Consider the following 576,716-nt stretch of genomic DNA (forward strand, 5'->3'; position numbering starts at 1 on the left):
ATATCTGGCATTAATATTGATATCTGCCAGGAGAGACTGTCCTTGTCGATGACAGCGTTTCAGCAGCATGAATTATTTTCTGTCATCCATAACAGATAGATGGGATTTAAATAGGAAGCGTACATCAGGACGTGAGGCAGGGGCAGCACCGGCGCTTGACAGTGATAAGTGTGACAGCCGGGCTGAATTTGAATTGCGTGAGCGATAAATTAACTCTTAACGCTCCGGGACGGAAGCCAATCTCTTGGGACTGATGGCAGAACGGAGCTCAACTTCACCTTTATCAGCAGGCTCATATTTATGACCAACTGCAAGCTTTGGAGGAATATTTGCATGTGAGTGGAGTCTCATAAATACATGATGGGCTCGTGGATATCAAGATGATTCAATTCAGAGAGCAGGTGAAGGAACAAGGTTCCCATAACGGGCTTGCTGTGTATTTGATGTCAGTGTTTTTATAGTTCAGCATACCTGGGGAAAGTATGCTACATATATTTACATGTCCTGAGGGCTACGCAGTGTGCAGAGGATCTGTGAGTGTGTCTGTTTGATGTAAATGAAGGTAATCTTTGTGGTCCTTTCATCCGCTTGCATCCAGGCAAACAGAAGAGCTCACCCAGTCTTTCCAAAGAGTCACAGAGGCAGTTCAATGCTTTACAGTATCGTATGTTCAATTGATTTTAAGGTTGGATGATAAGCAACAATTGATCTGCTATCACACAAGAGAGTGACCCGTTGAGAAATTTGTCATCTACAGTTGAAGTTTGCTAATTCCCAACTTCATTGTCTTCTTCTCTGCCTGGTGTAAGAAAACCTCTCAGTGTTTATATCAGGTCATTGACTTTCCCACAACTGAGTGCACTAAGACTTTTAACATTGATTTATGAGGTTAGGCTGCTTTTATATTGAGTTATGTTTTTTTGTCCACCCGTTGCTATTGTGGTTTGCTTGTAGACTAAACAGAGTTTTGATGTTAAGCAACAATTGAATTTGAAATGTTTAGGTTGGTTTAGTTACTTTTGCATTCCTACTACTGCCACTTTGATTGGCAGAAGCTGGACATTTCAACCATTCATCTGTTACTTTTAGCTAATTATTTAAACTGTTTATCCATTGCATTTAGATAACTCTTTCAACAGTTTATCCAATTACTTTTAGCTGAATATTTAAAGATCCCCTGCAGACATGTTTTAATACATCTCAAAATCCTTTGCTTTGAATAATTTGTTTTTTTTCCCCCAACAAGAACACTTCAATTACAGAATTACTTAAAATTACATCCATTCCTTCTCCCACATTGAAAAATCCTGCATCTATGAATATGCAAATATTTTTTGTTTCTCACTTCAGCAGATAAATGTGAAAACAGTTTTCGAGTGTGAATCTCTGCACATGCATCATTTTGCACAGTGAAGCTCAAACATCCAACTGAAGGAACAATAAGAAACACATTTTGGACCAGAGGAGGACTTTAGGCTGTTTATCTGTTACTTCTAGCCAATTTTTTCAACTGTTTAAGTGTATTATTTCTCCATTTCTTTTAGCTTACTATGCAACAGTTTGAACATTACTTTTAGCTAATTATTTGAACTTGCTAACTAGTTTTAATAGCAGCTTACTGGTTATTTAGACAAAAAAAATGACTGAAGATCAGCATCTGACTGGATGTTTATTTCCCCCTCGACACAAATATGTGACTGTTTTTTAAATAAATGATAATTTCTTAGTTTTTTTTTTTTTAATTAGTTGAGCTGCTCCACAATATTTCCACTTAATCACTGAAGTTTCCCCTGGTACAAATACTTCTGGTTGTTAATCACTGGTATAGTGTGTCACTGTGCTCTGTCTCATTGTCTTTATGAATGATGTATGCGAACAGACGGGTGTACAACTACACTGCGGCTTTGAAACTTCATTATTGAGCATAAAACTGTCTTGTTATTCACAATCTTTGCACAACAAGCTCTTGTATTTATATTTAGTACATAGCAAGACAACTCCCTTCCAAATACAAAAGCAGTGATTGCAGTCTTTTCATATTTATGCCCAAACTCTAAAGATACAGAATTTGGCCTCTTTGAAATCATTCTGACGTGATAGGAGGATACTAACTCCTTCTTCTTGTCTTAATTAGAGCTTAGCGAAATGAAGCTGCAGGGCCTCCAGCTACACTGCAAGATACTTGGGGTAAAATAGTTAATTTGTTATTGTTGCATGTACTCAAAGAACCAAATCAAACTCTTCAAAGCATGAACTCTTTTTACAGTTAGAAATTTAACTTCCCAGGACAGAAAGCTGCTTCATTTTACATCTATGTTTGATCTTTGTTTGCCATTTCTCCAATCTAAGATCCACAGTTTTTATGAAAGGCCTGAGGTGGTCTCATGATAACAAAATAATTCCCTCATGATCTCAGCATATTAAAGTGGGAAGACACAACTTTTTGGCTTTAACTTATCATTATGATGTAAAAGTTGATTGCTTGATGTAATGGCTATAGAATAATGGTACAAAGGCTCAATTTACGGCACAAAGGAAGTGCGTCAACCATTGCACAACCAAAAGAGGAAGACGATAGCACTTTTTTCCCCCTGGTAGCTATCAGTAGCTATATCATATAATAATTTGTTAGGTAGCCAACCTCTTTTTATTGTCTTATTGCTATGATACATGTGGAATATTGCACAGGCAAATCTGATGACACACTACTTATATCTGCATACACTATGTCTTATTTGCATTGAGTAAACTACCTGAATAAACTTGTTTTTTGATTTCCCGTTAGCTAGCGTGGCTAACGGGAAGAACGCCCTCTAGAAATCATTTGGCTAAGCTACTGCTCTCTCTCTCCCCGCTCAATGGTTCTCTCAGCTCTCTCATCTTTTTTAAAATGAGTCGGGAAGCCAACAGAGAAGTCTAACTTTACTTTTAACGTTATCAAATGAAGAGAAATGTCCTCCCCTCCTCCTAGTAATCTCTTTGTACTCAGGCAGTCACAGCCCCTTTACTCTCACTGCCAGAAGGGTGAGACAAAAGTCCCACACGCCAGCTTTAAGCCATATTTTCTTTTGATTGCAAAATAATTACACCTTGATCTTGAAACTTTTTCTTTGTCCATAAAAAAGAGAGTTTGACAGTGTTTTATTGTTGTAGGGATTATGCTTTCAGTTTTTATGCTAGGCTAAAATAATAATCTCCTGACTCTAGCTTCATATTTAACACACAACATGAAAGTGGTGTCAGTCTCCTCATTTATCACACAAGAGAGCGAATAAGCACATTTCCCAAAATGCCGAAATATTCCGTTGAGAAATTTGTCATCTACAGTTGAAGTTTGCTAATTCCCAACTTCTTTGTCTTCTTCTCTGCCCGGTGTAAGTAAACCTCTTGGGTTTATATCAGGTCATTGACTTTCCCACAACTGAGTGCACTAAGACTTTTAACATTGATTTATGAGGTTAGGCTGCTTTTATATTGAGTTACTTTTGTCCACCCATTGCTATTGTGGTTTGCTTGTAGACTAAACAGAGTTTTTCTATCATTAGCGTAGTCCAAACCACTCTGGCAAGGACCCTTGAGAAGTTCAGTGCTTCATTTAGGATGTAATTAATCTCTATTAAAACCACATCCATCTCATTCCTTACCTGACCCACATCTCACATACAATTTTGCACTTCAGAGACAAACCAGTGGGAACATGCCTGAAGAGACGGGGGAAAAAAACAATTCCAAGAAGTTTAAAGGCAGAAAATTCTGTAGAGTGGAGATAGATGGCTGAAAAAGACTCACTTGTGACACATAAAGGTGTTTTACGAGAATAATAGCAGGCTCTGTCTTACTCATACTCTTTTCCTCATACTTGTCGGCTGTTTGTCTCTTTTTTTCTCTATTTGTTTATTGCCCTTCACTTTCTGGTCCCACTTCTCTGTCTCCCGCCGCCTTTCCCATCTCTTCCTCCCTCTGATAATCTAAGCCAGGATTAAGCCTCCATCTACTCTATCTGCCTCCCTCACTCGCACTTTCCTCCTGTCTGTTCCGCTCTTGCTGCGAGGCCTGAGAAATCCTCAGCAGATGCCTCTGAGAGACTGTTTGGCTGGCTCTACGCTGTTGACAGACAGCAAAGCTTTAGACAGAGAGTTTGGGGGGGGGGGGGGGAAACCCTCACAGACGTTTTTTTCCCCTCTTGCACTCGCTAGACATTTCTCTCCGAACTTGTCAACACAGAATGTTTTGTGAGAACAGTACGGAGGAAAATGCAAAAACTTTGTGCCTGTCATGGTAAAGGCTTTTTTCCTGAGATGTTTCTGCACGTGGATACGCATAAAAAATAAGTTCCTATTGATCTGGATTTGACACCAACTATCTTACATTTACTAATTGCCCGCAGCTCACAGTATTTTTAACTACTTGTTACATTTTGTATTTAAGTTACAATATTTAAGTAATTGTCAATTTAATATCTAGATAAAAAGGCACTTTCTTGACTGAAATCACCTTAATCACATTTCTTTTCCCTCTTCACTGACAAAAAAAGTAGAATTTTCATGTTTTCATTGTGTTGCGTTGGTCATCTCTATAGGTTATAATAACATTGTGAAAAAGAAGTCAGACATGGCAAAAAAATGGCAATGAACAATCAACTTTTATTAACCTTACCACAATCTTTTAGATGCCTAACCTTTGTTATTATTTATCTATTTCTTTGTCTGCCTGTTGGCTCCAGTATCCCTAAGTAAATGTGATGCCACTTGGTTTGCTTGTAACCTGCTCTATATGTTCCATTTCTATTCCAGTGCTTGATTGGTTCTAATTACGTACACCTGGCACTGCTCACCTGTTTAAAAGAGGCTGGACTGTGACAATCACTGAGCTGGACACTGAGCAAGACATCAACTGAAATGCTTGTGCTTGTGCTTTTCTGCATCACAAAAGAATGAAAATACAGTAAATGTGAACTTCAAAAGACACATTTAGCTACATTAGCAGCATGGTTCTAGGGATGGTAATGTTGGTCCACCACACTGGTCCAGACTGAAATATCTCAACAACTATCACATGGGTTGGCATAAAATCCGATACATACATTCATTGTCCTCAGAGAATGAATTGTAAAAACTTTGATCCCCTGATCGTTCAACTTAAGTTTATGACCAAATACCTGCAAAACTAATGATAATTCCGTCAGCATCAGCTGTGTTTTGTGTTTAGTACTAATTAGCAAATGTTAGCATGCTAAACTAACACTTTAAACATGGTGAACATCATACCTGCTAAATATCAACTTGCTAGCATTCTCATTGTGAGAATGTTAGCATGTTCATATAAGCTCAAAGCACTGCTATGCTAACTAATAGCCTCACAGAGCCACTAGCATAGCTGTAGACTCTTAGTTGATCCAAGAAGTCAGTCTGTAAACTGTGATGGATGTTTACAACAGATATTTTGGGAATTCATTTTACCGTTAGCTTGTGTTTTCTCTTCCAAACACATCTGACTAATCTGGGGGTTTGTTTCCAGCCTGTATGATCGACTGCTGTGTTCTTGTCTTGTTTTACCCCTTTTCAGCAAAGTTACCAAGTCTCTCTAAATCTTTGAGTCTATTGTTATCATAACTGACAGAAAAAATGAGCAAATTTACAAAAATAAGGTCGAAATTGTAATAAAGTGGAATTTTCCTCTTAACAACTGAATCTCCACATGATGTGATTGTTAGGTTTTTACACAGTCATTATGTTACTCTCATTCTGTCTGACCTATAATCGTCTCATCTCCCTTGTCAATTTCTCCCTGTCATTTCTGGACCGATAAGCTCGCTCTGTTTGCTGTCCTACCGTCTATCAGACAAATCCATGCTGAACACAGGCATACAGCAAAAAAATGACAGAAATCATGCACAGTGTCAAAGCTAGTTTTACAGAAAATTAATCAAACCTCAAGTGTCCAAGAGATTAATAGCTGCTATTATTCAAGCTCGACTCAAGGTACTCTGCATGTGTTGTTTATGTGAGTGTATGAATGTGTCCATGTGGATGAAATACGAGAGAGATGAAGGAAGAGAAGAAATGGGTTATATTCCCTCCACAGAAACTGAAGCTGATGAAAGTTTTTAGCAATAATCAAACATCAAAATCCATAAATCAAAGAGCTGTTACTTGGAAAACGGAGAGAGAGAGGGGCAGGCTGAGGTCAAGAGAGGTTGGGGAGAAATACAAGGTCAACCTTTGCATTACATCAGAGGCTTCCTCCTCACTCCTATCACTTCCAATTTACTTAATTACAGGAGAACTTCTATCTTCTTCCCTGCGCTCTGGAAGATAATCGACAATGAAATTAAGTGGCGGTAGGCTCATTTCAGTGGGGGATTGTGGAGGATGTGACGGCTCAGGGCTGATGGGAGATAATCGCAGGACACAATAACCGCTGCCAAGAGAATTGCTCTGGGCTTCTTTAATAACCGTAACCTTGTCTTACACTGTAAGGTAAGTGAAATACGTGGGCGCAAACATTTTGTTTGGGTGCATGGGCACACACGTACACACAAAACCTCACGGATACACACTCTTGCAAACACATAAGCTCACTAACACCCTCTCTCTCACACTAGATGAAAGCTCACACGTGTGAATTATGTCACTGTCAGCTCAAACTCTCCCTCCCGGCCGGAAACATATCGACTCCAACACACACACACACACACACTTGGAAGGAGTGTACACTTACCCAATCATGACAAATCACCCTTTCCACTGGCTGTATCACCTTAGGGGGTTGTAACAACAGTGTCAGCTCAGATGAGGGAAGAGGCAGCTCACCAACATGGAATCATTGAACCCAGCAACCACTTTTACTTTCATGTCATCGAGCTGCTTTATTTCATTACGCTCTTTGAGTTCGTCGTGGAGATTGCAACCAAACTTAGTTTCCCAGAAATAATTTTAATCTGGCTTGTTTTCATCTCACAGTCTCACAGTTTCTTGGGCTTGTTGGGTGTCACTCGGGGCGAGGCATTTGTTGAATAGCTGGCAGTTCGATGCGGTTTAATCTCACAATTGGTGAGACACTGAATTTTAATGTTTCGGCTTTTGTTTTTTAACCTGTCTTTCATGTAATGCTTTTTTCTTGCATGTTAATAGCAAATTAGAAAAAAGGCCAACACTCACTTTGTACATTTAAAGTCCTTCCTCTTGTTAGCATTCAGCTGGCTGACTAAACACTGTACAAGACCAGTGTCTGTCAGTACTAATTACTTATGCAAATAGGCACAGCACAGTAATTACACCCTGCCAACAGTATAAACACATACACACATGCGCATATAGACATAGTGGAGTCAATCCTGGCAAAGTAAATCAGCAGTCTATTATTTAAATGATTTATTTTTGTACAGAATAAAGGTTAAAACTAAGGCCACAGCCCTATTTTTTCTACCTAATTACAAAGCATTTTGTCAAATAAATAAAAGTAATTGCGGATCAGTTGCATCTCCTGAAACAAACTGACTTCCCATTCATAAAAAATACACATGAATATTTTTGTAATATCAGCCCACAAACAGGAAAAGAGAATAACATCTTGTCTAGAAGTCCCAAAATATATCTGATCGATCATCAAAATGTTGCCAAGAAAGAATAAATTAATGAATGGCCAATGAACAATTAAATAATTATATTTTTGTACATGTATTGATTTCTTTACATATTTATTAATTTCCACATCTAATGTAAATAAGATAGGGGGGACTGCCACAAGTTTTAATGTATCCTGTTATGAAATCTGGAAGGGAAGCTTTTGAGTAACCCTGCTAACAGACAAACAATGGAGAGGAGTGAAAACATAACTACCCTGGAGGAGGTAAAAACATACATGACAAAGGCAAGAGGGCTGGTGCAGTTCTAGTGCTGTATGTTAGTGCCTTACCACCCCAAGTAACTGGAAAGGCATGACAAATGACACAGCTGCCAAATCTTTCAAGGATGATTGCCAATTCTGTGACATTGAGGAAGACAGTATTGTCACTGAACTGAAGGTGTTCCACTCTTCCTATGGTCTCCCTACCAGAAATATCCAGGCTTAAAGAAAATGATGTGGACACAGTCTTCCCAAAGCTGACAAACCTCCTCAAAATATATGCTGCATTACCAGTGACAACTGCATCGGTTGCCTGATCGTTCTCCAAACTGAAGCTGATCAAGACCCAGCTTGGAAACAGATGTGGGGAAGGAAGGCTCTCAGATCTTCTGCTGTTGTCCATTGAGAGTGACATACCAACTGATCATAACAAGGTCATTAACATTCACAAACTCATGGCCAAAAGAATTCTCCTTTTATTTCACTAATCTTACTCTTCACTTGCCTGACAAGACCAGTTCCATAGTTCCATGTTTTTACTACAGATTTGTTTTGAGAAATATACATTTAAAACATTATCCATTCCCTGTATTTTATTACAGACATCTTTTCAAAATAAATGTTTAAAAAGTACATTCTTTTTAATACAGAAGTGTTGTTTTCCTTACATTCTGAGTCACCACTTATCATATTAATCTTAACTGGCAATGTAGCCTTTTTACCTAACATACATCGTTGTTCTATGCTGATGGGCGCCCATTGAATGTATCAGGTGTCTTTTATATTTTTCGCCCCTCAGAGTCCAACACTTCCTTCAAGAGTAGGTGGAGACCAAAGCAGAGCTAACAGGAGAGTGATCATAGGTTTACATTCATCTGGTGGACATAAACACGACTCCAAATGAATGTTAATGTTGCTGCGTATCTGCTGATGTGTAGCAACATTAATACATTAGCCAGAACACCTTTATAAGGTGATAATATGTCAATGTTTACAGCTTCTGCCTCCAAGTGGCCAAGAAAAATGATGAATGCTGCTTTAAAGAGAAAAAAAATCTGTTCCACAAAATTTTGTAACATTTCACTGTAATTCATTTCTTTGTATATATTTTATATGGTGAAGTATTACAGTTAACATTTTTAGAGTTTCTACTTTCCTCTCAGGGCTTCTGGGACTTCCATTATTCTGAAAAGACTCTTATCCATCTGGCCCAGGAGGAGAAGTGTGAACTTGTTGCTTTCAACTTGTTGGGTTAAAGAGAACTGTCCCTTGATTAAACACAATATGTTTTTGTGGCTGCATTGCATGCTGGTCTATTGGGACCACTGTCGGTTGAGATTGGTATCTGTGCCTCTGCTATGATAGATTTCTCTCTGGGATTGTTGATTGTCGAAGCAAAATGGTGCATCTAGAGAGATCTCACACTGAGACTGATGTTTACCTTGGATGTGTTACATTTTTACGTTTTCCAGTTATAGATAAAGAATAATCATTTAAGACACAACAAAGTACGTCCAAATTGCAAAGAAAATAATTAATATCTGTGGTATTAGCATTTCAGTTATGGTTAAGTATACCTACATCAGGGGTAGACTACCCTGGAGTAGGTGGGTACCACAAAAATAATCAGAACCAACCTGTTCTGTCAAATAAATTCCTAACAGTAAAAAGCAGCCGTCGCTCTGCTGGAAAGCGCTGGTGTTTCTGCACAGAGAGGGTTTTTCTGCAAACTGCATGTTTCATCATCAAAGGCACAGTAACAGTGATGTCTTTGTTTAGTCATACTTTTAAGTCAGCTGTGCTTCACAGCTCACTCTGCAGGATGTCAGAGCCGTGTAGTGCAAGACTCGGTGAGCTGTGTGAGCATCAGCTGAGTTCACAGGTAGTTCTGCTTAGTGTCACTGCAAGGTCAATCATTGCCTCGTTTACTGAAAAGCTATTTGCTAATCCCACTAATGGGTCTGCTCAGAGACTGTATCTGATAGAGAATGTGCTCTCCAACAGCATACTATTTAGACAACGGTACATTAATGTTATCTTGGGTTATTTCAAGGGGATTGATCAAGGGATTTCTTAGGAGCTCAAATGAGAAATATCTGCTGGGTAGGAGGTGCAATAAATCCCATGAGGGTAGAGGAAAGTGGTTGCACTGGTTCCCAGGAGCAGAAGCTGCATCAACAATGAATGCCAAGCCATGATATAATTTAATATGGCTGTCCACACACCATTTTTATTCATCCCAGTGGAGACATTTTCTCATCACTGGGGTCAGCAGAGCAAAGACCCTAAAGAGCTTGTGAGCGGCTTCTCTGGTTTACAGATGATGCCCTATGACTCAGTATCACCCTGCTTTCATAATGAATTGGGAGATCAAACGCTGGACATCATACATGTGAAACATGTACTCTTCCACTGAGCAACATCCAAGGTCAAAGAGCTGCAGTGCACGCGGATGTGGCTCAGCATGAGATGTGGATCAGATCTGATATCTGTCCAGATTGGCTGGTGTGTATACAGAATGCTCTGCTTTCATCCACAGCCTGATCTTCAGATCATTTTCACTTAGTCGGCGAGGTACGTTTTATTTACACAAACAACTGTGAGTGATTAAAGAGGGCAGTGAATGCAAATTTTATTCATAGATGCCAAATGGTACATTAGCAAGGTTCACTTCTTTGCTTTAAAATGAAAAAATACACCAGGAAACCCATTATACAAAATAATTACCTTGATTTTAAGAAACACAAATCCCTGTTATTTAGAAACGGTGAATTTAGGCTGACAAAGGTCTATGCCTCATACAGGCTGAGTTGCTTGCATTGCCTGATAAAACGCCTCCACAACTTGCCTGCAGATACTTTAATTACCACTTGAATGCCTCAGTAATAGATAAGCTTACCTAAGGCCAGTCGCAGTGCTCAGAAATTAACAATATTCATGTGGGTTATTTAAAATGTATGTCTTGCTTTTGTGATTTGGATTTTTATCAGGTGTATTCACAGTTACAAAGAATGCAATAGTCAAGATAAAAAGGAAATTTAATTCTGCTTTTAGAGGCATAATGTGATTCATACATATTCCAGCGCTGTGTGCCGTATGCAGAATACTAGATGCTCCCTATCACAAGACAGTACATCTCAAGGGTCACCTTGGGGCTGCAAAGTGATTGTAAAGCCTTATCTTTGAACGAAAAATATTAATGAAAGGACCCATATATGGGTCTGAGCAGCTCAGAGAGAGAGGAGTGTCCAAATGCGATTGAGTCAGAGTAAATGCATCCAAAAAATAGAGAAAGACAGTGCTACAGGTCAGGTCTAGTCTACACTTGCGGAACTAAATAGTAAATGGTGGATTTAGAATAAATTTCTTTAACTTTTCTTTGGTTAAAAAAATATTTGATTGTTATTTAAAATGTGCTGGGGGAATTTGTACCTCAGTATTTTTAAAATGCTGGCTACAACCTATGTGTGTAGGTTGTTTTGTCTGCTGGGTACAATTAGAGCAGTCCCAATGGAGGAAGAATTTTACACCAAAATGCTGCCAACTGCTCATTGTTCACATACAGTGCCAGCCAAAAGTTTAAACACACTTTCACATTTGGTGTGTCCAATCTTTTGACTAGTACTGTGGGTCCAACAGTCAGTTAAATGTATTATTTTCTATGTTATATGGACGAAATTTCCTCATAAATAAAACAGTTTATGGATTCCGTTATTCTCTTCGACAGGAGTAAGCTAGTGTGCTTTGAAAGTAACGTTAGCTGCTAATGCTATAGCATTATCAGGTAGGCTGCTCCTGCCTGTAACTTTGTAATCATGTATTCTTGATAGATGAGTTGCAACTAGCGAGCTGTCTAAATATTAGCAAGCATGTTAGTGTTTTTCCCTCTTCAATAACTATTTTTGAATAAAATTATCTGGAGAACATGCACAGGGGAGAGTAGACGGCACAATACAGAGAAAATAGAAAGAAGCTTCAAATGCTATTGCTTCTAGCTAGCATGTCACTTCTTGCTCATAGTTACTAATTTGCTTATTTTACAAAGTTGGACATTCAAAGGCTACTGTGAAAAGCTGTGGTGTCAGCACATGAGACCTTAGTTAATTACAGTGTTTACAAGGAATATTCTACTGTTCCTCCGGATAAGAGCCGCAATACAAAAGTGTGAGATAGAGATTAACAACTGATTGAAGCTGATTTCTCTTTTTGCTGAGTAGGAAGTAAATTCCAGCTCTGTTTTTCTTTATGTGCATATCCCTGAAGAAGAAATACACACATTTAAACAGATTAAAACCTGCCTCATTCAATGTCCCTTTTGTTTTGGCCAGTTGGGGGCAGCAGAACTGACAGACACACAACCCTGACATACTGTCAGTGTATTAAGGAGTCTGTTTAGTGCAACATTAGCATTGATTTCTAGTTATGTTTCTGGCCGCCTGATGAATGAAAGTCCAAAAGACAAGTTTCCAAGCAACATCACACAGTCTACAGATCAAACCAGAATGATGAGAGCTTATGAGGCTATCAATATGAAAAGTTTATCATTAGCCGGGACAGCATAATCATCTACTGATCTGGTCAGACTGCAGGATTTTAATAAGGTGGTGGATAATTTTACACAGAAACTGGTGAGAAAGACAGCCCACACTGTTACTGTGTGTGTATGGCTGTTAAATAAAGTACAATAGTTTATCAGGCTCTACGATCGATGTTTGGGTGATTAACATCCGTCTTTCAGCGTGGGTTTTGGTGACAGCTGATAGAGGAGGCAGCCTGATGGCTTTGGATGGAAAATGCATCACATTGTTTTTGTGCAGGTTGTTTTTTTCATGATCCCCTGCAGCTGATAAATAACACTTATAAAATCCTGTATTGACATAGTTTGTTATGAGTAAAGTTTTGTTCTGTTTGTGATGTCTAGAAGTATTTTAATCTTTCTCACCAGCAGCAAGACCAAACTTTGTGTAGTCTGAGTTAGCATAGCTGTCTCACTAGTGAGATTTCCCAAATACTAAAAATGTATGTGTATGTATTTAAGCTGTGATGATATTATGGCAACGTGTTTTCTTCCTCCTCTCTACTTCTCATACTGGAACGTCTTCCATCCTCACTAATGAATGGCAATAAACTTATTACAGGATCCTCTGCTTCTTCTTCAGACCCTTGCTCTCCCTGTGGTCACAGTTACTGTTATTGGTGCTGTAATAATGATTATGATAATAAAAAGCTTTAATGGTAATTACCGTCATCAGTAATGATGGAATTAAGCTCATATTATATTGTAGCTCCTTTTCACTTCCCCTTGGGTTAATGATACATCTTCAAGTATGGATTTATTTTACAATGGCCGCTGTAATTTCAATTTCGTTGGAACTGTCCCCGTTTGAGCCTGGCAGAGAGAAAAAGACATGAAACTTCAGCAGTTTTTAATATGGGCTCTGTTTTCCTGTGTTGACGCTGGAAGAATCAAATCAAATCCAGACACACATTACATAAGCTAATGCAGATTCATGATAGAATTATGCAGAAAACAAATCCGAGACCAAACAAATTCAATTTGTTTATGCAGCTATGTTGAATTCTGTTGGTATTTACTGTCATGGCGCTGGTTGTTTTGTGTCTATTAAAGGTCAAGCATGTATATTCATTAGGAGGACACAGCTAAACAAATGAAAACCTGTATATAAAAGTCCTCTCAGTGAACTGTAATGGCTTCTGGACTGTCAGTGCTTTAAATCCTTTAGAGACTTGATGTTTGTCCGGCACACGGTAGGTGAGGCCAGGGCAGAAAGACAGTAAAACAAATTACACTTAGGGGAAATTAAGGGGAGATGTAATTATGAGAGGTGCACACAATAATCCATGTGAATGCACTTGCACTGCACAACTAAATTGAGTTTACTTTGAGACTGAACCATCAATGTTGAGCTTAATGATTTATTAGCATAGTTGTACGTTGTTATGAGAGAAATTACCATGCAAGTCAGCTCAGAAGAAAGTCTTATTCGCAATTAATATCAAGCAAGATTTGGGATCAGAAAGAAAGATCAATATTTCTTGTGTTATTCTATGTTTTTCCCTCTTGTGTTTGCTTTTGAAAACATACTGAGATCATGCAAAACACACAGAGGAGCTTGCTTATCGCTCTCACACCCAACACAGACACATCACTCAGCCTCTGGCGCCTGTTCTCATCAATCAGAATTGCATTGGCATTATGGCACAAAGTCAAACAGTGTCCTCTCACCGAATGAATTGGCAGGAGAAGCTGCTAGATTAGATTGCATCTGAGGAATGCTAATTTACCAGGAGCCAGGGTCTGAAGATGTCGTGATTAAAGACTCAATTTCCCAGAGGTCAGTGTGGTGTGATCACATATTACCACTAACTGATGGAGTATCTCTGACATCTGCACTCCTGACGGCACTGCTGTCACAAGCGACGGCATCAACACCCGTTAACATGGAATAGAGAATCAGGCGGCTGCGTCGGATTAAATATTCCCGTCGGAGTCAAGAATTCATTCAGTCATGGAGTTCTTAAGCAGCTGTGCTGTGCTATCAAACTGCTTATTCATGGTTTAGTTTATGTAAGTGAAAAAGTAGAGGGAGCGGCCTACAGCAGCTCTCTGATATAAACGGCTAAGCCCTGAAATGCTGCCATCCAGCATTATCTTCACGTAGCAGGAAGCCCTGCCATGCATTATCCCAACATGTGTCCCAGTGGAAAGCATTTCAGAGCAGCAGGTTTTAATGCTGTTGTGCTTTGCTATGCTGGTACTGAGTAACATTGACAACACTTCTCTGTGTTTATGACAAGCATATGTCATGTCAGTGTATGTTATCATTTGAATAACTCATTGGCAGCTAAAAACAAAAATTCCTGGTTTACAATTAAATGGCCATACTATTAATACATGTATCAGTTACAGATCACATATACTTTACGTGATTTTTCAACGCATAACATTCATTTGGATTTCTTACAGTGCCTTTCCAGGCAGCATGTGATTTGTATTTATTTCAGCCGGGGGCTGAGATTGAGCCTTGCTTGAGATATGTCATCCATCACAGTGACCATTTCCTTGCCCTTGTTTTTCATCAGTCATTTTATCATCATGTGGCATCATCATGCAGCTGGAAGCAGGAGCAATTTTCATTCATTTAGTGGTGTATTATATGGAGCCCCAAAGATGACAGAAGGCAGTTAAAGGTTAGGAGTGTAAAACGAAATATAAACATAATTTTCCTTAAATCTTTAATTGGTTAGTTTAAAAAAAAAATTGAACTGAACATAAATCAGTTTATAAAATACAAAAACAAACAAAAAAATTAATTAATAATATTTAAGGGCATCATATATTTGACTGACATACAGGCAGGTTGTAAATATTGCTAATGTTATTTGATCTAACTTTCATTATGTTATTTATAGTAGCCTATCAAATGATTATCATCAATGACAACTTGCCTGTAATGAAGGTGGAATACATCAGAAACTTGGATTTCAAACTGTGTTTCTGGCCCAATACAAACACTTTTGGTAGATTGCGAGTAATCAAGTGCTTTCTTGTGTGTCGTATTTCAGTAGCTGCGAACAAGTACCTGTTAAATATATCAGCACACGCTGGGACATGGTTGATTAATGAGGCTGTTATGTGGCGTCTGCAAATACATCTCAATACAGCTCAATCAAACAAGATGGTTTTAATGGTTTTATTTCACTTTCACAAAAAGAATAAAAAAATAAGACCAACCCTACAGCACTGCAGTTACAATGTGATGGCTGCAAAACAAACACAAATTCAAGAGCTGGGGGAAGAAACACAATTAATAAAGCAATTACATTGAATTATCTATAAGCACACATGTATACTTTACATAAATAACATACTATTTTGAATGGTTTCTGTCTGATAAATTGTTTGAAAGCATAGTTCAACATTCAGTTGAGAAGAATTATACCATTCTCATGTTTGTAAGCTAATGCTAGCAGCCAGCAGGTGACTAGCTTAGTTTAGTATAAAGACTGAAAAAAGGGGGAAATGGTTAGCCTGGCTCCTCCGCATGTGTAGTTTTGTGGGAGTTATGTGCCTTTCAACAGAGTTAGGCTAGCTGTTCCCCATGCTTTCAGTCTTAATACTAACCTATGCTAATCGTCTGCTGGTAGCTTCTAATTTAGCACAAATATGAAAGTAGTATCAATCTTCACATGTAACACTCAGCAAGAAAATGAATAAGCCCAAAATGATTTCCCAAAATGCCAAACTAATTCTTGAAGGAGGGAAGGTATTTCTCAAAATAAAAGGACAATGTTACAACATCATTAGATTTACTATATTAAATGATAATCATCTGTGAGGGTTCTGCCATTACTGTATTGTGTTCAGACATGAATAATAACATTGTTAAAACAGCTTATAGACACATTACCACCAAGAACTGGACTGTGTTATGCAGTAGAGTGTGGTGAATTGTGGGCTTTGAATACCACTTTTAAGCAATATTAGGAAGTTTGCATCAAGTGTTGCTTAAACGTAGTGTGTGTTGAAATTTTTAAGGCATGGGACACCCTTGCCTGCTACCTGGTGGTGTGTGAATGTGCAGTGGGATGGACCCACTATCCAAGATATAAAGCAAAGACAAAACAACAGAAATACATTGAGTATCCTTAAAATACCCCAAACAATAATAAGGTGTGTGATTCACAAAACCCTTCTCTTCATGACAGGATCCCTACCCTAAAATAAATACTGTAATATGGAACAGGTGTATCTCACCTTTTAGTATGTAAAGTATTCCAGTCCTGGCCTCTGTAGAAGGCAATAACACTGCTCTGTACATTCGTTTCTCCTGGCTGCCCTAGTAATTGGTTACACTCTGAGCAGTTAGCTAATTGGTGCTCCTGTGGTGACTAGCTTATAGTAGGCTCCCTTCAGGGCCATGAGCTGGTCGTGTGCTCCTTTCTCAATCACAAAGCCCCTGGACATGACGGCGATAATGTCTGAATTCTGAATGGTTGACAGGCGATGGGCAATAACTATGCAGGTCCGGCCTTCTCTGGCTTTGTCCAGCGCTTCTTGCACGGTCTGTTGCAGGCAGAGAGACACACATGAGGCAGTGTGCATGGACTCACACACAGGCAGGAGCCATCATCAGTGCTCCCACACAGACACACGAGCATTACAATTATAGCAATTTCACAATCATGTGTTGATTACTATCATTAGAATGTTCCAGTGGATCAGTGTGATGCAGAGGCCTCTCTGCTCCTCAGCGTGGTTCAGCTATTTGAGCTGGAAAAGCTCCTACATTGGCCCACAGACCGTGTTCATCTTAAAGAGGCTCTACTGAAGGGTTGGTATGAACTGTGAGCCGCTGGTGATAATAATAGACATGATGAATGATAATGATGTTAATGATAATAATAATTAACTGCCTGCTCTTCTTGCTCTCTGTGCCCAGAGAATATCAAGCAGCTGCACTGCACTGTGGATATGAGTGTGTGGATTCCGCAAACAATGTTAGCATTGTTGAAAATGTACTGAACCGTACCTTCTCGCTCTCCGTGTCCAGGGCAGAGGTGGCTTCATCCAGGAGTAGGATTTTGGGATCACGTATGATTGCCCTTGCGATGGCAATGCGCTGCTTCTGACCGCGAGATAACTGGGAACCCTGGGCGCCGACGTTGGTGTCGTATTTCTGAAGCAAGGAGAAAGAGCATAATTTATTAGACAAGAGATCTACTTTATAGTAAATGTAGATGTACTAACCCCCATGAGAAATCTCTGGTTCAATCCAGTTTTTCTAACTGAGGAACATTGCAAATATCAGACCTCACTTTCAGTCTAAAGATTTAGAGAAAGTAATTCAGTCACATCTAAACTAGTGTAACACCTTGTTCACCTGCTTCAAAAAATCTTCTCTAAATCTTCTAATTTTAAAAGCAGTCTGCAAAAGCCTCAAAGCAAAATCAATGCAAATCTTTAAAAACCTAATACTATTTGTTTTCTATTTCTATACTTGTTTCTACGTGTTTTATATATTGTCTTCTGTCTCTTCCACATCTTGTTTGTCTTGACACTAAAGAATCCTAATAATGGAACTTTCCTGTCCTTGCCGTTCATCACCTGTCCACCAGATGCTCTCTGCCATTGCCAGACTGTGTCCAAAACATACACTGTAAGAAAAATAATGGACGTAGCCACCTTGACGTCACCCATTGGTTTGTGGACTCCCGTTTTGAAGCCTCAAGTTTGGCTTTTTGACCGTCGCCATCTTGGATTTCTGGAGCCAGAAGTGACCATATTTGGATGAGAGGGTGGCGCTGACCCTAATGCTAGCTGCTAGCATATGGCTAAAAACAGGCTTAGAACCATTAAAACAAAATGTACATACCAGGAAAAACTGAACATCTGACTCCTTAGATTCTGTCTTTTATCACAACCAAATGCTGAACAAGACTTTTTTAAATAATGAAAAAAGGTAATAAATCAAGTGAGAAGTAGGCTCATTTTCTCGTAGACTTCTATACAATCAGACTTCTTTTTGGAGCCAGTGGAGTCACCAATGATGGCCATTAGAGAGAATGCAGGTTTAAGTCATTTCCACATTGGCTTCACTTTTCAGACTCAGAGCTACCCGCTTGGTCCAAAATCACATCCTATTTACTCTATCACTCCCATAATGCAGTGTATTACATTTTACAGATGTAAAAATTACAGTTGTGCAGTGTTACAGCTGATTCATATAGAAGGGGTGAATGAGTGAATGAGGGAGTGATTTTGGACACAGCCCTGATCTCTACAGCAGCAGGCACACCTGCTCCTCATTCCCAGATCAAGCCACACCTGTCCCTCATCAGCTCCATTGTGTATACACTGGCATCTCTCTCATTGCTGTTTGCCAGATCATCTCTTGTGCCACCATATTATTCCTGCTTGTTTTATTCATGATCTCTACCTCTGTTTGCCTCTTCTTTTTGATTTATTTGCCCTCACTGGCTGACTGCCTGTAGCCAACCTGTTTTCTGAACATTAAACAAATAAACTTCGCTCTAACCTTCCCTGCTCTGCCTCTGCTTGTGAGTCCACACCACACTCCCCGACAAACCCACAGAATGTCTGCAGTACCTCAGGAAGCGACATGACAAAGTTGTGAAGCTGGGCTTTCTTGGCGGCTGAGATGACCTCATTCATGCTGATTTCCCGTGAGTTGTCGCCGTACTTGATGTTCTCTCCGATACTACAGTCGAACAAGATGGGCTCCTGGGACACGATGCCAATCTTGGATCGTAGGAAGGGCACGTTGACACGAGTCGAGTCATGGCCATCAATCAGCTGCAGGAAGCAATTGATTTTATCATTAGTAGAAGGCAATATTATAGGCAAAGACTGGAAATACAATCCACTTAATGAGCTATCATACTACAATTTATGCTGTAATTTCTCTAACTATGCAGAGGTGATACTGTCCTTTTTAAAATTTCGGACAGAGAATCAGGGCTATGCATTTCCAAACCACTTCCAACTCAGTTAAGGCCATTTGAATCTTGGCAGTGATCCCTTACTGGCACAAAGACAAACCTCCATCCTGGGTGAAGTGCCCTTTTTTAAGTAAAGCACAAAGTAATACCTTAATCACCAAGTCCACTAAATGTCCTACAATTTATTCTTTGACTTTGACAAATTGCAAATTTTACTTTATACAGTGACACTCAAGGTACAACTGAACCTCATGAGAGTGGAAGTCGAAAGCAGACTATACATACAACTTATTTATTTTAAAATTAGATATCTGGCATTTTAAAAAAGGTCAGCATCTGCTGTAACAATATCATGCTGGCTGGTTAAAAGTCAGACCTCTCATTTGCACATGTCCTAGTTGAAATATGCAAAGAATTCACCAGACTTTTCCTGTGGAAACACATATTGTTTAAACTATATCTATGTGTAAGAGTATCACCGATGGGGAAAGTATTCATAGTTTCTCCAGAAACCTGCAATAACTGATTTTTTTTTTGCCACTTGGGAGCAAAAACAAGCTCCATAAAACTGAAAACAGATTTGTGTATCAGAACTTTGTTTTTTCTTCTTTCTTCTCCCATTAATCATCTCACGACCCCTCAGATTTATCTGCTGACCCTTTGGAGGGGCCCAACCCCTAGGTTGGGAACCACTGGACTAAACTAGCTAACTTTATATAAAGTTTTACTTAAGTAAAAGATCTGAATACTTCTTCTACCACTAGTTAAAACTATTAAAATGCATTTTATATTTCACATTTTATACATGCATATAATTTTAATTTAAAAAGTAACTAGTAACAGTGCATGTACTGTAGGTATAAAGGATTTTGCTGTGTCCTCCTCACCACTCTGCCATGATCAGGATCATAAAACCTCTCCAGCAGCTGCACACTGGTGCTCTTCCCGCAGCCGCTGCTGCCCACAAATGCCAGCGTCTGGCCAGGCTTCACTGACACATTCAGCCCATTCAGGACCTGGATATCTGGTCTGGTGGGGTAGGTGAACTTGCAGTCAATGAAGTCAATGTTGCCTTGGAAGTTATCCTGAAAACACAGTGGAGAGAGGGAGGAGTACAAAGGTTAGAGTAGGTTTGTGTGTAAGGGTGCCATCTCCTGTCCACAAAAGACAGCTTAGACTCTTACTGTTTTATTTTTTTTCCCCTTTTTTACCACAACATGTGATTAAAGGACTAACAATCCCTCCTTGTCTCCTCTGTCCTCCTCTGTACAACCTCTCTTTCATGACTGATGTAATATGAATGAGCAAAGCCATACAGGAATACCAAATCGGACTTTCCACCTGCATTCCCTTCTCAATCTATCACAGAAAGAGGAGGCAGTACTCATTTTTTATATGCTCAGCGTGTGGCGGCATAGCATAACATATCGCATAACATACAACCTCTTACCCATTTATCTCCCTTGTCGCTATAGACACTGATACTCGGCACTCGGTCAAGCAGCTGGAAGAAACGTGCAGCTGAAATCTTGGCCTTGGCGTAGTCTGGGGTGTAAGAGGAGGCTCTGCCGAGGGCTGTGCCGCTAGTGACGATGGCAGAGATGACCCTGCCAGAGACAAGAATATAAAGTCACTTCATCCACAGCAGGATGGTTTATAATTCATTTCTTGCTTTCAAATCTCCATTATATTGTATGTTATTATGTCTCTTCTGCTACGGTCATATCAATCAAACAGAGTCTTAATGCAAGACTTTGGTAACTGGTGTGATAGGTCTTTTTGTATATTTAAATGTATCAAACTAAAGAAATTATAATTTTACTGAAACACAGTCTTCCAACAACATAACAAAAGATATAAAGAGTAAGTGTTGACATTGCCCAGGCCCACAAATACTTGAACTGTGTTTTATAACGGATGACATCGGCAGCCTCTCAACCGCCTACATAAGTTAAACTCCTGTGGAGTAGAACAGAATATTGACATTTTATATCTCTATACTTAAACATGGATTGCAATCACTTTGACTGCCAGCATCAGGTCAAAGTTTCAATTTGTCCTCTATTTTGGTTCGTGACCAATTACCTGCACTCCCATCAGCTGTAGTTTGTGTTTTAGTGCTAATTAGAAAACGTTAGCATGGTAACACACTAAGATGGTGAACATAGTAAACATTATACCTGCTTAACATCAGCATGTTAGCATTGTCATTGCAAACATGTTAGCATTTAGCTCAAAGCACCACTGTGCCTAAGTACAGTCTCACAGAGCTGCCAGCATGGATGGAAACTCTTGTTTTTATTCCAGAGGCCATACGACTTGATAAATGAACTAGCACTTTCTGCACTTGACATAATGTACCTTCATAGTGTATCACCATTAACCCTCTTTCAACTTCTGTGACTGAATTGTTTTTATATTTTTGGGTTTGCCAACCTGCTTGCCTCTAATTGCCCCTTGAGGGATGAATGAAGTATTCTGAATTAAAATGAACAGAATAAATTAATGGCAACTGTAGCCAAGAGGACAGAGCAAAAATGAATCCTGTTTAAAAGAAGAAGAAACAAGACTGATAGAAAGGAGCCTGGAATCAGCTGGGGATTTAGACAGCAGTAATGACAGACTTCTCCTCTCACCTAAACACCAGGCTGAAGTGGAGCCCCTCTTGTTGCACCAAGTAACCCCCAAACCTATAGGAGGCAGAGTTGGTCAAGAAGATGATGCACTGGGCGAAACCGAAACAGGCTCCGTACACATTAGCCTTCTTCAAGGCTGCTTGGTAAGGAGCATCCAGCTGGGCATTATACATGTCAACAAAACTCCTCTCTTTCCCCAGGCCTGCGATGGTGCGGATGTTGTTTAGAGCCTCACCGGAAATCTGCAGAGCAAATAAAGGTCTGAGTTTAATTGTTGATACCAGATAGAAATAGCACAATAAACAGATAACTGAATAGAAGCTGCTTTTAATTCTTATGTTTCTAATGTGTGGGGGAGAAAGGGATATAGATAAAGTATTTGCTCTGATCTTATCTATATCCTATTTTCTGCTGCTGCAGTAAGCCAATTTCCCCCCATAGGGATCATTAAACTTTCATCTAATCCACTTCATTTGGATGGGTGGGGTTTACTGCATCGGGATAATTAAGATAGCGGAATGGAAGTTCACAGTAAATTGACTTTTGAATACTTTTCCTTTGATAGTGAACTTTCTGGCTCTCACGGTATTGTCCTGGGGTTTTTATCCAATGTGCCTTTCATTACCATGACTGCATTTTAAGCATGGGTGGCCCCAGAAGGAACTGAGCCTGACAGTGTTACAGCAGCACTATGCCAAACTACCTGTACCAAATTACAGGAGCACCTAATAAAATGCTATTGTACCTACATCTGACTTCAGCTTTAGGGCTACAGAAATTTTCTTCAGTGATGAGAAAAAGCTGAAACCTGGAGACTAAAATAGACACTGTTAAGCTGTCTTTTATCTGCTGTCACTAGATAATTCAGCTGATGTCACCTTCCAACTGTAAGTTTTGCAGGATTATTGTGATAATGCTTTTGATTTGCCACTCAACATCTGAATATTTTGGTTGTGGTATTTTCAAACCAGAGACTGTTAAATAGTCACCAAAGACAGGTCAAAATAGAGAGTTTGGTCATTCCATTAAAGCATTTAAATTGTTCAGTATAACAATATCTGACCTGTCCAGCGGCCTCCATGGCTTCCTTGTCCTGCTTTGCGAAGCCTGTGAGCATCTTAGCCTGGAAGCCACCCGACAAAGCGATGAACGGCAGGAAGCACAGGATGACCAGCGTGAGCTTCCAGCTGAAGTAGAAGGACATGATGATGGCCACACCGATGTTGGTCAGAGAGTTCACGATCATGCCGATCTGTGAGCCTGTGGCCTTAGAAGACAAGTAGAAGAGAAGGGTATTGCTTAACTCAAGATGTTGTGCATTGTGCTGATCCTCCTCATGGATTCAACTAGATAATCAATGCATAATTTTGAACGCATGATGGAACAAAAAACAAGTCAAAAACAGAATACCAAGCTGAGGACATTAAGTCACATGGTTTGTTTTCCAGATAAGTGGGATTTATCATTAAATGATACAATACAATTAAGGCCAGGCAATTCAGAGAATCATACAAAAGCAAAATGCAGTAACTATTCTACATATTTGGTCAAAATTGACTTGAATCTCACTTTTGGACATCTGTGGTACATTTGAATGCAATAAAAATGTTTTATATAAACATTTTTATTGCATTCAAATTTATAATTCCGGTGAAAACAGCCATTTAAGTTTGCAGTAATTAAAAATATTGGTCATCTGTAGGCTCTAGAAGCCACTGTCATACTTACAGTACTGAACTCTTTGTCTTAGAGATACAGACAACTAGACAGCTAAAGCAAAAGGGCTATATTCAAATGAAAGCTAGCTGGTAAGATAGCCACGGCTAGCTGTAGCTAAAGATAAAAATAAATGTACCTATTCATTTTCACTAGTTGTTATCTGTAAATGAAAAATACTATATCCATTTTGAATGACTGATATCTTAATAATTCAGTTTGGTGGAGTAACCAAGTCCAATCATGATGGATAAAAAAAGACCCCTGCTAAGGGTAACTAGCTTAGCAGAAAAAGGCCTGCTATCTCAACTTGTGGCATTTGTGTGATCTGTTGTATTTAAGGTACTTTTAAATGACATATTTAAATATATTGAATTGTAATTTAACTCATATTGATTTAAATAAAAATATGAACAGTGGAAGGACAGACAAACACCTCGCAAAACAGAAATACATTTATTAATCATGTAAATTCTTTGGAATGACTTATTTGGGGTAAAATGATCAGCCTAAATAGCTTAAAATGAGCATTTCAATCTGTTACACAATTTGTCTGCTAGTCTGGAACCTTTATTTCTCAACTCAACTTTTGTAGTTACTGCTCTCATCCTTTGTGTAATACCCTTCTGAGACTGACAGCCTACCTGAAAATATCTGAAAAATTAACAACTCACTGCTTTTTATTAGCTGTTGTGTAAGTGATCCTGCAGGTTGTGAACACTGAATACAGTGCAATAAATAAAAAGTAATTTTAAGTCTGGAAAAAATCTCTTTAAAAAAAGAAGTAATTAAGCAGTTAAGTTGAGATAATTTTACATCTTTTCTCAAGTCAAATGATGCTTTAATACCTGTCTTGGGATATTTTCACTTATTTAAAGAAAATAAATGTGCATTGGAAACAAACCTCACTCAGACAGCTTTTTAAATACAACTATAATTTAATGGCTGAATATGGGGGTCTAAATGACTCATTATCTTTTTGTACTGAGGCTGTAACTCACTCCTTGAACTTGAGAGGCATCGGTCGCCAGACGTGTGGTCAGAGCTCCGGGACTGTTCCTGTGATCATCAAACCAGCCGATCTCTTGGCCCAGCATGGCGTGGAAACCCAGCCGCCGTAACCTGCGGGTCAGCAGCTCTCCAGACTTAGAGAAGGCATAACCCTGAAGATACACAGGAAGTTTTTTTTATAAATCCAAAACACCATCACAGTGATCTTCAATATAATGTAATATACTACTAATCTGGGGAAATCATCTCTTTGTCCTTCCTCTCCACCAGGGGGTCAGAACTCATGGATCAATTATAGAACAGCATCTCTGCAGGATGTAGGAAAATCTGTTTCATCCGTAGATGGTATTAATTTGCCAAAATAAAGGAAGGCCTCTTGTGACTTTACCCCAACCTTGAACAAAAGCAGCAGGTGAAGGAAGCACAGAAGCACTAAAGCAATCAGTCTTGCTAAAGCAGACTGCAACTCTACCTGCAGCATATGGGTGACGAAAGAGACCACGCCAACCATGACAAAGAACAGGCAGATACTATCAATCTCCTTCCTCTGAGCCACAGGATCTGTAACAGAGAATGTCTATACACACAAACAGACACACGCATACAGACACACACATATGTGCATGTATAGAAACATGTTAATATGGACCACTGCTCACATACATGCATATATAATGTGCTACTATGTGGGAGAATTAAACATTTTCTTTATACTCCTTTTAAAAATGATATTACATAAGAAACTTCATAGGACTATAGTGATGTGCTGTCAGATTATTTATCTCAGATCCCAATTAAAATATTGGATCACTGACTGCTTAAAGGATTAGTTAGATATGTCAAGAAATGTGCTTTCTTGTTGATTGTTAGATGAGAAGATTACCACTTTCATATCAGGCGGGGTATCAATCTTCTCATCTAACTATCGGCAAGAAAGCAACATGTCACTATTCCTTTAAAGCCACTATGTATAGATTTATGTGATTATAGCATATTTTAAGTTATTATTCTGAAGGAGTAAGTTCTTGTTTAGTATAAAAAAGAAGACCATATTAGAGAAACTTGGTGAGGTTTTTGCTCTCACTCATTTCTAGTCTCCCCTGTCTTTTTGATATGACCACTAGGGGAAGCCAAAGTTGAACATTTTCTTATTTTACACAAACATGTTGTTGCTTCTGTAATTAACTTGATTTATGTATTTCAGTAAGTCAGATTAAGAATTGGACCTTACCGCCAAGATTTGACTGAACAGTAGAGAGTAGACGGGGTTGACCCCTCCGTTTATGGCAGCCCCAATAGATCCAAAAAACATGTATGGCCACTCAGGTATGTTGTACTTCAGGATCCTGGTAACTGGAGCTGGCTCCACAAGTTCCTCCTCCTCCTCCTTTGGGATGTCATCCTGAACATGCACGCAGACGAGCAATTAATACACAGCAGCAGGCACACATGCAAATCAGGAAATTATCAAACTTAAAAGCTGTTAACTGCCTATACTATCTACTGAGGACTGAGATTGAAAATAAGTAAATGTTTTACCAGGAAAATTTCAAAGAAGTGGTTTTATACTCCAGTGGTATGAAACCACTGATGACCTGCTTCAACCACCCACACATAAAATTGGATGCAAACACTCCCACACACACACCTTGGATTTGTCCGCCTGTGACACAGCGTAGGCTCTGGGGCCGAGCTCTCCAGCAACGGGAACAGAAGACTCTGGGATCAGGTTGGACAGCTGGGATCGTGACCGCTGGCGGATGGAGGCTCTGCAAAAAATAAAGAACTTCAAAAGTTAGAAAAAATGAAAATCTTTTCTGAACTGCTGTTATCCATATCTCAAATTTCTTGCTTATTTTATAAATGAATGTTCTATGAACACAGGGATATATTGTAGCTAAATGGCTGTATTGACGCTCCTGTTGTTCTCCTTCTTGCACTCATTACTGGGTGCTTGTAATGGTATTGATAGGGGACCTTGAGCCTCCTCTGCTGTTGCACCATTTGTAAGTGGCTCCAGATGATAGTGTCATCTAAATGCTCCAAATATCAAAGTAAACCTAAGAGGGTTATTAAGTAAATGAAGGTTCTGCCATGTCACAACTCAATTTCAGCCACAAATGACTGCTGTAATAATCCAATTTAGATGCACAGTCAGGACCATGTAAATGGATATACATAAGTAAGCAAATGAGCAAGTGATAAAGGGCAGGAGATGATTGGAAATGTGTTTGTGTAATACCTCAAACTGGCACGGTAGCTGCCGGCTCTGGATAGGCTTAGCTGCTCTGACTCTTCATTATTGTCAGCCACTAATTCAAGGGATGCAAGACAGGGTGAAGAGCCCAATGAGTAGATCCTTATAGTTTCCATATGTGGACAAATATCTTTCTGAGATCTCAGATGGAAGCACAGATTTAGTGGAATGCAGAACAAAAGATTTATGGTTAAGCTTCAATACTCATTATCTGCCACGTTGGACTTACTTTCTTGAGCCTTTGCATTTAGGGCCTTGTCTCCTTGGCTCTGTAGGGTGACAAGAGTGAAGTAGACTCCCTTCCGCTCCAGAAGTTCATTGTGTTTGCCCCTCTCCACAGCTCGGCCGTGCTCAAAGCCCACAATCACATCAGCGTTCTTTATGGTGGACAGCCGGTGAGCGATAGAGATGGTGGTGCGACCCATGCGTACCTATGACCAAATCAAAATTATATCAGTGAATCATTTCTGCTGGGAACTTTGAATTTTTGGCTCTGATTTTGAATGAATAAAAAGGATTGAGGTTTGATTTTACATTTTGTCAGTATTTTGCACTCATTGTTAGATGTAAAGAGGAATTATTCTTACTTTTTCAATTATTAGTTTTTAATGATGCTCTTCCTCTTTTCTATAAGTCTTACTGTTTTAAATGTGGTAATATTCTCATCCGTATTTGATGAAATAAAAATGACAAAATAAAGGAATTAGTACATCTGGTGAATGCACATAAAAAGTTGCTGCTGTTCATGGCAGTGATAATTCATAGAAAAAGCGGCAGTGCACTCATTGTGCTACTTTATCAATTTCTGTATTATGCATTCTTTAATTTAGGTTATTGGGGCATCTAAGCACTATTGTTGTCAGGTTATGTCTCTTGCTGTGTGCAGTATATGGATGTTAATGTTGATGCCATACAGTATCTATTCAACTTTTTTCTTAATGCAGAATAATTATTTGTGATGACCTCAGGTGTGCCTTTAACTCATTGATGATGTAACTGATTGCAGATTGCCAACAGGTGGTGTATGTACTGTATATTAAAGGCTCTATCTGATGCTTGTGTTAAACTTGCCTTGAAAAAGACCAGGTGTGTGTGAAACATATGTGACAAAACAGTGCAGTCATCCTCTCTTCCAAAGAAAAAATAATAATGTAATTTTAGTCACACTCTTTTCCTGAGCTACTTGTGTTGAAGAAAGCATATGAGGATTTTCATTTTTCATTGTCTTGCCACCAGGCTACACAGTTGAGCCATAAATGTATAAAAACCTAAGGTAGAAACAGGAGCTAATTCAGCACATAGAGCAGTCACACGTACTTTATCCAAGGCATCTTGAACTATAGCCTCACTCTCGTTGTCAAGGGCAGAGGTTGCCATGTCCAGCAGCAGGATACGAGGGTTCCTGACCAGCGCCCGGGCAATGGCAATACGCTGCTTCTGACCGCCGCTCATCTGACCTCCACCCTCCCCCACCAAGGTGTCGAATTTCTGTCAGATTTAAAGCACAGGGAAAGTTATACTAATCTGTGCTTTTACTTTTTGCACTTGAATAAAACCAGGTCGTCAGTGCCTCCACCTGTGGCAGGTCCATGATGAAGTTGTATGCATTGGCCTCCTTGGTGGCAGTGATGATGTCTTCCATCGAGACGCCGGGTCGACCATAGCGTATGTTCTCAGCGATGGTGGTGGCAAACAGCACGGGCTCCTGCTCCACAATGCCAATAAGTGAGCGCAACCATTGGATGTTCAACCCTCTGATGTCATGACCGTCCAGGGTCACCTGAGATGGAGAGCACAGAGAGCAGCTGATTTTGCTACAATTGATGGATGATGCTATTAAATTGCTTAGCTTCTATAATATGTTTTTTTGCAACAATGCTAGTTTCAAATGATAAGGGTGTTAGTCTAGTGCATAACCCTCATAGTGGAGCTATAAGAGACTATTTCCTTCTCTAGAAGCAGAACAGAATAAAGAAGTAAGGTGTGTAAAGGTCTGTAATTCCATAAAAGTGAAAAATGAGGCTGTTAGGACCCATTGGCTGAATAATGAAACAGATTATCATGTACTTCTATCACCCTCGGGGGGTGGTTATTTTTGAAACGACTAGAATGAGGCTTAAAAGGAAAGAGGTGGCAGTTACAGTATGTCGAGGGAATCTTCAATCTCAGGAGTTGACAAAAGGGACCACTGACAGAAGAATCACAGTATATTACATGATTGTCACTCACATTCCTGTTTTGGAACTTAAGAATGTGTGTCTAACACCCACCATTCCCTCTTTAGGGTCGTAGAAGCGCTGGATGAGTTGAATAGCAGTACTCTTCCCCGCTCCACTCGGCCCAACAAAGGCTGTGGTCTCCCCTGACTTCACTGCAACACTGAGCTGGTCCAGGATCTGAGTATAAGACAACATGACACCATGGCCAATATGACACTGATAGAAGAGATCATGCTTATTGTTGGCAGCTAATTGTTTTCATAAATTTAATTCCTACACTCACTATGAATACAGAAACACTCAAGTACCTTGACTTCAGGTCTGGAGGGGTAGTGGAAAGTCACATTGTGAAACTCAATATCTCCTTTGACCCTGTCAAGCTTATATCCAGCCTCGGATAAACAGTCAATCTCCGGCTCCTGAAAGTTTTAAAATGAGATTTGTCAGTAAGGGGAAATAGTTGCTTGTGAAAATACAGTATCTTGTATGGATAAAAATCTAATTATAGCATCGAGCATTCTCACTCTGTCAATGGTCTCAAAGATGATGGTAGCAGCTCCACGGCCTGAAGCAAACGCTTCGAGACACGGGGAGGCCTGCCCCAAATTCATGGCTGCTATCAGAACACCAAAGAATACCTGGAATGGCAAAATTCAGCAAAAATGTATGACATGCAAAACATTTCTTGTCCTGTTACAATTCAAATTAATTTTGTTTGTCAGTGTAGCCAGTTGGGAATTGCACAGGATGATGGTGAAAGTCGATATTATAATTCTATGTGATCATTTTTCTCTTAGGCTTTATCAAAGCAGCAGTTTTGTTTTGTCAGTGTAAGTGAAAAAGGCTGAACAAACAAGAGAGGGAATATGAAGGGTGCTTGTGAGATAAAGAAACTTGTAAAAACCTCCCATCACAGAATTAAACTAGACATTAAAACTGAACAAGAGGGTAGGAAAAGTTCAATTTTTCCATTTGCCAACAGTCAATAGAGGTAGTAAGGAACCAAAAAAGCACATTACTGCATATTTTGTCAATATGGTGAGTGTGATACCTGCAGTAATGTTCCTGGTGTGTACTCCTCAGCATCCACCACAAGACTGGACCCATACCAGAAGGCCAGAGCATAGCACAGGAAGATGATCATCCACATGTATCCGGTGAAAAAGCCCATGATCAGGCCCTTCCTGATACCCCAGGTTTGCGCTGAGATCAAGTTCCTGTCGTACCTGTGGAGGAGACGAGGAGTTCACCTCAGTTATGTGTATATGGGAAAAAGTAAAAATTGTGTTAAGATTTCATCTTGCATACTTTACCTTTGCACTTCCTTTATCTCGCCACCAAAAGCAGCCACAGTCCTGATGGAGGAGAGGACCTCGTCAGCTACGGCTCCAGCTTTGGCGTAGGCCTGCAGCTCCAATCCGGTCATCTTAGCCACAAACTAGACCCAGAGTAAAGCCAGAATGAGGCAAAGTTGATGGGAAGTCAAGAGAAATCAATTCAAGAGAAGTTGAGTCATGAGAAAGTCAAGTCAAGACAGGAGAAATCAACACGTCAAGTCAAGAAAAATCAAGACAACAGATGTTGAGTCGAGAGTTGTCAAGCCCAGAGAAGTCAAGTCAAGTTAAGAGAAGTCAAGTCAAGAGAAGTCAAGTCTCACCATAGCCATAAGACCAGCTCCAACACCAATCAATGGACTTGCTGCAACGATGACAAGTGTTAACTTCCATCCTTTCACAAAGCCAATGCAGAAGCCACACACAAAGGTGGTGAAGCGCTGCAAAAAAATAGCAACTTGATCCGCGATGGCATCGTTGATCTTGTTGATATCACTGTAACACAGATACAACTAATATAACACAGACACACTAATACTTAAGTAAGTAAGACAGAAATTATGTCATCTTTGTCTCACTCACTCTGACATGCGGGTGTTGAGCTCCCCTATGGAGGTGCAGTCAAACCAGCCGATCTCCATCCTCATCACTTTGCTGAAGTACATTTTCCTGATGAGCTGAATCTGCCTGGCAGCAGCCATCACCCATAGAGAGATCTATCAGTGGTTAAGAGAGAGCTTCTACTTAGATTCGTTAAATGTTAGACATGAGAGCATGCAGGGCAGCAGAACCCTGACCTCTGACCTCTGTTTGAAAGGTAAAAAGAAAAAATCTACATGTGAAAGGGGAACTCCACTGATTTGACACATGTACACGTTTTCAGTGTAGTCAACGTGAGGAGTGCTGCTCAGGCTGTGGAAACAGTTGAACAGACTAGGTCAAAACCCAGCATATGGCTGGACCGTGTTCGGTTAATGAGCGAAATTGTGGTGAATGTGTTATAGGGATAGTCAGTGGTAGTGGAGTGAATTCCTGGATATTAAATGTTAACCTGCAAATTTTCTGTAGTACCAGTAATATTTGTTGTTAAAGTGTAGTGAAATAGCATATTACATGACATGATTAAGCTACGTTTGAGTAGAAAAAAAAATGCAGTTCCAAAAAGAATAGCCTACTTTCCACTCATATCTTGGGATGTTTGATTTGAAAGAGAACTTATTTCAATTGTAATGATAACTATTCTAATTATCTGTTAACTCTCACTGCTCCTTCATCTGTTTCTATCTGTGGATGTCTCGTTTTTCTAAGACTCACTTTTTATTGAGTGTTTTGTCAGAGTGATTGTTTTTTGGGGTGCTTTAACTGTGCACAATAAGAATTACTCACCTGGCGCATACGCCAAAAAAGTTTCTAACTTCAGGGTTTACTTCCGCGGGTATGCAGCCACTGAATATGCACAGTAGTGTTTCTCCTGCTGGCCCTGCCTGCGAGTTCCCTCTCCGCTCATAGACTTTACATTGTGGTGATGTCACAGACTTCTTGGCTTGAGAGAAGTTTTACAGATATAAAACCTCCAAGGATCAAAAATTCATAATAGAAAGAGTCATGTCAAGAGTCTGTATCCGGAACCTCTGTAAATGCCCCCTAAGATGATAGAACTGTCCGCTGCAAACACCCCTTGAGGATGCAAGTTTAAGTTTGCGCCAATTCATTTTGGAAGAGCAACGGCCAATGGAGAAATTCCAACACTCAGCTGGCCGCCCAATGGTGTAACCTCATCACTCAGTGACTTAGTCAGTCAGTCAGTCAGTCTGATTATAGCGCTGGCCCCACTGTTGCGGTCCAGCCAAAAAACATAACCATGATGATGTCATAGTGATGTCATCAGGGTTTTTAGCTATTGACTGGAGGTTACAAACAGAAAGGCATGAAGGATCTAATGAAGAGCCTCTATTCAGTTGCATCATGGGATATGCAGGATATCTTAGCCTCTGCTACTTCGATTTGTCCTTTCTTTCTTGCATATTATTATCATAATGACATACTGTAATTTTCATCATTCTTTTATTCTACCAGCAAAGTTATACATGAGTCTCTAGGCATGAAAACAATTAAATTTTATGACAAACCTGAAAGTATCCCAGAACGAATACAGCTACTCCAATTCCAACATAATAGAGGGCAAATTTGGTCATTTCATATTCAATGTCGAGAATCCTGAAAGTCAGCACAAATACAGTAAATGAATCATACATGACGACTGCAAAACCACAGACACTTAAACACAGATCTCAAATGAGTTAAACTTTTAATATCACATCTTAAACTATATTTGATGTTCAAAAAAGCCCATCTCATGCATTTCTCACAACCCACTTACCCACATGGCCTGCTCTTGAGCGGTGTGAGCATCTCCCATGTTGAATTGTTCATGAAGCCCCAGTCCGACTGATTCAGCAGTGTTCCGGGGCTGTGCCCTGCAGTGTAGTTCTTCTTCCACTGGATAGTGTTGTTCACACACTCCTTCCTGTCGTCGCTCAGCTCGTTGAGCTCGATGTCGTAGTCGATGAAGGTGTCAGTGAGCAGGCCGAGCACCAGCAGCACGAGGGGCTGGGCTGAACCGTGCAGCACCGCACACACACTACCCACGACCATCATCAGCGTCTCTTTGCATGTGGCAAAACGGAACTGGAAGAGCATGTTAGCACAAAACACACACTAGCACTAGGCAGGCAAATCTCTCAAGCAGAGATGAAGATAGACTACAAACTGTTACATTCTGAGGAGGGAAAACTGGAGAAGTATTTTACCAGCTGAAAGAAGCCAACTCTTATCGCTGGCTGCTCTGTGTCTCCCTGAGCTCTGTTTGGAAGAGAAGGCCGATCAGTTTTTATATGAGGTGAATGTGACAAAGTATCCAGAGCCTCTACTGCTATCTTTTACTTACTTCTCCTCGTCCTTGGAAGCTGTCATGGTCCTGCATAGAAGAAAACAGAACACGCACTGAGCCGCTAAACATATCCTCTGATTAACAAAATCAAAAACAGATTAAGCTTAAAGTCCACCTCCAGTCAAAGATGTGTTAGCATCAAACATTCACCAGCTTACAACAGAAGTGAGTTAATATTCATCAATGATCTATCACACATTAACTAATCATGTAAACTCACAATGTTTTGGTCATATCTTCATGGTGAGCAACAGAAATTCATAATATAGTAGAAATTTGTCTTCGGTCTCACGTGAGACAAAATAAATAAAACGCTATACATCAGCCTGCCTACATACACACCCACATACACACAAGCACACCTGGTCATTGACCTCCACAGAGATAATAGATCTCTCTTTCTAGTAACTCAAACTTCATGTGACGGGGCTGACTGTTACTATCACAACACAATTTAAAAATCAGGCAGCTGCATTTTCTGTCTGCCTCTTATTTTTCCAGCTGTTTGCCCTGAATTTGCCGAGCAATGCATAAATATTAAAATAGTCTCCACCAGATTTATACAGTCTTTACAGAGCAACAAACCCCCTCAGTTTTCAGAGTAACAACAATCTTTTTCTACATAAATAATCGGTGTTGCATGTAAAACTCAATCTGTGATTAAAGACATTACTCAATCTCCAAAATGATCTCCAAAAAACACATCAATAGTGACAAATAAAAAACTTAATATAATACTTACATATAGGAGCCAGCTGGTTCTGCAACATAGAATATAATAGGCATTACATTTCTTTACAGTTAGAGAGCTGGATGCATAACATGTTATTTTCTAATAGCATTTGATCATTATTTCTTGAATAAACCCTCAACACTAACTAGAACATGAAAGGTAATAGTGCATTACCGTCATCTGAAACCTCATAGCTTTGGTTTTCCTGTCCCAGTTTTTTAATGCTCTGCAATTTCACTGATCCAGATGGCATGTTGACTCCTCTAGGAAAGGCAAAAACAGAAGTGCAGTTTAGATAACTAAAACCAGAATAATTAGAGTGTGATCGTCACGTTTTTTTTTTAGCAGTGATCCACCTTTGAGGTAAAATAAAAAAAACGTTTGAGTGTGTGTAAAGAGGAGAAACTTACCTATAACTACGCCTCTTATTCTTGTTTGATCATGAGTTGTAAAAAAAAAGGAGTGAAGTCAAATTAAACCAGATCTCCTACGCTTAAGTCCAGTATCCTGACATTCAGTTGTTTTGCCCCCGCGGTAGCTGCAGTTGTGTAGCTGGTCACTTATGGATAGAGAGGACCCACTGTGTACCTTGGCAGAGATCCACGTGCTCTTATAGAGCAGAATTGGGCTTGGTTGGAACTCAGGGTCAGAGTATTTTGTTTTAGGGTAAGTGTCCTGTCGGTTTATGCTGCTGAAGGGGTCAATGACCTCGCTGGAGCAAACATGTCACCTGCAGAGGCCCTGCACTGTTTCTGCATCATCACTCGATGAATGTTATTGATGCATTCACACAAGTGATAGCTTTAACTGAATGTTCTATACACTCTTTAGATGTCTAATTCTTTAACCTATGAATTCTATACCTATATCTATATACATATATACTGTATGTATATATATATTCTAATGTTGTTCTACATGAAAAAGAAACCATGTTTAAGGCTTCAGGCATAAAAATTTGGCCCAGTTGTTGGTTTACTTGGTGTAAACACTACAACTCTTCTAAGACTGTACACTGGATTATTACGCTGGCTTGTCTGTCAGCAAAGTAGACTATACCAATAAACTGGAAGCAGTGTAAATCAAATTGTTTCATCATTGAGAATTGGTTGAAGGACTTTCTGGTCTTGCTGACAATTGAAAATGCTCAAAGGATTTGAATGGCCCTGGGACTTCTTAAAGTCCTAATTAGTGCAGGGATTAACAGGATTTAAGTGAAAACCAGGAACTTTAGTGAACAATTCTTCAATTACTTTGATAGCTAGTGCAATTTTAGAGCTGTCTTTAAAAAAAAACAGATTGTGACATATGCAAGTGAACATTAATAATAGTTCTAGTAACAATGGATGTGCTTTGCAGATCACTTGATTCAATATATTGACATGTGGCACCCGACCCAAGTAGCTATTTAGTTAGTAGCCGTTTAACAAGTGTTGTAGTACTATGGGCGGGGCTCTGGGTATGTTTACCTGTGGCTGGCCGTGTTAACCTGTGTAACCGAAATGAAATTACCAGCTTTTAAACTTTTTAACCCAACTATGAACTACAAATATATGACGGTGCCTCCATTTAGAAGGAATGTATAGTAAGAATCACTCATTTTAAATCCTACTAAGAATTTAGTTTTAATTACTATTCCTTGATTTTAAACTCAAATCACACCTTCATGAAATGTAAATATGACACACACAGTACTTTAATTGCAAATAATGAATTTAATTAATAAAAACTAATATTTAAACCAATGAATAAAATAAAAACAGGTGTAAACATACTATACAAAACTTTAATGTGTTTCCCTTTTGCTTTTCTAACCTCAAAAGTTATGACCTTTTTCTATCTTATTTACCAATAGCGAAGCTCCTAACTTCAGGGCCCACAGTCACACGCACACACTCACTCTGCAACCAAAATAAAATAGTGTCCTTTAAACCAAAAGCTAAACGTTGCAGGCCTGAGTCATTGCTCAGGAGCGTGGTGACCTAAAACAAATGCATTTACAAATGCATGCTGCCAAATCAAATAGCACATACACTGGTTAGTTGTTACTTACAAATCCCTGAGTTGAAACATGGGCGATGATTGACGAGGGGAACAATGAGTGAGGTTACAGGCTGGTGGGCAACAGTCCAGATGAAGTGATAGCTGAGCGGGAGACATCTACTCTTCCATAGAGTCCAAGGACTGTTTCCTGGTCCTCAGTCTTCTGCAGGTTCCTATATGTCCGTTACCCTTGGTAAAACTCTGCATCCACCAACGTAATGAACATAAACACTCTTCAACAGCGTATACCATCTAAAAGTTGAGCAAGCAGAAAAAGATGATACATTGATAGGGGACATCCCTGCCAGATGCCACATTTCACATCTATTCCATTACAAAATAAATCTTGGTCAATGGTAAATTTATGCTCAACAGTCTCAAAGGCCTTGAAGAAGAATGCAAAACAACTGAAATAAGGGAAGTAAGCAAGTAAATCTAAATCTAGTTTAATACTCTGTTGATAGAAATGTGTCTTTTGGACAGAGTATAAACTTTTAAAGGAAGAAATGACAGATTCTTCTTCTTACAAATGAAAAGTTTAAACCATAACCTTCAGTTCAGTAAACTCAGTAGTTTTGATGTTACAGCTGTACAGTCTTGGTCTGGTATGACCAGTAGCTTGTGGTGTCTAATGTCAGCAAATTCTAGGTAGATGTTGCTGTAAAACAGACATTACTGAGTCAGTTTGCTGACTTTGACTCTTCTCTTCTTTTGCTATGTTACACCATGTTTGTGCATTTAACATTATTCCATAATCAATACACTGTTCAGCAAAAGTTACACAGGCACTTTAAAGCTAAAACATAGTTTTACAATGGTCTATAAATGTGAGCATGAGCAGAGAATGGATGTAGATGTTGCCACAGGGTGACATTTAAACACTAGACTAGAGGTTATTGCCCTCTTCTAGCTCAACTTCCTGGTCAGGTTCATGCTACAGATACTTCTGTCATCTTTTTGGCTGGACTGCCCTATAACTGCATCTATCCATCATTGATTGTTGTTGTCATTTTCATTCTAGGACTGATAATGTCACTTAACTAAATTTTAATATTTGTTCAGGCAGGAAAGTAACCATTTAGCTTCCCAATATGTGGTCAGTTTATCCAAATAATACCTATTTGAGAAAAGAGGATCTGTGTTTTGTTTGTCTGTGTGACTTACTGTCAATTTCCACAGGTGTGTCTTGTGTCTTTTGAAAAAAAAAGCACTTCTGTGTTCATGGTAAATAAAATAAAAGCAACAAATACATTTATGAATGCAAACCTTACACACATGAAACACCGTATTGGGGTTATTTACACTCAGTGTTAATGATTAACTTGATAGTAAGTGTATTAAATATATTTTAGAGTTGTGGTGGGTGAGTGAAATAATATATGTAACATAAAAAAGCCTACATTTTAACTAAACCCTTCTTACAACAGCACCATATACACCCAAAATCTGCTGCAATGTATTTTACGTATTTTTAATGTTTTTCTTATGCTGTAGGGATCACAGGGTTATTCAGATTAATTTTGGTTATCAGAAATAATAAATAATTGACTATTAAGAATAGGATTTAATTCACATTAAATCCATCTTGGGGGTACCACCCCGGAAGAGAGGGAAATGATAAATGATTCATCCTAAATTTTGGTAATCCCAATTAATAATTAGAGTCAAAATAAAGGGTGAAATCTGGTTAAATGCTTAATGCCTTGTCATGGAAATTTAAGATGAATTCACAGAGAGTAAGTTGTCTTTCAGAGCTTTATTGCAATATCCAGAATACACACTTGCAAAAGCGGATCTCCCAGTTTGCTAGGCTGAAGAGATACTGACAGTATTTGTACATACAGCCACATACATCACAATCATCCCATATTTGTAACCCTTATAGGTTTCTTTTAATTAATTTACCAACTCTCTGGGGAGTTTCTCTCGGTCTTCTGAGAATTTAGAGTTGAAGGCCGAATCCTTACGTGCCTTTCCTCCTTAAGAACTTTTGACTCTCTGCCTCTGTCTAATGAGCAGTAACAGGTACAGGTTACAGTGACCAAGCCCAACACCTCACCATTGATGGCACCTGTTAGGAACATTTTCACATGGGAAGCAGAGATTATAAAGTCCTACAATGTGCTTTTGACTATATAAGATATGACTATATAAGATATAAGATTCCATCTCATACCCAAATTCAGTCATAACATTGTTATAGTTGAGGTTGTAGCATCAATGAAATAACAACACAATGAAGGCAATTTTGAGTACTTTGTATGGCAGAGGTTGACTTCAACAATATTCAGACAAAAAACAGCAATATGACTTCTTGTTATAATATATCAGGGTTTATTTTACTTTACCAGTAGTAACTATACAGCCAATACCATTCAAGTATATTAGTATTATATAGAGTGTGTAGGCTCTTTTATACAGAGATCCCGCATTACAGCCATAAAAAAGATCTGTCATTAAGCCACCTTTGCTTTTTTACACTGAACCAAACAAAGTTGGCACAATGCTGCCCCCCTGTGTGCTTTTACATAGCATGTTGGATATAGAGGTGTGGAGCGTCAGCTCCCTGTTCCACCGTGCTGGCTATCCCTTTTATACAGATGTCGATCCGGCTCTGTGACTGCCTTCATAATTGGCTTATTGGTAGAGCAACTGTGCAGCTTTCTGCATTCTGGACCAGTTTTTTTAGACATGTTGGGGCATCCTGATAATAATGAATTGCAATAATCCAATGTAGAAGAAACAAATGCAAATTACTAGTTTTTCTGTATCTTTTTGAGACAGAATGTGCCTGATTTTTGCAATGTTATGTAGGTGAAAAAAGGCAGTCCTTGAAATTTGTTTTACATAGGCGTTAAAGGACATATCCTAATCGAACATATCTCCCAAATTCCTCACGGTGGTGCTGGAGGCCAGGGTAATGCAATCTAGAGTAGCTATATCATTAGATAATGTGTTTCTAAGGTGTTTAGGGCCAAGTACGATAACTTCAGTTTTGTCTGCGTTTAGTAGCAGAAAATTGCAGGTCGTCCAGGTCTTTATTGGTTTCATCTGGCTTCATTGATAAATATAATTGGGTATCATTTGCATAACAATGAAAATTTATGGAGTGTTTCCTAATAATATCACCTAAAGGAAGCATATATAAGGTGAATAGTATTGGTCCAAGCACAGAAACTTGTGGAACCCCGTGTTAATGTATACAAACTGAAATTGATCTGATAAATAGGATTTAAACCACCTTAATGCTATTCCTTTAATGTCAATTAAATGTTCCAGTCTCTGAAATAGGATGTGATGGTCAAGGTGTCAAATGCAGCACTAAGATCTAACAAGACAAGTACAGATAGAAGTCCTTTGTCCGATGCAATTAGGAGGTCATTTGTAACTTTCACCAGTGCTGTCCCTGTGCTATGGTGCGTTCTAAATCCTGACAGAAAATCCCCAAATAAACTATTATAATGCAGAAAGTCACACAAGTGATTGGGGACTGCTCACTCAAGGATCTTAAAGAGAAATAGATTAGATGTAGGTCTATAGTTGGCTAAAACACCTGAATCAAGAGTAGGCTTTTTAAGAGGAGGTTTAATTACAGCTACTTTAAAGGAGTAGAAGAAACATTTCTACATTGATGGGAGTTGTTTCTTCCAGGATGCCTGTAGTGGAAATTTAAGATGAATTCACAGAGAGCAAGTTGTCTTTCAGAGTTTTATTGCAATATCCAGAATACATATTTGCAAGTCCAGATCTCCCAGTTTGCTAGGCTGAAGAGATATTGAATGAAGTTCAGTGTTGGTACTTGCATACACAGCCACATGCATCACAATCATCCCATATTCATCACCCTAACAGTTATTTTTAATTAATTCACCATATCTCTAGGGAGTTTCTTTCAGTCTCTGCTGAGAATTAAGAGTTCAAGGCCAAATCCTTATCTGCCTTTCCTCCCTGGACATTTCCTCTAAAGTTACAGTGACCGAGTCCCACACCTCACCTTTGATAGTACCTGGAACATTTTCACACAGGAAGCAGAGATCATTAAGTCTTACTATGAGCTTTTGACTATAAGGCAGTGTAACATTATCTTAAGACAATAACATAAGTGTATGTTTCCGTTTCAATGACAATTATTCGTTGCCTAACCAGGCGACACATAAGTTGAAATCCCTCTAGCGTTTTATTTCACCTTCCTTGAATGTAACAATCAGCCGAAGCATGCTATTTTCATTCCACTGAGCAAAACACTGCAAGTTTCAACAAACACACACAAAATTGGCAAAGTGAAGGTTTAATATTTATTCCCATAAACTTGAAAACAAATACAACTTCAGCTGAACTTTTGTCATACCTCATTAACCCAAGGAGACATTTCTGTTCATGTGTGTCTTTCAGAAAACTTTGCTGAATGCTGAATGAGTGTTATGATAGAGATTGCTTGTATTTAGTTTGTTTGTATATTGGTACATCATGAGGATTCCTCTTTGTCAAAGGTACACATGTGATCTAAAGGTAAACAAAAGGCTAGGCCCACTTTAAAAAATTAAAAATGATTGTTTGAGACTGCATGCTTGCACATGAAAACAACCAATAGCTGGTTTGTGTACTGTCGGTCACTCACTGCCTGCTCTACTGCTGCCTTCACATACTGTTAGGAAACTAGAAAGATGGAGAACATGAACATTTCAGGAAAGTCTGCTAGGTACTGATACTCTCTGCTTTCTGAACAACAGCACATGAAGGCAGCAGTAAGAAGTACTTATGAAGTTCAGTGTTTGGAAACAAAAGCTTACATGCAGCAGCTGAAGACATAGAAGAAGAAGTAGGGGTACAAACACTGACAATCATCATTTGGGTAAATGAAATCAACCTAGTGCAGTCAATATTGTTGAAAATGTGCATAGAAACAATCTCAACAGTCTTAAATACAGCTTTAAAAATCATTATTATTTTCTTTGTAAGTTGAACTCAATAATTGATGGTGAATTAGTACATGTAAAGTCATTCTTAGTAAATTTTCTCTTTATCTTTATGAAATACTTTCTCAACTTTCTAACAGTTGATTATCTAGATGAACAATCTTCAGTGTCAGGGCTTGGAAAAATGTACAATATAAACATCATCTGGAAACGCTGCCTTCATCATATCAGACATTTAGACGCCACATTCAAAAAATGTTTCATGAGGAATGCAGTTGTTTTACATTGCTGTAAATGAATTGTGTGTTCTTGTAACTATATGACACTTCTGCCAAAGTCTCTCTCGTATAAGACACAAAACATTTTTTTTAGGTTTTTTTTTTGCTACCTTTATCTGTAATTTGTTCATTATTATAAGGTGTGTTTTTGATGTTAAGGAGACAACAGCTACAAATAAAACCTGAACATAAAGATTTTTCATATTGCCACAAATATAAACATATTCATTTTCTGACCCCTTTCAAATGCAGTGGAGCATGTGCTGACAGCTTTTAGCTGATAAATGTATCAAAATATGCAGCACAGTTCTTATTTTTGTCACGACTGTCACAAATAAACTAACAAGAAAAATCACTGTTTTCATCACAGAGTTCACTACTATAAATGCCTATTGTAAGCATTTACAAGTTGCATTTGCAAATTTTACTGTCAAGGAGTAAGTGAAGGCAGCATCTGCACAACAGGAAAGGAGTCACCGAACAGCATTGCTGCCACCTCATGGTAAAAATGTACAATGCCTCAGATGACCCTTCACACAGAGAGAATGTTGACTGAAAATAAATAAACTGGATCACTGGTGTGTGGTGCAGTTATTTCACACTAAGAAACAAGGCACATGAACATAACCAGATGACTGTGCTATGTGCATTTCCACATCCTGGATTGTTGAACAGACACAGGATGTTTTGTTATGATGTGCATCAGCATAGACAGGAAACAGAAAGCTACACACAGTAGGTTTGTGGTAAGAAATCTGATGCAATTTGCCTAAATGGTGGTGGAAATATGATTCAACCGTGAGGTATTGACGTGTGTTGTTTCACAGTAGTGCATGTTGATATAAAGGTTTGTATTAGAGCTCTGCCACAACTGGCCACAAGTAAGAGTTAAGGGTTTATAATAGTCAGTTTCTTTTCATTCTCTTCTCCAGCAGCTGATTTCATATTCTATTTGTTTTATATTAAAAACATGGAAGTATAGGGGATGTACTGTAAGATATGGAGACAGTATAACAAGTAATTGTTGTTACAGATTGTGTCAAGTCAGTACACAAGTATATCTTAATACCCATTTTTAAAAGAAGCTCTCTTTGATGAACGTCAGTAACTTATCACAAAATAATTTAACAAGACAGACAACAGTAAAAGGTTTCACAAAATAAAATGACAAAACAGAAATCATTGCAACATTTCAGAAAACAACCCAACAAAAGAGGAAAACCCAAAGAGAAAACACTGAGGTTCCCAAATTGTCTTAATCACTCTTAATTATGATTGGAGGTCAACGATGTCACACAGATAACGAGGTGATATATGAAGCAGCTTGTTTTTCTTCAGTACTGCCTTTGTTGGTGGTTATTTGGTTTCACCAGTCACAAGTCTCAAATTTGGCAGCAGTCACTCACAGATGCTGTCACTAAATGGCTAAACTTAACTTTAAAAATGTGAAGCTAAAGGCTGTGATACACAACCCAGTAAGTCCAAACTGAATCAAGTCCAACTGCTAGCAAGCTAAAGACTCGCACAGGTTTTCAGGAGGTGGTGGAGAGAAAGCAAAAGCTAAAAGGTAAGTGAATATTGGACTTAAATTCACCTGGCGGCCAGAAACACAACTCCTGTGTTGCTCCTTGTCTGCTGGATATGTGAGTAGTCAATGTTTGTTAACATCACATTAGCATAATTTAGCAAACATTTACACAACCGATTGATAAGGTGATTTATAAGGTGTTAGCTTGTTTAGGAGTTCTTCTTCCCCTTGGTGGCTGAAAATTGATAAATGTTGATTTTAAATTTATGATATCAAACAAATTACATTCCATGGGATGTTAAACGTCCCTTTTCAAAAGTAAGAAAATGTGCCTCTGAAGCTGCTAAGATTTTTTTTGTTGTTAAATCTGTTTTAGCATTAAGGTGGTGCCTTGGTTGATTTATGCAAATTTCACCATGTTGTTTTTGTAGATTGTGTTTACTCACCACAAACAGAAAATGCATCATTTCTGAAAACCCTCTCCTTTTCCTGTTGACTTTATACGTTTACTATGTGGAGTCCTATGTATGCAAAATGTTCGCTCAACATTTTGCCCAACACTTAAATATTTAAAACTCAAAAGAACTTATCTTTGCCTCAATTTGCGAGACCTTCAGTAAATCGTCCACAAGGAACGAATGGACAAGAGGTTCCTGTAAGTTTTACCAACTTAAATGCAAAAGTTTTTTTTCTGAAATGTCACCGTGTTTTCTAGTTTTTGAAATATTGTAATAATTTTGTGTTGTGCACTTCAAGGCCAGCATATGCATATTTTTACCCTTTGTTACTCTCCATGTCATTTGAGTAAAGGGGTTGCAAGCAAGATTTATCAGAGTAATGCTGTTCTTCCAGTACAGTTCTCAGGTTTTGGTACTTTATTTGAATATTTTGATTTGATGTTACTTTATACTTTGTTAAATGTACTAATCGTACTTATTACTACACTATAAATTTATCTGAAAGCTGTAGTTGCTATTGGTTTACAAATAAATTTAAACTTACCAGTTTTCCAGAACGTTCCAGATAGATTCAGTGTTGAGTAGCTGATATAGAACTTTTCTACAACCTTCCAGTTATATAAATAGTAGTATAAATACAGGGGCCTCAAGACCAAGACAATTTATTTTCACTATAATTCCATCCATAAGTAACAAAATGACAGAATGTATGACTATTTTGGTCATGGGTTTCATACACTTCCTGTAATAAAACATCTAAAAGCAAAAATCTTCTCAGACGGGGGAGCCTGGGACAAAATCTTATCAAATGGGGGTCCATGGTCTAATTTGTGTTAGGGCTCCTGGACGTGAAAAGTTTGAGAACCACTGATCTAAAGAGTTGAGTTATCCATGTGAGGGGAAACATTAGAGGAGGAGATAGGAATAAACAAATGAGAATGAATCTTGTGATAAATCTAGTGATATATTATCTCGAGAAATCAGCCTTTTGTTATCTTGAGATCACCAGTTAATTTATGTCGTGATCTCGGGATGACAGCATTAAAAAAAATAATTACGAGCACGGCCGTTCTCGGCTTCTGTAGAAATGTCCACCATGAAAATACAGTAATGTAATCATGGATGTATATGAATGTAATGTGGAAGTAAATATTTATTCGGCTACTTCATGGACGTATTATAAGAGCTGGATAGGGCGCTGCCGCTCAGTCTTGCAGCTATTTCTCCCAGTGGCCACTTGTTATATTGCACCGAAAAATCCCCCTGCAACTTCAAAAGCATTTTCCATAGACTGTATGGCATTTTCCCATGGAGAGCTCTTACAATACATCCATGCATTTTCCCCATAGACCACCACTGTAAAAGAGAAGTCTGCAAAACTGATGACAGGATACCTCGAAATGCAAACAGGGTCAATTATTTTTATAATTGACTATTTGTAAAACTTTCCTTAAGCCGAGAAACGCGTGCCGAGGAGCTCGTGGGCGGGGCTTACGGGTATGGAAGCGTAATACATTCACTTCAGGAAAAAAATGCCGTTTTTCAGTTTTTCCAAGATAATTATATCGGAAATTCTGAGAAAAGTTTGCCGCCATCTGAATTTCGTTGCGCCTAAAGTAGTGTAATTATGGTAACAACGGCCTCTGAGCCAGGTGAAGATCTGAGAGATACATATACGCTTTTTCTTTCATGTTCTTTCTGTGTTCTTTTATGAACATAATTGTACTTTTTCTCAGGTTTGACCTGTTGTAACTTTTATTTTTGCCAATGGGTTATCAGATGAATCCTAAGGATTGCTGGTCCAGATGTCCTCTCTAACCTTATTAAAGTCAAGTCACCCCACTGTACCTGTTTGTGGAAATTGCAAACTAAAATCACCTCTCAACTCAGCTAAGCTCAGCTGTTTGTTTCATCATTTTTTGGGCTTGGGTTAAACATTTTTGTCTGTCCTTAGGTGCCTGTGCAAAGGGGACAAATTAATAGCAATGACATCTATATTACTTAAAGACACAAGTATCTTCCAATGTGTGAAGCCAAAACCAAAATAAAACTGGATTAAACTAAACCAGTCGGAACATGTAATTCGAGCTCTCAAAAATGAGAATAGAATTATAATTATTTTCTATGAAAACCTTTCTCAGAATTTCCATCTTATTATCTTGTTGATTCAGAAAAACAGCAGATTGGATTGAATGGGCGCCATTTTTGGTCCTGTATCCACCTCTTATAATACATCCATGACCTATTTAAAAGAAATAACACGATCTGCACCTATGACTTTTGTTATAAACCGATCCCGTTCTACATACTGCGTTACGGTAGGTGGCGGTATGCACGTATAAGTCGGTATTTCAATCCGCCAATAAACGCAAAGAGGAAGAAAAAGAAGCTATGACCTTTGTCGCCGACAGGTGGCTCATTTAAAGGAGTGGTTGACTACTCAAACGAAGTTGCACACTAAACCACGAGTTTGACAACCAGCTGAGACAAGGCAGGACAACCTCTCCCCGACAGGTATGAGATTCAAATGTCAATTTTTATTCTCTTTGTTTACATGTTTACTGAGATAACTTAAAATAGCTAGATGAAGAGAAAACTTAATGTACACTAGGAACCAGTAAACTCGACATAGAAGACGCATTTTTATAAAAAAAACAATCTATTTTGTATGATGACGTATGCCGCTATTCTAGTATGAACTAACCGGAATCGCACAACTTCAAAATGTATACTGTAAAATGCTATTTATAGTCAATAACAGGAAGCATATGGTGTTATATGTTCGTCACATAAAGAAATTTCTGCTTAGTGTACTTTTAAATCACTGGATAACCTCACTGTTTGTTCACTATCAAGTTGTGCATCAAAGTTTGTGAACCCGGCGAGTAATTTGACAGTTTAGTTCATTTAATGCCTAGAAAGTCATTAGACAACTTCCTCTACTACAGTGATTCATCAATATCTAACGGGCTAACTGTAATGTAAAATAGTGTGCAGTGAGAGAAAAATGAACTGTCTTTGAAATGCAGTGGTGGCAGAAATAAAATCACTATTAAAAGTATACTCATATTGTAGAAAATGCTCCCTTTTGAGTGTTATATTACTGTTAACTAAATTATTGGATTGTAAATAGTTAAGCATTAATGTATAAGTAGAATTTCATTGTGTAACCTGGTTGAGGGGGAGCTCATTTGAATTGTTTTACAATGTCGGGTAGTTTAATCTTTAGCAATGCATTGTATTTTAGAAGGTGATCACATATTTGGAATGAAAAGTTGAATCTGAAGTAGAGCTGCAATGATTAGTCGCCTGACAATATTAATGAACTATTTTCAGAATCATCTTTATCAGCCAAATGTGTTTTACACATACATCTGAAGACATCACCATCAACTCTTATGATATTAAAAACGTGCATTTTTACTATTTTCTCACATTTTATAGACAAAAATGACTAAGGTTAAGTGAGAAAATGATCAATAATGAAAATAATCGTTAGTTGCAGCACAAAATGTGAAGCACTAGAGTAAACGTACTGATTCATGGCAGAGTCTGTGTCTTCACCTTGCACAAGAAGTATGTTGAAAAAGTATGTTGAAACATCAAGGGTATGCCACTGGGTTAAACTTTGTTTGTAACGCTTTTTGTCAGACAGCCAAAGTAATTGTGCATGTGTACTTGCTCTCTGTCACTCTTTCATAGGCACATGTGCACGGGCGCACGCACACACATACACACACACACACATTCATAAAGAGCCTGACTCAGCAAAATGTTTACTATTTGCTGACCTTGTCTGAAACTGGACTTGTATCATGATTTTTTTTTTTCTGATTTTTACATTTTATTTTATTGATAGACACTCAACTATAAATCTGAGACCAAAGTTAATATTTAAAAATAACATATCATAGACTGTGACAATAAATGTTACAATAAAATAAATGTATAGAAGCCTGTAGGTAAATCGTTGCTGAAAGAACCTCACCTGAGATTCTGTCCTTTCAGTTTGCAGATTTATGTGTTAACTCAAGAGTTTCATGACAGAGTCACAGTGAGGCTCAAACATATCTTTAAATCATCTCATCACCTAATTTATAAACCCTCAACTTAATATTGTATTGATATCCCACCTGTAACACATGTATAACTGTATATTAACTTTAGTCACTGTACCTGAGCCATTACTACTGTTATTTAGTAAACAGCACTAATTTTTATCTTAACAAGAGTCAATACATTTTTAATTAAATCATTTTCAAAAACTACTGTCAGCCTATCCCAAGGGAGGCGTCTCTTCTTACCTTAAAGGAGCACCAGAGAACCTCAGTGATGAGCAGGAGTCGGGAACTTTGGTTGGAGTGTAAAAAAAAAAAATACAAACCAGTTTTATTTGGTTTTACAAAGCAAGCAATCTAAGACTTCAAAAATAGTAAAATACAAAAAAACCAAAAACATTAAAGAGAGTCTCTAAGAGATCCCTCCAAAGGCCCTAAGGAAAAAGTGATCTTGCCAAAAGAAAAAGGAACCAACTCTCCGAGACTCTCGGCTTTTCTTTTTATTAATCTATAACATCCTCATACTTGTGTAATCACATTACACCGCACCGCAATTTCATGCTGTTACATGACTTTACACAAAATAGTGAGCTTGCATCAGAGTACAAGGAACTTTTGAACTCCCTCTTATTCATATTTTGAGACTGTTATCAAAGGATTTCTGCAAGATGCATGAACACAGCTCTTTCAGAATTTCAGGTGGCTGCGTTTAGTTTTGTGATGTTTGTTTAGTATTTGTATAATCACTCTAGAACATTCGGTTCCAGTTTAATAGACGTTGCACAAGTTATGCAAATTCCTCAGAAACTGGTAACACATTAACTTATGTCAATTTGTCCCCGACTTTAATTAAATAAAATAGTTCAAAGTAGGCTTGAATAGAGTTTGTCTCAGCCACATATAGTGGAACTTCCAACAAAATAATGTTCATGTCTTAATGACACATATGCAATAACTCTGCATATGAGAGATCAGTAAATATATTGTAGGGACATGTCCTTACTACCCAAATCTACTCAGCATATTCTGGTAACATTGTGTAACTCTTTGTCCCCACAGTCATGTTCCTGTACCTCTTGGGGCTGGTGGTGCTCTACTACCTGTACCGCTGGGTGATGGAGCTGCCCAGGGTCTCTGACAAGGGCAGCAAGTATGTGTACATCACCGGCTGCGACAGTGGCTTTGGTAACCTCCTGGCCCGGCATCTGGACAAGCAGGGCTTCAGAGTCATCGCTGCTTGTTTCACCGAGAAAGGAGAGGAGGATCTGAGGAAGTCCTGCTCCAGCAACCTGATCACGACACATCTGGATGTTAGGTCAAAAGAAAGCGTCACCAAAGTTGCAGAGATGATCAAGGACAAAGTCGGGGAGCGAGGTGCGTGTGGAGGGTGTCTGTCTTTTGTTGTTCCTTTTTTATTTTTTCCAACCAGTTTGTCCCATTGGGAGGGAAACAGTGCTTTTGGATATATAATTGAGGATTATCAGTTTAATCTAGCTCAACTCCAACACAATCAAATATACCAACCAACACCCAACACATCACTCTTCTCTATATTGTTATCAGCATGTATTAACATGCTTTGAGTTTCCTCTCCTTCAAGATGTGACTCAGTTCTGCTCTCAAGACTTGACAGGCTAGAATTGAAAGAAAAGTCTTTAAAAATCATTTAACTGACCGGGTGTCGTCCGTGTGATTCTTCTAGGCTTATGGGCTGTAGTGAACAACGCAGGCGTGGCCGTCCCCTCCGCCCCGTGCGATTGGCTTACCATTGATGACTACAAGTCCATGCTGGACGTGAACCTGAACGGGGTAATCAGCGTGACCCTGAGCGTCCTGCCGCTGATAAAGAAGGCCAGGGGAAGGGTGGTGAACGTAGCCAGTGTGTTTGGGAGGATCAGTGTTACGGGAGGCCCATACACCATTTCCAAGTATGGTGTGGAGGCTTTCAATGACAGTCTCAGGTGAAACATTAACTCACATCAACAATTATATGTCAGTGTGTCAATACAAAGATATCTTTCTTTCAGTATCAAAGTTTGCACACCTGCTCTGATATAATCAAATATCTCGCTTAGGTTAGGTATGGCGCCTTTTGGTGTCAAAGTCCTCTGCATTGAGCCAGGGTTCTTCAAAACAAACGTGACCGACGTTGCTATCCTGAGCAAAAATGTGAAGATGCTGTGGGACAGATTGCCCCAGGAGGTCAGAGACGACTATGGACAGGAGTATCTACAAAAGTGTACGTTTTTAATCACTTCTTTTCTTCATTTATTTGTATGTTTTGTATTCAGCTATATATTTATTCCACTCTCTTTTTTTCCCCCCTCCAAGCGCTTGATATAATATCAAACAAAGTTTCCAAGATAAGTGATGCAGATCTGATGAAGGTGGTCAGCTGTATGGAGCACGCTGTATCTGCTGTCCGGACCCGCACCCGCTACTCCCCAGGCTGGGACGCCAAGCTATTCTGGCTGCCGCTGTCGTACATGCCAACCTGTTTTACTGATTACATTATGAGCAAAGAAGGCATTCCTATCGCCAGGTCGATGCAATAAAGTGTACTTATTTTCATCTGTGTGCAGATTTCATTTTCCTCTTAACTAAACAAGTTTACAAGTATATTGATGTCTTGTCATTTCTCATAGAATCCCACAGCTGGTCTTGTCTTTTTCACCAGCAATTGAAAGTGGGAATGTTCAAGGCCAGCTAATCTACAAGCAGATACTAGTATAATGTCATTGACCTTGGTGATAGGCATGTGTGAAAGGTCAAGGTCAAGAGGAGCAATAAAAATTTTGACTTGATTACAAAGTACATGTGGAGCAGGACCATGTTGTTTGTATGGTTCCTTCTGCAGAAATGGAAACTTGAAATAGATTTGATTGTTGTAATCAGAGGAATCCCTGCATATCTAATTGTTACATGGCACAGAAATAATAAATACATGTATGTTTAACTTTGTGAATTTTATCAAGAGCGGCAGAGACAGAGCTGTCACGTCGCCTATAAGACATCCTGGATCAACTTGGTAATGAAATCATCCAGACATTCAGCAAATGTGGATGTTTGAGTTATTTGTAAATGTGCATGATTGGAAACCAGCTGCAATAGTCTTATCTTTTCCACAGTGGGAGGCTCTAGTGTTCATATGGAGGTAAATTAGTGCCATAATTTGAATATCAGCAACTGAATACCAAAATAAAACTTGAAGTTTGATCACTATTGAATACTGTTTAAATTTAAATATCACTGAATTTATTGTGCTGAAATATTTAACTTTCTGAATTCATGTGGACTGAATTTCACTGAGATTCTCAAGTCACTTTAAAGTTGAACAATTTCAAGAACTTTTTCCAGTATACTTATTTTAAGGTTCTGAAATTCAGATAAAAACTCTTCTGCTTAAAATCCAAAAGCTATATCCAAGTTGTTCTTTCAGTGATATCAAATCAGATAAAAAAATTCCAAGTCAAAGTCCAGTCAGTCTCTTGTTGCTCAAATACTTTGTATTAAAAGAACTTAAGTTATAACATAAGAACTAGACATATCTAGTACTTACATATGTTGACTATGAAAAGCTACATGTATTTACTCATGAGTTTGTTACCCTCAAGTTTAAACAAACACACATGCAATATTTGTCCACTGTTTTATTTCAGTATGTGACAAACTGCAACACAGATCAGATAGCTAAACATGGCTCAAGAGTGCCATCTTGTGGTCATAGAGGATGAGGACAGCCATTTCATGAAAAATCCCCATTAGGAACAAGATTCTCAACGACAACATATTAAAGCCTCAGAAATATACAGTTGACAAGTTGTTTTGTGTAAAGACAGCATTTATTCCATCTTTATTTCAATGGAAACATTAAATATAACTTTCTTTCATGGATGACAGGACAGGTACATTTTGTATTTTTGACATGTTTTACAAACCAAGTGCTCCTAACCGCAGGACCCCATTCCTTTGATTTCTCCTCTTCTACTGACAACAGTTAGATAGTTTAGATGTTTACGAGTGCTCCTCAGCCAGCTTCTCGGCCTTCTGGACGACCTCCTCGATGGGGCCGACCATGTAGAAAGCCTGCTCGGGCAGAGGATCGTACTCACCTAAAAAAGGGAAATGGGTATAAAAAGGAAACATTAGTAAACAGAATAGATTGAAAGTAGGTGGTATGGTGTCAAGAACTATGTGAATACTACAGGTGCTACAACAAGTTACAGTCACTCACCACCAAGGATGCTCTTGAAGCCCTTGATAGTTTCCTTGAGGGGCACCAGCTTGCCCAAGTGGCCGGTGAAGACCTCAGCCACCTGGAAGGGCTGGGACAGGAAACGCTGGATCTTACGGGCGCGGGCCACAGTCAGCTTGTCCTCCTCAGACAACTCATCCATACCCAAGATGGCAATGATATCCTGCAGGGATTTGTAGTCCTAAAGGAGGAAAGGTGATCGGAACAGATTAGCCTGGTAAATGTTTAATTGATTTTGTATAAAAAAAAAAAAAATTAATAATAAACGTTTCAAAAAGACAGTAAGTTCTGCACCTGAAGGATTTTCTGCACGCCACGAGCGACATCGTAGTGCTCAGCTCCGACAATGTTGGGGTCCATGATACGGGAGGTTGAATCCAGGGGGTCGACAGCAGGGTAGATACCCAGCTCAGCGATGGCACGGGACAACACAGTGGTGGCGTCCAAGTGAGCGAAGGTGGTGGCGGGGGCAGGGTCAGTCAAATCGTCAGCGGGCACATAGATGGCCTAGTAGGGAACATTAGAGTTACTTGAAGTACTAATACCAGATACGGAACAGTGTACTGGCACAACGCAGCTCGAGTCAGTTATACCTTTTAAACTTTTTACCTGCACAGATGTGATTGAACCCTTCTTGGTGGTGGTGATTCTCTCCTGCATGGTACCCATGTCAGTGGCCAGAGTGGGCTGGTAACCCACAGCAGAGGGGATACGACCCAGCAGGGCAGACACCTGAGAGGTAACAAGATGACTTCGGTCAACAAGCCTCAGCTGAATCTGATGTGTAGATTTGCCATTATGACACACTATTTAACTAACTGCATCTTTAATACAAAATTGTTCCCTTTAACACTATTAACTGCTATTTCAAATGTATCTTGTGATCTTTAAGGAAACACTTGCTGCCCTTGTGACTGCTACTGGTGGACACGACTGATGCAATACTGACCTCAGAGCCAGCCTGTGTGAAACGGAAGATGTTGTCGATGAAGAGCAGCACATCCTGACCCTCCTGGTCACGGAAGTACTCTGCCACGGTCAGTCCAGTCAGAGCCACTCTGGCACGGGCACCGGGGGGCTCGTTCATCTGTCCGTACACCAGCGCCACCTAGCAAGGGGGAGAGAGGTCAGTGTTAGATGCCATGATAAATATGCCTTTATTCCCGCACTCAATGTGTCACACGTCAAAGTTGTAATTTCTTCTAGAGGCTTCCACAATCCTCACCTTGGAGGTGGTGTCCTTCAGGTTGATGACACCGGACTCAATCATTTCATGGTACAAGTCATTTCCCTCACGGGTACGCTCTCCCACACCGGCAAACACAGAGTAACCACCATGGGCCTTGGCCACATTGTTGATCAGCTCCATGATCAATACAGTCTTGCCTACACCAGCACCACCGAACAGACCTGTGAGAAAGCGGAGTGTGTTATGTTGTGTTAAGTATTACAAACAGCCTGATTTCATGATGACGCCATCACAAATCCTACTGCATAAGACTATTGCGAGCAGATATTTGTTCTTTCACACATACCAATCTTTCCTCCCTTGGCGTAGGGGGCCAGCAGGTCCACAACCTTAATGCCAGTGACCAGAATCTCCTGCTCCACACTCATGTCAGTGAATTCAGGGGCTTCAGCGTGGATGGGTGCAGTCCTGTGGGGAAAAGAAAAAAAAAATATTCAGGTAAATTCATTTAACAAAGTGAAAAGACCTTTAAACTCAAATTTTGAATGCTCCTTCATACTAAGTATGGCAAGCTCCAAGCTAAATATCGAGCCTTGCATTTCAATTCTGTCAAAGATGTGTGTCTCTTATTGTGAGAGTCATTACATTAAATCAATAATGATGTTTTGATAGTGAGCTTACTGCTTGGTGGAGATGGGACCCCTCTCATCAATGGGCTCGCCAATGACATTCATAATCCTGCCCAGTGTCTCGGGACCCACTGGGATTCTGATGGGGGCACCAGTGTCCAGAACTTTCTGTCCACGGACCAGACCTTCGGTACCATCCATAGCGATAGTACGTACTGTGTTCTCCCCTAAAGACAAAGAGGTTCAAGTTAATTTGCTATTGTAATTGATTTCCTGTCTTCTGTCTATTTAAAAAGGGGTATATGACTTAGGGTTGTAATCCAAATTGCTCACCAAGATGCTGTGCTACCTCCAGGACTAGCCTGGACTCGCGGCCGGCGACTTCCAGGGCGTTGAGGATGGGTGGGAGCCCCTCATCAAACTGGACGTCCACGACGGCACCGATGACAGCCACGATGCGCCCGTTGGCGGTGGCGGCAGCAGCGGCAGGTGCGACATAGTCTCTGCCTGTAAAGTTATGCAGACAGTGTGTGCATTTAGTTCAGTGTCCTACATGTGCACTACAGTCGTGACCTTGCTGTGCCACCAGTCTGCAATTTATACCATTCTGTACAATGCTGAAGTTTGCTTCTGATCAGGGTCAAGGAGAAAGTGAAGGGAAACAAATATTTAGTGACTGATTCTCTTTTTCACCATTTACACTTATGAACAGGTGTTAAGACATTGTAGCAGAAGTCTCAACACTGTTTAAACCCCACTTCCAGATTTGGGAAATCTTTATTTTGCTTATGAAAAAAAAAGGGCAATTTCACTGACATTTCCCCATCCAGAGGTCCAGATCCATGGTTTTTGATCTGGACCTCATCTAATGTGGTCTGGATGTGGAAAAAGCTGTGAAATCTCCCATTCAGTTTTCACAAACAGAATTAACGTTTCACAAATCTGAAATTGTGTTTTAATGAGTCTCTGGAGTCTCCTTGTTAATCTAGTCCAGATCTGACAGGTTTAAGTAGAGGGAGTTTTGATCTGCACCTGATCTAATGTGGTCTGGATTAAGAAATATCAGTGAAATCACCCTTTTTCACTCTTTTGATAAAACAACAAAATTAATTAAAGGTTTCACAAATCAGAAAGTGGGTTTAAAGAGCGTTAATACTTCAATGTCAACACTTTTTCACAAGTGTAAGAGGTGTAAAACGGAGAATCTGCCGCTAAATATCATTATTTCAAGCAGTCACACAGCTGCGTATCTCAATGTCAAATGATTGTTGTCGGCCAACGCTAAACTATGATTCAGCTTTTTTAACAACTGAAATGATCGAGCGACGCCCTCAAACACAAAACAATGAACGTACTTGTGTAAAATATCAGTAGACTTTCACCAGTTTAAACTCTAAACAAGCCACTTCCCCGACTAAATATAACATTAGTGTGGACAGACTGGCAGATGAACGAAATGTATTTCGTGCCAACGACAGCTAAACGACCTAGTAAGTTTAATCTTCCTTAATCTATAAACTTCATTTGTGTAACTACGTTAACTTAACGTGTCTTAACTGCGGGTAAATGCCGTCTAACCTTGCTAATCTACTAGCCTCGCACCGCCTCATGTCATTACACAAAGGTCATTACTGCTAGCACAAGAAAAACACAACCTGGTCAATTTCTGACGCATTAAATCTGTCATTGGGAGCAAATATGTGCATGTGTATCCATTTGATATCTTGGAATAGCTCCAACAGATTGCAATTTTGACATTTCAGCATCAAGGCCTGCTACACCGCCAGCGTGTTGCTAGCATAGCATAACGTTAGCCCCAATCCCTCCTCTGACAAGCGCTTTAAATGCGTCTTTTTTCTAACAAGATTTCACTCCAAAATGCACCATGCATGGTGGACTTACGTGAGAGGACGGCTGGGGATCCAACGAGGGCCTTCAGGGGCTGGACCCCAGGCTTGAGAGCCTGCAGAGCCCCGGTGCAGCAGCGTCCCACAGCTCCTAACATGGTCAAAATGGCTGAAGGTGGAAAGAGACAGAGGAACTGAGGGCTTTATAATGAATGACCGCTGAGGTGAACTGCGCCTGCGTGCAACGTAAAAGGGCTATACTGAGCATGCGCAGACCAGCTGACATTCTGCCCTCCACAGACCTGTCCCAGTTGACAGTAAATGTGACTGCAAAAGGTTAAACACAATTCAAGTCATCATTAAAATCGGTCATTTCTTCAATCAATGTAGACTTAGATTGGAAAAGGTGGTGCAGACACCCCCTTTGGTGTCATGGTCCCACAAGTACACAATGTCCCATGTCAAGGGAAGTGCTGCTCCCCCTGGGTAACTCGGTGTTCAATGCAGTCACTATTTGCTTAGGTCACTGACAGCACACTTCTGACAGCACACTTATCCCCCCAAAACATGGCAAAGGCTTCCACAGTTGTGTGTTGTTGCTGATTGCATGTGTCAGCCTTTCTGAACTTAAAGATCCCATCCAGACATGTTTATATGAAATACTCTACTTTGACTAATAATTTGTGTCTGATATGTTTTTTCCACCTAAAAAGTTAAATTATGTAGCCCAAATCCTTAAAATTACATCTTCTCCTTCGACCTCATTAAAAATTTTGAAAATCTATAAATATGCAAATATTGTTGATTTCTAAAGTTTTCCTGCCGGACCATAGACTGTAAAAACATAATGGACGTAGCCACTGTGACGTCACTCATTGGTCTGTGGACCATGGATGTGAAAAAGCCCTGTTCATTCCTATGAAAGTTGCTCAGTGGCGCATGAAGCCAAAAAAGCCACTTCCAGATGTAAAGAAATACCAGTTTGAGAACATGTACACACGCTCTGACTTACAGATGTCTCTTTCACAATGGAAATCTGTGGGAAAAAGTCTTTTTGGGCCCAGTAGTATCACGTGATGTTGTAATTACACGGTTTGGCCATTATGTCAAATTAGCGTCAAATCCTGGTGCTCTTCCTGGGGCTTGTCGTGGACTCCTGTTTTGTAGCCTTGAGTTTGGCATTTGGTTGCCATCTTGGAATTTTGGAGCCAGAGGTGATGAGAAGTGACCATATTTGGATGAGAGGGTGGAGCTGACCTTAACGCTAGTTGCTAGCTCCTAGCTCCTAGCTTGGTTAGCAAGGTGCATTTACAGTCTATGGTTAACTGTGATAATGCTAATACTAATTTTCACTTGCAAAAAACAGGCTTAAAACCATTAAAACAAAATGTACTTACCGGAAAAACTGAACATCTGACTCCTTAGAGGGTCTTTTAAAACAACCGAACACTGAACAAGACTTTTTTAGGCGACCAAAATGTTACAATTAACTATCATGAACTGAAAACACAGTGAAATAGCAATGGCTATGGCTACGCCTATACTCTGTGAATCTGGGGTTACGCTATGGTTACGTTACCTAACCAACTTTGTTGCTGTGGTAGTGACTTGTCAGTCACAATGTAGCCATGCCCTAAAGCATATGCTTTATTGTCAAATTTAAATTACATGGGACTATAATAAATGAACATCATGCTGTATTGAGGAAGACTTGAAACTAGCGATTGAGACCATAAACTCATTTGGAAAGTGTTTACTGAGGTAATAAATCGAGTGAGGAGTAGGGTCATTATCTCATAGACTTCCATACAATCAAACTTCTTTTTGGAGCCACTGGAGTCGCCCCCTGCTGGTCATTAGAAAGAATGCAAGTTTAAGTCACTTCCGCATTGGCTTCACTTTTCAGACCCGGAGATACCCGTTTGTGCTGGACACACGATGTCTCCTACTTCACAAGTCCATTCTCAGTGTATGTAGATCGGAGGCTTCAAGTTTCCACGTCACACTTGTGTAAATTGAATACTGGACCAGGATTGGCTTCCAAACTATTTGTGATGTCACAAATCATGCTTATAGGCCCATCCCTTTAACTTAGATTTTCAGGGAGCACAGAGAAACTTTCCACTTTCAGCAGATGAATGTGAAAACAGCCTTCCAGTGTCAAACTCTGCACATACATCATTCTGCACAGTGAAGCTAAAACATCAAACTGAAGGAACAAGAAGAAAAACACATTTTTGAGTGAAGCAGGACTTTAAAGATATTGAACATCTGTTATTGTACCTCAACATAAGAGGTCAGATGACCTCACCATGCCTTTGGTATAGACTTCAAACTGTATGGTTGCACATACTGACTAAACAGCTCTAGGTTCACAAACAGGAACAGCATGTGCCATGCATTGTCTCTTGATTAGAGACGTATGCAGTATGTGAGTACACTTTGCAATCATTATCCATAGCATACTGCACATATGAAAAGTGGAATTCAGGCTAATTACTGAGTATACAATAAATGAATGCTTATTTTTCTCTGCCAGAAAAAAAAACAAAAATAACTGAAAAATGAGGGTCAGTGTAACAAATATATATTTTATTGATTGACTTTTCTTGCTCACAGTGGTGTATTCTTTACTGAAGAGAAAGTAGTTGTATCATACTTTAAAACTCTATTACAATTAATAGAGACTACTACTACTACTACTACTACTACTACTACTGCTAATAATAATAATAATAATATAATATTCCATTACAATTAAAAATCCTACCTTCAATTCAGTTGTACTTAAGAAGTGCACAGAAGTATTTTAAACAAAAAAATACATTAAGTAACAAAAGTAAAAGTATTAACTATCCAAGTCCAGTTTCAGAATGTTCAGAGTGTATTATTGGGTTATTATTAGCTAAAGTATGAGCAGGATTTTAATGTTGTAGCTGGTCAATGTCGATCCAGTTTTGACTACTCTATAGACCACTGGGTAGTAATTAAATTCTAAAAATCATATTTTCTGAGTTGATCATATGTTTTGTGTATAAGATGTTTATCTACAAAGTAACTACAAATCTAAATTACAATATTTCCTTCTGAAATGTTGTGTGATAGAAGTAGCAAGAAGAAAAAAATAAAATACTGGGTCAATGGCAGGGACTCACTCCAGCATGAATAGGGTGGAGGGCAGGGTGACATCTTGTACAAGTTAATCATAGGGCAAACAGTGCTGATGCACTCAGCTGCTCATCAGCATACACCCGACTGTGAGAGACAAAACAAAACGCCCAATAAGAAACTAACCAGACTATACATACATTCATATACACGCACACATACATGTATACATAAAAAAGGCAATTACCCAAATACAACAGTTGAAACAACACAATAACACAAATTATAGATGTCTGCAGGCTGCAAAAGGTGCAGGCTGAAGCTACAGCTTATAATGCCTACTCCTTTCTACAACACATCCTATTTGACCTCAAAAGGTAACATCAAACAACAACAGTTTACTCAGAATTTGCAATTGAAATCTTGACTGCATATTTTTACATTAAGCATGAAAGTGGGTTAGTGTGTGTTACTGATTCTCTACATTGTTATATTTGCATAGCGGATGTGTAATTCCATGTGTTGAAGATAGGAGAACATACTGGCATTAGCAGGAAATGTCCAGACAGTGATGTGAGTCCACCATATTTACACTAGAGGGTGCTGCTGTACCAATATAGGCAGAATGTGTGGAGAGGAAGGTTTTGTGCAAGTGTGTGAGTTTGACAAATGTAATGCTTTTATTTCACTGCAGGAGGCTCAAATCAGTCCTTTGTTCAACCTCAGTTTAAAGCATAATGTAATATCTGTTTTTCTGTTTTTCTTTCTATTTCTCTGGTAGAATATTCTGTTGTCTGTCATATCAACAGCAAATGTCAATACAGGAATACTTGTCAAATTACAAATGTCAAAGGTAGTAGCCCTCCCTTATTAAAATACATACTTAGATGTTCACTGTTCATGCTCAACTGCAAACACTCCACACAGAGCAGAAGCACAATGTTCTATGCGATGATCAAGTTCACTGAGTTCAGTGTTAGCAGCGTATCAGATATAGTCCCGATATTCCTTTGAATTGCATCTAAGTGTTTTAAAACATGCCAACAGATGTTTTGGATATTACTGTAACTGATTGGCTTGGCATCACCACTACCCACAGATGTCTGTCTGCCTATTTGCATGCATTGATACATCTCTACTAGTCTGTATTTGTCTGTGAAAACATTGCACATATTTGAATTAAGCATCCTGCGCTTGCCCCAAAGTAAAGCCCGATGAGAGATGAGTGGGAGTACTTTGTGTTGCCAGGCTTTTGTGGTTGTGATTACTACAGGCACACGCAGGAGTCGAAACAGATTGTCAACACTCTGAAAGTCACTTAATGTCAAAATCTGTTTTCTAATGTCTGGTGAAAAAGTTGCTTTATAGTTAGTGAAGAAGTGTTGGCAATGTTTCCCAAAAACTTTCCACATATTTATCAATGTTGACAAGGATTGTGCTTGTGTTAAGTTATTGTTACTGTAGCTACAATAATCAAGGTCTGCATGAGCTACAACAGTGTGAGCGGCCAGGTGATACAAGAATGGACATGTTCCTTCATACAATCCGATGCAATAGTGCTTTATCTATCACTAGAAAAGTTTAATGACCGACATCATGGAGTGATCCGTGGATCCTGCCTTCTATTTGAATCTATAATAATAACCCCTATTCAAACCTGGCCAAATGTTCCCCCTTCCAAACAAATCCCCACCTGAGTATTGTATCTGTCAGTTTTGGCAAAGCAACAGAGAATCTAGTCATAGTGGTAGACTGAAAGATATGAAACAGTCATTTGGATTTATTTTGCAGCCCTGCACAGGTGAAGTAGAGTTTGCAAATGCTTTCTTTCTTTCTTTTTTTTTTTAAGCCAAAAAAATGAAGCAATGTTTCTGCAGGTTTCCTCAAGCTTCTGCATTTTTAATCTTGCGGTTCTTTTAGATTATCTAAACGTTATTGGACCGAATGTGTCAAATTCTGATAATAAAACCAGTCAGAAAAATGTATCCACCGTTTAAAGCCTCTCCTTTTCCAGTGATTGTGTGTAGGGAAGATGTTTTTTGGGCTGGTGTGCATTATTTGACCGACCCAGAAGTTGTAATTACACGTTTTGGCCACTATTTGGACTTGGCTCCACAGCCTGCAGCTCTTCCTGGGCGCCTGGTTACTGCTCATTTTTGCATCTGTAGAATGCAGATCATCGCATTGTGGGATTGTTAGCAGAAAGTTTTTTTTTGTTCCATTGTGACAATTGCTAAGGGCACTACATAAAGCATATGTTTCACCTTCAATATAATGGTTCAAATAAAAACTAAATAGTGAATAGTGAGTGATATCAGACACACGGTAAACATTATACCAGATAAACATCAGCATGTTAGCATTGTCATAGAGAGCATATTAGCATGCTGACATTAGCATTCATCTCAAAGCACCGTACTGTCTAATTACGGCGCAGCCTGAAAGAGGTGTTAGCGTGGCTGTAGACTCTTCATCTTGTTAAGTACAAGAAAGTAAAAGACAAAATATGTTTGAAGTCAAATATGTATTTGATCTGTGATTTACAACCTGCATGACTCTATCTAAATGTTTCTGACACAGTAACCAGACTCCTGTTATTTGCAGTTTTACCCTAGTGTGTGGCATAGCTGTCAGCTCCCCTTTAGATCAGACGGGTATGAAAGCTTGTCGGGACATACATACCTGTTTTTGTTGCTCTGAGTAATCTTTCAGAGTTACAAATGTGTGAATGGATGTGATCCCAGCCATAAACAGTCACTAATGTCAGTCATGTTCTCTTCGGTGCTGTAACTATATGTTTAAGGAACATGCATTATCTTGTAAAAACAGTGGTTAAGTCAAATATGACAGCAAAGATACCTGGGGGGGTTGGGGAATATCAAAGAGCTAAGCGGTGGCATTGTAAAAAAGAAAGACTTGTTTTGTTTTTCCTCCTCTCTTCATTCTACACACCTTTTCTTGGAAACAACTTGCTCATTAAAATTCAAATGTGTGGTTTACATAAAAAAAGCCATGGTCTGCTCTTTATTGATGCCCCTCATTGGTGTCTGCATCTGTTCAGAGCATCACTGTGCTCTTTTATATCTTTATTCATTTATTTCCATATACTCTTTGAATGAATGTCAACTAATTGCTGGGTAGTTTAGAGACAGTGTTGGGTCTGCTTTTGGAAAGCCTTTCAGCAAAGTTATGCACACTTTAAATGCAGTATGGTGAACATGTAGGCTCATTATTTCTGAATTCCTGCTGTGAAAGAAATCAGAAAAATGAGAAGTTAACTTTGAAACCAAAGGCTTTGAAAAAAAATAGTCAAAACGGGGGCATGTGGATTAGTAGTCACCTTTTTCGGTGTTCCAAATACTAAGACGTCTTTCTTTCACCATAACTGACAATTCTACGGGTTCCCATTTTTATAGGGCGTATCATATTGAAATTCAGATTCATCCTGTGTCCTAGTTTTGCCACTTTTTGTATAATGCAACAAAACAAGTGTCTCCGCTATAAAACTTTCATTCACTCTTGTAAAATAGCCAAAACAGCAGCTTTTACTATAAGCTTTTACATCTGCTTCCTCATATTTCTCGCTGCAAAGTACTTCCAAACAGACACAATATTAAAATGACAAAATAATTCCCATAAATCCTTGCTTCGCTTAATCAGCTCTCCACACGAAGGAAAGGGAGCTGAACCCGATTTAAGGAGGTCCATCTTTTCAGGGAAGCATTCTTGAGTGACAGCCCACCTTTCCTTGCTTTCAGTGATACAGTAGGCAATAAAAACACACACAGTCATCCCTGTTGCAGAGGTATATGATTCCAGTTGCAGCTTTTATGGCTGCAGACAGCCTCATGGTATTCCACTGATCCAGGACTACATAGGAATTATAATAAGATTAAGGAGGTGTGAGACTTTACTTTAGTGCTGAAAGGGACATGCACCAGGTTTCAATAAAAACTGAACTGATGCATTGTAACAGCCTTTCACATCCAGCTTTGAAAAGACCCCTGCCAGAGAAGAGAATTCTTCCTGTGTTAACGTACAGAAGCTGGCTTCTGGGTCTAGGATATAAAAGAAATGCACGCATACTGGTTAAACCTCGCCCATTTTGATATCTGAATGATATATCTGAATGACATGAATGAGTGAATGATGTTAAGTAATTCCATTCACAGATCTGATATCTAGTTGTAGACAAAAATGTCTTTCCTGTCAGAAAAGAATAAAGTATGCATTTCGCTGTGTGCTACAGAGGCACCACCCTTCATACTAATGTACTTCTCTCTTGCTTCTGGAAATGAACGTTTACAGTAAATCATGCCAAGAGAAAGAATAACAAATGACTGCTTTGGGTGTTTTCACAGGTGAATCATGGTACACTGCTCTTGCAAGGTGTGTCGCCTTAAGGTATCCAACTTTTTCAGCTTTCTGGATTATTTAAAGGTCGAGGCCTCTGGAGGCACAATTACAGAGAACATGAATAAAAGATTTTTAACTTTAAAGCAGTTTTAATTGATATTTTTATAACAATAATGGATCAAATGACTATGCTTGCTGAACTTTAGAGTGTTTTATACTGTTTTGTTCTATTCTCACCTCTCTGTGTTGCTTTTAGCAGCAGCAGGCAGCTGTTTTAAGCAAAAAAGCTCTAAAAACCCACTGTATGCTCCTTGCCTAGCACCCAACAGCAGACACACACAGTTAGCAACTATAGCTATTTCACTCAGGACTTACACAGCTAATAGGAGAGTGAATATCAGACTTACATTCACCAAGTGGCCAGAAACACGACTGTAAATTAATGCTTATGTTGCATCACGTCTGCCGGATGTGTAAATAGGCAATGGTTTGCTAACAAGTTCAACATATGAGTTTTGTGTTGTGTTCAGTGCTTGTTAAAGAATCCCCCAAGTGGACAAAAAAATCAGTTTTTGCAGGTTTAAGTAAAAAACGCAGTTTACCTGCAAGAATATTAGCAACCGGATAGGGCTAGAATTTTAGAAATACTGAAGCCATAGGTCCAAGTTTACCCAGCAGAACCCCACCCACCTAAGACATTTTTGACTAGCTACCAACCAAACTTTCAAAATATAAAAAAGAACAAAAGATAAAACCCCTTTTCACTTTTCATTTATTCATTTAACTGTTCAACTATATTTTCTATAAAATGTATCTTACTACATGGTTTGGTGCAGGACATGTAATTCTGGTGGAGTATTTAATTCATTTGATTTAAAGCAAGGCTATGTTTTATTTTTACTCTTATGTAACAGCACCACTCTGACCCCAAGTGACCATTAAAGGATAATAGTAAATGCAGTAGCACAAGTAAAGAATCATTAAGTCAGTGAACTCACTCAGTAATGTCAGTTATGCAGCAATATCTATCTAAACTTAGCTAACATTTGCAAACATTATAGCCACCACTAATCATATCAGACTAACCCCTGAGTGTATTGAATTAACCTAGGGTGCTTTTTATTGCTTAGAAAGTCAACTCTTTATTTATAAAAGGGAGATTGTTTTACTTATTTTTCAAGTTCCATAGTTTTTTTGCCTGTAAAATGTCTAATTCTGTCTAAAAAAATATAAGACTCAGCTTTAAAAACTCCACCATAAAATGTCTTCTTCATAAATCCCCTCACTTTCCAGAGTTATTACCAAGGACATGACCTTCATATCCTCAGTAGTAGCTCTGGCCCTACTACCGGGCAACACAATGACAAAGAATTGATAAAGCCCTGTTTTGATATCAATGAGCTGTCTCAGTGAAAAAGACTAATTGCTATTATTCCTTAAGGCTTTATTCTCTTCTGTCCCTGTTTTAAATGTCATGGCCAACAAAGTGAAAATGACATTCCATCTAAAAAAAGTGGAAAAAGCATTCATTGCTCTGTCATGAAGGGGGATTGCTGTAGTGTCTGTAGCAGCCTCCCCAGCCACCCCTCCCACACTCTCCCTAAAATGGGAGTGAGTGAGTTTGAAAAAGGGCTGGCCTTTCTTTCATTTACTGCGCCTTAGAATGGCTCAAATGTGAGTCTCATGAGAGCCAGTATACAGTCTAAACGTCTGGCAACAAGCTGCTGCTGGTGGTGTCACTACATGGTCTTGACCTACAGACTCCCAACACTAAGATCCAACTCTGGAAGAGGACTCTCAACTTGATGTTCAGGACATGGAACCAAACTAACTCTGAATGAAGAATCTCGCCTTTGCCCTGTTTGCACTTTTTTGACAATTTCTTCACTTGCAGGGGAGCTTTGCAGAGCTGAACACATTAGGAACCTAAGTCAGCAACATTGTGAGTTATGCATGTTTGATGGCTGACTCTCAAACATGCATACTTGTTAAAGCTTGTTGAGTGTGTGCAGGTTTCTTCGAAGGTATTAAAATGTGAGGATGTGTGTGGGTCTTTTTATCCATCTCTTTCCTCTGTCTCAGGGAAGTCATGGTCCCTTCACTGCACTGGCTCCTGCTACTGTGGGGACTTCAGGGTCTTTGGGCACAGGACTATGAAGACTCTGAAGAGGTGGTGACTACCAGGAAGAAGAACAAAGTATATCCATCCAACTCCATACCACAAAATGGCAAATGTAAGTCTAAAGTAGCAGTATTTTTTATGATATTATTGCCCATTTTCCATCATGGATGCACTACAGAGTCAGTTTTATGGGTTCTTTTCCACTGCTGTTCTTACTCAGGGATAGTGGTGTGGAATTTGTGCAGGTGGCACATGTTTCATTTCTTTCATCACTAGGAAAAAAAGGTGCTGCCACAGGCGAAAAAATGGAACATGATACTCAACAAGGACATTGCTGGAGGATGCAATCCACTTGGATTGATCATATCTCTCAGGCTTTCCACTGCCATCCATCTCTTGTGTGACCGTTCAGTGCTCTGTTACCCAAATGTTTTATTCGCTCAGAATCCTGTTTCCCCAGGCACATTCTCTCTGTGACATATTTCCGTGAAGATTAATGTGATTTATCCTCAGCCTATATTAGATCTGTGACCTCCTTCCATTGCTGAAGGTTGGTGCTGCAAGTTGAGTTACTTTTATTTCTTCTTCAAAATTATATGTCACATTCATGAACTTATCACACTTTTCTTGAAAAGGCATCACCCTATAGAGCCTAAGTGGTCAATAAATCACCTTTACCCCTTCTGAAGGCTCCACAGATACAATTTTCCTCCTGACTGCAATCCATTTAGCTGTGATCAGTCCAGTCTTTATATTTAGCTGGATATAAAAGTCATGAATGATACATCTTGATTGAGAGGCTCTTGACAACAGCCTGGCAAAAGCAAATACAGGAAAAATACATTATGTGCAGTTAACTTGGTGATGTGTACGAAGCCGATAACAGCTAATGTCTAATGATGAAATGCCAAATATCACAGCATGGAAAAGATGCTCGGTCCTCTTTGCTCTTACTGATTATGAACTGAGTTCAGAAAATAGAAAATACTGTTATACTCGCTCTTAACAAGACCTAGATTAGAAGATTGAGACCACTTACACCTGTATGCTGAATATGAAGCTACAGATAGCTGCCAGTTAACTTAGCTTAGCACAAAGACTGCAACCATAACAAACAATCACAACAAAATCCAACTACCAGCATCTCTAAAACTTGTTAATAAACACGTTATACGGAATCTCGTACAAAATCTCCGTACAAAATTGAGAGTGTAAAAACGACAACTGACAGTTTTATGGATGATTATGTGCCAGACTTTTTTTTTGCCAGGGGCAGTAACTTTCTGGAGTCTCCGTTGGTTGCCTAGCAACTGGTCTCGGCCAAAAAGTAACACAAAACCCCAGTGAAACTACAGCGTGTACAGATTAAACACATTGTTTCCCCATTTCCAGTCTTTATGCTAAGCACTTATTCTATGCTAAGCTAAGTTAACCAGCAGCTGACTCTAGCTACATATTTAGCATACAGATGAGAGCAGTATCATCAGTTCTCATCTTACTATTGGCAAGAAAGCAAATAAGCATATTTTCCAAAATGGTGTACTATTCCATTAATGTTTACTATCTCATAGTGAATAAACTCTTCTTCCCACTCAGCGCTCATTGATGAAGACTGCAGCTTGGAGTTAGCCTTTCTGATCGACAGCTCAGAGAGTGCCAAAGACAACCATGCCCAGGAGAAGCGCTTTGCCTCAGACGTGATGGACCGGCTGCAGGGCCTCCGGCTGCAGAACAACCGGGGCCTCAGTTCCCGCGCAGCACTCCTTCAGTACAGCAGCCATGTCATCATAGAGCAGACCTTCAAAGAGTGGAGGGGCCCAGACAACTTCAAGGCCAGAATTGCTCCCATTACGTACATCGGCCACGGCACCTACACCACTTATGCCATCACTAACCTCACCCGCATCTACCTGGAAGAGTCTGATCCCAGCAGCATCAAGGTGGCCATTCTACTCTTTGACGGCATCTCGCACCCCAGAAATCCAGACATATTCTCAGCTGTGGCTGATGCCAAGAACCAGGGGGTCCGCTTCTTCACCATAGGCATCACACCTGAAGCCAATGAGCCTGCCAATATAGCTCAGCTACGGCTTATTGCTAACTCGCCAGCTTCACGCTATCTTCACAACCTGCAGGACAAAGGCATTGTGGATAAAGTCATCAGGGAGATTGTGAGTAAAACATAAAGTTTGTTTCAGATTGCATGCAGGATTTTACATTAAACGGTACTCACGGCCCATTCAGTGTATTCTACTGTAACATGTTGAAGTGTTAAGTCAGTGTTATTTGTATGGGCCAAAATCACAAATTTGCCTCAAAGGGCAACACAATCTGTATACCCTCTATTCTTACATTCTTGATTTGGATAAGGAAAAACTCTCAGAAAAAGAGAGTGAGTAGACTTATTAGATTAACCTTTTTGAAGCAGTGATCTCTCACATTTACAGAAATAACAATTTATCTGGCAAGATGGTGGAAATCCCTCAAAGTCGGCTCTCTAAATACATTTTCATTAAAGAGAGATTAAAGAGATTTGACAGAAGTGAATATATATTTTTGGTCTTCATAACAAGCTCAGACTTGCATACAATCACTTCCTCTTATGTTCCTACATTTCTTTGGCACTTACATTTTGTGAAATTACATGTATGTTTGATAAATGCTCTTTGCCAGAGGGCAGAAATTAACGACTGAATCGAAGCTTCAAAAATCAATTAGACAGACAGACTTATGTCAAAGGAATCAAATGTTAGTGTCTTTAATTTATCAATTTACCCAATAGGCACATCCTCGGTGCTATCTTTGACACCACCCATTGCTATGATTTCTTGGCTTATTGCATCCCTGATGTAAAACTGCTACCATAGTAACAGCTCTGCTGTCATCACCTAAGTCATCCCTGTAAAATAAAATTCACTATGACATCCTCTCTGAAATTAGAAATTTGCCTGAAAAATGTAAATGCGATGCATGTGTTGGGAGTTATCAAAGAAAATGTTTGTCTTTATTTTCAATGGTTTATCTGATCTTGTATGATTGGGGTTGCTTTTATAAACTGATAATTAGAACATGTGCTGCACAGCAACATCCTGTAGACACAACTAGACTGTAACATATGCTCCACATTAAAACTCTTTGTGGGTGCAGTAAGAACCCAGCAAGAACATGCATGCACGCTACATCATTCAGCAAGCTCCTCAAACACCACTTCAAACTATGGCTTACTGTTGACACAGGTGCAATACATCCAAATATGATAAGACAGAACTTTATAGAAAACTTGAGGCACTGAGGCTCCTAGAGCATTTCTGCTGGCATGCAAGAACCCAGCAGCAGCAGCTACCATGAGACTTTCATCTCATTGCTCTATATAGGCAGCATCTGTATGTCATAAGCATGTGCCTCTGTCCCAGCTGAGAAACTGTCTTTTATCTTTAGTCTCAGAATTTGGCTGCATTGCTCTGTCCTCTAAGAACGGACAGACTGTCTGCACTGCCTTCAGACACCCCTCCCCACTACGGAAACATCCCCTGGATACTTAGTGAGGTTATTTTACTGATCAATGCATGTGGTTTGTGTTTAGTCTCTGCGTGGAATTTCGAAAATTCCCCCTTATATAGAGAATGTGGTCAGCTTTGAAGAGTAAAGCGACCCGTGGGGTGAAAATCGGGGCTCCGGCAAGATGTGTCTGTAACAAGAAGAAGTGCAAGATGAGAGTCCACTCGCAGAATCAGGTGGAGGAGGTTTAAAGGCCATTTCAGAGACTGAACTCCAGCCAGCAGTGAACTAGTTTAATTGGGTGTTTGAGTAGCAGGTGTTCATGGTTCCAGTCTTCCCTCATATTTTGGATCAAACTCTGTTTGTTCATTTTGAAAGACTGTTTTTGTAGATCTCTTAAATGTCTGCTGAAGTATATATTAAGATCAACCATATGGAGAAAATTTGACAACATCTTGACATTCTTGTGTTTCTTGCTTCACAGACAACACTGGCGGATGAAGGGGTAAGTCACGAGACTGCAGTCTCTCCTCACATTTGTTGATTTGTGTCCCTGAATGACGCATCTGACTCTTTGTTCCCTGTGTTTGAAGTGTCCCCTGGCCCTGAGCAAGTGTGCGTGTGACAAGGGTGAGAGGGGACCCATGGGCCCTCCTGTAAGTATTCTTCCCACCCAGCATTGGCCCTCCTCTGGTTCATACAATAAGATCAAATTACTCTTTTTGAAAGCCACATGTATTCTTCTACTGCCCCTAGAAGACAATTTACTCCCGAACTGGTTCCTTTTGAAGCACTGCAGAGGACAACACAGCTGACAAAGGCACCCTTGATGCTAACAGGCTACATAATTACAGGGGTTTGAGGGGAGTTTAGTAAATCGTGTGGTTTTGAGAGGCTCTGTCTCCCTGCAGCAGTGAGAGTAAAGGGAATGCTTTACATTCCTCTAACAGTTTATTGAAAACAGGCCTAAACAGACTTTTACATGGGAAATCAGTAGAATCATGTCTGTTGAAAGAATCTAGCCACTTGGGATTGTCTGAGGACACATGTTTGGTAGATAAGTTACACACATGACTTTTTTCACCTGCCAAAGCCATGTCATGATGTGAGAGCCCCCTTTTTATTACACGCAGAGGGTCAGCCACAATTAGACATAGCGGCTTTGCTTTGATGTATTTTCACAAGATGAGAACAGAGTAATTACTCTCTTAAACCTAATGCTCCAAACAAAAGCTGTTTCACATCACGGGCAGCAGGCGCATACTGACGGGAGCAGTGTGTGCAGACAGAGCCACACTGAGAGGGAGACATTTGAAAGATAAGAACATCAAGAGTCCACAACACACATGCATGAAAACAGACAAGAGAGCCAGACAGTTGCTCGGGTAAGTCCGGGCACACATATGCACCACAACCCGCAGACTCCTCTGACTCATCTGCTCACAAACTCAATGGCCTTCATCCTTGATGTACTACAAGCATGTTGCTTTCATGAGGCACAGGCAAAACAAAAAGAGCTCTTGTATTGCATATTGCTGAACATAAGGCAACTAATAAACAGGAAGACTATTCTACTGGCTGTCATTATGTGATAGTAAACCATGATCAGCAGCTACACTATTATTTACAGCTATTGAACATATTAAATTATCTCCTAGTGGTGGAGACATTATTGCTAAACTTAAAGCAATAGTTTGGCATTTTCAGAAATGCACTTACAAGCTTTCTTGCAGAGAGTTAGATGAGAAGATAAATACCACTATGTTTATACAGCCAGCAGCTAGTTAGTTTAGCTCAGCATAAAGAATGGAAACAGGGGGAAACAGTTAGCCTCACACTGTTTGATGTCTTGTTTGTTAAATCTGGACAAAAAAGTAAAGTGTAAAAATGACATGCTGTGCTTTTACGAGAGGTTATGTTCCAGTCTATTTCTTATGCTAACTAACTGCTGGCTGCAGCTTCATATTTACTGCACAAACATAAGAGTGGTATCAATCCTCTAATCTAACTCTCAGCAAGAATGTGAATAAGTGTATTTCTCAAAATGTCAAAAATATGACTTTAAGCAGAGAGACACCTACTTGATGTAAACATCAGACGCTATGGAACCCAAGAGCCTTATGACTTCATACTTGTGAAAATGACATTAGAACGGGTTCTTACTTATGTTTACAGTTGATTTGTACTGTTGTTTCAGGTATATATGGCCCCCTTCACACTTTGCATTAAAATGTGTCTCGTATCCAGATTGTATCTAGATATGATTTAACCTGATTACATTTACACCCGGTATTAATATGTGTCTCCAGCGTCCTAATTGAGATCTGAATGTGATCCAATTGCTCTGTCCAGCTCAAACAACTGAATGTTACATCCTCCTCTTGTTTGAGTTGGTCCAAAACAACAACAACAACAAAAATGTATGCCAGTTTCATGTGTTTAATTTTTCATTACCATTGGAGCCAGGATGGCTTGTAGCCATTCTCCACCATTTACATAAGCATTGCTTCATAAATGGCTTGGTTGTGATATGAATTGCCAAGTTTCGCTTGTATACTTTTGTTAGGCCAAACTGAAAGAAGACACTTGGTCTTATCTTGACTCCATCCATGAGTGTCTTGAATATCCATAACATTCTTGCTGCTTTGTTGCTAGTAGCTTAGCTCGCTAACCGGCTAATGGCTGCTACCTCGCTGGTTTGAAACAGTCACACACGATTACGTATTTCCGCCCACATAGTTGTTGTATGTGGATTGGTAACGCAATTGCATTTACACTTGTGCTCAATGTGGTCACAATGCATCCCTGACCACCTCTGGAGGTGGTTTGGCTGATCTGTTCATAATCCATCCTCATTGTGTCTTGGTTGCATTTACACTCACCCTTTCATGTGGTCAAGCACATGCACATACACATCTGATTGCAATCCGATCACCCAAAATGCATTTTAGAGCAAGGTGTAAAGGGGGCCATTGTTACTAAGCTAATAATTTTTGTATGTACAAGTAATACATTGACATTTTGGGAAATACACTTATTTACTTTCTTGCTTAGAGGTAGATGAGAAGATCCATACCACTCTCACCTGTTAATCTTAAATATGAAGCTGAAGCCAGGAAACAGTTAGCTAAATTTAGCATACGCTTAGATAGTCACCTTGAGGTTACCAGCCAAACAATTACTGAAGGAAGTCACTGCACCCAGCCAAGAAATAGTCAACATGTCATTTTCACACTTCAGTTTTAATACAGATTAAACAAACAAGATCAGTGACCTTTGGAGGTGCTAGTTGGTGCTTGTAGTTTCTGGTAGATTTTTAATATTCCCAGATAAATTAAGTAATTAATTATTTGAATAAGACGTGCTTAGGTAGCATAAAATGTATTCTTTAAAGTTGAAACAAACCTTAATAGCCATAGTAAATTTCATTTTACTTGCTCTTATTAATTACATGGACTGATGCTTCATTTACTTTTCTGGTCTATAGATATTATTTTCAGGGATGGTTTACTTTATGATATGCTGCTGAATGTCTTTATTTATATTTTATTTTCTGATTTTACAATTATCTAATTCAATTACTTTTCTGTTGTTGAATTGAATTACTTGTCTGATTTTCATCTTGTTTAACTACGAACTGAGAGAGAATATATCTACTTAAAATGTTCTTGGACTTGTTTATAGTCTCTCATAACTCAGCTGAACCCTGTTAATGTTTAGCTAAACCTGAAAATGATCCCACAGTATGCTATGTTTTTTCTATTATCCCATGGCCCTTTCTGCACATCAAACTTTTAGTACTGAGGAAATTTTACCATATAAAATGTTTGTATGTATACTAATTGTGGAACTGATTCAATAGGGTTTACTAAATATTTTGTATGGATTTGTCATTCAAATGTGCTCCTGCTTGCTTTGAGGTTATTATAGATGTTTTCTGCCTAATGTTATTTCTATGCCTTCCTCTACAGGGCAAGAAGGGGCGTCCTGGAGAGGATGGAAGCCCCGGCCCAAAGGGAACAAAGGTGCTTCCAACTCATTTAATCATCAGTTTGTTTGTTTTTTTTAAAAATAAAACTGCATGATACAGATTTTCTACTACTACTACTGGTATCAGCAAACCAGCAGGGTTGCATTTCCTAACTAAAATCCCTCTTTCCGTCAGGGTGAGAGTGGGCTCAGTGGACTTCCTGGTCGGGAGGGATCAGAGGTGAGCTAAGGGTCTGAAATCAAATTGTTAAGATTAAGTCATAAATCAAGATTAACAAGTACAGCATCAACAAAAAAACCCAGCATCATTGTTGTAAATGAACAAAAGACAATTCTTGTTCTGCAGTCTGTGTGACTGTGTTTAGGATGTTGTCTGTCTCCTCCTGACTTAATGAGACTGTTTTGTACACACAGGGAAAACCAGGATACAAAGGAGAGAAGGTATCGTATGGATTCTATTGTCAAAGTACAGGGTTCCTGTGCTTGTGGAAAATCTGCAACACTGAGAGAAACAGAAGAATTATGTTTTCCAGACCTGATAATGTCCTATAAAAGAGAGCATACACAGAAAAGACTTTGGAAATATCGTGGCATTTTCTTCTCCTATTTTCATCTGTGTTTAATGTCAAGCTTATCTGCAAGTGTCTCTGGTTACCTCACTTTTCAAGGAACTCAACCCCAAAGTTCCTGATTACATAAACCCCATGTCATTAGTTTGCAAACAAACTCAACTCCCGGCTGGGATATTGAAACACATTATTCCTAAATAAATTGTTTTTTTGACATTGCACTCTGTGTCATGAACTTGTTGAGGGATTTCATTAGAAGCCTGAAATTATGCAAAATGACACTATGCTAATGACTGATCTAAAGTGCTTTTTATTCTCTTACAGGGAGAGAGGGGGGAGTGTGGCACACCTGGAATTAAAGGAGACAGAGTATGTTGCCCTTTAATGTTGTTATAACCAAACTCACGTATAAATCTCTGTTGCAATCTTATTGTCATTCCTTCAGTTCTTCCAGAAGTCACTTACACAATTATATCTGAGTAAAATTCTGATTGCTGACCTTTATAAAGTGATATATAGTTTTATGTTATGGTAATCACAGGCTAAAGTTCATTCTCCATATCCTTTTAATCTGTTTTTTTCACCACACTATCACTGATTCTAACACAACCACTTTAAGATGAAAGTATTGTTTGTGATCACCATGGACTATGAATTTTAAGCATCTCCTATTTTATTCTAGGGTCCTGAAGGTACTGTTGGCCCGCAAGGAAATCGTGGACTTCAGGTAAAATATACCATTCTTTTTTTTTATCACTGAATCCAACTGACCTTTTGCAAAGCCCCAATCCCTTACTTGTTTTCTCTCCACCTGTCAAGCTATCCATTTCAGCAGAGCACAGAGACAGTTTACAGTGGTAATGGTGGCAGATTTACCACTCAAAAGTAATACTTTTTGAAACAATAGGTCTTCAGTTACACACAGAAGCAAACAAAAGCAGGCTTCTCATTTCTAGCAGGCGACTGTCGACTGAAATGACAACTGTTGTTAAAAGATTTTAGCAGCTGTAGCTGCTAGCTAATTAACACTGACTTAACAATGAAACACAGTTTTCAGCTGATTTGTTTCTTGTTTTAAACAAGAAACCTGTAAATGGGACTTAAATAAGCACTGATTGCCACATACATAATATAATGCTAAAAGACTGAAGATAAAGCTGTATGTTCCTAGAAAACTTCACCATTCTCACAGGTATACTGCAGTATTATACATAAAAATGTATTATATTGTAAATGTACTGTATTCTAAAGATATACATATTATACAGTAAAATGTTACTCAATTAATTTCAGTACTCACATTTCATCACTTACACTTTTGCTCTTGTGGTTTTTGGTTTTGGAAAGGTTAAAAAAACATGATGTGGAGAAATTTACACCTTGACAGGCCTGGCATGCTAAGTTATGGTTGCTAAGTTACAATTGGACAACCGCTGTTCAGGGGAGGGGTTTAGCAAACAGTCAGTCATGCCATCTTAATTGCAAAGGTGTCATATTCAGGGTCTGCCTGATCCTTCATAATCTACAATAACTTGCTGTGCTATTTTGCACCATTCAGGGTTTGCCTGGTCCAATCGGTGATGTTGGACCTGAAGGTGTGATGGGTAGAAAAGTAAGTATTTCTCAGTCTTGATGCTTTTGAAATCAATGCTTGACATGTTCAAAGCTCTAAAATCTGGGAGGTGTTGAAGGAAGAAGTAAATCAAACTCCTCCTCAGATTCCTTCCTTTATATGTGAGTGACTTCACTTTTTAAGAGCCAGACTGGCCTTTCCTCTCCTCCAGTCCAAAGGCACTGGTCAAAGGTGACCCACTGTCTTCAAACCAGATGAAGTACACTGAAGTTTTTGCTTGGATGCATAAACTCTTTTACAGTCTGGTTTGAATTAAGTCTCTTTCATAGTTGTATGAACGTCAGTGGATTCATCAGCACAAAGGAAATGGATAAACTTGCTACCTGTGTTGAGGAATTGGTGAAAAATGAAATGTTCTGGCTGTGTGTGAAAGAATATTAAGTGAGAAAATGCATGTGACATATAAAGTGTCGTCTTTGTTCCTGAGAAATTTTCTCTGAAGAACATTACGCTCAGAGAGTTGACATTTAAAATGTGTTTAGACTAAATCAATTCATCGTAGACATAAATAACATCACAAATGTCAAGTCGCCCTACAAACTAATATACTGATCGGCTGACCGTACATTTGAACACTTATTTGTGAATTATGATCCATGACCACTGGAACATTTGAAAGCCCTGTGAAGTATCTCATCCTTTATTACCTTGTCAGCCTATTTGTCTGTTCCAACTTTTTAAGCCCCCTCTTCTGTGTTACAGCTGCTAATTCTGCCATGAGCCCACACTCCCCACCAAGTGTTCCCTCCTTAATTATTTTGGAAGAATGTTCATGTTGATTATCTGGCTGTCATCCTATATCACCTGAATGGCAGACTAATGTCTGGGTTTAATCATTGTCCCAACTTGCCTAAAAGGGCAGGGGAAAGGAAAAAAAAAGTGCCGGTATGCACCTACTAACATTTCCACGCCCTCTTCACGCCTCTTGTGTGCCCTCCTGCTGCACACCATGGCTGTGATTTACAGCGTCTGAGTGAATAATTGCATTCTTTACCAATAAAGTATTTACTGAAGGAGTGAAGGACCCCAAAGTACATGCCTAAACCCCCTTTTAAGTTAGCTAAATAACAGAGGAAGTGTGGAGTTGGAGAAAGTAGACGGTCTTGGTCAAACGGAAAATGTGGACAGTTTTACTGATGTCTGAGGTCAAGAATCAGCAACTGTTTGTGCATCTGTGTGCATGCCTTTTCACATGTCTGTCACTGCCTATCTTTTTATAGGGGGAACGGGGACTTCCTGGGCCACCTGGAATCCAAGGGGAAACGGGAATCGGTCTTCCGGGACCCAAGGTGAAGTCTGCCAACCTATTGTTTTGGAAAATTAAGTCATGAGAACATAATCTTCCACCTTTGCCTAACCCTGTTTGTGCACTCCTCTCACTGTCTCCCATTCTGCAGGGTGATGTTGGTTTCCAGGGGCAACCAGGGCCTCCGGGTCCTCTAGGAGTTGGCGAGCCCGGACCACCGGTGAGTAAGAAACCAGCACACACACTTCACACAAAGGTTACAGGTGGTGTTCAAAGTTATTTTTGAAACAGTAGGTCTCTGATAGTCTCCAGCTGACTTTGTAATGTCTCCAACTCTTTTTAAAGAGAACTCTGTAAAAGTGTCTTAATAGTACACATGATGACTAGGTACATGATAAAGCTTAAACACATATACTGAAATCTCTTATGTGAAGTATCTAGGAGTGTTCTAACAGTGGCAGAAACGTGTGTGTTCATGTAGGACCCCATTGCTCATACTAAAAGGCTGATTGAGAAAATAAGTCATCAGTGCCTTTAATAGAGTCCCATGTGGAGAAATCCAACCTGTGATCGGACAATGGCTCTTCAGGGGAGGGGTTTAGAAAACAGTCAATTATTGAAAGGGGTCATTCTTTATGTCCCCCACCCCATTGTTACTTATATTGTTTTGTTTTACTCAGGGGCCTCAAGGGCAACAGGGAGTCCAAGGAGAGAGAGGACCGATAGGAGAAGGTCTCCCTGGACCAAAGGTGAGTTAGTGTTCATGTCTTTTATGTCTCAGGCTCTTGGGGCTCACAGTTTTTCCTGGGAGGCTCATGCACTCAAGACAGTTAAAAGCTTTGAACCCTCGTGACCCCATTTGATGCATTCATCAGCAATTCACCTACCTACCCACTGACCTGCACGAAGGCCCCCGTCTGGGCTCCAGATTCCACAGTGTAATGACGGGAAATTGACAACGTGTACGGTTACAAGAGGCGATAACACAACACAGAAGTTCCATAAATTAACATGCAGCAGTGCAGTATGGCTCTCATTACCTCATTGCATGATCGGTCCATTGATCGTCCCTGCTAGAAGACATGTGAACATGCTGGTGCAGAGCGGAAGATGCACACATGATTCAGGAAAATAGCCAGGACACCTTGATATATGACAGAGTGAGTGACTCAGCGTGAGAGGAAAGAATGAGTCTGTTCCTGCGTCTGTTTCTTCTCAGGACGTACACACACATAATGTATATAAACACACTCATTCTCGTGCCACATGTGGATACACACTCACACAGGTGTACACATGTGTTTCAGAGATTAGACATGTTCCTTGCTGGAGCTTATAACTTTCATCACTCATTTTCTGTTTTTCTAACATCTTAAAAAGAAGTCCTTTGTATTTTATGTCAGAATTTGGGTATTCTTGATGACCTGAGGTACAGTTTCCCTTCTACAATTTATAGATCACACATGCCAGATTTTTTAAAGGTGCAGTCAATATTTTTTAGGTCAAATATCCTTAAAATGTACTATATTTAAGCCAGACAAATAATAAGATTCAATGTTTTCCCACCAGAATTTCACTTCTTGCACTGTGGAGAAGGTTCTAACACTTGGATCTCCAACCAGGGAGTTAAAATTTACAGAAAATATTACCAAACATTTAACTCAATAGAATATAATATGGTAAAAATCCAAATATCTACTAAAATGTACAGACTTTTTTGTGAGTCTAGTGGGGTGACAGTGCATAGATGGATTACCACATTGGCAAAGTGGGCATGTGCCTAGGACTCCCTGGTTTATAGAGGAGTAAGCCTGTAAATAAACCACGTAAATAAAAATGAAATATAATCATATTTGTTTGGGTAACCAGTTAAATCTAAATCACTTGCTGAGCACACATAAATTAATGTTAACTGTGAATCATGATTTCAGCAGGCACATTCCTTATGTAAATTAGTAAAAGTAGGAGAAGCTAGAGATACAAGCAACAGAATTGGACAGTGTTTGTAATTTGGATAGCTGTTACCAAAACTGGTGCATCCATAGTATTTAGATATTGTCACAAATTTTGATAGTTGAAACCAAAATAAACCATTCTTACTTGTATCTACAAAGTTAAAATTTGTTCTTTAAGCCTACAATTATGAAAATTTGTGGCCCTATGTAAAAACTGTGGGGACATCACTTTTGGTAACAGCTATCAAAACAAAGTATATGATAAAGTATGATATATTGTTTGCACTTGCAATATAGTTGAAATTACTAATCAGGTCACACAATCAGATGGTCACAGAATTCTTGTAATACTGGTGTAGGTAGCACTGTGTACTGTGTGGCCGTAGCTGTGGCTTTGAACTATATAGTTTTTCTTGTTTATGTGTTCTTTCATTGTACACAGTAGGTTGATGTTTTATTGGCATTATTCACACATGGTTTCTGAGCAAAACAGAACAAAAATGTTGTTAATGTTAGTTGTTAGTAGGTTAGCCAGCTGTCACTGATTTTATCCCTATTATTATTATTTTATCCCTGGAGTGATAGCTGACAGATGATTTTACACTCTGATTCCATCACTGCAGCTCAGAACAACATGAGACAACTGTGTGATGATAATTGGAAATAAAAACAAAAGGTTTGTCTTTTATTAGAAAAATAATCCACACACTGTTCATTGGCTCCCAATTAATTTGTGGTTCTGATGATGTCGTTTGTCATTAACAACCCTACCTCTTTCACATGAATGTGCTCATAGCTGGATAGGAAACCCCAGAATTGACTGAGCTTGTTGATAGCCAGCTCCATGATACCGGTTATCCAGGACAGCCAATGTTAGGCTCAGTGAAGCCAGTTCACCCAAAGAGAGCCAGACTAAGCTGAACTTGCTTTGTAGTACAGGCCCCAGGTCATGTCTGCTGGGAGGGGGTGTGTATGTGTATGTGTATGACTCGTCAAAGCAGTAGAAGCACAGGTGGAATTGAAGACATTGATGATGGCTGTATTTTATTTTGGTAAGCCAGTTCCAGGGCTCTGGTATCGTGTATGCTCTCTCACTGACATGGCGCACTGGGGCACTTAATGGTGGAAAGTGCAAGAAGTGGCCATGAATTTTAGGTTAAAACATTCCCAAATTAACTAAAATTATCAACAGAATGAATTATGACCTATATGTAGTGTGTTGCAAAGAACTAACTTCAGGCAGTAATGGCGGAGCGAGGCTGAATGCTGTTGAAATTTTTGCTGTGTGCTATTAATATGTCACTTTATTAAGTTTTAATACTTTATCAGGTGAGAACGTAACCATCGTTTGGATCAGGTGGCCAATTCTTACGCTTTATACCTTTAATGGAATGGAGCCATCATTAATATTATTATTTGCACCTGTGCTCTTCCTGCTTTGACAAGTCAAAATGTTTGCTGTGGAAAGGGTCTATTTGTACATTTTACAGTTGGGGGACTTAGACTCATGACCTCAGTATTTCTAAATACACTGGCTACAACATACAACACATTACATTTACTCATTATGTAATGCAGGGATATAATATAAAGTTGATATCTGTACACAATCAAACTGTTAGTGTTAATTTTAGTGTAAAATCAGGACTGTCCCACATGTTATACATCTGTACAAATGTATTTAATGCAATGAACAGCTACATCCACCAGACATGTTTTGATAAATCAGACATGTAAATTAAAAGTGATTAAGTTAGTGGAATGCTTTTCAGTAATGACAGATGTTATCACTTCTTGGCTACGTTACAACACTAACAGAGCAGCTTTACATCAGTGGGCACAGCCACTATAATTCAGGTGAATATCATACTTTTTTCCACTTCCCCGGACCTTCATCCAATGTATCATTTGTGGACTTTCCTGTGAGATGGTGACAATTAGTTTCCACCCCTGAACAGGAGGAGGTGTATCTCCCATTGGCCTCGAGGGTGCTCGTTTTTTTTCCTCAACAGCAGACTCGACCGTGGACACGCAGATGGCGTTCATGTTTTAAAGCAGCGTTCTTCACATGACGTGTCTCGACAAGCTCCAGAGTCACAGCAGCTCAGCAGCAGTATTACCCTTTTTCCACATCATTAGCACCTCAGCTTGTGTGCCAAAATGAGAGATCATAGAGTTATGAAAAAGCAAAAATCTATACTATAGCTGACATGCAAATGCAGCATCACTACTGCTACTACTACATGCTAGTCAATGCACATTTGTGTCTGTCACTGTATTTCTGTTGTCCTTAGATGACCTTGGAAGACAGGGAAATGTTCACAAGGGTAATATGACTTTTTAGCAGAGTCATATACAGCCAGACATTATGCTGCACTCTTTCCATTGTACTTACTGTCAACTTGGATTACTGGTGTAATCCCTCACTGCTTCTTCTGTTTTTTAATACCCCTCCAGACACATTTTAAAACACATAAAATGCTCTGCTTTGAATCATATTTCTGTCCAGTATATTTTTTTCACATAAAATGTGCAATTCTGAAAAGGAGTTAAAGGCTTTCTTCTCTCCTCTCTATGATTTTCAGAAACGATAAGCATGCAAATATAGAGATGCTTCAGGGCAGGGCCCCACCCACTACTAATGATCCAATTACACACGATGAGTAACTAACATAGTGCAGACCACACATTTAACGTGAGACTATATGCCAATATTGAAAAAATAACACATTCTGCCACTTACAAATGAAAGCTTATGTAGCTAATGTTAGCAAACTTTATATAAATATCGCTCTATAATAGATATTAATAAGCCAGTTCACTGACTTGATGACTCCTCTTGTGCCATTGTACACTATATTTTAGCATTTACCACTATCTCATAATTGTTGTTGTCACATGCTTGACTTACACTACAAGATGAGTTTGGTGTCTGAACTGAGCAGAATTTTTAAACTAACAAGAAGGGCTGTGACTTTGTGACTTTTGCATCTAAAAGGAGTAACACTGTAAGTTATTAATACCAAAATTTATTACATTTACATTGGAATGATTGATGAATGGACTGACCAATAGTATCAGTATCAGCTCATATTAGTTTATCACAGACTGAAATATCCCAACGACTACTGGATTGATCAATCATGAGATTTTTTTACATTCATGATTCCAAGAGGATGAAACCTGCTGACTTTGGTGATCCCCTGGCTTTTCTTGTAGCGCCACTAGCAGGTCCTTTTTTTTTTTATGTATACAGTGAAATATCTCAACATCTACTGGATAGATTGGCTTGGAATTCTGTTTAGACATTAATGGTTCTCAGATGATTGTATCCTAATGACTGTGTTGATCCTGTGACTTTTCTTCTAGTGCCACCATGAGGTTGACATTTGTGGTTTTGAGTGAAATGTCAAATTAATTAATGTCCCTTCAGGAAGAAACTTTTTGCTGATCCCTTAAATTTTTCCCTACCTACCTGCAAAAATTATGACATTCCTATTAGCCTTAGCTGTACTTTGTGTTTAGTGTGTTTTGCAAGTGTTATATTTCATGCAACACGCAATAACTACATGCATCAACAGCTGCTATTAGCCAGTCGTCGCCAGTGCTAACACTGCCAAAAGCCACCTAAGAAATGGTGCATGGCTGTTGGTTGACTGATGGGGATTCTAGCATAATTTGTTTGCACAAGAACAGGCTTAGCTTTAGCAAATCTATAATATACAGTCATTTCTGTGACAGCAAAGGATGCTTTGGTAAATATTGGAAGGAATGCATATTTACAGCTCCAATCTGGACAACAACACAATCCATCATGTCTAGTTTAGCCACCCAACACCAGCTTTTCACTCTAGCTCCACAGTGTACTTTTGTAATTTACATGTATTTGGGTGTTGGGCCTGTTTTATATTGTATATTGGACTGACTTCTCCCATTTGTGATCTTACAAATCATGCTTGCACTCACACATCACACAACATGTATATCAGAGAGGTACAGAGAAGCCTCTGACAAACTCTGCAGATACAGTTAATCAGTTTCTATAGTAGACAAATCAAACATGAAAGGGGATTCAACCAACAGGAAAACACATTCCGATTGAAAGGGTCTTTAAAGTCAGACTAGAAATTTGTATTAACTTACAGTGACTTCAAAAGACATTATGTTGGTTTCTGTGGTGAGAATCTTCAGCAACAATATTGTTTACATATGGTGCCAACACTGTCTGACAGTAAAATGTCTCTGTCTGGTCTCAGTTAACATTATTGTCTTTCATCAACTGAAGGCCAAACTTGACATGTAGACAACAACAACAACATCAGAAAGCCCACATTTGGCTTCTATGTAATGTAAATTTATACTGGTTGCTGCATGTGATATCAGATTATGTGAGAGTAGTAAAAATGAAGATTTAGGGTTATATAGGTCTTCCCAGTATTATGCACGTGTTCTTCTTATATGCGCTTTCATATACTGTATTAAACTGCTATTCAAGAGGCAAAATGCAATACCTTCTCTGTCTCTTCTCACAGGGTGAGCGAGGCTTGGAGGGGCCACGGGGGCCCAGAGGACAGCTAGGCCTTGGAATCAAAGGAGACAAGGTACAGTAGAGTACATAGAGGCTGTAAATAAGACGCCTGGCTGCAAAGCTTTCACACAAGCATGAAAATAAAGCCAGAGTCCTGTTGCGAGAAAGGCCAGGAGTTGGCAGAGTCACTGGTGAATGCATTCAGTGCGGTGTTATATAGGAGGTCGCAGTCTACAGTTGATGAATCAAGGTTAAAGCTTGGACAGTGTAGGAGGAGAGACGCTCCACGGTTTTGGGCTGATGAATGTGGGAAAGTTAGCTCTGAACTGGTGCAGTCAGAGAACATAAAGGTATTAAGTAGGTATATAAGTTTACCTTTCAGAATGTGTTTGCATATCTTTGCAGCCATCTGGCAATCACAGAACTAGTTGAGTTGAAATGTGTTTTAAAGTTGAATAATTCCTCTTATGTCACTGGCAAATGATGTTCACTTTTAAGAATGAATGATATCATCACCCCCTAAAACAGTTCTTTTAAAACATGAAGTTTTTTTATATTGGAGTTTTGGGCATAAATTGTGCTGACAGTTTTACTGTAGCCTTGTGGTGAAGTTCATCACATATAATTGCAATGTTTTCATGTAGTAATGACAAACCAGTGCCTCCAGGGTTTTCTGTATGTTAACATAATAGGTTTATGATTTTAATGTTGTATGTCAAAGAGGAAAAGACAGTGAATCAAGAAGCAAATGTCACTTAGTTATGTGTATAAAAAGATTTTACTGCGTGAATGTACTCATGCATTGCAATAAACACTTTATATTCATTACAGAGCCAAAAGGAAATGCACAGGATCTTAAAACAATCATTCACAGTTGGGTGCTTTCCACATGTAATAAATCATGAAATGTCCTAGTTGGCATTTGAGTGTGATGCATGTTAACATTTACATGTTGTTATCATTAAACTACAATGTTATTTGAATCCATAGGGGGATTTCGGCCCTCCAGGTCTTCCAGGGCCCCTTGGCCTCTCAGGTGTGGGCATACAGGGTGAGAAGGCAAGTACTTTATCAATAAAATGACTTCTGCTGTGGCATAAACTACCATGAAATGATAGTTTTGCATGTTATGTCTTGATTCCTGAACCTATTTTAAAAAAGCATATTTAAAACACATTTTAAAAAAGCAAGACCCTTCCCACTCCCTTTGGAAAAAACTGCAACACCCTCTCCCAACATGTCAAAAAAATGAACAGTGTTTAATTGATACAACTTTCATCCATTCCTTGCTAAATAAGGCAAAGCATAAACTAGCAGCATCATCAAGCTGATGTACTCTACTCTAAACCGTATTATCTAAATGGCAAAATGCACACATGAGAAGTGAAATTGGAAAATGATAATTCATGGCAACCATGATAAAATGGCAGCTATTCCAGCCACTCTCTATTAGATGGTGATGTTGGCCTGTAGGCCTGTCGGTCAACCACTTTGGTCCAGACTGAAACATCTCAACTACTAGATGGATTGCCACGATGTTTTATACAGTTATGGTCCCCAGAGGAAGAATCCTACTTTGTTGATTTTTCCTTTAGCAACACCACAAGTGTTACATTTATGGTTTTGAATAAAATGTCTCAACAATTATTAGATGTATTGCAATTAAATTTAGTACACACATTGTCCCCCTCAAAATGAACTGTAATGACTTTGTGACCCCTCAACTTTTCCTTTAGCGCCACCATCAGGACAAAGTTGTAATTTGTCCAATATTTTGTTTATGGCCGAATACCTGCAAAACTAGTGACAATCTAACCTAATTAGCAAATGATAACATGTTAACATGCTAATCTTAGATGGTGAACATGGTAACCATTATACTTGCTAAACATTAGCACGTTTGCATTGTCATTGTAAGCCTGTCAGCATGCTGATGTTAGCATTTAACTGAAAGCACCAATCTGCCTAAGTTGCCGGCCTGGCCGTTGTTCTTGCTGAACAAAGAGTTACTATCTATCCCAAATGGTAATTGCTGCCATTGAATGAATGAACACCACCTACAGTATGACAGGCTTAAGCATCTTAATATTTTTGCCACACCCCTGGATTCCACATATTACAGATAAAGATGAACTAGATCAGGTGATATAGCTGACATACAAAGTCAGGATAGTCCATCACAATTAAACCAACGTGATGCATAAATTTTGTAAACATGAATGTTTTGGAGCAACAACTGGAGACTCAGAGGATATTGTTTCCTGCAGACAGCTGAGTCAAAGGTCACTTTGCTTATATAAAAACACAGTTAATTACTCTAAGAAAATGGTGATGGTCCACTGCTCACCAACATGTGGAAGAGAGGGAGACATTTGTGTGACATTTCAGTAGACTTCTCTTGTTATTTCTGCCATTGATCCTTACAGGGCGTGGAAGGACCAAGGGGTCCACCAGGGAGCAGAGGCCCACCAGGAGAAGGCCTACCTGGGCCCAAGGTTTGTACATACACTCACAATGTTGTTAAGTTTGATGATAACACAAATCAGTGCCATAAAGGCTCACAGTTGAGAGGCCCCATGAACATATTATAATTATGAAATCATAGCCACTTCCATGTGTCACTAACAATAGGGCTATAGTAAGAATGTTGTCATATTGTCTTGTTTTGCACAGGGAGACCAGGGGTTGCCGGGCGAGGTTGGCGCCCCAGGAGAGAGAGGCGCTGGAGAGCCTGGAGCTAAGGTGGTTCACAGCCCTTTAGCGAAAACCACATGAGCAGTAATAATCTATATTCTTACATGGCTAAAAGTCTCCAGTTCATAAGCTCACAGATGCATGTATGTGTCCTCAGGGTGAGCCGGGATCAACAGGATTGTCTGGGTTGCCTGGCCTGCCAGGAGAGGACGGAGCCCCAGGACAGAAGGTAGTTTGATGGTTGTTTGCTTCAATATCAAGCCTCTGTAAGTAATCAATTCAGTCGTTTACTATGAGCATATGTGTGTTTGTGTCTTCAGGGTGAGCCAGGAGCTGTGGGTTTCAGGGGGCCAGAGGGGGCACCTGGTGTTGGCACCCAGGGTGAAAAGGTAAGACAAAATTACATTCCTTGGTGACTTTTTTGCATATGTTTTACTAGGACTTTGCTGAACTGTGTATGATAAGTAATGTCATAGCTATAAGATTTGCACATAACTGTATTCCCAATGTGACCTTTAAGGGCGACCAAGGCCAAAGAGGAATAAGAGGCTTGACTGGTCCACCTGGCATTGCTGGACCCTCAGGACCAAAGGTGAGGTGCCATTAGGTCATCATAGTTATTAAATATTTAATTTTTTTGCATTGAGACCCTGTCCATGGCCTTATTGAAGTGCATTTAAGTGCATACATGGCAAGGAATGATGAGAAAAGATAAATTACAAGGTACTGATTTTAACCACTTTGCTTGCATTCAAATCTTCATCAGGGAGAACCAGGGGCACCGGGCAGATTGGGCTTACCTGGTCCACCAGGCCGCTTTGCTGTCGGACCCAAGGTAACCTCTCACACTTCTACTGTAGTAATATTAGAAAACTGTCAAAGCCTGTTATGTTCCCTGCACATGTTTATAATACAAGTGATGATGATTTTAATTGTTCCAAATGCTGTTAAAAATGATTCCAAGAGATTTTCTTGATTGCCATAAGAGATACACAACAGTTCCACACACACTTTGAAATCAAGTATAACCTTATTTCATGACACTGGTGACAACTTTTACTTGTTTCACATTGATGTAATGTCAGCAGTGGTGGAAGAAGCATTCAGATCCTTTACTTAACTTAAAGTAGTAATGCTACAATGTAAAAAAATACTCCATTACAAATGTAAGTCTTAAGCATCATTACCTAAATGTACTTAAGGTATCAAAAGTTCTCCTGCAGTAAAATGGCTCTGGTCAGTGTTATATTGTCATATATAAGACATTACTATGTAATGTTACTGATGCATTAACATGTAAGCAGCATTTTAATGTTGTGGCTTGGACCACTAAAGTGCAATCTAAATTAAATTGATAAGGAACTTGCTGAACAGCAGCCACTGTGGTCAAAAGTGGCAATTACAAGATGGCAAATGCTCAAATATAGTCAACACAAATGGGGAATCATAAAGTCGGTGAAATTACCCAGTAATCACAGTTACACAGCAAAATCAAAGATAAAGTTATCTAACATTAGCTTGTATTAGCCACCATAGGATACTGGTCATACTGGACTGTGGAGCCAAATGTCTGAGTGTATTAAATGAAGTGAGAGTGTGTTTTATTACTAATGAATTCATCTTTTAATTTTTAATAGGAAGAATATGTTATTTCTTATTTCAACAAAATTACATTGTATGGCTTTAAAGGTATAAAGTGTAAGAACTGACCAGAATTTAAATCATTCCCAAATTAATTAAAATTATCAAAAGAATGTGAAGAAATAACCGTTTTGACATTATGTCCAGACCTATATGTATTGTGTTGCAGAGATACTGTATCTAGTGAAGTTAGCATGTTAACCAGCTAGCTCCGGCCCATAATACCACTTTGTATCTCAGGGGTGATAGTGAGTCACTGTAGCATCCAGTCTGCCCTCAGTGTAGTTTTGTGATACCAGACATCAGAGATCTCTGCCTACAGGTGTCTGGGGATTTCTAAATGCACAGTAGTTGCTTAAACGGCGGCGAGAATGGCCGCTAACAAACCTACACCCTTTATATTTCTTCAAGGACACTTCTTACCAGAAAGTATTCTCCTCCATAGTGAACTGCATGTCACTGCCCCAATAAGAAGAGCCGCCCTAAAGACTTTGGTTGTGCAATGCAGGTTTTTCTACACTCAGTTTTAACAACGAATCGTGGGAGATTGTCCTCAGTCTCTATGGGCGAAGCATTTCGAGACTGACCTTTGAGTCTACCCTCAGTCCAACATAAGAGGAAGAAGAAGCAGCAGTAATGGTGGAGCCAGGCTGAATGCTGTTGAAAATTTCACTGTAAGACTGTTAATATGTCACTTTATTAAGTTTTAATATTTTTTCAGGGGAGAAAGTAACCATATAGACTCCCAATACGTGGTCAGTTTATCCAAATAACATCTATTTGGAAAGGTACACGAGCATTGTCGAAGCAGCCGGCCGCTGTGCTGGCTGGGGAGACCTCAGCTGGTCATATCATCTGATCCAATGAACTGCACTGGGTTGCACCAGCTATGTGACAGCTGGCATGAGCCATTTGGCATCATAGCACATCGCAGTACGCAGGATCAATATTGAAATATCATAGCAATAAATTAGGTCTCTACTGGATTACTATGTTGTCAAATGGCAGCAATTAATGAGAGAAATTATGCTGTGTGGCAGAAAAACTGCTGTTTTACCATCAGTGACTTCTGTGACATTTTATGATTTACATGTACTCTAGGGGCATGTGTGTTAATATTTTGTTGTTACTCAGAATTATGTTGCAACTTATCTCTGTGGTGCAACTGCTTTCTGATCTTTGCAGCTTGTTTGTAATTTACCGCTGTCTCTAATGTCTCTGTTTCTGAGGCTCTGTTTCAATATCTGCTTTTACTTTCTTTAATATTTCACCTCATATTTTGCTTACATGGTGAATATTTTAAAATAACTTTTAGTTTAATTAAATTATTACCAATCTAACTTGGGTGACCCCATAAGAAAAGGGAGGGCTGGGGGTCTGATTAGGGGCCCACAGCTCACTTTTGCCCTGGGGCCCCCTATCAGGTTAATGAAGCTCATTACAGGTTTTGTTTGTAAAATCTTAATCTGAAAAGTAACTATAGTTACAGAAAAATGCAGTGGAGTAAAAAAAAAAACAATGTTTCACGTTAAATGGAAGTACTTAGTACAGTACTTGAGTTGTTACATTCCACCACTGACTGTCGGTACCATGTTAGGAACCTTATTTACATTACTGTGTTATGAACATGTAGTGTTAAAGTAACCTAAAATGTGTTCTAGGGTGATCTTGGTCCAAGTGGTCCTCCTGGTCCGATTGGGGAGACTGGCTACGGACTTCCAGGTCCAAAGGTGACACACAGTACAAACCTCTTCTCTAAAAAAACAATGTGTGTAACTCAAGTCTAAATTCTTTTCTTGCTTGATCTCTGCCTGTAGCCACTCACTGGAAGTTTGGGTTTTGAATAAACAAGTGCAAGCTTGTAGTCACAGCTGAACAGCCTATGTTTGGAAAATCAATTATGAAATGAATGTAATGAGAGGCAGATTTGGCAGCACATGAACGCGCCGATCCCTTTCATCATGAAGACCATTACCCAGTATCCAGCAAGAACAGAGAAGATGTCAAAAAATGGGATGAGAAATATAAATCCGCATGCTGTCATGCTTGTCTTCGCTCCAACATTTGTTAAAAATTTCAGCTGAAATACTACAGCATGTCTTAACATTTCCATTTTATAAATGTATTGCACAATACTCACAACACAGAACCACACAAAAGGAGCAGAAGCACATGTGTCCAGTTACATCCACATTCCACTTCAGTTTCCTTTGAAAACATATCTGTAAATCATGTTGTTCCCTTTGTATGAATGAATTATTGACTGATATGTATCTGTGTGCTGTAGGGTGACCGTGGAGATTCAGGCCCTGCAGGTCCACTCGGTCCCAAAGGAGATGGCTATCCTGGCCCTATGGTGAGGAACTGATTAAGACACTGACAGACCCATATGTCCACCCATAAATCTCGCATTCATACCATCTATCTACACATTTACATCAAGTCCTCCATCCGTCTGTCTTTTGTCGTCCTAATTTTACCCATCAGTTCCAGCCATCCATCCATCAGTAAGACATTTATCACCAAAAGTTATGTAAAAGTATCTGGTCCTTTTATATCTCACAGAACAGTGAGCAGCGGACTCCTGGGTATGTTTTCTGCAATTAAGAGCATAGCAAAGGAGACACAGTAGAGCAATGAGGGGTCACTATGCAGGAAAGGATTTGGTGGTATATATGGGGACTGAAGAAGAGATTTACTCACTGTGGTATCTCTGAAAATGTATTTTACCTCCATGTTATGTTTAATTTAGGGCCCTCCAGGTCTGCCTGGACTTCCAGGAGAACCCGGGCCAGAAGGAGTGGGCATCCCTGGACCAAAGGTGAGATATTGGATCAGTCAGATGGAAAAATAATGTATGTCAGGTAAATGAATGTTGATGGCACATAAGACAGATAGAAAGTAAGTAATGTGTCTGTCTGTCGAAGAGTTCCAGTTTGTTTTTACACACCAGTGTACTTATGTATGCGAATGCATGCATTTTGCATTCTTTTCCTCGAAAATATAGACATTGGTCATTTATTTAGTCTAACACTAAGTCATAAAATGTAACTTTCTTTTTGAATAAGGAACACTAGAGTCAGACAGTTGTTTCCAATTCAGACCATCTGACTAAGACATTTTCTCAAATCACATAGGATCAACAATAATAATGCTAATTGTAATCATCTGGTGTTGCAGTCATCTGCCCTGTTTTACAAGTGCTTTGGGTCAGTTTTCACAACAGAGTTTAAGTGTTTCAGTCACAATACATTCATCTCATATTAGCACATTTTAATGCTTATTAATCACTTACAGATCACTAATTTATGCTGCATGTGTTTGTAAGCATTTCTACTTATCTTAACAACAGTGAAGCAATGTGAAGCAATGTAAATAGTGGTTTAATGTTACATGCTTTCCAACATTACAGTATGATTGTAGCTTACTGTATTCCAGTCAACCAGCTCATATGGAATAGATTTGTATGTAAATGTAGAATATGTACAGCATTGATGTTTGGGGTCGAGAAACATCAAGCTCAGCACAGCAGGAAGGGGGGAGCGACTACACTAACTTTCCCACGAGGGGAAGGTAGATTCATAGCCTTCAGGTGGATGCAGGGGTGGAGGTGAGGCTTTTGAAATTGTATATGAACAGCAGCAGCAGGAAGTGTGGCAACAAGTGACAGCATAGCTAATTAATTTACAAGTGATATAAATATCTAAGGTTTGATGTCTTGAATAAAAAACTTTATGGCCAATAATGAATGGAAAGAGTAAACTGATGCAGTAAACTTCATAACAATCATCATTTTGTCTTGTGTGAATGTAGGGTTTACTGTAGTGTTAAGTCAGACTTTAAACTTTTCATTTCAAATACTGACTTCAGCATTAATTGTACATTTTCCTTTCTTTTCTATTGCTCATTGTGTACTCTTGAGGAAAGGACCACTGCTGACTCTGTTTTAATGAGAATTATTTACAGTTTGACAACATTATTTAATGTTTTCTTAAACGCAACAATGATTAAAATTCAATAATGAACCTATACTGTGCAGTGCTGTGAAATTAGGTAATACATTACTGCTTGATGTATTACCTAATTTGATGCAGTTGTTTTCATTGTGTGTGCTCTGTGACATTTTGAGGCCAATTAGAAGTATCACATTTTGTGTTTTGCAAAATGAAACTTTACTGTGAAAATTGAGACAAAGCAACGGTAAAATACTGTTAGATCAATTTCATAGCCATGCTTGAATCTGCATTAGAGACAAGTGAAAGTGTCTCCCCAGTGGAACATTGGGTCGTTTGTTTTAAGGAAACTAATTAAAGGAAACTAGGTTTTCCTCTGAGCAGAATTTAATTCGTTTGATTGCAAATTGCTCTGTTGTAAGTGTTAATATATCTTCACTGTGTTTTCCATCTATCCAGGGGGATATTGGTTTCCGAGGGTTACCTGGTTTACCGGGACCTCCGGGCGAAGGCCTCCAAGGACCTCCGGTACTTCATAACATTCACTTTGTTCAGATTTTAGATAACTCCTCACTAAAATAACTTCCATTGGTTATTGAACCACTCCTTGAACCATTTTTCATAAACATTTCTAAATCAGGTTTTGCGTTTTGTTTCTGCAAACACAAGTCAAGGACAACATTATAATGTGTTTACTTATCCAGGAGGCCTTCTGGAATTTTATTTGACATACAACCAGATGGTTGTGAATGACTCATTTTCTCTGAAGAATTACGTCTTAGCTGTAGTCAGAGAGTTCCAGATTTAAAAAAAGAGTGCTTCATCTTGTGCGTGAACATGCCCACCACAGGAGTCTTATATTCAAAGGCTGCCAGTTCATTTGTTCTGGGTATTTATCACGATTTTCCCCGCAGCACTCCAACACATCAGTACAGAGTGTGACACATCGGTGCAGAGTGTGAATCTCCGCAGACATATGTGTCTGATGAGAAGCACTTGGCCATACATGCCTAACTGAAGCAACATCCAGCACCCATATGTTCTCAAATATCACATCCAGATTCCCTGCAGGCTTCAGACCATTGTATGTGCAGGTCCGAGCACTGTCACAGTCATGCAGCGGTAGGCAAGATTTAATTGAGGACTTAACTAAAGCCATCAAATGAGAAAAAATGAGAGAGCAGATCGCGTTGGCAGAAAATGGTGGTGTCATAGATTCATGACTCAGTATTATAAAACAGGGATAATCCGAACCTTGAAAAAGAGATTTCCCAGAAGAATGTCAGATTGTTTCATAGTGTGTTTCACATTCATTTTACATCTGTTCACAAAAGTGAAATTATTGATTACACATGTGTGGCACACGGCTGGTCTGTCTGGATGGAACTGTAACAATGCCTTTGATTTTTTTTTTTTTTTTTGGACAATTTGAAATTCTTCTCACAGTTTGAACTCAGATCACACAGAATATATAATAAAGTAAAACCCTTATGTGCAGAGTTTTATTCCAATGGATTGTAACCAGAGTTACAACATGTTTCACAGTTTAAAATAAAAACAATGACAAAAAGCATTTGAATAAATATTTAAAGCCCCTGGAAAGGCAAATCCATGATTGGCTGTTAATCATGTAATTTGGGATCTATTGTGCATATAATAAACACCTAAAAAGTATGAGAACATAGCCTTTGACATAGCCTATATTGTTCTTTAGAAAGTTTCTCTCCCTTCCCTAGTTACCGGGTTGCAGTTAGGCAGGGCTAAGCTTGGGAATTTATTACATAATAAATACCTGCCCAATCATATTTAAGAGAAAGATGATTGACGTGGCTATCTGGCCAAGCTGACTTCACAACACTTACTCTCATCTCCCCCATGAGAAAACAATGCACTGCACTTTTCTTTGCTTTTAGCTAGAATGAGAATTCAAATTAGCATGGTTTGAAAGTTACTGTGTTAAGCTAACTAGCAGACTTGGATACACCATCCAAATCTGTATTAATCACTGAGTAGATAAGTGGCTCAAAAGTGTAGCGAATGGAGAATGCTAAAACGATCAGCATCATACTCCGGGGGGTATAATTAAATAAAAACACAGATTTGGGTGGTCTAACCTGTTTTGCTAGTTAGTTGATTAGTCACGCTTTCTAACCCAGTAGGGTCCATTTGATAGATTTGGTATTTTATTCCATATCAGCAAAACGTTTTAGTGAATGAATAGAAAATAAAACGGTACTTGAGCTGAAAGTGAGCTGTCAATCAAACGTGATCAGGACACACCCACACAGTCCTGAGAAATGGTTTGAGCAGCCAAATGAGCTGTTTTTGAGCTAAGTTTTCTAATAGTTATGAATGTTTATTTTCATTCAGATTTTTGTGGATGCTTGATGAGACACTCAACTTTGATATCATATATGCATTTTTATGATTTCAAGCCATGTTTCCAGAGGCTTTAAAAGACTAGCAAGACTGTCAAAAGAATAAGAGCAAATCAGAGCAAGGAAGCATGAATAAAATGCATATGAGAATAAAACGGTCTTGAGATGAGATTTGAAACACTCAACAGAGTTTCCTGGCCTGATCTCCAAAAGGATAAATGTTCTATTACCTGGAACCGGGACAGTAAAAACTCATTTAGTCTTGAGTCTTTGAGCAAGACACAATCAGTTGTCCTGATGACCTGAGAGGCCTAGTAGACCTGCTGTAGTTATAATCATACAACAGCTCATACAATACATTACAGACAAAACAATGGATGATTTGTTGTAGCTGCTGGAAAGATAAGAAGGGGAGTAGTTTGGCAATGAAATTTAAAATCACAGGAGTTATCGTTTATCAGTACTCATGGTGAAATGTGCCAATGGTTGGGTGAAGCCCATTTTTCATGTTAAATGATGTTTTAACTTATGATTAGACCCTGCAGTGGGTATCAGGCTGCGCCCTCTGACAGGTGACATCATTCTTATCAACCCTGATATAATGTACATATAAAGCGACTTCACCCAAGCAAATAGCAGACACTCTGCTCATTAATCAGGCCATATATCAACACTGTATCTGCTAAGGTTAAACTACATTGGCTGGCCCCACAGGCAGTTTCATCTGAATGCCATAGCCTGCTCAGTAGGCAATGTTTATGTTTCCATTCTGCTATCAGAAACCTTTTCACACCATTCTCTGACCTAACTGTTCTTGAAACCCTCACCCAAGCAAATAGCAGATACTTGACCTGACCATGTATCTGCACTGTCTCTGCTTCGGCTAAATTACAGTGGCTGACCACACCGACTTGATAAGCAATTTCATCTGAATGCCATGTGCTGCTCAGTTGTCCCACCACCACCGTCACTGTTTACCTAACTCCAATAGTCCTACAAGTAGCCACTAATAACTGACTACTGAAAGTTCAGCTGGCAGTCAGAGATGACCCCTGTGTTTCTGGAAACCAGTTTTGAGTTAAAACCCAGGAAAGAAATTGCTGATGTAAAATTTCTAAGGTCTGATTTGGGGCATAGGCAAGGACTTTAGTGTTGTTGTGATTTACCTGCAGAACACTATGAGACATCCAGACACTAATCTCATTAAGTTCCCCATGTTTCACAAATGCATAAAGCTGGATATCATTGGCATAGTGACAATACGAGACACAGCGAACAGATGGATAATAAGCCCTAAAAGCAGCATGAATGTCAGTTATTAGCATGAATGATATGCTATCATTAATTACGCTGGTCTTGTATTAATCCACCTCCATGTTAAAATAGCAGGGTCATTTCTCAATGGGTGACTTCCAGCAGAGGTGCTATTACTAATGCCACTGACAGTGTCACTGCAGTTTTGTTGTAGCAGGTCTGCTAATGCTAAAGATAGCAATAGAAGCTAACATGACATACAATACAATTATGAGCTTTGTACCTGTTTTAGTAAAACCAAAGAAAGAGGATGGGAGACATTTCTTAAGCTAAAAGAGATGATAAAATGCTTTTACTAAAAGGCCTAAACGAAGGACACATTTCCTATTTGATAAATACAAGTCCAGGTTTTTCCAGATGGGTTAGAACAAAGGCAAATACTGACTTGTGACACGCCCAGAGAAAAGGGAATTGTTCACAATAGAGAGAAGGGGGGTCAGTGGTGCCTAATAGTTCCTTGAGGAATTCAGATGGTAAAATGAACTGAAAGAAGACTATGAAATTTAAAAAATGTTATGAAGTCCATTCCAGGCTGAGGCTTACTGTATCCTCTGTACTGCAGGGTAACCCCGGGCGACCAGGCCCACTGGGGCCAACAGGGCCTCCAGGACATGGAGTTCAAGGGCCGAAGGTAGGCTATGATTTATGGTATTACTTATCGTAATTCAGGTATCTGTAAACTCTCTCTGAGATGTCTGTTTACTGTCCTGCACATAGAAAACAGTTAATTCATGTGTTTGATTCAGGGTGAACAGGGGGCCCAGGGTGTGACAGGGCCAAGGGGGCAACCAGGAGAAGGCTTCCCTGGAGCTAAAGTGAGTCACTGTGTTATTTTGGACTTTTGAATGTGGGGTTGGGTGCTTGTCTTATTCTGCATTATGCTTTGATCACTAACCTTTTGCTGTGCAACGTGTGCCAGGGTGACCGTGGCTCAGCAGGAGAGAGGGGGCTGAAGGGAATCAAAGGAGATTTGGGAGACCCTGGAACTGCGGGCCAACCTGTGAGTCACACTACTGAAAGTTTTATGGGTTAATTTATTGTTTACAGCTTTGTGTCTGGCAGAAACAGGTTTGGAAAATGTGACACAGTTATGCTCTAATCATTGTTCTCACTCATTTCTGCAAATATAGAACCCAGCAACTTTTAGAATTTAAATAGACACGTATATACTTTCTCTTTCAATATTCTTATCTTAGGGTCGACCTGGTGTCAAAGGTGAAGCAGGCCTCACTGTGAGTTTTCTCACTTTTTGATATATATTTCATCAAATACTGCTCTTACTAATTTATGTGCTCACACTGCGTTGGTGTATTCATTACAGAGAGAGGACATCATTCGAATGATCAAAGAGATCTGTGGTGAAGTATCTTTTGATCTTTGTAATATTCATTTCACTTTCCAGAATTGACCACAAATGATATAAGATTTAGTTTCTGAATCTATAACCCACTGTCCCATCTTATCTGTAAATCATTAGATCAAATTCCACAGACTGAACCTTGTCAAATTGACCTTTCAGCCATGATCTCATATACTGATGTGATCTGATTCTAGGATGTGGGATCAAATGTAAGGAGAGGCCTATGGAGCTGGTGTTTGTCATTGACAGCTCAGAGAGTGTGGGCCCAGAGAACTTTGAGATTATCAAGGACTTCGTAAATGCATTAGTGGACCGGGTCACAGTGGGCCGCAACGCTACCAGGATTGGCCTTGTACTGTACAGCCTGGAGGTGAAGCTGGTGTTCAACCTGGCCCGCTACGTAAGCAAACAAGACATCAAGCAGGCCATTAGGAACATCCCGTACATGGGAGAGGGCACCCACACAGGTACAGCCATCCGCAAAGCTACCCAGGAGGCCTTCTACAGTTCCCGTGTGGGGGTCAGCAAAGTGGCCATCGTTATTACTGACGGGCAGACGGACAAACGAGAGCCAGTGAAGCTGGATCTAGCTGTACGAGAAGCTCACGCTGCCAATATTGAGATGTTTGCTCTGGGGATTGTGAACACTTCAGACCCGACACAGGCTGAGTTCCTCAGAGAGCTGAATCTGATTGCCTCTGACCCAGACTCAGAGCACATGTTCCTCATTGATGACTTCAACACCCTGCCAGGTAAGACTAGTGAGATCAGTGTTAGGTGGGTGTTTTTTTTTTTGCTGTTACCACACACACACACACACACACACACACACACACACACACACATGCTGCCTCAATACAAGAGTAGACATATCGTATATGTTGTTAGATAAGTAACAACAATTTGCACTTCAGAATTGCTAAAGATGTGTTTAGGTAGTTAAGAACCAGTGTCACTGTTATATATTTTGTCCACCAGAGAGCACTGACAAGTTTATTTTCAACTGTAAAATATCCCACTCACTAGATATCTTGTTTACAAGTAAACTAAATAAATGTATTTATGTCAGATTGTTAATATCAAACTTTAAATCGTTATTAGATTTTTTAAAACTCTAAAATATCAATATCAGTATTTGCCTCAAGATCATGTACACTAACCTATATTTTAAATTACCATTTTCTAGAGTGTACCCTTTCATTTATTTCAAAATAAAGCACTTTGAATTGCCTCGTTGTTGAAATGTGCTATACAAATAAATGTGCCTTGCATTAATTTCTAACCAGTACAGTTGGAAAATCAACCTGCATGGGGCTTGAAACTTGATTCAGATAGGTAATCCATCACAATAAATGTTTAGTTATTTTTACCATCATTATTATTTCCTGGTAATGATGTTATCAGCAGGGAGGGCTTTGAAAACTCTATCTAGTGTTAAAATAGAACAACTACAACATCTAAGCCTTGCAATTTGACCAGGAAACCAATTGAAACATATATGCTATGCTTTGGAAAATAATCAACAGTAACTTTATGAATATGCAAATATGCAAAAACACAGCAACTGTCCTTTAATATTACGTTTCTTAGATATAATATGTAATACAGGTTTAAAACCAGTGTATTTTCCTGATTGTTGTCAGTTAGCTAGAAAATCTTTTTAATAGCCATGCTAGCGGCTCTGTGTTAACCTGATGATGGTGCTAGAGGAAAAATTAAAGGGCCACCAAATAATTCCAGGGCAATCCATCCAACACTTGTGGAGACATTTCATTCAAAACCACAAATGTCAACCTCATAGTGTCACTAGAAGAAAAGTTAGAAGGGTCACTAAAGTCAGTAGGCTTCATCATCAAGGGGCATGAAAGTCTGTACAAAATTTCATAGCAATCCATCCAATAGTTGTTGAGATATTGCAGTCTGGATCAAAGTGGTGGATCAAACAACATCCTTAGATCCGTGCCACTAGCCTGGCTAAAACAACATCTCACAGTGGGTGTTTGGACAGTCTTTAGAGACTAGTGCAGTAATGGTCAAACCGCCTTCATCCTGTATCTCACTTCTCCTCTCTGTCTCTCTGTCTCAGCTCTGGAATCCAAGTTGGTCAGCCAGTTCTGTGAGGACGAGAATGGAGCCTTGATTTATAACAGAATAACTAACGGCTATGGAAACAATGGCTACGGCGTCCACAGCAACAGGAATGGCTTCAATGGGAACAATGCCATCGGTGGCCATGGGTACCGGCCTACAACTGAGCAGGATGGCCGTCAGACTGGTATCAACACTGGCGCCAGCACTCACAGCCATGGAGGCCGGGTACAGACCACCCAGCATGGCAGCACAGGACAGGTATGGAACATAAGAGTGCAAATTCACATTTATATTAGAAAAGATCAAATGTCTAATAAAGTAAACTCACCGGTTGCTGATTTTGTCACCATCAGGGAGGAGGAGGGCAACGAGTTTACACGGATATCCAGACAGAGACAAATAGGGGAACTGAGCGTGGGGACACATTTAATCGCAACGAGCCAGACTTCCCTCCTTCCAGAGAAGGCTCATCTTCTTCTTCATCCACAAATATAACCACATCTTCTTCAAGTGTATCTGTAAAGTATGAACCTGCACCACGGCCAGCTCTTCCCAAAGGTAGAGAACATCTAACCTTCTCCTAAACTTTTATATTTACTATATTTTCCTCCAGAGGAAATTATTTTTAATAGCTAGAGCATGCAGGAACGTGACAGAAAAAAAAGAATAGAATGCCTTTATTGTCATTGCACACAGTTGTACAATGAAATTAGCTCTTCAACCACAACATATTTGATAGTAATTACAGAGAAACAAAAGCACATGAACAAATGACACGTTTCCTTTAAATGAAGCCGACACTCCTCAGGCAATGGAAACAAAATAACTCATTGTTCTATTAAAACTGGAAAAGTAACAGTTCTTGCTGTTTATCCTTTGAAAGGCTGAGTTTCATTACAGCGTTCACAAGGCTGTTAAGTGTTTTAAAAATCTTGAAAATTGCCTAAATGCATCCTTCCTCGAAAGAGTATTGTCTGAGACACGTATTTGGCCCTTTTCAAATGACTCATTTTTAAAACTAGCTAGATTTATGAAGCAGGTGTCAGGTAGACATACTAGGTGTTTTGAGATCTTAATTAGAACATGTACAGGTCAGGTGTTTCATTACCTGTCAGAATTGGACCAGCACTGGTGATATCATAATTAGTTTAAAATTATAACCATTAATAATAATTATCCATAATTAAGACTTAATAGTATAATTTTAAGCACTATGAGGACTGAGGTTTAAGGTAAGGAGGTTTAATTAGTGTTTGTCTGTAACATAATCATGTGGTCTCTGAAAGCCCATTGCTGTGATACGTGTTATGATTCTATGAAGGCAACGCTACCATAAATATATAATAAGTCTAATGGAAAATGTGTCAAGTCAGTTCATAGCACACATGTATTAATGAAACCACCAACGCACGTCTAATACCTGCCAGGTGGATATGAGGTAAGTTGGTGAAGAATGTCAGTAATGTGGTGAGACACCTGCAAATTAATCTCTCACCTTAGGCTATGAGTTACAGAAAAAAAGAATCATAGATGTATTATAAGAAAGATTTCCACCGCAGTTGTCATGTAGGCGGATATAATTGATAGACCGATGCTGCAACAGTAAAGAGATAATTGTTACTGTAAGGGCAAAATGTTCTACAATTTAATTTTCATTGGTATTGATGCATATTTTCGTGCTAAAAGTGCAACTAGATGACACTTTTTTTGTATTTGTATTATATGATATTATTAGATGACCATAGAGAGATGGCAGGAAATAAGTGGTAGGAAACCTGGGGAATGACAGTCCTCAGCTGGATGTGAAACAGGGACATTGTGGTTCATGATCTGCGCCGTGACCCATAAGACACCAGGACGCCCACACACATATCACATATTGTGTTATTTCTAAGTTCTTTCTCCAGCAGTTAGTGATGTGGTCAACTGAACTGAAAAATCAGAAATATGAAACCACTTTCTTCAATCACAGTTTTCCACACTATTCTGTGAAATTCCTCTGAATCACCTGTGTGGGGCAAACCTTATAAGTTAAAGTGTACTATGCAGGATTTTCCCAAAAAAACAATGTATAGACTCATACAAAAATAATCCCTCTCAATCACCACCTATGACCCACTAGAAGTGTGTGCCTCTGCCTGTATTTTCTTATTTTCTTATTATTTTTGCTGTGTTTGTGACATTTCTAGGTGTCAGCCTTTGGGCAGTGGGTGTGTATCCCCCAGCCAATAACACACACACACACATGCAGAGCAGAGAGACCACAGCAGACAGGATGGAGCATGTGCTTCAGTTGCATTCACACACAAATCCAGCAATACGGCGCTTTCCCGCAGGGTTGTGTCATTGAGCCGGGGAGGACAGGCCCGACTTTGAATGCTGTGTTGACAAACACCAACTGACAAATCCTGCATAGTATACCTTTAACTTCATATTACATCTGAGCTGTGCTTCAAATCACTACAGCGTTACACTGAGCTCAGTGGAATATGAAAACCTAAAATAACATAAAGTGAATTTTTAAAAAAAGTTGTTTAATGTATTTTCTAAATCATGGCTGTGAACCCAAAAGCAGGAAGCAGGAAAAATAATTCAGTAAATGAAAACCAGAATTTAAAAACAAGATCAATGAAACCTGCAATCAAAGCTGCAGTGATGTGAGTCTGATTTGACGTCTTGGCGGGTTCAGTGGAGCCACAAATGTCACTGTACTGTTCCTAACTGCCAACAACGAACGGAAACAGGCTAGCTTTTTACAACTTTCCCATATGGCGGGGAGCTGCCAGCTCAGTAGTATTGCTAACATTGTAACCTAAAAGTTAAAATCAGAACAGCTGTTATTTGATCAGATCTATAGTGTTATTGATAAATGAATCTTCAAGTAAGTCAGAGTCCAGTGTTTTTAGAGGGACAGTTCGGAGCAGCGTGAGGCGGTGATGGCCTGGCTCCAGCGTTATGATCAGCGCTTTGTGATTGACAGGCTCAGTAATGAGGTCATGTCGGTGAGGAGCAGGGAGGCCAATTATTTTCGGTGCACTGTGGATGGTTTTATGGAATCTGCTCCTTCCTGAGAGCGCAGTGAAGAAACAGATGTTTTCTCAGAAGTGGCTGCTTTTCAGGTGGGATTAGGGGGACAGGTCATCAAAGGAAGAGAGACGGCAAAACCGTTTTTCATGATCCTACCTTATTTTTCCCATCATATGATATTTCTTTCCGCAGAGACTGTGCCCTTGGACCCTCGCTGTGGCTTGGTTCTGGATCAGGGCACATGTCGGGACTATAACATCCGCTGGTACTACGACAAACAGGCCAATGCCTGCGCTCAGTTCTGGTACGGAGGCTGTAATGGCAACCAGAACCGATTTGACACAGAAGCAGAGTGCAAGAGGACATGTGTGATCACCACTGGTAAATTCTCACGATTTAACCCTGTCATATAAAAGTCATTTACACCTCACCTGTCAACCAGCAAATTTGTCCTTTCTTTGATTCTTTTTTTTTTTTTTTTTTTTGCAATTTCCTCAGCTGAAATTAGGCCATAACAATGTTATTGGTTCCAAATGCTTCAGGGTATTGACTTTCTCATATGTTTTCTTTTTACAGGAGGCTGAGTGAAGGCATCTGCCATACATCTGCTGTAGATATTTTAAGGAGGGGCAGCTAATACCAGCAACTTTCCACAGGGTTATGTCAAGTTCTTGCATAATTCTCAGGCATATACACTGATGTCAGGATTTGCTTTGGATAGAAACCATTTAATTTCAATTCCCGTCTTTGTGTCCCCTCCTGTAGCACTTCTCGTAACGTTATGCTCCTCTTATTGCAGTGAAAGAGAACTTAGCCTTGATAGATACCTCCATTGTTTTTTTTAATATCATTTAACGCAGGAGATACTCCATCGCTCCTTCTCAGGAATACAGATGAGCACTCCCACAGTGTGTTTCCAGTTCCTCTGGGACACCCACACACGGGACATGATCATTTTTTTCATACATAGTCTGTGAGTGCTTCAAAGATTGTAAAAAAAAATCGACTGTTTGCTCAACATGAACAGTAATAACTGTAGCTATTAATTCTTTGCACACACAGTCACTGTAGGGTATGTTGGTTGCATAATCACAAGAGCCAATAACAGGCAGCAGAAATTAAGCCTCTCATCACTTATATCAATAAAATATAGTTTGTTCTTTTTTATATATATAATATGACTGATGCTCTGTAACTTCACAGAATTATTTTGTGCATTTGAATGTGTTTTTTAGATGTTCTGAATGAAAATGTGATGTTTTGAGTTTACATTGTTTCACCTCATTCTCACCACTTAACTGTCTACATTTTGTTAAGCAGTAATCTTACTACACTGATGGACAGACACACATATACACACACTGCCCTCTACTGGGTAACACATGACGATGTCACTGAAGTTGGTGTTTCAGTACTAGATCCTGTATGAGCAGAGTTTTACTTCCTTTGTTGAGCAACTGTTATGTTATTATGTTATCCAGCTGTACTGACTGTATACTTCTATACTGTACTGTTTATTACATGGTCAACATTTGATGTCATTTTTTAATAAATCTGATTTAAACTAATATAGTATGTGCAAAGGAATCACATTCATGTTAAGGGACTTTATGAAAAGTGCACACACGTTTTCAGTCTGAGGGCCATTTGACAGTTAATTGAGCTGTAACAGACACTTAAAACCTAATTTATATTGGCACTTGGAACTCAGACCAAAGACAAGTTGTAACTTGCCACTACTTGCAATGTGCTAGTCTGCAAAACCTGCCAGTTTACACCAATGCGGCTAGACGAGACAGTGTATCATCTCCATAGCAACGGCTCTCTGTACTTCCATTCTGACTGCCGGCTTTTCAGGCTTTTTTTGTAGCTGGATATAATTTGTAGTGCCTTAAAATATGAATGAGGACAGTGATAGTGAGTTATGTGTTACAGTTGCATTTCTTGTATTGATGAAACGGTGAAAACATAAAAAAAACAACAACAACAAAAAAACAGGGGGTTGAGGCTCAGTTTGTTGGCTTTCCCAGCTGACTTCACTACAAGCTGATTGGCTGTTGAAACAGGTGATGTGCCTTACGCTCTAAAACCAACCACTGGCGACTCAACAAGCTGAGTTGCCTGGCAACGCCACCAGCTGGCTTCAGTCGAGCTGAGTTTACACTGTGACAACTTTTCTCTGCAACATTCCAAAATGGTTTCATCTCATCGTGAATCATCTTCTTCTGGACTGGGCTTTAGCGTAGCATTTAGAAGGTTTTGGTTCAAACATAGAGAGTGGATGGAATATTTAGTAAAAGGGACACATTTGCCAAAAATTGCTAATTTCACTTCTCAAGATCGTATTGGTGGCCTACAATTTATTAATTAAGGATATTAGATGTTTAAATGGAGTATGTCCTAAATTCTTTATGCTTTGCCTCTTTTAGTTATTAATTTATTAGCTATTCATTTTTAACATATTTGGGGGAGGGGGGTTGGTGTTGCAATTTTTTCTAGTCGAGGGAGGGTCCAAAGAAAATATTTATGACACTGGGGGTAGCCTTGCTTTTTTTTTTTTTTTTAAGTGAAACATAAGGTTCATCACCCCTCCCCACCCCAGTAATTTGTATACAGTCCCTAAAAACTTACATACAAAAATTGAAACATAATTATAGTATTTGTATTTTTAGAGCTTAAATCTGCCATGGCTTTATGGAAGTGGCACAGCTTTCTTACGCAGGATCCGCTCTCCCCTTCTGCTTAAATTACATGCCAGACACTCCTCGACAAGTGGCATAGTCTGATCTATCTTTAGTGCTGCCCACAGGAGAAATGTTACCTAACTCTAGACACTCCTCACACTCTATCAGGCCACAGCAATAAGACTTAACAATATAGGATACTATTGATCCAGTCACATCAGTAACAATAATAATAATAATAACAATAAACTTTATTTATACAGTAAAGTTACAAAGTGCTTTGCATGGTTGAACCAGGATTAAAACATTTCAGGACTGAGGTAAGTAAAATCAGGCAATTAAAATAATACAAAAATAAAGATGAAAAAGAAAAAAAACAACAACAGCAATAATAAAACAGGTAAGACATGTTGGAAATAAAACAGTGTGGTAGAATTAACAAAAGGCTTTTTTTTAAAAAAAGATATGTTTTGAGAAGTAATTTAAAAGACGTCACTGATCCTGCAAGCCTCAGATTCTCAGGCAGGTAGTTCCAGACCTGAGAGGCCCTGACTGCAAAAACCTGCACCTTTATTTGTAGATAGGGATCCCAGATGTTTCTGTAAAATGATGGACTTTGGGGGACTGATGGCCTTTAATTGCCAGTTTTAATGTCTTGCTCTAAAATGTGTTTCTGTGAGCAAATTGACACCATTTAGCTTTAAAATGAAGGAAAGTGCAGAGAATAAATGTTTCCAGCACTGAAATTATCTCGGTGACATAAATGTGTTTTAAAAGGTTCATCTGCTGAGTAACACCACACACACACACACACACACACACACACACACACACACACACACACACACACACACACAAGCAGCTGATCCTACCATGTTGGACAATAATATACCCAACAGAGAGAATGATTAGTGGACAGAACTGCTTGTATGTGTGGCTCTCACCTGTTTCTGCACACAGCTGTTGCACCCAAACCTTTCTGATCCATTTTAAGCACAATGTTTCTTTGTTCAATCTCACTGAAATAAAGGTTTGTTGTGATAAGATATACAATATATATAAGATATATAAGATATATTAATGTAATAATAATATTTTGTACTGACCTTGGCGGCTACTTTGAGGAAAGGAACAAACACTGAAGTGGTAAAGAAAAGTATAAAAATAACAAAACTATTATAATAACCAACCAACCAAAAATACGATGTTACAGAAATATCTTATTGTCTTGAGAACTAAAATGATTAGTAAATTTATCAGTTGATCGGCATAAAAAAATATTTTTCAAGCAAAAATGCATATTATTTGCTGGTTCCAGCTTCTCAACTGTGAGGATTTGCTGCTTTTTTCTTCATCATATATGATAATAAATTTAATATTTTCTAGTTTTGGACTATTGAAGAAAACAAGTACTTTAAAGCTGTCACCTTGGGCTCTTAGACATTTTGATGGCCATTTTTTTCATCATGTTTTTAAAATTTTTATAATTATCAGCATATATTGAAAATATTTCTTAGTTTCAGCATCTATGGTAGTAATAGTGTTCATAATTATATTACCTATGATTATTATTATATGCTAACTGTCTCTGTGGCTTACTTGTGGTATATGGATTAAATATGAAGAAACTGGTGTAAGCATAAGGCCAAATCAGTACATGGCCATAATAGACTAGAATAATAAATCAATGGATGGACATCAGATATAAATGAAAGGATGATCCGTCTAAAGCCAAGAGAATACATATATACTTGTGACAGCAACTGCTCTAAATACCCCCCCCCCCCCCCCCAAGTTATAATTTCAGCTTGAGGCGAGTTATTTGGGGGCTTTGACGGCATTGTCTCCACTGTTAGCCGGCCACATGACACTTTGGGAGCTGAATCATGATGGCATATCCCCAGCCTGAGCAGCCAGTTGCTTCTTTCAGTCTGTGACAGCAGCTGCTTGAGCCGAGGCCTGTGCTGTGATTTGGCCCAGTCAGATTCCACCGAAGCTGAAGCAGGCAGGGGGCAGAGGGAGCTATATTTAGAGTGGGGCAGGATTAAATTGCAGGGTCTTCACACTGGGAACTTTTTCTCTGCTCTTCCTTTTCCAGCCAGGACCGACTGCCAAAAGGACCTGTGGCCGCCGTCTCCTTCTTCTCTTCACGGACCCCCTTGTTTGCCCGCTGTTTTCCCTCCTGACACGCCATGGACGCCAACGCCATCAAGGAGGAGCTGCGCCTGTTTCAGAGCACCCTGCTCCAGGACGGGCTGAAGGAGCTGCTGAATGAGAACAAGTTTGTTGATTGCACCCTGAAAGTAGGTGACCGCAGCTTCCCCTGCCATCGGCTAATCATGGCCGCTTGCAGCCCGTACTTCAGGGACATCTTCTTCACAGAGGACGGGAAGGAGGTGGAGAACACCAAGGAGGTGGTCCTGGAGGATGTCAACCCCTCCGTCCTGGACATGATCATCCAGTACCTCTACTCTGCAGAGATCGACCTCACCGATGACAATGTACAGGATATAATGGCAGTGGCAAACAGATTCCAGATCCCTTCTGTCTTCACTGTCTGTGTCAACTACCTTCAGAAGAAGCTATCTCTGGGCAACTGCCTGGCCATTTTCAGGTTGGGTCTTGTACTCAGCTGTCCCAGGCTCGCTGTGGCTGCGCGCAACTACATTGCCGACCGATTTGAGCTCCTCTACAAGGATGAGGAGTTCCTCAAGCTCGCAGCCCACGAACTGTTCGCCGTCATCGGTGGAGACTCGCTTAATGTGGAGAAGGAGGAGCTGGTGTTCGAGGCAGTCATGGCCTGGGTCCGCCATGAGAAGGAGAAGCGCATCAAAGTCCTGAAAGATGCTTTCAACTGCATCCGCTTCCGCTTGCTGCCAGAGAAGTATTTCAAAGAAAAAGTGGAAACTGATGAGATCATCAAGGCCGACCCAGAGCTCCAAAAGACAATCCAGGTCATCAGGGATGCCTTTAAGGGGAAGCTTCCGGAAAAACCCAAGAAGAAGGAAGGAGCAGAGGGGGCTGACCAGGAAGGAGGTGAGGAGGAGGACAGCCTATTCCCTGGCTTCCTGAATGACAACCGCAGACATGGCATGTATGCACGCGACTTCATCCTGATGATCAATGACACGGCAGCGGTGGCATATGATGTCAACGAAAACGAGTGCTTCCTGGCGGCCATGTCAGAGCAGGTGCCACGTAACCACGTCAGTCTGGTGACACAGAGGAACCAGCTCCACATCATTGGGGGACTGTTTGTGGATGAGGAAAACAAGGACCTGCCACTGCAATGTTACTTTTATTTAGTAAGAAGGTTTTTCTTTCACTTGATACATCACTCCTTTAACTACAAAATGCTGCATAAAAATTAATTAACTACTCACAGAAATATTTGACATTTTGGGAAATATTTGTTTTCTTGCTGACACTTAGATGAGAGGATTTACACCACTCAGCAAGACAGTGAATAAGAATACTTCAAAACATGTCAAACTATTTCTTTTTCAATCAAACAGTGTTTGTAGTAGCTTAAATGTTTGCAATTAGTGGTGAAAGTAATGCACTAATTACACAAGCTGGCCTTCTCATGCAAACCTCCTTTGGTCTTTCATTTCAATGCCTTAAAGGTGCAGTGTGTACAATTTAGTGGCATCCAGCAGAATGGACTTAGCGGAAATAGACTATGATATTCATAAGTATGTTTTAATTAGTGTATAGTCACCTGAAAATAAGAATAGTTGTGTTTTCGTTACCTTAGAATGAGCCCTTTATATCTACATAGGGAGCAGGTCCTCTTCCATGGAGGCTGCCATGTTTCTACAGTAGCCCAGAATGGACAAACCAAACACTGGCTCTAGAGAGGGCCTTTTACGTTTTTTACATGTTTTGCGGCCACTGTAGGTGCTCCTACCCTTGGAAGGGGAGTTGGAAGGAAAGAGGTATTCAGCTGAGTTGCAATCTGCAACCTCACCACTAGATGCCACTAAATCCTACACACTAGTCCTTTAATGGAGCTCAAACCACATAGAAACCAGAGAAAAATGGGACAGAAATTCAAATTAATTTTTCAGCGTATAACCACACAAATGACTGGGATACAGCTTTTCGTAAATCTTTCTGTGATCAATTGATGGATTATGTTTCCCATGTTGCACATCACATCTAAGTGACACAGACAGTGATTGAAAGTGATAAAGGCCTTGAATAATTATATTTTACAGCATAATCAATATATGAACACCATGATTCATTCTCTTCTTCATGTGGAGATAAAGACAAAGAGCTAATGGGTGCTAAGAGGGTGCTTTCTCTGCTCTGTGTTTTAATGTATAGCATTATCCCAACCGTTTATCTTTTATCTACACAGTTGGATCCACTCTCTTCTGACTGGGTCGCCCTGCCACCCATGCCTTCCCCGAGATGCCTCTTCAGCATCGGAGAGAGCGAGAATCTGCTGTTCGCCGTGGCTGGAAAAGACCTTCAGACCAATGAGTCCCTGGATTCTGTCATGTGCTACGATACTGAGTTAGTGATATCATTTGCTTCATTGTTCACCCCTCCCCTTCTTTGCTGTCTCACACCTCTTATAAAGTTTTCAGGTGATAATTAGCCTCAGGAAATACAAAAATTGCTTCCTTTAACAAAAAAAAGAGAAAGAATATGTGATGTTAAAGTATAATTAATAATCTTTCGATGTGATCTCACCTTCTAAATATGCTCTGCTTGTTTCTTCAAGGCATATAGAGCTGTCTTTCCTGCATTTAAAGTATTTACCTTACTTGTATTTATCACAGTTTAATTTAATCCAGTTGGATTTTGTTTTCCTTCACACATAAAGCATTTATAAAAGTTCTGAGCAGGGCAGCAGCAACAAATTCAAGGGAGCAAATATCAAAGTAACACTGAAAGAGTCAACTTGTTCAGAACTACAGTGTCACTTAAATGTTCATTATTCAGGAAGATGAGATGGAGTGAGACCAAAAAGCTTCCTCTGAAGATCCATGGACATGCCGTCCTCTCCCACAAAGGACTGGTCTACTGCATTGGAGGAAAGACAGATGACAAGTGAGTAAATGAGTCTGTGTGCGTGCGTGCGTGTGTGAGAGAGAGAGAGAGACAGACTGTGAGTGACCTTACGCTGTGAGCTGCAGCTGTTTGTGGTCTATCATCCTGCCAGACTGCAGTGCTGCACGGCACGTCATGGACAACAATTACACTGCTCCAGTCAGGGGCCTCGTTTATAACCAAACCAAAAGTGTACATGCGCACAAAAGCCGTAAATGGCGCCAAAAATAATCCGATTTATAAAATTTTGCACACGTATTTTTCCTTTTATAAATCACAATCAACTTCAAAATGTGCACACATGGATGAACCTCATATCCTACCCTTACACTCCCAAAATGAATCATAAATGATCAGTGCAAAAGCCTTCATGAATATTGATGTACATGTTGTTCCTGTGGAGAACGGCAACAGTATTAAAAACAACAGAAAGTCTGAGAGGCTGATGGCTGCAGCAGCTGGTAATGCATAGAGGTAGATGCCAAGAAATGCACTGCTGCACACTGTCAGGATATGGACTAGTGGAGGAGCACTGAAGCTCACCACTTGGTGTTTTGTTAAACATCTACTGTATATAGACACATGCATGACTGATGAGACCACACACTCAATATCTAAAACACAATAACACTGTATTTATTTATAATTACTCCAAAATCCAGCATGCAGGTGTTTCTCTCATTTCCACAGTCAATATATGAGTGTAGGTGGTGAAGATGTGGTTGTGATGTGACTGGAGCAGGCAGAGTGTGTGTGGCAGCCACCGCGGCGTCACTGCAGTGATTTTACACACAAAAACAATATGAAAAACTAAAATCGCACTTGGTGATATATGCACATTAATAGAAGATGTTAAAATCTATTAATGCTCTGTTCTGCAATCCTTTAAAGCTTTAATTTGATGTAATCTTGGATTTCTACAACCGATAGTTAGTTAACATGGTTGAGGTGAAAAGGAATCAGTATATTCATGCTTAATATCAGGAAAAGGCAAGCCAGACTTCCCTGAATCCTGCCACCTGCCACATCCTGACATCATCCTGACATTTCAGCAGCTGTGCTGCTCCACAGCTGTCTGTGAGTGAAGTACCATACAGCCTGGCCCTCTACTCTCAGCTCTGGGGTTGGGAAAGTGATGGTGAGACAGCACATTGCGCTCAATATTTCATGAATAGTTCAATAATAAATTACAGATGTAATCGGGTAAGATTTGAGTTGGCTTGTATCTGTTAAAATTGAAAAGTGCTTATGGAATAGTTATGGCTCACTACAAGCACAAGCAGAAGTAACACTGCTGGTTTGAATGTTTATGATAAAGTGGATCTATAATTAAAGTTTGATATGAAGTGAAGTTAAATGTGTGAGAAGAATCATTATACAATCTGGCTTCAATTCACCATCTCACCATCTACGTCACCAGTTTCCCCTAGTCTCCAAAATGTTGCTGGGTCAGAGTTTCCGTAAAGGTGCGCGTTTGTTTTTGATTATCTTTTGATTATCTTCTCTGTGCTTTAATCTTAACTTTGCATGCAGCAGTGACACACTGAGCTTTACAACAAAACATAATTTCTCAAACCGCAGGATTTAATACTGTATCAATCTAATCAGTTCAGTGTTTTCAGCTGCCAGTGCTGCTGATCATCAGGAGGGAACAGGTGTGCTTACTACTCTGGATATCAGTTGGGGCTCAGTTTCAACAAACAAAGGAAGACGCATTAGAGTGTGTATAATAACAGAGAATCACTTTTTAAAGGCGACATCGTGAAAAACAATAAAACCTGCAGGAAAAGAGAAGATCAAATAATTGAATATCCCCCAAAACAAAAACAAATTTTTTTTTTTTCTAGTTTTATTGTGAAACCAGATACAGTCCTTTACTCAACACCCACTCATTCTGTAATATTACTTGGCTTTTTTCTAGAAAAATGTAAGTTAAGGAGGAAATGACACCAAGATATAAACACAGATGTAAGTAAATTAGGTGTTTATAGAAAGAATGTATGAACTATTGAGTAAAAAAACAAACAAAAAAATGTATATATCCTTAAATACTGGTATCCATTCATAGACACTCATACAAAATACTAACATTCATAACTTATCCTAAAAGTAAAAGGCAGGTTCAGGCCCTTATATATATCATTATACCATAATTTCCTAGATCAAGCTGTACTCTGATGTAAGTTGTGTTCTTATCTAACTTACCACAATATCTGGTATAAACCCACAAAATAATCATAATAAAGACAATCATCATAAATCCAATAAATTTGTGTCCAGACACATTTGAATTGAAAAGTATCCATCTTAAGTTGCAAACTAGTCGTAATATTCTCCATGTGATTATGCAATTTATCTCTTTCAGCCTTTGCTTCCATTACTCCAGAGTTGGTTGGATTTTGTTTAAACCGATGGTTTTTATTTCATCCTTCACTTTCTCACAAAATTCACAGAATTCATTGGAGTCCCAAAAAACATAACCAAAGTCTCCTGTTAGATCAAACAGTCTCAAAGTGCATGTGTTGCATTCTTATAAATTCAGACTATGGAATTTTAAAATATGTCATCCTTATCTACCAATCATATTGTCTCCAGTTACATTTGTGCTTTGTACTAATAATGCCAGGATCATTCCCAGTCTCATGCTATTCACCTAAAATATTATCTGTTGTGTCTAGATGAATCCTCTTCTAGATTATATTATTTTAATAATAATATTCTCTTGAATTTATTTCTTTTTCAACCAATGGAACAATATCTGGTATTGTTCCAGATTAGATGGTGTTGCTTTAATCCTGTCCAGTTCTTCATGTTTTGTCAGATAATGTCTAATCTGGAGATATTGTTGCAAGTCATTGGACCCAATACTAAACTGTATCTGAAGTTGGGATAAAGACTTATGGATGTTACTTTCAGAACTATTTATTAATAGTGACCAGGCCATTCATTGCCCAACCACTAAAACCAATCTAGCAGCAATAACGTCAGAAATTAAAGAATTGAGCATTACTTTGTGGATCTTTGTGGACCTTTTAATTAGAGGTGTAATTGTTTTCCTGATGATTGTTGACCGGCTGATGTGTCCATTAAAAAGAGAACTCAGTGCTCTGATGAGGCTTTAAGCTGAAATGTCAGTCCGTTTGTAAAATTAACAAAAAATATTAAGACATGAGGCGACTTTTTCATCATTTGTCACCTTTTATTCCTAATGGGAGAAAACAAACACTTTACTACTGCAAAGCAATCCATGTGCACGATAATCGTTTTTCACATGGGAAACATAATGTCTCTTTTGTAACAATTACTCTGAATAAAATAAAAACTCTTGAAGCAGATGAACCGTCCATTCATTAATGTGGACACTATAACAATCATAATCAATCATCCTGTTACATGATTTGCTACAAAAAACTGCATTTTTACTTCTCTCCTCTCTACAGCAAAGCCCTCAACAAGTTGTTTATGTACAATCACAAGCAAGCGGAATGGAGGGAGCTGACGGGCATGAAGACACCCAGAGCCATGTTCGGGGCCATCATTCATAACGGCAAGATCGTGGTGGCTGGTGGAGTCAACGAGGAAGGCCTCACTGCTACATGTGAAGCCTACGACTTTGCGACAAACAAGTATGATCGATTTGAGTTGATCATTTGTGTGAAAAATCAATCAAATTTTCCATAACACTCATCTTTTTTGACATTTAGACATCATTAATCTCAACACATATGGAGGCCCAGAGTGTTCATTATTAAATAAATAAGACAAGAAACTAAAATAAATAAATTGTGTAAAATTATAAATGAAGCAAAAAAAGTGAAATAATTTAAGAAATTATTCTAACTCAACTCATTATTCTTAATTTCATAATAACTTTTTCAAAAGTCTGTTTTTATTTTATGATGGTATTTTCCCCAATAGACCCTTTTCACAGCGGATATTTTGACTTGGTGAAGCAGGAGAAGCACAGGTGTAAGTAATGACATTAACGATGGCTCCACCATTGTCATTGAGGGAGTGCAATACCAGAGCTCATTAAGGTTATTTATTCCACCTGTGCTTTTTTCCCTGCTTTCACAAGTCAAACTGTCTGCTCTGAAAAGGGTCTGGTGCACTTTTTATCCACGTCCTATTTTATTTCATAATGTTACTTTTGATGACAGTGAAGTTGTCACCCCTTCACTTTTTGTCCAGTAAGCTCATTAATTTCCATCTAGCCAGCTAGATTGTGTTGGCCGACCACAGCAAAAGACCTTTCCTTTATCTTGACAGAGATGCATCTTTCTCTGAAAAACATCTTTTGAATAAAAACAGCTCCTGACATAAACACTGAGTAATAATCAAAGCTCACATCCCAGTTTAGCTAGTTAGCCAGTTAAATAGGTATGATGAGTCTTGTTTAGCTAAATAAAGGAAAGGTTAGTTGCTGTGTTTACAGCCACAGCCTCTAGTTGGTTTATTCAGAATTACTTGGTCATTGTTGTTGCTCGAGCTAACAAAAGCTAACTGGCTAAGTGATAGCAGTTGTTGAGCTTGCTTGCTAAAGAGGTAGCGAGCATTTGATTGGCTGAAAGGTGAGAGGGTGGTGACAACACCACTGTCATGAAAAGTGACATTTGGACTAAAATGTGTCATAATGAAATAAAATCACTTTTAAAAAGGAAAAGTGATAATGTGAAATGATATCCAATATAACTGTCATTATGAAAATAAGTGATGAAAAAACATTTTACTTTTATTATTTTAATAACTTGTATAATTTAGATATTTTATGCAATTTATTCATGTGATAATTGATATCCTAATTATTTATTTATTTATTTAATTATGTAACATTGAACACTTTGGGGTTCCATACAAAAGCCATCTAAAATGAGTGCTCCATCTTACATTGACCTTATCCTCATGTTGCGTCTCCTCAGGTGGGAGCCCTTCACAGACTTCCCCCAGGAGAGGAGCTCTGTCAACTTAGTGAGCACCGGCGGCTCCCTGTACGCCGTGGGCGGCTTCGCTATGGTTCAGATGGAGAACAAGGAGGTGGCTCCCACAGAGGTCACTGACGTCTGGCAGTAAGTCATCTCAAGTTATGGGACCAAGATTTACAGGGTTTGTTTGGTTACTATTGTCTTTTTTTTCTGAGATCTGACTCTGCTTTTGCTCTTGTTAGGTATGAGAATGATAAGAAGCAGTGGAGTGGCATGCTGAGGGAAATGCGTTACGCTGCCGGCTCCTCCTGTGTGGCCATGCGCCTCAACGCTGCCAGGATGCCCAAACTGTAGACAGAACCGTTCTCTTTCTTTCTCTCTTAACCCCCTCAACAACACCTCCTGACACCACCTCCTCCCCCAGTGAGCTGCCTCTGAGGCATCTCATACTCTGTACTCGGATTTCTGTGTGTCGAGTTGATCTTTGACATTAATTTTTCTCTGAACTCAGATGATTTTTATCTGTACTATAAACGCTCGGTTCTGCTGCCTCTTCAAAGACTGCACCATCCCTACAGTATCAAAAAAAGAAGCCACAATTTAGATTGATCTATAAAGTTCTGTTTACATCATTTCTAGCTCTTCTTTTGTAAAATAAACATTTGTAAACTTCTGCTTCTTTTACTGTTTTGATTTTGTGTGATCTACAGAAAAGTGACATTACAGAGACCGTATTTACTTGTTGAGGGCAGCCAAGGGAGAAAAGATGTATATTTATAGCTACTGCATACTTTCAGGTAAACAAGGAAGTAGAACTGGGTTAATAGCAGATGTAGGTTTGACATTTAAACACAGACCTTAATGATCTTCAAACATGTGTCATATGTTGACACATGTGCGTCAACATATGGGTGACTATACTACAAGGTCAAGAAATGTCAAGTAACAGTCAAACAAAACTGGAAAGGTTGAGCTGTATCTGTGCAGTTTGTCCTCACACTGAAAGAAATACATTCACACTGAATGGCAAAAGTGTTTATACATATTTTTGCACTTACATTTACAGGATAACAACACAGGAGTTAGAGGAAATTACACCACATTTAAATCAATAATTCTTCGATATGGCTTGCACCCCTGCATGACGGCAGTAAAGGAGATGGGAAGATGTGTAAACGATGGCAGTTATACTCATTAACACTTAAAATGAATTATTAGCGTTAAGAAAGAGCAGCAACCTATAATGTTAAACAATGAAATACAATCAGAATTCCTTCCATCTTATATCTAACAATGCAGGTTTATGCAGAAACTTGGTCTAGGAAAAGGTATGCTATGACATTCTTTTTAAAAAGTGTAAAACTAGTTACAAGAATTATTGTTCTTCTTGGTGGAAAGGTTGTTAAAAGACAATAAATTAAGCATTCTTGTCCAAGTAACACATTTAAATTCTCCTGTATTGGCTGAATTGGTTTTTGGCTTTTTAAAATTTTTTTAAAATTTTTTTTTTTTTAAATATATATACCGACAAAGTTAGCAGCTAGTTGGTGAAGAAAATGGGGCATTTAATGGCTAAAGAGCCAGATACTGGAAAAAAACAAAAGTCCAAATAAATGCTAATACCCCCATGTGACCAAACAAGTAAAAAATGCAGTTTTAATATTTTTCATTTGCACATTAGAAACATGGGTATTGTTAGTGCCTAGTAGGGGTCATGAAATGTTGTTTAGCTTCCAAAGGGAGGCAAATTTGGGAACCACTGTGTTAAAGCATGGTGGCAGTTTTTAGATTTGCTAATAGTGACTACATTTACATGCACACTGATATTCCACTATTATTCTGTATATGACAATATTACGAATTTGACGGGTCATATAAACAGCATATTCCGTTTGGATATTCTGAATTAGGCCTTATTCCGAATGTAGCATTTTTTGATTAAGACGTGGAATATGCCGACATTATTCAGGTTTTAGGAGCATTCTTTGGACATGTATACAGCACAGTTGGAATATGGGTCTCAGTTGGGGATTTACCACAGTTTGCATCACACAGCCTGTTGTATGTTTACAGTCAGGTCTGTGCATTGCAAACCAGTCCCCGGGAACAGCGCCGGGCTTTGAAGCCATTTTGACATAGTGGCCAAACCACTGAATTACAACTTGCAGGTCCGACAAGGGCTCAAAAAGCATTTTTCCTGAATACAATCATGGGAAAAGGAGCAGGGACAAATTATGCTTTTTGTGATTTATGTTACTACTGTTCTGATGTCTGATATCTATGCTAAACATGGTAAGACTGCCAAGCCTTAGGGTTAACATATGTGGAAATGCTCCCTGCAAGTCAAAAGTCAGGGCTTCAGCCTGATGTGAATGCTTCCTTTGCTGTTCAACTGTTTTTCCTATCTTGCCAACGAGCTGATGTCAGCTTATCGCACAGGCCCATAAACAGCCATCCAACAATCTTAGCAACAATCTTAGCATCAAAGGATGCTAAGATTGTTGCTAAGGTTTTTCCACGTGTTGTTCACACTGTCCACTCTCATATTTCGGATTGGATTCTGGCTCAAACATGTATGGATGTATTTTCAGAAGTTGATGTTTCGAGTTAACAAGATAAAGTAGTGAAATCCTACTGCTATGGTTTGTTTCATAGTTTATAGCCTCCTGAGCCAGTGGAAGTCTGCCAAGGGTCGCCTTCCAAGAGCTGGCCATTCAGAACAGAGTGGGCTCCTCGGGAGGGCAGGCTTAAAGAGACAGGAACTAAAACGGCCAATTTCAGACTGAGGCTAAACTGAGGGGCTGCATAAAGGGTCTGTATAAGATAAATAAGGAGTTTTTTTAACTGTAAATCATGCAAACATATTCAAGCCAAATTAAAAATGTAGACCTGTAAATTTGCAAAATATGTCCTCTTCAAAATGTGTACAATTAAAGTAGAATTCACACATCTTGCACAACATGCACACAAGTTTCTTTGTTAGTAATTACTGATTTTTTACTGACTACACATGCGTTAATTGAGAAGTTGCTCATAGAGCTTATGTGAGTCAGCTGTTCAAAACATATCTTTAACTCTAATTTTAGACCTAAATTGATTTAATGTTAAACACTTACCTTACTTCATTACCCAGTCTAGACAGTGAATGACAGTCATTCTTTTCATTTCCCGCATTATTCTAGACTTCCTTATTAGTTCTACTTTAATAAGAAACCACGGTTAGGATCTGTGCCAAATTTAGCTCTGCAGTGTCACATGGTGGTAATCACAACCTAATCGGCAATCACAAGCCTATTTGAAGAAATAACAAAGACCTCTACAAATTCCTGACTTCATTTTTTTCTGAAGAAAGGGCGTAATGGAAAATGTAATTTATCAACAAGCAATAAATCTATCGTAGGATGTGCCTTACCCTTTTTTCACCACAAATTCCCCTGAAACCTGATCTGTGTCAATAAAGTGATCCTCAAGCTTTATCAGCTCAAACATGACACCAGGAAGTTGGTGCAATTGGCTGAAGGTGAAGCACACAACAGTTGGCTATCAAACAGAAATATGCGGGAGTTTCCTCCTGGGTGTGGAAGACTGAAATAAAGAAAGAGGAAAGAGTTGTAGGAGGAGTGACAGAGGAAATACATGTGAAAACACACAAGACACTGAAGGCATGGAGTGAGCACTGATGAGGACACAGTAACTGAAAGTGAGTAGATAAATCTCTTTTTCAAACTATACCTCTATGAGTCAGCTTCTCTATGTCTTTCAACACTCAGCTAGAAGAAATTAGCTAATGGATAGAGTTTGTATTTTTCAACAAAACTTAAAATATGATCATTTTAATGAGTACAATTTCCTGCCTTCTGAAATCTGACTGTACATGTGATGTGTAAAAGGCACCTCGCACATCTCTTCACATCTATAATGAGAGCAGATTGCACTGACAGCATTATAGGAAGCTGCCATCGAGCCAGGATGCCATAGGCGCTGTCATATCCTGAGAGGCTTTCAGAAACCAGACTGTTGATGAGGGAAGAAGATTTTGTTTGCTTCTTTCCAACTGAGTTTGCTTGATTGTTTGTTTCTTTCCTAGTCTGCTCGCTTCTGGGTTTCTTACCCTGCTCTATCCTCCCTTCCCTGAGCAGTAATTGCCACTGACAATAATATGACAGCTGAGGGGAAAGGGAATGATGATTTGCTTGTAACCTATATTTTTTGCTCACCTAACAGCATATAATGGACTGTTCATTCACTTAAATGAAGATTTGGAACATTTCACAGGAATGGACAATTCATTCAGCTAAAAACATCCATTCCAAAAAAGCAAAAATTCAGCATTTGAAAACATTAAAGCTGCACATACCAATATTTCTACATTATCAATGGATTTTGTCCAGTTGCCAGGAACACAATTCCAAATAAATACTTAAAGTGAAAATCTCGAAGATCTCTGACGAGGACAGTACTTGAGCTGACAACAACTACACTTGTTATGTTACTGTAAGTGCAATAAAAGTTTTGCAAGAAAATGTCAACAAGAGTAATTTATCAATGTTATCTGCACAAAGAACAACACACCTGCCATTATCGTTTATTGCTATATGATGCCGCCAAAGAGAAGAGAGCTTCGAGATTGCCACTTTAAGTTGCTTCATGTCTGCCGGAAGTGTAAATGTAAAGTGGCAACTATTTGGTAAAAATTTCACCATGTCAACTTAAGGTGTATAATCCTGATGGAAAAATATTAAATCCCATTATTTTACTTCAATATCACCATGTTTTGTCTTTAAATAACACATTTAAATATGCTGCATCAAAAAATAATTGTAAAATGTAAACTCTTCATGTTGTTAAAAACTCTGCATCCCCAAATTATTTTTAAATTTGGTTCATAAAATTGTTTTTCATACTCGACAGGGCTCAGCCATGGACTACTACGGAGAAGATCGCAACTGCACTAATGTGGACCAACTAATGAAACGCTATTACCTGCCTGTCTCCTACGCCATCATCTTCATTGTGGGCCTGGTGGGCAACTTAATCTCTATCAGCATTTACCTGACGAAGCTGCGTCCCTGGAAGAGCTGCAGCATCATCATGGTCAACCTGGCGCTGACCGATCTCCTCTACGTCCTCAGCTTGCCCTTTCTGGTCTACTACTACAGCAACGGGGATTCATGGACGCTAGGTGACTTCATGTGCCGCTTTGTTCGCTTAGGGTTTCATTTTAACCTGTATGGGAGCATCCTCTTCCTGACATGCCTGGCAATTTTCCGCTACGTGGTGGTGATCTATCCTTTTAGCGCAGCACAGTTGCAGCGGAAGTTTTGGGGTATAATTGCGTGCTCGGCTGTCTGGGTCATCACTGCTGCCGAAATTGCACCCATGTTGACCGTGATAAGCTTGAAGGAACAAGACAACAAGACCTTATGCCTAGACTTTGCCAGCAGCATAGCTGTTGACGGGATGTGGGTATATGGCTGGCTGCTCACTGCATTCGGGTTTCTCCTCCCCCTAGTGGTGGTGTTCATGTGTTACATCGGTATAGTAAAACAATTGGTAGAAGGGCCTAACCCAACCACTCCCTGTCGGATGAGAGCACGGCGAGTGACCGTGCTGATCCTGGTGGTGTTTGTCGTGTGTTTCCTGCCGTTTCACATCTTGCGTGCAGCGCGGATAGAAACCCAAAGAAGGCTGCCAAAGTTGCCGTGCATGGTCGAGCGCGGAGTGCATGCAGCCTACATCATCTCCAGGCCTTTGGCTGGACTCAACACATTTTTCAACCTAGCTCTGTACACTTTTTCAGGTGATAATTTCAGGAGGGCCTTCCTCAGTATTTTTTACAAGGAACCCTGGCTGGCCAAGGCCAGGTCGCTGTTCCACTTGGCCATCATCAGTAAGGAAAACAATGACATGCCTGCTGAATGACTGTCGACAATCCAGCATCTGACTTTTCTTTCTTTCTTCTCTCTTTGACTCACACTCACATGATGTCGGGAAAGCTGCATGACAGCTGTTAATTCTTCACTGTGCACCTCCAAACTGGTTCCTTAGTTTTGGTCTGTCGTAGGTTGGAACTATGTGCCAACCTCTAAAATGTAAATATAAATGACTGACAATGCTACAATATTTATATGTTAGGTTTGTCCACACCTTTTCTTTCTCTGACTGGAAGTCACATGAACAAATATCTGGAATCACTTTGTTTTTACTGTATATTTTATGTCACAAACAATGTAATAGATTGTTCTGTTTGCAGCAGGTTCAAAAATCATATTGTATTATTACCTGTGAAAATGTTTGTTGCTGAATTCATAATTAAATGGTGAGTGATAAATTAAATCTTTTAGTGTTTTTTCTAAACACAAAATAGTTTGATGACTGAAGATATATTGGTCTACCCAGTTGGAAGAAACTGGTATAATTTAGTGTACATTTTTCATCTTTTGTCCCAGTGGTCTTTTGTTAATTTGTCTTGACAGTGTTTACTTTCCCTGATTTTATCATTTATCATTTGACACATTCATATATTGTTTTAGAATTACTTTGCTCGCAATACTTTGGAAATGGATGGAAATTAAAAAATGAAAGCAAAAAAAATAGACTTCATCAGTCAACACGGTTTGCTGAATTTGTCTCCCAAACAGTGTGGTAAAATGATTTTACAGCCCAACACCATCTCCTGCAGCTACTGATCTGTGAATGACTCTGGGGTTGTATCCAAGCACTTAGCTGAGTTTTCTGTGCAGATGCATTCACCTTCCTCATGAGCTAACAAGGCAGGCAGCACATTCCTCATTTTGAAAGCCTAGAAACTGCTTTCTGTATTGCTTTACAGTGTGCTGACGGCAAAAGAACCAAAGAGTTCTTGGAGTTATTCAAAGAGCGCATTAATACTACATAACACTCAATGCACAAAAATATTTCACTACTAAGAAGAACACAAACACAAAATCTAACACAAACCTCCAGGAACTTATTCTCCCTGTCAACAGAAAGACTTTCTCTGCAGGTGAAGGAAGCTGTTACATTATTTGTCACTGGCTGCAAACTGCTTCATCCTGGACACCATGTGTCATTCTGCTGCAATGCCCCTCACCGCTTTATGGCTGAGATCACATTTCATAACAATTATTGAGCTGTGTCAAATCAGACCCAGAATCTTTTGACATTAGATGGAATTAATGTAACATCTGAGGTGGCGTCTGAAGATGTCTGGCACTTCTCTTTCTGTATGTGTACACAGAAGTAAAATCAGATTCGTCATTATCACAGGCTTATGTAATTCCAATCTTTCTCTGTTACATGCTGCGCAAGAAGAACAGAGACTGCAGCTGGAGATGGAAAGGCTATTTTAGTCTGTGGACATAGCCATTTCCTTTTCTGCCTCCTGACTGATCTCCTCCTCATCCTCGTTTTCCTTCTCATGAACAAAACGCCTGCGTGCAGAGGCCGGAAAGTGCTTATTACAGCCACAATTTTCTAGAAACAGGATATTAATATTAAGCAATCATTCCAGCAGATAACATTTCAAAGGCCTGCTGTCTGTGGAAATGTGTTGAAATAGATTGTTTTGCTACTAGAGTGCAAATGGAGCATAGAGCCGAGTACTGTATGTTGCAATGTAAGCATTCAGCAAGCCGCTGGGTTTCTTCTATTTTCTGCTGCGCTAGAGTCATGGTCAATTGAACTTTAAATGATCAATTTGGAGGCGAAGAGCCTGTGATCAATGCCCTAATGGTGGAAATACCAATGTTCTCTCACTGTGATGTAAGAGCGCTGAAACTACCTCTGACAGCCTGTCTTTCAAGCCTGCAGCTCTCCTCTCTCTCCGTCTTGAGAAAAAGCCTCATCAGTGTACGTCAGCGTGTCAGTACGTGCGCGGATATGGGAGAAGTTGGCACACACCGCATTAAGATTTCAGATTTTTATGGTGAGAACATGCTGTGAGAAAAGAGCGAGGCAGAACACGTGCGTGAACACATGCGTACCAGAGAAGAGTCCATCAGGGACAAATTTACATCACTGGATGCTGCATATTTTTATTGAACACATTTCCTTTCAAGAAATTGCCTTGATTGTTTCTGTATATTGCAGCTTAGTCAGTCAGAAAGAAAACACACTGCAGACTATTGCCAAGGTTGTGCTTTGATATTCTTATGAAGCCAAACATCACAGAGTAACTACAATATTTCACTGATCAATACGGAGCTAGATCACGAACATGACACAGAGGATCCTTCAAGTCATTCACCATTTTGAAAATATCCTAAAATTGGCCTTCTTCATGAAGCACTTTTTTTTTTTTTTCAGGTCTACTCATTTTTAGCGAAATTTAAGAAACATTTCCACTGCTTTGAGAACATTCAAAGCACTAATGAATAAATAAATGCATTTCACAACTGCAGTGCCAAAATTAGCCATAAGAAAAAAACATAAATACAAAATATTTAGGTTGCCATGACAATTACATCCATCATAAATATTAAGACATCATTCGGCAGTCCAACAATGCGCTATGAGGCTATGAGGGCAGGAGGTTTTGGCAGATTCACAGCAGAGGCGAGACAAAGGGAGACGGATGGAGGAGAGTAAAGCACAATGAATCAAACAGCGATCAGTCAGTGCATTGGAGTTTTTAGTTCCTGTTTTCTCCTCACCACCGCACCACCTGGCTGCTGTAGTCCTCTGTGGTGGCCACAACCTCTAGCACCTTCACCTCCTCCTCCACCTCTTCCTCCTCCTCTCCTCCTCCTAGTCTCCATAGCTCAGCCAGATAGGTCCTGTGCATCCGCTGCCTCTGCTGCCTCTCCTGCCGCCTCCTCAGCCGCTCCTCCTGGTGCTGCCTTTGTCGGTTGTACTGGTAGCGCCGCAGGAACAGCTCCTTGGCGTACTCGTACAGCTCCACGTCGAGGGCGTTCAGCCCCTCGATGCGCCACCGCACCTTCTCGCTGATTCCAACGCTGGCGGCGCGTGTGCTGTTGATCTGCGTGAAGGCCCGGATGAAGCGCAGGCCGAATGTCCGTTCGAACAGGTACTGCGTCTTGTGCTGGAACTCCGTCAGGCCGTAGAAAGCCATGTTACGCAGGTTGGCCTTGGCGCTGGCGAGCAGCACGCGCCCTCGCTCCAGCTCGCTCATAGAGGACATGTTGTAGCAGCCCACGAGGCTGAGGTCGGCCAGCATGCGGACCTGGCGGTTGTTGGCGAGGTTAGAGGGGCAGTTCATGAAGTCTGCCAGGGCCACGCCCGTCCAGTCTTCACCGCTGTAGCAGGCGGGCAGCTCGTCCTGGGTGGGCGGGCGGCCGTCACACATGTGGAGGGCAGTTTTCCAAGTGGCGCCACGCTGCACGTGCTTCCACTCACTGAGGTAGCGTGACACAGGGTCGCGTAGCATAGTTATGTAGTAGAAATTCCTGCAGGGGGAGATAAAGAGACACATAAGATGAGGTGTCTAGCATGCATGTCGACAGTCTTGTGTTGTCCATTGAATTTCTCTGTGACTTTAAGGAATAGTTTGACTCTGGAAATACACGTATTTGCTTTCTTGTCGAGTTAGGCTAGAGGATCAATACCAGTCCTAATATATGTGCACTAAATATGAAGCTCTAGCCAGGAGATGGTTAGCTTAAGTTAGCATATAGACTGGAAGCAGGGGGAAACAGCTGGCCTGGCTCTGTCCAAAGATAACAAAATCTGTCTACCAGCCAAGACAGACAAGTTGTGGTTTTCTAGAGGGTATGTGCTGGATTATTTCTTGTCCCGGTGCAGTCTGGTCTTCCTAGGAACTTGCTGCAGTCGGCCAACAAATAGTCAGGCAAATAGCACCCTTAAAACCACAAATTTACATTATTACTTTTTTTTTCTTTCTATTTTTTAATGCTAAGGTAAGCGAAAGTCCTGCTGGCCTGACATGAGAGTGGTATCGATCTTCTCATTTAATTCTCAAGAAGAATTCCCAAAATGTCTGTTCTCTTCCTTCAAACTACATTTTCCTTTCAACCTCCTGCATCAGCACACTTACTAGCTGCCCTCTATTGAGATTCACTTTGCTTTGGTCCTCGTCCCAAGATTATGTCAGGACAGCCTGCAACTCTATTAAAACAGTTGTAGATAGTTTCTGTATGAGGCTTGTGCACGTCTAAAATCCTCCCCATGGCATGAGTTTTCATGCACAACTGCATTTCAATACAAAAACAGTGAGCTGGGGCTTGAACTTATTATTAGAGACCCACTAAGACACAGTTGAAGTTTGAGTTCTGGCTCTTTTTCCATCACTGTTGATGGAAATAAGACTTTTTTACCTTTGCATCGATAATACGGATTCTATTTCAGTCAAAGCATACTCTTTTAAAATGTCATTCGTAAGCTACATTACAACAGCGATAAGTTTAGATATTATCTGTATGTGCAGTCAAAGATACAAAGTTTGAAAAAACTGACACTTTCAGCACAGTGAAGGAGGATGAAACTATACATCAAATTTCTGATATCCTGCTGCAGTTAAAAAAAGAATGAGCAGGAAGATATATAGCACAGCGCTGGAAGTGCAATGAAGGTGTGATTAGGGTTTATAGGAAAAACATCATCGAGCGTGTCTGAGGATGTTAGAGAGCAATGACAGAAAGCAATGCAAACCAAGCATGTATAGCATTTAATATCCCGCAGATGTGAAATTATTTTTGTTTTTGTCACATCAATTTGCTCCTGCCTACCTCACATAATGAGTTTTTTTCCGTCTCCAGCACCTTTCATGTTTCTGGATCACTCTCATCTGCCACGAACAGCGCTTCAAAAAATTGCTGTAACCCAGCCGTACAGAAACCTTTTAACCACCACACACAGCTCTCTCTTCTTATCTATTGAGTCCAGGGATGACCAGCATAACAGTGAGGTGACGGAGGGAGTCAGCGCGAGGAGAATTTCTGCCATTTTTCCAAAAGTTTTTCAAAAAGAAAACAACATAGATAAAAGGGAAATTGAAAGCGTTCATCTTGTGTGCAAAGATCACCATGACCTTTTGGTTTCAGAGACAGACAACAAATATAAAGCTTAAGTAAAAAGCTGAACATTTTATTTCTTTCATTCCACAAGGCTACAGTTTACTTCATGGAGCTTTCAGTCAACAGCTAAAAACAAGAATTCAGATTCAAGGACATTTTACAGAAATGCCGCTCTGGAGGATTCTCTTTTAAACCCTGTTACATGAATGGTCAGTTTTCAATACACGATGCATTCCTTTTTCTCTGTATAGAGTCTTCCTACTTGTTGATACTTCTTTCTTCAGCTACCTGTTACCCTGCTGGCATACGCTGTTTCTCTTTGAATTTTTCTCCTCGTGAGTAACTCTCCGTGGACTGAATTTGGCCGAGATGAGCAAAGGCTGCTACGAGGAGCTGGATGAGCTCCCAAAATCAGATCCCGTGTGGTTTGTAGGTTTTCTTTGTCTATATACACACACACATACTGAGTACCTGAGTGTGACTGTGTGATTGGGTGAGGAAGAGTTTGGACTATTGGACGTACACTGGCACCTTTTCACCTGGAGAAATACTTCATTTGAGTTACTGTTTTTTCTATCAATAAACCTAGAAACCCTTCACAGTTACATTAAAGTGTATTTGTGCAACAAGTAAAGAAGTGACATATACATATTTATAGTTATAAATACTTTCTCTGGACCCTCTCCTAGATTTACAGAAATACTAGAATAACTGTAAGATATTTAGACACATGTTAACAGAGGTTAATTATGTATTCTGTTGGATTGACTAAGCATGGTTCAACAATAAGGCTTGCCTGACGTCAGGTTAGTAAATCTAGCAACTCATTTGTCCAATGTTTCAATCATTTTTTTTCAATCATCGTCATATTATAAATCATGTTCTCGTTCTCTGGCAACACAGCATAACCACTCCCCATTGGAGAACATTGGCACACGTCGTTGGCCGATCAAGAATTCAGTAGGCTAGTAGTGTGATACATGAAACAAACATCTCTCAGGATTATGTGAGCTCTGTCAAATAGAGGAATAGAGCGGAGCGTGTAATTTTTCACTGCCATAAATACTCTCGAGAACAAGAAACATTAAAAAGAGGGAAATCAGGAAGCTTGGAGCAGAAGAAATGAGTCTAAAAAATGTATTTGCCATCGGGTTGGGGAGTCTGTTCCATTATTTAAAAGAAACTAGGCTGATCAAAAGAATTAAGAGTTCAGTGACATATAGGGGTCATACCATATTGGATATGCAAGAATGTTTGTTGCTTTGCATCTATGACTCTCTGTGTCCTTGTTCTGTTTCATTTACTTAAATAAAGATTAAACATGACAATTAACTTTATCTTATTTTATAACCGCTAATAAATAGAACAATTTGTATCGGGGTAAGTTAAAAATTGACTCAGGGCAATTAGATTTCTGACCTACTTGCCCGACTGGACGAGTGGAAAAAACATTACCACTGAACTCTGCTAAGGTCAATCAATTTGTTGTGCAGGGAAATTCTCTGCCTGTGAAGACCAGGCGCAAACAGACCACAAATGGGATTAAAAAGGTTATAATGGGAAAAAGAAACTTGTACTACTGTGAATATAGACATATATATAGGCTAACTGAAAACCAATTATTAGAATGGTAAATGAATCAAACAGCTCATTATTAATATCTCATTACTGTAATTCAGACATAAAGAGATTTAATTGAGCATTTTAATTTACCTCAGTATTAACATCCCTATCAACACCATCTACATCTGCTCTGTTTGGTAGATATCTTTACATTTAGTGTGTTGGAGTGCAGAAGTGATCATATTAATGATGTTCCTATGACTATCGACAGCACCATGCATCATCTTTCATCTCATGACATTTATTGGTAGAACAACTGGCAATGTGTGATGCTGAACTTGAATCATATTGTCTAACTTTATAGAAGACATTCGTCCCCACCCCCCAAAAAAAGTCAGACCACTTTCCTCAATAATCATTTTCACACAGTCCCAAAGATCTTCTTTCATTTCAGAACTTGCCATTCCCTCCCAGTCCTCCACTTGTCCCCAAGCCTTTCCACATCACCTGATCTCCACACCTGCTTAACATTTCCTCATCAGTTAATCAGTAAATAACCTACATCTTCCTTGTAGTTCCAAGACAGATCATCTATTGTGCCATCTTAGCCAAACTATTCCAGATTTCTTTTCTTCTTCCTGTTTGCCTTGTTAATGATCCCTTACCTGCCTTTCTTTCACCAAACCCTGTTTTCACAAAACTTTTACCTTACTTGTATAATCTACAAGTTGTGCATCTGAGTTCTGTTTTACTGAGCTTTTACACTAATATTTAACTTTTTGGCCCCACATAGCTCAAGAAAAAATTCACCTTCATGGCTTTTTTTTTTAATTTTTAATTTTTAAATTTTTTTTATTTACCAAGGATAGTCTAAGAAGGAAAGGCTGTCATGAAAGGCTTCACTCATAAAGGATTTCAGTAAGACTGAAGTAATGTTTGACAGAAACTGAGAGTAGAATTGGGACAAAAGATGTGTCTCATTTTGCTGACAGAATCTGTCACTTTTTTTACAGCAAAAGAAAATGAACATTTAATGTCAGACTCTGGTTATATTTTTGCACAGCAAATATGCTAAGAGCTTTGTTGAGTGATATATATCCAACTATGCTTAAAAGGATTGTGACTCTAACATGGTGCATTCTGTTAAAATGCATGGATTGCAAGTCCCATCATTCTAAATCTGCCTTATATTAGATATAAAACGCAGTGCAGCAAGCATGTAAAAACTGGAGCTTTTTACGATGAGAGCATCTGTGCAGCTGTAATTGTTTGGAGTTCACTGCTAAAGTGAGAAATTTGATTAATTGAGAGAGAAGCTGTGTTACTGGACAAAGAGTGCACAGCCAACAGCCTTAAAAGCTCCACAATTTAGCAATTATTGCTGGACGGCAGATATCAATCAGCTGTGATATATACTTAAGTGAGTGCCATGATGATATCATGGCAGCACACACCCGCAGACAGACACACCACCCAGAGATAATGGCCATCCACAGTGGAAGCTAAGTGAATTACCCTGCCATCTTCGCCGGGTTGAACGGACAGCGCTAGATGGATGGACACACACGAGCGCCTCACAAAGCGGCCTTTGTTGTACTTCCTGGAAAACAGCTCAGTCTTTTCCTCCTCCAGTGCCTATCATCTATCTGTACAGCTAACCACAAGACAGCCGGATCAATAAATGTCCATGCAACTCCGCCTTTCTGCATCTGTGCTTTCATCCTGACCTATTGACAAAGAGCAGCAAATGTCAAAGCTCTCCTCTTACTCGTGTCAGGGAAAGAGGCAGGGTCAGATTATGAAGGTCAAGAATAATTACTTGCCGGATGAATGGCTGTGGTTTTCTCAGGGAGGAAACGGCGAGTGTCACTTTAATCGAGCATTTTATAGCGTTCATTATAACAGAAAACCAGCAGGAGGTTCTCTGCAGGAACATTTTGATCCAAATGTCTAAAAGTACTTTCAGTAGCAACATTTCACTCAAAAATGAAAGGTCTTTGCTTCTTAACCCTATAATAATTGCATCCCATTTTTTTTGTTGGTTTGTTTATAGCAAACAGTTGCCTATGTACACATCCATCAGATAGCTGGAGCAACATTAGCATTTGAAGGCATGTTTCTGGCCACCTGATGAATGGAAGTCCAGTATTCACTTTCCTTTTTAGCTCTTTTTTGGACTGAATCAACTCCTGAGAAAGGTGATAGAAGTCTGTTTTACAGGTCTTGGGGAGTACTGATACATATGTGAAAAGAATTTGCACACAGCCTCTCTGGAGAGAGAGAGGGCAAAATCTGATAAAAGTGATGTCACTTGAGTCAGCATCGGTTTGGAAGTCTGACAAGTTTGAAAAAGAATCATGGGTGTGGAGTTAGATGTAAGTGAGGTTATCAAATCTCTGTAGCCTGCTCCTCATCTCTTTTTAAGGCTAGCTGCTCCAGGCTACATTAGCCAATACTTGCGTAACACACCTAAATCTGTACAGCAGGGTAAATCCAGCTGCATTGTGGGTAAAGTAGGCACCAGGTTTGGACAAGGAAGAAGAATGCCTGGAATGAAAAAGACGTTATCTCTGGTTCTAGTGCATCTATTTGGATCCTTTCTATTTTTAAACTGCCCATTGTGACTCTTGACATTGTGACATTGAGCAACACTTCATCGGTGTCGTATATAAAAATATTGATTATAGCAGCTTTAAATGTTCTGGTGTTTCTAAGTTTTCCAGTGAAATCCTTGCAAGTTAAAAGGAAAACTTCTTTGCCTCAAACAACTTATCTTCATCCATCTCTTTCAAACATCATCTGTCATCCGACCCCGCTAATTCCTCTCTACTAATGTGCTCAATGGCTTTCAAGTTTTTCAGGCCTGAACTGGACAAAGTGGGAACATTTTCTGTGTTCTCAGATACCTGATTGATTGAGTCAAACTCTAACGTTGTCAGTCAGATGTGAGTAAATATACAAGGCGCTGAGGCTGCTCTGTCATATAATAGCGCAATCATTGCTGACTCAACATAACTACGTGTGAGATCATGCATGGTTGCTCTTTGAGGTAAAGTTAAATCAGCTTGTTGCATTTTGCTACCGATCAATCCAACGCCTCCTCATTCATGCCCTTCTGGCTGCCCGTCACCTTTCTCCACACAGCAAACCTGCAAACACTATTGATCGGCCTCTCTCCGTCCCTCTCCCTGATTGTCTCTCTCTCTCTCTCACTGGCTAAATCACCATCAAAAAGCTACAGAGGAAACTCACAGCAAAGGATCGATATCTGCCTTGTTAATTCACTCACTACCATCAAGGACACCGTCAGTCTCATGATAAAAGCCTTGATGGAAACTATTTACGCTTCTGAAGAAGCAGCTCATACAAAAAGTATCTGGATCGACAACAATGCTATTTATTTCATCTTTTAAAAAGTGAAAATACATCATGTTGCTTTTAGCTCAGTTTCTGAAGAACGGTTTCACTGTTTCAACTCAACGTCACACTGCTCCGATGAACGCCGTCAATGAAGTCGAATTTCAAAGCCGTTTCTATCGGCCACATTTGGAAAAGAAGCGACTTTGAAAACAAGCACAGGACTAGACATCAATTTCACACTGAAGTCAGGGTGTTGATAACTCGCACAGTTGGAGCAAATCCATTTTAAAGGTGTTTCTGAGCCCACAAGGGATCTCTTAACCAATGCCTCCAAGAGGGAACTGCTGTCTGGCAAGAAAGGGAAAACCTTCAGTCATACAGTCATCTCTAGTCACATGCTGTCTTTAACAGTTCAATTTTATCTCCCTAAAATCACTTTAAAAAGCCCTTTCGGTTGTGATGATGGCTTTGCGAAAATTTTTTGGGGTGTGAGTTGCACTTTAGTTCTCACATTTAACAGAAGAGAATGAACCCCGTCTCTTGGAGGAAGAAGAGCAGCTTAAATAAAACTAAAAATATCAATCTTACATTTAATCTGATTTAAAAAAAAATATTTTAAACACACTTCCTCATAACAAGAATTCTGCAAATATAATTCCACTCATTTTCAGATTCTTTTTGTTCTATTTAAGGGTTCCACTGGAAAGTATTTTTGTGATTTGCTATTTCTCCGAAGCAGCCTGCACATGTTGTTGATTGCCTAATTAGTGATGATCCCACCTTCCAGATGTGAATATCATCTGTTTCTGTTTCCAAGCATACACACCTCTCCCTGATCACAGTTTAACTAAAATTAAAGTTGTATTTTAACTGTTTCAACATAGTGTTTAAAGCTGCTCTAATCTATATTTTCATAACAACAGAGCAAATTACTGTATATGTGAAAGCAATTGTATTCACGGCATTGAAATATCACAATTATCTACAGACTTTCTGTGTCTTTCACCCTTCCACCAAACAGCAGGTAGACAAATTTAGCTACTAGCTGATGAACAGAACGGAGCAATTAGCAGCTAAAGAGAGAGATGTTCTCTTCTTTTCTCAGGAGTTGGAGGAGAACAAAACCAAGCTAAAGGGAGAGATGTACATATTATTAGATATAATATTAGATGTACATTCATCAGGTGGAAACAAACACAACTCCAACTGAATGCTAATGTTGCTACAGCTATCTGCTAGATGCGTAAAGAGGCAACTCTTTGCTAACACATTAGCTACTTTATTAGGTAAGATTATGTGAGTTGTATTTACAGCTTGTTGTGCTGCACTCAAGAGGCCAAAAATGATCTAATGCAGGTTTAATACTTTGAAAAGTATTAAATGAATTGTTACATTTATGTTAATTCAAGTATTTGCCTGAATCCTTAATCACATTTTCACCATTAGATCATCCTGTCTTGTTCTGCCAACTTTTGACGGTCTTCTTCTTCTCACATTTATTTCAACAAGACTTCAGAAACAAAGGAAACTTGTTAAAGTTTAAAAACTTGTATATTTTCTTGACCAGCTTCTTCCTATAGTACGAGCAATGGGGTCTTATAGGAAGACAACATTTTCTGCCAAAGTTGGAACAGTTATTTCACATGAGAGATTTTGTTTTGTTTTTTTTGTCTGCTCTTCTCACTGGTTTGAAATCATAGGCTTTATATAAATATGGACGACGCGTCTCCACTTCATGCCACTATGCAAAAGTGAAGCCAAATATCTCCTTTCCGGGAGCTGCCATCTTGCTTGTGTGACGTCATTTGGAGCCAGAGTCTGCACAGTAGAGTCAGGCGACGGGATGATGGTCCGGGGAACACGCCCCCTTAGCCGTTCTGCGGCCTGACGGAGGTTTGAGAGCGGCTGTCACAGCTGTCAATCATGCCGTCAGACCCCCTTTCTATATCGTCAAATAACTAATTAAAACAAACTTATAAGAAAAATGAGCACTTGGATAAACATGACCATGATAAGAACTACTTGAAATGACAGAAACCATCTTTGGGAAAAATTTATTTGACATGTACTTTGATTTTTTAGTTTGGCTCATGTCCCATCCGCTAACATGGAGGGGGCGGGACTTATGACCTATACTGCAGCCAGCCAACAGGGGGCGATCTGTCATGACGTCCATCTTTCTATACAGTCTATGCTTGAAATGGGTATGGCTCAGTTAGAAAAGGGTGATGTCACATACTTCTGTGCACCAATCAGAATTTCGAGATATCAGTAAGAGTCAAAATGTGACGACAGATGGTGGCTTGTTTGTTAGTAATGCCAGGCCACTGCCAATCAAATGTGATAACACCACACCCACACAGTCCTGAGTCTTTGACTTCTGAAACATGAAATCTAGTTATATAGTAACTAATAATGCTTTTTTCATCTTCAGTTTTTTTCTTATTTGGTCAGGAATGTCTGATGTCATGAAATATTCAGGGGTTTTATCAAAAAGGGAGAGAAATCAACCAAAATAAGACTGGAAATGAAACTCTCTGTTAAAATAGTCATCTTTGCAGTGAAAGGGGGAGTCGTGAATGAGCCTCTCCGCTGGGAGAACATCCAGCCTTTACACCAGGAAGGATTTTGTAGATAACACTGCACTTGCTGAAGCAGATCAAATATTAGCCAGGCTCAATTTTCAGTTTTGCCAACTTGACTGTGGGTGAATGGATGACTACAGAGGAGCAGAGGAGTAACAAATGGCGAGAGCTATAAAACCCAGCAGAGGGACAGAGATTCCAGAAAAGTAAATGAGACTGGCATTAGGATGGATGAAAGAGGAATGTCAGAGGCTACAGATTCAGCTGTAGCAGGGCTGCATGTTAGAGGGGATGTTATCAAGATGACCGAGCGGAGCTGCTCAGTTGCATAGAGACCCGGGAGAGTCTCATCACATCAGTCTCCAGACCAAGAGGTCAAGCGGGATCCATTTTCACTCATTTGATTCTCTCTCTTGTACTAATTTAATCTTTGTGTGTCAATTACGGGCAAAATGATCCCAGTCCCCATTTGCGCACAGCGGGTTCTCCATCCAACAAGTGAACACACAGACACCACACACAGATACACACACAAGCTGTCCTACATCACTTTTGGGGACATTACATAGACTTACATTCAATTCCTGGGGATTTACCCTAACCCTAACCATAACCACTACTTGGCTTTGACACGGCTTTTGTCCCCAATTGGACAAGCTGTCCCCAATTAATTGATCTTAAGTCTGCAATTTGTCCCCAAGAGTAGACTATGACTCACACACACACACCTACACACACAATTCAACCCTAAAGGGTCCCTCATTTGCACACTTACCCATTTAAAACATAACCCAGTTGTAGGGAATATTGGCAGGTAACATTACTTGATTAGTTCCACGGAGGTAGACATTGAGAAGGAGAGGGTGAGGAGAGAAACGATGAGCTAGGAGACTGTTGCTACACTGTGATCTTCATTGGTCGCAGATATGAGATGCTATTTTGGGCGATAAGGCAAAAGCCCCAGGGATGCTGGTGTGGAGATGAGGGAACTGAGTACGCTTCCAGAAAGATGAGGTGTCCAGACAAGCGAGAGTGTGAAGATGTGGTTTTGCTGAAAACTAGGTGGTAGACTATGTGAGGAACCGCAGCCAACATACACTAACACAAATTAAATTATGCAGAGTGTTTCAGGGTTCAATACTAAATGAGAGTATCCAGCGAGTTCTCATCTTTGCATAGAAAATCTTCTTCTGGGGACAGAATCATCCATCTGTATTTATTAAAATTTGGCTGCATTTCAGGTAGCTACATTTCTCCAGAGTTCCCAGAGTTCATTTGGTTTTTAAACAACACCCACGACAAGCACAGTGTTGAGGACATCCACGCACACAACAACCTGGCGTGTGCAGCTTTAGTAGCTTTAGCGTCTTAGCCTTAACCTTTGCTTGACATCTTAATCTTTGCAGCTTTGTGAGGTGTCAACCCGTCCTCTATGAGCTTGTAGATATGGAAAGGATAAATGGAAGACTGCACTCTGCAAAGGTCACATCTACCCACACAAACTACTGAGGAATTTCTTAAAGGCACTTTTTAGCAATATGTGGAGGCTGCTTCCAACACTGTGCTGTACTTTTTCTTGCAGCATCAGTCTTTGAAAGGTGATTTATGAGTTATACCCTTTCTAAAAGGATTGTTCTTTAAAAATTATAAAAAGAGAAGATTCAAATTTATGAGAGAGTATGCTAGATCACACATTTATATTATGCCCAACTAGAAATAAAGAGAGATAAAAGACTTTTTTGTTGATTCTGATGCAGTTCCCATTCAACTGAACAGTTTCATTCCATAATGACTTATCTGTCATCCATCCTACAAAAAGTCTGACGGCACAAAATAGAAACTGTGAGGCATTTTGATGGATAGCACATAATGATCTGTCAACCTGTGTCTTCCTGGCTGTGATTTTTTTTTTCTTCTCTTTGAACAAAATCCACACACACTGTTTTGTAAAGAAGGAATCTTCAATCCAGTCGACAGGTTTCCGTATAAATCTGGACTTCTGGATTAATCCCCCCCTTCCTCCCCCATATAATAAAACCTGTCTTCGACTGCCCCTAATCCCCCTAAGGAGTGTGGAGATTACCAAGATCCTCTGAATATCTCACATTTCTCACAAGAATACAACACGGTGCTCACTGTCATAAAGGGAGTTCACTGAGGGGTTTGATTTAACAGAAACAGCAGGATTTATTTCTTACAGCTGATCCTATATTCTACCATAAAATCATTTCTCTAAATCAATGTTTTAAAATGAAGTTGTAATAATGAAATTAGAGCTAGGATATGTCTGGTTATCCTTAACCTAGGCATTTTCCACCTTATTTTTGTATTTTTGACAATAGATTGCTTTCAAAATATTCTCACTTACTTCGCTTTAGAGCTTTACATAGCTCAACTTTGTGGGGATCACATCTCTTTAAAGGTGCAGTGTGTAGAATTTAGTGGCATCTAGTTGAACAGACTTGGCAGAAATGGAAAATAAAATACTCATAAATATGTTTTCATTATTGTATAATGAGTATAATGAACACCAAGTGTTTTTCTCCATAATTATCAGATATTTAAGAGAAATGATTTTTACTATTATGACTTAGTATTTCACAATTATAAGAAAGTTTCTCATAATTATAAGATATTAAATTACAAAGAACAAATTACTTAACGAAAACAATCGCTACTTTCTAATAATTTTGAGACAATACTCAATTATTTAACTAATCATAATTATGACACACTGAAAGTATCTCATAATTATGAGCTCATGTCATAATAATAATGAAGGGGGAAAAAATCCTGGAATAATGAAAACACTTGGGTGCTGGATTTTTTTTTTCAAGTGGCGTAAATGGGCCTCCATAGGCCTGTCACAGTGTTAAATTAGCCGCTACCTCACACTAGTTGAGTCAAGTCAATTTTCTTATATAGCCCAAAATCCCAAATTACAAATCTGCCTCAAATGACTTTACAGTCTGTACAGCATACGACATCCTCTTAAACCCTTGATTCAGATAAGGAAAAAACTCCTTAAAAATGGAATAAAAAGGAAAAAACCTCATGATGTTGTGTGGACAGAACAGACAGAAAAAACAATTGTAAAATCATAATATGGAAAGTAGAGAATTAAGCCTCTCATGTTTTAACTAAATGTCCTCACATGTATTTTCGGTCACAAATGTTGGTTGTATGCTCATATAGACTGCTCACTACTGTGGTAATTACTATTAGGATCTTTGCTGTGGAAGTCTGTCAACACAAGCCGACAGAACATCAATACCCACCAGTGCTGGCAGAATAAGGTATTAGAAATCATTATCAGTTTATTATCATATTCACACAAGTCCTTAAGTCTGCACCATGCATCTGCTGTATTTGGTTTACATTTACATTTATTCATTTGTACAAATGAGGCACAATGCAAGCCACAGTCGAGTAAAACAAGCCACACACTGGTTATGGTTTAAGCTTAAATGCATACTTACTATAGGTGTTTCAATTATGTTTTACTTGAGATATGAGATAAACAAAACAGAATACCAAAAAGAAGCCAACATGTAAGTGTGTGTCAAGTGCTAAAATGTGATAAATGGGGTACTGGTGGTATAACTGATTGTAAAAACTATGAAAGTAAGGCTCTAAATTAAAAAATGACTTTAAAGGAATATTTTGACATTTTGAGAGAAGTCTGATTCCCTTTATTTGATGCCCATGGGGTAGAGTCACTTTGCTATCAACATTAATCTTTCATAAACCGCAAATTCCATTTTGCTCGCCTCCCTCCACAGGGAGGTCAGAGGTCATTCAGCTCTCTTTTGGACCTAATTGTTAATATTATCATCATTCTGCTATAAAGGCATGTGATCAAGGTCACGTTTGCCATGGTTTGGCACTGCAGACTGTGGCATTAATTACCATATGCCAAGTCACGCAAAAGGTGGTATTTTTAATTCAGCTAGACGTCATCAACAGGCTGGTGAGGACATGTTGTGTCATAAGTGTGAAAAGACATACTGTAACCCATACTTTCAAACGAGCGCACCTCCTGCTTTATCAGTCTACATCACAACACCGAGCTGCAGCTCAGGATCTCCCAGAGTACCCTGATATATTTACCCTCTTTGCCAAGAATAAACTCTGGTGTCAGGTATGGTACATACACCTTTCCACCCACATGAAGTGACTAATCAAAATGAAATGCAAACTGTCTCCTAAACAAAAATGAGTGAGAATCCAACTCACGAATAGATCTTTTGCCTTTTGTACTTTTACAGTGTTTGAGCTGGGATTGTCTGGGAGGAGGTTAAAAGCGTGTATTAGTACATTTCTAGAGAGTCACTGCGAAAACTGTGGAAACTGCACACCCAGTGAGTGCTACAAAATAATAACAAACAAGAACTGATACTAAACATATTATATAAGACATAAAGTATAACCACTGTCAATTATAATTACTTTAATTATAAAATCATACATGTAGAAAAGCAGACCAGACTTTACTGCAGTTCACTTTTAGTGAGAATAACTACATTACTGGGGTACCTAAAATTACCTTCCCATTGTTCTAATCATTAAAGTAAAAAATGGCATTATATTTAATGAAAGACTTCTGGTAAGTCACATCTGACAACTGAATTATTGATATCAAATATATAACAGCATATATCTGCCAAAATCTGCGAGCACAAATGAGATCCATGCACGCAGATGTAGAGGAGTCACGCCCGTAACTCAAACAGCTGTGCATGCATATTATTTTTGCAAAAAAGCATGTGACTGTTATCCCCAAGCACACAACTACTATCACTGCTCTCTCGCTTGCAAAACGTTCACCTGCTAGCTCACAACTGGTTTTTCTTTATGACAGTAAGTGGGCAGTAATTGGTTGAGCGGGTCCACCGTCTTGGACAGCTACATCACCTGGACTAACCACACAGACCAGTCCTATACTAAAAGTGCCCTGAGATAACTTCTGTTGTGATTTCTATATAAATAAAACTGACTTGACTTGAATGTATGCAAACTCTTACACAGAGCAATGCACTTGAATGTGTTTGTCTGAGCTCTGTCTTTGTTTCTTCCATCGTTGACATTAATTTGATAAGACACTGATAATCTGTTTTTTTACTTAGATCCTATAGTTGTTTTTATGTTGTTTATTTTGGTAAAATGCCAGTGCAGGCAAAGATATTGAATACATTGCATTCTAATTGTATTGTATTGGACGTTTTTACAGCATATGAGTTGTTACATCAAATATTTGGTTCATGTTCATGATACTGACCAAGCCCTTATACATGTTGCAATGGCCTTTGCTCAACCATTGTGTTATCTCTCTCCCTGTGTGTGGCCTATGAACCTATTGACAGGGCAAAGTCCCTCTCTCTCTCTCTCTCTCTCTCTCTCCCACACACACACATACACAGAAGACTAATTTGAGTTTTAGACCTGTACGTTAGTGTATATGTGAGGGTGTGTGTGTGTGTGTGACAGTAGAGTACACACACATACATTAACTTGCCCCTATCAATAGGTTTATGGACCACAGAGAGAGAGAGAGAGAGAGATAACACAATGGTTGAGCAAAGGCCATTACAACAGGTATGAAGGCGTGGTCAGTATCATTTGCACCACTACAAAATGACAAAACTGCTAGGAAAATGAGTTTATTGGTTATTCTGTATATTTGTGTGATGTAGGCAATAGCCTCTATTTTTACAGAATGACTGCTCTAGCAGATGCAATTTATTATTCAATGCAGAGGATTTTTATATGTCTTAAAGCTGGAGTTTTTAAATCTAGTGTCTGGGGTGACTTTCCTGCACTGGCGCACCGACATGTCAACCAGCAATGATTGGTTTGCGACTGTTGACCACGGCGGACTGTCTTCAATGCGCCCCCACCACATCGCATCACCAGGGTGGGGAGTGGCTCACGTAAAAAGTATCAAGGGTTTGCAGCGATAATGTCGACAGTGGTTGTGTAGTTACTCTCACTGCCAGAAGGGGGAGACAAAAGTTCCGCACTGCAGGTTTAAAACATGACTGAAGGGGACTTTTTTAAATATCAGAGCTATTTCACTCCCTAACAACATATTTAGCAGTGTGTACAGATTGACACTGGCTTGCAGCAGGTCTACCAGATAACAGTTTAATTTTGTAGTTAATTCAAAAATTAAATGTTGATACAGCTTAGAAAATTCAAAAAATTAGAGGTCATTGATTCTGGCACTGATTTTATGGGGGACAATTGGGCAGGGAGGTTGTAGTGAGGGGACATTTTTAAGATATGAGGCAGTCATTGTCGCAATGGTACGCTCTGGCTCAAACCCTGTTTTTAGTTTCCTTAAGGCATCACAGATCCACTGGGTGCAGTTGGTAAGATTCCTGGCTACTGAAGGTCACACTTTTTTTTGACAATCAGCGTTCTTGTCACATTGAATTTTAACAACAATGTGTGGTTGTCAGCAGCTTGAAATAACTTGATGTGTAAGCTTCGAGACTGACATCAGAGTCAAAAGCAATGTTGACAGTTAAAGGGCAGTATTACGCCTAAAGCGTTTAAGAAACTCTGCTTCAAACTGAACATATTTCTTCTTAATAATATACTGTAAATCTCTGAAATCTCTGCATATGGCTCTCTTTAGCTGCGGATTTAAACTGACTCACTGTAACTGCAAGGGGAGATTAATGTCAAAAACTTGCTACCAGATGTTTTCCCCCATATAGTGTAAGTATTTCACTGAAACAAGGTTAGAAGAAGAATGCAAACCCCATTCTGTATCTAGAACATTGCATTTCGATAAAAAAAGGTTCATTTCCTCTTTTTCACCTTCCTTCCCGACAACTAAACTCTGTTAACTCCCTACATATTTTCAAGCCTATAGTGCCGTTATCCTCATCACTACTAGGGTGCCATTGCCAAATTAATAGCTAAAACTACCTTAACTGTGTCCAGAATGAACTGGGCTAATTAGACACAGGCTGCTCTGTGTTATGGCCAGCCTGCTTTCTTTGCTCTAATCTGAAATAATGAGGTCAGTAATAAGGTTACACTCTCTGACTGCACAGTGTGAGCCCGGCTGCCGAGGACAAACAGGGCAGCTTGGCAATTGAAGCTGGTGTGACGTCTAGCCTTACAGCAATTTTGTAGCCCGATGCGATGTGAATGCTGTAGCCCCATGCTGCGAGCAAAGCCCTGCAGGAGCCTATGACCAGTGGTGTGTCTATCAAAAAATACTTGAACCGGGCTTGTATTACTCAGTGAAGTTTGTGTGTTGGGAGGGAAATCGGCAGACATAAGGAGGGCGGATGGATAGATGCAGGGTTAACGCGGCATATGCTACTTATGTTAAGTAGTAAGAAAGGAGCAAACAAAAGAAAAACCTACAGGAGGTGAATTGTAAACTCAATATGCTCTTCCTGATAAATGTTATGCGTTGTGATCACATTCATTACCACCAGTTTGCTGGAGTGTCTTCGAAACAAAAGCTAAATTGCTCTGATTTGACAAAGATATGTTAATGTCATGCAACTAATTCCCATAAAGCATCACCGGCTGCGCTTTCACAAAACTGATACCGGTTGCTATGCCATCTCTCCTGGTAACCAAGAAGCTAATTAGCGATCTTGTTTCTCGGTTCCTATTCTTGTGCATGTTTCTACTGTGAAGAAACTTTTCAGACAGTACACATATGTCACCAACCCACAATCACAGCCAAGATAATGTATCATAAAAATATGAGACATTTGCATCGATGAGATTGCAGGTATGGCAGGTATTTTTTTTTTTTTTTGTAATATCATGCTCGAATTCATGTATTTTCTGGTGTTGTTAGTTTTTACACTGATGGGGTGTGTAGGAGAGAGGTGACTTCAAGGTGACTATGAAGCGCTTCAAAAGCAGACAGATGGTGCCTCTGTATTCAGACCAGCATGCCAACATGCACCAAATGTGCCAAATATTAAGGACACTTAATGATTTCCTGAAGTACAGTAATAAGGTGAAGGCAGGTAAAAGTCATTATCTGCTACTGACACGCTGATCATGAAGGGGGACAGAGTTTGACACAGCCGAGATTGAGATTGTAGATTGTAGAAGTCCCTGAAATATTTTGTACATTCGGTGCATATTGAAGAATTTTTAGTCACATCTCACCTCATTTCACAATCCCCCTGAGACCTGAATATATTTCATCAGGGGACAGAAAGTAGGGAAATGAGGCAGCAGCAGGCAGCTAAAAGTTGGAGGTTTCAATGAACATTGAAACATACTTACTTAGTAAGTACTCCTTCTGCAGACAAATGGCCGATATGTTATAATTTATGACATTATTAGATTGTTAATACTGATGCATCAGTGTGTTTTATTGTTGTAGCTGGTTGAGGTGGAGTTAGTTTGAGCGTCTTTGTTAACAGTCTGGTGGTTTAGTCCAGAGGTTAATGATTAATGGGAGAGGAAAGTTCAGCTGAACAAATATGTTTTCATTTTTTGGGGCTTTTCTCTGTTTCTCTGTTTTTATGAAATATTGGATCGTTTGGCCACTTTGAGAAATATTTCTTTCTGGTGGAGCTGCTAACAACACATACACACCTGAAATATGACAAGGAGCTTCAAGACACTTCCAAAAAAATCTGAAAATGACTGGTTTAATCTCTAGCTATGCATTACATATGTCTCAATCTGAAAAGTATTCCAGTAACTACAGATAAATGTAGTGAAGTAAAAAGTACTAATTCTCCCTCTGAAATGTAGTGGAGTAGAAGTATAAAGTAGCATATAAGTAAAAAAAAACACCTCAAAATTGTACTTAAGTGCAATAAGTACTAAAATCATGCACTTCCCACTAGTGTTTTGGGAGGAATATGTAGGGATGCCATATGTTATATCTTGTGCTCAAGAGTAAAGAATAAAACAGTGTGGGGTCTGAAGGCTGAGATAAGAATCTCTCTACAAACTACATCACACCCGGATGTAGCCTTAAGATAAGTGTGGGCGTCATCGGTTCCCGTGATGTTTGATCCCTGATGGTTTGCACTCCCACTGCTATATGTGACTTGTATAAGATGAGAATCATCCTTTAATATCAACATGCTAATATTAAGTTGGATTGTCTTTTGCACTCAGACTAGGAATGTTTTGAGTGCTTCTTAAAACACATGAAATCAGTTCAGCCTTATGAAATACTCTGGTAATCAATGATTATGTCAGGTAGAAAGCATTGGGGATTATATATATATTGGAAAACAACTTTAATACTCTTTAACCTCTCTTAAGAACAAAGGGATCAAGGCTGAAACAGAAATAAATCTACTAAACCGGAGTGAGAGAGAGAGAGAGGGAGTAGCATTAAATATTATATTAAGCTGAGCAGTAACATGCCTTGATAAAACAAACACACACACTGATAGATTCAGTCCCGTTCCCCCTGCTGCCATCGTCGTGTGCGTCACAGTCCATCACGGAAGGGCTACATCGCCCGAAGTGACAGAACAAGAGCCTTTCAGGTCTGATAAAACTGCAACATGAAACGTGGTGGCAACACATCATCGAGAGCAGAACAAGCTCTGTGTAGTCTTTATTCAGCAGTTTTAATTCAAAATGACAGGAAGTCTTCGCTTAATTGTTCGCCTATTTCGAGGCTGATTGCTGCTGAGTAATGGTTCCCCCGATTTTTAAAGCGTGCGGACAGAAAATCAACCGGGCATTATCCTCAGGAAATGAGAACTTCATGTGACAGATTTGTGGCTGTTCAATGAGTTATGACTCATAAGTTGGCTGATAAATTCACGGGTATAGAATGAGTTATGAGTCACAGTGCATTTGGCTCAAACTTGATACTGTCCTCTAAAAAAAAAAATGCATGTATGTATGTATGTGTGTGTATTTATGTGTGTATATATATATATATATACACACACGGCTGTACACGCATACTTCACTTGTAAAAGCTGTAAAACCCAAAGAAAATGACCTTCATATAAAAAATAGCTGCTATTAAAATCACAGATACAGATTTGTCCTTGAGCAAGACACTCAAATCCCAAGCGTGCTGCGCAGGAGCTGCGATGACCTCTGACCTCCCTGTGTTGAAGAGCCTCGCAGGAAGAGTATTTCGCTGCAGGGATCAATGAAGTATCACATTATGAGCGAGTACTTCTCGAGACTGCTCGGTGGCGGTATCATATTATGTCTGATACTGTCTGGTGCTGTAATCAGGATGGAGCTGTTGTGGTAAACTACAGAATCATTCTGTAAGTCGACACCCACAAGGGTAAATTCACCACTTATAGCCCTGAGTGGAAACCTGACTCTCCAATCAACACTTGCCTTGTCAAAATAATTGTTAATAAAAAATAAAAAAATAAAAAAACAACAACTTAATTGCAGGAAAATTACTGCATGGCCCAGATATGGTCCCATCTTTGAAAATGGAGCCAACTCATGTCTGCAATCAGCCTCGTACGGAGCCAAGTGCCAATGTTAATGAGTGCTGATTTTTCAGTGACTATTATATTGAGTTGACAAGTGTTGACTAGAGTGTTGTTGACTCACTCGTAGTGCTGATATGGCTCTGAGGCGCCTCGACAAAACTATTTAAAAGCCTTAAATTAAGTCTGATGGCTGCCACAGAGGACAATTAAAGATGCCCTCCAGACATGTTTTAAGTTGTACATAAAATACTCTACTACTACTACAAAAAAAAAGTTCAATTATGTTGTTGAAATCCTTAAAATTACATCTATTCCTTCTCCCTCATTAAAAACTCCAGAATCTATGAATATGCAATTATATTTCAATTCAGAAGTTTAACTTCTGGACATAACATGTCTCCTACTTCACTGTAAAGTCCATTCTCCATGTACATGCACTGGAGGCTTCAACTTTCCACATCACACTTGTGAAAGTTGAATATTGCACCGGGATTGGCTCCAAACCACCTTAAATGTCAGTCCACCTTAAGTTGAGCCTGGTCAGGTTAGGGCTAATCCTTTGTCACTAACTGTGTGTTTAACCCACTTCACTTTAATTAGCGGTTGGGAAAACAACAGACGTGACTTTTCTTGGTCTTGAGAAGCTGCAGCATCCACACACTGTACACTTACTGGCAGACTGACAACTCACTGTTAACCTTTTCCTCTGCTCGCATTCACCGTCACTTTTCTGCCGCTCGCTCTCTCACACTCGCTCACACATTACGCACTGTCCTATCCCTTAAAGGAGCTACGCTACCGAGAGTTTCCCAGGCAACGACACAGAGGCTCCCAAATGCTATTGATTTCCATGTGAATGGATATTTGGCCTTATTTTTGGCATTAAAAAAAACATTTTTTGTCCTAACGGGGTTTCCCCGGCACACTAGGCCTATATCCTGCACAGAGAAGCTCAAACATCCAACTGAAGGAACAAAAAGAAAAATATATTTTGAGTGAAGGGGGACTTTAATGGATTGGAAGGATTCTTGAAGGCACCACCCCCCTTCCCCGTCCTTGTCAACCTTCTTTAACGCTTTCAGTAACATATGGAGATTTGCTCTCTGAACCTACTGCAAAGCAAATTGGCTTCAACACGCAGGCGGCACACCTCAGAGGGCCCAGCCCTGCTTAAGTGATTTACTCCCTTAAGCTTAGCTGTGTTGGTTCTGTAATTACAGGAAATTGAAACAGACCTTCAGATGAGGAAACAGCCTGTCTGCTGGCTTCTCTCTGAATGTGCCGCTGCCGGTGTTGACATACCATGTGGTTTGCATGTTAACACCACAGCTGTAACAGCTCTATAACCTGCATTATGTGCCAATAAGAGCACACATGTTAGGCGAGTGCAGCTCTGGGGGAAACTGGAAGCCACAAACCCACACAGATAAAAAAAAAAATCCAGTTACCTTTGACTTAGTGCCTCGAGGTGAGCAAAGGAAGCTCTGCAGCTCACGTCAGTCTACTGATATAATACTTCTCTCGCAGGCTCAAAAAACATCGAATAATAATGATTATTTTTTGAGTAAAAGCTTGGTCTACATGCCCAAGGTGCTGTCTTTAAATTGCTTGTTTTGTGCAACCAACAGTCTAAAACTTACAGGTATTCAATTTCTAATTATATAAAACTTAAAGAAGCAGCAAACATTCACATTTGTGAAGCTGGAAGCAGCAAATAGCTGTTTTTTTTTTTTGCTCAATAAATGCTTGAATAATTACACAATCCTAAAAAAATAGATTATCAAATTTATTGTCAGTTAATTTCCAATCGGCTAATCAATTAATTGACTAATCTTTTCTATTACACACAAGGTTCTGTGTTTGTTCACTCTCACAACTTATTTATAATTTATTTTAATGAGTTGTTTCTAATTTATTACCACTTGCATTTGTTTTGTGCTTGTTACTTTCCTTCATTTTTAATTTGCTTCTTTGCTAACGTGACTCACTCACCTTGTTTGCTTGGTCATTCATTCATTCATTCAGTCATTCATTCATTCATTCACTCCTCACTCAACAATGTCAGTCTCTGGCAGCAAGTGGCAGAATGAGTTAGGATATGAGTGAGTGAATGAGTTCAGCAAGTGAACAAGTAAGCCACAATATTGAGTAAATGAGTCTGTGATCAAGTGAGTCAGTAAAATGAATGAGTGAATGAACCGTTCAATGCTGAGTCAGTCATTCACTCATTCACTCACTCCTTTAATAGCTTAATTCATTAACTCACTCGTCTGCTCTTTAGTTAACTCACTTACTTGTATTGAATTAGTGTGTTGTTTACTCTATGCTGACTCAGTCACTCACTTGCTCATTTATTTGCACATTCATTCATTCATTTTAAGCTAACTCCCTTTCGTTTACTGGCTTATTGAAGGAGTGAGTGAGTTAATTAATGAGTTCATTAAGCGAAGAAATGAGCAACTGTATTGAGTAAAAGAGTCTATGAGGGAGTGAATTAGTGAAATGAAAATTGTGAATGAGTGAATAATTTAATCAGCCACTCACTCATTTACCCAGTCATTAATTTGCTCATTCATTCCTTTACTTTCAGCTAATTCCACTTATTCGCTTATTAAAGGAGTGAGTGAGTAAATGAATGAGTGAATTTGTTGAGTAAGTGAACAAGTGAGTGACTATACTGAGTAAATGAATGAGTGAATCAGTGAAATGAAAAATGTGAGTTAGTTACCCCGGTGACTTGCTCCCTCACTCAGTCACTTACTTGTTCACTCACTCATTTATTTGCTCATTCACTCGTTCATTTATGCACTTTAATCATTGTCTCCTGCATCTACTGGCTTTATGAATGAGTGAGTGTCTTGCTGACTGACTGAGCCAATGAATCAATGAATAGAAATATGAGTTTGTGAGTGAGTGAGCAAATGAGTAAATGAATGAGTCAATATATAAATTAGACTTTTGATATTAAGAAAATTAGTCTATGAGCAACACAATTAATCAATTAATAAAAACATGAGTGAGTGAGTGGGTGGGTAAGTGAGTGGGCAAATGAGTAAATGAATGAGTGAATATAAAAATTATACTTTTGATATTAAGAAAATTAGTCTATGAGCAACACAAATAATCAATTAGTAAAAACATGAGTGAGTGAGTGAGTGAGTGAGTAAATGAATGGGTGAATGAGTTCATAAAGAGTAAAATGAACAAGTGAGTTACAGGTTTAAAACTGAGTAAAAGAGACAATGAGGATGAAAATGAATAGGTCAGTGAAAAAAAAAAAGAATGAATGAGTGAATTAGTTAATGAGCTGAGTAAATGAACAAGTGATCTATTTTATTCATTTATTGTATTAATGAATGAGTGAGTGGCAGTCCACTTATCGGCCACACCTGTCCTGCAGATCTCACCTTTTGCTCTTTGGGGCACTCTTCTTGTCCCTCTTGTTCATCACTACAGGTACACAGCTCGTGAGCTCGGTCCAGTCCGCGTGCAACCCGCAACTCCAGCCCGTGGAGAACCGGGAGAAGAGCCAAGACTCTGCTTTACCGGGCCGGTGACAGGTGCATTTCCTCTGGCCGGGCATGCAGTCGCAGGGCTGCTCCAGCTGGATGTTTTTGACCAGGTGCCGCCCAAACGTCGTCCCGCCGGTCTTCTGAATGTGGAGAAACACCATCACATCATCTCCTCGGATTTTGAACTCGGCGTGCCTGTCCAGGTCCCGCTCCGTGAAGTTAAATTTGGACGTAATTTTGGAGGGAAGGTCCTCGTCCGCCTCCGGCTCCGTGTAAACTAACTCGAACCCTGATGAATATCGCTGGGAAAACCCTTCTTTCCCGTCACTTGTGAAGTAGCAGGTGTTGCTGTCCGCCGGGCACACATACTGGTAGCCGATCATTAAGAAGAGCACCGCCGCGATGGGAACGAAGATGAGTCTATTGAACTTCTCCTCCATAGTGGGGAAACTGAAAATCACGGCACAAACGGTAACGTGATGTCCGAGTCGTGTTCCTCTTCTCCGCGTCTCATCCTGCGGGGTGGTAGATAAAACTGGAGTTTCAGGTCCCACCAGCAGGTAAGAACATAGTGACTGTCCTGCAGGAGAACAGCTCCACTTCTCCAACTTGAAGCGCTCACACTAAAAACTGTCCGCTGTTTTCCTGAAACATTCACACGTTTTTCCTTCAATATGTCACACTGGTGGCACAACTCGGTGCTCGGTCCCGGCTGTCCTGCCAGAGCCAACTGCTGATCGCTATCTGAGCCAGGGGCACGCGCGACAGGCCTGAGACAATTAACAGAAGCGTTTCCGGTGTGGACTTTCAAAATAAAATCCTAATTGGCAAATACTTAACTGCTGGGATAAAAAGAATAAGGGGGAGGTCTAAATGGAGAATGGAGAATAATTTATTTTCGCTATAATTCTATCCATAAGTAACACAATGACAGGATGTATGATTACTTTGGTCATGGGTTTCATACACTTTCTGTAATTAAACATCTAAAGCAAAAATCTTATCAGATGGACCCTGGGACAAAATCTTATCAAATAGGGGTCCATGGTCTAATTTGCATCAGTTCAGGGGTCCTTGACATGAGAAAATATGAGAACCACTGAATTGGACTATCTTTGCATCTGGAGCTCCATACCTGCTTTCAATTTAGTCAGAAGAAAAAAACAGGTAACCTATTTGCTCCATGTGTTCTGTCAAAATTCACAAAAAATATACAATATTTATAAAATTGCATTTGAATAAGACAGTAAATTAAATATATATTTCTCATTTTTTAACATTTGATGAAATGATTATGCTGACAAGTAACATTAAGTCAAGTTTTGTTGATTTATTAAAAACGACTGCTACTTTTGACAGAAGAAAGCAGTCTTGATGCTGAGGATTATCCTTGTGAAATAATGTAAATTGAAGACAGTGTCTGTTTGAAATCCTAATATTCAGTCTGCATAAAACTCACTATTGACTGCATTATTTTACAAGATTCTTCAGTTGGACTGAACAGAAAGTCGGTCATTTGTCTGCAGAACTATCTCCAAAACTGTCCAGCCAAAATGACTTGTCATTGAGTCTTAATTGTGGTATGTAACATACCAGGGATAGACAGGAATGTGCCCATCATCACAAGATATTCAACCAGAGAGGATGAACTACTTAATGAGTTAAAAAAAAAAAAATTTGTGCAGATAGCCGTTCACGCAAAATTCAGGCCTGCTTCAATTTTGAAGACCAATCGGCGTACTTTCCGGTTTTGATCTGGCTGGCTTGACTCTACATCTGCGCCAGTCATCTGTCCCGGCTGCCGAGCCGGTGACGCAACCGATCTTTAATCACACACACACACACACACACACACACACACACACACACACACACACACACACACACACAGGCAATTTGAGTGGCCTAGAACAACTGCTGGCGGAAAAACCACTAGAATGCCAATAATATACATATGAGAACTTACAGTGTAAATTATGTACACAATGGTGATTTTGATAGTACGTTTTTGTTTTTTATTGTACAATATTTTAGTCATATATGCACCTGTGGTATGGTGACTTTAAAGTCAAACTCAATGTATGTTTAATCCATATGGTATTATTATCGCTATAATTACATTATTATATTCACAAAGGTCTGTGGTCTGTTGAGCACAAATAGAGAAAGTGCTGTCTTGACATCTTAATGTTTGTTTGTAAGATGACCACAGACATTGTAAGCTGAGGGATTTGACATAGAAATCAGGTCTTTGAGTTCAAGTTTCCATGCAGGCGACAGGAAAGAGTTAAATCCTCAGGCGAGCGTGAGGCGAGTCATTTCAGCACCATGGACAGTTTCCAACATGTCAAGTCAATAATTGGCAACGGGTGTGAGAGAAGTGTGTGTGTGTGTGTGTGTGTGTGTGTGTGTGTGTGTGTGTGTGCCTGCCATTTCGTCATCAATCCCCCACATAGGTTTTCCTCCATGTTTTACCCACGTACACTGACCGACAGGAACACGTGCTGCAGTACAGTTGCATTTACAGCGATGCATGGACACAACAGCCTTGAACTAAAGATATTTTACCCTCAGTAATGGATTTCCTTTAAGCCCGCACTGATCAAAAGCTTTTGTTATTTTGCCTAAGATGCCCTCCATCAAGGGATTTAACCAGGATGCACTTTGGTATGTATTCTATTCAATCCTCTGTCAGCACTGAATGCACTTTGCCCTCTTGCTCTAACATTGACTTAATCTGTATGGGAGTTCAGTCAGTGGCTCAGCTCTCTTATGTGTCTGAGAAGAATCTCCCATTTCTCATCCTGAGAGAGAGACATGGTTTAAGGGAATGGGGGGGGGGGGGGGGGGGGGGGGGGGCATGAAAGGAATCTGTTATGGAAAGTGTCAGGACAAGAAATATCTCATTTTCTAAAGGTCATGCAGAAGTGAACTGCTGGACATTCTTTTTTTTTTTTGCCTCAGTGATGATAACATCCCGTGTCAGCATGCTCTTTACCTGTAGGCCTCTTGCAGTTACAATATGATCCATTTTGCAAAAGAAACCTTCTCTACAAATGGCATGCTGATTAAAATCTGAGCAGAATCCTGATGGAAAGAATCTACATTCATGTTTTGTGCAACGAAGTGAGACTTGTGTTGTTCTGGCTGTGCAGCTGGGATATTTACGAGGTCCCTGACGCTCACTACACAAGCCTTATGAGAAATAACCCAGAAAGTGCTGATTCAGCCAGCTGCAGCAATATACAGGGCTCCCAATAATGGAACTGAAGCTTCCTGGAAATTATGATTGGATTGGTTTGGGATTTCTGTTTATCTGTTTTTGTCTTTCTCATTTTCAGCGAGGCCGCATTGATGCAACTACAGATGTGTATGAATTTTGTATCCACTGGAATTAGTATTGATTTTAAAATGATGTTAAGAGGCGGTGAGAAAGTTCCCTTTTGGTCTCTTGCTTCTGGGCTTTTCGAGCAGATGAGCAGCCTGAGATGTTATTAAGGAAAGCAAATGGAATGTAAAACCGCTGCACAAGAAAAATTGAGAAAATGTAAAGGGGGGAAAAAAGAACTGTGGGGTATGACTGCTGCTGCTGCAGATTCATTTTGTGGAGTATGAAAAATGATGGAAAAACTATGAACAGCCTCATAGCAACAAGAATATCTGCCTCTTGGCACTAGTTCTCTAGGTAATAGAATAGGATATAAATGAGAATAACACACACAAAGTGTAGAAGTTAATAAAGATGAATCATTTTAACAAGCATACATACTAAAAGTAATGTGATAAACAGACAGAGTTACAGCATCTTCACCACTCGCTTTTCATATTACCAAGTGTATAAATGTGAAATCAAACACACTAAAATGTGACAAATCCTGCACCCTAATTTGTTCATGTCACCATTATCAGCTCTACAGGTGGAGTCTGTGCATATGTAAAAGTCACAAGTGTTCTCATGTTCTGTAAGCTGCCACCTTGGAAACTGTACAGATGGCGGTGCTGTCATGGCGACAGCTGCTCCTCGGTCCTCTCCTGCCTCTTCTGCCTCCAGCTCCTCTGTGTTTTTGGGTGCTCACCATCTCCTGTCATGTCAGACCCCTGTCTTGCCTCACATGCCCACTAGCTGTTGTCACCTGATCCAGTCATCTGACTGCTCAGCTGCTGCATATCACCTCATTAGTCCCTGTGTATATAATGGGCAGATTACCTGCTGTTGTTTGTCAGGTGTTGCTGCAGTTTCCTGTCTAATTTTCATGTATGTGTTCTGACTACCTTCTGTCTCTGATGGTTTGCTGTTTACTTCTGGATTTGTTTGTTGTGCTGACTGGCAACCAGAGGGGTATTATATCAACATACACAACATAAACAGGCAACTATTTTGTTGTAAATAGCATTAACATGCCCACCTTATTGTCTGATAATATATTCTTTCTCTATGTGTGAAATCTTATTCTGGAAAATAACTCACAACTACAGTAACTACTAAAACAATGTAATATCAAATTTAAAAAGTAAAGTACCAATAGATATATAGAGATGAAATAAATGTCTCCTGCTTTGTTTCTCATATCTCTGGACACATTGTCAGAAAGAAGAAAAATAGTGTTTAGACCAAAAAAAAGAAATAAATGAAAAATTCAATAAAATATTTGAATTTATTTTTGTCAGATCTATACAGAAAGAGCATAAACATGAGAAATACACAACTCAGGTGCAACTTGTCATTTTCTACACAACTGAAACACTGAAACTAATTAATTAATTAATTGTTTAATGTTTTATTATGATTATTATGATTATGATAATGGTGATAGTGGTGATGATGATGATGATTCTTATTATTATCTTAGTATTACTTTAGTATTATGATTATTCTTGATGTATTTTTTTCCTTAATATGCAGAATCAAGTCAATAGATGATTAATATGATGATGGTGATGATGGCGATGATGATGATGATGATTATTTTAGCATTGTTTTAGCATTAATTTAGTATTATGATTACTCTTGATGTATTTCTTTCTGCTGTCTATATCCTGCTGCCAAATAATCTGGCCAGCCAGCTCTTCTTCTTCTTCTTGGGTTTTGTGTTTAAGGCCATCATCCTGAGCTGGAGATCCTCCATCCTGATAACCAGGTTGGTCTCTCTCCGAGCCCACTCATCCTCCTTTTCCTGCAGCGCTTTTTGAAGAGAGGCCTTCTCTTCCTCTGCCTTCTTCAATGCAGCCACAAGATTTTGGTTTTCTTTTTGTTGCCGCTCTATCTCATCTGTGTAGATTTTTATAGAGGATGTCTCAAATTCCGTGGCAGCATTTTCCATTCTGCAGCGTTCAGCTCTGACATCTTCCAGTTCAAGGCGGAGAGCCTGTTTGACTGCTCTATACTGAGCAGCCTGCTCTTCCTGGTCCTTCTGGAGCTCCTCTGAACTCTGCCTGCCATCTCCTGCCATCTCCTGCCATTCGTTTAGGTCCTGCCAAATCTGACTGCGAAAGGAATCGCTCAGATCAAGTTTGAGCTCGTGGATCTCCTCTATAAAAGGAGATCCACAAGCCTGCTCCAGCTGCTGTTTTAGCCCTTCGATGGTTTTGTCGGCTTCTGCAGCAGAGTCAGAGCTTTTGGTCTGAAGGTCCTTAAGCTGCATCTTCAGGTCAAAGACCTTCCTCTCGGCCGCTACATATCTGCAATAGGACAGATGTTCATGGAATTGAGACTCCTCCAGATTCAGTCTTAAAGCAGCATTCTCCCTCTCCAGATCAGGTCTGACTTGGTAAGAATGCCGAGAAGCTGCAAAGTCCCTGCTTTGCTGGGCTGTCATGTGTCTTATCTTTGGTCGAACAACTCTCTCGTTTTGTGTCGCTTCCATTTGTGTGGCTTCACAGTACCGTTTTGGTATGTAGAAACCAATATTCTGATCTAACTTGAAAACTCAGGGTCCAAAAATTGTGATGTCATTCTTTGATGTCCTTGACATCAAAGACAAGAAAAGACATCAAAGGCATTTTTGGCATTCCATACACATCATAGAATGTGACATCATAGAATGTGATGTCATAGAATGTGATGTCATCAATTGGTCTATGTGTGCATTCTATTCAAGTTTTTTTTTTCTAACTTCAAAATAAAATCATAAAATATGAGTTTGCAGTAGGCTTTATGCTAAATTACCCATATGAAGGTCAACTGTACCAGAGAACAGCATTAAAAAAGTTACAAAAGTTACTTTGACATAAATGATCCGTCTGGCTGTTTTATTCCTTTATTTGAATAAAATTCTTACCCAAATCAGAATCAGCTAATTATCCTAATGATAAATGATCATACATGAAATGAAGTTAGTATTTATGTTATGATGTTGTGCAGGGAACATATTCGTGTTCAGTGTTCAAAACTTTATATTGACTTAGCAGAAGCAACATACATAATCAAGAAAAGCTTCTGCCAGCTTCCCTCTGCTTATTGGTCTCAGTTCCTTCAGTTACGGGTGCTGAGGAAAAAAGTCAGGACGCCAAGTTATGGTGCCACATTAGCATTAACAGACAGAAGCAGCAAACTGTCTGGACATTTACCAGCAGCCTTTTTTCAAGAAATACTCAACTCAGGTGCAACTTGGCATTTTCTACACAACTGAAACACTGAAACAAATCACAATTTAATGTTTTATTATGATTATTATGGTTATTATGATTATGATTATTATTATGATGGTGATGATGATGATGATGATTATTATCTTAGTATTACTTTAGTATTATGATTATTCTTGATGTATTTTTTTCCTTAATATGCAGAATCAAGTCAATAGATGATTAATATGATGGTGGTGGTGATGATGATGGCAATGATGATGATGATTATTTTAGCATTGTTTTAGCATTAATTTAGTATTATGATTACTCTTCATGTATTTCTTTCTGCTGTCTATATCCTGCTGCCAAATAATATGACCAGCCAACTCTTGCATGTTAATGCCACCATGAATTGACATACTCACTTTTTTTTCAGTATTTCCAGCACAGTTACAGGATATAAAAGGACCTAATTTCTGCCAACAGTGCAGAGCAAATGACTACTGACAGCCAAGATGTTACTTTTTAATGTGCCAAACATTAGATGAAGGTCAATAAAAGATACACAGCTTTTCTGTGAAGCACATTCTAAAATATTTCCAAAAAAGAAAAGTGGTGGATACACTTTTGTCCAGACTGAGAGATCATAAAAATAAGTACTTACACATTTTTCATTTTAAGAAATTTGTAATTACATCTGTAAAACTACTGAAACGTGGACTTAAGAGGGCTGCAAGTGTGATGAGTTTCCAAAGAACCTGCAAAAACTTTGGAAATGTCCAGACAGTTTGCTGCTTCTGTCTGTTAATGCTAATGTGGCACCATAACTTGGCGTCCTGACTTTTTTCCTCAGCACCCGTAACTGAAGGAACTGAGACCAATAAGCAGAGGGAAGCTGGCAGAAGCTTTTCTTGATTATGTATGTTGCTTCTGCTAAGTCAATATAAAGTTTTGAACACTGAACACGAATATGTTCCCTGCACAACATCACAACATAAATACTTAACTTCATTTCATGTATGATCATTTATCATTAGGATAATTAGCTGATTCTGATTTGGGTAAGAATTTTATTCAAATAAAGGAATAAAACAGCCAGACGGATCATTTATGTCAAAGTAACTTTTGTAACTTTTTTAATGCCGTTATCTGGTACAGTTGACCTTCATATGGGTAATTTAGCATAAAGCCTACTGCAAACTCAAATTTTATGATTTTATTCTGAAGTTAGAAAAAAAAACTTGAATAGAATGCACACATAGACCAATTTATGACATCACATTCTATGACATCACATTCTATGATGTCACATTCTATGATGTGTATGGAATGCCAAAAATGCCTTTGATGTCTTTTCTTGCCTTTGATGTCAAGGACATCAAAGAATGACATCACAATTTTTGGACCCTTAGTTTTCGGGTTAGATCAGAATATTGGTTTCTACATACCAAAACGGTACTGTGAAGCCACACAAATGGAAGCGACACAAAACGAGAGAGTTGTTCGACCAAAGATAAGACACATGACAGCCCAGCAAAGCAGGGACTTTGCAGCTTCTCGGCATTCTTACCAAGTCAGACCTGATCTGGAGAGGGAGAATGCTGCTTTAAGACTGAATCTGGAGGAGTCTCAATTCCATGAACATCTGTCCTATTGCAGATATGTAGCGGCCGAGAGGAAGGTCTTTGACCTGAAGATGCAGCTTAAGGACCTTCAGACCAAAAGCTCTGACTCTGCTGCAGAAGCCGACAAAACCATCGAAGGGCTAAAACAGCAGCTGGAGCAGGCTTGTGGATCTCCTTTTATAGAGGAGATCCACGAGCTCAAACTTGATCTGAGCGATTCCTTTCGCAGTCAGATTTGGCAGGACCTAAACGAATGGCAGGAGATGGCAGGAGATGGCAGGCAGAGTTTAGAGGAGCTCCAGAAGGACCAGGAAGAGCAGGCTGCTCAGTATAGAGCAGTCAAACAGGCTCTCCGCCTTGAACTGGAAGATGTCAGAGCTGAACGCTGCAAAATGGAAAATGCTGCCACGGAATTTGAGATATCCTCTATAAAAATCTACACAGATGAGATAGAGCGGCAACAAAAAGAAAACCAAAATCTTGTGGCTGCATTGAAGAAGGCAGAGGAAGAGAAGGCCTCTCTTCAAAAAGCGCTGCAGGAAAAGGAGGATGAGTGGGCTCGGAGAGAGACCAACCTGGTTATCAGGATGGAGGATCTCCAGCTCAGGATGATGGCGTTAAACACAAAACCCAAGAAGAAGAAGAAGAGCTGGCTGGCCAGATTATTTGGCAGCAGGATATAGACAGCAGAAAGAAATACATCAAGAGTAATCATAATACTAAATTAATGCTAAAACAATGCTAAAATAATCATCATCATCATCACTACCATCATATTAATCATCTATTGACTTGATTCTGCATATTAAGGAAAAAATACATCAAGAATAATCATAATACTAAAGTAATACTAAGATAATAATAAGAATCATCATCACCACTATCACCATCATCATAATAATCATAATAATCATAATAAAACATTAAATAATTAATTAATTAATTAGTTTCAGTGTTTCAGTTGTGTAGAAAATGACAAGTTGCACCTGAGGTTAGTATTTCTTGATATGCATATTAAGGAAAAAAATACATCAAGAGTAATCATAATACTAAATTAATTCTAAAACAATGCTAAAATAATCATCATCATCATCATCACCACCATCATCATATTAATCATCTATTGACTTGATTCTGCATATTAAGGAAAAAAATACATGAAGAATAATCACAATACTAAAGTAATACTAAGATAATAATAATCATCATCATCACCACCACCATCACCATCATCATCATCATAATAATAATAATCATAATAAAATGTAGAAAATGAGAAGTTGCACCTGAGTTGAGTATTTCTTGAAAAAAGGCTGCTGGTAATGGCATACTTATTCGATCATTAAGTAGGCAGTATGCAGTACATACTGATTGAGTATGTAGTAGGCAGTACGTCAGTATGTGATTTCAAACACAGCCATAGCCTACATGGAACAATTCAATGAGGTTGGCCCATGCAAGTATCGAATGTATAAAATCTATACTGTTGTTGTCCTAACACACACACACACACACACACACACACACACACACACACACACAATTCTAAAACAAACATCCGGGGCTGAAAAATGAAGCCAATGCGGAAGTGCCAAAAACGGCAGTTCCTTAAATGGCCATTTGAGGCTGGCTCCAAAAGCGAGTCAATCCCCATAGACCCCCATGTTAAAATGCCCAACTTTACAGCAGAAATAAATATGTTTACAGCCTGGTACAAAAAACGGTTTTGGTCTCTATAGCTTATTTCTCCTTTCATGACAACTGTACGGAGAGGGGGGGCGGGTTATAACTCACCCGTTTAAATTTTATTAAACCGTAAAGTTATGCATAATGAAGGACATGGCTGCTCTGAGTGACAGGTCCGCCAGCCGCTAAGTGGCTTGTTTCAGCCATTCGGCCCACCTCTTTGCCCATTTTTGATTGGCTGGGAGTTAGGCAGAGTCACGCACTGCCAAGATGGCGACGGCCGGAGCGGCTCACTTTGAGCTTCAAAACCGCTCTTCAGAAACCAACGTGCAACGTCACGGTAACTACGTCGATATTTGTATACAGTCTCAATCTGCGTTCTTGTCTGTACTTGTGAAACGTCATCAGTCGCAGCCCAAGTACTGTTCCAATTCAAAGTCCGCATCCAGCCAAGTACAGTCCAAATGCCCGGATGTGAACTTGCTCTGCCCGTTCCATCGGGGATGCATCGGGAGGTGACTTGTGTGGACTTGGATGTATCATAAGAGCTGGATACCGGACTGAAAATGGCGCCCGTTCAGTCCTGTAGGAATTGTCGCTACCCGATTTGCATCACGCATGCGCATCACTGCTCGATCTACACTGCGCATGCACGTAAACTTTGACAGCTACGTACGGCAACTCCATTTGGACAAACAACATTAGACTTGAGTTTAACAGTTTCTGTCACTGCTCGGTACCTGATGTCACAACAGTACGTACATCCACAAAAATGAAAGCTTTCGAGTATTATCAACTTTTGAGAGATTACATTTCTAACGGTGTATTTCACCTCAGTCTTTCCAGGATGGAGCGAAGTGAAATGCACTTTGCCGCTTCCAACTTTATAATTAAGGGTAACTTAAGCTCATTCGGCCAGTATGCACAGTAGGTTAAGTTAACATTTTCCCGGGCAAATTAGTATATGGTGACCAGACGTCCTGGTTTCGAGTTGGGTGTCCCGAGTCCCGACGTATATCTGTAAAACCCTAAAATGTCCTGGTTTTCAACATTCAGTACCAAATTGTCCTGGCTTTCACCAAAATTAAAATAATAATTATATTACTATACTTGTTTTCAGTGCTGACATAGACATGGTGTATAATGATCTGTCTGACTCATTAACGTTATCTCACCTAACATAAGTTAACCCAATATGAAAACATAAACAATGCATCACGCGTCTGAATTCAACACTGATAATTGTCGCTGCCCGACCTGCGAGCAGGTCTACCATCTTGGACAGCTAAGTACGGCAACACCACTTGGACATTTAGAGTTGGATTTGTCACTGCAGGAATTGCTCGCCTGGCGCATACGCCAAAAAAGTTTCTAGCTTCCGGGTTTGCTTCCACGTTGTGCGGCCCACTGAATGTGCGCTGTAATGTTTCCCCCACTGGCCCCGCCCGCGAGCTCCCGCCCGGCCCATAAGATTTACATTGTGATGACGTCACGGATTTTTAAATCGCTTTTCTCAGCTCGAGGAAAGTTTTACAAGCATAAAACCTCCATGGATCAAAAGTTCATAACAGAAAGAGTCATAATTGACGTTGTTTGCAGTTCGAGGGGTCCTGTCAACAGTTTTTCTCTTTTACAATGGTGGTCTATGGGGAAAATCCTTTTTGGGCCGCAGGGGGATTTTTCGCTGCAATACTGCGAGTGGCCACTGGGAAAAATTGGCTGCAAGGCTGAGGGGCGGCGCCCTATCCAGCTTTAGGGCCTTTCTCAATATGCATTCCTCTCTGTTCTTGTGAAACGTCATCAGTCGCAGCCCAAGTACTGTCCCAATACACAAGTTCGCATTTCGCCAAAACGGTTAAAATCCCCGGAAGTGTTCTTGACACGCCCCTATTAACGAGGATGCATCGGTTGTTAACTTGTATATCCCAGCATTCCTTTCGACATCCAAGGGCAGCAAGAAAGCGGCAGAGAGAGAGGCGAACAGCGGTAAGTATTTTTTAATTTTCGCATGGTATTTCATCACTAAAGTCACTTCTGATAAAATTTGAATATATTTAATTTTAATTTTAATTCATTTTTAATTTTGGTACCACTGTTATTCTGTCATTACATTCTGAGTAATGTTGTAACAATTTTTACTTAAATCAAGGGACATCTGAGGAAACCAGATCGCTAATCGAATGGTGAGAGGAATTCCCCCAAAAACGGATGGGAGTGAGTACGCCTTTTGTGTCTCTGCAAGCCAGGGTGGTTGATGAGTGTGTTCAGTTGTGTCAAAGTTGCCAGCCTCTAAGAGAATTTTGATGCATCAAAAAAGAAAAACAAATCGATACTATAAAGTTCAGAAAGCAAATATTATAAAACTAGGAATCAAAGAAGTTGTGTAAATTGTAATCTGGTTAATATATATGACTTAAAGTGGGCTGTAGCACAATATCAAACGGTGTAAAGTACTAGTGACAGGCAAAAGAAATAGCACATGTGACAATTATGATGTAGTTATCAACTTAAACACCATTACTAATAATACTACTACTAACATTAACAATAATAACTTATTTGTAAAACTGTCACTCGACTGTTCCCTGCATATATGTACTACCCTGCACACCAAAGTGCAATACTGCCTTTATACTGAATTTCTGCATTGTCATACCATAACTTCATCATTATCAATAGTCTCCCTCAGCTTGTGTGTTATTCACAGTAATATGATGTTTAAGTTGTCTCTTTTTTTTTTTTTTTGCTTTGTCCAGAGTATTTGTGAACAAGTCAGGCTTGGCTATCACAGCCAAACAGGCCATGAAGAAATGGTAAAATCTAAAGGAGAAATACAAGGTAATCTACCACTGTATCTGCTTTTCAATATGCAACTATTTTGACTAGTGGAGAAAACTTACTTACTATACAGATGCAATGGGTAAGGACAAATAATAAACAGATGTGCTAAAATTGTAAACTAAACTACATATATACTAACTTCTGTTATGCATCAGCTCAAACAAGTCAAGCTGGAAACAAATATTCATTCATTAATACGTTACTTTTAGGAACTTGTGGATCCTCCAACAGGGAAAGGGGTGGAGGCGGGTGGGGTGACTGCTGCCATCTCAGTCTCTTTGAGAGACTTGTAGATAAATTGTAGATAAACATGTATATAATTTTAATTTAATGTTCCAGTCATTGTTTGTTCATTTCTTGTGTTAGTAAATATTTTAGAAGTTGAGTTTCAGTCTGTATGGTAGATAATTACACAGTTGTACAAAAAGTGGTAACATGCAGGTAAGGTATATGTTATTGAGACTTGATGTGAGACACCAAAGCATTTGGAATGCTTCTTCATAACTATGATAAATAGAGGCGTTTTTTTCCGTTGTCAATGCCATTCTATGAAGGGCATATTTAAAAAAAAAAACAAAATAGTTAACCATGTACACAGTCATTTTTAATTATTCACCAACAAAACCATATTGATAACAATTACATCAGACAACAGTTTAACTAATATAACAATGATTATAAAAATGATTGTAACAATAACATTTTCATTTTACAGTGTCACTGGACATTTAACCATATACACAATAATTTTTAATTATTCAAGAAACAAAACAATATTGATAACAATTTTACATCAGATAACAACTTAACTATCATAATGATGATATAATAATGATTGTAACAATAACATTTTCATTTTACAATGTTACTGGACATTTTTCCTCTGGGTTTACCACCTTCGTTATAATCATGCTTCCTCAGACATGCAGACAGCTCTCGAGGGGCAGACACCTGTGCATCAAGTCTGGCACGCGGGTTATTTCCTGAGAGCTCCTGATCATCATCAGGAACGTTCCCTTGACCTTCTTCATCCTCCTCATGACGTTCCTCCTCCTCCTCCAAGATGTCGCCGGTTGACAGACAGAGGTTGTGGAGGATGCAGCATGCTGCTATGACTTTGGGGGCGGAATTTCAAAAGCTCTCAAAAAAATGGCTCGCCAGCGGGTTTTAAGTATGCCAAAGTACGCTCAATGACGCTCCTGGCCTTGGCATGGTGCTTGTTGAAGCATGCTTCAACTTGGCCTGATGATTAAAATACAGGTAACATAAAATGTATGTAGTGTTTCAAATAGATGGATAGAAACTTCAGTGATTCCAAGGGAAGTTCAGGAATGGAAAGTAACAAATGTAATAAACAATTTACTCTGTATTCTGCCAGATGAGCAAAGCCTTCCCCTACCTCCTCCATCTCTTCCAGCTTGGGGAAATGATATCTGCCGTTACTCTGTATGAGGTGCCACATCCAAGCCAGTACAGACAGACGGCCACCTCAATTTCATGGCTCCATCCATGTGGCTTTTGCCGAGGCAACATCTGCACCAGCACATTGATGATGTCCCTGGAGAGCCTAAAGGCTGGTTTCAGGTCAGCCTCAGAGAATAATGCGCAGAGGATAGGCACATGTTTGTTTATTTGTGCAAACCTCTTAGAGGGAGTTTTTTTTTTTTTTTAATTACTTATCATGATCAATTAACATTCTAATAGTATTTATTAATTTATGTATTATTTAATTTAATATGTAATGTATTAGTAAAGGTATTAATTAAAATGTATTAATATTTATTGTTCTTTTCTCAGGCTCTCATTACACATGATCATGTACTCCATTATTCCCTTGTATTGCCTCTATTATGAAAATGTCTGTTCCATCCTGTCCTATTCATTCAGGTTTTCTCTCCCAGTATTTCAGCACAAGTTGGGCACCAATAACAGTATCGAATGATAATCTTGACTGATGTGATCCAATTGTAAAACCGAATGGTTGGAAATTTCATGAATGAAGGTGGTGGGCCTGTAGCGTCACTGTTACGCTGGGGGAATCCTGTTATTCATGTTTTATACATAAATATTTCTATCTACTGTATTTACTGTGTTTATTTTCCATTATTAATTTTTAAATTAAGTGCAGCTTTGGGAAAACTTTATAAGATAACTTACGTAGCCGGAGAGAAACGCTAAGATAGCAAAATGCCTTTCCATTCTCCCCCTCATCCTGGCTCTTCTCATTTGAATTCGCCTCCTCGGCTCAGCAGCCTCCTCTTCTGCTTCCCGGTAAAGTATACCGACGGTAGCCGCTAACAATGCCCGGTTCATCTTTTATCTGCAGCTGTTTTACCTATATTTATTCGTCGTTAAATAAAACGTGAATCGCGAACAACAGGCTCTACCGGGGTTTTTCCCGCTGTTGGCTCGTGATGTACAGAAAATTCGGGGCTCGTGAAACTTTAAAGCACTTTAGGAAAAAAAACAAGTAGTGTGAAAGGGGACTGTCGTTACTTTATTATTATAAATAGACATTACTTTGCTAGTGTTCAGTTGTGGAGTAATCAGCTGAGTTTAGCAAATTGTACGGCATCAATTGTTATGGGCCATAAAGCCCAGCTGTTATTTTGGAGGACTACAGGCGGCCTCTGTGCTGGGAGGTATTGCGCAATACCAGGAAGAACGCATCGTCTCAAACTGTCAACAGAGCTGTCTGTGTGCTCGTGACCTTGCGAGTTCATTCCATGGATGTATTATAAGAGCTCTTATTGTACCTCCATGGTTCATTCTTCCAAGAACGACTAGCAAGAACATTCTCCCCAAAGACACAAGTCCATTCTTTGCGTTGAGAAAGGCCCTTCTAGTATACATCCATACTTTTTACAGCCAGGTATCCCAGAATGCATTTCTCACACATCGGCGGCAATGGCGGAGGAAATCAAAACATACGACTGTAAGTCATAATTTTCGAAATACTAAAGTTGTGTCTCGGAATGTAGTTTTACCATTTTTAGGCGAGAGGTTAATCGTTTATACTTAAAATCTGTGGTCGATTCATCGAGATAGAGCCGACTTGAAAATTAGCTCCGACGTTTTCGGATATGTGAGTGATGTAAGCTAGTTGTAAGTTAGCCAGCATGCTTCGTCAGCTATCAAGTTGACCGGGCGGTCAGAGCTCATGGTACCCCACTGAGAACAGCCTTATCTCGGCAAGTCATTTTGAAATTTGCCGCTGGCTCTGATGTCCATGTATAGGTTAAATACGGTATATAACTCGTTTTGGGTATATTTAATGGGGAATCTTTGGTCTCAGTCTGAATCTGTTGTTTTTCCACGGCAAATCGGTTCGGTTGAGGGCAATCAAAGCTAAGGTTTATAACTTTTTAACGTATATATTTATTTAACTTTAACGTTGTACTATGTACAAGCACTTAAGCACTTAAACTCTTAAGTCACCTTGTTCCTAATTTCAAATGTACAGTCAAAATTCTTTTATGTTTTTGTGATGTTTTTATGTGAAGCGATGGACTGTAGCACTGTGTGCCCAAGACTAACGTATGAACAATATTTTAATCAAGGGACAACTGAGGAAACCCGGGCCCTCATTGAGTTGAGGGCTGCCAATGAGAGGGTTTTTACGAGCAGGCAGAATTCTTCAGTCTGGATGGGAAAGAGTATTGATTTTGAGTGCTTGTATCATTTCCTGTATGTCTAGTGTCCATTCATAATGATTATTATCTTATAGAAGTGGCAGTGTGTCACTCTTTGTTTATGTTTTTGTTTTTCCCAGGGACTTTGTCACCACTTCTGGCCTGGCAACAACTGCCAAACATGCCAAAAAGAAGTAGAACAATTTAAATACAAGTACAAGGTAACAAAGATGCAGTGGCCCTTGAAATTAAGTGCACTTTGGGATTGTGAATACATTTTAACATTGAGATTCACAGTGTACTAACTAATTTTCTGGAGCTTAGGGACCCACCAACAGGCAAAGAGGTAGAGGCCGGTAGTGTGACTGCTGCCACCTGGCATTGGTACAGTCTCATGGATGCTGCACTCCAGGGGCAGCACTCAATTAGTCCACCCCTGGTTGTTGCAGCAAACCTGACTGCCACTACAGGTGGCACAGTCAGCACACCGGCTTCTGCCCCTTCTGCAGAAGAAGCCAGGGTCAGCCAGGGCCAACGTAGGAAGAGGCCCTGGGAGAGTGAGGCTCTTCTTGAATTCATGAAGGAACAGGCTGAGAGGGAAGAGGAAAGAGAGAGAGAGGCACTAGCGAGAGGAGAGGGAAAGGGCAGTGTCAGAAAGAGCAGAGATACTTAGCATTGTTTGAAAAGCTAGTAAATAAATTCTGAATAAAATTGTGTGAAATTCAACCCAGGCAACTCATTCTTGAAAGCAACAGTGTATTATGCATATTCACAACAAAACCAAAAAATTACATAACCTACATTTTTGTAATATTACACACACACACACACACACACACACATATATATATGTATATGTGTATATATATATATGTGTGTGTATATACACATTTATATGTGTGTATATATATAATATATATGTGTGTGTGTGTGTGTGTGTGTAATATTACAAAAATGTAGGTTATGTAATTTTATATAATATACCTATGTATTGAGTCCTATATTTTACAGTTGTATACAATTATTTACAGTCAGGCAGTTAGATTTAAATTAGCCAGAACAAAAAAAGAATATTGCAATAAATTAACACATATATATATATGTATATATATATATATATATATGTATATGTGTATATATATATGTATACATGTGTATATATATGTGTGTGTGTGTGTGTGTGTGTATATATATATATATATATGTACGCATATATTTTCATCTGTCTATCTATCTATCTATCTATCTATCTATCTATACTTCTAGTGAGCATGACTAGATCTGTAGCGGTTTACTGTCTAGATGTAGTCATGTTCACCCAAACATGCAGGCAGTTCCACAGGAGCAGAAAGCCGGGCAGCAAGCAAAAAGAAATAATTTTTTAAAGATTGTTTATTAATTGTTATATACATGTATTTATTGCTTATTTATGTTTTTACTATTTAATTTTTATTAAACTGCATTCCCAATATGAATTGTCTATCAATGGTTGAAGTCTTTTAGAAATAAATTTCTCTCTAACATCTGACCTGTTTGATCAGGTGCTTGCTTGTGATTGAGAAGGTTTCTATGTCTTTCAATACTTGATAAGTAGTGTAAGGTCACACCTGTCTTCCCAGGTTCTGAGTCAAAAAGTTACTGTAGCCTACATGATTACTGTATCATAGACATGAAATGTCCTGTTTGTGTTAAAGTCTGTCCTGGTTAATGTATGTGTATGTGACACAGATGAGGTACAGGTACTTGCATTGATTTATGGCGATGTATATGTGCCTAACTATATCCAGGCTGTCAGACTGAGTATCAACCTCTTGATGTTTGAGTACCAAAAAGACAAACAGCAGGTATGTATGTGGAATGTAGGCTAATACAGTACAGTACAGTTCAACAGCACCACAAATTACAGCTGACCAAAAAAAAAAAAAAAAGTCAATACCTATCTAATGAAGACCTGAGACAATATTAAACTACATTAGTTTTTATCTAGGTGTACCAAGTGAACTGTCAAATCTACATAGAAATGAGTAGACTGCTTAACAGAAAAGCATAATGTTAGACAAACGTACAAAGTTATAGAGACATGCTAAAATGGCACGTCTCCTCTCCATCCTCCGTCGCATCCTGGCTCTCCTCTGACGGATTTACCTCCTCAGTTGGGCAGCCTCCTCTTCCGCTTCTTTGTAGAGCGTACCGATGAGAATGGCAAACAGCCTCTGATCCATTTCGATATGAGTTTTCAAATTTTCCGATGTCCTAAGTCTACTCTCTCACTTCCTACTTTCTCTGTTTGTAAATTCACCACCAACAACTCCAACAAACTTTTTCCCGCCACTGGCTTTTTATACGTAGGCTACAGATCGTGTAACACAAAATATATACATATTCATATTTTTTTTAATGAAAATGAAAAGAGGCAGGGTTGTGTTTTATATCATAAGTCGTTTTATTGTAAATATACATTACATTGAAGATAACCAGCGTAGACACACAGCGAATCAGAATTCTGCTTTCGGAGAAGTCTAAACTTATTTGTTCTCCCTTTCCCGCCATCACCATCACAACTAGTGCTGTTACCGGGAGGAGTCTCGCTAGCCAATCGCTATTAACGGATTCCATTTCCACCCGGTAACTGCTGAGTCATTGGCTGCTGTGGTAACAGGGGGAGGGCATGAAATTGACAAAGCTGACTGTGATTGGCCAATTCTAGACTGTTACCGGGTGGAAACGTAATCCGCCAATAGCAATTGGCTAGTGAGATTCCTTTTCTGTTCCGGACACACACGCACACACACATGCAGGGATAGCGAGACAAAGAGACTTGTCCATTACTTTTTCTGGTAACTTTTTATCCACAGTTTGATCTTACAGTCGCAGGGAAATGGAATATTTGGGTGGTGTACAGTAACAAGAGGGTTTTAAATCAAATCCTTTGCATTTGATTGGACTGCTAAAAAAGTGGGCAAAGTTTAGACACTTAGACACATACAGGGTGTGTTCGAAAACATACTAACATACTGCCTACTACATACTCAAAGAGTATGTACTGCATACTGTCTACTAAATGAATGATTAAGTATGCTTTTACTAGCAGACAGTTTACACCATGGATGTATAAAGAGAACTGGATACAGCATCGAAGGTGGGGCCCGTTCATTCCTATGAAAGTTGCTCAGTGGCACATGAAGCCAAAAAAGTTCGACTTCCGTATATAAAACTACCCGGATCTTCCGGAATCATTGGGCCCCTAGAGCACGCGCACTAGAGACTTTCGCCAGCCAAGCCAGCTACTTCCGGGTTAGCCCTCCGGCTAACTCGAATGTGGATAAAACAATTCAATTGTGCAGCTCTTTTAGGCTTTCGAAATGTGATCGAACTGAACGGATCAAATTCTGATAGTGAGACGAGTCATTTTGTGGGGGTTGTGATGGTCAAAAAAGTGTATTCGCTGATTTACGGACGTCTCTTTCACAATGTAAGTCTATGGGAACAAGTCTTTTTGGGCCCAATAGCGTCACGTGACGTTGTAATGACATGGTTTGGCCGCTATGTCAAATTGGCTTCACAGCCCGGCGCTGTTCCTGGGGGCTTGGTTCACACTGAAGTATGCAGCCAAGTATCCCAGAATGCATTTCGCACCAACCGGCAGCAATAGCAGAGATTTTAAAGCAAGCTAAAAGCTGTTGTAATTTTTGTGGTAGCACTGCTAATATGTCATTTTATTAATTTTTAATATTTTTTCAGGCGAGAAAGTAACCATGTAGATTAACAATGTGTGGTCAGTTTATCCAAATAACGCCTGTTAGGAAATTTTCTCCAACGGTTTCGGAGACGTGAGGAGCCACCTATGGGAGCCGCTGGCTGGGACTTGCCGATCCAATGAACTGATCTGTGCAGCTCTTTGGTGATTTACCGCTGGCTCTAATGTCTCAGCAGCATTTTGATATATGATATAATTCCTTTTGGAAGATAAATGTCAGTCTAACAAATGAAATCTAAAAATTGCAGCTGCCACATTAGTTTGAATGTAAAGCTTCGTGTTTTTACTGGACAGAACAGCGCTGCCTCTGCGGCTCTACAGATTGTCACCACATTTCAATAAATATAAATTCATAAAATGAACAGATTAGTCTATATTAAGTTTCGTTTTATTTTACTAAGCTACATAACAGTTTGGATTTTTATTCCAGTTTCTGTTCGAACTGAACGGATCAAACTCTGATAGTGAGACGAGTCATTTTGTGGGGGTTGTGATGCTCAAAAAAATGTATTCGCTGATTTACGGACGTCTCTTTCACAATGTAAGTCTATGGGAAAAAGTCTTTTTTCTCACATTGGAGTTGGGCTGCTAGCAGCTGAGATGACTGGTTGGTCCCAGCTAGCAGCTCATAGCCGGCTCCTCATATCTCCGAAAACGCAGCAGATTTACAACCAGGTGTTATTTTGATAAATTGACCACATATTGTGAATCTAAATGGTTGCTTTCTCGCCTGAAAAAATATTACAACTTAATAAAGTGACATATTAACAGTCCGACAGCGAAAATTACACCAGCTTTTAGCCTGGCTCATCTCCTCCATTGCGCAGTCTGAAGAGACACAATGCATTGTGGGGCAGTTGAGTATGTCCAGTAAGCTCACGCCGCATACTCAGAAATTCTTGCTAATGTAGTATACATCTGGGTATTTCTCGCATACACAAAATCCACATACAGTTCGAATGCACTACATACTCAATTTGATGTCGTACTTGGTATTCATGGTAGTATGTCATGAATAGTACGTTAGCATGCGATTTCGAACACAGCCACACGCAAACAAATAGACACACACACACACACACAGGTCTCAAAGTCAAATCCTCACAAAGCACTGAGCAAAAGAGCGAATCAGAGTTTTGCTATCGGAGAAGTGTAATCTGATTCGTCCTCCCTTTCCCGCCATCACCATCACAACCAGTGCTGTTACCAGGGGAAATAGACACTGTACACACAATGGAAAAGTTATGGAAGAAGTTTTCAGATTAGGGATGAGCCCAGTATTTGTATTTGGAGGAGAGACACTGAGATAACGATATAGCCGACCTGCATGCTGGTATTCGACATGTTTTGTTTGTTTTTTTTCCTGAAAATAATGTTTGAAATATTTGTATGAAGCAAATATTCATAAAAAAAACACTTTGTGCCGAAAAACGTATTTGTATTCCAGCACACCCCTAATTCGGATCTTAACTTAAGTAAAAGTACCGATACAGCAATGTAAAAATAGTCCATTGCAAGTTTAATACTCCATTACAGTTTAAACCTAAACCCCTCATCGTGTGCACACACACATACATGCATAGAATACTATATATATAAAATGTATATATATCAAAGTTAATGTGTTAATGTTAATATTACTGTTATTGTGAAATGTCGAAATATTGGGACAAGTTGTGCTTTGATGTGTTAGCAATATTGTTCTTGAACTTTCATGCTAAGAAGGCCCTTTGTATTGAATTGAATAGAATTGAATTTAAAAACAGGGCTACAGAGGACTGTTGGTTCCACACACACCTCCTCATCTGTTGTTAAATCAGGAGGACAAGGGAGAGATGAATGAATTAGACCTCAGCCACATTGTTTTGGAAATATAAACAAAGTTTTTGCCCACTGCTATCCAAACACACATTTCCTATCTTCCTATCTCTCTCGATATTTCTCTGTTAGCTACTACGATCCACGAATGGTGAAGTGCGGTTTTATAGGCTAGCTACTCGCCCAAAGTCACATTTGATTTGGTGAACTTTGTTAAACACCTCTTTGAATGCAGGATGAGCAAACATTTGAGACTGTTTTACAGGAAGAGAAATTACTGGGATTTTGATGAAAAAATTCTCTGGTACTGATTTTATGACATGTATTTGGCATATGACGAGATAAATGAACAATTAACACAGGGACACAGGATTAAAATTGGGAAAATGTATGCTAACGGAAAAATAACACACATCTGTCCCACATATGTGCAAGTGACTTTTACAAGCAGCATCTCTATTGGTGGAAATTCTACGGAGGTGTCATCAGAATTCTGTGAGCACAGATTCTGTGTGGGCCTGCCTATTACAGAGATTCTGGCAGCCTTTCCATCATTGCTATGGTGTGGTATCATAAAACCACGTAGTTGTAACCGTTTGATGATGTTCTTTCAATAAAAAATGATGTAGACTCGTAATTACGATAACTCTGATATGACTGTGATGTGACATTAGCGGGTAATGTTAACCATGTTTGCCATTTTAGTTTAGCATGTTAGCATGCTAACGCGCTCTAATGCTGAACTGACACAATGTCTCTCCTGTTATTCCAACTTGGGAGTGTTACCCAAATTACTACTCTTGCAGTCACACCATTCAATAGCCAAAATTTGCTACTTTTGCTGCCTATATATTTAGAACATTGCCTTGTATATTTAGAACATATTTAGAACAAACTGCAGGTGTTGCTGCAGTTTCCTGTCTAATTTTCATGTATGTGTTCTGACCACCTTCTGTCTCTGATGGTTTGCTGTTTACTTGTTTGTTTGTTGTGCTGACTGGCAACCAGAGGTATTATATCAACATACACAACATAAACAGGCAACTATTTTGTTGTAAATAGCATTAACATGCCCACCTTATGTCTGATAATATATTCTTTCTCTATGTGTGAAATCTTATTCTGGAAAATAACTCACAACTACAGTAACTACTAAAACAATGTAATATCAAATTTAAAAAGTAAAGTACCAATAGATATATAGAGATGAAATAAATGTCTCCCGTTTTGTTTCTCATATCTCTGGAAACATTGTCAGAAAGAAGAAAAATAGTGTTTGGATCAAAAAAAAAGAAATAAATGAAAAATTCAATAAAATATTTGAATTTATTTTTGTCACATCTATACAGAAAGAGCATAAACATGAGAAATACACAACTCAGGTGCAACTTGTCATTTTCTACACAACTGAAACACTGAAACTAATTAATTAATTAATTATTTAATGTTTTATTATGATTATGATAATGGCGATAGTGGTGATGATGATGATTCTTATTATCTTAGTATAACTTTAGTATTATGATTATTCTTGATGTATTTTTTTCCTTAATATGCAGAATCAAGTCAATAGATGATTAATATGATGATGGTGGTGGTGGTGATGATGGCGATGATGATGATGATTATTTTAGCATTGTTTTAGCATTAATTTAGTATTATGATTACTCTTGATGTATTTCTTTCTGCTGTCTATATCCTGCTGCCAAATAATCTGGCCAGCCAGCTCTTCTTCTTCTTCTTGGGTTTTGTGTTTAAGGCCATCATCCTGAGCTGGAGATTCTCCATCCTGATAACCAGGTTGGTCTCTCTCCGAGCCCACTCATCCTCCTTTTCCTGCAGCGCTTTTTGAAGAGAGGCCTTCTCTTCCTCTGCCTTCTTCAATGCAGCCACAAGATTTTGGTTTTCTTTTTGTTGCCGCTCTATCTCGTCTGTGTAGATTTTTATAGAGGATGTCTCAAATTCCGTGGCAGCATTTTCCATTTTGCAGCGTTCAGCTCTGACATCTTCCAGTTCAAGGCGGAGAGCCTGTTTGACTGCTCTATACTGAGCAGCCTGCTCTTCCTGGTCCTTCTGGAGCTCCTCTAAACTCTGCCTGCCATCTCCTGCCATTCTTTTAGGTCCTGCCAAATCTGACTGCGAAAGGAATCGCACAGATCAAGTTTGAGCTTATGGATCTCCTCTATAAAAGATTTTAAGTGCGACCACAAGCTTTTTATTTTCTCTTTGCTGTTCTGTGTAGGAGATTTTGATAGTTTGTATCTCAAGTGTCTGCGGTGAAAAGGGTCTGTTTTATAATCAAGAGACAGGTTCTGCTGTCCTGCTCCTGCTGCCAAATAACCTGACCAGCCAGCTCTTCTTCTTGGGCTTTTTGTCCAACATTGCGATCATCCTGGACTCAAGATCTTCCATCCTGATTTCCAGGTTGGCTTCTGTCTGAGCCCACTCGTCCTCCTTTTCTTGCATAGTCTGTTGAGGAGGAAGTAGTCCTCTGCCTTTTTAAGTGCGGCCACAAGCTTTTCGTTTTCTCTTTGCTGTTCTGTGTAGGAGATTTTGAGAGTTTGTGTCTCAAGTTCCATAGCATCATTTTTCATGTGACGGGCCACATTTGTGCAGCGTTTAGCTCTGAGATCTTCAATTTCACAGTGGAGAGCCTGTTGGACTGCTCTGTACTGTGCAGCCTGCTCTTCCAGGGCCTTCTGGAGCTCCTCTGCACTCTTCCTGCCATCTCCACTTCTTCCAGGTCTTACAGGTCTGTCTGGGAAGTCTCGCTCCAGGCTGGTGGCTCCTCAAACCACTGTGCAGCAGAGGTCATGTTTTGCTGCTGCGACTTCTTTTTTGCCTCTTTTCAAAATTGAGGCATTCTCTCAGGTCCTGCCAAACCTGCCTGCTAAAAGAAGCGATCCGCTCAGCTGAAGTTTGACCTTGTGGATCTCCTCTATAAAAGGCTTGGTGTCCTTGCTGCAAGCCTGCTCCAGCTGGTGTTTGAGCTCTTCAATTGTTTTATTGGCTTCTGCAGCAGAGTTGGAGCTTTTACTGCGAAGGTCCTTCAGCTGGATCTTCAAATCAAAGACCTTTCTCTCAGCAGCTACATATCTACAATAAGACAGATGCTCATGGAATTGGGACTCCTCTAGATTTAGTCTTAGAGCAGCATTCTCCTCCTTCAGATCAGATCTGACTTGGTGCTCCACGGGTTTAAAGCGGTAACGATTCCGAGAGTCTGTCCCTGCTTTTTTCTCCAGCTTTGTGTTTTGCTGGGCTTCCGTGTTCCTTATCTTTGGTCGAAAAGCTGTGCATCTTGTATTGACCTTCATCTAATGTTTGGCACATTAAAAAGTAACATCTTGGCTGTCAGTACTCATTTGCTCTGCACTGTTGGCAGAAATTAGGTCCTTTTATATCCTGTAACTGTGCTGGAAATACTGAAAAAAAGTGAGTATGTCAATTCATGGTGGCATTAACATGTGGAAGCAGCAGATAAATGCTTAACTCTGTGGATATTTGAAAACTTTAAGGTTTTTATACATTAAATAGGAAGAAAATCATTAAACTAAGAGTCTACGGCGCGCTAGCTCCTCTCTGATGTTGTGCTTCAATACAGCGGTGGTTTGAGTGAAATGCAAACGTTAGCATGCTAACATGCTTACAATGATAATGCTAACATGCTAGTGTTTATGCTGCGTTCACATCATGTGGGATGCATGGTAGAGATGGGAAAGAGCCCCATGTTAAATTCATAATTACAATAACTCTGATTTGATCTGATATGACTTTAAAGAGACATTAGTGGGTAATGTTAACCATGTTTACCATTTTAGGTTAGCGTATTAGCATGTTAACATGTGCTCTAATGCTGAACTGACACAATGTCTCTCCTGTTATTCCAACTTAGGAGTGTTACCGAAACTACTAGCCTTGCAGTCACACCATTCAAATAGCCAAAATTAGCTATTTTGCTGCCTTATATATTTAGAACATTTCTTAAACAAGTGAAACTAGATACAAGCAAACAGTGAAATGCTCGTTTTTAAATTAGCTGAATCAGTTGTATTAGTAATTATACTGGATTTTACACAGATGTAACTAAGCCTCCAGGACAGTGCTTGCTTTGAAGCCAATTTGTCATCATGGCCAAACCATGGAATTACAACTTCCAGGTCTGACACAGGCCCAAAAAATATTTTTTCTCACACACAATCATGGCAAAATGAGCAGCTGTATAACAGTGGATACATTTTTTTGAGCATAACAACCCCTGTGAAATGATTCCTTAAACTATAAGAAATTTGATCCATTCCGTCCGATCACATTTCAAGAGTCTAAAAGTTACATGATTTAATTGTTTTATCCCCATTCAAGTTAGGAGGAGGGCTAAACCAGAAGTTAGCTGTCTCAGCTAGTGGAAGTCCCCTAGTGAGCATGCTCTATGGGCATTGGTGGGAAATCTCATCGCTGTCAGAAATTCCCAATATCTCCAACTCGGAATTATGACCAGGACACTAATGAATATTTTTTTGGAATTGGTTGCTTGTAATTATGGCCTAAACAATATGACATGAACGTAGCATACACACCCAAGTACACCTGAGTCTGATGCAAATGTTTTTAGTTTTGCAGATATTTGATCATAAAACAAAGTATTAGACAAATTAAAATTTTAGTTATTACAATTCATGCTTAAGGAGACATCAATGTTTGTACCAAATTTCCTGGCAATCCATCCAATAATTGTTAGAGAGGTGGATTACCCTTGTAAAAAGAAATTCTGTTAGAACTTATTGTCAGGTATCCAGCAATTTTCTCTCTGCGAGTATATTAGAGCATGCTTCACAGAGAAGCTGTGTACTTTTTAATGACCTTCATCTAATAATTTTGCACATTAGAAAGTAACATCCTGGCAGGCAGCACTCATGTGCTCTAAACTGCTGTCATTAATTTACTTTCTTCATTTACATATTTTGATTGTAAATCATATTATTAGATACAATACAGCATCTTTGGTTTTAGTGCATCGTGGCTATTTGCCTCAGCTGCATGCAGTGCGAGTGACTGAGGATGTGTGAACTCTCCACCACAGGGATCCACCAGCAGGCCCTCAGACCTGCAGCGCGGCGACGGCACCATGCCAATCTGTGCCGGGCTCCCACCACAGCCTCATCCAAAACGCTTAATCAAAAGGGACACTCTCTCCACTTGGTCCCGCATGAAAAGGAAGCTGTTGGCCCATGCTGTGTACCTTGGCAGCTAGACAGAGAATAACCCAGATTGGTCTACTATCCACTACGCTGCGAGGACAGTGTAGAGGAGGCCTGCGATACAATCTGCATTTTCTAGCAGGTAATTGAAGCTTTGGGGACATGGTTGATGGTGATGTGTCCTGCCGTGGCCTAATCAGCCTTCCTGTCTTTACCGTCAGCACTGATGGATGTTTATCGTCTCCTCAAAATAGGGCCTGCATGTCTCTTCCTGCAGAAGTTGATTCGAACCGCTGAATGAATGTCAGAGGGAAATTACTGTAATTTCACTCGTCAAGCTTTATTGTAGTATGCACCCCAATATTAAGGTCAACTCTTTCTGGCTCCACTGATTCGTTTAGACACTTCCGTGCAATTTCTCTGCCAGACACACCACATGTATGAGTCTTTGATTTTACTTTTGAGGGTGCTTCTTTCTTTATGTTGTCTCCTGGTTTCTCCTAACATTCATGCCTAATTAATGACTGGAGAAAATGTCTGAGTAATTGGTTATAAATTCCCACCCTTGTGTCAAATTGCAGCGTTGCTGTATTTGTACTTGCAGTGTCCTCCAGCTGCAGATAAAACCAATTTTACACTTTTCTTACAGATTATGGTGCAATGGATGTCAAACCTCAGGTTAACTTCACACTCCCATTGCTCCAGTCCTATCAAAATCTACACTGATAACACCATTAGGGTCTTTAGATAAGAGTTTACCTTGTAACAAATATTATTACTAGATGCAGCAGCAGCAGTAGTGGTTTGTTAGCGGCTAGTGATGCCTGAAATAACGTTATAGTCACAAAAAATAAAATAAGTGGACATATAATGGCTTTTATTTAGTAGAATTAGTCTTCAAACTTGAAGTGCTTGGCCCTGACACATTTTAAAGTAAAATACATAAAATTTAAAAAACACCTTTTTGCTCTACTTTCTCAATTTGAGATTCATTGAAAGATAAACATTGTACTTGCTCCGGGCTGTAATGCTGACAGTCCCAAGGACAGAATAAATGTACCACTTTAGATTCAAAAGGGGCGAATGAGGGAACAAACAGGAAACTATTCAGATTTAGAATAAAGGGAATTAACAAGACATTAAGGAGAAGAATTGTCTAAACTTTACCAGTAAATATCTTCTAATTAACATTCCTTCCTTCTCAGAAAAACAGTTCACACAACTTTCTCATGCTGAGCGATATGACGTGTTCAAAGCAAGTCCCTGAAGTAAAATGTGATTATTGATGTGTGTGAACTCGAGCTGTGATCAAGGAAAAAATTAGAAAAAAAATATCATATGGAGTACGTGACAGCCACCAAAGCTTTTTACTTCATTGCCTCTTCCAGCCTTTGTTAACATATATAGTACCTCTCCAACAACTGGCATATCTACCAAACAGTCATGTAATACTGGATCAAAAAGTTTAATTAGGTCAATGTGTTCTGTAGATGTCTGTTAATGGTGTTTTTCTCTTTGAACTTAATTGTGTCAAAATACTTTTTCATCTTAAAAGCTCCGATCCTGTGACTGCAGTATGATGCCTTCGTTAGAAAAGAAAAATGTGTTTGTATACTTGTTTAAATGTGACTTATTAAAGCCACTGTTTTTTACTCTGAAATATTACCTAGAGTCAGTATTCTGACTCTGAGCAGAACATGTAGTATTAACCCCCTTGTTGTATGTGCATATTTTTATGCCGTAAATCCATCAAAGGTATCATTTCATTGGTGTGAAAGACTGAAATAGGAGACATGTGTTAGTTTAATATAATTTATTGTGTACACACACCACACAACAGTATTGCACTCTGATAATGTTAGGGGACTTGTGAGAGGCAGATTAAAAAAAGAACGGTCAAAATCAAAGCAGCAGAAGCCGAACTATCCTGGACCCTACATTTCCCAGCATGCAACTTGATGGTGTCTTTAGTCATACCCTTCCTGTCTGGTAAATGCCCACATCTTTCAAACTCTACTACTTAATTTTACAACTCAGCTTTCTGGTAAAAAAAAAAAAAAGTATAGTCTCCAATCTAGAGAGGAAGCAATTAATTGATTAGTCAATCAATATAAAACTAACTATTTTGATAATCAATTATAGTCATTTATTTAGCCAGGTGCTGTGTGGTCATCCAAAGTATGATCCCATGCTGTCCTGCAACATTGGCTAAATAGTACATTAGCTTTAGCTTGCATCCGATTAAGGCTAAAACAAATGTACCGTTATTACGTAGCATTCTTTAAATTCATATATATTCAGCGGCTAATGTATCTATATGGCTATTTATTATTACTAATAATAACCTAAGAAAAAGTAAGAAGACTCTTACCTTCTATTGTTTGTATAGGAGGGACAGTTGAGAGAAACAGAACAAGATGACAAGGGAAAATAAGTTAAGTCGTACCACTTGTTCCACTTCTGAACCATTGAGCTGTCCCTCTAAAAGTAATTGGCCGTTGCGGACACAGCGCTGTAACACCCACTCATATGAGGGCTTTGTGTCAGAACTGAAACTGAAAAAGTAAGCAGCAAAACTGAAAAGAGTGACAACAAAGGAGAAATCCTATTCAGTGAAGAAAAAGTGGAGAATTTTTTTTTTTATCACTGTAGCGCTCTTGTATAGTTTTATTGCAAGTTCTGCCTTTGAGGTCTTTTTTTTGGCTTTCAATTTCATTTTTTGATGTGATTCTTGAGAGATTTTGTTCAATTATTATGACATAAATTTAATCGCCTACATTGGTGAAGCTGGAATGAACAAATGTTTGGCAGTTTTTATAAATGACCTGAACAATTAATCACTTGATAATTATTTTTCTGTTGATCAGCCATTCCATTTATTGACTAATTCAGAGGTGATTTTAAATGGCACCTTACCACTCCCCATAGTGAATGTGAACTAGAAGTCCAGAGAGATTTCACCATGTAGTGACATGGTGCATCTTAGGAGCCTGGTTTATGCAGTCATTCAAGGGTGAGTTTAATATTAGCAAATTTAATGAGAGGATCAAAACTTAACATATTTAGCTGCAATTAGGTGCAATCAAATCAGCTTACTATCCAAAATTTTGATTGCATCTTAACAGGCATAATTAATGTAGAAAGTGCTTGTAACCTAGAGGGGGAATAGTTTGGCATTTCAGGAAATATGCTTACTTGCTTTTCTGCTGAGGGTTACATGAGAAGATTTATACTGCTCTCATGACTGTACACTAAATAGGAGGCTAAAGCCAGCGGGCAGTTAGCTCCTTAGCATAAAGAAAGCAGCTAGCCTGGCTCTGTTCAAAGGTTAAAAAAATTAGCCAACCAGCACTTCTAAAGCTCACTAATTAACTAGACTCACAGGTCAATCTCTAAATGCTTTGCTCATAGAGACTCAGGACAATCTCCTAGGTTTTGTTGTTCAAACTGGGTGGAAACAATAAGAGAGTTTGAAAAAAACCCTGCATTGCAGAACCAATCCAAATTCTTTAGGGTGGCCCTCATATTGGGGCAGTAACATGCATTTCATGATGGAGGAGAATGGGGAGAATGGGGGAAGAGCATCATTTCCTGTAAGGCGTGTCCTTGACAAAATGTAAAGGGGGCGTAGGTTTGTTAGCGGCTGTTCTCGCCACCGTTCAGGCAACTGCCATGCATTTAGAAATCCCCAGGTTTCGGTAGGTGGTGATCTCTGATTGACCGGTATTGCAAGGCTAACTAATTAACATGTTATATCTTGTTTGTTTAATCTGTACATAAACTACATGTCAACATGTTGATTTGTAGTTTTAAGGAGCTATCTGTTTCCCCATGCTTCTACTCTTTATGCTATTTAAGCTAACCACTTGCTCGAGCATCATATTTAGTGCACAAATGTGAGAGTGATATCAATCTTCTCATCTAACCCTTGCCTTTATAACAATGTCCATTACCTTTAATGGGGCCATATTAGGCTTTTTGTGATATTTATATATTGTTATGATGTCAGATATCTATGCTAAACATGGTCAAAGTTCCAAAACTTGAGATAACCGCATGTAGAAATGCTCGCTGCAAGTCAAAAACCAGGGCTTCAACTTGCACTAAATGTTTCATTTGCAACAATTTTTTCTACTTGTCTCCTTAACTCCTTAACTTAACTTAGCTTCCAAGAGCTGGCCAATCAGAAGAGAGCAGGCTCATCAGGAGGGGGACCTTAAAGAGACAGGAGCTAAAACGACTCTTTCAGACAGAAGCTGAACTGAGGGGCTGTCTCAAGAGTCAGTATGAGTTAAATAAGGACTTTTTTTTAACTGTAAATCATGCAAAGATATTCCAGAAGAGCCCCAGATTTTAAATATAGACCTGTAAAATGTGCATGATATGTCCCCCTTTAAATCAAATGTATTAACTTCTGGTGTGGGCTAACACCTGAATGAAAAGCATATTGACACAATTGATTTAGTTGTGGTAGGTTGTTTCCCCTCAACAGGTCAAACTGTCAATATACATCCAGTGTGTTACAACATAAGACACATTATACTCACATGAAAACACACTAGCTTCTATAAGTTTTAATGTCCTTATTAATAAAAAATAATAATAATAATGATCAACAGTGCATGCAGACACAAGCACATCAGTTCATTCTGGTGAGGTTTCTTCTGATTATGGCAGTTAATGGTCCATCTAGCCGGTGTGTGTCTGTGCCAGGTTAACCATGCCTTTGAGCTGAGTCAGGGACTATCTGGGCCACATGCCAAATAACTCTGGCAGTCAACAGTTCACTATTTTACAGCCAATTTACAGCAACATTGCTTAAGACTGCATGCTGCATGAATTCGGTCATCACACATTCCAGGCACACGTATCCTGGAAAGTGTCCCGGTCTTCGGCTTTGTTTATGCTTCCATTTTCCCAAATTGCATCTATGCCAGCTACCTGGCAGCTGGGCCTCTTTGTTGTATTAGCCATGGAGATGGAATAATTAGTGTCTGGCCAAATTGTGCCACGTGTGCTCATGCCAGCGGGTCATGATTTGCACATGAACATTTGCAGGTACTTTAGCAAGTAAGGAAAAAAAAGAAAGATTTGTGCAGCAGTCTTAGGGTGAGGTGTGAATTGAAATAAGTCATTATCTACAGAAACACCTTCCCGAGAGGCAGCAAGGAGAGGCTTCAAAAGGATACTTTATTGTCGCAATCCAGACACATTGCAGAAAATAGGAGAAGCGTGCAGAGAGAATCTCCGAGAGGCTGGTTATGGCAAGCTGCTTAGGTAACTGCATTAGACAACCAAACATCAAAGCCTTAAATATTCAAGGAGCCCTGAGATGGCGAGAAATGTACAAATGGATTATTCCTCCTTGAGTAAACACACATAGAATATAAGCACGCGGCGAAGTGAGAAAAGGGGTCTGCAAGGGAACATTTGACAAATTGCAGTGGTTCAAGATGATGGAAAATACTGTTGAGAATGAATCAAAAAAGAAAATGTGTTCCCAAGACAAGAGGTGGTTTTACCACAGATCAAACAGAATCAGACACCTCTTACCAGTAAACCCAATTCTGCTTCTCACAATATCCAGCTGTCACCACTGACAGTATTAACATTGTGATGCGTCTGTTGTGATCTCCTCCTACATTAGGTGCCATTTCTAAGGAAACTGCTCAACAAGGCGTCTGAGGCTGTGATGAAGCATAAACCTCCAGCCTGCGGGAACAAGTCACCATATCAGAGACGAATGGAAAAATGAGTCCGTGGAAGTTCTGCGGAGCAGCGGATGTATGGGTAGGATGTCTTGTGATGAATAGCAAACCTTGTTTCCTAAACTCTGTTCCTGTGCTGCAGCTTCATCACTATGCAGCTCTATCTTCATACATCTAACTCCCTGCCTGATTTATTGGAGAGTATGGCGGAGTCGCTAGACCTTGCATCAGACGCTGAGGAATTTCGTGCACAAGTACAAATGCTTACATACTGTAGACTGGGTGAGGAAAGGTACATTTGTGAGATAGATGAAGGGAGCCCATTAGAATTGCAAAAATATTCACATACTCATTTGAAGGATTTACATGGATTTGTTTGTTTAAAAAAAACTATTTTGATAGCATCTCTGTGAAGAAAAATCTGTCTTGTGGCCCGGCAGCATACACAAGGTTTCCTTTAATTGGAACACATTTCACACAGAAATGATGATTGATTAGTTCAATCTCAATAGCCATACCAGAAGACTGACCTTTCCTTACCTGTTAAATATTCATGCTGTCCTGTTGTGGAGGTCCCTTCAGGATAAACCCACATCAATAAGAGATATTTAGTCTGGTATTAATTGAAAGAGGATTTTCGAAATTATTCAGGGGACAGATAGTCTTTTAAAAATGGCTGTGATTCACAGTTAAGATTTGTATTATGACCATCTGGTTAAGATTCAGAATCCCAGAAAGCTTGTGTCGCCCACTCGTAAAGCTTAGTGTGTTCTATCCTGTGGCCGACTATTTAAAATGCACCCTGCATGTGTGGATTTCTTCTAAGGATAACAGCAGCCCTAATGTACAATCTAAGAAGATTGTTCTCTAAGCCTTAAAAGATCATATCTGATAGAAAAGAGATGAAACCATTTCAGACAAAGCTTAGCGTGAGCCCCAGAACCGGTGCAAGAGGTGCAAGACCAGAGGCCGGGTTATTCTCTTATCTTAGTGGCCAAAGCTCTCTGGCAAAGCACCCCTCCTGGCATTTAAAACACATGTCTGCGATAACATCATTGGTTCTTTTCTCCCTCCCTCTGGCCTCCAGAGAGAATCTCTAAGCATCTCTAAATGTCACATTAAGTGCTTCTCTTGTCCCGCACTGACACAAAAACGAGGTGCTTTCTGAATACAAAGAAGGCCCATACTGGATGTCTGCCATAGCTCAAAGAGAGCGACAGTTATCTTCTCTCCTCTTTCCTGCTCTCTCCCTCATTTGTTCAAACTGTCAAAACTAACATTTAGTCTCTAATAGGGCTACCCAAAGGACGGCAATGACTTTTACTCATGGTCCTAACAAAATTTGCTAGACTACATTTATAAAGCACAAGTCATGTGGACGGTTGGTATCAACATTATAGTCAATATAACTCCAATTAACACACCCTAACCTGTAGCGCAGGTATATTTAAGCACAAGCAGCACACTAATTGTCCTGTAACTTTATACTAAAGAGGAGAACATAATTAGAACCTCCAGGTGTAAAATGAGGAAAGCAAAGGTGTAGAAATTATGACTACTTTGAATGCTAATGTAATAATAACGAGGTGCAATATTACCTGCCTGGAGCTGCGCCTGAACAAGTGTTAGAGAGAAATTAGATTTCTCCTTGTTGGGTTCCTATTCATAGCAGCTTCAACAGTGCTGTTCTTGTGTTTATTTACATACAGGCAAATTTGAACACAAGGTGGGAAAGTCCACCTAGAAAAAGAGCAAGTAAAACATGTAATGTAATGCAGAAGTAATGTTAAAGTGGACATACCATGCACGTTTCCAGGTCTATATTTATATGCTGAGACTCTACTATATCTTTGCATGATTTACAATTCAAAAAACTCCTTATTTATCTTTTACTGGCTCTTTATGCAGCCCCTCAGTTCAGCCTCTGTCTGACACAGGTCGTCTTAGGTCCTTTAAGGCCACCCTGGCCCACCACCACTCTGCTCTGATTGGCCAGCTTCCAGAAGCTTCCCCTCTGCAGACTTCTGGTGGCTTGGGAGGCTACATAAATATAGTAGCAGTCAGGTTTCACTTCTTATGTGGGATACATGAACAATCTGATGTCATCACAAGGATGAAGTAAGAGGTAAGGTGGCAAACGAAGTGTTCAGAGCAGGCTGAAACCCTGGCTTTTGACTTGCAGGGAACATTTTACATACATTCACCTCAAGTTTTGGACCTTTTGACCATGTTTAACAGACATCTGACATAATAGTATAAATATCACAAAAAAGGTTGCTCCTCTCCCATTTCCCCTTTAAAGCCTTGATTCCCAACATTACCAGTGTTTTTGTTTTAAGTCCAATGTTTCTGTTAATTCATCATTCATTTTTGCACAAATGTTTCAGTTGAGTATTTTGTGTTTCACAATGTTATTTTTTTGAAGGGCTTCAGTCCTGTTCCTTTTGAGTTGTGATGGTAGGGCAGATCGTCTGCTTAATCAGTGATAGTGACAACAGGTGTGCATCATTAGCTGCACCCAGCAGTGAGTCATTAGGCTCTGTCAAGTTGACATAGGAAGGATAAAACTGTTCTGTAGTAAATGCCATTCTGTATAATTTGGTGCACTCATAGCTGTGTGTGTGTGTCATCATAGGAAATTGTGATTGTCAGCAGTAACAGGTCAACGTCAGTGTTGTTCTTTATGTTTTGAAAGCATGGTATCAGTCTAGCTCACCCTATGATTAACATCGTAGATGGTGCGTTCCAGTTAGGTGAGGCTAAGGAGGTAAAAGGCCAGTCACTGAGTCAGTGAGTGCGTTTACATGGACTTGAGTGTCCTGGTTATGAGGTTTATCCCAGTTTTGATCATATTCGGGATATGGTGTTTACATTCATATCCCCATATACATGATAAAAACTATTATCCCAGTTTACTGATTACTGCATGCTATTTGTGCAGTAAGCAGTGCACCTTACAACACAAACCAGCTCTGTAACTGATAACCTTGACTTCTTTAGTTTCTTTGATGTTTGGCCACATAGTGATGTTTCTTTAGTATTTTCCACCATGACCTGACTTGCTCCACTGTACGTGTTGGGAAACCAGCGTCCTGTAGCCTGAATACTACAAGCTTGAATAGATCAGCACTAAACTGCCAAGTATATTTAATTCTTTCATCACCGAAAGACAAAACACTGTTTCTTCATCAGTCCAGAAGTGAGATGCTCTTGTTGCCAACATCGTTTGTGTTTATTGTGATGTCACTTGGCTGAAGCCGCGCCTGCACAGGTAGTTGGCAGTGGTCAGAAACTAGTATAAGATATAAGCTAAAGATAAACATACCTGAGGATATAGACCCCAAAAAATTAATAAAAAAATAGGTAAAAACAATTACAGTGGTAGGAAACACAGATTATGCTGTGTATGTTATTAACATGTTTAATGTATATTAAATTTATATTAAATGTTACTAAGGAATGTGTGGGGGAAACAAGGAAAAAAATAGCTAAGATAAGAAGGTAATAAATAAGAAGAGGCAGAGGTAATAAAGAAACCGCATAACCGCCATGATCACAATTTGATTGTATACCCCTCTCTCTACTCCTGTATACTTGGAATTGTTCAGTGTGAAAATGAAACTTAAAGGGGAGCTATTATGCTTTTTGATGTTTTCTGTTATTTATATACTGTTATACAGATATCTATGCAAAACATGGTCAAAGTTCCAAAACTTGAGGTTAATGTATGTAGAAATGCTCCCTGCAAGTCAAAAGTCAGGGCTTCAACCGCCTCTGCATGCTTCATTTGCAATAATTTTTTCTATCTTGCTGGTGAGTTGATGTCAGATCATTGCACATGCCCAATGTTTGCATTGTTCACTCCTATATTTCATATTGGATTGCAGCTCAAACATGTACGGATGTATTTGAGAAGTTGACATTTCTAGTAAAGAATGAGAAAAAGAAGTGAAATCCTACGACTATAGTTTATTTTATGGTTTGTTTACGTAGCCTCCTGAGCGGCCAGAAGTCAGCTGTGACGCAGCTTCCAGAAGCTAACCAATCAGAACAGAGAGGGCTCATCTGGAGGGGGGCCTTAAAAACAGCCTGTTTCAGACAGAGGCTGAACTGAGGGGCTGCATAAAGAGCCAGTAAAAGATAAATAAGGATTTTTTTTAAACTGTGAATCATGCAAAGCTACTCTAGTGGAGTCTAAGAATAAAAATATAGAGCTGGAAATGAGGATAATAGGTCCCCTTTAATGTGCAATAAACAGTCTACAGTCTTTATAATTCATGTTCCTGGGTGGAAGTCAGTTCAATAAAGTAAACTTTGATTGATTCACCCGCTGCCTGAGGCAGATGTTACTCTAAAGCTCAAATGAAATAGTGACGCTTCCTGTAAGTTTTATGAATATACACATCATCTGTCATAATGTCTCCATTAGACCAGCTGTATTTACAGTAAGTGCGTTGCAAACAACATACGCACAGTAAATACAAAGAAAAGAACCTGAAAATATCCTATCAGGAAAGTGTTTGTTTAATTTTATTTTCTAATTTAAACAACATCACTCATTTCATATCAGACATCACTTAATAAAGTGTTCATGAAAAAAGTATGGACTAAAAAATGAACAAAAACAATCAAAACTTGTATAAAATATGTTTGTGGTTTCTCCTGTTGGTTCTTAAGATGCTCTAAACTTCCTATGAGTGGGTAGGAGGCAACTGTTAATCATCACCATAATTTCTTAAGAAGGTAATATCTTAGCCTTAAAATACCTCTGGGAATCGTGGCCCAGTTCGTTTCAAGAATATCCTGGCCTTAAGTGTTAAAAAATGTGCTACAAATACTGATTAATTGGAAGATAAATAAGAAATGTGCAGGGTTAGGTAATGCTGCAGACACACGCAGGATTCCCTACTGTGTTACAATAAATTCTGAGTTTAGTTTTATACCCATGAGCACATTTATCATGCATTACTCCCTCCATATATTCAATCTCCATTACCTGTGTTTCCTCTAAAGGATCTGCTGCTGCTGCTGCTGTTGCTGCTGCTGCTGCTGCTGCGGCTGTTTTGCCCTATAGAGCCTGGGCCTCCTAGCTCAGTGGGAGGATGAGAGAAAAAAAAAACAGTGCCAACCTCGTCATTTGTCTGCTATATATAAAATTCTTTAGTGCTGCTACCTCACCTGGCCTGAGCAACATTCATAAGGGACAATGAAAGGAAACGGTGGGATGCTTCTCTCTTTCTCCCCTCCCCGCCGCGGCGCTCTTTCATCTTTCCTTCCCACAAGGCTGATTCACCACTTGTGACCCCTGCGGCTGCCTCGTTGAAAATAGACAACAAAGATGAGATGAAAACCAGCGGGCAGTTGTAGGCTAGATTGCCGCCTGGCTTCAACTCGGTCGAGCAGTGGCGAGCGAGCTGACACTTCCATTTGTCTGGATTCTCAGCGTGTAAAAGAGAGCGGGGCTGGCACTGCCACGCACCCACATCTGCCAGCATCAACAAACACCAGCCTGTCAGACCTTTGCTATGCCTATAGAAGCGCTCAAAACACTTTTGAGAAAGTTATTCTTCTGATCCAAGTCGCGGAGGCAACCTTTGACTCTGCACCCCTCCTCTGAAGTTGCATCTCCTTAAACTGTTTTGAAAGATAAAAGCGACTATATTTGAATGCATCTGTCCCTGATTTATAAATTGCATGTGCACACACGCACAGAAACAGGCCTCCTTTCACCTCTGTATCATCTGGTTCTTCAAAATATCTCAGGATGCCTATGGAATCATTCCTATGTTCTCAGGGTCCTATCTTCCCCAGATTTATACGGCACATAATGGGAACATGACAAAGGGTTTTATGTTCCCAAGGTCATATATTTCCAGCAGGGGTGCCACCAGGGATTTTGGGCCACATGAAAAGATATCACATCGGGCCCCACCACCCCAACCCTAACCACTTGCTGTAACCACACCTCCAGAGCCCATTCAACCCATTTAAAGCTTTAAATAACTCTACCTTTGCAGGCTTGCAACTTTCCTGTAGTCCAGTATTTACTGCATGATATTTTCTTACAGTGGGCTGTGAAATATCACTGTGCAGACATAGTATATGCCATCAGCTTGCCAGGGACTGCATATGAAAATCAGCCTGTAGAGCTATAACTGGCACATTTACATGATGGACCCAAGTGCTCATGTTTATTAATGTGTGTTGTCCCTTCTTAAATAAAATAAACATGAACATACATGCAACATTCTGCATACAATGGAATTCACTATTTAACGCAAGACTGATGCCCTCTGTAAGAATAAGCTCATTGTTTACAGGCTAAATGTAATTTTTATGGTAAAATTCTTGAATGTAAAATTATCTTAACATTAGTGAATAATTTAAAATAAATATAACGTAAATATACATTAACCTCCTCAATTAAAATACAGACTGAATCACCCAACGCTTCAAACTGTCCAGCGTCCAATACAGACTGTGGGCTGTTTGTGTTTCATGTAATGATTAGTATGCAGGAAGTGAATACAGTGTTTGAATTCTTATCATTGAAAAGGATTTAATCATTTTTCTTTTTTTTTTCCATAATAAATACAAAAAAGGAATTCCCACAGGCCCCCTTGCAATTATGCCAGTTGACATGTTATTCAACACAATGCTGCTCACCTTCAGCTGGGAGTTTAGCTGGTTTATTGGTAGGGGGATGGGGATAAGGAGACAGAGCTGCTGAGCCTGGAGCTAAATCAGGGACAACTGATTTAGTATGAACAGCTTGCTAAAAGTTTGCCTGTATCGATTAACTGTCGGCTAAAAGAGGAGCGAAATGTAAACAGAGTTTTCCACCTCTTGCACCATGGACTAAGCTAACAGGTTCATCTCCACCACTCACTGACTACACCCACCATTAGTTTTATTATTAGTTTTGTATGTATCTAATGTTCTCATAATTTTTTAGGGCCCCTGCAAGTCACAGGCCCCTAGAATTGTCCTAACATGTTTTGTTACTGTTTTTGAAGCCTTGTTCCAATAAAAAAAAAAAAAAAACGGGTCAAATTTGACCCGAACATAATAAGAAAGTTAATGTGTGTTAACAGATTACTGAACTGGGGAACATAGGATCTTGGGAACATATATACGCTCCCATGCTTATCTGAGAACAGACAAGATAATACAGTAAGCATGACTGTACACAGCATTTCAGTATGCAGAGTGGTCTGGATCCGTCTCGTCCTACTGCAGGGGAAGATAAGAACCTCCTTCATGAATAAAGATGTTTAGGCATCCGCTCTTCTCTGCGTTCAACGTGTACTTGCTACACTGGCTATTATTTATAGTCCCACTAAGGCCCAGAATGGTGAGAGTGGGTCTCATGGGAGATTGGGAAGTGGAGCCACCGCTACCTATAGTGGGAAAGATATACCACCTCACCCCCGCTGAGAACTTTGCACAGGAAATGAACTCATAAATCAAGCAGTAAATTGAGTGTAGGGCTGTGCTTACTCATCTCAAGAGGTCCGCTCCTCTTCCTCCACACACGCCTGCTCCTTTTTTTTACTGCATGACTAATGCGACGCGGCAACTGCCCATGTGTCTCTCGCTTTAAGCTCTTATCAAAAAGTGTGGATTTTATTTTTTTTTCGAGTAAACACCATAACTCTGGCCTGGAGGCTACAGTGTAGGAACATCTAGGAAAAGGGTAGAGGGAAAAGTCTAGCGAGGGAACATCAGCGTCTCGTCCTACAGCTGAACTTCACTGCCTCATTGTGATGCCACTGGTGAGAGATGCCTGTCTTTTCCCGGACACAGCCTGTGAGGAGAGTCTCCCCTGCCCGCCTCAGGCTATCCTGACAGTCACAGGCCCTGTCCGCAGGAATTAAAATCTCTATTTATCAGGACTCGACTGAAGCTGTCTGGGGATTGGCCGGGGAAATGGCACACAGTCAGCCTTTTCCAGCAGTGGGACTCTGATGGAGAGTTCAACACGCAGGGATGTGCCCGTGCAGGTTGTTTCTTGACAGTGTGTGCAGTGTTTTTAAAGAGGAAAATCTCTCATCCTCCCATCCCTGCTTCACACTTTGTTTCAGTGCCGCGCCGGCGCCAGCGCTGTTCCGAATTCATCTCATGCTTCCCAAGAACTAAAAAGTAACAATTTAAGACTGATCCTTGAATACAAGCAGTGTATGTGTGTGCTTACGTGTGCATCCACCCTGCTGAGCTTTGCTTCCTATTAAAGCGGCGACTCTGCCGCCTCCCGCAGCTGCTCTCCATCACAGCAGCGGTAGGCAGCATTTCCTCTGACAGAGAAGGAAGACAGGAGGGAGGAATCATGGCCATCACTGCTTTCCAGTAAAACCACAGTCACTGCAGTGCTAAGTTAAGATCTCTACTGACCTCTGCTGGGGAAATACCAGTACCTGTAAGGGCGGCTTCCTCAGTCATGCATATCTACAGTATCACAATGTGTGGCTGTAGGACCCTGATATTAAAGGGTTAGTTCATCTAAATCACAACATTTGTGATTTAGCTGACCTTTAACCTCTTGCTCAACAAATATCCTTTTATAAACATGTTATTCTTTTTATTTTCTCTCAGTTTAGACCATCTTTAGTTCATATTCTTTATTTGCTCCAATCATTGTCATTCAATTTTCCTACTATTTTGACTTGGATATTTAATTAACCAATAAACCTAACCTGGTGTATTCTGCTTGCACACAGAACTACAATTCTTGTTTTCACGACCACTTTAAAGCTATAAATATATTTTTAAACCATTTTTCAGTGTTTGAAAGTGATAAAGTACATTTACTTGTACTTGTACCCAGTACTGCACTGGAGGTACTTGTACTTTAATTGAGTATTTCCATTGTCTGCTACTTTATATTTGTATTCTGCTACATTTCAGTTGGAAATACTTTTTATTTCACTATATTTTTGACAGCTGTATTTTCTACTTTTCAGATTTAAAAAAAAAACATTTAATAAACTTATCAAATCCAATACATTTTTATAAAGTAAACTGGTAGTTTCCAGTTTTTTTGGCTTGTGATTTCTTACAGAAAAAGCAATGTCCATGACTTGTAAGCAGTTACACCAAAGAGTGATTTCATCTCTATATTTCTCAGATGGTTTCATTTAAATAACTGTTTGAGGCTCAAAGATGTAAAATTGTCCAATATTTCACAAAAAAATAATTTATTTTTTTGTAGCAAAAGTTCTCCTTTTTTTTTACCCCATTAATCATGTTTGGAGGGGCCTGACTGGACTATCTTTAATAAAGTAGTTAAAAAAATCTCCACCTCAAACAGCTATAACTATGAAATGCTGTTTACATATTGATGTATCAGTATTAACCTTCTAATAATGTCATATATGATAATATATCTTTCACAAGGGAGTATTTTTTACTGCATCTGAATAATTCTTCCACTACTGCTGCTGTTAAAGTAGTGCTGTAACCACAAGGTGTTGGGTGGTGATGAGTCTAGGATTCACAGCTGCAGTTGAGTTGTGAGTAAAATCAAACCAAAGTATTCATAACTAGAATATACAAAACTTTTTATGCCTCTACACTGAAGACAGCCTTGGCCAGAGGCATTGTGTTTTCAGGTTGTCCGTCCGTCCTATTTTTATGAATGTGATATCTCAGGAACACCTTGAGGGAATTTCTTCAGATTTGGCACAAACATCCACTTGGACTCAAGGATGAACTGATTACATTATGGTGGTCAAAGCTCAAGGTCACTGACCTCACAAAACAGCTTTTTGGCCATAACTCAAGAATTCACAAACTAATTATCATAAAGTTTCACACAAAAGTCTAATAAGATAAAATGATGATGTGATGATGTTTTATATCCAAAAGGTCAAAGGTCAACTTCACTGTGACATCATATTGTTCTGCAAAAACACTTTTCTGGCCTTTATTCAACACCATAACTCAGAAGGGGAGATTGTGACCATAGTTCACATTTGGTCGGATACTGAATTGGTGACTCTAATCTTGGTGCCACCTTGAAACTGTGGTGATTGTAAAAATGTTCTGTGCTGCCAGGTTGAAGATGCTTCTTTGCAGCAACATCCATATCTGAAGCATCGTCTACTGTCACAACTTTGTGTTCTATCAGAATCAGCGTTATTGTCAAAGCATTTGAACACATACAAGGAAAATACACTTATATTCCTCCAAAGTCTTCACTACTTGTATTACATGAGTCTGGACAGACATGGATTTAAACTCAAACTTGACAGGTTGGCGGAGGAATACAGCCGCGAGGAGGTATTTCTAATTTTGTTTTTAGTTGTTTTGTTGTTTTTTTTAAAGGAAAAAGTCACCTCCAGCAGTCAATTTCACAGTATCAGGTCAGTGGGGCCCAATGTGAAAAGGGAGTTGATGATAACTAATTCAGCCACAAGGGGGAGCTCTTTTATAAGGCCAACACACTGCATTGAAGTTTTCGAAATCTTCATTTCCATCCCTGGGGTGGTATTGGTGGTTATTTCTGTATTTCAGCCTGACATTTGGTGTCTGTGTTTTAATAATGTTTGAATCTGTTCTACTCTGTTCTTTTCTCCAGCTTGTTCTTTTCCCAAGGTGGGAACGCCTGCAACCCCGAGTCCCTGATCCCTGTTTTCAGACCCCGTTTCAAAGCCCAGCGGTCTGCTGCTCCCCTCCCCCGCTCACTGCGGGCTGCGTCAATCTCAACAAAATAACACCGGAAATGAGCTTTTCCTCCAAAATACAGGTTCTGCATGTCTCAGTCCTAGACGGAGTGGTAGATGTGCCTATTTGTTTGGTTGGTGAATTTCGAGTCTTCTTCACAGCTATATGCTGATTTTATACAAAATAAGATGACATTTTATCCCGTGGAATTTGGTTTTAGCAACATACAGTAGATAAAACCTGATAAAAGAAGTTGAAATTGATGAATTATGTCAGAAACAGAATCAGGTTTGCACATACAAGGAGTTTGCCTTGTTGTTTTGGTGTATAACAGCCAGAAAATATAGACAACATTAAGTAGCCCTAAACAATATAAAAAGAAAGATGTACAATATAAAAAAATTGTAAGAAATATTCTGAGTGAGAAGAGCTGCTATTTTAAAGTGAACAGAATGAAAAGAAATGTACAAAACATTGACCAGGAGTAAACAGTGTATGCAGTGTGCATAATAATAATAATAATAATAATAATAATAATAATACAAGTTGCATTAATGTAAAGTGCCATGTTTGATCAAAGATCACAGATGTGCAAATATAAGATTATGTGCTATAAATTGCATAACACATTGTATGTAAAGTATAGAAAAAGAGTATTAAAAGGCTTGTAAAATATATCACCAGGATAAAAAAAAAGAATAAAAATTGATACAATTTATAGATACAAATATCAATATATGTCTGTATAATATGCATAATGTCAAGTAACATATGACAGATGACATAAAATATGAGGACCTGCAAAATAATGTGAATGCCTTCTGGAAAATGTGCAAATATAAGAAAACAGTACACATTACATGGTTATGAATTAAGCGTTCTTGCTTTTATTGTTTTTATCATTTGTTTTTTGTGCTGTTGCTTGTCTACTCTGTAAAACACTTTGGGTATGAAATGTGCCTTAGAAATAAATTTGCCTTGTCTTGTAGTATTTTGTATTATGGACATATTGTACAAAATCTGTATATAAACGTGCCTAACGTAACACAGATTTTGTTATTTTAATCTGTAGTATTTGCCCAGACTGTTAAATAGTTTTATGTCTCACAGGTTGTTACTCAGTAAGTCATCCGTTTTACTTTGAAGGTTCCGGAAGTGCCGTCTCTATTGTCGTTAGCTTGACGAAGGTCTCGAGCAGAGATTTAGGAATGTGGAGACCAGCTTCTACGTCACCCTCAAATCGCCTGCTGGGGTCCCGTCGTAAGAAAACTTTTTTAAAGGCCGTTAATTAATAACAACAACCACACGGTGAGTTATTTTGACGTAGTCCTTAAACATACAACCCAACATTTAATTGTCACATTTGTTGCTGATGCTTAATGCTTTTTAAAACGTTGTTTTAAGTTTTCCCCAACACGTTGACTAAAAAAATGTCCGTTAGCTCGTCAGGCGAAGACAGGGTTTGAAAGACAGGATACATTTCGAGCTAAGTTAAGTTGAATTTCATTATTCAGAACCTTCTGGAAACGCTAACTACATGCTTTGTGATTCAAAATTGCCTTATTGTGCTCAGAAAGACATCTTAACCGTCGGGCAAGTTTAAGCATGTGTGCCATTGTTTAGGTGGAGGTCAAGCAGGAGGATAAAAAGCCTGTCCTGACTTGTAAAGGATTGTTTCAGAAACAAGAGATTAGCGGTATTCGCTGTTAGCAAGGAAACCATTTTCACTCAACCTTTTCGTGCTCAGGTAGATTTTTATTCAGCTTTACACAGTGCTAATGTTACAGTCGAGTGAGCAGTGAAATGCATTGCAGTCTTTCCCTCAGGACACACGGCTCGTCCTCCACACACTGTAGGGAAACATTTGCCCATTGCCTCGCAGTGTTTTGATAACAGTTCTCTCCCCCAGGGACGCGCGTTTATGTCTCCATGGTAACGTTGTCGCGTTGAGCCGCCTGCGAGGGGGCGGCACCGGAGAAGAGCGGCGGGTCCTCGGTGTCTTTTCTCCACGCAAAGACGAAATCAGTCGAAGATGGTAAGAAGAGCGCGGCTGCATCAGGACAGCAACAGCTCTATAGGTAGATAGAGAATGACTGTGCTCTGCAGAACAGATGCTGCTGCTGTCTTTTTGTTCACTCTCTCTGCCTGTGATTGTGTGAGGAATATTGGGCATTTGATGCTAGTGTGAGGTGCTCTGGACTGCATCTTTTGTCTGTTTCAAGTGAGGATTGAAAATCTCTTTGATCTTTCTTTCAGCCATTTCACAACGGAGCCTACTACCCATACACCAGTGACACCCAGGGGACCCACTCGTCAGCAGGGATCCCATCCCTCCTGAATTCTCCGCTCAGCCAGCACTCTGCAAGCAGCCATTCTGTGCCTGCACCAGGCATGACTCCATCCAGCGGCGCCTCCACCGTTCTCCCCTTCAAGTTCCGCCCGCGCAGGGAGAGCGTAGATTGGCGGCGGATCAACGCAGTGGACATAGACCTGGTGGTGAGCCAGCTGGACGTGGACGCCCTGCAGGAGCACATCAGCACGGTGACCTTCTGCAGCTTGGACGGTGAGCGATGTCAGCGGTGCCAGAGCCCTGTGGACCCTGCTCTGGTCAAGCTGTTGCGGCTGGCCCAGCTCACAGTGGAGTGGCTCCTCCACTGCCAGGAATTTCTCACAATCAACCTCCACACGGTGGAGGAGAGGCTGGCGGCGGCTGGAAGGGATCGCGAGCAGCTGCTGGCTCAGCAGAAGAAGCAAGAGGAGAAGGTGAAGACGCTGAGCAGCGAGCTCAAACAGAGGAAGAAGGTTATTCGCACCCAGCAGTCCCTGCTCGCGCCACGAATCATCAGCAGCCAGAAGGTACTGCTGATATGCTAAACGCTCTCTCTGTTGGGGGGGTATCGGTTACCATTTGCATTTCACATATGTATGGCAAGCAGACAGCTAGCTCCCATCACCCCCACCCCCTTCTCTCCTCCTTGCCAGGGCCCCCGCTCTGTCATTGTTCCCTGCATCTATTCACAGCTCCGGCTTTGTCCATTTGACATCACAACTTGGAAGGAATAAGGAAAATATCTGAAGGCTTTCATCAGAGCCTGACAGCATTCTTGTTATTAAAATGGTTGTTATGTATTGTAAGACCAGGCATGGCTGTGTTGTTTAGGTATGGTTATAATAAGCTTAGTTTACAGACTGGAAGAAAAGGATTTAGAGCTGTAGAGCAGATGGTGTCATTTGGTGTCAATTAGTTTTTTTCAATCCACTTACAAAAGGTTGACAAGAGCATGTCTGGCTGATTCCCACCTCCCCCACCTTCATATACACATGTTCATGTGGAGCGTTTTGTCCTGTGACTGTGACATTTGTGTGTGTGTGTGTGTGTGTGTGTGTGTTTGTTTGTTAGATACTGCTGGATATATTGTAGCATTGTCCTGTCAATAAAGCCTCTCACGTAGCATAGCTTTATTTAGCATAGCTACATTTTCCATCAGGTTATTTATAGCACAAATCAAAAATCTTCCCCCCTCTGTTCTTCAAGTGTAGGGCTGCTGCTGACCTGGCCAAGCGGTTGCCAAGGCAACAGATATAGTGTGTCATGACAGCATGTGGTTGCTAGGTGTGTGTTAGCAGCTCAGCTAACAGAGGCGGCTCAATAATTGATAGAGAGGCCGTGTGTGTGTGTGTGTGTTGTGTGAGTGAGTGTCCTTCAAGAACCTTTGGCATTTGTTGTTGTTACATTTCCACGAAACAAACACACAAGAAACCTCTGAAGATTAATTTAATTTCAATCCCATTTTCCACAGTTATTCCAAACCATCACTTAAAGACCTAATTATTGTAGCGACACGTCTCAGTGCCGTGAGGCTGCCTGTCAGCCTTTGCCACCATATGGCGCGACAAGATATCAGTAGCAGCAGGTTTAACATTGAATGAAGTCACAGGCACAATGAGTGGCAGAGTTAAATGTAGCGTATGATGCGAGTGTGTGTGCGCGGAGCAGAGGCAGCGTCTATTCAGGTCTATAGTGTTAGTGAGCTGGAGTGTGGTGACGCCCGCCGCAGGGAACAAATCAGCATCACTCACGCTATCTGTCTGTACGGAAACGCATGCCTGAACTCAGTGGATGCTGCTGTTTTGAGGCGTAATCAGCTGTTTGAAACCACACCCTCGTTCACTCTCTTTGTGCCATGGACACTATACAGTTCACAAATGTCACACTGAGAATTGGATCCAGAGAATGTCTCAAAAGGATTAATCAAATATCAAAATAGTTACCGATTAATTTAATTGATTAATCAGCTCTACTGTATAGTAAACAGTATGGTGGGCCTGGGAGCTCAAGTCACTGCAATTAAAGAAAACATTGCAAATAGACAAAACACAATCAATCAGTCTTCACCACTATGACAACACATACGCAGCCTAAGAATGCAAATATAGAAATCTCAACCAAAAACAAACAGCTGTATTGTTTGTAATCACAGCTTGTTTCTATATTTGGTTGTTTCTGTATTTTCAGCTTGTTCCCTTGAACTGCACATGTGTAATCAAACTGATGAATGTTTCTCAGTTTGCCTGTGTTTTATTTATTTGCAGTGTGTTTGTTCTTTTCTCAAATTGGCAAAATGTTCTTATAATCTGCTGGTGTTTTCTCAAGCTGCAGAGTGTGAGCTCTCAGGGCCTAAAATAAGGAGTGAGAACAGACACAGCTCTGATTCGTGTGAGTTGTGAACCAGTTGTTGAAGTACAATAAGAGCAAAGTGTAATAAAGTTAGGAAAATAATGTATGATGCTGTGACAAAGTGAGACCACACCATTTGTTCCTGTTGCACTTTGCAGCGTTGCTTTCACATACTATCCTGGGTTTGTTTGTTGGTGTGTAGCATCGTTTTGTTATATTTACATCTGCATTTCTGGTTTAATCAAGACAGACAAGTATTGTTGAAGTTCACCTGCTGTTTATTGATTCAAGTCCTGAATGTCTTGAGTTATATATTCACTTGTTTTGTTATTTATTCACCTTGCTTTCAGGAGACAAAAAGGGGAGGCACCCAACCACATCCTGCTTTTAAGCTCTCCAAGTACAGGGGGGAATTTATTGTATTTAGTTAAATATTTGGGTTAGTATTCATGTTATTTGTGCTTATTTTGACTTATGGTAGGGAATCTGGAAAATATTGTTTATATGGGCAATGTGCACTGATACAAGTATCGTTGTAGTTGACCTGTTCTAGGTGTGGGAGACTGGAGCACCCCTGCGAGAAAGATGGTTCAGCCTAGACAGATTGGAGGGCTTATTTAAGAGGAGAGTTGTTGTTTGAGGAGAGAGTTGTGTGCATGTGATCATGTGATCATGCCATAGTTTGTTGAGTTTTCCTGCATCAAACCAGATTTCTGCCTCCGACCACCTTCCTTGACACTTATCACCGTCTGAGCTTCATCACAGATGCTAACTTCACTATGAATCATCAAATTCAGACCAGCGTCTCACTCAGTTCATCTAAACTGTCCTTTTAGTTTCATGTTTCACCATATTCATGGGAACTAAGATTTGCTTTCTCTCTGCACAAGGTGATATATTAATACCCGTCTTTTTTTGTTGTTTCTTTTAGTGTCCACACTGTGATAAAAACTTCCTCAATTCCTCCTTTCTCCAGAATCACCTGCAGCGTCGCCACCCCGATGAGTATGACATCCGTAAGTCAGCCAGTCAGAAAGGTTTGCTAAGCAGTGTAGAGGAGGGACAGAGAGGGTGTGATAATACAAGAACAAAGGTAGGAGGCAGATAAATTACTTGCAGCTGGAGGACACATCAAACAATGCAAGGGTGAAGTCTTGAAGACAGGTCATAATGTGAGACATTTTCTCACATTGTATTGTTATATACAACTTTCTTTTTCTTACTTCCCTCCAGAGTTGCGATCAGACAGTGAGAAGAAATCTCAGATCGAAAGTCTCAAACTGGAGATCAGCAATCTGAAGGAGCAAATTGTTCAGCAGCAACAAACCTTGAAAGACAAAACAGCTCAAGTAAGAAAACCAGGCTGTTGTTAAACGCTGCATGGGCCTCTTGTCACTGAGAACAGCATAAAAAAGTGTATTTGATTTCCTTTCATTTTTTCTGCTGATTCCAGGAGAAAGAGCAGCAGTCCATGCACAAAGACCTGCTGAGAGAACTGGACCGTTTTAAGGCTGAGGAGATGGCGCGCATGGACAGAAAGATAGAAGACAGCAGGGATGGCATCCGCAGGGAGATGGAATTTCTTTACACTCGAAATATTCAGGCTCTGAATGTACGCAAAGCATACTTGGATAATCCCTTCAGTAGCTTCTAAATGGCTTTTTTTTTTTAAATCATACCTTTTGACGTGTATTTTCATTCATTCATAGGAAGTAAACCAGAATCAGACAGCCAAGCATGAAAAATCAGCCAGCCCTGTTCACTCACAGCCCGAGAGAGACCTGGACAACTACAAAGAAATGCAGATACAAGCCATCCAAAAGCTGGAACATCAGCTGAAGAAACAGGTCAGTATAGAAGGGGGAGAACATTTTAAAACCTGATTTTTAATACAACCTAACTCACTCAAAATATCCTCCTCTAGGACAAAAAGTGGGAATTCAGGCTGCAAGAAATAAAGGCTCAACATGAGTCAGAAAAGAATCAGGTATGTTGTCATAAATATATCATCACCACAGCTTTTGTTAGTAATATCCTGGTTAAAAAATGCATCCTCTTCTCATCGTTATCCAGTTGCTGAACGAGCTGAGCAGGATGCAGTCGTCTGTGTCGGAGCAGCAGGAGCGCAGCCAGAAACTGCAGCAGGAGATGGGGAGGAGACTTCAGGAAAAGGAGCAAACCATCAAGGCTCAGAGAGAGCAGGTTAACACTGTTTCACACTCACACTCATCACCGCCCAGTGGGAGATCATGCCAAGAGAGGAAGTGACACGGAGGGTCAGCTCTTGTTCAGGATTTCCTGTATTCGCTACACTGGCTGAGATTGTGTTGTAATGAGATATGATGATACTGTATATTTGACATGGGTCATAGTGCACAGGAAGTTCATGCTTTTATTGGAGTAGTTGAATACACAAGTAGCTGAAAACTGTTATCGGTTCATTTAAGCTTTAAGCGAAGAGTTTGTTCTTTTCATTTAGTCTTTTTCAAGCATGATCATGTTGAATAATAAGTTTTTTTTTTTTCAACTTACAGATAAGGAATATAACCTCAAATCCACCAACCAAAGTAGTTGAAGTGCCAGGTATGGATTTGTTTTTAGTTATGTTTTTGATCAGGAAAGTAGTTTCCTTCTATCTGTGTGATCCTAATACACTCATCTCATTTTCTGTTTTCCAGTGATAGTCAGTGCACCAGCTCCGGAGCCTAAACCAAAGAGAGTTGTACTTGGTGAGTTAGTAGAAGCCAGCAGCTGTCATGAGAAAATTAGAATATAAAAACATTATCATTCCCAGAGAGGCTGCGCATGAGCTTTTCTTGCATGAAGGATTTACATAAAGCAGTACTGTCACCACATCCCCCTCCTCGTTTTAACGCCTATTTTATCTGAATCCCCGACTTCCAATGACCTCATGTGCTGTCCAATTAGAGGAGCCCGCCTCTGCTCCTAAGCTGGATCCTATACAGGAGCTGTCAGAAGAGGAGAAAGGTAAAACAGACGCTAAAGCCAGCAGAGCCGGTCGACTGCATGCTGTCTGCATGGATGCATCAGTCTGTTCTCAGCAGCCTTTTTCCTGAAAAGCGTGTCAGGACTGAGATCATCTTCATCCACACTGACGTGAGAGGCGTAAAGATGAACTCAGTGCGAGGAAGCTTTTTGGAAAGCCAGCTCACGCTCCATGATATTCTGTGATGCCTGTCATTAGTTATGAACATCACATCCATCCGTCATCTTGTCGCCTTCTTTGTGGCAAATAAACTTGTAGACGTTCTCCTCTTCTGCCTGCCCCGCCGCAGTCACATCCGTCTACCTGACTGAACATTGAGCTTGATGTGGAGTTTGGCAAATGCATGCCTCCTTTTTTTTTTTTTTTTTCATCATTGGACCCTAACTGTCGATAAACGACTGATTAAGTGAGATCTCTTTTACAGACTCAAGCATCTCTGAGTTGAGGCCAGTGGAGAAGAAGCCTGAGCCCGTACCAGAGAAGAAGCAGAAGGTGTTGAGGAAGCATCCCAACATCAAGAAAGAGATGCGACTACACCTTGAGCAGGCTGTCATGGAGAAGCTGGAGAACCTGGGGGTCAAGCCTGTAAGTTCTTACACATTTTTAAATAAGAGAAGAAGTTCTAATGGAAAATACTCTTAGATGTTATGATAATACAGCTCAAACCTAGAAGCTTTTTTTTCATTCCCTTTACATCCTCTCAGGATCAGAATGGTCTAAAGAACAAGGAGCTCAGTTCCATCCTGGCTAAGGTGCATTTGAAGCGGGAGAGCATTGCGAAGGAGATGCCTGACTACTGGCGCCATCGGGAGGACCTGTCCACCTCTGTGGAGCAGAAGCTGGGCGGTCAGAGGAGAGGCAGTGACCCTGCTCCAGAGTCTGAGACCAGATCCAGACACTCAGTTCAAGGTGCTTTCCAGGACTGAGTCATTTAAGTGTAGCCTCTTAGTTCATGAGGTCATCTTTCTAAGTTCTTACTCCGCCCACAGACCATGACTGAAAACACTCCACTACTACTATGCTTTACTTGAATTTAAAAACACATTTATTGACTTGGTGGGTGTTTATTGACATTTTACAATTAGGGATTTTAATTGCACATGATGAAGTCTTATAGGTAGTAACTGGTTTTGACTGTGTATACAACACTCTATCAGTTTATCTGTGAAGCCTGTTTACCGCCACATAAGCTGACTTAAGCTCTGACACTCTGTCAGTGACTGATCCGCTAATTGTATGTTTTCGTCTTTGTAGTGTTACAGATCCGACCTCGATCCAGTAGCCTGCCCTCCAGGGCGACCCAAGTGATGTCTGGACCTGCAGTCAAACAGCCCAAGACCCCCCAGCCGGCACCGAGGACCAAGACCACCACCCAACCCAAGACATCTACACCCAACACGAAGACTGCTCTGAGGACCTTCACAACCAAGTAAATAAAAACAATTGTGTAAAATTGTTTCTTGAGTCCTCGATAATTGAATCATTGAAGGATGCAAGAATACAGTATAAATACTAAAGCACCTTCAGAGAGGGACAACAGAGAAATTATCTGTTGTCCAGCACAAACAAGAGACTGCAAGCAAAGTCAAAATGTGAAGAGCTTAGAAGAGGGTTATTTTGATAGCGGTAACCAAACATGGTGGTGCCACAGTGTGGAGGATCAACTAGGTCTGTATGAAAAAGACCACGATGTATTGTCAGGTGAGCTCTCAGCGCTGTAGAGACAGAACTGTACACTAATCTGTTGTAACATTATGTTTCAAAAAAAGCACTTTTACACTTAGGTCACAATCATGAGTGTGTGTTTAAGTTCCCGCTGGGTGCAAAGCCAGCTCGGACGCATTTCAGATGACTTTGCATCCATGAAGCATCCCGTAGTGGTTTAGCTTTTCTTAAAGGAGCACAGCGACTCCGAACAGGTCAGCAGGTGCTTTCCACCACATTACTCAACATGTCTCAATCCAAGGAGGACGTAAAGCAGTTTAAATCGGTTAATGCCATAATGTCTTACTCCTCTCAAATAGCAATGATTGATTATTACCTTAACCTTTTCTCATAATTACCAGCTTCTAATTATCTCCTAGATAAAGATTGAGTGCTGAATGTTGTTAAAAACCATCATGTCTCTGTGATTCTTGAGGACTCCTCCTTTCAGTTCCGATGAGGAATCTGAAGAAGAGGACACAGACATGGAGGAGGAACAGCCGCAGAAACATCAGAGGGGCAAAACACCGCAGCCCAGGTTAAACCAGGCCACTCCGCTCCACATCAGAGCTAGCAAAGCCAGTCCAGTCCAGGGGAGGCAGGCTCCAGCTGGGCACTCATTCTCCTCCAACCCCCTGCAGTCCCGGGGGTCAGGGGGTGGTGTGACCAAGACAACAGTCACAAAGATGGAGAGTGACGACGACGATGATGATGAGTGGTCAGAGGTCAGTGAGCTGCAGGAGATTGATCCCAGACAGCTGCAGAGTTACAAAGACCAGAACGGCAACGTGGATAAGAGAAACTTTGGTAAAGGTAAGTTATCTGTTTTTAAAACTGCCAACAAACAATAGACATTAAAGTCATTTGACTCTGTTTATTCAGTCATCAGTCTTTTTGATAGTTATGTTGTATGCGTTCAGAGTTCCCAGTTTCAAACTTTAAGATCGTTAAAAGTCCAAAAATCCACAAGAATACTGGAACAAAGGAATAAAGGCCTGGATAGGAATCAGAGGGTCTGCAACATATGAAGTGATAACCCTCCTGGAAATGAGTATCACATTTGAGGGAAAAATAGAAATACTTGCCAAAGTACTATTAAAACCATCCATTCAACAGATTTTGTTATTACAGTCATTTATGTTTCATTCATTCCTGCATCTTGTCATTTCTTTCAGAGAACAAAATCAACGACCTGGCCAGAAAAATGGAGAAGCAGTTTGCAGAGAGAGCGGTAAAGAAACCAGCAGGGGGCGTGAGCATCCTACCAGAGAGGAAGGATGAGGTTCAGGAACTGACGGTGAGACGACAGCATATCACTGCAGTGTACAATGCTGCCAGTTCATTTTATATCATGTAGTAAAAGTATCGTTAGCCTCAAGCTAGTTGGACTATGTTTGATATATAACAAATTTTCTGGATAGTACAATATATGAATGATTAATGAATGTTTGTGTTTGTGGCGACAGTACACAGATCTAGAGGAGAGCAGTGAGTGGCTGGTCTCCTCCTTAGAGGATAGACAGGAAAAGTCTAAACCAGCCCAAAGCTCTGGACCAATGAGGAAGAGCCTGGACTCACCCAGCACCAGCGTCTGGGGAACTTCCACAGGAAAGGCTCCCAAATCAGGTCAGTGCTCCCAGAAATCACTCACTGACTGTCATGATCTTTATAACAGGACATGCTGACAACTGGAGTATAAAGGTGAGATGATGTCCTGTCTATAAACACAGCTCTCTTGTGTTTGTCAGGTCTGACTGAAGCTGGAACAGGAAGTACCCTGAAGAGCAGCCTGTGCTCCCTCAGTGACATCAGTGACTCCGAGGACATTAGCAATAAACACTACAGCTGATCAGGTGATGTAGCGCTACGCCAAGCACAGACACTAAGACCTCAGTCAACTCCTCTGACATCTGCAGTCTATGCCAAACAGCCGTATTTTATTCAGCAATACTTCTTTAGTCTGGGGGATTCAGAAGAACATATCTTTAATATTTGTAGAAATAAATAAGATTCCAGCTTTTCTTTTTCAGTCTCACCTTATGCCTTGTGCCAATTGTTTGCTTGCCTTAGACCTTTTCAGTGTTCATCTTTTAATAGATTGTCTTTTGTATATTCAGTGAAATACTCCATCTGAGGTACTGTATGTAGTCTTTGTAAAAAAACAAAGTTTGTACATCAAATTTTATAATTCCTTCATGTGTCAAATGAAGCAGTGAGATGTGACTTTTGTATAGAAAATATTTATACAAGCAATAAAAGATTTCTTTGTGGAATACACACAAACTGTTACATGAAACATTACAGTCCTGGCTTTTTATTTTGTCAAACATGCACAATAATCAATGAGCTAATTTATTTTTCAAGCTTCATTTTATAAAAAGGATTCATATTTCCAGCCATGCAGGACTTCATCAAGTCTTAGCCAAATAGAAAACAATCCAATATTTATTAAAGAAATGTTTGAAAAGGGAATTATTTTTGTGAATGATATTGTTGTTAATGATTGTAAGATAATGTCATACGGACAAGTGACTGAGATGTATGGACATGTCACTTCAGTACAAAATCATAATCAACTACTCTTGGGCTTACCGCAAAAATTAAAAACTGAATGTGCTAAGTTATCAAAGAATAATAAAGAAATATACAATTGGTGTAAAAGGAGAAAAAATAAAGATTTTTTAACAGAATAATAAAGGTCTCTTTGAAAGACTGTAAAAACTCAGGATAAATGTGAACATTCTTGACATACCTCTTCCATAGATTTGAATGTAGGAAACAATTATAGACTGCTTTTCACAAGAACTGCTATACAGAATTCTAGCAACAAAACAAATACTAAATATACAGGATACACTTGGAACAGTTGCCAATATGCAGATTTTATAACAACATAGTCATTAACTGACATATTTTGGTTCTGCCCTCCAGTGGCATTTTTCTGGCGCAAAATTGATGATGAGCCTGATCATCCTGCTTGGAAAAATATTTATTTTCCACACAAACGGGTGTAGTAAAGCTTACACATTGTATTATTTGAACCTGCTGTAAAATTTTATTGTTCAGGGACTCTTGCCACAAATAAACACATGTAATTCAACTAACTATGTAGTAAAACTAAACTGATACTACAATAAACTTTAAAACACTTTTACATTGCTGTGTTACGATTTTTGTGTGAACACTGTAATGTCACCTAATTTCTTCTTACTTTTGAGGCTCTACACTGAAATAACTTTGACCCTCTTGCCTTAGTTAATGATTTAAACTTGCACAGTCCCCCTTGTATTCAATAACTGCTGTTAATTCTCTCCTGTAGCTTACCACCAGCTTTAAAATGTCCTTTAGTCCATGTTAGCTCTGCCACCTACAAGTGTGAGTCATTAAATTAATAGTAACTGTCATCTGTCATGCTGTGAGACAGCAGACATTAAATCCTCTACAGCAGTGCCTCATTCTCACTGGCTCAGTCGGCCATGAACCTGATTTGTAATATGAGCGACTGGGTTTTTATGGTGAGCGACAGCTGTACTGGCAGCTTTGTCCTTCTTAAATATCATTGGCTCATGTGCGAAAGGCTGGCAGGCTGTGATAGGAGGGCTGTCAGTGCTCATGGGGTACTGCTATGTAAATGATATAGATTCTGTTTTAATTTATTTAGATATTCAGGTACACATGAGCCGGTCTGGCTTCAGACTGAGCTTCAAAAATTAAATTCTAAATAAAAACACTTTTTCTACAGTACTGTATGCTTTTATTCACCAGACTTTTCTTCATGTCAGGTGTCTGAGATTGTGTCCAGTTTCCTCATATAATGAACAGCCCACTCATCAGTCATGTATAGATCACTATAGATACTAATCATTCAAAACAACATGGTTGTTTGATTCTCTGATGTTGAGCGCCATCATCTGGCGAGCAGAAACCAAACAGACAAATGTGTTGATGGAGCCACAAAGAAATTTGAAAGGAAATGAAGGGAGGGCCTGTTTGAAAGGAAACCTAAAGCTGGATTAATTTTGTCTATCACAAGTCTCTGAAAGCTCAATATACACTCTTAAAAAAATATTTTACAAAAAAACTAATTAAAAAACATGTACAAGGAAAAACAAAGAGTATATTCCAAAGAGGAAAGTATAAATGCAGGACACAATGAAACAACACAACTAAACAAACTTGGTTCAAGTCCCGACCTCACACTCTGTGCACTGTTATTGTCTGGGGGCTACACACCCATTGCCCAAAGGTTGATGCTAGAAGTGTCCCGAACACAGCAAAATAATAAGAAAATACAGGTAGAGGGCAGAGTCGCTGTACATAGTTTTTTAGTAAAATCCTGCATAGATAGTCTTTTCTTTGTCTCAGCCCTTCTTTGACTCAGACGAAGTCGTCCCTGTTGAAGGTCCGAGGAGTTCTCGTTGGTGTTCTGGTTGTTCTGCTCTTCCTGCCTTCATAGAACAGCGGTGGCACCAGAGTCACTCTGGAAGACGAGGCCGGTAGCATGTAGGTCCGTCTGGTGCGGGCGGTGGCGTAAGTGGCTGGTCTTCGTGGTCTTTGCGAAGAACTGGTTGTTGAGAGAGGAGATAACAGGAAGTCATTCTCTGGTTCACTATTAATGCAAAATACTTCGGTCTAAAATAAAGCTAGTTAGTTTGAGTGATGTTTAGGAGTATTCACCTTGATGGTAGGCCTTCTTTTCCAGAGAAGTAAGTCAGCACAGTTCCTCCACAGATTAGAAGGATGGAGCCTCCCCAACCAACGAAAACCGCAGCTCCGATTTCAAATCTGAACAGCACATATTGAGGTATATCAAGAGTAGTGGTTTGTTTTTCTGCACTTTTTAGTCTCTCTTTAAATATAATTTGCAGGAACCTTGTAGTTAAATTCATGCTGTTTAAAAAGTACTCACTTCTGTGCCCTGAAATGTGGATCCAAAAATTCTGTAACGACTTTGTTGGCCCACCATGAGTAGGTGATCATACCACAGAATCCTAACAGAAAACATGCCATATTTTAAACACCATGAGTGCATATTTTACACAAGTTTAATATTCTTGAAAAATATCCCAAAACCTTCTTACCTGAAACCAGGTAGGTTATACCGCCTGCAAACGTCACCCTTGAATTGGCAAGATCTGATCCGCCTATCTTAGTGCATTTCATCCCTATGAGTGTGAGGACGCCTCCGAAGAAGCCAGTGATGACGGCGCAGACAGCCAGTGCTCTGCAGGCGTGTAGAAACGCTGCAAGAAAACAGGTGACACACAAATGCAGCATAAGTTTGAAAATCTTTTAGCCATGCTAGTGGCTCTAGCGATGGCAATGTCAGTTGGTCAATCAGTCGTTCCACCACTGTCGGGTGGATTGCTGTGTCATTTTTTTACAGACATTCAGGGTTCCCAGAGGATGAATCCTGCTGACTTAAGTGAACCTCTGACTTTTCTTCTAGTGCCACCGTGAGGTTGACATTTGTGGTTCAGAGTGAAATATCTTACAACTATCAGATAGACTGCTGTGAAATTTACAACAGATTTAAGTTCCCTAGAAATTTAAAGTCTTTGGTGATCCAATGACTTTTCCTCTAGCGACACCAGCAGGTCAAAATTTTCACTTATGCTGTGATATATCTTAACATCTACCAGATGGATTGGCACCAAATTTGGTGCAGACATTCATGGATCCCAGATGATATATTCTAAAGACTTTGAGGTTGACATTGTAGTTATTTATTTAAATATCTCAACCACTACTGGATGGATTGCTGTGGAAATTGGTACATTCATTGTCCAGAGGATGAAGTGTAATAACTATATCCAATACTCAGGTTTATGACCAAATACCTGCAAAACTAATGACTTTCCCGTGAACCTCAACTGTACTTTGTGTTTATTGCCATTAGCCCAAGTCTAGCCTCACAGAGCTGCTAGCATGGCTGTAGACTCTTAGTCTAATACACCTAAGCTAAAGGAATTTCTATTAATCAGTGCTTCATACTGTGCTCTATCATCTAAATATCTTTGTCACAAAATTCATGAAATATCTTTAACTGTTATGAACATTTTGTGAATAAACAGTTTTCACCATATCCTACCAGGCAAAGCCAACATGGAGGGGTAATCCTTGCAGTCGGACACCCCCGTGGTGTCTGAGATGCAGTCCCTCCACAGGTTGGAGTAGTAGTTGGAGGTGGTCAGCACGATGCTGCCCACCTCAGAGAAAGTCCAGTACTCTGTGGGAAGAGTGGAACACACCAGGATCCAGCCACACAAGCAGGACACGAAGCAGCCGATCTCCATGTACATCACCACCGTCCTGTACTTCATGGTGAGTTTCGTTCCTCAACCAAAAACAAGCAAAAAAATGACTAACAAGGTCTTAAAATTGATGTCCAAACTTTAACCCTCACTGTGGAAAACTGGACTGAGCTCTGCCACTATGTCATTGCTGATGTATGGGTGTCAGACCAGCAGTGTGGATGTTTGGCTTGTTTCTCATCTTATCTTTTAGACAGTTTTGCCTGGTAAGCATCCTTCATGTTCCCAGCACTTAAGCAGAAACAATGGAGGATGACGTCTTGCTGGTTCATGCTGTCATTATTGTGTAATAAGTCTTGTGTTTTGTTTTACTTCCCCATTGTTTGGGGTCCCACAGACCCCGGTGCTATATGTATAATAATTTCAAAATCACTCCATTTTTTTCTTATTTTCTGATCTTATTAAATCCCAATATGCACAAAAGTATTGAAGTTCATTTTGTCACAAACTGCACTTTAACATTTTATGTAAATGACAAAACACAGACATACATTTTTTATATGTTTTATGGACCATCTATGAACAAATATACTGTCAAAAAATCATTTACAGACAAAGAAATGTACAGTATTTTATCCTACTCAGTTAAGTTATTATAAAACTCCAATGACGGAAAAGACTTGTTTGGAATTTTGGAGGGGACCCCAAGAAACTATAGTGTGATTTTCTGTAGCACACATCTGAAACATGTCACTAGTTCAAAATCATGTTTTTAAGCAATTCTCATAAAATTAGGAGAAGTTATGAAGTATCAAGCTGATAAAACAATGTTAAGTATGTTTTTTGAGTCACCAGGACACCCAACAGAACATTAGAGTTAAACAAGAACACTGTGTAGTTTGTTCAGAAACGTGTCAGTGTCTTAATTCTGAGAGCTCCCTGTTTTGGTGAGGTTAGAAAAATAATGACAGAGGATGGAAACTTTTTTCTTTCTTTTCAATGTTTATTTTTCCTATGTACAGATGCTTTGGTATTATTTTACACAAGACCTTATAACACCTTATATTTGAAGCGTGAGAAACAGTATTCACACGCTTGCTATTCTACGCAGGGTTGTAGCTAACAATGAAAACACTGAGGCCATGTCCTCTGTTTTGTTTCTGGGAATTTGGAAGTTTTGCAGTAACAGATAGATTACATGTGGTGTTTTTGAAGTCATATTCTGGTATTGTTCAGAGTCAATATCATTAAATGTGACAGTTTTTTAAGGCAAAACAAGTTAATATCATTTACTATGTTCCTGGCAGTACAGAAAATTGTAAGGTTTTAACTTATGGCCTTGAATCTGTCTTGTTACACAATCACAACAGAAGACATCCTGTAGGAAGAGATGTATTTGACCTTTTTGATGGTGAATATTGTCTATAGATGTGCCTTTTCTCTCTCAGCACTTCTTTTTCTTCTTTTTTCTCTCTGATGGAGGGAGCTGTGGGATGTCCGCTACAGGAAACAAAACAATTGTGAAAACTTGGTCATTTTGCCAGAGCATATTTTAGATTTCTCAAGTCTGCAGGCTGGTATAGATGGATAAAATGATTCAGCTAAATGTGATGTTAACAAACCTTTTTGGATGTATAACTCTGCATGCAGTTGCACAGTGAATGCTGCAGCCAAGTAAGATGAGGAAACTGCCAACCAAGCCGAGGTAGAGGGGTGGTCCAATTTCATAGCTGAGGAGATAACACTTTTAACGGACTACTCACGTTTACTTATTAACGAGGGTTATTTAAAGACCACACGTTACCTCAGTTTTGCGGGATCTGCTTTGCTGTGTAAAAAAGCTGCGGCGACTCTGTTTATGTATAAACAATAACCAGCAACGACTGATACGCCTGCATGAGGGAAGGCCGATGACACATGGGGGAAAAAAAACAAGACAAACCAGTGTGTTATGAGAAGCTGCTCTCACAGACGCTGAGGCTTTGTAAACGCAAACAGATCCCACTCACAGCTGACCAGATGGAAAGCAGACGCTGTTACTAACATCCTGTCATTGCTTCTCTGGTCTCCACCGATGTATGTGCACTCCAGTCCAAAGAACGTGAGCACTGTGCCAATCAACCCCAGGCAGAGGCCCATCATCAGGAGCCCCCTGACCGCCTGGATGTATGCTAGACAACACATATATTTGAGATATATCCAAAAAACATGTGTCATGAATGAATTCAATCATTGTTAGAATCAGCTGTGACTGGACGTCAGTGATTATATATCAGTGTACCCACGTTTGACTTTCCACAGCACCCCGAAGTCCACACAGTTCACTACAGCGGAGGAGTCTTCATAGCAGTCTTTCCACAGGTTTGACCAGTACCAGGCTGTCACCACTACAGAGGAGCCCCCTTGGCCCCCCAGCTGGGCTACCCTCCAGTGTGGAAATACAGCATATGAATGAGTGTTAACATCTACTCTAACCACAAACTTTCTCTCAATTTGCCCTCCAAGAACTTTAAGTCTATCAAAATTCAAGAGTTCATTGGTTCTTAAGTGGTTCTTTGTTTACAACTCTTATGACTCCAGACCAGAAACCAACCAGAAGAGCAATGTAAGGTGTATAATGAATAATGAATAGTTCAACATTTTGGGAAATACAGTTATTCTCTTAATGATTGATAGCAATCTCTTATCATTACGAAGCTACAGCCAGGAGATGATTAGCTTAGCATAAATACTGGAAACAAAGGGAAACAGCTAGCCTGGCTCGGTCCCAAATATAAACAAGAGATAACGTGAGCTGTAGAGATGCTGGTATTTGTTGCCAGTTCAATAAAAACAGCCTCAATTTGATGAGAACAGGTGCTGTCCTGCTATCAGAGAGGCTGATCCAATGATCTTAACTACATTCCAAATAATTGGTGACATATGAGTTAACATTTGAAGTAACCATGAGTTAACATTCACTAATTGATGATCCTTTAAGAGTGAACTAATCATAAAACACAAAGCAACTTGATAATTTCTTTATGGTGAACAACAGGAATTCATGATCCATCCTGTATTAAATCGTTATGATCCATTACTTAGTATAGCTATAGTATAGTTAGCATTAGTTATGCATTACTGAAGCAAATGTTTTATACTCTTATTATAGTGAATGTCTTGTGTAGTTTGGTTAAATCAGACCAGCTCTTTAGATGTTTCAGTTCTTTTTCCACAGTATCAAAAAGTTGTTTTGAAGTTTAATCACAATAAAATTAATTTGTATCATCTGAAAATGAATTAACATTAATTGCTCACATATGAAATATCATGTTCATGAAACATTATTGGCACTCTCAGTTCACACTTCAGCAAAAATTGTGCATTTATATCTCTTATGTCAGTTTGTTTGTCACATTAGCTATTATCTGCAGCCACATTCTCCCTACAGTTTTATTAGCCAGGCTGTGTAACAGGTGCATTCTTCTATTTGTTTCCTCTAACTGGTATTTGCTTACCTCCAGTGGTCCATAGCAAGGGTGCAGCCCACTAAGCACCAGCCAAGAATACAGAGCAGCAGGCCCAGGATCTGAGCCAGTCTCCTCCACATCACTTCAGTCTGGTAAATAGGAGAGCTTTCTGTTTTCATGCTTTTCATACTCTTGAATGTGTCTGCACTAATAAAAGAAGTTTCTAGGTAACAGCCAGATAACTTAAATTCAGCTGGAAAAGCAGAGCCAGTAATCTCAGATGTGAGGATCATTAATGCCTCCCTACCTTGTAAAGGAAGTAGTCCACTAGTAACTCAAGAAAAATAAAAACCACAAGGGTTTTGCTTTAAAAATATTAAAGCTGCAGAGTTCCAGTCTTCTTACTGCTGCTGCTTGTGTTTATGTGTGAAGGTTTGAATAACAGCGAAGCAGACACTGTTTACTGTCAACCAGACATGGTCGGCCTGGTGAAGTTTTATTTGTTGTCTAAAAGGCTACACAAAGGCTGACAGTTCTATCATAAATAGATGTGTTCCTTAGTTATGTGTTATATTGAATTGTGAGAGTTTTTACAGATGATAAACATGAGCAACAGGCAGCAACAACCTCACACAAAACAATTCAATTAAAAAGATTTTTTAAAACATATTTTTTTAAACAGTTTTTAATACAAAATACATACTGCAGAATTAGTTTTTTTTATACATTGAACATAAAAGCATCAGACATTCATTAACTTCTGTCCCTCACTAATGAGTCACATTTATTTAAATATAGGAGTTTTTGATGAACGGTGTGGTCTCACTCCTGGAACTGCCTGACAACGAAGACACTGTCCGGCTGCTGCTGCTGCCGCCGCTGCTGCTGCTCCTTGACTCAGACAAAGTTGATATACTGGACCTGGAAGAGAGGCCGGTCTCCGATCCTGACCCTGATCCTGACCCTGACCTCGACCCTGCAGACCCTGCAGACCTGGTGGTTCGCCTCGTCTTTGACGACTGCTCCGACTTTGCTGTGCGTCCAGATTTGGATGTGCGTTCAGATCTTGAGGAGATGCCAGACACGTCTGAGCGCTCAGAGTTGGACGACAACTCAGAAACAGAGGACACTTTGGTCTTGGAGGTGATCTCTGACACTGAGGATAGAGCCGTGGTGGTCTTGTTGTCCTCAGGGTCTGGTACTGGCCGGATGGTGATTACCCTGGAGAGAGAGACACATTTTTGTCAAACATGACGAGGCTGTTGAACCTTATATACTGTACCTAAAAAGATAAACAATTTCTCAATTTCTCATTTCAACAATGAGCTTAAAAGGCGCTAAAACACTGTGTGGAGCTGACAAACTCTGCTTGCCAGGTTATATTGGAGGAGGAGGATACCTAAAAACTTATGAGAAGTTTTACATTGAACTGGGTGTCAGAGAGACTTTGGGAAAAGGAGTGTAGAGTAGCTGCAGTTTATACTGTATATAGGTCAGCTTTGGTGTGGATTTCTGTTCTCTGAGTGCCTTCTAGTGGTGAAATTGATGCATAGCATGCAATTTTTTTTCTTTCCTCATTTGCTCAGGGAAAATGTTCAACACCAGGCCAGTGTTTGTTTACACCAGTGGTTTTAGAGTTATGCTGCAGGGCGTGTACCCACAGTGAACATCTGCACGCTGTGGGTTGTGGATAAGGAGTCATGCCACTGAAGCATACGAGACTCTGGTATTTATTGAGGAAGTAGAGACTGGGTTTATTTTTCACTTCTCCTAATGTGTCTGTACTCACGTGTGTTGTCCACAGAGCGGTGTACACACTGACCACAGATAGAAGAGACCACCAGTCATGCTAAAGGTTGAGCCCACCCAGCCGAGGAACAGCGGCGTGCCAAGGTCATACCTGTCGGTGTAAAAACAAAGAGAGGCTATGAGATGAATATTTTTTTCTTGCACATGTACAACATTTAAGCCTGTCAACTTACTTCAGTCCATTAAAGTCAGGGTTGAAGTACTCTACTGAGACATACTCCGCATAAACAGCATACCCACATGTGGATAGCAAACCTGAAGACAAATAATGTTGAGAGAAAGAGAGAAAACCTGTAAGCTGCGCTGCATATTTATGGCTACAAATAGGAGCAAGATGGTGAGAAAAGAGGTCAGGAAGTAGTTTCATGTAATGTAGCTTTCACAAGATAAGATAACAGGGTCACAAGATAAATCTGAGGGGCCACAAAATTATCAGTAAGACAGACAAGCAGAAAAAAACATATTTCTGCTAAACAAAATTATGTTGTTTTTTTATTGTTGTTTTTTAGACTATCCTCTAATCTTTGCTTTTTTTCTGTGATCTTGTGAATTACTGGATAATTTTACCTCCCTATAAAAATATTCAAATAAAACAAGAAAAAAAATGTTGCTCTTTGGTGGAACTGGTCACAAAAGGTAGATATATATGCAACCTGTGACAAGACGTTACAAGAAGACATTGCTTCATTTTAAGGGGTCACAAGCCAAGAAGGTTGGGAACTGCTGCTCTATGATCATGGTCTCAACCAGTACTCATGCAGTCTCATATCACAAGATGATAGGAAAATGCTTCCTTTTGTCTATTTACTGAAAAATAGGTGTTTGAATGTGATTTGTGTATTCTGTATTATCATTCATAAATCAACCACAAATCCTAAAAAAATAAGCTGAAGAGGCATCCTGCCAGAACTGAGTGTAGATATCATCAGAGTGTATAATTTACATAAAGATTACTTGATTTCAGATATGCATGTTAATTAATTTGAATATTGGGCTAATGAGGTTTAGCTTCAGGCTTCAAATGAAACAAATTAACACTTCAATTTGATCACCATTTCTACATTCTAGGAAAAAAGTTTATGAATTATGTTCATTCTTCACTGATATTTTATCTGAGTTTTATAATGCTATGTAGTTAGCAGTTAGGTTTTGTGGCAAGAAAACAAGCTAGCAATAATTTTCAGAGATGATGGCATTTGTGTCTTTTACTCAATTTTACACATGAACAAAATTCAATGGTATTAGATGTAATAAGTTATTACAATAGACCCTTTTCATGGCAAACATTTTTACTTGTTGAAGCAGGAGAAGCACATGTGGAATTAATAACATTAACGATGGCAGAATCCACAGATCATTAAAAGCACTATTATAGTGTTGTTCAGATGCCTGATTGGATGATCTCAGGTCATAAAAATCTGAATTGAGCGTGTAAAATAAATAATAAAATGGTAGTTTAGAAATGGGGCTAAAACTCTACTCTTTACATACACACAGCTGACTGTCCATTTATTAAAACTAGACATTTACCGCTGATTATGTGACACCATCCCCCGGTGTAGATCTTCTTGTACTTCGACCGGTCTTTTCCCCCAATAAAGGTGCACTCCATACCCATCAGACTGAGCACAAACCCCAGCATTCCCAGGGTAAGAGCTGCCATCAGCAGGCCACGCACTATCTGGATGTGGCCTGGAGTCACACAGCAAGACACAAATAGACATTAATGAGAGTCTAGATGTTTGATGTTGGGGTTTCTTAGATTGGGTGGAAGATGTGTTACCTACCCTCCACAGACCAGAGCACAGGGTAGTCGTAACAGTTGCTGACAGCAGTTGAGTCTGTAAAACAAGATCTCCACAGGCTGGACCAGTACCAGGCCACCTTAATGATGGAGGAGCCCCCCATACCCCCGATGGAGGTGATCTTCCAGCCCTCCATGGCCATGGTGCAAGCCACAAAGATCCAGCCCAGCACCGTCATGAGGAAACCCCAGATCTGGACCACACGGATCTGCATTTCTGGGCCTCTTGGTGAGTGGAGTCCTATCTAGATGTCAGATCCACAGAAGCTTTTGTTATATTTTCTCAAGCTTGATCATTTATCCACAATCCAATGATTTTCTTTTCTTTCTTGTTTTTTTAATAGCGTCTTCACATGGCAGTCCCTTACTCATGCAGGAGCCGGACGTCTAGTTTTCACCTAGAAGCAAACAGATGTCAGAGTGGCCTCCTCCTCAGCTGCTGTTCTCAGAAAAGGAGAGGACGAGTGGATCACAGGTACAAGGCAAGAGTGTGCTGTTGTTTTCCAGGTATTACTGTACATGTGGGTGAGAGACAACAGTCCCTCAGGTTCCCATGGGTCATAGTTGAGTGTTGTCAAGTTTGAATCTAGACTGAGAGTGCTCACCTAAGCATGTATCTCGAATTACCAAAGACATCATGCCCTCGTCAGACTGTCCTGGACTTTCCCTCACATGCAGACACAGTTTAAAAGATGGAAGATCTGTTTATAGCGTCAGTCAGTATATCTTAATTTACAATTTCCTCAATTATGAACAGCACTGTAAGTTTTCATGAATTATTTCACTTTGATAAAACTGGTACTTACTGGTCTTGTAAATCTATTTATCAACTCATAATTAGCTAAACTGGATCTGAAACCTCTCTAAACTTGATCTTTTTCTTAAAAATAAATGAAATTATTATTTAAAATGATGACAATCTGGACCACTTGAAATTATTTAAAAGGTCACATTTTTCTCAGTTCTCTTAGACTTCTTTTTTTCTAACTTTAGCATATATACCATATATTTATAATTACATTGCATTACCTGAAATTTAACCAAAAACAGTGTATATTTCTGCATGAATGACCTTTACATGTACCATGAAATATGTAATAACACCGCTGCTATGACCTAAGCTGCTCGAGGCATCAGTCCTGACTTTGCCTCAGGCTTTAAGCTGGTTATTAGTGATTTTACCAAGACCTCACTGTGCTGTGGGTCTCATAATTACAGCATAAAGTCTCTGCGCTGTTATAATTAGAGTTAACTCTGAGGTAATGAGAGTTATGGGGAGTGATGAATGTTCTTTGAGGCAGGGATGAAAGAGCTCCTCTTTGTCTCCAAGTCCTCTCGGCTTATGACAAAGTTATTGGTATATTGGGAGATATTGGAAATGGTGGACTGCTGGGAAACCTTAATTTGTTTGGTGAGGGTGGCTTTAATTAGCTTTAATTAGCATGAGACTAAAAAAAAGGCATCTTTATACAGAATGAAAGAATCCTTATGTGCCCTGAACTGATAACGTCTCAAAGTAGCTGCAAGAAAAGCCAAGAAAAAATTACAAATGCCAAATCTGAGTGAAAGTTACTCCTATATTTGGCTCATATGGTCGCTCAATAGTTAGGTTCAAAGGATGCATTTTTAACCATTACATATTGTGAAGTTTCCTCACATCTGTCAACCATTAAATGTGCATTAATACTGCTGGTTTGATTGTATTAATGCATTCAAATATTGATGGGGGAGTAATGTGGCTCTGTACCCTCACACTGCATCCTTCTTTATTTTGCTGCTACAACGACTACTACAGTGGTTACAATGGACTGTGACCCCTTGATACATGAGTGGTAAGCAGTTGTGTGTGATTGTTCCTTCTTATATGGTTTTATTTGAATAATTTTTAGCCCTGCGTGGCTCTAGGAATGGATATGATGGTCGTTCAGTTGGTCAGTCCACTTTGGTCCAGAAAATATCTCACAAACTATACATTTTCAGAATTTCATGGTCCCCAGAGGATGAATCCTAATGATCTTGGTGGTCCCCTGACTTTTCCTCTATCGCCACCATGAGGTTGACAATGAAACCACTCAACAACTGTTAGATGGAGTTCCATGAAATTTGATACAGATATTCACGTTCCCCTCAGGATGAACTGTAATAACTTTGGTGATCCATTTAGTACCATCATCAGGTCCAAATTTTAAATTGTCCAGTACTTTGGTTCATGACCAAATACCTGCAAAAGTAATGACATTCCCATCAGCCTCATCTGTATTTTATGTTTAGTGCTAATTGGCTAATACTAGCATGCTAACATGCTAAACTAAATATTGCTATGCTAATTATTAGCCACTGCATGAATTTCACATGAAAAGCACAGATTAGAGAATTTATCTGAAATATTAACATAACTGAGTATAGCAGAATTTAGTTTTTCCTCATTTCCTGCCCCAGTAATCATCTCACAACCTCTTAGTTTCATCTTCTGGCCCCTCATGGGGTCCTGACCCCCAGTTTTGGAACCACTGGTCTTAGTTACCTGCTTTGTACAATTGCACTGTGAAGTTGAAGCATACTTTCACAGTTGGGTAACCTCAGAATACACCAGAAACACGCCACAGACAGAGGAGGAAATGTATTTTCAAATTATTCCTTCAAAATGTATAATTCTACACATTATTTCCTTTAAGATGTTTAGTTGTAATCAACAACTCCATTTAGATATAACTTTTGTGAGCTATCATATACTCTATTTTAAAATTTTCTTTCAACAGAAAATAATTTAAAAAGTTTAAGCTAGAAGCAGTTTGATGCATTAGATCTGGTTTTAACATGCTTATATGTAATGCAGATAGTAGACGATACAATACCACCATTCTGCAGAGCCATGGACACCTGACACTTGTTTACGGATGCAAGGCGGCGGAAAGCACAGGGCAACTGCTCTCTGCCAGCTGGTTCAAGTATCCAACCTCTGGGCCAAAAGGTTTTGCGTAACATAGCCTGGGGTTCCTATTGATAATAATTCCTAGGTGGAGATGGATGGCTGATAGGAGGGGAAACCTCCGGTCGGTCCTCCAGATCTGCATAGCCATCTCTGGGGTCAGATGTGACCTAGTGACCTATGGAGGTCAGATCAGTCCAGACCAAGAAAGCGAGAAGGCCTTCATATGATTCATCTTTCTGTTTGAGAAATATTAATTGATGCAACTTTCAACTCTATTTCCTTAAAGCAACAGGAGGATATTAACTGGAGTTATATCACAGCTACCCAGGTTTTAATCAATTTTTAGTCACTCATTAAAATAATATTTGGTCACATTTACACAATTTGTTGCTTCCAAAACAGCATCCTTGTAATAGGTCTCTATAATCAAAGGTAGGCATAACACAAAAATGTTATTCAATGAAGAGAAAACTGCTTTAAATGATGTTGCTTTTGGGTAAAACATACAAAGATGCATATTTCTAACCACTGAATTTCCAAAGCCATGATTCCTGATTCCAATACACAATTGTTTTACAGTTTTCATTAATACATTTTAGCAAGAATTATGAAAGAAAGATGAAGTGTGTGTCTAGTCTATGTGAGACAGGTAGTAAAGACTGGCTTGTTGAAGGTGACCGGAGAGTTCGAACAGTGTTTTGTGCCAAATCAAATTTCCTGCCCTAAAAGAAAAACAAGCTTATATTTATGAGGTATTGACAGAGATTACCCAGTAAGTAGCCATATTTAAAAAGGAAGCTATATTTATTTGAGATATTTTAGAAGTATTTTTTATTGTTGTTGTACTGTCAAAAACATAAATGGTGGCTTACTGTTGTATCATAGTCTCTCATGTTTAAACAGCTAGATGAGCATATCAGCAAGCATGGCCTCTTAAAATCTATAAAATCTGTAAACTGTCACATTAATTATACTTTCCAGCATTTATTTTCATAGTTCAGGCACAAAAGTTCATAAAAGTAATCGCTCCTTGCCTCTTACTGGTGAAATAGTTTCTGGTAACCAAAAACTATAATGTTAAGATCCACAATCAGCTCAAGTAACAACAAGAGTCCAATTTCACACATAGGCATTTCTTCCAAACTGCCTTGACGGCTCCCGTGGTTCCTTGTGGAGGCTGTTGGCTGTCTTGCTGTGCTTGTTGCGTGCCGTCACAAATGATGCAGCTCCACTGTAGGAGTATTCAGCTCTGCAAAAACCAGGAGAAATGAAGAAATGAAGGGATAAGAAACAAAACTAAGAGCAACAAGATGATTAATTAAATAAGCACCAGTCAAACCTAAAATGGTGAAAAACAATGTAGAAAACACGATGGAAATATGAAATTTATGTTTGTTTCATGTATTAATTTGAGGAGTGTTACAGTCTCGTCATTGTTCCACACGGATCTGATGTTTTTGCTATTTTTTTGTCAATTCAGTGGATTGGAAGCTTCAGGGAACATCTATGTCACATGCTTCAATTACATCATGAGTTATTCACCAAGTCTTTTCCACTGCCTTTAAAGATACATAAACCTTTCCACCTCAGCCAAGTGTAAAAACTTTTTTGCAGTGTTAAAAACTGTTACCTAATTTTGAGCATTTCCTCTCAGGTTTTGTATTGTGCACATTGAAAATGTGAATAAAAACAGTTGAATGGAAGTTTCCACATCACACTTGTGCAAGTTGCATACTGGACCATGATTGGATTCCCAACTAGCTGTAAATTTTATCCTAAGGGGAGCGTGCATGTCTGTACCAAATTTAATGGCAATCCATCCAATAGTTGTTGAGACATTTCACTCAAAACCACAAATGTGAACCTCGTGGTGCAATAGAAAATGTCAGGGCATGACCAGAGTCATTAGGATGCGTCCTCTGGGGTACAAAATTTCCTGGTAATCCATCCAATAGTTGTTGAGATATTACAGCCTGGATATCACTAAAAGAGAAGGGTTGCTTTCTTAGCTCGCCTGATGCAACATTTCCCTATAGGCGCCCTCTGTCAAGGTGACTTTCACTTCAAAAAGGTCCTCATTACTCAACTGTAACAAAGAAAACATTCAGCCGTCATCCGTGGCTGAACTAATCAAAATGACGATCATACAATTTGCCCAGTAGGTACAGCAATTATGAGACAAGATGTTGAGAGAGATTACTGGATGTTTTAGCCTTTAACCATCTCTCCATTCCAGTTAAAGTAATTATTTAAATTGCCTGATTGAGTTAGCAAATCTGCAGTTTAGAGTCCATCCAAGTCCGTTTTCCTTACAGCCCTTGTGGCTGATGACAGATGTGGGATCACATTGTTAGCATCCAGCATGTTTTAAAACTAAGCAACTTGCCTGATACTGAAGCCTTCAGACAGGGAGAGACAGAAGATAAGTCCTCCTAAGATACAAAGCACAGATCCAGCCCAGCCGATAAAGAGAGCCGCTCCCAGCTCAAACCTGCAGGGTTGAAGTAAAAAAAGAAATGTATGACCAGACTTCCTTTCATCTGAATGCCCTTTTTATCTGCTGTCAAACAAACCTTTCTTTTAATCCTAAATAGCCTACTTACTTCTGAGCAACGAAGAGGGGGTCAAAGAAGTCAGTTGTGATCCTGTGAGCATATATAGAGCATGCAGTCAAGCAGCAGAGGCCTGTGAAGAGAAATAAAAGGATTTCTACTTCAAAATTCCCACTGAAGTCAAAGCAAGAGCTGATAATGTAACATAACAGACATAGAGAGAGATATTCAACATTAGCAGCAGAGTTGTTTTTTTTTACCACTGAGAATGAAATGGAAGCCCGAGAGGACGGTCAAACGAGCTTTGGTGGTCTCTGAGCCTCCTATTTTTGTGCACTTCATTCCTATCAAAGCGAGGATGGCACCAAAGAAACCCAGACACACAGCGGTGATCATCAGACCCCGACACACCTGGATATAGGCTTCATGAGAGAGATAGAGAAGAGGGGAGAGTGCTTTAATCTAATGGTTCTCAACCTTTTTGGCCCTACAACTAAAGCAACATCTGCGTATGACCCCTCATCAGAGGTTATGACCTCAGTGTGGTCATAGGTTGTGAGCAGTGATTTTTCCTTCTTGGATTAGTCACATTTTAAGGACATTTGGAGGCCTGAAGAGGCTATTTTAATGACTTTTAGAGGCCAGATGCAGTGAAAGTTAAGGCATTTAACTTATTTGATTTTTTTGTCAATAATTTAGATGAGAAGATCAATACTGTTTGTACAGTACATATAAAATTACAACAAGCAGCTGGTTAGCTAAGCTGTATGTAACTTTTTACACTTTGGTTTTTGTAAAAATTAAAGAAACAAGATATATTGTGTGAATTAATGAGCTTTAATATCTGGTGGGCAGATATTGTTCCTTTGGGCCTGTCAAGCCAGTGGTTTCCCTCTGTTTCCAGTCTTTCCCATCTTTATGCTATGCTAATCTAAGCTAATTGGCTGCTAGCCCTAGCTTGGTATTGATCTCCTCATTTAACTCTCGGCAAAAAAGTGAATAAGCATATTCCCAAAATGTCAAACTATTCCAATTTTCGCTTTAGAGACCTTGAGAGTTGAAAGAATCCTATATGTCAGAAAGTTTTAGAGGAGTATGGGGTATTTCGCTCATTCTAAAGTCGCCCTCTAGACAAAAAAATTTATTTCATCTTGTTCCCTCAGTTGGATCTTTGAGCCTGTCTGTGCAGAATTATGTATGTGCAGTTTGTTTTCACATTCATCTGCTGAGGGGAGACAGTTTCTCTGTGCTCACCTTAAATCTGGTTAAAACTCATGTACGTACAACATTTTGTGACATCACAACTAGTCCGGAGCCAATCATGGTCCAGTATTCAAGTTACTCAAGTGTAATGTGGAAACTTGAAGCCTCTGGCACACAAACACTGAATGGTTCAACTTTTAAAATGAACAATGGTTGGATAATCATAAATTTTGGAATTTTCAATTAGGAAAAGGGGTAATGAGATAAACCTTATTAGACATAAATGATTAATTCAAATAGTATCTTTATATGTCTTAAAACATGTTCACCTGAAGAGGTGAGAGAATCCAGTATTTCACAAGAAAAAAAGCAAAAACTAAAATAAAATATTTTCATTAACTGTTTTTTAATCATCTGGTGATGCCTCACATTTATCTTGGGACCCCTGGAGGGGTCCCAACCCCCAGGTTGGGAACCACTGCTTTAAACCCTTGTAGGTAAAGGACCAGAGTTTAAATTTGTCCTTAATCAACACAAAGTGGCAACAGATGAATAATCTGAATAATAAGTCTTTGAACATCTCAAAATGCCATTAGAAAAATTCCATCTACAAGCAATGCCTTTCCCTATTGCTACTAGCAAGTAATAGGGAGTGAACGTGGCCTCTGTATGACTGTATGACTTTCTCAGATTGCTTCATTTGGAAACATTAGGAGGTTGTCTCAGCCCAGCTCAGCTCCTTTGCTGAAATATGCCTCTGTTGGCCTTTAGCTTTAAATGTGGTGGTTGTTTGTGGACTGAAGCCAGAGTCAGAAAAGGAAATATCAGGTTCCAAATGCGTTTGTTTACAATGGTAGTCATTCATCCAAAAACAACAGGTGTTCCAGATTTTGGGCATCAGTGCTTCACTCAGATGGATATTCGCAGCTGCATGGTTCCTCAGAAACACACAGAAAGATAGATGTACCTCTGTCTATGACCTCAGGAAGATAACATCATACACATTACCGTGAACTCACCATCCAGAGCCAGCATCGAAGGAAAGTCCTTGCAGTTGGACACACCGGTGGAATCAGTCACACAGGTTTTCCACAGGTTGGACCAGAAGGTAGCTGTGGTGATGACCGTCCCGTCCACAGAGGACACCTTCCAGTAGTCTGTCGGCAGGGTCGACGACACCAGGATCCAACCCGAGATGGTTAGGATAAAAGCGACAATCTCTGTTGCCATGTTACCCATTTTTCCTCTGGCTTGGAGGACAGAGAATTTTTGGAGGTGCTCGCTGGAGAGGATTGGTCTTTCCTTCAGAAGTGACAGAGGGGAGGTGGGAGGGTCGGTGCAGGGCAAGTGCGTCAGCGCTGGCTGTCCTGCAGAATTTTGCTTCTCCGTTCACCTGCTCAGCTAAGGATCTATGCCTGAGAAGGAATACTTCATTCACCGAAGTACAATAACTACTTGTATATTGTGTTTGTGTGTGGTGGTGGTGGTGGTGGTAGCAGTGCGGTGGGGGGGCACACGCTGCTCATCACTCCACACACTGTGCATAGGGTCTGCAAGCGGATCTGCAGGAGAAGGAAGTAATTAATTGGAAGGATCTGAAAAGTCTCTGACAGAGAAGGAAGACAAGATGAGGAACAGAGATAGGAGAGACTTGTATGGTGGATATGAATGAATGGATGGATGATGTATAGTTTGTATTCTGTTTGGGGAAACAGTTCATTTCATAAGGTTCACCAGAGGTTGACAATAAATAATTTCAAGTCCTCATTATAGAAACAACACTAACTAAAAGCAGTGCCACTAGTAAGAATATAATTTTATCCTGGTTTTACCTGCAGTCATTTTGTGGCATTATGGCTCCATCAAGTGGCAACTGTCTCATTTCCTCATTTCACAGAATATCCCTCTGAATATAGTATCAGTTCATGTTTTTGTAATCTAGCAGTGGTTCCCAAACTTTTTGTCTTTTCATATCCCACAGTCATATAAAAGAGATTTGAATTTTAAATAAAACTATTTATTATGTAAAAATATATAATACAATATATTTTTCATACAAGACATATAGTAATACTAATACTATTATTAGATCTCTCTTTACATTTCCACTACTACCACATGGAGTGGCAGAAGCTGGACATTTCAGCAATTTCTGTATTGCTTTTAGCTACAGTATGTATCGAAACTTCTCTGATTACATGCTAACTATTTTTCTTGCTCTCTCAATTATATCATGTGGTGTTAAAGCAAGATTGTAACTTTTGAAAGGCGAAATAATCATTTTTTTCCTCTTACAAATGAAAAGCTGAGAGAGAAAAACAAACCCTTGTTTGTTTCAACACACTCTTAGTGTTTATGCCGCTACACCCTTACTTGGTCTTGTATGACCAGTAGCTTGTGGTGGCTAATGTTTGCAAAACTTTCATAGTTGTTGCTGTGTAACTGACATTTTGCAAGCTTTATGAATCATTTACCTTTTTAGTGTAATTGTCAACTGTGGTCACAATGGTTTTTGTACAGCAAAGGTTACATACCATGGCCTCACTTTAAGGTGTTGCAGCTGACTCAGGGGGGTGTGGGAGGCATGTTTCGTGCAATTGGCCTATACTGTATAATTTTTAGTCCACTGATGTCATTTTGCAGATAAGATTTTTCTTACAAAACATATAATCAGCTTCTAAAATATGTGGTATTGTTCAATGCATAAACTCCCCCTCTTATAAAGTCATTTTAGTCTGTAATTTAGTCCTTAAATTCCTATTTTCTTTTTTAAAAAGTGAAGAAATCAGCCAGTGCAAACTCTGTTTTTAATGGAAGTGTCATTTTTCATCATTCTAGTGCATCAACCTGCCTTTTTTGTTGTTTTTTCAAGCTGCACCTATTTCTAGACAATAATTTTATGAATGAAAAACAGTTTGAAATATTATCACTGCACTGACAGTTTTTCTGTTGTTTTCCAGTAAGACGGTCAAACACTTAGGTTGTTGTTAATCGGTAGTTTTACAGATAAAACTGCGGTAAACTATATAAAGCATATATATCTAGTGCTTTCATATCTGCTCATACAAATGTTCATGTTATGTCCTTGTTCTCTGTGATTTTTAATCTTCTTTTATCTGCGTTGTTGTCATATTCTTTTATGTGCTGTTCTCTTAACAGCACACTTTGTGATTAAGTTGACACAGTTTGGCTGTTACTATTGGATAACATGATTTATGTTAATAATGATCATCAACAGTAAGATGACCAGAAAAGCTGAATCAAAAGAATACGCTTAAAGGCAGGAATACTGTATGATATGACAGCATTTAGTGGAGAAACACGTAATTACAGATGGAGAGGCTTCCTGTGTGTGTTGTCTCAGCTCACTTAGGGGCTGCCGGGCAACTATTAAAGCTGCAGGATTGAACTTTGAGCAATGAGTTTAAATGGGGAGGAAGGAGAGATGGGAGGCATGATGAAGAGAAAGGGCAAAGAGTGAAGGAAAGAAGGAAAACATGGTTTGAAATTAATACCAAGTCATTGAAAGACAGAGATAATTAAAGGAATCGTAAATCTACAAGTAAACAATCCACTGAGCAGAATGAGGCAGCGGGCCAGGTACAAATTAATTAAATTCCTAATCTTGTACTGAAAAACCGTTACAGTTATGAGTCACCCTCTCTTATTGCAGAGCTTTTCTAAACAAGGATTAGATCTAATCTCTGTTTGTAGAGAAAGGGGGATTGTTTCCGGGGCAAACACAGTAATTACCCCAAACATTTCCAGACACCTGAAAGCCTTCTGGTTGTAGCTGCCCCTGCTAACCCTGATCCGGGGACAGTTTCTGGGGTCATAAAATCGGTACAGGTACAGTGTTTCATGTAGTCAGCATTCCAGGAAAACTAAACCCAGGTCTTTTACTGTCAGTAAACAACGGTGAGAAGGTGCTGAGAGCATTGTTGCGTAAATCTCTTGATAGTTGAAGCCTTGATGGCGCGTTTCCATGGCTGCTGTTGCTGAGCAGTCCCAGAGGGGACCCTAATCCTGTAAACCTACTAATGAAAGGGAGGCAGCTGGAACAGGTTGTTATCTGTGTTAACCTGTTGATGACATCCCATTAATACCATGAATATGACTGTCTGATCATCGTAACCTCTCCATTGTAAGGCAAATCACTAATGCAGGACATAAGCAGGTGTCTTTATTGATAACTGCTGTAACATGGATACATTTCTTTCAGTGCAAATGCATCAATGCTGGTCCTGTCTGTCGGTTGCTTGGTCCACCACTTTGGTTCGGACTGAAATATTGGATGGATTGCTGTGAGATTTTGTATTGACACTCATGGTGCCTAGAGGATGAATTCTAATAACTTTAGTAAACCTCTGACTTTTCCTTTAGCACTACCATGAGGTTCACATTTGTGGTTTTGAGGGAAATGTCGTAACAACTATTAAATGGATTACCATGACACTTAGTGCAGACATTTGTGTACCCCTTAGGATGTCTCCCCTGACTCCTTCTAGCACCATCGCCACAATAAAATGTAAGTAGTCTAGTACTTTGGTTTATGGCAATAGCACCTCAGAGTGTGCCTAAGTAGACTGTGTCATCAAATCCAGACTATATACTAATTCTGAGCAGGTTTTAAGTATGTAGTGTGTGTTCATATCATTCATATAGTCAAAACAGTTGAGCCCTTCATTTCCAGTATGCTGTTGATGGACGCTATTCTTCCACAATGCAATGCACAAAGGAAATGGAGAGGCTGTTCACAGATAGAAGTTGAAAGTAATATTGGATAGTCATGAAACAGTTCCAGGAATACCCCAAAATGAAAAACAACTGTTTTATTTTTTTTTCCATGTGATGCTACTTTATATTCCCACTCCACTACATTTCAGAGAGAAATGTTGTACTTTCTACTCCACTATATTTATTTGACAGCTTTAGTGATTTTTCAGATGAAGATTTGACACAATGGATAATATAACAAGCTTTTAAAATACAACACATTGTTAAAGATGAAACCAGTGGTTTCCAACCTTTTTGGCTTTTGACGTCTTACAAAAGAAAGTGTGTAGTCTGGGTCACATTTCACATGTCTATGAGTTGTTAACAGCTCCACCAAATAGTGATTTTGCCCTCTAAACTTCTCACATGGTTTCATTTCAATAAATGTTCAAATGAGCCAATATTTCAAAAATCAAAGATGAGAGAAAAAAAACTGAAAACAGATTTGTGTATCAGAACTTTGTTTTTTCTTCTTTCCTCTCCCATTAATCATCTCACGACCCCTCAGATTTATCTGGTGACCTTTTAGAGAGACCCTGACCCCTAGGTTACACATTGATGCTCCAGTATTAATAATTTAACAATGTCATATATAATAATATATCGGTCACAGGGTCAAACCACTACTTTACTTCAATACTTTAAGTACATTTTGCTGCAAATATTTAAGCAGGATTTTTTATGCAGGACTTTTACTTGTAATGGAGTATTGTTACATTGCCGAATTGGTACTTTTTATTAAGTAAAGGATCTGAATACTTCTTCTACCACTGGAAAATAGTATATACTCTACTGTATATAATTAGTATGTGGTGTGGAATTGGGACACAGGTAGTCTTGTTAAATTTTTGGGAAGGTTCACTGTATAAGTCTATGGCTTCCTGACTTGTCCTTTCCCCCTTGTTTAAGTCTTTTATCTGTTTTCATGCTGTAAATTAAATGCGAAATTAATATAAAATCTGTCTGTCGTGTCTTGTCTTTTGATATTTCCGTACTGTTTCCACATAGTGATACTTATAACTTACTCCATCTGAACCACATCAAATAGACATGCTGCATAAATCTTGTAAATTAATTTTTTTAAAAAAAGATAAAACAAGGACTGTGAGCACTTCTTCTCTTGTGTTCACTGAAGGGAGAAAAAATAGGCCTATCACACGGCTGGGATAGCATGGGAAAGGAGTGTTGATCCCCTGCAGATGAATGTTATTGGGCTGAGTTCAGCTGCTTGTATTAATCTCCTGCTGGCTTTTTTCCTTTAGTCCTTTTCTCAGTCGGTGCTAGCTAAACATCAACAGAGGGATAACTTGCATGGTGTGAGGGCCGGGGCTGTCTTGTTATCATGAGCTTTTTAGTGTCAGGATAACAGTTTATCTTGGTTGCATGTGACTGAATTTCTTAGGTTCCTTTGAACAATGAAACAAGAGATGGGTGAAGTTTTATTGTCGGCCAGCAGGAGAGGAGGGAGGTGTTGTGGTCTCTCTAGTCACCAACCAGTCCTCAGTGCAGGAAACACCTGTGGTGTGTTAAGGGACATCTGTCATCTACAACCCTCTCTTTATTTATCTGATATCCGCTTTGTGTGTGTACGTCTCGTGTCTTTGTGTTTGTGTGAGGGACAAGTTAGTGAGAGACAGAGAGCAAGCAAACAAAATTTGAAATGCAGGTTTTTTTTTTCTCTGCCATGGAAAAACTAGGATTAGGAAACTGCCTAACTCTCTTGAAATTGCTTCAAATCGAGTCATTCTAAACATTATGATGGGCACGCTACTTCCGTTTATCAATAGTGACACATTTACTTTGTTATCATGAAATGAAGTCTGCCAGGCTGCATGACTGTACAATTTTGCTCGTCAGTGTGTGTGTGTGTGTGAGTGTGTGTCAGTGTGTGTGAGAAAAATAAAGAGAAACAGACAGAGCAGAGGAACTGGGGATTTCTTCTTGAGTTATTCTGATGATATAACTTTAGGTCACACACACTAAAGGAAGTTCTTGAAACATTGAACTGTGGAAATATTGAACTTGTGAAAACTAGGATATTTTCACATGAGAAAACCTAAAACAAATAAAAATGCCTACAGTATATTTTAGAATGGTAGTAGTTGTTTTTATTTTGAACACACCTTTTTAAAAGTATTTTAACATATTATAGGCTACAAGAAACAACCTTTGAATAAATAATTCCAGTGAGACATATTAAAACTTAGGCCATGTTTATGATAGTAACCTTATGTTCATTTTAAACCCATATAGAGGCTACACATTTTTACTCTTACATGTTGAACAGTATTTTCATGTTATGCTGTTAAACCTCATAGACCTAATGTGGAGTAGACTTCTAGAAATACTTTAACCATTGAGGTTATTATATCATTCCAATTTTTCATGACTTTGTCAATTAATTTGTTCCTAATGACTTCATATCATTGTTTTCTGTTTCTGTTTTAATCAGTGCTTTTTTAAAAATACCAATGTATTAGAGTCCTGGAGGGCCCCAGTCACTTTGCAGTTTTAATAGATGGAACTATTTATTGAGTTGATGTTTGCCTAATTTAAAGTATCACATATCATCGGGGGGGTAGAGGCACTCTGTCAGTCATTTTGAAGGCTTTGTGGAAAGATTGTATTTGGGATAAAGCTGCAATTTGTATGAAAGAAAAGTATATATTTTCCTTTTACTCAACATGCAAATTACCTGTAACTTTCCTTAAGTAATAAGAATCTATCTAATCTAACATATTTCTATGATGGTTGTTTCTTTTAGTTTATTCTTGGGTTTCCCAGGGTAGTTAAATAAATTAATAAGTTAAATATGTTGGTAGGATGAGGGTTAACACCACATATATCCACAAGACCTCCACATATTGTTATGAACTGTTACTGTAAATGTCGCCCCAGCCTGTCCGTAAATCCAGCACAATACCTTGCCAACTATTTTCAAACATTATTCAAGGTAAATGTGAGTCAAATTAGTTCATGTTGATCCCATTGTTTTGCCTGTTAATGTTCTCAGCCAATCGCAGAGAACAAGACAGGTACGTCAGTGCTGCTTTCAGCCAATCAAATGTCTCCTGGGCGGACCCAGCAGAAGTGGCTCCTTATCACTAACAGGATAGCAGCTCGTGGTCAACAAGGAGTACGTAACACACCTTGAGGGTGCCGACCCCCGGGTAACATGTGCATGCTGCGGAGTTAACACCACATAGCCCGGAGCAGGACTTTTCGGAGGGGGGAGAAAGTTGAAGGGAAACAACCGTGTGAGTGCGGACGACAATGGAAAAAGTCAGTAAAGATGCCAAGACCAACCCGGCAGCGACGGCCAGTCTTTTGTCCAAGATATTTTTCTGGTAAGTCGACCAAACACACCGGTTGGTGAGCAGCGTTAGCCGCGGTTAGCGGGGGATTTAAAAAGGAGCCAAAGTGTGTTTGTCATTGACCGCCATAGTATGTAAATGTTTGTCCCCTAAGATGCAAACCGAAAGCAAGAAGTGTAGCTTTTGAGCGTGCAGTAAAGGCGTGACTACGTTTAAGTCACACATGAAAGTTGTTTGAGAGAAAATCTGATGGTAAACCTCAAACGTCCCGGACTTCATTTTCCTCCCCGTTTATGCGACGATAGTTTCCTGCTGAATCATTTGCTTTCATTGCTCAAGTCTGACGGGAAAGTTGGACATGTGTGCCGTCTCTCTCATGATACACAGACCACATTAATTACTGAAAGCTTTTTTTACATTTTTTTGGAGAAAAGTTTGACAGTAGTAATATTGACTTCAACGCCGTTCACATTATGAAGGGTTGGTTCAATACATATTTCACACTAAATATTGAAAGAGCTCAAAGTGACACAAAATGGGCAATTTGCTCACATTAATAGAATATACTAAAATGTATTATTTAGCCGAGGCAGGAAAATTGTACTTGGTGTCACTTAGAAAAATATAAACAAACATGTCCACAAGATAAAAACATCAATTTAACAGAACAAAGATTTCTCAATTGCACAACATCAGTGCTTTCATACCCTGGTCTACACTCCCATATTTAAATTTACTGTAGCTTGTTGATCCCATTAATTGCATTTGGGATAAAAATGCAAGGGATTTTCTTGCCAGGAGTTCTCTATAGCATCACCCTGATGGGAGCAACTCAAACTCAGGGTGGAGGGGATGTGTTTTGTCACTGATGATTGACAGGACTTTCCTGTGTACAGCTTTGCTGTAAAGGTTGGCTTTTGTTGCTGGCCTTCTACCTTTCCTGCTGTCTTAACAATCCTGAGGCCTGTACTATGAAGCAAGTTCAACATACCCAGGAAATCTTTTCATTAGCTGGCTTCACTGAGCCTAACATTAATCTTCCAGATAACCAGTACTATGAAGCTGGCTATCAACCAGCTCAATTAACTCTGGGTTTTCCTATCCAGCTATGAATGCATTCATGTGAAAGAGGCAAAGTTGTTGATTACAATCAATATTATCAGAACCATGAATGAAGTAGGCTACTCAATATTTGATAAGAGATTAAACCATGATACCCTGTACCTGTGGGGAACTCCTGTTTGAGAGTTTACCAACTTTTATGTAAACAGTGTCACAGCTCTTGTCAATCAGATGTAATTGTCTTTTTAATACTCATTAAAAAGTCATTCAATGAAGTGAAATGTAAACAAGCCTGTATTCATACAAAAGAATAAGAAGATGCAGAAACACTAGAAATAATTTCCACATATTAAAAGTAGGCTAAGGCTTAAAATACATTCAGGAATTATTATATATGACTTAACTATAACTTTGCTATTTAGTGGGATGTTGATGAAATCATTCTGAATATGTCACATAAAAAAAAAGTATTAAAAGTAATGCCAAACTGTTTCTGGTACCGAAGCAAAGAAAAAGTAGTTAATGACTGATGAGGTCTGTCTGACTGAAATGTTGCTTCTATAATCATGGGAGCCAATTAACAGTGCGTGGATTATTTTTCTAATAAAAGGCAATCTTTCATTATAATTTCCAGTTGTCATCAACTGACACCCAGGCCAACCACAGGTAATGGATTGTGGCCTACTATAGGTCAAACCAGGGCTCTGGGTAAAACTCACGGGTAAATTGCGATGGCCCCCGCTGAGGATAATGTCATCCAACTTTAGAAGGCTGTGCAGCATTTCCTCCTGTCTCTCTGCTTCACTGAGTTCAGTTCAGTGTGTGTGGAGGGACTAAACTTTCAAGTGAAATACAGAGAGGAGAGGAGCAAAACTAGTACGACCATAAATGACAGCAAAATGCAGTAGAGACTTGCGCCGAGCTGAAATGAGACAAGTGCACATAAGTTAGGTAAATAACATAAATAAACATTTTGGTTCTCTCAATAGGGGGAAGGGGAATCCTGTTGGAGGGACGAGCCCCTCCGAGGCAAACGCTGAGCACATAGTCGTGACATCACAACTCGTATCACTATCCAACTTTGATCCATTCGGTCCGATAACATTTGGAAAGTCTAGAAGATTACTGCACGATTAAATGATTTTATCCCCGTTCAAGTTAGCAGAGAGCTAACAGGAAGTCTCTTGTGCGCATGCTCTGCCCATAGAGCATGTATACATTCATCTGGCTATTATGAGAATGTCAAACCCGACACCATATTTAAAAACTCTGTATCCTGTGAGAGAGATTTACCTGGTGGTGATGGACTTAATCAGCACTGTGTGAACTGGTTTGGCAAGGGCTTGAATGTAATGGATGTTTGTTTATATTTATATGTAAAAGCTCTGCACTGCAGGTTTAAAGTCACAGTTTCTGAATACAGGCTATGTGCATTTTTCTGTGACTGAGCGTTTTGATACTTTCACAGTATTTATATAGCACCTAGACCTGCTTTTTATCAAAAAAAAGAAATGGAAATCTCTTTAAAAACAAGGATACTCTCTATCAGACTTCTCCAAAACATCAAGACTGACCCCAAACCCCTTCAGTTTCCTAATTAACAGTCTCTGACTAGCTTTCTTACATATAAAATGAACGTTGTCTGTGTGTTGCCAGATCCTTAAAACAGTTGACAGTTTCCACAGTTTGGTCACACAGTGTCAGTGATGAGAGTGGGTCTGCTTGGTTTAGAATAAGTTCCTTTGTTTTTTCCAACATTAACAATCAATGAATACATCTAACAAGTGTTGATATCATGGTTTCCAGTCCCACTCTCTCATCCCATCATGTAGAATTGATAATCATCTGAATTAAATCATGAATTGATGTCCTGTCTCTTTCTCTCTAAATCCTCCTGCTCTGACTGCAATGTTTTTCTCCTTCAGGTGGCTCAATCCTTTGTTCACCACTGGATACAAACGCAGACTGGAGGAAAATGACATGTATGAAGTGCTGGCAGAGGACAGGTCGCAGAGCCTGGGGCAGGAGCTGCAGAGGTAGAGGAGCATTTAAATCATCTCTCGGCATGTAATAATTACCACCGCGAATTATCCCAAGTACTGTTTAAAGTTCAGTAGTTCAAAGTTCAGTTGTTAATTCCTTGTTATTAATAATATCTGAACGATGGTTTTTGATGCAGGTACAGTATCGTTAGTCAGAATGCATTTGTAGGTTTTGAAGTGGAACCATGACTAAAATTTAAATGAGAGAGAACTTGAATTTGAGGTATTTCTAGTTAAAAGACTTTCAATAGATCTGTATAAAAGGGATCGACATATAAATTGTCAGGTAAATAGTTTTTCACCCAACCGGTCCTTCTGACACATAAGAACTCTTGAAGTATCCGTCTGACTCAACAAACTGCTGTATTAGATATCAAAACCAACGTCATAGGAGAGCAGTTACAAGAGTGTTTTCTTGTGTGTATCGGGAGATTTAAAAATGTAGTGTTCTCGCTGGATATTTTGCACAGCTATCAATAGGATGAAGAGCATCTCAGCCCCTTTCAATTCACAGCACACCCCTGCTGCTGTTGGCAGAACAGCCACCGCCATTACTTAAAACAAAAGTGATCACTGCATTGATCATTTTGCTTTTTCCTCCTGTCCGGTTCCTCATCTCATAACCCTTAAGATTTTTCTTGCATCCTTTTTAGAGCGAGTCCCAATCCCCAGGTAGGAGAGCACAAGTGTAGTCAATCAAGTGTAAGGGTTTAAAATGGCTTACCGTTATGCCAAGAATTAGCCAGTCTCAAAACCCAACCTTAGACATGTGGAAAAACCTAACAGTTAGACATTTTGTTCCCTATAAGCAGGGAAAAACAAAATGTTTGCATGGTAGGTGGTTGTAATAAGGACCCATGTTAACTAATGTTAATTCAAAGATTTCCAACATTAGCAGGAAGCTGCGTGCACAGTGCAAGTTGTGATGTTTAACTTCAGACAAGTGAAAGACAGCGTGCCAGGTTAATGAGTGAATGTATACATGTGACTTTTTTCCCTCTTTGGTCTTGTTAAGCCTTGCGTCTTCCAACACGTGCAGGCTGATAACAGGCACAGACAGAAGAGCTTGTCTGACTTCTAAACACAAACGCCCACTTCAGTAACTCTTCATAAACTCCGGGCCTGCAAAAAATGTACTGGTTGTGTTCTCCTAATGTAGAGAAAAAGAGGCTTGTTACTCAGTCTTGATGGGGACTTGACAGGATCCAGTGCCTGAATTTGGACACAGCTATTGATTACTGAGCTGTTTTTATGGTCTGTGTGCTGAGGGGTTTCTCAGTAGTAAAGTAACTGCTTATTGTCAGGCATTTAATTGCCAATGAAATCTGAATTTATCAGTGGCTGACTGAGCATGAAATCCTGTGGAGCATGCTTGACATGATTATTTGTTGCTTTTGAAGATTGCGGCCTCTGAACTGCTCTATTGACAGAGGAAAAGGAGCCATGTCAGTTCTCCAAAGATAGGAGTACAGTCTTTGCATAGAGCGCAATGAAATAAAAAATGTGTATAACAGTTCAAACATTTTATAACTGTACAAAGTCTGGTGCATTGTTTCTGAAGCAGTGTAATTTAGCTCATGATTGGATCACAAAGAAGTCTTGTTTCACCTCAGGACAGACTTATTCTCTATTTTTCCTATTGTCAACAAATCTCATGAAAAGACCAAAGATTTATGTCTTCAGTAAGAACCAGTGGGCTTGGGACTGAGAGCCACGGAGGAAAGGAAAGTCAGAAAGTATTGATGAACTGTCACAGTTGGTTTTGGTCTTCATTGGATTTGTTGACAGTAATATAAATATCGCCAGCCTTACCTTTTTTATGTGTATTTATCTTTAATAATCCAAAATCTTGAAGCAACAACTGAGATGTTTGAACCTAATACCCATTTGTTGAACTCATGCTTCACTGATTTACCAGTTATGCAAATTTTCTTGAAAAGAGGAATAGTTCAGTTTTCAGGTTGTGAAACTGTTTCAATTTTGTCATTTTAAAGTTATGAAATTTCATATCAGGGACACATGGGACCATCATTACTACCTCTACAGCTACCACAAGAGTTGCCATTAGCAACCAAGACTAGTGGCTGTGAATATGATAATTATCATTGCAAGTTATGACTAGCGTATGACCTCACATATTGCCTGATCTCCTATTTGTCGTGTACAGTCTTATCTCAAGCATTGCTATTAAGTGAAAGGGGAGCCGTTCTTTGATTACGCAGTTATATGATCTGATTCTGATCTGCCTCACAGGCGAGTCCTGACTCATCTTGATGTAAGGTTCAACTTCTCATTATGCACACACACAAAAAAAATAATAAATGCACCAAGTAAATTGGCGTCTTTCTGTGACAGATACTGGGATCACGAGGTTCAGAAGGCTACCAAAGAGCTGCGCCCACCTAGACTCACCAAAGTCATCATTAAGTGCTACTGGAAATCATATGCAGTGCTGGGATTCTTTACACTGATTGAGGTTAGTGTGAAGTCTATGTTAAGCTTTGGAAACAAAGTGAATAAATTGCAACGTCTTTAGATTTTACATGCTGTTGAAAATCTTTTAAAACTATATTAAAGCATTTTACAAGCATAAAAAAATAAACTGCTCTGGTTGTATTGGTTTGTCACCGTATATAACGCAAAACAAATGTAACAAATAACATTAACAGCTAAAGCAGCGTGCCGTTCCACAGATTAGGACATGCTGTGATGTCTTAATTTAAATGTGACCGTCCACTGCCTCGCTGTAATTAGTGTGTGGCGATGCTCACCCCTCTTCATCCCTCCATCTCCACCCCGCATATCAGGAGGTCATCAAAGTCATCCAGCCGGTCATCTTGGGGAAGATGATTAATTACTTTGAGAATTACGACCCAGACAACAAGGCAGCCCTGTACGAAACCCTCGGCTATGCAGCGCTATTGTCTACCTGCACCATCGGCCTGGCGCTGCTCCACCACCTCTACTTCTACCACGTCCAGAGAACAGGCATGAAGATCAGAGTGGCCATGTGTCACATGATCTACAAAAAGGTCAGTAAGAGAACATCCGAAGGAGAACATTTCTGCCTAATTGTCATCGAATGCTGCCTAATTTACATGTTAGGGGTGCTACAGGCCATTCCCGCATTCTTGTGTTTGGCGCAGTCTGCCAAGTTCTGTCATGTAATCCTTTAAGAGCTGACACAAAAGCAGGAGAACATTAATAACCTTTGAATGAGTTAGTTCAACAGAAAAGCCCTGAAACAACTCACTGGTTCATTTAGCATTTTATACCTCTGTCTTTTATCTGCACCCGCTCATGTGCAAGGCTGCTTCAAATACTTAATATGACCACGGAAATATAAAATGTTTTTCACATTCGTACAGCATTCAGCAACGTGTGATTGGACAGAATTTTGATACTTAATAATTGCAATGGAGTAACTACTTTGCCCAGAGGTGTTTAGTTGCTCACGCCTCGTTGGTTTTTGAAATGCAGGTATGTGTGTGATTGATGTCGCTTCACCGATTTATCATTCCTGTCTTTCTTTCTAGGCTCTCTGTCTCAGCAGTTCAGCCATGGGAAAGACCACCACAGGCCAGATCGTCAACCTTCTGTCCAATGACGTCAACAAGTTCGATGATGTACGTGAAATTTAAGGATTTTAGAAAAGAAAGGGCACAAGGGACTGCTATTTTTGCTGCAAAGTCAAGGCCTTTCAAAACAGCTGGCCTCTTATATCTCTCTCTCCCTTCCTCAGTCCTTCGTGTCATCCATGCTCCAACATCTACTTCACAGCAGGGCCTCACTTCCACCAAAACCTTTCGAGCACTGTAGATGCATTTATCTTAAAGAAATGCCAAACCAAAATAAACTAGTAAAAATATACTGGGGACCTATATGAAAAGCCAATTTGGAATAGAAAGTATCAAAAAGTATCAAATGGCCTTGTGCAATAAATAACTCCTTATCACACTTTTTCTGTCTTATTTGTGATAGCAAACGACCTGAGGGCTGTGTGTGTGTGGGGGGGGGGGTTTGCATTCCTCAAACATGAATTTGAACTTGGGAATCAATTTGAATCACTAAAAGGCTGCAACTGCACTTTTCTTTCTTTTGATAAGACATTTACAGTGGGTTGCATTTACCTCAGTATTCTAGTGAGACATCAGCTGTATCAGCACCATCTCCACCTGCTGCTGTTTCCTATCTCTTTCTCCCTATCTCTCCATGGTTGTGGCGGTTTGTATTTTATTTTGTGCCTTCCCTGCGTCATATTACGTCTTTATAATTTCTCAAAAAGTTCCCTTGACTTCTGTTACCTTAATAATCTAACTAAAGTTAAAGATTGATTAGGCCTAACAGATTTTCTCAGTAAATCTGGCCCTACGTTTACAGTAATCACTGGGCCATACAGTTTGCTAATGCACTTAAACTTCCTGTAGCTAAATGAAGCACCAGAAAACCTGAAATATTTGAGAAAGGTTGATTTTGGGTTTGTAGCCCATGATCAACAAATTCTAGATGTATAATACTACTTGGATGACATTCAGAAAAAGAAGTGTCGTCTGGTGACGTAAATGTGAGGAATGCATGTTTGCAAGTTACCACACAAGAAGCATCTGAGGTCTTTTGCGTGATTGTAGCTGCAAGGTATACTGGTTGGATGGGTGTGATATATTGTGTGTGTCTGTGTGTGGTAACAATATGTCACGCCAGTGCTGTCCTTGGAAACACTCTGGGGAAACACCAGCAAAATACTCCCAGCTTGAAGTTCAGGCTTAATTATACTCTGAGATTTTGTGGCACCAAACCCAGTTTGTCTCACGCAAGTGCTGAGTTTCATTTTAAGCAGTGGGTCAGTGCCTGCTGTGAAACTCCACTTTCTTGAAGGCATTTTGTTTCTTGGCAGTAGGCTTTTAATTACACCATGCCAAGCTCTCATGCTGGTTTTGATTAAAGTCTTTGACAGTAACTGTTGAATGTCTTTACTCATCCTGTAAAATCCACCCTGTACTGGATGTTAACAGATGAGTAAACATGCTTCTTTAAAAGTGTCAGAACCAACTTGGATTTGACGTCACTGTATGATTTATGTGTTTTCCCCTGTTTTGTAATGGGAAGTTTGCTCTGTTTTTACATGCTTTTTGTGTTACTGATCATATTACAGCTCATTCATGGCAACTTCTCTTGAACAGGTGACTATCTTCCTGCACTTCCTGTGGGTGGGGCCCCTCCAGGCAGCAGCAGTAGTGGGGCTGCTGTGGGTGGAGATCGGCCCATCATGCTTGGCAGGCATGGTGGTCCTCATGTTCCTGATGCCTGTGCAAACTATGTTTGGAAGACTGTTTTCTAAGTTCAGGTAACACACACACTCATAACATCTGAGTCCAGATATTCCAGGCAGATCTTTGCAATTGACCCTTCACTGAATGCACCTGTCAAACTTTCTAATGCAGCATATGCAGTTTACAGTGATAAACCGTGGCAGATTTACCATCGTTTTCTCATTTCTATCAGACAACCATTAATTTTATTGGCTGGTGACGACTATCTCCAGCAGATTTTATCAACTGGCTAATTAATACCAACTCAGTGAGCTGGATGAAAACTCTGTCTCCAGACGACTTTTTATTATTTCCTCTTTTAAAATGAGAACACTGGAAAGGGTCATAAATATGCAAATATTTGTAAATGTAATATTATCCTGTTCGGATGCTAACTATAGCAAAACATACTTGAACAAGCAGTACAGACAGTATATGTATGACAGTAGATAAGGTTTTGAGCATAAGTTCTAACTGATTAGTTCAGCAAATGTAACACTATCTCGTTTAACAAGTTTGCATGTAGTTAAACTTTCAAATCCAATAAAGAGCACAAGCAGTTCTAAATGTTAAAACAGTTAAACACACACTTTTGAAAAGGCAATAAAAAAACAACCCGACCCCCCTCCCAACCACTTGAATGTTGAGTATCTTTCATAATAGAGTCACATGCACTCTGCTGCAGCATGTGGAGAAATTCAAAGCTTGACAGGTCTGCCATAGCTAGGTAAGGTTGCTAGCCTGTGATTGGACAATCACTATTTGGGGAGGAGTTTAGCAAACAGCCGTTTGAGCTAGTCATAATGTCATCTCTCTGCCTAACACACACCTTTTTTTTCTTTAATTGTTTAAATTATTATTTTTAAAATTATTCAATAGAGAAGTCATAAATGAGAACCTTCTTTATTTGTCCATTTTTAAAATTCTTGTCTCTGTTGATGGTTAATGAGCCGAGTACTGTGTGTCTATGTAGAGATATTGAGAACATACAGTCCTGTGTGTAGAGATATGGACAAGGGTCAAGTCATAATATGGTTGTAAAATCGGCCTCAGTCATAATTTATGACCTCCTCTAAAAGAGAGCTGCAGGCTGAACCTGCATTATTGTAGGCAAAACTGATTGTAGTGAATAAGTACACTTTTTAAATGACTTAAAGTGGAAGAAGCTGTCCCTTATGTGACTTTTGCCTAATTGATTTAGGAATTTGCTACAAATAATCATTTTTTTCTTGTTTTCCCAATCAACCGATCCAAGTTGTGTAGGAATCAGTGCACAAATGCAATAACATACAATCTCATCTTGGATGTTGTCAAGTTTATTTTGTGTTAAACAATATTTCTGCAGCATTTAAGCAAACTTAACTTTCTCCTCTACAGGAGTAAGACAGCAGTCCTTACTGACAGCAGAATCCGCACAATGAATGAAGTGGTGTCTGGAATTAGGATCATCAAGATGTACGCCTGGGAAAAACCCTTTGCAGCTCTGGTGTCTGAGGTCAGAAGGTAAAAACATGAAAGGCTTCTTGTGTGAACCAATTTTCTTCACAATAAAGATATTTTTAAATAGATCAAAGTTCACATTTAAAGAGGTATGGGGCTCAGTGTAAGTGTTTTCATGTTCTTTGTCACTGGAAGCTTTAAGCATGGACACAGGAAAAAATGAAAAGTACAGATTGGGTTTAAGTATCTTCAGATGCCTAATATTTCCATTACCATTGTGTATGTAGGTAAGAACAAAAATGTTTTGGTGGATGTCAAATCAGTAATAAGGGCAAGTTACAAAATTACTGCATAATCAGTGTAAATGGAAGCTTCTAACTGCCATCTGCCCCAGTGATTTCCTACCCTGCCAGATCACTACATTCTCAGCCAGCTTCTCACAACTTTGCCAGATAATCTTAAGTTATTTATTTTTCAGTTTTAGTTGTTTTTAGTTTTAATTTTTTGTTTGGGATGCTGGGTTTTAAAACTATTGGGCTGTGTTTCGTTACACAGAAAAATAGGTCCAAATAGGGAACAATGGCTGTGCTCCATTTGGCCCTACATGATAAACATGCTGTCTCTGAAATACAACCATTTAGAATTTTTTTATGTGAGGCTGAATTTAACCAAAAGTCAGATATCAGTGTGTGTAGTTTCTGATGCATTCCTCTGGATGGATGATTGTAAAAACGTGAGATGTGTTTTAGGAAGGGAACATTTTTAGTGTCAGATTTAATTTGCGGGGCCCAGGACAGAAGAGAGTTTTGTTTGTAATGTAAGAAGTTCTATTCCTATCTGACATACATTTCACCACTACAACAGTGTCTTTTTGTGTCTTAAGTCCATGTGGGCTGGACATGTGCATGACATAATGAATAATATAACTAACTGACATTATGAGCTTTGTGAACTGATCTGGTTTTGGACTGAGGCTTTCTTGCTCTGTGACTGGAGGGCCTAACAAATCCCTCCACATTTGTCCAGAGAGGCAGTTATTAAAATTGTCCTGCCAAACTCCTCATACCTCTCATTTCTCTCCGCTGTCATTCCTAACTGATGTGATCTGGATCAGGAGTTTAATTCAAGGATTAAAGCAAATTAGAGTAGATTCATAGAGAGAGTAGAGTAGATTCATGTGCTTCTTATAAAGGTGTTTTTAGATTTGTTGGCAAGATGACAGATTCAACCCTCCATTACAGTGGTGCTTGAAAGTTTAACCCTTTAGAATTTGCTGTATTGCTGCATAAATATGACCTAAAACGTGATCAGATTTCCATACAAGTCCTAAAACTGGATAGAGACATCATTTAAACAAATGAGACAAAAAAATTATATTTGTTTATTTTATTTATTGAGGAAAATGATCCAATGTTACATATTTGTGTGAGGCAAAAGTATGTGAACCTCTAGGATTAATTCATTGGAAGGGGAAATAAGAGTCAGCTGTTGATCAATGGGATGACAATCAAGTGTGAGTCTGCGAGGCCCTGCCTTATTTAAAGAAGAGAAATCTGGGTCTTCACTATCAAAGTCTGAGCTTCACAACACAGGTATGTGGAAGTTTATTATGGCTTGAACAAAGGAGATTTCTGAGGACCTTAAAAGAGGAACTATTGATGCTTAGCAGGCTAGAAACGGTTACAAAACCATTTCTAAAGAGTTTGGACTCCACCAGTTGACTTTCAGGCAGATTGTGTACAAATGGAAGACATTCAACACCAGTGTTATCCTCCTCAGGAGTGGTAGAACAACAAAGATCACACCAAGAGTAAGGAGGTCACAAGGGACCCCAGGGTAACGTCTAGTAAACTAAAGGCCTCCCTGGGAGTGGCCAATGTCAATGTTCATGAGTCCATCATCAGGAGAACATCGAACATCAGTGATGTGTACGGCAGAGTTGCAAGGAGAAAGTCACAACTCTCCAAAAAGAACTTTGTTGCCATCTGTGTTTTTTGTCAACACCACGTGGGTAAGCCAGAGGGCAGTTGGAAAAATGTCCTGTGGACAGATGAGACCAAGATCAAACTTTTTGGCTTGAATGAGAAGCGTTATGTTTGCCGACAAGCAAACACTGCGTCCCAGCATAAGATCCTTATCACATCTATGAAACGTGGTGGTAGTATCAAGGTTTGGCCTGCTTTGCTGCCTCTGAACCAGGACAGCTTGCAGTCATTGAAGGAGCTATAAGTTGTGAGTTGTACCAGCACATTCTACAGGAAAGTGTCAAGGTATCCATCTGTGAACTGAAGCTCAACAGAAAGTAGGTCATGCAGTAAGACAGCGACCCTAAACACACAAGTCATTCTACCAAAGAATGGTTAGAGCAGAAGAAAGATAACGTTTTGGAATGGCCAAGTCAATGTCCTGACCTTAATCCTATAGAAATGCTGTGGAAGGACCTGAAGCAGGCAGTTCATGCAAAGAATTCCACCAACATTCCCGAGTTGAGACTGTTCTGTAAGGAGGAATGGGCTAAAATTCCTCCAAGCTGATGTGCAGGGCTGATAAACAGGTACCAGAAACGTTTGGTTGGTTATTGCTGCAAAAGGAGGTCACACCAGTTACTGAAAGCAAGGGTTCACATACTTTTGCCTCCCACAAATATGTAAGATTGGATAATTTTCCTCAATAAATAAACAAATAAGTTTAATGTTTTTGTCTAATTAGTTTATTTTGGTTTCCTTTATCTAGTTTTAGGACATATGATCACATTTTAGGTCATATTTATGCAGAAATGGAGAAAATTCTAAAGGGTTCACAAACTTTCAAGCACCACTGTATTATGAGAAAACTTCTTGGCACATATTGATTACTCCTTTGTCTGTCCATCATCCCTAGAAATGAAGCTAACATGTTTTAAAGTCATGCCATGTGAACTCTTGTCTTCTTAGGAAGGAGATCTCCATGATCATGAAGAGTTCCTACCTACGGGGTCTCAACATGGCCTCCTTCTTCTGTGCTAGCAAGATCATCGTCTTCATCACCTTCACCCTCTACGTTCTTCTTGGGAATACAATCTCAGCCAGCCGTGTGTTTGTGACGGTGTCACTGTATACTGCTGTGAGACTCACCGTCACTCTCTTCTTCCCTAATGCCATCGAGAAGCTGTTTGAGAGCCGTGTCAGCATCCGCAGGATTCAGGTATGGTGCCTGTAAAGATTTCTTAATTTCTAGCTATTCATTTTATTTTTTTATCTTTAAAGGTGGACGCAAATGACCACCACCAAAAAGGCTTAATTCATTAAAAATCAAATACACTTTAAGTCGCAGCAGTATCAGTAGCAGTCAAAAAAAAGCTTCCCTCTCTTTATTAAAAATGTGGGGAGGGAGAAACATGCAAGTCATCAGACCTTATTCATACTTGGACTTGATACCTGGCACAGCTTCAGTGCATGCTTAAAGTCTTGCTCGAAAATAATTCCTCCTCTATGCAGTTTACAGAAAGGCACGCCTCTGCAGAATGGTTTGCTACCTCTGTAGTCAGTGTGAAGGCTGATCCAGTGCAGATCAAACTGCAGAACTAGAATATTTACACCCCCATGTTTGTCTGGCAGCTGCTCAATTTAAATTGAAAAGTTCACTTTATTTTTTAATTTCATAGAAACGTTAATGCAGTTTCATTAAGCATATAAAAGCAGATACAAGCCTACAGTGTTTGGCTGTATCCAGTTCTTATGCTGATATCGCAGCACAGGTTGCTTATCTCTCATCATTTAATCCCAAAGCTGCAGTTTGCACATGGCACCATGGTGAACTTGAAGTTCCAGCTTTGTAAAACCACATTTCCCAGTTTTTTTTTTCCTCGTCTCATAAAGATATCATCAGCTTCAAAATGTCATTCGAAACCTGCTAAACTTGCCGTTATGAAACATTATCCAATGATTGAACCCGACGACCGCAGCAATAGACTCATCTAAAAACGCACCTTGATCACTACTGTATCCATGTTATGTAATACCTGAGGAGACGATAGTGTAAATGATTTTACTGTTATATGATAGAGGGATTGATGTGTGAGCCTTTTGACCTGGCACTGACTCTGTTCTGTTGTTTTATGGTGAAGGAGTTCTTGATGCTGGACGAGATCACAAAAAGCAGCACTGCAGTGGCACAGGATGAGAAGAAAGATTCCTCTGTGGAGATTCAAGACCTGCTCTGCTACTGGGACAAGGTCAGATACCCTGTGCTCACTGGAACAAATACAAGGAATATGCCCAGTGTATCCCATGACATTTTTAAACACACCACACCTTGAAAGTGCCAAAACATCACTAGGACTGTGCAAAATATTATAGCCATCAAACTCAAGCTGCATATGTTGTATTTTCTTAATGCAGAACTCTTTAGCTTTTAAACATGTTTAAATGACTTAACTGTAATGTAGGCTTCCTTAATGCTAGGTGTGCACGTAACCAAAAAAGATTGCACTCTACAGATTTCAGGAGAAAAAGTTTTATCTTCAGTCTTTATGGATAGGTGCATGATTTCTGGATTATTTGTCATATCTTTAAATATATTTTCGCACCTCCTACAGAGTCTGGATGCTCCGTCTTTGCAGAGCGTCTCGCTCACTGTGAACTCAAGTCAGCTGTTGGCTGTTATTGGACCAGTTGGAGCTGGAAAGGTCAGAGATAATTTCATCTTTTCAGAGTCAGAAGGCAGCTAGAATTGTGACTTGCATCTGACACCCGAATAAGAAAACTGCCGTGTAATAGTTTAGGTAGTTTAATGTGTGCATTTTTTCTCCACCTCATCAGTCGGCTCATGTCTCACTTTTCTCTGTGCCTGCATGTTCAATCAGTCATCACTGTTGAGCTCCATCCTGGGAGAGCTGCCTACTGAAAAGGGGGTGCTGAAGGTCAAAGGTCAGCTGACCTACGCCGCCCAGCAGCCCTGGGTGTTCCCCGGAACCATTCGCAGTAACATCCTGTTTGGCAAAGAGATGAACGCCCAGAAGTATGAGAGAGTCATCAAAGCCTGCGCTCTAAAGAGGGTAAGAGTGTAATGGTTAATTTAGATGCCTCATTAGCAGTACACATTAGGGGTTGGATAGATAAAGGTTGAAGTCATTACATGTAGAAAAAAGGTCATTAAATACTTTATTTCAACAGTAAAGAGGATAGGGCAACACATTATTTTATAGCTCTGTAATTGATTAATTATTTCCTGGAAATACATGTCATTGGGTGCAAATGATAGGCAAAATAATGAAAACAGTGTTCAGTTTCTTAAGTGCAATAAATTGCTTGAGAAACCTAGAGTATTTTAGTCGGTGCACAGCAGGTGAAGATGCAGAAATGTTAAATATGTTTAACACATACATACATTTCCAATAATAATAATAATGGATTAGTATTTAATTGGATTATAATTAGCAAGGAAATTCCTCTCCATCCAAAACTGCCTATTAACTGTAAATTCTTACTAAAGTAAGTCTCAGACCTGTATCCGTTTTCTTTATAACTTGTGCAAATGATATGATTCTTTACATGAGGAAACTAGTAGGAAATCACAGACCTGTAAAATAAAGCAATACTGGGGATAGTAAGGTCATAAGTCGTGAATCTATCATTGCAGTGCATGAATCAATACTGGTGTTCATGGGCAAATTGGGCTTGTGTTGGTCTGTTACTCCAAGATAAGTGTGCTGCAGACTAATAAGACAGGAACTGGTTGTGATGCTATATCAATCTGATGGCTTCCTATGTAAACAGGGTCAGCAGTAATTGTTTTCTCAGTGTTTGATAGAGAGCAGCAGGCTACACTCCTGAGACAAACAAGTGACACTCAACAGTCTGCTGTCAGAAGCAGTTATAACAGACTTGTTTGTTACAATACGATTGCTAATATTAATATGAATTAATAATATGACAGGTTTAGAGAATTGATCCAGCATTTGTAGCACACTGATCATATACCCAGTAACTTGATCCACTCTGCTATTTTTACATCAGCGCCCTGGATAACAGAGAGGTTGGCACTTGTGTTCCTGCACAGATGAGTCCGTCAGTATGAGATTTCTCCAACAAGCCGCCACTTTGCCAGATCAAAATTAACAGCAGAAGCCGGGGCACAGCTAAAAAGACAAAATGGAAACCACAATAGCTCTAAAGACACGCTGACTAGGTGCTGCTCATTCATTCCCCAGCCAGTTACAGCAGTGATCTGTCGGACAGAAATAAGCATCAGCAGCAGTATCTTTTTGCCTGTAGACTAACTGTATTTGAATGGTAGCGTGATAAACAAAGGGATTCCACAGTGAGGCAGAGGCCTAACTGAAGACAGCTGTAAATGGTAGAAACTTTTCTCATGTGGTTTAGTGGCTTAAAATGCGAGCTCATTCACTGCTGCTCATTTTGTAGGACTGTGAGATCTCTAAACGCAAGACACTCAGCCACATGTGTCACCTAATGCTGAGGTGTTCTTCTGTCGCTTTGTTTGGCCAGTTAGAGAACTACTCAGTCTTGGTTTGTTGCACGTAACTGCAGGTCTGAAGATATGAGATGTGTGACGGTGCTGGTCTCTGCTCTCTCAGATGTCTGATTGGTAGAAACACCAGAGGTTGTACTATGGCTACATTTAACTGGCAGCTTCAGTAAGTGGCAGGTTAGATATACTGAGTCCAGTTAATGAGTTACATGTGAGTCCTGTGACTCTGCTTACTTAAAATTGGCTGGTATGAACCTGAATTATCCAAATAAAAAACAGTGAAATAAATTGTTCTGCTCTGACACAGACTAAACATTCTTGTCATCTTTGATTGAACTATTACAGTCACACACACACACACACACATCATCTGTTTCTTATCTCATAAACCAGATGCATCTTTTTATATGCAGTCATATATAATGTGGCTGATTTCAGAACAGAAATGTGAGTTCACATGCGGTAAGGTATCTGTTATTGTCTGCTTGTGTAATGATTTGACATACCACTTCATCGCCACAAGGGATGAAATAGTCTCAACTCCCCCCCCCTTTTTTTTTTTTTTTTTTGTAAAGGGTTTCTATGGGGAAAGTAGTGCATGCATTCTTTTTCTTTACATGTTCATACGTGTCAGAGTCACATTACCAGAGGGTCTGCCCTGACGGTCTACCTTTCCAAGCCAAAATCTATAGGAGCCTTGGATTGTATTATTGTGTTCTCTTTTCTGTTTGTACTGCAGCAGGTTGATATATTTGTTAGGTTTATAATTGTGCAGCTAGTCTCTCATATTGGTGGCTTTCAGACCGTATCTTGTCTGCCAAGCTTTTAATCAATCAATGTAGCAGTGTACATATTAATAGATGCACATTTATGGTGGTAGAGCGTGCCTTAGCTGAAGATCCCTGAATAGGAGAGTCCTGGTGGCTCAAAGGTTTGGGATCCTGACAGCGAGCTGGTGTAGTTCTTGGTTTGGGTTGGGTCAGGGACCTCCTCTCTCTCCCCTCATATAATGTCTTGTACTGTCAAACAAATGCCTGGAAAAAGACACTGTAGTTGACCCTGACCTCCCTGTGGCAAAGGAAGGATTTACTTTTTTGTATGTTTTGAATATATAAATCTATTGAAACTATTAAAAATATTGCATAGCTAAAGTGTATGTATAAAAGTTCAGTGTGGTCACCCCTCTGTACTGATGTTTGTGAGTTCCACAATAACTCTACTCTGCCGTGTGTTTGTGCAGGACCTGGAGCTGCTCCCAGATGGAGATTTGACACTAATCGGGGACAGAGGAGCCACACTCAGCGGGGGACAGAAAGCTCGTGTCAACTTGGCCAGGTAAGAGGGACTGTCCAATCAGACATGTTCTTGATTTGAAATGATAAAGAGAAGCAGATTTTTGATTTTTTTTTTTTTAATTTTTATTGTCAGTGTTACAAAAGAGTGCAGGTGACCTGAAGATAACCATTCTTGATTTATCATACCAATTAATGTTGAGTAAAGAAAGTGATACATTAAAAAACGTTTTTATTAAATTGTGTATTTATGGATTTATACATTAAAGAATTTATAATTAAATAAGGTATCATATAATGTAGACTAGAGTGAAGTTGAAAATGGATGATGCTGGTTAGTGGATGAAGTCAGTTGTTTTAAAGACTAGTTTGTGTGTTTTCAGGGCTGTGTATCAGGATGCAGATATTTACCTCCTGGATGATCCTTTAAGTGCCGTGGACGCTGAGGTCGGGAGACACCTGTTTGAACAGTGAGTGATTTTAAGACTAACATAGTGTGTCGGGAATAAACTCGTCTCTTCACCGACGTGTGCAACTCATCCAGTTTAAGTTGCTGTGGTTTGATGCCCTCCGCACATGTATATGCTCCAGTATGCAGATTTTGAGCAGTAGGATAAGGTCACACACACACACGGACATTTATTTGATCTACCAAACAGGAAAATACTGGAGGGTTCCAGTCAACACTTCACCAAGGAATGCTTCAAAGCTGGAACGGAAAGCCTTCGGCATCCGATCACAACAGTAGAAAGTTCTCGGGAAAAAGAGGGCAGGAAATGTATCTGCAATGTTACATAATCTAGCCTTTTTCCAGAGGTGGAAGAAGTGCTCAGATCCTTTACGTCAGTAGAAGAACCAATACAGCAATGTAAACATACTCCATTAAGTAAAAGTCCTGAATTAAATGTCCTATTACAGTAAAAGTACATAAGTATTGTCAGTTTGATGTAGTTAAAGTATTGCAGTAAAAGTAGTGGTTTGGTCCCTCTGACTGATATATTATTATATATGACATCATTAGATTATTAATAGTGAAGCATCAGTGTTAGAGCAGCATGTTACTGTTGTAGCTGCTGGAGGTGGAGCTAGTTTCAACTACTTTATATACAGTTAGCTAGTTTAGCCCAGTGGTTCCCAACCTAGGGGTCGGGCCCCTCCAAAGGGTCAGGAGATAAATCTGAGGGGTCGTGAGATGATTAATGGGAGAGGAAAGAAGAAAAAACAAAGTTCTGATACACAAATCTGTTTTCAGTTTTTTTCTCTCATCTTTATTTTTGGTGAAATATTGGATCATTTGAACTTTTTTTTTTTTTTTTTTTTAATGAAAGCATGTGAGAAGTTTAGAGGGAAAAATCACTATTTGGTGGAGCTGTTAACAACTCATAGACATGTGAAATGTGACCCCGACTACACACTGCTTTTTGTAAGACGTCAAAAGCAAAAAAGGTTGGAAACCGCTGGTTTCATCTTTAACAATGTGTTGTATTTTAAAAGCTTGTTATATTATCCATTGTGTCAAATCTTCATCTGAAAAATCACTAAAACTCTCAAATAAATGTGGTGGAGTAGAAAGTACATCAAAATTGTACTTAAGTACAGTACTTGAGTAAATGTACTTAGTTACTTTCCACTGCTGTTTTTTTACTTCGTAGAATATATGTGGAGGCCAGCAAAAAGCTAAAAACAATGAGAGATTGGTATCTGCAGTGATATCATAACAGATATCATTAGTTGATAGCATTGTTGTCATTTTTAATTTTCAGTATTTGCAAGTAGAGTTTTTTGGCACATTGCTTTGCAATCTTTGTTCTCACTGGAGAACAAAGATGAAGGAAAGGTTCTACAAGTGTTAGAACTAAGGCAGGAAGAGGTGCGGTGCTGCTACTGTCACACAGACAATTGAATTTAGCCGTGTACTTCCTGTTTCACTCTTCCCCTTGAGTAATACAGTCCCGTTACATAACAGCAATAATAAGAAATAGGAAGCCACACAGACTCAATAGGTGTATGTGAAAATTGTTTTTTCTTTCTGATTTCTGAACATAAGTTGCTACTCTGTTAATAAGACATATGCATTAGTGAGAAAACCTGACACAATGTGTTCTGTGTGTTCATGTATCAGGTGTATCTGTGACCTGCTGAAGAACAAGCCTCGCATCCTGGTTACCCACCAGCTGCAGTACCTGAAAGCCGCCGACCAGATTGTTGTCCTCAAGGAGGTGGGAGCCTGTAAAATAATCCCTACATACCCCAACACTACTTAAATAAACATGATAAGTTTAAATTATTAGTTATTAAAGTAGGGAGTTTGCATAGGCCTGTTGACAAAGAGCTGATGGTGAGCTTTGATGTCCAGCTGTAGATGCAGCTGCCTGCAGCAGGCCAGAAAGTTTGCCTGCTGATCTCTTGCTAGCTTGGAAAGCGTGCTGTTTCTGAAGTTTTTCCATTTCGTTTTGATTTATTTGTTTTACATAGTAGTTCAAACGATGAACATCAAACCATTTTACTGTCTAGGCTTCCTGCAGTGTGTTATAGCGATGACTCACCTGGAATAAAGACCACCAACATCAGCAGAAATGATTGTTTTTATTAAACATTCAGCCTCAGGGAGAAAGAACAGGTGCTATATCACACAATAAAGGCCATATATTAAATGAGGTCATTGTAATTAGGTGAGATGTCAATCTGATCTGATTCAGCTCAGCAGATAATGATCAGTGACTGATTTGCTTCCTGGTGATAAATCAGTTTCAGTTATATAAACAGAGCAGGTCCAACAGCTTTAGAAGAGGATCTCCATATTTTTAAAAAGAAAAACTAATGTCTATGGACATTTGATTTCCTCACTTTTCCTCTAGTGCCACTATATCAGTCCATAATTTCCATCTATGTATGCAAAATACAAACATCTAACGGGAAGACTGCCTTGAAATATTTTGGACATGCTGTTAGCTTTCCTCTAGCACCCCTATCAGGTCAAATAGTCAACTATGCCCACATAATATCTCAAAATGTAAAACAGGTTGTGTGGAGCACATTTATACCCCCAAGGGAATAAAACCCTTTTAATTAAATTTTCCTGGTTGTCTCCCTCAGGACAAACTTCAGAATTTAAGCCTCACCAGTATGTTGTTCCTCGCAACAACACAATGAACATAGCAGCCTGTACTGGTCACTAGCTACACTGTTATTGTTTCAAGAGGTCAGGACCAGCTTGTCTGTGTAATTATATTTATTAACCATAAACTTGTCAAAGTGTGTGTATACATGATGAGATGGTGTTTGCAGTGATTATATAAATACAAGTGCGGATGTGTGAGTATCTAACTTTGGGTATGTTCATGCACATGTCAGGGTCACATGGTGGCGAAGGGGACGTACACGGAGCTGCAGCGGTCTGGAGTTGACTTCGCCTCGCTGCTGAAGAAGGATGAGGAGGAGGAGCAACAACAGCCTCCTCCAGAAGATCTCGCCCGGAGCCGAACTCTTTCCCAGAACTCCGTGCTCTCCCAGGACTCCTCTGCGCAGTCCGTCAAGGATGGAGACCACTTAGCGGTTTGTATTTTATTTCTCCTCTTCCTCTTTGTCTGACCCTTAAACTGCAGATATGAGAAGTGATTATAACATGTCTGTTCAGAAGAAAATGAAATGTGCTGAGTTCATCTCTCCTGAGGAGGGCAGTATCACTTTATAATGGCGCCTATGACAAGGAACTCTTCAACAGTGACAAAAGACAGTGAGATGTTTCAATTAAAGACGATATAAATGAGATTCAGATTGACCTTTTATTCCTCTGTATTGACATAAATCATTATATACAAAAGCAGTGAAAGGAAACAGAGGGGTGTTCCATAAAGCAAGACTTATTTTCATGAACTTGTGTTTCATAACGGAGGTTTAAATAAGTCTTGACGTATCATATCATGTCTCTCCAGACTAGTCTGCTCCTGGGCAGCTTATTAGCTGACAGTTCATCTTCACTACTACACTATGAACAGGAGATAGTTTGCACTCACTATTGGGGTTCTATCTTTTTCAGTCTAAAGTCAACATGTTTTTAAATGACTGCAAATAAAATAAGATAAACTACTTGGACTCATGGCTATAGTCTCTTTGTTAGAAACATTTTTACCACTTTTCTCTTTTTAAATGTTATTTAAATAAAATTAAAGAAACAGACATTCAGAAATCAGGCGATTAAAAATATATGAGGAGCAGACTGGTAAAGTGAACAATATTTTCACCATGTGGAGGCTGTTATGTCACTGAAGACTGAACCAGCTGATAGTTTAACATTTGATGGTTTTTGATAGTTTACAGTTGTTTAATGTCACATTTGATCTTATACATCTCACTGGACTACTGAAGTCTGAGCTCACCATTAGCCTACACCTTGCTGCCAACTGAGTCGGCTTTATGAAACCACTTAATCCGGGTTCAGTTTATTGGGCTCATTCAATGTTTTCACAATGAAACACCCCTCTGGACTGTTTCAACAACATAAACCGTTATTTAACCGGAAGTTAGAGCTGTTCACTCTTTCACTCTCCATCCTGCTGCATCACATACTGTTACACAAGTTGCTGATAAATGACACTGCCATTTTCTCATTTCATTGGACAAAATCTGACTCATAAATGGAGTCAGTTGGTCTTTCTTAAATGTTGATCTCCTTTTATAATTCTTGAAATGTGCCTTGCAGTCTCTGTCCATGAGTAAATCCAGTATTCTCCTCACAGGCAGAGCCAGTTCAGACAATAGCAGAGGAGAGTCGTGCTCAGGGAACCATTGGTGTCAGCCTGTATGTCAAATACCTGAGAGCTGGAGCCAACATCATGGTTCTGCTGTTTGTGATACTCATCAACATTCTGGCTCAGGTATGCAAAATACTCAGAGTTCAATTAATGCCACTGTTGTATCACTTTTTACATATTAATTTGGTGAGAAAATGTGGACTCAAGTGGTCACATAAAAAGTACAAATCCATAGTTGTCGCTGTCCACTCTTGAGATTTAAAGACATTAACCTCTTGCCTGTGTGTTTTATCTTAGGTGGCGTACATCATGCAGGACTGGTGGCTGGCTTACTGGTGGGTATAAAAACTACAGGAAAAAAAAAGAACAGATGGGACAACACCCAACAAGTTGTACGCTTCACATGTCATCCATGACAATCATGACACGTACAAACTTGGAGGGTATTATCCTGTTTATACCATGGCCACTTCAAAAAACAAAAATGCATTGTGTTAAACCAAATTATAAATATTAGTCATTCATTTACACATATAACAAATGTTGATCTCGCTTTACAGTTTTAAACATCATAATATACTGTGTAGTGAGAGAGATTTTACTGATTGCTCTCAATCTCAAGAATAGAGAATAGTGCTGCATCCTGCTACATCATATTATTACAACTTTAAAACACATCTTTTGTGTTATGAATTGCTCTCTCTCAAATTCAAGAGTCATTGACTTGTTTAAGTTACGTTATTGGCAAAGCCAAATCACATATATTCAATAATTATTTTACAGAAGAAAACAAAATAGATGATCACAAGATGAGATTGGTGATAGTGGTTACACAAATCTCACACAAGTATTTACCTTCAGTTTAATACTGAAGCATTCATTTGGAATTAGAGACAAACATGTGCGCCATAGGTGTCTGGTTAATCTACACCTTCCAACCAATCAGAATATTCAGTGGCCATGGTATACTGTACATTAATCCCTAGTATTGGGATTTACCTCACATGTCACTGCTTTTGCATGATTTTCAAACACATCTGTAACATTGTGACTCATCAGGTCTGACGAGCAGGAGAAGCTGAATGTTAACAGCACCATCATTGAAAACGGAGTAAACGTCACCAAAGAGCTGAATCTAGACTTCTACCTGGGCGTTTATGGAGGTAACACTCATTCTGCTCCACATGTCACCTGCACTGTATGCGCTGTATGCTACTTCAACAGTGTAAATATTGTGCTGCTTGTTTTACAGGTTTGACTGCAGCCACCATCATTTTTGGCTTTATGAGGAATTTGCTCCTGTTCAACGTGCTGGTGAGATGTGCACAGTCCCTGCACAACCGCATGTTCAACTCCATACTCTGCACTCATGTGCGCTTTTTTGACATCAATCCTATCGGTAAGTAAAGTTTAAGCATTACCTTTAGCTGATCAGCGCATATTCATGTGTTCTGAGTCTTTGTTTGTTTGAGTTGCTTCCCTGATACAAGTTACATGTATTTGAAAAACATAGTCTATCATTGATTTCCAATTAGAAATATAAACTGTATTTCTCTTTTGTTACTAGTGCTTCTTCCAAGTTGTTTTTAGTTTTGCTATTTCAGCGTTAACAAACTATGTGGGGAAAATACATTATGGAGCAATTTATGATATCAGAATGTTTTCTAAAGACACAGAATGTAAAGATGGTTCAAGTTTTAAGTTCCATAGTTTGATATGTCTCTTGTCTCACCTCAGGAAGAGTTTTAAACAGGTTTTCGAAGGACATCGGCCAGCTGGACTCCAACATGCCGTGGACCTTTGTGGACTTCATTCAGGTGGGGACAGATATCACAGCAATGACACAGCAGCTCATAAAAGCTTCCACACTGAAGCTGGAGAGTTAGTGAATCTCAACTATCATTATATATATTTATGTATGTGACGGTATGGTGAAGGTAAATAAAAATTAGATCACTGCTGCCACTCAGAGTCTGGGTGATGTGGTTTCTGACTCCATAATCTAAAAATGTACAGAATGATGAGCCACTTTCCAGCAGTAACATCATTCCCTCTTGTGCACCAGCTGCCAAATATTGTACCAGCATTATGGCTCTCTGTAACAGACACACTGCTGTCTGAATGACAAAAAGTCATCACTTCAACACACAGATGAAGCCAGTAATGTTACGTTTCATGTCTGAAAAGGCCTCAAGATCTGGTTTGTCATGTTAAATGTATATTTTTCTGTGAGCAGGTGTTCCTGCAGATTCTCGGGGTGATTGCCGTGGCAGCGTCAGTGATCCCCTGGATCCTCATCCCTGTGCTCCCCCTCCTCCTCTTCTTCATCTACCTCCGTCGCTACTTCCTGCGGACCTCCAGAGACATCAAACGCCTGGAGTCCACCAGTGAGTATCCCACAGTGCAACAGTGTGTGTACCTGCACAGTATGTAGGCATTTGTGGAGACTTAAGTGACTGTACTGTTGATATTCTTATCAGCAATAGAAACTGTAAACCCGTTAGCGGCTTCTGACACGTCTCATCTCCGTCTGTGTCGTCTTCCCTGCAGCTCGGAGTCCAGTCTTCTCCCACCTGTCTTCGTCTCTTCAGGGCCTGTGGACAATCCGAGCCTTCGGAGCAGAGGAGCGCTTCCAGAAAACCTTCGATGCCCATCAGGACCTGCACTCAGGTTGTCAGCATCAACACTTTGAGACTCACTGTTCAGCATCCGGCTTAGGAAAAGGACTGTCAAAGGATTTATAGAAACCAACAATCAATATGACACTTCAGTGTTCCATTAACACATTACTTCCTTGTTTTGAACAGAGGCCTGGTTCCTGTTCCTGACCACGTCTCGCTGGTTCGCCGTCCGCCTCGACGGCATCTGCTCCATTTTTGTTACCATCACCACATTTGGCTGCCTGCTGCTCAGAGACCGTGAGGAGGAACTTTTATCTTTTAATGTTGAACACTGACTTTACACAGCTGTCCACCACAGTGTCTTATCTTGATATCACCACAAGGGGACACCAGAGTCTTATTTATTTCATGTCAGACTATGTGAGGTACTGTAGGGTTCAGCAGATGTTGACTGAAGATTTGACTGTTTGTGATGTTAAAAAGGTTAAGTGCATGTCTTTGTTAAATATCAAATGTCTTTTTCCTGTCAGAGCTGGATGCTGGCTCCGTGGGTTTGGCTCTGACATACTCTGTCACGCTGATGGGTATGTTCCAGTGGGGCGTCAGGCAGAGTGCTGAGGTGGAGAACATGGTAAGATTTTGTCTTTGATTTTTATGGTGATATTTGATGGGATGTGTGTAATTTACTGAACTGAGTGAGCCTTGACTATTCAGATCTTTAGGCTTTGGATCACATTTATCTGCATAAATTGTTCAAAAATGTTATTCATAGTTCCATTATATCTGTCAAAACAGACATTCTTTGACACAAAACTCACCATTCATCCCTCCGAGCAAATGTTTAAGAGGGAAAAGCAGAAGCATGAAGTAAAAATAAAAGGGGAAAGAAATGCACACAAGTAAACTGACTCAACCTCAGTGCTGAGACACACTGGTTCTTTAATTATCTTACATTAAACTAATCTCCCCGTCCAACAATTTGTAAATCACAATGAAAGTGTTATCAGATGTGCAAGCAAAGTTAACTGGTAGTGATCAATACAAAATTCAAAACTTAGAATTAAACTAGATGAAGAAATATAGAAAAGGTTTATAGGTAAATAGTTCTTGTGTTTCTTCTTCTTCAAAAGCCTTTTTGCAGTGGTGTTTCAGCCAGTTGAAGCTCCTTATGTATACTTACATATACTGTCCTTACATGGACACATGCATTCACACATCTAAAAATCAAATACAAAGGGTGGGTTTGCCAGTTTTATGCACAGTAGAGCTGCAACAATTAGTCAATTAATCAATTAGTTGAGCAACAGAAAATTAAATGGCAATACTTTTGACAATCGAATAATTTCTTAGCAAAAATTGAAAATAAAATATCACTGATCACTTCCAGCTGTATAGTTTCTGGTTTCATACTCTTCTATGAGAATAAACTGATTATCTTTGGGTTTTAGACTGTTGGTCAGATGAAACAAGACATTTTGAAAAGTCACCAAGGGCTGTAGCATGTTGGACATTTTTCAAAATTTTCTGACATTTTACAGACCACACACATTAATTAAAAAAATAATCGATGAATTCATCTAATGAGAGTAATCGATAGTTGCAGCGTACACTTTATGATGAGATGATCTCAAAGTTTAATTGAAATATCATATATATACATATCACAGCCCTGTTAAACTCTTCAGGTAAAAATGTTGTCAGGTTACATATGAAGACAGAAGTGTGTTTGACCTCCAGGTTACAGTCTGGAGCTGAGCTGGTGTCAACTGTACTATACAAATGTGTCTACTGCATTTCTGCTGTCCTCAGATGACATCAGTGGAGCGAGTGGTAGAGTACACTGAGCTGGAGAGTGAAGCACCCTGGGAAACCCAGAAGCGTCCTCCTCCTGACTGGCCCAGCAAAGGCCTGGTGACCTTTGACCAGGTCAGCTTCTCCTACAGCGCTGATGGACCGAAGGTGCTGCATAACCTGAAAGCAATGTTCCGACCCAAAGAAAAGGTCAGACATGTTTGTCTCCAGAAGACGTAATAGTGTTCATTTGACATAATGTCATGCCTAAGCTGATGATGTTCTCTCCTGTGGGTCAGGTTGGCATTGTGGGTAGGACGGGTGCAGGGAAAAGCTCCCTGGTCTCAGCTCTGTTCCGCCTGGCAGAGCCACAGGGAAAGATCTACATTGATGGAGTTCTGACCTCTGAGATCGGCCTCCATGACCTGCGCCAGAAGATGTCCATCATCCCTCAGGTAAACATCAGCTGACTGTGCTCAAACTGAGAGCACAGGATTTGTGCCATGACCAGGCTTGCTGCCCAGATCATTTCAGACTTCTGAGTTTACATTCTTGGTTACAGTCTGCTTGTTTATCCCATGATATGATCTTTACTGACGATTTTAGTTTATTTTGGAGTCGCTTACCCTTTCATAACAGTGATGGCATTCACCCCAGGTGCATCTGGCGTGCGTGCCCTCATAGCCAATATAGTTCAAATCACACCAGGCAGTTGATACCCAGACTTTTCCTGGTCCAATTCTGCTCCATATGCCAACTCCTCCCTTCAATCTACCCTGTCACAATTAGGCTAATATATAGAGGCTTTCAGATATGCATTCCTAATGTTTGTAGCCTCACTCCTAAACTAGATGAAATTAAGCTGCTCCTGGTGGACTCAAAAGCACATATACTGGCTATTTCTGAATCATGGTTAACCCCTTGTATCCCCAGTAGTTTACTTTATATTGAGAATTATCACTCTATCGCACAGATAAGCCTGGTGGTGGAGTTGTAATCTATGTGACACAAAAATATAACCACAGATTTTGTGAAATCAAAACATTGTCTGAGTCCTTCTTCCTAGTAACAAATAAATATGCAACCAGTTATTGTCATCTACAAACCTCCACATGTGAGTTCAGCCCTGTATCTGTTACAGCTTAGTGATGCTTTTTAAGTCTGTACAAATGAAGCAATGTATTATACTGGGTGACATGAAGTGTAAACTGTGACTGAAATGATAAGTCCTCTAAACCTTTAAAAGTCTGTGCTACAAAGCTGTGTATTTATCAGTTAATCACAGACCCAACTAGAATTGGAAATACAAAATGTTCAGTTTTGGATCTTATATTCACAAATCAACCTACAATATATTGATTGTCTGCTGTCGTCCATACAGCATCCTCTTGTATTTGCTATCAGGAAAACAATAAAGACACAACAAGTAACTTGTAGAATTCCAAAATCTAAACTGCATGCATTTCACACACAAATCAGGCTAATTGATTGGAGCGATGAATTATCACTAGATAAAGCTAAGCTATTGTTAGGTATTCATTTGTACTATCGACTATATTATTGACTTCTCTCCTCTTCACTTGGTTCTATTTTTCCAAGACATAACTACATAAAAGTAAGTAGAATAAATGAATTAAACCCAATACCTACCTCATTTTTCTGTACATACACTAAAATCCCATATCATATTAGAAATTCTCCCTCCTTTTTACAATTTAAACATTTACACAAATATTTCCTTGTGAAGGAAAACTGCTTGTATTTTTTTGCTAAATGCTGTATTCTTTTATTGACAATTCACTCTTAAAAATAGATATGTTTCAGCCCATATATATGAAGAATATTCTTTGTCTAACTTGTTAACTTTTATTCTCTGCCCGTCTTATTTTTTAAATTCTCTTGTCCTCACTGTTGGACGGCAGGAAACTTGCTGGAGAACATTTTCTAAACTGAGTCAGGCTCACAACTGGTTATGTTCTACATTATTCTGCTGTTTGTTCTTGCTAGAAATCAATTGAAATGTGCTGTTTCACCAGCACAGTATGTGGAAATGACTGAGACTGAATATGTAGACCCAAAACAAACTGGTATTTTGATCCTTTACAGACAAACGGCTCTTTGTTCTGTAGCAGCAAATCAGCCATCAAAGCAGGAAGGTCTCGTGGTATTTTTTGGTATTTTTTTCCCCATAAATTGTGGATTAGGTTGCTTTGTGATGTCGGGCTAGAAAGAACTGACAAGCTTTTGAAAGTGGATTATCCATCACAGGAGACAAATCTTACAAAGCTTTATTTTGGCCACTTAATGATTTTAATGTGCTCAAGTGCTTGTTGACACTCTTTAAAGCCTACAGGGATTAATCAGAAATATGTCACCTCAACCTCTAAAATACTTAAATAGTTTCTGATGTAGATTTTAAGTCATTTTTTCAAGTAGAGTAACCTCTGATGTTTCCCTCCTGTTCTCCAGGACCCAGTGCTGTTTACTGGCTCTATGAGGAAGAACCTGGACCCTTTTAACCAACACACAGATGAAGAACTGTGGAACGCTCTGCAAGAGGTCAGTCACACCGTTATCTAGAACAATACCCCTCCTCACACCTTGTAAAAGACGAGCTAAAGCAGTAAAGACAGCTTCAGTGACTTGAGTGATGAGGCAAAATTGAAAATGTAATAATTAGGATAAAAAATAGAAAAGTGAAGAAAAAAAATGCAGCAGCATGTTGACTAAAGTTCCCAACTGAGCAGCAGTCTGAAATCTAACATCTTCCACTCACATGTCTGTTTTTATTGATACTTGGAGCCTCAAAATGCTGACTGGCTTATTTCCAAGAGAGCACCAATACAGTACATTAAGGATGAATGATCTGAATAAACTCCCCTCTTCATGACAGGGTATTTAATGTAGTACTACAATTAGGTAGTAAAATGTAGACAATAGAAATAAAATAAAACAACCGTAGTAATAAAACAGATGAGACCTGTTGTGTAATAAACAGTTTAGAGAAGTCGAGCCACAAATCTTCAGGCAGGGAGTGCAAAAGCCTGGTCACCTTTATATTTGAGCCAGGATTTACAGGAACAGCCAGAAGGGCCTTACCTGAAGATCTGAGGCTGAAGATCTGAGGGAGTAATAACTCAGCAATGTAGCATGGAGCTAAGCCATGAGCTGCTTTAAAAGTTGTCAGTAAAACGTCAACATCAATTGTAAAACTGACTGGTAACCAGTGAAGAGAGGCTCTAACAGGAGTGATATGATCTTGTCTCCTGGTATTTGTTAGAAGCCGAGCAGCTGCATTTTGTACCAGCTTGAAAGCATAAGATCATTTTTTTTAGCTTAATCCTGAATCCAGTGAATTACAATAATCCAACTGAGATGATATAAAAGTATGAGAACATTTTCTAGAATCAACCCAAAAATTGTTTATGGATAAAACAACCAGAAAAGAATGTCTGTTTTGGTTAAAACAGTAACTTAAATGCCTCACAAATCAATGTAGTCACACTGATGCAAAAAACTTATCTATAATAAAGAAGACCTGCTCATTGATTTTTATTATCGCCCTAACAATAGCATGACTAGTCTGCCCCACAATGTTTCAGTCCTCACAGTCCTGTCATTCTGTAAGCTGCAGTTTGTCGTGTCATGGCATGGAGCAGTAGACTTCTGCACTAATAACATGAATCCCTGTCTCCGTGTTCCCTGCAGGTCCAGCTGAAGAGCGTGGTGGAGGAGCTGCCTGGGAAGCTGGAGACGGTTCTGGCAGAGTCGGGCTCCAACTTCAGCGTGGGCCAGAGGCAGCTGGTGTGTCTGGCCAGAGCCATCCTGAGGAAGAACCGCATCCTCATCATCGATGAGGCCACAGCCAACGTGGACCCCAGGTACCACCTACACAGCTCTCCTCATTGGCAGCAATTGTAGGGAATACTCTTGTCGATTTGTTTTCCATCCTTGAAGGGAAATTTGACACGTTCTGCATCTAAAATCATGGCCTGTACCAAACAGTCAGGTTCATAACAAGTACCATTGTTCCAAAACCTGTTTTACGTAGTGTTCCTGGAGGAAAAGAGTATATCCACTAAGCACCAGATCCAAGCTGAATCACCCTTAGCTGACCCTGGAATATCATCCTCAAGATTTCTGATTTTGCACATTAGTATAGTGGTGACACTCAAGGAGGTTAATATACTGTATATTGTTAATGTGAAGATCATGGCAGAAAATCCAGCAGTGGCAAAGCTCTGTTAGTTTCTCTTTGAAGCTATTCTGCCTGTAAGACAATGGAGGTATTTTTATTTGGGAGTGTTAAAATTCATGAAAATATCCAGATAGTCCATCTTCTGTAAACTCAGTATGTTCTAAATTCAAAAGATCACGCTACCAGGAAATGCTGTTTTCTTATGAAAGACTTTATTCATGTAATTGTGTGTGTCATTAATGTGTGCTCTGTGTCTGCAGGACAGATGAGCTGATCCAGAAAACCATACGGGACAAATTCAGAGAATGCACCGTGTTGACCATCGCTCATCGTCTGAACACCATCATAGACAGCGACCGGATACTGGTGAGTCCTCTTCACTTCACTGATACCAGCAAACAGTACTTACAGAACTTCTTAGAGCACAGGATTCACACTCAGCAGTCAGTTTATTAGGTACACTAGGTTTTCTGCAGAGTGCTGGAGGAGTAGAGCTCACATGGCTCAGAGTGTCATTGAGTATTAGCTGTTCAGTACTGAAGTGGAGATGGAAAGTGGTAATCAGTGGTTTTATATGGAGTTGTGTGCTGGAACTATCTACAGTCAAGTCACAGCAGCTACAATGTTCACACTTTGACCACAGTTTTGTGTTTTGAACTTTTCCAAAACATTTCATCCCTTACCTTCAATAAGATCTGAAATTGTTACACTCTGCTGCACCTCTAAACACCTCCACAGTGCTGTCACATTACAACTAGGTTGTCAGGTCTGCCCACATATGTAAAAACAACAATTAGTGGTTTTATATGAAGTTGTGTATTGGAACTATGTCTTGATGAACAGCAGCAGTGCTTGTCTTTAGCATCATGGAGTCTCGTCACATTGAGCCTGTACAAAGACTCTAAAACCACAGTGACATATCTGGCAACCCACGTTTGTGGGACACTCTGCACTCTAATTAACTAATTACATCTCCTCTTTCCTGGCTGAAAGAGAAATGCTGCCAGAGGACACTAAAACCTGTTGAACAACTAGTAATTAGTTGAGCTAATACATCCAATAATATCTGAAGACTGTAATAAAACTAATCCATCGTCAGCTCGTTAAAACATGGTTGAAGAGAGTTTCTTGTGGGCTGTTGATCAGTTTGTAGTGCACCACAGTAATGTGTGAGAAGTGACTCAGTGTGCTGTGTCAGTCAGCAGATGTCAGAGTGAACTGACCACACCTGGACTACACAGTTACATCAGTGCTACAAGGTGACAAGTTCCACTGCTGGATGGCAGCTAAAACTAAATTCACAGGTGCGACGGAGCGGACTACTGACCACCCGTCAGTGCTTCAGGGTGTGGCCAGAGGTGAAACACACGTTAAACAACTGCTGTTCAGCTTTGTGCTAGGCCAGTGTGAAATAGTGTGAAATGTAATAAAGACTGTGAGGACAGCTGAGTGCTGGCAGTAGTGTCACTGACAGTCAGCAGTGTAAGACTACCTTCTGTCTTGCAGCCTAAACACTTGAGTTTAAGGAATAGTTCAGCATTTTGGAAAATACACTTTAGTGCTTTGTTTTCAACCTAAGTACTGATATCACTCTGTCTGTGTGTTAAATAGGGAGCTGCAGTCAGGACATTGCTAGATTAGCTTAGCATAAAAACTGGAGGCAAGGAGACGGTGAGCCTGGCTCTGTCCAGGGTGAAAAAAAACACACTAACCTAAAAAATCACTAATTGACACATATCTTTGTTTTGTCTGTACACAAAAGTGAGAACAGTTTTGTGTTTCAACTACTTCTTGATGAACAACATCTGCCCAGTGTTAGAGTGCAGAGTGTCAGATATGGTCAGTGAGGTTTTAGTATGAGTCTTTGTACAGACACGGTTATCTCACTGTGACCAGACTCCACGATGCTGCATCCAGCTGCTGTTCATCAAAATAGTTCCAACACACAACTCCATTTAAAACCACTAATTGTTGCTCTTATGTTTGTGCACAGATCAAACAAACTAGATATAATGTGACATCACTGTAAGAGGGGGGTTAACAGATCCGATTGGAGGTTAGGGAGGAAATGTTTTGGAAAAGCTCAAACACACAAAACTGAGCTGTGACTTGACTTGGCTGGACCTGGTTTTGTCTCCAGGTTCTAGATGCAGGGAGAATCCACGCCTATGATGAGCCTTACACCCTGCTCCAAGATCCAGACGGCATCTTTTATAAAATGGTGCGGCAAACTGGCAAGCAGGAGGCAGCCGCTCTACTAGAGGCAGCTAAACAGGTGGGTGTTACTCTTAAAAAGTCTTTACACACATTTTACAATGTGAAACATTTCTGATTCAGCAAAAATGTCTTTCAGGCTTATGAAAGTGGAAGCCGTCCAAACCTAACAAACGGACACGTACAAACTGCAGACGGCAACTTGGTTATCTTTGAGACGGCTCTGTGAGCTCAGGGAGGCTTTGACTGACCGCTTTGCCACAAGGCTGCAGAAAGTGCCTGGGCTGTGTGACGCCCCCGAAAGCACAGAGGGCTTTGATAGAAAGCCATCATCCACTCCAGCTGGTGAAGTGACGACCTACAGCGGCTCCGGCCTCAGTGTGGCCTTGAATGGCTTTGAATGGCTGAGCCAAATATACGCACGTTACGCTGTTCCCTTCAAGCTGAGAGCTTGGAAATCACTGCTGTAAAAACTGACATAGATCACTATATTTATTTTCTATGCTTCATATTTATCACATGTTAAATTGCTGCTCACTATACTGATGCCTTTAAGAAATTTTAAATGACCGCATGATCCTTAAACAACTAAGTGCCTTGTTTCAGATTTGTACATTTTAATTTAACCAGTGACAGTGTTTATACATCTCTATCCAAAGTTAAAGTTGCCTTTGTGTTTGTAAATACAAGTAGGCGTTGTTGCACAAGATTAATGATAATCAAATTTCACAGCCGCATATGTTTCTGCAATTTCAGTCAAAATCTGTTTTTGTATGTTTATGTCTTGAAATTTACTGACCTATGAAAATGTGTTGTTCTAGCCTTCAGGAACAGTAAAAAGGTGACGTTATATTAAAAATATTCCCACCTTGTAGTGAGTTTACTGGGAAGAAGATCAAGTGGCACTCTGGATATAGCTGCTACTACAGAGGTGGACACTGTTGAATAACATGCGTTAGTTTCATTGTTCAAATCCTGTTCATATATTCTAATACATGTTTTTTAAATTTGGCATCCGACATAAAACCTGTTCTGCTCTTTCAACTTGAATATTTTTGTTGTGTTAAATACTGTAAACACCTGTAAATGTTACTTCACTGATATTTGCCATGATGGGTTCAGCAAATAGCTTGTTATTATCTAATAAGATTAAAAACAGTACTGACAAGAATAAAAAATAAGTCACTTTTATCAGAAAAAGGATGTACAAAACAAATGATGCATATTGTGACAGTTTGTATTACAATTAAAAGTACAACGTCAACATGAAGTCTCACAGGTTGGACTTTACAGTTTGGTACAAATCAGATTCACTGAATCCTGGAAATGTTTAGTTAAAATGAGAACAGTAACTACAGACCTCACAAACATCACTCATTTGCACAGCTGTGTGAAAAGACAGGCTGTTTCACATGTAACAATGACATTTTTTTTATTTTCTCCACTGCTCCAGAAGTAAAAATTCAATGTCCACTTTTCCCTGTTCTCAATTATTGTTTCTAACTGTTAGCGAATAGATTTTTGTTACAGAGTACAAGTTAAAGATTTGCGTCTTCTTGTTTATGAGTGTGATGGACGGCCTATGTTTCCTTCAACGAAACAATGCTCGGGTGTTCTCAGATTCTACTTACATCTGAAAGCTGGAGTGTGTCTTGTTTCAAAATCCTCTTCCATCAGCTTCAGGCTGTCAAGACTGCTGTGTCGCCTGCAAAAATGTAAAAAAAAGATCAAACTCTGGCATTACAAACAAGCCTGTTTTTACTAATCAACCATGTAACATTTAACCAGATAAACATTCATATTTTAAAATGACAAGAACATTTTTAATGGCAAATAATCAAACACTGGAGCTCAGCTCACCTTCCTGGCTGACTCCAGCAGGGCCGCTGCCTCCGCCCGGCCGGTCTGTTGCACCATCTTGTAGAGAGCACCCTCTTTGTTCTGCAGCAGTGTGTAGGGACAGTCCAACTCCTGTATGCTTCCACTGTCCAGCACCTTAAAGCAGGATTAAGACCAACTGTAAACATCAGTTTAATGGACAGATGTGTTGAACTTACAGGATTGTGTCTCTGTGGCATTAATGTAGATGAAGCATTCTCACATGCCACAAATGCAGGACAAATTAAATTTACTGTACTTCACAAAAACATCAATTCAGACCATAAAAAACTTCAGGTAAGTCAAATATAAACCAAATGCAAAATCAGCAGTACAAGTGCAAGACACAAACTAGAATCATTTATGCAATAATGAATCTGAAATAATGGATTTACAAGATAAACTAGTTTCCAAGTCATGTGATAATCATCATGTCCATGCAGCTCTAGGTAGATTATTATGATCTAGTATTAAGTACTAAGTATTAAGTACTATTTAAAGTAAAATAACTCACTTTGAACAATCTGCATTATGGTTTATCTTCATCATCTTTAAGTTATTAAGTTTTACTGTGGCAAGCTGACAAGTTAAATATATATAGATGGAGTTGAGCATTAAGCTAGAACAAAATAATGTAAAACTATCTACATTACATAAGGTTTCACTGAGACAGAAGAGAGGACTCACCAGTATCCGGTCGCTGTCTATGATGGTGTTGAGACGATGAGCGATGGTCAACACGGTGCATTCTCTGAATTTGTCCCGTATGGTTTTCTGGATCAGCTCATCTGTCCTGCAGACACACAGTAACAACAAAAAAAGGTCATCAGTAGAATTGAATCGGAGAATTATGTTTAAAATAAAATAAATAATGTCCAGACTCAATATTTGTAGTGGAGACTTTGAAGGAATTTAAGTGTATTTTCCTTGTATGTGTTCACATGCCTGGCCAATAAAGCTGATAGTTGTAGCCATGACAGTAAACAAAGCTTCAGATATGGATCTTTCTGCAAAGGCTATCTGAGGCTAGAGACCTGTGAGTCGTGCATGAGGTTGTCTGCAGTACCTGGGGTCCACATTGGCTGTGGCCTCATCGATGATGAGGATGCGGTTCTTCCTCAGGATGGCTCTGGCCAGACACACCAGCTGCCTCTGGCCCACGCTGAAGTTGGAGCCCGACTCAGCCAGAACCGTCTCCAGCTTCCCAGGCAGCTCCTCCACCACACTCTTCAGCTGGACCTGCAGGGAACATGGACACAGGGTCAGGGAAGAGTGCATGTGTGAAACGATGTGAGCTAATAACTCATGAGTGTGCTGATTGGATACTAGCCTCTTCCATAGCTTTCCAAAGGGCTTCATCAGTGTGTTGACTGAAAGGGTCCAAGTTCTTCCTCACAGTGTCAGTAAACAGCACAGGGTCCTGAAGTAGACCAACAAGATGGATTTCCTTAAATTCCCAAACTGGAAAATTTTATATTGCATCAATTGAATTATTCAAGAAGGTTATATGGTCAGAATATAAAAAAGACCAGCAATGCCACATTTTAGCTGATGTTAGGGAAGTCAGAAAGTACTGGTGGACTAACGTGTTGGTTTTGGTCTTTTCAGGAGATTTATTGACAACAGCAAAAATACATAACAATGCCAGTCCTATCTTTTAAATAAAAACATGCTAAATAAGTATGAAAATCCAACTTACTACCAAAAAACAATGATGTGGCAAAACAAACCAGAATATTTTCATTGATATGGCATTCCTAATTCTCAGAAAATGAAAAAAAGTACATTAAATGGATGTTCTTTTATGTTTTAAAAACCTAAAACATTTTTGGCAAACTGATTTCATGTGGTTGCAGTCAGCTGATGTTTACCTGAGGAATGATGGACATCTTCTGGCGCAGGTCATGGAGGCCGATCTCAGAGGTCAGAACTCCATCAATGTAGATCTTTCCCTGTGGCTCTGCCAGGCGGAACAGAGCTGAGACCAGGGAGCTTTTCCCTGCACCCGTCCTACCCACAATGCCAACCTGACACACAGGAGAGCCAAAGAAACTATGACTGATCATCACCCATAATCTCAGTGCGGCTTTGATTGGATTTGTGTTGAAAAAGGAGACTGTGGTCATCTGGAATATCTCACCTTCTCGTTGGGTTGGAAGGTGGCACTGATGTCTTTGAGGACCAGTGGTCCATCGGTGCTGTAGGAGAAGTTTACCTGGTCAAAGGTCACCAGGCCTTGGCTCGGCCAATCGGGAGGAGGATGCTTTTTTGTTTCCCAGGGTGCTTCACTCTTTAGCTCTGTATACTCCACCACTCTCTCCACTGATGTCATCTGAGGAGACAAGCGGGTCTTTCCAGTTAGCTAATTGTGCTTCCTCGTGTCTTTTTAATAAAGACAATTACAATAACTGCTGGTGATCAAACCATTATAAGAGCTCCTCCTAAAAACACCAACATACTTTCTGTCTTCGGTTTTTAGAATGACTTTACTTTCATTCATTTGGTAATCTTTCCATAAATCAAAAGCAGCTGGGCTTGCACTAGGCATCATGAGGCCTTTGTATCTATCCATTATTCATCTATCAACATCATTTTAATCATGGAGAACATCATCAAGCCAACATCACAATTCAATCTCAGCCTTGGTTCAGTTATGTATCCAGTTTGTTACAGACTGAGCCTCTTTACCAAACACTAACTCACCATGTTCTCCAACTCGGCACTTTGCCTCACCGTCCACTGGAAATTTCCAATCAGTGTGACTGCATAGGTCAGCACCAAACCCACCTCTCCCGCCTCCAGCCCTAATAAACAGAGACAGACACTGAAAATGACTGTGCTTCAGGACACTTTTCTAGACTGAACTGACAACTCGTCAGCAGGTCAGTGGGTGTCATTTCCAGCTCCTCTCTCAAACGCCTTCCATTCAGGTTCAATTAATGCTAGACTCACACTAAGCAATGCCTTGGTATCAATGGTGGTTTAAACAATCTCTCCTAAAATATATTTTATTGAACAAACAGATATAAATGTTTCCAGACTCTTAGAGTGCTATGTAGAGTAGAGCATCAGTATAGCATCAAGGTTTTAAAGGGCAAGTAGGACATTTAAATTGTTCAGCCACAGAGACAATTTTCATATTGATTGAGCAGAAATACAGGCAAAAATCAGGGAATGCCAGACCAAATTGTTGTCTGGGTTTATACAAGTGAGATTTTTATAGTATGAGAGAAATTAAAGTATGACTTAGTTTAATTGTTCAACAGTAAAAATATAGGAAGAAAGAGGTACAGTTATTGAGGAAGGAATATCATTTTCAAAACAAGTTTTCTGTTTTTAGAAAAAAAGAAAATTTTAACAAATTCAACCTCCAATAGGTAAAGTATTCAAAGGAGGTTCCAAAAGAGAACAGGTCTAACACATCTTGTAGTACAAGTAAAGATAACTAGCACATTAATACAAGGCTGTGTAACATATAGCAATATGTCATCTGCATAGAGAGAGATCTTGTTAAATGTATTGCATGAATAGATTCCACAAGTGGCGTTATGGCCAATGTGATCAGAAGTGGATATAAGGAACAACCCTGTCTAGTGCCCCTGAAGCAGTCATAAATTTGTAATTAATTATGCAGAAGGTTTTAGTTATCTAATAAATGACAATTTTCTAAACCAAACAAGTAAGGCCATTTTACCAGGTTAATGCCTTTTCAGCTTCATGTGATACAACAAAAAGATTGTCCTGACTGGAGTATAATTCATTATATTGAGGAGGTGTCTCAGATTAAGGAGAGGATTTCAAAACAATCTCTTATTACAGTAATAAGACTGCACTGATCTAAGAAGCTTAGCTGTAAGATAGATGAACAGTCCTTACCGTCTCTGAGTAAGAGGCAGCCAAATGTTGCAACGGTGATAAATATGGAGCAAATGCTGTCCAGGCGAAGTGCAAACCAGCGGGAGGTCATCAGGAACAAAAACCATGCCTCTGAGACAAAAGTAAGGAACAATAATAATTACATTTTTCTTTGTCAGTTGCAAATCCAACTTTACATCAGCTGTCAGGTGAAAATGTTAAACATTAAAACAATATTAACAGTAAAGGAGAACCTGAGTGACTGTCCTGATGTGTGTCAAACGCTTTCTTTAACCTGTCCTCCGCTCTGAAGGCTCGGATCGTCCACAGACCCTGAAGAGACGAAGACAGATGGGAGAAGACTGGACTCCGAGCTGCAGGAAAGATGACACAGAGGGGGGTGAGATGTGTCAGAAGCTGCTAATGACTCTAAAGTTTTTCAGTTAATCATCAGTATCAGTTCTCCTTGCTTTGTGTATTTAAAAAGCTCAGTTTACATCTTCATCTGACAGCCAAAATGGTATAATTAGTGCAAGAATGCATGAACATACTTGTAGACTCGAGACGTTTCACATCTCGTGATGTCTGGAGGTAGAAACGCCGCAGGTACAAGAAGATAAAAAGCAGAGGTATGACAGCGATGAGGATGTGAGGGATGACTGACGCCGCCACAGCAACCACGCCAACATTCTGTAAAAATAACTACAACAAAACGAGCATCTCACTCAGAGGAATACTGAGAAAGTTAAGAAAAACAAGGTCTTGTCAAAAGTCAATAAACTGCAAAAACAGTAGTCTTCATCTAGTGGTTTTAATTTCTCACTTGATAGAAGTCCACAAAGGTGATGGGTAACATGGAGTCCATCTGGCTGATGTCTTTGGAAAACCTGTTGAGAATTCTTCCTACAACGCAGGAAGAAGCAAAGTTAGTTAGACAAATACTCTCTGCTCACTTTACCAGCAGGGCTAAACTGCTCCAAGAGGTGAAGCTCACATAAACAACAATTGTATGTGCACTAATTGTATGTGAAACCTGCAGTTTATGTCTTTGGAAGATAAACCTAAGGCAATTGACTGCAACTGCAACTGGCTATAGGCAGCCTGGTTTACCCCCACATTAGAAAACAACCTAAAAAGGACTTTGGGATGATTTTTAAGTGGATGTGACTCTTTTAACTCTTTAAGTTTAAACTCAAAGTTAAATTCTGACCAGGGCTGACCTATGGGGTTGACATCAAAGAAGCGAACAGGTGTGCGGAGGACGGCACTGAACATGCTGTTGTGGAGAGTCTGAGCTGATCTCACCAACCAATGAAAGATCACTAAACTCCGGGCATAGCCAAAGACCACAGCAGCAGCTGTCAAACCTAAAAGCAAAAGCAGAAAGACTTCTTTAGATCATAACGTGTAACATATGTTTAATCTAAGGACAAGTGCTATTCAGCATGATGGACTTCCTAAACATTGTCAACAAAAATAGTTAAAAATATTAGATAAATATAAGAATGGAAGGCTTACCTGAATAAATGCCAAGGTAAAATGTGAGACCGAACTGTTGATCTATGCGAGTCCCGTTATTATCATTATTTTTAAAACTAACAGCATTGGTTGTGCTGTTGAGAAACTGCTCTCCTCCTCTTGCCCTGTTAGTTGACAAGATAAACACATCAGACCAGGCTCACAGTAAAAGTACATCTACATTTAACAACGCTCATATGGATAAAATGCTCACCAATATACCAGCCACCAGTCCTGCAGAATATATGCAACCTATGAATGAATAACAAAGAATAAACCAACATATAGAAACATATTAGCTTTTCAGTGTTTTCATGCCAGCAGGCAATATAGTAGAGCGGGCATCTTTTAGCAGATCTATTATTTTGAACCAAACTCCTCACTTTTCTGGTTAAATAAAGTTCATGTACAGTAGTAGTAGGACTGAGGCCCGGCTTACCTCGGCTATGACACTGAGCAGGACTATAGCCAACAAGACCAGAATGTTACAGCCCACAGTGAAGTACTTGAGATAAATGTGGCTGCCGACATTTCCTTCAGCTCGAGTCTCCTCTGGCATGGTACGAACCGCTTCAACCTGAAATACAAGCAATTACCAATCAATATTTTAAACATGATTCAGTCAAGGAAACAGCCGATTTCAGCGACAGATCTGTACTGCAATACTAGACATACAGGAGTATTTTAACTCATGCTGGTCAAAATGTAAGTTGTGGTGTATGAATGAACCAGTGAAAACTCACCAAAAATCACACTAAAGAAAATGACAAATAAATGAAAGGGAAAATGTTCAGAATACCTTTATAATAAAAAACAAATGAACCACTTGTGCTGTAATTTTAACAGTAGCAATATAATTTTGATTTATGGGTCTTGAAAATGTACCTACAGGAAGCTGGTCAGCACAGTTGCCCTCAGGTGGCAGGAGGCTGCTGTACGAACAGTGTGAACCGTGTGAGCAATTCGTCCTCTGGCTGTGTAATGACAGTTTGTCTCGATCAGCTGACCCAGACAATCGCTCCTGCTCCTCCTCGCTTTTCAGCAGGGACACGATGTCTAGGCCAGAACACTGAAGCTCATTGTAGGTACCCTTGGCCATGATATGACCCTAGGAGACACAAAGAGAAAAAAAAAAACTCATCAACAAACAGCAATACCTAGAAGTAGAGTTCTGACTTATACTAGCCTCTAAACTTCAAACTGACAGAGCCACGAAGTTAGATTTTGCTTGAAATCTGTGGTTTTGCTTTATGGCGCTAAATTGAAGGTGCTGTTCCTGCAGAGCAAACAGAGCGGAAGCTTTCAGTTTGTTGCAATGGCAGGTGGTGGAAGGAGTGACTGGTCGATGGAATATGTTTGTTCTCTTTAGAAAAGCACACGTTTAAGAAGCAGTAGTGGGCTTTATCAAAATATTTTCCACCGAGGGAGCACAAACCTCCTTGAGGACCAGGATCTGGTCAGCTGCCCTCAGATGCTGCAGCTGATGGGTGACCAGGATACGGGACTTGTTCTTCAGCAGGCCACAGATACACCTGATCAGGAACACAGAGGCAGACATTAAAACTATCTAAATTATCCAAACATTTAAATGCGTGCTGTGTCTCAAAACCATACTACATTTTAAATTCTGAGCAGAATAAAGTATACTCAAACCAGTTGTGATAATGGATCTTGTTCCAATGTGCCGTCAATGGACAGAATTCTCCCACAATACAATGCACAAAGGAAATTTCGCAGTCTATTGTGAAGTTTAATTTATTGCAGTATGATGTCTGATGTCACACATAATGTTATTTCCTCTTTGTATAAAAAGTGTGTTTATCTTTTTGTATTCTAACTGCTAAAACCGTATATGACAACTGGTGTATTATACATACTGTGTAGAATTAGTCTGTATGGATTTGGGACAAAAAAATCGTCACTCACTGTTCAAAAAGATGTTTCCCAACCTCAGCATCCACAGCACTTAAAGGATCATCCAGGAGGTAGATGTCTGCTTCCTGATACACAGCCCTGAAAACACACACACTTTCAGTTTAGTGTGTGGAGTGTTACAACACAGGGGACAAAACTACAGACAGAAATTTTATTACAAGTACAACAAATGTAATAGGCCAATAATCTCAGTAGACTATTTCAGTAAAATTAACTATTGTCTCTTAATTGTGCCAAGAAAAACACTAACTTGTGTACACATGTAGAGTTCAACAAATGCAACCTGACATGTTGATACTTGTTGCTTCTGATGTTTCCAACTTAGGCATGCAGCCACAAAGCGATGCCAAATATGCAAAATCAGTTCTCATTAATGTGCCTTCGGCAAAATACAGATAAACGTCCTCTTACCTGGCCAGGTTGATGCGAGCTTTCTGTCCCCCGCTAAGGGTGGCTCCTTTGTCCCCAATTAGTGTCAGGTCTCCATCTGGGAGCAGCTCCAAGTCCTGCACTCAAAGACAATGGAGGTTGACATTGAATACAGCATTTGTCCATGAAACAAAGTTACAATGTGAGACAAAAAAAGTTACCAATATTTTTTAAGTTTTAGCTGGTGTATAAAGAGCTGCTCTTTGGCAATTAACAATTCCTACTCAGTTCTGTTTACAAGCACAAACACAATATGGCCAGTAGAGGGTGTGCTCCATCACATGAAAGCCTGATAGTGGTTGTGCAACAGTGTTAATATCTCACCTTCTTCAGAGCGCAGGCACTGATGACTCGCTCATACTTCCGGGGGTTCAGCTCTCTTCCAAACAGGATGTTACTGCGGATGGTTCCAGGGAACACCCAGGGCTGCTGGGATGCATAGGTGAGCTGCCCTCTGACCTTCAGTGTTCCAGTTTCATGAGGCAGCTCTCCCAGGACGGCACTCAGCAGGGATGACTGGTGGGAACATGCATATCATGGACATGTGAGACGGATAGAAAGTGACAGTGAATAAAGTCAATGCTTTATCCTTTTGTTACTGCTCAGATGAACTGTGTATTCAAACAAGTTGCAGGCCACATTCCAAACCATTCACATGTAAGCTAAGCATGTAAACTAAGCATATAAACTAAGCTTGTTTATACAAGCACTGACCTTTCCTGTCCCCACTGGTCCAATTACAGCCAGAAGTTCCTGTGACCTCACAGTGACAGAGACATTCTGCAGAGATGGAGTGTCTAAACTCTGAAAGGAAAAGACAAAAAAAAAAAAAATGGAGAAAACCATTGTGAGAGAAAAAAATGTTCATTTGTGAAGGAGAGATGTTCAATGTTCAACTTATGAGCTAAGTCAGGGCCTGACTCTGGCCTCCAAGGTCTCATACAAGAGATGTTTTAGCTTCATGGCACCAGGCTGGGAGATAAGGTGGTAGCCTTGGATGGGTAACAACAGCTGCCCGCATTATTTTCTAATTAGAGTTCATTCTGATACCAAGTGTCCTTGTTTCTCCCCTCCTTGGTGGTGTGACCTGAGAAACTCTATAAGAAGTGATTGTTTTCCTGTTTGTGCTAAGTTTTTGGTATGACTGTATCCATGTGCACACTGTGCCATAGGCTTCTCTGACATCAGATATTTGTTCTCAATAAACTTCATATATTCAAGTAAGCATCAACTGGAGCATGAGGAGTCTCCAACAATTATTCAACGAATACAAGATTTTCCCTATCAACCATGCAGCTATAACTGGTGTTACTTGACAGATTTGGCATTTATGGCATCATGAGTGGGCCTTTCTGGCCTTTACACTTTGAAATGTATGTTTAAGGCTTCTAGCACAGTATATGAGCACAGCCATGTCCTTTAAAATAACATTACACCACTCTGTGAAATATGACTTTAAGATTAAAATATTCACCATATCCCAGTAGCAGGTAAGCTTCTCAATCTCAATGGAGTTTTCGTTCTTTTCTTCCTCCAAAGTCAGTCCAATGTGTTTTCTGTCGACCTCTTCCAGCAGGAGGAAATTCTGAGAGGGAGTTCATAGACACACATGGCTTTACACTGTAAACCCTATAATCAAAACCCATACAGTGTACAGTTGTGTTGTTTTAAAGGTATACTATGCAGGATTTATCAGTTAGTGTTTGTAAACACACAGCATTCAAAGTTGGCCCCTCCTCCCCAGCTTGAGCTGAGATCACAGAGAGAGAGAGAGCAGCAGTGGTCAAGTGAGCTAGAGAGTGAATGAGTGAGAGTGGGTGGCGCTGGTAAGAACAAAGCTGTGAAACAGATAAATAAAATGTTATTTTCTGATTGATACACAGGACTTATATTCTCAAGCACAAACAAATATGTCCACACCTCCACACCACACTGCAGGAAGGTGCCACATTGATGGATTTTGTGTGATTACAGAGCTTCATCCTGTCCGCTATGGCCTCTCTGCTCTGCGTGTGTGGTTTGCTACGCTACAAGTCCTGACCTCACACCCTGCGCGCTGTTATTGCCTAGGGGCTACACACCCACTGCTCAAAGATTGATGCTAAGAATCATCCTGAACACAGCAAAATAATAAGAAAGTACAGAGGGGGATTACTTTTGTATGAATCTATACATTGTTTTTTTTGGAAAATCCTGCATGGTATACCTTTAACTATGATATTGCATTTCTCACTAACATTAACTCTTGAAATGCCTAACAGCTTTCACAGTTAATCTGTTCATTGCTCTAACCTATCTTTATCATTCACACTGTCAAGAGTTTCCTAAAAGTCGTTAAGAAGTAGATTATGTAACGTGTAATTTAACGCTCAGATGAGATATATCTTCCCATGTCACCCTCAAGCCATTATCTCACTTGAGCTAGCAGGAGTTATTTAAGAGGTCGGGCATAAATTTTAGTGTCCCTTCTTCCATGGGATGTTTAGTTTCCCACCATAGGAGGGAGTCTTATTCCATTCAACACACTAAAGTGTAATCTGTGGCTTTTGTACCATCCTTTCAGGGCTGCAGTAATGTGCAAAGTCATTGAAGAAACGTCTAAGATACAGTAAAAAATTATGGCTGCTAGAGAAGTAATACATGTTTGCTAATAACACTTTGCCTTGAGTCATTGGAGGACACTGACATGGATAGCAAGCATGGTTAAATAATTTTAGATACAGTTCTTGTGCCAGAAGCTCAGTGGTTTTAATGACATGCACAAATGTGTGTAACCTCTGTCAAATGTCACCGAATGAAACACTACATTCTGGACAGACTGATCTGAAACCCTCTTAGATACAAAGGCTTATACAGCAGGGGTGATTGTGTGCTCTAAATTTATAAGGAAAAGCAAAACAAGACCAAGTTTTGCAAGACTTGCACTAGTTTCCTGCGAGATACAAACTGGGAGACAGATTTGTGATCATGTATTTTGGAACTTATCAGTTTCACAATAAGAAAGCGTGACCAGAAAGTTTGGGAATTGCTCAAGTGATTCTGTTGAAATAATGAATGATTTATGAAGTCATTTACTATCCTAGAAATTACAAAATTGCTAACCAGATAAAAGAATGTCAACAGCTACTCCCCTAAACTCATATGCAAATAAAATTATCAACAAATATAAACAGCTGCTGTAATTCATTAGAGAAAGCAGAATTACCTTAATCCTGCGAATGCTGACTTCAGTCTCTGACAGCTTCTCGACAGCCAGAGGCAAGAACAGAGTGACTGTGAGCTTGATGGTGCCATAGAGAGACACAGTGACAAACACACTGCTGGCGGTGATGGTGTTGCCCAGGAGAGTGTAGACGGTGAAGGTAGCAAAGACTATGATCTTACTGCTGGCAAAGAAGGAGGCCATGTTGAGTCCTCGTAGGTAGGAGCTCTTCATGATCTGAATGATTTCTTTCCTGGGAAGAGAAAACAAAAGGAGAAAATGAGTGTGGTGTCTTAAAGTTTCAGGTACACAGTTGAGTTTGAGTTTTCATTCTGCAATAGTGCACTGGGAGACACTGAGCAACGCATAACCCTCCAGTGTTGTAGCCACTTTTGGTGTTTGCTGGAAAATTTACAGCATTTTACTGCTTTGGTTTATGACCAAATACTTGCAAATATTAACATTACTTTCAGTCTCTTCTGTATTTTGTGTTTAGTCCTTACTAAAAAATGTTAGCATGCAACATGGTAAACTTTATACCTGCTAAACATCACCATGTTATGTCATTGTGAGCATGCTGACAATAGCATTTAGCTTGTGGCTGAGGACCCACAGCTACAACAGCAGTCCAGTCAGTCTGGCAGTCCAGTCATGGTCTACGTAACAGGAAACATTCAAAGCAACAAAAAAAAAAAAAGAATCTTCACACTGTTTAATGACAGTCTGATGTCAAAAACAATCTCTTATCCTGTATGTTTTAAACTGTAAGCCGTTACAGATGGGGTTCAGTATGTTCGCCTTTCTGACATGCAGAAGCATCAGAAGATTGTAGCTTCCGGCATTACTACAAGCCATCTTACTGCTGGAAAATTCTGAGTAATAAAAGTTATTGCCAAACATACTTGGAGCACAGAATGTTCAATAAGTTTTGAATCTTTTCCCTCTTTGTGAGGGAGATTGCAGAGGCTTCGGCATTTTATTAAATGTTCAGGTATGTGAAATATAAATGTTGCTCGCTGTTCTTGAGTGAGAGCAGACCTTTTCCGCCATAGTGCATGCCACTGTTGATATTAAGTGTCCGCAGGCAACACCTGACAAAGTCCACATTTTGGGCATAGATGAATGAGCAACCAGGAGGATGTAGCAGGCTTTGAACTGTTCTTTAAATAAAAGATGAATTCCTCTTCCTTTACTTATCCTGTATAAAACTGAAAAATCAGCAGTAAAATTCTGTTGCAATTTTTACCGTAAAATATTGTACACTGTGTTGTAAGTGGGTTTGGGTTTTAATTACTTCAGGGCCACAATTTCCAGATACTGAGGTCTCTTAGAAAGGAGTGATAAGTAACTAAGGATTTCTTAAGAAGTGTGCTAAAGTAATGTCAATTTTTTTTTTTTTTTTTTTTTTTTTTATAAATCACACTCACCCCCTGCAGCTTTAAGGGTGGCTGTAAAAAGCACTGTGGCTACAGTCAGCTTGTATTCATGACAGTTTTATAGTGAATTCCAGGTTTTCAAAGAGGAAAAAAGGGTTGCCATGAAACTAAACTAAAACCTGCAGCTTAATCTGCTTCTCCACTGTCCATCCACACATAAATGTTCAGTGTTATTATTTTGCTAATAATTCAGTCACCTCATACCTCATCACCTTATTTGAGAAGAGCAATTAAATTACATTTTAGTTTACATCATTGGTATGACAGCTGCAAACTTGTAAAAGCCACCCTTTAAGTCTACGGTATTTATTATTCAAAAGATCGGTTTTGAATGGAGTATCACTCCTGGAAAGACCTATGAGATGTGTTAACTATAGGAGATGATGTATTAACTACTGTTCAAACAGTGTAAAGGATTATCATTAACAAAAGTGAGAAATAACTGCTAGAAATGAAGAAATCAAAGCTGCATGTCTATTCAGGAACTCTCTTAGACCACCTCAGTTGTTTTAACAAAGCAAATACTAGAAAGGATTATCATTAGCAAAAGTGAGAAAAAAATGCTAGTAATGAAGAAATCAAAGCTGCATGTCTATTGTTGAAGAAAATCACTCAAGTCCTTGTTCAAAGTTTGCTGTGGTGGTGGTGGTTTAATAGCATTCCAGAAATGCGTTGAGCTTACTGACACAGAGCTGGTCTGATACAGTAGACTGACCCAGAGCAGAATAAATGGAAAGACTTTATACAGTAAGGATCAAGGCAGTGATCAACAAATGGTAAACAAAAGGTAGGAAGGGAGGGCAGTTGCATACAAGATCAAGGGTCAACATATTAAGGGAGGCTTCTCAGGTAACATAGTAAGGGGGGGAACACTCTCAGGTAGGTGAAATCAAGGGGCAGAAATAGGAGAGGGTGTTGCATTAAGGCAGGATCAAAAAGGTCAAATCAGCTGGGGTCAGGAGACTGGAAAGACACAGCTGGCATATGGTTGATCAAGGGGTTGTTCCCAGACATCACTTGAATATCAAGTTTCTACCAAATTGTGGATTCTCAAGCCTGTACCAAAATGTGTATTCTTCTTCACTATTGAGGAACTCTTAGAACACCTCAGTTGTTTTAACAAAGCAGTAAGGAATGTGGTTAATTCTCAAAAGTTACTTTAATCAGAATAATCCCCATGCGCCCCATAAATCCATCTTCAAAAAGATACTCTGACTGACTCACATTTAAATATCAAACAGTGATGAGTTCTTTAAAGAAACCAGGATAAGGATAATTCGGTATAAGTTAAGTCATGATGTGTTTGAGTACCTGTCTGGTGAGCAGTGTATCGCAGCCTCTTAATGCCTTAAAGTCGTTAATCATTGTTGATAAAGTGATGCTCGCAATAAGATATGCAAGTTAAACCTTCCACCTGGTACTCTTGAGTAGTGACCTTTCATGCTTACAGACAGAGTACTGGTAAGATGTTCAATACTGATCTGGCATTAAAGGGATGGATGGCTAAATCTAGACCTTTAGATCAAAGTGATTCAAGGTAACATAGATGATGCTTGCCTCTGGGCATCGTGGAGTACCACAAGGCTGTGTGTTGGGACCCATGCCAATCAGCCTTCACATGCTGACAACACATATGAGGGGAACACGGGACTGATTTCTATAGCTATGAGGATGATAAGCAGTTGCACATTTCTGTTTCACTCAATGGCATAAGATTTTACTGATATGCTTAAAAGACAAGACAGGGGCTTTACTTAACCTAAGTGAAATAGTACAGTATTAAGCCTCAAACCAGCTGCCTTTGACACGGTTAACCACCAAATCTTCCTCTCCACACTCACTGAGCTTGGTATCTCAGGATCTGCCCTCCGCTGGTTCATGTCCTACCTCTCAGGGAGATCTTTTGGAGTATCTTGGAGGGGAGAAGTGTCCAAATCACACAGCTTATCCACAGGGGTTCCTCAAGGGTCAATGATTGGTTCTCTTCTCAATATACACCACCTCACTTGGTACAATCATCCGTTCCCATGGTTTTTCATACCATTTCTATGCTGACGATACTCAGTTCTTCCTATTGTTCCAGCTGGAAGACCACACAGTCTCAGCTCGGATCTCGTCATGCCTTGCCAACATCTCAGCATGGATGAAAGAACACTACCTTCCGATTAACCTCTGTAAGACTGAGCTCCTCGTCATCCAAGCCAGTCCCTCTATACAACAAATCAGTATCCAGCTCGAATCAATCCAACTCATGCCCACAAAGTCTGCCAGAAACTTGGGTGTCATGATTGATGAACAACTAACATTTAAGGTTCATGTGGCCTCAATCGCTTGGTCATGTTGATTTGCCCTCTTTTGCATCAGGAAGATCAGACCCTTCCTGTCTGACCATACAGCACAACTCCTGGTACAGGCTCTCGTAATATCACGCATTGACTACTGCAACTCCTTACTGGCAAGCCTCCCCGCATGTATGTTGAAACTTCTGCAGGTGATCCAGAACACAGCAGCATGGCTGGTCTACAACCAGCCCAAAACAGCACACGTCAACCTGCCATTGATATTCCTCCGCTGGCTCCTAGTTGCTGCCCGCATCAAATTCAAGACCCTGACACTCGCGTACAAAACAGCAACTAAAACAACTCCCACCTACCTGAACTCCCTCATTCAGGTCTACGCTCCCTCCTGCTCACTACGCTCTGCCAATGAAAGGCACTTGGTAACACCACCACAACAGGGTCCTAAGTCGCTAGTCAATTTAAATTATGAAGCCTAAATTGTATTTGTATTGCCAAAATACAAAAAGGTCTCTGATCTACAGAGGAACAGAGGTTTGTTCTGGCAATGAATACACATTTCATCCATTTTAGTTTTTCAAATTTTACTTCTCTTATTAGTAATATCTCTTCTTTTTTGTGTTTCTCTTGGTGCATCAATTTGTGCGAATTTAGTAATTATATATCCTGAGTTATGATGCTGATTCATTGATCGCACGGGTCACACAGCACATTACTGATACTTTAATGACAGAGCTTCACTTTACCCTTTCATCATTTCAAACCATCACCTCAGGGATAAAGAAAGAAACCACAGTGTTAGGTAACTTTGACAAGATAATGAACCACCAATTAGTCATTTTACTCTACACATTAATAAAGATCACAGCAGATCAGGAGAAACCAGTTCCTCAAGTTTCTAAACCTGCAGTAGACTGATCTTCACAAATTCCACAGTTAAGGCCTTAGGGTAGGCTTAGTTGGCATGAAAGTAACACAAAATCTGAACTTAGCTAACACTTTATAACAACATGAAACGTTCATGTCCCAGTGGTCCCACTAAAAGTTTTACAACTTTACAAAATATATTTTCATCATTACCTTCTGACTTCAGTAACCAAGGCTGAGAATGGTTTTTCCCAGGCATACATTTTGATGATCCTGATGCCAGACACCACTTCATTCATAATGCGGATTCTGTTGTCAGTAAGGACTGCCGTTTTACTCCTGCAAAAAATACAATTCAAATATCATTTAGTTTCCAATTTTTCATAATGTTGGGAAAACTACAATATTTACATTAACTGGCAGATAAGCAAAATGAACAGGACTTTGTTTGAAAAATAAGTAAACAGACATAAACCAAGAGAAGGTAACAAAGGTGATAACACAGGTTTTGGTGGATAATGTATTCACTGTTACCAGGCATGCTACACCTGCAGTGCCTACATTTTTAGATGATACATTCATTCAAAGTGCATGAGGTGAAAATTTATCTGTCATTAAAGATGACCTTGTAACTCTCCAGGTATCTTGTAATGTTCTTTACCTGAAGATTCCAAAGAGCTTTCCAAACCAGGTCTGCACAGGCACCATGAGGCCAACAGCTGCCACACCTGCCAGGCACGATGTTCCGATCTCGTACCAAAGGAAAACAATGATCACCATAGCTTGTAGAGGTCCCACCCACAGGTAGTGCAGATTGATTGTAATCTACAGAAACAAGGGTGCACAAATATGCACAAAAAATTATGCAAGAACAGTTTCAACAATTCTGTTAAACAAAAATATTGTCAGGTCTGTAACAGAGCAAAATACAAACAGAGGGTTTGAGAGCATGAGGGTAGCATACTGTAGGTATTGCTTTCAAAATTCAGCTGGGCCTTCACAACATCTAGCAGTAAAAATGACTTGGAGTTCATTCTCAGCTTTTACTTTTTAGATTTGTTATGTGTTCAAGCACATATTTATGTTACCTTACCTCATCAAAACGGTTGACATCATTTGAAAGCAGGTTCACAATTTGTCCAGTGGTGGTTCGTCCCATGGATTCGCTGCTGAGACCAAGAGCCTGGCAAGAGAAATTTCAGCTGTATAGTGAGTGTTACTGCAAGAGTTCCTGGCCTATTCCTGAGGGTGACGACAGTCTAAAAAAATCTGCATCTCCGCTGCAAATCTGCAAAACCTTCACTGACCTTCCTGTATATCATGTGACACATGGCAATTCTAATCTTCATGCCTATTCTTTGGACACGGTAGTAGTAGAGATGGTTGAGGAGAGTCAGTCCAAAGGTGGAGAGGGACATCGCAGCAGCATATCCATACGCCATGTGAAGACTTCTCTGGTCGTCTGGGTCATAATTCTCAAAGTACAGGATTATTTTCCCCATGAGAAGTGGCTGGATCACTTTAATTGCCTCCTTTATGACAAAGACAGTGACAAAAACACACATAAGATCATCAGATGTGCCAGTAACTTAATATTCAAACTCCCCTAACAATCACAAAAAACTCTTGAACAACTGCTGATGACTCTGTTGCTTGAGAATTCTGTTGCTAGAAAGCAGGGAGTATTACACCACTTATTGTAACCATTGGCTTCCATTATATCAAAGAGAATTCAATACCATACTGCTCATTACTCAATATGTGACTGATGTGCTTCTAAAATAGGAGCACTGAGATCATCTGGAACTGGTTTCTAGTAAAGCTTCTTTTACTTACTATGCTCCACACAAACACTGAGTAACTTCAAAGCTGTACTCTGTTCTCTACTGCCTTTTGATATTGTAGATTTATATGCTTTTATTCCCTATTATGACTCCCTCAAATCTTTTACAGTATGGATACATTTACACAAACATTTTCTTTTTAGAAATGACATCAACATCTTTCTTTACTTCACATACAAGCCACACATGTAAGTGATCTTAGGGACAAAAGACTCCAATGTTCCAAACAATTTTCAATACAAAAATAGTTTTAGTTAGGAAACTCATCATTATCATTACATATCACTACATTGTCATAATGACAAAATCTAAAGGAAACTTTATAAAGCCAGAACATACCAGTGAAAATAAAAACAACCCAGCTACTGCGTAGGCCTTCCCATAGCACTTAATAAGGACTTTGGTGAGTTTTGGCTTCCGAAGTTCCTTTGAGGCCTTTCTAACTTCAAGGTCCCAAAATCTGCAAGAAAGCACATGTAACAGTGTATTCATTCTGCACTGGAGCATTGCCCCAGAGGTCACATATTAGACTCCTGGGAGTGATCCAAGACTATATCAGCAGTCAGGGCTGGCCCTAGCATATTTGGTGCCCTAGGTAAGCTTCCACAAGCCCCTCTCCACCCTCCACCCTCCCTTTGAAAAATGTGAAATAGATGAATACATGTGCAACGATCTTTTGAAACAAATACACAACTACTAACTAAAACCTTTCACATGACATAATCTAAAACCAAAACATATCAAAGCTCTGGGCAGGCACCACAAAGTCAGCATGTTAACCACAGCTCATTCCACAAATATTCCGCATAATTGGCTTGTTATATCTGCGCCCCCCATTAGATGGCACCCTGGATGGTTGCCTAGGTCACCTATAGCTAGGACCGGACCTGATCATAGTGATGTAGTACCTTTGCAGCTCCTCTCCCAGTATTTCAGACCCATCCTCTGGAAGAACACTGTACATGTCACTTTCCTCCAGCCTCCGTTTGTGTCCAAGGTGCAGCAAGGGGCTTATCCAGCTGAAACCAACAGTTAAATAGAAAATGAATAACACTGGTATCAAACACTCAGACTCCCTTCTGATTATTTTAGGGTGTTTTAAGAGGAAACTTGGTTCATCTTTTTGACAATTTACAGACAGAAACTAAAATCTGTAAAAACTCTGAGAAGACATACTATTATCCTGCTATGACTACACTGATTGGAGCGTTTTTGAGGCTGCAGATACAGACCTGGATGAACTCACTGACACTTTGATATTGCTTTTGACGATGTGTGTACCCAGTACAACATTCTCCATATGAAGCCCTGATTTACAACTAAACTCAGGCCAAGGAGGAGGCCTACAGAAGTGAAGACAGATTCCTGTGCAATCAGGCCAGAAACGTGACGTCACCTGACGTGCCAGATGGTTTGTTGCACAGAACCATCTGAGAAGTCATCCTTGGAAAGGGCAGGCACTTTCAAAAAGTACTTGGCAGGCAATTGGATGAACCATGTATCACCATCTGACCAAGAGCGGTAAAAAGAAGCTACTCTGAAAAGCTGAAAAACAGATTTTCAGCCAACAATCCTACACCAGCATGGAGAGGCCTGCAGGACATCACCTGCACAAATATGCACAAAAAACCTGCCCCCGCCCCCACCCCCACCACTCCCCCACTGTGGAGAACCATTAACTGGCTGACTACCTCAACGTGTTTTGCTGCAGCTTTGATAAGACCACCCTTCAACAACAAACAAGACATCAAACTACCAACTCCCCCCCATGCAGTTTTCAGAATCCACTGACCTGCAGTGGAAGATGCAGGTCACAATAGGACTGCACCACATCCTGCAACACCTGGACTCCCCAGTGACACACACAAGGATTGTGTTTGTGGAAAGCTCAGTGTTCAACATCATCACCCCCTCTACACAGATGACTGCACCTCATGAGACCAGTCTGTAAAACCAGTTCTACACTGCGAACATCCCATCTGCTCTCTAGACATTTATCGCTGAGAACATGCTACAACAGTTTGGAATGCAGGAAAAATATAATTGGTGGCACCCTGCCAGGACATGAACACCTCCTGACTCAGAAAACAGACATTAACAATCTCTCTCAACCCCCCTGCAACACTAAAACATCTGTTGCACTGTAAATCATATATGATAATACACATTGTGAAACAACAGGTACATATTATCCATCATTGCCAAATACAATGTAAGAAGACTGTCTTCTGTACAGGATGGGTTTATGTGGCCTAATTCCTTGTATGCATAAAACATACTTGGCAAAAAAGTAAATTCTGAAATTAATTTGGTTCAAGTTAGATGGGTTAGTGGTTTATCTGACTCTTCTCATGTCAGGGATAAGGCTAGGCAGGGCTGCATATTTTCTCTATTCCTGGTTAACTTGTATAATTCATAGAAGACTTTGGTAGATAACTGTGTGTAAAACAGGTTGTGTTTCTAATAATTACAATTATTTTCAAGTGCAGATGATTTGCTGATAATTTGATTATATTGTATTCTGCAATACAGTACCACCTGCGACAAATGTGGTGATTGCTAAATGTAAAGCAGATAGAAATTGAATATTTCCTAAATTTCACTTGTTTTGTTGAATGTAAAGAGAACTGTGTTGATAAGTAACTGCAGCTTAACTTTAAGGTGCCATACTGCTGATGTTATGACTGCATGACATATGGCTGGTTTTGGTTGCTTCATATGAACAACATTGTATGTGTCCTTGTTTAATGTTTGAAGCTTTTTTTTTTTTTTTTTTTTAATATTTTACTACTGTGGACTATGGTATGCAATAAAGTACATTGTACTGACGTATAATATCTCACATTTAACAGCACCTGTTCTGCAGGTTTTCCTTTCCTGACCTGACACACAGCTTAATATTATATTAAATGCGGACAACATGTTCAGACACGTTTCCCTCTCAACTAATGGCCTGGCACATGGCTGAACAGGACAAGTTGGATCACACAAGTTTATCTGCATGTGTCCCACAATCCAGATACAATAAGGCCAAAGTCCAGTGGATTGAAAGGACAGGAAAACACACAAGCGTGTTGCTATTCCTAACTTCCTTTCTCCCATCCTCACAGATGAAGATAATTACTATATCAAGAGTCATCCACACAACTTCCACAACTGCAACTTCTTGTACAAACAATGATTTAATTAAGCACACATAGTAATACAGATCATATAATCCAAATAGATTACTTGACATCTCTATGTCTTCTAAGCATTACTGAATGTAGGTGCAACATATGAAAACAAGATCTTTCTCTTTGATTCAAATCCATATTTACAATGTCTCATTTTCACCATTATAAGCTGGAACCTTACAGTTGAAATAGCTGCCCTCTACTGGCTAAATTACAAACTTATTCTTTGAACACTGCCTGCCAATGAAACAGAAAACCTAAGAGTGAACATTTTACAAGGAATGCATGACATTGGATTTTTTAATATAAATCTAATATCCGATTTGCCGATATTTCCAACTCATTGTGGCCGATTGCCGATACCGATATATGCACATATTTTTTTCCAGCTGGCTGAGGAGACTATTATACATGCAAGCATAGATTGCACTAACTATGATCAAGAAAGACAATATATGAAGAAAGAACTTAGGAAGACTGGAGTTCAGGGGCTCAGCTTTAATGAACCTGCCAAGTGAGCAGTGGAGTTTTCTTTGAGTCTCTGGTCCACACTCCAGAGCAGAAGGTGGCGGTAATGCACCTGATACGCTGGTTGCCAACCGCCGGTATAAACCAGAGGTATAAATCAAAAAGAGTGAGTTTTTTCCCCCCCTAAACAGAGTGATACATCCTGGCAGCCGAAGTGTTTCCTATCAGTACAGCTAAAGGTAGCAGCTTCTCCGCGGACTGTTTCACGCCGACGGTCCCGGTCCTTTCTCCGCATGCTCCACCTCACTCAAGCTGCCCGTCAAACCCGCTGCTTCTTCCCACTTTAACCTGAAGAAGGAGGCTAACGTTAGCTGAGAGGCTGGCGGGGCATTAGTCGCAGCATGACCGGGGGGAAGCACAGCCAACTAGCCTCCCAGCTAACGTTAGCCCCGGCTCTCCATGTGGATCCAACCGGAACACCGAGCCCCGGTTTGTTATTCAGGTTAAAGTGGGAAGAAGCAGTGGGTCTGACGGGCAGCGGAGTGAAGTGGAGCCTGCGCAGGAAGCGCCGGGACCGTCAGGGTGACACAGTCCATCGAGTCAGGTGGCGGAGGGAAAGGCGACATAACGGCCTCTCATAATCGGCAGAATTCGCCGATGCCGATATTTCACTTTAGAGCTTTTATCGGCCGATAGCGACGACGTGCTGATAATATCCCCACATTTTATTGTTGCATTAACTAGAAAGTCCTATGGAGACAAACTGCTGACTACAACATAAATCTGTAAACATCACTTAAAAAAGCTTTCCTTACATTCCTAGGACTGTTTGTGGAAAAATGACTTTGGATGCAACAGGTGGTTCTGATAATCTAATTATCCAATTAACAAAAAGGTAAAATACAGAAAGTATTCAATATATATATGTACTGCATAATATATATGAAATGTGTTAATGCCAATTTTGTGGGTTAAAGCTAAGTGGGGAAACTGCAGGGAAAAGTTTGCAACTTAAGTTGGGAAACCTGTACAATATGATACACAGTATCTCACTATTCTAACAGTCTATGACAAGACCATGCTGCGAAAGCTAACACTGTGACAGAAATCACTTACCATAAAAAGACCCTGGAAAAAAGGCCGGCAGTTGCCAGTGGATTGCGCCTGCCGTCTGTCTTTCTAGTGTCCGTGGTCATTTTGGCATCAGCTCATAACAGTGTGAGCGCAGCAGCACACACTGGCAGGACTTCACTCACAGCACGTGTCGTTAGCTAACACCAAGTAAAGCTGAGACTCGGCAACTGACTGTTGCAACTGTGAGGGTCTGCGTAGGGATGTCTTCAGGTGCTGTTAAGTTACAACGTAAATAGGAAAAAAAAACACCGACTCAACAAAAAGTAACAAATGAAAGTGAAAGTTTTTCTGATACAATGAGATGTGGCGTTTAGAGCTACAGAAGGATTCACGTTTGACAACTTTATATGGGTTAGTTGTTTAATATACATTTACATTAGGATACAATTTGCATGTTTTAGAAGTTGGCCTTTTAGCTTACATGTCGAGGTACTTCAGCACGTATTTCATTTTAGGTCATTTCATTTATATCCATCATTTCAATGGTATTATATTAGAGATTTAAAGCTGCTTTTTGATTATTAAAATGCATTATGTTTTCAGACCGGCTCTCAGGTAGCCCACTTATCATCATCACGAACATTATTATTGTGATTATGAACTTATTTATAATTATCAGTAAGAGTACTACTGATACTACTACTACTAATAATAATAATAGTATAGACTCATGGTATTTTTGTGTTTTTTCTTATTTATTTTGTCATAGGTTAAAGGTCAGTTAGACCACATATCAGAGTATAGACTACTTGAATTTGGCCTCAGATTTCGCCCTATCAATTCAGTGAAAAGCGTGTTTGTATCACTGATTAGATACTTGTGAAGACAAAAAGTTATCGCCTCTACAGCATGTACGAGGATAAGCGGTGTATACCTTACAACTCATGTTTACGAGCAGCACTTGAAGGCAGCGTCTGGGCAACATTTGTTTTCCACGCCTTTCTTCTAATATGGTAATCACGTGCAACATCCGATGTGGACGAGTGCAGGCACGCGGAGAATGGCCAAAATTAAGTTAATTAAGTACACAAGAAAAAAAAAAGAATCAGTGGTTTTCTCATGAAAGAACATCTGATATAACTGCACTCAAAGCCTGCGCCAGATCTCTGCAGACATCCGCAGAAGGAACAAAAGTTACAGAAAAGCACAGTTCAGATGCTATAGAGAGCTGTACAGGAGGATGTGTGGACGGAATATGTTAGTGAACACCCGAAGGCTCAAAGCAGGCTACAGTGTGTATGAAACATTTCTATCATAAAGTACAAATCAGTGTATATGTTATAATAAAAGGGCTCAAAAAGATGTGTCGAATGATGTATGAGGACTGAATCAACTTTGTAGAAGCAGCAAAAAAAAAAAAAAGAAAAAAGAAAGACAAAACTAGATATGATGTCCTAACAAGTTGGCCAGAACAAAGGCCCAAGGAGCTAGACACCCCCTACTGACAAAACAGTGTGAAGTACAAAATAATCTTTTGTTTTGAATCCTGACAGAACACTACACAGAAGACAAAGCTGCTGTAATCCCCCTCTGTTAGGAACATCAGTCACAGCAGGAAGCTCTACAGCAACCAGCTATCACGGTTTATGCCATCATAGAAACTTCATTATGATGCCACTGCATTCCTTGATGTGACTGAAGCCTAACCCACCTAACAAATGCAATGAGGGTTTTTTTTTTTTGCTGAAACCGATGCCAAGAGTCCAAAGTCTTCGTACCATATGACACAGTTGTTGTTTAATGACTCTGCTGTTTCTCCGTACATGAAAAAAATGACAATTAAACAAATGGTCAGGACACTATTATTTAAAAAGTATATTAAATACATGTATTTTGTTAGTCCCGGTTTGAATGCCAATCAAGTGGTTGGTCTTGTATTCAACTTTTAATACAAATTAAACAATATTTGATGTAAAAATCAGTTCCTATGTGATGACACAATGACTAAAAACAATATTAATTTATCCTCTGTAAACATTTTGAAGATGCTTTTGAATGAGACTGCACTTAGGACAGGAGATAGAGGAAACATGAGAAAGCTGCTATGTGTATTTATATCTATTTGAGGCATACTTGCAGTTCCACAAAGCCACCAGTAGAGGGAGCTGACAGTCTATTTATGAATATTAATGCTCTGATAGCGGTCATCCTTTCCTGTCTCATTTGGAGAGGATGACTACAGCATTCAGGCCCTTACAAATGGCCTATTAAGTTACATTAAAACCTTTTTGGATAGTAAAATAACCTTTACACACTGCATTCTTCCTGTGTCGCTCCACCCTAAAGAATATGCCTGAAAGCCCTGCAGTGTCAGTGCAGACATGCTGCAGCTTGGTCATTATGGGATGGGACCAATGTCCCTTTAAGCCAAAAGGTTTGGAAGATTTAGTGAAAGTTTAACTAACGCTGCCATTCAAGAAGCAAAAGGAAAAAAGTCAGATATCAGACATACGCATGTGAAAGATGTTATCTCGATCCAGCTGTTCTGGCTCTTCTCCTTTTTTTAGTTCAGTTTGATTTTAATGTCTTTTTTCTCATCAATGTTACACCGAGACAAACCTGCCCGTACAGACAGAAATCTATTATCATAAGTCAAAGATGCTGGGACACAGCCAAAGCCAACAGACAACAGTTAAAGTGTAACTGAAGCTTACCTTCAGTGACCACCTGCAATATTTCACAACTTAACATTTAAAAAGACATACTTTGGGGGAATCAGCATACATGAATACATCTATTAAAATGTACCTGATTAAAGTTATCATCACTGACAAGCTGTTTTTCTGAGTGCAAAGATTCCTCAGTCTGTTTCTACTGGCTGTCACCGCTGCATCCCGGGCCCCAGCTGTTGCTGTGTCACATCTTGTTTACACCAGGGGCCAAGGCTATGTTTGACCTAGTTGCTGAAAAGCCCGAGAGGCAAAGTCAAAAGCTCACTATAACACAGACGTGTGGAAAATAAAGAAGCCATTTTGTCAAAGACTTTTGTTGGTTGGCCAGGTCTTCAGACCTTTCTCCAAGTATGAGCACTCTGTTCTACTTTCTTGTGCAACAATATTGGAAGAAAAGTTGATAACTGGAGCTGATTTTTAACTCTAAGAGAGCAACTTGTGGTACAGTAGACATATTGTAAAACAAGGTTTAGATGATTTTATCTCAGTGTGTCAATATAGGAGATGCTGTGTTTCTTGAGATCAAGTGAGGACGTTTTATTAGGTTGTATATCACACAATTGCAACTTGTCATTCTGACTTTGGATCACATTTGTTGTGTGTCATCAACACCGTGTATTTTCTGTCACACAGAAATATATATATGGACAAACAATCTAAAAATATTTGGCTACTATTGACAGGTGTTCCACATGGAGTCCACTTTAAGATTAATAATCCCAATGACAGTATGGACTTTGTTGATACCTGGAAGACATGTCAATCTTTTTTCCTCTATGCTCTAACAAGTTCATCTTGATCAGGAGTTAAATTTGAATGAAACACTGTTTTAAATTAAAATCAAGACCTGTTTTAGCAGCCATATAATGTAAATGTGGTCTTCACATTCAGTGAAAGACTTGATGTAAAATTTTGCTGATGTATTCTCTGTTTGCCCCCCAATGACAACCTGCTTCACACACACACTCACACACCTATCGTAGCTACTCAACAACCAGTATAACCATTGTCTGTCAAGGGCATATTTTCAGTGGTTGGTGAAACAACAACAGTGTCTTTGAATTCTGATATGAAGCAGTTTCCATTCAGTTAGAGAGAAGATGTGTCAAGTCCAGGCAAGAGAGTGGCCCATTTATCCTCAGAGGTGTGTGAAGTCCCACCTTCAAATGTCCGACAGATAACAGGCAGTAAGGCAGCTACTGTCGCTGGCTCTTTGAGTCCTGAGCGACATCCTCGTTCTGCGGTAAACTGAGCAGTTCCTGGATCCTCTGCATGTCCTTACTGGTTTCCTCTGCCTGAGAGCTGACGTTCAGATCGCTGATCAACTCGTCTGTCAACTGCAGACGGGCCGTCCTTATGGTTCAAAAGGAGGAGAGTGACGGGTTATCAGTGAAACATCAGGATGACTGCTAATTTGAATGTAAAGTTGGGTTGGTGTGAAAGTAACCTTCTGATTGAACTCACCATTCTGCGAGTCTGAGCTCATAAAGCTCCCTGCGCTCTCTCCTCCTCCTCTCTCGGACTGTTTCTCCTGCCAGCGACTGCATGCTGATGATCAAAGCACCAGTAGGAATCCTGAGCAGAAGTTGGTTTATATTATTAGAAATAATACATTGAGTATATTTGCATTAGAACACAATACAAAAACAGAAAAATACACTTTATTCTTCTATTGTCTGAGCACTGCTGCTTTGGGTGCAACTTATACAACACATGAAAACATCAGCTACTGTAACTAACATGTGAAAGCACTCCACTGACTACTTGCTGGACACGTCAACACTGGAGAAATTGGGTATGTTTTTATTCCCAAAATACTTTCTGCTATTGCATAATCTGTTCTGTAACAAACCCAGCTGTCACATTCATGTTCTGTCAAGGCAGCTACTTTCATTCCAAGCTGTCCATCATTTACACAACTGTACCAATTAAGTGTCAAATTTCCTCTCAGCTTTCTCTCACAAATCACATCGTCTTCTGCAAGCCCCTTCCAGCTCCACCAAAAGCTTCCAGTCACACCTCTGTCATGTGCCAGGATGAGGGGACAATTCTGGGGTGAGATCTGGAGCGTGATGTGCTTTCAGATTAGATGCCTGCTTTCATTTCTGCCCCTACTGCACCTGGCGTAGACAGGGCCGGGGCGGTTTGCACACATCAAACGCTCCAGGTGGCTGTTCGCTCAGGCAGAAAGTGACACGGAGGGGAGGAGGAGGAGGAGGAGGCAGCAATGCTAGTATCGAGCCAATAGGAGAACCAGACTAGGGCTGAGCCAACTCGGAGCCGATCACAGACACAATCCAAACCAGCCCCTCAAGTCTGTTATGCTATCAAACACCTCACACTCAATGACCATTACAGGATCAAATTCAAATCTGCTCTTGGCTCTGTGCGCTTGGCTGAAAGTGGCCAGAGGTACGAGGGAAAAGTGGGGCAGAGAGAGAGAGGAGAGAAGAGACTGTCCAGATCAGACCATGGTAGATGGAGATGAGAGGCTGGAATAACAGAGATGGTATAAATGGAGAGCGGCAGCTGCTGCCTTGGTCTGCCTCCTTGCTCTTGTACCCAAAACATGGCCCTCTGCGGTGCACATGAGTCCCTCTGGCACCCAGCACAGAGTTAGAGGTGGGGGGTGGGGGGTGGGGGAGGGTTCAGCTGTGCGACAGAGGGTTGCTGGGAGGGGCGCATCTGGCTGCCAGAGTGCTCACAAGCGTGCGCGCGCGTGTGTGAACGTGGACACGCACACAAGCGTGAGCGAATATGCGTGTCTGTTAAAAACATAAATGCACAGCGGCTTCTGTCAGTGTCACTTAGCTCAGTAATCAATGGCTGCGGAGGGATGCTAACCTTACCCCAGCACTGCTCCGATGATGGTCCCTGCCACCAGCCCTCCCAGGCCCAGGTTCAGTCTGAAAAGGCCTCCAGTCACAGCTGCTCGTTCACACCACCAACACACAAAAACACACACACAGAGAAAGTTTTACATCATTCATAACTTAATTTGCTGGCATATGTACTGTTTGTCATCTGTTCAAATGAGCGCTTTTATACACTCACTGGACACTTTATTAGCAACAATCTAATGCAATCCAACACAACAGCTCTGCCATAAATTCTGCTTTTACGAAGCTTATACATCTTCAGTTTTTGTTGAAAGTGTCAGGAAGGTGATAATTCTACTTAATGTTTATTATTGAGGTTGTAGTGGGTGGTGGTGGTGTACTGGAGTGCATTATATTGAATGGTGTTCCTAATATTTTGTCCACTCCATTAACATATATGAGGCAAAATATTAGGAACATCACTCAGTATGGGACAGTGGATAAAAACATAATTTCTGCACAATATCAAATTAAAATTTTCCTGACTGTGAATTTCTGGAGATAATTTGATCGTTTTTCATTTTAATTATAATTTTTGGGGTATTTTTATGCCTTTATTTAGATAGCTGCAGCAGAATGTTGACAGGAAATAAGGGGGGGAGAAATGAGGAATGACTGGGAGCGAAGGTCCCTGGGCCAGATGTGAACCAGGCACGTTGCAGTTCGTTGTCAGCGCCTTAACCCTTAGGCCAGCAACAACAGTATGAACTCTGGGCTTGTATAAGACACTTTCACAAGATGGAAACATGTGGAGGTGTGTGAATGTGAAGCTGCCTTGTTGTGACGCAGCGCGCTCGGTCGACTTTCCCTGGAATTAAACAAAAAGGTTTACAATAAGAGTGTGACAAGATTCCGAGGAAGCCTGTGACTCACCTCCAGCGGCTGCATAATGGCTGAGGGCGTACTTATCTCGGTACACAGACAGACCTGTGCTGACAGAACTAGAGAGGGAGGAAGAGGAAACAGACAGATCAGGGTAAGAAAGATAAAGAAAATCCAGGATGATCACTAGAGATAAAAAAAAGATCAAATAATGAATACATACATACTAACATTGATAACATTCTACCGTACAACATTAGATTAATTACTGTTGGAGCTAAAACATACGGAAACCATAGCACTAATTTGTTTGCCACAGAGCTTGTAACAACAATCCAGTCAGATGAACAATTCAGTAACTATTCCATTACATTTCACAACAAGTCTTAGCTTGGTCATGATGACAAATTATAAACTTTCTGCTCTGGAAAGCTTTGTTTAGAGAAAAATAGCTGAAAATCAACATCTAATGTGACTCATTTGTGAGACAAGTTAGAAAACACTTTCCGAAATGGTTTCCTTTGTAAATGTTTAACCTAATCACATATCACATTGTCCGGCATCAGCTACATTTTTTTGCTTACTTGAACAAGGTGACAAACACGGCCACTCTCCAGCTCCATCTCACTCCGTATCTCAAGAAACCTCGGATAGCTGCGTTATGGGCTGAGCGCTGATTTAGACAGAAGAGACACACACACACACAATACAATAAGAATGCTGCTGCTTATTGTGTTGAGTCATAACATTATATTTCTTTCACATGGTGCTGTCCTTTTCTACTGGGACAAAGTCATTAGAGATTAGTTTTGGGTAATAATTTTCAAGAAATCACAACTTCAGGAGTGTCTTCTAGTTGCAAATCTTCCCTCTTCAAGTATTCAATGGCATTAATGACACACTCAGATTCAGATTTCACTCACCACTGCTTCCACACGACTATTGTAGATTTCTGCCTGGCTGACTTGGATGTACCTCTTCCTGGCATGGCGAGCTGCTGGCAGGCCTCCGTAGATCAGGCCTGCTACTGCGGCGACGACCCCGCTCTTCACCACGTTGGTCAGCTCCTCTGGGTACTTATGTGTGGCACTACAGGAACACAAGAGTGATAGAGCCGTTTTAGTGCCTCGTATTCCTGACATTCAGACACTATAATGGTGTATTTTCAAACGCTTAAAAAAAAAAGACCTGACAAATTCACAATCTATTAAGTAATTAACTGGGAACACAGAGAAGAGAACAAATTAAATGATGGCTGGACGCCTAGAGCAGGCACACTAATGAACATTAAGTTTCATTTTACAAGCTACTGGCTGTTAGCTGAATTACAATATAGCAGTGGTGATCATTAAGTCCATTATAGGACAAGGCTGGCAATATTCAGTATTTTTGTTATTGTCCACAAGTGCTTTTTTCATGGAATTTGTTGAGAGTAAGAAAAATATAAAATATTATCAGACTTCATCTTTTAAAGGGAGCAGTGTGTAGGATTTAGTGGCATCTAGTGGTGAGGTTGCAGATTGCAACCAAATGAATAACCCTCTCCTCATCCTTCCCTTCCAAGGTTGTAGGAGAAGCTACAGCGGCCATGAAACTCACAAAAACACGAAAGGTCCTCTAGAGCCTGTGTTTGGTTTGTCCATTCTGGGCTACTGTAGAAACATGGCAGTACAACATTGCAGACTCTGTGAAAGAGAACCCACTCCCTATGTAGATATAAAGGGCTCATTCTAATGCAACAAAAACACGATGATTGTTATTTTCAGGTGATTGCACACTAATTAAAACATACTTATGAATATTATATTCTATTTCTGCCAAGTCTTTTCTGGTAAATGCCAATAAATTATACACACTGCACCTTTAAGCTATCCACTATTACACTAGACTTTATGCCAATGTAGAGCATGGCATGGTGTACATGGTACAGCAGTGGTTGTACAAAATTCCACTGAAATGTTCATACACAATTATACATCATAAAATGTTCATGTTCAATGTATTCCATGGTGGGATCTTACACTTTTAAGCTTGTGCTTATCCCTCAATGTGTTTAGTCTCACAATTCAGAAGCTGGAACAAGGGAATGTTTGGCATTTTTGCTTGTACAAAAAAACATTTTTTTTCAACATCAGGATAGTTGCCAGTCTACCTATAATATTCTCTGTTGAACGGTTCACTGGATTTGACATCACAATGTACATCTGTAGTACAAACAGCAATAAAACAACAAACAAAGAAACAAAAGAGAAGTCAAGACAGACAGACTGACAAACACACAAGCACTAACTCTCTCTCAAAGAGGTCCTTGATGCGGTCCCATCCTGTGTCTGGGAATTCTGGCTTGCCCATGTTGATTGGCACAGTGCTGGGAGTGGGGATGGGTGCAGGAGCAGGACTGATGGAGGAGGAGGAGGAAGGAGAGGGCATCTGTGCAGGCTGGGCAGCAGCCACATCAGCTGCGTGGACCCTGGGGAGCAGGAAGCAGAAGGAAAGAGGCCTGGCGCTCTGGATGAGGCCCTGCAGTAGGCCGGTGCTCAGGGTGCCCTGGGGGGCCGAATCTGCCTGTCGTCTCCGCAGGGCGAAGCCTGTTCTAGGCCGTTCTGGATGCATCACGCTTCAGCTGGCGTTAGGCTGCAGCAGAGAGGCAGAAACACATGGCCAAGGGTTGGGATGTTGCACTCACTACTTCGACTTAAGCTCCATCCTCAAAACAAATAGCCTTAAGGCAAGTGAAATCCTGGCACAGGCTACACAGGCTGTCCGGCTCAGCAGCTGTTAAATGGTGCAGCCCTATCAAAACACGCTGGGCACACAAGCAAACTATCTGGGTAAAGACTGCTTTCTTGACTTCAAAATTGAGCTTTTGCTGCATTGCAGGGCCCCTCTGGCCCTCAGAGCAGGGTGTGCCGGCTGGTTCAGAGTAAAAGGTGAATAAAAAAGGTGACTATCTTTGCAAATTTTGTTCTAAAACTCAGTAATCGCCAGCCATAAATGTAAGACTAACAATCTCTGTCATTAGCAGTAAGAAATTACTCAAGAGCAACATTTTTCAAGTATATTTTATAATTAAATGATGCTTGTCCAAGTTAAATAACATCTCCTTCACTTACTTTGTTCCATATGACCTTTATTCATTAAACAAAACATCCTGCATGCCCTCACTTGTTGCCCAATAATGTAAAGTGGTGCCCAAAAAGTTGAATAATCAATAATAGACAAACAATTAATCAAGTCCAATTCTAATAACCAACTGTTTTAATTTTTTGTCCAGTTCAGACACCGACATTTGCTTGTTGCTACATTCATAAAATAGGGTTTTGCCTGCTGGTCACACTAAGTAAGCAAATTTTTGACAGAAATTTCGCCTAACTTGAAATTTTCCATCACTTAGGTTTTATACGTTTATAGAATACATTACTAATTTGCAAAAATACTTGAAAGGTTAATAAATGACGTAAAAAGTCAACTACAGCCAACTTACTCCCTAACCAGCCTAACGCTGTGCAGGTATGCCAGGTCACACTAACATGTCCTTCTCTGTTTCTCTTTGACAAAAATGGCGACATGCCATTGTCATTGCCAAACAGGTTTACATTTTAAAAATTCAGTAGTCTGGTTAAATTGCCTTGGTTGTTCAAAAACGACTGCAGAAACTGAAATAAACCCAGTGTCCGATAATGGGAGCCTTAACGTTATCTGTTAGCATGCTATTAGCCTCTGTCACGTTACAGGTAAAAAGCAGCTTACCAGCGACCAGCGCGGACCTCCAGTATAACGAACTGCTAGTTTTATGAATTGCAACAGCTTTGGTTAATGCATATTAATCCCAGTTTATGCCTATATGTGTGTGTTTCATTGATGCCCTTCCACTGTTTCTCACGAGTGACTTTCGGTAGCGTCTAGATGGTAATTCCAAACAAGCGCAAGATCTCGCGAGAATGATCATTTTAACCCAAACCGTGATCTTTCCCTAACCCTAACCAAGTGTTTTTTGTGCGTCATCCTAACCAGACCTTAACCACAGCGTTGTCACATCATAAAATATAATTATTTTGTACAATGAAGAAACAATGCGTACAAATCTCGCCAGACTGTCACAAATCTGGGGTAACCATCTGATAGTCTACCGGTGTTCCGACCTTTAACCTGGTTACACAAATTAAAGTGGAAAACAGCGCCGCCCGATGGTGGAGGACTAAGTATTACGCTGCATGTGCACCAGTTTAGATACTATAGGTAAGAGCATTACTAGAAACAGAATTGAACTAATACTTTTTTCTAATTTCTAAAACGAATAGTAATTCAGTATTAACCATAGCCCTTCAGTATTTAGCTTTTACTGCTACTTCTACTACTATTACCCACCTTTTTGCACTTCACACCACCAATTGCACTGCAACTGTTCTTGGCTCTCCATCAGTTTTGCACTACACTGCCTTCTGCACTATTATTTATTTTAGTTGCACAGTTTTTCTTTCCATTCAACAGCGTTCCTTTAGTTCATTGGCTTTGCAGTGCAATGCCTCATGCACAGAAATTCAGGTTATATAGTTGTACTATAATATATATTATAGTATTGTTCTGCTGTGGTCGTCTACTTACCCATAATGACTTTTTATTCCTGTTTTTTTAAAAAATTTGTTTACTTTCCTCATGCACATGTAACCCCCTGTATTCTCATTCTGCGTAACACCGGACTTTCCCCCATGGATCAATAAAGGTTATCTTATCTTTTAACAGTAGGTACAGATCATTCCTACCCATGCAACTAGTGCTAACTGCAAAACTGAACATGCGTGTGCACATGTAGAAAACATTGACACAGACGTGAACAAAGAAAAACTCAGCTCAACAATGTCTTAAGAACCAAACATTTTATTGGCATAAAAAATTGCTACACAGACTGTGACAAAAACCTGAATGTCACACTTTGACCAGGTGCATGATCACAGCTTTTTGGTCAAATCAACATACTAATGGACCATCTTTACCACAGCTCTGAACAATGAAACATAACACAACCTTGCATCAGTGAGAATCTGCTGGTTCACAGCACAATGTGAATACTACAACATATTCAACATCATGCTGTATCAATCATGCATTATCCATCAACTTTTAACAAGACAAAAGGTTAAATCAACTGACATGAGTGTTTATTTTAAATTAAATGAAACTACATAAAAACTAAATAATACTCTTTTATTGCTTTAGGTTGGCACTTTGTGTGGAATGAAATGTTGACTGCAAGTAAATGTATGGCTGAATGCATCCAAATGCAGACACCTTTGTTGCACTGTTTACAATACACATGTCAATCACAGTCTATCTTTTGTAATGATACTTAAAGGTAAAGGTCTGCTGTAGTTTCTTCAGTTGTCCAGTAGAGGGCAGTGTAACAAAGCTGATGTCCTTTGCAGGAGGAAGATAAAATTCAATGAACTTGAAACGAAATCAGTTCATTTCCAGCCAGAGGTGCTCAGCAGGAAGAGTGACACAGCTGATTACTTCTACTAGCCTATAATATTCAATGTTAGTGATGCAACAATGGCTAAAAGTATCATTATTGGCTAGGGAGAATAATTTCAATATCATTCTACATACAAAGTTATTGCAAATAAGCATTACATGTGGTGCTTATGATCATGTTTCCGTTTTCAGGAAATTATTCCAAAACAATACACTACAGTAAATGTGTAACGGCATGGCATCCATAACTAGTATTATTCTTGGTACATTCTTCATGGATATTTGAGTAGCTGTTGACAGTTCACATCACACTGTGCTGTGCTACTATTCAAGTAATCAAAATTAGAGTTACAGGTGCTCCACACAATATGACACAATATCGGGTTTTAGTGAAGAGGTCTGCAGGTAGCAAGAAACTGCCTGACTAATATGCATCAACAGCCTGTCATAATTTACTTCAACAAGGCACTGAACTTCTTCCTCTCAGTCCTTATAAGTTACTACATATAACCAGGTTGATGTTCATGTAAAAGATGCAAGTCCCTACTGTGCATGTTAAAGGGGTACTCCAGCAATTAAGTATGTCACTACCATAAAGTTGGGGGACTCATGAGAGAAAGATCAAAAAAATAATGGTCAAATTCGAAACAGCAGAGTCCAAAATATCCTGACTTTAAGTCCCTAGTATGAGTCAAACTCCAAAAACACCTAGATCCTACACTTCCCATAATTCAACTTAACTTTTTTTTTTGGTAATTAAAAGTTATGTCTGTTTTCGACGTGTGCTTATGTAGGCTTGAACCAACCAATAATATCATGACATCTATCCATCAATCAATCTTCAACTTTTAGTGGCATGGAGCTAAGATTCATTATGACACGCCCACTTTTTAACGTACAAATCAAATTCTTCCCGACGTTATGTCCTGCCCGTCTATCTTGTTTCACTCGGACTTACGTCATGATACGGAAGTTAGATACTCTCAAAATGCTGTTTCATCTAAACTTTAAAAAAAAAAATTGTAGTCTAAGCAAAGGTGGAGATGATGACATCACTATGACATCATAAGACATTATACAACTGTTTTCACAGGCTGAGTAGTGCTCTTCATGATGAGTAAACTAAACTTGTAAAATCTGTGGGGCGCCTCTTTAACGAGTTCAAAAAAAAAAAAAAAAAAAAAAAAACACAGCTCACTTGGATGTTAATTTGCTGGTGAGTACAGACAGTAGACACAAAAGGAATTATTTTTAGAGGTAAGTTAACTCACTGAACCGCAAAGCGATCAATGACTCAGAATTGGCATTATAGGCTCCCTGGTGGCACCTGAAGGTATGGCAGGAGTAACAGTCAACACATTAAACTGCAGCTATGACTGTGTACCCTTGTTTCAAACTACTCTGAAATGTTTTGTTCATTTGCACTTAACACAAAAAGGCAATCAAGACTTTGCTAACAACAGGTAGTGGAAGTTGGCTGAAAAATACTACATACTACCCTGTAACAGTTACTTCTGTAAGGACATGTGACCTATAGGGATCAGCCTTCCTCCGTGTTAGACTAAAACACTGAACTCAATAGAAATAAAAAGGTAAAAACTATTCTATTCGACTTGCTAAAAAAAATGTGCTGCAATTATGACAAAAGAGGAACACCAGCAACAACATGTAATGTAGCGTGTGAGGAAATCATTTGTTGTGGTGAAGCAATTACATTCATTAGTTTCCCTTCACTACAGCTGCCCTGGTCGCGCAGAGTCCTCCCTCTTACAGCTCAGTCCTGCTGGCTCTGTGGATAATCTGATTGTACTTGTTATTTCTTTTGGGTTTGTAGGTAAGAAGTTGGCTGAACTCAGTGAGGAGTCTCTCCCAGTAGCAGGAAATGTCCTGCATCTGCAGGTGCTCGAGGATGAATTCCTGACCCCTGTAGGGAGGGGGGAAGAGCAGAGAGTGAGATTGACACAGGTTTAGTTTCTCATTTGTGCATAACTAGAGAGATGGGAAATTTATAGAGTGTAACTTCAACACTCACTTTTTAAATAGAGCAATAGTACATGGCTGCTGCTGTAAATTTTCCATTAAAATTCAATCATAAAATAGGATCTGTTACCTTCTGGCAATCTCCTGTGCGATAGCGTCATTCTCTTTGACAAACTGTAGTAGTTCCCTGAGGATATAGAACATGTAAAAACATATTAACATTTACCATACACATAAAGGAAATAAAGAGTAAGGCATATTAGAATTTATACCCTGAAAACATTCACACACCTGTGTCTTAATGAAAAAGCGCCTTTGGTAAGTAAAGTAAGTAAGGAAAATTTATTTATATAGCATCTTTAACAGACACCGGTCACAAAGTGCTTCATAGGCACGCACACACCAAAAAACTAATAAATAAATAGATCAAAGTTAAACAACAAATAAAACACAGGAGAAAAAAAAAAGGCATCATAAAAAACAAGTTAAAACATAAAATAGCACATGCTACCTGAACGCCTATGTGAACAGATGGGTTTTTAACTGCTTTTTACAAGAGTCCACAGAGTCCAGAGACCTCAGACTCTTAGACAGACTGTTCCAAAAACTTAGGTGCTGCTGACTGGAAAGCACAATCTCCCCCCCGAGTCTTAAAACGTGTCTGAGGGACACCGAGAAGACCACGATATACTGTGGAGCCTGGCCATGTAGGGCTCTATAAGTGAGCACCAAGATCTTAAAATGAATTCTAAAACTAACAGGAAGCCAGTGCAGAGAGGTTAAAATAGGTGTAATGTGTGACCATCTGTTGGATCGTATTAACAGCAGCATTTTGGACGGTTTGTAAGTGGTGTAAGGAAGATTTATTAAGGCAGGTAAAAGAGAATTACAGCAGTCTAGACGTGAAGAGATAAAAGCATGTACTGGCATCTCCATATCTTTAGTATTGATTCCATTCATTTAAGCAGCGGCTGGCACATTTAGGAACTTCACTATGAATTTAAATGAAGGACACAGGTGTTTGAATGTTCACATGAAACTTCTCAGGTCTCTGCTCCTATGCCTTCACAGGTGTCTTTGTATGACGCCGACAACATCGGTTATAAAAGTGCAGAGCTAAAACAATGAGGCCGTCTTAAGAAAAATAATAAACAATAATTTTGAAGTCATTTAGCAGGCAAGACTGCCAAATGTTCTCAGATTCTAGCTTTTAAAATGTGAGAATTTGCTGCTTTTCTGTGTTTAAACTGAATATCTTTAGATTTTGGACTGTTTGTTGGACAAAACAGGTAATTTGAAGATATTATCTTGGCTGTTTTTCACTATTTTCTGACATTTTATAGACTGCACGAGTAATTCAAAAATAACCCCTAGATTATACCATTATAAAAATAATTGTTAGTTGCAGCCCTATAAAAGTATTAGAGTACATTTAATCGTTTTCTGAAGAGTCACCCTTCATTGAAATATGCAATTAACATTCATGAATTGCATGAATATTTGAGGTCACACAAAAGAAGTGTCAATTTTTCATACTCTGCCCCAGTTGATTTTATTCTTTTCCACCAAAATTATAGGCACATCTTTGTATACTTAGCTGGAAGCAACATATGAACTTTCACCCACATGTAATTAAGAAAATTTCATCCAGGAATGCAACGATACAAGCATACAAGAACATGTGGGCCTAGCTGAAGTACCTGAGATCAGAGAGATCCTGCTTGACTGGGATGTAGTGAACCCAAGGCTTGAGCTGAGGGTAAAAAAACTCCTGCCATTCATCGCCCACATGAAACACCAGCGAACCACAGAGGAAGAGATGTTTGAAACGGAAGCTGGCCGCCACACCGCGGAAGTTGAATAAATATCTGCAAGGGAGAGAGAAGTAGAGAGGATGTCTGTGAGATGGCACTTTTCAGAAATCGTGTGTTTCTATTATGTTGAGCTGTCTCTCATTGTTGATCCTTTTCAAAATGAATACACTCTTAACACACACTTACTTGTATTTGCAGTGATCAACCAGTGGGATCTCTTTGGCTGGTGGTCTACCTAGTGTATCCTGTAACAGAAAGGTGTCATGATTGGTAAATAATCAACATGGATTCACTTGACTTGCTTCAAAAACATGAACTTTTCCTTTAGCATTAGGCAGATGTTTGACTCTGGTCTGGTGTGGTTTCATGACTGACCTTCTCAGACTTCCAGGCCTGGTTCTTTGTGTACTCTGCATCCACCAGCTCTGGAGTTTCTCTGGACAGAAGGATCAGAGGGTCGCGCTCTGGACTGGTTCTATCAAAGAAATGGAGAGAATGAGCAAATCTACTTAAAAAAAATAATAATTAAGGAGTTTGTAGATTTGATTTATTGATTGGGACAGTGTGCAGTTTTAAACATTAAAGATGCACTGCACCGGAGTTAGCTCGAAGCTAATTTGCATCCGTAGTCGCCCACAATCAAAACAAACAACAGCACAACAACAAACAGTACAAAGCAAAAAAAAACAAAACACACCATACAAAATACAAAGCTACACACAACAGCACATTATACACCCACAATCTCAATTAGAAATTAACAAGGTAATGTAAGTTATGAAAGACATTATAATAAAATACAATTACCTCAAAACACAGTCACATCCTAATATTTTCAAGTAAGCAACAGACTCTCTCATCTGTGCCTATAAACACGCATCTGAGATTATTTGAGTTACGGCCAAATTTTACTCGGTGCCACATGTGCACATGTGTTGTTCAGATGGTGTGCAGTACGACTCCATCTTCCTAATTTAGTACACAATCTGTGTGATGACAGGCAGAACCCCGTAAATGTAATTCTCAGACGATCCTCAGTATGGGGTCGACTGTTTGTATGCAGTGGATTAAGGCTGCACTTTGTCACCAGCAGTGATAAGAAGAAGGCTGATTAGAAAACTCAGAACTGATAAGAAAATAAAATTAGAAACATGAAAACATTTTGATTACTGTGTAAACTCACATAATTACAGAAACTAGTAAATTAACAGGACTGACCGGGAGCCTCTGAAGAATCCTTTGGACTCTTTCTTCTTCCATGGCCACTGTGCTGCAGACCTAACACAACACAGTATATGAATAAGACACAGTGAAAATACTGCATATACTTTCAGCACAACTGAAAAGGTTACCAGAGACAATGGGCCTCATGCATGAATGTTGTCTTATTTTTCTCTTACATTTGTTCTTGCACAAAGCAATAAGAGGAAAATAAGAAAATCCTACATGGGGATACAACAAACTCTCTTAACTGCCTGAACTTGTCGTAAATCGCTTGTTTCAGCCTGAGGAAGCCACCTGTTCATGAAGAGGTGCATGTTTGTGAGATGTGATCATAAGCATAATCCACATTCGCCATATAAGGCTCCGTGTTCTGTTCCGTTTGTGGGTGAGTTTCAAAAAGTTCCCAATGAGTAAAAACTTAAGTTTTGCTTTCAGAAATCAGAAGACAAACACATTTAGGAGTGACAGTAGGAAACTATTAGAAAATATGAGTCCAGCTAACATGTCATCAGAGCAGCTCTGCATTGTGACAGAAATAAAGAGGGAATGATCTGACATGAAGTTAGATGCTAAAAAAACATCTTTCTAAAGCAAAGCGCTTCGTGATGGGAGGCGATCGAGGGATGTGACAGTCAGAGAGATATTAGAGGAGAATATTATAGTCTACAGGTCATACTACACTGTCAGCTGCAGCACAAGATGATACTTATGAATATGACATAGAAACGCAAACAAATCCTCACATTTCTAACCAGAAAAGTACACAACAGCTCTTCTGGGTGCTAAACTTTACTTTTTAAGGTCGTCCCTCATCAGATCCCATCTTCCCAGTCCAGTGGGGTATATGGGCCACACAGCAGGGCCGCCCTCCCAAAACGTCCATGCAGGGTACATGATGTCCTGGTAATCAGCAGTCTACTCAAATCACAAACACACACACAACAACTGGTTATCTCTAAAACAAACTTTAATGTGTAATTTGTAGTGTATGTGCAGTCAAGCTAATTCCTAGAGTCTAACCTTACTGAAAGAGAAGACAGGAAGTGTTGGCTGCACCCAGTTGGGGACTTGAGGGTAATCTCTGACATTCACCACCATCTCCAAGTCAGGTAACTTGTCAATCACTTCTAGTATGAAATGTTCCACCCCACTGCACCTGAAAAGGAAACAGGAAACTGGATTACACTCCAGGCATTGTAAAATAAAATAATAGCTGAGGTCCTTTTTTCTTAATTATTTTTCTCCTTACCTGGCAGGAAACATACAGTTCTGTTCTCTGTACAGCTTATGTCCAATAATCTGGTAGTGGGTGCCCACTCCTCTTTGAACTGTGGAAGCCATGACATCCTCAGAGATTCCCCCTTTAAAGGGCTGCAAGTCATGTTGTAGGACACTGAAGTACAGATCATGACAAAATGATCAGATCAACATGATTTATTTCATGATTAAATCCTACAAAGTGGCAATGTAACTAATTATTTGTCTGATTTGTATGTTTGTTTAAAAAGAAGCTACAAATATGGTATTAAGTCATTCAAAAATATCAGTTTCTTGCAGCATGATCACTGCTCTGACTGTGTCCAGTTAGTTGCGAAAACGCTGGTTTACAATATATGAAGAAAAGCACACACTCCGGCATCACACCCACCTTAGATGGCAGCTACAGTTGGCAGGGTTGCATGGACTGTAGCCCTTAACAGCATCAGAGCTCTTTTCTCTAATTTTCTTCCACTGTTTGCCTGCAGCAACACATAAAAAATGTATGTGTATTAATATTGGATCAATCCTGTCTTATTTAATGACGGGTCGTGAGACTGATTCATCCAGTGTTAGGAAAGAGCGGTTCAGCATTCCCAATGACTACGAAGACCTCAAATGTCCTTAAAATGGACCCAAAATGCAGGTTGCAACAGGTTGCATCTCACACAAAAATACAAATAAACGCGTTTTGTAAGCTTTGTTTTTCATTCAAAAAGCATATCATGACTTCAAGTTACAAATGCAGCATTAAGACCAGTCTGTGATGGATGACTGTGAACAAAATATCGAAATAACTGTCTCAACATTACTGCTAGAGCAGCATAAGCATTTGTTAGTGCTAACTAGCTTTAGCTGACCTGTTGCCAAAGCCACGTCCAACGTAATGACTATAACTATCTTAATGAATATATATATCTTATTTATACACATCTTATTTTACTAAAACATATTACCTGATGCAGCAACCAGACATATATCACACACTTGCAACAGAAATAAAAACCTCCACAGCCAAACCCGCTCCATTTCTCTCTCTATCCTCCAGCTTTGTCTGGACACGTGATCTGTGATCTGCTACTTTTGACTGAATGCAGTCATTACGGTAACGCGCACAAAAATATGCATAGATTACCGTAATGTTCCAAAGATTGGCTCAAAGTGGCTTTACCCTCACACGCTGTTCATATTCTGCAGTGGTGAAAGAAGTACTTCAGTAAAATTACCAATACAGCAAGGTAAAAATACTCTGTTATTGCTAAAAGTCCTGAAGGAAAGCTCCTACCTAGATAAAAGTACACAGGTTTTAGCAGCAAAATGAATTAAGTTAAAGTATTAAACTGGTATTGGTTTGGTCCCTCTGACTGATATATTATTATATATGACATCATTAGATTATTAATACTGAAGCATCAGTGTTAGAGCAGCATGTTACTGTTGTAGCTGCTGGAGGTGGAGCTAGTTTCAACTACTTTATATGCAGTTAGCTAGTTTAGTCCAGTGGCTCCCAACCTAGGGGTTGGGCTCCTTCAAAGGGTCACCAGATAAATCTGAGGGGTCGTGAGTTCTGATACTTAAATCTGTTTTCAGTTTTTGGACTTTTTCTCTAATCTTTGATTTTTGGTGAAATATTGGATCATTTGAACCTTTATTGAAATGAAAGCATGTGAGAAGTTTAGAGGGAAAAATCACTATTTGGTGGAGCTGTTAACAACTCATAGACATCTGAAATGTGACCCCGACTACACACTGCTTTTTGTTAGAGAGTGGAAGTATAAAGTAGCATCAAATGGAAATACTCAGGTAAAGTACAAGTACATCAAAATTGTACTTAAGTACAGTACTTGAATAATGTACTTTGTTACTTTGCACTACTCATATTCTGACCCATCACAGTATCGCCTAATAATTATTCTCTATACCAAATTTCTAAATCATTTATAAATACCTCATCAGTCACAGATAAATGTGTGATTAATCCTTAATGAAGCTTTCAAAGAGCAGAGACTTTATTCTTTAGTTTTACACTTTTTGTTTATGGAGAAAAAACATTTATAGTCACACTTTATAATGGTCCTATGTAACATAAAACAGGATAACAAAATGAGTTCAATGAATTATATTAAAAGTAACGAATGCAACAATTTTCTTGAATAAAAATGTGTCAAACACTCAAAGTCAAGGTCACAAAAATGTTTTTTCAAAAGTTTAAATATTTCCATGTTTATATATTCATTCACATTCAGTTCAATCAATTATTTGTTAGTTTAATAGCATGATATATGAGTTTTCAATTCATAACCAAATACCCATTTCATTTCATCATCCTTGCTATGGATAAAGTCATTGCTGATTAAATGGCTGACAAAATCCCCGAAGCTTCTCTGCTCTCATTTCTGAATCTATTTGAAGGGCATGAATGACTACCTCATGAATGATTGTCCTTTAAATGTGCTCTATAAGGCGAGTTTCTCCGTCAAGGAGAGAAAAGGAGGAGGAAAGGTTCTCCTGGGAGATTTGGGGCAGTAAGTCTAAATGATGGAGAGAGGAGGAGACAGAAGACAGGTGGAGAGGGAGAGATATCAGTCAAGAGCAATAGCCGAGAGAAGCAAAGACAGAGGGAATAATGATGAAATATTAGTGAGAATATTTGATATTTCCTAGAGTGAGATCAGATCTGTGGGTAAATTTTATCTGATCTTTTCTGTATGATCTTTTACGCTCTTGAATTTGGGCTTTTAGAGATCTTTCTTTGCAAACTTCATTCAGGCTTGCAGACACCTCCACAACTGAACAACCATGAAGCAAATCTGGCTCTCTCTACTCTCTGGCCTCTGCCTACGCCTGGTTTTCTTTTGCGCTGCTGAGGAAGGTCTCGAGTTCCCTAATTTTGACGGGAAGGACAGGGTGCTCGACATCAACGAACGCAACTACAAGAAGGCTCTGAAGAGGTATGACCTGCTGTGCCTGTTCTACCATGAACCACTGCCAGCCAACAAGGGTCTGCAGAAGCGGTTCCAGATGACAGAGCTGGTGCTGGAGGTGAGAAAGAGGGGCTAGAGAGGAGGGAAGAGGAGGGGGAGTTGGAGGAGAGAGAAAGAGAAAGAAAAAATCAAAGGTGTAGAGATGAATGCCGATATTCTCTCTCTGTTTGAGTTACACGTTTGAGCCTTGAAAAGAGAGAAATCTGAAAAAGTGAACTTGTGAAATGAGGTAATCCTTCTTCTACATTCCAAAGATGTAGAGGAATATCTACAGGGCTTCAACTAATGATCATTTTCATTACTGATTAACCTTTATAGCCCCAGGCCAAAAGCTGTGTTTTTGTGTTATGTGCGTTCATCTATTTCTATTTCTGTTTGTCTGTTTTTTTCCGGATAGTTGAAGAAATATTTGATGTGAATTGTTGCATTCAAGATTTATAATGTAGAATACGTGTTCGCCTAAAAAATGTCTGTTATAAAATGATTTTCTTCAGAATTCTGAAGATGTCAGATATGATATCTCATTGCAGAACAGTAAAACAACAAACCAGTGAAATCTGTTTGACTGGCAGCAACTATGGGTTTACAACAGCCAGGTGATAAAGTGCACCCTTACTCAGTTTTTATTCCAGACAAGACCATGTTACTAACTTTTCTGGTGTCAATGTAAAAAACATAAAACGTGAATAGTTTACAAAAGCATTACAACCAAAAATAACACAGTAACTTAATTTCTGCTTCTTCCCCTATTAAGTAGAATGGGGCTCAACCTAACTTTGATGGACATATTGCTTTGATCGCTATAACAATACATATAGAGAGGGTTACAACCAATCATGATTGCTCATTTTGCTTAGACTCATGGGGTCAATTCATCAATCAGTTTTTAAATTAACCAATTAAATGTTTAATCTCAATGTATTAAAAAAAGGTGGAAAATCCTCTCATTTGAAATGCTGGAATCAGATCTTTGATGTTTTTCTTCAATACTTTGCATAAATGGTTAACATTTACATTATCTGTCATTATCAGCTCATTGATGGATTAATTGTTTCTACTCTACATTTCTACAAGTCTTTAATTATTAAGTAATTTTTGTGACACTGCAGCTGACTTCTTCAGGTACAAAAACCCCTGAATCCCGCTTGGAAGATGTCATTACTGATCAAAGCCGAGACCCACAGTTGAGAGATGTATCAGTTACGACATACAGTACCCTGACATATTTGATGTCACTGATAACATAAAAATGTCAGGCTCAAATCCCTGCGGGTTAGACTTGCAGCCTCATCGCCGCGCTCATTTGACTCTAACTTGTCATAACAAGTCATTGTATAGTCAGTGATCCCCCTTAAGTTGGAAAACCAGACACTGAATTGCCTTATTCTTCTCTGTCTCCTTGATGTGTACACTGTCTGATTAACCATAAGGTGAAGTGAAGAAGGCCTCACAGCTGTCATACTGTCACAGTTTGACAGACGGAGTCCGTGTTTCACCTGCACAATCTCTTTACTGGCAAGCAGTGATTTTAATCCCATCATGTTCACTCCTTTGTGGTTCACATGTATCCAGGGACTGTTTCTAGGTCACTCTGTTAATTAGAGCATGTTCCCAAAACTCTTTCTCTAACACTATCTGGCTGTGAACTACTCTTGCATCTCTTTCCTTAATTATGAGCCAGAAATATATGAGAAAGAGATCTGCGTTTATAAAAAACCTTGAAATTGTTAGTCTTTTCACCTACTCTCAGCCACTTTTTCAGTAAACAGTTTTGTATTACTGACATGTTTGAAAGTAGAAGCACATAAAATCAAACAGAGCCCGAGTCTCTTTTCTTCAGTGGTATCTCTAAATCTGTTTTCCTTCCTCAAGAATGGTGAGCTGAACAGCAAGCAGTTCTGACTCACAACTTCACTCTAACTCCACAGGGGGCCCTCAGTACACACACACACAAACACCTTGGTAATGAAAAGATGTATTATCAAAGACAGCAGCAGCTGTGGATGCCAGTTCAAATACACAGTATGTGAGTGCTGAGCTAAATGCACAGAGCAGAGAAGAGGGTGTTGGTATGTTTTGATCTCAAACTGATCCATGGAGTCTGCACTTAACAGTTAAGGTGATTCCAGTTACTCTTGTTCAAGGATAAAATGGTCATTATCAGGGCTGTAGCCAAGGTTTAAGAAACACTGAACTCACTTGTTGTGTATGTCAATGATATGTTGATTTTGAGATTGTTACATTTAAAACATTCTTAAAACCCAATGTTGGGATGTTGTTGGTCATAAACCAAAGCATTGGACAAACTGAAATTTTGACCTGATGATGGCACTATATGAAAAGTCAGAAGATCCTACAGTGAACTGGTAGGTTTGGTTAGATTTAAGATAAAGTTTAAACATGGTATGATTTGGAAAGCACCTTAGATCATTGGGGAAGATGGTCCTAGCCCAGTAAGTAATGTACAGATCAGTAGCATTATTTTAAAAATCAGTTCTCTGACTTACTGGTAACCAATGCAGAGACCTGAGAATGGGTGTAATATCTTCATATTTCCTTGTTTTGGTTAGAGCTCTGGAAGCTGCCGAACAGACTGTCACATTAAGTCTAACCTTGAGATGAATGCGTTGATGAATTTTCCAAGGTGCTGTTTGGACATGGTTCATCTTACTTAATATTCTTCAGATGATAAAAGGCACATTCTATAACTAATTTAATAGGCTACGGTTGATAAAAGTTTGGCAAGTCCGAGACAACTCCCAAATTTCTTGCCCGACTCACAGTTTTTACAGAAAAAGAGTTAAGGTGTGCAAGAATTTTGTGTCTTTCATTAAGGAGACCAAAAAGAGTCATCCCAGTTTTGCCTTTATGTAACGAGAGAACATTCTGGCACATCAAGTCATTAATTTGTCTGATGCTGACTGATATTTCTCTGTGTGAACACCCAGCTCACAGCCCAGGTCTTGGAGAACAAAGACATTGGTTTTGGGATGGTGGACTCCCACAAGGATGCCAAAGTAGCCAAAAAGCTGGGTATGACTAATGTGTTATCATCATTTCATGATAGCCTTCCAGAGTATCATTTGCATTACTATGCATGCTGTATGTAACTAAGTTCAGATTTTGCTTTTACCCTGGATTTTCTTTAAAACCCACTCTTAAAATCTTGTAAGCTTTCTTTTTGTGCCACAACATTGACTTTGCTTATAGACACCACTTACCAGTAATGTATGTTCAGTATTATGGAAATAACATTTTTGCTGCTTACTTAAAGTTCTAGACAATTCCTGCTGTCTAATTAGGTCTACAGGAGGTGGGCAGCTTGTACGTCTTCAAGGACGATCGAGTCATTGAGTTTGACGGAGAGCTCTCAGCAGACACGTTGGTGGAGTTCCTGTTGGATGTGAGTGGAAAATCTGATTCTGACATTTTCAGATACATAAATTTAAAGGAATATTTTGACATTTTGGTAAATATGCTTATTTGCTTTCTTGCCAAGGGTTAGACGAGATAATATCAATCCCCCTCTCATGTCTTAACAGTAAATATAAACCTACAGCCAGGAGATGATTAGCCTGCTGGGGCTAGGCTATTTCTTGGCCAGGTGTAGTGACTTCCTGACGTCCCTATTGGTTAAGTCACTGTTCCCAGCCAAGAAAGTCTGGTACATAAATCCCCATAAAACCACAAGGTGTCATTTTTATACTTTGGATTTAGTCTGAATTAAACAAACAGGCTATAACACGTTAATTAGAGAGCTTTAGAGGTGCTGGAAGCAGATTTGGTTAACATTGGACAGAGCCAAGCTAGCTGTTTCCCCATGTTTCCAGTCTTGGTGTACTGTAGCTTCATATTTAACAGACACACACGTCATGAAATCAATTTTTCCTAATATGTGTATTTAAGTTTTGCTGCTTTTCAGTGTTTCTTGGGGGTGAAAATAACCTACCTGTGTTATACCGCCCCCTGTAGGTGCTGGAGGACCCAGTAGACATGATCAATAACGCAATGGAGCTGCGAGCCTTCGAGAGGATGGAGGAAGACATCCGCCTCATTGGCTTCTTCAAAGGAGAGGATTCATGTTAGTTTACCACCAAACTCATGTGCCAGTGTGTATGAGTGTGATGTGTGCTTATTTTTGCATTAAGAAAGACAGAGTGTGTGATGGGTTTAAAATACATCTACACTGTTCCTCTGCCCCTTGAAGTCGCCTCACTGTGTCCCTATAGACACTAATGGGATCTAGAGGCTAATGGAGCCACATCATCATGTAGCTTAACCGGCTGCTAAAGGGAAACCTGATTCCAGACTGTGGCACGATCACTCAGTCTCACGAGAGCCTTTAAATAGCTTCTAGTTCTCCGTCTAATAGGTCAAACTGCAATTATAGTTTCTTTAAAAAAAGGCAGAAAAAGTGTGACAAGGAAGATGCTATCCCATCCAATATGACAGTGCCATGAAGTTTCATTATGGGGCCTATTTCTGTCCAGAGATAGGTTGGTCCTTGGTTGTGACCTTGTTGGGATGAGAGCCAGGAGCATGTTACAAGCATATAAAACTGTATTAACAGAGACTTTGGTACAAGGTTGAAGACAGTAGTATCATGATAGGAAATTGAATGAAGTGAGTGGGTTTCTCTTCTTGCCTTCCTGATCACATACTGCAGATTTGACTAGGAACATGACCAGAATGTGAATCTGTTTCACTGGTTCTTTACTTTCTAAACTTTGGTTTCTGTCACTCTCTCTTCAGCTACCCACCAATCTCACTCTCGCTCTCTCTCTTTCTCTGTCCCTTTCTCCCTCTCAGATTTCAAAGCTTTTCAGGAGGCCTCGGAGCGTTTTCAACCTTACATCAAATTCTTTGCTACATTTGATAAATCTGTAAGTTTTGATGTACAAAATAGAATCTACTTCTAAGAATCATCATGCATGTATTGCTGCAAAACCCACTTTTGATTCCTCTCACATACACAATGCTCATTAATACACTCTTCAAAGGAATAGTTTGACATTTTGGGAAATTTGCTTTTTTTGCGCTCTTGCTGAGCTTTGAATGAGAAGATTAATATTACTGTCATGTGTGTATGCTAAATATAAAGCTACAGCCAGCAGCTGGTTAGCTTAGCTTCACACAAAGACTGTAAAACATGGGGAAACAGATAGCCTAGATCTAAAATCTGCAAAACAGCACTTCTAAAACTCACTAATGAACATTTTACATCTTGTTTGTTTAATCCGAACAAAACCAAAGTGTAAAAATGACTATTGGGGTTTTATGGGGGGTTATGTGTTGGACTATTTCTTGGCCGGGAGCAGTTACTTCCTGGATTCTTGCTGTCACTGTAGTGTGATAATTAGTGAACGTTTAGTGGAACTAGTCGGCAGATTTTGTTACCTTTGGAAGCAAGCTAGTTCTTTCCGAGTTTCCAGTCTTAGCTAAGCTACTGGCTGTAGCTTCATATTTTACAGACAGATATGAGTGTTGTATTGCTCTTCTCATGTAACTCTCTGCAAGAAAGCATATTTGCCAAAATGTTGTTTGAACACAGAAGAGTGAAGCATCATGTGAATAATTAGAGCTTAACTTTTTTTTAAAATGTTAAATGCATAAATAGAAAATGATTTTTTAAATTAAATCCTTCAGGTTTTCTGTTTGTTTAATGAGTTTCATCCGCTTATTAAACACAAGACCTGATTATTTCTTCAATTATGTACACATTATGAAATCCTGGTGCGTTGTGTGTTTTAGGTAGCCAAACATCTCTCCCTCAAGATGAACGAAGTGAATTTCTACGAGCCGTTCATGGAGGAGCCCGCTATCCTGCCTGGCAGACCTCTGTCAGAGATGGACATTGTTGACTTTGTCACCCAACACAGAAGGTTGATTTGATTTATATCTTTTAGGGGTTATATCAGAACTGTTAAAACAAGGTTAAGTATTTTTGATTTTAAGAAAATATAATCTTTACAGGGCTACTTTGAGGAAGCTCCGGGCAGAGAATATGTTTGAGACATGGGTGAGTGGCTGTTCTGTCTTACCAGAGCAGAGGGAGGAGGCTCCCTGAACTAATTTGCATAAATGTTTTTTTATAGAGCTATTTTCATATGATTTAGATCTTGATATGTATTAGAACTGATTTTAATCAGTCTGTTTTGTGAATCAGATCAGGTCTACTATTGTAAACTATTCTCCATTTTCTAGGAGGACGACATGGATGGAATACATATTGTTGCATTTGCTGAAGAGGAAGATCCAGGTCTGTGCCAACTATAATTCTTTTCTTTTTTAATTTAGCAGCTGTTTCCATTCTTATTTTGTTTAGCATCTGAAGGTGGGCTAAGGTACCTCTGTGCTTTCTTTCCCAGATGGCTATGAGTTCCTGGAGATCCTGAAGGACGTAGCCAGAGACAACACTAACAACCCAGAGCTCAGCATCGTCTGGATTGACCCAGATGACTTCCCTCTGGTTCTGCTTCATCATTAGATAAACATTTCTAACAAGAGTATCAAAAATCTTTCTCAAAAGTGGTTTGAGATCTGTATGCAATTGTATTTTAACAAGAATTGTATTCCTTTCAAATGTAAAATAGTTCTTTGATAAGTTCATTTTTCTGATCCCTCCAGCTGACAACTTACTGGGAAAAAACCTTCAAGTTGGACCTGTTCAGACCTCAGATCGGTGTGGTCAATGTCACAGATGTAAGTGACAATTAAATTCTCAAAAGTACATCAAAGCGAAGACTTCAGACTTCCCAGACCTTTTTTCTCTGTGCTCCAGGCGGACAGTGTGTGGCTGGACATGTCCAACGATGAGGACCTGCCCACAGCGGAGGAGCTGGAGGACTGGATAGAGGATGTCCTGTCAGGGAGGGTGAACACCGAGGATGATGACGAGTCCGCTGACGACCAGGAAAGCCCTGACAGCTACATCACAGAGGACAGCGGCGAAAGTCATGACCCAGATGAGGAAGATGACAGCGATGACTAGCCTGAATGACGAGGACTGGTGGAAGTTCACATATGAGTCACAATACTGAGCTGAACAGGTGTGCCACTTTAGAACCAGATTACTGACAAATTTAAACACAAAAAAAATCAAAGAAGTGAAATTTAAAGAGTGTAGTTTAAATTGTTTTAAAAATAGAACTGATTAAAGGTCGTTATGGGAAAATCTTTGGACCAGTTTATCATGAAGTCAACACGGTGCATGAAGTACTAAATTTCCTGAACTCACCAAGGGTAAAGATATCAACATACTAACATTTCTGTCAGATAAATTAAACCTGGATTAATGATTTTTTTGCCACTTGGGAGCAGCACAACAAGCTGTAAACACAACAATAACATATTATCACCTTAAAAAGTTGATATGGCTAATGTGTTAGCCTGTTAGCCTACACATTACACATTACACATAGTAATTTGATCCAATATTTATTATAGTGGCTTTAAGGTTGATATGTTTAAGATAGTTAAGTGGAGTTCTCTTAGTGTGTGTGTGTGTGTGTGAGAGTGTGTAATATGTGGGAAAATACATGACAAATGGTTTTGTTCTTGTAAGTATAATGGCACTTGAATTGTTTACTTGTGATGGAAAAATCAATAGTTCTATATATTAAATGTTTATAGACTAGCACTTACAAACCTGCATCAAAAGAACAGAGAAAAGTATTAAAAATGCACTTTTTCCCGGAAAAAATGCCAGGATGTAAAATAGTTAATAAAAACACATAACACAACTATGTGCATGTCTTTTCATATGAATTAGCTCTGCTATTTTTAAGGTGTGTATGTGAGATCACACACACTTCAGTTCCCCCTCATTAAGAAGGTCCAGACTGATGCTCAAGACAGCAGATTGGAACATTTTCTCCCTCCATCAATGAACATTTTTGCCTTGAATTATTCAAACACCAGTGAATAATTCAGCATCGTTATGCCTCCTAATGGGAGTAGGGACCTGGATGGAGAGGCCGGGGGAGGTCGGGGGTAAGGGAGTCAGGGTTGAGAGGCTCAAAGGCTGCCCACCAGGGTCCAACAAACTGCATAAGGAGCAAGCACACTCCTGCTGAACCAGTAACGCTGGCCATGAATTAATAATAAAGGACCATGCAAGAATCATGGTTCCCCTGGAGGTGGATATGATGCAGTGTGTAAACAGGATGTTTATATCATAAGGATTCGCACACAATCCATGCTATACATAGAGAGGACATTAAACTCTGTGTGTGCATTTAAATTTGACCTGAGGCAAGACGACATGTCACACTCTCTTCTAAGGAAAGAGAAGCAGACGGTGTCATGGAGGAAGTGCTGTGATGTTCTGCAGGGCCTTTAGGTTACATAATCCTGTGAATGTCAAGTGTGATGGTGTTTTACATGGACGTTGACTAAAAGGAGGGCAGAAGGACTTATCTCTCTCTCTCACACACACATACCTCCTTACTCTCAAGAGATGTTACTGTACCAAGGATGACAGTAACACAGTAGGTGTGAGGTTCAATATAAAACAGCAGAGAACAAAGAAAGGACAGGAGTACAATGTATCAATGTCTATCTCTCTTAGCACTGTTCAAAGCTGAAGCCACTAGAAGCTGAAGGGATTTCCTCTCATGCCTCGATCTGCACATAACCAAGTCATTACCAAGCAAATAGAGAGGAAGGAATGAAGGGAAGAAAAACATTCCATTTAGATGCAAATGCTCCTCATTTTTCTCTCCATCTATCTCTCCTCCTCGTCCCGGTCCTGCACAGAGCAGGCGGGTACGGGAGGGGGATTAAGCTGGGGACAGATGAGTTCCGACAGGCGGTCTTGCGCCCTGGGCTCGAGGAGGGATGAGGTTGTTCGTTTTCAGCACTGGACACTGACACTGACATTCATTTACCCACAAGGCCCGGCTGCGCCGCTTTGACAGGCTGACGGCAAGCCAATTACCATTGAGCTCCATGACAACAAAAAGCCACCGAAATAAGGCCGAAAAAGCTGATATTTTTGCTCCGGTGTGTCACATAGCAGGGCCAGACGATTAATGGGCAGCGACAGAGGAGAGTGTTAGCAGGCCTGCAGCTGGGCCAAGAAACTAGTGTATATGGAGATACTGAGGAGTAAGTTTGGAAGAATGGGAAACATGTAATGAAAGGTGCTGTACACCTGAAACTGCACCAGAGCTACGCAGTTTGATAGCAGTTTAGTGTTATTACAGGGAAAAAGGGACAAATTTAAATCATTGATAAACATCACTGTCTGATATGGAAGCCTAGAACTGCCATGGTCGCAATCATTTTATTTTATTAGTAAGAATTCATCAACTCAGGGTTGTTTCCTCATAATAAAGGGATAATTATCTTGAAAAAAGAAAAGATTGTTTTCCTGACATGATGGAATAACTAAATGACCAATTGTTTCCTCATGAAAACGACATATTTATCCCATTATCTCAAGAAAAGGACCAGTATTTATCTCGAGACAGCATAATTGTGAAGGCTGTAATCTTGGCATAAGGAGACAATTAGCTCACAATCTCAAGATAATGAGGTAAAATCATTTTAATTTTTTTTGCAACCATATGGCTGTACTTGGCTTCCGTAGTACGAAGTATTTTCAGGTGCAAACTAATATTTTAGGGGATTCTTACTTAACGTCAGAGCAGGTCAATTAAGAATCCTCATTCTGGGAAGAGGTAAAAGTTTAAAAAAAAATAAATTCAACAATGAAACCAGGCAACATTATTAGTTCTCAAATGTTAGAAATATCAAAGGATGTAATTATCCTTTAAATGCAATTAAATTCAGAAACTGAAGTGAATGTGTGTGAATCTGGTTCAGGATGTGGCCTTGATATGGAGGCCATGATCCCGCCACAAAAAGGTCAAAGGTTGAAAAGACAGTAGTGTCACTTTGCTTGAGCAAAAAGCTGGGTGAGCTTTTTCTAAGCACTATTTAAATAAGTAACAAACATAAAAAATGACCTTTTGGTGACAAATCAGGGCCATTCACTGCATAATCTCAACAGCAACCCCGACACACAGCAGTTTTACAAATGTTCATAAAAATGTTTATTGTTTCTTCTTTTACAAATGCTAATGCTGTGAAACTGAAACGTCTTAACATTGTCACGTCATCATAAAGCTGTCCAACAAAAACCAAACCATGACAGAGGACTGTAACCTGGCAACAGCGTGACAAACGGTGATGTAGAGGAGACCGGGGTAAAGGGGGGGGTGGTGGTGGGGGGGATTAGGGGGGGGGGGGAAGGCTGGTCATGTGAACTGGAATGGCATACATACACACATGCTCGTTTACATAAATAGATACAGTGTAAAAACAGGAGGCACAGTCACATTGGGATCATACAAAGTTCATCTGTCAGTAGGTACAAAATATGACCAGTGGCAGCTGTTAAAAAAAGGTATTTGCTGTTGCTGCATTATGTAGGAAACAGCAATAATGTCTTTTGGAGTTCTGTCCAGGTGGTTTAGCAATTTTTTACAGTGAAAGGTTTTTGCAAAAATGAACAGTATCTTTATGTTTTGTGTGAAAACATGTTGAAACTGACAATTTCAGGTTCACCAGCCAGGGGGCAGTAGGGGACAACACTGCTCATAGCTACAGGAGATATTATTAGCATGACACATTTTGCCTCTTGAGTGAGTTATAAAGCTCAATATGATTTTTTTTTTTTACCTTTATTTTACCTTTATGGAATTAACCATATCAGTAGGGGGGCTTACACTTCAAGTTTGTGTGTTGACAGAACCTTAAAGTCATTTTAGTAGGATTATCTTGAATTGAATTGTTAGAAAAATGCCTTCTGAGTCAGTCCAGTGACGTGACGAAACATTCAACACAGCTGACCTCAAGGTATTCACTGTGAGCATGTTTGTCGAGACAAGGTAGCATGGGGAAAACCAGATGGTCCAGTTGGGAAGGATGTTCCACCCTTCACACTTTTGATGCACTGTTGATTCAGTGTCATCTATAATGAGTTCTAGTGATACACGCGAACCGTGCAAGCCCTGATAGATGAGATCATACTTTAAATATTTAGAAGTAACCCACATAGGGGGAAATCTGGTTTGAAGTAATCAGTAGTACTTTTTTATTTTAGACATCGCGGCTGTTTTCACTCTGCTCTGCCTTCCCTTTCCATCACGTCAGGCAGATACGGCAGACATGAAAGACCTGAGAAGGTTACTGAACCGATGAGGCAGGGCAAATGTTTTGGGAATTTGTTTTGATGTGTGTGCATCTCTGAGGATCTCTTTACTGCATGATCTGGTTCATGCTGAGTTCACTGCAGCGTTTTAAACATAGCGTGTGTGTGTGTGTGTGTGTGTGTTGTTCCCAACTGGAGTGGAAAGTGATTTTGCTCCGTTGCACCTGGAGAAGACTCATGTCCCAAAACAACGCAAAGCGTCCCACTTTGGCTGCTAAATATAGCTTTCGAGGGTGCTGCTTAGGCTGGACGTGACACGGGTTGGAATTTGACATCTCAACTGTCAAGAAAAGCGTTTGTCCAGAGCTGTGTAGACGTCCTGAAGTACTGATGAAGAGACTGTGGCCAGAGGAAAGTAGTCCAACATCCTTTTTGAGCAGGCTGAGATTTCCACACCTTTTTAAGCGTAGTCATTTAATTTATAAACATACATAAATGTGCATTTAATGCAAAGTCTGATTGAATTTCATTTTTTTAAATTTGGTTTGTTTTTAAGGGGAGATTAATCCTTCTGTTCATGGAGAGAATAAAATCCATTTGAATCTGTCGACGTCCAAAAAGAGCCTCCGAATACTTTCAAATGTTGCAGCACAGGCAGGATATTTGTCATGTGTTTCCGTCAGGCTTCAAATATCAAAATCCAAGTCACACCATTGCAGTCTTTAGTGGTTTGTCTGTCTGTCTGTCTGTCTGTCCCGTGGAAATAAAGGAGTGATCACAAAGTCTCCGTCGGATCGTCAGAAACAAATGTTCCCATCATGTTTGGCTCCAGCATCTCAAATGTAAAAAAGAACGAGTGATTGTGTTGACACAAAATGACACACATGCATACACACGTACAGCACATATACACATACACTCACACATATGTGCACACAACCTTTTTTTTTTTTAAAAGTCTGTAATCCTGCGTCAAAATCATGTTTCTTTCTTTTGTTTTTCATCCAAATCAAACATAAAAAGATCAATATATTCAAACATGTGTGTAATATATATAGATTCATATATAATATATAAAAATTCCAACAAAAAAAACAAAAAAAAAGTAAAAATAAAAACTGCAAACCCAAAATGAAAACATTTGAGAGCAACGAAACAGCGTGAGGAATAAAAATTTGTTAAAAAAAAAAAAAGCTTGGAGTCCTACACTGAGGTCTCGGACTGTAACCGCAGGACAAACTTGTGTGACTTGGGGTCGATGTATTCCTCTGACATTTGGATGTAGGGGATCTTCTTAGAAGTAACCACCAGGCTGAAGTCCACAGACTTGAGCACGAAGACAGTGCCGTCTTTCAGGCCGCTGGTGACTGACGCCTCGCTGATCAGCGTCCAATGACGGGCCATCCAGTGGTCCCGGCTGTACTGCAGGGTCGGACCCGGGCTCAGGTAGCTCTCTAGGAACGCCTGGGCAGGAGGGAAAAACATACAGAAACATGCTTACAACCTTCTGTCATATCTTAGAAATGTGCATAAAATTAAACCTCTCAAATAATCCTGACTGCCGTGTGTTAAGGTCAAAGGTCTGACCTTGGGCGTCATGTTGTTGGTGATGCAGAAGGCCAGGTGCTGCTGGATGCTCTCCATGCTGTGGCAGTGCTGCTGCTTGGTGGTCCTCAGGTACTTCTGCAGGGCTCGAGCCATGGATGGGAAGATGGCTTGCGCTGCCTCTCGCGGGTCCATCACGTCCCCCGGAGCCTTCTTCTGTTCCTCCTCCTGCAAGTGCTTGATGTGGGTGAACGCCTCCTCTACTGCCACCACCAGCCTGGGAGGAAACACGCAAAACAAAGCTAATGTCTCATGATGGAGCAATCTAGTTATTCTTTGTTTATTCATTTATGTAGTTCATATTCCATAGCTCAACTAATACATAATTAGAGCCCCATCTAGCTCTAGCTTTGCCTTAGCCTGGCTGATGTCTTAATCAAGTTTAGGCTCCTTGAAATGAAATCTATTTTCCGTTGTTTTGACTCACCGGGCTCTGCGCTTGCGGACGCGCCTCTCGTGCTCGGCCTCCTCGTAGTACAGCTCGTTGTGGCTGGTGTCTCTGCGGCGGGCAGCGGCTGCGATCATGGCTCTGGACTGAGAGTGGGCCAGTCCTGCTGCTGCGTTGTTCCCTGGACCTGTCGTGAGATAGAGATGAGATGTTTCACAGCGTTGATCACAGCTTTAGACAGGAAGGTAAAGCAACAAGGAATTCTTTGGTGATGACATAAAGTGCAATGTGAGTGGAGGGGTTGATTATTAATGCACATAAACCTCGGTCCATTTCCTTTTATCACCAGGGATATTAAAGCCCCAGGAGCAGTCAGGAATAACCGCACGCACAAGTCGTAATTTTTAATTGTTCCGAGCGCTACGATCATTTGAAACTCTAAAACGCAGTGCTCTCCCACGTATGGCTACTGCTATCCAAACATTCCCATTACTCTGCCACTCAGTGCCTTCAGGAGACACGGGGCGTCCAATTAAATAAGCGTCTTGAGCAACTTCAAAAGTTTATACTTTTGGAATTAGGAGAGGAGGCTGCTGACGAGCCCGGCCTGATGTTAATGCAGGTTAAAAGAAGGCAGACCTGGTGAATTATTCATGCGGGCCAGGGATCATGCATGAACAGAATAATTCATGGCAGAGCAGAAGGGAGTTTTCAGCACATCCCGCACTTAGTATTACTGCTGCTAGATGGGATTTACGGGGTGAGAAATGTTACGTTGAAAGGACAAAAGAAAAAAAAAAAAAGTGTCCGTTTTAACCACGTTTGGAGAATTGCTTTGCAAAAAAGAGCTGCAACCCCCCCCCCCCCCCCCCCCCCTTTTATCCGCTGGGATTCAATTCCAATTCCCAATATGTAGAGCTGAGAAAACAATATAAGGACCAAATAGCTTGTCAGGCATCATAAAATCACCTGAACCCAGTTTGGATGCAGCGTAATTGAGTGTTACGGCTGCTCTGCGCTCAGGGCTTCACCACTCTTTGGCCTTGTTCACACCTGGAATTAACATGCATCTTGGGTGATCCAATCACAAGTGGACATCTCTAAGTACAGGTGTGAACGTGCCCAAGACGCATCGAGGACTCATTGACCACTTTGGATGCGGTGTGAGCTGCTTATGGCTACGTTCTTTTAGCAGTGTGTACGTGAAGCTACACTGAAAGACCGCCTACTCAACTGACGTCCCATTGGGGTCATATTAAAGTGCAAAATAGGGTTGTGCATCGCCAATGGCTGATAGTCATCAACTGTCACTTCATTGGGGGGGGTGTTGTGATTTAAAAGCCCCCCCCCCCATTCAAAATTACAGGTGTGAACTGACATACTTGTCCGCTTGTGACTGGATCACCTTTAATCAAGGAAAAATAATTGTCTGCCCCCCCCCCCCGAGGGTTCGACTTATTTATTACAATTCTGCAGAAAGACAGAGGAAGGGATAAAAAGGAGCGAGGAGCGGGAGGCAAAAGCTCCAGACAAGAGAGAGAGGGAGAGAGAGAGAGGGAGAGAGAGAGAAAAACGGAGAGAGAGGTCCCCGAGCAGCTGCTGCTGCAGGATGAAAATGAAGGAGGACGAGACACGAGAGAGAAACGACAAGACCGGCGGAGTAATAGCTATTGATTTATCAGCCGTCTCAGACTAGTCTCCTGCTAACATGTGAGAGGAGGAAGGAGGGAAGGAGGGAGACGAATGGCAGCAGAAAAAAAAAAAAAAAAAAAAGGAAGAGGGAGTCAAGTTAGTGCACTTAAGTGAAGCTTGAGTACACTTAAGGGAGAGTGATAATTTAATAGAGGGTTTGTGTTACATTCCACCAGCTGTTGTATGGACGACTTTGAACTTTTTCATCCACCTGTGGCATGCAAAGAGTGAAGAGGAGTGAGTGAGTTTGTGTCTGGAAAGGAGGTTTTCATTTAGCTTCAAGGACAGAGATTTAAGGATAGCTTTTATAAAGTGAACACCGGCAGCTTGTGAGTGTGTTTTAGTTAAAAGCAGCATTGAATTTACTTACTGTCCAAGAGGTAGGCTTTCAGTTTAGCTCTAAAGAGGTCTTTAAGGGTTAGCGTCAGTGTAAAGAGACACATGAGGAGAAAGGAGAAAAGTCAAAAGTTGAGCCGAGCGGTTAAGAAATTGCTCAAATCTCATTCCCACCTGCTCTAAATGTACTGGAGGGTTTACTGAGGCGGATATCAAATGACCACACTTGTGTTTTTTGCATGTTCTAACCCATTAATTACAAATCACCAACGTTTTATATCACTGTCGACAATTTTCCAAATATGCCATGTTTGCAGATTGATTCCTTTCCTCCCAGGCAGCTGTTTCTTTTACACGCATTCCAGCACAGAAGGAAAAATCAACTTGCAGAGACTTGAAACCTGCTTGAAATGTGTAATATGTGACAGGGTAGCGACTCGGAAAATTATTGTTGAATTAATGCTAAGTACTAATGCAGTCGCGAGCAGTTTGAAAAAGTACAAATGTACAAAAAGGTTCAAGTGGTTCCAGCTTCTTGAATGTGAATATTTACTGGTTTTTGGTTTGGTAAACTGAGTATGTTTGGGAGGGTTGCCACCTTCCTGAAATAGAAATACAGAACACCAGCGTCGGGGGTGTGAGTTGGGGTGTGGGGGACTATATATGACCTTAGACTAAAGAGCTCTGACTACTGTGGATATACTATAACAAATATTTGCATAATGCTCATCTTATCCAAAACAATCTTACACATGCCTTACCCTTCAGTAGCAGATTTATAACATAATACCTAATTACATACTTGGTTGTGAGAAGTCCTATACATACAATACATAATCACATCAAGCACACTGCAATGGCTTCAACCATTTACCAGACAGATTCTGGCTCTACAACATCAGTGTCTCTGCCATGCAGCTGGATTTTGGCCTAAATGTGCACACTCAGCCGGACCATGCTGGTTTTGAAATGCCCACATAGCTGTGAGGCTTAAAGCTCTGCACATCAAACAATTAACGGTTATTTTTAGATACTGCACATAACATGCACAATTGCCCACATATTAAACTGTGGGACACCAAATAATTTCTGCTTTGCAGTCATGTATGTAAATATTTATTCACATTCTTGTCCCAGCAGATAAAAAGCAATAGAATTACAGACTGTGCTGACACATTTGCAAACAAAACTCATGTCCTTAAATAAAAAAATAGAACACACAGTGGCCATGTGTGTCCTGTCTATCCTCCCTTTTTTTTTTGCGTTGTACTCTGTTTGTCTGTGTCCTTTGGCACTGCAGCTGGTTTCTCTCTGCTTGATGTGCCGCACTAACTTTAGCTCTTTTTAATGTCATTTTCACCACCTTGTTGGTTTTCCGTAGGTTTAGATTTGAAGTTTAACATACATACAACCTTGCAGAGCAGTTCACTGATAGTGGAACATAACATGACAGACTGGCTGAGGGATAACAGAGCAGGAGGGTTTCCTTTCATCTCATATAAACTGCCCTGTCTTTTAGTTTCCAATTACGGGATGATTCTGTATTTTACGGTCAACCTGATCTTTGGGATTTGGACTATAAATCAAACAAAACAAGCATTATGTCAACTTGGGTTTTGGGAAATTGTGATGAACTCTTTTTTTTATCATTTTCTAAGAGTCAGGCTGGCTGTTTCCACTTTTTTCCAGTCTTCATGTTAAGTTAAGCTAACAGTCTCCAAGTTGTAGATTCATATGTAGAACACAGAAATGAGAGTATTTTGCATTTCCTAATATGTCAAACTGTTCCTTTAACTATGCAATTTGTAGTTAATCCATTAAAATGTGCAAATCTTCTTTTAAGAGAGAACAAGACAGGCAATGTAAATCATCAAATCAAGAAACAAAACACATTATTTTGAAGTAAAAACCTTCATATGTTCTATCTAAGAAGGCTGGCGTTAGGAAGCAAAAGCAGACTTTCGAGGCTCCCACCACACCAGAAAGCACACAGAAAAACAAAAAGCACTGACAAACACACAACATGGAGTTCAAAGACCATCCCACTCACCCTCAGCGGGGCCTGCTGGGAACTCACCATCCACGTTGTAGACCTTGAGGCCGGCCAGGTGCTTAGCGGCGCGGGACTTGGAGGCGGAAAGCAAAGCCGGGTTATGTACTGGGAAGTCACAGTAGTAGTGCTCTAAGATGGCAAGTGCTGCCCGCTGGATACTGGAGAAGAGAAGACAAGATGTGGGAGACAGAGAATAAAGATGAGTTTTAGCCAAGGGAAGTGTTTTAATTAAAATCCAGGTAGCTCAACGCTGGCGTGAGAGGTTGAGGTCTAAAAACAGAGAGAAGAAGGTGAATACAAAGTACCCCACGTACCGAGTCGAAAACAAAAAAACAGAATGACAAAAAGAGAAACTACAAGAGAAGAAGACAGAGAAGAGGGGGATGGACAGAGGCGATACAGGATACAAGGTGACTCTGACGGAGGAAAGGAGAGGAGAAACAAGACGACAACACCTGTGAAGTAAAAGATCTATCAGGAATACATAAATGATTGCCTTGGTGGGAAATTCCCTTAATGCTGAAACATGAAAGTACTGAACAACAAATCAGGACAATTTTCCAAACAGCCAGAAGAAAATACATTAGAGAAGATTAGAGAAACACAAAGGGGAAAATAGAGGAAAAAGGAAATAATCTTCTGAGTTGACAGAAAAACGGTGTTTATTCAAAATGACTCATAGCATAAACAGGATAAGAAAAAATGGGAACATGGAAAATTGAAGGCCCTGAAAGGGCGGAGTGACAAAGACATTAATGGTGCATTAATACTGTGAGCAACCATGACCATCATTTCACTGGAACTTTATGAATTCCCCTCAGAGCTCCTGGCTGTAAACAGCAAATCAGATCTCTGCATTTTCTTGTAGCTCTATTAATATGATATGATTATGATTCATTAATGGCAGCACTGCCTGGACACTGCAATGTGGATGAGAGGAGAATTACAGCCTAAAAGAAAAGGTATTACATTACATTAACTGCTATTCATGTTTTGTTTTTGGATAACTGATTACTTGGAACTTAAAAGAATATGATAACTTCCAGGTCCATCCATCTTTCACACATGAGTGAAAAAAAAAAATCAGATATAGGACATGTTGAGCTACGGTGTGATAGTTGCCATAGCTTCCATATAAAGACTGACAAACAAAACATAGGACGAGATGTTTGAGGTGACAGGAAAAAATTCAGGAGAAGGAGCGAGCGGCATCAAAGGGAGGGAACGAGTCAAGGCAGCCAGAGACTGATGCAGGGTGGATTTTATTATTGAGCAAGGTAGGCAACTGCCTGGGGCCCCCAACTGAAAGAAGCCCCGAACAGCTATAGATTTATTATGATTTTTAGATATGAAACAGATCCTTAAAGTCACAATACTGCAATACAATGCAATGTATTATTACTACAGATGTACTGCCTTATTAAAAAGATTTGAGTGTCAATTTTAACATAATTTTGAGTTATGTAGGTAGTTTTATTTATAATGAATGATGCATCATACTTTATCACTTCATCTATTTTGTATCAGAAATCTTATTCTGTAAATATAGTGGAGTTACCAAGTAACCAAGTACATTTATTCAAGTATTATGCTTTCAGTTATGAAGTACATGTACTTTACTTTAATATTTCCATTTTATGCAGCTGTATACTTGTACTCCACTTCTGCTAGGAGTCAGTTGCTTCTATTTCAGAGGAAACACTGACCACGACTGAGTTCGCCTTGGGCCCCCAAATCACTAAATCTCCTTCTGGACTGGTGTCTGCTACTGAGCAGCAACCGTAGCCCAGATCCTGATCCTTTACACTGGGGATCAGATAGCATGCCATGTCTTGTCCCTCATCACTGTAAAACCAAATATACACAAGTAGGGTGTATTCACATGTTATACAACATAAATCATTGGCTCTTTTATAATATTTTGCCTCTATGTTCCTGGAAGTGAGCTACATTACAGGTTAAAGCAAGACTTTAAAAAGAAGAAATAACACATTCTTCCTCGACAAATGAGAAGTTTAATTCATGAGCTACAAACACACCCTTGCTCAGTTCAACACACTCGGGGGTTTTGCTGCTACCAGCAGCTAATGATGGCTGATGTTAGCTTATATTAGCAAACTTTAAGTAGATTTTGTTGCGTAACTGACATTACAGATTTAGTTTGAACTGTAGTTAGAACTGCCACTTGTGGCCACAGGTTCGCAAAAGTTACATAGTTAACTGGTCTACAGATTACAGAATCTTAAATATAGCTTCATATAGAAATCAGTGTCTCTTAGTATTTCAGTTCATCGTCACTGACACACAACTTGTTGATTTTTTGGCCTGATTACATCCTTCATAAACGCTTTAAAACTAATATTTAAATATTAAAGCTGTTCCAATGAATATTTTCACACTAACAATGAATGATGATTACGTGTAATGTGAAAGGGTTCACTCATAATAATGAACCCACAGAGAATTATTAGAACTTTCAGCTCATTGTTGTGGTTTTATGGCCTTCAAATTTACTGTTTTGGTTCACTCTCACAGCTCTCATCAGCATTGTTTCCAGACGCAGCACACTGCTGTTTTCAGAAAAAAATCTCCGATAAACCCACTGTACATTATCTGACCAATACCGACAGCAAAGTTAGCAACTAGCTGGTGAATGTAGTTCAGGGGCGTTTTGCAGCTCAAGAGCCAGATATTTCCCTCAGGAGCTAAAAGGAGAGTGAATATTAAATTTATATTTGACAGGTGATCAGAAACACAACTGTAAATGAATCTAAATGCTCTTTAAATGTTAAACTAGCAAATGAGTTTTAAAGCAGTAACTCACAACATATAGCACAACATATAGGCTGTTACAACTCTGTTGTGACGCCACAAGAGCTCAGTTCAGATGACCTGCATTTGGCACAGGCACAGCAGATGCTGACAGCTGTTTAACTGACCTACAACATGATTTTACTGCTTAACACTGGACCCTTTTCATTCAAACTGTGTGGTCATATTCAGCGATGTGTGAGTCCTCACTGTGTTCTGTGTCATTCTTTAGGCCACGTGGTGAAATAACTCAATATGCATGAACAACAGCACATGCTAGCCTGCAGCATGCGCTTCCTATTACCCAAAGGAGAATCACAGAATGACTCCAGACCCACTGATGAAAGCACTTTCAGATACTTTCTGACCTTTATTCTCTTGTAACTTCCATTCCTTCCTCAGAACAAACCATACCTTAATTAATGGGCCATTTGCACAGACACACAAACTATTTAGACATTCAAATGTCAGTCATTCTTCCTGCTTTGCCATCTGGTGACAGTCACATGAACAAGAGCTGATAATAACATCATAAAAGGCTAACAGAGTTACAAGACAGATGTTTAGATTGGACCAAAAAATACATGATGTGTGAAAAGAGGATGGGGGGCCGCCGTTCATGTTGATCTATAGAATTTCACTGCATCTAAAGAAAATGAAAAACTGATGAAAACAAGCATGCAATCCTTACTAAATCCTTACTAAACCTGTCAAGATTCTACATACACTCTACATTTGCTCAGGTAATGATTCATACATTCCCACGATGTCTTACTCATACAGCAGTACTTAAAGAAAATTGTTTCCATTTCATTAAAGAAAGGTATGATGGCTTTTTTTTTAGGATTTCGTGTTTCTTTTTGGACAAACTACTTCAGTTGTGTTTACTGTTGACAGAAACAGGTTAAATAGTTAAACAGATACCTTAATATTGTACACCTTACTGACTGAGTTAAAAGGAAGATACCTGAGAAACTATAAAACAGCTCTGTTCAATCTGCCAATTGACAATTTTATGTAACCTAAAAGCATCTTTGCCTGTAACCACAACAAACTTAATACTCATTTTATTCACTTTTGTGATAAAATAGTTAACGCAGTTTTGCCTTGTTGATTTATTTGCCAGATCAATACTATAAAAAACAAGCGCTGCACTGAATTTTAATAGATTTATGTTTACTGATGTACTGAATGTAATTGAACATTTATGTGATGCTTACACGGGACGAGTTTTGCAGACATCAAATTATCTCTTCATCAGGAACAGAGGGCCTTTTTATAAACCTTTACTGAACTAAAGTTATCTGCAGCCAAAACCAGTGTTGGGGAAACTACTTTAAAACTTTACCAAACTACTAGCTACTTCACATGGGAAAGTCGTTAAACTACATCTTAACTACTCTCAAAAAAAAATTGCATGTCAAACTAAACTACTTCCAAAAAGTAGTTGAACTACATCCAAACTACATCACAGGAAATGATCACAATCTGAGCCTGGAATCTCATGTTCCAGGCTCAGATACACTACACGGAGGTACAACTGAACTGACGCTGTAGGTGTGTTTGATTTAGGAACTGGGGCAGGCCAATTGTCACATAGGCAGCATGAGGATGTGTTTTAAGGAGAGGACAGGGAGCAATTGAGGTGGAATCAGGAAAATGCAAAATTTCTAGGGAAATTCATCATATTGGATTGTAGACATCTTGGTCGCAAAACACAGGTGATTTTAATCAAATAGCAGGTGATTGTCATTACAATCAGCTGTGGCATTGTGCCATATTGTATGGCAAAGAATGTCATGAGTGCGTCTCTTATGTGTTAGAGAAATATGACGTCAATCACAGCAATAGATCAAAGCTTCTGCATTATTTCGAAACCCTACAAACAGGCGATTGTGACAAACTGTGCACTGATAATTTCTCAAATAAGAGGTCCAGATTACATCAAAACCTTGAAAATCTGCCAGATGTAAACAAACTGATGATTTCGGCGACAGAGGGACATTTTAGGATCATTTATAAAAGCCACAGAGACAACGCTCATTTCCTCCACAGAGGCAGCAGGGAGTGATAGCAACTCTCTTGGTTAACCCAAGAAATAGCCTTCTCTTGCATTAAGCATTTAGAGCACCACAGACAGGACCATTGTTAAGTGGCCAGTTGCGCAAATGCTGAGTCAGTTCCTGCCTCTTCCTTACTTCGAATCAATTATTAAACTGAGCAAACATGAGACAAAACCATTCAAACAGAGCAGTTTGACTGGCAGCACCTCAGAAAGGGTTCAGAATGTAAACTCAGCTCAGATGAGGAAATAAAGTACCTCACTGCCCCATAAGAGCAAGGTAGATTACCACTACGCTAACACTGCTGGTCGGGAGTGACCGGTCGAGGAATGTTAACTGGGAAGTCTCCAGCAGTGAATGTGTTTAACCCCCGCCCCCTCTACAACAACTCTCCCAGGCTGTAAGGAATGTGTTCATATTCAACTTGTCTGTTCTGACAAGGGTACAAAAAGAGGCTTCCTCTGGCCCTCAGATTGGCATCAAAGGCCAAGCAGACAGAGACGAGCCTTCAGGGCCCCGGGGTCCAGGCAGGGTCCCCTTTGTGATAAGGCATCGGATGAATGCCAGAAAAACAGGAATGTGAGGAGCAGCCGTCTGTTAATAGAGGAGAGATGCATGAGAGATTGGCTGGGAAAATGTTTGTTACATTGTTCATGTTTGTGGCTACACGTGCATGCACATGAGTCATTTGCATCTATATGGTCCAATTACCCACGCACACATGTATCTATGTTTGTGCGTGTCCATGCGTGTGTGTAAAGCTGACCAGATGCTGTGCTCCAGTCTGCAGGGAGCACTAATTAGCTGTGTGTTTACAGTCACAGACGGACAACAGAGCGAGGCAGGGCCTGCTGCCGGCCAAACAGGGATGAATGGCACAGCTTACAAAGGACAACACCCCCAAGGCAGCCGGCTAACACACCAACCAGACCATTACACAGACACACATACACTTGTCTGACCTGTTTCTATCGATGCAAAATCAATATGAACATCAATACACTTTTTAGCCTGTTAGGAGTTAAAGTTTCAGTGAGTGCCTTGTATATTTGAATTATTCTGCTGGTTTTTACACATTTTAGCACATTAGCTTCAGATTGCATTTATTTAAATCCCTGCCAAGAATATTGCAGGAGAACAATGAGATGCTAGATGAGCTCCCAGGCCTTGTAATAAAATCTGGTGACGCTGCTTTTTTTTTATGGTCCCAGTTGCTGGAATAGAAACTTGATGGGTTTCCTTTTTCCATTGTCTTTCAATAATGAGTATTGTGTCTCAGTCATTCAATACGCTGTGTGTATGTGCATGTGTTTTCCTGTGTGCTCGCTATGACAAAGCATTATTTTTCTTTCATTTTTAATTTTCAGCTTTAGCACATTGAAAGGATATTGATTTCCCCCCAGGTATGGAATGTGCTATTCAAATAAAGTTTGTCTCGCCATGACATATACTTTTAGACTGATTTCTCTCCAGCTCCATGAAAATATGCTAAGATATTGTTGTTGACACACAAAACTACACACTGAAAACTAAGTATTTCCTGTTTGTTAAAGAACTGTTAAGAGTCTAACTTATTAAGATTTTTTGCAAATCAAGGGTTAGTGTTAGGGTCAATGTTAGGGTTAGGGTTAGGGTTAGGGTTAAGTTTAATGTTAGGATTAGGGTCAATGTTAGGGTTAGGGTTAAGTTTTGGGGATAGGGTTAGGGTTAGGGTTAATGTTAGGGTTAAGTTTTGGGGATAGGGTTAGGGTTAGGGTCAATGTTAGGGTTAGGGTTAAGTTTTGGGGATAGGGTTAGGGTTAGGGTTAGGGTTAAGTTTTGGGGATAGGGTTAGGGTTAGGGTTAAGTTTTGGGGATAGGGTTAGGGTTAGGGTTAGGGTTAAGTTTTGGGGATAGGGTTAGGGTTAGGGTTAATGTTAGGGTTAGGGTTAAGTTTTGGGGATAGGGTTAGGGTTAGGGTTAAGTTTTGGGGATAGGGTTAGGGTTAGGGTTAATGTTAGGGTTAGGGTTAAGTTTTGGGGATAGGGTTAGGGTTAGGGTTAAGTTTTGGGGATAGGGTTAGGGTTAGGGTCAATGTTAGGGTTAGGGTTAAATTTTGGGGATAGGGTTAGGGTTAGGGTCAATGTTAGGGTTAGGGTTAAGTTTTGGGGATAGGGTTAAGTTTTGGGGATAGGGTTAAGTTTAGAGTTAATGTTAGGGTTAGGGTTAAGTTTTGGGGATAGGGTTAGGGTTAGGGTTAAATTTGGGGATAGGGTTAAGGTTAGGGTTAATGTTAGGGTTAGGATTAAGTTTTGGGGATAGGGTTAAGGTTAGGGTTAATGTTAGGGTAAGACTCATTCTACCGTATACTATTATTGTCCATACTGTATATATCATAGTCATATACCCTCTTACTATCACTACTCTATTTGTTAATTGCTCCTTCTGTACACCAATTTATACTTATCTCTATATGCACTTTGTGACTGTTTGAACTATAAAGTTCAAGTCTACTGTGACTTTTTGATCAATGGAATTCAGTACAGAGAATTTTCCATGTCTGGTTTAATTGCAGTCATCCTGACAGATATATTTAACTACTGTGAGTGCAGGACACATCTAGTATGAAGATAAAAGATAAAAACTTGAGAATTTAAGTGCAGATATAGGATAATATTTCACCCTTCCTGTCATAAAAGAGGTCCATCTATAAATCTATCAGCTTTTATAGTTAGCCGTAAGCAAGACAGTGTGTGAGACAGGGGACTGCATTGATACCAGGCAGCAGCAGGAGAGCTGCTGTGTTTGGCTAAAAATGGGATCTTCCTGTTTTTCCTCAGAGACGGTAAGGTCATAAAACCCTGGTTGGTCTAGCCTGAGCTGTTCTTTCCTACACACAGACACATGCCTCCCTTTCTTTCATTCCCACATACATTTTAGGATTCTTCAACACCACCCTCCCATTAACTATTAATCCCTCTTTCTCTATTCTCTCTTTCATTCCCTCCCGTAGTGTTCTCCCTGTGTCGGTCTCCTGGGTCTCTCCTCTGTACTCCGCCCTCTGTCTGCAGCTCTTTTCTGAGGAGATTCCTCTCTGAAGTCTTCCCCACCCTCTCCTTTTTCTCCTGGCACGATTTCCTCTCCCTATCAGACACTTTGTCTACGCGCCTTTTTGTCTCCGCATTTTCCTTCTTCATTCCTTCCATCTCTGGTTTAACATTCAATATCTTCACCTCCCCTTTCCTCCACTCTTTGCCTTCAGGCAGATCCCACTGTTTCTTGACTTTTCGCGTGTCTTTCCTGTATGAATTCCTTCCTCCCATCTCCGAGTATGTAACCAGTTACTTCCCTTTTCCTTTCACGTCTCTCACTTGAGGTGTCCCAGTTTCTGTCTTTCCCTCTGACTTCATCTCGCCCACATGTCCTCTGTTTTCCCTCCCTTTCATCCCCCCACGTGCTCCTCCTCTATCCCCTAGTCCCTCATATCAACCTAGCTCCTTCTACTGTACCTACTCTCCTGTCTCTTCCTCTTACTCCATCTGTCATTAATCTCTACATGCACAGAGGTCATCTGGGTATTCACTGCTACCCTGCTCTAAATGCTAACAGCATCTCTTAAAGCCTCTATAAGTCATACAAGGTTGTTGACTATTTTATGGTCATCAAAAACAGCCATTTACAGGAGATTTCCATCTAGATATGCATCTGTATGTCTTATACACCTACTATAAATCACTAAGTGGAGCTATAACAGCTCAGTTACAAGTGTCCCATCTCCTCCGCCTCCTACTGATACACCATTATTCACTCTATTGCTGGCTTCTGTTAAAGTAATGGCTTTTTGTCATTCAGACAGAGATGTTACTGTAAATGTTCATTACGGCTGTAGCTGGTGTGAAAACAGCCATTTATTTAAAAAAAATGCAAGGATTCATAATAAAAAGTAATCTAGCAGAAACATGTGCTAGCATGTAATTGATTAGCTGATGCTGCACTACATTGCAACAAACTTTGAGTCAACTTTTTTGCAGGACATCATTTATTAGACAGCAAATTCTGCTGCATATTTTTTAAAGTTTGACATTGCACATGAAATGAATGAAAAGTGGGACTCTCATTTAATTTCTGTTTGTTCACATTTTGTATGTAAAACATGTTGCTGGATATTCATAATCAAATGGAAATACTATTATTATTGTCGTTGTATGAAAGGTTTTTCCCTGTACTGCAAAGTTAAAATATAATTTTTAAAAGCTTATCTGACATGAGTAGAAACAGTGTTTCATGGTTCTTTAAACTGATTTCTTTTTGTTGTGCATAACATATGATAATTAAGTGATAAATCTAATGCAGCGTTCATAAAAAGAAGGAACATGAAGTGCCAATATTCAATTCAGACTGGTGCTGTGTTGGAAGAGTTATGGAAATGTTACAGTTCTGACCTAGTAAGATCTCTGTCTCAACTTTTTTGTGAAATTAAGCAGCTGTGGCTCAGGAGGTAGAGCAGGTCATCCACTTATCCGAAAGATCAGCAATTTGATTCCCAGCTCCTACAGTTCACATATTGAAATGTCCTAGGGCAAGATAGTGAACCCCAAATTGCTCCCAATGGCCATCAGTGTGTGAATGTGTATGTGAATGATTAGTTTCTACTCATGAGCAGGTTAGCACCTTGCATGGCAAGCCTGAATGTGTGTGTGAACGGGTTAATGTGACTTGTAGTGTAAAAGCACTTTGAGTGGTCAGAAGACTAGAAAGGTGCTATATAAGTGCAGTCCATTTCCATTTATCATTTAACTCTGGCACTACATGAGACCGGCATGTAAAATTGCTATAAAAGTTACATAATGAGATCCATCTGAAAGACTGGACAACTAGCTAGCACTTTGCCTGTCAATAAGTGTTAGACTAAAGAGGTCAAAACTCCAGCAACACTTGTATATAAAACAACTGTATTGTTAGACCAATGCATTTCAGCTGGTGGCCTTCATCAGGGTCATGACATTACACGTTTTTTCCTTCTCCATGTGCCTTGGAAGTAGGTGAAGTTGTGCCAGAAACCCCTACTCTGCTTAATAAGTGTTAGATTGCCACCGGACATTAAAAAGAGGACATTTTCATCCAAAGAGAGGCTGTCAGCACCAGCAACATTACCAGTTAAAGTGACAATATGTAACTTTTGACTCAGGGTTTTTTCTGCTATAGCCTTGTATGGTCTGGTATGACCAGTTCCTGTGTAACTGACATTACTGAATCAGTTCACTGTCTTTATAACTCTTCTCTACTTGTGCTACTGTTCCACAAAGCAAATCACTGAACACATCTGCCATGTTGGCGGCAGATTTTTAGAACAAACATGAAGGTAGAACACCAAACTGAATATATAAATATACATATACAAACTGAAACTTGTCCCTTGCTGCCTCTCACCTGAGCTGTCCCAGGTTGTAGTGCCTCATCTCTCCGTCTGTGGAGCGTGTGATGCACACAGAGAAGCACGGCTGAAGCTGCCGCAGCTCGAGCAGGACGATGGCCAGGTAGTGGATGAAGAGCAGAGCGTCCACCAGCGACACAGCATACTGCACGATACCCTGGTAGTTCTCATCCTGGAGGGTAGAGTGAGGTAACGGTCGGCATGAAAACTAAAGTCTATTCTATCGACTATAAGTGAATGCAGTAAATATGAGCGCAGACATTTCCAAACAAAAAACAAGTGCAAAATACTCCTGCAGGGATATACAAGACAAGATGTAGAGCATATGAATATTTAGATACATTTCAAAGGAATGCACATGCATATGCGTATGTGTGTGTGTGTGTTTTCCTACAAGCATTCTGAAGGAGGGACCAACAGTGATTTTAAATTATGACTCACACAGTAAACACAGATCACTGGGGAACCCGAGTATCTGTGTTTTGGTTGTTTCCTTGTGATTTTTGTTTAGCTCCTAAAGGCATTAAAAATGAAAGTGTCTGCAATATATGAAACGTCTCCCTGTGCTATTGGAAATATTTGCCTCTGTGTGTGTATGTGTGTACACTCACTTGAATTTCCATGAATATTTTTAGTGAAGGGTGTAAGTTTACAAGCAATGATAGCTATTATATTTCACTGCCTGCATTCCCTACTCTTCCTCTCCTCTCAGCTCACCTGTGAGTCGAGTATTCTCACACCATAGAACAGCCAATAAGAGACCACAAAGAGCAGCACCAGCACAGCAAGCAGCGCCCGGAATACGAAGACCCGTGGGAGGCCGGCCCGCGGCGGCCGGAAGAAGAGCGCCCACACGGCCAGCAGCAGTATGAGCAGCTTGAAGGCCACGGAGATGAAGAGGCCCTCGCAGGCCGTGCCGCAGCTCTGCAGCCTCTCCGGCCACAGGAGGTGGGGGAGCACCAGGAAGGCCAGCGGCGTGAGGAACACCAGCAACCCCAGGATCACGGCAAGGGTCAGGGTGAAGTAACGGCGGCAGTCCAGCCCCACGCTGTCCTCCAGATCCTTGGTGATGCGGACGATGTCCTCCTGAGAGAGGCTGTGCTCTGACGTGCCGGTGACGGCCGTGGTGGTCTCGCCCCAGTTGTCATCCTGGAAATATGAGGACAAGGAAAGGAAAAAACGAGCTTGAATAAAACATCAATGAATGTAATAATATAATTAACTTCAAAAAAAACGTTGGTGCCATTTGGCTCATTAATTCTACTGCTCATTCCCTGAGCAGCTTTTTAATGCACGTGTGGATTCTTGTCCAACAATTCACTTCAATGTTTCCTCATTTTGCATATTTCCTCACATCTTCAGTGGAAGGGACTGAGCACAAAGGAAAAGAGAAAAGGATGCAAGTGAGAGAAATGTGGTTGTAATTAAGAGAACTGAGATGCACCTAATGACTCGAGCAGTTCCAGCAAATTCAAAATATCAAAAGAGCAACAGTAGAACGGGGTTTGGGCCAAATATAGCTTCTTAACTGGAGGGAAAAAACGTGAGAGACGACATCAGAGGATTGCAAATAAAAAGAGACAAAGCCTTTATCTGAACTGTGCTCCTGGAATACTGTTTGGCATCTCACTGCACTGTATTTGACTGCATTCTCTCTCTCTACCATCACATTTTCCAACAGATGGGACTCTAGTGGAATTGTATTATAACACCCCCCCCCCCCCCCCCCTTTTTTTTTTTTTTTTGACGTTTGAAACGTCAGCTTAACGAAGGGAAGGGAGGTTATTTCCAATCACGTGAGAAAGAAAGGAATAGAAGATGGGAAGTGGAAAAAGTAAACAGAGAGAGCTGCCAACTGGGCTACGCTGACGTCTGGGTCTGACTGCATCCGTAGATAATGAAGGTCAGTGGTGTCGGAGCAGAGCCGTTAGAACAACAAAGATAAGGACTCTTTACACCGTAGTCATAACATGGCCCTGCGAGCGGCTGAGTGCTGCCCCTGCCAGAGAGAGAAAAAAAAAGGGGCAGATCAGCTACAAGAACGTTCAATAACATTACCCACAGACACGGTTACCGAAATGCTATTCTCATTGTGGACGGGTCCTAGCTTAAGGAGAGTATCAACAACATTAGCGCCACCCTAGCAGAGAGGGGATCATAAAAAGGGTCGTGGAGAAGATGCATTATGATCACTTTAGACTGGGGGGGATTGGGAGGAGGAGGAGGAGGAGGAGGAGGAGGAGGATGGTGCATTGGGACAGAGAATATCCCGCTGGCCTCAGGGTTAAAACAGCAGAGCGAGATGCGGCAGAACAATGGGAGGTTCCAGGCAGTATGCTCAGGTTATCTTTGAAGCCAGAAAGAAGCTGCTGCATATACTCATGCACTAATAATAGAATTTATCACTTTACTATACTGTAAGATACTGTATCAATACTGCAAACAAGAAGATGAGGGGAAAAGCCATATTCAGTATTTGTTGACCTTATTTTTTCTCATATATTTTGGCATTTTAAAGGATGGTGATATTCTACATTTTTCTTATTGTCAAAGAATCCCATAAAAATACCAAAACTAGCAATGAATGTATATGACTAACAGGCATTCCCTGTGTAGCCAAAGCCTGATATAGTTCATGTCTAGCAAACTAAACGTGTATTAATCTGCAGCTGAAAATAGTCCCCAACAAATGCACTATTTCCTCCTGTTTGAGTAACATTTGCTGAGGACTACAGTGCCCAGTTGCTTTAGGAAATTACTGAGCCTTTTTATAAGTGAAACCATATATTTGTGAGTTGTTTTTAAAGACTCACCTCTTCAGTATTAACACATGGACTGGTGGGGTGACTGCCACATAGGGTAGGGTAGTTGGAAAGAACTGAAAGCTGGACTAACACATTGTTGGTTTTGGTCTTTTCATAATAATACCAGCTTTATCTTTTAAAGTATAAGTTTTAAAAGCAAAACATAAGAGGGTTTTTGCCTCTTCATGATGAAATCAGGAGAGTGTCTGTGGATCTGTTTCGGGCTGTTCATACATAATCCACAATATCTCAGATCCCACTGATCATATTTCAAGAGGACCTGGGAAGATCATGTGTGTTTTTTGTCTGTTCAGCATTTTCAGTGTTACACTGCTGCCTTATGTCTTCGGCAGCAAAGAATGACCCCTCATCTAGCCTTTAACCTACCTCACAGAACATGAGTAGGGCTCATTATAGAGCAGCTGGGTGATGTGGTGGAATATTTTTCCAATGGAAATATATTTCATTACACAGCAGATGTATGCTAAGTAACATAAAATATTCATGTCGATGTCCATTATAATAAACTGACCTTCCTGAGTTGGTTATTAAAAAAAATTAAAAACCTGGGAACTGATCGCACATTCTTCATGTGTGAGGACATAAAATCCAGGCAGTTTAAATCTGCTCCATTTAAAAACTGCAGCTACTTCACAGTGAAAACCAGTAAAAACCTTAAACATGAGGTAACTTTTCTATTTATAGCACTCGTATCATTCATGGGAGTCGACATGTTAACTGATTACTTGTGGGTGTAGGTTTTCACCAACAGTCTTGTTGATCAGGTCCAGCACTCTAAACTGTCTCAGTTTCTACTGACCTTTGACATGACAATGCGGTCATAAATACTCATCATGTCTGCAGTGCTTTAAAAAGAGCCGGACGTCACGACTGACCGATCTCATGTGCAGTAAACAAGACGTTGGAATGCAAGATTTGGGTTCAAAAGGTCAAAGAGTGAAGACGTTATCACGTCCCTGTGAGGACACAGCCTGACATTAAGGTGTGCTAGGGGCCAATATGTTTACATCTTATTCATCCTTGTAAGTATATTAAGTATAATAAAGACATTCAAGGCTAGAAAACATAAAATTTAAGACAAACTGAATTTTAAAGTTTTGCAAAGAAACCAGCATAGATATATTTAGTGTTTGTTCTGACTTGTGTACTTAATTTGTCAAATTCATAATTACCAAAAAGAAGAAATTGAAGTTTGAAAGCAGTACTGAGTGCACAGGAGCTGCCTATCATTCAGCAGGTGTTGAAAGAACAAGAACAATGCTAACATGCTAACATGCTAACAGTGGTTGAATCTTGTGAAGGGAAAGACGCCTTTTAAGGTGAAAGTAACGTCTTGTATCAATGTTTCTAAGCTATACAGCACTATGTCATGTTCCAGTCAGTAGTGCACCATGGTAGTTAACAGTGTGTCTCCTAGCGACCCACCTACCCAGAATATGTACAAAAAATAGTTTTACTATGAACAGTGGAAAAGTATGAACAATCACTCAATTATCACAATAAGTGAGGAGAGTTTGAATTCCAGTTCAACTCTGTATATCAAGTTCATGAGTTCATGTATTTCACTTCCAGTATAAAAGTCTGATAACACAATGTGACATATTGTACACACACAAAAAATAAATAATGCATATTTCCATCCAGTCAATTGAAGTGCAGATTGTTTTGGAACAGAAGAGTGAAAACCACTTCATTAATAATGAGAGAGGCGGACTGGAGAGGGCCCTCAGCCTCTCCACGGAGACTTATGCAACAGGCTTTTTACTCACATGAAGCAATTATCCCCTACAGAGAACTAAAGTAAGCAAAACCTCATTAGTTTCTTCTGTGGAGATACTGTAAGCGCTCCACAAAAGGAGAGCCACAAGCCTCAGTTACACGGAGATTCACAAATCATCTTGGATGACAAGTAGCATACCTAAGCAGTTACACGGCAGCATGGAGATATTTTGTCGGAACAAAGCACAAAGCCCTTTGACATACATCAATGTTTAAATATGGCTCAATATCCTGATTCAATCTGTTATGTAAATATATGTTTTAAGCGTTTGAATGAGTAAACCGAACAACTGATCCGTGTGGCGTCTAGTGCAGAGCATCTGTCCTGACCGACTACTGACAGATTCTCAAGTCTAACTCCTGTCTGACTACAGTCTAGCTGGTGAAGACAAGCATATGCTGTGTGTGTGTGAGAAAGAAAATCAATAGGCATTAGTTGTGAGAAAGAGTGTCTCTCTGACCACGTTGTACATCAGAGAACACCCCGGGGAGACATGAATCACAGCTTTTCATGCCTCGTGGTCGGGATACACTCATCAGCGCTCATCACTCATTGCGCTTGTTTCATACCCCTGAATCACACACTGCTTAAGGACTCTATTAAGATCTCTATCACCGCTTTGACACAATGTGTTCAGTATGGCTCCGAGCAGAATCAGGAGTTACGAACAACACGTCAGGGTAGCGTTAAGTGATGTGGCGAGTACAGCTGAAATGACTAGTTGATTAATTTGTTTTTAAAGCAGCAACGGCAATAAAATTCCTGGTTCCAGCTTCTCAAACATGAGTATTTCCTGATTTACTTAGTCTTCTGTGAGAGTATATTGAACATCTTTGGGTTTTGGACTGTTGGTCGGACTAAATGAGACATTTTAAGACGTCATCTTGGGCTCTGGGAACTTGCGATGGGCATTTTTTGCTATATGCTGATATTCTACAAACCAAATGATTAACCTATTAATTAACTAACAGTGAAAATAGTCGTTAATTGCAGCCCTAGTCATACCTTCTCAGAGGTGGTGTTAAACTGCTCCAAATTTCTACCAAACTGTTTGAATTTCACACAGATTGCAGCTAATCTTTTGAACTACTCCCAACAGGATTTCAGGCTGTGTCAAAAGCACACATTTGTATTTTTCCAGGTTTCTGGTGCTGTGCTCGCATCCAAATAAAGACAAATTAAATATGAGGCTAGAGCCTCTACATTTTATTTATTGACACATCTCTTGTTCTCCTTCCTGGAGTCTTGTTATCACTGTGAGGTTGCCAAGCAAACAGAGACTCCTTGAAGTCATTGTGTCCAGCCAAGAAATAGTCCCGCATATAACCCCCAGTAAAACCACAACTTGTCATTTTCACGCTTTGGCTTTTGAACAGATTAAATAGACATAACATGTTAATTAGTGAGCTTTAGAGGTGCTGAAAGGCATGTTTTGTTTTGTTTTTAAACCTTTGGACTAGCTGTTTGCCTGTCTTTTCCCAGTCTTTGTGCTAAACTAAGCAGTTGCTGGCTCGAGCTTCATACTTACTGCATAGACATGAGAGAGGTATTGATCCTCTGATCTGACGCTCAGCCAGAAAGTGAACTTGCCTTGCCTTAATAAATCTAACAAGCAAATTATAAATGATTATTTGCACATGTATTCATGACACAATCCTATCTAGTAAGTGGGTCTGCAACTAATGATCATTTTCATTATGGATTTATCCGACTATTATTTTCTCTCTCATTTCAACCCAAAATAGTAAATGTTTTCATCATTATTTCCCAGACTCCAAGGTGGTGCCTTCATGTAGCTTGTGTTGTTTGTTCAAGTTAAAAACCCAAAGATATTCAGATTACTGTCACTAGACAAAGAAGAGCAGCAAATTCTCACATTTCAGAAGCTGGAACTATGTAATGTTTGGTATTTTTCAAATGATTTAATAGAAACCAAAAAGTTTAACTTGGCCTAATGTCCAGCATATTCAGCTACAAGGTATCAACAAGCCCTCCCACACATTACACCTACTCTGTTGCAAAATATCAATTGATTTTTACTGTTTTACCTGGGCTTTCCCTCTGCTGGCATAACTAAAAATAGACAATAGTGACCCACATCCTCACAGGATTAACTAATCACCACAACCTGATCTGGTTCAGTACCAACATGCTTTCAGCAGGCCCAGTCTCATTCATCACATGAGAACTGGTGAAACAGAGAGAGAGAGAGAGAACAAAGACGAGAAAGGAAAAGGGCAAGAGTGCGACAGAAAGGTTCGATAACGAGACAGCCAATTAAAAAGAGGAGAGGGATTGATCCAGAGAGGGAGTTGGAGATAAGGGCAGTGCGAGGGCCAGAGATGATTACAGCACACAGGCAAACCAACATGTGAAATCCTCTGCTCACAACTACATGAGTCAAGAATACACGTACTGCCAGCGCAACACCTGTCAGGTTTACTCTTCTACTACATCTGCAGTGATTTATTCAACCCAGGTTTTATAAGCGAGTTTTCTGCCCAGGGCGGAGCCGAGGCGTTCCAGGAGAAACTAAACAGCCGAACAGTGGAAACATTCGATATGACGTGTTCTCACATATCACTAAGCAAGCAGATGGAGAGAAGAGAAGAGAAGAGAAGAGAAGAGATGAGAAGAGAAGAGAAGAGAAGAGAAGAGAAGAGAAGAGAAGCTAATGAGACGAAGAACTTGATAAACCAAATAACGAAACCAAACCCTTTTAACCCAACTCTTTATTTCTCTAATTAAAACATTCCTCTTATCCTTTATACTTTATCCCATTTGTACCACATTTTTGGAACACAAGCAGCCCGAGCTGACCAATAACTCTTCTTGCGGTCTCATTTTCATTTTTCAAGAAGCGGACGTCAGCTGTAACCCGTAACACTCATCTAAAAAAATCCTCCTTTATAGGAATATTTTGACATTTCGGGAAACGCTCGTATTTGTTTTCTTGCCAAGGGTTAGATGGAAATTGGTGGATTGATACAACTCTCATGTCTGTGTGTTAAGCATGAAAGCTCAAGCCAGGAGACAGTTTAGAGCAGCATAAAGACTAGATGTAAGGGGAAAAAGCTTGCCTGACTCTGTCTGAAGTTTCAAAAATGAAAGCTCACTTTTAACATGCTGTATCCCGACTAAAATGTGATTATTAGTACATTAAGACTCCTGTTGGTCTTTATGCTAAGCTAAGCTAATTACCTGGCTCTAGCTACAGACATACAGACGTTAGAGTGGTATCAATCTTCTCATCTAACTTTCAGCAAGAAAACAAATCCTTATTTCCCAAAATGTCAGACTAATCCTTTAATATGCCTCGGCGACTGAAGCACAGTAAGCAGTAACCTTCCGTCTCGAAAATGTTGCCAGAACTTTTGACACTTCTTCAAAAGGAAAAAGAGTGGAAATTCATTCAGCCACCTGCAAAACCCTAAACTAAAGAGAGCATGAAAATTGTATTTAGTCAAGGAACCAAAGCAAAGAAAACAAACACGGCATCTAAAATGTGAACTAATCTAGCACCAAGGCCAGCATCCATAACGACAGCATTGTGCAGCCAACTCTCGGCGGTTGAGGAAATCACTTTCTCCGTCACATTCCACCCAGCATTAACAACGGTTGAAGAGAGCAGTTTCAAAAGCATGCAGAGAGCGGTTGATAAGGCACAGAGTGTGCCATTAAAGTATTTCTTTGATGAAAACGTGGTGCGGCTGCAAACTAAGTCCTGTAATATGATACAGTAGCTGCTGAGCTTTAAAGACATCCAGCGTGACATTTGAACTGCAGTGAGGCACTTGTTTGGATGCTTGTTGGGTTAGGAGGGGTTTTTATCATGTTATGCGGCCTTGAGGGCGTTGTTTCATGATAGATTACATGACAGCTCCAGCCTGCCAAAAAACAACTAACACAATTTCTTACGATCCTGGACTGTTGCAGTAAAAGTTTGCACGTATCGATCTGCAGAAATACAACTACTGACATAAACCCATCATGGAAATACACTGAACTGACAGCGAACAAACAGTCCGGACCCCATTTCATTCTGAAAAACACTGCAACAGTAAGGAAAATGACAACACTATGTATGTGTTTGCATGTGTAAGCGGGTATACACTGGCTACATACACTATCATGCTATCTCGTGCATTTACAAAGCTTTCAAGGAAGTGTTTTCGGCATTCTTCATCCAGCGGAGTATAAATAACAGCTATTGTCTCTCACAGTAAATCAAATATCCACTAAAAGCCTGTTTTCTGTTGTCCAGCTCTAAGTGGGTTGCAAACAAAGCCCCTTGCTCCCCACAAGAACAAGTGCACTCTACTCACTCCTGGGAGGCAAGGTGTGTAAAATATAGCAACAGCCATCATACATTCCCAAAGAGCTCTTCACAGCCATTTAAAAACCACCTTTGTTCAAACTGCGGACAGCGTGCCAGGCTGCCAAGAACTTGTCAGAACAAGGAGGGGAAGCACTTAAAAAGGTTTCCTCAGATAATTCACAGGACAGTGAAACAATAGAAGACTGACAGTAGAGCAGGGCTTTGATTAAAAGGCAGATTGCTGTATGGTTAAAATGGATTAAGCACAGAAATGTCAGGTAACCATTTGGAAAATATAGAACTTCTAATTTAGCAAAACAGAATTTGGTGTAACTAATGTGTACTATTAGAGTGAGAACTGATGCAGAAACCTGGGTCCATATATAAACTTCTGAGAATTACACTTAAGACGCATTACACTTACTTTAATACCTCCAGTAGCAATTTAAGTCAAATAACAATCCAATATATTTACAATAAATAAGGAAGAATGAATAAGAAATTGGCTGAAATGGAAAAGAAAACCACGCACTACTGTATTTGTGTTGTTTGAACTCCTGATGAATGCAAGTAACAGGCTAAAACTATCCAGTTCTGATGAATATGTATTGTGCCAGCAACTTTTATTCTCAAGTTTGTGAGTAGTAGTAAAAGTGAAGGATTTTTATTTTTATCTTTCACTTTAGCCCAAACTCTCACTGTTAGCAGTTTGCTAAATATGGGCCCTGGTGTGGTTGTTGGAGGAAAGACTAACTTGACTGGCTACTGTACTGTCACTGATATCATCTAAAGGCATCTGTCTTCCAGAAAGCATTTACTGCAATGGCAAACTGAAAGAAGGAAGGAGAAGACAAAGGTTAGCACAATATGTGCAAAACATAATGTACTAATGTAGCAAGTATCAACGAGAGTTGAGCTGGAAGAATCTAAAGTCCCTTTCACACATGTACTGCAACCCTGAACTTATCTAGACATTACCCAGAGAGCTGCATGTGAGAACACAAATGTCCGAATCAGTCAGACTGGACATTAAACAGACTTTATCCTGCCAGCTCCCTAGTACAAAGTACATGTAATGTATAATTGAGCCCATGTTTGAATTGAGCAGGCCAATATCTGGAGAATTCACAGTGAGTGAGTGGGCGTGTTGATGACGTTTCTATCATACGATTGGCACGAAACCAGAAGACCCCTAACCTTAACCAAACCCAGTATTTCCAGTAGGTGAGAACGCTTCTGACATGGACAATCTCCTGTTGGGTGCTACATGTGTGAATGGGTAACTCAAAACAATTCCCAGACCTGATTCTCCAGACATTTTCTGAGAAAACGGCTTAATTCAGTTCTTCATGACACCTCACAGACCAGATCATAAAGCCCTTCTGGGACAATGTAAATGCACTGGCAATACCATTCCAACTGTGACACGATGGACCTGGGATGAACTGAGGATGCTATACAAGGAAGAGACCGATACCTGGCACAAATTAGTGATCCTCCAGGAGAAGAGCACTGTGTTCATTTATTTAATGGAAGACTTGATCTATCTTTTGAAAGTTAAAGGAACTATTTACGATGGAAAACGGATCATTTACATGACACAAGATGCTGAACAACTTGACTGTTTGAATATGGAATAACAATTCCATTTTTGTTCTGTGTTTTGTTGTATTTGTACTATCATGTATGTTGTAGTTTTTCAGATTTGAAAACCCCAATAAAAATTCATTGAAAAAGAAAGATTTCAGATGTAAGTTTGTCAGCAATGACATAAATGCTAGTGTCTCCTTTTCACATCAGCAACATTAAAATTTAATGTTACAGCACAGAGCACTTCAGTATTGCTCTCAAACATGACAAACACACTAAAGTGCCAACATATACATGCATATCTAACACATGTACTATATACACACACTGCACACCTACAACCATGTAAAAGCAGAGTTTGTGCCTGAGCAGGCCTTTATCCAGGGTCAAACTGTGTCTACATAGTAGCTGTACATAGATCTGTACATCCTCAATCATTAGAATAGAATAACAACTTCTGTAGATTCACCACCTACAGTAACAGCCTGTCAGTACATCAGTCACTAAGGAATCATTCCTACTGAGTCAGCAACCATGTTGGTCAGCTGCCCCTCTCGGTCTCACCTGGCTTGGTTTGGTCCCTGGTCCAGAGCTGACCACTGGAGGTAAGGTTGTATTATTAGAGTCTTCTTCTGTGGTGGTAACAATCACCTCCTTTATCTCCTCTACAGTCTCACAAACCTCAAGCACCTGCAACACTTCATCTCCGGCCTCCATCACCGTTAGCGACTGCATCCTGAAATCCTCCATTAAACTTTACCTCCGCACAAACATCATCTCTGTATTCAGCTGCTGTTCTCCTTCTCCCGATCCATCCCAGAGTCTGTGGTACATGTGTGTGTGTGTGTCACCGCCCTGACTCTCTGCTGATCTCCGCTTTATCCGTCTTTATATAGAAATCTCTCCCATCATGCCTCAGGAGGTATTGTATGGGACTGTGCGCTCACTTGCCACATAATGTAAGGGGCTTTATGGAGAAAGATTGAGAGCGAGGGAGCGCAGCGGAGCAGAGTGGGAGAGAGGAAGAGGAGTTGGGGGAGAGGGATGAGACCATCACATGGGATATCCTGACAGCAGCTGGGATGGAAAACGGGGGGATAAAAAAGATGGATGGATAGAGGGAGAGAAAAGGGAAAAAGAAAGATGAAGGAGTACAATAAATAAACATCTGAGTCCCCTCTCTAGCCCAGCCAGAGACAGAGTAAACAAAATAACACACCAATTAGGCGCCATCGCCGTCAACCCAAAAGATGTGTTTCTCCCATTGTCCTCCTCACTCTCTCTCCTTCCCTCCCTCCTTTTTTTTTATCTGTCTTTCCCTCAAGGCATCCTCTCTCATTCTCCACCTCATTCTCTGCTCGTCTCTTGCCTCAGCGCCACTCTCTGTCCATTGCTTCTGACCCAGTGAGCACTGTGGTGTGGCCTGCTGCCACTGACATGGCTGCATGTGTGTGTGTGTGTGTGTGTGTGTGTGTGTGTGTGTGTATGTGTGTGGGGAAGGTAAGACAAAACCTGTTCCAGCCAACTGATTTACAGCAGAACACAACAACCTGACAGTGATCTTAAAGGAGTCTGAGGATATTCTATATTTTTTCTTATTGTCAACAAATCCAACATGACAATATGTATTTAAAATGACCCATACAAGTCTTCATCAGGGTCACTGTCAGCAGTAGCTTACACGCCTATATTAAGTTACACTAATGAGTTGAGTGAGAGGATGGTTCTCCCTCAGCGTGTAAGCCATTTGGACAAAAACAAGCAAATGATACATTATAAATAGAAGGGAGAAGGGAAGGAGAAGGGAAAGAAGGGAAGGAGGAAGAGAGGAGAGGAGAGGATTACCGTTTTTAAGTAATATTTCACAGAAAAGAAGAAAGGTCTATCTCATCATTGAAGGTGTGTATTTTGTTGCTTTTAGTTGTACAATCCAAAATGTCTTGTGTTGGAGTCTTTTTAGGTGGTCGCCTCTTCTGATGTCCTTTTCCACGACTTCTAAAACCATGACATTCAGTGGATTAGGGTTACCATGTCCCATTTGCATATAATGTGATACCATAGCATAATTAACATTCTTTATGTGGATGGCATTTATATTCTGCAACTCGGCCTTTTAGTCTTCTTTTTGGTCGTCCTACATAGGAACAACCACAGGAGCTGGAGGAACTACATGTGTGGTGTTGCAATTGGCAAAGTGTCTCATTTGATATGTGCGAGATGTGCTCCCATCTTGAAAATGATTGGTTTTCACGACATTATCACAGTGATTGCAACTCCCACAGGCCCTTTGTAGCCAGGTTGTTCATTTGGGAGGGGGACGATAGCGGCGTATCACCCATAGACTGTAAAAAATAATGGACGTAGCCACCGTGATGTCACACAGTGGTTTGTGGACTCGAAGCCTCGAGTCTGCATTTTGACTGTTGCCATCTTGGATATTTGGATCCAGAGGTGACCATATTTGGGTGTGACGGTGGCGCTGACCCTAATGCTAGGGGCTAGCTGCTTGCTTGGTTAGCATGGTGCATTTACAGTCTATGGTTAACTGCTGCTGTATTCCAAATACAGTTTTAGGCTCTTATTGGTGTTGGTCAAATATTTATGAAACTCAAGGCAGTCTAGGTTTTTTTCTAGTAGCTACACTCATTCTGTGAGTGTTCTGCTTTTGCCTTATTCAGCATTTCCATCAGTTGACATTGCAGGTCTTCCAAAGTATTTGAGGTCTAATTTATCCCACTGCAAAGCATCTCTCACACCCAGTCAGTCAGCTGGTGCTGTACCGGCATGTTGATGTTGAAGCTCGTGATTTTGATGTTGGGTTTGTCTGAAGGTGAGTTGTTTATGTGAAATGATTCAGGTGTGTTTTCACTGAGCTGTCAAGACCAGAGCCCCGCTGCAGTTGCATGCAGGTTAAATACAGTTAGTTCTAGCTACTAGCAGCCACTACTACCTATAGGCATGCTAATAGCTAAACATCAGTGCTGGCGTTACAAGTGTGTTTGACTCAATCTGGGGATAAAAACTACAAATATTGTCTTCAATATTGTCTGTTTCAAGCGCACATTTTTAACACAGAACACAATGTCAGAAAATAATTATAGTAGGTTATAATTAATGTGACGTCTTCAAATGTCATGTATGACACACAAAAAAGCTTAAAATCATCATCTCAGAAGCTGCAACCAGCACATTTTGTCTGGTTTGGTTATCAAAATAGTAACTGATTAATATTCTGTTGACTGACTAATTGATTAATCCTTGAGCAGATCATTTTTTTTGTCCATGTTTTTAGCAGGAATAAGTAGTGAACACACAACAATGTCAGAAAACAGTTATAATAGTTGCTTTTATTTGCTGTGTCATCACCATTCATATCTATACAACCAATGTGTTTATGATAAATTGTTTACTAGAGCACAAAATTGTTTACAAGAGCACAAAGTTCTTGCCTCTCAGAGAATGCTTATAATAGTTGGTTATAATTTCTTAGAGCAAAAGGCGATGTCTCTAAATGTCATATTTTGTCTGATCAACACTCCATTATTTTGGTATCAAAATAGTTTCCAATTGATTTTCTGTTGACTAATCAATTAATCATTGCAGCTCTAACTTTTATCCTCCTGTTTCCATCAGCAATAAGAAGTGATCACAACACAATGTCAGAAAACAGTTATAATAGTTTTATTTGCTGTGTCACCAACATTCATATCTATACAACCAATGTGTTAATGATAAATTGTTTACTAGAGCACAAAATTGTTTACAAGAGCACAAAGTTCTTGGCTCTTAATTTTGCTCTCAAAGCGCACCAGATTGATGCATTTAACGTAACAAAATGTACAAAATTTTCCTCTGGGGGAGCATGCCCCCAGACCACCCCAGAAGGTCTGAGGTCCACCCACCACAGTCTCACAAAATCCTGTGGGAAACGCCGACCACGACGTCCCCTGTTCAAGTCCGACAGGGGACCTTTGTTTCATGTTGTCCCCCATCTCTCTCTCCTCTTAGTTCATGCCATCTCCCTACTGTCGCCTCACTGGTAAAAGCATAAAAAAATGTCCTCAAATACTTTAAAAAGCCTCTCCAAATCTAGCGGGGGGAAAAAGCGGTAAGAAAATCTCTTTCTCTCTGCTGCATACCCACCCACAAAGCTTGCATCCTGGCAGAGGCATGCAGCTTACAACAAGCACAGACACACACACACAAAGCTCTGGGATAACCACGAAGCTCTGCGGGATTCTGTCTCACAGGAGATCGAGCCAGAAGGAACTCACCACAGGGAAGACATCCCAAACATGAATGCAAGAGCTCTGCCTCTTCCAAGAATCCGACATGGCCGCCTGCGCGCCCCACGGAGACAGGGTCGACGGTGGTACCTGCGCCATGCTCTGCTCGTGGAGTCGTGGAGCTGTTGCCGAATCGCGGTCCGGCTCGAGAGGGCTAGCAGCTGCTATCACAAATGCAGCTGAGTGTAATTGGGTTGAATTAATTGAGCTGCGGGGAGGGTGACAGGAAGGTGAAACAGTGGGCGGTTTAGGGGCACGAGTTCATGGAGTCGAGGGAAGATGGGGAAGAAGAGAGGGTGCAATTTCGAAGATTTTGCTGTTTTTTTTTTGTTTCATTTAGCAGACACTGCAGTGACAGCCTGACAGTTTTGTAAATTCTTTTAAGTTACCTCTCCAGGGTGGTTGGAAACAGCATCAGTATGTTGTATGTCTGCGGTGGGTATGAAAGAATTTGGATGCTACGCTTTGGCATACAACAAGAACTCAGTGTGACAATATGAAAAGCTGTTAACTGACCTAAATTTGAATGTAAGCTACAAAAGGTTGTGCAATCAAAAGCCAGCCATGCAAAGCAGATAGGTTTAAGTGCATTTTGAGCCAAGCTGTCTTTAACTGTTTCCTTGCCAGAAAGCACCTGATCGCTGCACAAATGAACAAAAGTACTGGCAAGCGCAGGGGGCAATGCATGGTGCTAAATTCTCTCAAAGGGGATATAAAATAAAGAAACAATCAAACACACAAAGGCATTACAAGGTTATTTCTCTAAACTGCACATAAACATCCAAAAATAAACCCCAGCTCCTCTCCGTCTCTCCATTTGTTGGAACAGAAAGGCGCTAATTCTTCAAGAATGCTTTATGGTTTAAACGTATCACATTTCTCCTGTTTGACACCTCATACGATGCCACTCCACAACACACTCCTAAGCCCCAAATCTGGCGCGCTACACTGACCCGAGCTACTTCAATCCACCTCTCACTATCCCCTCCGATATCCAGTTACGGATAACAATAACAGCGGGATGAATTGACCCAATTACTCACACAATGTAGTGTCAGGCCACCTATGGAAGGTCCATACCTCAGTCCAGGCTTTACTCATCTCCATTGTTCTTGGAAAAACACAAGTGAGGTGGACTTGCTGCAGACATCTGCTGATACCATGTGTTCCCATCTAAAGATTTGACTGCTGAAGGAGCACTTAGAGTGGATTTTTCACATTAACGCATCAGCATACAGCCCGGAGCTTTGGCTTGCCTCTTGAAATGGGAGCAACCTGCTGGAAACTTATCAGTCTTAGGTAACATAAAGAGAGGTGTACGATCAAGCTTATAGATACAAAAAGTGGGTCTTCAAGGGTAACTGCACCCAAAATACGCTATAAAAAAGGGTATGTTTTTGCTTTTGAGTTTATACCTGAGCTTAAATGTGGCTCACAGTTGCTTGGATAGGTCTCCTGCATCTTGTGAAGGCTTGCTGCCAAGTGAGATTCTTTTTTAATCTGTTATAACAAACACACACAAACACCTCATCTCTCAACAGCAGGCAAATCCTCCTAAACAATCCTCTGCCTGCTTTGGATTTGAACTCAAATCTCCACTCATGCTTCCTGACACATTTACATGTAAAGCGGACCCCTCTTCTTTTATAATTCCCGTGGCGAGGCATCACAGACACATCGCGGCCATGTGAAACTTTTGTGCCGGGTCGTGAGGACATCCCTGCCCCGAGCGATGCGCTGCTCTGTCAGCCGAGAGTCTGATTAAGTCCCAGCAGCGGAGTAATGAGCGCGGTGCTGAGCGGTTAGACTGTGACACGGGACCGACGCGCACAGACGCAAAACAGTCACATACAGGAGCATATGTGATAGATGGCAGACCCAAACACACACATAAACACACACACACACACACAAGGATTTGTGCTGAGCCTCTCTCTCAGTAGAATTGGTGGCCCTGATTACTCAAACTAAAGCCAAACACTCCACTCCCTGTCAGCGGCGCTACTGCAGGCCACGGCATGAATAAGACATGAAGAGAAAAATACTAAGGATGGCTGTGCTGTGTGGCAAATCCTGTCATGTGTTAAAATTAGACACACTAGGCAGACAAAAAAAAAACACATTCACACATACAGGGGCACTGCTAACGAGTCTTTCCACAAGGGAAAGTGAGCGCCAAGTAGGTCAGTAAATGATGATGAACGTTGGATCGACAGTGTGTTTTTGTGTTTGTATTTGGGTTAAGCTGAACACTTGATGAAGGCCACTGTGTCAGACAGTTGTTTGGCCTAAAGAACGGGTCAGACGTGGGTAAGATGTGTGCTAAAATCTCCATCTCTTCTTTCGCTAAATACATATGACTGTTGCCAGAAGCAAGTGCTGAAATTCCAGCTTTCTGAGCACGCTGGAAAAACAACTGCGCACATTTCACAAGACAGAACATCAATCAACTGCTCATCAAAATGCCTAAAACCCTCCTCATAGTCTGATAACTGAAAGTATCTGGAGAGTTTTATATATAAACTATAAAAGCAGAGATAAAGGATATTCAGATATGGACAACAGATGAAGGGACAAGCAGATGTAAAAGGGTCAGTCCTCTGACTCAGAGTGACCTCGAGGATTACAAGCTGTCATCGACCGAGCTGAGTCGTCGCTTCCAACTCAAAGCCACGTGATCAAATCCAGAGGGAAAACAATCCAAATCCAGAAGCTGAGCAGAGGCTTCAAGTGTCTTTGAGTTTTGAGGAGAGAAAGATCTCATGCTACACTGGTTAAGAGCTGCTGAATTCTTGATGGGAAGGAAACATGCTACAGCTGTGGGATGCCCTCTAAGGTCAGGTTTACTATTTTGGAAACTGTCGTGTGTTACAAAACTTCCTAGTGCTGGACTTTCACAGCTACACGGCTAAAGGAATATGTGCTATCAATAATGTAAACTACTACTAACCAACCACACAAACACAACATGTTACTATTCTTGTATTAAGAGTCAGACAGTAAGATGGGACAGACAAGTGCTCTACCTAAAGAAACTTCTTCGTGTCAGTACAAAAGGCAATAAAAAAAGCTGTTGTGGATAAACAAAGTCGGTCACGCGGTGGATGAGACAGTCACAAACTGGGCTAGGTTAACGTTACTCGTACATGTATATTAACACTTCTCAAAAACATGTGTCAACAAAGACAGGAAATATCATTAAAAAAAAAAAAAGTTTAGCACCTGAAGCATCACCATTCAATTAAAGCACTTACAGTCCCTAACACCTGTAATTAGACACATCCGCTGGAGCTATCAGCAAACAAACCACAACATTACTGAGTGCTATTCCTGTTTGCTGCTCATAAAATTGTTGATCATTTTTCAGGTTCTGAACCAACAATTAAGAAATTTTAAGCTAATTGTTAAGATTAACAGAAATACTTCATTTAAATCCTGATGTGTGATCCTATATATCATTTGATATTAATACCAAAAAAACTTTGCAGTCATAAAGACTTCACGTCATTTTAAAGACTGTCGCATTTGGATTATAGTCAACCTTTGGATAGAAACATTTACTACCTCAATGTTCTCTTTATTTAAAGATCATAAAAATGAGTCATGTTTAAGCATAAAAAAACCACAGATAACTTAAGGAAACAAATTGGCCATTACTCATTTTCTTTCACAGTCATTGCTAATAGTCTGAGAAGTCTTGTATCCCCTAAGTGCTATCAGGAATTTCACGCCCTAACATGCCAACTTGCAGCAAGTACCACAGTAAAGTTCCACGGCACTATCTGATCAACCTGTCTTTATTTGTTATTTTATCTGACTCCAAGAAACATGATCAGGTGGCTGTCTGGTATATTAAATCAAATCATGAGTCACTAGACTGTCTACCACAAACACATCATGATGGTGTAGCCTACACATTACCTTATGCTCAGCAAATGCCGGGGTTATCATCTAAACTGTAATAACATGCAATAAACAACTGGCTAAATTATTAATTATGATAAACCATTTCCTACCTTATATTTCTCGCTTATCAAATAATCCATCACATAATCCATTTTTTGACCTTGCATTCACAGATATCAAAGTCAGCATGATTATTGAGGGCAGAGTTTGAATTTTGACTGACAGTCAAAACAGCTAAGCTGCTGTTTTGCCTCGGCCTGGTCCATTTTGGCAGGGGCCACTGAAGCCACCTCCCCACCTTGCACTGGACCGGATCATCGACTGACCTACTCCCTGCAGTGAAATACAGTGTTTGCGCATGACAGAACAGATAAAACAAAGTTGTAATGACCAGAAAGGCAGCCTACTGTAACCGTATCCTGTTCCAGATAGTTGTCGGTAATATATTTCCTGCAAGGGACAGCCCAAAAACTCTGCAAAAGTGGACTGGCCCTTCTGGCTTTTGCCCTGAAATACCAGATGGCCTGTCACAGCCCAGGCAGATAAACACAATTATCATTCCATCTCATTTTGACCAGTGACCGATAAATCTCTGCTGCTCCAAATCCTTTATAAATCAGACTGGAGTTACCCAATCTCATATTAGAAGCAACCATGGAAAAACTTGTAGCAACTTGTAAGGACATTGCTCAGTAATAATAGGTAATTCAGGTTAAAAGATGAATGTATGGAAATTGTGAGGTGACTCTGTAATGGAATGATGTGAAACAGACTCCAGGAGTAGTCTGATGCAAGATTGTGTTTAAGTGATCGTGTTGTGTTTACAAGATTGCACACGGTGCTGTGTTCAGCCCTACCTGGACCTGCTCACCCCGAACAGCAGAGTCGCCCAGCAGCGGCTCTGCAGGTGGCGTGTTAATTGTTACAGACTTTTCTGAGCGGCTGTCTTTACTGCGGGACTTGTGGCGGTCCCGGCTTCGCTCCCTGAAAAGAAGAAGAAGAATCATGGTTAGTGTCGTACAAAGAAAACCAATCTACTAAAGTAAAAACACTTGAGCCCAAGACAAATTTAGCATCAGGGACAGTAAAGTACATCTTATCTCATAATCCTTAAGATTTTCATGTCATCAAACCATGTTTTTGATGCCATTTATGGTCACCATGTTTTCACCAGTAGTCATCCGATGTATTTACATTTTGTAATGACCTCTTCTACATAGTCATTTTCATTGTTATTGTCGGGGTCCGCCATTCCCCCTCTGGATTTAAATTGCCTCCCTAAGTACGAGGGATTCACAGGAAACAATGCATGTATGTAATCCAGCATTACTGTTCTTAATCTTAGTCTTTAATCTCATTGATATCAGCCACTGTTTACTGGTTACTTTCCTAATGCCATATCAGAGCTGTATTAAGTTACTGCTAATGCTAACCCCACATTTTTATATTCATAGTGTTCAACTGGGGAAACATGGGGTGGGTTTTATTATGAAGCAGCCACAGAAAACCAAATGTATTTGTCTTCATTTCTGACATTGGATTGGATTTAAATATTGCAGGGAGTAATGGAACAAGGAGTAGCAGTCACAATAAACTGTCAGATGAAGAGTTAAGGGTGACAGGCTGCACACCAACTCCTCATCAAAGTAACAACTCCTTTAACTGTGTCCTGCTGTCCTTTTCCATGTGCAGAATGAAATCATAAAGGAAAGGTCAATCATTGACTGAATTCTTTATTAAGACAATGTAAGTGTTGTTTGGCTGCACTGTAAACAGATATAGCAGCTGCTCCTCTTCTTCTGTTATATTTCTGACAAAGTAGCTGCTCAAGTGTTGGCTGTCCCCATAATTCTGGGACCTGTAGTACTAGCAGTAACCATGTGAGTCCTCAAATCAACCGGGACTGAAATCTGAAGGATTACTGTATAACTTTAACGACCCTGGCCCACAGATAAGTTACTAAGACAAGCATGCTGGAAAAGACACCGAGTTTCATATACAGTGTGAACATGCAAACAGAGATCAGGGACAATGTAAAACATTGGCTGCTGCTGCTGCTGTTTGAGTCAGATAAGACCAGAGCTGCTCCCTGTGTGAAAGTGGAGAAATTAAACTGTGCTTTGTTTTGGTCTCGAGTATAAAGCGTACATGAACTCTGCCCCACATAAACCCCTCCCTCTGCATCCTTCCTTACTCTACCCACCTCCCGTCCTCCTCCCTCCATCACTGCATCACTCTCTCTACAAGGCCCTCTGTCCCTGTGAGCTCCAACATATGAGCTCCATTAGCCAGACTGACCCTGCACTTAAAGCCCTAATCCTTTGTGGAGCGTGAACGGCGGGTCTCCACATCCTCCGCCCAGCATCACCATCGCCACATGGCACGGTGCCCACTCTGCAGCTCCATTACCGCAGAGAAGCTCAACAGCCCCAGTTAATCCCTCATCTGTCTCCTTCCCCCTTTGACAGCTGCCATCTTGGATATAGTACACATTTTATAGTTTAACGCACAGATCAAAATGTGGCAAAACTGGTTAAACAAAGGTAGCATTATGAGGTTTTCTGCAGCACATTTCAAAATACGTCAAGTTTCATTTGTATGAGAGCAGTTGTATTCCCCAGGTGTTGTGTTTGAGAGCTGTTGGAGTGCACTCAGACTGCATAATAGACAACAGAGCCAAGGCAGATCTCATATAGATATGACATGCTGAAGATGCTGTAAAGAGATTACTGGACAAACACGCTAGACATCAGGTAAATGAGAAATGAAAGAGAGCATGTATAAAGAGGACAAAGGATATTTCGAGATGCTGTTTTCTTTGTCTTGCTAAATGCTAATTGAGCTTCCTGCTGTCTCTAAGCACCTTGCTTAATGGTAATCACTTCTTTTATATGAGCTACATTAGAACAGGACTGTAACAAATTAATTTTCCACAATGCAGGAGGCTTGTTTTGTGTTGCTCTTATTAACAGGCTTCATTAAGTCACTCTAAAACACTGTTACATGCATTACCTGTCTGTCCTAAACCTGATATGCATTATTCTTCTATGCCATACAGCTCCATTGATGTTTATACTATTAATAAATGATGCTGTACCATAAATGTATTACAAGAGCTATATACTGTATTATAGGATGGGGTCCATTCATTTGGATGAAAATTGCTCAGCAAAAAAAGTTTTATTAGCTGCACACACACATAGAAATAGTTTTCTAGGCTCTGAAAAGTTTTACAAATACAAAACCTTCATGTATTTAAATTCATAACAGAAAAATTAGTTGATCTTGTTGCAATTGAAGATGTCCTGTCAAAGACAGTGCAAACATGTTTATCATGTTCACCATCTTAGTTTAGCTAATTAGCAATAAGCTAATTAGCAATAAACACAAAGTAAATGTAAAGTGAATGTCATTAGTTTTGCAGGTATTTGTTAATACATCATAAGTATTGCACACATTGTTATTATTTTGACTGGATGAGGGTGTCTATGACCGAAAATAGTCCCCAAAAAATGCACTATTTACTCCTGTTTGAGTCACATTTGCTAAAAACTACAGTATCCAGCTGTTTTAGGAACTTCTGTTGAAATTAAACTACATATTTTTAGAAAGACACACATTTATGTCTCCACTAGGAACAAATGTTTGTGTTGCTTCTGGAAGTTAGAAGATATTACTGAAACAACAACTAACATATTGTTGGTTTTGGTCTTTTCATGGGATTTGTAGTTCAATAAGAAAAATACAGAATAATACCAATGTTATCATTTCATTTATTAAAAGCCAGACAAAAAAAAGTCAGACATTGCTAAATAACTGCTGCCCATAAATAATGGCTCAAACCTCCTGTGACCCTTAAACGCTACTCTCTCACACAATAACAATTCATAACCATAATATACAGGATATCCTGCCTGCAGGGTAATGGAGGAAACAGTATGATTGACAGCACTGGAACTGCTACAGTCTAATAGAGTTGTGTTGGATCCAAGTGTTGTGGTTTAAGGGTGTTAACCAGTCTGATTTCCGCCTTTATTCTTGTACTTCCTTTTGAATGTGGACGCAGTCTCTCACAGAAAATCACAACAACTGCGACTAATGTTTCAAATCCGCACACGGTAAGAAAAAGCTCATTTGCAGCAGCCTGCAGCATCCTCCGTCACTGACAGAATGACTGACATATTCTTATCTAATAAATCCAGGAGATTAGGAGGCTGATGTAAGCCTTTAAATATATTACAGCTATCATCATTACTTTGAATAATATTATGGCTATCATAATCACTGTAGCGATGGTTATTCCAGCAGAAGTGATCATCAGTCAAATGCTGTCACTGATTATGATTATTAATTGGGGAGGAGCGCTGTAGGAGCAGGGAAAGGGAGGAGACTAGGAGGAGCGGCAGGGCTCACAAATCAAGAATCCTACTTCAAAGTCATCAACGGAATATTAAGCAGCTGTGGAAAATGCAAAGGAAAGGTGAAAGCTACAGCAAGTAAGGAGGAGAGTGTAGCAGAAGTAAATTTTACTCTATTTATTTATTTATTTTACTCTATTAAACACAGCTATGTGTGATGAACTTCAGTTGTTTGGCGTATTTATCCTACTCCTGTGGACAACTAGGTTACTGATGTACTGTGTATTATAATGGGTTAATGTTAATGCATGAACAGAAGTGTAAGGAAGAAACAGCTGTTCCTCAACTGACACTAAACTCAACGGACCAGAATGCAAAGCTGTCAGTGTTTACATCTGTATAAATGCCATTACAGTCGCTGACAGTGTTAAATCTACTGGAAAACAAAACGACTATAAAATCGCTACTGATCGCCACCTACACAACTCTTTCTCTGAGCATTCACATGTAGGACGTCAGTAACTGAATGAAAATTAAGTAAAGCAAACTGAAGGAAAGATTTTTTAAAAATCCTGTAATGCCTGGAACAAATTACAATCTTACTAATCTTCCATCTGAGAGCAGAATTTTTCTTCCCTGTCTTTGGGGAATTGGTGTATTAGTGGCGTTTAATATTATTGGATTGTTAGATAATGACAGGTATCTAATCTGGGGGTCAGGACAGGGGTCACAAAATAATTAAAGCAATGATTTGCTTTCTTGTCTTGTTAAATTCTGGATTCCTTTACCTCTCCCAGCCGCTAAAAGTCTTTCAAATGACACAATCTGAGAAGAAAAAAATCACTAAACTGCTCACAACGCTCATGCATATCAAGGTGATGACCTCTAATGAGAGGTTACAAGCCAAAAAGGTTGTGAAATACTGGCATAAAGCAAACAATGTGTGTATGTGTCTGTAACACTGCATGTGTAATGGCCATCTGTATATCTCAGCAAAGCATGATTCATTGTGGAAGTCATGCTGCAGTCAGGAACAAAAGGTGAGAGAACACATGGTTCTCACCCATGCTCGCCAGACTACAATAGTGTAAGAAAAAGACTCCAAAATGATGCCAGTTGGACATCGACAAGCATTTTGAAATGTGCAATTGTGGAAGTACGCAGGCGACCAGACCTGTGGGCAGCCAGGGAGTGGTTTGAACAGATCGGCCTCTGTGTAACCAGCTCCTCCCCTCCCCCAGCCCGTTTTCTCATTCCCCCTTCAGCGAGCTTCTGGGACAATCGCACTATGGTGAAACCTCTCTACCAACGCACACATGCACACACACACACACCTTCTGCTCCTTCCTCCCCCCCTTCCCACATCCTCTTCCTGCCTCATTAGCATGCAGCAGGCTTGTTGGTATTCCAACAGCGTGCTGTGCTATGATTTGATTAATGGAATTTGACTTCCAGCGTGGATCACTGAAACGGGTATGGCTTTTTGGAACAGAGAGGGCGGGGAGGGAGGGGAGGGAGGGTCCTGTGAGGGCAGAGATGCCTGGCGAGCTGGGGCAGAGTCCTGCCAATTAGGCCCTGGAAGCATCGTTTCCCTCTAACACCTGAGGATGATTGTGACTGTGATCGCCTTCGCCACCTCACATGGAGGGAGCCGGGTGGCGGGACAGGTACAGACGAGGTAGAGCCAACTAGCGTGGCACGCCAAACTGTCTGTGGACCAATTTGTTCTCTCTCTGGCTGGCAGGGCAACTGACACACCTGTGTGACAAAGAGCTTTGTGTCAACGCGGCCTTCTGAGCCAAAGCACTGGTGGAAGCTTCCACCGCAGCCAAATGGGTAGAGTCTTGAAGCCAAATAAAAACTGACCGACTACACACTCAGCTAAGTCACCTCAAACTCATAACATGTTATAGAGCAAGTTTCCCGGTCATTAATTTAAATTCACTAGTGATCATTGTTACTTTGAAGTGACTGATTAACTCCACCAATTATAGTGAGCACGGCAGCACGTGCAATCTGCTGTTGACCCAGGTTGAGTTGAAGGGAAACTGGGTGTGATAAGCAGCCCCGTGGCCTGGCTGCTACCCAGGATTAGCTTCATACAGATAACACTACAGTAAGGTGACACATTCCAGTGACACATAACACAGTCCCACAGCCAATGTGTCCTCACAGCGGAAAAAAAAAGAGGCCAAGCTTAAGAGCGTAATGTCTCCTTTAAGAGCAGTGTCGTCCGGGAACCTTTGAATGGTATTTTAACTGTGAATATGCTTAAATTACTCACTTGGTCCCATGTGAATGCTGCGTGCTGCTCTATAATTGGAGTTATAGCAATCAAAAAGAACCAATTTTCCACATGAGCGGCTGCTAATATGCGATTTGCAATTTAATAATCATTTAAATACTCAAAATTGACGACAGCGAAGGAGACGAGCTTTTGAGAACTTTTGAGAGAGGAATTGAAGCAACTAAGTGGCTCAATACCAAACTTTCATGCTCCTAAAAATCTTTCCAGTTTAAGGCCATGACACTGAGGCAACGTGGCAAAATATTGACATAATATCTTTTATTTTTTGCTTAATATTGCAGTCACAATAAGACTTGTAATAGGAATTTTACTGCATTATAACTATTTGTGCTGATAGAAAAAAGAAAACTCACAGTTTCCAGCCTGATATTTTTACCAAATTCTTTGGATTTACCCAGTAAGAACCCTTTAAAACATGCAGCCTGATTTGATTAACAATGATTATGCAGAGTTCTATAATATGGTCTATTAAGAATATATTTGAACAAATAAAACTGTTGAAACAACTACTACATCAGCAAAAGCTTTGCAGCTTCTTCCAAGAAGTCTTGTGGTAATGGAATATTAAGTCCAACTAGGGAAAATCATATCAACACCCTTCCCCCCACAGTTAATTGTGCAGTTCTGGATTCTGACTGAATACAAAATGAAAATAAGTGAAACTAAGTGCACCGCTGTCTTTTATTACAATTATTGTAAAGCTTTCCCCCCTCTGGTATTAAGAGTTTCGCTCCAGTGTAGTTGAACTCGGTCAGAAGGGGATGAAAAGAATCACTATCTGCTAATAGAGAAATGGTTTTCTCAGCATGTTTTGTCCACAGACGGAGCTGCCACTCTGCCGTTACTGGAGAGCCAAGGGAATGTTTTGTGTAAGTATCTTGGACACCGGTCGAGGATTGTCTGACGCAGGACGTGGGAGGCAAAAAGCCAGCTATGAGATGAGACAACTCCAAAAACTCTGCACCTTCTGTTAATAAAAATCTAAGCCAATCCCATTCCATTCTGACAAATTATATTTAAGAATGACTCATGGACATGCACGCATACATAACGGCAGGATTATCCTACTGTGTGTGTTTATTTGTATGGGTGCAAATACACCAGAAGTGAACATACTCCCACATGCCTGCATCCGTTCCCGCCACCGGCGTAATTAGACAACAGTGATCCAGAACTGCCTCCTGCATGGCACCCCTTGGTGCAAAAAGATTATCTTCAGACAAGGATGACAAGGGCTTTCAAAGGCAACAGTTTTGTTATTTGATATCAAATTAGAGGCCAGCCGGTGGCTTTGGCACAGTCATAGTTGGAGCGGAGGAGCAGAGGAGCGGAAAAATCGCCTGGCAGGGATGCCCATATGTTCCTTTCCAACTCCCTGTCACTCACTTGAAAGGCTGCAGAAACAGTAAAGAAGAAGGCCACCACCACTTCTCCGTTCTATCTTTGATTCTAAACTAAGTGTGACCACTTTTCCACCGCATACCTTTAGCTACAAGGGCACATTCCTGCCTCAGGGGAACACGAGCGAGCGGGGAACAAGTGATATGCCTGCAGCTAACCATCCTCACAGAGTACCAAGGAATCCATGTAAGAGAGGGGAGGTGGAGGGAGGAGGGGGGGGAGAGGCGTTACAGAGAAGAGGTCAAGAACGAACGAGAAAGGGGCAGCTGCTGCATTCATATCGCGGTGGAGCAAAACACGAGCGACAGCGGTGGAGCGGGTAAGATGTGGAAGAGGAGAGGAATAATATAAAGAGGACAAGAGCGAGAGGGATGAAGAGCGAGAGGGGATGAGACAGAGACAGAAAGTGGCCGACGACATGAGGGAGGAGATGATGACATGAGAGCGCCAGGGGAAAAGCTTCACATGTTTCGAGAGTCCCTTACACGGCAACAGGTGGCAGCGAAAATGGGAGTGGCAACGGGAGAGCGGGAGAGATATATGGCGAGCGAGCGGGAGGGGGGCCGTCGGTGACATAGGGAGGGGCTGTTGTGGAATAGGAGCCTCCTCTCGTTAAGCCCTCCTCTCATCTCCTCTCAGGCTCTCCACGTATCTGCTGAGCCATCAGTCAGTCAGGCTTCTTCAGCACCTGTCTCCCGTTGCCTTCCTGAAGCCTGTCAACCGCAGCCATTTCACCGCTGACAGACTAATGCTCCTACACTGGTTGCGGGCTCCACACATGCCGGGCCCGGAGAGGAGGATAGAGAGATACGAGAGGTGGAGGGATCAGGGAGGTGGAGGGAAGGACGGCGTGTGGACGTTATGAAGAGGAAGCTGATAAAAGTTGCAGCAGATTCTCTGTCAGTGAGGTGTTAGTGACATAATGAGGAGGAAATAAAACCTTTTAAGTAATTTTTTTTCTTCAAAATAAGAGATTATGAACGGAAACATTTATCAGCGATTGTTCGGATCTTTCCCCCGGATGTGACAGATGCCAATTCTCAGAAAAAACTATAGTGATTCAAATTTTACACTTCTGATGGAGCATTTTTTAATTTCTAAACTCATTACCTTTATTCTAGAACCGGATGCTTTCCTAAATCATCCTAAACTTATCAACAGTGAACCTGCCCTCAGGTCAGAAACTCTTTGTTTCCTATTGCCTCAATAAAGCAGAGAAGATAATACTCACATACTGGAATAAAGCTCTGTCCCAAACATTCAAATGTGACTATTCACACAAATTTCTATATTAAGAAATGATTTAATATCCTTTAAAATAAGACTCCTGGTTTGTAAGAATTTGGCAACTCCTATTTAAGTATTTTACACCTTTGTAATATTTCACACTATAATCCAAATATGAGTGAAAGTTTCTATGTTTTCCACTTATTGTCTCAAGCGGATACTTGTATATCACATTTTTTGGCTATATAATGGTTAAACTGAACAACAACTCAATAACTGTTATCTGTATGTGATGCAAACTGCTCAATACAAATAGAGAAAATAGTGAAAATGTCCGTTACGATTTCCCAAACTGCATGTTCTGTTCAAGCGATGATATAAAACTAACAACTAAAAATGATATTCACTTCATTAGCAGTAACTTTGTGACATTTTTGCTGGATAAAAAATTTAAAGATCCCCTCCAGTCATGTTTTAAGCTATGCTTTGAATGATAATTTGTGTCTGATATGTTTATCTACAAAAAAAGCTTCAAGTTTCCACATCACACTTGTGTAAGTTATACTGGACCACGATTGGCTCCTAACTAGTTGTGATAAATCATGCTGGTAGGTACATTCTTTAAACTCAGATTTAAGGTGAGCACAGAAAAAGAAACATCCAACTGAAGTAACAATAAGGAAAACACATTTGTGAGTGTCAACAGTCTAACTGATTAATCACCTTATTGTTTCAGAACAACAACAGATACACATTGCTCCCTTTTTGGAGGTCAAAGTGCAAGTTCAGCTACAGAACAGCAGCCTTGGACCTGGTAGGGATTTGGTGACTTGTGATTACTAACACGGGGCTTAAGCCCAGGTCACACTCTGGAGAATGCACCTCAACCCTCCAGAGAAAAGCGTAGAGAAGAAGAAGCAGAATCAATCTAGTCTTACCCATGCCTGTGGGATCCCCGTGAGCGTCCGGAGTAGTAGGAATAGCCCGAGTAGGTGGACTCCGTGTCCATGGTGATGCAGTCCTACCCAGGCAGCTGGGCTGAGGGGCAACACAGAGGCTGCTCGGCTCGACCGCTGGCGGACGCAGCGGAAGCTTGTACCCGGTCTTGTTGAGCTGGAGGCGATTGATTGGCTCACTCAAGAGGCTGACAGAGGTGGCGAGCTGTCGGCAGTCAGGCTTGAAAGCAACCCTGGGGGCGCCCGATGAGGAAACATCAACCTGGGAGAGAGGGAGAGGGGGGGAAAGGGGGGAGCAAGGGGAAGACAGACGAAAAATTTGAATTCAGAATGTGAAATGTCTGGGAAACGTGCCCACGTTTGACTGATAGAGACAGGAGGAGGATGAAAAAAGTGACATTACAAGAGAAGAAGAAGAAGAAATATTTCAGTGGAGTTATTCAATCAATCATTCAAGTCTCAGGCTTTTTTTCATCACATCTATTTTTATCATTTCGTCATTGTTCGCCCTCCTTATGCATCATATGTTTGTCTTTATCTGCAGCTGCATTGAAATAAGTATCTTCCAGCTACAAACCTGCGCAGAGACGACACTCTACTTCACAGGCAGCTCCCAGGAAGTTGCATTCCAGCTGAGCGTTCCAGATAAAAGAAACAGTGCTACCGTGAAGCAGCAATTTGCTCTTATTCCCACAAGGCTGAAAACTGTTGTTCAGAGGCCCGCTTTAAGTCACTGACACACAGCAGACAATTTAAGCCTGACACTGACAAGCTTTGTGGTTGATGAATGCGGCGAGAGTGCGGCGGAGATAAAAGCAGGAAAAGTTCAACGAGATGGAAGCGTTGCTAGTTTGGGAGCAAGTCTCAGAGAGTTTGGATTTGATGGCAAACTAAAACACAAAAGAATCCGTCCTTGTTTTTCCTTGAGGTTTATGTATACATATCATTACATTTAATAGATAGTTTTTTTGAAATTTTCATTACTATGCTCCTGAGCCCTGCAGCAGCAAGGCAGAGAGGATTTATAAATGATACAGAACAAATGAATTGCTTGTGGCTAGGACATGCTTCATCTGGAAATAATGAAACTTTTGCAGCGATGCGTTACATGATATCTGTGACAACACTTCTGCACAACCTCAGGATGCCTTTAATAGAAGGCTTACAAGAAATACAATCTTCCAGCTTTCTTTTCCAGCTTTCAAAGACATCCTATCATTATAAAGTATTAGAAATAGTATTATAAACTATATCTAACATGTGTACATGTAAAGACTTGAAATGGCACTCTGTTTCCTATAATTAAAATATACATTTCATGGGTTTTGTTTCTAATATGCGGAGGTGGATAAGTTGTTTTGTTGTTGCTCCAGCTGTTGTAGCGTTTATCGGTTCCCTGATATGAGTGAGAGCCCGAGAAGATGTTAACACTTTGTTCTGGCTCATAGCTCATAAACATGATTTATCAATGTGCTGGTGTTACTTATTAGCTAGCAAACATTAGCTAAACTGTTATTATTGTCACCGAACTGCTTCAGGTGCATCACATCTGGCCAATGGAGAAACATATATGTGGCTGATTGTAAAGAAGAGTGTATTTAAATTGCATTTCTTTATTCTATGATTTTGAAAGTGAGGAGAACAGCTCACACCCCTTCAGAGAGGAATGTAAACTCTTGGTTGTTAAGATAAGAAATTACACAATATCACTGAGGGCTTGTTAACTGGTAACTAATTGTTTAACTGTTAATGAAAATGATGATTATTTATTCCCTCTGTGCAGAATTCCTGTCTGGTGAGTGTGTATATATATTTTTTCCTTTTTTTAAGTTATATAGGCAGAATTTTATGTATATTTTTCTTAATTCAGGTTTAATATACACATACAGGTTTTTTGTTCTGTTTTTTGTAATTATAGTTATTTATAATTATTAAATTCCCAGTGAAGTTTACTGTTACTCTGTTTTATACAATAGAGTTTATTGTTAAACTGTAAATTATCCTTTGATAACCACATTTGAGGAATCACTGCAAAAAATGTGCATTTATGTGCATATATATTCTGTATATATAAGATGATCGGCTGATATATATTGATATTAGAATTTTTATACTCCCTAATATCGGTAACAGCATCGGCCCCGAAAATCTAATATCGGTCGGGCCCTAAATGCAACACAATTGACTCTATATGCATTTAACTAAAGTTGTAATCTGTCAATCTGGACAGATGTCTAAATTATCAAAAGAGCCTAATAACACTGTGATTGCATCAATTATTATCAGGGACTGTTTCAGGGGAACTACGTCGCATGATTGGACCTACATTAAGTCATTTCCAGTCACTTCTTCAAATCAAGCCGCATTCTTTCCCCAAATGCATCAACATGCAGGGAAAAAAAAAACTCTGCAGATGCAAAGTTAACTCAAGCATCAAACAGTTTGCAATACTAAAACCAACCCCAAAATAACTCCATGCATGGTTCCTGAAGCAGGTGGAGGGTTTAAAGACTGCATTAAGGGGAAACAGCGGATGATAATTGAGTGCTCTTGATCTGGCATGATCGGAGTAAGTGGACAAAGATGGTTTATGAGGCAAACTAAAAGATAAGAGCCGGTGTGAGGCATTTGAATGAGATATTTTTGGCTCAAAAGACCGGGATTAAAAGCACATATTTGAGTAACCGCACAAAGGGAGAGAGAGAAATGTGAGTCATAGGTAGCTTGGGGCACACTTGTAAACAGTTAACACACCCTTGTAATGCACCTGCACACACACACACACACACACACACTCACACAGCTTCTCAAACCGCTCGGGGCGAGATGAAAAATGTGAAGTGTTAAATATACAAGTAGTTAAATCAAAATCATGCTCGGATAACACTGGCTCCCCCTGTACACGTGCACTTTGAGCCGGCCCACCTACACTTGGCATCAAACAGTTGTAAATCCTATGAAGTGGAGGGCTAATATAGTGGATATTAAATCTGAGCTGATACTAACCAGAAGGCTTTCTCCGAGAAGAAGAAAAAAAAACGACTGTTTGAGGTTGAGGTGACACCAGATGAAGACCTGTTTAAGGTTATCTATCAGCAGATGAAGTATGAACGGGGTTTTTTTTTTTTTTTTTTTTGGAATATCTGCATCCATCATCCGGAGAGCGCTTCAAAAGCTTCTCTCAGCTCTTATTTCATACCCGTTCTGTCCTGACACGGTGCGAAGCCGCGGTACGCCTCCCCATCGAAACTTGCTGTGAAACTCGTAAGGCCGGGCTTCCAGCGCAAACACAAAGATTTATTGGTTGATGATTTATGGCTACGGTCGCCTTAAAGGTGGTGAGAAATCCAGCGAGCCGCCTCCCTACGCCGAGATATCCCCCCCCCCCCAGCTTCTCTGTGTTCACAACTTTGGGAGAAAGAGTAGCTAGATTTAGTGCACAGACTGTACTCCTTATCTGCCACTTGGGAGGGAAAACACACACACACACACATCACTGGGTCCAAAAATATTTTGTGGCACAAAAACATCTAGTATGACCCAGATCTGAGGAGTGTGGCATCGGCACATCTGTGACTCTGCTGTGTGTGTGTATGTGTGTGTGTGTGTGTGTGCTACCATGACACAGGCACAGGCTCCTGGAAACGCTTTGAAGGTTGCGCAAGTGCATATTTGGATATGCTCATTCTGCAAATCATTTTAAATGCCTGAATCATCGTCGCATGGTGACAAATCCTCCCACAACCGGTTCTCCGCAGTCTCACAGCCAGCCGGCTGCATTACTGATCCATGATATTCCTACTGAGTATTCCAAGTAAAGCAGGGTTTCCCAAAATCCTTGGTTAGCATGAGTAGCTTTTTATCCTGTCTTCTGAATAGATCGCTTCCTTTCATACTGTGAATACAGATGTGGAAATGGACAGGCGAGCAGGGGTGTCAAACTCAAATTGGACATGTTGTTCTCTAACGGGGGCCGGTGAGGGAGGGGGGGGGGGTTTGCTTCTCACTTCAGATCGTATTCCTGGAGAACAGCAGCTTTCTCTTAGCAGTTGAGACGTTTTCAGTTTACAGCTTATTTGATTAATGGAATAGTTAACTGACACAGAATGAATCAGTAACTCTTTTAATAACTGATTAATCGTTTAAGTCATTTTTTAAGCATAAATGCCAAACATCTGACGGTTCGAGCATCTCAAGTGTGATAACTTGATGCTCTTCTTTGTCTTAACATCACAGTAAACTGAGTATTTTAGAGGTTTGCACTTAGAACTCTTAGAAACTTCCTGAAAAAACTAAGCTCTTACTCTGAAAAATAAAATAAAAATTGATTTCAAGGTCAGATTTAACAATGAATTCTAAACATGTGGGGGGGGTCGTTCAAATAATCTCGGGGGCCGGATCAGGCCGGGATGATGAGTGGTCAGGCTTACTGCTGTACTGCTGGAATTTAAATAAGGGTTGCTAAGCAAGCTGGATACCATCACAGATTCATTTCCATCACCTGGTTTAATCCTCTTAAAAGTAAGGGCACGCGGCTAAACGGGGGATTAATAGGGTTAAATGAGTGCGTGGTCCAGGTTCAGTCAGAGTGCAGCGATGAGTAAAGAGAAGCAGCTGATCGATTATTTCCTGCTTCAGTGTATTTACACAGTGCCTGCGCATACACACACACACACCATACACACATATACACACATACACATCTCTGAGCGTTTCAGATACTTCCAGCTGAGCAACTGCAGGCCGCCAACCCACAAAGACCGGGCTCTGAGGTCTATACTGAAGTGAAACAGGATATGCCGGTGTTCTTACATGTGGTTTCTGTCTTTGCCATGCCAGAGAAAATTGGTAAGCGGAACCACTTCAAGTTTGTGGGGAGAGTCTGAAGCTGAAATAAGAATCCCTCCTCTGGGAAGGAGGGAGGGCGGGAGTCCTAGCAGGTCCTTCACAGTAATCCAAGACCCCTGCTGAGCTGCCGGCTTGTCTGTTTGTCCTGGCAAACGCTGGCAGCGAGGGGCGGGAGAGAAGGAACGGCAAAATTATATCACTGCAATCTAGCATGAAGGGTACGGTCTCTCACAAGGCCAGGTCCTTCGCTTTGTGAAAATATAAATCCCTGTCTGGGAAAACTTGTGTGTGCTAATCCTATCCCACAGTCCTTGAGATAACAGATTACATATAGACTGAGAAATACGGAAATGCTCCGACAAAACAGGCAAAAAAAAATCAGGAAAACTAACATCTACTAGCAAACACACACTAACAGGTGTAACAACCGGAGCGTACACACTCAGAGAACAACCAAAGAAGAAATATCCGGCGGCATAAACTGGAAATGTAAACAAACAGCTCGAGAAAATACTTTCATGTCTGAGCACAGAGACGGAACAGAGTTACGGTGGAGCCATGAGACATCTGCTGTCAGCCGCCACAAACAAATCAGTGCTGCTCAGCTGCACCTTTCATATCTCATCCAATAAAAGCAGCCAGCGTCACCACTGGACCTGATTCTATTATCAACAGATAAAAACCGCACACTTGCACACCTGACTTTAGCATGTTACATCTCAAACATCAGTGTTCTCGTTTACTGGACGCAACGTGTTCTGTGTAGTTTGCAAAGGTGAGACTGCAGTAATCAGATACTGACTCCAAAACCTGTCCTCAATTATGTAACAGCTGTTTTATAATCCAGATCACCAAAACATAAACACTGCGATGTCACTTTTTCCTATATTGTTCTTTTGTTTTGCAGTGTTGTACGTAAATAGACTCCAGGTGCTTTCACACCTGGGGCCAGATGTGTAAATGATGCGTATGCACAGAAAAAAAAACATGCATACGCTATTTCCCCACACATAAACTGGTATTTATAGACCAGATCAGACCAGCGTACACATGTTTTCCTAAAGTGATCTGAGCGTGATGTGATGAGGTGGAGATGAAATATAAGCTGAGAGACGCCATCTTTATGTAAAACATTGTTTAAGTTGCTAATCGGCTGCATTGATTGTTACACAGAGATTTTATCATTCTTTTAATTTACATAGGAGCTCTTAATATTCTTATTTTATCCTCAGTTGTGTCACATCTTGTGCAGTCGGTTACTAACTAATCACTGATTACATTTCTGAGATATCACTGCTGTCGATGATTTACAGGTCCGTGTGATTTATGATGATGACAGTATAACAGGTCGTACAGCTATGCGTAATGGTCGTGCGTAATGATAGCTGTTCTGCTTTTGGTGAAACTCGCCGGTGCAACACAGTCGGTGAAACCGTATTTCTTCTTCTCCTTTTGTTTGACTGACAGGTGTACAGACTGGTGGAGCAGGCAGAGAACTGATATAAAAAATATGGATGGTCAGGGTGTGTCTTCATCCATTCATGGATAATTGTGGGAGTAGAAACGAGACCCAGTCAGTTCCTCAATGACTGAGATTCATAAAACAGAACCATGTGTACGTACGGCTTTATAAATCTGATGAAAAGAATGCGTCTGCATATTTCTGGCTTTGTGCCTTCCAACAGTCTTAGTCATCAATCTACACACAGTTTTATGCATCTGGACCCTGTAGTTTAGTCTAGACCATGAAATAATTGTTGCCATTTACTTGTGGTCCAGTTCATGTTCACACTGACTTATTACAAACGAAGCAAGAGCTGTGATTGATGATATCACTCTGCATCATCAGCTTTACATGGACATGGGAAATCAAATTTGGGTCACTGACAAGTCATGTTGCACATGAATGCACTTTATGTGTTTTTATTTTTCTCTGGCGTCACAAAGAAATAACTGATTATGAGCTTTGTGTCATAAATGGTGACAAACAGGTAGAGACTGGACAAAAAGAGTTTTCACAGGGGTTGTTACTGTGTGGTTGCTACATTTCATTCTGTTTACTCACTTTTTCTTGGGGAACTAAGTCAATTAATTATTGATAGACAGACATGAATCACTAACCAGTTTGATAATCAAAAAAATGCCAAACGGTTGATGGTTCCAGCTTCTCATATATGAGGATTTGCTGTTTTTCTTTGTCATAGTAAACTCAATATCTTAACATTTTACTGTTAGTCAGGCAAAACAAGCGTATTGAAGACCTTAGTGTTGCCTCTGAGAAATTCTGAATGCCGTTTTTTCACTATTTTATAACATTTCATAGCCTAAACAATTCAATTAATGGAGAAAATACATTTGATTTGCTTTCACACCACACACAAGTCAGCTTGGACCTTCTGAAAAGGTGGGTCATGGTCCGGTTGTTTAGTGGGCAGCAGGTTTGATTGACAGCTTTCACACTGGCCAAAATGAGACAGACATATCCAAACAGGTTATATGAGACAGCACCAGAAGATCATTTTATTAATAGTATTTTAAAATGTCTTCAATAACTTCCTTATCTTAAGCATTACTTGTTAAAACTGCAGCTTGAGCTCATTAAGAACAATTTATGACGTTGTCCTTTCTGAACTTCTTGAGGGAAACTCCCGGGAACATCACACTAGGCACATGGCTGACTGAGAACCTACTGGACCTTCTAACCCCACGACACACTGATGCTGCCGTTTCACAGTCTGAAGTCACTGAACCTGTAAGTTGCTGCCTTGCGAAATGACCTCTGAAGACACGCTTACTCTATGAGTAGAGGCTGGGATGCGAGAAGCTTCCACTTCTACTGTGTAAAGCGGCAAATTAAGCATCTAATGAACCAGATAAGATGATCCGTTATGTTCTCATCTGAAACCCCCTTTCAGGCAGGCTGTTCATCCGCACTTCCTTTTGTAGAGTGGAAGTGAAAAGCCCCCCTGTTACTCATTCACACTCAGCAGTGATTAAACCTAAAATCCTGCAGCCTTTTACGGCAATTCTTTAATTTATGTACCATTCCAATAGTAGTTTTTAACACTGATCTGCATTGCAAATAAAAAGTAATAATAATCCAACTGAAATGCACAAAATCACATCTGCACCAGTCATTCATAAAAATGAAATTAGCCTGCTCTGTTACTTCCAGCTCATTCCCCCTCTCGCTTCCTCCTTCCGTAACCAAGCGCTGCCTCTATTATCTCTATATAACACATCCCCTCGCACTGTAATAACACACAAACACTTCACGCAAACAATAATAACTTGACTTTAGAGGAAAGAGAAGGTAAGCTCATGTAGGACGCAGTCACGAGACATGCTGGGACATGAGGGAACATGAAAACGAGTCACTGTGGGAGTCTGGCCCCATCACATGCTCGCTATGTGGCTATTCATGACTGAGCAAATGAGGGCCATTACTTCTCTGGAATTCAATCAACATTCTCGAGTGTCACTGAATTTAACCCCTCATATATCCAGTGAGGGTCTGAACGAGGCGGACGGAGGTAGAGAGGCAGACAGAGAGTCACAGCTGAGACAGAACGAGGACTGCAGACTCACTCTATTAGCATTTAAAGTGACTCGATTATTAGAGTCTGCTGATTGTTTATGCAGGTGGTCGTTGACATGCAGCTTTTGTGGCGCTGTGTTAATTACAGACCGCTATCGGTTTGTGTTTGCTCTCAGCGCCTGACTCACGTTTTTTTTTTTTTTTTTTTTTTTACCTGTTGCATTTTTGTGCCGGTGTTACTAGGCAACCACAATGAGCTGATCCTTTGGTGGTCAGTCAATCAACCAGATGTTGTGTTGACTGCATTAGCTGGAGTGAGGTTATCCAGTTGTTCTGATCGATGATGATCATTGTAAAGACTGTGAGTCTGTAACTCTGGTTGCTGATTTGAGGTTTGTATCATGAAGCAAGTTTAGTGGGTTAGCCTGCTATCTTTGGGTTTAACTTGCCTACTGGCCAATCGGATCACTGGAGAAATGAGGTCATCATTCCTACAGGATCCCAGCTAGGTCTGCAACTAATGATTATTTTCATTATCAAGTAATCTGTTGATTATTTACTAGATTGACTGATTAGTCGTTTGGTCCATAAAATGTAAGAAAATGGTGAGAAATGTCATTCACTGTTTCAAAAAACCCAAGGTAATGTCTTCAAATGTCTTCTTTTATCCCGACCAACAGTCAACAATCCAAAGATATTCAGTTTACTATCACTGAAGACTAAAGAAACCTGAAAATATTCATATGTATTATATTATATTCATTTGAGAGGCTGGAACTAGAGAATTTTGGCTTTTTTTTCTTTAAAAAAATTATTAAAAATGATTATTCGATATCAAAACAAATCAGCGGAATCACTTTACTTTCCATGATAATTATGTCAGAAATAGTTTTCTATACAATCATGTGTTTACTCAATTAATCAGCGATTAAAAAAACCCTAAAAAGCAGCAAGATAGTAAACTAACATAGCTGCATATTAACTGTACTAAGCTTCTTTCTCTCCCCAAAGGATTCTTATTCTAATACTGCTGCTGCTGAGGATAGCATGAGGTGATAATTGAAATAACATATACCCTCTGTCACTTTTAATTAGAAAAGAATCTACACATTGTCAATTAACACACTGTTAATTAACATTCATTGCATTTCTTCAGGCCTTTTTATGTACAGACAATAGGTACTTTTCCTCTCTGCTTTGCCTTATTTTACATTTTTTAATTGTTTTTATTCATAAGAGTTTGCTCAATCATTAAAATCTCACTATGGAATATTGATTAATTACATTTTAATAATCCATATGTAAAACACTCACACTAGACTACAGAGCATGTTCAAAATGCAGCCTTATTTACATTGCCTGTTTATCACTTCCTGCTCTTATAATTAGTCTTAGCCTTACTTTCAATATTTGGACATTATTCAGACTGTTTCTACAGCTTCTTATTCTATTGTAGCTGTATGATTATATTATATTATATGTATTTTACATTGCTGTATATTGTTTTTTGTTGCTCCAATTACCTAATTTCATAGTTTCTCTCATACATGGCCTGGAAACCTAGAGTTGACTGAATCAATTGATAACCAGCTATGTGATAGCAGTTATCCAGGATCACAGATGTTAGACTCAGTGCAGGTAACCCAGAGAGAGCCAGGCTAAGTTGAACTGCCTCATGTTTACTGTCTTGAGGAACCTTTTAATACAATGAGACAAAAAGACAGCAACACATTGCCTGTTTCCTCTCAAGAGAGTAACTTTTCTCAACTCTTTCTACAAACCAGAAGCTGAGAAGTCAAACAATGACAGAGTGACTGTTGACCTGTTTATGAAATAGAGATGAAGGGGTGAATAAGGAAGTCCTTTCTTCTTCTTTTGTTTCCAAAAGGGACAGCACCATTCACCTGAGTCCAATTCAACAACTTAAGCAAATTACATTCAAAGTGTCACTTGGAGCTATTTAACAAATGATGTTTTATTCTAGCAGTGCACATGAGGTGGTTGAACTTCTTGTTTATCAAAATCACCATGGCAACAAGAAAGCTTTTTGCCATTGCAGCGCTACTACTGCTAATGCAGCACTGTGCGCTCTGGATACAGGAGATGTAACTAGAATAACTCCGATTTAAAACATAAACTTGAGTTCCACGTCCAGATAAACCTGTAAATGCCAATGTTATTAACATACATGTTGTCAATTCCCTAAACACCTGTGTAGTTTTAATGACCACTACATTCACAGCACTCACGCATCTAACAGATCTTGACAGGTGTCGTCATTGCTACTGATATTCCCTCTGCAGCTGTCATGCAAAGCAGAATCACTACTCTGGCACGGAAAGTGGAGAGGAGGAAATAAAACCCACCTGCAGTGAGATGAGAATCACACAACTCTCAAACGTTAGTCTCATCGCAAACATAAAAGTACTTGATGATAATGAAGGTCTTGCATAATTTATGGAGAGGAAGAAGCGGTTGTTGTCACCATTTAATGTTGATCCGGGCTGTCAAAATGGAAACTTATCATGCAACTTTTCCTGTGTGTTTCTATTGCAATTCATTTGACATGTTGTATATTAAACGTTTTCTTTGATTTCTATGAAATAATCTTAACGCTTCTTTTCATTTTCAGGTGATACACTTATACTTATCAGCTTGGTAACTTGTCTACTACACAGCAACAACATAGGGGCAATACATCTGGCACCTACAGTGGGCACTTAAGTGTGTAAAATTATGATATTAACAAGTATCGTGATACAACGAGAGCAGAAAAATAACCTACGTGATGTGGAGGGAATTCAAAGCAGCAGTCTGTTAATTATTGGGAACAGTTCAGCACTTCAGAGGGGATAAATTGTGAACAACTTAGTTATTTGCAAGCCTAAATCTAACCATAGGCATTAATCTAGGCCTAGTTGATTAATCAATCAGTTGATTGGCAGCTATTTTGATGATCGAATAATCATTTAAGTCCCTCATCAAGCAAAAATGCAAAACATTTGCTTGTCCCAGCTTCACAAATGTGAAGATTTACTACTTTTCTCTGTTTTACATCATCTTATATTGAATATCTTTGGGTTTGTTTCTGTCAGTTGACATCAAAAAATGATCAGGAACAGAGCAAACAGCCAATAAGGACTATTAAGTTAATAATTAGACGTCACTATATTAAACTCATGCTACAACAGCACCTGCTTAGCATTTCTCACCATCTGTACAAGGCAGTAAATGAGATGCTGAGCTGAAACAAGGTTGAGACAGTCAAGCAAGAAGGAAGAGTTATATTATGGCTGCAAGAATTTAACTGAAGAGGAGCGAAGAGGGAAATTTATGACTTATATGTTTCACTTTCCTAAAAGTCTGTCTGCCCCTTGGAGCTCCACAGCAGGTTTGTCCGCCCAGCCCCTACCTGTGACCCGGCAGGCAGGCGGACCTAGAGGCAGGAAACTCCCTGGTTTCACCGTGGCCTCGGGAGCCCCCCCTAACCCCCCCTCTCCCCTCTTTCTCTCCCTCACCTCAGTATCTGTGCGACTACTTGAAAAAACAAAGCAGAGCACAGTGGTTTCTGTATGTTTTTTTGGCTTACTGGTTGTTTTCTGAGGCTGGGAGTGCTACAATGTATCCGTCCGCGTCAACTCTGCCGCCCGCCGCAGGTTACAGTTACAACAGCTGAGCTGCGGTGCACCAGCCGGGGTAATGCGGATCCAGTCAACCGTACAGTTGACTTTTCTCTTGGTCTCCACCTGGGTATAGCCAGTTTCTGTTTGACAAAGCAGCTACAACAACCTCCAGTCGCCCAAAACCGACAATGTAAAATAAAATAAAAAAACTCGAAACCGAAGCGAAAAATAAACAAATGGGGTTAACTTCCACAGCCAGGGTTAGTGCGTTGGTCTGACCGCAGTTTCAGGGCATTCAAATGAAGTTGAAAGCATTCCCTTTCATACAGGTAGGCAAGACAGTAAGGGCGTGTTCCCAAGTCTTTCCTTATAAAACACACATTCACCCTAACACTGAACTACTGTCTTTGTTCTAGGTAGAGACACGGTAACCTACATTTTTGTAGGGCTACAGGAATCTAGACAGGACATTATAGCCTGTAAGACAGAGCCTCACACACACTACAGAGCCCGCACACTAACATGTGCAGAATATGACCGACAGTATCTCCTGCGTTATTAAAACATAACTCACCTTTTATTGGTGGAGATATCATTCCCGTGGTTGATAATTTATCCAGAGGTTATAAATAGTTTGCCCAAGAGCACACGGTAGGCTACAGTAGGAAGCAGCCCTTGGTAACCGTAGGAATCACTCTGGCAGTCAGGAATTTCACAGGGGGCAGTGCTTTACAGCATACGGGGGGTGTAGTACCCCAACATGGCGCTAGGGGGGTGTCTTCACTGCCAATATTACAAACACCAAGTTAAATTGAACCTGCTGTATAATGAGCTGGTTAATTAAAGAAGTGCGTTGCACACAGGGATGGTAGTGATTCTAGTGGCTCTCAATGTGGGTTCCACAGGAGGGGCGGTGGTTACCATTTATAAAATATATATGAATACAGAGGCAAAACAAAAAGAGCAAGAGAATATATATTATTTATACATATTATATATAGCATACAAAAATATAAACTTAAAGGTCCCCTCCAGACATATAAAATGCACTGCTTTCAATAGTAGTTTGGTTGATTTGTTTTTTTCCACAAAAAAGCTCAATCACCTCATTAAGGTCTGAATATGCAAATATTATTAATATACAAAGATTTCTCTGAAAAGTTCATTCTTAACACATGTACACTGGAGATCTGAAGTTTCCACATCACATTTGACCAAATTGCATACCGGACAATGGCCAAATTAGTTGTGATGTCACAAATCCTGCTCATGTACATTCAATTCAGATTTAAGGTGAGCTCATGCAAACTTTCTACCCTCAGCAGATGAATGTGAAAACAGATTTCTAGTGTCAAACTCTGCACATACATCACTCTGCATAGTGAACTAGCATTTATAGTTTAAATCCCAGCATCTGAATAGCAACTCTGAAGTTGCTGGAGACTGACTGAGTTGCTTAACATCACCTCAGCAGAGATGTTGGTCTACATGTCCTCTCTGATTTAAAAAAAACTGCACCTTTACCTCATAAAGCACCCCTCTCCTCTGCTCATTATCTTGTCAGATGCTACGCCAACCAGCGCATGAGCTAAATGGGCTAAGAAACAGCTGATTTAAAAGTGACTCCAAAAAGCAGAGCCGCATGAGGACTGCAGCACTGTTACCGTACGTCCCAGCAAATATTTGTGATGAGGAACAATTATCTATGAAAAATCAAAACCAGAAGAAGCCATTTGTGATCAGTGATTTCGCCCTAAACAAGCAGATGGCCTTCAATGGCAGGATCTCACACAGTTGCTGTTGCATCAACAAGTATTAGATTTGCATTACATGGATGTCACACCAAAACTGACAACCAATCAACAAAACTGTCGATACCATGGAAACAAGCTAGAACATCTCTCTTCATGCAAAGCAATGCATGCTTTTTCTTTAGCCAGTTTTACTGTTCCAGGGTAGAACATATTAGAGGTATATGAAACCAAAAAAATGGTTTTAGAGCTTTCATTGTATTGTTTTTAATAGCGTAACAAATATAAAGTTTACAGACTTTTTCCACAAAGGCTTGTTTGATATTTAAATCAGAACAAATGTGTTTTTTTCTCTCTCCTGCCCATGCACAGGCAAGGTTTTTGTCACAGCTCATGAAGTCGAACAAGGTAAACAGTTAGTGATACAACTGTTCACTTGCTCAAAGCAACAAACCAAAGCAGTGGAGTGATAAATCCCCAAAACAGAGTCCTATGAGCTCAAATGAAGTCGAATAAGGTAAACAGTTGTCAGTGATACAATCACTCGCTTAGAGCAACAAAACAAAACAGTAGAGTGATAAAAATCTGACCTGGACACAGTTTGTGAAAAAGACACAATAAAGTCACTGATGCCTTGTAGCGCTCTCTTAAAAGGGAATGTAAACAAATGTTCCTCTTTTCCTCTAGATAACTTTCTCTTCTTTCATAAAGCAGAACACAGAAATATTTGATAGTCATGTTTGAGCCTCCCCTACTGCTATAACTCACTGTAAACCTACTTTAAGTACTACAGAAAGAGCCTGGGGGCACTGGGATTTTCACTGACATGAAATAATGCTTTATTGGCCAAGTCTCTCCTGGAGAAGATATTTTGGGGGATATTTTTTTAATAAACTGTGGCTCAAGATGAGAATAATAGTCTTCATGCTGATGTTTTGGAAATGCAAACAGTCTGTCTGGCAGAGTGGTGTCCAACCCGGGGGTCAGAACCCCACTAAGGGGTCGCATGATAGATCTGAGGGATCACAATTCAATTAATAGGATCATTTATACCATGCAAAATTATACTTATTTTTCCTGACATTCCTCTTCTTTTTGCTCTTTATTTTCTACCTCTTCAGTCCTCCTCATAATCATACTGGCAGCAACAGTTGGTGTGATGCATTAATAAAAGTTCAACAAAATAATGGCTTTAACATGTTTTAAAAATGTATTCACACAAACTAAATTTCAGCAATGAATGCATTAAAACATCATGTGCATGTGTATAAGTAGACAAAATTTCCATTTCCTATAGGACAGCACCTTTAACCTCACTGAGTAAATCTGGTTAAATAAAGGTACATAAAATCAATTAAAACATATATCCCCACCAATTGATTTCGCATTTCTCTGTTGTTGCTGCCGTTCTCCCTCTATTGTGTCATGAGACAAAGGGGGGGCGCAGGCCAGTTCATTCAGACTCCAAACACACATGAAAGTTCAGACCGCAAGGCAACAGATGCCTCCAGCAATTACATGGCTGTATATGAATCAATATTTTGTCCTCCTTTGAACTGCATCTGCCCCCCCCCCCCCCCCCCCCTCCCAACACACACACACACATACACACACAAACACTCTTAGATATATCTCATGCCCTCCAGAACACAATGCAGGTCATGACTGGGACATGACCCCTTTCCTTCCCCATGGAGAGTCAAATACTGATGATGTGTCAAGGATGGGGGATGGAGGAGGGGGCTTGAATGTTTAATTCTCTATATCAATATTTGTATACACCCAAATTCATGAAAAGGGTCACAAAATAAATAATGAGATTTTTTTTTTCAGTCACAATGGTATATACATGAATATCAACATAGTGCTTCAATAAGTCAAACACTAGAGTTCAGCAGTGTTTATGTTATGTTGCAGATTTTTAAAGGGATTCCTGACTATTAAAACTCACTAAAGTCTTCTTGTGTTTTGTTGTTTTCTTATTTATCATAATTTAGCTTCATTCTGTGTGGATAAATATCTTAATGTTGATTCAGAAAATCTGTGTATGCAACTTTCAAACATCATAGTTTAAGATAAGTGCGCCACCATGTGGCACTTTGCTGCTATTACATCACTGAAAGCTTCAAAATGTAAGTCAAAACTCCATCTGTCAGTCAGAGGAATGTTCTCTATATATATTCGCTGTAATTTACGCTCAGAATGATTTTAAAACAAATATTTTTAATCAAATAATACAATTATTAGTTCTTCTCATATTTCAATCTGCTTGATTGGTTGTTTGTTCAAAGGCAATGATGCTATTATTTATCTCTATGTTAAAAGTACAAAGTTAATATCAAGAAGTGATTAATAGAGAGTGTTTTTATAATCAACATGGCATCCACAAGTTAACAAAAGACCCTCGTGCCCCGATGTGTGAATCAATCAGCTGCTGTGAAAGCAGTGAAATCAGATTACACAGCTGAATGGGAGCGTCGTGTGACGGCGAGCAGCAGCACGTGCTGTCACTTTTTCACGTTTATTCAAAGCTGGAAGCGCGCGCAGATGGCCCCTATTGAGAGAGCAAGGTGGGGGCCCCTGAGATCAATTGAATTCGGTGTCCGGAAGATGGATGGATTCCTCCCCAAAGACACGGAGTTTATGAGTTTAGGAGGGGTTTTTTTTTTTTTTGGTAAATAGAGAAGAAAAATGAAAGCGCGTAAAAATGAAGACGAAGTGGGAAGAGATGCAGTTTATGAGACCACACGCATACATGCAGAGAGAGAGATTCTGTCTACAGCAGGATGAATGAGACTTTTCACAGCAGCATCACTTTAGAGTCACCCAGACGAGATTCTCTGTTTAGGAGCCAGTTACATTCAGTGTGTGACAGATCCGAATAGACATACTATATGGTTATAGTTAATAGATGGCTGTGCAGATGAAATGACTTAAAAAAAAAAAAAAAAGTTCATAGGTTTCATGTAAAAGTACAAGTCTTGTTTACTCCAAACCTCTTTATTTCAAGCAATTAAAAAGAAACAACAACAAAAAACAAACAAACAAAAAAGTTTATTCCTGAGAAAATCTGATTAATTAGAAAAAAGACTATTTAGAGCTAAAACACAGTTCATGTCTCTTCAATTATCAATTATGTCTATGAATAAAAAAGATTGGATAAACGTCTTTGATGCCATGCAGGCCTAATGAAGAGTCACAGCAAGAAAAAGGCATTAAAAAGAAGTTTAAAAGAAACTTAAATACTACATTATAAACTACTCTAAATCTACTGGTCTGTACTATATACAGAAAGTATGGAAGAACTAAAAAACAAATGCACACAATCATAAACAGTAACTACAAAATATATTGAGACAAAAATAGTCACAAATAACCAAGGCTGTATTACCAAATGCACAAAACAGGCAACTGCCCAAGGGCCCGAGACCCTCAGGGGACCTGAAGGCCTTATTTAGTGGTGACAATAAATAATTGGTATTTTGATTAATTGCAAATTTGTGTAGTAATACATACCATTTAATATAAACTCATATGATAAGGGTCTTAAGGCTTACATTTTTACTGAATTCATAGGGGCCCACAGTTAATTTTTGCCCCAGGGCCCCCTAGCAGGCAGCCCTGCAAATAACAGGAGGAGACAAGAAAAATGAAATACAAATATTGCACCTGAATAGAAAGTAAAGATGAGACTGACCGATCGATTAATTGACTAATCGTTTCAGCTCTAGTCAGTATATAATATCTGAGTCACTCCACACCAGTCATTCATCGTTTCAGTTATTGCTCAATCAAAAATGTAAAATAAATAAATAAAAATCACTGGTTCCAGCATCTTAATGTAGATATTTCCTGCTTATGATAGTCAACTGAACATCTTTGGGGTTTTGGACTGTTGGTCGACCAAAACGAGACATTTTAAGACATTGCAGTGCTCTGGGAACTAGTGACATTTGTTGCTATTTGCTGACTCTGTACAGACCAAATGATGATTCGATTGAAGGAGAAAATAGATTAATCGATAATAAAAAAAATAATCGTTAGTTGCAGCGCTGCTGACCATTCTGCTCTGCTATAACTTGAGGGAAACGTTCCTAGCAATTATAAGTTAGTTTTAAGGCAGTGATGAGCAAATAATTTGTTTTTCAGGGGATTAAAGTTGAGATAATTCTTCCTTAATCAGTAATTATAAATCTGCATCTTGGCTGTGTGTGTGCACTCGCCCTCTGAGACTCAGAATAAAAAGGGACAGCAGGATGTTGAATAAACTCTCCCTCTGACTCACGGTGACTCACAACAAATGAGGCAGCCACAACAACGGCCCAACAATTGGATTTAAAAGATCTTAACCAAATGGAGAACCCAATGAATATCACCATTTTAACTCGCCAGATTGGGCCGTGTGCCTTCGCCTAATGCATGCGCGCACACCTTATGACAGGCCCGCGGTACAGATGGTCCGAGCGTGAGTCTGAATGAGAGGGGGACCATCCGCGGCTGCTGACGCATTGTGGGGGGACGTCGTCTTCAATACACCACTTAATGAGAACAGACTGACTCTTTCTCCCTCCCCTCCCCTCCCCTTCTCCTTCCTTCGTCCATTCTATTCCCCTCCTCCTCCTCCTCCTCCTCCTCTCCCTCCTCCTCCTCCTCCTCTCTGATTCTCCTCTTCTCCTCTCCTCTGCCCATTTCCATCTGTTTGGAGACAAAGGGCCACGAGCCAGCTCGAGCCCCGGGACCCTGCTGGTGAAGTAGGCAGGGATAATACGGCCCATCCCGGGGGCTGCATTTCAACACATGGACCAGGCTTTGTACTTCTGCTGCACGAGCACCCTTCATACTACACGCACACACACACACACACACACACAGAGAGAGAGAGAGAGAGAGAGAGGGATGTGCATGCTTCACGCACTCCCTCAAACACACACCTCTGAGAGAGAGGCGTGAGGGAGGAAAAGGGTGAGGGGGTAAGAGGAGGGAGGGAGGAGGAAGGGGGGGGGGGGGTTGCGATATTGTTGGGGGAGTTCTTGCCTTGAACATGAACACTTCCATAATACCCAACGACGTGGAGAATAAAAGAGAGGGCGAAAAAATGAGGCAGCACAAAAAACCCCAAATGTTGTTCCTCATACTGTGAACATATGGCTGTTTGTTATCATACTCTCTCTCCCTGTCCAATTTACACAGAGCTAGTGAGCTCTCAGAATTAAATGGGTGTGTAGAGCTGTGTTTGTGTGTGTATGTGTGTGTGCGCTCCTCCTGGCTTTGAGTATACCTGAATGATGATGAGAAGGATGTCCAAACGCTGATAATGGCTGCTGTATAATCCCCTGCTGTCTGCACACACCTCCTGACATATGGTCACTCCTCGGCCTCCACCATTACATAAGCCCACGGTGCAAAAAGGGTGGGGGGGTTTGTGGTGAAACGTGGTACTTTCTCTCTCTCTCTTACACACACACACACACACACACACACACACACACACACACACACACACACACACACACACACACACACACACACACACACACAAGCATGCACAGGCCACACTGTCAGCCAGGCTGTTCAGTGCCCTCAGCAGTTCGGGCTTCGCCTGTCACTTTTCTCTCCCCTGCCCCTTCTGGGGGTTTGTAAAGAATAAATTGAAGAGGACTGATGCTACGGAAGCTTTTGGGATGAGGAGCACAAATGGCCTTGTAGTGCTTCACGGCGACGTACAGATGGACTCCTCCATTCAATAAGCTTGAGCAGAAGTCTGTCTCCACGCCATGCCAGAATCACAGAGCTTGTTTTGTCTTCTCAAGAGGACAATCTGTTGATGCAACATATTGCTGTTTTCTTTCTCTTTTTTTTTCTTCTCTTTTTTCTTTGGTTAAGAGCATTGATAGAGCTGAAATAACGGACAAATCAGACTTGAATAATGTACAACAAATGTTCAAAAGATGATTATCAGGCATTTAAATGTGTGATTCTTATGTGATGCTGACTAATCCATCGCCTTTATTTTTTTTCTTGATTCACAAGTTCTTCTCCTGCCTCGTCTCCGCTTCATTTGCGGTGGGATTTCGGGAAACTTTCCGGGTAACAGCTGAAGGTAAAAGAAGAAAAAGTCACTGTGTGCACAACACAAGCAGAGGCCGATGACTGACAAACTGACAGATGCCAAACAGAGAGAGAGGAGACGCGGGAGGCCCTTGAGCTGAAAAGGAAAGAACATTTCATGCTACCTTCAGTCGCCGTGGATAAAAAGATTTGAAATGAGAAATGTTGCTCCCCTGAAACCTTCACGGCAGCTGCTACCCAAACATTGATAGATAGATAGATAGATAGATGAATAGATAGATTTTTAGTGTTTCTAATCACACATATTTGACATAATGCACTCTGTTGCTCCATTGGAACAGCTTAACTGTGGCATTTCCAGGGTGAGGGGTTCGATTCCCACTGGGGGCCACCCGTGCTCTGAGAAAAAAAAAAAAAGCTTCACTCATGATAATCTAATGCGGCTTGGATAAAAGCATTCACACATCATCCGCTTCCCCTGTTCTGTAACTCAACTACAAGCTTTTTATAGTTCAATCGATGGGAATGGGCCTATATCACAAATGAATATAAATATTTGGATCTTTTTTGCTCATACCATTTGGCAATATTGCATCTCGGCGCTGAGCTCGCTCATAAATTTCCATCTCTCCCATCCCTCCTCTCTCCCCGGGTTTCCCACGGGAGGTGCCAGACGGCCAGTAATTTGGTTGTCTTGGCTCGTCTGGAGTAACACCTGCCCCCTCTCTGGGGAGGGAGAGAGCCTTTCAGCCAGGAGCACACATGTAGGCTACCACTGCCTTTAGCTGCTGACCACTGTGTGTGTGTGTGTGTGTGTGTGTGTGTGTGTGTGTGTGTGTGTGTGTGTGTGTCGGTGTGTGAGTGAGAGAGAGAGAGAGAGAGAGATAGAGAAAGAGAGAGAGTGAGAGAGAGAGAGAGAGAGAGAGAGAGAGAGAGAGGGAGAAATTGTGTGTGTACAGGGTGAGTTTCTTCCATCTGCATGGGTCTGCACTGATTTCATGTTGCATTGTGTGTGTGTGTGTGTGTGTGTGTGTGTGTGTGTGTGTGTGTGTGTACAGTAGCCTGAATGTGAGTATGTGTGTGTGTGTGTGTGTGTGTGTGTGTGTGTACTATCTGCATGCTAAACTGGGTTTCACTCTTATTTCACCTTGCATTATTGTACAGTAGGCTTGAATAAGTGAGTAGCCTTGTGTGTGTGTGTGTGTGTGTGTGTGTGTGTGTGTGTGTGTGTGTGTGTGTGTGTGTGTGTGTGTTTGTCCAAGAAGCTTGCAGTACATATGTGCTGATTTACATATGCACTTATATCACCCCGGCACGTGTGCAAGTGCGCGCGCGCGCGTCCACGCCAGGCTGACGTCATCCTGTGCCATATTCATCACCACAATCAGCTGAATAATAGCCGCAGCCGCCACACAGTCACTACTGTCAGCTCATCTTGATTCCCAAGTCCAAAACCTTCGTGAGTTTATTTTTTTTAAATATTTAAAAAGAAGAAAAGATTTTTTTTTTTCAAGTATTTCCATTTTAATTAAAAATAACACCGGAAAATATGAAAAGTTTGTCCATTAGAAACCAGCTGTCACATGATACCTCTACTACAAAAGATCTGCATAAAGCAACAAGTAGCCTACACAACCCTGAAGAGACAAAAAATCTTTGGATAGAGGATATGTTTTTTTTTTTCTTCACTATAAAATTACTTATTGAATTTCGTCATACAAATAAATAAATCCAAAATAATAACATCCAGATAATTGAAAACAACAAAATAATAAATTCAGATTTTTTTTTTCTCGAAATTATTAGTATTATTTTTCTTTTTTGGTCACAGCAAAAAAAAAGAGGTTTGCTTCTGAATTGTATGATAAACCCTTGGTGGTAGAAACTGTTTGACATAATCATTCATCACATGATTACAGATACATTTTCAAATCGAAATTTTTCATAGCCCAATTCCTATTCCTGGAGCAACCTCTTAACACAAGGGAAATAAACATTTTTTGGGGCCACTGAACCCCATCTTGAAGTGCTTATCGTTGCTATTGATAGACAATAGACGTGACATTAAAAAGAAAACAAAACAAAAAAAAAAGGTTATGACATACATCAAACATACATCAAATGAATAAGTTATGCTATGGATTAACAGAAAGTGCCATTTTAAAGAGAACACCATCACTTTCCAAGTTCAATTTCACAGCCTAAAATATAGAAGCAACAAACAATATACATTTATACAAAAAGACGCCAGCCTATGATATCAACATAAATAAATTAGCCTTAAATATTAACACAATTAAATAAATAATTCCATACACTTTTTTTTTTAAAAAAACGATTAAGGTCACAATTTTATATGTCATAAGTGGCACTTACGCATTTTTTTTTCTTCCTTTACGGAAAACATCGTCTAATCTAAATCTAAAGCAGCTATCTCCTTTACATCCTTTCATTTCGATTTTACATTTGAAAAATGCCCCAGTGTTTGTTTTATTAGAGCTCAAATAGACATAGTGAGAGGAGGACTCAGTTTAACCACTTTTAATAGGCTGGAATATATTCATGACACTAGTTAGAATTAAACTAATAGCGTTTTATGAAGGTGATTTAATGAGAAAAGGTTTCTCAAAAAATCTGATTTTTTAAAATTTTCTCGCCAAATTCACATCTTCTATCCTCCACTACGTCACTCGTGTCTGGCAGGGACACATGAATGCCTGTGGGGCTCTTAACAGCCCATCGGAAAATAATCATTATTCTCATTATTGCATCCAACAGCTCAAACGACTCGGCGCTTGTTGCTTTTTGTTCAGTGAGCGGTCTGGACTGAAAGTTGAGGCTTTCAGCAGTTTTTTTGACAACTTTGTACCGCTGCCATCATAAGAACCAATGCTGGACTCACACTGGGTGTCAACTAACAGTCAACTAAGGTATGGCAAAGTCCCAGCATCCGGGGACGAGATGGTGGCATTTGGTCACTGGGAGAAATTGTTGTTGTTTTTTTTATAGATTTTTGCCCCTGAAGGCGTTTTTTTTTTCAAGTTTGCTGATTTTGTTGTTGCAATTAAAATCTCAAAGTTATAACTCCCTGAAGTCAAAGCTAAATGAGAGCTCGTGTCACAGGTGTTATCGACCGATATATCTGTTTGTAGAACCGAGCCGATATTGACCTTTTACCTATGTTAGCAGGTTCCTCTCTAAAAGCAAACTGGAGTGTAATAGAATTTTCTTTGTGATTTATTCTAACTTTTATTAATTATAAATGTTCATTAAGGTTTAAATTTTGTAATCTCTCTTTAAGGACAGCAGGCCATCACGCTTTTAAAGGGCTGTCAAGAGTAAAATTCCTGAATCTTTTCTCCTTTTTTTCACAAATTTAAAGGTAGACTATTGAATGTCTGCACAAAATATGAGCTACTGTATGGGACGCTTTAGCTACAAAAATACTGGGTATCTGCTTTAAAATATCTCCTGTATCAGTCGACCCTATAACTGCCAACCTTGCCATACCCAAATGACGCCCATGAGTCCCATCTACCAACCCAACTAAACCATTTCTGTGTCATGGGGAGGGAGGGAGGGGTGGGGGGGGTCATCTTTAAACATCCAACACGTGATTGAGATAGGAGATGTAGCATATAGCCAGTCTAAGGATCTCGATCTTGGAGAGTTTCTTGTCCGGGGGCAAGGTGGGGAGTAATTTCCTCAGCTCCGCGAAGGCCACGTTGAACGCCTCCACCCGGATCCGCTCTCTGGTGGCGTGGGCCGAGCGGTACTTGGCCGTGGCCCTCCGCCTCCTCCTCTTCTCCTCTCTGCTCAGGGGTTGCTCGGATTTGCACTTGGGTCTGTCCTCCCCCTCCGCCGGTTCGTCCGAGGTGCAGCCGGCCGACTTGAGGCCGTTTAGCATGCTCTCCGGGTCGGACTGAGTCCAGGAGAGGTCCGCCTCAGCCTGGTCCGGGCTTAGCATCATTTTTATTCTCCGGTGTTGGCAGTCACTCCTCCTGAAGTACCTGTGGTGTGGACAAAACCAATCAGATTTATGCTATTCTCACCGTTTTAAAAAAATGTATCCTAATGCAATTAAACTGCACATGACACATGAATTATAAAGATTTCTCAAATATAAATAACGAGTCTGATTTCCTCCTCCAATGCATCTCTTCCTAATAAGCCTGATATAGCTAGAAAACAAGACAAATAATGGAAAAGCCGTCTGTGAAATGTAATTGTTTTAAGTGTTTTCAGTCTGTCTTGCCACCCTGAGGCCCAGTATGAGAAATCCCACAGCGGGTGCTTGTTTGGGTGCCAGGGCCCCACATAAATCCAAATGCAGTTCATTGCATAATAACATTAAACTCCATAAATAATGAATGCCAAGAAATTCGCGCAATGCTTAATTTATTAAAGCCTAAGGCCTTAAGAAGAGCCGGGCAATTTGAAAAAGCATCACATTTTTTGAAAGAGTGTGACATTTTTAATAACTGAATTTTCAAATTAATTTTTACCAAGTTGATAGTTTTTTTTTTATTTTTAAAAATGTAGGTTGTGATCTTTTTTTTTTAAGGAGAAACTCCCTGTTTTTGAGAATTAACATAATCAGAATTGGCCATCTGTCACAGTGTGATGAACACATCTGCTTGGCTGAGGCCAGAGTGACTTGACAGCATGGAGGCATAAGATGGGGAAAATAATGTTGACATCTGCTGGACATGAAATAATTGGAGCTATTGTGTTTTGTTTTGTTGTTTTTTTTTTATAAAACGAGGAAAGTAAAAAAAAAAAAATTTATCAGCGCCACACAAAACAACAAAAACAGATGATGGAGGCAAAAACATTTTAAAAACAACAACTGATTTTTTAAATAAAGCGCATGAGGCGTTTTTTTTTCCCACATTTGAGACTCACCTTGACAAAGAGTTGGGAGGCAAATTTTCTTGGAATGAACTTAAAAACGCTCTTGAGCGGAGCCCCAACTCCAAATTAACTCATATTCCACCGGCCAAACAACCATCAGATGTTACAGAGATGAACCTTCAGTTGCACGGAAACGAAAAAGGAAAAAAAAAGTTTGTTTTTTTTTACTTTTTCAACCGCGAACTTGCAACATGGGAATCACACGGAGGTCGAACATGCAGGGGATCAAAACAATCTGCAGCTCGGAGTCTTGAGATGATTAGAGAGAGATCGGTCGATTAGGGGGGAGAAAAAAAAAATGATAATAATGATGTGAGCAGGGATCAGTCAGCCCCCCTGTGTGATCCCAGCGATGGAGAGACAATAGAAGAGATGAGCAGATAGTGGTGAAAGTGCAGCCAGGGCTACTGGTCCATCCGCCTGTAGAAGATGGAGATAAAGAGGCGAGATAAGCGAGGCTCTCCCGTGTCAGGAACCAGCGGATCGGAAGGCAGTTCACAGATAATCCCCTTCTTTTTCTTCCAGCCTTTCTTCCACCGAGTGTCATATGCCAGATAAGATCCAAACGATCCCGACTAATAAAGGCTCACTTCGGGGACGGAGGGGATGGAATATATTTGAGGAATGGTATTGTCTAACGCCGCCCCCTCCCTCACTCACTCTCTCTCTCCCTCTCTCTCTCTCCATCCCTCTCTCTCTCTCTCTCTCTCTCTTTCTCCTTAACACACACACACACACACACACACACACAAACACACACCTCCTCCTTCTCTCCTCACGCCCCTCGGCCCTCAAGCGCTCCCCCTCCCGTGGGAGTATAGTGGGCAAAAGGAAAGCAGAGATGTGTGCATGATAAAGGATGGAGGGGGGAAAAAAATCATACGTGTGTCCGTGTTGTGGATTTGTGCACGTGAGCACGTTTGTGTTTTGGTGATGATTAAAAAAAATCATTATATTTTTTAAAAAGTGCAGGTAGAGAGAGGAAGAGAGAGGGAGGTTTTAAACAGATCTGATAAAAGCTCTTTGGAAGTCAGATGTCCATCCTGAATATCTCTAGGATAGGAAGATGAGATGAAATGAGCTAAATTGAACTTTTTTTCATATTTGATTCCTTGTTTTCTTGTAATATTGCAAATAGCCTACATATGTATTTTTAAATTTTCTTTCTTGGCATGTATTTGAGAATTTCAATATTTTTGTCGCCACTAATTTGGAAACACTATTCCTTTCCTTGGATGTGGACACCCACCTAGTTGGCTGCAACCGCATCTTTGGGTGGAACTATGACTTCTGTTTCTTCAATGACACAAACTTGAGTGTGTTTGATTCTTTAAACCTATAACAAAGAGCCTTTTTGAAAGGAATAACAGTGACTAAGAGTTGAGTTGTCAATCAAGCTCTTTTTCAGGATGGTTTAGACATGACACATCACCTCTATAAATCTCTGCTCTGTGCTGTCTGAGATTTAAATGGAACCTTTTCATATTTAATTCCTTGTTTTTGTCGTGCATGTGTTTTATAACTCCTTGCCATGTTAGAATGTCCTATGTATTTATTGCTATTGCAATAGTTTTTGATTATTGCTTATGTAGATAGTTTTTATACCCACTGAGTCAGGCTTGAACAAGTGGGTAGCTGAAAAGTGAAGCCAATGCGGAAGTGCCTTGAACCTGTATTCTCTCTAATGGCCAGCAGGGGGCGACTCCACTGGCTCCAAAAAAAGTCCAATTGTATGGAAGTCTATGAGATAATGAAACTACTTCTCACTTGATTTATTACCTCAGTAAACAGTTTCCTAATGAGTTTATGTTCTCAATCCTTAGATTCATTTCTTCTTCAATAAAGCACGATGTTCATTTTGTAAATTATAGTCCCATTTAATTTAAATTTGATGATAAAGCAGAGTATGCTTTAGGGCGTGGCTATGTTGTGATTGACAAGTCGCTACAACTGCAAGAACATCGGTTAGCTAACGTAACCATGGTGTAACCCCAGATTCAGAGTGTAGGCGTAGCTGTAGCCGTCGCTATTTCAGTACATTTTGTTTTAATACTTTTAAGCCTGTTTTTCACTTGTGAAAATTAGCATTAGCATTATCACAATTAACCATAGACTGTAAATGCATTGTGCTAACCAAGCTAGCAGCTAGCAGCTGGCCTTAGGGTCTTGTCTAAATATGGTCACTTCTCATCACTTCTGGCTCCAAAAATCCAAGATAGCGATGGTCAAAATGCCAAACTAGAGGCTTCAAAATGGGAGTCCACAAACCAATGGGTGACGTCACGGTGGCTACGTCCATTTTTTTTTTTTACAGTCTATGGGCTTGAATGAGAACAATTCTAGCTCAAAATGTTGAAAATAAAGAGAACATTTTAACGTAGTAAAATGTACTCTTTTTTTACTCTTTATGAACGTAGTATTGCTATAGTATATACTATATACTATAGTCCTTTGAGAAATCAGAGAATAAAAGTGAAAACTAATGAGCACTTTCTTGCTTACTGCTTGTTTATGTCATACTTATTTCATATGTTTTGGTCTAAACAACTTCAATCAGATACATTTTCACTTTTATCTCAGTACTGCTGCCCTGTGATGCACCTGTCACACACTCAGGTGTACAAAGTCTTTTTTTCCCTTCATGTCTCCTCCTCTTCCTCCACTCTTCTTGTCCTCCCATCATGCATCCCTGTGCCCAGTGGCACCACCAGCGTCGGGTCAGGAGGGCATGGTTCCAGAGGAGGGGCAGTGGCCAGTAAGTGTGGGGACTAGCTGCGCCTAACGAGGTGATTAAAACGATAAGGGGAAGCATGGATGACTTGCCGTGGCCTGCAGCCACCGCCATGCTTATTGCCACCACACACACACACACACACACACAAACACACACACAGAGTGAGAGAGTACTCGCAAGTACTACTTCAGTGCCAGAAGGACCATATCGTTGAAAACTGAGCATGTGTGTGTGCATGAGAGAGAAAGAGAGAGAACGTGCGTGTGTGCACATGTGTGTTAGATGACGGACAGCTCGCCTTAGGCTCCGGCCGGGTCTGGGAAGTGTGTGTGACACAGAGAGACTCACAGTGGGGCGTATTGGAGACATGTCAGGACCAGGAGACAGAGGCCTCCTGACAGCTGGAGCCCACGGACACACACACACACACACACACACACACACACACACACACACAGCCAACCACCCTAATTGCTCCAAAGATGAAGAAGCAGAGATGGTCCATGTTCGGTGGTCTGCGATGCCCGGACCCCTCCTCAGTCTGTACGGCCCCTGGCCAAAGACATGAAGGACCCCTCCTAGGCTGTTTTGTTTGTGCCTGCTGCAATTACATCCCATAGCTGATGTAGTGACTCTGGAGACAGGGAGGCAAACTGCAGGGTGGTTTAGTCACCAGAGAACGGTTCACTCAGTCAAACAGATGACGCACGGTTTAGTCATGATGTTGCTGGTAAAAGTCTTTACTGGGTAGTTTTGTTAATCTGCAGTGAAACCTTAAATCATACTTCGGTTTGAGAAAATTACTTGAATAAGCTATGTTGTGACACAATGGCAGCGATGGGATGTAATATGAACATCCAAAAACATGACCATGTATTTCAAGGCAAGACCATGGAAAAAAAAAACTCTGAAGCTCTGAACACATGCGGCATGTAGCTGTAATTGATTCAACAATCTATTGAACTCAGCTAATCTCTCCCACAAAGCCGGTTCTGCTTTAACAAGATGTACTGCATTACATTTTTTCTGCTAAGAAATTGAAATACACAAATCCAAACCTGTAAAGCCCTAAAAACCAAAAGTCTTCATCTTAGTTAAAGCTGCTCTAGTCAAAATTTATATATTAACAAGGGATCAAATGACTAAATTTAATGTGAGAAGTGTCACTTTTAATGAGAATTATCACCCGGCTGCAGTTCAGTGGAGCATTTTAGCGTCTTTCAGCTCATTGTTTTGGTTTTTACAGTGCACAATTTTGTTGTTTTGGTTCAGTCCCACAGCTCTCATCAGTGTCATTTACAGCCACAGCAGGTAGTTGTTTACAGTGGAAAAATTCTGTTCACTACCTGCTCTGCAGACACAGAAAACAGACACAGCTAGCAATTAGCGGGTGAACATAGTGAAGCAAAGCAGTTGAAGAGTGCTAATGTTGTTCCATGTCTGTTCAATGTATAAATAAGCCAAATTCAGTCAAGTCAAGTTCAGCTTATCAACTTAAAAGATGACGTCAGTGTTCTCTTACCAGCTTGCATATTCAAGAACACATTTTTCTCTTCTACATTAATTTTAGGGTTACATATTTCTTTGGAAAAATTCAGATCATAAAAAAACTCTATTGTCTGTCACCAAACAATGGCAATTTGTCTTTGACATGGCTCACACATATATAAATAATACAATGCACTTATTCTTTGAGAACAACTGACAATTTTCGCGCTGTTGAATATGCTTTAAAACCCAAGGTTTATTAGAAAACAAAACACAAAAGGGCTTAGCTTGGTACTTTGTCATTTCTTTAAGTGAAGAGATCAAACTTTTTTACAGCTCTAAAAAAAAAAACAAACCCCGAAAGGCTACATTTATTCATTTTAGGGTGAAATATTCCTTTAAAAAAAGACCACCTTAGGAGAACGTGTTTAGTCCGGGTTGAAATGCCCTTTCACAGTGGTTCCCATAATCATTCAGAACTGGCAGACACACAGGAAACACTTCACTGATTTATGGCTATGATTATTATTTGCGGGGCTTATATCACCCACCCAGCTGAGGCCTAATATCGTAGAGTTTCTGAGGAAATAAGATGCAAATTTGAAACCTGATTCTTTTGGAATGGATCAAATTGTATTCCAGGCAGTGGCAAAAGAAATTGTAAAGACTTTTTTTTTTTTTTTAAAAAGCCAGCTTTTAAGTAGGCGGACCTCATTTTAAAGAAGCTGTCATTATGAATTCGGGAAGTGATGTCACTCTGATAAGACGCCTGTAATGGAGTTGTTTCTCTAATCAGTCAGATCTCAGGTGACCCTGCAGCTGTCTGAGCCGCTTGTTACAACAAAAAACACTGTGAACTCGTGTGACATACTCCCAACTGTCACCTATCACACAATGACACTACACACTCACTCACACACTCACACACACACACATACACACACACACACACAGTTTTGAACATTCCCAGGGAGCAGTGGGATGGAGCTGTGAAATGGGAAGGATTAGTCACTTTGTCAGGAGATGTATGAGGCTTCTCTCAGGTGGACGACAAGCCACAGGGGGCATCTGGGAAAGAGAGAGAGGGGAGAGAGAAGAAATTAGAGGCCAGATAGAGAAGATAGAGAAGAGCAGACATGGAGGAGAAAAATGAAACAGCGCAAAAATGAAGACGAAGTGGGAGAAAATGCAGTTTGCGAGAGACACAAAAAGGAGACGGGAGAAGTTGTGGCGACTGATCATTTAGCCAAGTGCCGATTTGCTCCCCAGAAACTCAAAATGTGACAGTGATGTAACTTGACTCCTCTCTCGCATTTGCATCACTGGGACACACACTCACGCACAGGAAAACACTCTGGGCAGTGTGTGAATGCCAACTTGTCATGTGTTGTGTTCTCTTTTCTTCTAGTGATATAGGCAGTGGCCTGGACCCTGGCCGTGTGTGTGTGTGTGTGTATGTGTGTGTGTGTGTGTGTGTGTTAGAGGAGGAGGGGGAGATTGTCGGTTCAGGCCTGAACAGGAGGTGTGGGATCCAGAAAGCTGGGGGTCCCATGTGAGAATGTGGCCATCGTCAGCGCTGCCGTGGCAGGCCTCAGCACCATCTGTGCTCCCAGCAGGGCGCTCAGCGCGTTCTCCGCCACCCAGACACATATGGACACACAAAGGTGCTCACTTTCCCTCTCTCTCATGGACATGCAGTCACACACACACACACACACACACACACACACACACACACACACACACACGGGATCGAACAGTGAGAGATGGGAGGAAGGATGATGAGTTTGATGATTGTGCAGCGAACAGGATGATAGCATCTTGATGATGCTGACATAAGTGTGATGGCTTCAGAGAGCAAGAGGAGGGAGAGGAGGCATTACTAGTCAGCAAACGACCCAGCTGTGTTCTGCAATTCTCACAAAAACACATCTTTTATTCTCTCATTACACTGTAAATACAATTTATATTCTCTTGCATAAATAAGGATTACAAGTTGTTTGGACATAGAAATATTAATTATCAGCATTTAAAGTCAAAAATTTAGTTGTAGCAACAAACCAGAACAGTCTCTTGCTTCATTAATATAATTCATGACAAAGTCTTTAGTGTGTGGAGCAATTTTAGAGCTTCAAGGAATAGAGTTAGATGAGAAGATTGGTACCACTTCCATGTCTGCACTATCTTAGCTTACCACAAGGGTAATAAAATCTGCCCATCAGCGCCTCTAAAGCTCACCGATTAACACGCTGTAAAAATCTCTGTTTTGCAAGGGGTTATGTGCAAGACTATTTTGTTGTCAGGAACAATAACTTTCTGGAGTCTTCGCTAGTCCAAATGAAGAAATAGTCAGAAGATTTGTATTTGGGTTATAATTCACCAGAAAGTCCTTGAGGAAAGTTATGATGGAGGTTTGTTTTATTTCTTTTTGTGCATGTGTCTCAGATGAGTCCCATGGTTTCTCTGATCAGACCTGTAACTGTAAACCATGATGAAGGTAAGTATCCTCTTCACACTGTAATGATCCCCTGATCCTTGTTTGGATGTGGCTGTTAGCAGGACAGGAAAAACTGTAGGTATGGCAGTTAGTCAAATCACTTTTTCATAAGTGGTCACATCACTGTTGAAATGCACTTTATGATGTATAGCAAGTGAATACATCACTGTTTATATAGCTCGATGTTCAGCACTGATTCTGACAGTTCAGTAGTAAGTTCAGTCTGTTGCTAGTCTGAGTTTATAAGGTTACACTAATCCTAACCTTAACTCAACTGTGCTGAGCCGACAGTCGCCAGTGAGGAGCTCCACTGCTAAAATCTGCTAATTCGTTCAGTGACAATGGTGATTCAGTTCGCTCAGTTTGAAGATTTGGTGTCAAAGATTTGTGTCTAAAAGTACTGAACACATCTAACTAGTTGGCACTAAAGTTGAGCAAACTCAAAAATACATTATTTTGCGGCTGATAATTCTTCTATCACCTGCTCTTCTGAGCTGTATGTTGGTGCCAGAGTCATGAATCCAGTCTTTGCCTCCATCTTTTCTTCTCCATCCCATCCAGTTCACCACAGTCCTACATTTTCTCTCTCCACAGCCTCTTATACCTCTCCCTCCTGCCTGCTGACCCTCCTGTCTTGGCCCCCAGCGCCCCTCCAAAGCTGCAACTGCCTCATTTACCGTGTTGGTGAGCTATCCTCAGCCGCCCCACTTCTCCATCTTCCCATACCTAGCACCCTGGCCTGCTGCCCTTCTCTCTCTCCCTCTGGCCCCCCAGCCTACCCCTAGTGGCCCCTGTCCCTCCATCCAGGGCCTCCAGCTGGCTGATGAGTTCATTAGGCCCAGAGCCCTGCCAAGGAGCATAGCGCTGTTCTGGCCAAACTGGGAGGGCATCAGGGGGCCCCTGGTGGCCATTGGGCACAAGCCATGGTCATTGGAGGTGGGACAAAAAAGTCCCAGAATGTCCCACATGTCGATATTCGGCTCAGTGTCCATTCTTGGAGCCAGAGACTATTATTTTGTACATTAGCAATCTGGTTTGGGGCTTGTTTCTCCCTGAAACTTCAGCGGGAAGAGCAAGAGGCGTTGTGGTTTGAAGGGGTCCACATAAACAATGAGGGAAACAGATTTCTAATAATCCCCACAGGTCGCAGTGACATCTGGCCCCACACTTGAGCGTTGGCTCAATTAATTCGGAAAACACAAAACAAAAAGTGCCGGGGGCAAAGATCTGGGGGACTTAACAGGCCGCTTTGTATGTGTGTCTATCAGTGTGTATGTGTGTGTGTGTGTGTGTGTGTGTGCGTATTGATTGTGGCATTTGATCAAGTCAACTGCAGTGCATGTGTGTGAATTTTATTCAGATTAGTCGAGGTGTACAGCTGCTTTATAGAGAGAGATACAATCATGCTCTTCTTTTCAAGAAATAAACTTTGAGAGATAACAACAAAAATGAGAAGTTATTGTGAAATTTTTTAACTTTTCCTTTTATAATCTCACTGAAACACACGACTATACCTGCAGCTTCAGCTTTACTATGATTTCTTGTCCCCTCCACTCTCACCTTTTCCCTCATCTGTTCTCTGCTTCCTTCTTCTCAGTGGTGGGTCAGCTGGGGTCGGGGCCTCCATGGTTGGGCTCAGGTGTAGCCTCAGCTGGGCAGGAGGGGGATGGGGGGGGAGAGAGGAGAGGAGAGGAGAGGACGACGACGAAGACTCTGTCCTACAGGCGAACCAAGAGGGAGTCCGTCAAAAAATGAAAAAGGGAAAACAAACACGTGCGTTCACGCGAGTTGAAAAAAAAAAACAACAAAAAAAACAGAGACAACAGCTTTGTCCCTCACTCCTCTTTCTACACCTCCCCCATCTTCTCTCTTCCCCTCTTTCTCTCTCACTCTTTCTCTCCTGGGAGAGGCCTGGCCGGGCTTGGCCTGAACGCCATCTGCTGCATAATGTAACGGGATGGAACTCCAAATCCTTCATTTCCACTCACTGCCTGTCATGTGTGTGTTTGTGTGCGTGTCCACTCGTACAGTTGCATATGCACACATACACTGAAGGGTGCGAATGTTTGAGCGTGTGTGAGATCTCATTTTACGGATGTTGTGACATTACCTCGTCCAGCGCTGATGTTGCGCGATGGGTTTGATGATGTCTGGCGGAATAAAAGGTGACACCGAATGTGTGTGTTCGTGTTTTTTAAAGCATTTTTCTGCTTGTTTGAATATGCAAGTCCAGTAGTTTTCACAGCATCCGCAGAAGAAGAAGACACAACTCTTCCTCAGATGCAACATCATGTCTTTCGAAATCCTTTCTCAGATGTAACAAAACACCTAAATGGAATCGTCTTTGAATACGAACTCCTGGGAAATCTTAAAACCATATCGAGGGAGGAATGGCATCTTGCCAGAGATGTCACAAATTTGCTTTTTGTTTACAAGTTAAAAAACAAAAGTGCACACACACAGAGTCGTGTTTAAGCACCCCACCCCTCTCTGCGGCGCTGGTAACCCGGAGGTGCAAAGAGTTGTCCCTCCAGGTCCCTGTGGGGCCACTGTGAATTGGGGGGCCATCTGTTTTCTGGTAATAAGCTTTCTCTTCATTCATCCTTTCTCTTTCTTTCCCTTTCTCCCCTCACCTTTTCTCTATTTCTTCTTCCTCTCTGTGCTGTGTGTTTGATTTTGTTGTTGTTGTTGTTGTTGTTGTTGTTGTCGTTGCAAGGTTTCCCGTCTTACCCTCCGCACGCACGCACAAAGACACAAAAGACAGACAGATAGGCTGAATCGCTTCTGGATACAAACACTGGCTGGAACGCTGTGAGTTAAGGGGAACAGAGACATGGTGAAATATCACATTGTGAACCCTGAACCCTGACCAGCTATCCATGGCTGTTGACATAAAGTAAATGTGACACATCCCTCCTCGCATAAACCCATACACCCCCTCCAGCTGCTGGGCGAGCACTGAAGTCTGGATGAGATTTTATTTCCTTTGTTGCATTGGTATCATGTTTCAACTCTCAGTTTATAATTTTATTGTGATTATTTCTCTGTAAAGCTCATCTCCAGCACAGGACAATAATAATTTTATTCAACAGCATCTGCTCACACTGAGACTGACAGACTAACTCAGCACAGCTCCCATCATCCTCATCTGCTGGAGCCCTGCGCCACCTCCAGCCGGCGACTCGTTCACAAGGCCTGATTGTTTAAGTTTTGATTTGGAGAAAACATTGGTATTAGATGGCACCAGATCGATCAGAATAGTTGCCATGGCTACGGTGTGATGTGATGGGGAGAAGCTGAAGGCAAAGGGAGCAGAGGAAGAGAGAAAGGTGGATTTAAGTTCACACACACACACACACATATACGCAGAGATACACAGCTATACCTCGACATACAGCAGCAGAGAGCAGCCCTTGAGTCTGAATAGAGTGCTGTCCAAGGTCCTGCTTCAAAAGTACAGCGCTCCTTTGCTTTCATACACAGAGACACACAGCCATACATTGACATAGGCTACAGCAGAGAGCGGCCCTTGAGTTTGAATAGAGTGCTGTCCAAGGTCCTGCTTCAAAAGTGCAGCGCTCCTTTTCTTTCATAACTTCCCCTGCACATTGTATGAAGCAGTGTTGAGGACAAAAAAAAAAAACATGTCTGCAGTTGCTCCTGCACGCCTCACACCTGACATCACACAACACACATGTATGTTTCATTACAGGCCGTGCATGACAACATCGATATGTCATCTGATATTGTTCATTATCCCGGCTGTTGCATTATCCGATTTATGCCTTCCTATGGCAGGTTTCAATACAGCCGAGTGTTATATCATGATTATGAGCGGTCTGGGCGCTGGGATGCTGTCTGCATCTCATTGAGGCAGAATGAAGTGGATCAATATACCAGAGGGGGCTGAATTGGGGGGCTCTGCATGTGTGAGAGAGAGAGTGTGTGTGTGTGTAGACAGACAGCCTTTGGAGATCAGAGTGCACAACTGCTTGCGGCTTCAAACAGTGCCTCTCTTTCTGTCTCTCTCTCACACACACACACACACACACACAGCTGTTTTTTGCAGCATGCACAGACTATTTTAACCGGGGCAACATTTAGGTGTAGAGACAATAAAATCACACAGTATATCAGCCTCAGTCTGCCCCCCCCCCCCCCCCCCCCCCCCAACCTCCCCACCCACCCCTCCTCTCTCTCTCCCCTGTGTTGGTTACAAACTTCATGAAGCCATATCTCTTCAGTGACGCAGCAGGCAGGCAGACAGGCAGGAGTCGGGCTCTCGCTTGCTCTCATTTAAGTGCAGATTTACAAGCTGTTTGCGACAGGAGCTTAGGTGCCTTTTCAGGATGCGTTCTGCCTAGTTGGGAGGAAGCTGTCATGTCAATACATCTGTTGTGTCGCCCAAACTGCAGCAAACAAGCTGTCAGGCTTTCTGTGTTATGAAATTGAAAAAAAAACAACAAACCGGAGCCGTCTAATAGCTCAGGTTTCGCTTGTTTGATAGTTCGTCCTCGAAAAAGGATTCACTCTTGTTGTTTTTTTTATTGCCTTTATGCACACAAACGCACTAAGCACACACATACATGCGTGCGCCACTGTTACCTTACAATTACACTAATTTAATGCTCCATTCCCCTCTATTAATCCTGAATTCTGTCCACATTTTTATTCTTGCTTTAAATGAAGGGGCTGCCACATGCTTCACTCCAAACAAAAGGGAGGTTAGATTTATTCTTCATTTGGGGCAGTGTGGGTGGGGTGTGGTGGGGGGGGTTCATGCATTGGCATAACCCGGCCCCTAAAGGAAGGCCCCTGCTGCCAGCTGCCAGCCATAATTAAGCAGCCCTGCCGTGTCTATCACTGATTATGTTTGACCTGGCTAATAAGGCGAGTGTGTGCCACCTACGTGTGGCAGGAGAGCGCCGCGGCCTCCGTCACAGCTCCTATTGTCCTCTTTTAGAAGAGGTTATTAGTTTGATGTATTGCTGATGACAAAAATGTGTGTGTTGCTCAAACATCAGTTGCGTTGATATTTGCAGCTTTGGGTGTGATGTATGATGGGATGGTTGGGAACAGCTCCAAAATGTTTAACTTTTCAGGGACTAATAAAGTAAAAGACACTTGTTTTAAGCTTGAAAGGGCTGAAACGATTGCTTAGCTGATTGACAGAAAATTAATTGTCAGCAATCTTGATAATCTATTAATCGTTTAAAGATCCCCCCCAGACATGGTTTAAGACATATTAAAATTATCAGCTTTGAATCATATTTTATGTCTGATATGGTTTTTCCACAATAAAAATTCAATTAACTAGTTGAAATTCTTAAAATGATATCTTCTCCTTCTCGCTCATTAAAAATCCAATAACTATGAATAATTAATATTGTTCATTTCAGAAGTTTAACTGCTGGATACAAGAAGTGTCTTACTACACTGTAAAGTCCCCTCTCAGTATATCTGCAGTAGAGGCTTCAGGTTTCTATATCACACTTGTGTAAATTGAATATTGGACTATGATTGGCTCCAGACTAGTTGTGATGTCACAAATCCTGCCCTTCAACTCAGATTTAAGGTGAGCACAGAGAAACAGGTGAATGTAAAAACAGTCTTCTACTGTCAAACTCTGCACATACATCACTCTGCACAGTGAAGCTCAAACATCCAAGTGAAGTAACAAGATGGAAAACAAATTTAAGGGGGACTTTAAAGGGCCAGTGTGTAGGATTTTAGTGGCATCTAATGGTGAGGTTCACAGATTGCAACGAACTGAATCCTCCATCCTCCCTTGAGAGCCAGTGTTTGGTTTGTCCGTTCTGGGCTACTGTAGAAACATGGTCCAACATGGTGGGCTACATGGAACAGGATCCGCTCCCTCTGTAGATATAAAGGGCTCAAAACACAACAATTCTTATTTTCAGGTGATTATACACTAATTAAAACATACTTCTGAATATTCCATTTTTGCCAAGATGCCACTAAATTCTACACACTGCACCTTTAAGTTGTTTGATGCCCCAGATTTGAACTCTCACAGTGTGAGAGTCGTGTCTTTTCTTTGCCTTATGTGATAGTAAATGAAATATCTTTGGGTTTGGATTGTATGTCATACTAAACAAGACATTGGATGATATCCCTTGGGCTAGGGCTTGATGTTTTATAGACCAAAATTAATCAATTAACCATGAAAATAATCCTGCCGCCCAAGGCCTGACAATGCATTTTTGAGGATTATCCAATTATCTAATGGGATTAGAGGCCAATAATGTGATGTATTAGCTGAAGTGAAAATCTGTTTAGCAACAGTGCAAATAATTAGACAAAAAAATGTTTATTCCTACTTGTGAGAAGATCAGTGTCTTCCCAAATGGCAATCCCAGTGAGGGATATCTTTTAGTAACTGCCTTCGCTTGCATGTTCGCCAACATTGCAGCAATCAGTATAAATTAATAATAAGTGAATCAAAGTGCTTAATTTAATGGAGGCTATGAAAGATTAATACCTGACATTATCCAAGCTGCTGTGCTGTAAGGGGAACCACCCACGCCTGAGGTAAACCAATCACATTTCTATGAATATGACATTAGACACATTGATTTGATGTGTTACATCAATGTCAGCCGGAGTCTTGAGTACAGCAAGTCTGGATAGAAAGTCCACTGACTGTGACTGGTCTATTTCTGTCTTTTTTTCCTTCCACCCTCCCTCCCTCCTCGCTGGGTCTAGAGGCGAGAGATCAGTTCAGGGTGGAGGAGAGCTGGTGTTTGCCCTGGGGGGCCCTTGGACACAGATTCTGTCATTGTTCCACAGCTGCCACTCTGCCCCTCCCTTCACCCCCTCCACTCTGTGGCCATCCTCACCTTAAGGGCGTCCCCTGCTACCCCGCCTCCCTAATGAAGAGTGACACGCGTCCGGAGGATCTGATCTAGTCTGAAACTGGGCCCTCGCCGCCTCTGTTTTATCCCCTACTATTGACTGCAGTGGCTCACACTGAGTCGCGGTGATGAGAGCGCCATATACCCAAGAGGCAGCGCTCCCAAATCGGAGGGGGAGCTCAAAGGGCAGATGCAATTGTATGGAATCGTGAGGACCTAATTGTCTTTATTCATGAGCTGTGTGATTGATATTAGGGGAAAATGAGACACTCTAATTGTCCTCTTATATGAGGAATTTCTTACAGGCCCACACTCTGGACGGTATGTGTGTGTGCATTGTGCATGCATCTGTGTGTGTGCACTACTGGGTGAGATATCAAACTGACAACTCCTAAAGGGCATCTATGCAGCGGTCTCCCAACATCTCACTTGAGATAATTCATGTTGTCTTGTTGTCCTTTCTGACAGTTTCTTGCCTTTATGGCATCCGGTGGATCCAGACACTATATTTTCAGGAAGATATGGATCTCCTAGATAAAAGAAATGGCAAGCAGAATCTCTGCTTTCCTCAAGGTCTGTGTGTCTGTACAGTGTGTAGACAGACAGAAGGACTTTAATACTGAATACTGATTTTAATACAGCAGGCCCTCATATAGAGGAATATGTTCGATTAGACGGAGAAGTGGACACAGAGGAAAGCTTACATGCTGCCTTTGAAGACATAGCAGAGATATGTTTTATATTATTGTTACATATAAAAAGGTACTCGCTGTGAGTAGGGGACACACCAGAAAGGTGAACTGTGACATGTGAAGAGTCTAATAGAGTTTATTCAGCGGGCTTTTAAGGGATATTTGACTTTAGTGAGTTACTTTAGTGAGTCTGTTGATTTCTGTCATATTGACAGTTCACTGTCTGGATATGATAAAAGGACATGTCATTTTGGTGGCAGAGATGCACTTGATTCATTTATGTACTTTTGACACTTATATGTTTTGAATGAGTGACAGATTTTTGCAGGACAGATTAAATGTAATATAAATGATGCGGTGATTGCACTTAATATTTTCAGAGTTGTAAAAATCTTTCAGAAAATGTGCAGCAATTAAGAAAACCTGCTAGCACATTTTCCGAAACATAGTCACATTTCTCAAAACATTAAGTAGGATCATCACATCAGTTTGTACTGTGCAGCACAGCTCTTCATATGTCACTCACTCAAAAGTAAATAACTTCATTAACCAGTGCAGCACTGCCACAAATATGCAATGTGAGGCTTACTCAACATTTGAAGATATTTGTACTCATACATTTGACTTCTGTGTGAAAGCAACACAAAATGCATATACTACTGTGAGAGAATGAGCTATGGATTTGAGAATTTCACAGTGTTTTGAGAATAAAGATTTTCATTCGACAATTGTGCCAAAGTGACCGAGAAAAACTGTAAAAAGTTTTCATATATTTTGTAGTTGAATGTGTTAGCTATAACAGAGGACTTTAACAAGTACCACTATTGCTTTAAGATTGTTAAAATGATCTTATTCCATACTGTCTGACAGTATCACATACAGGTATATACTGTACATTCTGTATCAGCATGTTGCAGCTCTCTTGAAGCTTCAGTGAGCAAAATATTTACACCCATGTATTTTTTATTCCTGCACCATTCCATCAAATGGAAATGTTTTGTATGTACCATGTTTAGAAACCTCTCCATTAGGATTTAAAATAAAGTTATGTGGGTTTGAACAATATTTGGCAGCACAGGATGCATTTATAATGAGTGTCTCACTCATTAAGGCCTTAAACGCCATTTTAGGAAGTGTTTTATGATATTTTGATGCATTTTTTATTGGAGTAGCTTTGATATTTGCTACACTTAGTAATCTTTCAGTTGTCATCTTTAAAATCATTATTTTCACCATATTTTGTCTCAGTATTTTAGTTATTAGAGTTCACCATCATCAAGGTGCCAAAAAACATGAGATATATGATGTGTGTCTGTAGGTTGAATATGTTGAATAGCATTTGGTGATCAAAAGAAGGACAATTGTAATTTTTACATGAAATATTGCAAGGTATTACATAAAAGCAGTGGTTTGGGTTATGAGAGATGCTATCTTACTCTCCCTTCTCAAATGAGGTTGGGTTTCAAATGTCTGCAGATGACACAATCATTTATATATCAACAGAAAGTGATTGTATGGAAAGGATAAGTGTTTGACACTGGATCAAAAGCAGTTTTAGTGCGCTTTTCATCAAAGAATTAAGTGTGTGATAGATTTTTAATAGATAGCAATAAATAAAAAACAAGTGTGTTTAAACACTTAGGTGTCATTTTGGATTCGTAACTAAAGTCTGGTGCCAAACATGTATATCTCTCAAAGCAACTCAAATGTATTTGCATGTCATGATTTTAACACATGTAGTCTGTTGTGTGACTATCTGGGACCAGACCTCTCAATCAGTAATCAAACCCAATTATACAAACAAACCTAGAGATAAATGATCATAAACTAATGAAATGGTGTCATTGTCAATTTCTACAAAAATACAATTTGCTAAGTTTTGACAATTTTATAAAGTTCTCATTCAGAAAAACTATATTTCAGTGCATAAATGGCCTTGCTCCCATAGAATCACAACTATGCGTACTAACTATAAAATACAATCTGAATTTGTAGCTTTCAATACACGAGCTTTACAGTGGCTTAAACAACAACAAAGATGTGAGCAGATTCACTTGTCACATCCATACACACCCATCTCTGCCTTTGCTCTACATGAGGCATCCCGCTGAACCATAATTGAAATCCATGAGGGAAAACACCTCGACTGGCTCAGGTAAGCGTAAATTGATGTGTGCGTGTGTGTTTATATGGGCCAATGTGCACACACACGGCCACAAATGAAGATGAAAGCAGGGTGTGTGCGTTATGCATGTGTGCCTGCATGCAAGTGTGTGTGTGTGTGTGTGCACCCACCAGTGTAATGTGATAAGCTCCAGCAAAGCACATACCTGATGCCATTAAATGCAATTTCCCCTGTGTGTCAGCCGAGCCATTTGTCAGCTGCTAACACTGCACGCTTTATTAAAAACCTCATCCGCTTCAATTAACTGCGCCTGCAAAGCAGTTTAACTCCACTCTAATCCTGTCAAGATGTTTAAACAGGCCTTGCGTACAGTAGGTACATCATTTCAAATCCTGTCAGTGAGTTTTTTTTATGATTCTTTTAGCCCCCTTTTATCTTCACATAGTTGGGGTTCAGCTCAGGAGGGAGTGGGTTTAGTGTGAGTGTGCAGATTTTTTGAGGCCACTGAGAGTCTGTGGTTCAGCCTCTGCAGAACATAAGTTGTGGAAGGACATCATCCTACTACATAACTTCTGAAACATTTACTCCCTAACAATAACCCTCTTCACTACATGCCTCAACATAAGGCAGTTTTACTCTGAGTAGTCACACTGTCTAAATGTTCTCAAGTATTTTCATTAAAGACAGAAACTGGTAAAACATTTAAAGCTGTAATTGTGTAATATTTGTATAATCAATAGCAGCTGTGTCTCCTGGCTTGATTGGGTTGTGACTGAGAGGGCAAGATTGTGATCAAAGAAAATAAGAAAAGAGAAGTTAAGGAATTGTTTACACCATTCGATTGCAAATTGGCTGTCATCATCAGGCATTTAGATGGATTAGAAATCCTATTCTGTTCATTCTTCACACAACTTCATCTGTCACCATTACATTAAATAGGAGAAACTCTACTAACAGGGCTCAATATTAACAGCTGCTATGAGTTATGTGATCCTCTTTAAATTCTGATACTGACTGCTGTCATTCTGATGCCAACTACTTCCTCAGCAGCTTTTACTGTGTGATCTTAACTCTGATATGATTAAAGTGGATTTAATCAATATTTTCATAACAATGGATCACATGACTACTTGTATGTGAAAGGTGTTGCTTATAGTGACAAATCTACAGAGAATTATCAACCAACTCAGCTCTAGAAAGCTTTATAGCATCTTTCAGTTCATTGTTGTGGTTTTCACACAACTTAACAGTTTTGTTTCAGTCTCTCTGCTCTCATAGTGTAATTTTTGGCTGCAGCAGCCAGCTGTTTTCAGCGAAAACCCTTTTAATAATACTGCACACGACCTGCACAGCACCAAACGAAAGACAGTTAGAAGCTTGCTGGTAAAGATATTGGAACATTTAGGAGCTAAAGAGAGCAAATATTTTACTTTCATTCATTAGGTGATCAGAAACACAGGTCCAGTAGGAGTGACACAAAAAAACAGCAAGTGTGTGAAGGCTAAACAGGTAATGGACCCAACTTCCCTCAGAAGAAGCAGGCAGGTTGAATTAAAACTAACTTTTATGTGTCCACAGCACAAAAAAAAGGGTTTTCAGGCAGAGAGCAGGATGGTTGGACAATGCAGAAGCACAACAGACAATCAGACCAGAAACTGAAGGAAAGTGGCTGGTATATATACAAGGGAGCTGGTTAAAGCAATGAGGGACAGGTGTGTAGGCAGGTGAGGATCAGGTGACCAGTGGAACAGCGGGAAAAGGTGAGGGAATGTTAGGGTGCTGAATGACAGGAAAGGTTAGGGGAAGGCAAACAGGCATCTGGGAAAATAATGAAAGTGTTTGTAGGAACTGGTAGAAGCCAAACTGATAAGCAACTGATGCGATATGCAATGTGATTATTAACACTTACTAATATTACTTCAAGTTCTAATTCTACACTTGTTCTATACTTGTCCCTGGAAGAAGAAAGCACTGAACAAAATTACCTCATTGCGAAAAATGTACCCATTCCGAAGGTCTAAAACTGCTTCTCACCAGGACATGACACACACACACACATGCTTACACACACACAAGCATGTTCTTCTGTTCTCTTTCACTCTGTCTTTTACACACACACACACACACACACACACACACATTCAAACACACCCTCGTTCTCTCTCTTATACACACACACGGTTATGCCAGCAGGGAGGTGACGGTTAGCATGGTGCTGTCACCAGGGGATCCTGGGTGGGGTTTGCAGGATAGGGAGAGGTGTAAATTGGGTGAGCGCTGGGTGCAAAGCCTTGAGTGAAGGCTTGGTACTCTTCCTCTTGATGCTTTGTCACTCGCTCACACCCCAAGAGATACAGGTGGTGGGTAAGGTGAAGAAGCAGAGGGAGAAGAAGAGGGTGGGGGGTGCAGTTTGGCTCAGCTTTCTGTTGTTATTGTGTTGGTTTCAAGACTGCCAGCTCCATTGTGTCTTTTCTCTAACTCCTTTGCCCACTTTCCTTGCTTGATGCATTATGAAACATTTGATTTGATTCCAGAGAGAGAGAGAGCAGAAAAAACAAGGTGTGAAGCAGAAGGAGGGAGCGCAGGTCCAGGAGAAAGATGGGACTTGTGATTGTTATGGTGTTGACCACAAGTAAACAGGTTTACCCCATAATTTCATATCTATCAACTTGACGTTGATGAAATTTGAAAGTGTAATCAGCGGAACGAAAGCTAAAGGCGAGCAGGTGTGACTTGCCTTTGATCATAACGGAGACCAATTGCAATTAGACCCAAAATGGCTTGACGGTGGTATCAGGGGGCTGCTTGCAGATTATGTATTTTTAATCAGAGTTGTTAGCATCTGTGATGGATGCCCATTTTACTCACACTAGCCTCTGATGGCATACGTCATGTTTGCTAGCTGTGAATTATCACCGTGTGTGTGCTGTCCATTAACTGCATGAGGAGTTGCACATCCCCCATCATGTCATCCACTGCCTGATACATCCGGTGTATGTTGAGTTTCTGGAAAACAAGAGGAGAACACAACTTACAGGTGAAGATTCAGAAACCACAGAGGACTTCAACACATGCTCTTGTTACTTGTCAGAGAGTGTGTACAACATTAAATGACAATACAAGTGTTTTTTGTTTTTTTTTAAAGTTTGCACCAAACACTGACATCCATTTTTCAGAAAAAGATATTTCCTGGTTTTCAGTCTTGTTCAATAAAGGAAACAGCTTCCACACACAGTATATGTGACTCTTATTTATTTCATTCAACTAAATGAATGATTGGTATCAGTGTCAGGTTACTATCTTTACAAATTTGAGACACCCAGAGGTCTTACACACTTCAATCTTCTCGCACTTCTGTTTTGAATCTTTAATCGCAAGGTTTAATAATTACTAAGGGAAGTTTTATGAAGTTTGGTTTAATTTTCTGATGTATGTGAAGGACGAAACCTGAAAGGAAGTAAATACCCCTACAATTTTTTTTTTTTAAGTAAAAAATTTATGTGGTATTTATTGACTTAATTCCATTCATCCAGATTTATTTTGCTTTGTTCTGTTACTTTTTTTATTTACTGTAATATGTGGTCTTGTGTTTCATTATGGGTTTTTTATATTTTGAAAAGGTTAACAAAAAATTGAATTACAAAAAATTAAATTCTCATACTTTTTATTCATACAATTACAGTAATTGTCTGGTCACAATTTGAAAATGCTACAAAACTACAGTCTGCCTTTAATATTTTGCTGTAATTAACTCATTGCTGCTTATTTTGAATGCAGATAAAACTAAGTTAATGTTATTTTCTAATGCTAGGAGAAATCCCAAAGACATTGATTCAAGGGAACGCAAAGGAGGTTGTTACCTGTCACAAATATCTTGGGATTTGGCTTTATGAATGTCTTTCTTTTAAAAGCAACTTTTTTTTTACACTCTTGTTTCTCTCTTGAAGCTAGGAGAAGATTGATCACTGCTACCTTCTTACTGTTTCTTATTCTTTTTTCTTTCCACATGTTGGACTCTGTTTATCACATCACGTTGAGATTCATAACTGAATAAAAAACACTCACACATCATACAGACATACATCTGACTGAGTCATTGGTATATTTTTATTTATAAAGCCATTCTGGGCAAACTACTATCATGTCTCTGGGAACTTGATTCACAGAGTCCACCCTGCAATCAATATCTCAGATTACAAGAGATATATCTACTGTCTGTTCCTGATGTACAGACAGAGATGGAAAAAGAAGGCCTTCATGTTTCCTGCACCAGCCTTTTCAAATAGTCTAAAAGGGACTTAAAGTTGATGGATCTAATATCTCTGCCTGAATTGAAGACTACTGTAGAGTCAATGGTGAATGAATCCATAGTCAATGATCTCTTATCCTACTTTTAGCCTTATTTTGATGTTTTGTCCATTGCCTAACTTTGTTTTGTTTTGTCTGCAACTTTTTTTCTGCTATCTTGGGCAACCTGCAAGGGCTTGTCACTTGTAAGTTGTTTTGGATAAAAGCCTCTGTCAACTCATTGTAGAGAGGTCTCCAACCTCAGTGGGACTTACCGACCACATCACACCTATTTTAACCCTTCTAATGCTGGCTGGGATTGATTTTAAGACGTAATTGATTACCTTTAAAGCTTTCCATGCCTCTGGCTCCTTGCTATTTCACAGACCAGATGTCTTTTGCATGTCGCAGAAGTCCACATTTAAAACTAAGGTTTGACAGTCTTTGCCATCAGGGCCTCAGCTTAGCAATGATCTGCTGGAGGACCTGAAACTTTCTGAGTCACTTTTATCTTTCAAATGTTTTCTCTAAACATACTTGTAGTGTGATAAAATTATGCCCTTTAAGAAATCCCATCTTGTTTTGAAAGATTAAATTATAAGATAACTTCCTGGTTGTTACTCTTCTACCATGGCATACTAAAAATTTCAATCATGACTCATGCTAGCAGATTAAATAAGTGAGAGAGGGAAGTAGGTAATGTTTAAAAGTAACACTTTGACCTTAAATCCAATCCAGAAATTTCTGTAAATCTGCAATAATTTGTTTTTGGCAGACATGTTATCCTCTAAATTGTTAGCAAACAGTCACCTATTTCCACATCCAGCAGACACAGAGAAACCTTAGCATTCATTTAGAGTCATGCTTTTGTCCACTTGATGAATGTAAGTCCTGTATTCATTCTCCTTTTGGCTATTTTTTGCTCTCTACCAGCTCCTGAGAAAAATATCTGACTCTTTAGCTGCTAAATGGTAATTAGCTCATTGCTAACTTTATTTGTCTGCTGTTGCAGGTAGTTAACTGTTGGTTTTTAGAGCTTTTTCACTGAAAACAGCTGCTTACTGTGGTCAAAAACGATGCTGATGAGAACGACCCGAAACAGTAAAGTTGTGGGCCAGAAAACCAAAACAATTAGCTTAAAGATGCTAAACTGCTCTGTAGAGCTGAGGGGAACAGTAGAGTAGGATTCTCTGTTGGTTCGTCAGAGCGACCTCTTTCATATACTATACATGCAGTCATTTGATCCATTGTTAATATAAAAATATTAACTATAGCAGCTTTAAGCATTTGAAGACAAATGGCAGCTGCTTTCTCCATCAACAGTATTTACAATTCAGTCTTTTCAAAAACATCCCAGGAAAATATTCTCATTAAAGCATAACTTATTACAGTTTACGCAGCATAAATATTCCATATTTGCTTTGTATGTCAGTGTGTGTGTGTGTGTATGTGTGTGAGTGTTTGTGTGTGTGGCCCCTAACTCGACCATGTGCTAACCCCACACAGCTGCAGAGTCCCCTTGAGGGTTTGTGGCACAGGCAACAGAGGAAGGGCGGAGGAGGGGGGGGGGGGGGGGGGACATGGACTGAACACAGCGACTCTCATTTTCATGCCGCACTGTTCTGGCAAAGACATTGTACACCGCTGTGGATGTGCGTCTCTAGTGCTATTGCTCAATCTTTTTAGGCCTGTCAGTTAGGGTTTTCATCAGACAATTCTCTGGGCGCAGAGGTTGGAAAGCTGATTGTGTACTTCAGTGTGGCAAATGTGTTCTGTGTGTGTGTTAATGCATGTATACAGGAGATAGAGAAAGAGACAGGGGGACTCTTCAGAGGGAATTAAGAACAACAAATTTTCTCTTAGTGCCACATCTGAAATATGAATGTACAAGAAACAAATCAAGTCAAAGTCTCTTTTCATTCGCCTTAGCTGAATGAAAAGCTTTATTATTAGGGGATTTGTCAGTCTATAGCTTATAAAACTACACAAATCCGCTTTCTGCCTACTTCTTACAGACAAATAGCAGCTCTGAGTCCAGCCTGGCAGCCCAACAGTAATGGAGAAACCAAGGAGTCTCAGGTTCCTCAAATATCCCTGTCAATCAAACGCCGTTTCCTCTGAGTGCGTTTTCTATCTGTCAAGGGTCATAGAGAGTGAGGATGAGACCCATTCCCTCCCTCCTCCCCCTGCTCCTCCATCTCCTCCACCTCCATCCCTCCCTCCTCTCTTGCTCCTTAGAGGTGTATCTCTACCTTGTGCATCACGTCTGGGCATGACCTGTTGCTAGGTAACCCTGGGTCACAGCTGCACACTATGGCAGACCCTTTTTTTTATTTATCAGTGAGTTATGTGGGAGACGGGGGCTGTAATTTATTAGTTTGATATTGGGCAGGCAGCGCAAGTTTGGGATTGTAAAAAGAAGCGACGGCCTATAGCTCATCAAAATGCTTATTCTGATCCCGGGCCTCAGTCCGCTGAAGAGATTCACAACAGAGGGGATCACAACATTATAAATTCATCTGCTTTTTACTAAGAAAATCAAGCATCTCCAACAACAAAGCCAATGGTAATGCACTTTCCATGCTGGTAATTGAGCAGATGTGGTCAGAGCTTAGAGGACCGAGAAAAAGGAATTCATCTCAGTACAGTATGTGACTGATTCATGTCCAAAGATGAAGTGGGTGCAGACAAATAGTGTTATCCAGCTTTGTAGTCATGAGATTTAACTCTCTATGTATGCAAAACTTGCAGCAGACTGATCAAGTGAACACATATCCCTGACTTTAAGGATTTTTCAAGGAAAATGAAGCTGAATTAATGGTAAAATATGATAAGTCGGGTCTGATTATCAGCTGGAAATCATACCTATTTAAATTCACCTTTTAAAGGATAGTTTGATACTTTGGGAATTGTCTCTGAAGCCAAGCAGGAATTAAGCTCATTGTCCTTTTGACAGAGGTGAATCTGATACATTTTTTTCCCAGCAGTACTGGCAGGTAGGATAGAATATTAAACAGGTAATAGTCAGTCAGCTCAGGTCACTCAGAATCCACACTTTAGGATCCTGTGCAATATTATTTTTTTAAAAAAACATCAGAGATTAATTTAGTTATTCTCTTCCAAAATTATTCTATCATGAGGCATTTACAAATGAAGTAGATCTGCTTTTTTTTTTTTTTTTTTTTTTTTTTACATTTTTGGCACATTTTGTTTGGTGAGATGCTGAATCTATGTATGAGAGGTGAACAGTATGTTCTATGCAACATATTGAATTGAATTAGTCTTTGTGGAAATTAAGAAAGTTTATCCTTAACACATTTTCGAAACATTAAAAAAATAATAATTCTTGGAGACATTCACCTAGAATGCAAAAGGTCATTATTTCACTTTTAAAATTGTCAAAATAAGGGTTTATACACATTTAAAAGCAAAGAATACATGCACAATAAAAACAATTAAGAATTATACTATTATGTTTTCTGTTTTCTTAAAATATCCAGACTGGCAGTTATTCCAAAGTTTTCTCACGATATTCATCATGCTACTTTGTCACAAAATCATAAAATTGGGTTGGCAAATTTGGGGACAGACTGCTACCATCTGAAAGTTTTACAGTTTTTGCAACACTTCAGTCTGATATTAATTTGCGATGCATCTGCTGCTCTTGACTCTGCCACACATCTACTTCCTTGCCCCGATGAAAGCTCACGATTGCATCCAAGGTCTCACCCACAATGCTTTTGTTAAATTCCTCTCCCTAATGTGTGTGTGATGAATATTTTTCAGATGCTTCCTCTAGGCCATATCTGATCAAAACAAATGCACCTGCACTTTTTTTTTTTCCTTGCAACTGCAACTCCCCCAGGACGGGTAAAAATTGACTCCCTGGCTTCCTCCACCAGGCAATTACATGCCATCTGTTCCCATCTTGGTTGTTCCAGCTCGTTTTGTTTCTGCGATTGTTCGTCTAATATCATAGGCCTGAAAGTGTTAGAGAGGAAGGGGGAGGTGGGGTGAGAGCAGAGGGGGACACAAAAATGAGGAGTGGCATGAAGAGGAATTAATCGAATCTAACAGCAGAACCAGATCTTCCCCTCTGAAAGGAGATAGTCCCACTAGAATGAGGACCATTACCATATTCATCACCTAATATTGCCTGCTGTATGCAAAGTGGGAGAGAAGAGTGCAATATGACTTTCTTGACCGCCTTTCTAATTCCATCTGTGAAAGCTTGCAGACTTATTTTTTAATTGTTTGTTTGCAACAAGTCCACTTAGTACCTGCTTTGCTATGATGCTGCCATTTGTTTGGGAGTGGTAATAATAACCCATTAACTTCCCTGTCATATATTTCACTGATATATATATATACATATATATATATATATATATCTGGTTGTTATGCTGCCATGAGGAATCACATTATTGTTTTGTTACAGTAACTATTGGGCCCATTACTCTCTGCCACACACACACAGGCTGGAAGCAGCGTGTAGATTTAATTGCAGTGATGTTGGAGGCGAGGCGAGCAGCTGGATTGGAAAGTTTTAACAGTGATATCAATAACGTGGCGAGCCCGACGCCACCTTAGGCCGATATAATTCTCCATCTCTCCTGACAGAGCGGAAGATAGAAATAATCAGTCACAACACCAGCCAGGCAGCCTGTAGGACCCTGTGTGACATCCAGCAACACTGATGGCTCAGGACCCATCTGTGTCCAGGGGGCAACGCTCGGTGTGTGTGTTTTAGAGAGTGTGTGCGTGTGTGCGTGAGGATAATTGGTGAGAAGATGTTGGATCCTATAAGAAGAAGAAATCTGTTACACTGCTTAAAGGCTTATACAGTAGATACCCAAAATGGCTTGATCAATGGATGTCAGGCATTCATATTAGTTAGTTAGACACAAGGAGTTTAGTTCTTAATTACAACAACAAAAATATTAACCTACATTTGAACTAAAAAGTTATTTTCTCTCCATCTGAAAAGTATATTCCCCTCTCTTTGGAAATATTTTCGCTTAACATTTTGTTCTAAAGATATTAATCAAATCTAAGTGTCTGGTCTGTCTGGAGTGTATGCATTCTTGAAAAATCATAAGCAGCCTGACAAGAGAAGATAAAACTACAACAACCTTTGTACTTTAGTATCTGGGAGCAAAGAGTCAAGAGTTCTACATAATAGAAAAGACATGTAGTCAATGATTTTCAACATACTCTCTTTAAATTTCTTTCTCTGTAATTATTTTTAAGTATTACTTAAAGCCCCCACTAGAGAAAAAGAAAGAGTGTTTGGTTTTTTAGTCATAAATTCAGTGACAGTGTGTATGTCTTTGACTTATATCCAAAAATCCATATCAAGGCCAGTGAGTTAAAGTAGTAAAACAGTCCCAGAATGCAGTTCAACGGTCAGATGTTGAAAACATATGGAGTTTTCTTTTCACAGCTTGTTGACAGCAGCCATGAAAATCTATATATGTACATCACATACACTGAATTTAAATCAATTTCTTCTACATTTCTTGAACTTCTTTCCCAAAGCTTCCACCCTGCACAGATTTTGAAACCAAAACATACAAAGCAAAATCGTGATGTTGGATTTTCACCTTCTCTAAAGGTAAACACAATATGTGTGATTGCCTAATTGGGATCGAACCTTGTTAAATCTGTTGCGAATGTCCTCTGCAGACCTGCAACAGACTGCGGATAGACTCCTCCTAAACTGCAGCTGACAAGAACACCAGCCATCTGCAAAATGTAATGCAATTAGAAACTAACTAGTAAGTACTTTTATAGAACCTAACTTAGATTTTAACCATAATTGCTTTCATTCATTTGCATTAAAATATGTCCATGTGGTGTGATGTGGTCTTTCTCAATTTATTAATGGATCTCACAGCCCGCATGGAACTGAAAATATCTAGTTAGAGGGTACACAGCTATATATTTCTGTGCAGTAATTTGAAAAAACAGATTGCATTATTATATCTAAGTGGACTGAATATTAATTTACTGTAATCTATTCTCATTTTTATATGTTTAATTTAAGAGAACAGAATGCATTAACTGTGCTGGTCGTCTTTCCTGTAAACCTTTGTGTTTGCTGACATCTAGTGGCTGATTTGTGAACAGTAAATATCATCAATTAGTAAAACTATATGTCAATAAATGGATCTGGAGAACAAGTGTCTGCATCACAGGTGTAATCATTCAATTCCTGTCTATAAATGATATTATAAATTTGATGACATACATGAACAGTCAAGCATTCTTTAAGTGTTGAGTGATTTCTTGGCATTAGAGATGCCTGATACTTAGAAGTTATTGAATATGAGTTCAAATATGGCACAACATTTCATCAACAGGTTGAATTTCAGAATTTAATTTGTGAAATGCAGTGTGCTCTTCTCAAAAGTTATTATTAGTATTAGTTGAATTTATCTATATATCCAAAATATTAAGGTTAAAGTCTGTAAAAGTATCATATCTGCATTTAAATGCTGAAGTCCACATCAAAAATACTACCAAACCACTAATATTACCAAAGCTACAGCCTTGATCACTACAGTGCTTTCCTCTCTGATCTATTCAAAAATCATACGATAAACAGAGCAGCATGAGTGTTGACCAAGACAAGAAAGAGAACAGGCACTTGTTTTAGAACAGACTATTCTCCTCCTTCCATTCCTCTCACACCGGCCTTTTAGTTTGGGGAAGCAGGTTTAGTGTCTCAGTCTTGTCTCTCATTTGTATGAGTTTGTATGTATGTATATGTGTCGATATTTCAGTTGTAACCTTGAGACTACCTTTCTTACTTTATCATTAACATATTTAACCTTCTGACCTTCAATGTTATGAATATTTATCTCAATTTTCACCATAAAGACAGAATCACAAAATAGTAAAACTGCTATTACTCGCAAAATTGACTTATGTAATCTTACATTTTCAACTGTAGACTATTAATCTTTTCTGATACTATTTAAACCAACGTGGTAATAAAACTGGCCTATATATTCAATTAATATGTCCCAGTGTTCAGTTGAGTAGCACACAAAATGTTCATTTTTCATGTACAACTCAAATATAATTTGTATACCTGCACACATAAAGACATCACTGCCGTGCGTCATATTAGACTCTGACAACAACCTGTAAAGAATGCAGTGAAAGAAAGGGAGGGAAGAGGGGAGACATGGGGGAGTGACAGAGAGAGCTGAAGGGAGGAAGAACTGGAGGCTGGAGGACAGAGCAGAGAGAGCAGCGGAGGAAGACACACACACCTTGAATCCAGGTAGGACCTCTTTAACTTCGCTTTTTAAAAATTGCATTATTTTGTATATGTACTCGTATCATCTCGTCTAGTATGTTCTTAAATTTTGCAGCTGAAAATATGAATGAAAACTTTTGTTGTGCATTTGTATTCAGCGTGGAAATTTAAAAAAAAATCAATAATGTAAAAAAAAGTCCTGCAAGGGCAATTTGATTCCGTCTCTTAACTGACTGAAGTATATTTCATAAAACATTTCAAAGAGGTCTTTACCTCTGAGTTTTATGCTATGTAACTTGTGCTGAGTGGCTCCATTGTTTATTTTCGATACGCTGGAATGCTCCTGAACATCCTGCATAATCCTTTCAATTATGAATGGTATCATTTATTCTATAGTCTCAGCACCTCAGCGAAGGCCATCCGGTAACTTAGCAACTAGTGCCTCTCATTCAACATTAAAGTGGGGTAACACGAGAAGACCTAGTGGCCTCACTCCAAGAGAATGACAGGGATTTGTTACTGACACATAACCTACATTTTCCCTCATTGTAACAAATAGATTGATGCCCTTTACATACACCTGTTAACCCATCTGTGCATAAAGTGTAGTTTTTGACATTGAGATTGGACAGGAGTTTGTTTTCCATGATCTCCTTCTCCCGATTTCTCCTTTAAGTTCTTTTTACTAAAAGCTCAAACTGTCCTGATAAAATACAACAAATGTCAACCCATAGATAACATCTTTTACATCTTTTTAAAACATGGGAATCAGATTTTATCCATTGACACTCTGAGGTCACATGTTTCCAGTGGGACCTTATTGTGAACATGCATAGGTAAACTGACACCTCACCCTTTCATCCTTGCAAAAGCCTTGTTGTTTTGCTCCGGGGAGGTAAAAGACTCTCTACTGTTAACATGTACACCCTGGTACCAACAATTGCCCTGCAGACTTAGAATATGATCTATTTAATACAAGGTCATACAGACTCAGTTAAAAAAAAGGCCTACACTAAAGGAGACAGAAGTGACCCCTCTCCTGGCAATCGCTCTCATACCTTGTGTTGGTGATGAAAGACAAAGCTCAGTTTCACTGCCTTGAGCAGATAAGCACCGCTGTTTCCTCCAAAAGTGACAATGGGGCTCTGTGCTGCATTCGGAAGCAAGCAACTATTTGAGACTGTTGAGATTTCATGATGAGTGACATTGACAGAAGTGACTTGGCAAATAAAGTGACATATAAGCCCTTCTGCCTCAACGAAGCATGCAATAACCATTCAATAATCTTATAATGTCACAGATAGCTATAAATACTGATGATAATAAAATTATGATGAGAAGAGTTAAAACCTGCCTATATTAGAGATATTTAGAATGACTCTGGTAATTAAATGCAATTATTTGCATGGAACAGATGCACATTACATATGCTTTAACAACCTGTTGATTAACATTCAATTTTGGACATTTATTGTTGGAGTGATCAATGGCTGCCAACAGCATTGAGTTCTGAATACAATGTTGACCTCAGGGAAACAGGACAGTGGTTATCTGAGAGCACTTTAGAGTCTCGTGAGAAACTGAATATTGTGTGGGTAAGATAAAGTTGCAACGCAGGGAACCTGTGTCCCAGTTTTTAAAAAAGCAACAGAAATGTACACAACTCCCCACTGGGTTTATGTGATACACCTGAGTCAACATGTAGGTGAAGTAGATTTCATAGAGGACTGGAGAGTTTATTTACAAAACATTACAAGATGATTATTTGGTGAGCACTGATGTTCTGAATAAACACCTTCACATTGCATAGTATTCTTCAATAAGAAATGTAACTCTTTGTAAATATATACAATCAGTATCAGTTTTTCCAAGACTTGACATCTTGCTTTGAACTGTAACTCTTTAGCTGCTCTTATAGAGTTTTTAAAAAGCACTTAAGTATATGTTGTAATTCCCTTTAATTCCCTTTTCTATTTATTTGTCTACTGTAATCTTTCTCGTGGGTACTTTTAATGGCATAGTAAGAGGATTTTGATGATAACACATTTTTCTCTTGCATTTTATCTTTCTCTTTACAGACACACACTCAAAAAGTGGTGAAAAGTGACAAGAGAATTGTTAACATCTACCATCCACAATGTTAATGCGGTCTCATTCAGAGAGAAGAGCGCTCCTTGGGTTTTCAGCCCTACTGACACGCAGCACTCCTAAACAGAGAGATGTGACTTCCCCACCTCCCCTTTCCATCACCCCACAGGAGTCCATCTTTACACCATTATCTCTTACTTCACCTCCTCCCTGGGTGACTCAGGCCCTTTCCAACCTTGAGCAAGGAGAACGAGAACTGCAGAGCCTCAGGGAACGACAGCAGGCTGAAGTGGAAGAAGTGAGTCGTGAGTTGGACAATGCAGTGATTGAAGTTCAGCGAGAGGAGCGTCGCCTTCTTGAGAAAGTTGAGCAGGACCACAGAGAAGCCCAGCGGCACCTTAGTCAGGTGAAGAGGGAGAATGCTGCAGCAGTGCGGGTTGTGCAGTCACTTGTTGACCAGCAACTTCGGAAAATGGGACAACTGAAGGAGCAGATACAAAGATGGGGCAGTACTGCAGGTGGATCCAACAAAAATCAGCTCCAAAGAGGGGTGGCAGAGGTCACCCAACCATGGGAAATTTCTCTTACACTGAAAAGGGTCACTTTCTCACCAGGCCCTGAGTCCAAAACCTTAAGCTTAGGAGAAGTTGATGTTCGTGAGCAAGGTATGACCTACCCCATTGGTGTCTGTGGTGTCCAAGGACAGAAGTGTGCCTTGCACTCAGGGGATACAACATTTTCTAACATTACCCCTATTGAAATTCGAAAGGAACCACAACCAAATAGATCCGGGCAAAAGAACAGTCCAGAGGAGACCAATAAGACAAACAGTGGGAACATGCGCATTGTCCAGAAACTACGTCTGTCAAGTTCTACAGAGAATGAGGATGAGCTGAAATCGCCAAAATCCCCCACACCAAGGCATCGTGGTGTATCAGAGTCATCCCAAGATGAGGAAGTGGAGTCTGTGTGTTCAGACACACAGGGGCAAGACCTTTTCCTTGCTATCCCACCAGTCTCCAGTCAAGGAGAATCAGAGGGTGATGAATCTGATGGAAGACAATATGGAACCAAGAAGCGTTTCACACTAAAGGGTAAGAGAAAGCAAAAGGCCCTTGTCTTGGTCTCATGTGAAGAACCATCCTGCCCTCCTGAGGAAACTGATGAAAAAAGAAGCAATGTGACAATATCTCCAAAGACTAGGCACAAAGGTTCACTCTCCAGGCAAAGTCTTGTAGATCTTTCTACTAGACATCACTCTCTTTCTCAACAAGCCCTATCCAAGAAGAAGACCTCAAATGAATCATCAATGGACAGTGGAAGCCCTCCATCCCCAGTGGATAGTGAGGATTCCTGTTACACCTATACAGTGAACACTCCAATCAATGGATCCCTCAAACAAGGGCATTGCCACTCAATATCCACCACCAATCTCTCTGGTAAACGGCGCCCGTTGATTAATGGTGATAAGGGTGAGTGTGGAGGAATCAGGAAGGTCAACCGAATGCGTCTTGCCTCTGAAACTTCAACTCTTCAACAAGGCCAGGGAAATGGCACAGAATCTTACAGGAACACCATGAGCTCTGATGAACGACATTCAAGATCCCAGATTTCTGTAACACAGGGTTTAGGTTTAAATCGTGTGAGCAGATCTCTGTCCATGTCAGCCATTGAAGGTGACAAATTACATCAAGCCAAGGAATCACAGCAATACAACAAGGACAAGAAAGAGAGAGTTGTGTCAGCATTAAGGGAACTGGAGGAAGAGGGCGGCTCAACTGCGCTTGACTCTGCTTATCTGGTCAAACAGTTTGGAAAACAAGGATCAGGCCGCACTGACTTCAACCTTCCAAGCGGTGTCCATGCAACGGTCAAAGGGCAGCTATTTGTGGTGGATTGTGGAAATGCTCGCATTCAAGTGACTGATCTCCAGAAAAATGTTGTACAGCAGGTGTCCCCCTCAGGATCAGAAAGGTCTTCCCGCATCTGCAACTACTTTGATGTGGCTGTAAACTCAAAGGGCCTCATTGCCCTGACCTGTGCTGCTGAACGAGCTGTGTTGGTGTTCAGCCGTCATGGACGCCTCCTGCAGACATTTGGAGGCACAATGATTGGTTCCACCAATGAAGAGCTGGATGCTCCCAGAGGGGTGACAGTTACCCGTGAAGATGAGTTCTTGGTCGCTGACATCAAACGTGGCACCCTAACAGCCCTGAAGCTGGACCCCAAAACCGGGGCCAGGTTAGAGCGCACAGTGGTGACCGGGTACCATAGACCCTACCTGGTGGCAGCCTGTCTCATCACTGGGCTCATGGCAGTATCAGAACGAGGCAATGAAACAGGACGTGTCCCATGCATTCGGGTCCTGGAGCCTGGATGGAACACTATCCGAATCCTGGGGGTGTGCTCCGGCCTGGGGCCTGTCCTGACCTGCCCTTGGGGTCTCTGTATCGACAGTGATGGGGATGTCATGGTGGCAGACTGGGGCAAGCAGCACCACCGCGTTCTTCTCTACCCATCCAAGAGTGTTGGCTGGCCTCTGGTGACCGATAACCTGAGTAGCCCAAGGGGTCTGGCACTACTCCCAGATGGCCACATTGTTGTATCAGACAGCATGAATCACTGCATCAAGATCTATCGCTACAAGTGAACTGCAGATGATGGTAAAGACAGACATAGAACCAAACATAGATAGATTTTAGACTAATTACTGTGATACAGTGAAAGGGTTAAATTTGTGATAGCAGGAAATATCCTTGGAAATTAATTGTGAGTTTCTTTGAGTATAATCTACAGCCTCTACCTCTTACCTGTTAGAATCTGATATGATCATGTTTGATGAGATTTTAAAATGGTGATAGTGCTTTATGATTTTTTCATTATGATAATCAGTAGATGCAAGAAGTGTAGACGATTAGTACAAATTATTTTCTTTGTATCTATACAGTTCATAAAGATTCAAATTATAATACTATTGCATGCCTTTCAAAGGACTGTGAGTGTTTCTAACGTTTGTTTGTTTTTTTCAAATTAATCTCAAGCATCAACCCATAATGCTGTTTGCCCAAATTATATTTTGAAATCTTGTGAATCATGCCCTGTATGGCAACACATTTAAATAATCGAATATCCAGACAAATTTGAGAGGTCTTAGTGTAATTGAAGATCAAACAGTTAAGCTGGCTTATGGTTGGAATGGGTCTATTCTATCTAAATTTTGTACTGTCGATTTCTCTGAGTAAAAATAATTAAACTTTGATTTCAATTAAATTTTGCTCATTCTTTTTGTTACTTGGGCTATTGCCTAACCACACATTGCCACACAAACTCAAAGGCTGTTCACTGACTGTTGGGTATTTATTTCTCCGGTCAGCATATTTGCTAAAAAAAAGTAAAAAAAAGTATTCTTGGAAAAGCCTGTCTGACAACCTAGGGAACACACTGAAAGCTTTACTTTTATCTGCTTAGAACTCACTGATACTGATTTGATGCGTATGCAATTATCAAACACAGTAAATGGTGGTAAAATGTTAACCAAACAGATCGATCATTTTATTTGAAATTCCACATCAAAGGCAAAGTAAAGTTTCTCGTTTCGTGCCTTTGTCCAAAGAAGATTCCTCTCAAGCATTCAGCAGCTTTTATTTTGATGATTACAGGATTGTCACTGTGCCTCAAGACAAATTACATGTACATTACATGTAGTATATAGTGTCACAGTTAAGTTAAACTGCATGTAATACTAATGGCTATTTAGGAGAAAAAGACATTACCAAATGAGTAAATTGTCATGTTCTTAAATGATCACGTCAGAGCCTCATTTTGCAACAACTGCAATGCCACCATTTGGCAATGCAAACACAAAGACAAAAACAAATACCAACAAACACACACACACACACACACAACCTGCAAGGACTATGTCAGTACACACAGTCACATTATGTCACAAGAACCTCTCCTCTGATGTCTCCCAGCAAAGAAATAAAAGAAGGATGAAAATAAAAGAATATAGCATTGCTGCATAGTATTGGGGGTTAGTCCAATCATCATCAGCAGCAGCAACATCATCACTATAACCGTTCCCTGTCTGTGCTGGTGATATATATATATATATATATATATATATGTATGTATACTGCAGGTGTGTGTACATGTATGTGAGTGTGTATGTTTGTAATCCAATCCAACTTCTCCAAAGAAAAGTGAGTCTGGCCGGATTAGAAAATGGCAGTCATGTTGGCTCCTTAATTTGTCCATTTGTGCCAGGCAAATAACAATTCATACATAAGCTTTTAGTTGCTGTAACACACCCTCTGGCAGCCATGTTGGAGATCTTCAGCTTTTGGTTGAGAAAGTGAGATCATGCTGATCATATTGCTTAAAGGAATAGTTCCACTCTTATTCATTAGTTTAGCTTAGCATAAACATTGGAAGTAGGGGGGGACAGCTAGCTTGACTCGCACCAAAGGTCATAAATATGCCTACCAGCACCTCTAAAGCTGCATTTATTCATAGCCGTATTATTCAGACTTTGGATTGTTGGTTACGCAAACTATTAGCCTTATAGTCACACCATTTAAATAACCTAAATTAGCTACTTTTGACATTAATGTAGTTCTTTTCATCAAGTGGCAGATATTGTGGCTGTAATGTAGTATATAGTGTAGTACCTAAGTTACAGTGCAAGAAATATTAACAGTTATTTAGGAAATAAAGACATTACCAAATGAGTAAGTTTTTCTTTAATGATCATGTCAGAGCCTCATTTTGCAACAACTGCAATTCCAACGATTTGTCAATGCAAATATAGACACACATACACCCACACACAAACGCACACACAGGAATTTCCTAACGTGTCCACCCACACACCGTTTCAGCATATAAGTGCAGCTTCAGCTCATGCACAGCTACACCTCTGCTCCACAGTGAGACTCCACATCTGAGGACTCCATCGGGACTGGAAATCATGAAGCTGCTCACCAAAACTCTTTTTTTGTGCTTAGCTATTTGCCTCACTAACGGCGCCCCTACGTGAGTATTAATAAATTCTTCTTACTTGTATTAAGTAGGTCATTCATGTCAGGATGTGCTAGTCCTGATATCCTGGTCTCAAGATCCTTCACTATTGGTGTCATGTGCATTGTCTTTCAAGAGCTTTTCCAACCCTTTGAATTTTAGAGCTTTGTGTGTACAGATTGTTTATTAAGGCTAAAAAGATAAAACATAATTGACCTGTGTTTAATATGTGGTATAATTCATTTTATAATTGAATAATCGAATGTCTTAAAATATAATCCAAGCCAAATACAATAATTTTCTGTCCTGTGCCCAAGAGGTGTTGAGTCAATTCTTTGATCATTTTTTAAGTCATAGTTTTTGTTTTTGAAGCATTGGATCACATCATACTGTTAGGTAATTGTGTTATTTTGTCCAGTCTCTGTTTCTGTATTTTCTCTTATCAGTGTAGTGGAAATACACAGGTCACTGTCCATTCATTTCATAACTCTGCTAGTTCACAAAGTTCACTGGTTGGATTGATTCAACAAATACAAGAGTGCTGAGTCATCTTGGTGTTTTGTCACTGATTCACCTGTTAGGATCATGACTCAGGGATTTTTTGAAAAATTAAATGGGATATGGTGCTATGTAAAGTAATTTTGCAGTAGAACTAACATTTTTTTTTTTTTTTTTTAATCTTTCACAGGCACCACGAACATGCAGCAGAAGGACGTGGGTCTTTAGTATACATATTACATATTACACTTATTAACATTTTCCATATTTACAATTCATATTACATTTATAGTAACAAGAGTTGTATTACTATTTATCAATTTATTTATTTTTATAAAGATGGAGGCCACCATGCAGCTCTGCCAGACCGGTGTTCAGGGCTTGAATTTGATGCAATCGTTCCTGATGAGACAGGAAAAATGTTCTTCTTCAAAGGTGTGGGACAGTTTTAATAAAGAGTATCTTTTTACATTCTACATTTACAACTCTTATTTAGACTTATGGTCTGTATTTTCTCATCAGGTTATTTAAATTTCATTTATATATTTTTCCAAACTGAACGTATTTCTATTACAGTGTAATGAAACTCCTCTGATGTTTTCCCTTCAGGTGACTACGTGTGGGGCGGCTTCGGTGGTGAAGTTCATCTCGCCAATGAGACCTTCAAAGAGCTGGATGACATCCACGGCTTAGGACATATTGACGCCGCCTTCCGTATGCACAACACAGAGAACCCAGATGAACACGATCGTATGATTTTACTCCTGGTATAAGCCACAGACACCTTAATTTGTGATATGAGTCTGATTGAAATAGAGACAGACCAAGAGGTAGCGCAGTATCTGTCACTGATTTTTCATGTAATCTCCAGGATGACAAGGTGTTCAGCTACTATAACCATACCCTGGAGGATGGGTATCCAAAAGAAATCCAGGAGGTCTTCGCAGGAGTCCCTACTCATCTGGATGCTGCTGTGGAGTGTCCCAAAGAACAGTGCAAGAGCGACTCGGTTCTGTTCTTCAAGGGTATGCTGGCATTTACTACAAAATTATCCATCTCACTAAAATCAAGATATAGAGCAATTAAAATAACATTAAAAATAAAAGGAAGAAATAATGGAATCAGATAAAGTGAGAGAAAATTTCTCTTGACAAATGCCAATGCTCTACATTATAACTGTGGATTATTATAAGCATAATGCTGCCCCCTAGTGGAAGAAATTGGCTGCAGCAGGAGTGAGTTTTGTCATGATAAGCAGCTTTAAACTGATGAAATACTTCTTTTGCTGTTCTTTGTCACAGTCAAATTACAGTAAATGGCATAAATTCAACTTAAATTATTTGACTTGTCCTAATGCAGCAAACCTGCAGTATATTATTTTCTGTTTTCACATTTTTTAAGAATTTCAGCATTCTTGCTGTCTCTAAAACTAATAATTCCCCCCTCCCCACAGGACATGATGTGCATGTCTATGATATTACCACAAAGACAGTGAAGACCAAGACATGGTCCCACCTGCCTGTCTGCACTTCTGCTATACACTGGCTGATGCAACACTACTGTTTCCATGGACACAACTTCACCAGGTTCAACCCAGTAACAGGAGAGGTGGCCGGAGATGGCTACCCGAAGGACGCCCGCAATTATTTCATGACGTGCCAAAGCTTTGGTGAGTTCATCAAGAAAGTTAATAAAATCAAAGTGTAAATTGTTTCAAATCTTAAAATGGTTGTTTTTGGTACAAGAAGTAGAAACAGATTAATTTTTATACAAGTATTTACTTTCAAATCAATGTGTAATCTTCTTACAGGCCATGGAGGTGGTTATAAAATCCCTAAATGCAGTGAAACCAAAATAGATGCCATCACCGCTGATGATACAGGCAAAACGTATTTATTTGCAGGTAAAGTCAAATACACAAAAATAGCAGTCTTTAAGGGAACAGTTCGACATTTTGGGAAATATTCCATTTGATTTCTTGCTGAGAGTTAGATGCGAAGAACTTTTGTTAAGTATGAAGCCACAGAGCCAGAAGGTGATTAGCTTAGCTTAGCATAAAGGCTGGTAGGAATGTAAAAGTGCTAGCCAGGCTCTAGTTAAAATTAGAAAATACAATTAGTGACAGCGTGTATACATAAAACCACAACTTGTCTAGTTTGTGTACAAATTGAATAAACAAGATACAATGTGTTAATTAGTGAGCTTTAGAGGCACGGGTGTATTTTTTAACAGTCTTGCTATGCTAAGCTAAGCTAGCTTCATAGTTAATGGAGAGAGTGGTTACAATCCTCTCATCTAACTCTTGGCAAGAAAATGTAATTCCCAAAATATCATAACATTTCTTTTGAATTTGAACCTGTCAATAGACAAATTATTTTGCTGAAAAGCTTTCACTAAGAATACAGTTCAATCTGCCCAGGCCCTATCTACATGCGTCTGGACACCAAGCGTGACGGCCTTCACGCCTTCCACATCACCAGGGCGTGGAAGGAGGTGACCCATGGGGTGGATGCTGTCTTCTCCTACACTGATAAAATCTACTTGATTAAGGTACGCCTTGAAGTAACCAGTCAAACTTCTTCCTATTTTTATTAGAAACCTCGAACTGTGTGAGGTTAAAACTAAAATTCCTCCTGTTCTGCCAAACACCTGCAGGACGATAAGGTTTACATCTACAAAGGAGATGGTCAGTACACGCTGATTGAAGGCTACCCTAAAACCTTGAAGGAAGAGCTCGGCATTGAGGGACATGTGGACGCTGCTTTTGTCTGTCCCAGTGAACACACGGTTCACATAATCCAAGGTAATGTTACAGAGTTCTTATTTCTATTTTTTTGGTGAAATTTTGGGTTGAACTTTAAATTTAAAGCTACTTTCAAATAATATAAGCTTCACATTTGCTCACAAGTTATTGCCAAACATCTTAACTCACACCTATTTCTTTCAACAGGACACACGATGCATGACGTCGACCTCACCGCCACGCCGAGGGTCGTGACCGAAGATCATGCTTTGGCCTTGCACGATATCGATGCTGGTCTGTGTGGTCCAGAGGGAATCAATGTGTTCAAGGGCTCAGAGTATTACCACTATGAGAACGCAAAGGCACTGGCTGATACCACAGTCTCCCCTTTGTCTAAACCTATTACCTCAGCAATGATGGGATGTCGGGATTAGTAGTCAGAGATGGGAGAATATCTCACAGTCATCTGCTTATACAGAGGAAACAAGAGACAGGGAGACAGAACACGCATCAAAGTAAAGTCTTCTTATCAGTTATTCAGAGTGGATGAGAGAAGGTTAACATCAGGAATCAGATAGAGAAAGATCTGGATTTGTGGACCAATGCATTGCAATAAAGTTCTATCATTGAAGAAAATAAGTGCCCCATTGTCATACAAACAGTGTGGAATGAAAATCTGACTTTTGTTTGATGAATAAAAAGTGGGAAAGAAAACTGTATACTGGAGTGTAAATTATTCTGCCAATTTCAGTCAGTAGTTTTATTGTATTTTTTAAATTATTATTATGAGTTTGATATTTTGAGTTTGCAAATGTGAAACTGAGACTGAACAAAAATAATTATGAGGAACAAAAATCAAACTCAAAAAAATGTATGAAGTAACTACAGAGTTTGGCCACTAGAGGACCTACTGTACATAAGAATGCGTTACACCAGAAACAATGAGAGGATTGGACTGACCAGAAAGAGCTATAGTAACAGAATCCTACATTAGACAGGACATATGAATATCTTAACAAGCAGCCCTTTTTGCACATTTGTGTCTTAAACCTCTTTCTCTGAATATTTCCAAATTGTCAAAATGCCTGTTTTTAACCAGGATGCCTGTGCTCTAATGGCACACTTCCCCTGATATCATACCAAATGGGCACTAGAGTGGTCTAAATGCCTCACTTGTGGGCGCAAGTACACTCCAAGTGCCTCTGTGTCCAGCCCAAATGCCCCTCTGGTTAGCTCAAGTGCTGCTCTAGTGTGAAAATTAGGGTTAAAAGTCCTACAAGTTCAATTTCACCCTTGCCACTTAGAGACTGTGCAAACCAGTGGATGTCTAAAGGACAGCATGATAGTATTAAAAAACTACTAGGCAACTGACAGTCAAGAAAATTCAGGTGATGATGTTTTTGTGTGTGTGCCGTTTTTAAAGAAATTTCTTAAAGAGGTTTGGTCCTGCATCTCATTTGCACCTCAACCCCTGAGAAGACACGATTTGCTACAATAGCAGATCAGACCAATGCTGGACAGGTGGCTGTGCATACTATTATGTTGTCTAAATGGTGTTAGCTCATGAATATCTTCACCCTATCAATCAGTTTGAACATAAAACAAGAATTACTGTTCAGGAACATAAGCTCCAAATGTGCAATCTGTGGTGTTGGTGATTCATTCTAGTTTTAACATTTAGATTTTTCATGGATGTTTTCTCTCAACAAATACCACGTGTTCAGTCATTCATGTTCCACTGTAGCTCAGTGTGTTACATTCATAGTGCAGTGTTTCTGACTTTTTGTTTTATCTGTAGTATCTCCATGTGTCTTACTGTGTTACTATGTGCTGGACTCTCTCAGTCACTGTATTTGTAGGTGTGCAAACATTTCAAAAGCAAACTAAGAAAAATATTGCTTACTTTTGAGCAGACACTGGAGGTTGGAAGCTTGAATCAACAACTAAAAAAAAAAAGTTGCTGTTCCTCTACTTGTACAGAGTTGTTAATGATTTCTAGCAACGAGTTGCAGGTGTAGATGCAAGCTCAGTAAAAGGTCTCCAAGCATGTGTGAAGTTCTCCAACACTGGTCTCAAATCAAAGGAATTGCTGGTTGTCAAAACTTTATTGACACAGACGCTTGTCAGAGACATTTCCTTCAGACGTTCTGGTTGCTCTTACGCTACTTGTAAAAAACTGCTCTTGTGAGAGATTTCAGTTCTGTTTTGAACAGAAAAGCTGTGATATTCTCACTCAAAAGATATAGTCAAATACCATGTTTTCATTTTTTATTGTGCGTTGTGTCTCTATTCTCAAGAGTAAATTAAAGTTAACACTATATTATTATTTGTTGCAGCAGGAAAGTCAAGCTTTCCATTTTCACCCTCAAAAAGTCATGTAGTCATGTATGGCCGAGATGTCTGAAAGAATTTGGATACAATACATATGAAAGCTGATAGTCATCATCATTACAACATACAGTATTTTCACAGACTATCCCATGCTCATATATTGAACCATATAGACACGTACGCAGCAGCCTGCAAGAGTCCAGGGGTCGGGACGGCATTAGCAGGCATTCAAGGCCCTTTCACTCCCTGGAGAGGTTTTTTGTTCAGCCAAAATCCCTGGGACTTTCAGCAAGCATAAAGGAAGTGCTGGCCTCAGCACAGCTTAATGGGCGAGGCCATCAGGACACACACGCATACACACACACGTGCATGTGCACGTAGAGACACTAACGCACATACACACATGCATAACAGACAGTACTGAATGCTTTCATTGCATCCATATACACACACAGCCACTGGCTGTCAGATAATATTAATCAGTGACCATGCTAAAATAATTAATTGACATTCTTTTATTCATTATATTTCAATTTATTTTCTTGAAGAAATAGCCAATCACCAGTATGTTTGAGATGTTATTTCCAGTTAATGTGACTGACTTTAGGTCAAAGAGAGTGTCCAGTGGGGACAAAGTTTGAGATCAATTAAAAAAAAACAAGTGTTTAATTTTTTATTCCCTAAAGACACTAGCTAGTATTACTGTTAACTATTATTTCATCTGCCAGAGACACATTTTACTAGCATCTGGAGCTCAGCAAGAGGTAAGTTTAGTTTCAAAAAAGTAAATTTTAAAAAAGTAGAATAAAATAGGAAAAGGATCATCTATTGTTCTGCTATAGCAGGTGTCCTAGTGTCTTTCCGTGTCCTAGTGTCCATGGACACTAGGACACGGAAAGAATTCATCCTCTGGGGAGCATAAATCTGTATCCATAAATTTAATTCCAATCTGTGTTTTAACCTTTTATATTTCTTTTGTACAGGTTGAGGTTTTGTCCTGATAGTGGAACCAGAGGAAAGTCACAGGATTCATCCCTTGGGGAACTATTGATTGGAATCCATCCATGACCCTCCTTAGGCCCTATGTTGTATGTTTGGCAAAAATACAAAAAAGTTCACATGAAACACTGAACTGAAAAAGTAACAGGGCTACTGCTAGCATTCATTCTAGTCGCGTTTGCAGCTAAATGCTCCACTTTGTTCACCAGCTAGTTGCTAACTTTGTCTGACTGTAGTTTGGTGCTGAGCAGGTAATGTACAGCGGGTTTATCAGAACATTTTCACTGGCAACAGCTTCCTGCTGTGACTAAAAACGACACAGAGGAGAGCGGCATGACTGAATTAAAACAGAAAAGTTGTGGTGCTAAACACCAAGACAATGAGTTGAAAGATGCTAAAAATCATGTGATAATTTTGTGGGTGTGTCACGATGAGCGACATCTTTCACATTACAATTAGTCATTCGATCCATTGTTCATATAAAAATAGTGACTATAGCAGATTTAAGCAATTGATATTAATTCGCGTTTACTGCACATGATCGCCACTTGTTTTTACTTTATTTAACCAGAAAAGGGCCTCACTGAGATTAAACATCACTTATAACTGGTCAGTCAGTTGGATTTCTGGACCCCAAACAGGAAAATAAAACACTAACCATGACAGAAAACCGGTATGGTACAAAAAGTTTATTCAGTAACAGTTCTGTAAACATCTGAGGTAAATGAACATTTACATCAACATGTTCTTAAACAAAAGGTTTAGACGCAAGGCACTTCTCTTCAAAGACAGTCATTTTACAGCTGGAGTAAAAGCAGGGGTTGTTTTTCATTTTCAACACGAGGGAGTCTGTGTCCCTGCTTGTAGGTGCGCCATGAAAATCCCATCACACAACCTCTGTTTTCCATCGGGGGATTTTTGATTCCGGGCACATCCATGGTGTTAAAGTTGGAGTAGCCAAAAGTCTCTCGATCCATATTCAAGACAGAAAAAGAACAACCATTTTAGATTTCTTCTCTATTCCAAGTCTAATTTGGATTGTATAATTTCCATAAATAAACAAAAATATGTTAATATCCCTCCTCCTACTGTAGGACACCCGTTGTTATTTTTCTTTTCTATTTATAGTATCATCAGATCCTCATTACTATCTAACTGTGCAAATCTTTATCTACATATCAAAGGTACTAAGAACAACTTGGAACTACAAGGTATGAAAAACATTTCAGCAATAGAAATAAGTAAAATGAACCTTGTTTCAACAATCTTTTAGAGACAAAGTTCAACATAATGTCTTTTTTGGTGGAATTCTCATTTCTCAGATTCATTAAAGGGTTGTAAAACTGATCTTGTGGTTAAAGCCATGTTTGTAAGGGTTAGGGGTGAGTTTCCCAAGCAAAGACATTTAAAAATCCATCAAATATTGTCATCTCTTTGGCACAAATCTCTTTGGTTTGGGAATATCTTTGGTTAAATCATACACATCACAAGAAATAACTTCTTTTCTAAAGAATAGATTCAACGCTTCAGCTGCCATGGTGTGCTGAAATATTTTGGCACCTAAGTTTGATCAGAGACATGTAAACATAGACACAGTCTGCAAACAGCATATATTCAGCCTTTGGTTCACCATATCTTTAGAGAATGTGTTGTACTAAACTAAAATGCAGCCAATGTGCCAAAACTGAAGTGCATTTTACTGCACCTTGCTTCTCATTTGTCACCTCATGTTTCATGTTGTTTTATAGTTGTTAAGTGATTGCATTCAGGACAAGTTGGGAATCATAAACTTTCAAAGTCAGAGTTGGAAAAAAAACACCTTGACAGGCCACCGATCCCAGTGCCAAAGGCCATTGAAGTTGAAGGCTATGTGTGGGCGGACACATTTGCTTTCAACATGGCAACCCATGTTCAGTTCCTAAGTCAAGCTTAAACTATTTGTACTGCAAATAAAGCCTTAATCGTGATTTGTTCATACTCAGATAAGCATCATAGTACACTGAATGAGCAAACATTTTGACTTGTCATAGTATGGAAAGCACAGGTGATAACATTAATGACGGCTCAGTTCCATTCAAGTGACCAAGGAAGCCACGCTGGTGAAACATCATGCTACTTAACCAGGGTCATGCATTTGGGATTCAGCCATTGTTAATGTTATTAATTGCAGCTGTGCTTTGCTGTGCATGCCCAAATATCTGCTTTGAAAAAGGTCTATAAGCCATGACAGTTATCTGCAATAATGTTAGCAGCCTGGACCTGTTAATTGCTAAATTAAAGGGATACTCCTGTGAATTTGTATTGTGCTTTCATAAAGACACAGATGGAAATGTTTAAGGAATAGTTTTCGATCGATATCACTCTCCTATTTGTACCTTAAATATGAGACTACAGTCAGGATACAGTTACAGTAGCTTTGTTAAGCATAACGATTGGAAGCAGAGGGAAACAGCTTGGCTTTGTCCAAAATTGCTGCATTTTTGAACTTTGGACAAAGACAGGCTAGCTGTTTCCCCCTGCTTCCAGTTTCTATGCTAAGCTAAGGTAAGTGCCTCCCGTCTGTGGCTGTGTATTTAACAGACAGACATGAGAGTATCAATTCTATCTATCTATTCTATCTAACTCTCTGCAATAATTAACAACTCTGTTTATGTCCAATAAACATTGGCAATGTATAAGGTAGCCTCTGTGTTAACTCTATGCTACCGTTAATCGTTTAGACTATGGCTTTTCTACCTAAAAGTTTGAATGCTAAGCCACTCTGATTATTAAGCTCATGACTTCCAAGTTGCCATCAATGCAGATGAGCAAACATTCCCACTGTACTGATTTATTTGTACAGTATATAACCATTAATTGAAGCACTTAAAGATTTGGCAGCTAGCTGCAGTAAAAATCTCATGCAGCACGACTGCCATCTTCATTTAGGAGAAGGCTGACACCCATGGCATTGTAACAATGTAACAGTGTCATGGGTTATTCACCTGATGGTAAAGCATTTTACCAGATCTGGTTAAAACTTAAAAACAATGAAGACCATGAGATGTGGTTGAAAGTATTGATGTTGAATCTGACCGTACTTTCTTTAGGTTATTCTGTTTATGGTCTTCAAACACTAATTTGAACACATGCCCTGTGATACAGTCTAGCACTTTTTCTGCTTTTTTCAAGTATTATAACTAAGTAACTACAGTAAGTATCTTAATATTCTGCCCAGAGAGAAACACAAAGATGTACAAACCCATAGTTTGCCCCAAACCACTCTCCCTTGTTGTCTTGCTACTAACCTACATTTTTTATTCCTGAACGTTGGATGAAATATTAGAATAACGTGATTGGATAAATTGAAGTTGTTGGGCAGTTGTTGTAAGGGAATACAACTGAACTTATTTGTGCCATTTTCTGTATATTTTTTTCTGTCTCATTTGGCAGGAATTAATGAGAAGAATGGGAAAAATTATGTCTGTTACAAACAAACAGATAAATTTGATCACTTTTTTAGATCATATTGCTTTCTTTTTTTCTCCAAAATCTAAAAGCTACTGTATATCCTACAGCTAGTCTAAAAAATTAACTTAAAGTCCTTCTATACAGAACAGCTAGGGGGAACTCAACCGTTCTGTAACACACTGCAAACACAAGCATCAGAAAGAAGGTGTATTGATTTTTACGCTCTGTCCAAGCCGCAAAACTAAAGATTTCTCAATAAAGAACTCATTGAAATGTAGTTTAGCCCTTGAGGATATTGTTTTTATTAGCATCAACTCTTCTAACATTGGATTTTTGTATAAAGTGACCAGTTGGGCCAATGTCAGAATAAGCCAAAGCACTTTAGATTTTGGTTTTCTAGGTGAAAGTCTCTATAAATTGCAGCTTGAGCAGAAACTAACTTTTTTAAAATGTAGGTAGTTCTGTATAACATCCTGTGTAGCCTATCATTACTACTGATCATTATATATGTACATATTTATATACTCTATATAGTTTACCCTGATGTAACAGCAGAGATGTCATTTTGGAAACACTGAAACAAAATTAAGGTACCTACACACACACACACACACACTTACACACAAACACACACACACACACAGCCTGCGAAGCCTAAGGACTATGTCTCAGGGTGGGACTGCGTTTATTGCTTTCCTCTAGTCTTCTGCTCTGTCCGAATGTCAGTGCATCCCTCTCTTCATTGAAACTACAGGCTGAGTGAGAGCAGTACACACAGACAGACAGGTTCAACAGACACACGGACTGTTCAGCTCCACCATCACGTCACAAGAAAAATAAAAATAAAGAAACAAAAGTGCAAACCTCTCCTCTGATGTCTCCCAGCAAAGAAATAAAAGAAGGATGAAAATAAAAGAATATAGTATTTCTGCCGCTAAGCTCCCAAACTTATTAGTTAGTCCAATCATCATCATTATCATCATCATCATCATCATCAGCATCATCATCATCATCACTATAACCTTTTCCTGTCTGTGCTGGCTATATATATATATATACATATATATATATATACATACATATATATATACATATATATATATATATACTGCAGGTGTGTGTACGTGTATGTGAGTGTGTATGTTTGTGATCCAATCCAACTTCTCCAAAGAAAAGTGAGTCTGGCCAGATCAGTAAGTGGCAGGCATGTTGGCTCCTTAATTTGTCCATTTGTGCCAAGCAAATAACAATTCATACATAAGCTTTTAGTTGCTGTAACACACCCTCTGGCAGCCATGTTGGAGATCTTCAGCTTTTGGTTGAGAAAGTGAGATAATACTGATTGTATTGCTTAAAGGAATAGTTCCACGCTTATTCACTTTCTTGCTTTTTGAGAAGATCAATACCACTCTCACCTCTGTGTATTTATTGCTAGAGCCAGAAGATGATTAGCTTAGCTTAGCATAAACACTGTAGGCAGGGGGGAACAGCTAGCCTGACTCACAGCATCATAAATGGTCATAAATATGCCTACCAGCACCTCTAAAGCTGCATTCATTCATAGCTGCATTCGGTAGAATGGGATGAAGAGGAAAACCTAGCATTATTCAGACTTTGGATTGTTGGTTACGCAAACTATAAGCCTTATAGTCACACCATTTAAATAGCCTAAATTAGCTACTTTTGACACTAATGTAATTCTTTTTATCAAGTGGGAGATATCTTAGCTGTCAGAATTTGTGATATCAGGCTGACATCAACGGTTTTTCCAATACAGTCATTCAGAATTACAGTCTGAACAATATGACGTCACGACGGAGAGACATAGTTCTAGCAACACATTGTAAAACCACAACTTTTCATTTTGGTTTGTGAATGTACACATGAGTTACAACATGGTAGTGTTGCACTTGAGTGAGCCTGGCTTGCTGTTTCCCCGTTTCCAGTCTTAACGCTAAGCTAAGCTAATTGTCTCCCTGCTCTAGCTTTATAGTTAGCACACAGACATGAGACCGGTATGAAGCCTCTACTCTCGACAAAAATGCAAATAAAATGTCAAACCATTCGTTTCACAGTATAAGCTAAACATGGTTAGCACACATGTTTTAGTCTTAGAAGTCACTTCATCACAGATTTATTTTATGTTTACATAATGTTAGTTTGTTGTCTCACTGTACAGCAATGACCAGTGGTCGTGCCCTATACGTCTATGCTATCTGATCAGGGCATTTGATTGTGAAGCATACAAAGTTACGAAATGACTGGCATTACCTCTTACTGGTTGGGCTCAACAAAGGTGTCAAAAGCAATAGACTTAATAAAAATGACAATATTCATACTAGAACCTTGTATGTGTCTAAAAAATCAAAGGCACTTTGGATGACATTGTTCTAATACTGCAGCTCTGTGCACTGTGCTTTTTTTTTTACATCATTCTTTCTTTTATTTTTGATTGTAAATTCATTTTTTTAAGTTTTTTTAGCTGCTCTTGTCTTGTCTTGTTGTCTGACGTTTATGATTACACTCAATTGGATTTTTCATATTGGCGAGGACTTTGGGTAAGCCCTTTAGCTTCCTTCCTTCCTGTTTGTATCCACCAAGCTTTCTTATTGTATGTCTTTTACTATGATGTTTAGAATTGTGCAAACACAATTAAGACAATTTGCTTCAGTTTTTTGCATCAACTATATTGATATTTTACATTTTATCATATTATTTGAAGTTATATTAGGTGAATAACCATGATGCAGTGGTAGCAGTATTTTTATCGTTTGAAATTAATTGGAATTGGATCTCCTGTGTTGACAGCAATCTCTCCACTGAGTTCTCCAAAATGACTCCAGATGTGTTGCTAGGAGATTTTTGACACACCTGCAAAGCCCCTATGAGCTGGTGTCTTAAGAGTTGAGAGGCTCACGTGGACATATTGTTACTAATATGTAGGGCATATAGGGATAGGGCATCAGCACCATTAGTGCAACTGGGCCAAACTCTTTGTATCCCTCCCTCTGGTTCGTAAATCTGAGATTAAAATAAATGACCAACTCCAGCTTAATCTCTATGTCTTGCAGGCATCAGTCTTTTGCTGGAGGGCATGATTGTGTGTGGTTAAATACATTGTGCATGTGTGAAAAATTGCATATGTGTATACAGCATGTATGCATGCTTGTGTAAATGTGTGAGTGTGTGTTTTAGCTACACTGCCAGGTCATCAGGGCGTGCTCGGACGCTGCTGCTCTTGCTGGCCCGTCTTGGCTTCCGGATGTCTGTCGCCGCGGCAGCAGGAGGCTGATGCATCTCCGCCTTGGTAACCACGGTGAAGTCGTCATATGGGAGTGTACACGGTTCCTCATCCATCGGCGCCTCTTGTGGTGAGAGCTGGTAAAGAGGGGTATTACGAGGAAGTGTAGGATATGAGGAGTGTTGCTCCTCTTGAGGAGGCAGTGGAGTTGTCCCCCCCTGTGGAGAGGAGGAGTTGGAGGTGGGAGGAGAAGGAAGAGGAGGAGGATAGGAGTAGGAGGAGTTTTTTCCATCCAGATTGTTGAGCTCAAGCGCCATGTTGCTCCAGTTCTGCTCCACTGCCGACAGCTGCCCGTGGCTCCCAGTGCTCCCTTTCTCGTCATTGCCATAATAAGAAGTATGCAGGGGATCGAACAGGAAGTCATCTGGGTGGAATGCTGTGCCATCCATCTTGACAGGGGCGGTTGCTATGTTAGGGTTTAAGGAGGTCTCAGTTGGATTGTAGGCTCCTCCCTCCGCAGCCCCCACTACGCTCACCCTGCCGTACGCTGGCAAACAGTCAAGCACTGTTGCAGAGGTCTGCTCAGGAATCGTCTCTGCGTCGGGTTCATCTGCACCCATTGGCAGCGAATCACTGTCGGGTACAAACTCATTGGTGACCCCCTGCTTCACTTTCTTCCAGCCCAGGTGGTAGATCTCCAGCAGGTTGAGGGCCAGAGACACACAGGCAACCACCAGCATAAAGATGATGAAGATTGTCTTTTCAGTTGGTCTGCAACAACAAATGCACAAAAATAGTTTAAAAAGTAAGTACACATTCAAATTTTGCAAGAACTCTCCCTCCCATCATATTAAAAAAAATGCAACAGAGGAGCTGTATGAGGGGTGGCCTTGTGGCTATTTAACCGGGATGTGTTCTTTCTATGTTTCTACTGGAAAGAGTCCAGCACTGCTTTGACAGTCACGACACGGCAACTGCTACCACAGTTGGGAGGGTAAATGTACGAAATATACCTCGAGGGGCCAGAGAATTTGGCTGAACTGAACTTCAGGCTACAAGCTGATACATACACAATTGCACAAAATATGTATATTGTTGCAAAAATCACCTGTATTATAATATGCCAACATGAATCTATGTGATTATGTGTACAGCACAAAAGATAATTTAGTGTGGAGTTCCTCTTTAATTCACAAATGAAAACAAATGTAATTATAGTAAATATTTTTAACAGTGTGTTTATCTGCTCTAACATCAGCTGCAATCATTACCTTGTCTAGCTAACTAGCTTAATACCTACACTAGTAACCTAGCATTATTTCCAAGGCTAAGGAGCACATTATTAACTTACTGCATTAGTTTGTTGGGTTATAGGCTGCGTGAGAACAGAAAGCGTGACAGGCATAGCAACAGTAACTAAGTGGTGAGGCTTAGCGAATGGTCAATTGAATCAAATGTATATATGAAAAGGTTTCAGTGGATGGGAAAAGTTGGCTTTGCATGGCAAATGAACAACACAAACATACAAGAAAAAAATCAAGACACAAAGAAACATCTAAAACAAACATGTCCTAAAATTAAATGAGACCCTCTAACCTGGAGATGAAGCAGTCCACAGTATTGGGGCAGGGCCAGCGGCCACATTTATAGAGCGGCCTCAGGTGGAACCCATAGAGGAAGTACTGTCCTAGGATGAAGCCCACCTCGAACAGGGTCTTGAAGATGATGTTGAAGATGTAGGTCCTCAGTAACGCCCCTCGGATCCGGATCTTCCCATGCTCGTCACGGATTGGTGGCTTTTCCTTCTTCCCGCCTCCTCCTCCGTCTCCAACTCCATTGTGGTATAGAGGGTCATGGTCCTCTTGGTGCCGTCCGGCCTTTCTGAGCTCTTCCTCCCTCTCCCTCCTCTTCTCCTCCATGCGGACAATGTGCAGGACATGGCCCAGGTAGATGAGGGTTGGCGTGGAGACAAAGATGATCTGCAGCACCCAGAAACGGATGTGGGAGATGGGGAAGGCCTCGTCGTAGCAGACGTTCTCGCAACCGGGCTGTTGTGTATTACAGGTGAAGTCAGATTGCTCGTCACCCCAGACCTCCTCGGCTGCTGCACCCAGCACCAAGATGCGGAAGATGAAGAGGACGGTCAGCCAAACCTGACACGGAAGGACGGAAGGTTTAAAAAACAGAACAGGTGCTTCAGCTGGTATAATGTGTCGTATTGGATTGTGGTACAAAAGAGGCAACTGAGCCACATGGTGAAGCTGTTAGAAACATCAGAAAGGATTCTAAAATGTGGCCATTATGAATACTGTTGGGTGCAAAGGATTATCTGAGAGAAAGAGGGTAAACTTCATGTGATATAATTTCATGTTGATCAAGTTAATCAACAGTCAATCAGTCACCTTTCCTATCACAGTGGAGTGTTCTTGAGCATTCTCCAGCAGCCGCCCCAGAAAGCTCCAGTCACCCATGCTTCACTCGATTTTCTAGCCTGGAGAGAAAAACAAGAAGTCCTTGTTAGGATGAGCAGGAGTCAGGGAAGGAGGCAGAAGTTCTGTATGGAGGAGGTGGACAGATTATGTGGTATATTATAGGAATGAAGACTTAGCAGTGGATGGATATTTGTTTTAAAGGATAAGTCTAGGTTTTACTATATTTTTTCTTGGTGTCAACAAATTCTGTGAAGACACACAAAAAAAGTTAGTCTGTCTTTTCTATTTCCTGTCCCTGTCTGTGGCTCTCAGCCCCAAGCCCATTGGTTCCTACTTAAGAATAACTAGGCACTGTTATTTTTAGCAAAATGTTACTCAAACAGGAAAAAATTTGTTGGGGACTATTTTCAAGGGTGGATTAATACACATTTGGGGGGCTATGAGTAATTACAACACCAGCACAGGATTGATGTAAAATAAACTACGATGGCCATTTTCAAGAGCGACGTGTAGCACATTGATGTGTTTTCATAGATTACAACAATGGAAGCTAATAGCACAGAAGAATGAGATAAGTTCATTGTTGGTTTGGGTCTTTTAATGGGATGTCAACCTTATCCTTTAAAATACCAATGTCCAATAGGTTTGAAAAAAAAATTCTCTAGGAGTTTATTCTCAGTAAGGATCATTCAGGAGATGGGACCCACGACAATCTAACTCAAACAATTTTCTCAAAGACAATTGAGAAGGATACTCAGATAGTCAGGGACCACAGTTGGGAGGTGTATCAACTACTATAAGAATAAAATCAGTCATAAATCATTCAACTTCCACTTTTTGGCTGGCTTATTACTTGTCCACTGTCTAGCTTACAGAGTTTATGTCCAGTCATCTTTAATCTTAAACAGACATAATTTTGAATGTTTCAAATTGCCAACTTATAGACTGTTTTGCAATAGGTTTTCACCACATGTTCATATTTACCTAAAAGCTACAATAGTTTCCAATTGTTCACTGATATTGTGTCAATATGGTAAATATAGTTCCAGTCAGTAAGGACAGTTGTTAATCCTGACAACAAACTAGGTCTTAGAGACTCTGGGGTTTCATTACCAGCCTGTACCGAAATTCCTTTTAGTAATAGAACAGACGAGGGCCTGAAAGAAATGTCTATCACATGGTTTGGGGTCAGAGGAGACACAGAGACAACAAAAAGTGAAAACAGGCTTACTAAAATATTGTTGTATTGTCAGTGATAAATCCATCGACCAGAGATCAGAAGAAAAAACAATATCCTGAAAGGAGAGACAAAATGCTCTTGTTAACTCTACAGGTCATTGTCACACACAAAATTGTCATTTACATTTCAATTTTAAGAGATTTAAAATGAATGCAGAATCTATTTGAAAATAGAACCTACAAATTAACTAAACTCCCTAAGCAATCACACCTATAAAATAAACCAGAAGCAGCCATGGTGTGAGAAATGTGTGTCTAGTCAACTTATCACACGACGCAACCAAACAGCTCCATGTTTAGTGACTCTAGACCTATTAAAAGGAAGACTTGGCACAGCAAAATCTGCACAACCACCTCTTGGGTGCAGAAGCAAGCTATAAACAAAACACTGACATAGTATCACCTTTTAAGTTGATATGGTGAACTTGTTAGCAAACAGTTGCCTAGTTAGACATTCACTCTCCAGTAGGAAATATCAGGCTGTTTAGCTGCTAAATGCTTCACTATGTTCACCAGCTAGTTGCTAACTTTGTCTGCTGTTTGGTGCGGGGCAGGTAGCGTACAGAGGGTCTTTAGAGTGTTTTTGCTGTCTGGTGCATCTGGAAATCACACTGATGAAAGCAATGAGACTAAACCAAAAAAGCAAAGATGCAACCAAAACAATGAGCTAAAAGAAACTAAAACGCTGCGTTGACCTGAGAGGAGCTGCAGAGTTGGCTGATAATGAACTGGATAAAATAAACTTGTCAGTGCTCTCTGATGGCCCAACTGGGTAATGGTGACACTATATCTACACGTATTTATTTCTGCATTGCAATGACTTATCAGCCTACGTGTACAGATACAGATATATCTACCATATGCATATATCGACCAAGATATCAGCTCATCTATCAGTCTACCTCTAGTCCTTATCATTATAATTAAAATACTTTAGATTTTTTATAATTTCCAGATTTTAGAATTAGTTAAACATAATCATAAAGACAGAACAATACTGTATCTATTCATGTCCATATGTCACTCTCTGCAAATCTGTGCATGCATGCCTGTGTCTTTACTATATTATATACACACATACATTTGCTTGCAGATGTGCACGCATTTGTGTGTAGTTACGTTTGTGTGTGTGTATGTGCCGCAGGGCTGGCTGTCTAGCGGACAATGGCTGGCCATCTGCGGGAAGTGAATGAGTGGATAACAGGTCGTCCCTGTTGAATGCTGGACTCATCACATCCCAGGAATGCTGAGGAGGGCAAATGTTTGCCTGGGATCGACTGATATGTACACACACGCAAACACATACACACACTCACAGTTACAGTAGCATACGCTACGTCTGTATATCTGAGCCAGCACTCTGTCACAACTGAATGAGGTCATCTACAACTTATTTTACCTCTAGCATTAAACATAAACCCATCATCTACCCTCACGAGAAGTAAATCAGAAGTCTGAAAAATCAAGCAACCATCCATTTAACATTTTAAAAAAGAAAACTACTCACAGGTTATCAAAAAAACACTAGTTCCCTTTGAGAATACTAAAGTAATACCAATGAATAAAATCTCCTAAAATATAATGTCACCAAACAAACACGATAGAGTACTAGACAAACTTAAGGTACACATATGAAATATCATTAAGAAGTTGTGTTTTATTACATTAATACAATAAAAGTTTAAAAATCCACCTCAAATGATGTCATAGCTGCTCACATTTAGTGACTTTTCTGAAATCCTACAGTTGAATGAAACATTCCTATTCTCAGCTAACAAATGAGGAAACCAATTAACAGTCTACTGATACACCAGTCGAACTGTGGCATGTGTACATGTACATGATGTGTTGACGTGATGAAATACCATCTGTCAAGACAGACAATAGAGAAGCTGCCAGATGGACATTGTCCTGGCTGGCGTGTGCTTTTGATGGATCAGAGGTCTTTGTGCTAAAACAGTCAAACAGTTAACTCTTGGCCTGCCGTTTGCACCCTGAAAACCCTGTTAAGATATGCAGACAGTGGCAATGTTCAGATGAAAGACAATTCTGATCATTATCCAGTAAATGACGCAACCTACTCTGGCTCGGCTCACATGCATTACCATTGTAATTCAGTGAGAACAACTTAGTTAATGCAGCTAACATGACCAATGTTTTTTCTTGATGAAATTGCTCTACAAACTGATAATAGTTCAAAGACAGCGACTGCACAAGAATACACAGAAAGTGCACAAAGGTTTGTGACAGTGTGTAAAGGTGCATAAAATGCCTTAAGGTACCAAAATATAAATAAAATATATAAAAGAACATATTTGATAAAGAAGCACAAAGGTGTGTAAGGGTCCAAAAACGTGCACAAATGTACAAAAAGGTAATGGTGCCTAAAATGAATGCAAATCTTGTCAGACTCAAGAATGTCCAAGCTTTGGGCTCCAATAAAGCAATATGCATTAGTGAAACAGGAGATATGGAAATAATAATAACAACAACTGGGTGGTTGAGAGCAGCAACTTCAAAGTGTTCACAGTTATTATTATGACGGATGTTTTCTATTGAATTTGTTTGCCCCCTTCAGCTCAACACTTATGAACACTACTTTTAACTTCATACTCTCCCAAATCAAATATTCCAACCACAGAAAACCTGTTGGAAATGGTCTCCCGCCATTTAAGTATAAGAGATCAGATTAAAAAATTATTGTAATGCATAACATGTGTGATGTGAAGTCTATTTCATGCACTGTATATTCATGCATTTCACCACTGGTATTTCTGAATTGGAAATGACAGAGCTCAAACTAAATTAAATTAAATTAAATTAAATTAAGGCCCATCTCCAAACTTCAGTTGATTAGTCATCTGCTTTCTTTTTTTTTTCTTTTCTTTTTTTTTTTTACAGATAGAGAATAAAAATGATGATATTTTCACAAAAGCAAAATATCCTGGGATGGCCCTACCAGGTAATTTGCACCATGTTTTATAGTGATCTGTGAAAACAACATTAATAGGAATACTGGTTTTAAGCTACGTTTCTTATATATTATAAAGGAGGAAAATTGTTTGTGCAATATCCTAAAATGCCAGTTTTGTAAGAATGCAGAATATTAATTTTTGACACCTTACCAGTTTTGTTCAGTTAGGTGGCTGGTGTGAACAGGCCTACACTCATCACATTCTTTATATATATTATAAATCTGTCATAATTTTGTTATCCTGTTCTATGCTGTATTTCTTTAATTTGTCTTTCTTTTTCTATTCTGTACACACATCTATTGCACATCTTTCCTCTCTGGGAGAGGGATCCTCCTCTGTTGCTCTTCCTGAGTTTTCTTCTATTTTTTACCCATTAAAGGGTTTTAAGGGAGTTTTTCCTTATTCGAATCAAGGATCAGAGGATGTTGTAAAACTGTACAGACTGTGAAGCCCCCTGAGGCAAATTTGTGATTTGTGATATTGGGCTATGCAAATAAAATTGACTTGACTACACTTACAGTACCACCTACTTCTAAGAGACAAATGAGAGAGACAAGGGTGGCTGGCATGAGGGAGCCAATTGCCAAAACACCCTAATTTACTGTCCAAATGTTTTTTTTTAAATAATAATATTAATAATAGATATTGTGATATTAAAAAAGTCTAAAATCTCAGGATTCCATCCATTTCAGTGAGCCTATGTCCACTTTTTTAAGTCACAAAACTATCCTACATTCAATTCATAAAATATTTGTGGCTTCCTGCGCGCCGTCTTTCCCACAGGGAAGTGAACGCAGCATGAGAGGTGCTGGATAATCCAGCAGGTGTTAGGATGATAATCCCTCCTCTTCCCTCCCACTTCAACCAGCACCATCACTCCAGCATCCACCTGCTTACCGCTCTCCTCTGAACGCGTCTCCCCTCCCGGCTGCGCGCTGCTTCTCTCACTTCTTTCCTCCTTCTTCTCTTTGTTTGGGCTCCAGGCGAACAAGCGAGGAGTTGGCGAGATTAGTGGGTGAGGAGGCGGGAGGGAGAGAGACACAGAGAGACAGAGAGTTACAGAGAGAGAGAGAGAGAGAGGGAGAGAGAGAGGGAGAGAGGGAGAGAGAGAGAGAGAGAGTAAAAAAAAAGACGTGAGGCAAGTCTAGTCTAAAAAAAAGGGCGCGTGTGGAACCTGTCCCGCGAAGGCGAAGCGCAGCGGCTGCGTCCCGCGTGGCCAAGGCCATCCGCCACTGTCACACATTGGTGTCCCCGTGCATGGGGCGCACGAGGGGGGTTGTTAGGGGGGGGTCGCGGGGGAAGGTGTGTGTGTGTGTATGTGTGTGTGTGTGTGTGTGTGTGTGTGTGTGTGTGTGTGTGTGGGCAGGGGCGACTCCACTCCATCACACCTCTGGCAAAATGCCAAATTCAAACAATTTAAAATAGTTTTTAAAACTTAAACACAAGAATTTTTTTTCGTATTATTTGCTGAGAAGTCATTTTTATTATTAAAATGAATAGTATTATTTCAGCTAGTAGTAGCAGTAGTAGTAGTAGTAGTAGTAGTAGTAGCAGTAGTATTCGTAGTATTAGAAGTAACATTTAGTTGTAGGAGTGTAACCAGGCTACACATTGTGTTGGCTGTTTCAGATAAAAAAACAATGTCAATATGTGGTAAAGTGAGCAAAAACATGTATTTCAATGAAATACAAATGACAAATAAATAAGAAAATCAGTATTGCATAAAAGTGAGTACTTCAGGCGAAAGTATATTTCTAAACAAGCAGCCTCCAGAGTTAGAAAAAAACTATTTAAATGCACTTTTTATTTTTCAGCCCAGTACAGTACAGTGATTTAACAGCATGGTTGCTTGTAAAAGAATGACTTCACCTCTTCACCAACATTTCTGTTGTAACTTAGTTTTGTCTCAGTAACTGTCCTTCAGAGGAAGGGAGGGAAGACTCATGGACCTGTCAGCGTTCTTGTAGTCACTGATGGTCACCAGCAGAGGTCAATACAGTATATCACTCGATACATCTGTTGTAAATGAAAATGCATGTGTAGTCCTTATAAGGTCAACAGATGTATTTAACCCTAACCCAAAAAACTGAAACAAACTTTTTGTCAAATAGTTTAAAAGTCTTAAAATTGAAAAATAACATCAGTATTGTAAAAACACAACTTTCCCAATTTCCCACTCAACACAGAAACATGAGGGTTTAACCAAAAAAAAAAGTATTTTTTAGAAATAAAGAGTAAAAGAAATCTGGACTATTCAGAGAAAGGAGAAAAGCCTCCACATGGACATAATGTCATCAATGCTTCCACCTCGTTCATTCACTTACGTATTTATGATATTTGACTGCACATCTTATATGACTTTCTTTTATATTCAGTAACTTTTTCTTACTCTATCACCCAGTCCTGAAAAGGAGGCGCTCCAGGTGTCTTCCAGCTTCTGAGGATAATTTGCTGTCCAGTCGTTATTCCCATCTGGATCCCGTCCTTTCATAATTGCAGAAAAATAGATTAATATCTCCTAAAATATAAACTTTTGGACAGAGCATAAACTGTGGATCTGTGTTTTAAGTAATCAAATAACTCAAGTATGTCCACACAGTATGATATTCTAATGTTGGTTGTTTTACTGTGTAAACAAAATGATGATATGCTGATGTAAAGATTCTGTTGAGGTAAATATTCTACATGCAGGAGCTTGTAGTTTATCAAAAAAAAAAAACTCCATCTGTGGGAATTCTTACAGATTAGGTTGATTTTCAAATAAATAGCTAAAGACAAATATTCTCTAAATAGACACTGTGAATACATGTGGTTTAATGCATGGTATGGTTCTGTTAGGAGGCTTTTCTGTGTGGTGCATGTGTCTGTAATTGTGCCACAAAGTTATGAGTGACAATTCCTGTTTCATTTTCCCAGACAAGAGCATTATTAGTATTACACATTTTTAAATGAAACAATCAGACTGTCACAGAATTAAGATAAAATGAACATTTATTTGTGTAAGTAAAGTGAGAAATTGTGAGAACATTTTATTCAACTGTTATTTAATGAATATATGAAAAATAAAAAAATATGAACAACTTTTGTTTGTATGTGTGTGTGTGTGTGTGTGTGTGTGTGTGTGTGTGTGTGTGTGTAGCTGCTAGTGAGTCCTCACATTTTTTATGTTTCATGTTTTCTTCATGCCAGTAGATGGCATGATGGCTCTAAATCATAGCATTATTATAAATAGACTATGTGTCTTTTTTAGTTTTTTACATTAGAATACATTGTCTAACTAGATATCATATTACACAACTGCACTATCAACACAAGTTAAAAAAAAAGAAGTCATAATTGACATACAATCTGAAACAATGTCATGTAAAAATACAGTTTTGAGTTGTTGATACTGATTCCATCCTCTCCACCCCTTCAATGTTACACATCAACAATTTGGGTATCATAGAAAACGTCCACTTTTTAATTATATTTACATAGTTTTGGGGTCATTCATGTGTTCTCCACTTGTGATCCTGCAGATTTAGCTTGTTTTAAGTCTTTGGAATATCTTCTTCATATATCCATGTTGTCGCTGCTTCCTCAGGTTGAGACAAGCATCTTCTAGTTTGTCTTATTCTGCATCCTCTCTCTGCTGGATTTCCTCTCCCTCTGGCCACAGATACTCCTGAGAAAAGGAGATGATAACACAGATGAAGATATGACAGTCATTTTGTAACATTGCTGAAATAATAATTGACTGAATACTTTCTTAATTAATCGCCTGACTGATTAATACCTCTACCTGGTAATAGCCTTGGAAACAAGATAGGCAAGCTCAGCGATGTTCAGGACCATACAGATAGAAGAGGCGGTGGCCATGAAAATGGTGAAGATGGTTTTCTCGGTTGGGCGTGAGATGAAACAGTCCACCAGGTTAGGACACGGCCACTGGTCACACTGCACCAGCCGTGGCATCTGGAAACCATCGTACACCACGTACAAGGCATACCTGGAGAGACAACCACACATACTGTATGCAGATGGTATGATTATACCAAACCAGCAATATGGTAGATTCACAGGAAATCAGAATCACAGATCTTACATGAAGCCTCCCTCAAACAGCAGCCTGAACACCAGACTGCATGCATATGTCCACCAGAGAGCGCCAGCGATCGGGAGTCTCCGTCTCTTCAGAGTCTCCAGCTCTCCCTCCTGGCCCTTGTTGCTGAGGAAACCAGCTCTACCAGACGCCTGTCACACAGAATCACATAAACACACAAAACAGGACCAGAAAAGAAACACAGGATCACAGAGGCATGACATGATTAAACAAGACAACACATGACAAGACATGACAGAATATGACATGACAAGATAAAGCAAGACCAAATATATGGAAGGCCAAACATGACATTTCTGAGAGGTTATTTGCTCAAATGACCTTCCATACATACCAGAAAAGAAGTGAAGTGATATGACGTGACAACATTATATGAAACATATGAATATGAAACATACATACATACAAACAATATATGAAAATGAACAGCACACACACCTGCAAGACCCTCTTCTTATCGCTATGGTTCCGATAGGCCACATACATGGCAACCAGGAGCGTCGGTGTGGAGACAAAGACAAGTTGGAGACACCAGAGACGGATGTGAGAGACAGGAAAGAATTGATCATAGCAGACGTTCTCACAGCCAGGCTGAAAGGAAGAGAGTGAGACTGAAAAACCTGATCGCTGTTATTCGTCTTTGGAGCTGTTTCTAAACAAACTAACGTGAACATGTTACCCAGCGTGGCGGTGTGGCTCATTGACGTGTTTTTGGATGACAAAAATATATCAGGCTTTGGATACACACACAATACTTGTTAGCAGCCAAACATGAGATTTGTTGACAATAAGAAAAATCACATCCTTTAAGTCAGTTGCTTTAAAGATGCCGTCATTAGGTGATCTGAATGAGCTAAAATGAAGTGTAACAGTAGCACAAGTCATAAAGGTGAGTCAGTATTGTCGGTTACAGAGCAATATCTAGTAAGGCTGTAGAGGCAAAACTGCTGAGTGTACTGAAATGGGTAATAGGGGTGTGCCCGAATACAAGTGGGTTTTTTACAAATATTTGTTTCATACAAATATTTCAAAAATTATTTGTTTTCAGGAAGAAAAAACGGTGTGCTGTCTCTGTGTTATGGGTGTATAAATAGGTAGAGGTCAGTCTGGATTGAGGCAACGAGTAAAGTTTTAGCTCAGTAGTCAGCGCAGTCATCTATGATCTGGGAGACTCCAGTTTGAGACCTGGTTTGGGGACTTCCTTCTTAAGGTAGATTATTCATAAACACTTATTGTGACACTTTCATTTTTCTAAAATTAAAAGCATAACAAAAACAGGATTTTCAAGCCTCTTTCCACTTTTATTCAAATACAAATAAAAATAAAATAAAATACTGGGCTCTCTGCACATCCCTAATTCAAAAGTTACACAGTTGCACTTTAATGCTTTTATTAGCAAATATTACTGCCATATAAGACTTTAATTTATCAGAGCTGTCAAAAACCATTAAGTAGTGACAGTACATTTCAGAATTGTAATTAATATTGGAATATATGCAGCATGATCCTCCAAAATCTATTCATTACTATATAGAAAGAATCTGAGCCTGAAGTTAATATCATGTACTGAGTTGTTGTATTCACATACAGGTAAATGTCATCATGATGTCATACCATCCTACATACCACGCAACAAGGAGACAAGACATGATTACCATATTTTCATAAATGAGTTCACCGACTAGCTGCCTTACCTGTAGTGTGTTACAGGTGAAGTCAGACTGCTCGTCGCCCCAGACGCTCTCAGCAGCAACAACCAGCACCATGACCCGGAAAATAAACAGCACCGAGAGCCAGATTTTACCCAGGCTGGTGGAGTGACGGTTCGCCCCCACCAACTGAGTGTACAGAGCAGGCCAAGACATCCTGGAGAAACAGACACAGACATGAGAATGGGAATAACAATATTAAAGTCACTGAAGTGACTTTTTGACAGTTCAAGCCTCTAGATTCAGCGTCAGGTTTGGCTGCTTCCTTTGAGCCACACATTGACAGCGACACAGATGGAGAGTAAGAACCACGGCAGTGGCAAAAGATGAAAGCAGAGACAGGCAATGAAACAAAAGCGAAGTTTGAAAGAGAAAGAGGATGAAAAGGAATGAAACTGAGAGGAGGAGGAGGAGAGAAGGCCCAGTGCCAGCATTCATGTGAACTGATGAACCTCTCTGCCCACTGTGGACTGTACTGAACCGAGCCCACTCACCTAAAACCACACTGAACACACTGTACAAACCCACACTACTACAGTCCTCACCGAGCCTCACCGCTCACCAGATCGATTGATTGATTTATTGATTCAATGATTATTTGAATGATGTGTACTGTGCTGATAAGATCACTTCTTTAGTTGTAAAATGTTTCACAAAAAGTGGAAAACATAAAACAGATGATTCAAATTTTATATTTTCTAAAATTACTTCTTATAAAAGTGATGTCAGACTTTATGTGATGACATTTCTTTATTAAAAAGGTATTTTTCTCACCTTGAGTCAGGTTGTTTGTAGGAAAATATTCCACATGGTCCTCTCCAGCTTGAAAACAAACACACAGCTCACTATCACATCATTACTGGCAAAACTAGATGAAACAAGATGAAATGGAATCTGAAACTAATATAAGGATCAAAACACAAACCTGCAGCTCCTGCTTCCTTTGCATCAAATAAAAGATGCGCCTCTGCTGTCAAGTCAGCCAGAATGAAATATGATGACTTCCTGTGACGAGTTTCAAAGTAAAACCTCAGAGAGGAAGAAGCTACACAAAAAGTACAGACATAGAAACTGAGATGATACTTTGATAATAGAATCTGTGATGAGTACTGTGATGAGTACCTTGATAATGGGCCAAGATGGTGCAGGTGTGCATATAGGATCATGATGTCACACAAAGCCAAAGATGGAGGTTTTATTATTATTTTATTTTGCTTCTGTTGTTTGTACTGTGCCAAAAAGTTGAAATTAAAGAATAATTTCACAAAAAAAGAGAAATATTAAAGAGGAAATGTAGAAAAGAGAAAAACCATTCAGAGATATTGATTTAATTGTAAGGATTTACAAAATACTGCTGGGATTACTTTCACAAGAGCCTCTGCTAATGATGAAAGTAGTAAAATATATTCCTATATATTTATATATTCAGAAACTAATTCTTCATCCAGTTAGGTGCGTAAAGGAGAGAACTGTCAGTCATAAACTGTACGGTCTAATTAAAAATGACTCCTGTCCTATAAAAAGAATTTACCCCCTTTGGAAATTCTCATGTTGTATTGAATCGAAGTAGATTTCATGTGGCTTTTTTTGGAAGTGATCAACAGAGAAATCAAACACATTTCTGCAATCTAAATGACATACAGACGTGAATTACCCCCTTTAACATGACACACCTAAGTCATCACAGGTGCAACCGATTAGTTTTAGAAGTCACGTAATTAGTTAAACAGAGATCACCTGTGTGCAGTCAAGAAGTGTCAGTTAACTGGACTGTAAATACATCTGTATATGGAAGGTCCAGTTATCGTGGCAAAACCTGTGGCATGAAGTCAAAGCAACACTCCAAGCTAAATAAATGCTGTTTTTTTGTTGATCAGTGTCAAAAAAACACATTAAATCTACTTTGATTTAATGTTGTGAAACAGTAAAATATGAAAACTTCCAAGGGGAGTGAATACTCTTTATAGGCACTGCAGTATTGCACTTCTCAGGGGACTCACCTCACAAGAGGCAGATAAAAAAAAGAAAGGTCAGAATCACAGCAGTAGAGGCTGAGATGTTAGGCTCAAACTCCAACAAACACAAATGATCACATTAACTTTAATGTTGATGTAAAATTGGTGTCCAGGGTGATTGCACTAACAGAGGGCCTGTGCAGTCTCAAACTCAGAGGTTTGATAGAACAAAGTTGCATTGTGGTGTAAATGTGTGTGTGTGTTTGTGTGTGTGAGTGTAACAGGACACAGGTAGAGAGTCAAAGTGACTTTTCAGAAGCAAAACATCACTTGGCAGCAGTGGGCCTGCAGGACAGTGCTGCTCTGTGTCCTGTTAATGACTGTGACTGTGAGCTTTTCCCACTGTTTGCTGAAGTGTGGGAGTAAAACCAACTTCCTCAGTTTACACTGTGGATTCTCACAAAAGTGAAGTGAAAACCTTTGAATAAACTGCAAAATGCACTATTCTGCATATTCTGTTTGAGATACAACATTGATATTTGTAGACAAACTGTGCACCAGTAGTATATGAGTGAAAAAGTATTCTGACTCTTGTGTAGGAATTATGATTTCATTACACATGTCTATTTGTTTTCATGAGTAATGAAGCACGGGCTGCTGGTAAGGACAGGTTCAGTTTTTCAAGTCTGTCCTAAAACAACAGTCAGGAGCCCAAATGAACACTGACACGTGTTTTCCTTCCTGTAATCATTCCTCCTTAATTAAGAGATCCCCTCACTTACAATGTAAGTGATAGGGAAATGTATTTAAAAGTTTATTTGAAGATAATATGAGACTTCAGCCGTCCAAATGAGTCAAATCAAGTCAATATCTGTCAACATCCTTCTTGTTTTTACGACCCTTCCACTGCAGCTCAACAGGGAAACACTGTCCGTTGAGACACAAAGAGTGAATTTTTTACTAAAAAGACTGTAAGTGTGGAAGATATCCACTTAACTTGATGAACTCAGACTGCTGAAGCTTCATTTATGATTCAGATAAACTTTCAAATACATTTTAGCTCAAAATGAGGACTGTGGTCCTGTAAGCACATTTGGAGACGTTATAATGGTCAGGAGGAATGATTACAGCAAGAAAAAGCTGTTTCAATGTTCATTTTGTCACCTGACTGTTATTTTAAGACAGACTTGACAAATTGTAAACCCGTCCTTTAAATTTAGATTCTCCTCTGCATCACTACATGTAACACGACCCTAGAAAATGAGCAGTGATGATTGCAAAGGGCGAGAAAACGTCCTGGGTTGACTTGAGACAGAGAGGGCGTCAGTGATTCTAATGGAGTCATTAGGGGAATAACAGCGACACTTATTCCTGATGCATATCAATGAATGGATATCAGTGTCAGGACCCGACTCAAAGAACCACTGTTTGATCTTTCGGCCAGGACGGGGCTGGCAGATTGTTTCAAGCTGGTCTATGCCATCCATTCTGATGAGAGGTGGTGGTGGGGTGAACAGAGAGAGGAGGGGGGGGGGGGGGTCACACAAAATGAATGAGTAGGGAGAAAGAGAGAGAGAGAGAGAGGTAAAATAGAGCTGATTGTTAGAGTAGCTCCTGATCAGCCAGCCAGCGGGAGAACAGAGGGGGCCAGTGTCAGGGTACACACACACAAAACACACACTGCAGACATTCAACACACACTGTACGACGCTCACATATATATGGTACACATGTTGGTCACACACACACACACACAGACTCACACACAAACACACAGACTGTAATGAGTGAGGGGGAGAGCAGCATGTGACTGAATAGCACGTCGCGGTTCTGTAGGTGGACTTGGCTGACTGATCCTGGATCAGCCACTCAAGTCTGTACGAGCACTGCAGGACGTTTTGGTGATTTCTGGAGTTTGCAGATTTTGCTGGGATGTTTCATCTCATTCCAGATGTAAAATCAGGACCACCAACATCTATAGCTACATAGTTTTAAAAGGGCAGAACATTCAAAAGGTTATGATATTAAAATAAATTACTAAAAATGAACCAGATATTTGTTTTTTCAGGAAATGAAATGAAAATGTAAAGCAAAATATTTTAATGTTCCACTGTTTTTCATTTTAATCATTTGACTCTTTAAAGGGATTGAGACTTGATTTGATATTTCCAAAACATAATCAGTTTTGCTCTTGTACATTCATGCAGAAACAATAAAAAAGAAGACAGACAGGTTTTGCACAGTCATGAGGATTTTGAGGAATTTGCCTAACAGCAGATTTATGGCTCATTATGGCACACATTATTTGTGTGGCAGTTCCTGCTTTGAGGAACTGATGATCGCAGAGTTGTTTTTAATATTTGAAAACATTGTAATTTTTCAAATATTTTCTGTTTGTACGAACAAAACAAGTCGTGACATGATGATAGCTCTCAAATCAGTATGTGACGGAGAACAGATGCAACAGAGCAGTGGGATTTGTCCTTTACAGTTGTTAAATGGTGAATTTTCCTTAGTGCTAAACTTTTTTTGCAGATGATGAGGGCTTCTGCACAAGAGGAATAAATAAAACTTATGAGGAGATTGCAAGAGACATTCAATGAGGTAGTCCATTGAAACAGTTAGTTAAATTAAAAAGGAAATTTCCATCATAGTTAGGTGGGTTATATTGATTAGTACGGGAAAGCAAATAAATCAATGTATCAAATGATAAATACATTTCATTAGTAAATGAGTTGCTCTCTATGTGGAAAATAGATGCATGATCACTCCGAAGCAGCAGGGGGCGATAAATGCCGCGAAGTCAGAGAAAAGGAAACGGAAACTGTCTCACTTTGTGCTGCAGCCTGTTACGATAAAATATCCAAGCAAGGTGGTGGAAGCTGCTACCTAAGTGCTTTCATACATTACTAAAAAAATAACAATGGCTCTTGAGTCGCGAATCACACAGGAAGAAATTAAGAAGGAGCCAGAGAAGCCCATTGACCGAGAAAAGGTAGAGAGCGGGACGTTTTCCTCACAGCCTGGTTTAACTCTGTTTACCTGTTAGCACGAAGCTAACTTGGTTTGCTAACAGCTTGCAGACTGATTTCTGTTTCTAGGAGAAACCCAGAAATGTTATTCGAAACACTGTTAGCTCAGTCTTAGTGATTTCAGTTGTTTTTATGCAGCTGCTGTTGGTAATTTGCAGTTAACATGAAACAAAGGAACGACGTGAAGTAACGTTAGCTTAGTGCTAGCGAGCCAGCTAATCATCAAGCAGTCAAACTTTATTTGTATAGCATCTTTCATACAGATTAGTGCAATCAAATAGATTTAAAAGTTATAATAATAATAAAATTGAGTGAAATGAAAACTAAATAAAAGCTAGATAAAATAGATTAAAAAACAAAACAAAGAAAAAAATATATAATAATAATATTAATAATAACGTAAGAGATCAAATAAAGCTTTGCAACATGAATGCAATAAAATAAGTGAATAAATAAAGTAAATAATGTCTGTAAATCATTCTAAATCTAAAGCCAGAATGAAGAGGTAGGTTATAATCGTACTAGAAGCTACTCAGAGCATTTGGTAATTTGTTGCCATGAAATGTAAGTAGTTACTCAATTTAAAACAAAAGTTAGACTTAACAATCCTACCACAGTCTGCTGTATGAGCAAACTCTGTTGGAAAAGTGCAATTTTAATGTTTACATGTATATGAGTGGGTAAAGCCACAGAATGTAGCTGGTTGAAGTTTGTCTTTTTATGAAACTAAACCGTGTAAATTCGGCGTGTAAACAATTCAAAGCAGCACTTAGTTTCCAGTGCTGCTAGTCTCTAGTCTCTGTTATTTGCATCTTATGTGTTTATGTGGTTATTTCTTTTACTTAAATTTCATCTGCTTTATATGAGCTTATATCTTTTATCTACATTTTACTTATTTATATATGAAATTATTTCTTTAACATTGCACTTGCACATTTGTTTTATGTATGGGCTCAGTGCAATATATTTGCAGTATATTTGCAATAAAAAATATTAAATTGTAATTATTCGGTTTGGCCGCTAGATGGCAGTCAATGCTCAACACTCCACCACTGTCAAGCCTGATACCATAGCAAGTCAACAAGTAAAACATTAAAAATATGCAGTGTGGATGTATCTCATTTATTTGTATGTCTGCCTGTAAAAAGGCTTTCATGTTAGTGCGTTTCTAATACTATAATACCACTGTACTTACAAATTATACATATTTATTTATGTGCTATACATTTCACTCGTTACTGTAGATTTGAACAGGCTGTATATCTATTATATAGACATATAGTAGATATACAGCCTGTTCAAATATACAGTAACTATAAGTATATAGTAACATGTCACTGTTTTTACCATGTAATATTTATCTCAGCACTCTGTGCACTCTTCACTTCTTTGCACTCTTTGTATACTGTTCACAGTTCACCGAAACACTTTCACCTGTATACAGTCATTCCTTGTGTACGTTTCTGAAGATTGTTGTGTTATTTTGTACATTGAGAGCCACTAAACCAGAGTCAAATTCCTTGTATGTGTAAACATACTTGGCCAATAAAGATGATTCTGATGTTAATAGGATTGGATTTTAAAGCAACAATAAGATGCTGTTCAACATCTGTACTTGTTGCTGTTTGGTCTTGTTCATTTTTTCTCTATATTCTTGTGTTTCATGCTTATTTGTGCTGCAGACTTGCCCCCTTCTGCTGCGAGTATTCACCACCAACAGTGGCCGACACCACAGAGCAGATGAATTTGCCCGTGGCAACGTTCCCTCTAGTGAACTGCAGATATACACATGGTGAGATCACCAACATTTCACTTTATTTCTTGGTTGTCTTTAGTATAAAGACATATATATTATAAGTGCTTGTAGAAGTAATATTTGATGTGAATGTAGGTTCTGATTCTGTGTGTGTGTGTGTGTGTGTGTGTGTGTGTGTGTGTGTGTTCAGGATGGATGCTACTCTGAAGGAGCTTACCAGCCTAGTGAAGGAAGTGTATCCAGAGGCCAGGAAAAAGGGGACCCACTTCAGCTTTGCCATCGTCTACCCCGACCCCCGGGGGAAAGTGTACAGGTTGGTACCACAGGACTGGTGAATGGACCGGTGAATGTGTGTGCACCACATATTTAAACATGTTCCTTTCTTCTCCTTCAGGTTGAAAGACATCGGCAGCACTATATCCGGCAGGAAGGGTGCCGACGACTCCATGACGCTGCAGTCTCAGCGCTTCCAGATTGGAGACTATCTAGATATCGCTATCACACCACCTAACAGAGCCCCGCCCCTTAGCACACGCATGAGGCCCTTTTAAACATACACACACACCAACATACATACTTAAACCAACACATGTGAACTGAAGTTTGGTTTTGTTGTTAGTTTTTTTTTTTTTTCTTATGCATCCTCTTTGATGGTTTTTGCCTCATTTTCTAAAACGTGAAGTGTAATAAAGTTGTCATTTTTTCCAATGATTCCGCCTCTTCCTGTGTATCATACTGTGTGAGATGGTTGTGGAAATTGATTCTTAATTTGTCACATTTTTTTCTGTGCATGGAGTAGCATTTATACTGGGGGGGAAGCTCTCCTTTTTTCAGGCTCAAGGCAGTCCCAAGTTACATTAAATATTCTTTTCAGTCAAAATATGAAGTCTGCGTAAACATGTGTAATGCAGTAAATTGAAAGTACTCTGGGAATCCTGTTGAGTAATTTTAAGTATCATCAGATTAGCTCTTTCAGTTACAGCAGCTGATTTCCAACACTTCCATGAGAGCTGCAGGAATGTTACATCAGATAAAATCTGGCCTTTGAAGCCGGAAAACAGCAGCATGTATTAAATAGAAGTGGTAGAAACAAGCTGTCTGGTTATATTAGTACTGTTGTGTGCTCAGTGAAGAGAAATTAATGTTGATAGTTGGAACAGGAAGTTGAAGCCTGTCCCGCACATGCGCAGTGCCACACACTGACAGCTGAGCTAGCAGAAGAAACCAGCTAAACTAGCTTACTTGTTAGCTCAAGAAAGCTGTCGTTTGCACACCAAAACACACGTTGAAATGTTTCGGAGGAAGTTGACAGCTCTAGATTATCATAATCCCAACGGATTTGACTGCACAGGTAAGAAGAAACTCGTTAAGGAGCTCTTGAGTTGGTGAGTGGAGTTAAACGTGGAGCCGGCTAACGTGGAAGGAGACTACGCAGCGCCAAAGTCCACTTAAATATAGTAGTTTCGTGGTGTTTTTATTGCTGACAAACGTGTCTGTTTGTTAAAAGACTACACAAAATCACTTACAACCTCTTAGCACACCACACTTTTTTTCGGCATTGCTAATTTGAAGTAAACGCTCAGTTTTGCTCCTTGTGTTTACAATTAAATTCCAACATATGTCAACTAAAATTGAAAAGATGCAATTTAGCAAGCAAGTACATCAAAATATGAAAAATGGCATTTTATTTGCATATATCCAGTCAGAATTCAGGCTAATTTCTGAGCTGTAAATGTCAGTTTAAGACAGTCAAAGCAGTGAATTAAAATGCTTCACACAGACTCAAATGCAAACAACTTGCATCCTGCCATAAGTAGCTGAATGACAGAGATCATTTGTATTTATTTGTGTAGATGTTTGTGTTATATGATGTCAAATCATTGCATTTAGCTGCTGAGATAATATTTGTCCAGTAATCTACTCATGTGTATCTGTCTCCTCTCTGCTCAGATGAGACACAGTTTAGGAACTGCATTGTGTGGCTGGAAGACCAGAAGATTCGACACTATAAGATAGAGGACAGAGGCAACCTGAGGAACATCCCCAGCTCAGACTGGCCCAAAGCCTACCAGAAGGTGACACCAGCACACTGCCACGTTCAATGTCAGTCAGTGAAATGTTAGCAAACCACCTTAAAGCTGACCTGAATGGTATTTATAAATAGAAATCTCGTATCTGCTGCTACCAGACATCTGTACTATTGTTGTGGAAATGTCTGCACGTGCATGAGTTGTGTTTGAACTTCCCTTTTCCTGTGTGCAGTACCTGCAGGATGTGAACTGTCCGTTTGGAGTTCAGGAGAAGCAGGAGGCTGTAGACTGGTTACTGGGCCTGGCTGTACGATATGAATACGGAGACAATGGTATGATGTCAGCACACGTGCATCTGTTGTGAAAATTGCAGCTTTGATATCAGAGTATTTTGTCAGGACTCCAAACTAGTAATAATAACGTCTCTTGAAATACTGATGATGACCAGTAGATGGAGACGTTATAAAAGCTATAACGTGTTCTGGTGATGTCAGCTCACCAGTCCTACAGTTTGTTTTCAGAGTTTTAACAGAAACTTTGCCTGTAGAGCCAAAACTGTCATTTCTGACCAAAAATCTGTCTCTCCTCAGTGGATAAGTATAAGAACTGTCAGCCGCTGGCAGCCTCCGGCAACAGCGACAAAGCAGTGGATCCTCTCGTCAACCTTGACAGTGAGTAGAAACACCACCCCGCTCCTCTTGCTCGTCCTTGCACTTTGCTTCCTCACATTCTTTCTTCTCTCCCTTCTTTTTTGATCTCTTCATTTCAGACGAAGGAGGCAATTATAACACGATGTGTGTTTTTTCAGGTAACTCGCCAGATTTCAAAGCAGGAGTGATGGCTCTGTCTAACATCCTCAAGATACAACGGCACGACGACTACCTGGTTATGCTCAAGGTGAGAGTGTGTTCATACTGTATGTGGGTATCAAGATGTTTTCACTTTGATTTTACATTTCTGTAAATTGTGTGCCTCAGCTTCACGACTCAGACTGTTTATATACTTTATATTATGTGAAGTTTACTTATTTAAGAAGAAAATTGTTAATCTGTTGGTCTGTTCCTGCCAGGCTATTCGTATTCTCATCCAAGACAGACTTTCTCCAGAAGCCATCACTAAAGCCAGCCAGAACAGAGAGGTAAGCTGAAGATACACATGTGCACATGTTATGTATTAGGAATCTTCTGGTAAAACTGCAGTTAAGTGATTCAAATTAGGGAAAGTTTGGGATTCTTTCTCAGTTGTAAATATTTTCTTCTTTGTTCCAGGGTGTTCCAGTAGCTTTAGACAAACACATCTTGGGTTTCGATACTGGAGGTGAGTGCTGCTTTTTTTTCTGACATCACGCTGTAGAAAGTAAAGAAAAGGCAAACTGATGCAGCAGGGTTTGTTTGGATTTTTTGACACACGTTGATGTATCGGTGCAAGGACGTACACTCAGCCGGGCAGCCCTGTGATCGGAAATCTCCTAGCGAGCTGCGGCGCGGAGCAACACACATGTATCCAATAAAAGTTAATCATCTATGGCAAAGTAAAATAAATGTTCACTCTGTCCTCTCCCCTCAGATGCAACTCTGAACGAAGCGGCCCAGATCCTCCGTCTGCTGCACATCGAGGAGCTGAGGGAGCTCCAGACTAAGATCAACGAGGCCATCGTAGCCGTTCAGGCCATCATAGCCGACCCCAAGACCGACCACAGGCTGGGCAAGGTCGGCAGATGAGAGCGAGGACGAAGAGGAGTGCCGGAGGAAGGGATGGACTGAACCGCGGGAGTTTTAATTTGATTTTGGAGAAGACGCCTGTTTAAGTTCGAGTCGGGACAGAAATGAGTTTGTTTTTCTGTTGTTGCATGAGATCAGACTGTGCTCAAGTTGGGAATTTGACGCAAATATGAGTGAATGCCAGGTTTTCAGTAGCTTTTTAAAATTTTTGTACAGAAGCTTAGGTTAAGTTGATACCAACCTTATCAAATGTACACTATTATGTTTCTAGCCATGTTACAATAGTTGCTGAACAGTTTGTATTGAGGTACTAATTTTCAATCACATGTTAAATCATTCATTTTTTCAGAGTCTGAGGTTGAACCTTCTGATAAACTCCTGGTTGCCATCATCTCCCTCAATAGAAATCACAAAGAAGCTCCTGAAATATTGAAACTGACAGTTATATTTGTACCTTTTTGTTTTTCAGCTGAAAGAAAAGATTAGTTTGAAATGGAATATGAATTGATGCTGTATTAGGAAATACATAAATGCAGTTGAACTGAGTTTGGCTCTTGTACTTCCTCTATTGTGGATGTCTGGATGTCATTTTCCTGTTGAGCAATAACCTCCAAAACAATCTGTCAAGTACCAAATCACATTTTTATTGTTATAAATATCACATCTTATAAAAAGATAAAGATTTGAAAAGTAGTAGTAGTGAAAGTATTTGGCAAAAAAAAAAAAAAAAAAGAATAACGTCATTTCCATTGTGTGAAATCCAGATTAGTAGTGCAGAGAAATGTAGCAGGACTGTAGTTGCTGTGGTCTGACTGTGGCTCACAGGGCTGAGGGAGACAGATTATCACACATAATCTGATTACAGTAACCTGATTACAAAAACTTTCAGACATGCAACAATGGCAGTGATATTCCACTTAGATTTCATAGAGTGTGTAAGAACAACAACAGGTTTCTGAGTATGTTCTGTAGATTCTATTTCTAATCCAGTAAACAATGATCAGTGAACAGACGTGAATGTCTTCAGTATTGATTGTGTCAGACTTTTCATATGAGAGTGGTATCAATCTTCTCATGTAGCTCTCAGCAGGAGAGTGAATAAGTGTATTTCCCAAAAAGTCAAGCTGTATTTATTTCTGTTCAGACACCATTCTGTACGCTATATAATTAGACTGGTGACACAGAATTTAAAAGCCGCTGTGGCCAGCTGACCGAAAAGCTGATGCTCAGTTTCACAACAGGACTTTGGCTCGAACGTTTCAACGTCTTAAAGCTCTTCGTGTCATTCTTCTTTGGCTTTAAAGAACAGAAAAACCTACACTCACATACATTTTAAAAATCTGATTTCATTGTTCGGTAGCTTTAATCGATTGATAGAAAACAAAACAAAACAAAAAAAAAAACTCACGTACAAAAATACAGTAGAAAAAAAACTAAAAATGAGGTATAAAACAAATTTACAAAACATTTATTTGGGGGTTATATCTTTAAGGTGAGATAATGGGGGTGGGTGGTGGGTGGGTGGAGGGGATGTAAATTTGCTCTGACGGCCGTTCTGGCGACAGGAAGTCATCTTGCTCCCTTGTGAGTGTCCTTTTCTTCTGAGGGACACTGGAGAGGAAGTTTGTTAGGGTGGTCCTGCCCTCTGTTCAGGAGTTGCCCCAGAACTTTTAGCACCAAAAGGACCCTGCGGCTGCCAGTCCGTCGTTAGTGGCTCCCTGCGACACAGAAATCGCAAACTTAATTAGACAAATGGTACGTTTTTATCACTTTGTTACGCATATTTCGTCCCCTTGTGAAAGTAAAAACCTTCTGTTTTTCCTCTACGGGTGGAAATGAGGAGTTAAAAAGGTCTGATTTTCACTTCCTGTGTGAATCCAAATGTGACAAGATGAGAGCTTTAGTGCTGCAGCCTAATGAAAGAGACCCTGCATCCTGAACAAAGCCCTGCACTTAACAACTTGTGGTGACTGAGAATTATCTCCGTAAAGAGCGTGTGTGTGTGTGTGTGTGTGTGTGTGTTCATGTATTCAACAATAACAGCTTTTAAGCCTCTTACAACCAGCTCCCAAACCCTTAACAAGTGTGTTTTAGAGCTGTCATCATGGTCAGAATTACACCACACATCGACATCTTTGAAGCAAGCGGCTGTTATGTAGTCTGAGGCTTTAGAGAGTGTAAGAGGATGTTCGAAGCGATGCACACTAGCGTCATCATTCGGACCTTTTGAGAGGAAGACATGTATACAGTACGCACAAACTGCATTGTGTTTTGCGTGACTTCCGAACTCTTCTATCACGACCAGATTTGACACACTCTGCAGATGTGTGGTGCAGCTTTGACAATGACAAGGTACTACTTTAGTGATTATCCTGTGTTTAGTGAGCTACTTTGTACTTTAAAGGTGTTTAACACAAGGCTTTAGAGGGACTTGAAGCCATCTGCAGACATCAACACATCAAACATGACACACACACACACACAAAATACAGGTAGAGGGTCTTACACAGCTGTGTAATCATTCTTCTTTGGTCTCATGTACACACACACACACACACACACACAGGTCACAAGAAGAGGGTCGCAGACAGCTGTGTAATCATTCTGCTTGTGTCTATTTCATGAGTGTATGTGAGTCACCACACACACACACACACACACACACACACACACACACAAAGAAGTGGGGGTGTGGAGTCGAGGGTCTAAGCCAGCTGTGTGATGACTGTTTTCTGTGTACAGGGTGATGAAACACAAAACTGGGTTTCTCAAGGATGTGTTTACATCACCTGAAAAAAAATCAGTTTTTTAACATTCAGCTCCTCATCGCTGTAATCAGGCCTGTTAATACATCCAATAATCTGTTGAAGTTGTTATTAGTGTCTAATGGATCACGTAACATCTCTGGGGTCCGAGAAACTCAAACATGCTGTTGTGTCAACTAGACTGGTTTACTGAAATGATTTAGAATATAAACAATTCAATTTGTTGTTTGACAGAATGTTAATTGGCAACAATTCAGATGACACATTTATTGTTTAAGTCATTTTTCAAGGTTAAAAATCCCTAAATGCTGTTTCACTTTTCTCCAGTGTGAGGAGTTGTTGCTTTTTTTTACTTTTTTCTTTCACTGTGAACTGAACTTTGCTCAGTTATGAGTTTTGACTTTTGGTTGGACAGAAAGATAAATGACAATACATCAACTAGTGTTTGAGGAAATTGTTGCATTATTTGAAATTTTCTGATATTAAAAAACAAAAACTTAGAACACGTAGTTAACCCTTCACTGGGATGTTGTTATCTCAGTGTAAATGCAGCCTTCAGGGTTAAGGTGACATCTGGTAGGAGTTGACTGACGTGATGACATCACTGCACACAAACCAATGAGCTCACTGTCTGCGACATCTTGAAGTCAGTGTGTGTTTGTTTAGATGTTACTATACAGAGCCAAAAGGACATGTCTGAACAAAGTGTGTGTCTGTGTGTGTGTTTATATAAAACAGCAAAGCAACCACATTAAATCAATAAATAATACATCAAACCATTGATTAAAATTTGAAAAAGCACTTCTGTTTACAACACTACAGAGATTATGGCTGCTTGTTGTCATGACATGGACTCACCTGATAGACAGTGGGATGTTGCTATGGCGATGCCGTAGAGGTGAGAGCGCTGGTCAGGCAGGTATTCGTCGGTGAACTGACTGCTGTCTTTGCTTACTGCGATCACGCCATCCCTATGAGGACACAGAGAGAGACACTGAGGATGGACCGTGTGGCTTCATGCTGATCAGCTCATTGATTAGTGATCAGTAGTGAATAAAACAATAAAATGACAAGGGCCAGATTGTAGTCGATCAAACAGAAAGATGAATAAAGATGCGTACCTCCTCCAGTCAGTGTAATAGAAGTGGTTCCTGTAGTAGACCATGCTGAACGGGTAGTTGAGGGTGGCGTGGATCACTTTTCGACCTGAACCATCCGGGAATATACACTCTAAACGCTTTGTACCTGATGTACAGAAGAAAAGAGGAAGACGTAAGAAAAGAAATTCTCTTTAGCATGTGGCTCTTTAGATATGAAGTTAGTTGGGCCTCTATTGTATGTTTAAGTTGAGTTGAGAGGATGTAACATGAGCACAGCTGCTACCACTGTTAAGAGTAATAAAAGTAATTTTAGCATCAGAATGAGATTCAAACATTAACTGTTTGAGCCCCTGAAGTCCTGAAAGATGATATTTTTTTATCTTGTTCACCCAAGATAGTATGTTCAGAGATAATAACTTGTGCAAACAAGATTTGAAGGCTCCATATCTGTTAATAAAAACACTTTTTTTTCCCAAACATGCAGAGGAGGTGGAGGTACTCATTTAGCCTTCTGCAGTCTTCCTCTCAGCCTGCTTATTAGGTAAGTTAGGACGACGCAGCCTGAAAGATGAAACCCAGGGCAAAAAAAGTCTGCATATCACTTGGCGCCGACCGTTAAGATTATTGTTGTATCAACTCAGACTCCTCTCAGCTGGATTTTGGCAGCTGAACAGTCAGAGGACAGTGTTTAGAGAAGTCTTAGAGAGTAAATCAAACTGAAACTCTAAAAGTGATGGGGGGGGGACATGTCTCCCCCCGTCTCCAGTGGGAATGACACCCTTATAGATGACCACTAGCCATCAACAGAGATAGGAGTAGTATAGTAGTAGTTTACCTGCGTCAGCCCAGCAGATCTGTCCAGAAGAAGAGTCGTACGTTAAAGCATTTGGCAAACCGATCCCATCGGACACCACCACTCTGCGGTTCTGACCGTCCACTGACGAACTTTCAATCTTAGGAGCCTCGCGGTTCCAGTCTGTCCAGTACAGAGTGCTGCAGAGAGAGACAGACACGACGCATTATAGAGCTTATTTCACTCAAACTCTATCATGCAAATGATTTACTTTAGAGTGGTTTTTTTTGGAAACTGTAGGACTGTACTTGTGCACTCATATTCAATTATCCCAGACGGATTTATTCTTTATTTCTTCTACTGTGAGAATGTCAGCGACGTGTTTTGAGATCTGGTTAATATAATGAGACAAGAGGGAAAACCGCACACGAGCGTGCTCACAACCACACACAGACACATGACCAGGTACGTCAAGGTACAAGAGCGCGGGGCTCCAGGGACCGGCTGTCTCATGCTGATGAGGTCACGGTCAGGTTACTCTGAGCAACGTGCCACCTTTGACCCCGGCTCCCCTCGGTGCATTTTTTTGGAAGCGTTTCATCTGGATACATCAGAAATATGGACACAAATAGACACATTTTTCTAATTTCCAGCTGGTTCCTTCATATTTCTCATTGATGTGTTTTTATGATGCATCAAATCATATTTTATTGTTTGTGTCGTTAATGTGCTCAGCAGGATCATAACAGAGCTTTAGGCAGAGTGTGTGTTATGACGCCACGCTGTTTTTGTAGATGATGGTGTACATGTGGGCAGTCCGTGGGGAACTACAGGTAATACACACCACATGAGCAATCAGCTTACACACACACACACACACTGTGTTTATGGGTCTTAATCAATTTGTTGAGCGTATGGGCGAGCAGATGTCCGTGTATGAGACGTTCATACACGTGTACATGTTGTCATAAAGTGTGTGCACATAATTTCAGTGTGTCTGCTTCGCTGTGTTTGGTTATGTTTCTGTGAGTGTGTGTGTGTGTGTGTAAGGGCTACATGTGCAGACTCAGAAATCACAGAGCACATGCTTCATCATCAGCGTACCCGTGTAAAGCCGTAATTACCTTTAAGACTTGGCTTTTTGTCAGAACACGTACAAACACACACACACATGGCTTTCAGTCAGAAAATAAACTGTCAAACCAATAATGTGAAACACACATTTTGAGGTTTTATGATTTGGGATATTGATGCTGTGTTTAATCTCTTTGTATCAACCACATTAACACACATACACACACATACCTGTTGATTATGTGATTAGTTGCGATGATGAAAAGCAGATGTTAGTCCTGGAGAGTTGACTGATGATGGCCTCATGCTTTCGTTGCGCGCATGCGTGTGTGTGTGTGTGTGTGTGTGTTTGTGTCTGTCCAGGATTAATAGCATCAGTAAATCCTGTATAGTTTTCTTGGCTTTGTTCAGTGTAACACCCACAGAGAAAGCACTAAAAGTCACTTATATGAAAGTATGATTAAACATACGTTATTAAAGGGCCACTCCACCCTAAAATCCAAATCCCAACAATTTTCCTACAATCGCCCGTCTCATACTGATGAAGTCATATTATGTCACAATCCCCCCCGGTCTAGAAAGCAGACTCAACAAGGATCCTCTCTGCAGATTGGCTGCACTGTACTAATAAATTAGATACAGGCTGTGTTGACTCATTGCCTGACTGAGGACTTAACTGAGTTTGATTTCATGGTCGTGCTAAACATCTGTGTCTTCTTTAGATGCAAAATGACTGTGGGTACAGTGAAGTCTGCATCTCATTCTGCCTCAGTGAAGCACCTCCAGGATATTACACTTGATCGTGAAGACAGTGTGTGGGCGCTTGTCTTGGTTCTTGCTCAGGGAAGAGATTTGTATATGCTTGTAAAATCCAGATTAAACTGTCCCGAGCCTTTAGAAGTGGTGAGCTGAATGAGTTTTCTGAGGGTGAAATTTCAGGCTTTTTTCCCCACTTAAATAAGCAATAAAAAGGCAGAGAAAAGAAAGACAGAAAGAGAAGCAGTTAGATGAACGAAGGGGCTTTACCCGGTGGAAGAGACCACTATGATGGCTCGGGGGTTGACCAAGTCTGCGTCAAACAGCGTCCTCCTACCGCTGCCGTCCAGGTTGGCGGTTTCGATCACGTCTGGGTTCGAGTCGACCCAGAACATCAACCTGCGTTTGACGTCCACCGCCAAACCCTCTGGACTGACCAGATCTGCAGGAAGTATAGAAATCATTAAAACATAATGCAACATTTATTATAGAAACGAAGGCCAGGACAGTGTGTGTGTGTATGTGTGTGTTCTTACTGGTGTTAATGAGTATCTCAGGCTCGGCTCCAGATTCCATTGACGCTCTATTGATGGTCCTTGCAGACAAATCTGTCCAATAGACTTGGTTCTCTTTGCAGTCATATGATAAACCAACGACTATAGAACCCTGGATACACACAACATATACATAATGACATATGGTGACATGATTACAGCCACATCAGTAAAACAGTTGTTCTATGCTATTATAGAGCTAAATATGTAACATATCTATTCATATCTTACATGTAGAGTCAGTAGTGTTTTGGAGCGGCTTGCATCTAGTCTGGTCCCGTTTAGAGGCAGCGCTCCTATTTTCTGTCCCTGAGCGTACAGCAGTGTGACGTCAGTGTTTGTGGGAGGGGTCACATCTGGGCGGGGCAATGGCCGTACAGTGGGCGGAGCCACTGAGGGAAGGCCTGAGACAAAATTGGAAGGAATAAAAAAAATAAATAAATAAATCAGCCGTGATTGGTGACAGTAAGACTAGCACTATACAGTAACACTCACAGTAACATGAAAACACTCACATGCAGGTTTGACCACATCATGTGATCGGGTGCCAGGAACCTCCCGCCCATCCTGGTCCACACACCAACAGTAAGTGGTCTCCCCGTAACACTGGACTGGACTGAGAGGGCGGAAGAATCAGAATTTGAAGAAGCCTTTCTCTAGTAATTAAAGCATTAAAACCCATTTCAACCACTCTGTGTGTGTGTGTGTGTGTACCTGAATTGTCCATCTGGCTCACACTGAGGCACGTATTGTTGTGGCTCTGGTTTCCCACCGTAGTGCTCAATCAAACTGGCCCTCCATCGCTCACACACACTCTCAGGGCGCTGGGTCGGAGCCACAGGGACTGCGGGGGGGACATGAATCAAACAGACCCGTTCTTAAAGCTAAATATAATGCTACACTTCAGATTCTGCTCTGTTGTACTTTGTCATTATCTATTCTATTACATTCTCGGGGTGTTTTCTAGCTGGCTGAGTTTATATCACAGTGATAGAGGTGGAGTGCTTGATTAATGGTGTGGGGAGGCCCTGTGTTTAAAGAGGCGCACACATCTTGCTTTTGTCAAAACTGTTTACCTTGTAAAATCTCTTTAATAACTCACTTTATAGGAGAGCTTTAAAACCAAACCCGAAACCACTTTAGGCTTCCACTAATGTTTATACTGGACTCCCTTGCTCTCTTAATTTAGCCGTGTAAATTTCTAATGTAGGATTGTACAGTTTATGCATTAAGAAGGAGATCATAATAATATTTGAAAGGAGGGTGAGAATAGAACAGAAATATAGTGACAAATCAGAAAAGTAAAGAGAAACAAAGAATAATTAATTAGACTATCAAACTGATGTCATGTAATAAGTTTTTCCAACAGTATTTATTGCAGACGTGGTTAACATGACGGAATCCAGTCACATGAATCACTTGGCTTTACTACTATTTACTCTTAAACCGCATGGCTGTTTGAGTTTAGTGGTTCAAGTGTCTCTGACGTCCTTTCCAGAAATCAGAAGCATGTGGATTGTCCACTAAATTGATGATATTTTAATCCAGAAACTGGCAGTTAGTTATCTTACTCATGTGGGTACACTTAAATACAGACTAATTGCGACCAGCGCACACATTTAAGAGTTTAACTTGGGTGCTAAACTGCTAAATGTGTTACAAATTTAATTCATAAATACAACTGAAATAGTCTAATTATGGGGTTAAAGCCGCACAAATAATCCACATTTTGTTTCTCAGCTCCTGATTTGGACCGGTGGAGTTTCAATCCAAACCAAAACTGAGCAGGAAATGCTTCTGCCTCCCTCATCATGAACTATTACTGAGAAATCTCTGAATAAGGCTTCAGTGCAGTGGACACCAAAAAAAAAAAGAGACTGTGGTTGTCCTGGACAGCTTCCGCATGTGAATAAGTGCAACTAAACATGAGTCAAGATGGTAATGAAACAAAACTGTGTGCTCTTTTTAAATCTAACTCATCTAAACAAACACCTAAACACAAGCTGGTCCAACAACGTAACAAAGTGTGCATACATGTGTGTTTGTGTGTGTCTGGGCAGCTTCTGTAGGCTGGGTGTAACACTGTGCTGTCACTCAGCTGGTCGGGCAGCCTGTCTTGTTTTGGTTTGGTTGCCTTGGCAACAGCTGGCAGCTCATCTTACCACGAAAATGACCACCTCAGATGTTTGTACGGACGGTCATAAATGGAATTTATAGCAAGACCTGGATTTATAGGACAGCCTCTATGTGTACGTTAGAGTGTGAGTGAGAGGGAGAGAGAAGATCACAGAGATTTTTTTTTTCCACAAGGACATTAAATGTTAAATTTATGATGCACATAATAAATTCTCCACTGCTATAGCTGCCCACCCAACTAATTATCAAATTATATGTGGTATGGATATTACGAGTACACCAAATTAAAGTTTACAGATGTTCTAAAGATCTTGCTCAGGTCTCATTAACATGTCTATTTAGTTTTGTATTTCACACAGACTGGATTCACAAATCATTGGCTGAATCCATATTTATGAAACTCCAGGTGTCTCAAGCAGTGATTAAGAACCTCACCTGGTCTGTCACAGTCTACACGTGCTACACCAGCTGGAGTCCTGGTTCCTGCTCTCTCCTGACCGCGTCTGTCCACACACCAACACTGTCCAGTGGAACCGTGACACTAAAATACATGATAAAAATAATAATATTAGTAAGAAGAAGAACAGCAACAAATAAAAACAAGTAAAATACAAAAAAAACAACATGAAGAATCTACCTCTGTATGTAGAGAAATAACAGTCTTACCTGTTGAGACATGTACTGTCCATCTGTATCACATTGAGGTACATAGACTCCAACTACAGGATATCCATCTGGACTGCTATTCAGTATGTTGTCTCTGTGGTGCTCACATTGAGTTTTAGGACGCTGAGGTTCATCTGAAGAAAAACACATAAAAGTTCTTGGCAAAACTGTATATGCAAGTCTTTGGCTGGTTAGGTCTCCTGACTACTAGGACTGCTCTCCTTATCTGGTCCTACCAACTCTATGCTGATGATATTCAACTTTCCTTTGCTTCTTCTGGCACACGGACGGAGGCAGGAGTCTGTGCATCTGTCTGTCATCATCATCTCAACCAAGCTGTAAGAAAATGTTCTTCTTTCTCAATAATCCTAATCTCTGACTGTGAAAAAATCCTGCATTCTGTCAGCCACTTGTACATTCACTCTTGAAGTATTCTCATCCTACAACTCATCTAGAAGGCTGCTGAATATTTGTGTCCCACTCCGTGAAATGATGCATTACGATGCAGCACTCCTGCTTCTTAGTTTACATGTTAAAACCACCTTGGTATAAGCCACTGTAACAGTTAGGACTCATATGAAACAAAGCCTAAGTGGTCTTGGGTGGTATAACACAAGTCTCACCTGGTTTGTCACAGTCTTTAGGTTGTGCACCAGGTGGTGTCCTGGTTCCTGGTCTCTCCTGCCCGCTGCTGTCAACACACCAACAATGTCCACTGGAACTATGGCACTGGAACAGACATAATGATGATTGTAACAGTCATAACAATAAAGAGTAAGGATGTACAGGAAATCTAATTTATAATATATATATATATATATATATATATATATATATATATATATATAAACAATCACAATAATACCTGTTGAGATGTATACTGTCCATTAGTATCACACTGAGGTACAAATACTCCTGGGCTGGTGGTCCTTACGCTGTCTCTGCGCTGCTCACAGTCAGTTTTAGGACGCACATCTGAGAATTAAAGATCATTTTTTTAAAAACTTATACATCAAATGGAAATATTAGTAAATACATAGTCACTCCAGAGTACAGATACTATTCTCATTGGTCAAGTCACCATCTAATGTACCTTTGTTTGGCTAGTAAAGTCTCTTCTTAATCTGTCTGGAGCCTTCGTGTTATACAAGACACAAAATAGCACATTGAGCAAAACTTTTCCCTCACCTGGTTTGTCACAGTCTGTGGGTGTTGCGCCAGGTGGAGTCCTGGTTCCTTCTCTCTCCTGCCCCCTATTGTCCACGCACCAACAATGTCCAGTGGAGCCGTGGCACTGAAGCAATAATTACAGATTGTTAAGGTATTATGTTTAGAATTCTATTTAAGTTACTCAAAGTAATATTAAACCCGCAGGTAAATCACAGTTAAATAAGTCTGTCACCAGATGCTAACCTGCAATTGTATGTACTGTCCATTAGTATCACACTGAGGTACAAAGGCTCCAGGATATGCCTCTGGACTGCTCTGTGCCCTGTCTTTGTGGTGCTCACAGTGAGTTTTAGGACGCTCATCTGGGTAAGAAAAATGTTATTAGGAAACGTAGATGTTTATAGCAAAATTGAAGTGAGTTATTATGCTCTCATATACTTTCTGCTGCTCCTATGCTATGATATTTAGTAAATACCAATTCAACAAAAATATCTTTTCACAGAATCACATCTTCGAAGTCTACATGAGCACATAAGCAGTTTTAAAGGTGGTCAACTTATAAAACCTCTTGTTTTTGCTGATGGATGCTACAGTGTTGGAGTATTCTCTCTCTCCTCAGTTCCCATCCTCTTAGACCTTTGACATTTTTTGACTTTTAAAGGCTTTTAAGAGGTTGAGGGCATACTGTCTGCTCCCGGACTGGCTGAACTTATTGTGGGTGGTGCAGGGGTGTTTTCAGCAGACATCTTCAGCACTGAGGTTCAACATGGTTCAATACTGAGCCCCCTGCTATTTCTCTCCACACTAGATCTCTAAACCCTAAACCTTATCTGCTGCTGCTGCTGTTGGCCTTTTAAAGCCATACTAACTCCTGCATGTACTACTATAAATCCCATCTGGCAGGCCTCCTCAAGTATTCTCTTAAGTCCCTACAGCTTATTCATAACACTCATTAACCTTTTGGTTTATCCACCTCAGATTAACTGATATCATTCTCGATATTCTTGGATTTCCTAAGCTCAATACTTATCTGTTTAACCTCTTGGCCTATTAGAAAACAGACTCACCTGGTTTGTCACAGTCTTTGGGTGCTGTACCAGGTGGTGTCCTAGTTCCCGGTCTCTCTTGTCCGTTACTGTCCACACACCAACAATGTCTAGAGGAACTATGACACTGAAATACACAAAAATTAGAATAACCATAATGATAGAGTAAACACATTATGCTTCCATACATTTAAACCAGCTTTTACCTGTTGAGATCTATATGCTCCATTAGGATCACACTGAGGTACAAACACTCCTGGTATAGGATGTCCCTCTGGACTGGTGGTCTGTACACTGTCTCTGTGGTGCTCACAGAAAGTTTTGGGACGCTCTCGCTCATCTGGTTGAGAGGGAAGACAATAACAGGATCAGTTTCCATCTGTAATGATTGTAACTAAAGGAATAAAAAGTGTGCAAATGTCTGATTCCCTTTGTGCAGTTCATTTTGTATTATAATTACATTATCCTTCACTGCTTGTACTGCTACTTTTAGGTAAATACTGGATGAGGACTTGTGTATAGAAATATAAATGCACTTTAACAAGGCACTTTTTAGAGGAATGGCTGAGGTGATGTATATTTTCTAACTGACACTCATAAGTTTAAGAGTCTCATAAAATAATTCATAAATGTGTCAACCTTTAGATCATATGAGAAAAAATAGCAAACTTACAGCAACTACTACTTGCTTTCCTTTATCTCATATCTTTTTGGTTTCATCTTACTCTGTCACTCTGTCATCCTATACTGTCAACATCTCACCACACACACAGTCTCGCAGTGATATCACCTGTTTTTCCAGGCATTCCAAGGCTATGACCCAATGACCTCCAGAGTGTACCACTTACAAGGTTAGGCACACACTCACGTAAACGTGCTGTCTGTTTGACTTGTCATTGAGTTGAGGAATTAGGGGGTTCACAGGTCAATGTTTAGCAAGAAAGCCTTGGAGAGCCATGACATAATACACCTGCTGATGCTGATACTGTTACTTGCAGATAACAAAACAGTTTTAAGTCCTCATGGGAAGCTTAATAGAGGGAGAAGTCTGTCTTTCTGTGTATGCATTTCTTTTCTCACCTGGTTTGTCACAGTCTTTAGGTGGTGTACCAGGAAATGTCCTGGTTCCTTCTCTTTCCTGCCCACTCTTGTCTACACACCAGCAATATCCAGAAGACCCGTGACACTAAAATATATACATTTTATTAATTTCATGTAGTCAGAATCTTTTTATGTTATTGTAAATGAAATGCAAAAACAATATTAGTCTGTCATTCACTGATCAATAATCAGCTGCTGACCTGCAGTGGTGTGTACTGTCCACTAGCATCACATTGGGGTACATAGACTCCAACTCCAGGATGTCCCTCTGGACTGGTAGTCTGTATGCTGTCTCTGTGGTGCTCACATTGAGTTTTAAAATGCTCTGGTTCATCGATAGAGAGAGAATGAGAAATAATGAGTATGAAAATTACAAATTATTGTGCAGTTGAACAAATATGTGATCACGAACAAATACTGTCTCTCATAGAATAGTGTTTGATTTCTCTGCCATGCTGGTTGGCAAATTTTTCAAATACTCCAAATAAATATACATTTTTCATCTTTTGACTCCATCATATTGTGTTCAAATAGTAGGCTCAGAGTCTGTTGTCTTTTCGATAATTAGTATTTAAAAAGTGGAAACTGGTGTCCAGTCCACTCACTAAGGCTAAGCTAAGATCCCTTCAGAAGTTAAGTGTCATTGTTTTCTCCTCCTTGCTGGTGATGTGGCACACCAGGATGGTGTCATCTGCATATATGAGCATTTTATGTCGTTGATTAAGACTAGCTGACTGAAGTACCCCTTTAATGTAAATGGCTTTAGCCTCAAACCAAAGTGTGCCACAATTATATTTTGTCACTGTGCAGAAAAATCTGAAGAGAACTCAGAAATCAATAGACACATCACATCATTACATTTTGGGAGGCACTGGATTGAGAAGAATGCATTTTCCTCACCTGGTTTGTCACAGTCTTTGGGTGTTGTACCAGGTAGAGTCCTGGTTCCTGGTCTCTCCTGGCCACTACTGTCTACACACCAACAATGTCCAATGGAACCGTGGCACTGCAATTAATGATATCAACCCATCAATAACAACAACAACAACAATATATTTTATAAGCATAGAATAAAATGTATTTTCTAAGTTGTGGGTGATAAAAAGTCCTTTCCAAAACTTAATTTCTCACAAACCTGCAACGGTGAGTACTGTCCATTAGCATCACACTGGGGCACATAGGCTCCAATTATAGGATATCCCTCTGGACTGGTAGTCTGTATACTGTCTCTGTGGTGCTCACAGGGAGTTTTAGGACGCTCTGGTTCATATGAGGAGATTAAGATGAACAAAATATTACACATTTTTACATAATCTAATCCTTTCTTTGAAGACCAACTTCTAGGGACAGAGTTCGTACCTTTGCCACATGTTGCCATCAAGTACGACTAGTCATTAATGTTTGTGATACAAGCTGTCATGGCAGTGTTTGTGTCAGTGAATGTATTTCTCACCTGGTCTGTCACAGTCTGTAGGTGCTGTACCAGGTGGGGTTCTGGTTCCTGCTCTCTCCTGCCCCCTCCTGTCCACACACCAACAATGTCCGGTGGAGCCATGGCACTGCAATGATTTATTAAACGTTTCAAAATCAGTACATCACCTAACTCAAGTGATCAGTCACGTACTTTAACAATCTGTCAGTCAGTGCCCACCTGCAGCGGTCGGTACCGTCCATCAGAGTCGCACTGAGGGATGAAGGCTCCAAGACTTGGTCGTCCACCGTGCTCTACTCCACTTTGCAGACTGTCTCTGTGCTGCTCACACTGACTCTTTGGTCGACTTGTCTGTTCTGTAGACAAATACAAATGAAAAAGTATATATTATTGTTGTTTTTTCTTTCCACCCATATCTTTGTATTTAGTCCACTTTAGATATGTATTCCTGTTTATACTGCATACTTAACTTTTTTTTGTCACATGTTAACTACTAATATGGTTTTCATCTGAGAACCCATGCTGCAAATATCATTCCAAATATGGCATTTGTATAAAGTTTAGAGAGACACTTTCAGTATCTACATAGTTAAACTTCTATTTAAGAAATGAATGTAACTGGCAAACAGTAATGATCCCTAACTGTATAAAATATTATCAAAGTAGGATTATGGTAGTTACAACCCCAAGACAGATATTTCTGTGTTTTTAGAATATATTAGAGTCATATTGCAATGTTTGTCCCTGTCATGCATCACTATAATGGTGATTTCACTGACCTTCCTGTTGGAAGCAGTAGAAACCATCCCCATAAAACCCAAGCTGGCACTGACACTGGAAGGATCCCAGCCCATTGATACATCTGGCATTGATGTGACATGGAGAGGAGCTGCACTCATCTACATCTAAGAAAACAAGACAAGAGAAATAAATCACAAATGTAGAAACATATCCTGAAATTGAAAATTGGAAACAAATATAAATATATGGCGATATGTGAAATAATATCTGGCTGTTGGCTGTAAATAATTCACTTCAGTGCTATCAATATTTGGTTTGTGGTTTTGGATAATTTCAAGGTTTTACGTTATGTTAGCTGTAAAGAAAGAAGGTGGGGAGGGTTTTAGGGAAGTTCATCAAAGGTTCACTCTGATGGGTGAAAGGAGGACACACACACACATACATAGGACTTCTCTCCTACACACATTCCAAAACACACATTGTGCCATTACTCTATTTGTCTCTCACTTTCACCCCCTCTTCTTGTCTAATCTCACCCTCTCTTTCTCACATTAGTGCTCTCATTCCACCTCGCATTCTCACATTTGTCACCCATCCTCCCCTCTTGCTGTGTTCCCTAGGTCTTGCAGCTGTGCGTTACTGTTGTGGAAGAAATGTTATGCCTGTGCTCGGACAAATATGTGGGTCTCTTCCAAATATTCGGTTCATTTTGGAACGTGCAGGACTACATGCTCCAAAAAACCCCTTTAGTGCAACTGACAACCAACCCATTCAAGACGAAATGTGACGATGATGAAGATGGGAGCATGACATGGTTTCTGCCATAGTAAAAAAGTATATGTTTACAGAGACCTTATTTTGAAAAGCATCACATATATGAGAATTACAGTATGATGCAAGCAGACTTGATTGAGCAGAAAGCTGCATGTTTAGTGGTTTTAGTTGACATATTTCTGTAGTCAAGCCAGTATCTTTAGTGGCTTTGGTAAATAACTTTGTTGACATAGATTATCAGTTAAATGGTAGAGTGCCATGGAGCTCGGTGCAATATGAGAGACCACTACATCTGGCGTGTCATTAATTTTAGAAAATAATTAACAGGTGTTGAAACATGTGTTGAAATGATTTCAACACACACAAGTACACATGGGGGCTGGGTTATCCTGCTCAGGGGGATTAAATAATTGTCTTACTTGGAATGAATAAAGCAACTGTGATTACAACAAAATATCAGCCCAGTAGAGATGTTTTTTGGGGTGAATTTTTAGCCACGTGAGAGGCGTGCCTCTACTGACGGCAATGTCAGCACTTTGTTCCAGACTGAAATATCTCAACAACTATTGGATGGATTGCTATGGAATTCTGTACAGACATCTGTGGTGTCCAGATGATGAAGCCTAATGGCTCTGCTGATCCCCTGACTTTTTCTCTAGTGCCACCATGAGGTTGACATTTGTGATTTTTAGTGGAATGGCGAATGACAAATTTGACTTCACTTTTCATCTAGCACCTTCATCAAAATTTTCATTTGTCCAGTAGGCTACTTTGTTACATGACTTAATACCTGCACAACAAATGACATTCCCATCAGTCTCAGCTGTACTACATTAGCATGCGCGTGTACTCAGCTAAGATAGTGAATATGATAAACTATCTTTGAGCTAAATGTTAACAGTGAGCAGAGGGCTCAAACCCATGTCATGTGTGCACAGTCTCGTCTTTAGTACTACTCACCAACACAGGTACGCCCATCAAAACCAAACTCGTAGCCACTCTGGCACTGGCAGCGATGGCTACCAGGCAGGTTCACGCACTGAGAATGAGCACCACATGTGCCCAAGCCCTCAGCACACTCATCTATGTCTGCAGTAAGAGAAAGAGAGAGATAGTGAGACAGTGTTTCTATAAACTTATAAACCTGTAAAGCAGGAATCCCTGATCTAACATGTAGCATGTTGCATGCATGTATGAGAGTATAAAAGCTGTAATTATGGGTAATTACTGATGCTTTAGTACATATACATTGTATATGTACCTGCATGTTTGTGTTGTAACCCCACACTGCATTCTTAAATGTATGGTGCAGTACACGGGACAGAACCACACACGGATTATGTGACCAAAGAGAGAAACGGAGGCCCAGTCATGGGAACTGAGGCTGAGCCTGGGGCTTTCCTAGTGTTGTCAGCAGGAGAGACAGACACGCTGCTGGGCTAATGACAGGCCACGCACCAGCTTAAAGCCCAGGAAGCCCCCTGTTAACTAGAGAATTAACCTGAAGGAGGAGGGTGAAGCAGGGTGGGACAAGGAAGAGAAGAGAAGAGAAGAGAAGAGAAGAGAAGAGAAGAGAAGAGAAGAGAAGAGAAGAGAGATGATTCCTTCCATCCAGCCTGTACTTGACCCCTGGTCCCTAGATGGACATGTGTTGATGAAACACAGACACACTGCCTTGAACTGTCTTTAACTCTGTCTGCATGTGTGTGTGTGACTGAGAGAGAGAGAGATGCATCATTAGACTAAGCAAAACAAAGGGGACTACCATAAAGCACTCTGTTATGTACATAGACTGTCACAATGCTGGACAGCGTATCTGGAAAGACTTTTCTAACAGTTCGATGTATACGCACATGCATGCCCATATAAAGTGTAACCAGCTGTGATAAAGACAGAAATAGAGACGCAGAGAGACAAAGATACCATAACAGTTGCGTCCATCCCCTCTATAACCAGTGGCACACTGGCAGTTGAAGGCCTGGCCCTCCAGTGGGATACACTGGGCCGTGGTGTCGCAGTCGTGGTTTCCAGCGTAGCAGGGGTTCACCAGCTCCGGCCCAACTGGCTCGACTACAGAGAGGAGGAGAAAGATTAAATGACATGAGGGAGGAGTATGGTACACGGTATGGGTTTCCATGTTTAATATATATAACTTTTTTGTAACGTTCTTTGTAAACTGTAATTTGTTAGAACTGGTCCTGAAAGTGATCACTTTTGGAGCAATGTAAGGACACCTCAGTGAAGAGGATTTAGTACCACGGATAAAGGTTTAAAAAACAAAAAAAACAACAACAGATTAAAAACAAACCATACAAGCAGAAAAAAGAAACACTGTAGTATTTGTCTTCATAACCACAGAAACTTCTCATTAAAAAAAAAGACACATGACAAGAAAAATGAACTCCACAACTGCACAGACTCAAAATGTCCCGAATTAAGATGAATTGAGCTCTGGATTATTCAACATTAAAAGTACATGATTACAAGACAGCATAACCAAACACACATGTAAAAATCACCCCAGACAAATTCCCATAGGATGGTTTCCTCTTAGGAAGTGGCTCCCTTCATGTTCTCAATATTCAACATATGGATAAGGTTAGACACACATATACAAGAGAGACAGAGAGGGGGTGATACACAGACAGAGGGATGAGTGAACGGATGTGTGTTGGTGGTTTTCCTCATACCACTGCATGGTGCAGACACATGAGACTATTTCAAAAAAACAATTCTCAGACTCATTTCTGGCAAATTAAAGAGAAAAACAGCATAGTAAAGCAAAGCACTGGGAATGATTACAAAAGAATGTGAGAGACTTAAAATATGTTAATGACTGACTAACGCACAGCATTTCTCTACCTCAATTTACTGTCTGCTGAAATGCTGTTTATGAGTATTGGTTTTTAATTTCACTTCAATGTGCAAGTGCTTTTCTAAGCATGGTTTAAATAATGCTCTAAATATGTCAAATTATTATTGGTTTTAAGGGAAAGTTATAGTTTCATATCATTCCAAATGTGTTTACTTTAGATTCAAGGAATATATTTATATAACATTAAATTATTAATAAAAAAATACTGCACTTCTGATTGATAACTTTGTTGTCACATTGTTTAAATATTTCTCCAAAAACATAACATTTTTCATTTTTCTTATCATGTGAGTTTCATCGGAGAACCTATGCAGCGCCATCTAAATATTATTCCAAATATGGCACACTTTCAGTGTCTGCATAACTTCTATTTAAGGAAAAAGTTAGAGGCTAACATTTGGTCATAATGTCTACATATGGTCAATTATCCACAAGAATAGGTGTGATGTGAACCCTCAAAAAAAGAAAAAAAAGAAAACTACACATTAATAATATCTGTTTTTAATGATGTTTAAAGTGTTTTAGGATGGACTTTTTCTTTACCATCAGGGGTATCTTCCCACAAACAACATACACACTTACACCTAAACAAAATCAAACACACAGAAATTGGGCACAGCTTGCTTCCATCTCCTGAGGCCAGAGACCAATTTTGGCTCATTATCAAAGACAGAGAGAGAGAGAGACAGAGAGAGAGAGAGAGACAGAGAGAGAGAGAGACGCTTCAAAGTCCCAAATGTGGCCGGGAAGAAGGGGAGATGAGAGGGCGAGATACTCATGGATGGGAGAAAAGACAGAGATAATTAGAGAGAGCGAGAGAGCGAGAGAGAGAGAGAGAGAGAGAGAGAGAGAGAGAAGGCGAGTGGGAGACAGGGGTGGAGAACACACACACACCATCAAAGCGATGAATGCAGTTTCCCACCTGTTGCTTTTTATAAAGCCCCTCCATGCACACACACACACTGGGTTTACAGGGGTATAGCTATAACGCTAACAAGATGGCTAAGGTGTACTGACTACCCGTAAAATCCAACGACCCACCCTTAGTGCAACACAACATTATCTATCTATCCTCACTTACTTTTACTACGAAATGAAATGGCCTGAAATTTAAGAGAACATGTTGTTTAAAGCAATGAAAGCAGCGTGTTAGCAGAGTTAGCTTGTTAGCAGGAGCGTGGGTCTTTCAATTTGAGAGCGTGATTTATTGATTTCACGTTCCAATTTTGTAATTCCACACCTGGCGCTGACAGGGTTATTGCACAAAACATCCAAGAGCAGAGCAGAGCAGAAATCTGAGAGCAGATGTTTCACGAGCGGACAGCAGCATGAGTGTGAGGAGAAGGACTCAAGCTGGAGCAGGAGATCTGTGCAAACAAAAATATATCTGAGTAGATATCTGAGAGCGAATCTAAGCGTAAGCAAGGGCTTTTTGAATGCAAGGGTTTGAGGGAAAGAATTACAAAATCTGAAATCAATAAATTATGCTCTCAAATTGAAAGACCAAAGTGAACAAAGACAGGAAAAAAGCCCCATAGTGGGCGTTCAGGCAAAATATGATCCAGAATGTCCAGTTTGATAGGTAGTTTTGATAGATTCATGAGTTTAAAGCACTGCACAGCGCTTAAAAGGAGCACCCCGCAAGACAGATGTGCGCATTAAACAGGCAGGGAAGGTTGAATGAAAGATGCTATTGAGTTGCATTGTGGGAAACGTAGGATCCAGACTTGTGCTAGGAGCTAAATGTCAGGATATCTCAATTTTGACCATTCTTCTTAAAAAAAAAAAAAAGTCCACCAGCTTTGGGGCATACAGGTAACCAAATGGTTAAGGTGCATACCACATACCTTCCACCATTGTTTCATTTCATACCGCACTCTCCCCTCATTACCTGTCTACTTCTCCACTATCAACTATCCTATAAAAAATTTACTTTTACTTTATTTATTTCAGATCTAGCACTGAATCTGAAGCACTGAGTTAGTTAAACTGAAACAAATGAGGGCAGGGTTGTACTGCTGTCACTGTAAGAAATAAGACTGGATGTAACTTTAATCATCCCCATGTGGGAATGAGGTGACTGCAGCAGCAGATAACAGCATAAAGCAAACAACACATACTCAAAATCTGGTAAATGTGTTCCCTCTTTCTCCGTGTCTCTCTTTTTCTCTATCAGTTCAATGATTCTCATGACATCACGGAGCAGCTATTCTGCCCAGCAACCCCCCCGCTAGAAAATCTGTCATTGGCTGGGATATTATTTCCCAGAAAGTGTAAGACCCTTGAACACACACACACACACACACACACACACACACACACACACACACACACACACACACTTAACCCATGTTTACAAAACCCCTGATCCCCGAAAGCTCTTCCAGCTGTGTTCTGGCTGTACCAGTGTGTGTACGTGCGTGCGTGTGTGTGTCCGTGTGCATGTGCACGTGCGAGATGCTTCATCATAACGTTTTTAATCAATGTGTTGACGTCTAAATGACAGAAACTTGGTCTGGATTCAAAAACTGGAAGAAAAAAAAAATCCAACTCAATCCTCAAACTCTTTCTTTCCTCTCCATCTCCCGAGGTCTTCTGTCAATTTTCAATTCAATTTAAAGGGGCTTTATTGGCATGAAGGTTTCAAGAACAATGTTGCCAAAGCACCAATGTACAATTTATCCAAATATTTGGACAGGACACAGGTACTATCTGGTTTTCATCAGATACACTGGGTAAAGAAAGCATGACCACTGCGTGTTGACAGAAAAAGAACACGACACAAGTTCATGCTGCATATCTATACACATTTCCATATTTGTATAAACTTTCTTTATTTCTGCTGGTATGTGGCGAGAAGATGAGTGCAGACGATGTGTGAGAAGATAAAAATGAAGCAAAAGGAGGAGATGGAAAAGAAAAGTGAGAGAAACCTTGCATGTAATAAAATATAATTAAAAAGAAAGCTGTGTTACTGGCTCAGCTACCCACTGACTGGGATCCAAGAGAACCTCTGGCTGACACTGGCTGAAGCGCTGGATTTACCACTCACACGGGTGCAGTAAAGACTTTACAACCATGAAAACATAAATGAAAAAGGATGTATTTAAAATACCTGTCAGCCACACACACACACACACTTGCAAGTAGAGATACAGCATGTCATGTATTAGTGGTGATTGGGTATAAATAAGTTGTAATTGTTTCTAGAAAGCACTTATAGTTGCATTTACTGCAGCTGTATCATAAATCTACATCTATGTATATAATAAATTGTTAAAGGAGCAGTATGTGGGATTTAGTGGCATCTAGTGGTGAGGTTGTAGATTGCAACCAACTGAATGCCCCTCCCCCTCCCCTTCCAAGGTGAACTATGGTGGCCGCGAAACTCATGAAAAACGTGAAAGGCACTATGTAGAGCCAGTGTTTGGTTTGTCCGTTCTGGGCTACTGTAGAGACATGGCGGTGCAACATGGCAGCCTCCGTGGAAGAGGACCTGCTCCTTATGTAGATATAAAGGGCTCATTCTAAGGTAACGAAAACACAATGATTCTTATTTTCAGGTGATTATACACTAATTGAAATGTACTTATAAATATTATATTCCATTTCCGCCAAGTCCGTTCCACTAGACGCCACTGAATTCTACACACTGCACCTTTAATCTTTGTGTTATAAAAGACAAACTGAATTTCATATAACACACACTTGAACACTTGGTAGATTTAGGGAACACACACGATTTGCGATCTAATGCCACAGAACCAAACCAATCTGGTCAAAATACAAAGTTCAGTTGTGGTTGTGGTTGTGGTTTTGAGTTCTGGTGCCACCAAGAACTTTCCAAATTCCAAACCCAACACTGAGGTGCAGATTGGTATAATGGTATTAGAACTCGATGTGGGGACTCTTCTCTCCAAATTCCTTTTATCTGTTTATTTTTCCTCATGCTAAAGTCTTACGGAATATGACTGCTTGACCAGCTCATTTTACAGGACAATGTCAACACTTTGAGTAATAAATGACAATCATCTGTATGAGCGAACCAAACTTGTGCAAATTTACTCGAATATTCAAACACAGCTGGTTACAATGATCCATAAAGTGGTGTGTCTGCGGCTTTTGGTAGACAGTCAACCCAGAGGTAATACAGACATTTTAACATTGTTTTCTATGGTTTCAATAAATAATTAGCCCCCAGCATGCAGCATGTGTGTTTGAAGCTGAGCTCTGTCCAACTCTGCGCCGTGGTTTGGCTGAGGTTTATGTAGCAGCATTGCAACAATTACTAGGTGGTCTGGTCTGGTTGTTAGTTGGGGCTCTGGAGGAGAAAACCTCACGTTTTCGACGCCTCCAGTGCGTTCGCCCACTCGAGATTGACAGTGATGGTCTGGAACGGATTTAGGCTGTCACTCACTTACCCTGCTCTCGATATAATGGGCCGCTGTTGGCCTTTTTTAAAGCAGGACATCAGCCAGTCAGTGTCGTCCACCTGACCACAGGTAATTTGTATATTGTCTAACCCTCACACAAGATTGCATTCATGTTTTAATGATATTGTATATTTCAGATCTGTGACCAGTTTATTATTTGAGTTTCAAGAATGTTGAATACACTCACATTTCAATATTTTAGCATTTCTCAAATTAGTTCTGAAATGTGGTGCAAATTGTTGTTCTGAAGCAGTACACTATATTCTAGACTGTTTTTCTTTACTGTCGTTTTTTTCTTTCGATGTAATATGACTGTGTCTGTCTCTTGTGCATGTTTTTAATGACAGCTGGCTTAAAACAGATTGTCATTTGGGAACAATTAAGGTTTTTGTCTTCCATCAGTTTTACTGTCCTGAGGGTGTAAAGCTTCTGAAACAACATTCAGATCATTTGAAAAAACTACACATTACAATTAAAATCCCATTTAAATGCTACTAATTATTCTGGATGGATGATAACATTGAATACTTACGCAGAATCCTATTCAGGCAAGGAGATTAAGATCGTAGTATTGATCAGTTCCACAGTAAATATCATTTCCACTGACTGGAACACATCTGGTTTGTAATAAAAGCCAAACATCTGCAGGCGATGTGTCCAACTAACCCCGGTTTGACTCACCTCCGACTGGGCTGATCTTGTTGGTGATGGCATATCTCAGGATCCGCTCCTCTTTGACATACACCACAAACGCTCTCTCCATGGTGATCTGCAGCGTCTCCACGGCCGCGGCGCGGTTGTCATGCCGACAGTCGCGGTAGGTGATGTTCTGCTTCAGCTGGAAGGAGAAGGACTCGGACCCTCGTTCTGCTGAAACAACTGAAAACTCTCTCACGGAGGTGGAGGTGACGACTGTAAAAAGAGACAGGGAGAGGTTTTAGGTAAGCGGGACGATCAAATGTCAGGTATCTACAAATTGTCTCTTGTGGTTGTTATGGTTACCGGATGGGTAGTACTGGTAGGTTTCCTTAAAGGGATCCATGGTAACTTCGGCTCCAGGGGGTATGAAAGGCACGTTGCCGTTGACTTCAGTATCCACGGTGAGGTGGTTGTGTTCGTCGAGGCCACGGCCCGTCTGGATGATTGACAGACGCTGGTTGCTGGGGTAAAAGATCACCTCTGCACGACGAGTGAACTCTGCGCCTGGAAACACAATTATTCAACTGATCAAACCATCAATCGATCAATACTGCTTTTGTTTGTGTATTTATAGATTATTTTCATATTGCAGACAGACCAACTGTAAAGCAGTTGCATATCATAAAAAAGGAAATGTCTGCAATCCTTACATTTGCACAGAACACACACACACACACACACACACAAACACACACACACACACACACACACACAGCTGCTTCCTATTACAGAGGGGAGGTGGAAGCTTGATATCACATCACATCCCTGGAGACAATACAGCTGGCTGGGAGACCAATCACACACACACATACACAAGATGTCCTCGCCATAGAGGAGTTCCCCCATCTCGCTACAGATGTGCTCATGAGTCAAGATGTACAAGGCAACACATGAACCAAACACAGACACACACACTTGTTTCCATCACTTCAGAGGACATTACATTGACTTACATTCATTTCCTGAAGACTTACCTTAACCCTAACCATTACCACTACTTGTCTAACCCTAACCCTGCCCTTGAGGAATACCTAGTACACACACACACACGCGCACGCACACTTTTTACCTGTGATTTTGAATCCTGCTTGGCTATTGGGCAGCTCCAGAGCAAACAGCCATCCAAACAGCTCTCCTATTGGTGCGACCGGCATCAGAGCCCAGCCCAGTGGCTCAGGTACCTGACCAATCACATCAAATCAGAGATTAACAATGCAAGATAAGTCATATAAAAAGTTGATTTAAAATTCATTTAATTAATTCATATAAAAAGTTGATAGGTTTTTAGAGACATACAGGCATAAATATCATGTTGAAATGTTTATTTTTCAGACTCCTACCTCGCTGATGGCAGTGTACGCCCTCCCATCTCCCACCACGATGTAGGCGTGGAGATCGATGTTGTTCAGGTCCACTGGAGTTGATCCTACAGTCAGTGTACCGCTCATCTTACCGCTAACACGCTGGGGGGCACCTGGAGACCAGCACAGGGGTTACACAAGAAACCACTTCAGTGCTTTATGATGAATTGAATTTTAGCGTTTGAAGAAAAGTGTTTTACTGGAGTCAGAAATCTGACAAGAATAAGATGTGAGTTCAGGGTAGTGCTCTAACCCTCAGGTAGACAGTGGTGTCCGTTTCCATAAAAGCCAGGCTTGCAGTGACAGCAGAAGCCTGTGGCATAGTCAGAGCAAAATGCATTCTGGGAGCACTGCTGCTGGAATCTGCAAAGAGAAAATTTGGACTGAATTAGTCCACTTTTAGAACTAACTTAACAGTTTTTCTCTAATTCAAGTGGAAGATTCACAGACAATATTGAAAAATCTTCCTTTTTTAGAAAGTAAAAAAGGTTCAGCCCCCCCCTCCCCCCATCCCAATAATTTTCATACAGTCCCTAATCGAGTCATGCTAGTCTTCACATACCTGGCACATGTTTCCTTGTTCTCTGTCGTGTACTGAATCACTGAGAGAGAGAGAGGAAATCAGAGGATATTTTTATTATTATGCATCACAAATGCAATACAATAAATGCAGCTGCAATCACAATGGTAATAGGACAAAACACAAAGATGTATATAGAGACCAGTGTTGTCATTTGCAATGGTCACAAAGGTTTTACATTGTTCTTGATTTTATATGATTTTTCATGGCTTTTAACTTCTGTCTTCCCTCAAATAAAAGTTCAGTTTAATTGGAAAGAAGAAATGGAAAAATGTCAGAGAGAAAGTATTAACTGTTTCTTTAAAAGGATAAATGGACAGAAAGAAACACATCAAGATGCCACTTGGAGAGAAACCAGCTGTTGCAATCCTGCATCCCACACCCACGCATACAAATTACTGTTGCTTCATGTAAAATGTTTCAACTCACATTTCAGAGGCCTAAACTCTAAAAAAAAAAAAAAGAATCCAATAAACTGATAAAGTAACATTCTGTGATATGTACAATATATGTAGTTCATAGAAGCTTTTACATGTGCTGTGCTCCAAACTCTTAAAATATCCTCTGACACACAGGAAGTGATGCGCTCTGTTGATAATTTATTTTTAATAAACAGAGAAAGAACTGGCCAGTCAGGATGGAAAGAGCCAGTCACCATTGCTGAACAGACAAAATGTGAATTACACGTTTGTCTCTCACAACATTCCTCAAACCGCTCAAACTATGAGGTCTCAAAAGCAATATCATTTTTAGAAAATGAAGCCATTCATGTAAATGCAAAGCCAAAACATTGAAAACTGGATCTGTTGCTTCAACTCCTCAAGGGTTACCGATCCTGATTCCAGTTGTTTTTATTAGACTCAAAACACCACATGGAACTCACACAAGTATCGAGTGAGTGCTTTGCTCTCTCCAGTTTCTCTCCTTGTATCTCTCTCGATTTCTCTTTTTGGCAAATAGCTGATCTGGGATCAAATTGTAGCGTTCTATCATCCTACAGGGCCATCGCACACTTTCTCTCTCTCTCTCTCTCTCTCTCTCTCACACACACACACAGATGAACACAGGATGTCAGTACATTTTCTCAACAACTGCACACACACACACACAGGGGAGAAGTTGCTGTGCTTTTACACACGCGCATAAACACACACACACGTGTCAATGCTGTGGTGGGAAAATCACATAGCAATATCATTATGTGTTTTTGTCATTAACATTAAACCCATGACAGCATTGAAACATGTAGCTGTGTATATTGGAAAATTAAGCTTTTTCTTCATTTTTGATATTTTGACATTTTGGATATACACATACGACCAAAACATCTCTTATGAAGTCATTTTATTAGTATATTAAGTCTTAAAAAGCTTTTTTTCCTAAAAACAAGCAAAGATTATTAATGGATGTAACAAATCAACATGTGTCAAAGAAATTAGAAAATGTTTTAATACTGAGAGAGATTTGCTAAACTAAAAATATGGGCATTTCTAAAAAATCATTGACAAATATTTGAGTATTCTAATAAAAAAAAAGGTATTTCATCACTCTAAGCTGAACTAAATGACCTAGTAAGATGAACATTTTCCACACACACAGACTTTCTGACCCTTATGTAACTAGGCAAGCTGACTGAGAGCACATTCTAATTTACAGCAAAAACCTGTGGGAGTAGTTGCAGGGGAGGGAGAGCTGGACACACACACACCTGGGAGCTGCCCAGCACAACGGCAGTATTGTACTGCCAGCTGCTGAGCGGCTCTGCTGCAGAGGGCGAGGTAGTGTTACCCTCCGGTTTCTCCCAGCGGCCGTTCCTTTCATAAGTTTAGAAGACAACTACATATATAAAAAGGTTTGTCTCTGACCTCCTGTTTCGAAATCAACGTCGTCTTCATCCACGCTGACCACGTGACCTCCGGGGGAGAGAGGTGGTTCATTTCTGTGAGGGGGGTAGACATCCACCACCTCCAGAGGAACCTACAGAGGGAGATACAGGGCGCTATGTTTAGCTTCAAATATGTTTTTCCTGTTGTTATTGAGAGCCAAGCCAAGATTTTTTAACTGTTTCCAGATGCTATAAACCAGAGAGCTATGACTGGCGTATACCTTAAATATTGTATACAGTATGTCGGGTATTTGCCGGCGTTTTGTTGACAGCACCATACTGACTCCAAACAGCGTTCCATTATAACCGCAGAATTTACAAAAAGCCACTACAATTTCAAATTATTATTACAGAACTCTGACAGTCCTGACAGCACTGCCAGTTTAAATTCCACTTTTTTTCTGTTACCACTGCAGTAAATGAAGCTTTCAGAGAATCTGAATATACTGCCACACAGTGCTGCTCTCTCCAGGAGTAGTCTCATGAACTAATGTCATACAACACAAAAAGACGGTTTTGTAGGTTTGAAATGTTTGCAGTTTAGCCGTTGTTTAAAAAATTAAACAGCAACACAAATACCAGTAAAAACCTGATTCTGGTCCAGTAATATACAGTTGTCTTAAGCCAATAGGATTGCTTGCCTAGCATTTCATTTGCAGGGAAACATTTTTACCTGTGGTGGATGTTCCTGGGGCTGCTGAGCACCTCCCGCTGGGACGTTCTCTTGAGGATTAAGAGGAGCGTACTGCCTCCCTGCTGGCTCGAAACTGTACCTGGGTTCAGAGGTCAGCGGTACATCTTCACTGCCGTATGATACCTGACGAGCAGAATCCTCTGAAGGAGAAGAGGGAGTGTCAGGGCTTCCTGGTTGAGGGGACTCAGAGAAGTCACTACCAGCAGGGGCTGGATGGAATTCAGGGTCCCCACCTGTCAGAGGGTAATCATCTTCCTCCTCTTGGTTATCATGGTCAAAGCCATTGTCTGGATACTCATCGTACTCAGGGGTGGTGGTGTCCTGGGAGCAGAAACCAAGGAGGAGTTAGAGGAGTTTTCCTGCACGTCGTATCACTAAAACAACTCTTGACTGTAAATGAAATTTGAATTGGACAGAAAAACAACATTACCGGGGAGATGCCATATAAAGATGGAGTAGCAAGGAGGCCCCCAGTGGATGCAGGAACAATGTTGTCGAAAGAGTAACGATTCCCAGTGTGGAAGAGCCATACGCCTGGAATTCCAGTATTACCAACCCTAGAGAGGAGCAAACCAGTCAGTGTATGCTCACAGTCCAGTGTGTGTTCCAAACTCACAGGGTTATGTCGTTATACATGTTATTAATTACACCTGCGCTGGCACTGCTGAGATGAAAGTCTGGTTGGTAAAAGGTCAATTACTTTCAGGTGTAAAACAAATTCTGGCAGTCATACAGGAGGCAATTAGCTCTAAGCCAACAGTGAATGAATGGCTTTTTTTGGACTTGTACCAGATTTGATTTTGTGTTTAGATAGTGTCAGTTTGTCAGATAGCAAACCATACTATCTTGTTAAGTATGACTGTAAACACATTTATTTACCAAAGTATCTAATTTGTTTGTTTGAAGAGCTAATTAGTTTTCTGCGCCACATACTTAACCTCACCTTAGACACAAATTACATCATCAAAAACTGAACTTTAATTTACACAAAAACATTTTATTAGTTATTTAGTTTTTCTTCTGGCTATGTTGCTAGCCACTATTTGCACACGGCTAATTCTCAGATTACATACAGCGTTGTCAGATGTGGTTTTTAGGATATTTGAGAAAGTGCTTTACTTACTGGTAGAGATTTTTAACACTCTGTTCATCGCTGGTAACGCTGTAGTGAGGTCCTTGTTTTCGGTTAAAGAACATATACACGATTTCTCCTCTGCTGAAACCAACTCTAGCAGGAAGCTCTATCTCAACATTATAAGACTCCTAGAAAGCAGAAAACACAAATATAAATATAAGAATAGCAACTTTTTTTTTTCTAGACTTACAGTAACATTATATTTCTGCCGAGTAAGTGCATATAAAACAACCGAGGCCTTGTTTCTAACCAGTTTACCTTGGGTCTTGTCCCAAAGAAGTTCAGGCCATCTTGAGGGTAGAGAAAGAGAACGTAGGAGTCGGTTTCATCATAACCAATTACTGCCTGGAAAGTATTGACCTAAAGAGAAGAGAGGAGAAACAGTGTCAGTCTGAACCAGACAAAAAAAAACTGTGATAAAAATAAAATGTAACCGCTAGCAAGGCTGTTTCACATGCAGTAAGCGTGCATGCAATAAACCCATTAGTCTGTCCTCACGTTAATATATTCGAAGAAGTATATGGCGAGAGGAAATTGAGGTTTTAAAAGTCTGTTTTTTTATTTGATAGATTTTAGAGCATAAGATGTCATCACCAGATGCTGTAAGTATGTTCTGAGGATACTGATTGAAAAGAAATGTGCCCTTCTTGGACTGGTATGACCAGTAGCTTACGGTGGCTAATGTTAGCAACCTTTAGATAGATATTGCTGTGTAACTGGCATTACTGAGTCAGTTTGCAAGCTTTCTCAACTTGTTCTACTGCTATTCTAAGTTTCTGTGCACCACAGCTTAACATTTAAATAGGTTTACCGCAGAATTGAATACACACTCATACACCAATTGTGGCAGAGATGAGACGCCAGCCTGACCATCAGGAGCAATTTAGGGGTCACAGCATTGAATCATCAACAGTGTAATACACCGCTCTACCTCCTAAGTAAAAAAGTAAAGCAAAAAGTAAACAGCTCAGCATGTAATGTGTTGTTTCCTGCATGTGGTTCCATTTCCTTCGCTTAATCAACTGACTGAAGTACCACTATCCTGTAATTACCACTTATAGCCACATTGGCCACTGTTCAACCAAACTTACATAGTCTTAAAAGTCTCATCTTCTCAAATAAATAGTTTTTTTCAGTCCCTGATGTTAGAAAGCTTAGCAGCTTTCTTGTATTCAAATACTGTTATATAATGACTTTCAGTGCCTCTAATGTCAGAGGGATGAGGTCACCACCTGTGAGTGGAGCTCAACCAGAGTCAAATTATTTTAACACTCACTCTTCATATTTAAACTTCACACTTCTCCTCGCACCTCCTCTCTCCTCACCCCCTGTATCTCCTCCCCTTCCTCTCTCATCTCTCTCTCTGCTGGGATTCGTGTTTAGACTTCTCACCCTTCACACCCTCCCCTTCTTCCTACCACCATTTATTGACATACTGACCTCAATCTGGGTTTCCAAACGCGTAAAATATGATGAATTAAAATAGGAAAGATGAATAGCTCTTTTCTGGAACCTTTTACGTTGAACTGATGAATCAGGAAACCTTTTCTACTCCATCTTTTCTAAACAGAAATGAAGTATGTGGAGGCGTCCGGCCCACTCTGCCTCCCAAACCGCAGTTGAAAAAACACAGATTTAGTGAATGAAGGGAAGGCTGTGAGTGATCCCATGTTGTTTTCCTTTGGGATAGAATCTGATTATCTGTACATACACACATACACATACACACACACACACACCTCGCTCTCTCAACCCCCAGCCCAGATGTTGATCTCCACAGCTGTCTTCCTGTGTGTCTGGACATCTTTCATGATGATGTTACAACATGCAAACCAGACATTGTTACGGTGTGAGACATGGGGTGCGCACACACACACACACACACACACACACATACACACACACACACATACACAAGCACAGATGTCCCTCCACCTATGTTCATCTCATGTGAACGTATGTATGTGTGTGTGTGTGTTCCTAATTGTTTACATCGACATCTTTAAACTATCTTCTTGTTTGTGGGCGTGGAGGACTTTGTAGCCTGCGGGCTCTATGTAATTGGTGAGGAGGGGGTCTTTCTTTTTTCTTTCTTTCTTTCTGTCTGTCTTCAGGAAAGGAGGAGACGAAGCCGGGAAGAACAAGAAGGAATCTGCTTTTGCTTTGTTTTTAATACCCCTTCGAAATGTCTTCTCTCCTGCTATCCCTGCTAAAGGAAGAGGAGAGGGAAGAGAGAAGAAGAGAAGCAAAAGGAGGAGAGGATAAAGGGAGAGAGGAAGAGACAGATGGAGAGATGAAAGGATGTGGGGGGTTGACGGAGCTAGGAGAGAGGCCCTAGGTCTGGTTTACAATGGGAGAAAAATAGGGAGACAGATAAAAAGTTTCTATCCATTAAAGGAATAGTTCTACATTTTAGGAGATGCAATTCTTTGTTTTCTCAGCTAACCTGCTGCTGGCTCTAGATTCATATTTACCCACAAATATGAGAGTGGGTTATTATGTAACTCTCAGCAAGAAAGTGACAACCATTTCCCAAAATGTCAAACTATGTCTTTAAGGTGTCTTCTCCATCCCTCCTCTGTCTGTGTGGTCATTTGCTGTGTGTGTGTCTGTGTGTTAGCGAAGTAGTGTTGGTGTACTTTACAGACTCACAGCTGGAAGACAACAAATTGCAGCCAACGCACATCAAAGACTTTCAGACAGTGTGTAGCTCAGTATGTATGTGTGTGCTTTGACAATCCCCCCCTCTCCCCCCCTCCACCACCACCACCCACCCACACACACACACACACACACACACACACACAACCCTCAACCTCCCCACAGGCATTTTGTCACACCTTTTTTTTTTTTTTTTTTTTTAAAGGAGTGTCCTCACACACACTGACCAGACACAGACATTAATCGTCTCCGGGAACGACAAATGTTTGTTAGGGAGTAATATTAGTCTGCTGCACAGTGGGGAGGTTTGAGAGTCTGAAAATAAACAGGAAGAAAACACATTTCTGATGTGCTGGATATTCTGTATAAAGGCGCTCCTTTTTGTTGAGTTTTGTGTCTGTTTTACAAGCCCCCTGGTTGGCCTGTTAGGACGTGTGTGATTACTGTTCTAAAGTCTCAGCCCGTTAAACCTCAGTTCTGTCCCCTCTCTGCGACCACCTGTGCGTTAATGCAGCACAATTCCCTATTCAGTTGCTCTCTTTTATGGAACGTTTTACATATTCTTTACTTCCTGTATACCAGGGAGTCTTTCCCAAGCTGCTGCGCTGAGGTGCTGATCAAATCGTTATTTAATCGACAAAGTTGTTTGACATAAATACTTATTGACTTCTTAAATGTATCAGTATGGTCAGACGTCGGTGCGAGTCGGATGGTCGAACAGCTTCAGTAACACCTCCACTAACACCTTTGCAACGTCAGAATTGAGAAACCAACAATCCGACATCTACCACCACTTCTCAGCGCCACTGCCCCAGTGTGTGACTTCTCTTTTCATTTTTTACACAACCAATAATGTCACTTTTCTTGTGTACAATCAAGTGTGACAATATGAATGCCTTCCAGGAAAGACTGTGCACCATCATCCTCGTACTTAAACAAACATCATACATATCTTTGACATCAAGCTTTTGTGTGGTCATTCGAAACAGCTATAAATGTTTTTGTCTTGAAGTAGTTTGTTTCAAGTGTACCCCAGCCTTAACTCTACTACCAAGCAACCCCCAACCTTTATTGTCAATGCTTATATAACTGTTTTGCAAAGCCTCAGTTTTTTTTGGGGGGGGGGGGTTATGCTAACCTGACATGGAGCATGGCTGTATACATTTTACTGGCTTAAAGGGAAACTTTGGTATTTTTCAATCTGAACCCTATTTTCCCATCTCTTTGTGTCTAAGTTACTAATGGGGACAATTTTTGAAATTGGTCTAGTATTGAGCGAAAAATGCTTCAGCCTGCAGCTGCGAAACAGGCTGTAATGTAATCTGATGGGGCAATAACACCCCATCAATGTACATCCACTAAAAGTGCTTGATTTTGGAAAGGACCATACAGAGAAATAAAATGTTTTCCTGTACCTTTCACTTGATCTGGCCTGTTTGTTATTATGTCTAACCAAGTCTCACTGAAAGACATGTCTCATTCTGAGTGTGAGGAGGAGTTTGTTGTTTGTTTTGTTGGAGTACAGAAAGCGTAGCTTAGCATTATCTAAAAGATTTTCAAAGTCATGGTTGAATATTTAGCTGATTTTGATAATATCTAAACTTTTGTGAGATTTCAGATCAAGACTTCTCCTTTAGCCAGACTTGGTTAGACACAACGACACAACAGACCGGATCAAGCGTAAGGTAAAAAAAAATGTTTTGTTACTTTTTATGGTCCTTTCCATAATGTTGTCAGACACTTATAATAAAAATCCGAGCCTGTCAGTGGCAAAAACAAGCACTTTTAGTGTTACATTGACGTACACTGACGGATGCAATTGCCCCAGCGGATTACATTACAGCACATCTCTCAGCTGCTGGCTGAAGCGCTCTCACTCAATACTGGACCAATTTTAAAAATTATTGTCCACATTAGTCACTCAGACATAAAAAGATGGGAAAATAGGGTCCAGTTTGAAAAATACCCAAGTTTCCCTTTAATGTGGACATACTGTAATACACACTATTCAGGTAATACATATATATGGTGGAAATATAAGTTGGTCTATAGACTTTATGGTCAACAATTAATATTTTTACAGTAAACTCATAAGGAATCTATTAAAGGTCTTTTCTTTTTCCAACTTTTGCAGCTACCTTTGTGTACCCTACAGCAGCTGTAAACATGTATCAGATGTGGAATAAATTCTGAGAAAATTGCTCAGAAAGCTGTTTAGCCAAAGACTTTTATTTCTAAACAGTCACACATTAGCACCTGTGGAACCAGATTATTCATTCAAGTTCCCTGTATTGTTTACTTTAGTTTTTAACATATTTTAGTCTTGTTTGGTCTTGTTAAGTATTTGTTTATTTATTAGTCCAGTTTACTCCTCCATAAAGAAGTTTAGTCTACTTTGCCATACATAACTTCAGCTGAAGATAATTTAATTGACTTCTCATGTCATCTGCGTTTTGTATAAAAGACTCAACATACTATAACAAATGTTCTGAATCATGTTATGATTATCTAAAGCTGGATCCCACTCTGGGCAGTCTGGGACATCCCGAGGAAGAAAGAGACATGCGGAGGGGGAGACACACAGAAAGAGGGATGTCAGAGTGAATGTGCTACACTTGTTTGTTGGTTGCTGGTTTTTCAGTTCGTTGGCCGCAGCACAGCTGCAAACAAGCAGAGAGAGACAGAGAGCAGCTGCAGTCCAGTTGCCAGTCTCACCAGAGTGCTACAAACGGAACTGCCTACAGCGTGGGAACTGGCACACACACATGCACACACACACACAATCACACACACACACACAGGCTTGTGGCCAGGAACAGTCAGTATTTTGCTGTTGTCATATGAAAACCTCTGGTCCAGTTTTTTTAACTTTCCTGTTATAACTTCAGCTGCACTCAAATGGATCCCCTGCTCTTCTAAGGTTTGAGGAAATTGTACAACTTCAGGGCTTATGAAACCATTTTGATCAACTTAACAGCATATGGTGGGTAAAACCATAGCTGCTTTTCTTAGATCCTGAAGGGTTTGTGAACATGAATATCTTTTCCGCAACAAACCAGAAATTAAAAAACCATGACTGTACTAGTAATTAGTAAAGCCATCAGGATCCCAAGTCTCAGTTTTGTGCCAAGTTAACTTCATGTGTACTCCAAGTCTCATAAAATCATCTTCATTTTAGTGGCTATTATGCAGCTGTATATCTATATGGCACACCCTTTTGTTTCTGGTTGAGGTGTAGACTATCAGCTCAATGGTCCCATGTCATCAGGAAGGATTCACATATTATGAAAGCTGAAGTTCAATAAGAGTCTGCTTTGAACTAGGATGAACATATTTCAAGGGATGCCCCCTGTGTCACTGCAAGGGAGCCCCCAGAAACAACAAATAACACTAATAGAAACAATGGTTCCTATTGTGCTACAGAAAAAAGAGAGAAGAGTAGAAAAGAGACAAAAAGAAAAGAGGCTAGAGGAAGAGAAGTTAAAAAATATAATGAAAGGCAAGGGCCAAATCCAACAGAGGAGTCCATTTATTCATTAATTCAGCCTCATCTGACCTTGTCCAGCAAATCACAGTGGACACGTGACATACTGTTCATCCTACACGTTCCTTTTCACACATGTAGCTTTGAAGAGAGCCTGAGCACAAAACAGACAAACTGGTGTACTGTGGTCATATGTAAAATCCCATTCTGAGGCCAAATCCACAACAGTAACTGTCTCTGTAATATAGTGTATATTGTAAGGCATGGCACTCTTGTTGAAGGTTAGATAAGAGGGTTAGATGACAGAGCCAAGCTAGCTGTTTCTCCATGTTTCCAGTATTTATGCTAAGCTAAGCGAATCGGCTGCCGGCTGTAGCTTCATATTTAGTGTTAATAGTCTGTAATACTGAACATGCTGGTTTCTACAGTTCGATTAGCATCAGATTATTACTCCAGAGTCCTCAAAGCCATTGTGTTCCACAAAAACAAATGCTGCTTAAACAGAATAGTTTTGGAAAATTCACTTTTTGCTTTCTTGACAAGAATTATATGAGAGAATTGATACCACTCTCCTGTCTGTATGTTAAATACAAAACTAGAGCTAGCAGCTGATTAGCTTTGTTTAGCATAAAGCCGTTCCAGCACGTAACTCCCCATAAAACCCCAAATTGTAGTTTTTTACATTTCGGCTTTTGTATGGGTTAAACAAACAAGATATAACATGCTAGTTTAAAGGTGTTGGTAGTTGGAATTTTTAACTTTGGAGTGAGCTGTTGCTCTGTGTCCAGTCTTCATGCTAAGCTAAGCTAAGCTTTGCTGTGTATAGTGTCATATTTAGAGTCGTTGTTGAACTCTCAGAGAGAAAGCAAATGAGTTTACTTCCCAAAATGTCCAAAAAAGAAGTGTGTGAACATAAACAACCTCCGTGCAAAGCCAGAAACTGGAAAATTAAGATTTTAATCTCGTGATAGTATCAGCTATTAACTGAAAGCATACAACTTTTAAATATGCAACTAGTACAGAATGCAAGAGGCTCATGCAGCATTCTGCAGGTAGGAAGTTGATTTCTACTACTTAAAATAATGACATTCGTGGGAGTGGAAGATAAACTGTGTAACAGTGTTCACCAAAATGACAGGTTTCCTCGTGTTATTACTAACAAGCTGCTCAAAGTAAAGCCTGATCAAAACATCTTAAAACATCAACATACAGAAGGCCAGAGTCTCTCTGCAAATGGCTCTGGTCATTAGCAGATTGAGCTCCATGGTGGTAGATACAACAGAGTTTGTGTTTTAGGTTTAAAGTGAAGCAATTACTTTCCAATTATGATAATACCCACTTAAATTTCTTGAAAACACAACCCCACTTATTTAGGGTGTTAACCGTCTCTGCTTTTTCTCCACTGCTCTTCCCATCTCTATATCCGACCCCCAAACACCACAAATTCTGTCCCCTCCCCCCAAACGCTACCCCCCTCCCGCCCCCCTCTAATACACATCCTGACAAACACACACACCTCAAGTTAATCAGTTCACACACATACCACTCTACCCCCAGCGCACCCCACCCAGCACCTCTGGCTAATCACTTCAAAGGAAGATGCTATCAGTCCAAAGAGAGACCCACTGAAACAAGTCCAAGCCGAGACCCAGGCTGCTCCAATCTAACAAGCCAGACCCCTTAAATAACGAAACAAATCCCCTCTTAGTACATGTAAAAATGTTTTAAAAACAAAGAAGTGGGCACCAGGCTCTAATCAACATTTTGTCGATAGTGGACAGAGATTTGGAAACCTAACATAATTCAGATATTTGAGGCTTAGAAAAGATGTAATCGCAGTTCTGTCCAATTGGCAGCAGTGCAATCAAAATCAGCTGTGGGTATTGAGAAATGCTGTAACAGGTTTAATGCTGCGTATCCCCACACAACTATTTGAATGTTTAGCTTTCGATCAATCAGGAAGAATAAAGGAAAGCCTAAATGAAACCAGACCATGAGAGGAACAAGGACAAACACAGATGAGAGGGAGGAAGAGACTGAGATCCCCTGGGGTTTTTCCTTAAATCTCCCACTCCCCACTTCATCCCTCCATCTCATATGATACAAACAAGGAACAACAAAGCACTGTCTGATTGATAAGTTCAGTAAGTCCAGCTTTACTTGGCATCTTTCCCAAAGTTTAACTCAAACAAACCTTCTACCGCTCCCCTAGATGACCCTGTATTTTTAAGGTTTTCTGAGAGAACTCCTAGGAAACTGTTGGGAAGCAGTTGTAGATTATCTTCTGTGGCTCTCCAAAGTTTGAAAAAATTAACCCTGGTGATGTCATAGTGATGTCAGCAGGGTTATCTCAGCATAGGGTTTGAGACATACATTGTCAACCGGAAGCCTGGAAGTGTGGGGTTTGAAAGAAGTGGCCATTTAGCAGGCAGGAAGGCTATGACATAAGACACAATTGAGATGCATTGTGGGAAATGTAGTAACCAGTGTTTTGGAGCTCCACTCATAATAGGGACTAAAAGTCAGGATGTTTCGGCGTCTTCAATTTTCTTTTTTAATCTGTCTCTTGTGAGTTCCCCAACTTTATGGAAGAGCAATACTAAATTTCTGGAGCTCCCCTTTAATTATTTCCAGTTAGTTACTTGTCAAACCTAAAGACTTGTTCAGTGCATTGCAGGTAAGCTGAACATGCAAAAATGTTAAATTTGTCTACAGGAAGGCGTGCAACTCAACAAATATGGAGAGTTTCTAATAATAAATGAATAGTGAATAGATGTCTGGGTTGGGTTTACGTGGAGCTTCTTTTTCAAGAAAATTCCTGTTTTACCAATAATTAGTGCCATAGCACACACTTCTTTCTAGGTAACTTCCTGGGAAATTAGCACTACATCCACATTGAGCTAAGACACAGACACTCAGCATTTTCATTTTCCAAGGACAAAATTTGTGAAAAAAGCAATAAATTTGTGAGGAACTGTGAATGATCACCATGGTGAAATTGGGTTGTTGGAGAAGAGTACTTTGATGGTAAACCAAATTATTAACTGGTAACTGGCTGACAAACAAGGGGAGGAAGTAATGTCCAACAGAGCTTGACAGCATGAGTGGTCAAGGCATGTTTGTGTCTACCTGTGTGTGAACTGAAGGAGGGGGATAACGAGTCAGAAGGGGGGTGGGGGGTGGGGGCACTTTGATGACCCTGAAAGATGACCTATGACCCCTTAAAAAGGTTAAGAGGCAGATTAGGAGGGGAACGGGGATTACAAATAGACCCCCCTCCCCAGGCTGATTACAAGTGATGCACAACCTCCAGGAATTTGGGATTGTGTGTCTCCCAAGAATCAAAACTTACTGAGAGATACGCAATGTCAATGTTTCCTCAAGAGACAAAAACAAATTCTGATAACATGCATGAATTATTGCATGTTTTCATAATTCTGACAAGGCCTGCAGCCCACATCCATCCATCCACACCTCCATCCATCTTACCTTGTTTGAACGTCCAGTGGTTCGTTCCTCATATGCCGCAACGTTCTCCCATGTTGCCACCACAGCATGCGTGGGTGTGAATTTTGCATCAGGGAACCCTCGATGTACTTCCTGGGTGAGTAGATGAATGGATGAATGCATGAATGAGGGAGGGACAGAAGGAGAAAAATAAAAAAGGAAGGAAGGAGTGTGTGCAATGGATTGAACTAATGGATGAAAAAAGGAAGAATCCAGATCTGTAGTTAAGTACAGTGGAACATGTATTTATCTTGACACGTAATTTCAGCCTTTTTTCTATCTTGTTGTAAGACAAGGAAAGTGTGTAAAACAGTGAAACTGTATTGGAGGCTATTTTGAGTGACCTTTAACTGAACTGTCATAATTCTTCTTGTTTTCAAAAAAATACAGTTTTAAGAGATATTTAGTTATTAGTTTCTTAAATATGACATATTTGTTGCAGTTTCATCACCATGTTTAGACCTATTATGGGAGAAATACCCCTTTTTCTTTACAGAAGTGATTACAAAGTGTCACATTTTTCCTCTTTCAATCTTGATTTCACATTTCACTGGACAGACAGACCTGGGCGACTTTGTTGAGTACACTGGGTATTTCGGTCACCCGGTAGTAAATCTGTCCTCGTTGTCCTTTCTCGTCGCTGGTGTCAATGTCAGCCAGGAACGGGGCCACCACGGGGAAATCTGTGGGGAAGCCATCGTCAACGTATTGTTTTTCCATCAGCAGTTCCTGGGTTGATATGATACCGTTGGTGGCCACCTAGAGAGAGTGAAATCACAAATTAATAATGAGCCCAGCTGCTTAATGATGGCTACCCCTGGTGTGCCTTCAGACCGCCTAGGACCCCTGAATACTTCAAAACCCATCATAAATACCTGCAATCCTCTAGGAAATACCCAAACACCATCATGAACCCATGGAACCTTCTAATGAACCCGTATCCCTTCATAAACCGCTGGAACCTCCTTGGGCACTGTTGGAACCCCCTCATGGACCCCAGGAACCACATAATGAACCCCTAGATTCCCCTCATAAACCACAGGAACCTCCTCAAGGACCTCTGGGGCTCCAACAAAGATCCCCGGGCCTGTTCGCTGATTATACTTTAGAAACATTCAAACCACATTCAATTGTCACTGACTTTCCTCTTGATATATTACACTGGATAATGGACCATGACACCTTCTGGTCAAAGTGTAACAAGTGTTAATGTAAAGCAAGGTTTGCAACACTTGCATTAAACTTCCTACAAGTAGCAACTACAAGATGAAAGTACTGCTTATGTGACTTTTACTTCTAATGTAGTATTGCTACTTTTACCTAAGTAAATTATCTGACTATTTCTTACATCACTGGATTTATTTAAACTAAAAGTTATTACCGGCACAATTTATTCTTGATTGCAAGTCTGTTGACTTTCGACATCTGTTGAGTGCCACAAAATAGATTTTTTACATCAGATATGTTGAGATTTCTTTTCTTCAAAATTAAACATTCTCTGAATGTTTATATTCATGCAGACTCTATGGGGAAAGTATATTTATGTTGGAGCATTTGGATCTATTGAATCTAATACAAACATAACAGGAATAATTTGTGGTAACTTCACTGAACTGTGTAAAGCTGAGACAAACAGATTATAATGAACCAAATGGCCTGTGTTCTCAGTGTCTTGATTGGATTTTCTCCATTCAAACATATTCATAAAATCGCTCCATTTGCCACCACCACTCTACTGTGCAGCTTGTTCAACAGCTGCACATATCACCTGCAAAATGTTAACATAAGAAAATAATTTTATGCTTTCATAATCAGGAACTCCTGTGTGAGAATAAAACACCACACCAAACAGAAATGTTAACTTTCCCATTTTCAGCACTACCCTAAATCCCATTCACAACTCTTTATCAGCACTTAAAAGCCTGCACATAACTGTGAATCATACATGTATGCACAGTTATGACCTTTAACATCAATAAGAAGCATGCAAATTAATATCAATAAAGTTCTACTTACATATAGCTGTGAGACAGGGTCGTTGTAGAAGTAGAGGGGTTTGGGCAGGGACAGCACTGGGGAGGTTACATCGTCGCCTACTTCCAAACTTGCATCTCCACTTAAATTGCCATAAGGAAACATATCAGCCCTCTGAATGGCTGTAACCACACACACACTGCAGCACCAGCACAGCAGATACACAGCCAATATTTCCCCTCTCTCCATTGTAGAGCTGGGGTGATTCAGCAGCTCTGCAGTAAGAGAGACCAGAAGGAGAGAGGTACAGATGGACTCAGAGAGAGAAACAGAAAGAGGGAGAAGTCCGACACACTCTTCCTCTCCACTCCACTGAGGCTCTGATACTCTGGAGAGAGGGAGGGAGGAGTTTAGGGGGAGTTTAGGTCCACTGTGATTGGTCGCAGGCAGGTTGAGTGACAGCAGGCCAGTGCTTGAGGTAACATCTGGCTTGAATTAAAGAAAAGACAAATAGAGCATTTTTAATCCGGATGTAACTCTATCTGTTTCACAACAATGAAAAAGTCACATTGTATAATTTTTACACACTAACACACACAGCCACCAACACACACACACACACACACACACACACACACAACCACCAACACACACACACACACACATAAGAAAACCAGTTTAAATTCTTACATAGTTTGAATTTCACTGAAAGACATTTATCAACATGGAAGTGAACTCCATAGGCATAATTGCTTATTATTACTAAAGGTGTCCACATTTAAGTGGAATATGTGTTTAACATTTGCAGTAAATAGTCTAAGTCTAGTTTTTTCTAGTCTATTTTGTTTATTATTAGCACTTCTTATTATGTGTGTTAAATTGTTTTTTTCAATATCATATTATATATTTATTGTTATTTTATGTTATTTCACTTTTCAATATATATGGTATTTATTTATATCATTCACTCATTGAAAGCCATGAATGAAACCCTGAAATACAACCTTGTGTGCCACCTAGTGGCAGTAACAGCATATTGCTGCATCAATTTTCTATAGCATACACAATGTATGCCTGCATTTTGGATTTGAAATCAGACCTGAGATAATTAGTCAGTTAATTGATTCTGTTGATCAACAGAAATCTGCACGTGTTTTGGCAATCGATTAATCATCTCAGTCACGTTTCAAGCAAAAATGCCAATCATTCTCCGGTTCCAGCTGCTCAAATGTGAGGATAGGCTGATTTTCTCTGCTTTGTATAATTGTAAGTTTTTGTTTTGTTTTATTTTTTTGGGTGAAACAGTGGAGTATTATTGGGTGGCCACATCAGTCAAAAATATGACCTGAATCCAGCTGAGCACATGTTTCACTTCCTGAAGACTAAAGGCAAAAAGCTCACACGGCTGCAGTACAGGCCTGACAGAGCATTAAATTATAGAACTTAGTAAGTCTACTCTAAGCATTATACACTGTGTAAAGATCACTACAAAGGTTGATTAGGCTACAGAAACAATTATTTTACAACTGTTATAGTAGTACCACAGTATATGAGATAAAAATATATATCACCAAAGTGCAAACATCATTAGGCATACTATTTTTAGGGACTGTATGAAAATTATTAGGATGGAAGGGGAAGTCAGAAAACAGATTTTTTTTCTTTTTCTGTGAGAGACTGGTGATCTGTCCAGGGTATTACGTTCAAGTCCAAAAAAAAAAAAAACAATGCTGAGGAGGGCCTTGCTTTAAAAAAAAAAAGAAAAAAGAAAAAGAAATATAAAACTCAGCCCCCCTTCCCACTTCAATAATTTATCTACAGTCCCTTACCACAGACACTTTAAGGAGTGAGAAATTTAGTGTATTTAATTGAGTTTTTGGGAATGATGTTTGCGCCAATTTTCTGAACAAAACACTAAAATATATGCTCTAGTTTAAATCAATCGTATCCACCTATAGTCGATGTTTGCACTTACCCAGATGATCCTATAGGGGGAGGCAAAGGCAAGGCTAAGATGATAAAGCACACAGAGCATCACAACAAAATAGGTTTTGGTATGTTAAGGCTGTATTTTCTTCAAAGAGATATTTATAGGTCTGCTGTCTATTATGTCATGCCTGATTCCTTATATTACAATCATTAGTTTAACTAGAAAACCCACACTTCCTCATGTAATCTGAACACTTGAAAGCACTGATTACTGTGCTTTCAACAAACCATGGTATATACATATAAATACACAGCTGATCGCAATTCACACCCTGTCATTTGAAGAGTTTGATCATGACCACCTACAACACAACAATCAGATCATGTTTTCTGATTATGCCGGTGTGTGATCACAAGCTGCTGAATGACCGGCTTCATTTATGACATCAGATATTCAACAAAATCAATGAACTCATCAATGATTCAGTCGAGGACCATTAGCTGGAACACACACACACACACGCACAATTTTTTTTTTTTTTTTTACTTTAAGGCGTGACGTCAGAAGTGAAGGCTTTCAGCAGGACTCTGTATACAGTATGTGTGTGTGTTTGTACGTGTGTGTGGATTTGTGTGTGGGACAGAAAGAGAGACTAACAATACATACAGCACTTGTCAGCACTTTAACTCATGCCAGGCCCCTAACAAAGGCTGTTTACCAGCAGAGCAGACTATAGGATTTGTGGATTAAGCACTTAATCAATAATTGAATAGCTTCTATATAAAGAGCACAGACAGACAGTGAGGATCACCACTTAAGATGCCTACTCTTGCATTCTTAATCATCACTTGGATCACCTAGACTCCGGGGTGGTCAGTCAAAAATCTGGATTCAAGCTGAGATTTTAGCTTATGGACTTTTTTATTCAATAAATCAGGTGATTCTGTTTAAAACTATTGTCTGGGACACTTATGAATAAACTTCAAAATGCAACTATTTACATAATGGAGTTTCGACTAACATGAAAGTTACCGCATGAAAGTCACGGAAACAGTTGCTTCTCTAAACATTTGCCATCTGGTATTATTGGTAGGAAAGGAATGGAGAGAAAGAGAAGGAAAGGGAAGGAAGGAAATGAAAGAAAAGGAAAGGAAAGGTAAGAAAAAGAAAGCAACTCAAAGGGAAGGAAAGGTATTTTGGTGCTGCAGGGGTAAAGCACAAGGTAAAAGCGGCCCCTGCTGTGTGAGGAAACAAATATAGAGTAAGGGTAAAAGGAGAAAGAAGGAGAAATGAATGGATAGATTGAACTAGGAGAGAGACAAAAAATGAAAAGAGATAAAGACACAGGCAGTAGGAGTGCATGAGATTCCTGCTGTCAAAATTAAAAATAACATTCAGCGCTTGACGAGTCAGGTCGTAGAATGTAACCTGTACTGTATGCGCTGCTGTGTGTTTGTGCAGGTGATGTTTATGGCATGAGTCATGTTAAAATACATGGAGGTCATTCTGGAGGGGGACAGAAAGAAAGACTGGTGTAGGAGTAAGACAGAATGAGAGAGGGAGAGGCGATGGCGTAATGGCCGTATGTCACAATTAAGACCTCCTTAATGGCCCTGAAGCACTCAAGTCGACATTTCAGGGCTTTCAGCATACATCACGGCTCGTTTTAGGATCCTGTTTGGCATTTATTCTGTTCTTGAAAGGGGTGAAATTGTGCGATTAGGATAACATTTCAATGCACTGTGGAATCTCTGAAAGCTATTTTATAAACTGCAAGGGGCAGATGTTTTGCTTTCGTGGTCTGTGTCATCTTCGCCACACAGAATCATCAATCAACACAGCACAACTTGGTGAAACAAGACTTTCCGTCTGTTCCTGTGAAACATGACGGATATCTTACTGATTCATCGGCGGCAACGCAGATACTGTAGAAAGATAAACACTCACATTCAGCCCTATGGGAAATTTGAGCCTCAAATCCATTTGATTGTGGGAGGAAACCCAGGGGAACAACATGCAATCTCCACACATAACGTAACATAGGAAACCCATCTTTCATGATATAGAGTCAAAACACATACTTTGAATGTTTTGGTGTTACATTCAGAAGAAGGTAGGTCACACACGTAGACACAGAGGGTTGCATGAACGTATCACGTTGCACAAAAGAAATCGTTATTTTTGGAGACAACATTTGCAGGTCAGGACATCAGCACAATGCCATGTACATATGGGAGACCATTTCACAGTTGTTTGTTTAGAGAAACGTTGATTCAGGGACTGAATGTTTCTTTTATGCTATTGAAACTGTCTCACTTAGTCAGCACCTTCTGTGCGCTGCACAGCCAAGGTGAGCATCTGATTTCCCTTATTAAACAAAACACACATAGACAAGGTGACCAGTGGGAGTGAAGTAAATGTCTGCTGTACATGGATGTGAAAAACACACTAGTTTTTCTAAAACAACCTTCATGAATATGTCCTGTTTACCTGGATTATTGTGTAATATAATTACACTGTGTTAGTGCTGAAACAATTAGTATTAGTGTTGTTTCAGTCATTTATTAAGGAAAAATGCTGAATATTTGCTTGCTCCACTTCCCCAGTGTGCTGTTTTATATTATCTTTAATGTAAAGTTTTTGGATTTTGGTCTGTTGGTTAGGAAAAAAAAACAACAATGGCCATTTTTTCACAATTTTCTGACATTCTATAGACTAAACGACTGATCAAAAAAAAAAAAAAAAAAAAAATACAATTAATTGACAATGAAAATGATCGTTAGTAGCAGTCCTACATCACATCATCCCCATACTTTCAATGACTTGAGTCTTGTCGTGTGAGTGCACAGTGACCCGATTGATTCCTATTTGAGATTATACTGAGGCTTTTATAAACCACAAGTTTGCTCTTCCAAGCCAACACGGTTTTGTTTTTTTTAAATGCGCGTGTTAATGTGTTAAATGGTATAAATTATGAATATATAATTCCCTACGTTTGACTTCAGGTTGTCAGCTAACACTTGGTACTTGGTAGACTTGGCTTGGCTTCCCAGGAGTATTTTCCAGCTATTTTCTAGTAATATTTGAAGGTGAGGCTTCCAGCTATTCAACTAGCTCCAGCCTGTATGCAAGGGGTGGGTGTACACATGCCGTGTGACGTCACCGCATCATTCCCTGTACCCCGGGTCCTTCATGTCTGCCTCATCACACTGCCGCTCCTCACCTCCGCACACACACACACACATACACATACGCAGCAGCTTCAGTAGTGAAACAAACCAACAGTAGCGATTCATTTGCGATCCACTGTGAAACTAACTCTGGACTGTAAATCACGGAGATGAACGCCTACGCCACGAGGAGAAACTTATGAGAAAGGTGAGAACTTCATTGTTTGGATGCGTTTCAACCGCTGTTAAGTCCACGCGGGTGCAGCTGGCGGCTCATCCGGCGCGAGCTCAAAACGAAACTCCGTAAAGAAGAAGAATACTCGCGTGTTGAGTTGAACTGAGACTGAGAAACGGTAATGTTGTCAGGGAGGTTTTTTTCCCTAATTAAATTCCAACTTTGACAACTATTTGACTTGTCTTGCACGTTGTGTGTGTTGTACACCACTGCGCGCTGTGTACCAATTCATAACACTAACTGTAAAACCTACTGATGTCTTAATGGCTCTAGTTATGTTCTCGTATTCTTTAAAGGAAAGAAACCTTACATTATGGCAGTTTATCTCTCACAACGAAAAAAACGGCATGCCAGTAATTTTCTTATTTGTCTAATTTTCAGATCTATCAAGCATTTTCCTATCAAAACAACAACTGGCAGAATATCAGACTCAACAATAAACAACCAGCTGTCCACAGACCCGACACCTGACACATCTATCAAAGCTATCCGCTGAGTTTGGGGGCAGACAACGACCATATTCACAATTGTTAGGACCCTGGGAATTACCAGAGTGGACACGTCGAGTGTTGGTCAGAGCAGTAGGTGAGTCAATTAACTGGTCGTTACACACCCAGTCAAAATAAGGTCACACACCCGCACACAAAGTCATACAAGTGGAAGAGATGTGTAAGAATGTCGAGGCCTATTTTTACTAGTTAGTAAACACGTACACAGGAGGTATTCCACGTTTTTCTGAGTAATGCAAGAGCTTTTTTTCTCATTCAGCACAGCTGGCGATTTTATTAGAAAATCCATTGTGAAAAAGTGTGACTGCAGCTATTGAACTTTCAGTTTGTCAGCTGATAATCTGTTAACTGAAGAGATAGAAGAGGAACCACTCTGGGTTTCACAACTTCAAAAGTCATACTGGAACAGAGTTCAAGCACGGGAATGATTCAGTGTATGTTTTTCTGAGAGGAAGAAAATGTTGTTTTTATTTGTGTATGTATGGGTTCAGTAAAGTTAGCCAAAAACTTTGGGGTTTGATGTGAACATGAAATTAAAGTGGTGCGTAAATGCAACATTGTTAACATTGAGTCAAAACAAAGGCTCCAAGTTAGAGAAACTAGTAAACATCCTTTACAAATGACGTTAGATCTATTGGACCATTTAGTGGCAAATAAATGTTGCTGCCGATTAGTTCTGCTTGAAAATACTCTCACATGCAGACTTCCCTGAATCTCAGTCAGAATCAAATGATCTCAGCAGCCAAGATCTTGTGTGTGATGACCAAACAGTCAACTGTAGTGAGGTTCAACAAAAGCAATAGAGCAGCTCCAGGAATGGTTTAGTTCTTTTAGTAGATATGAATGGTTCTGACATTTGTGGTTTGTTTTTTATTGTATTAGGCCACTTAAGTTGCATTCATGATACATTTTAGCCATGCACTCTGCAATTATAGTAGTTTAATTGCATCTCTTTGTCCAAAAACTATTGATGTTATTTTACTACTCATTGACTGTACTGTATGTTAAATTGAAAATAGGCTGTGACCGCAAGATTGTTATTAACCTTTGTTTTTAAATTCTATCCTGGTACGCATTAAAAATGCAATTTTTCTGTTGAGAAAGTTATAGTGTGATCACTAAATTCAGAAAGCATTCATGTCACCAGTGATTTGTGTTCACTTTTTACACAGCACCGTACACTTGTTGAAGTGTCTCTCATCTCACAGGTATTTTTGCTTCCTTTCTGTTTAACCAGGATGGCTGCAGACAACTACTTAAGGACACATTTTTGACTCTTTTTTTTGGAAGCAGAGAGACATATTTTTAACTTAAATCCAGACAGTTTTCAGCCGTGATGCAGGTTGACAACGACACGTGCCACAGCAAGCACCACATAGAATCCCAAGAGAGCCCGGTGATCAGCGCCATCATGTTCGCTGCAGGCATCTTAGGCAATGTGGCTGCCTTGGTGATCCTGGAAATCCGGCGACGTAGAGACATGAGGGCTGGGGGCGCTAGGCGTCGTGCGATGTTTCACATCCTCATCACATCGCTGGTGGTCACGGACCTGGCTGGGACTTGCCTGGTCAGCCCGCTTGTGCAGCTGTCATATTCACTCAACACTACCTTGGTGGGGCTGTCGCCTGCAACTGGAGGGGTGTGTAAATACTTTGGTGTCACCATGACCTTCTTCAGCTTGGCCACCATGTCTCTCCTTTTCACTATGGCACTAGAGAGATGCTTAGCAATTGGGTACCCCTACCTGTACAGCCGGCATGTCACCAAAAAATGTGCCTACATCACAATCCCCATAGTGTTTTTGTTATGTACTTTATTCTGTCTCCTGCCTTTTGTGGGATTTGGTAAATATGTACAATACTGCCCTGGCACATGGTGCTTCATTGACATGAACCCTTCTGAGAAAGAGCACCGGGTCTACGCCAACCTGTATGCCACCATTATGTTATTGCTGGTGCTGGCCATAGTGGTGTGCAACGGGTTTGTTGTGTACCACCTGTTCAAGATGTACCAACGTCGGAGGAGGAACGGCGGCTCAGTGATAGTGGCCACGAGATCCAGCAACGACCGCAGGACGATTTCCATGGCCGAGGAGGTGGAGCATCTCATCTTGCTGGTGATCATGACCATCATCTTCATCGTCTGCACACTGCCCCTGGTGGTAAGATCACAGCAGATAATTCAACACACACTCACTCATTCATACACATTCACCCTTATTCTGTAACTCCCTCCTGTAAGTAAAAACACACACTTATGTAGTTTTTAGGTGAGTAAAGGTGACAACCAGATGACCGTTCACTGTCAACAAGTAGTTGGACTTTTTGCATTAAATTTTTTGGGTAAATTGACTATAAGAGCTAATTGAATGCACCAGCAGTTAAAAGACTAAGTTGGGGTGAATTATTTCAATGGGTCAGTTGGTCAATAGAGTCACAGCAGAGATTGATTATGTTCCATGATGTTGAGAGCAAGCAGGTCCTGTGGGACTGGTGGGTTGCCCAACATTGGTTCACTAAGTTCACCACATTTCTTTTTCTCTCAAAACTCAGACTCCCAAAACATTTGGTTTAAGAAAATAAATATTACAACAATTAGAGGGAAAATACTCGATTTTGGTACGCAAGCAAACTTCATTCTTGTTGTTTTTAGTCATGTTGAGGGACTCGACAAAATTCGCATTCTTTTTTTTCCTCAATAGCTTTTTCTTTATTCTTTGAGCAACGAGGTGCTAAGGCACGGTGGTACTTGCAAAATCAATAAGGCAGTAGTTGTACTGTGCTTTAGGGATGACTTCACTAGCAAGAACCACACCACAACAATATGTTATTGAAAGGTTTCATGGAAATTCAGGAGGTATTGGATGTTGAAGACAGATGAATGAATGTAAAGGGGAGGGGTGAAGGAGGATGTCGTCTGTTAGGCTGGACTGGGCGGACGTAGTGTAGACTGGGTGGAGAGAGACCAAGCTGATTACAAGCCCCCAGACGGTATCTAGAATGAGACGTGGGCCAGATTGAATAGGAAGGGATGAGAAGAGGATGGAGGAGAGGATGAAGGGATGTGGGTAGGAATGAATAGAGGGAGGGATGGGGTAAGGATGAGGTAGGAAGGTGAATGGATGAAGGGAAGGGAAAGGGAGGGTGGGTCAATAAATCTGAGACACACAGGGCAGGGTGGGATGACAGGAATAAGTGGGCTTGACAGATGGTTAGAGGTGTGGTTGAGGCGTGATCCTGCTCCTGAAGTGCTGGTGCTTTCACTAAAATGTCACCATGTAACTCTAATGCAGTCATTAAGAAAAAGAAAAGGCAACATCTGAGCTACATCACAGTTCTATCATCAATATTACTTTAATTTGTTGCTTGGTTCTACAAATGAAATTAAGTCAAATCAAATTAAGTACAGTAAATGTATCCATATATGGAAAGTAAAGTGATCTATACTGTGGGATAAAACATATTTCCTTTTCAGAATATCTCATTTTGAGTTCCCTAATGTAAGTTGATATTATGACTGAAAAATAAAACCACTTCTAGTGCTTTGGGGCTTTTAAACAAATACCAGCCAGTCACAGAAACACAACAATCTTATCAGAAATATACCAAAATGTAACAGACAGCAGACATAATAAATGTTACCTAATCTGCTATATATATATATTTGTGTAATTGTGTCTCTGCATACTTTTGGCATTTTGTTGAAAAGCAGCTATTCATAAATAATACAATAGACTATGTTCTGTTCTGATGCCAAGCTGTAGACAGGAAACACTGTATCAGTGGCATTCACAGCAGGTCTGACTCAGATGGTTATTTTTATGCCACAGGTATATAGTAGATGTCTAAATACAGACATCATGACAGTGAAGTTCATTCAAAATGCAAATATTTAGGTTATTATTTTTAATTTTCTTGCTTTTAAAGGGAAAAATAAATCATCATTTTACAATTACTACAGTCAAAAATAGATAAGGTGCTGTTTCAATGGATTTTACAGTCCATTGTTAATGTGGAAGTCAAAACTCATAAATAGTCTGTAGTTTCCCCAAGATATGAACTTAAACATCTTGGAGTTTAATAATTATGCAAACATAATTTTCTTTCCTTTAATCTTATACTTTACATTCACTTAAATTTCAACAAGTTTGGTTTAAGTTTGATAGAAGATTGCTTTGCATTGTGCCGGTGTGCAAATGTGTCAGAAGCGGATCATAACCACCTAAGGTAAAAGGTAAGAATACATAAAAAAACAATTTTAAAGAGAACATACAACCACCAGACTTTACATGCAGTAAATAAATGACCTTTGGAGATGCAGGGTTTGATCAGTCATGTCATCAGGAAGCAAATTGGGCAGATAGCATGAGAAGATGAGGCTTAGAAAGCATAATTATAAATTTGGTCTCAAATGTAGTAACAGCAACAACAAAAAAAACATCTGTGCCCTTTGACTAATTGGAAGATGAACCTAATAATCATTTACCATACCTGTTAGATACACAAATGATGGACTGAAATGACATTTTAATGATATTGACCCCATCACAGCAGTATAGCTGGTGAAGCATTGTGTCCTGTATATTGATAAGTTGTTCACAAGGGGTGTATAAAGTGATGTCATCAAACTGGGTTTGACATAGTTCTGATTCATTTGTCTGGTGACAACCATTATTGATAGATGAGCCAGAAGGTTGATTTTGGAGACCAGTCACATCGTGAGTGTATTGACTGAGAGATCGATGGACCAAAGTACAAATTCAACCCACAAATGACTCATCTTTCACTGATTACCCATTATGCTGTCTCAGTAAGACTCTTGGGCAATGTCTGTAACCACCCCGGTTCTAAAAGTGTCACTTTGGATTTCAAATGGGGGAATCAATAACTTTCCCAGCAGTATTATATGTAATTGTGCACTTTATCACAGACAGCAGTAATGAGCCAGAGTGCCTTCTAGTATGCTGTTGCATCTCAGCTGTGGCTTGAAATGCAGAGTCACAGCCTCCATCTCTCCAGAGATCTTATCATATCTCTTAATAACATCCACAACATCACAAGCACAAACCACACGAAGAAACAATTTATGAGCTCTGTATTCTCACAAAACCGAGCCCTTAAAATGGGAGCGAATTTTTAACACTTGAAAACATTCATGAAAGTCTTTTTACCACTTGAACCCTACTAAATATAGAGTTAAAGCTGCATCATGAAATAGTTAATCAGGGTTCTACGCCAATATTTTTCTCAGGGAGCACATGTGCTACTAAATGAAAAAATTTAGGAGCACAGTGAAAAATGTTCAAGTAAAACAGAGTTTATTAACTCAGTTATGGTCTGACTCTCTGCAGCTCAGGTCTTTGTCAAACAGACTCAAATTTAAATATAATGAGGCCAGCCTGATGCAAGATCAGTATTCTGAGAGAGCACCATTCCTCCAAGGGGAGCATCAATAAGAGGACAGGAATTGAACTATCATTCACCTTTTTGTGTTGGACCACAGTCAAGAAGTTAAGTCATTGATCAGGAACAGTCCTCATTTGTGTGCTACTTTGGCTCACCACTACCAGAGCGCCACTGCCCTCCGCCTCCTTATGGAGACACTGAACAGACTGGTGACAGTCAAAGGTGGCAGTTGTAGGTGACAACAAAGAAGAAATGCAAGCAAAATAACTAGCTATGAGTAGCTGCTGTCAGACTCTCCATGTCTGCGCTGGAAACACAGAGACTCCAATGGAGATTTGACAGTTACAAGAAAGCACATTCATGGCCCTTAGTAAAAGTTTCTGTGTGGTATCTGTATTGTAGCTGAGATAACACTGAGAGGCTGTTCAGTGTGTGTGTGTGTGTGTGTGTGTGTGTTTGAGGGGGAGTGTCCGACTAAGCAGCCGCAGCCCTGCTGCTTATCGCATCAAGCAAGATATCCTGAATATCTTGCGATGGTCTGATAACTATGCAATCAGCATAGTTATTTATCGGCCAATGTGTTGTGTTTACTGCCACAGAAAAGGAGTAAATCTGTCAAATACTGGTTTTTGAATGATAAGCAGCGACAGGAAAAAAGATTATGGTAGGTTGTAATCTTTGTAAATGTAAAATTATTTATCCTGTTTGCACTTATCTATTTTTAAGGGTAAAAGCGAGTGAAATACTCACACTGTAGAGCCCTGTTGGACCCACTCTGTATCACAGATCAGATACAGGAGCTGCAATGGATTCCAGGAAGATTACAAATTAGCGGCTACAGCCATTAGCTTCATTATGGTGCCGTATGTCAGGGTCAGTTGTACTTAATGATTTAATTTCAAGTCAAGTCAGTTTTATTTATATAATCGCCGAATCACAACAGAAGTTATCTCAGGGCACTTTCCACGTAGAACAGGTCTAGACTGTACTCACCCAACGTTCCCTCACGAGCAGGCAATTGGCGACAGTGGCAAGGAAAAACTCCTCTTTTAATGGGTAGAAAAATAAATTATAACCATAAAAAAAAGAATTAACACCATCATGAAGACAGAAAACTTTTATTTCCACATAAGACATATCCACAGAGCGTTAACGGTAAACCGGCAGGAAACAGTACTGTGTATAGTGAACCTGAAACTTTAAATTATTTTTTGAAAACCACCTACAATAAACTTATGTAGGCAGGTGTTAAGTCAGAGCAAAGGACGCTGGGATCAGTTTTCTACAGTCACTACCTCAGCAGGAGGCTCGATAAAACAGATGACTCGGGTACAATGAAGTCAAACAAGGACAGACAGTGAAAGGAGGCAGCAGGAGAGAGGGAGAGGAGATTAAGAGGAAGGTAAACAAATTAGGCCACAGCAGATACTCTCTCTGCTCTCCACAGGTCTCAGAAAAGTAAACCGTTATCAGTTACATCATGATCATGCACAATATCATAACGTCCTTGCTATGTTGAGACGGAACTGGGATGGTTTAGCTGGTTCTTGTGTCTTTTTTATTAAATCGTTCTCGATTTCAACTCTGAGAGCATTGAAAAGTGGTCTGGTGTGGTTGGAACACGCCTGACAGTGATGTCACGGGGTCCTGGAGTACACTTGTACATCACTGTGGTAAGGTGAGAGGTGAGACCACTGGAGGTCAGCAAAAACAAGATTAAGTTACACTTTAAAGAGTGTCAAATTTGCACAGATACTTCCAATTCAATTTCTTCGTCTCTCTACGCACTGATTACACGTCAGTAAACCAGGAGTTGTATTCATTAGGCTGTGCATCTTCATGTTTGTTGTGTCCAGCTATTAGCCTGTCTTACCCTCTCTTATCAGATGGCCATGACGGTTAGCAGACCTTTCACCACTGCGGATAGAAATCATCATAACATTCATTTCAGCCTAGTATGATAAATCTTTCTTATAATGGTAATCATACGTCATACATACAACTAAATCACTTACTGTTGTGGCTGTCACATTCTCCTCTCCTCTGCTCTCATATATCCACAGAATGGCCACATTAGCTTATTGGCAGACATTTCCATGTGTAGCCCTGCAGGGAATGTAATAACCTTATACCATCTATCATTCAAAGCACACACTAACTGATTAGTAGGAACATGCACTGTGTGGAAGCTGGTCCTGGATGCTACTATATCAAGGTTCAGGATGATGTCAGCAGGTCTGTCCTGGGTCCTGTTCTTCAAATGTGATTTAACTAATTCAGGCTTACGTGCTGTTATCAGGTTAAAATGATCCTGTTAATTTTCATACAGCTAATGTGATTCTTTGCACGTAGTTTGGCAAAATGATGAGAGTTGAAACCATGATTCATGAGTGCTGATCATGTGATTGCAGTTACATGAGGTAAGGTGCGTCAGGAACCCTCCCAGCATGCACCGGGGCAATACATTCATGGATATACGTCTTCTTCTATGAGCGTACCTACATTGTTGATGCTGTTATTGTGTTCTATAATGTGCTGTACAGTGTCTTCTCTGCTATCAGCTATCATCAGTGACTGTGGGCAGACTGTGAGTCATTTCGCTGTGAAAATGAAACCTTAAGACATCTCATAAAGCAGCTTTGACTGTATAAACACGTTTCAGCAAAGTGAGTTCCGCGGTTATGCATTTAATACGTTTTAGTGCTGAAATGACAAATTCCCAATGAAATGCCACATTAAACGCTTCATGTTCTGGCTCCATTAGTCTTTTCACAGTCAGAATTTTTCAGATGAGTGTTTATGTTTTGCTCGGAGAATCTCTCACTGACTCACTCACTCTTTTTTGTTGTATGTTTTATAATGTATACATAGACAAATCTTCATTATAAAATTTAATTGTGATAATTACACCAGCTGATCATAATGATTTATCGATAACCTGCATCTAAAATCATGATTATATCAACATTTTTTCACTATAAATCTGAGAAAATTTGTAGCTGAAAATTAGTTCATGTTTGAGGTTCACCCTAAAACATCTCAGTCATGGTCCAGCTAACTGTTGCAGGTTTGGGTTTAAGGATTCGTTGCTCTGTTCCTGATGAATATTAAGCCAAATTGTCAACATACTAATCTGGATAATTTAGTTATCCACATATGAAGGACAAGCCCTGCCCTCTGTTTGCTTTGGGAAAGTTTACACTTGATTTAAGGTTGTGTTATATTTGCTTTGTTGTCGTATTAAATACGACAAGTGCATCATTTATTAAGAGCTTTATATAAACACTTGTGGCTGTCCGGCCTGTGCTACCACAGTCTGAGGTCAGGATATCAACTGCCAGAAACGCACTCATAATCACACACACACACACACACACACACACACACACACACACAGCAAGATCATATTACATTTTTCTGCTGATATTAGACTGTGGGCTCATAATATGTGTGTGTGTGTGTGTGTGTGTGGTGTCCCTCTGGTTGTCTCTGATTGCATTAAAAGTTGAAAAGGCCAAACTCTAGCCTTTTGGCACAGAGTGAGAGAGAGAGAGAGAGAGAGAGAGAGAGACAGAGAGAGAGAAAAAAACAGATGGTCAGAATTCTTTGAAAATTAAGGCATTTTTAATGTTTTTTTTCATCAAATAAACACATGTCAAGAAAGAAAAGCGAGAAAAAGCAGAGCTGGAAATACGATCTCCTCTGACCTCTGTGTTATTCTTGTTAAGCACGTACTCTCCGATTGACAAATTTCAGTCTGGCTTCTAAAAATGAAACAGAGGACAGCGTTTTTGTTCCCTGAGCATCATCCCCTTGCAGACACTTCATAACACTTTTATTACTCTTCCTCCTGTCGGAGAGAGGAGAAGAAAACCGGCCTGCAGTGTGTGTGTCGGATTTCACGGCTCAGCCTCGAAAAAAAAACCAAAAAGAAAAATCTGTCTTCACACGCAGACACAGTCCTTCGCCTACTCAGGCCTGTCATCAATCACATTAATGATCTCACATGGTTGTGTTTAAAAGCATCGTTTGAAACTGCACATCTTTTGTTCTGAAGTTGCTTGATTTTACAAGAGCTTTTTAAATCATTTGTATTTCAAACTATATGCAGATTTTATTGCTACAACTTTTCCTGAAGAGTTACAAAACAAATTGCCTGCATCAGATGAGATAATGCGCAAAAGTGAGTGTTTAATGTGTTTCTCAGCCATGATGCGCCCTTACAGTAAGTACGACTCTTAACTGATATTTGCAGCTGTGGAGTTGGCCCAGCGGAGAGACTGCTGTTAAAAAAACCAATTAGTCCTCATGACAATAATTCACCCACTGTTTCGTGTGAAAAACAGGAAATTGGCATAATGAGGTCGGAATGACATTGTTGGCGCAGACATTGCCCTGGCAGGAAATTGGGCATTTTTTAGTTGAACCTGAGTCATTTCAGTAGAAAAACTTACAAAGGAGTCACTGAGAAATACAGAGAAAATTAAAGGGACACAGGTTGTTGGAAGGAAGAGGTGAAAGCATAAATAGAGAATGTAAAATGTATAAGAGATGACAAAGAGAAGCTTTGTCACTGAATAGACTGATGACAAATTGTTGTAAGGTCACTTTTCCCCTCATTTTTTACTAGATATTGTTCCTCTCTGACCCCCAGAGAGATCTGCAGCAGGAATTTCGAAACTTGTGAACTAGTCATAGCTTCCATGGATTGTATGAATGCGCTGGTTCTCAACCTTGTGCGAGTAGTCCAGGGAGTTCCTCCTTCTATCCAATCACAGCAGTAAAGGATTTCACCGAGCACAGAGGAGGAATTAATCGGTGAAATCTGCTGGCGTCAATAGTGCTAATAAAAATAGTTGTATGCGAGAACTGTTTCCATTTAAAAAGGTCAAAGACTATGTAATACAGCGGTTGTTGATCGGAGATGCCCGACAACACACGTCACAGCCATACGTATGTGTGTGTGAGAATAGCGAGATCGTTTGCTGATTTTTATCATCCCTTTCGCTCTGTTCTATTTGAGCGAAATGGTTATAACACAGTAATAATGAATCTGCGTGCGTAAACACAGCTGGATATCAGCATGGGAATCTCAATTCGCTTCGGCCTCAACATCTGCCTCTAAGCCTCTCCTAAAGCCACAAAGAACACACGTGTGCGCGTACTCAGCGAGCAGTAAGTGGTCTGTGTTTGCTGCTGCGGTCGAAAAAGCAAACAAAATGATAATTTGAGTGATTCAAATATATTGGTTGGCATTAGAACATTACTTTGATCTCTGCAAACATCCTGTGTGTGAGTGAGAACATTGTACACACCTACAGTACTATGCTAATTAATTAGTTATGTATTTATTATTTCCACATGCTGGTATCTGGCGTGTAGGTGTTCTCTTTGAGTAACCGTTTGTGTCACACCAGCCAGTCTTTCAGCTCACTGATCATAATCTTTCAAATCTATTTTTTCTGTTGTTAGGAAATGCTGGTTGAGAAATGAAAGGATAGAAGGATTTAGTTCTGTTTCCTTCAATCTGAGCACCAGCTATTGCCTAAAATCAAAAATGTGTTAACCTCATTTTAGTCATTTGATTTTTCTGAGGTCTTAGTCATACAAACTAAAGAAGATTTAGTCAAGTTTTCCTCAGTGATTCGTGGTTTGTCTCAGCTGTTTGTTGCTACTTGTTTAATTTTCAATGGGACACAGGGTGCGTTTAATCCAATAAACTGTTATTTTTTCCTTTTGCTTACATTCACTAACATTACTGGCAGAGACGTAATGTTACTGAAATTCGAGATCTTGTTTATTAGTGCAAAAAGTGAAGAAGAGATATCAGTTTTCATAAAGTAAGATCGTTTTGGGCAGCAGAGGATACTGTTAAAACAATGAAGAGGGTTACATTTTATTTAGTTTTGGTCGTGGAGAAAGAATTTTTTTTTAGAAAAAGATCAGAAAAAAAGAAACCTAAATTATTTGAGAGTCTGTATGGTGTATTTCATAGTAATAGTTTCATACAGTAACAGTCAAATATCTCAAATCTAAACAGTAAAATGAGTTTTTAGCTTCTTTCAACTAGAAAAAACTGCATGTAGTAGATAAGTATCTTACTGAATTGGCAGAATCAGAAAGGAAGAAAAGGTCACTGGAGTCTGAGATGTACCACTTTCTCTCTAATTTGACATTTATGTTTAAGAATCTATATCAGCTTGGTATTTAAACAGTCAATCCATATCGTTCCTCTCCCACTGATCCCACTGAAACTGGTCACACTCATTCATGTGTTACTGCTACTATAAAGGGGTTATTGTTGGACTTATAACCAGGATGTTTGCAAAGGATGTGTCTTGTGTGTGTGCCTGTCGCTGCTGTCGCGGACGGTGTTAGCTTTAGAATTATAAAACTAACTAATCTAACACACAATCTGTCTTTTCCCTTCTCCTTCCTCAACCCTCTATTCATCTCTTAGATGCGTGTGTACATGAACTCCATACAGAATGAGTCTCACTCCCAGGACCTGGTCGCCCTCCGTTTCATCTCCGTCAACTCCATCATCGACCCCTGGGTCTTCATCTTCCTTTCCCCCAGCATGCTGCACTTTTGCTGGGCCCCGGTCTGCCGAGCCCCCCCGGGATTCTCCAGGGGTTCAGTGTTTAAATCATCGCTGGCCAAAGACAATTGTCCTGCTAACATAGAACTGTCTCGCTCAAAGCTGGAATACACCGAGGAGCTCCATGATTTGAGGAATGTATGACCATAGCAGTACTTATTTTTATTTGATATTTATATTTATTGGAGTTGTTTAAGGACATGGGGTTGGATAGTGTGTTCTCCTTCTTTATCATATGAAGGGCAGAGGTTTGGGGAACCACGAGATCTCAACCATGTGTGGTTTTTCTTATCTAATTTTTTGGGTGTTGACCCGTCTGTCAAACTGATAAACGCTTACAACCGGTTCTATCGACTGGTGGCCGTCTCTTGCTGTGTACCAGGTGTTTCCATCCACCTCAAGCATTTCAGCATGCATGTTAAATACACACTGACTTCAGTAGAGCTTTATATTTCAAGTGTAAAAGCTCAACATTTTGCCTCCTTTGCTGCTTTTGATTTTATGTCAATGAGGCACTTAAATAAAAAAGGCTGCTGATGGGATCTGAGAAAAGGAAAGAGACTTCATTCAGGTTCTTTGCTGATCTGAAAAACACCAACTAAAAGTGTTTTTGTCTGTATTGTAATAAGAAAGCTGTTTGGTTGGAGAATCTTCAGCAAGGAGATTTGACAGAATTCAACATTCATCTATCAACCTGGACTCAAACGGGACTCAAGACAAACAGTGAAGGCAGAGAGAACTGATGACATAAGGCAACACTGTATACGCCTTCTCTGATTCAAACGCTGCTTTCCAGATGTTGTTCCTGTGAGTGTGAGCTGACTGCTGAGACATCACATCCAAGCATCGAACTGGCTTACACCTGGTATTAACAATTATTTTCACTATTGATTAAACTGTTTAGTCTATGAAACGTCTAAAAGAAATGACAGCTTCTCAGAGCCCAAAGTGATGTCCTTCAATTGCTTGCTTTTATCTGACCAACAGTCCAAAACCAAACATACATGGTAAAAAACAAGCAGCAAATCCTCATGTCTGAGGAGCTGAAACCAGCAAATCACATTTCTGCTTGAAACAATGAAACGATTATTATTCTGTCCATCGACAAATTGATTTATTGACTAAATCTTAAATTTAACTGCACACATACAACAAGAAAGCACATTCAGAACAACTGGGCATCACGCATATAGGAAGATATATGTTGGGATACTGTTGGATGGGAGCCGTTTGTCATAGCAGGAAAGCAAAGAGATGCTTTTTTAAGGTGTAGATGAAATTTGGCTGAAGCATACCTAAAAGACACACTTTTATTCAAGTGTAAAGGCCTCAAATATTTGCTATTAGACATTTGGGGCATGACTTTTGCTTTCAAAAACCTAGATGGTCATGGGTTACCATCTTTAGAACGTTATCTTGATCACCTCTGAGCTTCTTAACCCCTGACCTTAACCTCTGGTCTGCTTTGGTAACCTTTTACCAGATTCCCACCACAAAGGTCAAAGGGCAAGAAGAGACTTTTATGCAAGATAATCCAAAACTTCACTCAGGGTGTGGGCGGGTGGGAAAGAGTGATAAACACAGAAAAAAAGGTTGTATTGATGGTAGTGACAATACTTTGTTTCTATGTACTCGTATAGTATGTAGCATATAATATTATAATAACATTTTATAACAAAAAAAAAGTTCTTCATATGAGACTGCAGTTACCTTTTGACTTGAAATATGTGTGCTTCTTATATTATGAATAACAGCAGATAGTAAATACTCTTAAATACTCTCGCTGTACAGTTATTGTAATTCTTGTGGAGCACTAAATAGCGCATTTGAGCAGATGATGGTACTTTTTAAGGAGCAAAGCTACCTCCTTTAATGACAAACGCATTTAGGATTAGTCAGACCACTTTTACACATCAGGTTCTTTACATGTTAAACTGTGGCTGAAATTTCCTGTTTAGCTGTAGTTGAATTCTAACCACCATAAGGTTGTTTTTTTTTTTTTTTTTTTTGGGAAACTGCTGTTAAAAATGAACATCTCTATCTTTTAATAAGCTAAGGTGTTCATTTTCAGATCTAATATTCTTAATATGGTCTAAAAATGTAGACTATACCCTGCAAGTTGTTTGTTACCCTTTAAAAAGTACCATAGTTTGTTTTCAATGTGAGCCGTTCAGTAAATCAGTGTTCACTTACGAGAAACCTCATATCAGGACAGAACTCTTCCTGTAGTGACTTTAAATCTTGCTTTATTTTGCTCTTGGCAGCCACTTTGTTCCATCATGTGCCTGAAAGTTATTTGGAAAAAAAAACTATGAAAAGAGAGCCCTTAATTTTAATTTCTACATTTTAACTTTACAACTTGAGTGCCGTTTGAAGTCCGTTTTACTTAGGGAACATATTGAAATGTTATTTTATCTACCCTGTCAGTTCATGTGTTTTGGTAATCAGCTGCTCACCAACGTGACACATTATTACATTACAATGTCAGTTCCAACGGACTTGATGAAATGAGTTTCCTGGAAAAAAACAACTCAATTTCTCCAGTTAATTGTTTTTGCCGGTGTCTTCTGGTGAAAGTAACAAACGGTGGATTCATACCGGCTTAAAATTACACAACAACTCTGAGGAATTGTGACTGTTACAGCATCTCTTCCTCTACAACTAATCAAATTCAAACAGGGGTCAAGGACCTGGCAAAAAAAAATAAGCTACTACAGATTTTTGCGGGTCTTTGGTCATAAATCTCTTGGAATAGTAAAACACTCTAACTGGAGTGACTCCAGTTACCCAAACGGCAGGGGTCCAGCTGAAATTGAGAGCGTCGACCGCAAGTTTGTTAATGTGAGGGGGGAAAAAAACAGCAGTTTCTCAACAGTCCGTCATTTCGAGGATGCCGGAAAAAATTGTGAGCATCAGATAAACTAAGTATCTGTGGTGTGTATGTGTGAGTGAGAATGAGAAAAGAGAAAAGGCACTGAAGATAGCTGTTTATCGCCTCTGTATGTTGGCTCCGAGTTCAGCATAGAAATGTTCAGTGTTTACGACAGTGACTTACTGCTTCCTGTGGATGTTATTTGTGAGTTCTGCTTCTCTGTGTGTGTGTGTGCCAGTGCTTTTCCTGTCGTATTTTGTGAAAGAATGGGTGTATGTATTTTTTTTGTGCAAATAGCAAGTTGCCTCATACATGCAATAGGTTCAAGCTTGTGTGTATGTGCATGGTGTGTGTGTGTGTGTGTGTGTGTGTAAGACTGACAGCACTGAAATGTAATGATGTCAAACCAGAATGCTATCTACCTGTTGATGTAATCTGGATGTCTTGTACTCTGTAATTAGAAAGTACTGAAACTGAATGCACTGAGCACACAAATGTGTATGTGTGTGTGTGTGTGTGTTTTATGGCTTATGTAAATAAAACATCTCATCCTACAAGTATTCTGTCCAACCGGCTTTGTAATTTTCCTCCACACACACATACACACACACACACACACACACACACACACACACACACACACTCTGTGGATTGGTTCCAGATGTGGAGAATACAGAATCTTTCAATTAGCGATGTGTGTGTCTGAGTTTCTGTGTGTCAGCCTTGGAGAAACCCCCGTCCCAACCCCCCACTCCCCCCGACTCACGTCACCTTAAGACAGACTGCTTTGTTTATATTGTGTTTCCCGTCCTTTGAACATAACATATTTCAGCAGTTTAAGCTAACTACTCCAATCACACTGGCCTCTATGGTCTTCTGACACACCAAACAAAGAGCCTTCTTCTAATCTTAGTCATCAAGATGTATGATCATAAATGTGTACCACATGAAAAAATGTTTTTGTTTTGGTGTTTTGCTTCTTTTCTGACACTCAGTAAATGAAAGGTAAATGGAAACATGCAAACAAACAGATACAGGTGCTTTAAAAGCATAAAAAAGAAAGTTTAAATCTGCTTTGGGCACTTCGCTTGTTGAAGGAAACAAAAGGCAAATTATTTAAATTGATGGCCTACACTACTTAGGTATTCCATAAATTGCCATTAGTAAACCAAACAGCACATTTACATCAAAGTAGGGATGTTAACAATTATATTGTTGGGATATGGACAGATTATACACTGAATAGATACAAACAGGATACAAATTTCTGCGTTATTTGTTTTTTTCCTGTCTGACTCACACCACATCTTCTCATAGTCACAATTCAATCAAATCAAAGAAACAGACATCATCCACACACTGCCACAATCAGTAGTTGTAGCATTGAGGTCTAAAGATCCATAAGAAAAGAAAAAGGATGTTAACGTCACATCATCAGACTTTTTCTTCAGCACCAGCAGTGATCCAAGTGATTGTCGTCTGTACAGTGTGAACAAGAACTGCCAGGAGCCAAAGCAACATAACTTTCTATCATGCAGGTCTGCCAAAAAAAGTAGGCTGCAGGCTCAAAACACACAAGCGTAGATATAAAGATACGTAAGCTCAGACTTTAAAAGACGTTCATGCTCAATAACATTGAATCAGTTTTTTACCATTTTTAGTATGCAGTGCAGGATGAAGCTGCACAGCTGTTGTTTTAACCTCATGATCTGATATTGACGTTTAGCTGTGGAAGTGAAACAGACTAGCTGACGTAAGGGACCGCCTGAAAGGTGCAACGAAAAATGGCAAAGAGACTCTCTCAGATTTTTGTCAATAGTTTTCTCTATTAAGCTAACAGCGTTGGGTTTCCTCCCATTATATACAAAACATCCAGTTTTGAAGAAGAATTGGAAATTGGTATTGACAGTATGGACCAATGCTGACGGTTATTTTCCACTGTGAAAACAGTCTATTTCCTGCCAGATCATAAACAGTTGCACAGCTTTAACTTTGACTTTGAAGGTGTTGTTCAAATATAAATCATGCTTTATTATCAGATTTAGTTTAGGTATGTGGTTATAATCTTATGCATTTTGTATATTTAGTGAGCAGCTAAACTTAAACTTGATTTAATACAGAAAATGCAACAGTCAAGACTATTTTAACAACCTTCTATGTAGTCCCACTTAAAATCCAAATACAGATCTTTTTTAAATATGTTTGTGACATTAACAGCTATAGCTAAAGAAGCACAGAAAAAGCACAAAAATCCCTAATTCCTTTCACTGCTGAGTCCAGCTTTATTTAGATGATGTGATGAGAGTGCAGTTTGGTCTTTTCCTGCCTGTGAGCAGAGAAATGATCACATCCAACACCACAAATTCATTTGGGTGAATTAGAGCCAATCTTCAAGGTCTTAATCAGTGGAAATGTGTCGCTCCTTTGTTGTAGCAACAGTTTATTATCTTGCATTTTGCAGATTTACCCTTTAAAGGATTTCATGAAGTGTTTTCTCTCTATTGCTTCCTCCTCTCTTGTACCGACCTTTTCTTCTCTCATCTCCTCCCGCCATTAGCCGGTGAATGTGAGATAATCTAATTTAGCGGGAGTTATGATCCAGGATGAAAGACATTAAATGCCAACACCCATTTATATGCCCATCTCTCTTCTCCCTCTCTTTCAAACCATTCTGCAAATTAACCTTGCTCCCTCCCTCTTTCTTTTCATCTTTCTGTCCAACAACAATAAGCTAAGAGCCTCTTGGCATCCAGCGCTGGTGCGAACAGCCTGTTGGTGAGTGTGTGTTAGTGTATTAAAGTCTGAATGGCTGCAGATATATATTTATTTTTGTTAGCTCCTGGTGCCTGATCACTATATTGAAGCACTATCTATGTTTTAAAATGAAATATGTCTGCTCTTATAGCAACTGTTTAGATGCCATGAACTGTGATTTCATACAAGTCGTACCAATGGATAAATATGGATGTAGATGTGACCATGCGTGCAAATGTATTATATTATCTAACAGAGACTTCCTGTGTCTTAGATGAGTCACAGGTCTTGTCTGATCAAAACACAAATAATGATCACCATGACTAAAATTAATAATTTCCTATAAGACACCATGGCTTCCCTCTTGCTAATTGATAAGGACAGGATGTGAGTGTTGCTACAACAAGAAAGAGCTCAACAGCTGTATGCAGCACCGTTGTTGATGTTGTTATGGTTGATGACCCCGGATGACGTTCAATGACAACTTTTTTTTCCACGTCCAATGCTGAGGTTTTTAAAATGTTTACTTTCTACATTTCTGTACATGATGACTGTCAGTAGTTCAGAAAATGCTTCTTTTGCATTTTGATGGAGGACTTGTTAGCAGTTGACAGTTTGGGTTAGGCGACTAAAACAGGTTATTAAAGAGGAGACTTTTCTGTTTACCACTTACCTTGTACAACTCTTTTTAAATGTGTCTTTTTTATATTGTCTCGTGTTTCTCTTACATCTTGATTTAATGCCATTTATGTGTCATGTAAAGTACTCTGAAAAGCTTTGCTGTTATGCCTTGGTGCTATACAAATAAACAGACAGATCTACATTACAGATCTATAACAGGATGTGAATTCCGGTTTCCCGCATGAAAGTCAGATGTGCTTCACTTCCATCCACTATCTTAACCACCATATCTTTACTTTCCACCTTGCTACTTCCTGCGTTGAACGTATATATCTTACAGCAAATCATAGGAAAAATTTGATATCAAAGTATATTAAACAATTCAACAGTAATATATCTTCAAAAAGATATAAACTCAAACTACATTCTCACAATGAGACACAGACATGCTTTGACTGCTAGGACTGGCTAGTCACAGTCCTGATGATAATGTCTTCCATCAATGACACCTTCATACTAAGCTCACACCGCCTAGAATCAATCTGCCATTGGATAATAGGACTAAGTGTCATGAGTTAGATTCAAAGCTGTGCCACTGAAAGCACGTCATTTGATTACATTGACAGGAATGCCATTTCCCCCCCTATAATAACCCATAACTCACTATTTATCCTGCTTGCTTTCTGTCAATTAATGTCCCACCAATAAACAATTAACATCCAACTGACCAACCAGACATCAGGAACACAGCAGTCTAAACTGAGTTAATTCCACATAATTGATTAGTTGATTATTAACCCTTTCCGTTGACTTGGATAATCTCTTTTCTTCTCTAGTTTTGATTGAGTCAGGAAGGAAGGAGCTGGCGTGTGTATTGAGTTTGGATTTGAGAGCTGATTCCAGATAGTCGCGGCGTAATACTGGAGGCTGTCCCAGAAAGATGAAGGGATTTACAAGAGATTCCAGGAGATCAACTAGCCGAGCTACTTCAGTCGTTTCCATTTCAGTTTTTGCCACCCAGCATTCAGAAACAAGCTTTAGAGAAATACTGTCGTTGTGTTTCAAGTTGATGTGGAGCTAGTTGTCATCAGCATAGCAATGGTATTCAAACAAACCAGTGAGAAAACCCAAAGGTATTCAGTGACAAATGTCTTTTTCATTTTGCCTTGGATGTATTAAGGAGGATGTGTGTGTGTATCCCCTAAACTTTATTCAAAAAACTGCACTTACAAAGTCTCATGCTATAGAGAGTATTCAGTGTCATCTCATGTCGTATTCTGCCTGGTAGACGTAGATGTTGCTTAGATGTGGTCCCAAAAGTCTGTCAAGTTGGTCAAAGCGCCAAATCAGTCATCAGCGGACAAGTCTCACGGTCTGATCTCAGACACAGTTTCGGATTGATGACCTAAGACTTCACCACAATTCTCTCATGATTGTCAACTTTCATCTCAGCCCAAAATCGCACTCTGTAAAGGGACCTTCAGACGTTAAACCAAAGACATCAATAATTTTTGACCAAACACACAAAATAGTAATAATAACAAACATTTTTTTTTTTTTATTCCTATGACTATCTTCTAATCTGCCTCTGCTCGGGTTAAAGGTTAAATTCAGACACGTCTCGCTTGAGATAAGGGAAAGTTTGTGGTTTGGGTTTAAAAAAAAAACTACTCAGTCATATGTGAAGGCGAATGGAATTTTACGGTCAGTGTGCCCACATCTGATGAGCTAAATAATATATTTAGTTTATTTTTTCAGCAACATAAAAGCCAAACTGTCAGTTTCGTCATTAGTCATACAGAAATCAGTCTGTCAACTTTCAGTATTCAAGTCATATATAACCTACACAGAGGTTACCGATGACTAGTAATACTTTCCATTTTCAAATCCACTCTAATTCTGGGAAACTGCCAAAAATGAAACAAGCTCTTGCCTTTACCTTAGTGTCCCATATCAGCTTGTAACTTTAGATGTGCCACAACTGAGCGTTTATGAAAAAGCACAGCAATCTCTCTCATCATTTTTCAACAACCGAAATACTAATCAAGACGCAGTAATTAAAGAGTTCATTAAAGACTGCAGCCATTGGCGTTAACAGTGGGGTCAGAGGTTAGAAAAGCAAGTTGCTGAGAGGAGGTCATGACCAGGACATCATGCACACAGGAAATTATAGCTTTGGGGGAAGTGAACAATTAAGAACAAGATACAGATCAGCAGTTTTTGACTGATTTTACTGAGTCAGAAGCTCCTACATGTGTGCACTTTCTCAGTTGTTGGAGGTAGCTGAAAAGGTAAGTTTTAGTTAACTAGCTTTGTTTTGGTATCATTTTAGTATGATTCTATTTTTAAAACACATTTTAACACTTTTTAAATCCAATTAATTAAAGATAATCCACCACTCAGGCTAAGAATTGTATTTTACAAATGCATCAGAGTCCGAATATCAAGCTGCAATTTGTCAGCTCAGTTGAGCCAACATAACCGATGAGAAAGTCAAGTCTGTACCAAAAAGGGTTAAAACTCCTGCAGCTATGCTTTTCCAGCCTGACTTAAGATTCCTGAAAATTAACACTCATCACCCTGACTTTAATGAGGGAACATTCTTCTGGTAATAGCTTTTAAACCTGCTTTATTTGTCTGCAAGGCTTTTCCCATGGAAATCATATCCAGCAACAGTGTGAAGATATTTACTACAAATTTGAAGGTTGCTTCAAAACCCAACTAGGAGACTTTCTAGTTAAGTTTCCTTAGATGGACAAAAAGTTGATGCAAGCTCATTTGTTCTCCATCAAACAAGAGTATTAGACATGTTGTAATGCCTTAGGTTCATATTGCTTCATCCAATCAGGTAAAAGTAATTTGAGCAGCCTGACAAATACAAACTTGCTAACAAGAAGGGACAGGAATTGATTTAGACAATTCTTATATAAACTGAAAAGTTTTTTGTAACAAAATATTTATTTAAATCTAATAATACTCAAAAAACTACAGCAATGGATCATTTGTTTATCCTCTCTACTGTAATCTTGACTAAGCTAAGCAGCACATCATTAGCTAAGTATGATATTAACTATGAGGGGTTACAGGTTATGTTACAAAAAGCCCTGTTCAGAAGCTGTAGCTGAGATAATATAAGACTTTTCTGTAAGTTAACATATTGTTTGAAAATACACACAAATCTAACCTCTGTATTACAATGTTGTTGTTTTTACAGTAAACATCCAATGAGGGATACATTTTTATTTAACACTGTACTTTAACCATAGCGCCAACTAGCTTGACTCTGCAATACAAGAACTTAATGCTACAAGTCTTCTACATTTTCTGTCTTTGACATGTAGCTTTAGCGTTATATCATGTATGTAACCATCAAGCGTGATGGCTGTGTGACTTTGTTTCTACTGAGAATTTTAAGTGGTAAATCTGTTGCACTAGAATGGAAAGCTTGACAGGTTTGGCAACAGTAATAAAGGGAGTTGAGGTTTAGCAAAGTGTCAGTAGCATAATTTTATTTCTCCTCCAACTGTAAGGATAAGATGCTGGAGTGCAAGATGATACACAAGTGTAAAAATGATCCAGAAGACATATTTTGTGGCAAGGAGGATGCTCAACATCTTTTTTGTGTCTCCCTATCTCTGAGATTTGAACGGAGGACAAGAAAAGCAAATTAAGACATTTTTTTTTCTTCTTGGTTTTGGTTTTGACCACCATCCTCATTTTCAAACTTGCTTTCACACATTTACGTGTGAGAAGTGGAATCTATGCTGTAAGAGGGAGGTGACTGTGAGTGAAGCTGTAGGGAAAGAAAAATAACCGTCCCGGCTCCAACAACTGCAGAGTCTAGGGAGGTGATATACGAGATGTTACTAATGCCCCCCGGGCCTGTAGACTGAGCTACAGAATATAAAGCCTGAAGCTGGCAGCAATCAGTGAGTTGCTGAAGGACACTTCAGTCTTTAACGTTTGGCCACCCCACCCCTGGGAGGAGAAGCTGGAGAGAAAGGTGTTTGGAATAATTGGAGGGTTTGACCTCCTTTCTGCAGGGGAAGCGGATTTATTATTTTGAACCTCAGCTCAGTTTTCTGCCACTGGCCTATGAGCGTTATAGGTACCTCAGCGCTTATCAGTCAGGGCAGAAGTACTACTGACTGTTTTTTTTTAATCGGAATTGCCACAGCTTATTCAAGTTTTGAGGCTTCGACCTTGAGAGAAGCATCTTGCGACGCATTAAATATGATGGTGGCACTTTCGGTAAATGAGACCCTTTATGGTTAAATTGAACAGATGTTTCTCTAAGATCTAGCAATACATTCACACATACATCATACATCCTAAAAATATATAAACGTGGATATGCTAATGGATTACAAGCTGAAGGTATGTCTTGTTAGTAGATGCATAAGAACACATGTTCATGCATAAATATGTGGTGTTGTATGTCATGGTCAAGATGGAGCTTTGACAGCATCTCACAATATATATACTGCTGTACAGGAGCCAGAGAAAGCCTTGGAGTGAAATTACTATCAAGACAGGCAGACGGGTTTAGTGGCGCAGTTTCATCTGTTTGATCCTCTAGCACTCACGCTGTATGTCTCACAGATTGAAACTGTTTCACAGCAGAGAATTTCTGAATCTCTGCAGACATATACTGTTTCACATATAGTATGTGTCAGTAAGGAAAGGTCGATGCTCAGATTTCACACACTTCAGGGTAAAAAAACAGCAACTTGCAAACATGAGATAAGTTTCATTGCAGCCTGTTCGACGTCTTTTTCCCAAAACTCCGAGGTCCCTTCCCTCAGAAGGAATTTTATTCTTCCCCCTCTGTTACAAATGTTCTGTGCTCATTTTTACATTTGCACTTACTGTAGCTTTAGGCTCCTGTTCCTGCCGTGACGTTGGTGTGATTCCAATCAGTTAAATGATCACAGGAAGGTATGTTGCAAAAGGACAACAAACTTTCATTTGTGAATAAAAATATTATCGTAAAAACAACATTGACCCTTTTCAGCCTTGGGTAGTGTCTGCAGGCATACAGCCATGACAATCTTCACCAATAAAGTAGGCCAGCCTGTATGTGGCCAAACCCAGGGCAAAACTTCCTGCTTGCTAATCACATTTGGCAAATTGCTTAATAGCTTGAGCACAAAGGAATAATTGAAGGTGACTGAAATAAGCGTATCAATACTTGAGATCAACTCAGACCTTCTCTCATCTGGATGCTGGTGGCAGGACAAAAAAGACAACCTGAAACAAAGTGAGGGGACCAAAACTTGATTTTAAAAGAGTAAGGGGTGTCTTCCCCCATCCCCAATGGAAATTACACTCTTGCATGCAATGATTTGTGTGTTTGAGTATTGGAGCAAGCTTAATCCTGGGAACACTGTGTTTTATGACATACAGTACATCTTATCCTTCCGCCCACTGAGGCTTAATTTAGCTTAATTCCTGCCTAACTGACTGTTGAGAAATACAGCGTATGAATCAGACACGAGAGGTGTGCTGATCCCAGAGAGGGGGCTGACTGTAGACAGATGTCTCTCTTCACCCCCCCCCTTCCCCCTTCCTAAGTCATGAAACCACTTCCTCTGCAAACCACAACTGCTCTCCTCCACTCTCACTATCGCTATCGATATAAAACGCATGTCTCATTTACCGGGGAAAACACTGACGAAGAAAGAAAGAATTCCAGTTAGCTGGAGAGTAAAGGATTGGTGAGAAAGGATAATTTTTGAGCTAGAGGAGGATTTCCCCATTGGTCATACAGTAGAGACAAAACAGAAGGAAGATTGCCCAACAACTAAATGTCCACTATTACACACAGCAGTAACAAACAGCTTCTGGACACCTAATTTAGTTAAATATAGCAACACACAAACTTTCCCCCACTCAACCAGTTGTAAGAGCAGTATCACAATTACAACAGCACTTCAAAACATCTGTGTGAAAACACAGCAAGCAAGTTATGGAATATTTCATCATTTTCAGCACTGTACACTGAGTTAACTAGTGGAGACTGATGACATCTATAATACACAGCAGTGCACTTTATGACTCATAAACAAATTAACTGTCCGGAATGGCAGCAGGGAAACTACTAATGTTGCTGTTAATGAATTCACCAAGTGTTGAAGCTGTATGGGCACTAACATGAGGTAATTCCACTTGTTTCCAGGGCAGTGTCGCTTGTTTGAAGTGAGGAAGCACATCAGCCTAGACTTAGTCAGTGCATGTTGTGCTCAGACAGGGTCACGAATATTTCAACAGAGTGAAAAAACAACAAAAACAGAAAGTCAGACGAAACCAGGCAATGTCCAGGCTCGACCTCAATCATTGTAAGGTGGACTCATATTATTTTAACTACGCTGAATCAGTTATAATTTATAAATAAAGTAATAATTGTGTCATTTCAATTTAAGAATTTTGAGATTTTGGAAATCTTTTTGCTATCAGTTAGGGCTGCGACTAATAATCATTTCCATTATAGATTATTTTGCTGATTATTTTCTTGATTGATTGTTTAGTCTATAAAATGCTAGAAAACAGTGAAAAATGTCAGTCAGTTTCCTAAAGTGATGATATAAATTTTAAACAGTTTAAAATCCAACAATATTGAATTTATCTTATAAATGACAAGCTGGAACTGAGGACATTTTACTAAAAACTAAACTAAAACTATTAAAAACGATTTCGTCAATTGACTAATCAATTAATCAACTAATGCTTGCAGCTCTGCTTTCGATTTCTTTCTCCAAAACAGTGTGTGCAAGATTGCTGTGATTGCAATGATTTTCTTTGTCTGGCGGTAGAAGTGTTCTCTACATGAATGAATCTTTATGTCCTATTAAGCTTCTAAACTTGTATAGACCTAGTTCTGTATTGAACTGGACATGACAGCCTGAAGACAGTCAGGATCAGCACTGAACGTTGCTGCGTTTGTAATGGTGATGCGTTCACTTACTGATTTATGTACTGAATGCATTTGAATAGTGATGCAATCGCTTAGTCTACAAAGAAAATGAACTACATTGTCAGAGACTACAAATCTTTGAGCGAAACTTTAAAGAACATTATTAAGATTAGTCTCAGTATGACAAACTCTGTTAAAGTTTGACTGTGACTTACAAAACAACCTTTAATATTGAAACTTTGAGCATAATTTTTTATTTCAGGTGCTTAATTTTTTATCCTGACAAAAAAAATGGGGGGGGGGGGGGTTGGCCATGAAAAAGGTTCAATGTAAATACTGAATGTCAGTAAAATATGTCATCATAGTTTTGACAAAATAATAAGAGTTTTGGCTTCAGCTTTTCCATATGTGTCAAACACAGATAGAAGCAAGTGATTCTGTTTGAGAAACACTGCAGTGTAGCATATGTTTATCTTCATACTAGAACAACACTGATTAGTTTGACAAGTTCCTGACAGGTATTTATGCTTATAATGCTAAAAATATGAAAACGCAGATATGTCATATTAACAAAATGACTAATCCAACGTCATAGTTGATAATAAGAGCTTGATTGACAGCAGTGCAGTTTGCAGCAGTGGTTTCTGTCTGGGATATAGAGATGGGACTTTGTCCCTCCAGGATACATCTGTTCAGGGAGAAAAGTACAACAGCGTTTCTGAGCATGAACAATGCAGACATGTGATGTTGTGAGTCTAGAGAAACTGGCAAAGACCATATTAAATGTCTAAAGTTGACTAGGTAAAAGGTGTGTGTTTGTGTTTGAGAGTTGATGGGGTGAGAAGTCAGTGGACTAGACATGTTTTGTCTAGGGGAGAAGTTAAGTGTGTGTGTGTGTGTGTGTGTCCCACCAGTTCTCATTTTTTTGCAGCTAAAACATTAAATTACTCAAACTGTCACCATTACTTTATTTGTACTGATCTATTGTGAGAGCAGAAGTATGCAGGAACGGAAAGACTCAGGAAGCATTACTGTAATTTCTAAACCTGTGTTACCAGAAGAAGTGTAATGAATTTTGCATGTCAGCCTAATGAAACCATTTCACTGAAATCTCATTATAATATCAAATTAAAACATGCAACTCAAACTACATACAGTTTATATAGTTTAAAGCTAAGCTTTTCATGAATTTAAACACCGCTTTTGATACTATATCAAAATAAAATAAAAACCACATACATTTCATCATACCTTCAAAATTGGAGGGAATTTCACTTCAGGATCACCTCTGAAATGTAGGTACCTTGCCCAGATCAGCTGGGCTGTGGTGTAGTAATGGCAATCATGTGAACTGACATGCATTGATGTTCTCCAAACATCACTCAAATGGTTTGCAACTGCTGCTGCACCTTTATGTTCAACTGCTGTTGCAAGACAGATGAACTGGAGGGGGGTAAATGAAAAAATATCTGTAAATGGCTGATCTTAAAGACAGTTGTCATTGGCAAGCAGTGTGAAGGCATCATAGCAGCTAAGATGTAAGATCAATGGGCACATGGCCAAATAGATGAGCAGGGCCCACAAAAGGATTGGTAGTAATACCAGGGGAGCCAAGCACTGGCTACTGGTCAGCAGAACAGTCACCAAAGACTACTGGTCAGCAGAACAGTCACCAAAGACTGCAAGACCAGGGAGACCAACCTGTGCACCGCCTGGATTGACTACACGAAAGCCAACAACTCAATGCCACACACATGGATACTGGAATGCTTGAAAATGTACAACATCAACAGGACACTAAGAGCCTTCATCAAGAACTCAATGGGGCTGTGGAAAATGACTCTGGAGGCCAAGTCAAAGCCAACTGCACAAGTTACCATCATGTGCGGCATATACCAAGGTGATACACTATCCCCACTGCTGTTCTGCATAGGACCCCCTAAGCCACATCATCACAAAGAGTGGAACAACCATCAGTCACCTCCTCTACATGGATGACATCAAGCTGTATGCCAGGAATGAGCGAGACATTGACTCACTGATCCATATCACAATGATCTAAAGCAACGACATCGGAATGTCATTCAGACTAGATAAGTGAGGTTGGATGGTATCAAAAAGAGGGAAGATGATCAGAACAGAGGGGGTTGAACTACCAGAGGGCAGCATTGCAGATGTTCAGGACAGCTACAAATGCCTTGGGATCCCGCAGGCAAACTGGAACCACGAGGAGGCCGCAAGGAAGTCAGCCACAGCCAAATACCTACACAGAGTAAGGCAGGTCCTGAGAAGGTGGCTGAATGGAAAGAGCAAGGTACGAGCCATCAACACGTACGCCCTGCCAGTCATCAGATACCCCACTGGTATAATAAGCTGGCCAAAGGAGGAGATAGAGGCCATTGATATCGAGACAAGGAAGCTCCTTACAATGTGTGGAGGGTTTCATTCCAAGTCCGGCACCCTGAGACTGTACGCTAAGCAGAACAAGGGAGGCCGAGGCCTGGTGAGCGTCAGAGCCACTGTCAAGGACGAAACAACCAAGATCCAGGAATACATCAGGAAGTTGGCCCAAAAATATGAGCTACTTAGTGAATACCTCAGGCAGCAGAAATCCAATGATGCAGAGAAGGAGGACGTCCAACCATGGAGGGACAAGCCCCTACACGGCATGTACCATTGACAGATAGAGTGGCTGGCATAGTGTATGGGAACATCTGCATCTGAGTATGGTCAGAATGGAAGACACCTCCTTAGGTGGTTGAGAATGACCAAGCTAAGATCCTGTGGGACTTCCAGATCCAGACTGACAATTGGTGATGGCTAACCAACCGGACATCGTGTTGATCTACAAACAACAGCAGAAGGCAGTGGTGATAGATGTAGCAATCCCAAGTGACAGCAACATCAGGAAGAATGAACACAAGAAACTCGAAAAATACCAAGGGCTGAAAGAGGGGCTAGAAAAGATGTGGGGAGTAAAGGCAATAGGGGTGCCAGTGGTAATAAGAGCACTGGGGGCTATGACCCACAAACTGGAAGAGGACAACTGGAAGAGTGGCTCCAGCAGATTCCAGGTACAGCATCTGAGGTCTCTGTCCAGAAGAGCGCAGTGCTAGGAACAGCTAAGATACTGCGCAGAACTCTCAAACTCCCAGGTAGAGGACCCGAGCTTGAGGAACACACACCACCTCCCATGGAGGGGTGAGAGGAGGATTTTTTTTTAATATATATGTATATATATGTATATACAGTGCTGCTCAAAAGTTAGTGAACCCTTTAGAATTTACTCCATTTCCACATAAATATGACTGATTTCCATAAAACAGACACAAAAAATGTATCACTTATGCGAGACTTCAAGTGAGCAGTACAGCATTCCACTTAAATAGTTTATTGATGCACAAATGTTTCAGGTAGACGTCCTTCCTCAGAATGCAAACTGGCAACATACTGCTGGTACAGTAACAGCGACTATGGTTTCGTACTATGTGTCCCGTAATTCTGGGGGCAGCAAACGCTTCCTGATCTGCTGATCTGTCAGAAATTCAACAGAAGAGCAATTGGTGTATTTGTTTACAGTACAGCCAAACAGTCGCTAACCTTCTTCCGTTGTGTAATGAGCATCTACTGCCTAATTTCATGTATGGTGTGTGGTCTTGTTTTGTTAAACACATTTTTGAAGAACGATCACTGTCTTCGCTAACCTCAGTAACAAATGCATTGTGATTCTATGACTGCTTCACAATACAAGTCACCCTGTGTTTTGCCACGTAAATGTTTTAAATGTGACACAGCAATAGGAAATGTTGGATTAGCATTATCACTAACTTAACTCAGCTCTGATGTGGCATCAAAAGAGTGGACAGTAAACACTCTGATAGCAAATTTCCTTTGGCATTGATGTGGGCCACATAAACAGCAAAGATGTGGCCCACATCTGGAAGTGAATATCCGACCCAAGGGTATGATAACTATTACTGAATCATAACAAAGCCAGACTTCTACCAGGACTAAGCCAAATACAAATAGTTGATATGGCTCATAGCTGGGCCTGATATAGAATATCTGTATGGCTGAGTTCTGTTAAGGCCTTATGGCCCTCATGTGACTGACAGACCAAAATCCGCACTTATCCCAGAATTTAACGTAAACCTGTTTGTATATGATTTTCCCCAATAAAGCAAAGGTTATTAAAAGTAGGATAGTTTATTAAGCCTTGGTTAATGCCAATTTGGCAAACGTGGCATTTTGTGACCCTTTTTATAGACTACTAATACAAACATAAAAAAACCTCTTTTGTTTTGTAATTTATTGACAAAATCCTTTCAACACAGGTCTGTGACCCAAACCACTGGCTTGGGTTACTGACATTCCTAATAAAAGTCTTTGAGAACTTAGAGTGTCAATGGAGTGCAAATAAAAAGACCAACAAGAACAGCAAGAACAGTGTATAGTCTCTTAATTGTCAGCTTCGTCTGCTTTTTTTTGTCTTTGTTTCCTCCCACCGTCTCTGTCACCAGCCAGGTGAAGCCACTTTACCATCAGTACTTCCACCTCCTTGTCTGAGATGGTTGCCGTCATAGGGTTTCGTCTGACAGCCACTTGAGAAAGCAGAACACATGAGACAACAGCAGTGTTATATTTTTATTCATATCTTTGTTTTATCTTCCTATATAGTAATAGTATTGGGTAAACTTCCTAGTTTAGCATAAGAACCTTAACCCATCTGTGAAACACGGTGGTGGTAGTATCAAGGTTTGGGCTGCTTTCCTGCCTCTGAACCAGGACAGCTTGCAATCATTGAAGGAGCTATGAGTTCTGAGTTGTAGCAGCACATTCTACAGGAAAATGTCAAGGTATCCATCTGTGAACTGAAGCCCAACAGAAAGTAGGTCATGCAGTAAGACAACGACCCTAAACACACAAGTCATTTTACCAAAGAATGGTTAGAGCAGAAGAAAGTGAATGTTTTGGAATGGCCAAGTCAAAGTCAAAGTCTTGAGATGCTGTGGAAGGACCTGAAGTAGGCAGTTCTTGCAAAGAATTCCACCAACATCCCTGAGTTGAGACTGTTCTGTAAGGAGAAATGGGTTAAAATTCCTCTAAGCTGACGTACAGGGCTGATAAACAGGTACGTTTGGAGAAACGTTTCGTTGAAGTTATTGCTGCAAAAGGGGGTCACACCAGTTACTGAAATCAAGGGTTCACATACGTTTGCCCAACACAAATATATAAGATTGGATAATTTTCCTTGATAAATAAATGAAAAAGTTTTTTTTTGTCTCATTTGTTTAATTGGGTTTACTTTATCTAGTTTTAGGGCTTGTGTAAATATCTGATAATGTTTTAGGTCATGTTTATGCAGAAATACAGAAAATTCTAAAGGGTTAACAAACTCTCAAGCAGCACTGTATTATCATGCTTTGTCCATAAGTAGTTTATCTAAACAAGACCACACAGCGTGCAAAGCATGAAATTAGGCAGTAGATGTTCATTACACAACGGAAGAAGGTTAGCAACTGTTTGGCTGCACTGTAAACAAATACACCAATTGCTCTCTTGTTGAATTTCTGACAAATCAGCAGATCAAGAAGCGTTTGCTGACCCCAGAATTCCAGGACATGTAGTACGAACCCATAGTTGCTGCTATTGCACCAGCAGTATGTTGCCAGTTTGCATGCTGAGGAAGGACGTCTGCCGGAAACATTTATGCATCAATAAACTATTAAGCGGAATGCTGTCCTGCTCCTGATTTTAGTTACCACCAATAAACACAATTGAAGCCAAAAAAAACAGAACACAGAAACACTTAGTCTAGCATAAGTGATACATTTTTTGTTTCTGTTTTATTTTGAGAAAACAGTAAACTGAATATTTGTACTGAATATTTGACATGAGCAGTAACAATCACTACACTGTACAAACATCAGAAAACCTAACTAAGAACTAACAGAAAAACTGAGAAAAAGTCTCACTAATGTTTTCTGAGGGTCAGGTTTCTTATTGGAAGTGTAGTACAAAACCATGGCAATTAACACTTTATGAACACAAGATAGTAACAATAACAACTTAGGAACTTGACTATTACCACATTTATGCCTGAAAGTAAGGCTGTAAATGTAGTGTAAATATGAAGTAAGAGTTTCAGGGTTGTTATTGTTTCAGAGTTGTGTGAAGAGCTCACCCTCCGTCTCCTCTTGCTCTGTCTCAGGTCTGAACATGCCCAGTTCACACTAGCATTGCTGTATCGTCCTCACCTGCCCTGATCTGCCTCTCTGAGAGCAGCACTTCCTGTGTTCAACTCTCAGTCTCAAAAACTCTCTGAGAGTTTATCTCAACCAGCTAAAAATGTCAGGTGCTCCTTACGTTGTGTACGGATAACTTGGACCTGCATAAAAACACGCACATGCCATTGTTTCTGTATTACACAGAAATATGGTTTATGTAATGGTCACTTAAATGCCTTGCAAAATGTGTTGACCTTAAATGTCTTTCAGTGTAGCCTTTTGTACCACTTTTTACAAAACACTGAATACTGTACAATGAATAACCCATCACAGAAGAGGCCCAGAGACAAATTATTAATATTACTTTATAAGTAAATAGTAAACAGACTAGGTCAAAACCCAGTATATGGCTGGACCGTGTATGAAACGCTAGGGGGCTTCTAATTTAAAACAACGGATATAGAACATGGTGACACATGGCGACCAAGCCCCCAGGCTGGGCTTTGACTGAAGTCAATTTGACATAGGGCCTTTCTCAATACCAAGTACGCCAAGTTTGGATCAGATTTGCATACTTGCTAGTTTGGACTTGGCAAGTTCGACTTGGGACTACAAACTTCTGAGGTCGGGAGGATGCAGTACGATCATTCTACAACTGGAACAGCAACGTACTTGCTGACAGCAGCAGCTCAGCTTCAAAACAATTACCTGTGACAAAATAATCTCAACTCAAAGCTCCACTAACACTTTTTTTCTCACAAAAAAATAAGCTCATGCAGAGATGCAGTAAATTATACCAACATTTATCTTCAATAAGGAATTATACCATATATCAAAATGCTGTGGAGGCATTAGAGCCAGCGTTCGAGCCAACGTACCTTTCTGTTGCCGCCAGGCTGTGAGGCAAACGAGATGAGAGGCCGGCAGCAATGTCAAGGTGAGTGCATAGAAGGGACATCTACTGGTAGCATGACGGTGGCGTATATCATAATTTGCTGTATAAAAACACTACAGTTTCACTTTAACCATGGTCAAGATCTCACTACAGTATAATTGCGTCTTATTCTATAGAGAGCCCAAACTAACTAAATGTGGTAAAAGGTTATCAGACAAGTCAAACAAATAAGTAAATACAACAGTATTGGTACATAAATAGTTGGTTACAAAACTTGAGAGGACTGTGTGACTAGCTAGCTTAACCGAAAGAAATGATGGGTAAGCAACAGTCTTTTCAGCAAGCTACCAAGTTACAGATTACTAAAGTCGTAAAACTAGAGCAGCCAGTGCAGGTAATGTTAATTATCCATGTACTGCACCGCATACAGTGCTGCTTTAGTATCACTATATAAACTCTTCTAAAAGTAGTTACAGTACTTTTGTCAGCAACATAACCTACCTACCTAATACCTAATGCTACTTAGATGTTTTTGGTTTAGTTTGTTTGACATTATTTAAAAAAAAAAAGGAACTCCTTTTACTCCTTGTAAAATACATTAAGTTTATTTTATCAAGTGATTGGTGGTAAACGAAAAAAAATCAAATGCTTATTTTAACCAATTAGAAGCTAAAGGAAAAGAGTAAAGCTTTCTATTTCTTTTTACACTCCATTTTAATTATTTAACTAATAATATTATTTATTGATGTATTCAGTTACATTTTACTTTAATACATTTGGTCAGTTTTGGAGCTCCATATATTTCACAATATATTTCTTCATTTTACCACTGACACCTTGTGGATTTTCCAGTGACGTTTTCACTATGTGGGCTCAGATAAGTGGAACTTTATCTTACTATTCATGAGCACACAGAAAAAATGATGTCTCATTTCCTGAGGTTATGCTTCGACTCAAGCTATCACCGCATCAAATCTGCTATAGGAGGTCCTGAGTCACTACTTCATTGCGAAATGGCCATTGCACTCAAGACATGTGTCTCACTACCTGTGCTTTGTGAAGAGAAAGGAGCTAATACCTGGAACCATGCCAGATTCTTGCTAAGAGGAAGCAAACTTCTCTTTCTTTTTTGTTCCTCTTCATTCTCTTTCTCTTTCTTTTTCTGTCAATCTATGAACCAACAGTCCCTGCAAGATTCTCCACTAGGCCATGGGGGCACAAAAGAGAAAAAAAAAAATCAACAAAACAGTGCATTTGAAAATGTGGCACGTTATAAGTTGTCTTTCTCACTCAGTGCACATTCTTGTGTACATGGGTGTGCATTTGGAAATGTATTAGTACTGTATGTGAGCCAACACTGAGGCCTGTCACTACTTGTTTTAAGGAACTGATGTCTGAATAATCCTGGCAGAGCGAACAGGGTAGACACACAGTATCACAGGCGGTGTGACCTTGGGGACAAACCTTATAAGGAAATCATTCTAAAACTCAAGACAATCCAATTCAGCAGTGTGAAAAGCGTGGTTTGGAATTGATTTTGCTCTCCAGTTGCACAACTCCAGCCAAACAAAACCAGTTAGTTTAGTGCTGTGATTCCAATCAGCTTTCTGAAATAAATTGCAGGATGTACAGTGTGCAGACAGAGAGAATTAGTCTTTTTCAGAGACTGAGGACAGATGGGTGCTGCTGTAGTCTTACTGCTGATATCTTTGTGGCCACGCTGAGGCTGAATGAATGTTATTGATTGTGAGTCATGCCTCCTTTCCAAACCAAACCACCAAAAGAATTAAGATAAGTGAAGCCACAGAGCACTCACTCAAGATTTTGATGACAAAACTACTCTTTAGCTCTCATATCCAGGATCTTAGTTATGTATAAGGCATTTTTACATTATCATATGTTCAAATGTGATGTAAACATACTATATATGTCCTACAAAAGTTGGTTTGCTTCAGATAACAGCCTGCAAATTATAGTGTAATTATTGAGTATATGGGAGGAGGAGGTTAGGATGTAAAGGGGTAAGAACTTTATGTTTAAGAGGGATTTAGAATACTGTAAACATTTTTTAAATGAATGAATAATTACAGGGTAGACTAATATTGTTACTGGGTAACAAGACAGGAAATATGGGGGAAACAGTGACTGTCGATGTTGCATTGAAATTGGTTATGGTGTCGTTTATTTTCAAAATATGATACACTTACAAAAATGACAATGTAAAAGGTTTTCAATATGGATTACTTATTACTATTGCACTATTCGTTTAGTGCAATTTATCATTGTTGCCAGGGAACAAAACATTAGGTTAAACCTGGGAAGAAAGGTGTAGTTTTAGAGCTGTAACTATAAAATAGTTATTAAAATGACAATAAAATACTGGGCAACAGTAATGCAGTTTTTGTATTGGAGCAGTGACTTTCGTCCACATGACTCAGCGTAAAACCTCAACTTGTCTTTTTATATTTCTAATTGGCTACTAATTAAACAAACCTCTGGATACTAAGCTAAGCTAAGCTAAGCTAAGCTAAGCTAAGCTAATTATCACCTGGCTCTAGCTCCATAGTTAACGTACAGACATGAGAGTGGTATCTATCTTCTCACCTAACTCTCAGCAAGAAAGCAAATGAGCCTATTTCCCCAATGTCAAACCATTTCTTCATTTAGAGTACGCACAATATAACAATTACAGCCTAGAAATCTTTAACTTTTTAACAATGTTAAAAGGTGAGAGATTTCACAATGTCTCTGTTAGATGATACTAAAATATAGTCTTCAAAATTAGTCTTTTCAGGATGACACTGATTTAATTAGCCTAACTTAATGTATCCCCGCTGGAATGAATTTTAGTGGCTGCCATGCATTTATGTGCACTGTTTATTCAAAGGATATAATGTCCTCACTACAAAAAGAAAACAATATCTGGTTTCAGTGGAAATCCACAAATTATTTGAAGAGAACCACAGAGAGCTGGGAATCTTAGATTATTGCTCTGATAGTAGTACATCATTAAATGCATGAAATGTGACTGGCTCAGTATTCCCACGCTCTATTCACCCGGGCCGGAAACAGAGCCACGTTGTAAGCCTTTACTGCTAAACCAGAACAACAGACTCAGTCTGTTTTCAAGGTGATGTCTTATTGCATGCTAAAATGTTCTCTGATTGGATGAGACACGAGCTCCTCAGCCGTCAGCTGCTGTGCCTTCTTGTAACTGCAATGCACCGTGTGTGTGTGTGTGTGTGTGTGTTTGTGTGTTTGTGTGTGCGTGAAGCTATTTCCTGGCATCATGCGTCAGGACATGATGGAGTAACCAGAGTCTGGTTTAAATATCACAAACATATTAATTCTGGCTCCATCTACACTGGTTTACATTGCTGTGATGTTTTTGCACCGCATTTCCCAGAAATCATCTGTCAATCAAACACTGTGTCCAGCACTGCAACGTCTTTTCCTTAGATTTTGTCCTAATAAAGTCATCATTTTATGGAAGCCCTTATCTGCCAAGAAAAGAAAAAAACATGAGAAGTTAGGGATAGTAAAAATAAAAAAAAAATACTCATGGTAATTTGAAATTTTGACTTACTAACATTATTTAGTAAATCATAAATTATGAAATAGTAAATCAATTCTGATTTACCATCTTATAATTTTCTTCTAACATTGACTTATAAGTTGAATTTTTTGACTTTGTATAGAATTTTGTATTTTTATTTTTATCATGTATAACTGTTCACCTATTTTTTTGCTTGGCAGAAATGGGCTTCCATACAACTTATTTTTTTTTATTTATTTTTGTCAGCCTCTTTGCTGTTGCTACAATCAGTGGTAAGACATTTTTTCTGATGATATATTCCACAGTGAGGTGGAATTTTTAGCCAAAATTCCCTTCATAGAGACAGACCGCGTCATACTCCTACTGAAAACCACGGCCAACGGTGGGGGAAAACAATCGGCGCCATGATATGCAACCAAAGGTATTTTTCTGTTTTTTGCTAGCAGACAGAAGTGGCACCTTCACTCAATACAAAGTCAATGGAGAGCGATGAATTGTTTTCCCCTCCGGCGTGGGCGGGACTTCATTGCACTCTGTCTCTATTCGGGAATCTTTTGAAATCTCATTGTAGGAGGAACATCTTCATTGATCGTGCAGTTTGGTTGATCTTGCTGTAAGTCATATACTGAAGTGCTCTTTGTCATATTGTTGTTATGAGACAATGCTATAGAACAGAAAGCATTCTGGCGGAGGCTTCCTGAGGATCAATAAAGTGAAGGTCGATGAGCCCTGTGAGGCTCAAGTCTAAAGGGAAAATCCACCATAAACCCACTAATATGTCTTCTTGTGACCTCAGGCAGTTCAGTTAGAATTTCTCAACTTCATCAAATTTCTCCCTAAAAGCAGAGACCAAGACTCCACCAGGTGCTGTTCCACTAAATCTTACACAAGAGACACAAAACAGCACACCAAATGATTTTAGACTCCTTCAAACAAATCTGATTTTGTGGACATGAATTATGTGGAGATTATGCTCCTCAAAAGGGCAATAATGTATCAGTCAAAAGATTATATGTCAGCAGCTTAAATCGCTAATTGGTTTAGGTAACTAGGACAGTTTGATAAATGTAAGGGTACGGTTTTGTTTGTCAATATGTCATACTGCATCCATCAGGTCTCATTCACGTAATCCTTCCTCACAGGTAACTATTTCTCTCCCGCAGAGAATTATCAACAGATTTTTCAGTTCCTCTCAGCTTTACGGTGTGTTTTAGCATCTTGCAGCTGGTTGTTTTGGTTTTACACCCTGCGACTTCAGTTTTGATTCCCTCTCGCTGCTCTCGTCCTCAGCATTCCCACCTGCAGCGGGCAGCTGTTTCTACAAAGAAGTTCTGATAAATCCGCTACCTACGTGAAACCTGCCCGACGATAAATGGCAGACAAAAAAGGAGAGTGAATATACTGAACACAAACATGATTCCAAATGAAAGCTCATGCTGCTCCGTGGCTGCTGGATGTCTAAGCATATATCAGGTGATAACATGTCAAAGTTGAGCACATTATTGGTGAAAATTACTGTTAAAATGACAATCTGTTAAGTCTTATTGTCTTTTAATAAGGGCATGCATGCTGACTATAAATGAGGTGAGTACAACAAAAATAATCCCTGAGTTGATTACATTAAACATCATGTTCACTCTCCCTGATGTTACAGTATAGAAATTTGCACTAAACATATTAATGTCCGATGTTCTTGTTAATTATGACGCACCAACAAAAGAAAAAGTGACTGACAATGGCTGAATTCAGACTCATTTAAATACAAATAGATCAACGTACCAGACTCATTTGATGAGTAAATAATGATGCACGCGTGGTATCAGCCTAATAGGCTCTGTTGTCTAATTATATACAGTACATTATTACATTTTCATATTTCCTGTTGAGTAAAAGGGGAGACCAGAGAGAGATTGATTTACAGAGTTTACACTCTTTCTTAGTCTTATCCGTCATGTCAGCCTGGTGATTGCTAATGAACCCCTCTGTTTCAGTTGGCTTTGAGATAAAGTGTGTATTTTGTGCGTGTGTGTGTGTGTGTGTGTGCAGGACATAGTTTAAACGATAAAAATACAGCTGGTGGTCCGGCAGCACAAATAAAAACAAATAAAAAGATTAATGATGGAGGAGCTCAAACTAAAGTAGCGTGTACGCCAGCGAAAAATAGGCTATCGCTTTTTCTTTTAACTATTCATAAATATTGACATATCGCCATATCTCCATTTATCTCTGTTTACCCACTCCCTTCCCACTATTTCCTCTGCCTCCCCTCTTCCTCTGCTCTCCCCCTCATACATAATGCACCTCTACCTTCCTCTGATCGCTTTCCATGACAAACATCCTCTCCCCCTGACCTCTTGTCATCCATAAATATTGATAGACCTCTCCTTATCACTCCTTTTCTGCCTGTCTCTGCGCTCCCTTGCTGTCTGTGATTCTTAGTGAGTTACGGCAGCGCTTCCTGAAACATGGAAACCTGAATGTTTAAAACTCATTCTGTTGTCCTGCTACCTGCAATGTGGTTATTTCAACTCAATGAGTCATTTCCAACAGGTTCATTATTCCTGTTGGCATCTAACTGCTTTCTTTCATGTGGAGCTTCTTTTTTTTTTAAATAAACCAAAGTGCAGTCAGAGAAATTAGTCGAACTAATCAAGTAGAATAGTTGCAGCTGCAGGGTCAATTACCTGCTACCTGCTGGCATTCTTTAAAGATCAGAGAAGATGAGGGTTCATTACAGAGTCTATTTTTGCAGTTTGGAGAGAAGTGAAGCATACAGAGGGTAGGGCAGATCACTGAAGAGGAAGTAAGGGACAAGCTTTACAGACAAACAGACTGTTGATGTGTTAAGTCACACAACAAAGTGTGTAAGCGAGTAGAGTTGTGGTTTCCGTAAAGGGGGTGAGAAACCACATGTGAAATTGTCAGCAGCAGAAAAATACAAGACATATAATTTCACATGAGCAGAATGAAAGCACAAGTGCGCTCTACTCTTCCACAGAAGTGCCATGAACTCTGTGGTAGCAGCAGATGTACTGGCACAGATAATAGTCTTAGCAAAAGTAGTATTAGTACAACAGTTCTGGTGGCAGCAGTGCAGTAAATAGTAGCGGTAGTATACGCAGACTGACAGACTGACAAATAATCAGTATTAGTTGGATAATTGCTTAATTGTTACAGTAAATTTTCAAGACAAAAATGCTAGTTTAAACTCCTTATTCATGAGGATTTGATGCTGTTTGTTGCACAATACCAGCAATCTGATATCATCAAATTGTGTTTTAAGTGTCAAAGTGTGTATTAGTGATTAATCTGCCAATTATTATATACGGTATATCGACTAATCATTTGGTCAATAAAATGTCTGAAATAGTGGAAAGTGTCACAAATCCTAAAGCTCAAGGTGATGTCTTCAGATGTTGTTTTATCTGGCCAACAGTCCAAAACCTAAAGATACTGACTTTACAGTGATATCAAACAGTGAAAAGCAGAAACTTGAAATTGAGAACCTGGAACTAATATTTGTCATCTTTGCTGGAAAAATGACTTACTTTAATGACTAATCAGTTATAAAAAATAAGCATTTTTCACAATTTTCCAAGACATTTTATACACAAAATGATTCATCTTTTAATCAAGAAAATAATCCAGAATTGTGTGTGATGTCACTCACATGTTCACAGTTAGTGGTTTTCTCTATAGTGAGCAGTAAATTGAGATTTCAGATACTTCATCACCATCATCATCATTTTGTCAGCGATGACAGGTGATGCGTTGCACCATTGCAATTTTAACACGTATAAAATGCAACACATTGTATTGTGGGAGTGTTAGCAGGAAGGAGTATACTTTTTTTTTCTACTTTCACTTGCTGGAATTTGTGAGAGCACTATATAGAGCATAATTCACACTTAGTCAGGATTCGTACTCTCAAATAAAAGTGCACTATACGGTAAATAGGGTGATTCCAGGCATAGCGCTCTGTGCGCCCCAAGTGGGTCTCACTTAGAATCAAATCACTCACACTTTCCACAACCACTTTCATCATAATTTGAAAAGACTAAACTGAACTTGCTGTGTCTTTGCTTTAACTTGTTCCTCTATCATTGCTGCTGTGTCTAATCAACTCTTAAGTCAGACAAAGTGCAACAGAGACATGGAGGTGAATTGTAGCCAAAAAGAAGACACCATTTCATAATTATGCAAACAAGTTCCAACAGGCAGAAATTACTAATTGCATACCTATTCAAGCTGCTAGTAATGGCAGTTTCATACAGTCAAAAAAAAACTCACATCAAACACAAAGTTCAGAAAATCCAAAAGGTTTTCAAGGGCATACCCTTTCAGAAATTGCTACATTATTCTTCTTTGTGCTGAAAGAGTATAATAAGAAAAGTCGCTCTACTTCCTTTTTCTAGAGAGAAAACTGAACCACACCTCTGACAGAAACAGTTAACAGCAGAACAACATCAGCAGAGAAAAACACAGATGATTTCACAGGACTCACATTTTCCCCTCTGATACAAATGATGCTGTTACTGAGTTTCTTCTCTCTGTTATGATCCCATCCATTTTCACATGTTTGTGCACCATATAAAGCATCCATACATCAAACCAGGTCAAAATGAGCTATTATTCATACAGGAAACCCTAACTGTGTATGTGTGTGAGCGTGTGTGGATGAGTGTGTTCGAGATTACCTCACAACTGTCACATTCAAGTGATTTATCTGCTCCAGTTTACTACAACCACTCCATCGAGTCTACTCTGTGTGTGTGTGTGTGTGTTTGCACCCTTTCTGAAGGACACGGTGAAGAAGCGAAAGCCCAAATGGGATGCTTGTAGAGGTCGGTTACCCTCTTGCTCGATCAATATCACACACACACACACACACACCTTTTATCCAGTTTACAGATCTTTATTCCCAGATTATTCTTGAATCACACAGTGACTAACGTGATATCTTCACTTCTTGCCTCACACCTCCCATTCATCATTCACCATTTATAAATCAATCGCATGTTTAATGCATGTAGGTGACCTGTGCAGTCAATGCGAGGGAGCTATTTAAAGCCAAACTGAATCCATGATTTGCTGCTGTGAAACACATGACCTGTTTTGTTCCGTTTACAGTTTGTGGCTCCGATAAGACACAGCTGACAGTGATACTGAGTGCTAAAGGCCTATACTACAGTGCACTGCTGTGAGTATGTAGAGCTATGGGATGTTACGGACTTTATAGGGGCTTTGCGTCGGTCACTTATATTGATCTAGCGCCCCCACCACCCACTGCCTGCGCCCCGGTGGGTCTTATACATGACAGAAATAACCTACTTGATGCTTCGTATGTGTAATTTGCAGCTTAACCTCTCACCTTAACTAATGACCCATTTCAGTGACATATTTATAGGTCAATGAACTAGCCTTCCCAGTGGATGGGTCAGTACTCAGTCAAGGACACAGCACTTCTACAGGATTTCCATTTTTAATCACCGATCCCCAAAGATGTTAATTGTTAATTAAGATAAATGACCGACTTAGCGTGACATTAAAACTGTTACAACAGTAAGTATAGTTACACTGACTACAACAACCACAGCGAGTCAGTTATTAAGTCATTTATCTTATCGCTTGCCTTTGTGGTAAGTCATATGTTGGAAAGACAAACAGAGCACTGAAATCTTGTATTGCTGAACACAGAAGTACTATTCGATGCAAAAACATGACTTATCCAGAAACAGCGCATTTTATTGAATGTAATCATCCTGTTTCCTCTCTGAGATTTATTGGTAGTGAGAAAGTATCGCTCTCTCCCAGCGGAGGTTACTTGAATGTTTTTACTTTCCTGAAGAGAGCACTACTCATGGATTAAATATAGATAATGACTTGAAGTGTTTTCTGTGATGTGCTTCTATTTATTATTATTATGTGATATGAAACATGATGGTTTTTGTTACTTTATTTGAAGAGGATTGATCGACTGTAGTTCCTGTCACTGTTGGTTAAAAGTTTTGATCTGCCTTTTGATTGTTTTTCTCACCCTTATAATAGAACATGATTATCAAATCACCATCAGCTGTGCTACGGGGGTGTGACGTATATAACATACACGTGTCCTACTATGATTGTTGATCTTGAAGAAGGCCCGAGGGCCAAAACGTCATCCACATACAAGAGAAATACATATGCGTAGGCAAGTTTCAGTCACAAAACTGTAAGCAAAGAGTAAAAAGAAGAACTTCACACCACCAAACCAAAACATTTAGCAGCGTCAGTGGAAGTGAAAAGGAAAATATTGCTACAGCTGTGAAAGCCCTGTCATTGCAGTAATGTGACAGAAATAAAGAGGAAATGTATTGACATGAAGTTAAGATGCTAAAAACGTCTTGCTCAGCAAATAGGAAGTGGTCAAGTCGACGGGTGACAGCGAGAGACAACAGGGCAAGTTCCAATACACTGTTAAACTGTCAGGTGACATAACAACATTTAGCACCACACACACACACAACATGCTGAAACACCACAGAGTATCAGTAGAGTGTGTGTGTGTGTGTGTATGTGTGTGCAAGGTAGAACAGGAATGTAGACAAAAAAGAAGAGAGATCAGAGCTCTGACGTCATTAAACACACTGCTTACCACACACACACACACACACACATGCGCGGTTTAGACAAGAAAGAGCTGTCCAGGCTTATCATGGATGGCAGGCACACACACACACACACACACACACACGTTTTCTCTCTAATCAAGAACATAAACGGTGTAGGACATTCCTGAGGAACAGAGACAGAGGAGGATGTTTACCAGGTGGTACATGTGGAGACAGAGAGAGGCACAAAGAGGAGGATGTTTTTCTTTACTGTAGGCTCATATAGGGAAAATCTAAGTAAAGCTGACCGTTACCTCAACACCCACATACACACACGCAGAGCACACTGTAATGACCAATTTTGTGCCTAAAAGCATTATAACGATATTAAAAATGCTGCTTTCAACAGAATATGGAGCACATTTCTCCATATTGATCCAGCAAAAACCTCTTAATGGCAGTAGATGTATTAAATGCTGATGAATGCTGAGGTGCGTGTATGTGTGTCTGCATTGGGCACATTACAGTAATGCTGTATTGTAATGATAGAAGATGCCCTCATTAATAAATCAAATTCAACCACTTGGACAATTCCCATGTTGGGTGTCATGTTTTTGTTCGGGGGGAAAAACATGAACAGCTATGAAAGTATTATTCAAGGCTGAAAGTGTAACTTGTAAGCTCCACAGAGGATATCGCTCCCGTGCAGGGAAGGTGTTAGGTCTGGTTTTTTTTTGCGTCGGCCTTGGCGCCGTCGATATATGCCGGCATTCCATCACAGCTGACACAAACGCCCGAGCTCGAGTTCAATTTTCATCTGGCACTGTAGTGAAGAGAAATGTTGCTGATGTTTGTGGTTTTCTGGTGTTTACTCTATAGCATGGCCTGGCATGTTGGGTAAAAACAGAACATTTTTCAAAAAACTAACATGATTTATCATAAGCAGCAGACAACTGGAAGAGCCAAAGAACCTACAAAGACTTTTATCCAAATGCTTTTCACACTTGCTCCTTTTCAACAGAAATACAATGATTTCAAATCATATTATCTCATTTTAAACAACTGTCAGGTAGTAATTTGCTTTTGGCCTAATACATGATTTGTTCTCTTTTAAAATCTACCATTTTTAGAGCCTTTTATTTAATAACCCGTGGCTTTGTTGGTTCTTCATCAGTAGTTTACAATCCTGTATGGTTCTCTTAAGTATAAAAATTGAATTTGTCTTTGTTTATGTGTATTTCCTCATACGTCCATTCAGTGAAGTATAAGTGAACTTAATAAAGTGTATAATGAAACTTGATTTAAGAAGTTTAAACTGTAATTGTTAATAACAGGCTTTGATATAATTTGTATGTGGTTTCCACCATAATTTATTATCTTTTATGACTCCCACTGTTTCTATTCCAAAACCACTAATCATTAGTTTGCTTTGTAAATTGATCATGTATCAATTAATAAAGATGATTAATTTAATCTTGCTTAAATTCAGAGATAGTTTGTTGAAGTATCAAATCATTTTTCACAGTGTCAAAGAATTGTTCCAAATTGTTATCACAATAAAATACATTAGTAGCATCTGCAAATATATAATTTATGTATAAAATAAACAATAATAGGCCTAACACTTAGCCTTGAGGAACCCCACAAATATCATTCAATAATTCTGAATTATTATCTACTTCACCAGGAGTGTGCAACCCTTTTAACACCAATATCTGTCTATTTCTTTAAAGTAGCAAGCCATGGTCAATAACAGTAAATGCTTTCTAAAGATAAGAAATATCCCCACTTTATATTCATTATTTTCTATTACAGTTTGTATTTCCACCGAACACATGGACGTCACATTGCCTGCAGATGTACTGTAATTGAAGAACAGAGAAACTGTTGTTTATGTCATTTCTATTTGAGTCATTATTCATGCATCTGAAAATTTGCCTTTTCTTTCCCCTGAGATCTTCCTTACTTCCTTTAAAGGGAAGTTAAGGCCTGATAAAGGGTATCTAGTAAAACTCTGCAACCCTGTGACAACATTTCCAGTGGATTCAGAATTAGCCTTGTCACTCCTTTGGAATAGACTTATTGGTTAATTCTCATAAGACACACTCTCATCTCACTCTCACGTCACTGAGGTGTGAATGTGGTGGACGATGTTCTCTCACAATACGCAATCTGCTTTAAAGATAACAGTAAGACTGTAAGTGATGAAAGCTCTGACCTCAAAAATTTGTCCTGAAGCTAGTCATGTAATTATTGCAAACGACTTTTATTTGGAACAACAAATCATCTTTCCTTATATAACTTATTTTGGATGGTGATCAAAGATTTTGATGAAAGCCAGATGTCAGAGACTAATGATGTTAATCTGTATTCTTCAACGGTATAGTAGAGTACTCCCGCTACATGAGAAACATCTGGGCAGATGCATCAGTGGTAAAATGAGCCACCCCCTGTATCTAAACATGGCACAAAAAGTAAGGAAATTTGTGTTTGGTAGATAATTTCTTTGTTGTAACAATGCTTCTTGGCAATAAATCTTATACCATTGGACAGCCTGTTTATTTCCCTTTTAAATGGTGCCACATTTGTAGAAATATGCATTTGTGGGATGAGCAGCAGAGCTGAGTATGTGGGTTGTGCCCATGAAAAATATGCCAAATCTACTGTATTCAATACTTCTGCCTGCTCACCTACTCTTCAGATCTGCCAATAAAAAGAACAGCAAAGAAGTGGCGCAATATCGTACATCTAATCATGCCAGAGCAGCTGTCATTACACACAACCATTATTACACATGGTTATGAATATTTATGGCTCCCAAATCATTATATCTCAGGCATCATTAACAAATGTCAGAAAGATAATCAATAATTTTGTCTATAGCACCATTATTTAAACTTTACAAAGTGCTTTGCAACTGGGGGGGGGGGGTTGGCGTTTCTATCTGCACATGTCTCATTTTTCTAAGACTCACTCACTCTGTATTAAATGTTTTGTCATTGTTATTTGGGGTGCTTTAAAGGTGCAGTGTGTAGAATTTAGTGGCATCTAGCAGAACAGACTTAGCAGGATATAATATTCATAAGTATGTTTTAATTAGTATATAATCACTTGAAAATAAGAATCGTTGTGTTTTCATTACCTTAGAATGAGCCCTTTACTACACAGGAAGCGGGTCCTCTTCCACGGATGCCACCATGTTGCACCGCCATGTTTCTACAGTAGCCCAAATGGACAAACCAAATACTGGCTCTAGAGAGGGCCTTTCACAACCGCCGTAGGTTCCCCTACATACTTGAAAGGGGAGGGACTGGCTAACCAATGGTGTAAGTTCATCACTCAGCGACTCAGTGCTGGTCCCGCTGTTGCCGTCCAGCCAAACAGTATGTGCACCTGGTCTTGTGTGAGTTGCCAACATTCTCGCTGTGCATTCTTTTACATGTGGGAAATGGAGTATGCACAGTTTTTGTGCTAACACATCACTTATACATCTGGCCCAGGTCCTTACAGCCTTTTTGGTAGTTACAGACTTATCTGGAATGCCAGAAATAAACAGTTTGCCATTACTGCAGAGGCAGCTCGCTTTGATTTCCCTTTTTTTTTTTTTTTTTACAGCTAACTTTTGCCAAGAATCATGTCCAACAGATCCTGTAGAATCTGATACATGTTGAAAAACTTTTTAGAAATCTAGTTGACTTTTAACAGACGATTAGATGTCTTTTGATATGCAAATGATTAAAACCAAACTAACAGAGCTGTGCTGTTATCAGCTGCTACTACAATAAACTTCAACTTTAGGGGGTGTGTCGTCTCTCTCTCTCTGCCTTTTTGCTTAAGAGGTTGCTTTGGCTTCTTGGCTCAGGAGCCAGTGGGCGGGGTTGGAGAGGACGTCAAGGAACTACCTGCACCTGGTTAGGTTAGGCCTCCAGCCTATTTAGGTGTCTTCTTGTTAACCTCTTTCTCTCTCTTCCTTGCAGGCCTCCACCAGCCAGATGGGTTAGACTTTGGTTTTGTTTTGTTTTGCTTGCAGGCATCACGTACTTCACCCATCCATACACTGCATTCATGACTGATTTAGCAGACTGACATTATTATATTTTATATTACGTTAACAATAAATCTCATTTTTTTAAAGTTTTATTCATGTGTGATTCCCTCCTTTGTCACTGACGCTGAACCAGTTCGTGACAGGGGGAAAAAAGGAAAGTGAAATCCACATACCTCTGACCACTACGGAGCGACCCTCTTACACTGGAAAGATGTTGAGCTATTAAGTCGAGGTTGAGACTTAATGACACACATGGCCGTCATCTGTTTGGAGAGGCCTATTTCCACCAGCATTCAACTCAAATATGTGTGCTTTTATTGCTAATGAAACTGTTCAATTCAACTGTCACTGTAGAGAGCACAACACATGTGCCTGTTGTCATGAATACCACTGATACAGGATACGTGGGTGAATTCTACCTCAGCCTCAACACTATCCTGAATTTTGCATTACAAATCCTCAACTACAATAAAACCTGCTTTGACTTCATTTAAAATCCACTGAATAACAATCCGCATTTGTATAAAAAACACTTATCTTTCATAACAACTTTGTTCTCTTTGTGTTTGTCATTCGAGAAATATGTTGGCCCACATCTTTAAGAGCATATAACTGGTTGGTACGTTTTATAAACCATGTATTATTACTCCAGCTCACAAAACTGAGCGGCGTGAATGATTGTGAGCAGTAAACTGACCTCTTGCAGAGTTGACTAGTTGTTGTTTTGAGTGGGACACCCTGTGCTTTCTACTGCCTCATGATACTTCTGTTCTGTCTGCAGTGTGTTTCTGAGCCCCTAAGGAGCAGCAGGAATGCTGACCTCTGCTCTTCCTCTTTGTGAATCTCCCCCCTCCCCCTCCTTTGCAATTAGTTTCCAATAAAAACATGTGCTTTTTAATCCACGCTAAAGTTAGAAAACTCTTCATCCGTCATCCTCCGGATACTATCATTGCAGCCAGAGGATCAGCATCAAGCGTGGAGAAATAAACATGAAAAACCATTAAGAGAACAAATATAGATCACTTTGACCATTTTTTTGTTAGATACATCACTGTTGTCCAATTCTAACTCTGTTCAGCTCTCCTCGTACTGTAGGGTGACTTGCTTGACTTTTAGACTTCTCACACAGGATCAAAACTGAAACCAAAGGTTACGGGGTGGACTCTGTAAACACTTCACCTCTGTTTGACCCTGAAGCTGCAACAACAGCTCGGTAGTGCCTGGTGGCCATGTGAAATTAGACGTCTGTTCCTGAAGGGAAAAGACGTCCATGTTTGGAGAATTTAAAAGGTTTACATTTCCCACTTTAACTTTATCATTAAGATTTATAGCAGCTGAGTTCAGCTCACCTTTTTCCATTTCTTCAAACCTGATTTATACAATAAAAACAATCTTGAAACCAAACCAGTCCTTTCATGATGTGGTCATTTACAAAAGAACAATAAAGAAGACATGAGATGAAAGAAGGAGCCCGAAGGAACTGCAATAAAAGTCGATCATCCATCATTCAGGGTTCTGTTCTGAAAGCTTCTCATAGTGTGGGTTCAGTAAAGAGTATGCAACCCTGTCTCCTAGAAAGTAGGTTTATATACTGCTAATTTGCAATAGTAAATGGGTTTAGGGAGTGACGTACAGTAATGCTACCAGCATTACATTTTAATAACATAATGGGTAACTGTTCTTCATTTTTCATTTCATTTCTGACAATATCTGCTCTTTTAAAGCTGGCGTGTGGGACTTTTGTCTCCCCCCTCTGGCAGTGAGAGTAAAGGGGGGCGCTCAGCTGTGATTGCCTGAGATGTTTCTAGGAAGAGGGGAGGACATTTCTCTTTGTTTGATCATGTTAAAAGTAAACTTAGACCTTTCTGTCGGCCTCCTGACTTGTTTTAAAAAAGAGAAAAAGAGAGAGGGAGAGAGAGACAGAGAGAGAGAGAGCTGAGAGCACCGGTGAGTGAGAAAGAGAGCAGCTGTGGTCGAGTGAGCTAAAGAGTGAGTGAAGAGAGGGAGTGGTGGTAACGAGAAAGCCGGTGAACCAGATCAATAAAATGTTACTTTCTGATTGTTTGACGCCCACACACACACCTACGCTCAATCCTGCAGGGGTGCGCCATAACGCTTGATTTGGTCTGAATGAAGCCTGACACAGGTATGCGGCAACTCCCGTGAGCACCCTGAATGACAGGCACACAGAGAGGGCCGCTAAAAACGGATATGTTTTGACGGTCCACCGGCCCAGAAACGTATTTTTTGACGGCCCACTGGGATTTGTCCCAGTATGCCCGATGGCCAGTACACCACTGGCTATAACCTACTGTTGCGGCTGTAAAACAGCGGATTAATTGTTTGGAATGTCACATTACCCCTGCAAAATGACTCGTTTCACTATCAGAATTTGATCCAATCGGTCCTATAACATGTGGAAAGTCTAGAAGAGCTGCACAATTAACGGCCAAACGGCCAACGCAGGAATATTGAGCCCGACATGAGATTTAAAAACTCAGATTTGTGTGAACTCGTTTGGCAAGAGCTTGAATGCAACAGATGTTCATTTATATGTAAAAGTTCTGCAGGTTTAATACAATGTCCACTTGTACAAACTAAAGCAAGATTCGCATTTCTATAGTTATGTTTAGGCACTTGGTTAAGGTTAGGAAATGATTGTAAACCTGATTAAATGTTGAAAAGGTGAAAGGTGACTTTAAGCAGGAGACTTGATGTGTTTCCTATGTCCACATTTACCTGAAACTTCATTTGGAGTCTTGTTTCTGGCCGCCTGAAGAATGTAAGTCCAATATTCACTCTCCTTTTAGCTCTGGTTTGGTCTCCACCAACATCTGAGAAAAACAAGTCTCTTTAGTTGCTAAAAGCTAAAAGTTCACCAGCTAAATACTTCATTCAATAATACATAAAGACTGTCTATGAATCTATCTGTATGTGTGCAATATGAACCCGTGACTGAACAGTGGAGGGATTATTGCAGGGAAACAATAGCCTTTACAGTGGAGATAGCAGGAGAAGTGAAAGGAACTTCAAGTAGTAAATATCTTCCCACACACTTCACTCCCTGACAGGATCACGTCATGCTCCCCCCGCCCCCCTACCCCCTCCACAAACACACAAACACACAAACACACACACACACACACACATCTTTAAATCCCTTCGTTACTACTGAGTATTGGCCCTGCAGTGGCTTCTGTGATACACACACACACACACACGTACATGCATGCGTGCGTGCTTAGACTGCATGTCCTGTGTTGACCTCTCCCTTGATGCTTTGTCATGGCAAAGTAATGACAGCTTCCTGTTTGCCTAGTCTCATACACTAAAAATTGGTGGTTTAAGGGAAGACGCAAGGCCCCAAAATAGCTGGAGACAGACAGTCCCAGGTGAAATGCAAAATGTGCAGGCACACACACACACACACACACACACACACACAAACACACAAACACAGTCTTAGTTAGCCAGTCCAATTGGGTTTTGGATTGGCAGCCAATAACTGAATGACTGTGGGAAAGAACTCATGGAGAAAGCTGTGCGGTCTCTGGCTGCAACATATCTTTATATCTTTACATATGAAGTAATAAATGGAAACACACATTATCTATTAGAAAGATCAAGTACAACAGGATTTTGTTTATATGAATATGTCACTGATTTAGTCATATGAAAGACAAATCCATTTTATTCCACTGTGCAAACACTGAAAGAAGCTGTGCAAACAGTTTTCATGCAGATGTTTTAGATATTAATTGTAATTTAATGAAAAGGGTCAATACGTAAAAAATGCCCAAGTGGGACATAGTCAAGGGTGACTAAAAAGATACTGATGCATACAAATCTAATGATCTTAGACAACTGACTTTTTTTATAAGGTCAAAAAATTATAAAGAAAAACTTTTAAAATCATACCACTAGGTCCCTGTAGGGATGTGACGATGCCTGCCTTGAGACATGCATTTGTGCTGCCTAACTCACAGCTCTGAACTCTCAATTACCTCAAAACTCAATCAGCTGGGATCTCCTAATCAAATAAAACAGCTCGCACATTCCTCTAGAGTTGAAGTTGAGGCTAAATTTGTGCCCTTGTGGCTGGTTTTGTGCCCTGACATGACTGATGACATCTGACAGGCTTATAATACTGTACATGGATCCTAAATTTTCCTTGTTAAGACAGCCAGAAGAGGGAAAACCAAGACTCAAACATTCTGTATTTGGCTGCAGCTTTGGCAGAAAATCTCTGTGAGTTTACAGAGAGAAGCTGTCAGCCAGATTTTATCTTTCTCCTTGTGTTACTGACACACAATGCCTTTGTTTACATGTCGAAAATCTGTATCAACACACACACACACACACACACGGAGCTTTTGTTAACCATTTCAATAGGTGCTAAAAGGTGTTGTATTGTAGGCTGCCAGGATCTGGAGGTGGGAGAAAATTTCTTTGTATTGCGGTCAACGAGAGGAAACACAGACGAGCTTTTACCTGTTTCACTATTTCATGCTTTCATATTCTGTAGATACAATCGCTACACGCCACGGATCTGTCGGTCAAGAAGCGAAGAAAGTCAGAACTGTTTTATCTACGAGTGTGATTAAATATCGCATTTTCTACAAAAGAAACAGTGCGCCTTTTACATGCTGTTCCCAGTTGGCAATCGCTCCTGAACTGGCGACTTGCAGTGCAAGCGAGCCATGTTTTTTTTTTTGTTTGAAATACAGCGAGAAGAAAAATGCATCAAATCCTGGAAAAGTGAGAGGGGATTTGTTCAGAGCCGTGTTACAGTCTGCCATATTTCTCTCTCTTTCTCATCACACTCATATAAAAACACCAAATTTCCTGACATCTGCTCTTCTATGGCCGGCTATTGTGTCTCTCTTCCCAGAATTGTGTAACAAACCCAATAAAAGCCTCTTTTATGTCTCTCTCTCACTCACACACAAACACAAACACACACACACACACACACACACATAAACACACAAACACACTGTATTTCTCACATCTATATAAACCCGTGCAAACAAGCGGCCCAAATGACCACATTGATTTCATAACTCCATCCTCCAGCCTTTTTTCATTCAGGACATCAATACATTTATTAAGATGTACACACACGCACACACACACACTTGTACAGAGATTTCTTCCTTAAACCAGTAAATCACTGTCTGAAAGTCAGAAGTAAAACATCCATTAGTGTGTGTTTCTCAGTCTGAGTTGTGCGTAATTGCATGTCTTTGTGGGTGTGTGTATGAGTCTCAATATGAGTCATCTGTAGTCTCTTCTTTATTTTGAAAAAGTAAGTAGAAATGTATTGTTGCATTAGCATCTAAAACAGAAGAAAGACTTGAAGCAACCGCCTCTGCAGTCAGACCTTTAACTGCAGTCACCCTTAATCACAAATATTTTCTAGTGAGATACAATCTCCAAACTGTCAGTGTTAGGGGAATGGAGTCTATTTAGTAGAATTTAAAAGGGTATCGCTTTATATAATCATCTGCACTCTCTGATATTTCCACACATCTTCATGAGTCATGGGTGCAGGAAAAGCAGAAATGAAGTCTTCACTAGAGTTGCAAACTGATTGACAGGAAATTAGATCACCAATTTTTTTTAAGAAAAAAACAAATTCTCTGGTTCCAGCTTATTAAATGTAAAAAGATGAAGAAGATATTTTATGTTGCATCTTGGGCTTTGGGTAACGTGATCAACATTTTTCACCATTTTTTGACATTTTATAGACCAAACGACTTATCAATAATGAAAATAATCAGTAGTTGCAGCCCTAGTCTGCACATTGTTAGGGTCTACACACTATTCTAAAAACTGATATTTTGAGAGCACAGGTTCTTTATCGCTCAAACAGATACAAAAGTGTAACGATATTTGTGACCACGGTCGGTTTTGCGTATGCTACGTATGACATGGGATGACTTCATGATGTTGTTGGCTTCCCCTATCAGCTGACTGTAGAGGGACGCTGTGGTCAGTCGGACCACTATGTGCAGCAAACATCTGCTTCTTTTTATATGTTCAAATGAAACAAATGAAACTGGTTATTACAAACGTTTTCACTTATTATGAGATTTTGATTGGATTTATGGATCTACGAGCCTTGATATAAAATCCAGTATGGATTTTAAACAGTTTAAAACTTCTTCTTCCTTCTTCTTAACATGTTTTATGCTTCAGCAAAAGTGATTTTGGCAGTAATTTTCTCAAAAACATTTCTTTGAAACTTAATTATTCATTTTTGTAGTGCAGCCTTCCAGTACAAGATGACACAGGGCAAGTACTCTTAAGTTTGTATGTTGTTGTTTTCCTCAGCACTCATCTGTAATCCGCTTCTGAAGAAACTATAATCAAAACAAACCTGCCTGTTAGGACTCATAAAAACTCATGCCGTAGAGATGTCTCAATGCTCTTCTTGGTTTTATTCCTTTTTTTTTTTCTCTATGGCTGAGAGACAGAAAATCAAGTGGTTCCCATGGTAACACAGTGTGTGATCAACATATACTGTATAGCAGCTGGCCAAATATTAGCAGTGACCTGGAGCTGATAAATAAAACATATTAATATAAAACGTAGCCTAAGTTTACTCTCACATTCACACACTCATGCATTCGTCATGAGTCGCTCACTGGCTTCCAGACGACCACAGTGACAATTCAGATTTTCCCACAAAAGAAAGGAATGGATATCACTTTTCTTCCTGTCTAATTTACTGACGGGGAAAGTTAGATCAGGGGAATATTGAACACATAAAAGCTTTAAACCATTTAAGTAGAAATTCAGTTAATGTCATCTTCAGATCTGCTTAATATCGGCTCATTTTTTCCACTGCAGATAGAGCACGCAGACTGCATTCCTGTTTTTATTATAAACTGCTCTGATTTACCGGAAAGTATACGACACAATTGAAAGATAAAAAGAAGAGAGACTGATACAGACTATTAGTCCGAGACTTTCATGTTCAAGATAAAGACTTTATTGCCTTCATCAATCTCTCACGATAAGAAGGACGTTGTTTTGGTGCAGATTTACAAGAAAGAAACTGGTTAATATAGAGATCAGCGGGGCAAAAGACACACATTCAACATTTTAAGTATAGAATTGCACCATGTTGTGGTGCTGGGGCAACGCTTGACAATTCTGACCACCAAAAAACAGCTCCTCTGTACAGCTGTGATACAAAAAAAAAAAAGTATAACCCCTTGAATGCTCCGTGGTCCCTGAGGGCACCGAAATCTGGCAACCAGGTATAACCGGTTCTTCTTCGAGTTATTGCAAACAAATCCAAAACAGAACAGAAGAGAAAACAGCCAGAAAAAGCTCTCAAGAACATTACATGGAGATAAAAAGCAAAGCAGACATTGGTTTATATTAGAATATTGGACTGGCGAGAGCAGTGGTTGCTAAACTGGGGTTCAAGGTCCCAAGAATGGGTCACAAGAGAAATCAAGAGGGGTCAGGAGATGCGTAGTGGGATAGGACGGAGGAAAAACACATTTCTCTAATCTTTGCTTTTCTTGTGAAATAGGTATTGGATTTTCTGCCAACTCACAAATGTTCAAATGAAACAATAGGAGATGTTTAGAGAAGAAAATCACTCTTCGAAAAATGACAGACATACTGTATGTAAGCTGTGAAGAGGAGCTGCGAGTGGACACTGTTTCATTTTAATTATCCCAAACTATACTCGCTGTTATTTGAGTTTTTTCTTTTTTACCAGAAAAGCCTGGTTTTAGTGAGATCCTGTGTATGTATGTGTGTGTGTTAGGGATGAACGATAATATCTGCACGTCATCGTATCAACAAGTTGGGAAATATCAGCGTATCAGATATCGGCAAAAAATTCAATATCGTGCATCCCTAGTGTGTGTGTCTGTGAGAACACAGATTAAAAGACATCCCATAGGAGTTGTACAGTAATTATGGTTTATAATTTGATTATCACAATCTTGGAATATATATTCCCACACAGCCAGATCAAGTTCACACACACACACACACACACACACACATACATGTAGAAACATTCACATTCCAGATATATTCCCAACAACATATCTCTGTAACCCTGCTCCCAAGGGGGGGGGCTGAGATCATTTGTCATACTCACTCATTAGGCCAATAACAACACATGAGACAAATGAATGCACAGATGACAGGGTCAGCCACAGCTTGATTACATGGGCATACACACATACAAGCAAGGGTCAAACTTGCCTTTACCGACACACACAAACAAGCTTATAATAAGTCCTGGAGAGACAGAAACTCAAACTATGAGCTCCTCCTGGCTCTGCTGTGGTTCTGCCTCCCCATCATCTCATCTTTGCTTCTTAGGCACCTGCATCTGTGTGTTATTATGTAATCAAGCCTCCGTGATTGCGTACGCTGGCTTCTCCACATGTTCTTGCTTTTGATTCCAGCTCCTGTATGTCTGCTAGCGCTGAGCAGATAGTTGAAACCAGCCGCAAGCAAGTTTGAAGCAAGTTTATTACACCTACCCGCATTATATTCATTATTTTGTACAGATCCCTTTAGATTTATACACTGAAAATGAAAGAAAGAAGAGGGAAAATAAGAGAAAGACTATTTATATGTATATATGTTTTATGTATGTATATTATATATACCCAAAAGTCTCAAACAATATTCATATACACATTAGTGTTCATCAGACCTCAGTTTTATATTCATTAATCATCTTATTTTTAATTTTTTTTAATATATTAAGTTCCTTATCAAAACTTTTCCACAAACAATGTGAACTCTATGAATGATAAATATTTTGGTTTTAGTAAACATGCAAATTCTTCTTAGTTCACACTGACTCACTCTCATGTGAAACAACCGCAGGGAACAGTCTGGAAACATCTTATTTTTGACATTAATTGTGCATTTTTTAAGTCCACCAACTCTTTACATTTGCGAGCATGTGAGTTTATAAATAATATTGGTTGATAATCACCTCTGTTTACAATTTTTGGATTTGTGATTGTTTTGTATGTGTTTCCCAAACCTCCACGCACTAGTTGTATTTTGTTTTGTGGAATATTGCAATAGACTTCAACATTTTTGTCTTTATGTGATTTGGTTTCCAGCACAGTTTGTGGTCTATAACAACTCCCGAAATGTTATCTCCATAAACTCTTTCTATTTCAACATTATCTATCATGATTTGTACTTGAATATTGATTTTTTTGATACCCAAATATTAAAAGTCAAGTCTATTTTCCTCAAGTTTATGCACCTGACTACATACAAGTTTGTGTATTGGGCTCTGGGCGCTTCCAAAATGTGGGTGACCTACGCTCAACACTGTACCTGAACGCCTCCTCTGTAGACACATGGAAAAACTATGTCTGGTCTCCTCTGCTTTATTTGCCGGTGTTTGTGTATTAAAATTTGTTAAATTCCTGTAAACTTAGCTAGTGGCTGAAACAGCCCCTCTTCCCAGAGAAGCAGCAGAAGGAGGAGGAGGAGGGCAGGATGAAGATACTGACTAATGTCTGTGTTCTTCATTCTCTCTTAACTTCACTCAGTATTTTAATGTCAGGAATATTATTTATTTTACAGAATTTTTTGATTTGTTTCCAGTGAGATATTTATTTTCTATAGTGACTTTGCTGATGGAAGCATTACTGTTGCTGCTGTAGAAACAATATTTTGTCATATTTAAAATATAAATCTATTCTAATCCTGTTCTGAATTTATTCTTTTTTTAAATAATAGGCTAATTCAAACCCCTCAATTCTTTAATAATGAAAAAGAACTGATAAGAGTATTGATAAATATTCTTATTTCTTTCCTCTGGCGTTGCATTCATTCCACCGATGCAGTCAACAAAGCAACATAACACATCACTGTAACTAGTGACACTGGTGACTGATAAGCATCTCTACTGTTATCAGATCATTTTAACAACCGCCAACACAAACATGATGAAAACTGTTGGTTACATTAAATTTAGATGCTGAAAATAATCTGAATCGAGCTGATGAGTGAAGGTGAAATTAATCAGCAGCTTCAATCAGGAAACCAACCAGAAGAACAACAAACATGAATCTCACAGCAGGAAGTTTTTAAGGTCTGTCGATTCACAAACAGTCTCAACTCTCTGTATTCATCTGTCACCTGAAGTGAACTTTAAGGAAATCTGATAACAGAACAGTAGCTCTGCACTTTGGAACGAATAATCTGGAAATAAAGTCAAATATTAACAAGAAGTATAAATGTTTATCAGTTGGATCATAAAATCTGATGTGTGGCTTTTGTTCCAACAAGGAAATAAAGAGTGCTGAGGTGACATTAATGAAGTCTGTTGTATTTCTGTGATATGTGATATGTTTATGGATAAGATAAAGATAAACTTTGAACCATACCGCCTCCACTGGTGACTAGTGGCTACAGTCTGACTGTGGGAGGATGAGAAAAATCCAAGGGATCTGGATAACGGATAGGGGGGCGCTGGCCCAAAAAAGGTTGAGAACCACTGCCCTACAGTATTTTCCTTATTTTCTATTGCTGTGGATATCAGTTCTATCAGTACTGCCAGTGCAGTGGATCATTCAGATCTAAAACCATATAGATGGTTACTCAATAAGTTGTGTTTTTCTATGAAATGATCGAGTCTTTAAACAAAAAGGTTTTCTAAAATTTTCAAGAAGTGAGGAAGGAGAGAAACTGGTCTGTAGTTTGAAAAAAAGTGCCTGACTCCATTTTTGTAAATAGGAATGGCTCTTGCTGTTTTCATTTTGTGGGAAATATGTCTGTTTGGTTACCAATATTTGGTTGTGTTACGCAACTGCTGAAACAATTTTAAAGGAATAGTTAGCGTGAAATGGACCGTAGTCTTCCTCTCTCAGTATAGTACATGGTAATATTGTTAATGTTGCTCAGGAGGAATGATCGAACGCTTTAGAGCCAAGCTGACAAACAAGGCAGTGCTCTAAAAACCATATTTATCACAAAATAAAAAAAAATCACTGAACAAATGATGATATAAAACTGTCTGAAGGCCTGCTGCGTGCGTGTGTGTGTGTGTGTGTGTGTGTGTGTGTAATGTCCTCCTCAAATTGAATGATACACATGGTCTGCGTATGCTAATGTCATAACTCACATGCGACACAGGGGTGTATGGTTGGTCTACAATCTAGTTACATTCTTGATTTACACAGGATCATTTCCCGACCGACTGATTATGCTGACTCAGGTTTTACCAGACAGCAGCAAAAACAATTATTTTGCATGTGAGTGTGTGTGTATGTCAGTGTGTGTGTGTGTCATCCCACCAGTCAGTCAGAACTGAAGAAGCCTTTTGGATAGGAGAAGAAACATCCTCCAGATACTAAAGTGAGCTGTTGCTCTTGACTTAGCAGGTACAGACAATTAACCAAGAAATGATGCAACTGATTTCTAAGCTTGTATGACCCAGAATTAAACAAGATGGAAAACTATACCAGGAAATGCATAAAGAATATGCACTTTGACAGTTTCTCAGAAAAATTAATGGTTGAAATTACACCTAAAACTCTAATGTTAGCAGCATAACTCTGGCCTTGAGGTAAGATCTTCTACTGATGTGGTCTAAACCACAGACTGCATGCTGTTTAGAGTCAGAACTAATACACGCTTGTGATTAACCAAGAAACTGAATCATTATTACAAGGAAAATGGAGCAAATAAGCTAAAAGCGACCATTAAATAGATGATTTAACTACCCTCTGTTTAACAGCCATGCAATTGTTAAACCATCAAAAATGCAGATACAAATCTCAAAGCCCGACCAGATTAAAATGCAAGTGGGAGATAAATGTTGTCCATTTACATTTGTGGTTTTTTTTGTCAGTGTGCTGCAGGGTTTACTCTTTCAATTAATTTCCAATTTCCTTGTATGTGCATATACTGTAACTGCTCTCCTTCTAACAACAAAACCCCTCCGTTCAGGGACAGCTTAACTCACCAAAGATGGCTATAGAGATATTCAGTTTACTAACAGCCAGGGCTGCAATTAACCATTATTTTCATTTTTTAATGGTCTGTTGATCATTTTCTGATAAATAAATTTTGCTGATACAATGTCAGAAAAATGTGAAAAGCCCATCCAAGTTGGCGTCTTCTATTCTTTTTTTATCAGATCAACAGTCCAAAACCAGAGGATATGCAGTTAACTACCATATAAGACTAAGGAAGGAGGAAAAAATCCTCTCATTTGAGAAGCTGAAATCAGAGACTGTTTAACTCAGCTGTACAAGCTCTTCTAACTGCACAGATTTTCTATGTAATGAAGGCTTTCAAGGTTACCTTATGCTGCCATTGTGGGCAATCAGCAGATTGTGAAATTGGCCTGTTTGGCTTTGTCATCATAAATTAAACTGTCTGCAGCTACAAAGATCATTTCCACAGTTATCTGGCTAAATAGCGAGCCCGTCTCAAAAATACGTCTCTGACCAGATCCAAACACACTATTATCTCATGCTCTCAGCTGCTCTGGCAGTCAGTTTGCAAGAAATAGCTGCCAACAGCAGGAGAGCTAACTGTTAAGTCAGCGACAGCAGTTATTTCACTTTCTTGAGCCAACACTGGCACTGCCACACGATGCATAGCTGACACATGAGTTGAGGTCAGATAAGCCTTCAAGCCAAGAACTCTGGAAAATACATTTCTGAACCAAATAAAATTTTGTCAGACAGGATAGCTGAGGCAGAACCTCAGTATTTAATCCTGATCGAATCATTCCCTCCTCCTGGAAAAACATCCCAAAACCCAAACAGATACCATACAGTAAAAACCAGATGCCGGAATATAAACTCACAACGATGAGCCTGACCTTGGATTTTAATCGTATTTCTACTCTGTTCACTTCAGCATTCTTTGACACTGATGGACTTGAACAGCACACAGTAAACTGAACATTGACTTCATGAAGAAGAAATCCACTCCAAGACAGGAGTCAGTTACTATTTGAGGACTGTTTTCTCTCTGTTATTTTTGCCCTGTGCAGCGCATTTCTGATCAAATGGTTTTAAATATTAAGTGAGTTAATCAATAAATAAAATATTCTTGCAAGGATATTTAACCAAATAATTATTAAAGGAATAATTCTACCATTATCAATTAGATTTATTTTCTCCATATTGCCAATAAATGGCAGTTGTTGCACATGTAAACCAGGGGCCTGACTGGGGCCCTGGTTTACATGTGTTTGTTTTAGAAGGAGCTAGCAAAATTAACAAATTCATTCATAAACCAAACCACATTAGACGACAGATTTATCGTATGTTCACATCAAAAAGAAAAACTGCACATATCATAGATAAATGACTTAAATGATTAACATTTCTTATGTATTTTAACCTACAAAATACAGTGCCACAAAGCTTATACTACAGGTACAGGTCAGTGCTGAATAGTAAAAACATTCTAAAAGATCTAAAAGTTTATGTTCACAACAAAAAGTAAATGCATGCATCAAATACATGACTTACACACTCATATAGCCTACAGCAGTGGTAGGCAAATATTTGCCCCCCTGATTAGGGTTTTGACTTTCATGGTTTACATCAAAACTTTTACATATTTTTAACAAATCTCCTGTAGATGACCCAATAGACACAAGGCTCCTATAAATCCCAATTATTGCACTATAACCTTGTTACATGCCCCCATGTTCCATGCTATTTGAACAGTGAATGTTGCTGAAATTAAGTCTAATAAACGTACCTGAAATTAAAGTTTAATGTGTGAATTCCGCGACAATAACAGCTTTGTCCTTCACAAACACAGCTAGCAGCTAAGGTTAGCACAGACAGACAAACAGAACATGTATTTGACTCACCTGTTATTTGAGGTCCAGGTCTATTCTCCTTTCTTATCCATGTTGACTTTCATTTTGTTTGTGGATAGAAGTCCTCATTTCTTCTCGTCATGGCTGCTAGCTGGCTTAGAAAAACGCAGTAATGCCTGCTAATACTTTAGCAACACTGTAAAACTAGCTCCTACGGTTGTTTTATTAAATAACATTAACTTTTTGTTGTTTGCTGTGACGCCGGACTGAAACCATTCACAGTTTCGCGGTGGCATTACAATAAAACACAGTAAGATACTATATTTTTAACCAAAGGATGGCAGCTTCACCTGGTTTTCCTCATGGATGTATTATAAGAGCTGGATACCGGACTAAAAATGGCGCCCATTCAGTCCTATAGGAATTTCTCGCCTGACGCATACGCCAAAAAAGTTTCTAGCTTCCGGGTTTGCTTCCGCGTTGTGCGGCCCACTGAATATGCGCAGTAGTGTTTCCCCCGCTGGCCCCGCCCGCGAGCTCCCGCTCGGCCCATAGACTTTACATTGTGATGACATCACGGCTTTTTAAATCGCTTTTCTCGGCTCGAGGAAAGTTTTACAAACATAAAACCTCCATGGATCAAAAGTTCATAATAGAAAGAGTCATAATTGACGTTGTTTGCAGTTCGAGGGGTCCTGTCAACAGTTTTACAGGCGTCTCTTTTACAATGGTGGTCTATGGGGAAAATCCTTTTTGGGCTGCAGGGGGATTTTTCGCTGCAATACCGCGAGTGGCCACTGGGAAAAATTGGCTGCGAGGCTGAGCGGCGGCGCCCTATCCAGCTCTTATTATACATCCATGGTTTCCCTCCGTCTGGCAGACTTCAGTAAAGGTGTCATACCGTGTATGACGGTTTGACCACACAGGCTGGTGACATTTACCAGCCGTTACAACCCTGGGGGCGCTGTTTCACTCACTTTAGGAAACGCTAAAAATGGAGAAGAAGAAATAAAACGTATTTATTATGGCAAATAAAATTATTAAGTCTTTTAATTAAAGCCCCTTCCATTCAAAAACATTTTTTTCTTCTTTTTTCTTCAGTTTGGATTTTTGATATTCACTCTCCAGAATGATGTATGTGCAGTTTGTTTTGTGAAAACAAACTGTTTTCTGCTGAATGGGGAAAGTTTCTCTGTGCCCATTGAAAATTCAATGTTAAGAGTCAGGCTATGAGCAGGATTTGTGACATCACCACTATTTTGGAAGACAATCCTGGTGCAATATTCAACTTACACAAGTGTGATGTTGAAACTTGAAGCCTCCAGTGTACAAACACTGAGAATTTACTTTACTGTGAAGTAGGAGACATCTTGTGTCCAGCTGTTAAACTTCTGAGATTAAATATATTCACATATTTACAGGTTCTGTCATTTTTATAAGGGAGAAGTTTAAAGTGGTAATTATACATTTTTTCTGGAAACAACATATCAGACACACATTATTATTCCCAGCAGAGTATTTTGTATGACTTAATACTTGTTTGGAGGGAATCTTTATTCTTACAGTTAGTGATATAGATATTTTATATAGTTGGGGGACTCCTGGCTTGTTCTGGGTCCTGAGAGAAAGCGCCACTGCATTTTAGGCAGGTCACTGAGGATCCCAGGCACATGAGATTATTATTCTTTAAATAATAAATGTTGAATTACACTCAAGGTGTTAAATGTGCTCTTTATTGCAGCCAGTAAGTTACATATGGGATAAATAATTGCGATTTACATTTTCCATATTTTATGCATTTTTTGCTGTTGTAATTTGTAATAAATCAAACTCTTACAGCATCAAAACACTTAGAACTTAAACTATCAGCCTTGTATCTAAAGCTCAGTCCGGTGACTCAGCAATGACACAGACAAAACCAGTAATTAGACAAATGTTGAAGCTAAAGATTCACATGGGATTAATAAAAAAAAATTCCACTTCAAACCACAATGCAAGTGATCTTAGACTTTAGTGCCTGGTTTAGGACGGATGTTCCATTTTAACAGAGACACTACTTGAGTTAAACAACTCAAGGTCCAAGACAACCACCAAACTAATTAAAACAGACCAATCCAGCACACCAGCATCTTTTTGTTCTGCATCTCAACTGCTGGGAAAAATTACACAGCCATCCCATGATGCCACTGTTATTACGGGACAGGAGGTGGAATGATGGGAACCATAACGTCAGAATAATTTCCAAGATATTTCCAGGATCTACATGTCCTTCACCTAAAGTCATTGCAATTTCCACGCATGGTGTGAGTTTATAAGAGTTGGCAGACATGGCAACAGTTAAAACAATGGAATGGGTTATAAAATTGTAGCAAATCTGCAGAAAAGCAGCTTAAGAATTCTTTTATTTATATGACTGATTAAGATGTTGGGAAGGCTTATTGGCACTGTAAAATGAGTTTGATGATTTTTTTTATTTTTTATGCAGAGGTCAAAATACAGCCATACTTCATCCTACAGAAGGCAGATTTAATACAGATCAGCTGTCAATCATTGTTGAGCAGATGAAACTGTGAAGGACTGCCAGAAATACAGACATACAGCAATTTTCAAGCACTGTTAACTGATTGGAAGCACTGATCCACAAATTTACAATGGTTATATTTTGATGTGAGGCAGCAAACATTACTTTACTGCTGCGGGACAGTCGCTTTTAGAGACAAGTAGCTCATTCATCCAGATCTAGTACACAAAATTCAAGAGGTAGTACTAGTGTATACTTAAGGTTGCTTACCTTATCCTTGATGTCTTGTTTTTCTTGTGTATCAGGCCTCTAGTAATGGTGGAGTGTCAGCAGTTAAAGAAATATACATTTTACTTAGGGAGAAGTAGCAATAAAACAGTGTTAAAAAAAGCATTTGGACTACATTATGTACACCTGGGTCATTAAATCTATAAGTGCATTACATTTTATAAGCTCATATTATGATTCTAATGTAAAATATTAACCAACAAAGTAAATAAAGCTGTAAGATGAATTAAGTGGAATAAAAAGTACATTTCTCTCTGAACTGTAGTGGAGTAGAAGTATAAATAATAAATATTTAAGTATTAAGAACCTTAAAAGTGTACTTGAGAGTTGCTTTCCACTGTTGTGCTTATTTAGGTTGGGTAAAGAGTTTTATAGCTGCTCAAAAAATACCTTTTGAGTCTAAGTATAAGGATGTAGCTCATACACAAAACTGACATTTGATCTGGCAGATAAAGCATCTATCACCGCGAAATGTGTCAATGCAGATGGGGAGATCGTTTATCAGGTGGTGTTTGTGATTACATTGAGTTCATAGTTTTAATGAATATGCAAAGTGAGCAGCGGTCAAGCTTAGCTGAAAGAAAAATGATTCATGGGATTGAATGTCAGTGAAACTCAAATTATAGCTTACAAATGTGTTTTCAGCTGATGTGTTGAAACCACACAAGTTTACTGAGAATTCCTCGCAAGACCGCAGCACTATTACACCAGGAAATGAGAGCATTTCTTTAAACACTTCTGAGGAAACACCTACAGATTTGTTTCATGTTTCAGAAGTACGACGACCACATAATATACATATTGATATAAAAATGTTTAAGAGCTTAACAGTCTCTATGGTGCTTCCCATCTTTAACGAATAAAAAAGATTAATATGCAACATTATGCATCTTTTTTTTTTTTTTTTAATCTTTTCAAATCTGACAAAATTCTGAAGAAAAGAATGAATATCAATTACACATTCAATAGTCCTGTGATAAATACAGCATATACAAAATTAATATTTAAAAAATATATTTTAAAAAAGAAATAATTGAAGGCCAGAATCAATAGAAAAACATGTTTAATCAATGGCTTGGCGTCATCTCCCTTCCATCTTGTCATGTTACAGCTCAGAGTGAGGGTGAGAATCACGAGTGGGAGAGTCGGAGGAGGAATCTGTATTCTCCTCTACCACCGCATCTTCTTCCGCATTCACCTCTGCATCGTCTTCTTCCTCCTCCACTTCTTCTTCTTCTTCTTGTTTAGGAGATAGCTGCCTTGCGAAGCCAGGCTCCTCCTTGTCCATGATTTTCAGGAAGTCATAGAACTTGACAGGAGGAGGCCAGCTATCCTCACCCAACATCCCTGCAGAGATACACAAACGCGAGATCTCGGATTACAATATGATTCGATACAGGATTAAAGCTGGTGTAATCATTTTAGCTTTAACTGTGCAACATGACAATCGGTAGGAAACTTCTGAAAATCTGAAAATGTTGATGAGCAACTTCAAAGATACTAAATAATGCCACAATGCAGAAACAGGCCTGCCATGGAAACTCCCAGGAAGTAAAAACTAGAGGCTTAAAGTCACTCTGCATCTTTAGAGGCTGCAGGTCTCTGGTTTCTCTGTGGAGAATGGATGGAATGGGCGAAATGGCATTAATGGATGACAATCCTTTGGTTCAGGTAGACGGAGACGAGTCACAGCGAGACCGGTGTCTTATCTTGTCTGTCGCCTATACAAACTACAGGGCTTAAAGGTCAGAGGTTAATGGCTCCAGACAGTCTGAAGTTACCTCAACAATCAGCACCTTCATTTAAAGACCGTTTTACGTTCATTACATGTGTAGCTGCTTAACTTCAAGCCTCTTGCACATACCTTTCACATTCCTCACAGGCAAAGCAGAGGGGCACCACAAACTGAACTGTCACTGCTTCATAGATGCACTTGTCTGAGGGCAAGTAAAACTGTATAATAATGTAAAAGTGATGAGATAAAGTTGATGAAATCACATTAATCTCCATCCTTTGAATGCATCCCCTTAGTGTATTTTACTCTTTCTGACATCTGAAAATCACTTTTTCAAAGTAACATACTGTAAATCAAGGCTGCACAGTCACCAGCCACGACTGCTTTTGTTGTTGCGTTCTCAATGATTTGCTGGCTGAGCAAAGTGTGTGGAAAACCTGTACAGAATGCAAACAACTGCAATGTATAAACAGTATAAATGTGTTGTTCAGTATCTAGTAACATATCCAGATGCAAAGTGCACTTTAACAGCAGGTGCAAAAAAAGATCTTACTTATAAAAACAAGAGCTGAGAAGCAACTGACTAATTTCAGAGAACAGTTAGAGTGAACAGAGGTGTGAAAATGACTCAGAAAGAAGTTCTGTTTTTTTTCTCAGGATTCACCCTACTGTTGATTCTAGTGATAAGAAGTCTGACGCATCCCTTGGGGTTTGTAGGACTACAGAAGCCAGCATTGGTGAGCCACTATGTAAATAACACTGTACTTCACCCACAGTAATTAACAGTAAGGCTTTAGGAAGCTTACCGTCTCTGGCTTTTGGCTTCAGGTTTTTAGGCTTTCTTTAAATGTGACTACGGTATGGATTTGTTGCTGTTTGTTTTATTTCATTTCTTGCATATTTTATTCCATTTTTGCTTGAACACTGGTGTTGTTAATACAGTAGAGCGTGTGTTGTTTCCTCTCATCCACCTTTAGGGTTGTGGTTGGTGCAGGTTTTGGGTTTTTTTTATGCCGTTCTTGCCTTTATTTGATATTGTGGCAAAACAGAAACAGGAAACACAGGGAGAGACGGGGGGTAATGACATGCAATAAAAGGTTGAAATGGTTAAAACCAAACCGGGAACGTCAAACCACTCAGCCACCAGGGTATTCAATCTGAAAATCTTGTTTTTTTTTTATTTTAAAAAAACCTAATGAAGAGTAAACTTTCAGGATTAGGAGTAAACGCCTTTAATTAACTTTTTTAACTTAGGAAATGACTCCTATCTCTGCTATTTAGGAGAGATCCGGAGGTGTTCTAACTTGTCAGAAGCTGCCGGGAAATGGCCTTTCTTTCCATTTTTTTGACTGATCTTGTGTGGGATGCAAAAGAACACGCTCTCCATAAAACCAAGTCTTCAAAATGGAGAAACAGGTAAAATGTAAAAATGCAGCTTTGCAACAGTGATAATTTGTATCTGTCACAAGCATTTCTACAATAATAAATCAAACTTTGATCGCTTGTACAGCTCCTCAGATAATGAAATGACATAAAAACAAACATTCATGCAAATCATGGATTTATTTATTTAAATTACCGATAGAGCTATATTTAAGATACGTTCATATTGTTACAGTGTATTTCCCAAGAGTGGGGGACATGCCAGGGCACATAGAGTGGTGCTCTTTTTCTGCATATTTATGACCTAAAATGTGATCAGAAACCCAGTTAAACAAACATTAAACTTATTCATTTGTTTAATGAGGACCATTATCCAATCTTAAATACCATATTTGCAAAAGGCAAAAGCCTGAACCCTTGTTTTCAATGGTTCACATACTTTTGAAGCAGTAACTTCCCCTCCTGCAGAAATAGTTCAACTTAATGCTTCTGGTAACTGTTTATCAGCCCTGCACATCGGCTTGGAGGAAGTTTAGCCCACTCCTCTTTACAGAACAGTCTCAACTCATGATGCACGAACTGCCTGCTTCAGGTTTTTCGGCTTTCTTTAAATGTGACTATGGTATGGATTTGTTGCTGCTTTTTTAATTTCTTGTATGTTGTATTACATTTTTGATTGAACACTGGTGTTGTTAATACAGTAGAGCTCGGGCTGTTTGCTTGCATCCACCTTTAGGGTTGTGGTGGGTTTGTTTTTTTATGGCGTTCTTGCCTATTTGACAATGTGGCAATACAGAAACAGGAAACACAGGGAGAGGACAGGACGTTTCTATAGGATTAAGGTCAGGACATTGACTCGGCCATTCCAAAACATTCACTTTCTACTGCTCTAACCATTCTTTGGCAGAGCGACTTGTGTGTTCAGGGTTGTTGTCTTGTGGTGTGACCTACTTTCTGTTGAGCTTCAGTTCACAGATGGATACCTTGACATTTCCTGTAGAATGTGCTGGTACAACTCAGAACTCATAGCTCCTTCAATGATTGCAAGCTGTCCTGGTCCAGAGGCAGCAAAGGAGCCCAAACCATGATACTTTCAACCACCATGTTTCACAGATGTGATAAGGATCTTATGCTGGAATGAAGTGTTCGTTCATCACCAAACATAACACTTCTTCTTCGAGCAGCGGGTGTGCAGCAGTAATATACATGAAAGAAAGAATCAACCATGTGATTGGATATGGCTGATTATCAACTATATTAAATTGTATTATGTCTGTTTTTAAGCCAAGAGTAGCTTGGCAGAGTGTACTCACAACCTACTGCAAATGGATTAATGGTGAATATCATAATGAGATTCAAGCTATTTATTCATTTTGCATCATATTTTTGCATATATAACCTAGATCACTTAGTGACCTGGATTATCTGCATATACACATAAATCCTACACGTGGAAATGTTGCTATTTTATCATGCTTCTCCTTGCTGAAAGTCGGTGTATTTATGTCAGTTATTTATGCAGTGCTTCACAAAAACTGTTGTAATAATTTCACTTGTTAGTCCTTTGTTAACTTTTAGAATGATGCTGAGACATGTGATGAATACAGACATTTCAAAACATTTCCTATTATTAAAATAAAAAATGGATTGATAAATCCTTTTTATTATATTATATTAATAATGATATTAGTACATAGTCAGTTTCTAACCACATTTACATGGGCTTTGGACATTCCCTTTTATTTCCTTAGTAGCAATCTCTTCTCTTCAGCTCTACCTCCTCCTTACCTGCAGATGACTCAGTTCCGTCCTCCACCCTCTGCAGCCACTGCAGGACAGAGGGGGCCACTATAGGGGTGCTGGGTGGGTACTGATAGATTTCACCTCCAGAGGGCAAATGAGTGAGGACCAGAGCAGGAAGTGGGGGCATAGAGCCCAGGTATGACCCCAGGACGGACATACCAGCTGGAGTACGGCCACTGCAAGACACGCCAACAAAATATATCTATGAATTTATCAACGGATAAGAAAATAATCAAATAAGGTGAATATAAAAATAAAAAATATAAGAAGATAATCAAGACTAGAGTGGTGTTTTTAGCTGTGTACATGATAGATAGACAGAGCAACTAATCCAATGCCAGCTACGCAGAGTGAGCCCAAATATTTTGATGAAAATAGGACTGTAAAGATTTGAGATCAAATAAATGCGTATGAAAGAGTGCTGGCTGAAGGACTGATTGATAGTATTGATTGATGTACGTACAGGTGGATCCAGCATGCCAGGTATGGCTCCATTCTCTCCCCTCCCAACTCTACCACTCCTCTCATCTCCTCCACCAGCGCCTTGTTCTGCCTCTGCCCGATCTCGTCCTCCTCTTCTCCTACAAAGAGGAGGAGGAGGGCTTTACCCAGGGTGAGGAAGGACGGCAGGTTTTCCACAGTCAACTCAGGCTGGAGATACAACAGAGGAAAAAGTACAATAAATAACTTTGTGGAAATTAAAGCCAACAGGGAGTAGCTGCAAGGTAGATACTGATGCTTCAACGTCATCTAGAATAAAAATAGAGAAAATCAGCATAAAGGCCAGTTTCTGCTGAATATATCATAAGGGAATTTAATAAGCAAAGTCATTCATATAGAAATGAAGCTTGGTTGCACATGCAGAACAGATATTTGTAACTTTGCCAAGATAAACATGTTTCATCTCACTACACTGATGTGATGTTGTGGTGATAGTTGTCCTCAAAAGAGAAGGTTATATTAAAATATACATACAGGGAAAGAAAAATAATGATCACAAATCCTCTCCAGCTTTCCCCAAAAAGTCGGACAGCCTACCTTCAGAAAAAATAAATATTACAATTAGGGCCTGACCAATACTGGATTTTTGGGGCAGATGCCGATACCGCATATTATATTGACGCATATCGGACAACGTATCCCCCTGAGACCCAGTCCATTGACTTGTGTCCTCTGTGTCCTCTGGACATTTTGTTCACATGCGTCTCCTTTTACTCCTTTGAGCTTTTATCTCTATCAATCCCTGCTGTATTGTAAAGAGGACATCCTGGGCTTTCCAGTCATATGTCATGTTATAGGCTGAGATGGATGCTGGGAACTTCCTCTTGCTTTTTATCCAAAATACACAACATAACAGTAAGCACATTTTATGGAATGAGGAGATGTTAATCAAATATTGTTTCTGTTTATTGTTTTTTTACTATGATAATCATATATGTTCTTGTTTGTTACCTTGTCAAGAATAATATATTTAGTTTTGAGAGCAGTTAAATTATTTATGTTTTGAAATAATAGCCCTTTTATGAATGTCAATTATAGTGGACACCAAGACCATCTTAACATAGTGTTGGATCTCTCCATAGTGTTGGAGTTTGGAGTCAAAGGCACGATCGCCTTTTGTTAAAGCAGAGAGGATTCTTTAGTGGGTAGTTGATTTCCAAAGTTGTGTCATAAAATATATGCAAATTGCCTCAAGAATGTAGAATGTGTGTTTATAAGTATAGTCAATAGAAGAACATATCACATCAATATCACTGGAATTGTCCCAATGATGCACTACTACCTGACTGCATTTAACCCAAATACATTTTTTGTGAGGTTTAATTGCTGAGGATTAATGTTCTTACCTTTCATTCATTGGTGTTTTCTCCATAATCATAGATTCACACCTGTGCTACTTTTTCCATTACATTGACAACAAAGTCTTTGAAGATTTGGCAATGCGTTCGGTTTTAATAGAGAATATACTAAGATCTTTGCAACCGACAAGCGAGTGAAACAATCCAGAATGATAAATATTTTTGTTTTTTAATCAGGTTGGATGTATTCTTGGTTTAATTTCACTTCACAGCCATAATTTGTTCAATTTTATTATCTTCTAAATTTGGTTGTCTTTTCACACTAAAATGGTCCATTGCTGCATTACAGGATTTATAAAATGAGGGCAACAGTGCCACCAAGAGGGAACATTTGTTATTGGTTGGCTTCTTCATCCAAAGTGCATTAAAATACAATGAAAGGAATTTGAACTCAGACCGCTAATCCTGGCCATTAAACTAATCTGGAGCCAAATCCATCAGTGCAAAGCAGCACAATAAACACTTACAGGGAGGGCTGAATTTGGGGGGGCTGAATAAATTTTGCTGGTTCCACATCACTCCGTTGCATTTGTATACTTTAGCAAATGTAAACTCAGACACATTATTCTGTCGTTGGATGTATTGAGGAAAACATGTCTAAACTCTGTGAATCCACATATGGTGCTTGTTATGTGTGACATACTGTGAACAATTCCGTCTTGGCTTTTACGAGTTTCCAAGGCGTTGCACCCACACTATTTATTTATGGCTATTGCATTTCATGAGTTTTAAATCAATCTGGGTTGAGAAACCTTGGGATTTGGGTGCATTAAAGTTTATTACCCCTAATCAGATAACTGCGTGCAAAATGCTTCATCCATAAACTAAACAATAAAGCTTCTGTAAACTGTATGCATCCAGATAAACTTAACATTTAGAGACAAAAACACACACACACACAGTTTGATTTACCAGCGGATGGAGCAGGGCAGTGTTTATGTGTGAGAGCAGCTCCCCAGCAGAGGAGAACAGAGGCAGCTTGGAGGGATGAGTGTGTGTTCTCCAAGATGGAAACACCAAAACAACGGGAAGATCCACAGTGTGGTCTGCAGCCCTGCACAGTAAACATGTACACACACAGCAAACAACTGTTGAGTTATTGAGTTCATTTGCAAAAACAGAGTTGACACTCCCTGGAGTGCAGACAAAAAAACATGAGGATCATGTGGATCATGTTTTTTGTGCACTCCAGGGAGTGTCAATCAAACATCTGTTTGTTCATTTTAGGAATGCTTTGTATCTATTTTTGCAAATGACCTCTTGATATACATGTACGCATAGAAAAACAGAGAAAATGCATCTAAAATATCGATGTAATACATAATACATTACATGGTGAAAAGTAAGGACCTTAAATGTCATGAATCAAGCTAATTTATAAGACTTTTTAATAATGGAGGAATATCTTAATCTTTACTGAATGTAACCACACATGAACCGAAGAGTCTTTTAATACCTGACTGGACTCCGCTGCTGGAATTCTACCCTTCAAACACAAACTAATTTCCCTTTTACTATCTCATGCTGTCTTTAAGTGCAAGCAGATGTACTACGTTTGGGTTAAAGGAGCATAGACAACTCATAAAACGCACATTTTCCCCTCTTCATATTTTCGTTACACTTTGACATGTCTTGAAGAGCCCTCAGGTGATCAGTCAGGGACAACCTTGAAAGAAGAATGAGCTGTTACCATTTCTCTGCCAGCCCATCTGTCAGCAATCCAGTCAGCACCTCCCCTCTTAATGACTTCGCTGCTTCAGTAAACAAAGGCAAAGCTGGCAGGAAAGACAGACATCTCCATTACATTATTATATGAT

At 39.8% G+C, this 576,716-nt stretch overlaps 27 protein-coding genes and 3 long non-coding RNA genes across 52 annotated transcripts in view; 13 read left to right on the forward strand and 17 right to left on the reverse strand.

Annotated features, from left to right (window-relative positions):
• Positions 1-1,532: 1,532 nt before the first annotated feature.
• Positions 1,533-8,485, forward strand: LOC137177233 (uncharacterized). The gene is made up of 2 exons (XR_010926018.1): positions 1,533-6,479; positions 8,059-8,485. It is a non-coding gene; the product is annotated as an uncharacterized lncRNA (long non-coding RNA).
• A 7,064-nt stretch (positions 8,486-15,549) lies between these two features.
• Positions 15,550-34,756, reverse strand: LOC137177066 (bile salt export pump-like). Its single transcript, XM_067583173.1, has 29 exons — positions 34,599-34,756; positions 34,363-34,451; positions 34,198-34,216; positions 33,453-33,482; positions 33,316-33,367; positions 32,886-33,193; positions 32,635-32,722; positions 31,088-31,221; positions 30,829-31,000; positions 30,485-30,609; positions 30,223-30,397; positions 29,696-29,809; positions 29,480-29,590; positions 29,223-29,348; positions 28,529-28,732; positions 28,270-28,440; positions 27,182-27,383; positions 26,938-27,007; positions 26,344-26,464; positions 25,927-26,097; positions 25,168-25,272; positions 24,686-24,847; positions 23,032-23,235; positions 21,969-22,210; positions 20,783-20,939; positions 20,220-20,417; positions 18,980-19,186; positions 17,403-17,549; positions 15,550-16,936 (listed from the first exon to the last, which is right to left on the reverse strand). Exons 2-29 carry the CDS (start codon positions 34,439-34,441, stop codon positions 16,736-16,738), a joined length of 4,095 nt encoding a protein of 1,364 aa, XP_067439274.1. The 5' UTR covers positions 34,442-34,451; positions 34,599-34,756; the 3' UTR covers positions 15,550-16,735.
• Positions 34,757-42,815: 8,059 nt separating this feature from the next.
• On the forward strand, positions 42,816-50,040 carry LOC137177413 (retinol dehydrogenase 7-like). Of its 2 annotated transcripts, XM_067583715.1 has the most exons (6): positions 42,816-42,992; positions 45,823-45,925; positions 48,529-48,843; positions 49,172-49,430; positions 49,545-49,708; positions 49,801-50,040. In XM_067583715.1, the coding sequence occupies exons 3-6, from the start codon at positions 48,531-48,533 to the stop codon at positions 50,022-50,024; spliced, it is 960 nt and encodes a 319-aa protein (XP_067439816.1). In that variant the 5' UTR covers positions 42,816-42,992; positions 45,823-45,925; positions 48,529-48,530; the 3' UTR covers positions 50,025-50,040. The 2 variants fall into 2 exon arrangements, with proteins under 2 accessions (XP_067439816.1, XP_067439817.1); XM_067583716.1 differs by lacking the exon at positions 42,816-42,992 and having other exon boundaries at positions 45,808-45,925.
• Positions 50,041-51,104: 1,064 nt separating this feature from the next.
• LOC137177412 (ATP synthase subunit beta, mitochondrial) lies at positions 51,105-55,603 on the reverse strand. The gene is made up of 10 exons (XM_067583714.1): positions 55,445-55,603; positions 53,876-54,049; positions 53,595-53,769; positions 53,260-53,381; positions 52,950-53,134; positions 52,674-52,832; positions 52,334-52,456; positions 52,019-52,231; positions 51,704-51,905; positions 51,105-51,581 (listed from the first exon to the last, which is right to left on the reverse strand). Exons 1-10 carry the CDS (start codon positions 55,545-55,547, stop codon positions 51,484-51,486), a joined length of 1,554 nt encoding a protein of 517 aa, XP_067439815.1. The 5' UTR covers positions 55,548-55,603; the 3' UTR covers positions 51,105-51,483.
• Positions 54,726-102,420, forward strand: LOC137177411 (collagen alpha-1(XXVIII) chain-like). Of its 2 annotated transcripts, none has more exons than XM_067583713.1 (36): positions 54,726-55,032; positions 64,936-65,087; positions 66,572-67,146; positions 68,958-68,978; positions 69,067-69,129; positions 72,445-72,498; positions 72,639-72,683; positions 72,878-72,904; positions 73,357-73,401; positions 73,715-73,759; positions 74,591-74,644; positions 75,886-75,954; positions 76,063-76,131; positions 76,592-76,660; positions 82,399-82,467; positions 83,385-83,453; positions 84,821-84,889; positions 85,068-85,136; positions 85,246-85,317; positions 85,409-85,477; positions 85,609-85,680; positions 85,855-85,923; positions 88,391-88,459; positions 89,017-89,085; positions 89,482-89,550; positions 91,142-91,210; positions 94,937-95,005; positions 95,121-95,189; positions 95,294-95,374; positions 95,571-95,606; positions 95,696-95,732; positions 95,929-96,486; positions 97,821-98,083; positions 98,179-98,383; positions 101,045-101,233; positions 101,429-102,420. In XM_067583713.1, exons 2-36 carry the CDS (start codon positions 64,943-64,945, stop codon positions 101,434-101,436), a joined length of 3,630 nt encoding a protein of 1,209 aa, XP_067439814.1. In that variant the 5' UTR covers positions 54,726-55,032; positions 64,936-64,942; the 3' UTR covers positions 101,437-102,420. The 2 variants fall into 2 exon arrangements, with proteins under 2 accessions (XP_067439814.1, XP_067439812.1); XM_067583711.1 differs by lacking the exon at positions 54,726-55,032 and adding an exon at positions 64,527-64,795.
• A 3,184-nt stretch (positions 102,421-105,604) lies between these two features.
• On the forward strand, positions 105,605-114,195 carry LOC137176840 (kelch-like protein 41b). The gene is made up of 6 exons (XM_067582810.1): positions 105,605-106,841; positions 107,903-108,060; positions 108,493-108,600; positions 112,041-112,226; positions 113,520-113,666; positions 113,765-114,195. Exons 1-6 carry the CDS (start codon positions 105,729-105,731, stop codon positions 113,874-113,876), a joined length of 1,824 nt encoding a protein of 607 aa, XP_067438911.1. The 5' UTR covers positions 105,605-105,728; the 3' UTR covers positions 113,877-114,195.
• Positions 114,196-114,329: 134 nt separating this feature from the next.
• LOC137176841 (2-oxoglutarate receptor 1-like) lies at positions 114,330-120,044 on the forward strand. Its single transcript, XM_067582812.1, has 2 exons — positions 114,330-117,222; positions 118,434-120,044. The coding sequence occupies exon 2, from the start codon at positions 118,443-118,445 to the stop codon at positions 119,442-119,444; it is 1,002 nt and encodes a 333-aa protein (XP_067438913.1). The 5' UTR covers positions 114,330-117,222; positions 118,434-118,442; the 3' UTR covers positions 119,445-120,044.
• A 1,497-nt stretch (positions 120,045-121,541) lies between these two features.
• LOC137177140 (heparan-sulfate 6-O-sulfotransferase 3-B-like) lies at positions 121,542-146,744 on the reverse strand. Its single transcript, XM_067583266.1, has 2 exons — positions 145,859-146,744; positions 121,542-122,929 (listed from the first exon to the last, which is right to left on the reverse strand). The coding sequence occupies exons 1-2, from the start codon at positions 146,401-146,403 to the stop codon at positions 122,173-122,175; spliced, it is 1,302 nt and encodes a 433-aa protein (XP_067439367.1). The 5' UTR covers positions 146,404-146,744; the 3' UTR covers positions 121,542-122,172.
• Positions 146,745-156,187: 9,443 nt separating this feature from the next.
• On the forward strand, positions 156,188-160,049 carry LOC137177338 (uncharacterized). Its single transcript, XR_010926074.1, has 4 exons — positions 156,188-157,827; positions 157,991-158,055; positions 158,598-158,679; positions 159,604-160,049. It is a non-coding gene; the product is annotated as an uncharacterized lncRNA (long non-coding RNA).
• A 10,624-nt stretch (positions 160,050-170,673) lies between these two features.
• Positions 170,674-201,142, forward strand: dzip1 (DAZ interacting zinc finger protein 1). Of its 7 annotated transcripts, XM_067583534.1 has the most exons (21): positions 170,674-171,324; positions 172,970-173,229; positions 178,735-178,877; positions 189,372-190,765; positions 191,367-191,492; positions 191,714-192,313; positions 195,067-195,151; positions 195,369-195,484; positions 195,589-195,747; positions 195,845-195,982; positions 196,060-196,122; positions 196,209-196,337; positions 196,670-196,718; positions 196,814-196,864; positions 197,567-197,727; positions 197,847-198,051; positions 198,397-198,571; positions 199,283-199,659; positions 200,022-200,143; positions 200,313-200,472; positions 200,595-201,142. In XM_067583534.1, exons 5-21 carry the CDS (start codon positions 191,490-191,492, stop codon positions 200,693-200,695), a joined length of 2,694 nt encoding a protein of 897 aa, XP_067439635.1. In that variant the 5' UTR covers positions 170,674-171,324; positions 172,970-173,229; positions 178,735-178,877; positions 189,372-190,765; positions 191,367-191,489; the 3' UTR covers positions 200,696-201,142. The 7 variants fall into 7 exon arrangements, with proteins under 7 accessions (XP_067439635.1, XP_067439637.1, XP_067439633.1 ...); XM_067583536.1 differs by lacking the exons at positions 170,674-171,324; positions 172,970-173,229 and adding an exon at positions 177,243-177,367 and having other exon boundaries at positions 196,814-196,868; positions 197,574-197,727; XM_067583532.1 differs by lacking the exons at positions 170,674-171,324; positions 172,970-173,229 and adding an exon at positions 177,244-177,367 and having other exon boundaries at positions 189,119-190,765.
• A 750-nt stretch (positions 201,143-201,892) lies between these two features.
• Positions 201,893-205,171, reverse strand: LOC137177337 (claudin-10-like). Its single transcript, XM_067583541.1, has 5 exons — positions 204,938-205,171; positions 203,928-204,089; positions 203,756-203,837; positions 203,524-203,631; positions 201,893-203,410 (listed from the first exon to the last, which is right to left on the reverse strand). The coding sequence occupies exons 1-5, from the start codon at positions 205,167-205,169 to the stop codon at positions 203,224-203,226; spliced, it is 771 nt and encodes a 256-aa protein (XP_067439642.1). The 5' UTR covers positions 205,170-205,171; the 3' UTR covers positions 201,893-203,223.
• Positions 205,172-206,457: 1,286 nt separating this feature from the next.
• Positions 206,458-208,954, reverse strand: LOC137177336 (claudin-10-like). The gene is made up of 6 exons (XM_067583540.1): positions 208,598-208,954; positions 207,386-207,525; positions 207,110-207,271; positions 206,905-206,992; positions 206,723-206,830; positions 206,458-206,600 (listed from the first exon to the last, which is right to left on the reverse strand). Exons 1-6 carry the CDS (start codon positions 208,840-208,842, stop codon positions 206,462-206,464), a joined length of 882 nt encoding a protein of 293 aa, XP_067439641.1. The 5' UTR covers positions 208,843-208,954; the 3' UTR covers positions 206,458-206,461.
• Positions 208,955-209,070: 116 nt separating this feature from the next.
• On the reverse strand, positions 209,071-212,377 carry cldn10e (claudin 10e). The gene is made up of 5 exons (XM_067583539.1): positions 212,146-212,377; positions 211,889-212,050; positions 210,532-210,613; positions 210,339-210,449; positions 209,071-209,770 (listed from the first exon to the last, which is right to left on the reverse strand). Exons 1-5 carry the CDS (start codon positions 212,375-212,377, stop codon positions 209,338-209,340), a joined length of 1,020 nt encoding a protein of 339 aa, XP_067439640.1. The 3' UTR covers positions 209,071-209,337.
• Positions 212,378-215,859: 3,482 nt separating this feature from the next.
• Positions 215,860-220,249, reverse strand: cldn10a (claudin 10a). Its single transcript, XM_067583013.1, has 4 exons — positions 219,869-220,249; positions 217,907-218,068; positions 217,698-217,779; positions 215,860-216,343 (listed from the first exon to the last, which is right to left on the reverse strand). The coding sequence occupies exons 1-4, from the start codon at positions 220,086-220,088 to the stop codon at positions 216,214-216,216; spliced, it is 594 nt and encodes a 197-aa protein (XP_067439114.1). The 5' UTR covers positions 220,089-220,249; the 3' UTR covers positions 215,860-216,213.
• Positions 220,250-226,717: 6,468 nt separating this feature from the next.
• Positions 226,718-261,611, forward strand: abcc4 (ATP binding cassette subfamily C member 4 (PEL blood group)). Its single transcript, XM_067583385.1, has 31 exons — positions 226,718-226,972; positions 229,927-230,037; positions 232,399-232,519; positions 232,851-233,075; positions 233,580-233,669; positions 235,224-235,387; positions 236,730-236,855; positions 239,726-239,975; positions 240,898-241,005; positions 241,369-241,458; positions 241,636-241,827; positions 244,504-244,598; positions 244,939-245,025; positions 246,678-246,774; positions 247,910-248,110; positions 249,295-249,432; positions 249,607-249,644; positions 250,369-250,472; positions 250,562-250,708; positions 251,047-251,126; positions 251,546-251,696; positions 251,860-251,979; positions 252,117-252,227; positions 252,461-252,561; positions 253,740-253,931; positions 254,021-254,176; positions 256,191-256,280; positions 257,430-257,602; positions 258,180-258,285; positions 260,060-260,194; positions 260,273-261,611. Exons 1-31 carry the CDS (start codon positions 226,899-226,901, stop codon positions 260,360-260,362), a joined length of 3,963 nt encoding a protein of 1,320 aa, XP_067439486.1. The 5' UTR covers positions 226,718-226,898; the 3' UTR covers positions 260,363-261,611.
• On the reverse strand, positions 261,305-284,417 carry LOC137177216 (ATP-binding cassette sub-family C member 4-like). Of its 2 annotated transcripts, XM_067583386.1 has the most exons (31): positions 284,155-284,410; positions 280,303-280,413; positions 279,734-279,854; positions 278,858-279,082; positions 278,644-278,733; positions 278,212-278,375; positions 277,764-277,889; positions 272,954-273,203; positions 271,223-271,333; positions 270,463-270,552; positions 270,073-270,264; positions 269,731-269,825; positions 269,311-269,397; positions 268,820-268,916; positions 268,274-268,492; positions 267,824-267,961; positions 267,599-267,636; positions 267,385-267,509; positions 267,087-267,233; positions 266,690-266,769; positions 266,418-266,568; positions 266,121-266,240; positions 265,888-265,998; positions 264,715-264,815; positions 264,152-264,343; positions 263,883-264,038; positions 263,342-263,431; positions 263,078-263,250; positions 262,699-262,804; positions 261,994-262,128; positions 261,305-261,838 (listed from the first exon to the last, which is right to left on the reverse strand). In XM_067583386.1, exons 1-31 carry the CDS (start codon positions 284,232-284,234, stop codon positions 261,821-261,823), a joined length of 3,939 nt encoding a protein of 1,312 aa, XP_067439487.1. In that variant the 5' UTR covers positions 284,235-284,410; the 3' UTR covers positions 261,305-261,820. The 2 variants fall into 2 exon arrangements, 1 of the variants encoding a protein (XP_067439487.1); XR_010926013.1 differs by lacking the exons at positions 261,305-261,838; positions 261,994-262,128; positions 262,699-262,804 and having other exon boundaries at positions 263,161-263,250; positions 263,342-263,472; positions 284,155-284,417.
• A 2,949-nt stretch (positions 284,418-287,366) lies between these two features.
• timmdc1 (translocase of inner mitochondrial membrane domain containing 1) lies at positions 287,367-294,698 on the reverse strand. Of its 2 annotated transcripts, none has more exons than XM_067583388.1 (8): positions 294,627-294,698; positions 292,836-293,179; positions 291,469-291,634; positions 291,130-291,218; positions 290,597-290,664; positions 289,694-289,772; positions 288,309-288,419; positions 287,367-288,197 (listed from the first exon to the last, which is right to left on the reverse strand). In XM_067583388.1, the coding sequence occupies exons 2-8, from the start codon at positions 293,156-293,158 to the stop codon at positions 288,041-288,043; spliced, it is 993 nt and encodes a 330-aa protein (XP_067439489.1). In that variant the 5' UTR covers positions 293,159-293,179; positions 294,627-294,698; the 3' UTR covers positions 287,367-288,040. The 2 variants fall into 2 exon arrangements, with proteins under 2 accessions (XP_067439489.1, XP_067439488.1); XM_067583387.1 differs by lacking the exon at positions 294,627-294,698 and adding an exon at positions 294,296-294,598.
• A 709-nt stretch (positions 294,699-295,407) lies between these two features.
• Positions 295,408-303,371, reverse strand: poglut1 (protein O-glucosyltransferase 1). Its single transcript, XM_067583192.1, has 11 exons — positions 303,249-303,371; positions 302,684-302,774; positions 302,285-302,428; positions 302,056-302,191; positions 301,829-301,950; positions 301,030-301,089; positions 300,187-300,286; positions 299,998-300,056; positions 299,698-299,865; positions 298,128-298,184; positions 295,408-297,941 (listed from the first exon to the last, which is right to left on the reverse strand). Exons 1-11 carry the CDS (start codon positions 303,319-303,321, stop codon positions 297,785-297,787), a joined length of 1,167 nt encoding a protein of 388 aa, XP_067439293.1. The 5' UTR covers positions 303,322-303,371; the 3' UTR covers positions 295,408-297,784.
• Positions 303,372-304,283: 912 nt separating this feature from the next.
• LOC137176985 (calsequestrin-2-like) lies at positions 304,284-312,528 on the forward strand. The gene is made up of 11 exons (XM_067583048.1): positions 304,284-305,334; positions 308,225-308,309; positions 308,579-308,679; positions 309,249-309,357; positions 310,086-310,159; positions 311,028-311,158; positions 311,250-311,295; positions 311,481-311,535; positions 311,645-311,745; positions 311,904-311,978; positions 312,058-312,528. The coding sequence occupies exons 1-11, from the start codon at positions 305,092-305,094 to the stop codon at positions 312,265-312,267; spliced, it is 1,230 nt and encodes a 409-aa protein (XP_067439149.1). The 5' UTR covers positions 304,284-305,091; the 3' UTR covers positions 312,268-312,528.
• Positions 312,529-315,308: 2,780 nt separating this feature from the next.
• LOC137176984 (vang-like protein 1) lies at positions 315,309-374,487 on the reverse strand. Of its 2 annotated transcripts, none has more exons than XM_067583046.1 (9): positions 374,334-374,487; positions 361,733-362,012; positions 352,358-352,484; positions 333,513-333,944; positions 332,792-332,967; positions 322,506-322,666; positions 318,467-318,614; positions 318,022-318,256; positions 315,309-317,898 (listed from the first exon to the last, which is right to left on the reverse strand). In XM_067583046.1, exons 2-9 carry the CDS (start codon positions 361,801-361,803, stop codon positions 317,638-317,640), a joined length of 1,611 nt encoding a protein of 536 aa, XP_067439147.1. In that variant the 5' UTR covers positions 361,804-362,012; positions 374,334-374,487; the 3' UTR covers positions 315,309-317,637. The 2 variants fall into 2 exon arrangements, with proteins under 2 accessions (XP_067439147.1, XP_067439148.1); XM_067583047.1 differs by having other exon boundaries at positions 315,310-317,898; positions 322,533-322,666.
• A 10,663-nt stretch (positions 374,488-385,150) lies between these two features.
• On the reverse strand, positions 385,151-387,149 carry LOC137177328 (helix-loop-helix protein 2-like). The gene is made up of 2 exons (XM_067583510.1): positions 386,485-387,149; positions 385,151-385,589 (listed from the first exon to the last, which is right to left on the reverse strand). The coding sequence occupies exon 2, from the start codon at positions 385,547-385,549 to the stop codon at positions 385,178-385,180; it is 372 nt and encodes a 123-aa protein (XP_067439611.1). The 5' UTR covers positions 385,550-385,589; positions 386,485-387,149; the 3' UTR covers positions 385,151-385,177.
• Positions 387,150-421,450: 34,301 nt separating this feature from the next.
• Positions 421,451-425,523, forward strand: hpxb (hemopexin b). Its single transcript, XM_067583399.1, has 10 exons — positions 421,451-421,583; positions 422,257-422,282; positions 422,406-422,501; positions 422,676-422,833; positions 422,938-423,091; positions 423,520-423,735; positions 423,877-423,969; positions 424,486-424,616; positions 424,722-424,869; positions 425,017-425,523. Exons 1-10 carry the CDS (start codon positions 421,519-421,521, stop codon positions 425,241-425,243), a joined length of 1,314 nt encoding a protein of 437 aa, XP_067439500.1. The 5' UTR covers positions 421,451-421,518; the 3' UTR covers positions 425,244-425,523.
• A 7,181-nt stretch (positions 425,524-432,704) lies between these two features.
• LOC137177220 (gap junction alpha-3 protein-like) lies at positions 432,705-442,559 on the reverse strand. The gene is made up of 4 exons (XM_067583391.1): positions 442,374-442,559; positions 437,233-437,321; positions 436,427-436,983; positions 432,705-435,601 (listed from the first exon to the last, which is right to left on the reverse strand). Exons 2-4 carry the CDS (start codon positions 437,299-437,301, stop codon positions 434,785-434,787), a joined length of 1,443 nt encoding a protein of 480 aa, XP_067439492.1. The 5' UTR covers positions 437,302-437,321; positions 442,374-442,559; the 3' UTR covers positions 432,705-434,784.
• Positions 442,560-444,455: 1,896 nt separating this feature from the next.
• LOC137176915 (gap junction beta-2 protein-like) lies at positions 444,456-449,026 on the reverse strand. 2 transcript variants are annotated; one of them, XM_067582950.1, is made up of 8 exons: positions 448,413-449,026; positions 448,216-448,295; positions 448,065-448,112; positions 447,276-447,447; positions 446,020-446,172; positions 445,564-445,712; positions 445,261-445,467; positions 444,456-445,143 (listed from the first exon to the last, which is right to left on the reverse strand). In XM_067582950.1, the coding sequence occupies exons 4-8, from the start codon at positions 447,444-447,446 to the stop codon at positions 445,080-445,082; spliced, it is 744 nt and encodes a 247-aa protein (XP_067439051.1). In that variant the 5' UTR covers position 447,447; positions 448,065-448,112; positions 448,216-448,295; positions 448,413-449,026; the 3' UTR covers positions 444,456-445,079. The 2 variants fall into 2 exon arrangements, with proteins under 2 accessions (XP_067439051.1, XP_067439052.1); XM_067582951.1 differs by lacking the exon at positions 448,413-449,026 and having other exon boundaries at positions 448,216-448,400.
• A 3,036-nt stretch (positions 449,027-452,062) lies between these two features.
• On the forward strand, positions 452,063-454,744 carry sap18 (Sin3A-associated protein). Its single transcript, XM_067583381.1, has 4 exons — positions 452,063-452,240; positions 453,960-454,069; positions 454,224-454,346; positions 454,428-454,744. The coding sequence occupies exons 1-4, from the start codon at positions 452,169-452,171 to the stop codon at positions 454,582-454,584; spliced, it is 462 nt and encodes a 153-aa protein (XP_067439482.1). The 5' UTR covers positions 452,063-452,168; the 3' UTR covers positions 454,585-454,744.
• A 457-nt stretch (positions 454,745-455,201) lies between these two features.
• On the forward strand, positions 455,202-458,329 carry rtraf (RNA transcription, translation and transport factor). The gene is made up of 8 exons (XM_067583380.1): positions 455,202-455,384; positions 455,984-456,108; positions 456,296-456,395; positions 456,654-456,734; positions 456,872-456,960; positions 457,133-457,201; positions 457,332-457,380; positions 457,630-458,329. The coding sequence occupies exons 1-8, from the start codon at positions 455,324-455,326 to the stop codon at positions 457,782-457,784; spliced, it is 729 nt and encodes a 242-aa protein (XP_067439481.1). The 5' UTR covers positions 455,202-455,323; the 3' UTR covers positions 457,785-458,329.
• Positions 458,330-458,407: 78 nt separating this feature from the next.
• nid2a (nidogen 2a (osteonidogen)) lies at positions 458,408-501,495 on the reverse strand. 4 transcript variants are annotated; one of them, XM_067583372.1, is made up of 41 exons: positions 499,223-501,495; positions 497,771-497,965; positions 497,189-497,299; positions 487,813-487,914; positions 487,543-487,682; positions 486,850-486,976; positions 486,653-486,740; positions 486,399-486,559; positions 485,706-485,817; positions 483,823-483,862; positions 483,514-483,623; positions 483,240-483,373; positions 482,969-483,080; positions 482,203-482,403; positions 481,882-482,112; positions 475,816-475,962; positions 474,853-474,981; positions 473,157-473,282; positions 472,597-472,733; positions 472,399-472,504; positions 472,081-472,205; positions 471,846-471,951; positions 471,146-471,279; positions 470,925-471,030; positions 470,051-470,184; positions 469,866-469,971; positions 469,042-469,160; positions 468,817-468,922; positions 468,494-468,603; positions 468,252-468,357; positions 467,629-467,762; positions 467,398-467,503; positions 465,541-465,670; positions 465,342-465,442; positions 465,058-465,230; positions 464,809-464,938; positions 464,543-464,714; positions 462,485-462,642; positions 461,671-461,794; positions 461,408-461,520; positions 458,408-459,502 (listed from the first exon to the last, which is right to left on the reverse strand). In XM_067583372.1, exons 1-41 carry the CDS (start codon positions 499,427-499,429, stop codon positions 459,492-459,494), a joined length of 5,220 nt encoding a protein of 1,739 aa, XP_067439473.1. In that variant the 5' UTR covers positions 499,430-501,495; the 3' UTR covers positions 458,408-459,491. The 4 variants fall into 4 exon arrangements, with proteins under 4 accessions (XP_067439473.1, XP_067439472.1, XP_067439474.1 ...); XM_067583371.1 differs by having other exon boundaries at positions 471,146-471,270; positions 486,399-486,740; XM_067583373.1 differs by lacking the exons at positions 470,925-471,030; positions 471,146-471,279 and having other exon boundaries at positions 486,399-486,740.
• An 8-nt stretch (positions 501,496-501,503) lies between these two features.
• On the forward strand, positions 501,504-520,460 carry ptger2a (prostaglandin E receptor 2a (subtype EP2)). Of its 4 annotated transcripts, none has more exons than XM_067583377.1 (4): positions 501,504-504,633; positions 504,897-505,100; positions 506,262-507,185; positions 516,890-520,460. In XM_067583377.1, the coding sequence occupies exons 3-4, from the start codon at positions 506,361-506,363 to the stop codon at positions 517,172-517,174; spliced, it is 1,110 nt and encodes a 369-aa protein (XP_067439478.1). In that variant the 5' UTR covers positions 501,504-504,633; positions 504,897-505,100; positions 506,262-506,360; the 3' UTR covers positions 517,175-520,460. The 4 variants fall into 4 exon arrangements, with proteins under 4 accessions (XP_067439478.1, XP_067439476.1, XP_067439477.1 ...); XM_067583375.1 differs by having other exon boundaries at positions 501,504-504,488; XM_067583376.1 differs by having other exon boundaries at positions 501,504-504,488; positions 504,897-507,185.
• Positions 507,093-566,166, reverse strand: LOC137177212 (uncharacterized). Of its 5 annotated transcripts, none has more exons than XR_010926009.1 (6): positions 565,362-566,166; positions 554,246-554,340; positions 514,137-514,193; positions 512,445-512,535; positions 512,303-512,346; positions 507,093-507,179 (listed from the first exon to the last, which is right to left on the reverse strand). It is a non-coding gene; the product is annotated as an uncharacterized lncRNA (long non-coding RNA). The 5 variants fall into 5 exon arrangements; XR_010926008.1 differs by lacking the exon at positions 507,093-507,179 and adding an exon at positions 507,192-512,123; XR_010926012.1 differs by lacking the exon at positions 512,303-512,346.
• A 2,999-nt stretch (positions 566,167-569,165) lies between these two features.
• Positions 569,166-576,716, reverse strand: part of txndc16 (thioredoxin domain containing 16) — a 17,054-nt gene continuing 9,503 nt past the window's right edge. Inside the window, exons 16-20 of the mRNA XM_067583270.1 lie at positions 576,590-576,674; positions 575,812-575,953; positions 573,504-573,691; positions 573,026-573,216; positions 569,166-569,466 (exon numbers count right to left, since the gene is read on the reverse strand). Coding sequence (XP_067439371.1) covers positions 569,225-569,466; positions 573,026-573,216; positions 573,504-573,691; positions 575,812-575,953; positions 576,590-576,674 — 848 coding nt within the window. The 3' untranslated portion in view covers positions 569,166-569,224. The remainder of the gene's footprint in view (positions 569,467-573,025; positions 573,217-573,503; positions 573,692-575,811; positions 575,954-576,589; positions 576,675-576,716) is intronic.

The sequence above is a fragment of the Thunnus thynnus genome, chromosome 24 (genome assembly GCF_963924715.1).
Source record: "Thunnus thynnus chromosome 24, fThuThy2.1, whole genome shotgun sequence".
NCBI lineage: Eukaryota > Metazoa > Chordata > Actinopteri > Scombriformes > Scombridae > Thunnus > Thunnus thynnus.

What these genes read in the sequence shown, in the direction of transcription:
- LOC137177066 (XM_067583173.1), bottom strand. Translation starts at nt 34,441, where the DNA reads ATGCCATCTGGATCAGTGAAATTGCAGAGCATTAAAAAACTGGGACAG. An exon ending in CTCAAGAGCAGGCCATGTGG is followed by an intron (nt 32,723 to 32,885) that starts GTAAGTGGGTTG and finishes GCTGACTTTCAG; the next exon opens with GATTCTCGACATTGAATATG. An exon ending in TCGTCACCCATATGCTGCAG is followed by an intron (nt 24,848 to 25,167) that starts GTAGAGTTGCAG and finishes GTGTATCTTCAG; the next exon opens with GGTTATGCCTTCTCTAAGTC.
- LOC137177413 (XM_067583715.1), top strand. Translation starts at nt 48,531, where the DNA reads ATGTTCCTGTACCTCTTGGGGCTGGTGGTGCTCTACTACCTGTACCGC. An exon ending in GGACAAAGTCGGGGAGCGAG is followed by an intron (nt 48,844 to 49,171) that starts GTGCGTGTGGAG and finishes TGATTCTTCTAG; the next exon opens with GCTTATGGGCTGTAGTGAAC. An exon ending in ACAGGAGTATCTACAAAAGT is followed by an intron (nt 49,709 to 49,800) that starts GTACGTTTTTAA and finishes CCCCCCTCCAAG; the next exon opens with CGCTTGATATAATATCAAAC.
- LOC137177412 (XM_067583714.1), bottom strand. Translation starts at nt 55,547, where the DNA reads ATGTTAGGAGCTGTGGGACGCTGCTGCACCGGGGCTCTGCAGGCTCTC. An exon ending in TCACACAGGCTGGCTCTGAG is followed by an intron (nt 52,457 to 52,673) that starts GTCAGTATTGCA and finishes GTTACCTCTCAG; the next exon opens with GTGTCTGCCCTGCTGGGTCG. An exon ending in CTTCAAGAGCATCCTTGGTG is followed by an intron (nt 51,582 to 51,703) that starts GTGAGTGACTGT and finishes TCCCTTTTTTAG; the next exon opens with GTGAGTACGATCCTCTGCCC.
- LOC137177411 (XM_067583713.1), top strand. Translation starts at nt 64,943, where the DNA reads ATGGTCCCTTCACTGCACTGGCTCCTGCTACTGTGGGGACTTCAGGGT. An exon ending in TGGGCATCCCTGGACCAAAG is followed by an intron (nt 89,551 to 91,141) that starts GTGAGATATTGG and finishes CCATCTATCCAG; the next exon opens with GGGGATATTGGTTTCCGAGG. An exon ending in AATGATCAAAGAGATCTGTG is followed by an intron (nt 95,733 to 95,928) that starts GTGAAGTATCTT and finishes ATCTGATTCTAG; the next exon opens with GATGTGGGATCAAATGTAAG.
- LOC137176840 (XM_067582810.1), top strand. Translation starts at nt 105,729, where the DNA reads ATGGACGCCAACGCCATCAAGGAGGAGCTGCGCCTGTTTCAGAGCACC. An exon ending in TGCAATGTTACTTTTATTTA is followed by an intron (nt 106,842 to 107,902) that starts GTAAGAAGGTTT and finishes TTATCTACACAG; the next exon opens with TTGGATCCACTCTCTTCTGA. An exon ending in TACGACTTTGCGACAAACAA is followed by an intron (nt 112,227 to 113,519) that starts GTATGATCGATT and finishes GCGTCTCCTCAG; the next exon opens with GTGGGAGCCCTTCACAGACT.
- LOC137176841 (XM_067582812.1), top strand. Translation starts at nt 118,443, where the DNA reads ATGGACTACTACGGAGAAGATCGCAACTGCACTAATGTGGACCAACTA.
- LOC137177140 (XM_067583266.1), bottom strand. Translation starts at nt 146,403, where the DNA reads ATGGAGGAGAAGTTCAATAGACTCATCTTCGTTCCCATCGCGGCGGTG. An exon ending in AGTGCCCCAAAGAGCAAAAG is followed by an intron (nt 122,930 to 145,858) that starts GTGAGATCTGCA and finishes CTCCCCCTGCAG; the next exon opens with GAATTTCTACTACATAACTA.
- dzip1 (XM_067583534.1), top strand. An exon ending in TCAAGGCTCAGAGAGAGCAG is followed by an intron (nt 196,338 to 196,669) that starts GTTAACACTGTT and finishes TTCAACTTACAG; the next exon opens with ATAAGGAATATAACCTCAAA. An exon ending in AGAACCTGGGGGTCAAGCCT is followed by an intron (nt 197,728 to 197,846) that starts GTAAGTTCTTAC and finishes ACATCCTCTCAG; the next exon opens with GATCAGAATGGTCTAAAGAA.
- LOC137177337 (XM_067583541.1), bottom strand. Translation starts at nt 205,169, where the DNA reads ATGAAGTACAGGACGGTGGTGATGTACATGGAGATCGGCTGCTTCGTG. An exon ending in CCACATTTCAGGGCACAGAA is followed by an intron (nt 203,632 to 203,755) that starts GTGAGTACTTTT and finishes TGTGCTGTTCAG; the next exon opens with ATTTGAAATCGGAGCTGCGG. An exon ending in AAAGAAGGCCTACCATCAAG is followed by an intron (nt 203,411 to 203,523) that starts GTGAATACTCCT and finishes CTCAACAACCAG; the next exon opens with TTCTTCGCAAAGACCACGAA.
- LOC137177336 (XM_067583540.1), bottom strand. Translation starts at nt 208,842, where the DNA reads ATGATCCTCACATCTGAGATTACTGGCTCTGCTTTTCCAGCTGAATTT. An exon ending in CTTGCTATGGACCACTGGAG is followed by an intron (nt 207,526 to 208,597) that starts GTAAGCAAATAC and finishes TCCACACTGGAG; the next exon opens with GGTAGCCCAGCTGGGGGGCC. An exon ending in TGCTTTCCATCTGGTCAGCT is followed by an intron (nt 206,993 to 207,109) that starts GTGAGTGGGATC and finishes TCCCTCATGCAG; the next exon opens with GCGTATCAGTCGTTGCTGGT.
- cldn10e (XM_067583539.1), bottom strand. Translation starts at nt 212,377, where the DNA reads ATGCAGATCCGTGTGGTCCAGATCTGGGGTTTCCTCATGACGGTGCTG. An exon ending in TGTGCTCTGGTCTGTGGAGG is followed by an intron (nt 212,051 to 212,145) that starts GTAGGTAACACA and finishes GTGTGACTCCAG; the next exon opens with GCCACATCCAGATAGTGCGT. An exon ending in CCTGACTTTAATGGACTGAA is followed by an intron (nt 210,450 to 210,531) that starts GTAAGTTGACAG and finishes TTACACCGACAG; the next exon opens with GTATGACCTTGGCACGCCGC.
- cldn10a (XM_067583013.1), bottom strand. Translation starts at nt 220,088, where the DNA reads ATGGGTAACATGGCAACAGAGATTGTCGCTTTTATCCTAACCATCTCG. An exon ending in CTTCCATTTCATTCTCAGTG is followed by an intron (nt 217,780 to 217,906) that starts GTAAAAAAAAAC and finishes TTCTCTTCACAG; the next exon opens with GCCTCTGCTGCTTGACTGCA. An exon ending in CCCCTCTTCGTTGCTCAGAA is followed by an intron (nt 216,344 to 217,697) that starts GTAAGTAGGCTA and finishes TGGTTTTTGCAG; the next exon opens with AGCTGAATACTCCTACAGTG.
- abcc4 (XM_067583385.1), top strand. Translation starts at nt 226,899, where the DNA reads ATGGAAAAAGTCAGTAAAGATGCCAAGACCAACCCGGCAGCGACGGCC. An exon ending in TCAGCATCCGCAGGATTCAG is followed by an intron (nt 239,976 to 240,897) that starts GTATGGTGCCTG and finishes TTTATGGTGAAG; the next exon opens with GAGTTCTTGATGCTGGACGA. An exon ending in TTTTGACATCAATCCTATCG is followed by an intron (nt 250,709 to 251,046) that starts GTAAGTAAAGTT and finishes GTCTCACCTCAG; the next exon opens with GAAGAGTTTTAAACAGGTTT.
- LOC137177216 (XM_067583386.1), bottom strand. Translation starts at nt 284,234, where the DNA reads ATGACCACGGACACTAGAAAGACAGACGGCAGGCGCAATCCACTGGCA. An exon ending in GCTCGCATCAACCTGGCCAG is followed by an intron (nt 269,398 to 269,730) that starts GTAAGAGGACGT and finishes GTGTGTTTTCAG; the next exon opens with GGCTGTGTATCAGGAAGCAG. An exon ending in CCTTTGTGGACTTCTATCAA is followed by an intron (nt 266,569 to 266,689) that starts GTGAGAAATTAA and finishes GTTTTGTTGTAG; the next exon opens with TTATTTTTACAGAATGTTGG.
- timmdc1 (XM_067583388.1), bottom strand. Translation starts at nt 293,158, where the DNA reads ATGCATCCAGAACGGCCTAGAACAGGCTTCGCCCTGCGGAGACGACAG. An exon ending in AAGGACCTCTTTGAGAGAGA is followed by an intron (nt 291,635 to 292,835) that starts GTTAGTGCTTGT and finishes GTGTTCCTGTAG; the next exon opens with TGCCACACATAAGTACCCAG. An exon ending in GAGCTCAGACTCGCAGAATG is followed by an intron (nt 288,198 to 288,308) that starts GTGAGTTCAATC and finishes TTGAACCATAAG; the next exon opens with GACGGCCCGTCTGCAGTTGA.
- poglut1 (XM_067583192.1), bottom strand. Translation starts at nt 303,321, where the DNA reads ATGGAGCGGGTTTGGCTGTGGAGGTTTTTATTTCTGTTGCAAGTGTGT. An exon ending in AACTGTATGTTTCCTGCCAG is followed by an intron (nt 302,192 to 302,284) that starts GTAAGGAGAAAA and finishes TTTCCTTTTCAG; the next exon opens with GTGCAGTGGGGTGGAACATT. An exon ending in ATGAGGGACGACCTTAAAAA is followed by an intron (nt 301,090 to 301,828) that starts GTAAAGTTTAGC and finishes GTGTTGTGTTAG; the next exon opens with GTCTGCAGCACAGTGGCCAT.
- LOC137176985 (XM_067583048.1), top strand. Translation starts at nt 305,092, where the DNA reads ATGAAGCAAATCTGGCTCTCTCTACTCTCTGGCCTCTGCCTACGCCTG. An exon ending in AGAATATGTTTGAGACATGG is followed by an intron (nt 311,296 to 311,480) that starts GTGAGTGGCTGT and finishes TCCATTTTCTAG; the next exon opens with GAGGACGACATGGATGGAAT. An exon ending in TGCTGAAGAGGAAGATCCAG is followed by an intron (nt 311,536 to 311,644) that starts GTCTGTGCCAAC and finishes TTTCTTTCCCAG; the next exon opens with ATGGCTATGAGTTCCTGGAG.
- LOC137176984 (XM_067583046.1), bottom strand. Translation starts at nt 361,803, where the DNA reads ATGGACACGGAGTCCACCTACTCGGGCTATTCCTACTACTCCGGACGC. An exon ending in CGGGGATCCCACAGGCATGG is followed by an intron (nt 352,485 to 361,732) that starts GTAAGACTAGAT and finishes TCTTCTTTTCAG; the next exon opens with GGAGCGAAGCCGGGACCGCC. An exon ending in TTCGGGGTGAGCAGGTCCAG is followed by an intron (nt 333,945 to 352,357) that starts GTAGGGCTGAAC and finishes TCATATTTCCAG; the next exon opens with GATGACAACTGGGGCGAGAC.
- LOC137177328 (XM_067583510.1), bottom strand. Translation starts at nt 385,549, where the DNA reads ATGATGCTAAGCCCGGACCAGGCTGAGGCGGACCTCTCCTGGACTCAG.
- hpxb (XM_067583399.1), top strand. Translation starts at nt 421,519, where the DNA reads ATGAAGCTGCTCACCAAAACTCTTTTTTTGTGCTTAGCTATTTGCCTC. An exon ending in ATCGTATGATTTTACTCCTG is followed by an intron (nt 422,834 to 422,937) that starts GTATAAGCCACA and finishes TGTAATCTCCAG; the next exon opens with GATGACAAGGTGTTCAGCTA. An exon ending in CTCGGTTCTGTTCTTCAAGG is followed by an intron (nt 423,092 to 423,519) that starts GTATGCTGGCAT and finishes CCCTCCCCACAG; the next exon opens with GACATGATGTGCATGTCTAT.
- LOC137177220 (XM_067583391.1), bottom strand. Translation starts at nt 437,301, where the DNA reads ATGGGTGACTGGAGCTTTCTGGGGCGGCTGCTGGAGAATGCTCAAGAA. An exon ending in ACTCCACTGTGATAGGAAAG is followed by an intron (nt 436,984 to 437,232) that starts GTGACTGATTGA and finishes CTTCCGTGTCAG; the next exon opens with GTTTGGCTGACCGTCCTCTT. An exon ending in GTGGACTGCTTCATCTCCAG is followed by an intron (nt 435,602 to 436,426) that starts GTTAGAGGGTCT and finishes TTGTTGTTGCAG; the next exon opens with ACCAACTGAAAAGACAATCT.
- LOC137176915 (XM_067582950.1), bottom strand. Translation starts at nt 447,446, where the DNA reads ATGTCTTGGCCTGCTCTGTACACTCAGTTGGTGGGGGCGAACCGTCAC. An exon ending in TCACCTGTAACACACTACAG is followed by an intron (nt 446,173 to 447,275) that starts GTAAGGCAGCTA and finishes TCTTCCTTTCAG; the next exon opens with CCTGGCTGTGAGAACGTCTG. An exon ending in GTTTCCAAGGCTATTACCAG is followed by an intron (nt 445,144 to 445,260) that starts GTAGAGGTATTA and finishes TCCTTTTCTCAG; the next exon opens with GAGTATCTGTGGCCAGAGGG.
- sap18 (XM_067583381.1), top strand. Translation starts at nt 452,169, where the DNA reads ATGGCTCTTGAGTCGCGAATCACACAGGAAGAAATTAAGAAGGAGCCA. An exon ending in AGCCCATTGACCGAGAAAAG is followed by an intron (nt 452,241 to 453,959) that starts GTAGAGAGCGGG and finishes TTTGTGCTGCAG; the next exon opens with ACTTGCCCCCTTCTGCTGCG. An exon ending in GAACTGCAGATATACACATG is followed by an intron (nt 454,070 to 454,223) that starts GTGAGATCACCA and finishes GTGTGTGTTCAG; the next exon opens with GATGGATGCTACTCTGAAGG.
- rtraf (XM_067583380.1), top strand. Translation starts at nt 455,324, where the DNA reads ATGTTTCGGAGGAAGTTGACAGCTCTAGATTATCATAATCCCAACGGA. An exon ending in GGCCCAAAGCCTACCAGAAG is followed by an intron (nt 456,109 to 456,295) that starts GTGACACCAGCA and finishes TCCTGTGTGCAG; the next exon opens with TACCTGCAGGATGTGAACTG. An exon ending in ATATGAATACGGAGACAATG is followed by an intron (nt 456,396 to 456,653) that starts GTATGATGTCAG and finishes GTCTCTCCTCAG; the next exon opens with TGGATAAGTATAAGAACTGT.
- nid2a (XM_067583371.1), bottom strand. Translation starts at nt 499,429, where the DNA reads ATGGAGAGAGGGGAAATATTGGCTGTGTATCTGCTGTGCTGGTGCTGC. An exon ending in TGATGTGGTCAAACCTGCAT is followed by an intron (nt 465,231 to 465,341) that starts GTGAGTGTTTTC and finishes ATTTTGTCTCAG; the next exon opens with GCCTTCCCTCAGTGGCTCCG. An exon ending in TATTACACTGACTGGAGGAG is followed by an intron (nt 461,521 to 461,670) that starts GTACGCATCTTT and finishes GTGTCCTCATAG; the next exon opens with GGATGGCGTGATCGCAGTAA.
- ptger2a (XM_067583377.1), top strand. Translation starts at nt 506,361, where the DNA reads ATGCAGGTTGACAACGACACGTGCCACAGCAAGCACCACATAGAATCC. An exon ending in TCTGCACACTGCCCCTGGTG is followed by an intron (nt 507,186 to 516,889) that starts GTAAGATCACAG and finishes TTCATCTCTTAG; the next exon opens with ATGCGTGTGTACATGAACTC.